The sequence below is a fragment of the Doryrhamphus excisus genome, chromosome 2 (assembly GCF_030265055.1).
Source record: "Doryrhamphus excisus isolate RoL2022-K1 chromosome 2, RoL_Dexc_1.0, whole genome shotgun sequence".
Taxonomy (NCBI): Eukaryota; Metazoa; Chordata; class Actinopteri; order Syngnathiformes; family Syngnathidae; genus Doryrhamphus; species Doryrhamphus excisus.
This window is the reverse complement of record NC_080467.1, coordinates 5511286-6088001: the sequence shown is the minus strand read 5'-3', so window position 1 is coordinate 6088001 and position 576716 is coordinate 5511286. Positions and strand designations below refer to the sequence as shown.

The window sequence follows — 576716 nt, the reverse complement described above, 5'->3', positions numbered from 1 at the left end:
TTACATTATACATACATACATAGATACATAGATACATTTACATACTAATAAATATTTGTTTAAACTTCGACCTGTAATATTTGTTATTATCACATACTACAGTATTAATTGGCCCTGTACCCTAGAAACCACCCATGAATGATACGGGAAAAGGCCGAAATGATACTGTGTCAAAGCCCAGGGCAGTGATACTGATAAAATATAGAGTTTAACCATGTCCAGTATCAGCCCCCGTAGCAGTCCACTCAGAGCGCGCTGCTCTGGTATCGTGCCTGTGAAACAACCAATCAGAGAACAGCGCACGAGCGTGAACACACACTATAAATATTCCTAGTGCTTCTCCAGTCACCAAAAAACCCAAACTTGATTAATGGAACTTTAATTGTCAGACATTGATAAGATAAGATTATTGTTGAAATATTTTGCAATTATTGCGTATAATACATGTAATAAACTGAAAAATTTCTGGAATTGATAATAAGCTCATGATTAAATAGTATGTGATAATAAGATCATCACATGGTTTGTCTGGTATCAGGCCAGGTATCATGCCCCCAAGTGTCAGTATCATACTGACACGCGGGGGCATGATACCTGGCCTGATACCAGACAAACCATGTGATAACCTATAATTGTCATTTTTTCATGTAAATTGAGGTAGCAAAAGCAGTATCGGCCACAAAGGCGCATCTCGTGCAAGTGCATCAATGTATCGATTAATATTGATAATTTTCCACACCCTTAGTGGTTTAAAGACCAGCAGAGCGATGTGATATTGGTCCGTGTGGCAACACGTAGCTGATGGCCTCGTTCCTCCGATAGACTTAGTGATGCACGTGAGGTGGTTAGCGGTGCCATTTTGCAACATTTTTGGTTAGCGGTGACGTTTTGCAGCATTTTTGGTTAGCGGTGACGTTTTGCAGCATTTTTGGTTAGCGGTGACGTTTTGCAGCATTTTTGGTTAGCGGTGACGTTTTGCAGCATTTTTGGTTAGCGGTGACGTTTTGCAACATTTTTGGTTAGCGGCTACGTTTTGCAACATTTTTGGTTAGGGGTGACGTTTTGCAACATTTTTGGTTAGGGGTGACGTTTTGCAACATTTTTTGGTGGCGGTGACGTTTTGCAACATTTTTTGGTGGCGGTGACATTTTGCAACATTTCTGGTTAGCGTTGACGTTTTGCAGCATTTTGGGTTAGCGGTGACGTTTTGCAACATTTTTTGGTGGCGGTGACATTTTGCAACATTTTTGGTTAGCGGCTACGTTTTGCAACATTTTGGGTTAGGGGTGACATTTTGCAACATTTTTGGTTAGCGGTGACGTTTTGCAACATTTTATGGTGGCGGTGACGTTTTGCAACATTTTTTGGTGGCGGTGACGTTTTGCAACATTTCTGGTTAGCGGTGACGTTTTGCAGCATTTTTGGTTAGCGGCGACGTTTTGCAACATTTTTTGTTAGGGGTGACATTTTGCAACATTTTTGGTTAGCGGTGACGTTTTGCAACATTTTTGGTTAGCGGTGACGTTTTGCAGCATTTTGGGTTAGCGGTGACATTTTGCAGCATTTTGGGTTAGCGGTGACGTTTTGCAAGATTTTTTGGTGGCGGTGACATTTTGCAAAATTTTTGGTTAGCGGTGACGTTTTGCAGCATTTTGGGTTAGCGGTGACGTTTTGCAGCATTTTGGGTTAGCGGTGACGTTTTGCAACATTTTTTTGTGGCGGTGACATTTTGCAACATTTTCTGGTGGCGGTGACATTTTGCAACATTTTCTGGTGGCGGTGACACTTTGCAACAACCTTGGCTCAAAAAAGGTTGAAAAACATTGGTCTAGAAGACCAGTGGAACCACTATATGTTCCGTGTAGTCCATTAGAGCCAGTATGCGTTGTGTAGAAGACCAGTGGAACCAGCATGTGAAGCAGTGTATGTTGCGTCCAAGCAGCAGACATGAGGTTGACCAGGTAGATGTTTGTGTCCACAGTGACATGAAGAAGGAGGCCGGCAGCCAGAGGTCTCAGATGGAGGAGATCCATGAGCAGGAGGAAAGTCTGCACCCAAAGGACCAGTCCCCTTCCCCCGCCCCCCACGTTTCCCCAACAGCACAAACTCCCCAGAGACCAACACAGCAGACGGTGGACAGTAGTAAAGGCCACGCCCCCCCTAAAAGGTTCCACCTTGTGTGCGTTTGTTTGGCTTCCTGTCGCTTGCTGCTCTAACACCGTGTGGCGCCGCAGTGCATTGTGGGTCCAAGGTCCCGTTCGAAACCCAAGGTGGCGACCTCCTTGGTGCTCATCTCCTCTCTTCCGTTGGCGTGTTTCTCCACTAACCTACTTCCTCTTTTTCCCACTCGTCCAGCAGATCCTTCTTCTCCGCTAACGCTTCCACCCAACGTCTTTCCTTCTCTAACACCTCCCTCTCGTCGTCTGGGATGAAGCACAAATAGGGCTGCCCTCCTTTTTTCTCATTGACACGTGTGTATGTGTGTGTCAGGGGTCCCAGCGTGAAGCGCTCTTCGGGCATGGAACGTTCCCACAGTAGCACCTGGGACGCGTCTGATGAGCACAGAAGCAAGCTGGTGAAAGCTGCGTCCACGTCCAAACTGCTGGCCAAGGTGGTGAAGAATGCGGACAGGTACCAACCCACACGGCGTTTGTTGTTTCTTTTAGGAATGGTGGAACGCAGGGTCAAGATTGTGTATGTGTTGCATTCAGGGACATTGTTCTAGCTTCGGAAACAGGAAGTTCAATTGAGTGTAGGGTTGGGTGATGTTTTTTCTGTAGCGGTATAGATTCTTCCCATGACAGGAAGACACAAATACTGAAATTCACACATCAGACCTTGATCTGGAACTAAAGACGTCCATAGATGCCAGTGAATGACTTAATTATCGACCGATATTTGATCATTTTGATTTAAATAAAGCAATTATCATGAAGATTATCATTCAAAGGTCATTGCGCCATGTTACGTTTACCTGTGTGAGACGTACCGTATTAGCTACCAATCACGCCGCATTATCACGTCACACACAATTCCTACTCCAGATGTCATAAGAACTACACACAACACAACAGGTGGCTAAGAAACAGACAATACACTACAAAGGTATAATGCAGAATATGAACCAACTCTAACCATGTGCTTTTTTTACCAACACTGCACAGCGACAGCTACATTAGAAAGATCGTCTCTGTTGAGAAACACGTCGCTAAAACGTTCACAGACAGTCTTGTAGTGTATTGTTAATATCGTATATTTACAATCTTCACTTGCTAAATGTACTGCAAAAAGTGTAGTAAGGATAATTCATAATGCCGCCTACAGAGAACATACTAACTCTTATTTCTAAAAATACTTCAACTTGCTGATATAGTTCATCTTCAAACAGCTAAAATAATGCATAAGGCTAAAAACAACCAATTACCTAAAAATGTCATCCAATACTTCTCTACAAGAGAGGAGAAATATGATCTCAGGGAAGAACTACATTTGAAACACTTATATGCTAGGACTACGTTAAAAAGCCATAGCATTTCAGTATGTGGAATCAAACTATGGGATGGATTGAGTAAGGACCTCAAACAATGCACAACGATGAGCCAATTCAAGAAACAATACAAGCAGTTGATGTTTGCTAAATACAAGGATGAAGAGTCTTGAACCAGTCATGATGTGCTATATATATCACTATAAAGGAAGTGAACAAATGTAACAGTTACTGATTGTAAAAGTACCAGTACTGGAGGGGTAGGATTTAATAAGCTTTGCTTCTTCCTACTCCTTTTGGACATGTGGAACTGTGAACTGATTATGTGATGCATTCAATTGTAATCTGATGCATGTTCAAATGAAATAATACCATTACCATTACTCCGCTGATCCAGAGCCTGAGTGAGTGTTGACTGCACAAAGAGGCTTAATTACTGACAAGATGCTCACTCTCCTCTGTGTTTATTTCATTGAGAGCTAATACACACATACACATGCGGAGTGAACACTCTTGTCATCCAGCCTGTGTAGCACAGTTAGACTAACAGATGTATTTATCCACTTATTCATTTACCGATTTATTTTTTTTTTGTGTGTGCTTGCAGGCACAAAGAGCTGGTGGTGAGTCAAGGTAAACACTTTCTCTTCTCTGGGCTCCCAAAACAAGTCAATAGAAGGCAGGAGCTATCATCATCATCATCATCGTCATCACGGCCACAGTCGACATGTTCATAGACAATTCATTTTCACTCGCTAGCTCTCAGAGGCAGGTTGTCGTTCTTTTTTTGTTGCTGTCATTTTATTTTTTGTTCAGTGATGATGTTGTTGTCTCATACCAGCCAAAATGTCAACCCGAGAGAAAAACAGCCAAGCCGGTAAGTGCCGACAACTCATTCGAGCGAGCTAGCGGGCTAACCAGCAGCTAACCTTCCAGCATGCTAACAGTTTCTGAGGTGGGCCAATGGCGTCTCTCTTGTCTCTCTCTCTCTCTCTCTGCTCCCACAATCAGCTTCTGTCGGCCGCCTGCTTCTCTGTGATGTCACACCTGTTTGTGGCTCCGCCTCCTGCCCTCATTTGCCGACATTTTTGCTCGACCAGGTGCCCGCAGTCTAATCGATCGATTGATTCCGCACGTGAACTGGTTCAGCAGGTGTATCTGTCACTCGCTTTTCCACCTGCCTCGCCATTTCCTGTCCTTTTCGTCTTTGTGTGTGCTGTTGTGTGGGATTGTGTGTCACGGCTCCAAACACTGACCGCTTTGTTCATTTTTCACAAAGTCTGTGGCTGTGGAGCTCCAACAATATGCTACTAATACATATTTCACCAGCCAGCCAATCAATTCTCTCACTTATCGTGTCTTTTTTTTTTTTTTTTTTTTTGGTGTTGGGACAGAGGGCAACCACATCAAGATGTTCATGCGTGGTCGTCCCATCACCATGTTCCTACCCTCAAACGTGGAAAACTACGAGGAAGTTCGCACCGAGCTTCCATCTGAGAAACTCAAGCTGGAATGGGTGTATCCTTGACCTGCCCCCAGGTTGCATCACTACATTAGGGCCAGATGTTAGCATACATCTACACCGTGCTGCACCATTCTTCAAACCGATACTGATGACTATCATGCTAATCATAAGCCATAACTTTAATTTTTAGAGCTACTTTTTACATTACCTGTTGATTTGGACATTATTACCACATCACTACTACCAGGAGGACCAGAGTGTAGAGGGGAGGAACCACCTAGTGTTGCCCAGCAAGGTGCACTGTATTCGGGCACACGCTCCGAGCAGCCGGTGTGACGCCACGGATGTCTCTGGCCAACCTTTGGGTGCATGATGAGGTTTTTCTTCCCTTTCAAATGCAAAATAATCATTGCACCTGGGGAATAGCATATGGGGTGAAGTTGAACATGAATAAAACGGCACTTGCATCGGATTTTACCGATCGCATCGCGATAAATCTCGATTTCTTCCTCGCTGCTTTTACTAATTTTGTGCCTCACGACTTCTGTCCGTATTCAATACAAAACGTGAAATAATGATGGTGCATTCATGGCACCTGGTGAACAGCATATGGGGTGAAGTTGAACATTAATAAAACGGCGCTTGAATCGGATTTTACCGATACCCACAAACGCATCGCGATGAATCTCGATTTCTTCCTTGCTGCTTTTACTAGTTTTACTAGTAGTTGTATGTGCCTCAGGACTTCTGTCCGTATTCAATACAAAACGTGAAATAATGATGGTGCATTCATGGCACCTGGGGAACAGCATATGGGGTGAAGTTGAACATTAATAAAACGGCGCTTGAATCGGATTTTACCGATATCGGATTTTACCGATGAATCTCGATTTCTTCCTCGCTGTTTTTACTAGTTTTACTAGTTTTACTGTTTTACTAGTAGTTGTATGTGCCTCACGAGTTCCGTCCGTATTCAATACGAAAGGCCAAATAATGAGGTTGAATTCATGGCACCTGGGGAACAGCATATGGGGAGAAGTTGAACATTAATAAAACGGCGCTTGCATTGGATTTTACCGATACCCACAAACACACCGCGATGAATCTCGATTTTTGATGATTCGTCATTTGCATCCATACCCAGCGAATTAGCCGATGTACTCGCATTGATCACATCGATGTATTGATTAATATCAATTATTTTCCACACTTCCACACCTTAATGTGTATGTGTATTATTTTATATAAATAACCCAATAAAATAAAGGATATGTTATTTTTAAAAGGATGAACCTGTGTGGCTTAATCATCATGGCTAAATAAATCAGAAATAAATGTAAACACAACCAAACCAACAAATCCTTCCGATTCAGCCGCCTTCATCCATCCAGGTTAGACCAGATGTTCCATCAGATGCGGGTTTTAGAATCCCGACGTGGTGCTTCCTTGACCGTGGTCCCCGCAGGTATGGCTACCGCGGCAGAGAATGTCGAGCAAACGTCTACCTGCTTCCCACCGGGGAGATCGTCTACTTCATCGCCTCGGTGGTGGTCCTGTTCAACTACGAGGAGCGGACTCAGCGACATTACATCGGACACACCGACTGCGTCAAGTGGTGAGCACCTCGGCCGGCTGGTCTCTCACAGTGCGTTTGATGTCCAATCAACACTTTCTCGTTCTCTCTCAAGCCTCGCCATCCACCCAGACAAGATCCGCATCGCCACGGGACAGATCGCGGGCGTGGACAAGGATGGACGGGTGAGCATAATCCTTGAACACGGAGTGAACACCGAGAGAAAAACCCGTCAGGAATGCTTTCATGTTCTCCTGGCGGGGTCCGGAGATTTATCTTTGGGGATTTTGGAGTTCTTGTTCTAACCTGCCACGGCTTTCATCTTCCATAACGTTCCATCGTTTTCACTGCTTCCTGACGACAGGGAGGTTCAAAAGGGAATAAAATGAGACACAAATATACACCGGGGTCTACAATATGCGGCCGGGGGCCTTTTGCGGGTTGCAGCTTGTTTATTGTTGGCACACTGTATATTCCCAAAACACATCAACAAGAACGTCAATGGAAAAAGAATCAAAAAGCGGAAACGTTAACGGGGTGGAATCGAACAAAACTGTAACACTCTGCAGTCATTTTACAAGGAGAAAGTCAATCATGCTCCATTTTGTCAGCACTATCAATATGATTATGTATTGATTAGGAATCGCGTTAAACAGGAAGTAGCCGTAGAATTGGATAAAGACTGAACAACAGCTTTTTATTTCAGGTTTGAATGATCTAACAGCAGGCACAATAATCTTTGACCAAGCTAAAACTCAACTCCTGAACCATCACTTCCTGTACCCCCCCCCCTCCCACCAGAGCACATTTAAAGCAAGAGTCATTCATGCCTTTCTCTTCTTATGGCTACTGTACTGGCTAATAAGAGTGTAAAGGTGACTATAGGGGTGCTATTTCATATCTAGAGGGCTCTAATTATGTTAAACTGAATTGTCTTGTCCTTTGACCCTCCTCTGCGTTCGGTCTTAGGCCCTGCAGCCGCACGTGCGAGTGTGGGACAGCGTGAGTCTGTCCACTCTGCAGATCATCGGCGTCGGAACATTCGAGCGAGGCGTCGGCTCGCTGGCCTTCTCCAAAGCGGTGAGTCACCTGGTGACCCAACATGGCCGCCGTCTTCGTGGTTTGTCAACGCAAACGCATCTTTTGCAGGACTCTGGTCAGCATCTGAGCGTGATTGACGACTGCAACGACCACATGTTGACGGTTTGGGATTGGCAGAAGAAGTCCAAGATCGCGGAGATAAAGGTGAATGCCGGTTCAACCCAACGGCCCCCACCATTCTTTATATTCCCCCAAGAAGGTGCTTAATTGAATTTCTTGATGCTTTTCAGACCACCACTGAGGTGGTCCTGGATGTGGAGTTTCACCCCACTGACCCAAACACCATCGTCACCTGTGGCAAGTCCCACATCTTCTTCTGGACCTGGACCGGGTCTTCCCTGGCTCGTAAACAGGGCATCTTTGGGGTGAGCAGCAGATGACGGTGTTTGTACCAACAAGGACGTGAATGATTGCATCATATTTCCAAAGTGGGTGGATGCCATCATGACTCTATTAGAGGGGGAAAGACGCACGTCACGGCTCCATTAGAGCCCCCCCCCCCCCCCCCCCCCCCATTCCAAAAACATGCTAGGTTAATTGGCACACTCCAAATTGTCCATAGGTATGAATGTGAGTGTGAATGGTTTGTCTATATGTGCCCTGTGATTGGCTGGCCACCAGTCCAAGGTTTACCCCGCCTCTCACCCACAGACAGCTGGGATAGGCTCCAGCATGCCTAGGATAAGCGGTATAGAAAATGAATGGATGGACAAACATGTCTCCTATCATGTGGTTGCTTCATGAATGATTTCAAAGGTGGGGGTGGGGGGGTGGAAATATAAAAGGTTGCCATTCGTGGGGATGAGACGTCCGACTCATCACACTGCTGATATTTTTCAGAAATATGAGAAGCCAAAGTTCATTCAGTGTCTGGCCTTCCTCAACAATGGAGACATTTTGACCGGAGATTCTGGTGGAGTCCTCCTCATCTGGACCAGGAACTCCGCAGAGACCCCCACTGGGAAAGGACCAAGAGGTGAGGAGGGGAAGGGGTGATGTGGTATGGAATATGTCTGGAAGCTGTGGCTTCCTGGTGCAGCAAAGACGTGATTGGAAGAGTGGGCGTGGTTGTACCCCCCCACCAACGTGACAACAACAACATGAAAAAAGTCTGCAAGCCAAACGGGTGCGGCCTCTGCTACCGCCTTGTGGCTACTGATGCTAACATGCTAATATAATATATTTACAAATTTCCCCACTGAGGGACGAATAAAGGCATATCTTAGCGTTATAAACAGGCCCGGCCCCTAAATGCCATACGCACCCCCAAACCTGCACTTTGATACAAATGAAGTCAATAATTGGATCAAAGTTTTATCTTCTCTTCATTGTTATGTATTGTTATTATTGTGTATTATGTTATTTTAATGATTTAAGTCATAAGTCAATACTGCATAAGCATGGAAATACAGTATGTACATTTTTACTTAGTATTGAAATATTATATATATTATATTATATATAATATCTATATAATATATAATAATAATGATATATTTGAATATATAAATATTATATATATATATATATAAATACAACACAAGTTACATTTTACATTGATTTACTTTCATTATTTTAAGTATCTGAATAACATTTAATACATATATTTAATGTGTAAACAGTTTTAGTAAATATATCATAGAAAAAAATATACGTTTATATTTTATAAATACATGTAAATATGTATTTAATTAAAATAACTTTAAATAAATATAAACGTGTATAAATATATTTGTAGCATTAATAGTATCAACTTATACTTCTGATATTACCACTTCATTCTTATAAAAATAACTTTTTTGTAATATCTGAACGTTAAATGGAAGAACCAAATAAAAATGTCCACCATTCATGAAAATGTGTGTGTAGCATTTCAGATTAGCCGCCAGGTCAAAGGTCACGAGGGCAGTGTGTTCTGCATGTGTGAAATGAGGAGCGGCACCCTGCTGACCGGAGGAGGAAAAGACAGGAAGATTATTCTGTGGGACCATGAAATCCGAGCCGAGCGTGATATTGAGGTTCCATACACACACACACACACTCAGTGCATGAAGGTCACATGACCCGTGTTGCCATGGAAACGTGTGACTGAATGAGGCTCGTGTTGTTGAAGGTTCCGGATCAGTACGGAAGCATCAGGGCCGTATCGGAAGGGAAGGGGGAGGAGTTTCTGGTGGGGACGTCACGTAATTTCATCCTTCGAGGAACTTTCAACGATGGCTTCACGGTGGAGGTCCAGGTAAGACCACCTCGTCTTTGCAGCGCCACCTTGTGTGTCACGATGCGTTCAGGGAGCTGCCGTGTTGCAATATGCGTTCCACGCTGCATTCAGGGTCACACAGACGAGCTGTGGGGGTTGGCGTCCCACCCGTCACGAGATGCGTTCCTAACGTGCGCCCAGGACCGCCTGGTGTGTCTGTGGAAGTCCAGCGATCACAGCCTGCAGTGGAGCAGAAGCGTGGAGGTTGGTTGGGAGTTGGGTCGGGCTGGTGGGGACTTGCAGTGCAGACTTGTGACTTGGTGTGACCCCTGCCCCCTTACGCCCGCAGGAACACGGACACTGCGCAGACTTCCATCCCAGCGGAGCGGTGGTCGCCATCGGGACGCATTCAGGAAAGTCAGTAGTCCCGCACTTTTGTCAGCTCCTCGTGCGTCACGCCATCTAACGCCGCTCCTTCTGACCAAGGTGGTACGTCCTGGACGCCGACACCACCGACTTGGTGGCCATTCACACAGACGGCAACGAGCAGCTGTCCGTCATGCGCTTCTCTGTGGGTGGGTGGAGTCCTGGAGGCGATCATGGAGTGGAGGGGCGGTCTTCGTGTGCATAAAACCCCTCCCCTCTTGTGTCTGCAGATGGCGCTCTCCTGGCTGTAGGATCTCACGACAACTTTATCTACGTGTACAGCGTGTCGGAGAGGGGACGCAAGTACAGCCGCTACGGGAAATGCTCTGTGAGTTGCATCGTGTTGCATCTCCGAAGAACGCCAGTCCTTTTATGAGCATGGAAATATTGCGGAAGTGGTTAAATGGAAATATTGCAGAAGTGGTTAAAAACTACTTTGAGAATGACATGAGTTGTTATGATAAAAATGTATTTAAAATTGAAGTTGAAGACATAGCTGCACCTCACAGCTAGGAGACCAAGGTTCAATTCCACCCTCGGCCAGTTTGCATGTTCTCCCCGTGCATGCGTGGGTTTTCTCCGGGTACTCCGGTTTCCTCCCACATTCCAAAAACATGCTAGGTTAATTGGCCACTCCAAATTGTCCATAGGTATGAATGTGAGTGTGAATGGTTGTTTGCCTATATGTGCCCTCCAGCACCCCCTGCGACTCTCGTGAGGAAAAGCGGTAGAAAATAAAAGAAGTTAAAGACATAAAGATGTCTGGATGAGGTATGAGGTGGCTTGGGCGTCTGGTCAGGATGCCTCCTGGACCCCCCCCCCCCTCCCCGCCCCCCGGCTTCTCCCCATTTACGACCTAAATAATTTTTTGGCCCCCCCTATAATCACCTTTCCACTCCTATTAGCAAACATACAAAGATATGTTTTTACCCTCCAGCTTCTCTCCAGTGTAGCATTACTGACACCTAGTGACCAGTGTAGAATACTACATACATCACAACGTTCCTTGAATGCGTCTTCTGAATGCCATCTCATGTTTATAAAGTCGTTTTAGCTCTAAACATGCTGAAATATAATATTTTTCTACTTTGAACTGATGTTTATGTTCTCATGGTTGATGTGTTCCAGGGCCACTCCAGTTACATCACACACTTGGACTGGTCACCTGACAACAACTTCATCATGTCCAACTCGGGAGACTACGAGATTCTTTACTGTGAGTCCACAAAGACCCATCTGCGTCATGGCGCCTGTTATTACGGTGTTCTTCCCTCCTTTCAGGGGACGTTCCAAACGGCTGCAAACTGATTAGAAATAAATCAGAGTGTAAAGACATCGACTGGGCAACTTACACCTGCGTGCTGGGATACCACGTGTTTGGTCAGTACCTTTTGGTGTCTGTTTTGGGGGAGCGCCATACTCCGTATTTTCCTCACGGGGACACTTCATATATCTGTGGGTGGCAGGTGTGTGGCCGGAGGGATCAGATGGGACCGACATCAATGCCCTCATCAGGTCCCACAACAGGAAAGTGATCGCGCTGGCTGATGACTTCTGTAAAGTTCACCTGTTTGCTTACCCGTGCTCTACTGCCAAGGTGGGTGAAAGGTCACGTTCCGCCACGCAGCTGATTGGAATAACCAGTCTGTGTGGAACCATAATCTCAACAGTAACTACAATTCTAATCCCAGCCTCAATCCCCATTAAGCATTCACCGCAACACCGGGCCCAATCCAAACCTTAAGCCTTCCCCAAATGCCAACTCCAGTTTGGGCCCCCAACCTGAGCCTTAACCTTTGCCCCAACCACAGTCCAAGCCTTCAGCACAACCCCAACCCTAACCTGAATCCGAGCCCCAACCCCCAACCTTAACCCCAACCCTAGCCTAAGCCTTAACCCTTACCCCTACCCTAACCTTAACCCTAGCCCCATTCCTTCACCGCAACACCAGGCCCAACCTCAACCTTAACCCAGCCCTAACTTAACCCTAGCCCCAACCCCCCAGCCCTAGCCTCATCCCTTACCCCTACCCTAACCTTAACCTCAGCCCCAACCTTAACCCTAGCCCCATTCCCAGCCCGAGCCTTCGCCGCAAAACCAGGTTCCAACCCTAACCTTAACCCCAGCCCTAACTTTAACCCGAGCCCTGACCCCAACCTGAGGCTTTAAACTTCCAACGTCCAATCCTAACCTTGTCCGTACCCCCAATCTCAACTGCATCTTGAGCCGTAACCCCAGCCCCAATCCCAAACCCAGCCTGAGTCTTAAACCTTAGTCCAAGCCTAACTTTAACCCTATCCCCAATCTCAACTCCATCTTGGGCCTTCACCCTCAACTGCAACCTGAACCCCCAACTGTAACTGTAACCCTAACTGTAACCGTAACCCCAACTGCAACCGCAACCATAACCCCAACCCCCAACTGTAACCGTAACCCCAACCGTAACCCCAACAACCAACTGCAACCCCAACCCTAACCTCAGCCCCAATACTGTCATAATCACATATGTGTGTATGTGCATGTCTTGTGTGTGTATGTGTCATTAGGCTCCCAGTCACAAGTACAGCGCGCACAGCAGTCACGTGACCAACGTCAGCTTCCTGTTCAACGACAGTCACCTGATCTCAACGGGCGGGAAGGACACCAGCATCATGCAGTGGCGACTGGTCGAGAAGTCCACCCTCACACTGCCCGACAGCCTTCCTAGCCCCGCCCCCCCTCGGGTGGATCCCGTCTCCAAACCCGCCAAGGATGCCACCCCTCCCCCGACGGCCAACGGGGCTGAAGAGTTTTTGCCAGAAACCCCCCCGCCCGCTGAGTTAGTACTGCCCACCGCAGAATTAACACTGCCTCCTTCTGAGGTGACTCCGCCCCCTTCTGACAGTACGATCAGTTTGAAGGACAGCTTGGACCCCAGCGATGACACGGCCACGCCCAGTGATGAGGGGCTGTCCCCCCTCGCACTCCCTACATAGAGAGGGTGTCGGACATATTTGGAGAAGTTTTTTAATATTCCTCTCCAATTTGGAAAGAATCGTTTTAACCAGGATTGAAAAAAATTCTCCACCATGACTCTTGATTTATTATTTTCTTCTGCAAAAGTGAGAATGCATTCCTGTGCATTTTTTTTATGGTAAACATCAGAAGAGTGCGGTTGGCCAACCTATCTGTAAGACATGTCTCGTTTGCTCCAAAGTAATCCCTCACTGCAGACTACAGGCTACATAAACCCCCAAAACTGTGACTAACAACGTTGAGGAGAAACTGAAGTGGGTTTCCGTTCGCAGTTAAGAGTCAGCCAATCAGGAGAGAGAATACCTGGTGGACTCACCTCTGGACCGTTTATCTTCAAAATGTCCTTTGTCTTTCTAAAAGTCGTTTTTTCTTTTTTTTTTTTTTTTTTGTACGCTGGTGTCCGAAGTGCCACACATCAAGCTGGATGTTGATGGAGGGGGCGGGGCTAGGACTGCTCTCCTGAGGGAACTTTCTGGATTCAAATGTATGTGACGTTAACGTTAATGTTCAAGTGAGCCATTCTTGTCTTCTGTCATGCATTCCTGTACAAGACGGTGGACCGTGGATGCAAATAAAAACGGATGACAAATTTGACTTAATTGCGTGACTCGTTGTCCTAAGATGAACAAATGGATACAGTGCAGAAGTATCGCCATCTCAGTATCAGTAAATTAGAAAACTGCATCCTAGATTTTAACTACACTTAAAATTCAGACTGAGGAAGTTGATTTGCTGATTAGAGCATAAACTAGTATTTATATATACACCAGAGTGACATTTTCCCCCACATTTTATGAGGTACCAAATTTAGTGTTAGCACCTGTACGTTTGCGTCGTTGCTATCCCATTTGCGTCCTGTAGGAGTCGGCAGCGAGGCGCGTCTCAAACGACTGCTGTCCGTCAAACTCATGAAGAAGAAAACGTCCAAAGACTGGTAGTGATGGGAAACTCGAATCATTTTAGTGACTCGAGATAGTATCTCACTCACTAAAGTGAATCATACTCGATTCACTCATGTCACCCGTCACCGAGCGCATGTACACACGTTGCGAATCGGGTACATAATTCCCATGTGTGCATGTACAAGAAATCTGCTTGAATCCGGTTACCTGACTTCCTTTTTAACTGAGCTAGCGTTAACAGGGATGAGTAAGTGAACGAGTTGGATGAAGTCAAATAATCGCAAAATTTGAACGACTCGTTTAATACTCATACTCACCCCTCTACTGTCTGGGTCCCTTGGATGCCGATGCTAGTAACAGCGCTAACAGCGTGTGACTCGATCCAGCAAAGCTATCCCTATATCGCCGTTTCCGGCGGCATGGAGTGGCCACTGAGCTAGGAGAGCCGAGCCATGGCTAAAATCGAGTGGGAAAAAGATTATCCTTTAATTCCGTCAGGAACTGGTAAGTGTTTTCTCATCTATCCTTCTTCCCCACTCCGCAAGAAACACTTAAGTGAATTGGTGAGGCTATCTAGTTAGCTCGCTAGCTTGCGATACTAACGGCGACCATCTCTTATGTCCCTGCAGAGCTCCCGTAGCCTGACCAATGTGATGTAAACAAAGAATAATGTCAGTGTAAAAGTGGCTATTTGGTTGTAATTTCATGTCTAAAACAGTGCTTTTCAACCTTTTTTGAGCCACGGTTTGTTTTTTACATTGGAAAAATCTTGTGGCACACCACTAACTTCCTCACGTGCAACACTAAATCTATCGGAGGAACGACCATCAGCTACATGTTGCTACACGGACCAATATTACGTTGCTCTGCCAGTCTTCACACCATTGACACTCGACAATGACATAATTGTAGAAAATGATTAATAAATGTTAATAAAAAACTGATAGTGGATAATTCATCACGGCACACTAGGCACAGTGGTTGAAAATCACTGGTCTAAAGGGCTCTAATAATGCTTAAATCCGTCTTTAAACCCATAAACAGGTGGGATTTGTAAGTTGAGACCAGGGTGGCAAAACTGGGGATGTAAAGCATTCATTCACTCATTCATTTTCTACCGCTTATCCTCACAAGAGTCACAGGGGGTGCTGGAGCCTATCCCAGCTGTCTTCGGGCGACACCTTTTGACCTGTACCTTTTCTGCAGGACCAGGCGGGGCGATGAGGGGTCACGGACGAGCTTCAAGACAGAGAAAGAAGAAGAAACACGGCAGCGTGGTCCAATCAGGTGTGAAACAAGACACGTGTCGCTGATTCCCTGCCATCTTGTTACCTGGCTTTGTTGTGCGTGTCCATCCAGTCTCTCTGAGCCACCAGCGTTGGTGTGTGAGGCTGCTGAGGTTTCTTCACCAGCGAGGATTCACGGCAACGCCGCTGCGCCCGGCCATCTTCTCTGGTACTCGCACATGTACTGTACGTTTGATTCAGTCGTTGACACGTGATGTCACCGGTGTCTCCAGACACGGGCCGAGGTCTGCAGGCTGTCGGGAACGTAAAGGTAACGATGAAGCTGCGTCACCTTGATTGGATGTCGCGGTAATGGAGGTGTCTTCTCTTCGTCCTGCCAGCCGGGTCAGCTGCTGATTTCTCTGCCACAGTCTTGTCTCCTCACAACCTCCACCGTGATGGACAGCTACCTGGGCCAGTACATCAAGAGGTAGACGGCACGTACTACGCTGTCAATCAGAGACCCAATGCTTTCTTTTTTTGGCCTGTCACTCCAGCATACCCCGCCCCTCGCCGATGTTGGCGCTCTGTGTCTTTCTGGTGTGTGAGCGCCACAGGGGAGAGGATTCCATTTGGTTCCCCTACATGGACGTCCTACCTGATGCTTACACATGTCCCGCCTATTTCTCCGATGGTGTTATGGCGCTTCTGCCGGCCGGCGTGCGGCGGCGTGCTCTCGAGCAGAGGGAGGTGGTGCGAGAAATTCACTCCTCCAATCAGGACTTTTTTCAGTGAGTGTGGCCGGGTGTTTTCGGGGGGGGGGGGGGCTGAAGGAGATTTCCACTGAAGTTTGTAATGTTCTTCAGGACCCTGCAGCCACTCCTCAGCCAGCCTGTGGAGGACGTGTTGACGTACGAAGCGCTCAGGTACACGCCTTCATCTTTTTGTTTGATTTGGCTGCAATAAAAATCTGAACGTGTGCATGTGTCCCCAGGTGGGCGTGGTGCAGCGTCAACACCCGCTCCGTCTTCATGCCTCAACCACCAAATGAGTTTTTGCACGGACAAGACGTTTACGCCTTAGCTCCCTTCTTGGATTTCCTCAACCACCGGCCCGACGTGCAGGTAAGCAACCAACCAAAGCGGCGCACAGCGTTCAAACGCCTCGTCAAAAGCCTCTCCTCACGTCGCAGGTCAAAGCAGGTTTCAACCCCGCCACCAAATGCTATGAAATCAGGAGCGTTGGTGGGACACAACGCTTCCAGCAAGCTTTCATCAACTACGGTTCCCACGACAACCAGCGCCTGTTACTCGAGTACGGCTTTGTCGCCCCGGGCAACCCGCACAGCGTGGTCTACGTGGACACAGGTTGCCACAGTCCAACATTCGTACAAACACACACTTCATATCCTACTGTGGATGTAGAACGTTTGGAAAACGTTAAATAAAAAACCTTCATTGTGCAGCAAACCTCTGTGAGGTTCTGAGAGGTGACAGAAGTCTGGAGCAGAAGATGAAGTTCCTCAGAGAGAATGACTTCATTAAGTGAGTCGTGCATTGAGGTTTTGTTGACGTACGGATTCAAATTGTGTTCTCCTCCCCCCAGTAATCTGACCGTGTCCAGTGAAGGTCCCAGCTGGAGGCTGATGATGACGCTCAGATTGATGTCACTGCCACAAACACAATAGTATGACAGCAGCAGCTCACATACATCTGCTTGGAGGGTCACTGACATGATTCGTCCACTTTGCTTAATTATATTCTACATTCTTAGTTTTTTGAAAGCGAACAGTACATTTGCAAAAATGACATTTGTAGGTCATGGCGCCATGAAACACTTGTCGCCGCTAAGTGTCTTTTCCGGAAGTGACTTCAGCGGATTAACGCCTCTCAGCTGAAACCGAGTAAACAATCTTGATTCGGTATATTTTTCATCAAAATATTAGCCATAGCAAAATGTTGTGTTGCTGCTGGATGTTTTTCTTTTGCAAAAGACGAACGTGTAGGACGACAATGAATGAGAGACAGATGGTCGCCCACCTCCAGTTCTGTTCTCTGCACTGAGCATTTCACCTTTACAAGAAACATTTGGCTTGAAAGTATGGTAAAAATACATTTTGTAAAAGGATGCTATTTTACTGATGAAAAACGATGTCAAAGTTGCCACTGACCAGAGCAAGTCATGGTCTTGTTTACATTGTGTCTTCTAAACACAATTCCACCATAGCGACAAGGCTGCAAAACATCAGACATGTAATGTAAACATCTTTTCACAGCGATATGTTGACAGTGGGTGTCGGAATACGGTAAATCAGGCTATAAAGACCTCATTAAGAAGCTGTTTTATAACAACAATGGAAGGGTAAACAACTCCATTTTCACTTGCCATGCTGTGTTTTGAAGGCAACTTAGCTACATCTACATGTCTCAAAGTGTATGTTCTGCGAGTTCTCTATTTCAGCTCCGAATGTTTCTCCCTTGTTTTCTCCTCAGAGATGATTGACACATGGCACAAAATCTGGCTATCATCACTGTAAACATCCTCAAACGTTCATCCATATGGGTCTCGTACACTGTTTGTGGAGCTGAGAGGTGTTACATCCGGAAATGAGACTGAACAGCAACAGCTAGCTCATCATGGCTAGCGCCAAGAACTATAAAAATCATTTTGCTAATTTACCGTTGGCTTTCCAAAATGTAACAATGTAGACCTTCATTCCAAACAACATAGTACTAGCAAAGATAACACATTGAAGCAACGTGGATAAGTCTTGTCGGGGACCCTGGAATGGAAAAGTGCACTTATTTGGAATTGTGTCCATCATCCACAATCCTTATATGAAATGTGAAATATGAACACACATGCCTTTTCCGCCGACTGTAAACGGTTCCCCTAGACGGAACCTCTAGGTGTCACTACGCCAAAAAAATACTTCTCCTACAATATCAATGTCGTAACAATGTTTCACAGAAGGATTATGGATAATGGCAAAGTTCCCCAAAAGTGTAATTTTCCTTTGCGCTCAAACAAATGAGCTCTGAATTTTGTGTTTTCTGGCAGTCACCAGTGGAGGGCAGTTTTGCGCGGCCAGGAGATTGGCGAGGAGGCCGAGCGGTGGAGCCTCCGTATGGCAGTGATGCTGTGTGAACGACTCCTGCTTGACACACTCAGAGCTCTGCATCAGGTGTGTGACCACACACACACACTGAAGACCAGAATGGATGGACGGACTGAAAAGACATCAGCAAAACATTCATAGAATGTATGAATGTTTTGCTACCGCTTTTCCTCACGAGGGTTGCGGGGGTGCTGGAGCCTATCCCAGCTGTCTTCAGGCGAGAGGCGAGGTACACCCTGGACTGGTCGCCAGCCAATCACAGGGCACATATAGACAAACAACCATCATTCATACATTATAGCCATATTATGTATCTTAGTTATTGTACCAGCCACCAGTACCAGCCTTGACTTTTGTTTTTCAGAGAGACTGTGCACTGAACAAATATTAGCACTCCATAAAATCATCGAATTTAACCCTTCGGCCCCCTGTCGACACGTGTGGCATAAGCACTGAAGGTTTTCTTTCCAAGCAGTTTCTCCAGCAGGTGATTTCATTGACGAGCTACTTCCCTCATATCAAAGGAAGGTTAATCATTAAAATCACCTGCTTTAGTGACCGGCTGAGTTTGACACCCCTGGTTTATGCATTTGGGACAAATATAAAGTAGAGTAGGCTATCTGTGCAGCGTGGGAGAAAGTGCCGTTGGAAACTGTATGTTGATTCATTCATTTTCTACCGCTTTTCCTCACGAAGGTCGCGGGGGTTGCTGGAGCCTATCCCAGCTGTCTTGGGGCACGAGGCGGGGTACACCCTGGACTGGTGGCCAGCCAATCACAGGGCACATATAGACAAACAACCATTCACACTCACATTCATACGTATGGACAATTTGGAGTGGCCAATTAACCTAGCATGTTTTTGGAATGTGGGAGGAAACCGGAGTACCCGGAGAAAAACATGCAAACTCCACACAGAGATGGCCGAGGGTGGAATTGAACCCTGGTCTCATAGCTGTGAGGTCTACGCGCTAACCACTCGACTGCCGTGCAGCCCTGTATGTTGACTCGTATTTCCAAAATTGATATCCATTGTCTACATCAACAAATGTAACCATAGAATTGTGTCAAATCGTTCATTTATTGTATTGTACCACTAAGACGTTTATACCCCTAACACACACACACACGCTGGTCATTGCTTATTCTTTCAGATCTCCAGGCTTCTCCAGCAAGGGGAGGAACCGAAAGAGCATCTGCAGGTTGTGGAGTCACTGCGGCTGGAGGAGAAATGCATCCTGGGAAGCTGCCTGGAGTCGCTACGACAATCGCTTGGAGAGGCAAGTGTGTCGCCAAGCCAAGCGATAGGAAGTATGCAAGCTGATGTTTGACTGCAAGCATTCGGAACGACCGCCAGAGAGACCGACCTTGACTCTGACATTGACAAAGATGACTTTAATCACAATGGCACCAAACACAGTTTTTATCCGTCTTTTAAACTGTCACTGTGTTGTTGTAACTCTCAACTTGGAAGTGTACCAACAAGATGCCTCTCCTAAACCTACCTGGAATATCTTCGCCTCAAATTGTGTTCTGATAAGAATGGAAAGGAAGTCCATCAACGCCACACACCTTACCAGTCGGCTGTTTATAGTTGCACAACAGTCTTTTTTATGTGCTGAAGCTGCACACTCTCCATGGCAACTGTGGCTTCCTGGAGAGACGCCGCCGCCTCGGGCTGGGGTCTGCAGAGACAGCGGATTTCCATACCGTCAATGAACAGCTTTTCTCCAAGATGCGGCTATGTCATACGCTCAAGAAAAAGGTAAAAGCAACCCTTTTTATCCCCACAAAAAGACCTATTTCTCTTAAATATTGTTGAGCAGTCCATCAAATTCTGTGTTAGTGAGATAATGCAGCCACCTCACAAGATGGAATTCCACAGGTGTGTCTTATGCTGGCCACAACAAAAGGCCACTCACATAAACAAAAGTGTTGTGTGCACTCTTGTACAGGATTTGATCTATTATTAAAATAATCAGAATCATGCTCATTTACCTGAGCACTCCAGATGACATCTTGTCCATGATGTCCTTCAATATATCTGCCAGCAGGTGGTTAAGGACTCCATCACTGTTGCTAAAAATACATACGCTCTAACAAAATGTGAAGATATGTTGAAAATTTGCAAGAATGTACATTTTGCACTGTTGGAACTTGAAAAACATTTTAAGTAAGCAATTTATTACCAAGAAGCATTAAAGTGAACTAGGCTGTTCATCAGCTGATTAAAGGTTTAACCTTGGCCCAAATGATTTAGTGTCAGGTATTCACACTGTCATGATCTCTGGATGGGAAAGACCAAAAAGTTCATCTCGATCCAACAGAGAACACTTGGGGATGGATTGACAAAAATGGCAGATCAGTTCCAGACAGGGGTGGCACGGCGGTCGTGTGGTTAGCGCGCAGACCTCATAGCTAGGAGACTAGGGTTCAATTCTACCCTCTGCCTTCTCTGTGTGGAGTTTGCATGTTCTCCCTGTGCATGCGTGGGTTTTCTCCGGGTACTCCGGTTTCCTCCCACATTCCAAAATGTTGCTACATGCGACTCCAAATTGTCCAAAGGTATGAATGTGAGTGTGAATGGTTGTTTGTCTATATGTGCCCTGTGATTGGCTGGCGACCAGTCCAGGGTGTATCCTGCCTCTCGCCCGAAGACAGCTGGGATAGGCTCTAGCACCCTCCGCGACCCTCGTGAGGAAAAGCGGTAGAAAATGAATGAATGAGTTCCAGACAGTGGATGCCCTCCGTGAAGCCATCTTCACCCCCTGGAGCAACATTCCCAACACTGGCATCAAGCATGCCCAAAGCAATTTTTGGGTGGGTGGATGGGGGGGCCTTAAACATTTGATCAGCTGATGAACAGCCTATTTTTAAAGCTTGTTTGCAATAAATTGCTGACTCGGTTTCTAAAACCTCACTCCATTTCTTGTGTTTGCATTTTGAAGCTCTACTTAGCTTAACTTCCTAAAGATCCAACAGTGTAAAATTGACGTTCTTGCAATTGTCCAACTGTTTACCCGTTGGACAATTGTGGTAGTAGTAGTAGTAGTTGTAGTAGTTGAGTGTAGTAATGAATGCAGGTGCGGCTGTTGTGTGGTTTCATGGTTGCAAGCCATAATTGCAACACTATTAGCCAAAGATACGTAGATATCGTCCCTGCTGGGCCGCCGCCACGGACCAGGCTTCAGGGTTGAGGAAAGACACGCAGGCGGACTTCAAGAAGATCAGTCTGCAGTCAGGGGGGTCCAACTGTGAAACATAAGGACACAAACATGAGCATGTGATTCCTTCCTTCACTTCTGCAGTTATTTTGAAGACTCACTTGCAGATCTTGGTGGGCTGTCACCCAGTGCCCCCCCACTGCTAAAACACTGATGATGTCATGCTTGTGTGGGAGGAGCATCAGTTCCTCTGGCTCCTCCTTTTCCTGCAAAAGTACTAAGACAAGACTAAATGTCAGCGCTTTATTTAAGGTGGTCTTTCATCCGTGTTTCTACCTCCAGAGTCCACGACTATGTCCACTCCCAGGCCCCCGGTTTCCTCCAGGACGACAGGAAGGAGGTCTGATGGGTTTTTGTAGACGGGAATCACCCTGGCTACCGTGGGAGAGCAGAAACACTATTCATGTGGAATTCCAGTGAGAATGGAATATAAGACGGGATGAGAAGGGAGGATGCAAGCAGGGAATAATCAGACGGAAAAGGTCTCACCGACAAGAGGCTCTTGAACACCTGAGGAAGAATGAGAAAGGCAGGAATGGAAGAAATTGATTTGTTTACTTCCAGGCCGACACGTGAAAGGCATAGTTGGGATGATCTGAACTGTGACTTAATAATTTTCCCAGAATGACAACTTCATTTCTTTTCATTATATGACTCTACAATAATGTATGTTTCCTTGAATATTTACACTTTATGTTACTAATATGAGGGTATTTTTGCTCATTACCAGCTTATTCTCATAAACCATTTTCTCATTAGAATACAACTTTTTTCAGTCATAGTTTGACTTGATTCTTGAAAATCACAGCTTTTTACCCCCATTTCTGGTCGTTTTTTTCAACTATTTCTTTGTGTAAAACTTCTCATAATTCCAATTTTATTCCCATTATATTTAGACTTTAACCCCATAGTAGTAATACTTTCTCATCAACCTAACCCCCCCTCCCCCAAAATCACCTTTTTCATAATGTTTTTGTATGATTTCTTGAATATTTACATTGTATGCTACTGAAATGACATTATATTCACTATAAACACTTCCACACAGGACGAGAATAGGTTTTTTTCCCACTCTATCATGAGGGACATGCCATGGCTGACTTCATGCAGTGTTAAAATAATTTTTCAATACTGACACCTAGTGGCCAGAATACTACATATCGCTTGTATTTCCATATGTTTTGACTAATAATAGACCTTAGCCTGCCTCCATTTTTTAATGTATTCATTTCTGAAAAACTGATTTAGCAAGGGAAGCACACAACACAACGCCTAGTCAAAACATCTTCCTGCTGGAAGATGCTGAATGATGAGAAAACGCCCTCTGCTGGATTCGTACAGTATGTGCAGCACTCATTCAAGTCAGCGTTTAAATAAATAAATCATTTACAATAGTGAATAGAATAGTGGATCGGTATAATCAAACTGACAATGCTATTTAGTATTAGTATCTACTCCAAACGTGCACGTTACATACCTACACTGGGCCTCAGCTGCTCCAAGAAGGTGTGCTGCTGCTCTGAGTGTGACGTGGTCAGAACCTTCACGCCGTGATAACACGCCAGCTGGATGCACATCAAGCCAAAAGACTAAGGGAATGGACAGAGGGTCTCTGTGAAAGTCTGTTTGTGACATGTGCGTTATTGTTGTGACACACAGGATGCACGTACGCTGGCGCCGTCCATCACCAGGAGCGTGTGCCCGGCCGCCATGCGAGCGTGAGTGTGAAGGGCGCTGTACGCACGGAGACCATCCTGCAGCGCTCCGGCAGCATTTACGTAGCTGAGCTTGTTTGGCTTCTCAACTGAGGATCACATTCACAGGTTTGTTCGTTTGTAACGTTCTCTTGTTCTGCATTCCTCGTGACATGAACCGTTTCACGACATCTACTGCTTAGTAGTAGTAGTAACTATTAGTAGTAACTATTGAAATTTCACTCCAAAGCCCAGCATCCCTCACGTTTTGTGAGTAGTGTATGAAGGAAAATTGTTTCTTACCTAGATACTGTTCATCCACGTCGATGACATCACACAGGCCAGAGCAGGTGGAGTCCAGAGGAAGAATACCTGGTGTGCAAGGGGAAGAGACCATCAGATAACCACAGTCGATGGTACAGGGCATGGTGCATCATGGGTAAGAGTCCCCTACCGACAACCTCATCGTCTGGCTGGAAGAAGGAAACTTTGGAACCCACTGCAGAGACAAACAGCCAGCAAGTTAGAGGAAAATTTTACTTTTTTTATTTCTAATTTTGCCCGTCATCCTTGTAGGCCTGTCACAAGAACACATTACGCTGGACAATACGTGTCATTCTAATTATTGCCCATAAACAATATTATTATCAACATTAATTTGAGACCCTTATCGCATAAATGTAATCATAATGTATGAAATAGTAAGGCAAATACACTGTACCACAAGCGTTAAACTTTAATTTTGAGTATTTAACATTGTGACTGGAATGTTAAGAGCTTTTAAATAAAATCAATTAAACAAACAACGTAATACATAAAAAAAAAGAAAAAAAAAAACAATTAAAATAAAATTGACTCTCAGTGTCTTTTGGCAATACTTGCACTTAAATAAAAATAAAACATAAAAATAACAAAAACAATACAAAAATAGACCCCTGTGTTAGGGAGAAAAGGAATTCCAATTGAAACAACCACAACTGGCCACCAGCCGGCTGGTAGCTAGCCAGTAGCTAGCCGGTAGAAACCCAGTAGCAAGCCAGTAGCTAGTCAGTAGCTCGCTAGCCAGTAGCTCGCTAGCCAGTAGCTAGCCAGTAGCTAGCCAGTAGCTTGCTAACCAGTAGCTAGCCGGTAGAAACCCAGAAGCAAGCCAGTAGCTCGCTAGCCAGTAGCTCGCTAGCCAGTAGCTCGCTAGCCAGTAGCTCGCTAGCCAGTAGCTCGCTAGTAGCTAGCCAGTAGCTAGCCAGTAGCTAGCCACACATTCGCTAACAATGCCTAAGGCCACTAGCCAAAGGTAATGCTACATATTGGAGCTGCCGCCACTGCTGCTGTATTTTTGTTTTGGATTTTGGAAAAGTTAACACAAAGTGTAGCGTTCCTTTCTATGTTGCTGTGTGACATCCATGCAGCCACGAAGGAAGTTCTGCTAATAATTAAACTGACAAAATATGGTAAGTATTACATGTTATCATGAATGTATGTAGTAACAGTACATACATTTAATAGCAGGCTTTCTTGGTGGAATAGGTGTGTCCCATTACGTGGCTGAATTAGCTGCCGCTTTTAGCTGTTTTTATAGCTTTAGAACACACAGAAAGACATGTGTTCATGTCTCACATAAGGATGGCGGATGATGGGCAAAATTCCATAAGTGCACTTTTCCTTTAAGAGAACAGCATCAATGTCAACAGTGATGTTGAGCTGTTGATGAGCTTCCAACCTTCTCGTACGACGCCGGCCACCTCCCTGCCCACGGGTATCAAATCCCTTTGCATGCCCACATCTTGGAGAAACTGCAGCAAGCAACACAAGCAAGGACTTCAACCTGATGCACCGCTTGCACGACAACTTCTAACACATAGTGACACAGCAGAAGCGACGTTGGGAATATTTACATGAAATGACATGATTCCTGTTACCTTGAGGTCCAGAGGGCTGAGTCCACACGCCTTCACTTGAACTCTGACCTCATGGCTGCCTAAGACCTCAGGAAGAGTCTGGGGGGTGGTACATCACATAAAGACATTGCGTTAATGCGTTAATTATTACACCGATAAATAACATAACATACCATCATTGGATTATGACCAAGATTTACTTCGTCAGTACCTTTTTTTGTAATATCGTCAGACAGACGTGTCGTCAGTTTTAGCTTTTAAATGAGATTTATTAATTAATGTCTTGTATTTACATCCATGAGCTAATTCAAAGACAAGCTTGACAAACATGACTCACCGTCTCCTGAATGACGAATTTCAGCTCGCCCCCATTGGTTCGGCAAAATAAGCCTTTCATGCTATTTCACTTTAAATGCCTGTTTACTGAAACTGTAAAATGTAATTATTTGTGTACAGTTTATAACAGAAATGTGGTTAGAAACTGATAGTTGAATATTTATCTCTCATTGCTCTGTTTGGTTTACTTCCTGTATCATGTGACTGCTTCTTCTTTTTCGCTCAACGCAATGGCTGCAGCGCCATCTGTCCACAAATATTGTCATTACAATAATTCGCTCATGCCATAAACATTAACTTTAAACATGTAAATACTATCCACATTAGTAATGCAGTTTTACTGGTATATTAATAAGATGTTAGCATATACATATGCCTTTCATTGCAATCATAGATGTTGCATATATGTTATTTTTTTTCTACCTTTTATGTATTGGGTGCAGATTTTTATTCACAACAAGGTGGCCTTAGGATGTTCTAACAGCCTTAAAGTAGGCATGCCAATATCATATCTCTACATCTGATTAATTGGTGTCTTTTATGACCGTCTTGTAATAGAATTATGCTCTGTTAAATAAAGTAAAAAGTGTCCCTTTTATGTTAATAAGTAGTAAGTGTGTGGGCCGTAATCCCCAAAGGTCTCATAAAGCCTTCATGTAAATCCATCGCGAGATCACGTCATTGCCCTTTTGATTAACGTCAGGTCTCGCGATACTTTGTGGACGTTACCCCATTTTCCAACTGTCCGTTCAATCAGTCGGGATTTTGGTGCCGCTGGAGCGTCTCAGGGAAGCTTCTTTGGAATTAAAACTATACGAACAGGGGCCGCGTACGCCATTAAGTATCGACGGAGACGCAGCGGAACCTACTTTATGCAGTCTTTGACAATGAGGACGTTACTATGAGGTGAGTTTGTGTGAGGATGCTAAAGAGGAATGTCCCTGAGCGGGGCTGACGTTAGCCTCCGCTTTAGCATCGATAGCTAGCTGTGTTTATGTGTTCATTAGATCCTCTGAGCTGTCATTCTGAGGTTTGTTGTGATCAAAGTGCTTCGTCTGCATTCCACCAGGCGTGTGAATCTGTTCAGTGCAATAAGATGACAAGGAATGATTCGCCACAGCTAGGCATTCCCAGCCAAGTGTTAGCCGCTATGCTAACGTTCAATCACTGCATCTGCACTGCGTGGCGTTCACGTTCCGTGAGCACTTGTCTTTTTTTATGTCGACATCCTTGGTTGATCGAACACGCGGGAATCAGTCAGGAAGATGAATACTTTGATTTTTATTAACTTAGTGCTCATTCCACACTAGCAGAATGCTAGCTGGTCAAAGCTGCCCAACCCTGTCAAGTGTTTCCTATAAAAGGCAAGACAGACATCTTGTTAGTGAAAATACAGCAGGAAATGAAGATTAAACATGCATGTGATGTCAACTTCACACGTCTGCATTAAGGGTTTTGCAAAGCTTTTGCCCGTGCTGAGTGGTTCCTATGGTAACGATCGTCCGCCCAAGGTTTGGAGGATTGCGCAACCATGAAACTCAATCTAGGCATTTCGATGCTTGTCTGGTGATGGCATATATAGGCCTTTCGATGGGGTTATGGCTGGATGAGATGGGGTCACCTCTGTGACCTCTTTACTTTACAGCAGTGTGATAAGACTGGTGTGTGTGTGTGGGGGGGGGGGGGTGTAGGGGGCATGTCAGCAGAGTGTGTCATGGTGAAGTGTGTGCCAAGCAGGGTGTGTAAAGAGATAATATGCTCATGTGGGGGTGGGGGTGGCTGCTGTACTTATTGGAACAAATATGTTTATCACATCCACCAAATACACCCCCCTTGTGCAAGTTTTAGCACTGTAATGCAGATTTCCAAGAATGACCTCCTGCTGTCGGGACAACACTTTCTGTTTCCTTTAGGTGTATCATGAGAAACCAACTTGACAAATTGACTTGCATGCCTGTTTGTTTTCCTCTTCTTTCTCTACCAAAGAAGCAAAATGACTTCTTTTTTATTTATTGTGTGAGTCATTAAAGAATTTATCATCGTCCCCAGCTGAGTGCCCACAAGACGAGAAATCGTGTCCCGTTTTAATCTCCCAAGATCTTGAGACACCCTTATAGATCCGTGTGAATTGATGTGTTTGATGTTTATGATGCAGTTTTTAGATGCATAAACATTGGACCATGAGAGGGGTCATGGGGCATAAGTGTGGGGGGGGGGGAGAAAGTTTAAACCTTAATCTGTATCAGGGTGAATCTATGAGTGTGTGTGTGTGTGCGTGGGCTTAAACAGGCATCTGCCACAAGCCCGATAGCAGTCCATCATTCCAGTTCCATTCCAGTGCTCTAATTATGACGACTAATCCCATCAAAACAAATCCACCCTGGGAGTCGACACACAATAGAAATAGGGCTCACACCAAGAACTAAGCCTTAGTTTTGTATGAATCATTAAATCTGACACAAGTTTCAGAGAAGTGACGCCGGAGATTGTGTACTCAACAGAATACAGTGGAACCCGTTGAAGTCAAGAAAAAAATGGGTCGGTTTATGTCAGCATGTCGTCCCTGTGACAGGTCAGCGTTTGAATTTTGCAGCCCCATTGACGAGTCGTGCTGTTTTGTCAGGAGGCAGATTAGTTTTACCCTACGGATGATGTGTTGTTGCAACAGTAATCGTGCTCACACATTTCTAGCAACGAGTCTTATTTGTGTCTTAAATGGCATATTTGGTAATGGTAATAGTTTTATTTCATTTGAACATGCATCAGATTACAATTGAATGCATCACATAATCAGTTCACAGTTCCACATGTCCAAAAGGAGTAGGAAGAAGCAAAGCTTATGAAATCCTACCCCTTTATGTTTTTATTATGTTTACTGTATTGGGTAATACAAATGTAAAGGTGACTATAGGGGTGTTATTTAATGTCTAGAAGTCGCTACCAATGTAAATAACGGCAGAAATATTCAACTTATGAAAAAGGAACCCTACTTCACTGAAATTCACTTATCACTTGATAAATGAGGGATGGTTGTATTGCAGCATCAAAAACCACAAAACAACTGGATAATTATATCGGACAGCTGCTACTCTTGACCAAAAGTTTCTACCAGTCTTTGTGTTTATTATTTTCATGGTAATTAGACTTGGCCATCCACCCGTTTTTGATGCCACTTATCCCCACTAGGGTCGCGGGTGTCTTTGGGCGAGAGGCGGGCCAGCCAATCACAGGGCACATATAGACAAACAACCATTGCCACCCACATTCATACCTATGGACGATTTGGAGTGGCCAATGAAGCTTAATTTTTTTCATGCTAACCACTCAACCACCGTGTGGCCCCTAGCCGTGTCACGATAATAGATGTATAAATTTAACCACCTCACGTGCATCACTGGTCTTTACACCACTGACACTCGACAATGACATAATTGTAGTAAATGATTAATACATTTTAATGTAAGAAAAACCTCTATTGGTTAATTCTTCAAGGCACACCTGAAATTAGGTGGTTGAAAATCACTGATCTAGAAAGCTTCGGAGTCCACAATTCTATAGAGAAAGTGAAAATTATCCAATACCTATCCAATAATTGATAATTAATAGCACAATTACGTCTACTTGATGCTGCTGTTTTGAATATTCATTGTAGAGCACAAGAGCAGAGAACCACTCTTTCGCAACTGTAAACGTGTGTGTGTGTCCTCCTGACCCACTTAGGCTGGTTACTTTGTCCTCCAGTGCTGACGATAAAGGGCCTGACGCGGTGTCACCAAGCTCCGTATGCCAGGGAGACTTTTCTCCTGAAGATAGACGTTGCCTGAGGTGGGAAGCTGTTTCTACAAAGTGTCTTATCACTGAGTTTTGCGTGGAGAGTGTTTTAAACGCTCATGCTGAGTTTTAGTCGGTTTAGTGGCTTGCTTGGGGGCTGGGTGGGCGCTGCCAGGTCTGAATGTGATGAACATACCGACTGGTGCTGAGTTATGCCACACTTCCATCACACTTCCATGCAAGCTGTATGGTAGCAGGAGGGCCGCTATGTGAGACACACCAGCAACTTTACATTGAAAGAAGTCAATGTGAGTGTACACAACTATTGCATAAGAAGTGTTTTTACTTGATATAATTATACACCTATTTAAATAAGTTTACATCATTTTAATAACTCATTAATTTGTCTGTTATTTTTTTTATGAATTAGATTTTTAAAAACTACACTCTTAACTGCCACTTGTTTATTCTATTGAAATAATGTGAAATAATTCATTCATTCATTTTCTACCGCTTTTCCTCAAGAGGGTCGCAGGGGTGCTGGAGCCTATCCCAGCTGTCTTCGGGCAAGAGGCAGGGTACACCCTGGACTGGTCGCCAGCCAATCACAGGGCACATACGTATAGACAAACAACCATTCACACTATAAATAATGAAGAATCTAAATGTTAAACTAAGCTAGTTGTTTCAATGAATGGAGTAATGGGTTAGGTCATAGATGGGCCAAATGAATATGAAGCAAACGCGGGGTCCGCCAAAAAGTCAAAGCTGATATGAGTCAATGATATCAAGATCATAGGTCTGCTTTTATGGATCACTCAGGAAATTCACAAATCAGAGGATATTTACATATTTGAAACTAAAAACCATGAAATTATGACCAAAATCGTTGTTGATTGTCAACATGACCCCTCCCCCCACCACCACCACTAACTTAAAGGTACCAAAGACCACCCAGAAGTGCATACAGTTCTACACAAGTTCCCAAGCCTTACTTAAGCCTTAACCGTTTAAAGCCAATGTGAACGTTACACTGTCACTATTAATGTTAGCGAGCTAATGCTAACAGAACCAACAGGAGAAGCCCAACCCCAGAAGTAAATAGCAACTAAATGCACCCCAATGGAATCATCTCCTGGTCAAACTCCGCTATTACTGAAACCCAGTTGATGTGAAAGGTTGTGTGTTTACAAAGCAAAATACGGATGCTAACTAACTAAGTTGACCCTCCTCTGTTGCTGGGAGGGGCAGGCAGACCCGCCCCCGACTGCTGAACACCAGTCATCATTCCATTGGCTGATCCGGGCATGCACTGCGGTCTCACCAAGAAACGCAGCTTTCTGATAGGATGTTTTCATCGTTCCCCAATACTAATATTTATAAAATATTTGTTCCAATTCATTATTCCTAAAAAAGTCATTATTCCTGCTGTTCCGAATATTGTATTAGGGTTTGGCCACACCCCTGATACTTACACTTCCTACTTAATAGAGTTGTTTTTTTGCACTTTTTTTACTCGAACTGCATGCCTATCCTGGCCAATAAAAGTGGTTGGTCTTGGTCTTGTCAGACCAAAACTGAGCTGTGTCAAAAACTCTTTTTTTCCCTTTAAATGTTTCCAGGTGTTGTTTGTGAAGAAGACTGAGTGAACCATGGCGCAGTTCCCCACCACATTCACGGGTCAGTAAACTCTGTCATCCTGCACCCTTTATGGTCACTCCAAAGGAATCCCCTCAACGGGAAGTGAAACTCATGACTAAACACACTCTCCTCATGCCTTCCCTTTTACTTCTCCTTCCTATTCTTTTGTCATCGTACCCGTTAGGTCCAGACATGTTCCTGATCTCGGTGGATGAGCGAGCCAAACATGACCAGCAGTTTCACAGCCTCTCCCCCACAGCGGGGGGTTACATCACGGGTAAAAGATGGCGTGTGTTTAGTTGTTTATTCAAAAGTGGTGTCACTGTCCTCCGGTCGTACTGTGAACTCACTTCCCTGTGTCTGTCCACCTTATCAGGTGATCAGGCCAAGAACTTCTTCCTCCAGTCTGGACTGCCGCCGCCCATCCTGGCCCAAATCTGGTGAGTCAGCTGTTTTATGACCGCCATGTTTGCAGTAGCAGCCATGCACATACACTCCTGATCAAAACAATTTTGTACATTTTGCACCATCGCAATCTGTTGTAAGGAGTTTCTAGGTAGAGCGTCAAAATGCAAAAAGAAGAAATGGGAGTGAGGGAAAAAAATTTTTAAGTAAGCAATTTATTACCAAGAAGCGTTAAAGTGAAATGGGCTGTTCATCAGCTGATCAAAGGTTTAACAGCACAGCATTTAAAAGACAAAACCTTGGCCCAAATGTGGATTGGATGATTTAGTGTATTCACACTGTCATGATTTCTGGATGGCAAAGGCCAAAAAGCTTTCTCTCTTTAAAGGCGGTGGGATGGTTGAGCTGCATAAGCAAGGCCTCTTGCAGCACGCCATTGCTGCTGAGGTTGGACGCAGTAAAACAGTCATTGGAACTTCTTCAAACATCCTGAGGCTCATGGAACAAAAACGTCAAGTGGTAGACCCAAAGACATCCAAAACGATCCCATTGGCTGTCCGTCAAGACACGGAACCATCCTCGGCCCAAATGAAGGTTGTTACTGGTGCCCAGTGCAGTCCAATAACCATCAGACACCACTCGTCTCCTTCAACGCCACACAATTGGACATTTGGAATTTGGAGGAGAGGACCAAACATGGGACAGGTCGTGTGGGGGCGTCAACTGGCAGCCGGCTATGTGGAGATGTTGCAGGGGGCGTCCCTCATGACTGAAGGCCCTGGTCTGTGTGGGAATGACTGGCTTTTTCACCAGGACAACCTGCACTTCCCAAAGGACTTCTTCCAGAGGAATAAGCCGACTCTTTTGGACCATCCTGGGTCTTCCCCTCATCTAGATCCAATGGAGAACATTTGTGGGTGGATTGACAAAAATGTCCATCAGTTCCAGACAGTGGATGCCCTCCGTGAAGCCATCTTCACCCCCTGGAGCAACATTCCCACTAGCTTCCTGGAAACACTGGCATCAAGCATGCCCAAAGCCATTTTTATCTGATGAACAAGAATGGCACAGCTACTCTTTACACACTCCTTTTTACAATATTTTATTTCTATTTTGGGGTGGGTGGGGGTTATTGGGGTATGGTCTTCAACCTTTGATCGGCTGATGAACAGCCTGTTTCACTTTAATACTTGTTTGCAATTCGATTTAGTTCCACTCCCATTTCCCCTTGGTGCATTATAAAGCTTTACTTTGAACCTCTTTGATGATTATTTAATGATTATTGGATCCCACCTGAAGAGAAATTTATTTTTTAAATTCCTGTTTTTATAAATGTGTTGCACATGGACATATTTTTGTCATGTTTTGATTTTAAACCGCTCCTTCCTGTCACATGATGATTGTCTCGGTGCGTTTCAGGGCTCTGGCTGATATGAACAGTGACGGTCGCATGGACATCCACGAATTCTCCATTGCCATGAAACTCATCAAGCTTAAACTCCAGGGTCACCCGCTGCCCCCCACGCTACCCCCTAGTATGAAACAGCCCCCACTACCTTTACCCCCACAGAGTGGATTTGGTAAGGTTGTGTGGGTATGGATCATAGTGCATAGATCTGCTTCTGTGTGTCCACTCTTGTCGCTTTGTTTCTCTCCAGGCATGCCACCCATGGCACCCATTGCCCCTCCTATTCCCGGTGTGCCCCCGCTCCCTCCTCTACCTGTCGGGGTTTCTCCACCTCTGGTCTCGGCAGCGCCACCGCCCCTCCCTCAGCCCATGGCCAACGGTGCCCCTCCCACAAGCATGATGCCACCTATGTCGGGTTTCTCCCACCCAGGTGAGACAGGCGTGATCACAGTAATACACATTGTAAACGCACCACTTCTTTATTTATGCTAGCACACCACTTATGAATGAAAGATGGCATGATGGCTACAATGTGTTGTTTTACACCCTCAGCTTCCTCTGTCAACAAGGCCCCCTTTAACCGTTCCAGCACCAAGTTGCAGAAGGGGCCGTCGTTTGATGCTGCTGGGTAGGTACCTGCAGACGTCACATTGTCCATAAAAGTCGCCATTGAAGGTGCATTTGATCAGATGTGTATTTTTTTCTGGGTTTCTTGTTGTAGCGGTCCGCCTCCTTCATCACAACCCGACTGGGCCGTTCCTCAGTCGTCAAGGCTCAAGTACAGGCAGCTCTTTAACTCCCATGACAAGATGATGAGCGGTCACCTTACAGGTATACTCGCCCACAGCTCCATGTTGTTGTATGGGACAAAAGAAAAATCCTGTGTTTCCACCTGGTGGGACGTGGGGGGCATCAACATAAACACACACATGCACATGCAGCATAGCCTACCCCAAAGCTCCTCTGCTATTATATTTGGGGTGCACCCATGCACGTGCGAGTTAAACCTACACACGGATGTGTAGCCGATGATAGCAGCATAGCTGATTTTATTGCAATAATTCTTCTACAGTTACAGTTGTATGCAAAAGATTGGGCCCCCCGATGATTTCCAGCATTTTCATGAATATATCAATGGATGTGTTAAATTTCTACTACATTAGGGACTGTATGGGCTCACTGCGTTCACGCCCTTGTTCTATGGAAGAAACACACCAAGGTACTGAAACCAATGCACAGAGTGAGCTCTCTTTTTGGAGGCGAGAAAAAATTGATAAAAATCATCCATTCATTTTTCCTTTATTGTGTTAATTAATTCAGTCATTTATTGTCATCGCAGGTCCAATACCACCAGACTTGTTTCCTTGTCTCATTTTGGGACACCCCTAACCGATTACCTTTTGTGTTTCAGGTCCTCAGGCGCGCACCATCCTCATGCAGTCCAGTCTTCCTCAAGGCCAGCTAGCCTCAATATGGTCGCTACTTTGAATGTCTGCTATTTCAGCTGCACGGCAAACTTAATAATGTATTCCTACTCCGTGTGTCCAACAGGAGTCTGTCAGACATCGACCAGGATGGGAAGTTGACTGCAGAGGAGTTTATCTTGGCTATGCACCTCATTGACATGGCCATGTCTGGCCTGCCCCTCCCCCCGGTGCTACCATCAGATTACCTACCACCTACATTCAGGTGTGTACTGTTTGGAAAGATCACATTCCGTCTCCTATCATCATCATCATCATGTGACCTCAGACCTTACACATGTAAACATAGACGTGTCATGTAACAACACTAAGCTTGATTTGGATTGCGTTGTCCAGGCGTGTGCGAAGCGACAGCGTTCAGCTGGACCAGAAGATCGTCCCGGAGGAGGCAGAGGAAGAGGCGGAGAGTAGCCAGGAAAAGAAGCTCCCAGGTGCGGGGCATCGTAGTCCTCCCATGTTTGTCCCGGTTCATTTGTTCCAGACCCGACTGTGATAAGGGAATTTTGACCAAAAGGAAGTGTACTTATTAATCCAATAATTTTCTGCAGCCAGGTTTTTTACAGTCACGTTTACAGTCCTATTACCCAATATAGTCGACATCCATCCCTTATCCCGATTAGGATCTTGGGCTAAACTGGAGCTTGTCCCAGCTGACTTTGTGTGGAAGAGATAAGAGATAGATAACCATTCACACTGATGTGCTTCCTGTAGGAACAGGAAGTACTGAATTGGAGTAGTAACGTCAACGCTAAAATCACGTTTTCAAGTTTTATGCATCGTTTGTATTTTGACCTAACAAATCTGAAGTAAGTTTGAACTCAAGTCTCTCTTCATAGCCAACAAGCGACACATTTGTACACATTTTTACTTTAAATTTGGTGGGTGTGCTCACAAGTGGGGAACTTAATTTGTTTGCTAAACTCAACTATTAATGCACTGTATCCTCTGCAATAATAATGTTTGTATATGCTTGCTTTTGCCTCCCAAAAGTGACATTTGAGGATAAGAAGCGGGAGAATTTTGAGCGAGGGAACCTGGAGTTGGAGAAGCGACGTCAGGCTCTCCAGGAGCAGCAGAGGAAAGAACAGGAGAGGCTGGCTGCCCTGGAGAGGGAAGAACAGGAGAGAAAGGTCAGTCACGCTTTATTTACTCACTCAATTCCAGCCATTTTTCAGAAGGCAACGATTTAGACTGATTTATTAAGACACATGAAATATAATGTTCAATGGCTGTATGAACATGGAACCTACCAAAAGAAATATTAGTCTTTTCTACCTTTTTTCATTCTTTAGTGACGAGCAGTAGAACATAGGTAAGTTTCAAGTCAAGTCAAGTCAAGTTTATTTATATAGCCCTTAATCACAAAAGAGCCTCAAAGGGCTTAACAAGCAGGCAACAGAAGAAGACAGACAATAGACGACAAACGACATCCCCTGATCTGAACCCCCATCAGGGCAAGGAAAAACTCAAAACCCATTAGGGAAAAAGAAACCTTGAGAAGGGACCGCAGATGGGGGAATCCCCCTTCTAGGATGACCAGGCTGCAATGGATGTGGAGAGGTTAACATGTGACAGTTAAATATAAACATAGAGTATAATAGTCCAGGTCCAAGATGTGATGCCATTAGGACAGTTGGGCAGCCACGGGTCTTGAGATGATCACTATCCCTCTGCTGCAGCGCCTCCAAGGTAGGCCACGACCGATGTCCAGTTTCGTCAAGGCAAACTTCCAAAACAGCCTCTCCTGGACCCCCCCCCCTCAGCCGGGGGGGGCGGTATGGGAGAGAGAAGGAGCGGCAGTCAAAACAGGCAGGGAATATTTTTAACTAAACGCTAAAGTATAGAAATGAGTCTTAAGTCGGGACTTGAACATTTCTACTGAGGTAGCAGCTCTAATATTAACAGGTAGATCATTCCACAACGTTGGGGCCCGAATGGAAAAGGCTCTAGAGCCCGCATACTTCTTTCTGGCTCTCGGGATAGTCAAAAGACCGGCGTGTTGTGAGCGTAGGTTTCTAGACGGAGCATAGGGTACAATTAGGTCCACCAGATAACAAGGTGCCAACCCGTGTAATATTTTGTAAACCAGAAGCAGTACCTTAAAGTCACATCTTAAATGAACTGGGAGCCAGTGCAGGTTGGCTAGTATTGGTGAAATATGGTCACACTTACGTGTCCTTGTAAGAAGTCGCGCTGCAGCATTTTGTACTAACTGCAAGCTTTTGAGACTCGCCATTGGAAGACCAGAAAGCAGTACATTACAGTAGTCAAGGCGAGACGTGACAAATGCATGGACTAGGGTCTCTGCATCAGAGGTGGATAGAATAGGTCGTATCTTCGCAATATTGCGAAGATGAAAAAATGCTATTTTAGTAACATTCTTAATGTGTTTATGAAAGGATAGAGTCGGGTCCAATATCACACCCAGATTTTTCACAGAGTCACTTTGGGAAATTATGCTATTATCAAAACTCAGAGTGGTGTCCTTAAACAGGCGGCTCTGTTTAGCAGGGCCGATGATCACCATCTCAGTTTTATCAGAGTTCAGGAGTAAAAAGTTACAGGACATCCAATGTTTAATATCAATGAGGCAAGCCTCCAAATTAGAGCAGTCCCGCGGGTCAGTTAACTTTAGTGGGACATACAGTGAAGAAAATAAGTATTTGAACACCCTGCTATTTTGCTATTTCTCCCACTTAGAAATCATGGAGGGGTCTGAAATTTTCATCGTAGGTGCATGTCCACTGTGAGAGAGATAAACTAAAAAGAAAAATCCAGAAATCACAATGCATGATTTTTTAACAATTTATTTGTGTGATACAGCTGCAAATAAGTATTTGAACACCTGTGTATCATCTAGAATTCTGACCCTGAAAGACCTGTTAGTCTGCCCATTAGAAGTCCACCTGCACTCCATGTATCATCCTGAATCAGATGCACCTGTTTGAGGTCGTTAGCTGCATAAAGACACCTGTCCACCCCATACAATCAGTAAGACTTTAACTTGTAACATGGCGAAGACCAAAGAGCTGTCCAAAGACACCAGAGACAAAATTGTACACCTCCACAAGGCTGGAAAGGGCTACGGAGCAATTACCAAGCAGCTTGGTGAAAAAAGGTCCACTGTTGGAGCTATCATTAGAAAATGGAAGAAGCTAAACATGACGGTCAATCTCAATCGGAGTGGAGCCCCATGCAAGATATCACCTCGTGGGGTCTCAATGATTCTAAGAAAGGTGAGGAATCAGCCCAGAACTACACGACAGGACTTGGTCAATGACCTGAAAAGAGCTGGGACCACCGTTTCCAAGGTTACTGTAGGTAATACACTAAGACGTCATGATGTGAAATCATGCATGGCACGAAAGGTTCCCCTGCTTAAACCAGCACATGTCAAGGCCCGTCTTAAGTTTGCATATGACCATTTGGATGATACAGAGGAGTCATGGGAGAAAGTTTTATGGTCAGATGAGACCAAAATAGAACTTTTTGGTCATAATTCCAATAAGCGTGTTTGGAGGAAGAAGAATGAAGAGTACAATCCGAAGAACACCATCCCTACTGTGAAGCATGGGGGTGGTAGCATCATGCTTTGGGGGTGTTTTTCTGCACATGGGACAGGACGAGTGCACTGCATTAAAGAGAGGATGACTGGGGCCGTGTATTGTGAGATTTTGGGGAACAACCTCCTTCCCTCTGTCAGAGCATTGAAGATGGGTCGTGGCTGGGTCTTCCAACACGACAACGACCCGAAGCACACAGCCAGGAAAACCAAGGAGTGGCTCCGTAAGAAGCATATCAAGGTTCTAGCATGGCCCAGCCAGTCTCCAGACCTGAACCCAATCGAAAATCTTTGGAGGGAGCTCAAACTCCGTGTTTCTCAGCGACAGCCCAGAAACCTGACTGATCTAGAGAAGATCTGTGTGGAGGAGTGGGCCAAGATCCCTCCTGCAGTGTGTGCAAACCTGGTGAAAAACTACAGGAAACGTTTGACCTCTGTAATAGCAAACAAAGGCTACTGTACCAAATATTAACATTCATTTTCTCAGGTGTTCAAATACTTATTTGCAGCTGTATCACACAAATAAATTGTTAAAAAATCATGCATTGTGATTTCTGGATTTTTCTTTTTAGTTTATCTCTCTCACAGTGGACATGCACCTACGATGAAAATTTCAGACCCCTCCATGATTTCTAAGTGGGAGAAATAGCAAAATAGCAGGGTGTTCAAATACTTATTTTCTTCACTGTATAGCTGAGTGTCATCAGCATAAGAGTGAAAGCTAATCTTATGTTTGCGAATGATGTCGCCAAGCGGCAACATGTAAATGTTAAACAAAAGAGGGCCGAGCACTGAACCTTGTGGAACTCCACAAGTGACACCACAGAACTCTGAAGTCATATCATCACAAACGACACGATGCGTCCGATCCTTAAGGTAGGATCTAAACCAAGAGAGTACCGGACCAGTAACACCAATATATGTTTGAAGGCGTTCCAGTAGGATAGAGTGATTGACAGTGTCGAAAGCAGCACTGAGATCAAGTAATAACAATATTGTAGATGTGTCACAGTCCATAGAAAGAAGAAGATCATTCGTCACTTTTGCAAGGGCTGATTCAGTGGAATGGTTTCTCCTGAAACCAGACTGAAAAGGTTCAAAAAGATCACCCAAAGCCATGTGGTCATTGAGCTGTTGTGCTACAATTCTTTCAAGGATCTTGGACAGAAATGGGAGGTTAGACACCGGCCTATAGTGGGAAATACTCCCGGGGTCGAGGGTTGGTTTCTTCAGCAGGGGTCGAATCACTGCAGTCTTGAAAGCTGCAGGCACAGTGCCAGATGAGAGTGATAGATTAAATATATTTAAGAGTGAGGGGGCTAGAATTGGGAACAGTTCTTTAACAAGTTTCCCAGGAAGCGGGTCAAGCAGACATGTTGTCTGCTTTGCTGTACTGACAAGTTTTGTAAGCTCGTCCAGAGATACTTCCTCAAAGTAGGAGAAACTAGTGGGACAGAGGCTGGAAGTAGTCCCAGCAGCGATCATGGCGGTTGACATGTTAAGCCCGTCTGGCGGTAGGGAGTACTTTATTTCCTTCCTGATGAGCTCAACTTTATTTGCGAAGAATCGCAAGAACTCATCGGCTGAGAAGGGGGAACTACTAGGAGAGGTCCTCTTCTGGGTTAGCAGTGCCACTGTGTCGAATAAGTATTTAGGGTTATTTTTATGGAGGTCAATTAGTCTAGAGAAATAGTTGTTTTTTGCCGCAACAAGAGCCTGTTTATATTTAGTCAGACTATCCCCCCATGCCTGTCGGAAGACCTCAAGTTTAGTTGCACGCCATCTGCGCTCCAATCTCCGACAAAATTGTTTCAGCCTTCGAGTTTCAGCTGTAAACCAAGGAGTAAGTCTTTTGACATGACACTTAAATCTCAAAGGTGCAACAGTATCAAGAGCTTTACATAACACCTTGTTGAAATCATTTGTAAGGTTGTCTATAGGACCCTTATAGGAAGGGAAAGAGGATACCACTGAGGGCAGTAACTCAGCAAGTGCAGTAGCAGTCGAAGAACTAATATTACGACTGCTAGAGCACTGGTTCCGGTCCAAGCGGTGGGATTGGGTCAAGATTTCAAATGTTATAAAATAATGGTCAGACACAGTGGTTACGTAAGGGAGGACTGTTACGTTGGAGGTCCTAATACCTCGAATTAAAACCAGATCCAGGGTATTACCACTGATATGGGTTGGCTCATTAATTAATTGAACAAAATCAAAGGTATCGATTATTGTCTGAAAAGCCACACTAAGGGACTCTTCAGGAGAATTGACATGGATATTGAAATCACCCATGAGTACAATATTGTCTGCGTGGGTTACCAGGTCTGCAATAAATTCAGAAAATTCATCCAAGAAGCCCGAGTACGGACCAGGAGGACGATAGAGAAGTGCTAGATAAAATGGTAATGATGCGGTCGATCGCAAAACGAGGACCTCAAAAGTTTTAATTTCAGATTTTGACCAAGTGCTGAGGTTAAGAGCAGATTCATGGATGAGAGCAACACCCCCACCTTTCCTATTAGGACGTGAGACCTGAGAACTCAAAAAATTAGGTGGAGACGCCTCATTAAGGGATATAAATTCGTTTGGTTTTAACCAGGTCTCGCAAAGACCCATTATGTTGAGATTATGATCTCTTATCAGATCATTAATGAGCACAGCCTTTGAGGAGAGCGATCTAATATTCATAAGACCAATTTTCGTAAAGGTTGGCTGACTGAGGCTGTTCACTCCCAAAGAATTAATAGTAGTAATATTAACAAGATTGCTCCGTCTAGAACCCATGCCATATTTTGACTTGTTGTACACACGATAAGAAGTCAAGACCATAGGGGTCTGATAGTTGTTTGTTGAATCATCACTAGTACAAGAGGGAGGTTCAAGTTTATCACGAGGCCCTACCTCAGTAGAAGGCAAGACAGACTGTGGTGCATTTATGGGTTGTGAATCTGTATGCATAGTATGTTGCTTTATTCTACAGAAAGGGCTATGTGTATTGTTCAAGTCCGGCATAGCGCCAGTTAGCCATAACCTTACAGACTCCACACCCGTTCTAACAGGCTCGCTAATCACCTGTCCCCCGGCTTGTTCTAGTGCAGGAAGTCATGTGGGACTTAAACAGTAATCTATATTTCTGGAAAGGGTAAGAGCACCTTCCCTATTAGGGTGAAGGCCATCTCTACCAAACAGTCGGGGGTTCCTCCAGAAGGAAGGCCAGTTATCTACAAACTGAAATCCCTGTTCATTACAGAAGCCAGCCAGCCACCGGTTTAGCGAGAATAATCTACTAAACCTCTCATCATTGCCTCTCGCAGGCAAGGGACCAGAGACAACTACTCGATGCCGACACATCTTTCTGGCGAGATTACAAGTCCTTGCTATGTTCCTTTTTGTAATCTCTGATTGCCTCATCATAGTGTCATTGGAGCCGACGTGTATCACTATATCAGAGAAACTAGTGTTATTTGCTTTATGTTGGTGTTTGGACCTGTTGCGAGTCAGCTCCCTAAGGCTAGCTTCAATATCGGGTGCTCTGGCCCCAGGAATACACATTACGGTGGCTGGGTTCTTGAGCTTAGTGTTACGGGTGATGGAGTCACCTATAACTAATGTGCGGGAGCCAGTAGACTGTGACATAGTGGGGCTTTCTAAGGGAGTGTAACTGTTATGCGTCTGAATTGGCTCACCGCGGTTAGCCGGCCGCTTAGGGCTAATGCTAACCAGACTAGTAGGTTGGCTACAACCTACGCTATCCGGTGTGCCCGCCACATCTATCGTTACGAAATTACTCTGCTCTAGTTGGCGGACACGTTCCTCCAGCAGGGAAAGCCTCTCAAGGAGGAGGGAGCAGGAATTGCAAGAAGCCATACTCACGTTTCTTGTTGATCGGCGAGTTAGTAGGAAGCTCGAAGAACAACTCCGGTGACACCGCTGGAAGTCCAAGTCGACGGGCAAGCTTGGTCCAGTCAGTCGTTTTAGTTTATAAAAGAAGAAAAATATATATATATATATTGTTTGAGAAAAAAAAAGTCTAGAAGAAAAGATCTGTTGAAGATCGGAATGAACGGAGCTAGCTTAAATCAACGAGCGAGCGCGCGAGCGGTCTGTCAACACAGGAAAATATTACTTTCCAACAAGAAAAGGGAGAAAAAGAGCTCATATATGTAAATGACTAAACCACAACATAAATAAATGTCGTGTGTTTTTACGTGCTAAAGATCCATGCCCAGCACTTCTGCTATCTGGTGGCCATTTTTATGGTTTAAAACGGATCTAGAAGTGACATCTTAGTGTGCAGATGCATCATCGCCTACACCAGGGGTGTCAAAACCCATGCCACAGAGGGCACGCCGGTCACTAAAGCAGGTGATTTTAATGATTAACCCTCCTTTGGTTTGAGGGAAGGAGCTGTCAATGAAATCACCCGCTTGGAAAGAAAACCTGTAATGTCTCGGCCCTCCATGGCATGAGTTTGACACCAATGTAAAAGATATAGAAATACATCTTTGGGATTGGATGTTCTGGTTTATGAAAGCGTATATCTCTTTTATGAGATCCTCCAAGCGCTGCTCTGTTTACTTGCTAGCAAGGCCTTGAAAGGGAAAGCCACATTTGTTTCCGATTCCTAAAACACCACCATCAGGCATAAGTGTTTGGAGTTCCTGATTCCCCACCAGCAAAAGAAAGCTTCTGGAAGAACTTGAACGCTTTGTGTACTGTTTAACGTGTGTAGATGCCTTGTAGGAGTCCACAACTCTATACAAAGGGCCGATAAATGAGCACCATAGGCCCCCTTTAAAAATAGCTCTGGTAACTGATAATAATAAAAAAAAAACACTCCAATGAGGCAAGATTACCTGTACTGTCATCATGGGCTGCTTTTCTCTACTGTCTGTGACGTTAACAACGTAACATCGTAACTCTTATTGTAAGAAGACACTCACTCTCCGATGACACTTCACGTGCTAGTTGTACCAAATGTTCCGCCATCAGGTGGCTCCTCCCCTCTATACTCAGGTCCTCCTGATAGTCGTGATGTGGTAGTAGTAATGTCATGACATTTGATGAGGACAAGTCAACAGGTACAGTCGGTCAAATCCTAATTGGTTCCAGTCCTTCTTACCTGCAGGTTTACACAAACTTACACAACACACAGTTACATCTAAATAAAAAAAATTATCGGGATCATGTTAGTTTTGAAAATAGTCTCCCGGCATCTCTCTGTGTGACAGGAGCGTGAGAGGCTGGAGCAGGAGAGGAGACGACAACAAGAGTTGGAGAAGCAGCTGGAGAAACAGAGGGAGCTGGAGAGGCAAAGAGAGGAGGAGAGACGCAAAGAAATCGAGAGGAGAGAGGTGGGGAGGGGCTTGATTACGACACGCCCACAGTGAACTAATAAGTGAGCTGTGAGCTGTGTGAACTCTGTGCTGCCCAGGCTGCTAAGCGGGAGTTGGAGCGCCAGAGGCAGTTGGAGTGGGAGCGCCAGCGTCGCCAAGAGCTTCTCACTCAGAGGAACAGAGAGCAGGAGAGCATTGTTCTTCTTAAAGCCCGCAAGAAGACGCTGGAGTTTGAACTGGAGGCCTTGGTAATCAAACACGCACACCCAGAAACTGACCCAAAAGGTCGAAGACTAGTTTATTCGTAGTTTGCACACTTGGCATGCAATTCCTGACTGGGAATGGTGCACATTGGCGCAAAATTCCCCCCACTTCCTGTGCATCTGTGAAGCAGCTGTGGCATTATTGGGTCCTGCTTGACACCACAAAACAGCAGGCATCACCTTTAGCTTCACAAACTCCTCTTTGCAAAAAACACCTACAGGATTCTGACCCCCAGAGGAGTAGCTCTTATTGCAAAAAAAAAAAAAAGGCATCAATTGCGATCCACCGGTTAATATTTGGGACTGTGAGAATGTTAGAAAACATCAACGTCCTCCCCACAGGCACGGGTTCCACCCTCTGAACATAGTACACACATAGCAAACGCCAGCCAAGAGCCCACTCCACCGCACACACACCGCCTCGCATCTCCAAGTAAACAACAAGCGTGGAGCGACAAGAGGGACGGGGAGAAGGAGTGACAGAGCGGCAGTGTACCAGCACACAGCGTTTATTACGTGTTAGTGTGGCTCAACATCTGCCTTGGCTAGCTCACTTGGCTAGCTTGGCTGCCTTGGTCACGCAACTCGTTAGGGTTGACTGACCACCCCATCCTCCACAACCACCAACAAGCCGAATAGAGTTGTGCTTTACTCATGGAGCCGACGCCCCAAGCACGTCTCATTCATTGATATGCACCGCCTGCATTGTTTGCTAATAGGAAATGATGCCACAATTTAGGCATACTTGACATTGTTTACGACCAATTGACTCATAGGCACCGGCATAGGTAAACAGAACAACCAGGAGATAGCAGCCTTGACAAATGCAAACGGCTCAACAGGAAGAACAGCCCGGCTAATTGCTGTTAATGAACGAATCTAATGACGTGCTTCCTCCCATTTCACAGAATGACAAGAAGACCCAGTTGGAGGGCAAACTGAAGGATGTCAGGTTCCGTCTGTCGGCTCAACGGAGAGAGGTGGAGCAGACCAACCAGACGAGAGAAACACGCATTGCCGAGATCACCCTGTTGCAACAGCAGCTGCAAGTACGGCACCAAGATGTCCTCACAGCTCTGTCTTGATTATGAAGTGTGATCTCACACTCGGGGCCTGTTATTGCAGGACTCCCAGCAGTGGCTGGGGAGGCTGATTCCTGACAAACAAAGCCTCAGTGACCAGCTGAAACAGGTTCAACAGAACAGTTTGCATCGTGAGTACCACTCACATCCATTCCGTCTTTCCTACGTTGGTTTGGAGCACTTTATTGGGCCTTGGTGGTCCAGGCACAGTGACCAACTCACATTGTTTTTCTGTGTGCTTGTGCAGGTGACAATCTGTCGTCCCTGCAGAAGGCTGTGGAGCAGAAAGAATCCAGCAGACAGCAACTCAAAGACCAGCTCGACACGATAGAGAGAGAAACCCGGGCCAAACTGCTGGAGATAGATGCTTTCAACACACAGCTGAAGGTAAGGAAATAATGACCACACAACACCATGTTCTGCTTCTTAGTCCAAAGTAGCAGTCATACATTAGTGTTTCCCTGAGATTTGCAGCTTTGGGTGGAGCGGGGGACACAAAAACGTATGCAGCATAGCGGACTCTAATGCGATTGCTTCTCTATAGTTCCACATTGGGTGTGCATGTGTGCAGCATGTGAGTGTGTGGGTTGGAGGGTTTGGATTGACAACTGATACACCGTGAAAAACATGGACACACATGCACGCACGCAATATCCCAATATAAGGGGAGGGGAAAAACTTTACAAACACAATGTACTGGAGTGTTTGAGCCATTCAAAAGCAACGCCTTGGCTTGCCATGCATTATCTGTCTAACCTTAATTACTGCACTGCTTTAACATTGTCCTAATGCAGGGGTCTCAAACTCCTTTTACCTGGGGGTAACGTTGTGGAAAATAATCAATATTAATCATAGCATCGGCTCATTCACTGGGTATGGATGCAATTAACGGGTGAAATCTAGATTCATCGCGATGCGTTTGTGGGTATCGGTAAAATTTTATTATAATTTATTTTAATGTAATTATATATATATTTATTTATTAAATGTATTATAATTATATCTTTATCTCTCTTTTTTAGCAGTTTTCTATCTTATTGCACCAAAAAGAAAGACGTGTTCATGTGGATTGTGGATGTCGGCAAAATTCCATATGTGCAGTTTTTAATTTCATAAGAAAAAAATGGTTAGTTCGTGAGCTTGGTAGTTAGCGGCCGCCTGGAGTCCCTGCAGCATCAGTCGTTGTGGGTGTCTAACAATGAATCATAGCAGTGGAAAGTTAGCGTTGCTGTGTTTTTATGTCTACGGGGCTCCGATGATGATTGAAAAGTCATAAACCGTTTTTTCTCTGCTGTATGAAAATAGTCAATTTATTAACATCAAATCCTATATTTCGGAAATTCATGTATCGACGTCTGGTGTGGAACCAATTAACTGCTATAAAGAAGGGACGACTGTACTGCACTACCAAATTATCTGTGCAACAATTTTGAGACGGCTTATGGGATTAAATTTTACATTTTCGAAGTGGCCTTTCATTGTGGCCAGCCAAGGACACACCTGAGCAATAATCAGCAGCAATCTTGATATGCCACACCTGTGACGTGGATGGATTATTTGTGCAAAGGGTAAGTGCTCACTAACACACTTTGACACAGATTTGCTACAATATTTGGGGGAGAGAAAGAGCGAGAGAGAGACCTTTTTTGCACATTTACAGTTTTGAGTGCAGTTCATGTTCACCTCCTAACAGTGCATATTTAACTGTGTTCTACTTCTCATACTTAACCTAGCAATAGCATAGCATAGCATAGCAGCTGGCACATACAGTGCACTGACTGATAACGTTGAAGTGTTTCTCATTCATGTCTCTCACTGTGGCGTATTCTAACCCTTGTTGCTGGAAAAACGTCAATGCCATGTAAATTTCACCTACATTGGTCTACTTTGGGAGGAAGATGGAGTCTTTGTGATACTTGTGTTCCCTCTGACCTGGGCTCTCATCTCTTAAAGCGTGTGTATGCACCAAACTGACGTTAGAATGTGTGCACCAGTATGCTACTTTTTGCAGCTGGTGTACACACTTGTTGGAGGCGTGGCAAAAAGGCGACACACATGAAATGTATAACATGCAATGGAAGCCAATAAAGGCTGATACAACATCGTATGAAAACACCACGCCATGATTGACCTTTCGTGGAAAGCGTTGCTATTTGACATGACCCTCACAGATTTTATTAATTCATTCATTTTCTACCGCTTTTTCCTCACGAGGGTCGCGGGGGTGCTGGAGCCTATCCCAGCTGTCTTCGGGCGAGAGGCGGGGTACACCCTGGACTGGTCGCCAGCCAATCACAGGGCACATATAGACAAACAACCATTCCCACTCACATTCATACCTATGGACAATTTGGAGTGGCCAATTAACCTAGCATGTTTTTGGAATGTGGGAGGAAACCGGAGTACCCGGAGAAAACCCACGCATGCACGGGGAGAACATGCAAACTCCGCACAGAGATGGCCGAGGGTGGAATTGAACCCTGGTCTCCGAGATGTGAGGTCTGCGCGCTAACCACTAGACCGCCATGCCGCCCCTCACAGATACCAGTTGTCAGTCAATGTCAAAACTAAGCCGGCGGTCATTTTGCTAGGCAATAGTTGTCCTAGAAGTTATTTTGAGACATTTTTTTCATGAATGTAAATAAATAAATATATCAATATATATCTCATTTTTAAAATAGCAATATTTCTGTTAAGCACGATAAGGATAAACCAACAGTAAAGGGTGCAAAGGTGGTTCCCCTGACCCCCATAGTGGCACACCGAATGCATGGAGCATGTGTCCGAATACGGTACACCTTGCTGGGCCCTAGCAGGTGGCTCCCTCCGCTCTATGTGGTGGTAGTAATGTCATGATAAACCATCAGGTACTCCTGGACTAATTCTAATGTGTTCCAGCCCTTCTTTCCCCCCTAAGTGTGTACAAACTACACTTCTGTCTGAATTTAAAAAGTAGTTCTAAAGAAGTTATTGGTGTCATGAAGCAGCCAGTTATCAGTATCGGTTTGGAATAAATATGGTGCATCCCCGCTATAAACAACAAATTGCGTGAATGTGTGCGTATACACATACAGTACTTTTGTCCGTACGTATATTTTAGGTTTGTGGTAGTCAGATTCCCGCGCACCGCAGACCTCACAGCTAGGAGACCAGGGTTGAATTCCACCCTCGGCCAGCTCTGTGTGGCGTGGGTTTTCTCCGGGTACTCCGGTTTCCTCCCACATTCCAAAAACATGCTAGGTTAATTGGCCACTCCAAATTGTCCATAGGTATGAATGTGAGTGTGAATGGTTGTTTGTCTATATGTGCCCTGTGATTGGCCGGCGACCAGTCCAGGGTGTACCCCGCCTCTCGCCCAAAGACAGCTGGGATAGGCTCCAGCACCCCCGCGACCCTCGTGAGGAAAAGCGGAAGAAAATGAATGAATGAATGAGATTCCCGCGCACATTTTTATCGATGAAGCCCAGAGCATTGCATCAATTAAGAAATGCTGAGCCAGGTCAGAGAGATACAGACTCGTGGAGACGTGCCGTGCATTGCTGACAGGAAGAATGTAGGAATTTTGAATGTGGTTGCCTGAATATTTCGCATCTCCGCGCGTGAATGTGGGTAACTGTGAGGCGCCAACAGCAGACCTACAGCGTAACATGCATGCCGCTGTAAGCAAAGAGGATGAAAACACTGTTTGATTCTGCTGCCCTCCGTCTTCTTTTTTGACTCCACTGCCCCCCCTCAAACTCGCCACTGCTGTGTGTTCTTTTCCTGCACCCTAACCCTTCACCGTGACCTCCATTCCCTACCATACTTTGTGAGATTTGCATAATGAACCCTTCCTTCTGCTTTCTACTCCTTTATTTATTCCCCGACACTGTCCCTTTTTGCTCCATTACCCATGCCAGTCTCTGTGTGAGTTCTATGCCAGCCACTGTGCCAGGATAGAAGCCCTGCGACGCCAGCTTGAGGAGGAGCAGAGAGGGAGACAGGTAGAGCACACTGCCACTGGTGGACTGGGGTGGTACTACAAGTGGGATGCAGCCTGATGGAAGAGAAAAACACAGACTTAAATGTTGCAGCAGTACAGTTGGGCAGGTAGTTTGAAGTAGGTACAGTGTTACATCACTACACTTTAAAAGTAGTTTGCCTTCAAACAGAGAAACAACAAAAGCAGACAGAGCAGATCAGTAACAAAAGACACAAAGAGGGGGATTACCGTAATTTCCGGTGTATAAGCCGCTGCTTTTTCCTCACGCTTCGACCCGTGCGGCATGTGCGTTGATGTGTCTAATTTGTGGTGGCTTCGTGGTCTGGCTACACCTGGTGTAAACCAGAGCAGTCGTTTTGTACTTTGTCATTGTTAGTTATGTGCGATACAACTGATGTCAGGCTGATATCAGCCATACTGATGCGATACCAATACACCCGGGGTGCATGATAATTATTCGGCCAGTATGAGGGGATTTATGACATAGTAAATCACAAGTTGTCATAAATCAGATACCACGTCTGGGGCTTATTGTACCGTGGCAAATTAAAAACTGCAAAAGATTTGCCGGAGACCTCACTGGCTGCTCAGAGCGTGTGCCCGAATACAGTGCACCTTACTGGGCCACTGCACATGCCTCCTCCCCCTCTACACTCCACTTGTACTGATATCAGTGATGTGGTAGTAGTAATGTCATGATATTCCAAGGGTTTTGTGTACAAAAGGTAGATATAAAAACATATTATGGTTATTGGCACCATATTGGTCGGGAGAAGCAGAAAGTTATTGGTATCGGCTTGAAAAAAAGATACCAAAGATACCATCTGATACACCTCACATGTTGGATAAATTTGTAAAAGAATTGTATTTGAAATCATAGCATAGCTATATATAAGGAGTGTTATATATAGCCTTATATATAAAGACTATGTACTGTAAGACTGTATATAAGGCTATGTATAAGACATATATAGCCTTATATATGACTATGTATAAGACTATATATAGTCTATATATAGACTATATATATAGACAATTAACTTTCCACTGTGTTCCTGCTAATGATACACATAACCTCAAACGACTAAAATATCAAAGTATCGATATTTTCATTTGAGAATCCATTTTAGAGGCTAGAGAGCTAGCATCGAAGCCACCCATATGTCAGTATCACGTGAAGGCGATTGATCTAGCGGCATTTGCCCGGGTCTGCCGGCGGACCTTATGTCGGGAGGTTCACTGTCGCTGGGGAGTTTTAGGTCGCTGGACTGCTGCCTACTGGGGAGGACAGCATGAGGTTGGGTGCTAATTTGCCTCGTGCAGGCGTGACGCTGGGGTAGAAGGAGAAAGACCGTCGGGAAGTGTGCTGAGGGAATTGTGGGGCTGTTCCGTTCCGACGCTTGAAGAGGATGGTTTTAGTTCCTAGGAGGAATACGAGGACAGCGACACCGGTGATCAAAATTTTAAAAGCAGTAAAAAAGGGCAAGAATTTACATTTGACACCTTTGTGTCTTTAGGAGGTTCTAAGTCAAGCTCCAAAATGCAAAAAGAAGAAATAGGAGTGAGCCAAAACACATTTTGAGTGAAGCAATTTATTGCAAACAATTTATGAAAGTGAAATAAGCTGTGAAATAGCATCAGGTTGTGCAGGGGCGTCAACGGCAACTGGCTGTGGAGATGTTGCAGTCGGCCTCCCTCATGACTGAAGGCCCTGGTCTGTGTGGTAATGACTGGCCAACGGTCTTCCAGAGGAATAAGCTCACTCTTGTCTTCCCCTCATGTAAATCCAATGCCATTTTTATCTGATAAACAAGAATGGCTACTCATTCATTCGTTCATTTTCTACCGCTTTTCCTCACGAGGTTCGCGGGGGTTGCTGGAGCCTATCCCAGCTGTCTGCGGGCGAGAGGCGGGGTACACCCTGGACTGGTCGCCAGCCAATCACAGGGCACATATAGACAAACAACCATTCACACTCACATTCATACCTATGGACAATTTGGAATGGCCAATTAACCTCGCATGTACCCGGAGAAAACCCACGCATACACGGGGAGAACATGCAAACTCCACACAGAGATGGCCGAGGGTGGAATTGAACCCTGGTCTCCGAGCTGTGAGGTCTGCGCGCTAACCACTCGACCACCGTGCAGCCCAAGAATGGCTCCTCTTCAAAATTGTATTTCTATTTGGGGGGGTGCCTATGGCTTTAAACTTTAGATCAGCCAATGAACAGCCTATTTCACTTAAATGCTTGTTTCCAATCATTTCATCCAAATTTCTTCTTTTTGCATTCTGAAGCTCCACCTCCTAAAACATCTATCTTCTTGCAATTTTCTCTTTAAATGTAGCGTCTGCGGGCCATTTACCGGTGCGCTTTATAATCCGGAAATTACGGTAGAGTGACAGCATGAACATGTTACGGTCCCGTTTGGTTTTTGTTGGTGTTTGCCGTTGCTGACTGCTTGACATGCATGCACTGATCCTGGTGTGCTGCTTGTTTGTCGTCTGTCCGTAAAACATGAGTTGATCCAGGACAAACCAGTGTTCATAAAGTGACCTTCTCTCTCCCCGGTACCTCCACCATCACCTTCTTACCCCTTACATCCTTTGTTTTTTGCTTCTTAGCCCCCGTCACCTCCCCCACCTCCGCTAACATTGCCTATCACCTCCCATGTTTAACGCTGATCAAGCAGTCATAAGGTGTTGGCTGCGTTATCAGATGAAGTGTGGCTTCAGCCGCATCTTCACCTCTTATGTCCTTCTTGTGCCATCACGTGTGCCACGGGACGATTAGTGAGCTGATGACACCGAGTCGTACCAGAGAAAGTTTTAATGTGCTTCAGTCAAGTGCATTCAGGAATGTATGCATGGCACATTGTGTCCATCGCTTCCTGTTTCGGGAGACTTGGAGCCTTGATATAATTACAACAGTTTAGTCTGCTCCTATTGGTTGTTTGGCCGCATCACAACCGATGACAGAGTTTTCTAACGGCACAGCTGGTTGTCATGACTGCACATTGATAACATTGATCCCCTCACTAACACATTTTGCTGTTGTTACTGATGCCGTCGTTGCTGATGCTGCTGTTGCTGCTGTTGTTGTTATTGTTGTCAATGGTAACCCGTAGCAACCAGCCATCCGATCCCAATCCCCCTCCTTACCGGTGTGCGTTCCTGTATCCCGTGTTGCTTTGCAGGAGCTGAGGGAAATCCACAGCCGGCAGCAGAGACAGAAACAGAAGGAGCTGGAAGGAGACGCACACGCACTGATGCACGCTCACATGCACGCCGCGAGTGACAGGAAGTCTGCTGAGCTTCAGGAAAGCAGGTACGATTGCAGGTACACTGCTCTCCCGCATCAGGAGTTGCGCGGCTGACGGCCAGCATGGTGCTCTTGTCAGGCTGTCCTCGGACGAAGGTTTGACTTGGAGGGAAGATGTGGCCATGAGTTCTGCCCTGAAGGCGCCGAGCCCCGCCTCTGCGTCCCACGCCTGGCTCAACAGGGTGACCCAAGAAGAAGAGGAGCGGAAAAGGAGAGGGCTGGAAGAGGATGAAGACGGTCGGAAGGCTGCGGCGTCAGTGGAGGAAAAGGACGACGAGGCCAGAAGCAAGAAGGACATGCAGGATAAACTCAGCAAGGTGTTCAGCCAGCCTGCCGACCCGTGGGCTTCCACAGGTAGTGGACATTTACACGCGATTTTGGTGTTTTGGTGGCTGATGCACCTTCTCTTCATTATCAGCAGAGAAGGGTCCAGTAGCAAGTCTGTTTGAGCAGCAGCAGCCAGTGAAGGTGGTCTACTACAGAGCACTGTACCCGTTTGACGCTCGCAGCCACGACGAGATCAGCATTGCGCCCGGTGATGTCATCATGGTATGGATGTGTAAATTACCCACAACCCACCGTCTCTGTGTGTTTTCTCTTTTGACCTGCATCTCTTCTTGGAATGTATGGCATGCATTAACCCTTTGCTCTCTTCTCTGCTGTGCTGGCTGAAGGTGAAGGGGGAATGGGTAAGTTCTTAGCCCAGCCCTGTGTTGTGCTTCCACCCCTCACAAGACCGCAGACCTCATCTTCACTTTCATTCATCAGCCATTTGGATGGATCTTAATCAGACCTGGTGTTGTGCTTGGCTAATTTGGGACGTCTATGCTACGCTGTACACTTGACTAACTGTGCTACACATATAATAATAATCATACATTTTATTTGTATAGCGCTTTTCAAAATACTCAGACACTTTACAGAAAAATGGAGTTGAATAAAAACAAGTAAACAGAGTAAAAGATATGTTAAAATACAACATTCATTCGTTTATACACAGTTAAAACAATTGTGCAACAATAGAGGCACTTTTGTTATAAATAATAAGAATAAATAAATGATAATGAAGGAAATGACAATCAGAAACCCCAGCAGCAGGGTTTGTTTCCACATTTGTGTAATATTGCAATGCAAACACCTCCTTTCTGGAGGTTCTGTTTCCTGCTGCGGAGTAGAGACGCTCGGATGGTGCTGAAGTACCAGGTTAGTGTTGCTAGCATCAGGCCAGTTAGCAGAGAAACTAACGTTACGCTTCCTCACAAAGCTAGGATGTTGTCGTGACTTATCCTGCTGTTGAGCTCCCTCCATCCCAACATGCTTCACTTTCAGGGTTTAAGTGTATTAAGTGGCACATAAAGCGTGTGACACAATGGATCGATAAAGAAATTAGCTGTGGACACTTTTAATTGTCTAATTTATTGATTTGATGCCGCCCGAGGTGTTATACATCAAAATAACACTTTATTTACAAATAAAACAACCATGAACTGTTTACAATTTCACATTTGGAACTGAACATGTATGTTTGTGCATGCCTTAAAATGTCCTGACATTACGTAACCTTCTGCATGCTGCACTCACTTCCTGGTTCCTTAACACGTACCCTGCCGAGATCTTATCAAAGGCACTTCTGCCCCCCTGTGGTTGCTGTTTTGGCTCTCTTGTTAATGGAGAGTTGCATCATCACCTCTTTTTGCCCTTGCACAAAAAACGTACAAAAAGATGGATGAATACTTGTTTGATGAATAAATGTTTTAGCAATATTAGCAAAGAAGCTCTGCTTCTTCCTACTCATTTTGGACATGTGGAATTGGTTTGGATGCATCATATTAGCAGAATCTAGCAAGAATGCTTGCTCACATGCTTAGGTAAGATTTGATGACATTATTGAGTGCTAATGTATTTGTTGAAAAAGCTAAGTCCAGGCTTGTAGTTGTGGATGATGGCTCTGTATTCAATTTGGGCTTTTAATTTGATGTTGTTGTCTTAGTTTTATACAATACATGAATGTCATCGCTCTAATGTGCATGTATTTTGCTGATGGGTTGAAAATCTTTCCCGGTGGCTAGCTAGTGCACTGCTAATGCTATTTACATCCATTCTGGTCTTCAGCCATGCTAGCTACATAGCATGCGCAACATGCAAACAATGCGCTCCCCAGGCACTAGCATTCTTTAAGAGATGGACTGTCAACCGGTTGCTAGTCTTGAAATACCCGCTACACGTCTCTACAATTTGTTTATGGCTGAGTTTTACCATGCAGGAGGCTGATATCAATGCAGTCGCATCTCTTGCTTGTCAAACTGGATATCAGGTTGCATGTGTTTATTGTTAACAATGGGTTTATTGGCCAGGATACTAAAAGTTTGAAGACCTTTTTTCTTCCTAAAATCCTTCTCTGCCAGATGGTTATTGGACTGCACTGGTCACCAGTAACAACCTTCATTTGGACCGAGGATGGTCCCGTGTCTTGACGGACAGCCAATGGGATCCTCCGGCTTGTTTTGGGTCTACCAGTTTTTGGGTTTATCAGTTCTGGTTGGAACTTCAGGAAGTACGTTGAAACGCTAGCGTCCCCATTGCAGTACCTAACCATGATGGACAACGCCTTTACAAACCTGACATGAATCCACCATGCAGGGCCGGTGATGCTAATGTGCCAGTCACGTGACCTGCTAACTTTCTCCTCTGCCCTGATAGGTGGATGAGTCTCAAACGGGTGAGCCTGGTTGGCTGGGAGGAGAGCTCAGAGGGCGGACGGGGTGGTTCCCAGCTAATTACGCCGAGCGAATACCAGACAGTGAAGCGCCAATCAGCCTGCGTGCAGCCGCTTCAGCAACTCCCACCTCAGCCCAGCAGCAGCAGCCCATCAGCACGCCACCTCCCGCACCTGGACCGACCTCCTCATCCACATCGTCCACAAACAGCAACTGGGCCGACTTCAGCACCACGTGAGTCTTTATTGATGTACAGACATGATCCAACATGACTTTGATGGATGTCATGTGTATCTAAAATATTCCCAGCTGGCCCTCAAATACGAGCAGCCAGATGGAAAGCGAGGGATGGGACGCGTGGCCCACCTCCTCAGCCGCTCAAAATCCATCCCTCAGCGTCCCGTCAGCGCAGCTGCGGCAGCGCTCCGCCTTCACCCCCGCCACCATGACAACCGGCTCCTCCCCCTCACCCGTGCTTGGACAGGGGGAGAAGGTGGAGGGTCTGCAGGCTCAGGCCTTGTACCCCTGGAGAGCCAAGAAGGACAACCATCTCAACTTCAACAAGAACGAGGTCTTGATCATGCAACTTATCCCGGGACAACTTAAATACTGCAAAAAAAAAAAAATACTGCATCATAATCTGGCATCTTGTGTATTGTCATCTCACAGATTATAACAGTGTTGGAGCAGCAGGACATGTGGTGGTTGGGAGAACTCCAGACTGGACAGAGAGGCTGGTTCCCCAAAAGCTATGTGAAGCTCATCTCTGTCGCCATAGCGCCACCAGTTGCAGCCTCAGCACGCAGCAAAAATACTAGGTACAGGTCAAACTAGAGTCATCAGTATCGGTTTGAAAAAACAAAGACACTGTGCACCTCTACTTAATTCTATTGAATTACTTAGTGAAAGTCGGTAATTCAGTAAAAGTGCAACAAATGAAAATTAGGTAATATTAAGGTGTTTTTTTTCATCAGTGAGACCACGGTGTCAGAAAGCCCCCCAAACGGAAAACGCCCCTCCCCCACTCCAATCAAGCCCACAGAGTCTGGGGAAGGTAACCTCGACATTGCATTCATTCCTCCTGTGTACATGCCACTCACCCTCTCCTCTTGGCGTTTTTGTGCAGAGTATGTGGCCATGTACACGTATGAGAGCAGCGAGCAGGGCGACCTGAGTTTCCAGCAAGGTGATGTCGTCATGGTGACCAGGAAGGAGGGAGACTGGTGGACGGGCATGGTCGGGGGCAAGACCGGAGTCTTCCCGTCCAACTACGTCAAACCACGAGACTCCAACTCAGAGGTGAGATGTCCCTCAGACACCCATGAGGACCAACAGGAGTTTGAGGTGTAGATTCCCAGTCATCCAGATCATAGTAATCCACACCAGGCAACAGAGATGTTTACCTTACGTAAAAAAAGGCTTCTTCACTTGTAAAATATTGGGTGCATAGTTCCTTGTTTGCGTCCCCTGGGGGTGGTCTCAATAAGGTTCCTGTTGTTACTGAAGTGATTGACACAATTCTGCAGAAAACCTACCCACATGACTTCCATCACCCACGAGAACACAAGCCAGGGGTTGTCAGATAACTCGATGACGAAGCAGAGAGAGCCCCTCGGAAGACAGACGGAACATCAGGAAGGGTCTTTCTAACTCCAGGGCATCCTCACTGTCAAATCCACCAGGAGAGGAACTGCCAGGGGAATAGACACAGCAGATAAAACGTGGTTGCTCCCTTGGTGGCTGCTGCAGTTTCTCCAAACATAACATACCCACGCCTTAAACCAGAGGTGGGAGGAAGTCACTGTTTTGCAAGAGACCAAACATTTCTTTCGTCCCCAGAGTCAGCAGTGCACTTCTATCTAAAAAAGAAAGGACATTTCAATGATGGCCAAATTTGGATAGAGGGTCACTGCCATCAAAGAAGATATATCAATTAGAAAGACCCTCTCTAAACTACCACCTTTCAATGTCCTGACATCTCTACCCCAAAGATTGTCTCATTCCACGAAAGAGTTGTCGTGCACACCATAATGTGAGCACCCCCGGGTGACACACCCACCAGAGACATAAGTAGGGAAACTCCACACTTAATATTTTTGAACTTTAGAAGCCTTTTGAACCAAAAGTGAAGCTAATAAATTACTAAAAGTCTGTGTTGGATTGATCTCCATCAAAAAATACCTGCAAATCCATCGGCTGCTGTGGCCAGTGTGCTTCAGACACTCTCATTTGACTGTTTCTGTCTCCAGTCTTTAGGATCAGCAGGGAAGACGGGCAGCCTAGGAAAGAAACCAGGTACAGGGTTTTTCCTAGCTTTACAGCTGTGCATGTGGTGTGTGTGTGTTGGGGTGGCATTGATGGGCTGATAATCGATCCACCCAGCCACCCCTGACGAGATACCTGAGCCACCTCATTTGGCTCCTATTAATGTGGGGGAACAACAAGTTTCTCCTAGATGACAGTACTTCTGTAGTTAATACCCCGATACAAACATGTGAAATGGTCATGGCTAATCAGTTGTGTAATAAGAAATCAATATTTAAGAGAGATGAATTCATTCATTCATTCATTTTCTACCGCTTTTCCTCACAAGGGTCGCGGGGGTGCTGGAGCCTATCCCAGCTGTCTTTGGGCGAGAGGCGGGGTACAGCCTTGACTGGTGGCCAGCCAATCACAGGGCACATATAGACAAACAACCATTCACACTCACATTCATACCTATGGACAATTTGGAGTCGCCAATTAACCTAGCATGTTTTTGGAATGTGGGAGGAAACCGGAGTACCCGGAGAAAACCCACACATGCACGGGGAGAACATGCAAACTCCACACAGAGATGGCCGAGGGTGGAATTGAACCCTGGTCTCCTAGCTGTGAGGTCTGCGCGCTAACCGCACACCACCGTGCTGGCCAAGAGAGATGAATGATATAAAAAAAAAAGATAGTGATAAGGGTAACATGGAAAACACTTTTGTCTTTGAAAGTCAATACTTTGATGCTGTTTTGTCAATAATGTGCTCATGTGCTCTTGTCCTTTCATCAGAAATTGCCCAGGTCATCGCCCCCTACTCTGCGACAGGAGCGGAGCAGCTGACATTAGCGCCGGGCCAGCTCATCCTCATCAGGAAGAAGAACCCTGGGGGCTGGTGGGAGGGCGAGCTTCAGGTACGCACCTCATATGATACGGCACATGATTGCTCCCTCGTTACATCACGGTTGTTCAGAACTGAATGGAATGATGGCAGTTTCGTAGTAGACTACAGTCTATTTAGTCAAACATATTGAAATTCAAGTGACGGGTAGTATTCTGGCATCGAGGCAGCATTGCAGTCCGACAGAGTGGAAAAAAAAGTTCTCCTCCCATTCCGTGTGTCGGTTTTTGGCTTCTTATAGGGGAACTGCACTTTGTTGGGAATGCCCATCATTCCCAATCCTTGTTAAAAATGAACACTTATTGTATTACTTTCCCTTTTCTGTGCATTCTACCGTGAGAAAATTAGTTAATATGAGCTAGCTAGCAACGGACATTATGGGAAATGCCTATTTTAAGCCCTCACAAAAAAACAGCCAACAGTGTTCCATTTACATAACTGACTTATATATGAACCAAGCCACAGCCAAATTATTATTGTAGCAGCTAACATGGAAAACTGTTGTTGCGGACTAACACAACGCTCTGCTAATTGCTAGTCTTAGCCTCATCCACAGACGAAAGAGTGTATTGCTAGCTCTCTATTTAGCTGCAAAGACTCAACAAGCTGCTGGTTTGCTGTCAGCATTTTTGACATGAGGACTGAAGCACACGTCTTGTGCTGGAAGACACAGCCATTCCAAGGAGAGTGGACATTGGAAGTGTTGTTGCTGTATCTATGCTGCTGTTGTGTACGTGTTAATACACGATCACAGCATGTATATCAAATGTTGTCAGTTTGTTTTTTTTGAGGGCTTCATAGTCTAAATAGGTGTGTCCCAATAACAGCGCTTTGTTAGCTAGCTTATATTAACTCGTTTTCTTGTGTTGTAATGCACAGAAAAATGAAAGAAATGTGTTCATGTTTCACCTAAGGATTAGGAATGATGGGCAAAATTCCACTCAAAGTGCCATACCCCTTTAACTTCAGAACAAATAAATTCAAAGCTAACTTGATAGCTTGCGAACTTGCTACCTAGTGGCCCCTGAAACATAAGAATTATGCAACGGGATGTAAACAAATAGGAGTGTCAAGGTGACTATAGGGTGTTATTTAATGTCTACAGTGCTCTAATAATGTTACAAACAGCTTTTCTATGCAAAGATTAGTATCAGGAATTAATTCATCACTCTGAAACCAGGTCTGGAACCAATGAACTGCGATAAACGAGGGATGATTATATTCCGAATGTTTTATTGTGCATTCTGTGCTCTGGTTGACCCAGGCCCGAGGGAAAAAGCGGCAAATCGGCTGGTTTCCAGCCAATTATGTAAAGCTGCTCAGCCCCAGTACGAGCAAGACCACGCCCACTGAGCCCACACCGCCTAAACTGGCCCCTGCCAACACAGGTACACACACACACACACACTTTTCACGCAAGCAATGCAAACATCTGGAATGTTCTTTGCACAGCTGTGTGCCAGGTGATCGGCATGTACGACTACGTGGCTCAGAATGATGATGAACTGGCCTTCCAGAAGGGTCAGGTGATCACCGTGCTCAGTAAGGACGACTGTGATTGGTGGAAAGGCGAGCTCAACGGTCGGGAGGGTCTGTTTCCTAGCAACTATGTCAAGCTGACGACAGACACTGACCCCAGCACGCAGTGTGAGTGCACATACACATACACACACATAACATGTAGACCTCCTCACAAACACACATGGACGTGTGATAAAAAGTTCTCTAAAGTACACAATACACAAGCTCACTGCCCTTTACACGCATTCACACACACACACACACACACACACACCAGAGTCAGGAGTGGAGACGCTATCCCTCTCACCATCTGATCCAAGGTTTCTGACCTAGACTTACTTGGGCCTCCTTGATAACATCTCCACGCACACACACACATACACACGCACACACACACACACACACACACCATGTTTGTGTGTATTCATGCATGTTTTTTATTTGTTAGCATTAGTGTTTCCGCTCTTGCCCGCATGATCCACCATAGACGTAGAGCTTCTAGAGCAATGCATTGAACAAAGCCTGTAGAAGCTGAGCATTGTGTAAATATTTCTACGCCACCTGCTCTAGATGCTCTACTTCTACCCACACGCCCGGCTATGTCTCCACTGCATGCTCCACCCACCTAGCACCCAATTTGTTGTTGTTGTTTTTGTTTAGTTGTTTTTTGTTGATGTTGTTGTTGTCGTCCTCTCTCTAGGATCATATCATTACCCAGAACCCCCCTCTCCTCAAAGCCCTCAAAGAGACCCACTAGGCCACGCCCACTAGGCCACTCAAGCAATGGGACAGCAGCAAGAGGTCACATGACCCGGAAATGGCGAACCTCCACCAATAGAAGCCAAGAGAGACAGACAGACTGTAAACGTTAAGAGCGCCCACTGGTGGCGAGACTGTCTGTCTTGTCTGCTCGCCTCGCCGCCATCTTTCCTCCTCCTGTTTTGAGCAAACAGTGAGAGGAGAGGCAAACGAGGAGGCGTGACTCCCTGATTGGACTCATTTTCATGTAGTTGTTTTAACTGTGACTGTATTGACACCCACACACCCACACACCCCCCTACCCCCGTTTACACGGCCCAAAGCTAGCGTGGTGAAGTGGATAGTGGGTCGTTTTGTGGCTTTAAGGGAGATTCTGTCACTGTTAGAACCAGTAGCCCAGCTCTCATCCCCTATTGCTTCAACTTTTATTTTAACCTTGCTCTGGTTCAGCAGCTTTGTTCACCTGTCAGCCAAAAGTGCTGGCTCCGCCCCCCCTTTCCCCACTAACCCCTCCCCTCCCTGCAGATTCACAGAAAGACCCACTATCTGCTGGAGGGACGACTTTCAATGCTACATTTTCAAGCAAAAGGCTCGTCCCCCGCTCCTTTCCTCTTTGCGTCTGGGAGGGGGGGGGGGGGGCAGACAGTATTGAGATACGTCCCGCAGCAGCGAATGTCACACGGTGCAAAGAGGGAGGGCGAGGGAGCGAGCGGCTCGCTGCACGAGTCGTTTAACGCTAAACAAACAACACGGTACAAAGTTTGGGACTTTTGACAGCACAACAACTCAGTAGATTGACCGTTTGAATACCGACCTATTTACTCTAGTTTTATTTTTAATTGCCTTGTCTGTTACTATGATGACCACACACACATTCGGTACTCGTGAATCATTCCACCATGTTTGAGGAAACCTGCACTTTGCGCTTTCTCCTTGCTGTGCCTTCTAAAGATATACAAAGAGCTAAAAATAAGCAGGTAATTCATGCATGTAATGGGACACACCTACTTGGCGTAGAAAGCCCGCTATGAAAACATCTCTAAAAAGCTTCCAACAAGTTTTCTGCTATTCTCGCTCCATTCCGTGAGCATGTAGTTACGAGTACCTTTGTGGTGACATGTAATACTTATATTTTGGATTGTATTGTCGCTGGATTTTGTGGCCATTTTAAGCATGAGCAGAACTTCCAAACTCCAAAACAAAAACATAGCACCAGTGGCGGCAGCTCCAACATGTAGCGTTACATTTGTGAGCGAGTGTGTGGTGAAGCTACTAGCTCGCCGGTCTGGTGTGGCAAGTTGTCAGTACGCCGCTAATGTCGATATTGGGAGTAACGTTGTTAATAACAATAGTATTAACAATGTTGCTGTAGCCTGGCTAGTATGCAGGTCACATTATGGAATGGAGAACTTTAGGCGGATTAGCTGCGTCCCATTACGTGCCTTCTTAGCTGCCTCTTTTAGCTGTTTGTATATCTTTAGAACGTACGGAAAAGAGAAAGACGTGTGTCTTCATGTCTCAAGTAAGGATTGTGGATGATGGGCAGAAGTGAAACAAAAAGTGCACTTTTCCTTTAACGCTTGCTGCAAACCTGGAGCGTTAGCTACTGTCGTTCATGTTCACTTGTTGTCACTTCTAAACCTCAGATCAGTCTTCTCTCTCACACTCACACACTCACACACACACACACACACACACACACACAGAAAGCCTTCATGCACTAAAACCTTTTAGAATTAGCTTCGGTTGAAACAGTTGAGTCATATTGCACGGGTTTTATCAGAAAGTATTAAAGTTTCAAAGTTTAAAGTCATATAATACTAACAGATGGGTAGAGAGCACAGTTACCATGACAACCCTGCCCATTTCCCAGAGGACAAGACTCGCCCCCCTATTTGTTCCCTTTGCAACAGACTTATTATTATATTTGTTTATCCAGATGACAGTATTGTGATTTTAATGTTTACGCTTGCAAAGGCAATGGAATGATGATAATGATGAACATTTCATTTTATTAACCCCCCACATCCTGTTGGTGGCGGCTGAAGATGACGCCCTCGTGTTGCAAGTGAACTCGAGCGTGCGTCTCAGCGGGTCAGGGAGCAAGGTGGATCGGGACCGACTTGTCTTTTATTGAGCCTGGAAACAAACAACCAGAGTACCGTTTTTAGAAACATGCACCACAGACTTGGCGGGCGTTTTAACCATTTGCAAACCTGATCTACCAATGAATGGATGAACAGCCAAATGAAACAAGATTGCACTTGTCAGTGCGTGTGAAAATGATCAAAGATTTTTATTTGCATACAGGATGAATGAAATGTACAGAATGGAAGCGTGGTGCTCATTGCCCCCAATGTGCTCACCTTTTTATGGGTGGAGATTGGCAACAAGCCGTGAATCTGACCCCGTCGTTATGATTAAACGCTCTGACACACACTGGAGTCCACTGTTCTTGTGACACACACACACACACATTCAAAATGTGGATGTGTACAGTCGTCCCTCGTTTATAGCAGTTATTGGTTCCACACCCAAGCGTGTTGCATACAATTTCACTATCAAGGCCTCAATGTTAATTTTTTTTTTGTGAATCTTGTTACGTTTTAATCTTGTGAGATCTTGTGACACCCGTACTAAATACTTTTTTTAACATTACGAGAGCCCTGTAGATGTGAAATAACAACCCCATAGTCACTTTTACACTCCTGTTACCCAATATAAGCGATATAAGAGAAAAGTCATATAAGACTCAGAAAACCTGTTTCTAAATGTTTTTTTTAACATTATTAGAGCCCTCAAGACATGGAATAACACCCCCATAGTCAAAGTTACACTCCTATTCCCTAATATAGTAGACATAGTAAGACAAAATAAGTCAAATGTTTTTTTTTACCATTATTAGAGCCCTCTAGAGATGACATAACACCCCTATACCGAACTTTACACTCCTATTACCCAATATGGTAGACATAATAAGACAAAATAAGTTATGTAAGATGCAGAAAACTGAATATATTTTTTTTACATTATTAGAACCCTGTAGACATGAAGTAACACCCCTATAGTCAACTCTTACACTCCTTCATTGTTTACACCACACTGCAACTCATGCTGCTTTTTTTTGCACAGCATTTGTTACAACATTTATGCCAATTATGTCATCTAGCGACCTAACAGCCAATAGCAACAGTGCTCAGGATCAACTAGCGAGTCAACCAGTTGCCTCAAATTTCTTATAAACTTAAGAAGCTTATAACGTACCACTTCCATACGGGATGGGAGGACAACCTTTTTTTACACTGTCATGTCAGAAATGTAGGGTTAAGGTCATGTCAACTAATGTCTCAATGTTTTGTGTCATTACTGCCGCCTAGTGACCAGAATACTACATATCACTTGTATTTCAATATGTTTTGACTAGTAATAGGCCATTAAAATAGAATTTCTGAAAAACCACCATACAGCGAGGGATGACTGTGCCACAAAAATATCTAAGGTCATCAGAAGGTCATAGCACTTACAGCCACAATGTGGTATATTAGCAGCATATTGTGATTGTAAGTAAATGCGTTGAATTGCTTATTGTAACTAGGAAATGACATCTGACCTCAGGTATGTATGTATGTATGTATGTCATCTCCTTTGCATTGTCTGTTGGTGTGTGTCATCCTGCTGCTCCTGTGTGTGTGTGTGGGTGTGCTTGCAGGGTGCGCTGACCTCCACCTGCTGGACATGCTGAGTCCTATGGAGAGGAAGCGGCAGGGATACATCCACGAACTCATTGTCACTGAGGAGAACTACGTCAACGACCTGCAGCTTGTCACTGAGGTGAGAACACACTCAAACCAGTAACACCAGTACAGGAGGGATCAGAATATGGAAGAGTGGTATAATTCATTCCTTTCTTCCGAGCACATTTTCCCCAAGAAATAATATTAAAACATCAAAAATGTTCACACAAAAAGTTTTATATGTTTACATTTATATATGTTTTATTGGAAATGCATAATAAATGATAAATGACAAGAATAAATGAACATTTGAAGTGCTCATGACACAAAAAACAATAACAAAATTAAAGTACTTTCATCCATTATTATCTTTGGACAAGAGGCGGGGTACACACTGGACTGGTGGCCAACCAATCACAGGGCACATATAGACAAACAACCATTCACACTCACATTCATACCTATGGACAATTTGGAGTGGCCAATTAACCTAGCATGTTTTTGGAATGTGGGAGGAAACCGGAGTACCCGGAGAAAACCAACGCACTGGGAGAACATTCAAACTCCACACAGAGATACCTGAGTTGGGGAATCAAACCCAGGTCTTCTCGCTGTGCTCGCCACTCAGCACCATGCAGATTATTTACTTATCATGCTTAAGTTGCACTTTTTTCATGGTTTGGCGGTCCTGCTACTTATACTCCAGAGCGACTTGCATACTATGTTTTGGGTTTTGTTTAAATTAATCTATATCCTGCACCTGCATTTGGACTTCCTGTGCAGATCTTCCACAAGCCTCTGCTGGAGTGTGAGCTGCTGAGCGAGAAGGAGGTGGCCATGATCTTCGTCAACTGGAAGGAGCTCATCATGTGCAACATCAAGCTGCTCAAGTAAACCACAATGACGCGTACCACAGCATTGAACGTGCTGTACTTTGACTTACGTGTCACCCGAGCAAACGTGATGTCCCCAGGGCTCTGAGGGTGAGGAAGAAGATGTCAGGCGACCGCATGCCGGTGAAGATGATTGGCGACATCCTGACCAATCAGTTGCCGCACATGCAGCCGTACATCAGGTGACCTCACGCATACAAACACTTGGCCACGTGTACATAAAGTGTACATTCATGGACACAATATTTCAAAAAGTTGTAAATGGTTCTAGATTAAGGCATACGGTAAACGAGTGATCAGTATGCGCCAAAGGAAATACACTCATCTAATTTACATATGGTGACGTCACCAGGCTTAAATGGTCAGTTTCCTGTCTCCACCTTGATCCACTTATCATCATTATCATCATCATCTATAGTGGGATATTGAACTCCACTGCTGCTTTCTACGCAGTTCCTGCAGCAAATTCTCCGTCATACACGCGCAGTACAGAGATTTAATTTTTGGAGTGTCTGTGAATGCATCTCGCGGTTGTCCTATAACAGTGAGAAAGTATAGGAAGTATCGTTATCGACTGGTATCGACCAGAGATGTTGGTGGAGACACACGGTGTTGGAATGACACCTCTGTTGGGGTCTGTTGGGGTCGGGATGAAGTTATATAAGAGCGCCACACTCTGGTGTGGACACCAGACTATGCTTGCGTCCGGAGGTTTTTTTGTTTTTTTTTTAAGTTTATTTCGAACATGAAAAAACATTCAAATAATCCAATAATTAAAAAAACAAAACAAACAAAAAAAAAACCTTAAACTGTATTATGGAAAGCAGGAAGTGAACAAATGTAACAGTTACTGATTGTAAAAGTACCAGATGGAGGGGTAGGATTTAACAAGCTTTGCTTCTTCCTACTCCTTTTGGACATGTGGAACTGTGAACTGATTATGGGATGCATTCAATTGTAATCTGATGCATGTTCAAATGAAACAAAACCATTACCATTACTGTTGTCAATGTGGCTGCAGGTTCTGCTCATGTCAGCTGAATGGGGCTACGCTGATTCAGCAGAAAACGGACGACAACCCGGAAATCAAAGACTTTCTCAAGGTATCCGTGCATCTCATCTGTTCAGTAAGTTAATGAAAGTTGTCCAGAAGGCACCGAGGAGCCATCTTGTCTGTTGTCTCCGGGCAGAGGTTAGCCATGGACCCTCGATGCAAGGGAATGCCTTTGTCCAGCTTCCTGCTTAAACCCATGCAAAGAGTCACACGCTACCCGCTCATCATCAAGAACGTACGTATGAGCCCCTTACACACACACACACACACACACACACACACACACACTAGCTGATCCTTCTGCTCTCTGTCACCAACAGATCTTGGAAAACACCCCAGAGTCTCATCCCGACCACAGTCACCTGAAAGCTGCTCTGGAGAAGGCTGAGGAGCTGTGCTCTCAGGTGAGGGCGACAACAATTGGGGAGCACGCCACCTTGGAGCTGCAGCAGAACATTCTCCTCGTACTTGGAACTGTGAACAAGTGATGCAGGTCTCGGTTGTGTTTAGGTCAACGAGGGCGTGAGGGAGAAGGAGAACTCTGATCGTCTGGAGTGGATCCAGGCTCATGTTCAGTGTGAAGGCCTTTCTGAGGTTCTCGATCTTGGCTGGGTTTCTGTTTGGCACCACATTCGTCCAATAGCAAAAAGATATTTATTGCCACGTGTTCTCTTTCAGCAACTTGTCTTCAACTCGGTCACCAACTGTTTGGGTCCCAGGAAGTTCCTTCACAGCGGCAAACTTTTCAAAGCAAAAAGCAGCAAGGAGCTCTACGGCTTCCTCTTCAACGACTTCCTGCTGCTCACACAGGTCAGGATCCTCGCCTACCATACAACTTCTACTTCTATCGCTCTGTCGTGATCATACATGGTGTTGATGCAACCTTGGCGTTTCCTGGAAAATGGAGAACCACAAGCTGCAGCGCTGTAACGTAACATAGTGTCCTGACTTTCATTGCATCCATCAGGTGACCAAACCTTTGGGTTCTTCTGGCTCGGACAAAGTCTTCTCGTCCAAAACACACCTGCAGTACCGCATGTACAAGACGGTGAGACAACATCACGTACACACTTTTATCATGGCGGCTGTGACTTCCTGTCTGCAGGTTGAATATATAAATCCTTTCTTCATACAATGTTCTTCTAAAGATGTTCCTCTTTCATTTGGTTTACCGTCTCATTCGTCTCATCTCAGTGAGGATTTGGATATGTTGGCCTTTAGCTATTGTTTATAGCGCTCAATTCCTTCCAGACACGACCGCGTTAAATGAAGTTCTGTGATATAGGATTCAACGTTATTAAGTGTTAATGTTGATAGATGTTAATGTTAACATGATGAGATCTAGTACTTTTCTTAGTTGCCAACAGTGCTTGAGACGGCTGCTAGCTAGCGAGCTAACCAGTTAGCCTTGAATGCATTTCCTTTAAACTTATGAAGCCAAAAACTTACCACTTCCACACAGGATCGGAGGAGGAAATTTTTTTTTCCTTTTATGCCACGGCTGACTTCATGCGGTGTTGTGGATCGATACTGACATATCGATACTTCCGATACCAGGTCCTCATGCGCCGAAATCCATTCTCAAATGAAAATATATAAAATATAGTACATAAAAATATAATTTTGACATATTTGATAGGATTTTGTCTTGTTGATATATGCTTGGCCATGTTGCAGATCCCCAGCTACCTCAATATGAAATAGGCCAAAGAGATGACTTACATCAATTATTCATTTATTTCAGCCCACTCATTCGCTACCAGACATTTCTCTAAAGACACCCTCCCAGTAGCGGCCTTTTTAGACCATTCCAACTAGTCTAAAAGGCAGGTAGAATATTGTCTTGTATGGCGTCATAACGACGGAACCTACCACAAGAAAGAAAGCGTCTACCTTTTTCGGTTCTTTAGTAATACTTTGTTCTCCACGTGCAATATTAAGGCTCTAAGTGCAATATATTAAGTTCTAAGTGAAGTATTTCTATAATGCCTCATATTAACTCACTAGCAAGATTTCATAGTGTATAGACTGGTCATATATTTCATCTCATTTCATATTATGTGCAAACTGTATTTGTATATAACTCTGGGTAAAATTGTTGATTTGTTAATACTTGGGTTGTTTATATTGTTTATTTTTATATTGTGTATTATACTTAACTGATTCTGTACTCTTGCTGCTGTGCAATGCAAATTTCCCCACTGAGGGACGAATAAAGGCTTATCTTATCTTATCTTAATCAGCAGTACAACAAATGATGGTAGTTTTACATGAAAATAACACTTTATTTACAAATATAACACCATGAACTATTCCATGTTTGACATTTGGAACTGTACTGTGTTCAAAACTGCAAAACACTCCTGCACGCTGCCCCCGCTGCTGTGGAGGGATACAGGGAAAGGAGCCACAGCCATCTCTTATCAAATGCAAACATCTTCTCATCTCAACCCAGCATCATTACTGCCGCCTAGTGGCCAGAATACTGCATACCACACATATTTCCATCAGTTTTGACCTAATAGACCTTAGTATGGCACCAAACAGCCACCATTACTGATGGTAGTATTGATGAATGAATATACTATAGAGGGTCTTGGGATGCACAATAAAGGATCTGTGGTCTGCCCCCCCCCCCCCCCCCCCCCCCCAGCCCATCTTCCTCAACGAAGTGTTGGTGAAGCTTCCGACGGACCCTTCGGGAGACGAACCTCTCTTCCACATCTCTCACATCGACAGGGTTTACACGCTGAGAGCCGAGAGCATCAACGAGCGGTGAGCATCGCCATAGATGCTGCAGACATTGACCTCATGTCATGTGACGCGTTCACTGTGTGTGCAGGACGGCGTGGGTCCAGAAGATTAAGGCGGCCTCGGAGCTCTTCATCGAGACGGAGAAGAAGAAGCGAGAGAAAGCTTATCTCGGTATCCCTTTTGTTGCGCTCCTTTGTGGCCTTTTTTGTGTCTAACCTTAACTCCGCCCTCTCACTCAGTGCGTTCCCAGAGGGCGACGGGCATCGGAAGGCTGATGGTGAACATCGTGGAGGGAATCGAGCTCAAACCGTGTCGTTCTCACGGTAACGAGGGCTTGTGTGGCCATTCTGTGGCAAACCAAGATGTTGATGAGGCTTTTTGGTGTTGCAGGAAAAAGTAACCCCTACTGTGAGGTGACCATGGGCTCCCAATGCCACATCACCAAAACCCTGCAGGTAGCAACCCTATACCTCTTCTTTCTCTTATGACTACTACCTTGGGCAATAAGAGTGTAAATGTAACTATAGGGGTGTTATTTCATGTCTAGAGGGCTCGAATAATGTTTAAAATCCATATGTAGAAGGTCTTAAACAAGTTTTCTTTGTCTTGTATGTCTTATTTTCTCTTATTATGTCTACTCTATTGGGTAATAGGCGTGTCAAGGTGACTATAGGGGTGTTATTTCATGTCTAGAGGGCTCTAGTAATGTTTAAAATCCATATGTTGAAGGTCTTAAACAAGTTTTCTGTGTCTTATATGTCATATTTTCTCTTATTATGTCTACTCTATTGGGTAATAGGCGTGTCAAGGTGACTATAGGGGTGTTATTTCATGTCTAGAGGGCTCTAGTAATGTTTAAAATCCATATGTAGAAGGTCTTAAACAAGTTTTCTGTGTCTTATATGTCATATTTTCTCTTATTATGTCTACTCTATTGGGTAATAGGAGTGTCGAGGTGACTAGGGGTGTTATTTCATGTCTAGAGGGCTCTGGTAATGTTTAAAATGCATTTGTAGAAGGTCTTAAACAAGTTTTCTGTGTCTTATATGTCATATTTTCTCTTATTATGTCTACTCTATTGGGTAATAGGCGTGTCAAGGTGACTATAGGGGTGTTATTTCATGTCTAGAGGGCTCTAGTAATGTTTAAAATCCATATGTAGAAGGTCTTAAATAAGTTTTCTGTGTCTTATATGTCATATTTTCTCTTATTATGTCTACTCTATTGGGTAATAGGAGTGTCGAGGTGACTATAGGGGTGTTATTTCATGTCTAGAGGGCTCTGGTAATGTTTAAAATGCATTTGTAGAAGGTCTTAAACAAGTTTTCTGTATCTTATATGTCATATTTACCCAAATGTCCTTCTCTGTTCCTACTCCTTGCCATCATAGTTTAATTGTACGGATGTGCTCACGTTGATGACCCGATGATGTTGTTGCAGGACACGTTGAATCCCAAGTGGAACTCCAACTGTCAGTTTTTCATTAAGGACCTGGAACAGGACGTCCTGTGTGTGACTGTCTTCGAGCGGGACCAGTTCTCACCTGACGGTCAGAGCTCAAAAAAAAGTTGTAATCTAACACATTTATTTTAGAATAACCGAGTCATATTAGGAGCATTAAGAATAATATCATTTTGTGAGATGGATGGATGGATGGATGGATGGTTGGCTAGCTGGGTGGATGGACAGATGGATGGGCGGATGGATGGTCCCGGCTGGAAGAAACCGTGTCCAAAATGAAGGTGGTCCATGTGTTTTCTCCCCTCAGACTTCTTGGGCAGGACGGAGATCCGACTGGCAGAAATCAAGAAGGACCAGGGCTCCAAAGGGCCCATCACCAAGCGCTTGCTGCTCCACGAGGTTCCCACCGGCGAGATCGTGGTCAGACTGGACCTCCAGCTCTTTGAGGAGCCGTGAGATTCGGACCACACGGGACTTAAACCGGATTGTCCGGCTGGGGGTTGTGCTACTTTTATTCCGTTATTGATGGACCGCAAAGGAAATGACCCGGAACAAAGACCGAGACGTATTTCATTTGCGGGCTGAGTTGGATCACGGCAGCTTGCAAACCTTCAGGGTCTGTTTTGGACCAGGACATGACTGCAATATTTCATTCCACTCACGTTCCTTCTTCAGAGAAAACCCCAACAAAGCTGATGTTTGAGGGGACAAGCTGGTCAGACGGTCTGGTCTTCCTCCAGTGACAGTCCCAGTCCTCGTGTCCCTGTGTCCCCTGTGTGTATGTGTGAGTATTAGGTCGTGGTCTAGACTGGAACAGACCTTTTTAAAAGAGTCCGGTCATGTCATGTTCTTAAAGTGCCACACGTGTACAGGTTCAATGACGCTATGCTAACAATGCTACTAGAAAACGAGCGTTTAAAAAAAGAAAACAAAATTTGTGGCTGAGCTTTGGCCCCCCAGGGAACATTTTGGTACCTTTTTTTTTTAATGTTGTGTTTTTAGTTTTTTTTTTTTTTTAGATATTTTTTTTTGACATCCCACATCTGACCTCTGACCTTATGTTGAGAGCTGCCACTGTGGACGTCGCTGCTCAGGCAACAACATGCCCCCCCCCCCCCCCCCAACCTAAAGTGGATATGACACAACAACCGTTACCTTAGTGACCAGCCACTGTCCAATCAGACGTCAGTATGTGTGTGTGTGTGTGTGTGTGTGTGTGAGATGGTGCAAACTGAAACAATCCTAGAACTGTCTTGAGCCCCCCCCCCCCCCCCCCCCCATATCCCTCATCTTGCTCCGTAGACTCTACTAAGAAGTCACCCAAATCACTTTGGACCCCTTCTTACTGTCCGCCTCCTGGCTTGTGTATAAATACTACTGAGAGTTAATATATCAGCTATCATGTACCTGTACTGTCTTTTCAGTGTCAATAAACTCCAGTTGGACCAACGCATAGGCCTACTTCCCTTTCAGTCAACATGAAAACCAGTAAAAGACCATCAAGGAGCACACTTGTCCTCATGAGGCGCTTGTCCTCACTAGTCCTTACTAGCCATTTGTCCTTGTGAGACGCTTGTCCTTACTTGTCCTCACTAGTCCTCACTAGTCCTCACTAGCCATTTGTCCTCACGAGCCGCTTGTCCTCACTAGTCCTCACTAGCCATTTGTCCTCATGAGGCGCTTGTCCTTACTTGTCCTCACTCGTCCTCACTTGTTCTTACTAGCCATTTGTCCTTGTGAGACGCTTGTCCTTACTTGTCCTCACTAGTCCTCACTAGCCATTTGTCCTCACGAGCCGCTTGTCCTTACTTGTCCTCACTCGTCCTCACTTGTCCTCACTAGCCATTTGTCCTTGTGAGATGCTTGTCCTTACTTGTCCTCACTAGTCCTCACTAGCCATTTGTCCTCACGAGCTGCTTGTCCTTGTGAGACGTTTGTTCTCACTTGTCCTCACTAGTCCTCACTAGCCACTTGTCCTCGTGAGACACTTGTCCTCATGAGATGCTTGTTCTCACGAGCCGCTTGTCCTCATGAGCCGTTTGTCCTCACTAGCCGCTTGTCCTCATGAGGCGCTTGTTCTTACTTGTCCTCACGGGCCGCTTGTCCTCACTTGGGGGATGGGGGGAACCTTTTTGTGTTTTGGCCATTTGTGGATAATAGCTCTCATTGTGGTTTGCTGGAGTCCAAAAGGTTTAGAAATGGCTTTATAACCTTTCCCAGACTGATAGATATGACTGTTAGCATGTCGGCCACACAGTCAGATCCAGAAGTCCTGGGTTCGAATCTCTGCTTGGGTATGAATGTGGGCAAGAATGGTTGTTTGTCTATATGCGCCCTGTGATTGGCTGGCAGGGTGTACCTCGCCTCTTGCCCGAAGACAGCTGGGATAGGCTCCAGCATACCCCCACAGTAGTGAGGATAAGCGGTAGAAAATGGATGGATGGATGTGTCGCATTGGAGTAAACAACAGCTTCATGGAAATGTGATACTCTGCTTTGACCACCAGGGGGAGACAGAGTAAAGCACTGCAAGGCCATCCAGTCAGACTTCATCTTTCACGTCACAGTTATTATAAGAAAAGTATTTTCCAATTAATGCTTTATTGCACAAACCCTGGCAGAGATAGAATTGTGTTTACCTGCAGTTTATAATAATTTATGTCAATGTTTTTACCATCTACACACTTTTTGATTCATGTCATTCATTGGCTAAAGTGCAGCCTCCAGCTTTTTGACGTCTATCTTATTACGGTGCCTTTTACACAGCATATTCCTACTAAAGCCTCCAAAGACATCTGCCAGTAGTCATTTGAGTTCCTGACTTCTTTTGCTTCACAAGTGGCGTGTCATGTCTTTTGGGATTTGCTTGGCTCCCTGACTGTGTTTTCCCTGTGCGGCCACTCTGCAGGTTTATGGAATGAAAAGGCTGCTATAGTACACGACTCTGCATGGGCAGATTAAAGGAGTGACCTAGTTTGTATTGGAGTGGACCAGGACTAAAAGCGAACCTCTGCCCTTGGCAAACCACACTGGAGATTATCAATAATAATCCAAAATGGCAAAAACTGAATTGGGTATCTTGACAACAGGTGCTCGGACAGTCAGTGTGAAGTCTGGAAAAATACAGAGACGACTTTTTTCAAGTGTTTCTGAATGTAAGCGCTCCAACCAGTCGACGTGACGGGACATGTGAACGATGTGTGGGTAGTTTGCCGCACTTTGGATTGCGGTAATCTGAAATGTTCCTGGCATGTGATGGTCTTTGATGTCAACATGACATTTTTATGGAGCATTCCAGAGACATGTCAGCAGGATGAGAGCCAAACTCGTTTTTCCAACTCTTTTCAACATCGCTCCTTGACCGGAAGCCAAAAAACACAACATGTTCCTCATGTAATCCCGGCCCCCCGTTTTTACGTGCAGTTCGCTGCCAACATGATGTTTGACCGCGCAAATATACTTACATAAATACTCGGGGTGCATGAGAATCATGAGGGAATTGTGATGTCATACAGAGAAATCTGATAACATCCAAAAAAAATCAAACAGGTGAACGAATCCTCAGAGCTCACTTGTAAACAAACATTCACTTTTGGAAGACTTTGGAAGATTTTGGAAGAGGTCGTCTTTGGAAAATTCATTCATTTTCTACCGCTTTTCCTCACGAGGGTCGCGGAGGGTGCTGGAGCCTATCCCAGCTGTCTTCGGGCGAGAGGTGGGGTACACCCTGGACTGGTGGCCAGCCAATCACAGGGCACATATAGACAAACAACCATTCACACTCACATTCATACCTATGGACAATTTGGAGTCGCCAATTAACCTAGCATGTTTTTGGAATGTGGGAGGAAACCGGAGTACCCGGAGAAAACCCACGCATGCACGGGGAGAACATGCAAACTCCACACAGAGATGGCTGAGGGTGGGAATTGAACCATGGTCTCCTAGCTGTGAGGTCTGCGCGCTAACCACTCGACCACCGTGCCGGTCTTTGGAAAATGTCTCGGAAAAAAAAACATAATATTTCAACTCCTATCCATCTATCTTCTTCCACTAATCCGAGGTCAGGAGGGCAGCGGCCTAAGCAGGCAAACCCAGACTTCCCCAGATCCCGAGGCGTTCCCAGGCCAGTTGGGAGACAGAGTCTCTCTGATGTGTCCTCCTACCGGAAGACAAAAACACTTTAAAACAATTCAAACTACCAATTTATTTACCAATATAACACCATGAACGGGCGGTACGGTGGTCTAGTGGTTAGCGCGCAGACCTCACAGCTAGGAGACCAGGGTTCAATTCCACCCTCGGCCATCTCTGTGTGGAGTTTGCATGTTCTCCCCGTACTCCGGTTTCCTCCCACATTCCAAAAACATGCTAGGTTAATTGGTCACGCCAAATTGTCCATAGGTATGAATGTGAGTGTGAATGGTTGTTTGTCTATATGTGCCCTGTGATTGGCTGGCCACCAGTCCAGGGTGTACCCCGCCTCTCGCCCAAAGACAGCTGGGATAGGCTCCAGCACCCCCCGCGGCCCTTGTGAGGATAAGCGGTAGAAAATGAATGAATGAATGAATTTTCCAAAGACGACCTCTTCCAAAATACTTCCAAAATAATTCCAAATACCAATTTATTTACCAATATAACACTATGAACTATTTACGTTAACTTTCCATTAACTTTATGCATGAGCTTTCCTCTTCCTGTCACATGTCTTTCTCCTTCCTGTCATGATCCCTGCCCAATGCTCTTCTGTCACCTAATGGCTGTTTTTGGCATTAAAATGGTCCTCCATACATGACAAGCATGGAATTGGATTGGAGTTCACCCGCTGCTGACTATTTGGAAATATACATGGACGGGAAGATCCTTCAGGTTCGGAGAAGCCGTTCCTCCGCAGCTTCTGACTCCTGTTCAGCAGTTGAACGGTTCATTGTCATTCCCAGCGATGTCTGAGGCGCACAGACAGGCTGTACATTACAAGATGAGGCGGGATTAGATGACAGCGGGTTAATCTTTAGGCTCACCATCTGGCAACGCCACGAGAATTAAACTTGAAGCCCCCTGAGGCCTTGGCCGCTCTGCACACGGACGCCACCTTTTCCAGTGGGATTTGGCAGACGCGTACGTCCCTTTAAGACCAGCATAGCTAAACTTTTGTTTACGTTCGCAAAGCCTGTGTTGTTGTTGTACGCTCATCCGGTGCCGCCAAGATTAGAAAGGAGACTGCGGCTGTAGAGTACAGCGAGGGCTTCATTCATGTTTGGAAATTCCGATTGCGTCATAGTACGTGTTTTCCATAGCAGGAAGCAAGACATGGAAGCGGACAAAATACTGCAAATGCTTTCTTTGTGTTGATGGCACCCACAGCGAGATGATGACCTTTGCTAAGCTGCTAGTAGCAAATAAGACACCTTCCTGACTCATAGGCTGCGTTTATGTTTATGTCATAGCCTGACTTTGGAGATTATTACCAAATATGTCTGTTAGTAGCGTGGAAACTCTGGAAGGAAAAAGACGAAATAAACAAAAGTACTGGTTTAGGCTGACAAGGACTTTCTGACTAAAGTCATTCATTACAAAGTAGTTAATTATCCATCAGTTTTCCATGTGGCTTATCCTCACTAAGGTCGAGGCTAAATAATCAATCAATCAAAATAAACATATGAAATAATAATAATGATAGAATGTCTTGACATTAATAATAATAAAAGTAATAATAAATAAATTAACAAAAAATAAATAAAAACTAAAATAAACAATCATACAATATTTAGTCCATCCATTTTGCCGCTCATCCTCTCTAAGGTCACAGGTCAATAGTAATTTAAAAATAATAAATAAAATTGAAATAAAATAAAAAAATCTAAATATATAAAAAATCTAAATATATATATTTATATAATATTTATATTATATATAATTATATTATATTATAATATAATAAGATAAAAATAACCAATAAATAACATGGCTTCTTTTGGAGGAAAACCTGCCCACACATACGTATGTGGGCTTCCCCAAAAATAACTAAAAACAATTACACTAAAAACAATTATTCTAATAATTAAATTGGCAAATAGAATAAATACAATGAAAATAGTAATTATCAAATATTGAATAATATAGATGGAGGGATGGAGGCTGATGGATGGATGGAGGCTGATGGATGGATGGAGACTGATGGAGGGATGGAGACTGATGGATGGATGGAGGCTGGTGGAGGGATGGAGGCTAATGGAGGCTGATGGATGGATGGAGGCTGATGGAGGGATGGAGGCTGATGGAGGGATGGAGGCTGATGGAGGGATGAGGCTGATGGAGGGATGGAGGCTGATGGAGGGATGGAGGCTGATGGAGGGATGGGGGCTGATGGATGGATGGAGGCTGATGGAGGCTAATGGAGGGATGGAGGCTGATGGAGGGATGGAGGCTGATGGAGGAATGGAGGCTGATGGAGGGATGGAGGCTGATGGAGGGATGGAGGCTGATGGAGGGATGGAGGCTGATGGAGGGATGGAGGCTGATGGATGGATGGAGGCTGATGGATGGATGGAGGCTGATGGAGGCTAATGGAGGGATGGAGGCTGATGGAGGCTGATGGAGGGATGGAGGCTGATGGAGGCTGATGGAGGCTGATGGAGGGATGGAGGCTGATGGAGGCTGATGGAGGGATGGAGGCTGATGGAGGAATGGAGGCTGATGGAGGCTGATGGAGGCTGATGGAGGGTGATGGAAGGATGGAGGCTGATGGATGGATGGAGGCTGATGGAGGGGTGGAGGCTGATGATGGCCTGAAGTTCATGAAAGAAACATCGTATTCATAAAGAGACCAAACTGCAACACAAGTGCATAGAGACGACGTGGTATTGGCAGTCCGACCACTAAATCCATCTGATATGATTATTCTTTCATACTTTCTCCTCCAAGCTCACATTTTCCAATGTCCATGTACGGAGGAGATCCCAGGTCCAACCGGAGGAATATAATCCCATCAGATCATTCCCTGCTCTCATCTGCATCATCCTCTGTTCTATGATTCTACTAATTGTAGCAAACAGTGACCTTTTCCCTCCCTAACCAACAGATGGGGGCCGAGTGCCCAGCAGATGGTACGCCACTCAACACAGCCAGTCGGCAGCAGAACAGGAAACCAAAGGAAACCACAGGAAACCGTCCTTCGTGCTCCATTCTCCATCCTCCATCTTCCGTCCTCCTTCCTCCGTCCTTCATCCTCCATGACTGCCGATTCCAGGAAAAATACACCTACTTCTTCTCACACACATCTACGCTCGGAAAACACCTTGTTATCATTGTTGAGATGCGATCCCACCGACCCCATACTGATTCATATCCAGGCTGGTATCACTGATACCTATCCCGTGCCAATCAAAACAAGAGTCAGCTCATCAAGGCATGTAATAGGACACCTATAAAGCCCAAAAAATCTTCCAAAAAGTGCTCACAACTCCTGCATACTAAGCAAGCTACAGCCACATTGTTATTATTATTATTGTTATTAACATTGTTACGCCCAAGAACTACATTACTGGTGTAGTGACACCTCCACACACCACACCGGCTAGCTACTAGCCGGCATGTGACTAGCTCAGTTGGCTAGAGAACGGTAACGCTACATATTGGAGCTAACGCCACTGCTGCTATGTTTTTGTTTTGGAGTTTGTAAAAGTTAACGCTAGGTGTAGCGTTGCTTTCTATGTTGCTACGTGACATCCATGCACCCAGGAAGGAAGTTCCGCTAATACGTAAAAGGAGCAAAATACAGCAAAAGAGCGAAGTCTCCAGGTGGAATAGGTGTGTCCCATTACGTGCATTCATTTTTTTTTATCTCACGTGTGTTCCTGTCTCACATAAGGATTGTGAGAGGATTGATTCCCTAAGAAATATTGCATGTTTTTCCCATTGTGAATGTGTGATGACAACAAAGATGGATGTCTACTCTAATGAACCTCGTAGCTCCATTCCTGTCCTGTGTTGGTTTTTCCACGAGCTTTACTAGGACTGAGCGGCATCGGGAGGGACTCTTAAGAAGCGTCATCGGATTAGCGAGCCGGCACCTGCCTTCAGTCGACCAGCCAACACCTTGACAGACGCATCATCTCATGCGTGGGCACGCCTTCATCGTTGCATTTTTGAAAGGATGAAGCATGTGAAGGTTGAACATCTGCCTTTGGTCTTTGCTTTGCTGCGCGTCTGCTTTGGTAAGTTGGACTCTTTCACATCAAATAGAGTATACTAGCGCAGGGAGTGTCCAAAGTACATGAAACCCTCTGAAAGAACCCCTCTGTAAGAATCCCTCTGAAAGAACCCATTGGAAAGAACCCCCCTGAAAGAACTCCCCTGAAAGAACCCCTCTGTAAGAACCCATTGGAAAGAACCCCTCTGAAAGAACCCCTCTGGAAGAACCCCTCTGAAAGAACCCATTCGAAAGAACCACCCCTGAAAGAACCACCCCTGAAAGAACCCTCTGAAAGAACCACCCCTGAAAGAACCCCTCTGAAAGAACCCCTCTGAAAGAACCCCTTTGAAAGAACCCCTCTGTAAGAACCCTCTGGAAGAACCCTCTGGAAGAACCCCTCTGAAAGAACCCATCCGAAAGAACCACCCCTGAAAGAACCCCTCTGAAAGAACCCCTTTGAAAGGACGCCTGTGAAAGAACCACCCCTGAAAGAACCCCTGTGAAATAGCCACCCCTGAAAGAACCCCTCTGTAAGAACGCCTATGAAAGAACCCCCCTGAAAGAACTCCTCTGTAAGAACACTCTGGAAGAACTCCTCTGTAAGAACACTCTGGAAGAACCCCTCTGAAAGAACCCATTCGAAAGAACCACCCCTGAAAGAACCCCTGTGAAATAGCCACCCCTGAAAGAACCCCTCTGAAAGACCCCCTCTGTAAGAACGCCTATGAAAGAACCCCCCTGAAAGAACTCCTCTGTAAGAACACTCTGGAAGAACCCCTCTGAAAGAACCCATTCGAAAGAACCACCCCTGAAAGAACCCTCTGAAAGAACCACGCCTGGAAGAACCCCTCTGAAAGAACGCCTGTGAAAGAACCACCCCTGAAAGAACCCCTCTGAAAGGACCACCCCTGAAAGAACCCCTCTGGAAGAATCCCTAAGTAAGAACCCTCTGAAAGAACCCCTCTGAAAGAACCCCTAAGTAAGAACCCTCTGAAAGAACCCCTCTGAAAAAAACCCTCTGCTGTTTTTTACAGTAATAACATTGAAATATTATGACAAAAGGTTGTAATCTAAAGTGAAAAGTACTTGCAATATTATGTGGCAAAATAACATCGGAAAAATAAAAGCTGAAATGTTAAAAAAAGATGATATTTTATTAAAAGTTTAAATATCATGAGAAAAGCACAAAATAAAGTTGTCCTTTTTTTAAATGAGTTAAATTATAACTTTATACCTAACTACATAGTCGCAATTTTATGGGAATGAACATATGAAAGAAAAATACATTTTGTTAAAAATATGTGAAAATAAATAATTGGAAAAAAACTGAAAAGAAAAGCTTTAACATATTTGTCAACATTTTCAAAAGGAATAGTTTGAAAATGTGAAAAAGAAAAGAAAGATTAAGTAGCATGACCATGTCCGGTTTCTATAAAAGGTTTTCCTGAGGAGGCTGACGTAATCCGCCGTAATCCCAAAGGTACCAAGAAAGGGCGTGTCAACACCTGTGATGTCATTTTGCTTTCCTCCCCCAGCGCAGGCAGACTTTGCCCCTTACTTCTTTGACAACGGGCCGTACAGCTACAATGGGAACATGGCCCTCTTCAGCCTCTCGGAGGACACGCCGGTTGGTGAGGTTGACCCACACCATCAAACGTCGGACATGTTGGCTGCCACTGTGTCTATCTTTATCACTTTATCATCCTCAGCTCCCATTTTCTTCACCACATTTTCACAGAAAATAACAATAATCACAATCAGAATCAGCTTGTTTAAAAACAAAATGTCACTGTGGGAAAACAGAAATCACATTTGGAGCCAAAGGAGACCACAAGCTAGCTTAGCTTGGCTGGCATTGTAAACAGATATAGGCAATAGGTTTGATAAAGTGATCAAACACGCTAGCATGGATTAGCGTAGCCTGTCAAGTTCAATACGAGTTGCTGTATACATGTATACATACTGTACATACATACTGTACACACATATATACATACTGTTCATACAGCACATACATACATACATACGTACATGTATACATACTGTTCATACAGTACATACATACATACATGTATATGTACTGTACATACATACATACATACATACATACATACTGTACATTCATACATGTATACGTACATACTGTACATACATACATGCATGTGTACATACATACATGTACGTATACATACTGTACATACATACATACATGTATACATACTGTACATTCATACATACATGTATACATACATACATACATACATGTGTACATACATACATACATACATACATACATACATACATACATACATACATACATACATACATGTATACATACTGTACATACTGTACATACATACATACATACATGTATACATACTGTACATACTGTACATACATACATACATGTATACATACTGTACATACTGTACATACATACATACATGTATACATACTGTACATACATACATACATACATACATACATACGTACTGTACATGCATGCATGCATGTGTACATACATACATGTATACATACTGTACATACATACATACATACATACATACATACATACATACATACATACATACATGTATACATACTGTACATACATACATACATACTGTACATACATACATACTGTTCAAATATACATGTATACATACTGTACATACATGTATACACACTGTACATACATACATACATACATACATACATACGTACATGTATGCATGCATACATACATGCATACGTACATGTATGCATGCATACATACATGCATACGTACATGTATGCATGCATACATACATATATGTATACATACTGTACATACATACATACAGACATGTATACATACTGTACATACATACCTACATACATACATGTATACATACTGTACATACATACATACTGTTCAAACATACATGTATACATACTGTACATACATACATACTGTTCAAACATACATGTATACATACTGTACATACATGTATACACACTGTACATACATACATACATACATACATACATACATACATACATACATACATACATACATACATACATACATACATACATACATACATGCATGCATGCATGCATGCATGCATGCATGCATGCATGCATGCATGCATGCATGCATGCATGCATACATGCATACATACATATATGTATACATACTGTACATACATACATACATATATGTATACATACCTACATACATACATACATATATGTATACATACCTACATACATACATGTATACATACTATACATACATAGATACATGCATACATGCATACATGCATACATGCATACATACATGCATACATGCATACATACATACATACATGCATGCATACATACATGCATGCATGCATATGCATACTGAAGTGTTTTTCCGCTATCAGGATGTGAATACATGGTTCCCTCGCAGGTACACACATCTATTGCCTCAACGGGACCGACCCAGAAGGCCAGGAGGTGAGCTATGGCCTTTCGTTTGATCCCGGCTCCAAACAGTACTTCAGGATCAACCCCCACACGGGAAACATCACCTTAGTGGAAAAGCTAGACCGCGAGGTATGATGTGCAACACTAAAATGATCAATAAATACATACGGTTATGTTTATCTTCTGGACATTCGCCATTCGTGGACCAATTCATTGGCAGGTTTTCGCTCGCTTTTGTGTGCTCACTTTTGCTGTTGTTTGTGCTTTTTCTTGTTAAATGATATTTTTGGCGTTCGCCACTACCAAACAACCTATTGGACACCTCTGCCATAGATGTACTGCTATTTTTGCGTGTTTATGCTCCACTGATAATGTTTATTCACCAACTGCTGCAATTTCACACTTGGTTTTGGCGGTCCTTGAATGCACCATGGCTGTGTTTTCCTGACTCCCACAAGCAAATCGTGGATCTACATGATATGTTATATGGCCGTTTGCTCCATCTTTGTTCTCAGAGAGAAGATTCTTTCGATGTTCTGGTCAGCATCACCGACGGGAAAAGCAAGGTAAGGAGCACACACTTGAACTAAATAGATGGGAGTGAAATTAGAAACAGGTGTGGGAGATGGGAAAAACAGGAAAAAGGACACGAGGCAAGAGAGGGGGGGACTACCAAAATAAGAGCATCCACTAGCATACACACAGAGTACTAAAGAGTGTCATGTAGTAGACGTTATATTAGTAGATTGAAATATGCTGTCATATATTTTTCATTGTAGTAAGATAGTATTGAAGTCTCGTCAATCTTATGTATCATCTCCTGGCACCCAAACTAAAAACACAGTATGCGTACACGTCTGAAGATGCTTTGATTGACGGCACTTCTCTGTTTCAGGTTGTGGAAAGAGTGACCATATTTGTGATGGACACAAACGATGAGAAGCCTCAATTCCAAAACATGCCTGCGATCATTGACGTCCTGGAGGTCTGTGAAGGTGTCTTCCAAAACGATATGTTACAAAAGAATCATGTGTAAACATTGACATCAAATGTGTACGCTCATTGTAGACGACAGAGTCCGGACACAGCATCTTCAAAGCGGAGGCCGTGGACAGAGACACGGGCTCGGGGGGCTCGGTTACCTACTACCTCCTGGTAATTGGCTGTAATGGCCCCTCCCTTTCTGACAGCTTCATTAGAGATCGACTGCATTATTGGTGCATATTAATGCTTCCAGTACACCTTGCAATCCAACCTACCCTGGTGTTGCCTGCATTAGAGTTAACCGGCGGCTTGCTAGTTGTTGACGACCAAGCAGAAGCTCCACAATGCAAACCAGCCCCTGACTAACTCAGCCAAGAAAGTCACCTTTCTGCACCCCACTTGCATGGGTGTTCAAAGTGTGGTGCAGGGGCCATCTGTTCAACATGGCTCATTGCAGAAATATAATAAACAAAAACCCAGCAAGAGTGGAAAACTACAGCAAAATGCATAATGTTACTACGTTAAAATGCCATAGCATTTCAGTATGTGGAATCAAACTATGGAATGGATTGAGTAAGGACCTCAAACAATGCACAACGATGAGCCAATTCAAGAAACAATACAAGCAGTTGATGTTTGCTAAATACAAGGATGAAGAGTCTTGAAAAATAAATTTTTTTTTAATTTAATTTAATTTAATTTAATTTAATTTAATTTAATTTTAAAAAGTAAAAAAAGTAAAACTTAAATTATATTAGGAAAACAGGAAGTGAACAAATGTAACAGTTACTGATTGTAAAAGTACCAGATGGAGGGGTAGGATTTAATAAGCTTTGCTTCTTCCTACTCCTTTTGGACATGTGGAACTGTGAACTGATTATGTGATGCATTTCAAATAAAATAAATTACCATTACCATTACTAATAAAAACCCAAAATGTATTTTTAAATGTATATGTTGTTTGTTATTGAAAATGATACTGTAAATATGAAATTGACAAAGACAGGTCGATAAGAGGAAAGACACTAAGCTGTATTATTATTATTATTGTTATTATTATTATTATTACTATTATTATTATTATAATCATTATCATTATCATTATCATTATCATTATCATTATCATTATCATTATCATTATTATTATTATTATTATTATTATTATTCGGGTTGATATGAGGGAATTATGGCATCATAACGATAACCGATCATTTATAAAAATGCCCTAATTTGGTGGCAATCAACATCGACATTTGCCCGAATCCACATTAAGTGGGTTAAATAAAAAAGCCTGGTCGTCCAGTTTTCTTTTTAATGTCAAAATCTGGTCTCGTCCGGTGAGCGTCCATGCATTAGGGCGGCGTAGTTGCACGGATTAACATGACAATTACATTTGTTGCACGTGTGGCTGATTTGGCGATGGAGTGGCCGTCAATGTTAGCGCACTTTGGGGCTTTTAAGAGCATCTGGCCGGCCGTGGTGGCGAGGACGATTGAGGCGGCTCACATCTGTAGCGGGCAGCTTTCACCTGCCTGAGCATATGGGCTCCTTCCATCCAGATGGACAAAGAGATATGCGCGCTGTGGCCTAATTCAAGTGAGTGTTTCCATGCAGCCATCTGACCACTCTGGGCGCCGTCTCACGTGAGAGCCGCTAATGGGGTTTCAATCGGGATGCTTTCACTCTTGTGACCTTGTTTGAGCCTCTTGTTTTTTTTTTTTCCTCTTTTTCTAAATCCTGCTTTTATTGTGCTTTGTGTCGCAGAACGCACAGTTGAGCTTGTTTGCCATCGACAGACACAGCGGGGTCATTCGCATCAAACCCGAGGAGACTCTGGACTACGAGAAAACAAAGACACATTTTGTCACCGTCATTGCAAAGGTGAAGAGAAATGACGTTGCCACTTTCAACATAAACCATGTGCGGGTTTACTCTATTATACTATTTCTGCAAAAACACCAAACGAGCTATGTGCGTATTAAAATCAATTAGGGCTGTCAAAGTTAATGCCTGAACAGAATGTTCCTTGAACACCACTTTTTTTTGACACACAATAGACATGCGCATGTCCCATACCATAATTTGGGGAACAAATATTGAGCAGAAATGTAGAAAGAAAAAAGTATTTTGTAAATTTAGCTTCAAGCATGTTAGCCGCACAATCAGGAGATCAGGAAGACTTGGATTCGAATCTCCGCTTAGGCATCATGTTAGCTTCATATCTACTCCAAATTGTCCACAGGTATGAATGTGAGTGTGAATGGTTGTTTGTCTATATGTGCCTGCATTACACATGAAAAAACTGTTTTTTTTAAAATTATAGATACAAATATTTCCATCTGCGATTAAGCGTGATTATTTATGAGTTAACTAAGGACAAAATGGGGTTAATCCCAATTAAATACATGCAAAATATTGATAAGAGATAATTAGGAGATTTAAAAATGATCTAAAACAATACTAGCATTTGTAACCCGCAATGCATGCTGGGTAACTTCAAGATTCAAGATTCCATACACGGGTTACGATACAATTTAAAAACGCTATATTTTAAAACGAAACGATTCGATACCGTGTACAAACGATATATTGTGTGTATATTTATATATATATGTTACATTATGTCATTATATATTTTATATATTCACGCGAAAACTGTTTTTTTTCTTTAAATTATGGATACAAATATTTCCATCTGCGATTAAGTGTGATTATTTATAAGTTAACTAAGGACAAAATGGGGTTAATCCCAATTAAATACATGCAAAATATTGATAAGAGATAATTAGGAGATTTAAAAATGATCTAAAACAATACTAGCATTTGTAACCCGCAATGCATGCTGGGTAACTTCAAGATTTAAGATTCCATACACGGGTTACGATACGATTTAAAAACGCTATATTTTAAAATGGAACGATTCGATACCGTGTACAAACGATATATTGTGTGTGTATATATATATGTTACATATATTGTGTGTGTGTGTGTGTATATATATATATATATATATATATATATGTTACAATATGTCATTATATATTTTATATATGTTACATTATGTCTTAAAGAACGTGTCAGGAATCAGTATTGGACATTTCAAATACTAAATAATGAATAATAATCATAAAAATCAAATATTTCTAACTCCAATCCCTTTTTCTTGCAGGATGGGGGCGGTACGTTCAACGGCAAGGAGCAATTTTTGTCCTCCTCTTCTACCCTCACAATTAATGTGATCGACGTGCAAGACACGCCGCCATCTTTTATCGGGACTCCGTACTTTGGCTACGTTTACGAGGTGTCAACGCCGGTGAGTGCCCGGTTGCTTCATCACTGTCTGCGGGGCCGCACAGTGGATGAGTGGTTAGCATGTTGGCCACACAGTCATGGACATCTCTGTGTGGAGTTTACATGTTCTCCCCGTGCATGAGTGGGTTTTTTCCGGGGATTCCGGTCTCCTCCCACATTCCAAAAACATGCTAGGTTAATTGGCCACTCCAAATTGTCCATAGGTATGAATGTGAGTGTGAATGGTTGTTTGTCTATATGTGCCCTGTGATTGGCTGGCCACCAGTCACATGGTGTTGTGATATACTCTAACTGATGGATTGGTATTTCAGAAGTGAAATAAGGTTTACTGGATTAACACAGGGCCTCACAGCTCGGAGACCCCAGTTCAATTCCACCCTTGGCATGTTCTCCCCGTGCATGTGTGGGTTTTCTCCGGGTACTCCGGTTTCCTCCCACATTCCAAAAACATGCTAGGTTAATTGACCACTCCAAATTGTCCATAGGTATGAATGTGAGTGTGAATGGTTGTTTGTCTATATGTGCCCTGTGATTGGCTGACCACCAGTCCAGGGTGTACCTTGCCTCTTGTTTCAAGTCAGCTGGGATAGGCTCCAGCATACCCCCACCGTAGTGAGGATAATCGGCATGTATGGACATGTATCTATGTTTTCCCAGGGGTCGGAGATATTCACAGTTGTGGCCAAAGATGGTGACGTTGGAAACCCAAATCCAATTAGATATTCTTTTGATGAAGGTAAGCGTGTAAATCACAGGTTGATGCCATATGAAGAGGTGGACTCCAGATATAACGTATACTGTTGCTTCTCTTTACAGGTGACGATGGAGTTTTTAGCATCAATGAGACCACCGGCCTCGTCACCCTGCTGACAAGTCCCATTCATCTAAAGAGAGAAATCTTTAACATTAAAGTCAAAGTCAGTAGCTGCACAGACTGGAAGGATAACATAGCGTGACTTTCACTGACCTTGGACGTAATTTCTGCAGGCATCTGAAGTGAGTCCAGGAGGCCGACCCATGGACTATGGAGTGACCATGCTGGTGATCCGGGTGGTGGACCTGAATAACAACCCACCAACATTCTACGGGGAGAACGGCACCCAAAGCATGTTTGAGCTGACCATGTACGAGCACCCCCCGGAAGGGGAGATACTGCGGGGGCTGAAAATCACAGTGAGAGACGCCGATCAGGTGAGGGGAGACACAAAAGCGAGACCGATGTTACGTAACGCTCCGCATGCCCGCCTTCCACCACTTTAACTAATGAGAAGTGGATTGGTTGCGTTAAACGTGGTGACCTTTTCAGGCCATGAGACTGCTTTGAGCCTGTCGTAATGGCCGCCGATCTTTATACGAGGAAAGCGCACAAATTAAATGATGATGCAATCTGATTTTAAATACATGACGCTTTTAGACTGATTTCAATGCGCTTACTGAATGCTTTCAGTCACATGTACTCTATGTATGTATCTAAATACTCTCTCTATACTATGTATCATCTGTATATGTATCTATCTAAATACAGTATATATTTCACACATAGAAGCAAAGCTTATTAAATCCTACCCCTCCATCTGGTACTTTTATAATCAGTAACGGTTACATTTGTTCACTTCCTGCTTTCCATAATACAGTTTAACCCTTGTATTATGTTACGGGTCAATTTGACCCGTTTCAGTTTTTGAGTTGACCAAAGTACTGGTTATCTTTTCTTTTTCTTCATGAAATTTTGTGACTTTTCCTCATCTAGGGTCATGAACTGGTGGGTAAAATTTGGACACTCTGAGGTGTAGTGGTATGTCTGTGCTGAGTTTGTATACAAAGATGATGTTGCGGGTCATTTTGACCCGGACACTTTTATGTGGGTATATAGCTGTTCAGATCCAGAAAAAAACATGTCTCTTTGATGTAGTTTATTTTGACTGCCCAATTATTTGTATTTTGATTGCCTTTGAAGAGCCATTGAGACCCAGGTGTGTGTAGAGGAGGAACTTTCTCTCCCTTGTCCTTGTCACTGTTCTCATGTCATCTCTTTGAGATGCACACCAAAAATGAGCTCCAGAAGGTTTACAGCAGAAGAAACTTTATCACAGATATTGAACTGTGATTAGTGATGCAGAGGAAGAGATTTCAGAGACAGAGGATCTTTCAGAGACTGAGGACAATCTTATTGATGATCTAGATTGTACAAAATCTAGCTATGCGTGGAATATGCAAGGAACACACCTGGAAGAGCATCTGAGAAGAATCAGAAGATGCATGTGGTGCTGGAGATGAGTGAAGGGCTGCAAGGTCATAACATCACATGTGACAACTTCTTTACATCTTACCACCTCGAAGATGAACTTCTAAAGAGAAAGCTGACTATGTTGGGAACAGTCAGAAGAAATAAGCCAGAACTTCCCAGTGAAATTCTGAAGATGCAGGGCAGACCTCTGCATTCCTCAATATTTGCTTTCACTGAGAAAGCAACAGTTGTTTCATACTGCCCAAAGAGAAACAAGAATGTTCTTGTCATGAGTACAATGCACACAGATGCATCTCTGAGCACAAGAGAAGACATGAAGCCACAAATGATCCTGGACTACAACTCCACCAAAGGAGGAGTTGACAATCTGGACAAAGTCACAGCAACATACAGTTGCCAGCGCAAGACTGCTTGTTGGCCCTTGGTGATTTTCTACAACATTGTGGACGTGTCTGCTTACAATGCCTATGTCCTGTGGACTGAAATCAACCAGCAGTGGAATGCCGGTAAATTTTACCCACGTCGACTTTTGCTGGAAGAACTCGGCAAAGCACTCGTCACTCCCAAGACCCAGAGGTGAGCCAGGCCACCTCAATCCCCAGCAGCTGTAGCTGTCGTTGAAAAGGTTAGGATCCAGTGGATACAGGTGTAAAGAAACGGAAAAGATGCCAGGTCTGTCCCTCCCGAGAGGACAGTAAAACAAGTACCTTTTGTGTGAAATGCAAGAATTACATCTGCAGTATAGTTACATTTTGTCCATCATGTGGAGAACACTGAAACTGTTGAACATTGAAAATCTGAGAAAATGGGGCAAGTTAAATGGAAAAAAGTGTTTGTGAAGAGGGAAAAACTTCTACTAAAAACTTCAACTAAATAGTTCTTAAACATAGTGTTGGTATTAAAAATGTATTGTATGTCTCTTTTCTAAATGCTTATATGATCTAAAATAAAGTTGTTATTGGTTCACCTGATTTTTTGACTGTTTTGAGTGGATTTACACAGTATGGGTCAAAATGACCCGCAACATAATCAATGTAATTTTTTTTTCAACATAATACAAGGGTTAAGGTTTTTTTTTTTGAATTTTTAAATTTTGTAATTTTTTACTCATACTGAAGTACGAGGTGATACAGTAAACCTCGGATATATCGGATTCAATTGTTCCCACTGGTTTTGTCCGATATAAGCAAAATCTGTTATACTATGCGTATACCGGAAAATGTCCGTTTTACGCATATATCGGATTATTATCCGTTATAAAAAGGCACTTCCTTGACTATGTTTCCAATGTACCTGGACGCGCAGGCAACGCTGCAAACGCTGCAAATGACGTCGTATAGCGGCCTGTCACGATTCGGCGAATCGGAGCGCCACGATGCAGCCATCCGATATATGCGAGGGAAATTTAATGGAAATGCATTGGAACGGGACTGGAGATTTTGTCCGAAATAGGCGAAATCTGTTATAAAAAATCAGATATATATCAATGATTTTTTATTGGAAATGCATTACAGAAAAATTGGTTCTTTTTTATCTGTCCTTTGTGAGCGAATTTCCGATATATCCGAGTCCGATATATCCGAGGTTTACTGTATGACCATACAATGACATAATGGGTACCATAGTAACTGTCCATATAGTGATATATATAGCACAAGAAAAAAAAAAACATTAAAAAAAACAACTTAAACTCTATTAGGAAAGCAGGAAGTGAACAAATGTGACAGTTACTGATTGTAAAAGTACCAGATGGAGGGGTAGGATTTAATAAGCTTTGCTTCTTCCTACTCCTTTTGGACATGTGGAACTGTGAACTGATTATGTGATGCATTCAATTGTAATCTGATGCATGTTCAAATGAAATAAAACCATTACCAGATATGGTACCGATAATTGATTACTTTTTTATATCCACCAAGAAGTGTGGTTTGTGTACACCAGGAAGGACTCTGACAAATTAGGATGTGACCAAGTGTACCTGTGACATGATGACATTACTACATCACTGCTGGTGTGGCCCAGCAAGGTGCACTGTATTCAGGCACACGTTCCGAGCAGCCAGTGTGACGCCATTATTTATCGCAGCAATTTTTTAAAATATATTTGGATTTATCCGTATCAAAGACTTCAGTTATGTTGAGTATTTTATTTTATTTTTTACAGTAATAATAATATAATAATACAGTACATGACAATGCAAGTATTTCCACTCATAAATGTGTTTCTTATTTGTAGGGCGCCAATGCAAAATTCAACCTGAGGCTGATCGGGCCTGGCAGGATGCTACGTGTGGTCCCGCAGACGGTACTGAACGAGGCCCAGGTCACCATCTTGGTGGAAGACTCCGCCGCCATGGACTACGAGAGGCACCACTTCCTCACGTACAAGGTGTGTGTGTGTGTGTGATTTGAATCCCGACACTTCCCATCACAAGCTAAAAAAAAGTCGTGCTTCTTTTAGCTACTCGCCGTTGAGATCGACACGCCGGAGAGGTTCAGTTCCACGGCGGATATCATCATACATCTTCTGGACACTAACGACAACGCGCCGAAATTCTCCTCAGATTACTACATAGCCAGAATTCCCGAAAATTCACCTGGCGGATGCAATGTTGTGTCAGTTCTGGTGAGTTACTCGTCATCCTGGCTAAAAATATAACAATCCCCTACACACACACACACACACACACACACAAATACACAAATGTACGTCACTGTGAGCTCAAGAGGAATGCTCGATTTGAACAAAATGCCAGAAAGAGGCTTTAATTCTCTAAATGTAGACTTTCGGTGCTGAGGTAGGGATAATATGTGAAAACATGTAGATAAAAGCTAGGCTAGGGAAGCTGCCAGATGGCTATCACTTTCATTTTGTTGTGTAACACCAAATTCCCCTCTGGTTTTTCTCCTCTTTTTTTTTTTTTTTTGAGGATGTGTAAAACATGTTCAGACACCGTGTTATACCAACAAATAACGTTATGTTAGTGGAAGCATCCTGGGAGCCATTTTGTGACTTTCTCCTCCCGTTTGTCCTTCATACAAACCCCCCTTGCACGGGCTCAAAGCAGCAGCGAGGCTCATAAATCCTCCCGTTGCGTGAACACCAGCAAGGCTCGCTGCCTTGATCCCAGGCAATTTCAATCAGATAAAAGAACAGCCGACAAGTGACCTTGCTCACATGGAGACGGTGAACAGGCGTCCCCGATGCAGCAGATTAGCCGATGACATGATGATGCGACGATGACATCGAGCGTATCTTCTTTTTTTATAGCTTCGACATCATGTTACTGACCTGTCCACGCCACTTCATTTCCCAATAAACAAAATAATCCCTGCCTTTTTTTTTTTTTTTTTGGTGTTTGGGATGCCGCAGTATTTTGGAGGACTCTCATTTTCCGGGTTCTTCATATCATAAGATCTCGCCAGATTGGAACGTGACAGGATTTCTGTCATGTGGACGATAATAAATACAAGAATTAACCAAACAATAAACCACAATGAGGGCTGCACGGCGGTCGAGTGGTTAGCATGCAGACCTCACAGCTAGGAGGACCAGGGTTCAATCCCACCCTCGGCCATCTCTGTGTGGAGTTTGCATGTTCTCCCCGTGCATGCGTGGGTTTTCTCCAGGTACTCCGGTTTCCTCCCACATTCCAAAAACATGCTAGGTTAATTAGCCACTCCAAATTGTCCATAGGTATGAATGAAAGTGTGAATGGTTGTTTGTCTATATGTGCCCTGTGATTGGCTGGCCAGTCCAGGGTGTACCCCGCCTCTCGCCAGCTGGGATAGGCTCCAGCATGCCCGCGAGGAGGAAAAAGTGAGGAAAAAGCGGTAGAAAATGAATGAATGAATAAACCAAAATGAACTGTATGAAGTCAATATATTGCCATGCGCAATCTATTCTATGCATTGGTTTCAGCTCCTCCATAGAACAAACGAAATAATTTGTGTAATATACAAATGTGCTTGAGTATTTTAAGAATTATTGAATTAAATTGATTTATACACGTGACCTTCTCTTTAGGCAATAGACCCAGACTCTGGACCATGGGGTGAAGTGAAGTACTCCATCTACGGATCCGGGGCTGAATTGTGAGTACATTCATTCCCTGATTTTCCCGTGTCTTTTTGTTGCAGGTGAAATGATATAAGTGTAATTACTGTAATTAAAGTCAACTAGGCTGTTCATCAGCTGATCAAAGGTTCAACAGCACAGCCTATAGCCAAAAACTTACCACTTCCACACGAATGGGGAGGATAACTATTAAGAGTTATTTAACCTTTAACATGAACATTAATCAAACGTAATAATTTTTTCTGGGTACATGATACCATACAGCATCCATATCAAACTTGCGCGGGCCGCACTAACATTAAACTTTCATATCAAGGCGGGGGGCTCAAACTAGTGTCCTGCGGGCCACATTTGGCCCGCGGGCCGCAAGTTTGAGACCCCTGATCTAGATCCAGCCTGTTTCACTTTAATGATTTTTTGCAATAAATTGGTAATTTAAATGTGTTTTGTCTTACTCCCATTTCCTTTTGCGTTGAGATCGCTACTTCGAACCTCCTAAAAATCCAACAACGCAAACTTTTGTGCAATTCCACAACTGATTTTTGACTGATTTTTATCAGGAGTGTCCAGAGAATAAGGGCTCAATGGTTGACTTTTAGTTTTTCGTGTCCGTGTGCAATCCCAGACTTGAGAAAGAAATGTGTTTTATTTATAACGCTAAATAATTTCGATTCAGGATCCTCAATGAAAAAAAATGGTGAAAATTATCCGTATTATCGGTGTGACTTCAAAACATCTTTTTTTGTACCACGCCACTGTGACTCTTATGAAAGTCTTAAGAACGGATGAGATCATGAAGTCTTTGGTCTTCTTTTGCTTGCCCTTGTTAATCCTCTAATGGGATTGGGGAGGGGGGGCGGGGGTGAAAATAGACCGTTTGCCTCTAACCAGCGTGAACTCTACCAAAAGCAACACGGAGTCACTAAACAAATCAGACTTGATTGAAATTGTCAAGGGAAATCTGATGTTGGCTCCCAAATACACAAGAGCCTACACAAGAGTGAAGACCACATCTTGGAGAATAAGAGGAAGTAAAACTGGGAAAAATGTCATTCATTGCTAAAATGTCACTTCATATAAGTCATCTCCTCTCCTGCCACGGACAGAGCCCATGATGGGCAGACTCACATGCCTCGACACCCACGGTGATAAGCATGTGGAGGACTTATTTTGGATATCGGAGGCACATGGCGAGTGGGTGTGGCATTGATGGACGGGTGTACAAACCTTTTCCAGTGAGGGCCACAGCAACACATAAAAAGCATCTTATTAATTTCTACCTGAATATTTCAACCTTTTTCTAAAAACTAGTATGACTTAGTTTTCATAATAATTTGACTTTATTCCCATATTATTATAACTTGATCCCCATCTGAATTTTCCAAAAATTACAACTTTATTTTCTTTTGTTTATGTCTCATATATTGACTTAAAAATAAAAAAAATAATTTATTTCATATTTCAAGTCTATGTTAATAAAATTTCAAGATTTCTCTTAAAATTGCGACTTTTTCTTGTTTGAACAGAATGTTTTTCTCATAATACTTCAGTTTTTGTCTGAAATAATCTTAATATATTTTACTTTACTTTATTATAATACTACCATGTATTATTACTATGATTATTTCCCATCATAATTTGAGTTATGACTTTATTTATTATTTGTAATATATTTATTTGTAAATTGTGTGTTAGTTTTTTTCTGTTAATATTTTAACTTTCTGCTATTTTACTTTCCCATACATTCCCATAATATTTGACTTTTTGCCTTCTCCCTATCCTAATTGTCCAAACAAATGCAACTTTATTATAATAAATATAATATAAATATTATAATAAATATTATATAATGATTATAATAATACTATTATGACTATTTAAAAAATTACGTTTATTTCTGTAATATTTCTAAAATTCTGTGCAACTAAAATGATATGTTATTTGTCATCATAATATTATCTCTTTTGAAATTCCCTTTTCCTTTTTATTAGAAAATAACTTTTCTTGTAATATTTGGACTTTATGCTCGGTAAATTTAATTTTTTTCCCATTTTTGCTGCTGTTTTTTCCCCCCAACGATTAACTTTCTTGTTTTTAAATTTTCTCCTCGTAATTATGACTTTATTCCTATCAATTTGGACTTTACCTTGTAACATTCTAACTTTTTCTGCAACCTAATTTTTCAAAAATTACTGTTAATAATATTACAAAAAAAGTACAAAAATGTTATGTCACTATAATGATGTTATTCTATTAAAATGATGAAATTCTGTTGCTTTTCCTAATTATTAGTTAACGACCTAGTTACTTTTTGCTAATAATAATTTACTCTTGTAAAATACTGCTGTTGTTTATTTTAGTTTTCTTGTTGAAGGGGACCTTTTTATGCTCCTTCTCAGCTTTTTGTATTGATTTGTGGGCTCCTATAGAACAGCTACACACAATAACCCACACAAAAAGCTTTCTAGAACTTCCAGAATCTGCACCTATCCCAGCTGTATTTGTTTGGATATTCCACCCACGGCCCGTCTCCAGACATGCCCATTCCACTGTGAGTGGTCACACTCCCAAGAATTCCAGAGGAGTTCCGGACTACCAATCCATAATTGGTCTTTAAATTCTATTCCATTGTACGATGAGCCAATCAAAAAACAGCCACAGACTGCAAATGGCCCCTGAGCCACACTTTGGACACCCCTGCATTAATATGTATCTTAGCATGCAAGTTAGTGCATAATTATAATTAATAATTATAACCAAGCTTATTGTTCTGACACCAACGCAACGTCCGCAGGTTCTTGATCCAGCCGTCAACTGGCATCATCTACACGCAGCCATGGGCCAGCCTGGACGCAGAGGTGAGGTCCAAATATAACTTCTACGTCAAGGCAGAGGACTCGGAGGGCAAGTACAGCCTAGCCGAGATCTTTGTCACCGTGCTGGACCTCAACGACCACCCGCCCGCCTTCAATGATAACTTCCTGGAGAAGACCATGGTGATTGGCGCTCCGGTTAAAATTGAGGTAATTGTTGATCGGACGATGGAAAGCATAAAAAGGTTGCACGAGGACGGATGTTTTACTTCACCGTAATCCCTGATCGGCAGGCTGTCGACGACGACGCAGAGGTGCCAAACAACGTGATCGAGTACGCCATCATGAAAGCCGAGCCCGACAACAACATCTTTGACATCGACAGCGACACGGGCGAGATCAACCTGAAGTCCTACATCAAGTCCATGGCTATCATTCAGAACATCACCAAGAAGAGGGACTGCACCTGGTCGCTTGTGGTGCAGGCCCGGGACCGAGGACAACCGTCCTTCAGCACCACCGCCGTGGTCAAGATCGACATCACCGAAGCTGTGAGTACATTTCTTTTTTTTGTCTGAATTTTACAGTAAATTTATGGAAAATGTGCAGAAAAGTTGGACACTTCTATGTGCCCTGTGATTGGCTGGCCACCAGTCCGGGGTGGTTTTCTATCCATACTGTGAGCATGTAGTAACACCTATATTCATGATAACATGTCATAATCTTTCTTTAGTATTAATTATTATTATTATTGAAACACTTATATGCTAGGACTACGTTAAAAAGCCATAGCATTTCAGTATGTGGAATCAAACTATGGAATGGATTGAGTAAGGACCTCAAACAATGCACAACGATGAGCCAATTCAAGAAACAATACAAGCAGTTGATGTTTGCTAAATACAAGGATGAAGAGTCTTGAACCAGTCATGATGTGCTATATATATCACTATATTGACACTTACTATGGTACACATTATGTCATTGGATGGTCATATCACCTCGTACTTCGGTACGTGACAAAAATTTAAAAAATTAAAAAAAATAAATAAAAGTTAATAAAATAAATTAATAAATGAAATAAATTTGCTAAATACAAGGATGAAGAGTCTTGAACCAGTCATGATGTGCTATATATATCACTATATTGACACTTACTATGGTACACATTATGTCATTGGATGCTCATATCACCTCGTACTTTGGTACGTGACAAAAAAAATAATAATTAAAAAAAATAATAAAAATGAATAAAATAAATGAATAAATAAAATAAATTTGCTAAATACAAGGATGAAGAGTCTTGAACCAGTCATGATGTGCTATATATATCACTATATTGACACGTATAAAAGTCTATTGTATGGTCATCACATCATACTTCAGTATGTGACAAAAAATAAAATAAAATAAAATAAAATAAAACAAAATATTTTTTTAATTAAATTAAATCAAATCAAATTAAATTAATAAAGTTAAAAAAAAATCTTAAATTATATTAAGAAAGCAGGAAGTGAACAAATGGAACAGTTACTGATTGTAATATTGTTTTTTTAATATTGTTAATAAGCTTTGCTTCTTCCTACTCCTTTTGGACATGTGGAACTGTGAACTGATTATGTGATGCATTCAATTGTAATCTGATGCATGTTCAAATGAAATAAAACCACTACCATTACCAATTATTCTTTAATACTGGAACTTCCTTCCAGGGTGCATGGAAGAACAGCAGCAGTGGTGGCACCTCCAATATGTAGCGTTAGCGAGGGTGTGGGGTCACTACGCCGGTAACGTAGTTCTTAGGTGTAACAATGTTAATAAGAATAACAATAACAATGTGGCTGCAGCTTGGTTGAGATGCAGGCATATGTTGGCGCTTTTTGGAGTTCTGTTCAGAAGGTTTATACGGCAGGAAGTGCATTTTTAGCGGCCTCTCATGTCACCAAATTGTGCATTTTGGATGATGGGCCTCAAAAAAGTTTAAATTCAGCTTGGAATCCTGCAAATTGACTCCCCCATGATTAGCATCCTCCACCACAGCAGTCTGTACGCGGCGGTGTCTGACAAGCTCTCTTGTCTCACCTTGTCCTGTTTTCAGGTCAAGTCCAGATTTGTCTCGTACTTCCTGGGCCTCAGGAAACGTCCGAGGGCCGTGTTTGGGATTTTTATGACGGCCGCCACCTTCACCATTTCACTGACAATCCTCATTTCTACGCTGATTTACTGGAACTCTGTGAAAAAGACTCGTGTCAAACCTCAGGGCAAGATCAGAAAGATTATCAGGAGGCCGTAAAAGCGAAGCTTCTTGCCTTGACATCATCAGCACCTCCTTACCCGATTGGAACGTTTCTTCTTTTCACGCAGCGGCGTCTGTAAGGGAGCACAACATGACTCAAAATGTCTCCTCTGGACAACCTCTCTGATCTTGTCTTGAAAGAATAAAGTGTTGAAATTGCAGCTACAATAACCGTGCAGTATTCAATTCCTCAGACCTCCATTTTTGTTGGCAGCCATTTTTGTTTGTGTGACAGACTGTGACTTCAGTCCCATGGATGTCAATTCTCCTTGTGCTCTTTTACAGACCCGACTCAAGGGGGGGCCGTTGGGATCTATTTTAGCGCACGATAGAAACAAGCCCTTGCAAATTGTAGGCATGCTGGCAGGCGGGATTAGTTTCATGGTCATAGTCACGGTCATCATCTCCACCGTCACCTTCGTACGCAACAAAAAGTCCAACCGGGTCCTGCCCAATCGCCGTGTGAGGAGGAGGCCCCGTAACCAGAACCCCTGGACCTTCAAGAACCCCTTCAGGACGCCAAGGGACCCAGAGGAGAACTTCCATGTGCAGGAGGAGGAAGAGCAGGAAGCCGGGGAAACGGCGGAGAACCTCAACCACAACAACAACGTCACCAACGTTGTCAGACACTGGCCTCCGCCTCCCTGTGCCCCCTCGCTGCCGCCCCCGCCGCCACCTTACATGCCGGGGGAAAGGAAGTGGGCGGTGCCCACGGTCTCGGCCGCTGTGGCGGCCCGGCCCAAGAAGAAGTCGGTGGTGTCGGGTCAGGACATGATCAACAAGGCGCTGGTGTCAGAACTCAAAATGAGACTGGAGCAGAAGAGGATGCTCAATCATTTATAATGTGTGTGTGTGTGTGTATGTGTGTGTGTGTGTGTGTTGGGGGCAGTGCTTTGCAAAAGTCTTGGGCCACCACAATATTTGTTGTTTTGAAATTTGACTAAATTTCATGGATCTACTATGGTGGATGTTATTTAAGCGATATTTTCCATGTTACCTTGCTTATGGATTCGCTTAATTAGTTCCACACCCAACGATAAGTGAATTCCTTATTTGTAAATGGAACATTTTTCTAGTTAAAGAAAAGTTTATGACCTTCTAAATATGGGTTTTTTAACATTGTTAGAGCCCTCTTGACATGACATAACACCCCTATAGTCACCTTTACGCTCCTATTACCCAATATAGTAGACATAAGATGAGATAATAGGACAGAAAACCTATTTACGACCTTCTAAATACAGGTTTCAACATGATTAGAGCCCTCTAGACATGAAATAAAACCCCTATAGTCACATTTACGCTCCTATTACCCAATACAGTAGACATAAGGTGGGAAAGTAGGACAGACAACTTATTTACAACCTTCTAAATACAGGTTTCAACATCATTAGAGCCTTCTAGACATGAAATAACACCCCTATAGTCACCTTTATGTTTGTTTAACCCAATATAGTAGACATAAGATGAGAACGTAGGACAGAAAACTTATTTACTACCTTCTAAATACAGGTTTCAACATGATTAGAGCCCTCTAGACATAAAATAACACCCCTATAGTCACATTTATGCTCCTATTACCCAATATAGTAGACACAAGATGAGAAAGTAGGACAGAAAACTTATTTGCAACCTTCTAAATACAGGTTTCAACATGACTAGAGCCCTCTGGACATGAAATAACACCCCTATAATCACCTTTACACTTCCATTCCCCAATATAGTAGACATAAGAAGACAAAGTAAGAAATCTGAAAAGGAAGGGGAAAAGAAAGCAGTTGTCTACAACCTTCTAAATACAGTACAGTACAGTAGTAGATATAATAAGAGAAAATAAGACATAATATAGACTTTAGAGTATATAGCTTATTTTTAACTTTTGGGTTCTGCTGCTCATCAGCGTAACTTCACTGACATCTTTGACAACTTTGTATGCGTCTTCCGAATGCCTTATATTTGTATTTTTGTTTGTGTAGCCTTTTTTGTACTTGAAAATGCTTTATTTGGGCAAACAAATGCATAGAATCTGTTTAAATATGCGGATTATAATAATGACTAGGCCATAATAGGCCGTATTCAACCACAAAATTGAATGTTGATTTATTAATTCAATATAACATAAGAGATGTGCTACAAAAAAATAGTAAACAAGACAGTCCAATAGCGGCAAAAGCTTACCTCTGCCTCAGACGTTATGAAGTTAATGTCATGTGATGTGTTCAGACACCCAATCAGTGTTTGGAATACATTCTTGTATATGTCCTTCGTTATTTCGCTGCCAATGTTCAGCCAAGTTATACACACTATTTCTGGGTTAGCTAAGAAGCTAGCCAGTTAGCTAGCCTCACTTCCAAGCCCTCGATGGAGCATCGCTGGGTATTCTTGCAGGTGGCTGCGTTTCACATGTTTGAGTGAAAAATGGCGGCTTCTCAAGCGGTTTTTGGTTGCTTCCCTTTTTCCCATTTTCGCTTTTTTCCCATTTTCCCATTTTCCCTGTCACGATGGACTGTGTAAGTGATAACTGAAACGCATGCGATCATTTATCCTGAGAAGAAATCAGTTGGACACACTTTTCTGTATTTTCAAAATGCCACAAAGCTGCAGTGTTCGGGTCCCACCCTCACAGGGGTGGAACCGCTCGCCTATGTGTATCAGTAGCCACGTTTACATGGACCCAAATATTGCAATTCCATTCGGGTTATTTGCTGAAACGGAAAGAATGTAACCTTTGTATACACCTCATTCCGAGAGAAACGTGCCAATCCGAATGAATATATAATCGGATTCATGAGGGTGGAATATTCTTTTCCCAAATCCGATTGAGGTATCTTGTACCCGCTCAATCGGAAAGTTGTCAGGGTGCGTTCTTGCTCAGCTGTGACGTAACACGCAGACGCAGAAAATGGCGGCGAGCAGTCATCACTGGACTACAGCGGAAAGTTTGTCGTTTTTGATACAAACTTTAAAAGAACTGAACGTAATTGCAAGACTGGACGGTTGAAAAACTCGCAACTCGGACAACCGTGGTAATCACACTCTTGACCGCCATCTTCGACGAATCACGTGATGTTGTTTACGTTTTACTGTGCATGCCCCATTGACTTTTCCGTTTGATTATAGCGGTGCATGTAGACAGGAGATTGGAATATTCCTTTCCATGTATACACTGTTTTCTGGTACGTTATTCGGAAAGAGGAAAATCTCCTCATGTAAACGTGGCTACTGGTGTGGGTATGTGTCTGCTTGTAACCGGTTCGAGTCCAAGCACTAGTGCCTCTTTGTTTCATTCTACAGTCCTTTGACTGTTTAATACTAGCCATCTCTAACATAACGTTATCCAAAATGTATATTTGAACAATTTCCACATGCCAGAACGCCGCATTTATGGTATATTTATGCTCTGATTTTACATGACATCTAGTTAGGAATACGCTTGTTTGCTCCCCCGTTAGCAATTACTGAGGTCTGCTTCCTTGTTTGCCTCAAGGGTCGCTTCCGATGTTCCACAGTGGACCGCAAACAAATGGAAAAAAATACAGGAAAAATATGAGAAACTATTTAAACGGGGTTAGGGGGATGAGTTTCTTGGGAAAACAAGAGGATATGCACTCGGACTGATACTTATCGGACCGATATGAGAGAGTTAGGATGTCATACCGATAAATAACTCAGATCAACAATAAATTAATTAATAATCACCTTAATGAGGTGAGATTATTCATACTTTATGGTTGCTTTTGTAACTTCCACTGAGCTCAGTTTCAAACAAATATGCAAACAAATATTTAATACACTTTAAGAGGAAGGACATTGTACCAAAAAAAAAAAAAAACATTACTGCAAAAGATTTGCCAGAGACCTCCATGGTGTCCCATGGCTGCTCGGATCGTGTGTCCGAATACAGTGCACCTTGCTGGGCCACGCCAGGTAGCTCCTCCCCCTCTATACTGTGGTTCTCCTGATAGTAGTCATATGGTTGCAGTAATTTCATGATATTGGATTAGGACAAATCAACTGGTACTTGGTTAACTCCTAATTTCTTCTTCTCTGGTGTGCACAAATGTAAAAAGTTCTCCCCGTGCATGCGTGGGTTTTCTCCGGGTACTCCGGTTTCCTCCCACATTCCAAAAACATGCTAGGTTAATTGGCCACTCCAAATTGTCCATAGGTATGAATGTGAGTGTGAATGGTTGTTTGTCTATATATGCCCTGTGATTGGCTGGCGACCAGACCAGGGTGTACCCCGCCTCTCGCCCAAGGACAGCTGGGATAGGCTCCAGCACCCCCTCGTGAGGAAAAGCAGTAGTAAATGAATGAATGAATGAATATTGACAAGCATAAAGTTATAAAGATATTGTGAATCTCTACTGTCGAGTTCTGTATGGTCAAACAACAAATCCACTGATGGTCTAAGGTTTTTGCAGAGAGCCCAGCGTGTGTGGCCATTTTAGTCCAACGTTTGTTGTCGAAGTTCAGTGAAATCTCCTTCCAGCAGCTTTTACGGCACTCGGACCGGCTAAAGAGATCAGCCTGAGCCGGTCCCAAAAGGAAGGAAAGCAGAATGATCCGGTTAAGACGGAGTTTAATCCCTGCTCACAGGTGGACACTTCTCCAAACAAGTCAACATGTTTCTTCATTGAAAAGAACAGTGAAAATAAAGTTATCTTGAGAAGTTAGGATTTATTATTGAGACTTCATTTTAAGGCTTTCCTTTATTGCTAATTTCAGAGCCTTTTGTTGAGGACTTGGACTGGATTTACAAGCTGCAGCCTGAAATAGAAGACTTGCTAATTGGCTTGTTAAGAAGCTTCGGCGCCCCCTACTGAAATTGTAGAAGAACCTACTTGATCACTGAAGGTAAAGTAGGGTAAATTCATATGCACAGACTGGAGAGGATGGTTTATGTTTATTTAAAAGTGCATAGGATGAAATATTGGAAAAACATTCCAAATATATACTTAAAAAAATAATTGATGTGTTTTAAGAATACAACTAATACATATAATATTAATATTTTTTTTTTTACATTGTTAGAGCCCTCTAGACATGACATAACACCCCTATAGTTACCTTTACGCTCCTATTACCCAATATAGTAGACATAAGATGGGAAAATACGACAGAAAACCTATTTACCACCTTCCAAATACAGGATTCAACATGATTAGAGCCCTCTAGACATGAAATAACACCCCTATAGTTACCTTTACGTTTGTTTTACCCAATATAGTAGACATAAGATGAGAAAGTAGGACAGAAAACCTATTTGCAACCTTCTAAATACAGGTTTCAACATGATTAGAGCCCTCTAGACATGAAATAACACCCCTATAGTCACATTTGCGCTCCTATTACCCAACATAGTAGACACAAGATGAGAAAGTAGGACAGAAAACTTATTTGCAACCTTCTACATACAGATTTCAACATGATTAGAGCCCTTTAGACACGAAATAACACCCCTATAGTCACATTTACGCTCCTATTACCCAATATAGTAGACATAAGATGAGAAAGTAGGACATAAAACTTATTTACAACCTTCTAAATACAGGTTTCAACATGATTAGAGCCCTCTAGACATGAAATAACACCCCTATAGTCACATTTACGCTCCTATTACCCAATATAGTAGACATAAGATGAGAAAGTAGGACAGAAAACGTATTTACTACCTTCTAAATACAGGTTTCAACATGATTAGAGCCCTCTAGACATGAAATAACACCCCTATAGTCATATTTACGCTCCTATTACCCAATATAGTAGACATAAGATGAGAAAGTAGGACAGAAAACTTATTTACAACCTTCTACATACAGGTTTCAACATGATTAGAGCCCTCTAGACATGAAATAACACCCCTATAGTCACCTTTATGTTTGTTTTACCCAATATAGTAGACATAAGATGAGAAAATAGGACAGAAAACCTATTTAAGGCCTTCTAAATACAGGTTTATATAAATATAATATAAATCCTAATAATAACAAAAATAATGCATACACAATAGTAACAATGGTAATAAAATAATTTAAAAATGATGCATAAATAATATGCCAATCAAATGAATGTACATGAATGAGATGCATCAATATAGAAGGTAGAATTAGATCTATAATGTCTCCCTCACACAGGAATATTTCATGTTTTTTTCTTCGTTTTTTGTTTACCAAAAGCCTGAGCAGATGTCGTGCAAAGATGTCATATTTTGGACTGTCCGTCAGCGTGAGCAGGACACCAATTATGAAGTTACACAGAAAGCCCTCTGAGCATTCGGAGCCAAGCATGTAGCATATTTCAAAATTACATAAAACACCAAATGTGCAGATTACCCTCGCTAATCCAAGGGCCAACTTGTTCATCTTTCTACAATATTGCGGTGTTGGCCACACCCCAATCCGCCCTGGTCTGCGTTTGGGCAGGACAAGATGTTGATCATCAAATGTTCATGCTGTTTCTTCACCAAGGGGGGGCCAACCACATCATTCATAAATTATACAGTTGGATAAGGGAATAGTGGCAGAATATTTTAGTGGCTGTTGGAAGACAAATGTAATAATAATAATAATCATAATAATAATAATAAAAATATAATAATAATAATAATAATAATTATTATTATTATTATTATTATTATAATAATATGTCATGTAAGTGCATTATGTCATGTAAGAGGCAGCCAGGATTACTGTTGCACTGGGGATTACACAGTGGGAAGTTGCAAAAAGCACTGATGCTGTACACACACACACACACACACACACACACACACATTATGCACGCATGGTCACTACATTAGGCACACCTTCATGAGATCCATCTACAAAGCTGACTTTTCCATCTCCTTCATCAAAACTAAGCCTCACGCAAGACTGACTAGGAGCACTACAAGCCGAAAATGTTATTAAAACTTTTTTATACTTACTTTTTTAATTCAACTGATGTTTGGATTTGGGCAAATGTACCTGTTGATTTATCCTAATCCAATATAATGACATGACTACCATCACATGACTACTACCAGGAGAACCAGAGTATAGAGGGGCAGGAGCCACCTGGCGTGGCCCAGCAAGGTGCACTGTATTCGGGCATACTCTCCGAGAAGCCGGTGTGACGGCATGGAGGTCTCTGGCAAACCTTTTGCTGCGCTGGCGTTTCAGGTGGATGATTTTTTGTGTGCTTGATGGTTTCTTTTGGTCCAACAAACACGCAAAATGACTTCCTTGGAAAGAGAATATTTACAGGTGAGCTCAGGGGAAGTTAAAGTCACAGCCAGGAGAAAAAAGGAGCGCTTGATTTGCACAGCCGCACGGCACTGGTCATCGTTTTTGAAAATGGCTGGTTATCGGAGCTATCCTTCACCAATCAGGCTGAAGTGTGGAGCACAAGTTTGTTTGTTACAAAAAACAAATGGGCAATCGAACTGGTGGTCAGAAAAAAGTAGCAATTATGCAAGAATAAACTTCTAATATTACAAGCGAAAATTATGTAGTGGTTTAGTAGAATAGGGTTGAATAATTAAAGAAAGATATTTGTTAAAGTTGCAGAATGACATACTTATAATATTATAAGGAAAATTTGTTTTAGTAGCATGGAATGGAAATACTTAAGAATAAAAATATTTTGTCAAAATATTATGAAAAACAGTGTTGTACATTTTGGCAAATTTGGTTGCGTAAAAAGCTATACTATTATGAGAATAAAGTCAAATTGAAATGAAATAAAATTTATAAGAGAAAAAAAATTTTAGAGAAAAAAAATTACCAAAAAAAGGTTGAAATAACTGTAAAAAAAAATAAACAAATGTAATTTTATAAGAATAAAGTCAAACTATTAACTGAAAAAAGTGTGATTAATTATGAGTAAGTTATTATGAGAGGAAATAATGTAATTTTATTGCATGGAGTCGAAATACTAAAAAAAAAATTTTTTAAGTAAAAATATTATGAAAATTGAACAAAACTTAATTAGGTTAGGTTACGGAAAAAGCTATAACATTTTGAGAATAAAGTAAAAATATTATAGGAATAAAATGTGAGAAGAAAATGTCCAAAAAAAGTTGAAATAACTCATTAATTCATTCATTTTCTACCGCTTATCCTCACGAGGGTCGCGGGGGATGCCGGAGCCTATCCCAGCTGTCATCCAGCTACATCCAGTAATGTTAATGCTGGTATGAGAAAAGCATATAAAGTAGTAAGTAATATTTATTAATTGTACCAAAATATAGTTGGTGACTTTGCAGATTTCACTTATTGCAGGCTATTTATTGGCAACCAATAAACGAGGGACCACTGTATTCATTTTATGAAGCTAGCAAGGGGGTGTGTATTAGCGTGTAACTTATTTATCCTTTCAAAATGCACTTTTCTTTTAAAGGTTGACCTATTATGCTCATTTTTCGGCCCTTGGTATTGAGTTGTGGAGTCCTAGAGAGCAGCTACACACAATAACATGCACAGAAAGCTTTCTAGAGCTTCCAGAATCTGAACCTATTCCAGCTGTATTTCCTTGGATTTCCAAAACGGTCTGTTTTATTTTATTCCACCCAGAGTCCGCCTCTGGGCACGTGACTGCTCACACTCCCAAGTACGACAGCTGAGGCCTACGACTTGCACCCAGTCCACAGCTGAATGGAGCCAGTGCCTTCTCACAAGGCTCACTGTGACATCACAGAGAGCTGAAAGAGAGCGTTCAGAGTCATTCCAAATGTGCAAACCGCAAAACTTTAGAATGGTTTAACACCAGAATACAACATTCTAACTACATTTATAGGTCAGACAAGTGGAAAAAAGCATCATAGGTCCCATCCCCCTCGAAGCAAGCAAGGCTTGACAGACATAAAAATGATGTGATGCTAGCAGGAGGATGCTAGCGGTGTTTTGGTCTTACGTCAAATGAACAATGGCCGTGGGAGGATGCATATCTGTGGTGCCATCTGTCTGCTTTTACTCGGCACAGATCATGTTTTAGCACATGCCCGCTTGCAGGGAGTCAAAAGCGTGACGTACGAGTGTAGTGACGCAGGCGGGATTACGGATCAACCGATGGAACTTTGTAGCCACGACGGCTCCAGTATGCAAGTTGACCCGCTGAGTAAGATAAATGTTATTATCTCATAAAGAGCATCAAGTGGACGTCACAGTGTCCTTCACATGCTCGGTTGTCGCGTTTGTACTTTAATGGACATTTGGAAGCTATTGGGGGCGGCACGGCGGTCGAGTGGTTAGCTCGCAGACCTCACAGCTAGGAGACCAGGGTTCAATTCCACCCTCGGCACATCTCTGTGTGGAGTTTGCATGTTCTCCCCGTGCATGCGTGGGTTTTCTCCGGGTACTCCGGTTTCCTCCCACATTCCAAAAACATGCTAGGTTAATTGGCCACTCCAAATTGTCCATAGGTATGAATGTGAGTGTGAATGGTTGTTTGTCTATATGTGCCCTGTGATTGGCTGGCCACCAGTCCAGGGTGTACCCCGGCTCTTGCCCGAAGACAGCTGGGATAGGCTCCAGCACCCCCCACGAGGATAAGCAGTAGAAAATGAATGAGTTCTCCTCCTATTTGTGTGGAAGTGGTAACTTTTTTGCTTCTTATTTTGTCTTTCCCCACCCTCGGCCATCTCTCTGTGGAGTTTGCATGTTCTCCCCGTGCATGCATGGGTTTTCTCCGGGTACTCCGGTTTCCTCCCACATTCCAAAAACATGCTAGGTTAATTGGCCATTCCAAATTGTCCATAGGTATGAATGTGAGTGTGAATGGTTGTTTGTCTATATGTGCCCTGTGATTGGCTGGCCACCAGTCCAGGGTGTACCCCCGCCTCTTGCCCAAAGACAGCTGGGATAGGCTCCAGCACCCCCCACGAGGATAAGCGGTAGAAAATGAATGAATGAACGAGTTCTCCTCCTATTTGTGTGGAAGTGGTAACTTTTTCTTTTTTTTCTTTTTTTTTTCATCCTGCCACTTTGACACCTTCATTATATGCGTTACATTAACGCCCAGTTTGGACTTTTAGGAAAAACAATCAGACTGCACTTCCGGAATAACAACAAAAAACAGACTGTGTACATATATTTATACTGTTATTCTGTATATTTTGTATTTTTCATTCTTTTTTAATAGATGTGTCTGCACCTACTATACCGAAACAAATTCCTAGTATGTGTTTGATCATACCTGGCAATAAACCTTTTCTGATTCTGATTCTGATTCAGATTCAGTACAAAAACAACGGCATACAGATCTTTATATCTTATATCTATATCTTTGTTTATTCATGAGGAAAATGAGTAACCAAGCATTAAATTCAATTAAATTCAATTAAATTCAAGCAGCAAGTAAAGAAAAATGCAAAATAACAAGAGAACTGAGAGAGAAAAAAAAGTGTTGCGCATGGTGCAATCCCTTGAACAACAATCTTGACAAAAAAGGTGCGAAATCACATCTTTGCAACAAACCTCCCGGCCTGGAAACAAAGGAGAGAGCAGAAAGTATCCACGTCAGCATTGCACACATGATTGGATGTTTTAATAAAGTTCTGCAGTGATTCTGCTGTGGTCTGCCTTGCTCTTATGCGGTCTGTCATCTGACCTCCGCCTCACCTTCCTGTCTTCACTGGACTCTCTACGAACCAGGCCCTCGTCGCTGGCCGCCTGCAGGCTGTCGAAGGTGCCTTGCCGCTCGCCCTCCAATCCGGCCGAGCCTCTCTCGCTTCGACGTTTTTTCCAGAACGCCATCACCCCCTCCAAGCAGGCGAAACGGGTGTCGGTGGTGCAGGCGTACATGCCGATAGGCACAGCCAGTACCATAGCCAGGACGATGACCACGATGTGAATCAGCTTCTCTCTCTGCTCCATCTCGGTGATGTCACTTCCGGTCACAAACACGACGCACTGATCCGGACGTGGCGCTTGGTTCTTGAGGGTGACGCAGATTTCGTATTTGGTGGCGGGCATCAGATCGGAGACAGAGTAGGAGCGGATACCAGGACCGATGTAAATGGTCTCCTTCTTGTCGGAATCGGCTCTTCCAAAATGGATGGTGAACCATGTCTGATCCGGGCGGTCCAAAGCGGCGAACCACTCGATGGCGATGCCACGCACTGTCTGCTTGGCGATGCGGATATCGATGTAGACGTTCTCGTCGGGGACTGCCGCTTCTGCTGGGAAACCGACATGGGACGACGACTGGGAGCCTCCTGGAGAGAGGATGTCCACTTGAATGTTGGCCGAGGAGTTTCCGATGAAGTTGACGGCGCTGCAAGTATAGACGCCGCGGTCGGCCCCGTGGAGGGACGGGATGACCAGGAGGGATCTGATGGTGTCTTCATCCACTCTCTCCTGGGACTCTGAGAGGAACATGAGAATCATGTGACAAGAACCAAAACTGGTGATACTTTATGGGTAACTTTGGCAGACATTTTGGACAATAGGGACAGTTTGGGAATGAAGTACAAATATTCTTCTGCGGACCCAATCTTCCCACCTTCCCACGTACTGCACTTCCAGTTTGGTTCCTCCCATTTTACCTAACAAACATTTTAACTCTCCATCCATTCCATTCAGATATACGCTAGAGGTGTCCTGGCTGGTCCACTCACTACTCCAGAGCAGTAAGGTATTTATGCTCCTCTCCTCACTGCAGGCTACTTTTCTCCCTAACATGATTTTAGATGTGATTGGTACATACTGTGTCTTTAAATTCGCTTTTCTGTTCCTGATAAACTGCAACCAGCCGGGATTGGGACTTTTGTGGAGTCATGCTGGTACTTCAAGGCAAAAAAAATATGGAAAAAAAATATTCAAATTGATGTTGGATTAAATTTTGGGCTGTCGAGTGGTTAGCGCGCAGACCTCACAGCTAAGATACCAGGGTTCAATTCCACCCTCTGACATCTCTGTGTGGAGTTTGCATGTTCTCCCCGTGCATGCATGGGTTTTCTCCGGGTACTCCGGTTTCCTCCCACATTCCAAAAACATGCTAGGTTAATTGGCCACTCCAAATTGTCCATAGGTATGAATGTGAGTGTGAATGGTTGTTTGTCTATATGTGCCCTGTGATTGGCTGGCCACCAGTCCAGGGTGTACCCCGCCTCTTGCCTGAAGACAGCTGGGATAGGCTCCAGCCCCCCCCCCCCCCCGCGACCCTTGTGAGGATAAGCGGTAGAAAATGAATGAATGTTATTGAATTTTGATTATTGCATATATTTGTATTCAATTATAAGTTACTATTTAATGAATGTTTAGTAGTATCTCTATGTATTCATTTTTTATTGAAGAATTTGTATTACCTAACATTGAAGTACTATTTACTATTTTATTATTTAATTTATTTATTTATTATTTTATTCTATTTTCTTTAGTTATTTACATTTAAGAATTCCTCATTATTGAATTATATTTTAATTTGGAATAATGTATTTTTATTGAATTATTTTATTTTTTTCCAATGTATACCTCATTTCATAATATTGCATTATTATAGAATTATCTAATTTTCTTTTTTCTTTTATAATTATCATGACAGCGTTTAGCTTCCACTGCAATGCTGCTGGCCAGTTAAAGCAGTCCACCTTCAAAGCAACAAGAAGGGAGGTTTTACTCATGCCGCCCCAACAGTCTCGGACACCGGCTGTCCGGGCCTCGCAGCATCAACCATAATCTGCAACACCGATGGTGTGCAGCTTGACAGCGTCAGCGGCCAACATCCAGATTGACTCCTCTTAAAGGAAGCTTTATAGAAGTCTGTGATTAAAATGTGAGCATAAGTATCTAATTTAGCTGAAGATATCAGGCCATGTGCCCGCGTGGATGTCACACTCTTACCATGAAATCCTCTGATTATCTTCAGACCATATGTCCACCACACCGCAGGGTCCGGCCGGGCCTTGGCCAGGCAGCGCAGCGTAACGTTGGCGCCCAGCGGCAAGCTGACGTTAGACGACAGTGTGGTCACCACGGGCTTCATGCAGGCTTGGAGCTCAACCTCGTGAAAGAACTTGCCCGCTTTATAGTCCGGCCCGGAGCAGGTCAAGTAGGAGTTCATCAGAATAATCGGGGGACTTAGAGACCTGATGAACTCCACAAAGCCCTTGAGGCGACAGTCGCACAGCCAAGCGTTGTCGTGGAGCGCCAAGACCACATTCGGTCGAGAAGCGCTCAACTCCCGCTCCTCCACGCTCTGCAGTTTTTGGTACAGGGGCCAGTTTTGGAAGACCTCCTTGGATATGACCGTAAGCTGATTGAAGGATAAGTCTAAGTAAGTCAGATCGGGCAAATATTTTAACGCGTGCTCCGGGAGCACGTCCAGCTGGTTGTGTTTCAGGTCCAGGATCTTCAGGCCCGGAGTGTCCTCGAACGCCGTCCATGGCACCGAGCGCAGCTTGTTCCCTTGCAGGCGGAGCTCAGTCAAATTCCTCACACCTTCTAGAGCTTTGGAGTTGATCAAGGTGATGTCGTTGAAGTTCAACCACAGGTTCTCTAAGGCGGGCGTCGCTGAGAAAGCGTGGCGACCGATTTCAGTGAATTTTGATTTTTCTATTCGGATTTTGGTCATATCATGTGGAATGTTCTCTGGTATGGCCCCAAAAGCGTTCTCCTCCATGCATATGAGAGACCTGCGAATTGATTCCAATGTGAATTGAAACTGGAATAAAACCACTAGTGTATTTGCTGCCACACACAGACACAAAAACACGATGAAGTCCTGCCGAGTGAAGATTCGTCTTACCTTCCATGACGGTCCTCTATACAGCTGCACCCTCGTAAACACTGAGAAAAGCTATCGTACCCTCGCACGTGAAGAAAAACACTAACCAGCAGGAAATAAATTCCATCCATAGTCTGGCAAAAAACGCCCAAATGGCGGGCGACATTCGTGCTCAGGACATGTCCAGCGAGGCAGACAAGGGAAGCTTATCAGGACTAATCCCATCCCGAGCACACGACACCTAATTCTTGACGGAGTCAGCAGGTCTGACCCACTATTTGTTCAAGCAGGTGCCGCCCACTTATCTTTTAATAAGGATTGGTGCTGCCGGCTAATACACTTCTGTCTGACGATTCACCTTCATGTAGACAACTATCACAAGTATTATTGACTAGTTTTGTTTTTTAAATCGCTTGTTTTCTTTCGACCTTGTTACATTCTTGTAGTATATTGGGTTACTGGGTATGCTAGGGTTAAAGATTTAGGGTAGAGTTTGGATTAGAATCAGAAATAGGGTTAGATGCTCCCTTGGGGCTGTAATTTTGTGGCGCAGCGCAAGGTGGCGCATCGTGACGGATCGTGGTGCACCCCACGCAGTGGTAATTTGGTCCAGCGCACCACTGTGTGTAGCCAAATATTAGAATCAGAAATAGGGTTAGATGCTCCCTTGGGGCTGTCATTTTGTGGCGCAGCGTAAGGTGGCGCACCACACGCAGTGGTAATTTGGTCCAGCGCACCACTGTGTGTCGCCAAATATTAGAATCAGAAATAGGGTTAGATGCTCCCTTGGGGCTGTAATTTTGTGACGCAGCGCAAGGTGGCGCATGGTGATGGATCGTGGCGCACCCCACGCAGTGGTAATTTGGTCCAGCACACCACTGTGTGTAGCCAAATATTAGAATCAGAAATAGGGTTAGATGCTCCCTTGGGGCTGTCATTTTGTGGCGCAGCGTAAGGTGGCACATGGTGATGGATCGTCGTGGCGCACCCCACGCAGTGATAATTTGGTCCAGCGCACCACTGCGTGTAGCCAAATATTAGAATCAGAAATAGGGTTAGATGCTCCCTTGGGGCTGTAATTTTGTGGCGCAGCGCAAGGTGCCGCATGGTAGTGGATGGTGGCGCACCCCACGCAGTGGTAATTTGGTCCAGCGCACCACTGTGTGTAGTCAATTTGGTAGGCTGGACTGTGGCGAGATGGGCGTGGCGGTACACCAGGGGAGGTCACCAAATTTTCACAGTGAAAAGCACACAGGCACACCAAAACCTCACAGGCAGGTTTTTCAGCGTGTCAGTCACATTTCAATGCAACCAGCATCCACCATTTAGTTGAAGCGTCTGAACCAGCATGTACATTTTTGTATTAATTATCCCATCACATCTGATATCAGATCAAAAACGTCATGCATAATGGGAACTCTAACTTGCTGAAAATATGTCAACCTGGCCGGTTCTACACTTGGGTGGGTGGGGTGTGAGGGGGCATTAAATCAATGGCTTGCCCCCCCCCCAATCAACATTTTAGGGGTGAAAATTCGGCTAGAAAAAACACAAAAAAGATCCACTCATCACTCATCTCCGTGGCTGTGGTGGATGCTTTTTCATATCCCAGATATAGCCCCCCCTCCTCGTTCCTCTCCTGTCCCCTCAGTAACCACCAATCACTGTTAGTATGCAAATGAACCAACACGCAATGCTGACATTGTGGAAACAGAGAAAGTGAGCCCTTAGACAACTAATAATGAACAACAAGGTAAAAACAAGCATGAATATAAAGTTGGTAGTGATAATCTGGCTGTAGGACATTTTTTATTTTACTGTTCATGTTTTGTCAAGGATGATGATGAGGAGATGGTGCCAATATACCATGAAAGGTTCTATTATTTGGCCATGTAGATCAGGAATGCTGGTGGAAAACAAGTAAGATGCCTGGATTAGCCTGCTGCTGTGTTTAATGTAATTGTCAGGAACACATGAGGTGTCCCACCAGGTGGCGTATGTGGTGAATTCAAGAGACATTCATTTGATTGGTTAAGATTACACTTGGCTGTGTTAAACCCTCTTACGCCTTCTCTTCTCCCTCTTTGACACTTTACAACCGCTGGGATTGGGGGAAGCGCGGGTGCGCAGGTGCGCAGGTGCAGCGCAGGGCAGGGCAGGTGTGTGGTGCTTGGACCTGGTCTACAAAAAATTGAGTTAAGGCAGTGCTTCTCAAATAGTGGGGTGTGCTTTCAAAGTTAGCACACACCTGCCAACATGTAGGAATTTATAGTACTCAATATGCAATTTGACTCTTGAATACGTTTGTATGCTCTCCATTTTTATTTTTTTTGCATTTTCCTGCCTTAAGTACATATTATCAGTTTCCGTTCTTTCTGTGCCTGGGGGGGAAGGTTGGCTGACAGTAGAAGTAATTAGTTAGATGACCTGTTACTGAAAAAAGTAACGCGTTAGTAACGTTAGTACGTTATGTGATGTACTAACGTTACTAACTAACTAACGTTAGTGGTTAGTAACGTTAGTACGTTACGTAATGTACCAACGTACTAACGTTACTAACATTACTAACGTAACTAACCCTACTACGTACTTACGTAACGTTAGCGTTACTAACGCCGTTATTCCCATCACTGGTTACAGCTGGAGACATGTTTAGATTTAGGGTTTGGTTTAGTTGTTGGAGTTAGACTCGAGACTAGGGTGGGATTTGGTTACGGGTTGGAGTCATGTTAGGGTAAAGGGTTAGGGTTAGAATTAGTGGTTAGAGTTAAGTTCGGGAATAGGGTTAGACAATTCCCTGAGGTTATAGTTTTGGAGTCATGCTTACATTTTGAGTTAGGATTAGGAGTTAAGGTTAGAGTTAGGCAGTTGGAGTCATGCTTAGACTCGATTAGGGTTTGGGCTGGGCTTAGGTGATGTAATGTTAGGGTTACGTTCACAGTTTGGGTTATAAGTTAAAAGTGGGATAATGATAAGAACACACATGTCTAGCAGATGCGTATATAGATATAGAAAATTTTATTGAACTGTATTCAAAGAAATACATATACTGGGGATAGCGATGCCTGTAGATGGCGCAAAAAAGAACAAATACACGGAGATAGCTGTGGGGATAGAAATTGATCCACATCTTTATATTTACACGGCGTCATAGTTCAGTCCGTTCTGTACTTCTCTCCAGCTCCAGCTTGTCTTGCGTTCACCAGAGTGTTGAGCCATGCCTGCGTGTATATACTGTTATCTCCTCTGAGAACATATGACAGATATATACAGAGGCACAGACTTGACTGTATATATGTAAGTGTACAATGTCCATAAAACTATTTACAAATCATACACGTACATATAAACAATGTGAGTATTTAGTTCCCTTTAAATCGGATCAGACTGCAGAGGTTTCTTCGCTGGGCCATGCAGATGATAACGACTAAAAATGGACATCCTTATATTCCCTAAACGGATATTTCCATGATGGTGCAGCGTGCAAAGGTCCTTTGATAGAAGTTGCCTCTGGGTGGAGGCGGAGTCGGAGGTGTGATCCAGCGAGGAGGAACAGGAGGCGGGGAATCCCAAGGCATGCGTAAGCGTTGGCCCTTTGAAGGCCCCGCATCACGATGCGGCTGCTGGTGAGGATACGGGTGATGCTGGGGATACAGATGTGGGTGGAAGCGGGGCTGTGGATGAGGGTGTGAGCGCCTTTGATGGCTGGGACTGGGACATTGAGGCGGAGGAGGAGGAGGAGGAGGGGGGTGAGAGCGAGGGAGGTGACGCGGCGGAGGAGCCGGAGCTGGAGCATGACGTCAGCAGAAGTACTCGTTGGGCTGTCCCTCTATTTTAGCCGTGGCCTCAGAGTCCAGACTGGATCGGGCCGACAGAAGCCTGTTGGACTCCTCGGGATTGAGTCTGTTCAGATATTCCCCCTCCAACCCTTTGGCTTTGGTGCCGGGCGACAATGTCTCAAAGGTCACGTAAGAATCCTGGATGTCCTTGGATTTTTTGCCCCAGTACTTCTGGATGCGTCTCTTCAAGGCCCCGCAACAGACGATGACGGTAAGGGGCACGGCGATGATGCACGCCACCGTGATGACAATCACGTTAATGAGCTTCTGGGTCCCGGTCGCGCTGGCGGCTTCATCTGTGGAAAAAATCACGCACTGTTCCTTCTTGGGGATGAGCCCCCTTACGCAAACGCAGGCGATGTACTTGGTCCTGGGCACAAGCCCTTCGATGGTCACTCGGTTCTGACCCGCCCCTACATTGATCTTCCTCATATCCCTTTCTCCGAAAACGGCGTACAACACGCTGAAGGCTGTCGTGTTCTTCGCTTTGGGGGCACGCCAGTTAAGCGAAATGGTATTGTCCGTGTCCCCCACTACCTTCACTGAGCGGACCACTCGGTCTGGATCCTGCTGCAACGATGAGGTGTTTGCCGCCAAGTTGCTGAGGTTGGTTTTCTCCAGATCCAAGAGGGTGTCTGTAGCCGGGTCGGGGGACGGTCGGTCAGAGAGGCTGTAACTGTCCAAACTGGGGTCAGGAAGTTCAGGTGCGAGGCCGGGATCCAAGATAGGTGCTGATGACGGGGGAGATGTTGGAGCAACGTATCTGGCCACAAGCTTCTCTTGGTAGGCGGCTTTCCCCACCGTGTTGGATTTTTTGGACTTGGCTTTTTTGTCGTTGCTGGTTTGGTTGCCTTCGGATTTCGGTGAATTTGACACGATTAACGAAATGACTGCCTCGGCGTTCCCGGCGTAGTTAGTAGCCTTGCAGATATATTTCCCAGAATCACGGTACGACACGGCCGGGACACTGAGAATGGACCAGGTGATGCCGTCTTTAGATGTTTCCTGCTGGACTGTGAGATAAATGCAAGGTTTAATTCCGCTTCTTCTGGGATCAAGTAGAAATAACATCTGCAGACTCACCAGTTCCGTTAAGGACCCGCTTATCCGCCCTGCGCCATGTCAAGTCAGGAATAGGGACCCCGATCGTTCCACAGCGGAGCAGCACGTTATTCCCTACGGCGCTTCGGACCCGCGCCACCGCCGTGTGGATCTGCGGAAGCTGGCAGCGCCTCAGTTCCGCGTCGCTAAACAGAACCCCCGACACGCTCTCCGGGGCGGAGCAACGCAGCCTGGTGTCAATGAACGCCACAGAGACAGTGGGAGACTTCTGGAACTGGACCAGATCATAGAGGCGGCAGTCGCACACCCAGGGGTTGTCATGGAGACCTGAGGGCAGAGGTTGCAGGTGATGAAGGGACGGGACGGCACGGCTTGCAGATGGCCAGTGTGGAGGACGTTAATCTTGTAAGAGGATTAAGGTTTAATTCACAACTACATCATGACAACGGCAATGATGATGATAATCAAGGGCAGGTTGTGCCGTCCGTTTGCCCTCACGTCCGCCATCATCAGCTTTTACGTTGGAAACCATCAGCTGTTGTCAGGATCCAGGATATTTGAAGGCACTTTTTTGTATGAATGGGTTTGAACTTGGATCAGAAGGGACTGTTTACATGCGGCACCCTTTTCAAACCTGCTGACTTCATCGCACACACAGAATGAATTGACTTTCAGTTGCTAAGGTCAGAGAGAAGACAAGAGTCGGGGTGAGCAGAAGTCCCCGAGGGCAAGGGCGGCCATTGTTTAAGGTACCATTTTTAAAATTTAATAACTGAAATGAATTATTACATGATTTATTTGTTCAAATTGAGAATTTCATTCATTCATTCATTTTCTACCGCTTTTTCCTCACGAGGGTCGCGGGGGTGCTGGAGCCTATTCCAGCTGTCTTCGGGCAAGAGGCGGGGTACACCCTGGACTGGTGGCCAGCCAATCACAGGGCACATATAGACAAACAACCATTCACACTCACATTCATACCTATGGACAATTTGGAGTAGCCAATTAACCTAGCATGTTTTTGGAATGTGGGAGGAAACCGGAGTACCCGGAGAAAACCCCACGCATGCACGGGGAGAACATGCAAACTCCACACAGAGATGGCTGAGGGTGGAATTGAACCCTGGGTTTCCTAGCTGTGAGGTCTGCGCGCTAACCACTCAACCGCCTTGCTGCCCCAAATTGAGAATTTATTTTAACTAATTAATTTGTATAAGGGGGCTGCACAGAGGTCGTGTGGTTAGCGTGCAGACCTCACAGCTAGGAGACTCGGGTTCAATTCCACCCTCTGCCATCTCTGTGTGGAGTTTGCACCTGTGGGTTTTCCTACATTCCAAAAACATGCTAGGTTAATTGGCCACTCCAAATTGTCCATAGGTATGAATGTGAGTGTGAATGGTTGTTTGTCTATATGTGCCCTGTGATTGGCTGGCCACCAGTCCAGGGTGTACCCCGCCTCTCGCCCGAAGACAGCTGGGATAGGCTCCAGCACCGCTACGACCCTCGTGAAGATAAGCGGTAGAAAATGAATGAATAATGTGTATAAGCCATATATTATTATTGTATAATATTGCATTATTTCTGTTGTAATATGAAATTCACTACTTTTAAAATAAATATATCGGCATCCAATCAGTATCAACGATACCAACCTGACTTTTACTTTTACAAATTCGTAGTATCCCACATTACTACTATGTGGGTCATTATTATTGTTACTTTAACTGCATTAATGATCCTTATATTTTCATGCTTTGTCTTATTTATATTGTTGTTTTTCCCCATTTTACTATGTACACGTCTTACATACATCAAACTAAAATGTGCTGTAAATGTATAAGACATAATAATAAGATAATAATGCTCAATTTATGTGGTGTTTATTGTTTTAGCTGGTGTACAACTGCACTATTCTGGCAGCTGTGTCTAATATTTTGGTCTTTTGCTCCAATAGTGCAGGTATGTCAATGTGGACATGGACATAATTACCCAGGATCATCTTGGAGCTCTCTGGGCCGAGCACTGGCTTCACCGCCAACCAGTTGGAAAGCACCGCGGCGGGCAAGGTGAGCAGGCTGTTGCTGGACAGGTCCAGGTATGTAAGGTTCCTGATGTGCGTGTTGGCCTCCGCGGGAAGCGAGGTGAGCTGGTTGTTGTGCAAATCCAGAAGTCTCAGACTGGGCATGTCCGTCAGCGACTCCCAAGGGAAGGCGGCGAGCGCGTTGCCATCTAGGCGGAGCTCCTCCAGGTTGAAGAGTCCCCGGAAGCTGTCGGCGCTGAGGGCGGACAGCGTGTTGAAGGACATCCACAGGAACTCCAGACTCGAGAGGTAGTTGAAGGCTTCACTCGGTATCCGCTGGATGGCCGTCTTCTCGATACGGAGCTTGGACGTGTCCACGGGGAACCCGACAGGCACTAAGGATATCTCTGGATCGTTGCAAATCACACTCCTGGAATAACAAATACCAAGGGAGATCCGGTCACAAGATCTTGTGGGATCAAAACCTGATTTAAGATTTCTCATTCAGAAAAAAAATCTTAATATTAGGCGGCCGAGTGGTTACCGGGCAAGCCGGAGTTCGATCCCACCCTCGGCCATCTCTGTGTGGAGTTTGCATGTTCTCCCCTTGCATGCGTGGGTTTTCTCCGGGTACTCCGGTTTCCTCCCACATTCCAACCAACCACATGGAAATAGGCCCATACTGGTCGGTGACCAATGGATCAGAGCATCACTAATTACGACATCATATTATCATTATTAGGAATTAATTGTTCGACCTTTCAGGTTTTCCCTGGGGACTCCGTTTTCCGCCCACATTCCAAAAACATGCTAGGTTAATTGGCCACTCCAAATTGTCCATAGGTATGAATGTGAGTGTGAATGGTTGTTTGTCTATATGTGCCCTGTGATTGGCTGGCCACCTTTACCCCAAGACAGCTGGGATAGGCTCCAGCACCCCCTGTGACCCTTGTGAGGATAAGCGGTAGAAAAACGAACAGAAGGAGGAGTCACTCTGTGGATTGGTTTCAGCTTTTGTTCCATAGAACAATGAAACAACTTTTTTTCGGTGGGTGGAGGCGGGGCCACAAGCATACACACAGAGAGCACACGAGTGTACGGAATATGAATTAAATTACTATATATATATATATATATATATATATATATATATATATATATATAATTTTTTTACAGTACTTTTTCTAAAGCCATTGTTAAAATTGCGTCTCATCTCGTAGACTTAATCGCATGTATCATAAGCTAAGTGTCTCCAGACACGGCTAAATCAGAAACAGTACAACATGAAGTCCACGTACTTAATGCGGTACAGGACTTGCATCAAGAAACCTGCCTTTGTGACAACCATCATGCTGGCTTTTGGGTTTTTTAGTATGTAATTATTTTGCCTGGAACCAAAATATATTCCATTTACTTTAACAACAACCAACACGTTGGGTTCGCAGAGTACACTGTAAATAATTGCTGTAAATTTAGAGCAGGATTTCAACAGTATTATGGTGTTTTTTTAAAAAAATACAGTACGTTACTGTTAATACTAAAGAAAATCTGTTAAATTACAACCCATTTACTGTTATTTCACAGAACTGTAATGTATTCCTAAAAACCAGGACTCTACCATTAAATCATCTTAACTAACTGTATCATGTAGTATTTTTTACGTTCTAGGAAGTGCATCAAGTACTCGCCTTTCCTGATCCATCTCCATCTTACTAACTATTTGGTGAGTAGCAATTTTATTTGATTTAGCAGCTAGCCACGTTTTCTAAGATGATTGCCAATTAACTAAGTTAATGTTTGTTAATGTCATTAATTTTTTGTATGTAATCATATGACTGTTTATGTCTTAATTGATTAAATTTTTTCAAAATAATGTATTAAAATGTATAAATAATACAAACTAAATAGTAATTTAATAGTAAAATACCGTGTAAGTAATTTTAAAACCAGTTCATACTGTATTTTTCATGAACAGTACGAAAACCAGTAAAAAGATGTTAATTTTACAGTAACATAATGGCAACCCTGCTGCCAGTTGTTTACTGTTTTTTGACAGGAACATTTCTAACAGTGTACTTTTCTGCCAGTATCTAACAAATAATCATTTTCAAGGCGAAGGATTGTATTAGATGACCAAAATATTGGTAATAAGATATCAGTACTATGCCATCTCCAAATGTGGCCCGCAGGACACTAGTTTGAGGCCCCCGCCTTGATATGAAAGTTTAATGTTAGTGCGGCCCGCGCAAGTTTGATATGGATGCTGTATGGTATCATGTACCCAGAAAAAATTATTACGTTTGATTAATGTTCATTAATGTTAAAGGTTAAATAACTCTTAATAGTTATCCTCCCTATCCGTGTGGAAGTGGTAAGTTTTTGGCTATTTAAGTTTAAAGGAAATAACTTGAAGGCTACCGTTTAGGTCGCTAGCGCTCTAGTTTGCGAGTTAGCATGTGTCTCAAGACCCTGCAGTTGCGCAATATGTAAATAAAAAAAATATAAATGTGACTATAGTTGTGTTTTGCCATGTCTACAGGGCTCTAATAATGCTTTGTTAATTTTGTTCTGAAAAAAATAATTTGTCTACCCACCAACTATATGTGGTTTCTTAAGTTTTTATTATTTGCCGTTTTATTATTATTATATTTATTTATTACTGATTGATTGATTTTCTTTATTCTTGATTTGTTTATTTATTTTTCATCTTATTTTGTGCAGAAAAATAAAAATTAAGATATTTGAGAACAGTGGAATGTTTTATCAGAGCTTTTATTGTGGAAAATCGGAACCAAAGCACTGAAAAAGTTTGTATATTTTTCTGTTTTTAATAAATGTGTTTTTTGTTTTTTTTTTGGAAAACCTGATGCGGCCCAGCCTTGCCCAGACCCTAGCTCCAGTGGCCCCCAGGTAAATTGAGTTTGAGACCCCTGAATTAAAGGAATACACCTCTGGTTGTCCTCGGATAGTGCCAGCGGTCTTAATGGTGGTGTATGTTTCATCCCTGCAATTTGGGTAACGAGCTGTCACTTTTTGCGCGCAGATAAACAACCAGCCAAATTCAGCTAACCCCCACTGCGAGCATGAAAGTGCCTTTGAGAGATAATCCTGCATTAAATAAAATTGGACCAACATGCACTTACTGCTAAATCATCACTGCACGTGTCAACATCTTCCCAAACTCATATCATGATTGCGCGTAAATACGCACAGAGCTTTGGCGCTCTGTGCGCCCTTCTTACCTGGCCTTGGAGCCATCACTCAGGTTGTGGTAAAAACAGCTGCACTGAGACGGGCAGCAGCTCACCGCGGAGAAAAGTCCACCCGTGGCCGCATAGAGCCCCACGACCAGGACGAGGAACATTTTGGCCCACTTTTCACGCCGCGCGCCTACATGCATGCATGGACACTCTGCAGCCGCTGGAGCCAGACCACTTTCCCCTCCACTTTACGGGACTGTCATCCGCATGGCTTGTCTCCACCACTCCGCTGTCCCATAGTGATCAGACTGCTATGAGTCCCCAGATAAAAAGGATAGACTAGGATTAGTGCGAGGACTGGCGTTCTTTTCATTTGGATGCGTATTGCATCCCGGAATCCGATAGGCTGCGCAGAGACGTCCCCTATTTATCATCACAGAAAAAAACACTTCCGAAATAGTCCTAATCCTCTGTGATGTTTGGATGCCCCCCCCACCCCCCCTCAAATGTAGTTTGTTCATTTGAGCCGTGCCGTGACTGTTAATCTGCAATCGGGCGCCACTGTGTTCCTCCACAAGGTGGCCCCTGCATATCATAGCCGGTGGCCGGTGGCCGCGAGCCTGTGCAGATGTTCACTTGACTTTTTCTAAATCTATGTGACCTTCATCTGTCATTGACCCATCAACTGTATTCAAATCAAACCAAATCTAAAATCAAAGACTGCATTTGTAACAAAATACTTTGACCTTACTATCGTAGTAATAATAATATGCAGTAATAATTACATAGGCAATAATAAGTGGCTTTTTTCTGACATTGTACAGTACATATTATATTGTGTTCAGATTTTATTTAATAACAAAGTATAAGAGCGGCACAGCGGTGAAGTGGTTAGACCAGGGTTCAATTCCACCCTCGGCCATCTCTGTGTGGAGTTTGCATCCGGGTACTCCGGTTTCCTCCCACATTCCAAAAACATGCTAGGTTAATTGGCCACTCCAAATTGTCCATAGGTATGAATGTGAGTGTGAATTGTTGTTTGTCTATATGTGCCCTGTGATTGGCTGGCCACCAGTCCAGGGTGTACCCCGCTTCTCGCCCGAAGACAGCTGGGATAGGCTCCAGCAACCCCTGCGACCCTTTTGAGGATAAGCGGTAGGAAATGAATGAGTTCTCCTCCTGTTTTGTGTGGAAGTGGTAACTTTTTGGCTTCTTATTTTGTCTTTCCCCACCCTCGACCGTCTCTGTGTGGACTTTGCATGTTCTACCCGTGCATGCGTGGGTTTTCTCCAGGTAATCCGGTTTCCACATTCCAAACAAAATATGCTAGGTTAATTGGCGACTCCAAATTGTCCATAGGTATGAATGTGAGTGTGAATGGTTGTTTGTCTATATGTGCCCTGTGATTGGCTGGCCACCAGTCCAGGGTGTAGAAAATGAATGAATAAATAAAGTATAAAATAATCAATAAGAAGCATACATGACATCGTTTTGTATTGTACTTCTGGCACTGTAGCTACTGTATTTTAATTATTGTATTGTTTTGTAAGAAACTGTGTTGTACTGTAATTTACTTTATTGTTTTGTAATATAATCTACTGTATTGTACAGTAGCGTATTGAATTGTTTTGTAATTACAGACCTGATCAAAATCTTAAGAGCAGTGACCTTTTGCACCTTTGGATCTTAATGAGGTTTTAAGTAGAGAATTTTAGATTGTAAGCAAGAAGGGGGAATGTGACAAAAAGCACAATTAAATTAAATTAAATTAAATTAAATTAAATTAAATTAAATTAAATTAAATTAAATTAAATTAAATTAAATTAAATTAAATTAAATTAAATTAAATTAAATTAAATTAAATTATTGAAAACAATAATTAAATTGATTGGTGGAGGGGATCGACGTTTGAAAGCAAGCATTGGCCAATGTCGATACCGCCCTTTTTCACTGATATCGGCCGATAACGACCTGTGGGCGATCGATTGGAGCACCCCTACTATGATATATTAAATATTTTATAGAATAAGGTAGTATGAGTTAAAAATAGGATACAGATACAGTAAAACAGAATTGGTTATGGATTTGCTAGAAGAGGATTATCGGAGTCTAAGTGATATCGTGATTTTTTTTTTGTACGTGCTATAGATAGAATGCTCCTTACAGACTGAAATCAGAGTCCAAGTACTGACATGGTTGAAGTCTTACACAAGTATATAGTATTTTTACTTCTTGACACCCACCTGTTCTATGGAACATATAATGTATAGAATATAGAATCTTTATCATACATTTCTTATCCAAACAGTCTGTAACAATGTGGAACACCGGCACTAAGGATTTGATCAGATAGGATAGGATGTGGGAATGCCGATAGGAAGGGAAGGGAAAGGCTACCAACAAGACAAGACAGGCTATGAATAGAATGGAATAGGATACAGGACAGGCCAGGATAGGATAGTCTTAGGGTCAGATAGCAAGATGCTAAGTTAAACTAGGTTAGCTCCAGATAGGACTTGAATTGACTTACTATGTTTTTGTACATAAACTCTCGTTTTAGCGCTGAATCATATAAACCCATAATCTACCTACCTTTCTACCTTTTGAATCTAAGTCCCTGTGACTGAGCAGCCTTAAAGTATGCACGGTTTTACGGCTGTGAATGAGGTTCTTAACCTGTTGGGCAATCAAGAACTCACACATTCCATATAATGGACAAATCCTTAATCTCATTTCCTGGATGTAAATAAAGCCGCCCACCATGACGTTATTCAGATGAAATGTCCTATTAAAAAATTAAATTAAATTAAATTAAAAAATATATATACAAAAAAACAGTTACTGATTGTAAAAGTACCAGATGGAGGGGTAGGATTTAATAAGCTTTGCTTCTTCCTACTCCTTTTGGACATGTGGAACTGTGAACTGATTATGGGATGCATTCAATTGTAATCTGATGCATGTTCAAATGAAATAAAACTATTACCATTGCCATTACATTACCATTACCATTACCAATTATTCTTTTAAAAATTTAAAAATTTAAAAATTTAAAAATTAAAAAATTAAAAAATTTAAAAATTTAAAAATTTAAAAATTTAAAAATTTAAAAATTTAAAAATTTAAAAATTTAAAAATTTAAAAATTTAAAAATTTTAAATTTTTAAATTTTTAAATTTTTAAATTTTTAAATTTTTAAATTTTTAAATTTTTAAATTTAATAAAATAAAGTTTACATTTTTTTAAATTATTTAAAAAAACTTAAATTATATTAGGAAAGCAGGAAGTGAACAAATGTGACAGTTACTGATTGTAAAAGTACCAGATGGAGGGGTAGGATTTAATAAGCTTTGCTTCTTCCTACTCCTTTTGGACATGTGATACTGTGAACTGATTATGTGATGCATTCAATTGTAATCTGATACATGTTCAAATGAAATAAAACCATTACCATTACCATTACAAAAAAAAAGGGATTGATTGAAGGGCTCTTTAGCCACGTTTACATGGACCCAAATATTCCAATTCCATTCGGGTTATTTGCTCAAACGGAAATAATCTAACCTTTGTATACACCTCATTCCGAAAGAAAAGTGCCCATCCGAATGAATATATAATGGGATTCACATGGGTGGAATATTCGTTTCCCCAATCCAATTGAGGTATCTTGTACCCGCTCAATCGGAAAGTTGTCAGGGTGCGTTCTTGCTCAGCTGTGACGTAACACGCAGACGTCTCTCAGGTTTTGAAAATGGCGGCAAGCAGTCATCACTGGACTACAGCGGAAAGTTCGTTTTTGATACAAACTTTAAAAGAACTGAACGTTCAAGTTCCCGCTTTAAAAAAAAAAGCATAGCAACTGTCCCAACAACCGTGGTAATCACACTCTCGTCCGCCATCTTTGATGAATCACGTGATGTTGTTTACGTTTTATGCGCATGCCCCATTGACTATTCTGTTTGATTATAGCGGTGCATGTAGACAGGAGATTGGAATATTCCTTTCCATGTATACACTTTTCTGGTACGTTATTCAGAAAGATTCCATTCGGAAAGAGGAAAATCTCATGTAAACGTGGCTTTTGAGTACTTTTCTAGTTTTAGTAGTAATTACAGTACCTGTTTTATGGGTCTCCGGCCAGTCAAGGCACCTTGGAATTGCATACTTTTTTCCCCTTTATACGGCAGCTGTCAGGTCTGCACGCTAACCACTCGAACACCGTGCAGCCAAATTTAGTATTATTATTATTATTCATTCATTTTCTACCGCTTAGCTTCACGAGGGTCGCGGGGGGTGCTGGAGCCTATCACAGCTGTCTTCGGGGCGAGAGGCGGGGTACACCCTGTACTGGTGGCCAGCCAATCACAGGGCACATATAGACAAACAACCATTCACACTCACATTCATACCTATGGACAATTTGGAGTGACCAATTAACCTAGCATGTTTTTGGAATGTGGGAGGAAACCGGAGTACCCGGAGAAAACACGGGGAGAACATGCAAACTCCACACAGAGATGGCTGAGGGTGGAATTGAACCCTGGTCCCCTGATTGGAGCATCCCTAATGCAAATATATAAAATCCCGTCCTGTCACTCATCTTGCTCTTGAGGAACTACAGCCCAAATGGGTATATTTTACAAATTGGTGATTAATTATGAAATTAATTTGCAAACTGTGATCCATTGGATTAATATATGTAATCATTTGACAGCTCTAGTATAAATGCCACATTCCCCAAGATTCCTGCCGTGATAATCCGGACCCCGGCCCAACAATGTCAAGCTTGTTTTGAGGCGTGAAAAGCTGCAAATGATTACGTTTTTGTTGCGACATGAAACATGGGATGATGACACGACTTTTTTTTTTTTGCTTTCCTTAAGCGTCTTAAAGTTCAAGAGGGCAGAGAGACTTGAACTTGGAGAGCATTTGCCCTTTGAAGGACCTCCTCAGACTCGATTTCAATATCTTGATTGTTTGACATTCCCAGTTCATCAGTGCAACATCTTTCAGGAATATGAAATAACTGTGTTCAGACATCGCTGGACGATGACAGAAAATAGGAGTGGTCTGACCACAACAATGACATGGATCATCAGATATCTTCTCAGCAGAACATTCATAAGCATAAGGCTCGGAACAGATACCAATGATGTGTAACACCACTTCTCCTGACTGTCTAAGTGTTTAGTGACCCACTTATTATAAGAACAATAACAGTACAATACACTTCCTGTACTATTATTATTATTATTATTATTATTATGATTTACTGCTCGTAGGGGCGTCACCGGACACCTAACTCACAGGACGGGACGAGGTGGGGTCCATGAGAACGAGAAGAGATTTGAAGATTATTTTAATAATTGGGGTCACTCTGCTTTGCTCACTATTAATATTCCCATAAGGGAGGAAGGGGGGGGGGCAACTTGGCTTTGCAATCAGCTTTTTCCTTCTGATTTATAGTACATTGCTCCTCACAAAGCCCCCTTTCTGTACTGTGTATTGTATGTGCATATATGCTAGCGGCCTAGCCCCCCCCCCCCCCCCCCCACACACACACACACGCACAGAGAGACAACGGGACTGTATGACTGACAGGAGGTCTCACTCCGCTGTTCTATGGAAAGTTGCTGAACCAATGTCACTGAGTGAACGCTCTTCCTGCCTGTTTGAAGGAAAACAGACACACATGCGCATTGAGATATATATATATATATAGAAGCCATAAAATAAATCCATAAAATTACCGAGTTGATTTTCATTGACTGTGTGATGAATTAATTTACAGTATTTCTCCAGTTTTTCTGAAAATGTTCTCACATTTTAATCTCGAGAGACCTTGTGACACCCCTAACTACTATTACTGAGTTGTATTACTTTGACCCTTGCGGGAGTCCCTTAACCCCCACAACAGTTGATGGATTGACGATGTACTTGTATGTTGATAATGAACATAAATAAAAATAACATGCTGGATTTCTGTTTAATATTTAAAATCAGATGATGATATTCCGATTCGCCTAGACCTAGACTTCTCAAATCTGGACTAAATTATCCTACAGAAGTTAAACCATTTCTAATTTGTGATATCTTCTATATGTTCTCTCGCCTGGCATCGGGGAGAAGGCTCTGCAGCATCCGCTGTAGGACGACCAGGTTCAGAGACAGCTACTTCCCCCTGGCCATCAGACTGCTGAATGCCAAATAAGCCCCTCTACCTTTAATCACATTATTATTATTTATTTAAATTACTTGGGCAATTTACTGTTCACGCTGCACTTTACATTATGTTGTTCATATTTGGTGTCTATTCTATCTATTTATTCTCCACATTATTATTATTATTATTTATTATTATATATTATATTATTATTATTATTATTATTATTATTATTATTATTATTATTATTATTAATTATATTATTATCTATCTATCTATCTATCTTAATACTAAGGAAAACTACACCTAGCGTTAACTTTTCCAAACTCCAAGACAAAAACAGCAGCATTGGCTAGAGGCCTGCACATAGCGAGCCAGCTACTAGCTAGCCAGTGTGGTGTGGTGAGGTATCACTACGCCAGGAATGTAGTTCTCAGGTCATATGATGGAAATGGCGGCGTTGATGCTTTATGGAGGTTTTTTCAGAAGGCTATATTGGTGCAGCCATTACGTGCATTCTTTGCTGCCTCTTTTTAGCTATTTTTATATCTTTAGAAAGTGCAGAAAAGAGAAAGAGCTGTTAATGTCTCACATAAGGATTGGAAATTGGAAACTGGCGGGCCGGATACAAACACCTGGTGGGCCGAATGTGGCCCCCGGGCTGTAGTTTGCCCACATCTGGTATAGAATATTCCAATTATTCCATTATTCCAAGCCACCGGTGGTCTCACCTGGAATGCATCTGTCCTGCACTGGAAAAGGAGGAGTTGCGTGTTTTGCTGTGGTTGGTACAGACACCTGTTGTTTCCCTGCGTGGGCTGGTCATTTGACATCCTCCTCCTCCTCCTCTTTCTCCTCCTCCTCTGCATCCTCTGCATCCTCACCGCCACGCAGACACACAAAAGGCTTGTTGTGTAACTAATTGAGGGCTTTGCAGTGGCGGAGGGCAAAGCCTAGCTTTAGCCTAAGAGTTGCGCGGTGTTAAGACATTCCTGCACGGATTGGGGCGACGGAATAGAGAAGAGGGTGTTGGCTTTACATAATAAAGTGCAGGCTTTTCACGTGAAATGGCCCTTTAAAAAGCCGGCGTCCTCCAATCACGCCGAGGCACCATCGTAAACAGGCGGACTGCGAGGGGAGAAGTGCGCGTAGTGTGTTGTGACAGTCGGCTCCAAGGATGGTCTCGTCGTACCCTTTACCGGAGGGCTTCTCCGACTTTGATGTCTTCTCGCTGGGATCGTGTCTACTTGTCGAGGGTGAGTGTTTTTGCTCGTGGAATTCACCGCAGGCTACGCCATCTCTCACTGTGTCACTACACAAATTCTAGTATATATATATATATGTCTTATATATGATGTAATCTGACACCATTCGTTCCCTTTTCTTTCGCATTGATGCGCAATGGCTGCTGTCAGGTCTGCTGGGCTTCTTCCTCAACGCGGTCACCATCGCGGCTTTCCTCAAAGTGAGGGAGCTGAGGACCCCCAGCAATTTCCTGGTCTTCAGTTTGGCCATGGCCGACATGGGCATCTCCATGAACGCCACAGTGGCCGCTTTCTCCAGCTTCCTCAGGTGAGTGATGCACAGCTCTGACCACGCCCACCCGGCGAAGCCACCTCATTATTCACATCTGGGGGATCAAACCATTGAACGCACCGGCAAATTACCTTCTGTTCCTTTTTCACTCGGATTTCTTTTTGGCTCGGTAAAGCTAACTTTACTTTACAACGGAGTTGTTAAGTACCCGGAAGTGGCAGAAAAAGGCTAGTTTTTGCACACATTAATATACACTGCAATTTGAATTGACCCAACAATTCCACTTGATGTTGTTTTGCAATTGTTAGAAGAACATCTCTCCAAGATTTCCTTTTCATCAAAAACTATAAAAAAAGTTGACAATGGCATGTATTTCCAACCTATCATGGAAAAAGAACAAAAGTAATTTTGGCTTGGGTTTGGTCTAAAAAGAAAAATTTGGTGATGCACATAGCTTTAAAGTTATATTTGGAATAATAAAATAATAATAAAAAATATTTAATTTTAATTTTAATTTTAATTTTAATTTTAATTTTAATTTTAATTTTAATTTTAATTTTAATTTTAATTTTAATTTTAATTTTAATTTTAATTTTAATTTTAATTTTAATTTTAATTTTAATTTTAATTTTAATTTTAATTTTAATTTTTTTTAATGCAAATGCATTGAGCTCCAAAACAAAAAGAAAACATTGGTGATGCACATAGCTTTTTTAAAATTTTTATTTTCATTTTCATTTTCATTTTCATTTTCATCTTCATCTTCATCTTCATCTTCATCTTCATCTTCATCTTCATCTTCATCTTCATCTTCATCTTCATCTTCATTTTCATTTTTATTTTTATTTTTATTTTTATTTTTATTTTTATTTTTATTTTTATTTTTATTTTTATTTTTATTTTTATTTTTATTTTTATTTTTATTTTTATTTTTATTTTTATTTTTATTAAATGCAAATGCATAGAGCTCCAAAACATGAAATGTTAAATAAGAACACAACATCATTTGATGGATGAAAAAGTGGTTGATTGAAGAGAACAAAGTCCAGACCTGCTACACAGGACTAAAGTTTGGCTGTGCTGTGGACTATTCCTCCAGAGGAAGCGCGTTCAATCAATAACAGTCAATGCTGCGCAGTGTGTGTGTGTGTGGGGGGGGGGGGGGGTGCCAATAACAGTCATGTCATGAAGTACAAAGCAGAGGATTTCGGATTACGAAGGAAAGGTCTGCTGGCGCTTCCAATGATTGAATTGTTAAAAACCAAAAACCAAAACATTCCCGTCCCCCATCCCAGATACTGGCCCTACGGCTCTGATGGATGTCAAACCCACGGCTTCCAGGGTTTTGTGACGGCTCTCGCCAGCATCCACTTCATCGCTGCCATTGCTTGGGACCGATACCACCAGTACTGCACCAGTGAGTCCAGATCTGGGAATAGTCCCTCAGTCCTAGATCAGTGTTGACCATAAAATATTTTCAGGGACAAAGCTGCAGTGGAGCAGCGCCATCACCCTGGTCATCTTCATCTGGATCTTCACCGCCTTCTGGTCTGCCATGCCTCTCATCGGCTGGGGGGAGTACGACTACGAGCCCCTCAGGACCTGCTGCACTCTGGACTACAGCAAGGGAGACAGGTACAGTCTAAACCCTAGTTTAGACCAACTTTCTTCTCATTCAAGCAAGTGCACCTTCCGCTCGACTACTCCGTTTAGAGCGTTCATCTCTCCCGTTGAGGTTGAGGGGAACCCAACCAGGAATGGAGAGCCTGGGTAGTGGCAACCCCGTTACAATATCCATTCGTCCTTCATCTTCTAAGGATTATGCAAGATCGGATCTGACGTAGGCAGACTTTCCTCTCCTCAGCTACTTTGTCCAGCTTCTCCAGGGGGATCCCGAGGAGTTCCCAGGCCAGTTAAATGACATTGTCTCTCCAGTGTGTCCGAGGTCTTGCCTGAGGCCCCTTACCGAGAGGCAATTGCATATGAACTGAAGATGACAGAATAAGACTAAAGATACTTCCTCACCGATGTCCGATATTGTCCAGCACTTCCTCACCAACACCGATACCAACCCATGTATCATTTTATGCCGATATTCCTAAATAAGACCCTTTGTAAGACCATTATGCATTCATCTTGGCATTCTGAAGTTTGCTTCTCTGTCAACATAGGAACTACGTCTCCTACTTGATCCCCATGAGCGTCTTCAACATGGCCATCCAGGTGTTTGTTGTCATGTCCTCCTACCAGTCCATCGCACAGAAGTTCAAGAAGACCGGAAACCCTAGGGTGAGTTCAAACCAAACAGCATAAGTTGCATGTCACAACATGGGAATTTGCATCGTTCAAAAAGCCTTTATAAGTCTATTATTAAGTGTATAAGTCTATTAGTCTGCCTTATTAGAATTAGAATTATAACACTCAAAGTCAGAAAAATAAAATAACGGTAATGGTAATTGGTAATTCCATAGTTTGATTCCGTTACCATTACATTACCATTATCGTTATCGTTATCGTTATCGTTATCGTTATCGTTATCGTTATCGTTATCGTTATCGTTATCGTTATCGTTATCGTTATCGTTATCGTTACCATTACCATTACCATTACCATTGCCATTAGTATTACCATTAGTATTACCATTACCATTACCATTACCATTACCATTACCATTACCATTAGTGTTTCACATTCACAGTATCAAAGATTGCAGGTCATCAAAATAGTTGATATCATCTAGTAATAGTAGTAATAGTAGTAATAGTAGTAATGCACAATATGGCAAAGATAATTGATAGGGCAGTAAGTAATTTATTAAATTAATTACGTTAAAAAAATTTGTCCGCCTTCCCGATAACCATAAAAGTCTGAAAAAACGTTAAGATTTGAATAACGTTAAAAACAACAAATGAACAAAAACCGCCAGTGGAACGTATGAGTTAAAGAGAACCACCAATCATGATCCAGATCTGGCAATACGGAAACCAGCTAAAATATATATATATCCAAAAGTTCAAAAGACTTGGTCTGGAATCAGTGCGGCAGGACGGGGCCTTAATTAGGCCTGGAGAAACACTGCAGAAAGAGGTGCAGAATCTGGAAGCTCACAAAAGCTTCCTGTGCGGGTTATTGTGCGTAGCTGCTCTACAGGAGTCTACAACTTCATATAAAGCGCCCAATTTGAGCATAATTGGTCGCCTTTCGATTTTCAGTTCTTTTGGAGCTGTTCGTATAGTTCATACGTATAAAATTGTGTACTGTCATTTATATTTTTGGGAAGAAAATACCTTATAAATGGCTCATTCACACATAATTGCAAATGGTGATTAATCATCGTCAATTGATTTGTGAACTATGATTAATTTGATTAAAATTTGACAAACATCTAAAAACTACACACAATTCCTCAATACATAAGCTGAGTACGGCTGCTATGTCAGATAATAGCTACATAGCTACACAGTGCATGTGCAGTTAGCATTTTTTCAATCAAACATTACAGGTGTACAAAAAATGAAAATAATTATGCAAAAGATAATGCAGCCGAATTCAAGGCAACATATTCAAAAGGTTACAGCAATGGGAAATTTTTCCAAGAAATCACCAAATAATAGCTTAACAGGCAGGTAAGTAGAAAACAGCCATTTTTATAGTGGAGTTCATGACGTGAAGCACAACCATCAAACAAGTGACTATTTTATTACATAATTAGCGTCTGCAAGCCAACATATGACGTTTGTTATGGATAGAAGCATCTTCCCGCTCACTTGGATTATGAAAGTTCCATATCTGTGTGCAGTTGGAATGTTTAATGTTTCAGCTGACAGTGACGTTCCCATCGGGCTACACTACTCGCCTATTTTCTAAAAAGTAGCAGCGCTGGAATTATGATCATCTAAATAATTACCGACTTACAACGCGTTTATAACCTCAGTCTTCGTCCCAGCAGGTCTGTAAGGTCCTAGCATGTGGTGCTGTTTTCAAATTCAATCTTTTCATTCCCGAGGCACAAATCCAATTGACGTGTAAGCTGTCATTTTCCCGCTTTGATGTGGCATGTTGGAAAGAATGGCAGGAATTCTCCCTCATTCCGGCCGCGAGTGTGGGATGCTGTGACCTATGTAGGTCATTCGCATACGATCCAGTGCTTCGGTCTGCAATGCGGACAGGAGCAGGTCGTCCGTGGAAAAGACCCCTCGGGATGTGGTGCACGAGGGGGGATGGGGGGTCGCTTCAGTCGGGTTGCGTAAGCACGTTAGTGGCCGGTGGTGTCGCGGGAGCACTTTCATTCTAAACACAAACATCGCCATTGTGTAACGAGTACAAAGCTTAATTAAGGCCTGTTTGTGTACCAAACTGGATCTTTTTGAAAAGATCCGTTCAGTAGTTGGACCAGCTTTGGACGGCCATTATTCTGGTGCTTCTTTGTCGTTTTCAGTGTTACGCCAGCACAATCGACTTTTATTTACTGTCAGGCAGGAGGACAGCTCATCCTCCTCCAGACATACGCTACATTTTTACAACACAATATTCCTAATATATGGCTAAAAATGACAGCCATGACGTCTTACTGTAGTACATACTGTACACCGTAGTCATGCTATCTCTCTCCGATAGGACACTACTTGTGTCCACACTGCACACTACAAGTACCTTACTGCAAAATAATAGTACTCTGAATAATACTAGAGTACTGCAAATAGTAGTATTTCAAGAAAATAGCACTACAAATGATATTATTTCAAGACAAAAGTACAGTGAGTAATAGAATTTCTAATAGTTTTAAAATTAATAGTAATAGTATTATTATTTAAGATAATAATACTTTGAATAATGGTATTCCAAGACAGTAGTAGTCCAAATAATAGTATTTCAAGACAAAAGTAGTGTGAGTAATAGTATTCCATGACATTAGTAGTCCAAATAATAGTATTTCAAGACAAAAGTAGTGTGAATAATAGTATTCCAAGACAATAGTAGTCGGAATAATGGCATTTCAAAACAAAAGTATTGTGAATAATAGTATTTAAAGATAATAATACTTTGAATAATAGTATTCAAAGACAGTAATAGTCCAAATAATGGCATTTCAAGACAAAAGTAGTGTGAATAATAGTATTTAAAGATAATAATACTTTGAATAATAGTATTCCAAGACAGAAGTAGTCCAAATAATGGTATTTCAAGGCAAAAGTAGTGTGAATAATAGTATTTCAAGATAATAATACTTTGAATGATAGTATTCCAAGACATTTGTAGTCCGAATAATGGTATTTCAAAACAAAAGTAGTGTGAATAATAGTATTCCAAGACAGTAGTAGTCCAAATAATGGTATTTCAAGACAAAAGTAGTGTGAATAATAGTATTTTAAAATAATAATATTTTGAATAATAGTATTCCAAAACAGTAGTAGTCCAAATAATGGTATTTGAAGACAAAAGTAGTGTGAATAATAGTGTTTCAAGATAATAATATTTTGAATGATAGTATTCCAAGACAATAGTATTTCAAGATAATAATACTTTGAATGATAGTATTCCAAGACATTTGTAGTCCAAATAATGGTATTTCAAGACAAAAGTAGTGTGAATAATAGTATTTCAAGATAATAATACTTTGAATGATAGTATTCCAAGACAATAGTAGTCCAAATAATAGTATTTCAAGACAAAAGTAGTGTGAATAATAGTATTCCAAGACAATAGTAGTCCGAATAATGGTATTTCAAAACAAAAGTTGTGTGAATAATAGTATTCCAAGACAGTTGTAGTCCAAATAATGGTATTTTAAAACAAAAGTAGTGTGAATAATAGTATTTCAAGATAGTAGTACTTTGAATAATAGTATTCCAAAACAGTAGTAGTCCAAATAATGGTATTTCAAGACAAAAGTAGTGTGAATAATAGTATTCCAAGACAATAGTAGTCCGAATAATGGTATTTCAAAACAAAAGTTGTGTGAATAATAGTATTCCAAGACAGTTGTAGTCCAAATAATGATATTTCAAGGCAAAAGTAGTGTGAATAATAGTATTTCAAGATAATTATACTTTGAATAATAGTATTCCAAGACAGTAGTAGTCTGAATAATGGTATTTCAAGACAAAAGTAGTGTGAATAATAGCATTCCATGACATTAGTAGTCCAAATAATAGTATTTCAAGACAAAAGTAGTGTGAATAATAGTATTCCACGACAATAGTAGTCCGAATAATGGTATTTCAAAACAAAAGTAGTGTGAATAATAGTATTCCAAGACAGTTGTAGTCCAAATAATGGTATTTCAAGACAAAAGTAGTGTGAATAATAGTATTCCAAGACAATAGTAGTCCGAATAATGGTATTTCAAAACAAAAGTTGTGTGAATAATAGTATTCCAAGACAGTAGTAGTCCAAATAATGGTATTTCAAAACAAAAGTTGTGTGAATAATAGTATTCCATGACATTAGTAGTCCAAACAATAGTACTTCAAGACAAAAGTAGTGTGAATAATAGTATTCCAAGACAATAGTAGTCCGAATAATGGTATTTCAAAACAAAAGTAGTGTGAATAATAGTATTCCAAGACAGTAGTAGTCCAAATAATGGTATTTGAAGACAAAAGTAGTGTGAATAATAGTATTTCAAGATAATAATACTTTGAATAACAGTATTCCAAGACAGTAGTTAGTTCCTCAGTAACTACTCTAAATGTATGTGCCTGTGTTCCACAGTAACTACTCTATTAATGACTTCCTTGTTAGTTCTTCATTAGTTTTTCAGTAACTACTCTAACTGTATGGACCTTACTTCCTTAGTAACTACTCAACTCATTAGTTCTTCATAAGTTCCTCACTAACTACTTTAAATGTATGTGCCATTGTTCCACAGTAACTACTCTATTCATGACATCCACATTAGTTCCTCAGTAACTCAACATAAACATAAACATAAACATAAACATAAACATAAACATAAACATAAACATAAACATAAACATAAACATAAACATAAACATAAACATAAACATAAACATGACATCTTGTGTCTTATAATGGTATGACTTGTATTTACAAAGTCAGGTTTTCTATGCTTGAACTTGGAAAATATTCAATTTATTAATATTGAACCCTGCATTGTGGAACTTCGCTTATCATGGTCGGGTCTGGATCCAATCCATCACCACAAGTGAGGGATGGCGGTACTACCACACTTCCCAAGGCTTCCTTTCGCTCTGCCGTCCACAGGATGGGGCCATTCACTGGCTATTCATGACTTATAACACATTTATAACCCTCTGTTGTGTCTTCCCCGTAGTTCAACCCCAACACTCCTCTCAAGACCATGCTGCTTTGCTGGGGTCCCTATGGCCTCCTGGCCTTCTACGCCGCCGTGGAGAACGCCAACCTGGTCTCACCCAAGCTCAGGATGGTGAGAGCACCCAGCATGGTCACACACACACACATACACACACATACACACTGATCCAATTTTCCTCCATACGTGTCCTGCAGATGGCCCCCATCCTGGCCAAGACCTCCCCCACCTTCAACGTTTTCCTGTACGCTTTGGGAAATGAGAACTACAGAGGAGGCATCTGGCAGTTCCTCACCGGGGAGAAGATCGAAGTGCCTCAAATTGACAACAAATCCAAATAAACTAATCATTGTAATGTCACACATCCTTTACGCTTCAGGTGGTACTTTCTCAAGCAGGTACATTCTTTGTGTGTGTGTGTGGTGATGTGTACTCCGTTGAATTACCTCAAATATTATTGACCCCCAAATAGTATTAGTGTACTTCTCTATAAAAATGTATGGAAACACCGGCGGGTGTTAAGGAGTATCAGAGTCACATTGAAGAGAAAACATTAGCTTGTCTTCACAAAGGTCGCGGGGGGTGCTGGAGCCTATCCCAGCTGTCTTCAGGCAAGAGGCGGGGTACACCCTGGACTGGTGGCCAGCCAATCACAGGGCACATATAGACAAACAACCATTCACACTCACATTCATACCTATGGACAATTTGGAGTGGCCAATTAACCTAGCATGTTTTTGGAATGTGGGAGAAAAACCCGGGGTCGAGTCCGAGTCCGGAGTCCCCTGGGGAAAACCTGAAAGCTCGAACAATTCCTAATTACGATAACATGATGTCGTAGTTACGGATGCTCTGATCCATCGGGCACTGACTAGCATGGGCCTATTTCTATAAAAAACATGGTACACAGGTATGCCCATAAATGCCAATCTCAAAAATCTCTGGCGATGCCAATCAAATGATCATAAAGACCATGGCCACACTGTTTGAGTGGAGACGTGCTTGGTAAATAAAGTTGCGTACAATTGAATTGAATTGTGTCATAAATACAAGACTAATAGTTGACAGCTCGAATAGCGATGGCTGTGGACAAATAATATATAAATATATAAATATTTATGTTAAACAAATAAATAAAGATATTTTTCTATTCTTTTGTTCTGTTCATTTTGTTATCTTGAAGTAAAAAAAAATCAATTATAGAAGAAATTATTTCCCATGTATTTGTATTCATCCAAAATATGCATCAAATTAAATTCAAATTAAATTAAAAGGTATATATAAAAAACATACATATCAAAATCTCAGACCATTAGATGATATTATTACAACATTATTCCCATTAAATATGTAATATATTATCCTGTAAGAAAATGTATTTCTTAATAAATATATTTTCTTGGTCGTAATATGATAACTTAACAATTATTTGAGAAAAAACACACATTTATACCTGTATTGAATTTTAATAACTTTATCTTCATGCTATTTCAACTTTATTCTTTTTGAAAATAATGATTGTAATATTACACAATTATTTTCATAAAATGACAATTTTTTTCCTAACATTACTGCTATGTTCATTAAAGTATGACCTTAAATATGGTCAGGAAATTCTGTTTTTTTCACTCACATAGGCTAACTAGTTAGCTCCATACTTTGCTATTTTTAAAGTTGTGGTATAAACAAAGAATACCAGGAGTGTAAAAGTGACTATAGGGGTGTTATTTCATATTTACAGGGCTTTAACCATGGTAACAGTTTGGTTTTCTATGCTCTAACTATATCATCTTATAAGAAATGCATTCCTTAAAACATTACAACTCATTATAATAAAATAAAATAAATAATAAAATAATAATAATAATGAAATATTTTTTACCTGTAATAATGTATTTGTATTTTTTTCCATCCAATAATCTTACCATGCTATTTGAACGTTACAGTCAGTAAATTGTTTTTTTTTGTAATATTTGACTCATTTATATTTTTTTAACGACTTTCGTTTAAAAAAATTTTAACGAATCATTTCTATAAAATTAAAAAGTAGAAATTATGATTTACTTATTATTTAATGATGACAATGATGTCTAAAAATTAGTGTAAAATTGTCATGACATTTTCATTTTTTCCTATTAAAATGATACCTTGTAGTAGTTGAACTTTTTTCTTAAATAATTATGACGAGTGGTTAGCGTGGTTAGACCTCACAGCTAGGAGACCAGGGTTCAATTCCACCCTCGGCCATCTCTGTATGGAGTTTGCATGTTCTCCATGTGGGTTTTCTCCGGGTACTCCGGTTTCCTCCCACATTCCAAAAACATGCTAGGTTAATTGGCCACTCCAAACTGTCCATAGGTATGAATGTGAGTGTGAATGGTTGTTTGTCTATATGTGCCCTGTGATTGGCTGGCCACCAGTCCAGGGTGTACCCCGCCTCTCGCCTGAAGACAGCTGGGATAGGCTCCAGCACCCCCTGTGAGGATAAGCGGTAGAAAATGAATAAATGAATGAATGAATTATGAGGACGAGGTCAGTTTGAAAACCATGGAAATGCTTCCGAAAATGACGGAAAATGAAGGAAACTCTGGTCTTTCCATCAGAATTCATGCTGACTTTTATTTCCCATGAAATGTACATTTGTAAAAAAATAAAAACACAACAACGTATCAAAATGAGAGGTCGTAATATTGTCTTTTTTTTGAGTAAAATTGCAACTTTCTAATATTTGCAGCCTTATCTTGTCAGTGTCTTGGCTAATATTCCATGTTTACCGATAGTTACGGTGAGCCCTTTGACCCCATTGTGCAACACGGTGCTGATGTGTTCGCTGCGGCTCCAAAAGGTCAGGATTGATCAGTGTTGGCATAGCCAGTGTAGAATGTGCACTAATCCTGGCAAACAAGAAGACTATTCACTTGAATGGGCAGCTCCCGTGACAAGTTGGAGATTAGTCAGCAGCTCCAGATTATGTCCGCATGCCTCCAGATATCTCCGGAACGCTGAAACAAAGTAGGTTTGTTTGGATCGCTATTTCAAGGAAAACTTGAAAAACTTGAAAAATTTTCTGGCGATACGATACGATAATCATTTACTTCAAATCAATGCAATCTAATATGATATGGTGCAATTTCTTGCCATATGATGTTCTTATCTTCTGTACAGCGACCTTGGGTGTCCTGAAAGGCGCTTTTAAATAAAATGTATTATTATTATTATTATTATAATTCAACATGATGCAAATAAGCAAAGGGAAAAAATGGAATTCAGTATGGTCCTAAAAAAGGATTTGGCTTTATTCCCTCTAGGCACTTGGCAGTAAATTCTACTAAAGTGCTGTTTGTCTTTTTTACTATGCAACACTTCATCATTCTTTTTGACATCTTAAAACAGCAACAACTTTCCCATTTTCACATCGGCTATGCAATTACAATAGAGTCAAACATTCATTCATTTTCTACCGCTTTTTCCTCACGAGGGTCGCAAGGGGTGCTGGAGCCTATCACAGCTGTCTTCAGGCGAGAGGCGGGGTACACCCTGGATTGGTCGCCAGCCAATCACAGGGCACATATAGACAAACAACCATTCACACTCACATTCATACCTATGGACAATTTGGAGTGGCCAATTAACCTAGCATGTTTTTGGAATGTGGGAGGAAACCGGAGTACCCGGAGAAAACCCACGCATGCACGGGGAGAACATGGAATTGAACCCTGGTCTCCTAGCTGTGAGGTCTACGCGCTAACCACTCAACCGCCATGCCGCCCGCTGGAGCAAAATAATTAAACAATAATTAATAAATTCATTAATTCATTCATTTTCTACCGCTTTTCCTCACGAGGGTCGCGGGGGTGCTGGAGCCTATCCCAGCTGTCTTTGGGCGAGAGGCGAGGTACACCCTGGACTGGTGGCCAGCCAATCACAGGGCACATATAGACAAACAACCATTCACACTCGGAGTACCCAGAGAAAACCCACGCATGCACGGGGAGAACATGCAAACTCCACACAGAGATGGCCGAGGGTGGAATTGAACCCTGGTCTCCGAGTTGTGAGGTCTGCTCGTAATTAATAAATTATCAAATTAAATTTGTAGCTTACAAGCCCTTGTAAGGGCATTTAGTACCAACAATACTATCTATCTAAAAAACATGCATGTTAGCATGCATGTTAGCTTTATTTTCCACAGGTATGAATGTGGGTGTGAATGGTTGTTTGTCTATATGTGCCCTGTGATTGGCTGGCCACCAGTCCAGGGTGTACCCCGCCCGTGGTCAAGTCAGCTGGGATAGAAATTGGATGGATATTGGAAAAGCCAGAGGCGTTTTGCAGGTAAAACGGGAGGATTGAAGGGTGAGTGTGCATGTGAAGCTGATGACGTAATCCAAATTTGTATAAAACTGACCTCTGCAGGACAGCGTTCACCCCAAACAGCTGCTTCTCACCCAATTATGTCTCACCACAACTAAACACGCATGTTACATGTTAGAGAAAAGGAGTACAAAAAAAGACATTATTTTCTAGAAGAAAGAGTATTTTTACAGGATTAGTGTTTCAGCGTAATCTGGATTAAAAGGGGCCTGGCTGTGCGTCACTGCTCTTTAGAAATCACTCTTTTAATTCATTAAACCGCTCACGTTGACAAGGGTGGGCCGGCGGGTGGGTAGCATTGAACCCACATCACACGATTCACACCACAGCTGGGAAATTAATGAAACACACACACACACGGCTACACAATCTCCTTTGTTCTACACTCAGTGGGAATCATTTGTTTATACCTAGTGGGAATCCTTTGTTCTACACCTAGCGGGAATCCTTTGTTCTACACTCAGTGTGAATCCTTTGTTCTACACTCAGTGGGAATCCTTTGTCCTACACTCAGTGGGAATCCTTTGTTCTACACTCAGCAGGAATCCTTTGTTCTACACTCAGTGGGATTCCTTAGTTCTACACCTAGTGGGAATCTTTTGTTCTACACTGAGCGGGAATCCTTTGTTCTACACTCGGTGGGAATCCTTTTTTCTACACCTATTGTGAATCCTTTGTTCTACACTCAGTGGGAATCCTTTGTTCTACACCTAGTGGGAATCCTTTGTTCTACACTCAGTGGGAATCCTTTGTTCTACACCTAGTGTGAATCCTTTGTTCTACACTCGGTGGGAATCCTTTTTTCTACACCTATTGTGAATCCTTTGTTCTACACTCAGTGGGAATCCTTTGTCTACACCTAGTGGGAATCCTTTGTTCTACACTCAGTGGGAATCCTTTGTTCTACACCTAGTGTGAATCCTTTGTTCTACACTCAGTGGGAATCCTTTGTTCTACACTCAGTGTGAATCCTTTGTTCTACACTCAGTGGGAATCCTTTGTTCTACACTCAGCAGGAATCCTTTGTTCTACACTCAGTGGGAATCCTTTGTTCTACACTCAGTGGGAATCCTTTGTTCTACACTCAGCAGGAATCCTTTGTTCTACACTCAGTGGGATTCCTTAGTTCTACACCTAGTGGGAATCTTTTGTTCTACACTGACCGGGAATCCTTTGTTCTACACTCGGTGGGAATCCTTTTTTCTACACCTATTGTGAATCCTTTGTTCTACACTCAGTGGGAATCCTTTGTTCTACACCTAGTGGGAATCCTTTGTTCTACACTCAGTGGGAATCCTTTGTTCTACACCTAGTGTGAATCCTTTGTTCTACACTCAGTGGGAATCCTTTGTCTACACCTAGTGGGAATCCTTTGTTCTACACTCAGTGGGAATCCTTTGTTCTACACCTAGTGGGAATCCTTTGTTCTACACTCAGTGGGAATCCTTTGTTCTACACCTAGTGTGAATCCTTTGTTCTACACTCAGCGGGAATCCTTTGTTCTACACTGAGCGGGAATCCTTTGTTTTACACTCAGTGTGAATCCTGTGTTCTACACTCAGTGGGAATCCTTTGTTCTACACCTAGTGGGAATCCTTTGTTCTACACTCGGTGGGAATCCTTTGTTCTACACCTAGTGGGAATCCTTTGTTCTACACCTAGTGGGAATCCTTTGTTCTACATTCAGTGGGAATCCTTTGTTCTACACCTAGTGGGAATCCTTTGTTCTACACCTAGTGGGAATCCTTTGTTCTACACTCGGTGGGAATCCTTTGTTCTACACCTAGTGGGAATCCTTTGTTCTACATTCAGTGGGAATCCTTTGTTCTACACCTAGTGGGAATCCTCAGTGGGAATCCTTTGTTCTACACTGATTGGGAAAATGACTACAGTCAAACTCTATGTGCCGTGTCATTACACAGTTTCTCACTCACTACCACATGCTTTTTTTTGATTGTGTGTGACTGATAAATAACCCACCATGGGGCCGAAGAAAACAATTCTGCTGACCAAGTGCAATATGAAGTTCTAAGTACAATATTCTTAATGGATGGATGGATAGGATCAGGAAGGAGTACATCAGAGGGACATTACATGTTAGAGAGAGGCCTGACTGAGATTGACGACAGGGTTGGGGTGGAGGAGATTGGTTTGCTGTGGCGACCCCTGAAGGGAAAAAAAACAAAGAGAAAGAAGATGAAGATATTCTTCAAACACCGTGATGGAGAGGCTGTACTCTAGTGTACTAAAAACAGCAGCAGATGTCTTTGAACATACCATAGAACCATAAAAAAAGGCAGCAGAACATTCTTGTAGCAGAGCACTACTCCTGTCATATATGTAGGATCTTTAACTAGCATTTTTTAAAGAAAATAAGCATATAAATATAACATAACATACTGTGGCGATCACAGGAAATGATTGGAGGCGAACGTCAACTAGAGATGCACGAACAGATCGATAGAACCTTTTCTCCAAAAGACAGGACAGCATCTGGAATGTGAAGCATGTACACACCCCAAGGAGGCGGAGTTTGCCTTCATGTTGTCGACATGCCTGACCTGACCTGTGCATGACTTGACTTGGGAACATCTTTCTCTCTACGTGACGGGAAGAAGATATTTACTCCCATTGTGGAAGCATTCATGTACGGCTAGGGTTATTTCTAATGTTGGTGCTTAGCAAAAGTGCACAAGATTACGTGGTGATCTTGGATCTCCTGAGCTTGCTCTCCATGTCAGATCAGACCAGCAAATAAAAGTTGATACAATACAATACAATACATAAATATATATAAAACATAAAAACATAAAATACTACATAATACATTCAATACATTAAAACTATGGGATTTGTAAATTGCATATTGTATATATTTTTTAATAAAATTTAAAAAATAATGGCCCATGTTACCAAGTATTTTAAATTTGAACTTATTTAAATTACATTAAATTAATTACATTAATTTTACAATTATAATTATTATTATTAGTAGTAGTATTAATATTAATATGTACTGTATTAATGAAATTCTTAGAATCTTTTCAACCTTTTTGTTATTATATGTTATTTTATGTTATTATATATATATATATATATATACATAAAACTATGGGATTTGTAATTGCATATTGCATATTATTTGTTTTAAATAAAATAAAAAATACAATACAATACTATATATATATATATATATATATATATATATATATATATATATGTATATATATAAATACATAAAAACTATGGGATTTGTAATTGCACATTGCATATTATTTGTTTTAAATAAAATAAAAAACAATACAATACAATACAATAACTTTACAATTATTATTAGTAGTAGTAGTATTATGTATTGTATTAATGAAATTATTAGAATATTTTCAAACTTTTTGTTATTCTATGCTATTTTATGTTATACATATATATAAAACTGAGATTTGTAAATTGCATTTTATTTTTTAAATAAAATAAAAAACAATACAATACAAGCAGTTGATGTTTGCTAAATACAAGGATGAAGAGTCTTGAACCAGTCATGATGTGCTATATATATCACTATATTGACACTTACTATGGTACCTATTATGTCATTGGATGGTCATATCACCTCATACTTTGGTACGTGACAAAAAAATAAATAAAAATACAAAAAAAAAAAGTAAAAAAAAAAAAAAGGTAAATTATATTATGAAAGCAGGAAGTGAACAAATGTAACAGTTACTGATTGTAAAAGTACCAGATGGAGGGGTAGGATTTAATAAGCTTTGCTTCTTCCTACTCCTTTTGGACATGTGGAACTGTGAACTGATTATGTGATGCATTCAATTGTAATCTGATGCATGTTCAAATGAAATTAAACCATTACCATTACCATTACCATTGATCCTGCAACCCAACCAATGGCGAGAGCAGAAGACCGTGACTCTGTTGACAGGATGTTCTCACCTGTCTCCCTCCCTGTGTGTGTGGGTGTGTGCGCGTGTGTGTGGGTGTGTGCGTGTGTGTGTTTGTGTGTGTGTGTGTGTGTTTGTGGTCGAGGCCCTCAACACGACCCTTAATCCTTCCTCTGTTCAGTACGCTCACCAACGAGGGAAATAAATGTGATTGTCGAATGTGTTCTCCTGCTAATGTGACGTAACAGGTCGTCTAAAAATAAACGGGGAAATTTGATCCCCTTATTTACTTGTTCTTTTTTTGTGGGTTGGATTGCCAACATTCATTGGCTGGATTTCATTTCTCTACGTCACACACACACACACACACACACACACACACACACACAGAGAAAAGGACTGAATGGATAAGGCGCCCTGAATGTTGGATGGAACAAACTATTTTAAACATGGTCATCGTTTATTCATTTTTATGATGATTTATTTTATTTTTAGATTAGTATTATTGGTAGTAGTAGCAATAGCAGCATTATGTATGCTAATATGTAAACTATTGAATGATTTTAAAGATCAGATTTGACATCTGTCAGATGACTTTGTATTACGTATGTACTAGCTGACAATTGGGATATTAGCATTCATTTCAAATAAAAAGATAATCAACGACTAAGATTAAAAGTTTTGGCATTATTATTATTATTATTTTTAGTAGTAGAAGTAGTAACAGTAGTAGTAGTTTTAGACCAATTATTTGATTTAGAATGTATTAGATAACCTTTTATTATGTCAATGATCATATAGATATAAATATTCATTAACAGTGACATCTAGTGGAAAAAGACGGAATTGCCCAAGAATGAAACTTGTGGCATAAAACGTTTGGCAGCGTATTAATGTATTTGTATTTGTATTTGTATTCATGTATGATTGCAACGTTTAATACTTCTATATCTATTTTATTACATTTGAATTATTATTCGTATTGGTAGTAGTCGGCCATGTAGTAGTAGTAGTAGTAATGTGTTCTAATGTTGAAAGCATTAATAATTCATTTTACATTTATTAGGTAGATTAATATTATCGTGAGTAAAAGGGATATTCCGTGGGGGGGGGGGGGGGGGGGGGGATTGCTTAAGAATAAAACTTGTGGTACAAAACTTCATTTTAACAAGTATTTTAAATTTGAATATACTTATTTATATTACATATTAATTTTACAATTATTATTATTAGTAGTAGTAATAGTAGTATGTATTGTATTAATGAAATTATTAGAATCCTTTCAACCTTTTTGTTATTATGTTATTTTATGCTATTATTTGTTATTTTATGTGTGTATATATATATATATATATATATATATATATATATATATATATATATATATATATATATATTTACAACTATTATTATTATTAGTAGTAGTAGTATTGTGTGTTGTATTAATGAAATTATTCGAATTTTTTCAACCTTTTTGTTATTATATATTATTTTATGTTATATATATATGTGTGTGTGTGTATATATATATATATATATATATATATATATATATATATATATATATTTATTTATTTATTTATTTATTTATTTTTTTTCATTTTTACATTTCAAAACAACACTTTAAAATTTACTTTAATGATTGTAAAATTAATATGTAATATAAATAAGTACATTCAAATTTAAAATACTTGGCCATTATTTTTTTTTATTTTAAAAAATAATAAACAATATGCAATTTACAAATCCCATGGTTTTTATGTATTTATGTAAATATATATATATACATATATATATATATAATTTCATATGTTATATTACAAATAAACCAACCTCTGATTTGTTTCTCTCAAATTACAATGAAATTCTTTCTTGTTGCCATGGTGGTGACCTTTAGCATCTCTACAAACAATGTTGTAATAGGCTTTGAATGGTGTTAGGACCCCGCCTCTCGTCCAAAGACAGCTGGGATAGGCTCCAGCACCCCTAGCGGTTGTGATAGCAGTTGTGATAGCAGTTGTGATAGCAGCTGTGATAGCAGTGTAGCGTGACTTGGCTTAACCAAGCCAAACAGGTGAAGGCATGCCCGTATATGATTATCTAAGAAACACAATGGTGGCTGGCATGTTCTGCTCGGCCGCGTCTGTGGCATGGAGTCACTTGTTTCCTACTTCCTCCTCACAGTTCTGACTGGTCTTCATACGTTCATGGGTTCCATCCACACGCACTCTCAGCAAAAGGGACAAAGGACAGCAGGACACTCACATTTATAAAGATAATACTAAAATGGCTTCATATTCAAATATATGATAACTTACATGTACAGTAACCTATCATAGAATATGGATGGAATATAATATATTATATGGAATATACAGTATGGGTGGAATATTCCCGGAATATGGGTGAAATATTAGTGGAATATGGGTGTAATATTCGTGGAATATGGATGGACTTGGTGGAATATGAATGGAATATGGATGGATTATAGCTGGAATATGGATGGAATATGGTTGGAATATTTGTGGAATATGGTTGGAATATTTGTGGAATATGGATGAATATGGATAGATTATGGGTGGAATATGGATTGATTATGGATTGAATATTTATGGATTATGGGTGGAATATTTGTGGAATATGGATGGATTATGGGTGGAATATTTGTGGAGTATGGATGGAATATGGATGGATTATGGTTGGAATATTTGTGGAATATGGATGGAATATGGATGGATTATGGGTGGAATATGGGTGGAATATGGGTGGATTATAGGTGGAATATGGATGGAATATTTGTGGAATATGGATGGAATATGGGTGGATTATGGGTGGATTATAGGTGGAATATGGATGGATTATGGGTGGAATATTCACGGAATATGGATGGAATATGGGTGGAATATGGATTGAATATGGATGGAATATGGGTGGAATATGGATGGAGTATGAATGGAATATGGGTGGAATATGGATTTAGCTCCTCTGTCTCCACCCCGCCTCTCGCCCGAAGACAGCTGGGATAGGCTCCAGCCCCCCCCCCCCCCCCCCCCCCATCTCCAAAAAGGTTTCCCCAATGGGGTTGTCATGTCAACAGGTTCTGATGAACCAGGGACATGTCCTTGCACCTGGTAAAGTCCTGGTAATGCTTGTAGAACTATGCTTCTGTCCTGTCCTTTGGGGGGGGGGCACTTGTGGCAGACGCTCGACTGTCTGCTTCAACTGTCTTCTCTTCTGCAGAATAAATAGCCATATAAGACAGATCAGTCGTTGAGCAGTTCATTTCTTCTCTCCATCGGTGCTAACAGAAATTTTCCACAACACACAGTTCACATTGCAAGAAGATAGCAGATGTGATAGCAGTTGTAGATAGCAGAGTAGCGTGACTTGGTTTAGCCAAGCAAAACAGATGAATTTGATTGCCCGTATATGATTAGCTAAGAAACACAATGGTGCATTGCATGTTCTGCTCGGCCGCGTCTGTGGCATGGAGTCACTTGTTTCCTGCTTCCTCCTCACAGTTTCAAATGTGTGGAATATGGATGGAATATGGAAGGAATATGTGTGGAATATGGATGGAATATGGATGGAATATGGAAGGTATCAGATATTCTGATTCTGATACTGACACTTGGGGGCATCATACCTGGCCTGATACCAGACAAACCATGTGATAACCTATAAGTCCATCATTCTGTAGCACTCCTCAGGTTGCTCTGATAGTCCCAGTGTGTGGGACTTCCTGTCTCTGACAGAGCGATAGAAGTTTGGCACCCTCCAAAACGTGCCTCCAAGATATCTCAAGGTGGAGCACCTTTCCATGTAAGTCTAATCAGGAGTTCGTAGGAAGACTGCAGATGACTCCTTAACGATACCTTCATCACCCACGCCTGTCATTCATTTCTTTCCTGAGAAAAAAAAAAAATACGCACCTCACTTCCTGATGAGGACCAAAGTACAAACATTTACTTCCTGATAAAATGAATGATCTATTGTCTAAAGCAGTGATTTTCAACCTTGAGAAACCGTGAGGAATTATCCAATATCACTTTTTATAATTAACATTTATTAATCATCATTTGGGCAGCACGGCGGTCTAGTGGTTAGCACGCAGACCTCACAGCTAGGAGACCAGGGTTCAATTCCACCCTCGGCCATCTCTGTGTGGAGTTTGCATGTTCTCCCCGTGCATGCGTGGGTTTTCTCCGGGTACTCCGGTTTCCTCCCACATTCCAAAAACATGCTAGGTTAATTAGCCACTCCAAATTGTCCATAGGTGTGAATGTGAGTGTGAATGGTTGTTTGTCTATATGTGTCCTGTGATTGGCTGGCGATTAGTCCGGGGTGTACCCCGCCTCTCGCCCGAAGACAGCTGGGATAGGCTCCAGCACCCCCCTCGTGAGGAAAAAGCGGTACAAAATGAATGAATGAATGTTCCAATTCATTATTATTCCTAAAAACGTTGTTATTCCTACCGTTCCGAATACCGTATTAGGGTTCGACCTCACTCCTAGTGAACATACAAAGACACATTGACCAGATGCTATTGACATTTTATCCCAAGCTGACAACACAACCACAGGAGTGAATTATATCGAGGGTTGCGGGGGTTGCTGGAGCCTATCCCAGCTGTCTTCAGGCGAGAGGCGGGGTCCACCCTGGACTGGTGGCCAGCCAATCACAGGGCACATATAGACAAACAACCATTCACACTCACATTCATACCTATGGACAATTTGGAGTGGCCAATTAACCTAGCATGTTTTTGGAATGTGGGAGGAAACCGGAGTAGTGGTGTGCCACAAGATTTTTCCAATTTTTCCAAAAAAAAAGGTTGAAAAACACTGGTCTACAGCATCAAATGTACTTCAAATACAATGAATTATTATCAAATAGATGTTTTATTTAGAAGACCCTGTGATGTCCTGGATAAGAAACACAGACTCATAAAGTAGATCATTGTTTTGTACTTTGGTTCTAACCAGGAAGTGATGTCTCAGAAAGGAAGGCGTGGGGGCGTGGGGGCGTGGGGGCGTGCAGGCGATGAAGGTATAAGAGTCGTCTGGCAGAACCCTGAAACACATTCACAGTCCACTTGCAGTCTTCATTGCTGTCAGCCATCCATCAGCCTTCATCACCATGTCCGCCGACATTATGGAAGTGACCTCGCTGGGCCGACCTTTCACCTTGGGAATGCTCTACGATGCCCGCAAAGACGCCATCCTGCCAGGTGAGGCTTTTTTGCATTACGGTGAAGGTCATACCATCTGGAGGCGTGTCCTTTAACTTTGGTTTGGTCCTCCTGTGCTCCTTCGTGCAGGTTATGTTCTGTGGGATGAGGAGACCATTCAGAAGAACACGGTTGTGAACGCTCAGCGCAGTAGCGACTTCACGGTGACGGCGTCCGACTCCATCGAGTCTCGCTCCTCCCTGCTGGATGTCAATGCGTCCATCAAGGCCAGCTTCCTGTGCGGTCTGATCGAAGTGGGCGGATCTGCCAAGTACCTGAATGACAAGAAGAACCTGAAAAGCCAGAGCAGAGTGACCTGTCAGTACAAGGCCACCACCGAGTTCAAGCAGCTGTCGCTCACTTCGCTGCGTCAACTGGCGCCCTATCAAGTGGACATCGTGGAGAAGGGCATCGCCACGCATGTCGTCACGGGTATCCTTTACGGCGCAAACTGCGTCTTTGTCTTTGACAGCGGGAAGATGGACGAGAGCAACATTCAAGATATCCAAGGCAGGATGGAAGCGGTCATGAAGAAGATTCCCACGTTTAACGTGAGCGGGGAGGTCGAAATCAAGATGACCGAGGAAGAAAAAGCACTCACGAAGAAGTTCACCTGCAAGTTCTTTGGTGACCTCATTCTGAAGAGCAACCCTGGAAACTTTGAAGAAGCGGTCAAAACTTACGTAGAGCTTCCAACACTCCTGGGCCAAAATGGCGAGAACGCCGCTCCATTGAAGATCTGGCTGCTGCCTTTGAAGAGTCTGAGCACCAAAGCTCCGAGCCCTGATCTGACCTGCATTAGCGCCAATCTGCTGACAAAAGTCCAGGATGCTCTAGAAGATGGACAACAGATAGAAATGAGATGTAACGATTCTCTTGAAGACATCGCGGCCGAGTATTTTCCCGAGGTCTACGACTCCTTGAGACGCTTCAAGAAGCTGTGCCAGTATTACACGTTGTTTCTCCGACAGGCCATGCTCAATAAACTTCCTGTCATCCGCGACGGCACAGAAGACGAGAGCGAGCTGGCCAAGATCTTTGCGGACAAAGAGACGAGCCCCTTCAGTCACGAAGCTCTGAGCAGCTGGTTGGACGGAACGGAGCGGGAGATCACCATCATACGCTACTGCATCGACAACATGGACGGGCTAAATGTCAAGTTTGTCCAAAGCAAATCTGAGCTGGATCGAGTTCTTTACGCTCGCGGAGTCGAACATGTCCTCTGCTTCGTTTTCACCTCCCTGGAAAGCAGCGACCCCCAGCTGGACGACATGACACAATACCTGAACCAGTGCACGTTACTAAAAGCCAGCGAGAACCCTTGGTACTTCCGTGATGATGTCATCGCCAGCATGAAAAAGAAGGCCGACGCTTTTGTTGACATCGCCAGATCGCTGAAGGATAACCACACTGTCCAATTTGTCGTCACCGCGATGACCAACACGGCGCAAGATGGAGCGAGCGTCTACCACTACAAGAATGGCGTCCTGATCACTGATGACTTCTCCAAACCTGATGTCCCCCCCGTCCAGGACATACGAGACAAAAGTGAATTGATGTGGTGTAAGTCTTCTTCACTCACTTGACTCACTACTTGCTTCACTGCTGACAGAAAAGGACCTTCCCTAATGACTGGTTCTTCTATGATTACCCAGCATGTCTTGCTACGATGAAGGTGAAGTAACTGATGACTTTGATTGTTTCTCCACCATCAGATGCCTGGAAAATGGGTGGAACATGGATAAAATATGGGTGGAATATGGCTGGAATATGGCTGGAATATGGATGGAATATGGATGGAATATGGATGGAATATGGATGGAATATGGACGGATTATGGGTGGAATATGTGTGGAATATGGATGGATTATGGGTGGAATATGAATGGAATATGGATGGAATATGGGTGGAATATGGATAAAATATGAGTGGAATATGGCTGAAATATGGATGGAATATTTGTGGAATATGGATGGATTATAGGTGGAATATGGATGGAATATGGACGGATTATGGGTGGAATATTTGTGGAATATGGATGGATTATGGGTGGAATATGGATGGAATATGGATAGATTATGGGTGGAATATGAATGGAATATGGATGGAATATGGATGTAATATAGATGGATTATGGGTGGAATATTTGTGGAATATGGATGGAATATGGATAGATTATGGGTGGAATATGAATGGAATATGGATGGAATATGGATGGATTATGGGTGGAATATTTGTGGAATATGGATGGAATATGGATAGATTATGGGTGGAATATGAATGAAATATGGATGGAATAAGGATGGAATACTGCTGGAAAATGGGTGGAATATGGATGGAATATGGATGTATTATGAATGGAATATGGGTGGAATATGGATGGATTATGGGTGGAATATGGATGGAATATGGGTGGAATATGGATAGAATATGGGTGGAAAATGGATAGAATATGGGTGGAATTTAGATGGAATATGGGTGGATTATGGATGGAATATGGATAGATTATGGGTGGAATATGGATTGATTATGGGTGGAATATGGATGGAATATTGATGGAATATGGGTGGAATATGGATGGATTATGGGTGGAATGTGGATGGAATATGGATGGAATATGGATGGAATATGGATGGATTATGGGTGGAATGTGGATGGAATATGGATGGAATATGGATATCTTGATAGCATGTCTTGCTAAACTGAAGATGAAGTAACTGATGACTTTGATTGTTTCTCCACCATCAGATGCCTGCGATCTGCGCCTGGACCCGATGACGGCAAACTCCAGTCTTACCCTCTCGCAGGACAACAGGATGATGTCTCGCGGGCAATCCAAGAGCTACCCGGACAATCCGGACCGCTTTGATGTGTGCCCACAGGTGTTGTGCATCAATGGTCTCGTGGGGTGTCATTACTGGGAAGTGGAGTGGGGCGGTAGTGTTGACCAAGATATCGCGATAGGCGTCACATACAGAGGAATCCCTAGGAAAGGGGGGAAAGTGGAGTGTTACATAGGTCGTAACGCCATGTCCTGGTCTTGTGGCATCATTGGAGCCCAAAACATCTTTGCGTATTATAACTCTCAGCGGAAACTCATGAGTTTTCCTAACAAGGCACTCAAGCGCATTGGCGTGTACCTTGACTGGCCCGGTGGATCTCTGTCCTTTTATGACGTCTCCTCCGATGGGCTCACTCACCTCTACAGCCACTACGATACATTCACTGAGCCCGTTTATCCGGGGTGCTACGTCTATTCCTCATCTGGTCATGTTTTCTTCTGCTCCGTCCAGTAGAAGTACAGCATGTTAACACTCACATGTTAACACATGTTAGCATGCTATTCCATGGCAGCTGGTTCAGGTTGTTTTGGTAATGGTAATGGTTTAATTTCATTTGAACATGCATCAGATTACAATTGAATGCATCACATAATCAGTTCACAGTTCCACATGTCCAAAAGGAGTAGGAAGAAGCAAAGCTTATTAAATCCTACCCCTCCATCTGGTACTTTTACAATCAGTAACTGTCACATTTGTTCACTTCCTGCTTTCCTAATATAATTTACATTTTTTTAAATAATTGTAAAAAAAAAATGTAAACTTTATTTTATTAAATTTAAAAAAAAATAAATTTTTAAATTTTTAATTTTTTAAAAGAATAATTGGTAATGGTTAAGTAATGGTAATGGTTTTATTTTATTTGAACATGCATCAGATTACACTTGAATGCATCACATAATCAGTTCACAGTTCCACATGTCCAAAAGGAGTAGGAAGAAGCAAAGCTTATTAAATCCTACCCCTCCATCTGGTACTTAAATTTTAACATTTTTAAATTTTTAAATGTTTAAATTTTAGTCCGCTCCTATTCAGTTTCGCATATGACATCCGAAATAATTCTACATCCACTCTTGGCCACTCCAAATTGTCCATAGGTATGAATGTGAGTGTGAATGGTTGTTTGTCTATATGTGCCCTGTGATTGGCTGGCCAACAGTCCAAGGTGTACCCCACCTCTCCCCCAAAGACAGCTGGGATAGGCTCCAGCATGCCCCCGCCCTAGTTGAGGATAAGCAGTAGAGAAAATGGATGTATGGATGATTTGATGAAACTTTATGTAATTATTTTACAATGATTTGATGTTTTATTGAATGAGTTTATGAAATGATTTTAGCCTTGTTTTCTGGAAAGCGCTTTGAATAACATTGTGTACTAATCGTGCTGGATCTGTAATGCAGTTATATTTAAAATGGCTGCAATTCCTGAATCACAAATGTTATTATATTTGATCTTATTAAACATGAGAGTCAACATTTCAATCACATCTGAATTTTGGTTCATTTTATTTGATGGTGATCATATGTTCATTCATGAAATAAAGTAAAGCATTACCATGCATCATGAAGTATGACAACACGCGCAGTAAATATACAAACAAAAGAAGAAAACCTAAGAAACAGCTTCTCGTCTGTTTCAGAGAAATGAATCAAAACCAAAATACATTAAAAATATATTATTTTTTCATGTTATTTATTGGGGACAGTACACAATAATGCGCATCTTTATATAGTCTAGCACAGTTGCTCATTTGAAATCATGAGCAGCTCTTGGCTGTTTTGTAAAAGTAACTCTCACAAGAAACAACATTGGTGACCTCTGACCCCGTAGGCAGTCGTACTTTTAAACATTTACACTTCATCCATGTGACCGGTACTGGCCCATTTCACTCATGAATGATCAGTATTAGCTGCATTAATTTTTTTTAAATAGTGCAATAATTATTTTACAATAAAAATAATTTTAAAATATAATATTTTCAAAAAGGAATCATATTTTAAATGACCTCTCATGGCCCACCTTTGGGAATCACTGCTATAACATTTACAGCTAGTGAGGTGACCATGCAACAGTCTGTATATTGTATATACTGTATATTGTAGGATGCAAGAAAACATAAATATTCCAGCTAAATTACAGTCTCACTGTAATTTTAATTGTATATTTTTTTAACTTTTTTAACATCTATGACAGACTTTCAAAAAACTAAAACCTTACATATACAGTGCACCTTCCGCCAACAAGCAGTTGAAATGATTTCAACAATTGAATATGAATTGTTATTATTAATTAATTCATTAATATTATTGTCGTGTGAAAAATAATTAGAGTTAGAATTTTAGTCATTTTTGGTAAAGGTCACTTTTGAGCAAGAGAGAGACTGCTGGTCTTCATTTATTCGTTGTAGTTTGGTAGTTTGGTTGCATGGCGTCTCCTGGGAATATGAGGACCCCTGCTGGTCAAACATGGACACAACTTTGCCTTGTTGAATCAAATGTAGCATTTAATAAACTATTTAAGGGACCTTTTCTTTCCGGTAAAGTTTTTTTCCTCCCCACTAGATGTCACTGTTGCTCACTTACTTGTTGACCAATCTTTCTGATATTTGATCCTCGTCTTGAGTCGCATTAGATGATGCAAGCCGAGACCGCTAGATGGCGCAACAATATAAACCTTTAACTCCATGCTCGCTGATCGGCCCAATAACCCTATATAATAAGTCACAGAATTATTTTTGCTATTTATCTTTATTACTCTAGTTAGTTCACTCACATAAAACTAAGCCTACGCCAAAGTTGTTCTTCCTCTTTCATTTGATAATCACCTTTTATGCATTATTATTATAAAGCTTGTTTGTTTTGTATCATTGCAGTGATAGAAGAGAAAACTGCTATTATTGATATTTTTAATATTGCTCAAATGAATAGAACATGCAGACTTAAAAATATAAAATAAATATGTGTAAAAACAATATTATTGTATTGTATATTAAAATTTAATAAAATACATGAAATTACATAATAAAATACATGAAATTTAAATAAAATACATGATTCTTCTTACTATTTTTATTAAGTAAAACAAGCAACATAAAGAAAACGTAACAAATATTGAAGAAAATGATTGAAAGAAACACATTAATAAAGAGTAGTAGTAGAAATATTGGTTTCAAAATACATGCAGGCTTCCTCTGAAGAATGTCCAGTTAAGGGTTCTGTATTTTTAGTTATGAAAATATTGTTATTATTAGTGGTAGTATAAAATGATATTAGTATAAAAGAATCCTACAACTTCCTTATCATTTCCTAGAGTTTATTTTGTTATTTATTCTATTTCATGTTATTGATGTTTCATCTGTACAGTGTCCTTATTACTACTATTATTATTATTACTATAAGCAGTTATTACTACTAGTAGTAATATAAAATAGTATTAGTGGGGAAAAAAAACACATTTTGTCAACATGAAGAAGTCAAAGAGTATGCCGCAGAGTGGTCGAGTGGTTAGCATGTATGGTGTTGATGCATGGGTTGGATTCTGTGTGGAGTTTTCATGTTCTCCCCATGCGTGGGCAGGAAGTAAACATGGTTAATTGGTAATCCATAGGTATGAATGTGAGTGTGAATGGTTGTTTGTCTATATGTGCCCAGTGATTGGCTGGCCACCAGTCCAGGGTGTACCCCGCCCTCTCACCCGAAGACAGTTGGGATAGGCTCCAGCATGCCCCCACACTAATGAGGATAAGCGGTATAGAAAATGGATGGATGGATAGTTAAAGAGTTGTAGTGAGTTGTCTGGTTGAAAATGAAACATTAATTACATTTTTACACATTTTTAAAATTTAAATTGATTTGTTAAGTGTTTTTCCACTCTAACAACCAATACACTCTTCAAATACCCAATCAGGAGGTCAATGAAATAATTGAAAAGACCTTCCTAATATCATTCCTTGTGATTTTACTTTTGTTAATACGGCAGAGCTGTCCATGCACATGTGGTGCTGACATCCCCTCCAATACTGTGCAGCCTTTTTTTTCTTATAGTATGTCACATAATTGTTGACTTTTACATGTTTTTATCTAACAACAAGTTGTCTAAAATGATGTAAAAATCTATTCTAATAAATAAATAAATAAAATTTGGTAACATGTTATTGCAAATGTGAATCTTACATGTTAATTGTTAAACAAACAAATAACATTCTCTAAAATGTGACTTGTAGTAAATTCCAATATTAAAATCAAATAAAATACATTTTAAAGAATACTGAGAAGCCTCTTCTTCTACTTTTATGTAACATAACTGTTGACTTATCGTCATTGTTGAACAAAAGTATTTTAATAAATAAATAAAATAAAATGTGTTATCACATTTTATTTTATTGTAAATGTGAATCTTACATGTTAATTGTTAAACAAACAAATAATATTCTATAAATTCTAATATCAAAATCAAATAAAATACATTTTAAATACTGGGAAGCCTCTTCTTCTACTTTTATGTAACATAACTGTTATTAACTGTAACTGTTTGTTGAACAAAAGTCTGTAAAATGTGAATACATTTTGTTGTAAATGAAAAAAGGATATTACTTTAGTTAATAGGGTGGAGCTGTCTATGCACGTGTGGTGCTGACACCCCCTCCAATACTGTGCAGTGTTTTTTTCTTATACTATGTCACATAATTGTTGACTTTTACATGTTTTTTATCCAACAACAGGTTGTCTAAAATGTGATAACATTTTATTGTAAATGTGAATCTTACATGTTAATTGTTAAACAAAAAATATTCTCTAAAATGTGACTTGTAAATTCTAATATTAAAATCAAATAAAATACATATTAGAGTACTAATAGTAATACTGAGCAGCCTCTTCTTATACTTTTATGTAACATAACTGTTGACTTATAGTCAACATATATAGTCATTATAGTCGTTAATTGTTGAACAAAAGTCTGTAAAATGTGAATACATTTTGTTATAAATGAAAAAAGGATGTTACTTTAGCGGAGCTGTCCATGCACGTGTGGTGCTGACATCCCCTCCAATACTGTGCAGTGTTTTTTTATTATACTATGTCACATAATTGTTGACTTTTACATGTTTTTATCGAACAAAAGGTTGTCTAAAATGTGATAAAATTTTATTGTAAATGTGAATCTTACATGTTAATTGTCAAACAAATAAATAACATTGTCTAAAATGTGATTAGTTGTAAATTGCAATATTAAAATTAAATAAAACACATATTAGAGAATACTGAGCAGCCTCTTCTTCTATTTTTATGTAACATAACTGTTGACTTATAGTCATTAATTGTTGTGTACTTTAGTTAATACGGCGGAGCTGTCCATGCACGTGTGGTGCTGACATCCCCTTCAATACTGTGCAGTGTTTTTTTCTTATATGTCACATAATTGTTGACTTTTACACATCACTTATTCTTGATTTTGTTTGTTTAAAGCCACAATGGACCTGCAGTGTGTTTGGGGGCGGGGTTAGTGTTTCATTTGCATAAAAGATGCTGTACATTTTGTGCGTCACAGCCTTGGCTCATGATGTGAAGGAGGGAGGGAGGGAAGGGCGGAGAGGAGGGGGCACCCACGGGAGTCAACAATCTGCAGGAGAGTGTGTCTGCGCAGCAAAAAGCAGCCGTCTGATGCCATATGATGACTTAGCCCGCAGGCGTTACAGGTGACCGGAGTGTCCCGCAGGCTGGGGGAGGGTCTCATGCTGGCTGGAGCTCCACGCGAGGTGACCCGGCACCGGCGCCGGCAGCTAGATGCGATGAGGACAGTCACAGGAGAGCTCAAAGTAAGTCTGGAGAGATTCTCTTTTTAATCCTCGCTTGAGCCATAAAAAATCAATTCAAAAATGGAGGGAACGCGCTCCACAATGGAGGACAGCACGCCGCCGCCACAAGCCCCCAACCCGGCGCAGACAGCCGCCTCCAAGCTGTCCCAAATGGGGGAGAGAACTAAACAACTTGGAGTGGCCATGCAGGACCCCGCTCGGCAGAACCGGCTCATCCTGGTCATCGTGTGCGTGGTGCTCCTGCTGGACAACATGCTGTACATGGTGATCGTGCCCATCATCCCAGACTACCTGGAGGGGCTGCAGAAGGCGGCGGACAAAGCTCAGGCGCCCCCGCTTGGCAACCTCTCCAACGCCACAACACACCGAGCGGCCAAGGGTAACTTCGACGTGCAGATCGGCATCCTGTTCGCCTCCAAAGCCATCGTGCAGCTGCTGGTCAACCCCCTGAGCGGCACCTTCATTGACAGGGTGGGCTACGACATCCCGCTCATCATCGGGCTCAGCATCATGTTCCTGTCCACGCTCATCTTCACCTTCGCCGAGAGCTACACCACCTTGTTTGTAGCTCGCAGTATGCAGGGCATCGGCTCGGCCTTCGCCGACACGTCCGGTATCGCCCTGATCGCAGACCGCTACACGGAGGAGGCGGAGCGAAGCAAGGCGCTGGGCATCGCCCTGGCCTTCATCTCCTTCGGGAGCCTCGCAGCGCCCCCCTTCGGCGGGATTCTCTATGAGTTTGCAGGAAGGCGAGTGCCCTTTCTGACCCTCGCCGCCGTGTGCCTCATCGACGGGATCCTGTGCCTCCTGGTGCTCAAGCCCTTCTCCAACCGGGAAAGGGCAAACATGCCGGTGGGCACCCCCATCTACAAGCTCATGATGGACCCCTACATAGCGGTGGTGGCCGGGGCGCTGACCATCTGCAACATCCCGCTGGCCTTCCTGGAGCCAACCATCGCCAAGTGGATGGAGGAGACCATGAGCTCCAGCCAGTGGGAGATCGGAATGACGTGGTTCCCCGCCTTCTTCCCGCATGTCCTCGGGGTGTTCCTCACCGTCAAGCTGGCCGCCAAGTACCCGCACCTGCAGTGGTTCTACGGCGCCATCGGCATGGTGTTCATCGGGGCCAGCTCCTGCACGGTGCCCGCTTGTAAGAACTTTGGTGAGCTCATGATCCCGCTGTGTGGGATCTGCTTCGGCATCGCCTTTGTGGACACGGCGCTGCTGCCCACGCTGGGCTTCCTGGTGGACGTGCGTCACGTCTCCGTGTATGGCAGCGTGTACGCCATCGCCGACATCTCCTACTGCGTGGCCTACGCCATGGGGCCGGTGGTGGCCGGGAAGATCGTGCACGACCTGGGCTTTGTGCAGCTCAACCTCGGGATGGGTTTGGCCAACGTGCTGTACGCGCCGGCCCTGCTCCTGCTGAAGAACGTGACCCAGATGAAGCCGTCCTACTCGGAGAGGAACATGCTGCTGGAGGACGGCACCTCGGGACTCTACGACTCCATCAAGATGGAGCAGAGGGAGAAGAAGCGGAAAGGTTTGTGCACCACCATCGACGAGAACGGCATCGAGACCTTTGTGCAGCGCTCCTTCTCCGAGGAGGAATCCTCAGGTGGAGAATATGCATAAATCTTTGTGAAATAAGTGCCAAAATGTAGATTGTTGTCCTTCCTCTTTAATCAAGCGCATTAACAACTTAAAGAACCGTGAAGCTTCAGCTGTTTGCAGTAGAAAGGAGCCATTGATTGTATTAGTGACTCATCCATTGGTTCCATTCAGGGATTCCGTCCAGAACAGACACTCGTCTTTACGTGTGTGCTCATTTTTGCCTTTTAAGTTGCACTGCTAATAATTATGCAAAAATAATGAATGTGTGCGTATGTGTGTGTGTGCGTGTGTCCCTGAAACGCTTTATTTGGTTGGTTTGACGATGATGTAATCAAGGAATGCAAAAGCCTCAATGTATGATAGATGTATATTGGTGTACAGAATTAAATGAATATCATGTCAACCATGCTCGTGGAAGTCTTTCATCATGATAACGATAATCATCATGATAATGTCTCTAACTATTTACTATATGATGTCTAGAACTATATACTATATGATGTCTAGAACTATATAATGTCTATAACTATAGGAAATAGGGTGGGAAACCTGCCGCCCGGGGGCTGCTGTGAGAGTGCAAGTCTAAAAATTTCAGTGCACATCATATTATTATTATTATTATTAATAATACATATATAAATATATATATACATGTGTGTGTGTATGCAAAATATACACCATAATAATAAAACCACAAAATAATGATCTAGTATACAGAATGTTTATAACTTACTTTATATATGTTTTATACATTTATTATGACCTAAAGTGTGCTTTTAACAGAGAACCGGCCTTTAATAGAGGCAGTATAAAAATTTAAGAGAAAATATTGAATATAAAATATTATATATATACCGAACGTTATGAGCAAAGTACAATTCTAAAAACCTCAGCACAAATTATAATAAAATAATATCAATTATAAGAAACACAAATTATAGAATATGTAATACAATATTGTGGATAATAATTTAAATAATAATAAAATGTATGTAATATACTTAATAATTATAAAACCACAAAAATAATTATCACAATATGTAGAAAAATTTGCCAACGATATTATATATACGTTTTATACATTTATTCTAACCTAAAATTTGCAGTAACAGTAACAGTATCAGTAAAAACATCCAACAATAAGACTTAAGTCCAATTCTAAAAACCTCAGCACATACAATAAATTATAATAATAATAATAAATATTATTATAATAATAAATAAATAAAATAAATATTTTTCAAATAATATCAATAATCAGCATTCAAAGCACGACTTATATAATAATAATAATAATATATAGTATATATATATAATAATAGTTATATATAGAGTAATAACAATAAAAATATGAGGTACACAGCGATCATAAAATTTGAACAGAAAATAGCCTTTAATTAAATCAGCGTCTCAAATATTAAATTGCAAAAATCCCTACCACGTGCACGACCTACTGCACGTTCACGCACACTACGGCGTCAGTATGGCGTGCTCGTTGTGGGGTGGCAAATAAAAGTTGCCGGCGAATAGCAAGACTTCAGGGAGGAGCCTTGGCAAGACCCCCCCCCCCCATCGCCCCCCCCACAGCGTCCCCTTCTGAGCCAGCCAGGGAGTTAGTCCAGCTCTCGGTCATGTTGCAGCTTTAAGGATGCTGGGGAAATGAATCGATTGGAGAGAAATTCCAGATGACAGGTGAGGTGACCACGTTCAAGCCTCCCGCTTGAAGCTTGAAGACCAATACGGAGTTATTCTTATCTCACAGGTAAGCCAAAAAGATCATAAATTAAGTGATAAATATTGAAGTATTTAAGATTGTAAGAATGATAAACAGGTGTCAAGTTTTATGACGTTTTGATTGATTTGATTCATTAAGGGATGGAAGTGACATTTGTGACATGCAGCCATGAAAAAAACGGAGTTGTTAATAGTTTGTACTTGAAGTTGTATGTGGTTGGTGAGCACTTAAGCGTGTATTTCACTGCCTGTCAAATGATGTTGGGGATTTTCATTGACCAGACATCTGAGAAATTGTACTGTTTAAAGGCAAAGTACACTTTTTAGGGGGACATTTTTCTCTTTTCTGTGCATTTTTGTTACGTCGCGGGGTGAGTCTTGGTTCCGGACACGGAGACAGGAGTCAGGTAAGTGCGTCTCAAGGCTTTTATTCGGCCCAAAAGGAAGAAACAAAAAGCGATGGTGTCGGGAAAGAGCACCATGGAAACAAACACAAGATAGGCTGGCTGAAGGCGAGCGCTGCTGAACGCAAAACAACAGGTGTAACTAGGAAGAGCAGCGGCATGGGTATCGTAGCGTAGGTAGCACAATAATCCGGCGTTGGCCAGCTGTCTGCAGTCCGCTTAAGTGCCAGTGGGGTGATTGGCTTCAGGTGCGTTCAGCAGCTCCGCCTCCAGCCAGGAAACGAGGATCTGAGGAGACACAAAAGACAGGGAGGAGACTGGGGAACAGAGCAAGGGCCCCAGGATATGACAGTACCCCCCCCTTAAGGACGGGCGCCACCTGGCGGCCTACCTGGCTTCTCGGGGAAACGACGGTAAAAGTTAGCAAGCAAGTCCGGGTCGAGAATGAGCGCCCGAGAGACCCATGAACGGTCCTCGGGGCGGTACCCCTCCCAGTCGACCAGGTACTGGAAACCCCTGCCCCTTCTTCTCACGTCCAAAATGGCCTTGACCGAGAATGCGGGGTGGCCGTCGATAAGCCTGGGAGGAGGAGGAGGCACATCTGGAGGGCTGAGGTCGCTGACTCTGACGGGTTTGAGGAGGGAGACGTGAAACGTGGGGTGGATCCCCAGGGAGTCCGGGAGGCTAAGCAACACCGAGGTGGGGCTGATGACCCGTTCCACGGGATAAGGGCCAATGAACCTAGGCTGGAGCTTCTTGGAACTGGTGTGGAGGGGCAGGTCACGAGTGGACAACCAAACCCTCTGTCCCGGCTTGTACTCCGGAGCTGCCACACGGTGGCGGTTGGCCAGGCGCTGGTTGCGTTCCGCTGTGCGTGCCAGGGCCATCCGGGTGTTGCGCCAAGCCAGGCGGGCGCGGCGCAGGTGGGCGGACACCGAGGGGACAGCTGACTCTGCCTCTAGAGAAGGGAAGGCTGGGGGCTGGTAACCATATGCCCCATGGAACGGCGAGAGACCTGTGGCGGAGCTGACCAGGGAGTTGCGGGCATACTCAATCCAGGGTAAGTTGATGGCCCAGGAGGCAGGCTGCTGGTGGCATACGCAGCGGATGGCCGCCTCCAGGTCCTGGTTCGCTCTCTCGGACTGGCCATTTGTCTGAGGATGGTAGCCCGAGGACAGGCTGGCGGTCGCCCCCAAAGCCTTGCAGAAAGCCTTCCATACAGCAGAGGAAAATTGTGGTCCCCTGTCGGAGACGACGTCGACAGGGATGCCGTGAAGCCGGAAAACGTGGGTGACCAGTAGCTGGGCGGTCTCCAGGGCTGAGGGGAGCTTGGGGAGGGCGACGAAGTGGGCCATCTTGGAGAAACGGTCCACAATGGTGAGGATGACCGTGTTCCCATTGGATGGGGGAAGGCCGGTGACAAAGTCTAAAGCCACGTGGGACCACGGCCGGGATGGGATGGGAAGGGGGCATAGGAGGCCTGCCGGGGCCTGATGGGAGGACTTATTGCGGGCACATGTTGAGCAAGCGGCCACAAACTCTGTGACGTCCGAGCGCAGGGAAGGCCACCAGAACCTCTGCGACAGGAGAAAGGTGGTGCGCGAAACTCCGGGATGGCACGCGAGCTTGGACTCATGCGCCCAGCGAAGAACCTCTGGGCGAAGGTCAGGGGCAACAAACAGGCGTCCAGCTGGGCAGCCCCCCGGAGGGGAAGAGTCCTTCAGGGCGTCCATCACCCGTTTCTCCACGTCCCACTGAAGGCCCCCAAGGATGCGGGACAGAGGGAGGATGGTCTCCTGAGGAGGTGTGTGCAAGGGCGGAGAGTACATCCGTGACAGGGCATCGGGCTTGCCATTCCGGGAACCGGGGCGGAAGGTCAGAGTGAAGTCAAATCTGGTGAGAAATAGGGCCCAGCGTGCCTGCCGTGGGTTAAGTCTGTGGGCAGAGCGGAGGTAAGCCAAGTTCTTGTGATCCGTGAGAACGACAAAGGGGACCGCCGAACCCTCCAGCCAGTGCCTCCACTCCTGTAGGGCCAAGACGACGGCCAGTAATTCCCTGTTGCCAATATCGTAGTTGCGTTCCGCCGGGGTCAGACGGCGAGAGAAGAAGGCACAGGGGTGCAGCTTCTGATCGGCGGTGGAGCGCTGGGAGAGGACCGCCCCCACGCCAGTGTCGGACGCGTCCACCTCGACAAAGAATTGAGAGAGAGGGTCAGGGTGGACCAGAACAGGAGCAGAGGTGAAGCACGACTTGAGACATTCAAAGGCAGAATTAGCGTCAGGGGACCACACAAAAGGAATCTTAGAGGATGTGAGCCTGTTCAAAGGTTCTGCGACCCGACTGAAATTCTGAATGAAGCGACGGTAGAAATTCGCAAAGCCCAGAAACCTTTGAAGGTCCTTTCTTGATGTAGGAGAGGGCCAATCGACCACAGCCTGGATCTTGGCTGGGTCGGCTCGGAGTTGCCCCTTCTCCACCACAAATCCCAGAAAAGACACAGACGAAGCATGAAAAGTGCATTTCTCGGCCTTAACGAAAAGCTTGTTGTCGAGGAGCCTACGTAAGACCAGCCTCACTTGCTGGATATGCTCCTCGAGCGTGGCAGAAAAAATCAAGATGTCATCCAGATAGACAAAGACAAACCGACCCAGCATATCTCGAAGAACATCGTTAATGAGGCCCTGAAAGACGGCCGGAGCATTGGTGAGTCCAAACGGCATTACTAGGTATTCGAAGTGGCCTATGGGGGTGTTAAACGCCGTTTTCCACTCGTCCCCCTCACGGATGCGGACAAGGTGGTAAGCGTTGCGGAGGTCGAGCTTGGTGAAAAACTTCGCTGAGTAAAGGGAGTTAAACGCAGAGTCCAGCAAGGGAAGTGGGTATTTGTTCTTGACCGTGATATTATTGAGGGCGCGGAAATCCACACATGGGCGGAGTGACTTATCCTTCTTCTCTACGAAGAAGAAGCCGGCAGCTAGAGGAGAGGAGGAGGGGCGAATGAGACCCGACGCGAGAGAGGAAGAAATATACTCTTCAAGTGCCTCTCTCTCCGGCTTAGACACATTATACAGGCGTGAGGTGGGGAGTGTGGCACCGGGGTGAAGATCTATACTGCAGTCGTACGGACGGTGAGGGGGGAGTGACATGGCCCTGCTCTTGCTGAACACGTCACGGAGATCGTGGTAGGCGGAGGGGACCGAGGAGAGATCGATGGGTTCGGGAGTAGCGGCGCGAGTGGTCGGCAGACGGGGACACGCCCCCCTAAGGCAATGTGTGTGGCAGAAAATGCTCCAGTTAGCTATGGCTGGCTTCGTCCAGTCAATGTGAGGGTTGTGTCTGTTTAGCCAATTAAGCCCTAAAACCACCGGAGCGGAGCGCGAGGGGATGACGAAAAAAGATAAATTTTCAACGTGGTTGCCAGATAGGCGGAGCACAAGAGAGCGGGTCTGGTGAGTGACCTTAGCAAGGTGGCGCCCGTCCAATGAGCGTACAATCTTGGGCGTAGATAGCGGCACCACAGGGATAGACGAGCTAACCACAAATGCTTCGTCGAGGAAGCAGTCGTCCGAGCCAGAGTCGATAAAAGTCTTGATATCTACGCTGATATCAGACCAGGAAAGTGTACCTGGCAGCTGCAATCGGCTGACAGCGGACGTGGTCGAGACAGGAGGCGCGGCCAGAGAGATCACCGACGAACCAGGAGAGGGCGCGCCCGTAGCTTGTGAGCGTTGGCTGTCTGGGCGGAGTGGACAGCGAGAGATGTTGTGGTCGGGTTGTCCGCAGTAGATGCAGAGACGAAGCCGAAGGCGACGCCTCCTCTCGGCCGGCGTGAGGCGATGTCCGCCGAGCTGCATCGGTTCCTCCGGAGCCAGCGTAGGTGTTGTCCCCATGGAGGCGGACGGCCTGTCGTTGAGGTGCCGCTCATCGGGGAATCTCCGAACGAAGGTCGGCGCGGCGCGACGGAGGAGCCGGTCCTGCTCGCGGAAGTTCAAGCGCTTTTCGATGCGGACGGCCAAGGCGATCAACTCGTCCAGGTCGCTCGGCGTCTCCAGAGGGATCATGTGGTCTCGGATTCGTTCCGCGAGCCCGTCGGAGAACACATCCAGGAGAGCTGAGGGGTTCCAGTCGCTCATGGCTGCGAGCGCGCGGAACTCGATCGCGTAGTCCGAGACGCTGAGCCTGTCTTGGCGAAGCCTCAGGAGGGTCCGCGCTGCCTCGCGGCCGGGGAGATTACGCTGGAACACCTGCTCCAAGGCCTTGGCAAACGAGGAGAATGAGGAGCAGATGGCCGAGCGCCGGCTCCATTCCGCTGTGGCCCAGGCGCCCGCCTTGCCCGTGAGGTGGGAGGTGGCAAAGGCAACTCGAGCGCGTTCCGTGGGGAAGGCGGCTGCTTGAAGCTCGAAGTGCAGCTCGCACTGTGTCAGGAAGGTGCGCACGTCACCTGAGTCCCCGGAGAATCGCTCCGGTTTCGAGAGCTGGGGGCAAACGGCGGCCGGGCTGGGCCCCATGGGCAGAGGGGAAGGGTCCGGAGGGACGTCCGCCACCGGAGGTGTGGCGAGAGCCGGGAGGACCTGCAGAGCCGAGAGCACCGTGTTGAGCTGAGCTTCGAGGGCGGCCATGCGTGCATCTTGCTGCTCGGCCAAGTTCTGCACGCTGGCACCGAGAGCGCCGAATAGTTCCTCTTGTTTGGAGAGGCGCATGGCTTGGAGACGGAGGGACTTCTTGACCGGGTCCGTGTCGCCGGGATCCATTCTTATGGCCGGATTATTCTGTTACGTCGCGGGGTGAGTCTTGGTTCCGGACACGGAGACAGGAGTCAGGTAAGTGCGTCTCAAGGCTTTTATTCGGCCCAAAAGGAAGAAACAAAAAGCGATGGTGTCGGGAAAGAGCACCATGGAAACAAACACAAGATAGGCTGGCTGAAGGCGAGCGCTGCTGAACGCAAAACAACAGGTGTAACTAGGAAGAGCAGCGGCATGGGTATCGTAGCGTAGGTAGCACAATAATCCGGCGTTGGCCAGCTGTCTGCAGTCCGCTTAAGTGCCAGTGGGGTGATTGGCTTCAGGTGCGTTCAGCAGCTCCGCCTCCAGCCAGGAAACGAGGATCTGAGGAGACACAAAAGACAGGGAGGAGACTGGGGAACAGAGCAAGGGCCCCAGGATATGACAATTTTAAAGATATAAAAACAGCTAAAAAAAAGAGGCAGCTAAGATTGCACGTAACGGGACGCGTCTATTAAGCCATGAAAGCTTATGTCTGCAGTGACATTGTTATTATTATTGTTATTAACATTGTTACAGCTGCACGGCGGACGAGTGGTTAGCAAGCAGGCCACACAGCTAGGAGACCCGAGTTTGATTCCCGAGTTTGCATTTTCTCCCCGTGCATGCGTGGGTTTTCTCCGGGTACTCCGGTTTCCTCCCACATTCCAAAAACATGCTAGCTTAATTGGCAACTCCAAATTGTCCATAGGTATGAATGTTTGTCTATATGTGCCCTGTGATTGGCTGGCCGCCAGTCCAGGGTGTAACCCGCCTCTCGCCCGAAGACAGCTGGGATAGGCTCCAGCACCCCCACGACCCTCGTGAGGATAAGCAGTAGATGATGAACATTGTTAGGCCCAAGAACTACATTACTCGTGTAGTGACGCCACACCGGCTAGCCACTAGCCGGCTAGCTTCAACACCCTCGCTTTTGGAGTTTGGTTAACGCGAGGACTAGCGTTCCTTCCTAAGTTGCCATGTGACATCAATGCACCCAGGAAGGAAGTTCCAATAACGCTTACAAATGACGAAAATACTGCAAAATACCGTACTGTGCAGCATAGATATAAAACCAGAAAACCTTGTTAAATAGCGGACTTTCTCGGTGAATTAGGTGTATCCCATCATCCATCCATTTATATTCTATGCTGCTTATTCTCACTAAGGTGGGGACATGCTGGAGCCTATCCCAGCTGTCTTTGGGCGAGAGGCAGGGTGGCCAGCCATTCAGAGGGCACATATTCAATTTGTTTTTTCCCATTCAAAGCATGCAGCGACATTTCCCGACTTTCAGGGTAGCATTTAGCAGTGTATACAGTATGTACATTTATATGGTATATGGTACTTTATATGGTGTAAGGTATGAGCCGTGAAAAGCAATCCAATCATTTTCAGGAAAACGGATGGAATTTGACCATTTAGTGAGCACCCGAAAAGATGAGTTGGGTGTGAGACTTTAATTGGCGGTCCCGGTTGGGCGACGTTGCTCACACAGCTGGTGGTGTTCTACAGTTTTTTGACCTCCAAATGTGGAAATGCTGCCTTTATGATTGACGCCAAGAAACATACATTGAACGGATGCAAGTAGAACGGCACTGCATCATTCTGACGTGGTCATAACAAAACCATAAATCAGTCAACCGGCATCATAATAAACAAATGGATTCCATAGTGCACGTGTTCTTACTAACAATAGTGTATTTATTAGAAAAGGGATTCACCATGCCAGTTCTCAATCAAGAACCCTCCAAAGACCCGGACGCCGGTGATGTAAACACCATTTATCTTATCTAATCTAAATTTCTAGAAACATCAAAAATCAGAAATCAAGTAAAAAATGCTACACCTGTGTCTAGAGTCTGCCAAAACTGCCCCTCCCAGCGCTGAAGACCACATTGGACACGTACCTGAGGGGCATGAAACACCTGCTGACAGAGGAGCAGTTCAAAAAAACACAAGAGGCGGTGAAGCACTTTGGCGCTCCTGGTGGCGTGGGGGAGCTACTGCATGGCAAGCTTGTGGAGCGAAGGGAGAAGAAGGCCAACTGGGTAAAAGAAACACACAAATACTGTATATCAGGTACACATTAGGATCAAATCATTATATTGTGACAGGGTTTATTAATGTTTATTCAATATTTTATTGTTTTTTACGTTTATTTTTTTATTTTATTTTTATTATTATAATATATATTATTTTATTATATTTATATATAAATATTATATTGTTTAAAAATATTTTAATATATTTAAATTTGAAAAATTATATTTATTTTTTTATTTATTTTGGTATTTACTAATACCAAAAATAATTTGATATACTAATAACCAATATAGTACAGACAACCCATTTAGACTTAACTGTTTGTGCACACCTGGAGGTAAGGACTCAAACTAATCGGGACCTGTTGATATGTCCTAATCATATATCATGACATGACTATCACCCCATGACTACTACCAGGAGAACCAGAGTATAGAGGGGAGAGAGCCACCTGGCGTGGCCCAGCAAGGTGCACTGTATTCGGGCACACTGCTGGTGTGATGCCATGGAGGTCTCTGGTAAACCTTTAACAGTAACAGGAGGTCTCTGGTAAACCCTACATGGGGGATGCGTCCCACCCCGGTGGAACTGGCCGGAGACTGGGAATTCTGGGCTGCAACCCAGTATCGGAAAATGCTTGTATGAATGGGATGAAAATTTGTTATTAAATGATCATCTTGGTGTTTTTTTTTCTCTTTGAGCGTAGGTGTATGACTACTGGTTAAATGACATGTACCTCAACAACAGACTCGCACTGCCGGTCAACTCCAGCCCAGCGATGGTCTTCCCGCCACAGAATTTCAGAGCTCCTATTGAGTCCCTAAAGTGAGTGTGTGTGTGTGTGTGATGGGAAAAGTGTATGAGTGATGCAGCAAATCAATCATCCTAACCAGACAAGTCTTTGACTGGGTGACTTTCACTAAAGATGCAGAGCCTCAGGACTTTGTGTCATTTTGGGGGGGAATTTTGCCCATCATTCACAACCGTGAAACATGAACACATATTTCTTCCCCTTTTGTGTGCATTATAACACGAGAAAACAAGTTAATATGAGCTATGTGCTGTCTTCACAACGTCTGTCTGTATGCCGCTAGACAGCCAACGAACCAATGAAGAAAACTCCGCACACAAAGCTAGCTTTTATTGCTTTATGAAGCTTTCTTGTAAAAAAAAAAAGTGGTTACTGCAACATACAGAAACAGAAAAAATAAAATAAAATTCCAATACTGCTCATGTTGCAGGCTAAACACACCTCAGCTAACAGTTAGCTAACCAACTGCAAATGCCAGCTAGCAGTAGCATGAAGTTAGCGAAAAAAAAGTACAACTTTTGAAATACAAAATACATCTAAGTAAGTGCTTTGTACACCAATATACTTACAGAGACGATAATTTCCCAAGAAACAAACGTTTAGAGCAACTTTCAGCGTGTTTATTAGGTTTTCCCGTTTTGTTTCTGCTGTGAAGCAAGCTTGCTTTTCACCGAGAGAAAACGACAAAGCTTATCTACATGCGAGAGCACTCACTCTGTAGTGGCCCAAAACGATACTTTCAAGAGAAGATGTCTCACTCTGTAAACTTTTTAACCTTGGCGTTTTTAACCATATTTATTAGAACTTTTAGCTATTTATTACTTTCATTTTAACTAACTTATGAAACGTATGAATTATTAATGACCCAAAGACATGACAAGCTTGCTTACACTATTTAAAAAAAAACAAAAAAACTCTACCAATGTTGCATGGTTACATGCATAGATGCTGTGATGATAACATGGAATAACTAACTTATGAAACGTATGAATTATTAATGACCCAAAGACATGACAAGCTTGCTTACACTATTTTAAAAAAAAAAACTCTACCAATGTTGCATGGTTACATGCATAGATGCTGTGATGATAACATGGAATAATTACAGTATCCTGCCCTATTTGGATGATTTAAAACACTATCCAAGCTTCTGTTCTCTGTGCATTGCAGATGGCGCTTCTTTTTCCCATTCAAAGCATGCAGCAACATTTCACACCTTGACTGTTTATTCTAGTGAAATGATAAATGTGTGTTGCTATAGATATATGTGCAGTGTGTGTGTGCACATTATTATTTGAGTGGTGTTTTAGTTGAAAATAAAAATATTTTTTGTTGCAATAACATCTCAGGGCATAAATATAAAATACTCCGGAAATGTATTTTATGGAAATAAGCTTATTTTTTATTTAAAAAAGCTGTGGCATTTGATGAATATACTGGTCTCTAACAAGTTTTTTTTTTTAAATGATTGAAATATTTCATTTAATTAGTGAAAATACCAATAATACTATTACATTTTAACTACCTTTACAATGAAAAAATACTAATTATCCAACAAGATCTTACCACGATTTGTTGTTCCTTCTTGCAGGTTTGCTGCAAACTTGATCTCTGGAATTTTAGAGTACAAAAGTCAACTTGATACGTAAGTGAAAGTCAATTTCTGACCAATAACCTTGAAGGAGGTAAATATATCTCTTTTATGTGTTGGCAGACGTGCTTTACCTGTGGAGTACGCCCGAGGTCAGCTGGCCGGAACATCTCTTTGTATGGAGCAGTATTACCGCATCTTTACCTCCTACCGGGTACCGGGCCATGAAAGGGACACGCTCGTGGCGCAGGACAGTACCGTGATGCCCGAACCGGAACACATCATTGTGGCTTGTAAAAACCAGGTTAGATGGGGAAACTTGAACACAACATCCAGAACCTGAAGACTTTACTACATGAAGAAGCATTCATTCATTCTTTTTTTGACCACTTATCCTCACACCCTGGAGTGGTGGCCAGCCAATCACAGAGCACATAAAGACAAACAACCATTCACACTCACATTCATACCTATGGACAATTTGGAGTGGCCAATTAACATAGCATGTTTTTGGAATGTGGGAGGAAACCGGAGTACCTGGAGAAAACCCACGCATGCACGGGGAGAACATGCAAACTCCACACAGAAATGCCAAGGGTGGAATTGAACCCTGGTCTTCTAGCTGTGAGGTCTGCATGCTAACCACTTGACCGTATGCTGTTTTTGCAGCTAACCCCTTCAGGAGACATTGTCTCTTTGGTGAAGTGATTGAACACAGACCTCCTTCAAGGCCAAATTAAAGCAAAAAAAAGTACCAATTTCTTCTCCTTAAACTAAAAGTACAACTAAAAACAAGAGGTCCTTGGTGGAGGTAATACGTGCTAAAGTGTAGACCTCCACAAAGACCTCCCAACCTGCTACAAAAAAGTTTGAATGAGTTTGCAACAAACACATACTACACACCAAAAAAGCACAAGTAATAAGTCATTGAGCACAAACCTTCGCCAAGGCCAAATTGACAAACTCTTGCAAAAAATGGTCATGAAATCCTGAACTGGCTCCAGCTCCAGACTTTCTATTAAAATACTGACAAACACACACCTGAGAAGATAAACTCCTTGGTGGAGGTAATAAGCGCTGTGGAACACAGACCTCCTCCAAGGCCAAACCCTGGATTTCTTCTTCTAACACTACTAAACCTGAAACTAGAAAGAGGTCCAGGCTGGAGGTAATAAGTGATAGGGCACAGACCCCCACCAAGTGAGTGCCTACTAGAACCCTAACTAACAAACAGCTATGAAAATAAGCTACTTGGTGGAGGTAATAAGCGCTGGACCACAGACCTCCTCCAAGGCCAAACCCTGGATTTCTTCTTCTAACACTACTAAAACTGAAACTAGAAAGAGGTCCAGGCTGGAGATAAATGAGTTCCTACTAGAACCCTAACTAACAAACAGCTAAGAAAATAAGCTCCTTGGTGGAGGTAATAAGCGCTGTGGAACACAGACCTCCTCCAAGGCCAAACCCTGGATTTCTTCTTCTAACACTACTAAAACTGAAACTAGAAAAAGGTCCAGGCTGGAGGTAAGTGAGTTCCTACTAGAACCCTAACTAACAAACAGCTAAGAAAATAAGCTCCTTGGTGGAGGTAATAAGCGCTGGACCACAGACCTCCTCCAAGGCCAAACCCTGGATTTCTTCTTCTAACACTACTAAAACTGAAACTAGAAAGAGGTCCAGGCTGGAGATAAGGGAGTTCCTACTAGAACCCTAACTAACAAACAGCTAAGAAAATAAGTTCCTTGGTGGAGGTATCAGTGCTAGAATGATAACTTTTTACATGGTGTAGCAACAGGAGTTCAGAACAGTCATTCAGCGTGTCCTGAAATCCCCATCCCTAAGTATCTGATGTTGTTCTTCTTCTGTTAAGTTATTTGTGCTGGATGTGGTGATCAACTTCCGGCGCCTAAGCACCCAAGACCTGCTGACTCAGCTGGAGAAGATCGTAAAAATGGCTGAAAATCCTGATGAGCGGCAGCCGCCCATCGGTCTTCTTACCTCCGACGGTCGAGCAGAGTGGGCAGAGGCTCGCGGCGTGCTTGTGAGAGGTACTAGTCCCACGGCGGTTCAGTTCTACTGTCCAACAGGTTGATAATTCCTTGCTCTCTTAGAGTCAACCAATAGGGATTCGTTGGACATGATTGAGCGCTGCCTTTGTTTGGTCTGTCTGGATGACGCCAGCGGGACCGACCTGACCGACTCCACGCGGGCTATGTTGATGCTGCACGGGGGTGGAATGGGCAGGAATGGGGGCAACCGCTGGTACGACAAGAGTGTGCAGGTTTGTACTGGTCTAAGGATGTAAAAGTATTGGTTACTCCAGACTGCGCACTTGTAAACAAACATTCACATTAAGAGAAAGATTAATTCTGAACTGGGTCATAAGCTACTTAGCTGACAGGAAGCAATACGTAAAGCTACACATCTGCAAGTTCATATATTATCCCCAGGGTCAATACTGGAACCAAAACTGTTCGACTTGTACATCAATGATATCTTCAAAGTCCCAAAAGACTTAAAGCTGGTATGATTTGCGGATGATACCACTATGAGTACAGACAAAATCATTAGAAAGGTCAGAGAAGTAATGGTCACACGAAAAAATGGTTTGATTATAATAGATTGTCCTTGAACCTAAATAAAACTAAAATCATGCTATTTAGTAACAGCAGAAAGGACACGTACCAGCAAATAAAAACAGACAGTGTAGGCACTGAAAAGGTGAAGGAAATTATATTTCTGGGGATCACAATGAATTAAAAAATGAGCTCGAAACCTCATATTAGAAATATACAACATAAGGTGGCCAGAAATATTTCAATATTGAACAAAAGCAAAATTTGTTCTCAATCAGAAATCACTCCACACTCTTTATTGCTCTCTGGTTCTACCATATCTTACTTATTGTGTGGAAATATGGGGTAATAACTATAAAAGCAATCTTCACTCGCTAAATGTACTGCAAAAAAGGTCAGTAAGGATAATTCATAATGCCGCCTGATGTGCTATATATAGCACTATATTGACACTTACTATGGTACCCATTATGTCATTGGATGGTCGTATCACCTCGTACTTTGGTGCATCACAAAAAAATAAAATTAAAAAATTAAAAAATTAAAAAATTAAAAAATTAAAAAATTAAAAAATTAAAAAATTAAAAAATTAAAAAATTAAAAAATAAGAAATATAATAAAATAAAGTTTAAAATGTTTTTTAATTCTTAAAAAAACTTCAATTATATTAGGAAAGCAGGAAGTGAACAAATGTAACAGTTACTGATTGTAAAAGTACCAGATGGAGGGGTAGGATTTAATAAGCTTTGCTTCTTCCTACTCCTTTTGGACATGTGGTCCAAAAAACTGATTATGTGATGCATTCAATTGCAATCTGATGCATGTTCAAATGAAATAAAACCATTACCATTACCAAATCAGGTCTTTTAAAACGACGTCATTGTGTCAGTTTGTCGTAGGCGCTGGTGGCTGCTGCGGAGTCGTGTGTGAGCATTCGCCATTCGAAGGGATTATTCTGGTGCAATGCATCGAGTACCTTCTGAAGTACATGTAAGACTTTCACGCCTGGATTAGAGAGGATTTTGAGAGGTCCAACTCTAAAATGATGCACACTTTGCTGCTCTAGGACCGGCAGCCCATCCAAGCTGGTGAGAGCCTCAAGTGTGAGTGAGCTACCAGCACCCAGACGACTCCGCTGGAAATGCACTCCGGGGATGTGCAAACTCCTTGCATCTTCTGAAGACAAACTCCAGAGGTTTGTTTTTTCCTGTTGCGAGTTTTCCACTTTATCTTCAACTGCAAAATGTGCTTTTTTTTTTAACAAAGGCTTGTGAAGAATCTGGACATGAACGTCCATAAATTCCACCATTATGGAAAAGAATTCATCAAGAAGCTGAAAATGAGTCCAGATGCCTTCATCCAGGTGGCTCTTCAGCTGGCCTACTACCGGTAAGGAGAAAGGCTTACTGGACATAGTGTCATTTCCATCTTATCCCTTTTCTCCGTGGATCTTAGATGTCACGGCAGGCAAGTTTCCACCTATGAGAGCGCTTCCATACGACGCTTTAAGGACGGCCGAGTGGACAACATTCGCTCTGCTACTCCAGAGGCCCTGGACTTTGTCAGAGCGATGAGCAATGGGCGTACAAGCGTAAGGAGTTTGACACTAGATGGATTCGATTGTGTTGTCGTATACGTTGTCCCCCTTTGTGCAGTTGGCTTGGTCAGGTATCAACATAGGAGGTAGACTCGGGGGAGATCCAAATCGCCAACCTCTCCATGGACAATCCATGGCTACTAGCAAACCCAACCTCAGGCCAATCCACCTGGCTAATGAATGAATCTGGTTTCACTGTTTACATGCTTAGAATTGCCATGTGACTGAAGAGAGGGGGAAACGGACAAACTGCGTATCATTCAGTTGCAGCATTAAGCATATGGTAATGGTTTTATTTCATTTGAACATGCATCAGATTACAATTGAATGCATCCCATAATCAGTTCACAGTTCCACATGTCCAAAAGGAGTAGGAAGAAGCAAAGCTTATTAAATCCTACCCCTCCATCTGGTACTTTTACAATCAGTAACTGTTACATTTGTTTGTGACAAAAAAAAAAATCTAACAAAAACAAACAAAAAAACTTTAAATTCTATTAGGAAAGCAGGAAGTGAACAAATGTAATTTTTTTGTTTTGTTTTGATTTGTTTTTGTCACGTACCAAAGTACGAGGTGATATGGCCATCCAATGACATAATGACATTATGTTTCTTGAATTGGCTCATTATTGTGCATTGTTTGAGGTCCTTACTCAATCCATTCCATAGTTTGATTCCACATACTGCTGACAGTTACTATGGTACCGATTATGTCACTGTATGGTCATATCACCTCGTACTTCAGTACATGACAAAAATAAAATACAAAAAAAAACCTTAAACTACATTATGAAAGCAGGAAGTGAACAAATGTAACAGTTACTGATTGTAAAAGTACCAGATGGAGGGGTAGGATTTAATAAGCTTTGCTTCTTCCTACTCCTTTTGGACATGTGGAACTGTGAACTGATTATGTGATGCATTCAATTGTAATCTGATGCATGTTCAAATGAAATAAAACCATTACCATTACATACTGAAATGCTATGGCTTTTTAACGTAGTCCTAGCATATAAGTGTAGCATTAGCAATAGCGCTGACTCCTACTTGTGTTTACCAGGATGCAGAGAAGATGGAGTTGCTACGAGGCGCCATAACAGCACAGACAAAATATTCCACAATGGTAACTATCAGTGACTGCGCTTCACAGTCCCTATCCCAATCTTGAATTGACCTGACAAAAAAAACATCACACCGACTTTGGTTTCCTTTTCCAGGCTATCATGGGGATGGCCATCGACAACCACCTGCTGGGATTACGTGAGATCGCACAGGAACTGAAGATGGACAAGCCAGAGATGTTCAAAGATGAAGCATACCACATCAGTAATCAGTTCCTGCTCTCCACAAGTCAGGTAGATCTTTGTTTAGATCCGTCTGAAAGCCTGTTAAGCCTTGTAGTCGTCAGTGAGCATCCTGATCTTTCAGGTTCCAACCACTGTTGAGATGTTCTGCTGCTACGGACCCGTGGTTCCAAATGGATACGGGGTGTGCTACAACCCTCAGGCGGACCACTTTGTGTTCAGCGTCTCCAGCTTGCGGGAGAGTCCTCAGACTTGTTCATCACAATTTGTAAAACATTTGGAACAGGGACTTTTAGACATGAGGGATCTATGCCGAAAAAGCAGCCCTGATCCCCATGAGCCTAAACAGGGGCAGCCCGTGGAGACCCCAACCCAGAAGAAACCCGCAGACCTTAGCAAGGGACGGGGAACTCAGCCAAAAGTTCTAGACAAAACACAAAGCCACGCTAATTCGAAAGCTGGAGGTAAACCTTAGAACCGGACTTGAACCATGTCTCTAATGTTCCACAGTAATGGTCTACAGTCGTCCCTCCTTTCTAGCGGTTAACCAACAAGGTTGGGCAGATGCGTATTTCAATCCTCTGACCACGCCTCTTCGTCGCCCTGGCGCTATTCCACTGTACCGTAGCGTTTTTGTATCCTTGTTAAACACATCCCTCCTGTCGTTATATTTTCCATATATATTGGAAGTTCCTCCTCCTTCATTCCGCAAATTCTTCTTCCCTCTTCGTTTTCTGGGGTGCAGCCGCAGGGACCTTTGACAGCGTAGAACATTTCGTCGACATTGTGGGTGCTCTTGGGGATGACATTTGGTAACAAGCATACCCTGCTAGCTATGGAACATTTAGGTTAATATCTCAAACCGAATGCATTCTGTACTTGCCAGGAAGACACGGAGGAGATTGATTGACAATTTTCCACAGTCCGTTAGCCAATCAGAACACAGAACACAATGCATGGGTTCTCTCTTAGCCAATCAGGCACTAAAAAACATTGTGTAAAACAGCAAGTCCGCAAAAGATGAACCGCGATGTAGCGAGGGAACGCTTTGTAGGATTCAGTGTAATTACAGCATAGAAAACCTGTTAATGACTTCTAATGTTAATGACTGAATACTAGCATTAATTAATTGTCTAAAAAAAAAAACAATACAGCAAGGGAGCAATGATCAAATCACAATATTGCAAGGGACGACTGTATATAGTATATATATATATATATATATATATATATATATATATATATATATATATATATATATATATATATATATATATATATATATATATAAACAAAAATATAACATGGTTAACCATAAAGAGATGCAATGTAATGTCAATGCTCAAATAGTGTGTCAGTTGGTTGCTAGGTAAAGTAAGACACCGCTTTTCATGTTTACTAAGGTAACGTTAAAAGCAGGCAATTTTGAGCATGCTGCTTCCTGGTTGGTTAGTGCTTCTTAGATGAATGTGTAGCATTGCTGAAAAAAAAACGACTTAGACCAGGTACCAGCAAGACCAGCATATGTTATGTTTTTTGTGCTGGACCTCCAGACCAGCATAGACCAGCTACCAGTGAAAAAAAACAATGTATGCTGGTCTGTGGTGGTAGATGGTCTATGCTGGTTTTTCCAGCTGAGTTATTCTGTAGACCCGAATGGTATTACCCAAATAATAATATTAGATTATCTTTAATTAAGATTAATTAACTGTAATTCATTATATGAAGCATTTTTGGTACAATATTATTTTATAAGATATACATTATTTATTTTATTGTGGTGTTTTTTGCATTGAAAGCAAAGCTACTAGCTAGATGTGTTTATTTTTGTATCATAAGGCCTGCTGTGGAGGTGCAATTGTAAAAAAACTACAAATATACTGTATGAAATATATGAAACATACATAGTAGAGGTGATATTTATGGACTGTACCGCATTTATTTTTGTCTATAAGAACAAGCAGACGCGTAGTTGAAGTCTATGTAACATATACACAGTGATGCATGTTAGCAGCTCACACACACACACACACACACAGGAAGACCAACATTAGTGTATACGTTATATATGTACATATATACACGTATGAGCTTTGTGACTCCACCAGCTTTCGCAGGTTCAATCTACTCTGTGTATTCAAGTGTACTTTAATGGAGCATTTGCACGCAAAGAGACAGTTAAATAGCTATGATGTTTATTTACACATGAGGGTTCAAAGGAGACCAGCGAGCGAGCGTCAATAACTGCCCGTCGAGCCTCACGGGCTTTGTTGGCGGCGTTTGTGTGTGTGTGTGTGTGTGTTCGAGCCTGATGTCGCAAAAAGTAAACAAGTCTCTGCGCCAGCTGGTTGATGTCTGCTAATGAGGATGGCTGTGACGATAAAGAGGCATTCCTTCACTAACGGCTCAGATGGCAAAAAGCAAAGGCAGACACGCGTCTACTGATGCCTGTCAGAAGCACTTTAATTACTTAATATCACATATATCAAAGTGTTCTTTATACACAGGTACTGTGTAAGGATGAAACTACATCGGGGGCTGCGTGTAAAAGGAGAAACGCTAAAGTCATAATGTCATGTCCACAAGTGGTAATGGTACATGAAAATCAGCATTCCGCAACAATAATCTTATTAATGTCGTTATGCAATCGACTTATCTTCATCAATGGAGAAAGTTGTGGTGTTGTTGTAACGTTGTTATGTTACAGGGGTGAGAATAAAGTTATATGGCTCTGAAAACATTGTGTGAAGTGATGAAAAAAATGTTGCCAGAAAAAAAGTCATAATGTTCCAAGAGATACGCATGGTGTTCCAAAAAAAAGGTTGCAAAGTTAAGAAAGAAGGATGTAGTGATTGTTATGAGAGTAAACCCACAAAGGAACCAGAAGAATATTATTATGATTAGTGTTAGGAAAAAAAACTTGGAAATTTTTGTCAAATTGGCTGTAATGTGGGCGGCACGGCAGTCGAGTGGTTAGCGCGCAGACCTCACAGCTAGGAGACCAGTGTTCAATTCCACCCTCGGCCATCTCTGTGTGGAGTTTGCATGTTCTCCCCGTGCATGCGTGGGTTTTCTCCGGGTACTCCGGTTTCCTCCCACATTCCAAAAACACGCTAGGTCCAAATTGTCCATAGGTATGAATGTGAGTGTGAATGGTTGTTTGTCTATATGTGCCCTGTGATTGGCTGGCCACCAGTCCAGGGTGTACCCCGCCTCTCGCCCGAAGACAGCTGGGATAGGCTCCAGCACCCCCACGACCCTCGTGAGGAAAAAGCGGTAGAAAATGAATGAATGAATGAATTAATGGCTGTAATGTTGCAAGAAGAAAACAATGACAAAAGTTCTGGTGTTGGGAAAAAAAACTTGTAATATGTTATGCTATTACAAGGAAAAGGTCAAAGGTCATAAAGGTAAGAAAAAAAAAGTTGTAATGTTGTGGGAAAAAATAAGAAAGTCAAAATGTTACGAGGGGGCTGCACGGCGATCGAGTGGTTAGCGCGCAGACCTCACAGCTAGGAGACCAGGGTTCAATTCCACCCTCGGCCATCTCTGTGTGGAGTTTGCATGTTCTCCGCGTGCATGCGTGGGTTTTCTCCGGGTACTCCGGTTTGCTCCCACATTCCAAAAACATGCTAGGTTAATTGGCCACTCCAAATTGTCCATAGGTATGAATGTGAGTATGAATGGTTGTTTGTCTATATGTGCCCTGTGATTGGCTGGCCACCAGTCCAGGGTGTACCCCGCCTCTCGCCCAAAGACAGCTGGCATAGGCTCCAGCACCCCCCGCGACCCTCGTGAGGAAAAAGCGGTAGAAAATGAATGAATGAATGAAAATGATGATGATTATTTAAGAACAAAGTTTAAATATTTTGGGGGAAAACAGCAAAACGGAGTGAAAAAGAGCAAAAATTGAAAAAAAGACATTTTTCACGCTGTATATCACTAAGACAAGATGCATTCTTCTTTGAAATAAACAGTCTATAACAGGGGTCGGCAACCTTTACTATGAAAAGAGCCATTTCACCCACTTGCCCACTAAAGAAAAATAGCCTGGAGCCGCAAAACGTTGTATGTTTAAAACAACATTGGAGGGGAAAAAAAAGACGAGTTGGAGTACTCTTGCTAGTACTGGAGATAAACTTTTGTTTTTAAATGAGCTCTAATTTATTTTTTAGAATCGTCAAATAACTCATTAATAATAATTAATAACTCAAATAACTCAAAGTATTACTCATTTCCCTTCATGTTAACCTGTCAGAGAGAACTGGATAGCATCCTGTCTGCTCATTCAGTCACCAGTCAGAACTCAGTCAGGATGCATTCATGGTCTCACACAAAGTTGGATTTTTGTAAACTCATAACAAAGACGTGCATTTTCACCACACGGGTGCTAAAAAATATTCAAGCATTGCAAAGGGAGCCGCAACAAAGAGGCTGGAGAGCCACATGCGGCTCTGGAGCCGCGGGTTGCTGACCCCTGGTCTATAACTTCTTTACACAATGGCAAAGTGGCAAATTTGCATCTTTTCATTTTTCACGATGAAGCCCTCCCTGGAAAAATGTTGGGACACATCTGCCTGAGATTAAAAATATAATTTTGCTATTTGCATAATTTGTATAGTATAGTATATTTGTACTAGTAAAACATGTTAAGTAACCTAAAAAAAGACCCAGAGATAAAACTGCACCTCCAGTCCAGTTCAAGCTTTCCTCCCCTGGAAGGCATCGAGGTTGAAGGCCGTTTCCATGAACTTCTTCAGCTCGTTCAGGTGTGTGGACTTGTTCCCTGTCGCAGGAGCGGCGGCAGGGTCCCGCCCGACGTACCTGAAAGAAAAACACAAGTGTGATTTAAATGATGCATGACGTACCAGCAGAGGCACATGTCGACCTAAGCCCCCACCAGACGGGCCTCTTGTTGGCCACCACGGTGAGAAGACGAGGCCTGATGTAATCGTAGTAGCCCATGTTCTTGTGCTCCTCCTGACACCAGATCAGCTCAGCCTCGCTGTTGTGTTTCTCCACCTCCGCTCGGACCAGGTCGAAAGGGAATGGGGAGATCTGGGACAGAAGGATGCATCACTGAACTGCATTTGGAATTTGACTGGAATATTCAGGAAAAAGTCGCACTAAAATCAAGCCTTCAGCCACCTGCAACGCCAGCGTCATGGCGATTGAAAAATGAAAAAGTTTTCCCAGAGACCTCAGTGGCGGCACACCAGCTGCTTGGCGCTTGTGCCTGAATACAGTGCACCTTGCTGGGCCACGCCAGGTGGCTCCTTCTCCTCTGTACTCCGGTTCTCCTGACTTCCATAGCGGCACACCGACTGCTCGGAACATGTGTCCGAATATAGTGTCCTCTGCTGGGCCACACCAGGTGACTCCCTTGCCTCTATACTCTGGTTCTCCTGATAGTAGTGATGTGGTAGTAGTCATGCCATGATAGTTGATTAGGACAAATCAACAGGTACACTTGGTCAAATCCTAATTTGTTCAAGTCCTTCTTACCTCCTGGTGTGCACAAACTCCAGATAAATCTTCATTTCTGTTATTGGTACCATATACGTCTTGAGAAGCACAAATTTATTGGTACTGGTTTGAAAAAAAACATGTTGTGGGTCTCTAATAATAATAACAATAACATTCATTCATTCATTTTCTACCGCTTTTCCTCACGAGAGTTGCAGGGGTGCTGGAGCCTATCCCAGCTGTCTTCGGGCGAGAGACACCCTTCGGTACACCCTGGACTGGTCGCCAGCCAATCACAGGGCACATATAGACAAACAACCATTCACACTCACATTCATACCTATGGACAATTTGGAGTCGCTAATTAAGCTAGCATGTTTTTGGAATGTGGGAGTAAACCAGATAACCCGGAGAAAACCCACGCATGTACGGGGAGAACATGCAAACTCCACACAGAGATGGCCGAGGGTGGAATTGAACCTGGGTCTCCACCAAAAATAAATTATTATTGACCCTTATGTGGGCGGCACGGCGGTCTAGTGGTTAGCGCGCAGACAGCTAGGAGCTAGGAGACCAGGGTTCAATTCCACCCTCGGCCATCTCTGTGTGGAGTTTGCATGTTCTCCCCGTGCATGCGTGGGTTTTCTCTGGGTACTCCGGTTTCCTCCCACATTCCAAAAACATGCTAGCTTAATTAGCGACTCCAAATTGTCCATAGGTATGAATGTGACTGTGAATGGTTGTTTGTCTATATGTGCCCTGTGATTGGCTGGCCAATGAATGAATGAATGACCCTTATGTATGCATGCTGGTAATGTACTAAACCAGTACCAGTACCAATACCAGTACCTGCGTCCGGGGACTGCAAATGTTGAAACAAACCTGCTCCAGTCTGATGATGGCGACCTCGTTCTCCAGGTTCTGTTGTTTCCTCTCTTTGCTCAGCTCATAGTAGACTTTCCCAGTGCAGAAGATCAACCTTCTCACTCGATCCGGACTTTGTCCAGAAGGTCCCTGGTCCGGGATCAGCCTCTTGAATCTCGTACCTGCACAAGTTCAACACAAGGCAATATCAACTTCCTTCTTCAACGTCTGGCAGATGTTAACAACAGAGTGAAAGTCCACCTTTGGCGAGGTCGTCAAAACTGGACCTGGCATCAGGGTGTCTGAGCAGAGACTTAGGCGTGAAGACAATCAGCTGGGAAAACAAGAAAGTTTTCATCACACAAGGCCGCCATGTCATGTGACATCAGCACAGGGACGACATCATAAACAAAAGCTTTGGAGTTCAGCCAAGCGAGACAAAGAATACTTATTTGCCTTTTTTAGTGCAAAAAGAGACAAATAACACCATATTCCCTATTGACATCCTGACTCATTTGCTCACAGTGCTTTATTTTCTCATGCTCAGTGGAGCGTCACATGTGCAGGCGACAGGGGATCACTTAAGACCGAAGCTAAAAAACACTCAAGCTGTGCGTGAAGAAAAGAAAAACATACAGTAGATCCTCAGCTTTTTGCAGGCGTTACGTTCCTGTACCAGCAGGAAATGACAAAAAGGTGTTTATTCTTGACATCATCCAATATGTTTGGGGCAACATTTGCAATAAAAGTGCGAAATCTCAAAGCTAGTTGAGAAAATCTGCTTTTTATTTGTTATTCTTTGTGTATTGTTTTTACATTGTTTATTGTCATTTGTTTCTACCTGCCAGGGGATAACAGATGGAAACTAGCAGTTGTGCTATAATCTGGCATATCTGTATTTTTGCAGATGTTCATCAACCTGCATTGTCACTAATAAATATATAAATAAATGAATCATACGTAAACTGTGGTGTAAAAAAAACAAAAAGAAACCAAAAAAAACAAGGCAAAATTTTAAAAAAACATTAATTTTTTTTTTTTTTTTTTTACAGAAACCTAATCATCCAAAACTAGCGCATCCAAAAAACAAGACTGCAATGGAAAGCCAAGACAAAATTTTGACCGAAATGTTCACTGAAAATACCTAAATACCTAAATTGGGGTGTATGAAAAACCAAAACAAAAAATAAGACACGACTTTTACATAAACAACCAAATTACAAAAAAGGAATGATATGAAAACTGTGGCGTATTGTACGATTGTACGAAAACCTAGAAAAAAAACGAAAACCGAATCATCCAAAAACTGGAATACATGAAAACCAAGACAGTGTTGAAATATGTTTTTTTGTTGTTTTTTATCGGAATATGAAAAGCAATAAAAAAAAATTATAAAGTTGTAATTTTTTGAACATTAAGTTGAGGATCATGTGAAAATAAAAGTCATAGTGATGATTGTGGAAAAAAAATGGAAAAATGGAGTGGAGGGCAAACCTCCACTCTTCTAGCATCTCCTCCACCTGTTCCTTCCTCTTACTACAAATCCCAATGTCATCTGCAAACATCATAGTAAACATCAAGGTAAAAACACTTTTTAAAAAGTCGTAATAATATGACAAACAAAACAATATATATATATATCGGATATATCGGACTCGGATATATCGGAAATTCGCTCACAACGGACAGATAAAAAAGAACCAATTTTTCTGTAATGCATTTCCAATAAAAATTCATTGCATATATCGGACTTTTTATAACAGATTTCGCCTATTTCGGACAAAATCTCCAGTCCCGTTCCAATGCATTTCCATTAAATTTCCCTGGCATATATCGGATGGCCGCATCGTGGCGCTCCGATTCGCCGAATCGTGACAGGCCGCTATACGACGTCATTTGCAGCGTTTGCAGCGTTGCCTGCACGTCCAGGTACATTGGAAACATAGTCAAGGAAGTGCCTTTTTATAACAGATAAAATCCGATTTACGCATATATCGGATATAAATCCGATATATGCGTAAAACAGACATTTTCCGGTATACGCATATAACGGATTTCGTTTATATCGGACAAAACCATTGGGAACAAATGAATCCGATATATCCGAGGTTTACTGTATTATCAGAAGAAAATCATAGTTTTAGAAAACAATTACAGAGATGATTTAAAAAGAAAGTTAAAATACTTGTCAATAAAAAAGAAAAAAAAAGCCAATAATACGCTTTTGGCCAACTGACTGCTGACGGGGAGAGAGGTATGGCCCCTAGTGTCCACCCCAATACGTTGCCTACAGCCACAGTTGTTAATGGCTAATGTCGGATGGTTATTTGCCTACATGGTGTTTGACTGAATGGAGTCATCATTTGGAGCTTTTACGTGTACAATTGGAAGACAATCTGGAAAAAAAACCCAACATAAAATAAAATACCGAAAAAAAAAAAAGACAGTGAAAGTCATGCTTTACCGGCTTCCTGAACGGCAGCAGAATCTGCCGTCTGAGCACATGACAGTAGTTAGCAGGCGTGGAGCAGTTGACCACAATCCAGTTACAGTCGTACAGCTGCTGCACTTCAAAATCTCCGCCAAAATCCTAAAATCAAAAAGAAAATGTGAGTTTTACTTCCTTGGATTGAAGCTGTGAGCGACATCATTTCGTACTAACACACTGAGGATGCTAATGTTGCCACTAATCTTTTGATCGTATCTTCTGCTGATGCCTCCCGGGGTGCTTCCTCACATATGCTGACCCCTGGGACCTGACTTAACCTTATACTTATATATATATATATATATATATATATATATATATATCATATATAGATAATTAGCACTTACGGTAGTAGATTGTGCAGGCATGCCCAGTAGGATACAATAACGTTACCGTCAGTGTAAAATTAAAAATAAGCAAAAAATTAAGCGCGATAAAGTCAGAGAGATGGTTGGGACGTGTCCAGAGGACAGATAGTGAATATATCGAAAGAAGGATGCTGCCAGGTAGGAGGCGAAAAGGAAGACCAAAGAGGAGATTTATGGATGTAGTGAAGGAGGACATGAGGGTAGTTGGTGTGAGAGAGACTGCTGAGGTTCTCATTGGGAGCGACCAGGATGGATAGGATCAGGAAGGAGTACATCAGAGGGACATTACGTGTTAGAGGACTTATGGATGTAGTGAAGGAGGACATGAGAGAGACAGATGCAGAAGACAGGGTTGGATGGAGGACATTGGTTAGCTGTGGCGACCCCTGAAGGGAAAAGCCCAAAGAGAAAGAAGAAGAAGATTCTATTCTATTATATCTACTAAAATAAAATAGTATAACAGAATTGAAATAAAAAGGTAGACCTACTGGGAAGTGATCTGGATCATCTTTGCTCATTTGCAGGAAGCGCTCAGGTCGGGCTGATGAATGTTCTGGACCCTGAGGACAGATGATAAGTACATGTCATGTATTTCCCAGAAATGCATATCCTCTCCTTACCATTCCCTCCATCCCGTGCGGGAGGAGCAGCACGATGCCGTTGTTGCGGACCCACTTAGCCTGACCGGAACTGATGAACTGGTCTATGATGCACTGGGCAGTGTTGTGAAAGTCTCCAAACTGGGCCTCCCAGAGAACGAGGACGTCGGGGCTGGCCATGGCGAAGCCCAGCTCGAACCCTGTGTGCACGGTCAGCGTGAATGCGGCACTTGGAATGTTTTAACGGCGGTGTGCTCCTTTTACCGAGGACGCCATATTCCGACAGGGAGCTGTTGCAGACTGTGTAGGGCGCCTGGTCGCTCCACAGGTGGTTCATGGGGACGCATGTGCGTTTGTCCACCTCTTGGTCGTGAAGGACATGATGACGGTGGCTGGAAAAAACATGCAGGAAGTGCTTAAAAGACTTCGGGAAGGACTAGAAACAAAAAGGCAAACCTTGCTGTTAAAATGTGGTAGCTATGCTAGCGTTGCTAGTATTTAATATAAGGCGTCTGTTACTTTGTGCAGAGTTGTGCACTTTTTAGCAGTTTTTCCAAAAAATATAAATTAATAAATCATGTGAATGGGGGCACGGTGGTCGAGTGGTTAGCGCGTAGACCTCACAGCTAGGAGACCAGGGTTCAATTCCACCCTCGGCCATCTCTGTGTGGAGTTTGCATGTTCTCCTCGTGCATACGTGGGTTTTTCTCCGGGTACTCCGGTTTCCTCCCACATTCCAAAAACATGCTAGGTTAATTAGCCACTCCAAATTGTCCATAGGTATGAATGTGAGTGTGAATGGTTGTTTGTCTATATGTGCCCTGTGATTGGCTGGCCAGGGTGTACCCCGCCCGAAGACAGCTGGGATAGGCTCGAGCATACCCCCACCCAAGTGGCATAGAAGATGTATGGATGCAGTATGTGCACACCTGGAGGTAAGAAGGACTTGAACCAATTTGGATCTGAACGGACCTGTTGATTTGTCCTAATCAAATCAGGAATGGAACTTATTTTATTTGGGATTAATGTTAATTAAAATTTTAGTTTTTTTCAAATGAATGTTTTCTCTGTCCTTCCCCGTTTTTGTTTTGTTCGTCCTTCATTTGCCTCCAATTTGTGTCCCATAAATGTCATTTATGGGACATTTCCAACATGGCGTGTCTATGGGGGCCCCATTAGCGGGGAAAAAAGGGGAGCACCGGTGGCGCCGCACACATCCTAGACAAACACGTCGAGTTGGGTGTGTCGCCGATACACTCGCTCAAGTGGAACACGGCAATATGCTCAGCTCCTGTGAGAAGAAGTGAGCGACGGGAGGAAGGAAGTAAACAAAGTGAAGGTGGAAGGAGCGGATGCGTTTTTTGACTGTTGATTTCCACGAGGGTGTCACTGCCAAACGGGAGGCTAAGGAAAAAGGGCAGGACAGTGTCTGGTTAGTTAATGTGATGTATGTCGCTGGGAGTGGGGGGGGAGGGTAAGGGGTCGCAGAAGATTGGCTGCTGGAGAAATGATGGGGGACAGATGAGACAGGCGCTGGCTGGATGCGTTCATGTGTCACGTCTTTCTTTATGCCGTGCTGACACCTCGTAGGCGACACGAAAGAGAATAAGATGACGTCTCACCGCTCAAGACGACCTCAGATTATTTAACAACAGTCCAGCTGATTGATTACAACAAGCGCATGCAATACACCCTTCCTAGACAAGTTATATATGTACTGTTAGCGCTGCCTCGCTAGTTAGCAATTCCTTCCAAAGGTCAAACTAAAACACAATATTATGAAAACTGGCGAGTGTGAAAGCCAAGACGGTGTTTGAAAACCTTCACAAGAATACGAAAACCCAATGATATGAAACTGGGCCACATGAAAACCTAGTTGTTTGTAAACCAAGGCAACATAATAAATCATACATAAACTGGGCTGTACATAAACCGAGGCAAAATTTGGGTGGAAGTTTTCAACAGAAACAGAATCTTAAAAAAACTGGGGCATACTTAGACATACAAGGGCATACAAAGACAGTGCTGGATAAACGAGACAAAATTTTTACAAAAATATTCAATGGAAACAAAATCATACTCACACTAGGGCATACAAAAACCAAGACAAAATCTTGGTCAAAGTTTTGAACAGAAACAGAATCGTAAAAAAACATATCTTACGTATCTTAGTAGTCTACATTAAAAAAAAAAAGATACTTTGTTGTTTATTATCGACTCCTATACTGTTCGTAGCTAGCGGCGAGTGTGACCAACCACAGTGGAGTGGGTGTGCCTGGAGGCGGGCTGTGGGTGGAATACATTAAAACAGACCATTTTTATGGAAATCCAGCTGAATAGGTGCAGATTCTGGAAGAACTATAAAGCCTTGTGTGCTGGTTATTGTGTGTAGCTGCTCTATAGGAGTCCAAACTCAATACAAAGGGGCAAAAAATGAGCATAATAGGTCCCTTTAAGATAGATGAAAACCAAGACAAAACTGTAACAAAAAAATTCAACAAATACAAAAACAAAGGCAGCGTACAAAAACTGAAAACAAACGTAAACATCATGCTAAACTGGGGTGTATGAAAACCAAAACAGAAAATGACAAGACAAAAATGTGAGAAAAATATTCAACAAAAAACAATAATACTAAAACTGGGGCGTTGAGTAAGCGATGAGTAACAGCTTGCAGAAACTTTTCATTTTGGATAGAGCTCTTATTAAATTCGATCTGCAGGTGTACCTTGCAGGAAGTGCCGTCTCACCTGAAAGTGCCCCTCTCCACATCCTGCCCACTGAGCCGCACGTGGGTGCCACCTTTGAGAAGAGATCCAAAGGCCATGTACTCTCCCAGGGCCCAGTCCAGCTGACGAGCCTTAACCAGGTCAGCTCGGCTGCGCAGGACACGAGACAAACCTTGGAGGCACACAGACACCAAATCATGAAAAAAGGGATGCTCTTGCAAACTGAAGCAAGCTGAAGCAGTAAAAGGAATGGTGGTGCTACAGAGACTGAACGCTAAAATCATCTGAATTAATGAGTACAAACGCTGATGGAAAAAGCTCTAGCTGGCCACCACATTAGGTACGCCTGCACCATCCAATGACCTGCTTCAAAATGCACGAAAACCAGAGCGTACAAAAACCGAGACAAAAGAAGTAAAATGTGAGGGAACAAAGACGGTGCTTGAAAAGTTGAAATATTAAGGAAAAAATACTTTTTTTTTTTTTAAACGTTGCAATTTTTGAAAATTGTGGAAATATGTCAAAATGAGTCCAAATATCAAAGCAAAATTTTGAAAAAAAAATGTTAAATGTAAACTGAATCATACCTATATCATACTGGGGCTTACAAAACATTTACAACAACAACTAGAGGCGAGGTACACCCTGGACTGGCGGTCAGCCAATCACAGGACACATATAGACAAACAACCATTCACACTCACATTCATACCTATGGACAATTTGGAGTGGCCAATTAACCTAGCATGTTTTTGGAATGTGGGAAAAAAAACGGAGTACCCGGAGAAAACCCACACATGCACGGGGAAAATATGCAAACTCCACACAGAGATGGCCGAGGGTGGAATTGAACCCTAGTCTCCTAGCTGTGAGGTCAGTGCGCTAACCACTCGACCGCCGTGCAGCTTCAATGGAAACCAAATCATATGTAAATTAGGGTGTACAAAAACCAAGACAACATTTTTACAAAGATTTTTAACAAAAACCAAAGCACACAAACACCCACTCTTTATTTACCTAAAATGCAAAAGGGATTGGGTGTTGACACAATATCCTTTTTATTCAAACTGATGACGATAACTTTCTGCTTTTCAAGGCTGACATTGGAAGCCATAACTCCTATTTTAAAATTTGGATGTAACTGTAGTCTGGAGGTAAGAAGGACTGGAACATACTAAGATGTGACCAAGTGTACCTGTTGATTTGTCCTAATCAAATATCATGACATTACAACCACCATATCACTACCACCAGGAGGACCAGGGTAAGAGGGGGACGAGCCACCTGGTGTGGCCCAGCAAGGTGCACTGTATTCGGGCACATTGTATGCAGCAGCCGGTGTGACGCCACGGAGGTCTCTGGCAAAGCTTTTGCACTTTTCAAAGGCTGCGATGCTGGTGTTTCAGGTGGCTGATAAGGGTTTGGTTTTTTGGGAGGTCACGGGAGGTTAACGTTACAAGCAGGAGAAAAAAGGAGTGCTTGATTTGCTCACCTGCATAGTACGGTGATCTCACCTCATTGCAGCTACTCTGAACTATTATGTTATTGGATCGGTTTGACAATAATAATTGTAGTGGCAACTTAGCTTTTTTTTTTTTACTTTAATAAAGAAAACTGACCAGGATGTATGGTAAAGTCTTCCAGAGGTACTGAGCTGGCAGTCTGGCCAATGTGGTGCATGATCTCCTCGTCCAGTCCCGTCGGGGGGCAACTCATGGTCTTAGGTTCTCCTTCTGCTGTGAAGAAATCTACAAGAAGATCGAAATGAATAAGAGAAAAATAATGACTAAGGAGAAAAAAAGAGTTTGGTACCGGGCCAGGGCGAGTCCAGCCAATGTCGGATGTGTGAGATCTTCTCGTCCTTGGAGCTGGTGTACGCTTCCTCACATATCCTGTCATATTTAGCCACTTCCTCCTGCGACCACACATTGACCAGTTCATCAACAATATAGTGCTATGTAATTTATTTGTATCACACATACCTGAAATGATGTAGGAAAAAAACAATAAACAAATCAAAACATCATAACATTTAAAAATACAACTTTATACAACAAAGCTTTAATAACTGAAATTGCGAGAATGTACAACAATTTTTCAACTGGCCTTAAACTTTTGATGAAGGTTGTATGTAAAAATGATGAAGGAACATAAAATATACGGATGGTGTAACCCTTCTATAATTAGTCATTGTTTATTCTGTAGCTATGTATATATTGTCGAAGGAATCAGCTAAATATTTATCAAGCATTGTGTCAATATTATTAGTATTACAAACACTATTTGTTTTTAGTATTGCTAGTTTTTGTGACATTTCCCTCTTATTTTAGAAATTATCAATGTTTTGATGTTACATGATTGATATTATCGATATTATTTTTATATCAGGTTTTAAAATTGTTGTTATAAACAAGAGTTAACACACAAAATGACATGGAAATTGATAAAGTAGTAACGTGGATACTTAATAATAATAATAAATAATAATAATACATTTTGCATGTTCTCCCCGTGGCATGCGTGGGTTTTCTCCGGGTACTCCGGTTTCCTCCCACATTCCAAAAACATGCTAGGTTAATTAGCCACTCCAAATTGTCCATAGGTATGAATGTGAGTGTGAATGGTTGTTTGTCTATATGTGCCCTGTGATTGGCTGGCGACCAGTCCAGGGTGTGCCCCGCCTCTCGCCCGAAGACAGCTGGGATAGGCTCCAGCACCCCCGCGACCCTCGTGAGGAAAAGCGGTAGAAAATGAATGAATGAATGAATGAATAATACATTTTATTTGTATAGTGCTTTTCAGAGTACTCAAAGACGCTTTACAGTAGAGAAAAAGAAATAAAAATAGAGTTGAATAAAAAAATATATTAAAATATATTATATTATTATATTATTATTATATATTATATTAAAATATATTAAAATACGTGTAACAATAATGCAACAATACACTGTACAACAAAGTTGAAAATGTATTTTTCTTTATTTTTATAAATAAAGAAAAATATATTTGAAAATAGGCTACACGGCGGTCGAGTGGTTAGCGCACTGACCTCACAGCTAAGAGACCCGAGTTCAATTACACCCTCGGCCATCTCTGTGTGGAGTTTGCATGTTCTCCCCGTGCATGCGTGGGTTTTCTCCGTGTACTCCGGTTTCCTCCCACATTCCAAAAACATGCTAGGTTAATTGGTCACTCCAAATTGTCCATAGGTATGAATGTGAGTGTGAATGGTTGTTTGTCTATATGTGCCCTGTGATTGGCTGGCCACCAGTCCAGGGTGTACCCCACCTCTCGCACGAAGAAATGGCGAATGAGAGGGGATAGCCAGCGGTGAGAAATGGTCTAACCCGCCAGTCATAGCTCAGCCTGGCTCTAATATGAAAAGGCTATTTGCGACTGTCCACATTGCAGGGTTCGTCCATGAAGGCAACGTCCATCAACAGCATGCACGGAGGCGATGCTGTATATGTATGAATGGTTATTGCCCTTGAATGGAGGTGCTGTTTTGGATGAAGTGATGGCAGTGAATGACACATTTACATCTACTGCAGCATCAAATGTCACTGCAGTTTCCACACTATAAATCCTGCGTATTTGGATGATCCTGCAACCTAAGGTATATATCCAAATATATATACTGTACATATAGAATTGATAATATGCTGCCCTTACAGCTGCACTTTTTGGGGAATTTTACCCATCATTCACAATCCTTATGTGATACATGAACACAGGTCTTTCTCTTTTCTGTGCGTTCTAAAGATATAAAAACAGATAAAAAGAGGCAGCTAATTTACGCTTGTAATGTAACAAACCTAAAAAGTCTGCTATTAAAACACCTCCACAAACTTCAACCAAGGTTTTATGGTTTTATATCCATAATGTAAGCATATAGTAACAGCTACATTGATGATATTGTGTCATACTTACAGTATTTTGCTCGATTTAAGCATTAGCGAAACTTCCTTTGTGGGAAGATGTCACATAGCAACATAGAAAAGAATGCTACACTTAGCTGCCTCTTTTCATATGTTTTTTTTTTTATTTTCATGTTGGATGATGGGCAAAAAAAAAAGTGCAATTAATTCATTAATTTTTCTTTAAAATTTTCAGTTCATTTGGTGGTGCTAATAGACAGAAATACAGCACATGTCCTGTCCTATCATTTATCTTTTAATAAAATAGATTTTAAAATGGCCATAATTCACACATTTGATTGATCGTGATTAATTTGCAAACGATGATTAATCAGTTGCGATTGGCTGCCCACCTCTGCCCACCAGTCCAGTGTGTACCCCGCCTTTCGCCCAAAGTCAGCTGGGATAGACTCCAGCACCCCCCTGCGACTGGATGGATGGGTGATTAATTTAATAAAATTTTCATGTCTCACGTGAGGATTGTGGATGATGGGCAAAAAAGTGCACTTTTCCTTTAAGTGGGGTGATGCAAAGAAATTGAACAATACGGAGCATACCGGATGCCATTTCCAAATACGTGTCTCCTTTGGAGATCAAGCCTTTTTTTTAGTTCTTCATCTTATCAAGACATCGTGGACAGTTGTATGCTTTTGTGTGAACAGTCATGGGAAGGTCCTATCTTGACACACTCCTAAATATTGTAACCTCATCTTTTCAGTACAAAGTAAAAGAAATTTCACATAATTTCTCTTCCTGTTGGTGAGATGGCTCTCCATCCCAATATTTTTGTCTATGGTATATGGCGGTTCATCACCTCAAATTCCTGCAGCGTGACCACTCCCTCGGCAATGAGTTTGTCGGAGTACTTTTTCAGCACGTGTTCCTGCCGGCGTATCTGCTTGTACATCAGAGGCTGAGTGAACATGGGCTCGTCCATTTCATTGTGGCCAGAGCGCCTGTAGCAAACCTGAAAAACAACATGGAGGATGTCCTTCAATAAAGCAAAGCATGGTCCTATACTGAAACTATATTGAAGTATGAATTCCAGGTAGTGACCAGGTCGATGACAACGTCCTTGTTGAAGGTGTTCCTCCATTCCGCAGCCACACGACACACGTACACGACGGCCTCGGGGTTATCAGCATTAACGTGGAAGATGGGAGCATTGACCACTCGGGCGACATCGGTCGGGTAAGGAGATGAGCGAGCGACCCGAGGGTCTGTTGTGAAGCCGATCTGCGAATGGTCAAACCACACAGTAGCGTCACATCTCCTCTTGGATGTCTGCTGAGAGCGTCTACCTCCGTCTGTCTATTATAAAAGCTCATATTGTGCTATGAAAAGCATTTATCTTCAATCTGTAATTTGAATTTTTTATGAACAAATTTTTTATGAACAAAAACAGCTTTTGGTTTTTCAGATCAAAACTACAAATGTGGAGGGAATTTTTAGTGGCTGTATTTGTTAAAAAAAAAACTATAAAATAGAGATACATGCATTTTACTGGACAGCAAGCATTTGGGCAATAAATGTAATGTATATTACATTTATGTTTTACTTTTTTTAAATGTCACAAATGTTGAAATATGCAAATTTTTACATTTTAATATGTTTGAATAAAAAATAATAATGAAACATCTGACTCACAGTGTCATTTTAATAAGAACACTTTACACTAAATTCATCACATAGCGACTTAACACTCAAAAAGTGTACCGATATACCCACTATGAGTATTAAAAAAAACTTATTAAGTTTTCCCATAAAGCCTTGCATCTGAGCAATGCATTAATTGGGGCACTGCAATGACTTCAGCTTCCTTCTGGGCTTTGGACTCCGGGTGCTATAGTTCCCTCTGGTGGACAGAGGCAGCACTGCAGTCCCATCTACCATTTTCTATGCTGCTTGTCCTCCATTTTAATATGTTTAAATAAAAAATAACAATGAAACATCTGACTCACAGTGTCATTTTAATAAGAACACTTTACACTAAATTCATCACATAGCGACTTAACAATCCAAAAGTGTACCGATATACCCACTATGAGTATTAAAAAAAAAATTATTAAGTTTTCCCATAAAGCCTTGCATCTGAGCAATGCATTCATTGGGGCACTGCAATGACTTCAGCTTCCTTCGAGGCTTTGGACTCTGGGTGCTATGGCTCCCTGTGGTGGACAGAGGCAGCACTGCAGTCCCATCTACCATTTTCTATGCTGCTTTTCCTCCATTTTAACGGTTCTTCTGACAGTAATGCATTATGGGTAGCTGCTAAACTCGTATTGGTACGGGTACATGTAACATTTCCAAGCTTCCTTTTGAGTGTTAAGTTGCTGTGTGACGAAGGAAACCCTAACTTGCTTTCTCTGGAATAGAAAAGAGCAGGACCCTGTCACCTGATTGTTGACCACCACATGGATGGTCCCATGGGTGGTGTATGAGGGGAGCTCACTTAGGTGGAAGGTTTCGTACACGACACCTTGCCCAGCGAAAGCAGCATCTCCGTGCATCAGGATCGACATGACCTAAAAAACAACGCATTATTGACCCAATAAGACAAAAAGGTCAAACATGGTTTGTGTTTTTCTTTATCATGATGACCTTTTTCCCGAGCGTGTCGCCCCTGTAGAACTGCTCGGCTTTGGCCTTTCCCTGGACCACCGGATCCACCGCTTCCAAGTGGGACGGGTTGGCCATGAGGGACAGCGTGATGTTCTTCTCTGTCCCACGGTTGATTCTCTCATGGTGCATCCCCAGGTGGTATTTGACGTCCCCTGAACCCTGCAGGCCATAACGGAGCTCACACAAACGTGTCTCCACATGGGGGGCGCTACCTCTACCGAGCTTCCTCACTTCATCAGCGGCCTCTAACTTGGGGTCAAACTGACAGAAGATCTGATCCAAGTCCTTCCGGATCACGTTGGCTAAGACGTTAAGCCGACCCCTGGGAGCAAGAACAGTCCATCATATGGATGAGCGGGAAGACAAGATGGAGTTTACGTTACCGATGCGGCATCCCCATGATCACGCTGTCGACGCCGGCGGCGCTGGAGACGTCGATGATGGTTTTAAGAGCTGGGATGAGGACTTCACAGCCTTCTAGACCAAAACGTTTCTCTGACGACCACTTCCTGGCCAGGAAGTCCTCAAACCTAAGACCAAGTACAGTCGTGTGAAATAATGACAACATTCTACTGTGTGACCTGCCATAAATACTGTACATTTTTCAACATTATTAGAGCCTTGTAGACATGAAATAACAGCCCTATAGTCACCTTTACGCTCCTATTAAGCCTAGGTCACAACCAGTCGTATTGGATGTATGAAATATGAAAAATCGAGGGATTGTGCTGCCACGGCAACAAGATAATAAGCAACGAGTCTTCATTCACTGCTGACCGTGTTGATCTGACGAGGCGAGCTAGCAGCGTCCTCTTCTCAGCGTCGCCCAACCGCATGATCCCAGGGGTTTCGAACTTCTGCCGAATCCACTGACACTGGGCCACGTTGTTGATGAACATGAATTCAACGCCCACGTGAGCGCAGTAGGACGCCTGGGAGGGAAAGGAAACGCTCGATGGCCTCCTTGCAGTTCCAGGAAAGGTAGAAGAAGAAGAAGTACCTCCAGTCTGTGTATGACCTCTCTCAGAGGGAGGGTGGTCTCTCCTCCTCCGATGAAGGTGGTGTGAGGAAGTCGGAAGCTTCTGTCCAGGTCAGACTCACCAAGACCATAGAACCCTGGTATGACATCATAGGGAGAAATACACTGATGCTTTACCAAATGGCTAATTATTATAAACATATATATAACAAACAGGTAATAAATATTTTCAGAGCTCTTATATATTAAAGTATATAATGATAATAATCATCCTTGATTAGATACATTTATATGATAAATACAACCAATTACACAATGTAATTATAGGAGTGCTAAAAATAATATACTATACATAAAAAGCATCTGTGCTTTTTATTGTTTATTGTACTTGAATTGTACTTGAATTTATTTTATTTTAATGTAATTTAATGTACAATCCTGTAATATGAAATAAATTTGTTTTTAATTTAATTTGAAATATATTTACTTACTACTTCATTTTATTTTACTTACTAAAATAAACATACTTAGAAATATATTTTTAATAAAAAATAATTGTAAAGTTCAATTAAATTCCATTTGACTTTGATGTATTTTAAATGTGTACATAAAATTAATTAAAAATATAATAAATGTAAAATAAATGTAATAGCCAAGTCCATTCCATTTTAATAATGAATTAAATTTAAAACTAAATTTCAGTTCATTTTAAAGTTAATTTTAAAGTTAATTTTAAGGTTAATTTTAAATTTGATTGAATTCAAAATAAAAAATAAAATAAAATAAAATAAAAATAGAAAAAAAAAGAACATAGATTTCAAAAACAAGCACCCTTAAAAGGCATAAATAAAACAGATAAAGCAGATAAGACAAAGACTTAAATGGCATTTTGAACAAAGGTAGGGCAGCATTAATTCACGAGAAAGCGATCTATTTGTGACATTCTTTTTCAGCTGATGTTACGTGAATATGCACTCCTGATAAACAGCTTGAAAAGTAGCAAAACAACATGTTTAATTTTGTCTTCTGAAAAGGAACGTCCAAGCGGCTCACCAAAGCCTCAGCCATTTTGTGCTTTTTATGAAGATTTTTCTGTAAATGAATTTGAATGGCTAGGATGAAATGTCTACTGTTGAGTAGCCGGTACAAGTAGCCTCCCCAGGGACAAAGCCCACCTGCTGAAACTCAAAGCTGAGCAACAAGATAAGAGGAGACAGGTGAAAATCAAATTAAAAGACAAAAGGGGCCAGGAATAGACTTCATGTATCAGCTGACCATGGAAAAGGCCTTGTTAGCTTTCATTAGGCTGCGATCCACCTTGTCACAATGCATCATGTGATGAAATGCTGGGACCATAAACAGACAGAAAATGTGAGCAGGAGGACCTGTGAGGACTTTGAGGAGCAGATGGCTGCAGGTTCAAGACCCGCTGCAGGTTCAAGACCCGCTGCAGGTGTTTGACCGATGTTTGCAGTACCTAATTTATCAATGGTGGTGATGAGATCAGAAGGAACGAAGGAGTCCAGGTCAGCATCCAGGATACCCAGAGGATCTAACTGGGCCACATGATGACCACGGATCTGCAAGAGGGGGGCAAACATGGCTGACGGAGCTATTTGTAGTCCGGATGTAGCGTGTGTGACTACCTGGTAGGCTCTGATGAGCGTGTGCACTGCCAGGTGGTCTTCAACCACTTTTTGCGTTGTGTCAGGTGAATGGGACAGGACTCGACCCTGAAGGAGGGTGGAGGGTCGTCTCGCAACCTCCTCTGCAGGCGGACTAGGTGCTCCCTTCCTGTTGCGAAAAAAGGCGTCCCACGACTGGAAAACCGTAGACGAGAAGTGAAAGAAGGGATGCCAGATGTCCAGATGTTACGTATTAGAAGATAGCGTTACCTCGTGAACATTTTTAGGATCCTCCAACCAAGCAAAGTACATCTCCTCCACATAGCCGGAGCTGCTGCTCACTGCCCCAGCCACTGTAGCCTCAGAGGAACAACCTCTCCTGGGATGGGGCCTGCACCGGGACAGAGTCCCTCCGCACCCTCCGCACCCTCGCCACCACAAACCTCTTCCGGCCCTCAGGACACATACCAGCCCCTGAAAATGACTCATGGCTGAGGGTGAAGACATATGAAATGATTAGCAAACACTTTGAATCTTTGTTTTTAAACTGGCAATCATTCTTGGAAGAACACCAGAAGGAAAGTTACCAGTCACTTTTACTACATAAACAATGGTTGAGTGGTTAGCGCGCAGACCTCACAGCTAGGAGACCAGGGTTCAATTCCACCCTCGGCCATCTCTGTGTGGAGTTTGCATGTTCTCCCCGTCCCCGGGTTTTCTCCGGGTATTCCGGTTTCCTCCCACATTCCAAAAACATGCTAGGTTAATTGGCCACTCCAAATTGTCCATAGGTATGAATGTGAGTGTGAATGGTTGTTTGTCTATATGTGCCCTGTGATTGGCTGGCCACCAGTCCAGGGTGTACCCCGCCTCTCGCCCGAAGACAGCTGGGATAGGCTCCAGCAACCCCAGCGACCCTCGTGAGGAAAAAGCGGTAGAAAATGAACAATGAATGAACAATCTCCGGTGTCCATATTTGCTCATTTCAATGTCTTCCCAAAATCCACAAGGAAAATATACTACAAATATTACAATGAAATATGATTAGATATTATATATATTGAATAGAATTAATACAACTATATAAAAAAAACCATACTACTTAAAAAAACTACTTATTTGCTTCATCGTATCAACAGTGTCAAATGTTGCAAATAAAAATAAAACTGAAAGTAACAGTATTTGGCTATTTGAATGTACCCTAAAAGGGGGCTGCACGGCCGTCGAGTGGTTAGCGCGCAGACCTCACAGCTAGGACACCAGGGTTCAATTCCACCCTCGGCCATCTCTGTGTGGAGTTTGCATGTTCTCCCCGTGCATATGTGGGTTTTCTCCGGGTACTCCGGTTTCCTCCCACATTCCAAAAACATGCTAGGTTAATTGGCCACTCCAAATTGTCCATAGGTATGAATGTGAGTGTGAATGGTTGTTTGTCTATATGTGCCCTGTGATTGGCTGGCGATCAGTCCAGTGTGTACCCTGCCTCTCGCCTGAAGACAGCTGGGATAGGCTCCAGCACCCCCCGCGACCCTTGTGAGGAAAAGCGGTAGAAAATGAATGAATATTTTAGTACTTTTGGTTTTTGGTTTTGGTTTCCCCCACACCACAACCCCTCGTTTATGTTGTAGGAACACCCCGATTGGCAGGTTTGCGGCAGAGCGGACTTTCAATGTGCCTGGGTAAAAAGGATGAGTGCTACTGGGGGTTCTGTTGTGTTACTAAGGACAACGACCCTCCTGCCTGGTCCGTTATTCACAATAATGGAACCAATGGGTTTTATCTTAGGTTTTTCTATGAGAACCTTCCAGGCCAGAGAGACCAGCTGGACGTTCCTTCACTCTGCAGCGGGTAACCGGTTGAATTTTTTTCCCATGGACCTTCCCTATGGATAAGTTGACCCATTTGACCTGTGGTCAAGAAACTCCCATTTCTTCTTTTTGCTCATACTAACTCTACTAACGTGTAAATGTACAACATTTCAAGGCAAGTTTTTATTTCCATTTGTATTTATAAAATATTAGGAAGTATAAAAACACCATTTCCGTCGCACAAATGCCATAAAAGAGTTAATATTTTCCAAATAAAAGGACTACGGGGAAACCCTCCTAGCATGCTAAAGGAAGCCGTGATTGTAAACAAAGACAAAGCCGTCCACGCCACAGAAAAACAAGTTGCTAATATGACGGGAATGATTCTCCTTACCTGCTCTTTACAGGAACTCTTATTTTGGCTCTTGGCTAGCTACCTGTGCTGTTAGTTTACCAGGGACCACTTAATCCCAACCAACCCACCCACCCACTCGCCCCCTTCCAACATAATCCCCGTAATCTGCAACACTGGCCTGTGACGTCACAAATGCGCGTGGCGGAAGTCGACAGGACAACGTGTTGAAAATGTCACTTTGTGCTCTCTTCTCAAAGACAGTCTTTTACTTTGGCTGCCGCCGCTGGGGAGGACGGAGAGACGACCAATGGCAGAGCTGGAGCACTCGGAAGATGGACACGCCCCCCTTTCGAAACCACACGCGCACACATTCGGACACAACATTAGGTACACCCCAAAGGAACTATGGCTCACAGGGAAGCACTAAAATCTTAGTCAATAAAGTCCATAAAGTCAATAAAAATACACTAATACATATGATTATTACTATTATATAATTAAAACACACGAATAATATGGCATAATAGCTCAAATATTTGAATAACAATGGGGAAGCACTAAAACCATAAATAAAGTCAATAAAAATACACTAATACATATGATTTATTATTATTGTATAATTAAAAAACACGAATAATATGGCATAATAACTCAAATATTTGAATAACAATGCGGAAGCACTAAAATCTTAAATAAAGTCAATAAAAATACACTAATACATATGATTTATTATTATTATATAATTAAAATACACGAATAATATGGCATAATAACTCAAGTATTTGAATAACAATGGGGAAGCATTAAAATCATAAATAAAGTCAATATAAATACACCAATACATATTATTTATTGTTATATAATGAAAATACACAAATAATATGACATAATAACATAACTTAAATATATAAACAAAGAACAATAAAAGTTCTCCCAATGCTAACATGTGTGACTCTGAATTATGTCTTATTATGTCTTTTTGTTTTTTTCAGTATGTTATATATTGGGCAATAGAAGTGGTGACTATAGGGGTGTTATTTCATGTCTAATAATAGGGCTCTAATAATGTTAATACTGTATTAAGAAGGTTGTAAACAGGGTTTTAATGCTTTATCAAAATATACCATTTAATAATAATGATAATAAAATAAAATAAAATAAAATAAAATAAAATAAAATAAAATAAAATAAAATAAAATAAAATAAAATAAAATAAAATAAAATAAAATAAAATAAAATAAAATTTCTTATAAATAAGAAATCTGACTTGGCAAAAATTCACTTATCACGAGTTACACTAATACTCTGATGTCACGTAGGGGATGAGTTCAGGACCCCTGGTCTAAAATAGGAGTTACTACCGACTCATTATGTGCATGGCGTTGCTCCAAACTCGAGCCTCAGAATGAAGGGTCAGGCAATTATGAAGTGAAATGCCATTTTGTTTGCAGGAACTCTGAAGCCTGACAAAGATGGAGCGAGGGCCATTTGTTTTCTGGCGTTTTATTAATAGTGTTGATGCTGCTGCAAGGACCTGTGCCACTGGGCTAATAATGTACTGCACGGGGCTCCTTGGTACAGCACATCCTCTTTCGGGACAATTACCATCACGACACACAAACCAACCAAACAAGAACTTGAGACTGTGTCTGGTCACCTGTCCACAGACACGGTCTCAAGTTCTAATTTAATGCACAAGATTAGACACATGCAATCCAGAAAAGAAGTAAATGTCACAAAAAAGTGGGCTAATAAATTGACGCACAAAGACTGCGGATTTCAGAAAATAACAGATGAAATGATACAGCACTCTACAAGAAGCAATGAAGGCTGTAAAATGAAATAATTAAAAATAAAAAAAGAAGAAAATTGTTAACTATAATGATGAAAATGGTAATATTAATGATGATTATAATGATGGTAATAATGATAAAGATTATAACAATAATAATAATAATTCATTCATTCATTTTCTATATTTTGAGTGTTAAAAACCTGTTTACAACCTTCTTAATACAGTTTTAACATTATTAGAGCCCTCTAGACATGAAATAACACCCCTATAGTCACCACTTCTATTGCCCAATATATAACATATCAAAAAACAAAAAGACATAAAAAGACATGATTCAGACTCACAGATGTTAGCATTGGGAGATCTGTTATTGTTCTTTGTTTATATATTTAAGTTATTATGTTATTATGTCATATTATTTGTGCATTTTAATTATATAATAATAAATAATATGTATGGGGGGGGGGGGTGGGATTAGTGGTCTTTGGTAAACTAAACCAAAACCAAAAACCAAAAAGTACTAAAATATTCATTCATTCATTCATCGCGGGGGGTGCTGGAGCCTATCCCAGCTGTCTTTTCGGGCGAGAGGTGGGGTACACCCTGGACTGGTCGCCAGCCAATCACAGGGCACATATAGACAATTAACCTAGCATGTTTTTGGAATGTGGGAGGAAACCGGAGTACCCGGAGAAAACCCACGCATGCACGGGGAGAACATGCAAACTCCACACAGAGATGGCCGAGGGTGGGATAATAATAATAAAAAAAATAATAATAATAATATTAAAATGATAATAATAAGATTGGAAAACAAGACAGTGGCATGAACATGATTATATCTTGCAAAAAGGGGTAGGCATTTATTATCTTTTGCTTCAGCCTACTCCTTTTGGGCTTGTTATCAGATAGTTGAATACAAATGTAAATAATGGAAAGTTATATTTTGATTGATGTAAGAAATGCACTGTAATATTTCATATACAGTAAACCTCGGATATATCGGATTCAATTGTTCCCACTGGTTTTGTCCGATATAAGCGAAATCCGTTATATGCGTATACTGGAAAATGTCCGTTTTACGCATATATCGGATTTATATCCGGTATATGCGTAAATCGGATTTTATCCGTTATAAAAAGGCACTTCCTTGACTATGTTTCCAATGTACCTGGACGCGCAGGCAACGCTGCAAACGACGTCGAATAGCGGCCTGTCACGATTCGGCGAATCGCAGCGCGACGATGCGGCCATCCGATATATGCGAGGGAAATTTAATGGAAATGCATTGGAACGGGACTGGAGATTTTGTCCGAAATAGGCGAAATACGTTATAAAAAATCCGATATATGCAATGAATTTTTATTGGAAATGCATTACAGAAAAATGGGTTCTTTTTTATCTGTTCGTTGTGAGCGAATTTCCGATATATCCGAGTCCGATATATCCGAGGTTTACTGTATTTGCCCAAATAAAGAAAATAAACAAAAAAAAAGGTGACTGTTTTAGCAGGATGTGTTGATTGGGAATCGTCATCATCGTCGTCATCGACTGCACCAAAGGTCCTAGTGATCAAAGCTCAAGAGAACAAGTTAATGTTTCATTCAGCTGAAAACAAGTCCATCCACATTTTCAAAAATAAACATTCAAGTCCGCCAACCCAAAAGTGACTTTGTACCCGAGCCGCATTTTGGGGGGCGACGCCACACGTAATTCACTTACACAAGCCGAGCCCCGTGTGCCGTTTATGGATTTCCAAGTCGTGACGTTACTTAAGACGGCTAATTCATCTAATAAAGCAAAATATGAAAGCCCAATTTCATTTGTCTTGAGAGCTGTGGGTGTATGCGGCGTCACGTAAATCAATCACCTTTGCCATCATTCAATAATGCATGATTTGATCAAACAAAGTGACTAATCCGCCATGCCGAGGCATGCCCTGAAAGGGCCTGCAATAAAACTGGTTATTTCTTGATGAGCGATGAATAATTAAGTTAATGACGGATGGACACATGGATGAATTTGAGGGTGGAAATGAATCTCGGTGTTACACGACCTCACTGAAGTGAAGGCACGAATCCCTCCTTTATTACGGTTAGCTGCTTCGATAAGTGACTGCCTGAAAACGCATTTGCCTTCTTGCTGATTTCTTTCTTTTCTGCATGTTTGCACACTTAAATTTATCCCAGCAAGTCTTCCAGGTCCTTAGGCAGCAAGACAGCCCCAGACCATCACACTACCACCACCATATTTTACTGTTGCAGTAAAATTTTGAAATGAGCCTAATATTCTTTTTGTTCAGCAGCGGTTTTGGTCTTGGAACTTTGCCATGTAGGCCGTTTTTGCCCAGCGTCTTTCTTACGGTGGAGTCATGAACACTGAACTTTAACTGAGGCAAGTGAGGCCTGCAGTTCTTTGGATGTTGTTGTGGGGTCTTTTGTGACCTCTTGGATAAATCGTCTCTGTGCGCTTGGGGCCCTTCCTGGGAGGCTTCACCAGTTTTGGCCATTTGTGGATAATGGCTCTCCTGTGGGTGGTTCGTTGGAGTCCCAAAGCTTTAGAAATGGCTTGATGACCTTTGACCTTTTCCAGACTGATAGACCTCAATGAACCAATGAATTTGAACCTTTTTTTTTTCATTCATTTTCTACTGCTAAGGGTCGCGGGGGTGCTGGAGCCTATCCCAGCTGTCTTCGGGCGTGAGGCGGGGTACACCCTGGACTGGTGGCTAGCCAATCACAGGGCACATATAGACAAACAACCATTCACACTCACATTCATACCTATGGACAATTTGAAGTGGCTAATTAACCTAGCATGTTTTTGGAATGTGGGAGGAAACCGGAGTACCCGGAGAAAACCCACGCATGCACGGGGAGAACATGCAAACTCCACACAGAGATGGCCGAGGGTGGAATTGAACCCTGGTCTCCTGGCTGTGAGGTCTGCGTGCTAACCACTAGACCATCGTGCCGTCCGACGTTTTTGTTTTTTTAAGCAAAAACATTTCATTTAAAAACTGCATTTGGTGTTCAGTTGTTGTTGACTAATATTGGATGGATTTTATTGGATGTTTCTCACACTTAAATGTTGGATACTTGAAAGCTTGTTTGTCTGGAATTATGAATCAAGTTTTCATTTTCATAGTAAATAATTACTCATTTATTTTTTTGTTTTATTTGACTTGTTTTTTTGTTTAAAATACAATTGTCACATTTTATGCTACTATATGAAATACACTATGAAAAACGTTTACCAGGCACGTGACCCGTAGTTGAGTATTGATATCGCCGATACCAGCCTGAATCGACTCCGTATTGTACCGCTTGCATCCAGTAGTAATAAATAAAACACTAATTCCAGAGAACAGCAGAGAAATCAAACTTGAGGGGGAATATGTTTTAATTAAGAAATGATAATAAAAACAGCGCAACCTAAAAACCTGCGATACAGTACTACGTGATACATGTACAGGTGTTACCTATGTAACCATAGCATCGTTAAATAGTGCCTATACACGTCAATTCCAGTCGTTTTTTTTTTTTTTCAAAAGCAGAGTAAAATATTAAAATAATACGTTGTTTTTACATATTTTTTTTCACTCTACTCTGCTTTTGACAGCATTGGGAGGAAAAAGACACATTTAGGGGTACAGAAGAGCGGCATCGGCATATATACTGTATGCGTTCAATAATTCTATAAGATATTGTATGTTACCCATGCATAGGCTAGCGTCTCAGTCACTTGCCGCTTCTTTCAGCAGATACATAGCAATATACAATATAATACAATAATACAATACTGGTAAAATAGGGGTCATCGTCATCAAGGCCTGGATTAGCAACAGTGAAAATAAGTCGGTTACCACGCATGGGAAGTATTTAGACACCCTGTTTCCACTGGACGGTACGTACTCGCTATTCCACTTGGCATCTGGAACCTGTGTTATGTGTTACACAGCATCCACACATTGATGAGAAGTGGTTGGGATACTACAGACAGATCCCAGCCATAGACTCTTTTAGTCATGTGTTATTTTCTGTTCGTAGTACACACACAGAACAATGAATAACTCTTTCTTCGTTCTAATAAACAATGTGCGCTAGTGACGCATTCAAGCGCACTACGTAACATGAGTGGAAAAGTGATGTTAAATTGTCATTTATAGAGATGCACTATTTTTTTCCCAAAACATTAATAACTTTCTGCTTTTTAAGACTGATATGGTTACTTTATATGTACTTTTTTTAATATTTGGAAATAAATGTAGTTAGTACACCTGGAGGTAATAAGGACTGGAAATGTACCTGTTGATTTCTCCCAATCTAATACCATGACATGACTACTACCGCGTCACTACTATCAGGAGAACCAGAGTATAGAGGGGGAGGAGACACCTGCCGTGGCCCAGGACAGTGCACTATATTCGGGCACATGCTTCAAGCAGCCGGTGTGACGCCATGGAGGTTGCTGGCAAAGCTTTTGCACTTTTAAACGCTTCGGCATCTTCAGGCCTTTTTTCTTGAAATTATCGGTTACCTGAGCTATTTCTAATGTTATGGGATGAATTGGTGTGATGTCATAATTCCATTATGTCAGCCCGTTATTATTGTGTAACATGAGTCTTTTGATCCATAAAATATGGCATTTGTAATTATTTCAATTATTTCTGTAGGTAAAATTATAATAATTTTTTTTTTCTGATAATTTTTTGGGAGTTTTTTGGGGTTTACATTTCCTCTTATGGGAACAAATCACCGTTATCATACTTTTTGGTTTAACTGGACATTTTTTAACAATGTAAGCCGATGTTCCACTGTACTGTACTGTACTAGTATATTCTTTGTATACATGGCTAGAAATGACATGGTACCCTGTTATACATTGTGTATATCAAAGAAAAGTGGGATTTTGTCTGCATCCACAATCCTTGTGTGAGACATGAAAACACACGTCTTTCTAGTCTCTTTTTGGTGCTTTTTTCAAAAGGCTTTACAGGTGGAATAGGCGTGTCCCATTGTATGTATTCTTAGCTGCCTGTTTTTAGCTGTTTTTATATCTTTAGAACGCACAAAAAAGAGAAAGACGTGTGTTCATGTCTCACATAAAGACTGTGGATGGGACAAATTCCAAAAAAAAGTGGCTCCTCAGTCTCCTCTTGGATAACGCAGTCTTATATTGGCAGTGTTATCCTCCTGTATTGTTTTTGTTTGTTGTTGTGTCTCGCCGGGGTGATGCGTTCAATGTGGTTTTGGGTTCCAGCCGAGTGGAGTTGGTACTATGCGTCATTTTGAGTTTTCTTCAACCTTTCATGAGCCAAAATGAAACATTGCGGAGCACATTTGGACAGCAAAAAGGATGTACTATTGCTATAAATGTACTGGTAATACTGGTAGAAGGCGATATCTGCGAGAAAAGGCAAGTCTGTGTTTTGGTTGTTTGTGTGCTGGGATCACAAACCTAGGCCATGTTCACAATTGCAGTTCAGTTCTCTGGTCCAGACTAAGCAGGGGTGTCCAAACTTTTCCCCTTGAGGGCAACAACACGAAATTAAAGTATGCAACTTTGCTACTTTGATATTTTCCATTTTTTAATATTTGTCCATTTTCTTTTGACCCATAATATTACTATTTTTTTTAATTACTATTAATATTATTAACTTTTGCCCCCAACATACTTTCCGAAAATTACAACTTTGTGTCGTTTGTCATAATATTCCAACTTTAACTTCTAGATCTTCCAGAATCTGCACCTATTCCTGCTGTATTTCCTTTGATTTGTGCTTCCTGCCCAAACGGTCTGCTGTGCTGTCATTTATTCCACCCATGGTGGCCCGCTTCTGTACACGCCCACTCCACTGTGATTGGTCCCACGCCCCAAAGTGCTTCCTAACTACAAACCATATAAGGAAGTCCGCCCCTCTGTGACATCACAAAGAAACAGTTTTACAACGCCTTCAGAAACAGAGCGTTTTGAGCCATCCCAAACTTCTTTCAGCGCTGACTTCCAAATGTGCAAACATCATGATCGGAAACTTTGGCATGGTTTAACACCAGAATACAACATTCCCAATCCAACATTCCAACTACTTTTATAGGTCAGAAAAGTGGAAAAAGCATCATTGGTCCCCTTCAAGACTTTTTCCCCAACCTAATTTCCCAAAATGACATTACTTCTCATAATATGACGTTATTCTTGTAAAATTATGAATTTTCTCATGAGATTCCAACTTTTTCTGACACATATTTGAATTTTAATCTTGGAAATTTACTGCAGATTTTTTTGTTTTCTTGTTGAATTATACTTTCAGAATGTACCGCGCCGTTTAAATGGCCCCCGAGCCGCACTTTGGACACCCCTGGCACAACATAAGGACATGATTGGACAGCCTTCGTGACCTAGTACATGACCTAACTGAAATTTCGATACTGCTGTACTTCCGAGATGTACTTTTAAAGGGTGACAAGCAGAAATACTACACTTCCAACACCTTTTCTCTAACAGATTTGTCATTTAGATGCCATTTTTGCTGCAAGCCAAGTGAGACCCACGCCTCAAACGGTGTCGGTCACCGAACGAATCCCAAAGCCCGCTACAGTTCCCTTCAACAGTTCCCTTCAACTGAACCAAGCGTACCATTTTTGAAGGCACCCTTATAGGGAGAGTGTAAGAGTGATTGTAATCAGAGTCTTATTAGTTAGGAGGACCAAGAGGAACCTCCTGTACACACCCCTTTTTTTTTTAATGAGAGTCCGATGTTACAGGGGACATCCCAGAATCCTTAGCGGAGTCCAAGGCATCGGCGGTGGCGGGGGAAGAGAAGCTCTGGTAGATGAAAGCGTAGAGGGTGACGTCAGGTCTTGTCTTGCGGCAGTTCTTGCAAACCAAATGGGAATACTGGTTCAAAAGACTGTACAGCCTCCCTGGGACGACACAGGAAGAGACATGGAGAGGTATGGGGGTGAAAAGACACCAAAGAGACCAAAGAGAACAAACAGCTTGAGCTCCAAAGGACAAAAAATATAGTCAAAATTCGCTTTTCGGGCAAATTTTCGGGCCTGTCAAGACAATGATAAGAGGCTTCACCGTATTCACCGCGAGCAGCAGCTAGCGAGCGAGTAGCAGCTAGCGAGCGAGTAGCAGCTAGCGAGCAACAGCTATTAAACATTACTGATATATTCCTTCATTCATTTTCTACTTGCTAGCTGCTACTCGCTAGCTACATGTGTCGTGCGCTACACCATGTTCATGATAGCGGAATGAACGGAGTCTCTTGCCCAAGTGGAGAAAGACCAGGCTGCTACTCGCTAGCTGCTACTCGCTAGCTGCTACTCGCTAGCTGCATGTGTCGTGCGCTACACTGTGTTCATGACAGCGGAATGAACGGAGTCTCTTTGCCCAAGTGGAGAAAGACCAGGCTGCTACTCGCGAGCTGCTACTCGCGAGCTGCTACTCGCGAGCTGCTACTCGCGAGCTGCTACTCGCGAGCTGCTACTCGCGAGCTGCTACTCGCGAGCTGCTACTCGCGAGCTGCTACTCGCGAGCTGCTACTCGCGAGCTGCTACTCGCGAGCTGCTACTCGCGAGCTGCTACTCGCTAGCTGCTACTCGCTAGCTGCTACTCGCTAGCTGCTACTCGCTAGCTGCTACTCGCTAGCTGCTACTCGCTAGCTGCTACTCGCTAGCTGCTACTCGCTAGCTGCTACTCGCTAGCTGCTACTCGCTAGCTGCTACTCGCTAGCTGCTACTCGCTAGCTACACCGTGTTCATGACAGCGGAATGAACAGAGTCTCTTTGTCCAAGTGGAGAAAGACCAAGCTGCTGCTTGCTAGCTGCATGTGTCGTGCGCTACACATGGAGTACTTACTCCGTGTCTGTCGTGTATAAAACATCTAAAGTCAATTTCAGCCCATTTACGAATCATGAAAACATTTGCGGCAAAGACCGTGAAATTTATGTTTCAGTTGCCGTGATTCCCAAAGTAAATTTAGATTAGATTCAACGTTGTTACTGCTCATGTCACTTGTACAGGGCAACAAAATGCAGTTAGCATCCAACCAGAAGTGCAAAGTACCTTAGTAGTAAGTAGATGTAGAAATAGAATAGAATGTTACACCTCCTTCAATGTAAACAGTAACAGTCAATCAAGGAAGTGTATATGCAAATGACTTGACATCCGAGAGCCTCAGGAAATGGAAATAATGTTGTACAAGCCAACCAATCGCAGTCTTTATCGAGACCTGCAAAGCGTATTTAAGGGTGAAAATGAGTACTGATTACAAAAAAAATGGGTCTGTATCGGCGGGTCTGCGGGTCTGCTCCAGTTGAGTAAATGGATGGCTGCGGGGGGAATTTCACTGAAAGGCCTCAATAAATGTCAACGGAGGGGAGAAGGAAAAATGAAAAGCGGGGGGAGGGTGAGAGGAAGGAGAGGCTGGGGTCACCAGTAATCCACTCAGAGGCTGAATGGATGGGACAAGTGGAATAATTTAGCATCAACATGGGCAGGGCTCTAGTTTTTTATGCATACTGGCCGACTACATGACTTTAGTCATGGCGGCAGAAAGACAACATCAATAAAGGCCGGTGGAATGTAAACAATAGGAAGTCATCTCTCTTCCAATTTAATATGGTAATTAAAGCTAATTACACACAATTCCTCAATCGTGTGTACATAACCCGAGTAGAATGTCGGTCCAAATACTTATGTAGCGTTCATTAGACACACAGTTCATGAAATGCGTCCAGTTATTAAACATTACCGATATAGTCATTCATTCATTTTCTACCGCTTATCCATATAATAGGGCATTAGTAATTATTTCACAATGATTTCTGTAGGTAAAATTGTGATCATTCATTTTTTTTCTGATCATTTTTTGGAAAGAAAACATTCATACCTATGGACAATTTGGAGTCGCTAATTAACCTAGCATGTTTTTGGAATGTGGGAGGAAACCGGAGTAATAGTTAATTTAAGTATTAAAAAAAAAACCTGAAATTCCACCCTCGGCCATCTCTGTGTGGAGTTTGCATGTTCTCCTTGTGCATGCGTGGGTTTTCTCCGGGTACTCCGGTTTCCTCCCACATTCCAAAAACATGCTAGGTTAATTGGCCACTCCAAATTGTCCATAGGTATGAATGTGAGTGTGAATGGTTGTTTGTCTATATGTGCCCTGTGATTGGCTGGCCACCAGTCCAGGGTGTACCCCGCCTCTAACCCGAAGACAGCTGGGATAGGCTCCAGCACCCCCGCGACCCTTGTGAGGAAAAGCAATAGAAAATGAATGAATGAATGTTTAGCTATTATATTGTACTTCAGGGATGTCCACATTATTTCCAGTGGGGGTCACATAGTGGCAAAGGGAAGGATGCAATTTGCCACCTTGATATTTTATTATGAGCTGAACCGCGCCTCAGCTTTGTCATCGAAGTGAAAAATGCTGAGTTGAGCTCAAAGAATCCAAAACATGGCTTAATTGGTTGCACAAAGCCCAAACCAGGATGAGCAGATGCAGATCAATCAAGTCAGATCAAACGCATCCTGGATCCATGGGGACATACGTGGAGACATGTGCCAAAATGAAAGTTATGCTTGAAATTCGTCTTTTTTTTCCTGCATTTTTTTTAGTTGGAAACTGATATTTTCCTGAAACTTGTCTATATGTGCCCTGTGATTGGCTGGCGACCAGTCCCCCGCCTCTCGCCCGAAGACAGCTGGGATAGGCTCCAGCACCCCCCGCAACCCACGTGAGGATAAGCGGAAGAAAATGAATGATTGAATGAAAAAAGCTTGCTGCATCACCACAACTTCAAAATATCCTTAGAGAAACCCTGAAAACATTAATGGTTCTCTGAAAAGTAGTTTCCTGCCTGTCTCAGGGAAACCCTTCCAAACAAAAGCGAACATGATCACCCTTACCCACAGTGACTTGTCTCTCAGTCAGGAAAGCGTGCATGTCGTGAACGTCTCGCATGAGCTGGGGATCTCCAAACGTGAAATAGGCCACGTCTCTGTCAGCTTCTGCCGCAGCCATCAGCTGAATCAGCGCTGACAAAGAGACAAGGAGAGAGTTAAACAAGAGGGAAACCCCAGGCGACTGCAGGAAATGTTTGCAGAATAAGCATCATTCCGGTGACTGAAGGAACGTCGACTGGAGCGCTGAAAGGGAAACAGACGTTTCTAATTGGTCAATAAGCAAAGCGTGCCACCAGTGACAGGCACATTTATACCCCAAGCAGTGAATGTTCCACCAGCATGAGGCAAATTAGCTTTTAAGACTTATTAATATTTAACAGAATGGTTGTTATTTATTCCGGATTTATGAACACATGACTGAAAACATTTTCTAAAGGGCTGCAATCTTCGTAGCGACCATGAGGCGATATACGTGTTGAGCGCCTGGACATGACATAACACGCTAAGCTAATTCCATAGCTAGGAGACCAGGGTTCGATTCCACCCTCGGCCATCTCCGTGTGGAGTTTGCATGTTCTCCTCGTGCATGCGTGGGTTTTCTCAGGGTACTCCGGTTTCCTCCCACATTCCAAAAACATGCTAGGTTAATTAGCGACTCCAAATTGTCCATAGGTATGAATGTGAGTGTGAATGGTTGTTTGTCTATATGTGCCCTGTGATTGGCTGGCCACCAGTCCAGGGTGTACCCCCGTCTCTCGCCCGAAGACAGCTGGGCAACCCCTGCGACCCTTGTGAGGATAAGCGGTAGAAAATGAATGAGTTCTCCTCCTATTTTGTGTGGAAGTGGTAACTTTTTGGCTTCTTATTTTGTCTTTCCCCACCCTCGGCCATCTCTGTGTGGCGGCACGGCGGGCAAGTGGTTAGCACGCAGCCCTCACAGCTAGGAGACCAGGGTTCAATTCCACCCTCGGCCATCTGTGTGTGGAGCTTGTTGGAGTTTGCTCCCCGTGCATGCATGCGTTTTCTCCGGGTACGCCGGTTTCCTCCCACATTCCAAAAACATGCTAGGTTAATTGGCCACTCCAAATTGTCCATAGGTATGAATGTGAGTGTGAATGGTTGTTTGTCTATATGTGCCCTGTGATTGGCTGGCGACCAGTCCAGTGTGTACCCCGCCTCTTGCCGAAGACAGCTGGGATAGGCTCCAGCACCCCCGCGACCCTTGTGAGGAAAAGCGGTAGAAAATGAATGAACCATAAAACAGCATAATCTCTTAATATATTCTGGAAAAACAGATTTTCTGCCACAAAATTCGAAGCGCAAAGTGACGAGGGATTAATCTAAAGCAACAATCTGCCCCAGAGTGGCACTTTGGACATTCCTGCTTTTATAGTATTGCTCTCTGTCAGGGTTGAGTACGTGATAAAGCCAAATTGACTATTTAGCTCGTTAGCTTCCCATGGTGTTGCTGGTTCCTTTTTAGTTCTTTATTTAGTCTGCAAGGATGAACTGAATCTATGACGCGGCATTTAGCGATTGGCTAAAATGTGCAGCGTTAAGTATTCTCCAGGACAGCTAAGTGAACCCCCCCTCCCCGTTATGAAGAGTGATGTTGTGTGGGTCCACAGAGGGCTGGAATTTATGCTCTCCCTGCCTTGTAATCAATCGGCCTTTTAATGGAAAGCATAAACGTTTGTCAGCGGATCAATAAAAGGGAGGGGAGAAGCGGGTGAGCGACACACGGGCACGGCTACTAATTGAGCGAGGTCGGGAGGGATCTGCAAATGCAGCAGCGAAATCGGGAATGGCAGGAAGTGAAGACAATTAGATACTCCATCAGGAGTCAAACTCAGGGTATGGGGGCCAGATTCGGCCCGGCATAATGATTTATGTGGGCCCGCGAAAGCCTGGAAATAAGAGAAATACACTTTTTTATATTAGTATTTGATTTTATTATCTTTAGTATTTAAAACAATTGGCTGGCGACCAGTCCAGGTTGTACCCCGCCTCTCGCCCAAAGACAGCTGGGATAGGCTCCAGCACCCCCGCAATCCTTGTGAGGATAAGCGGTAGAAAATGAATGAATGAATGAATTTAAAACAACATTTTAAAAACATATTCTATTTAAAAACATATATATAAAATATATAACATATCACTATTTGCACATTTTAATCAATACATTTTTTAATATCAAATAATGTTGATGGTTTGTATTTAAAAACATTTTTTTTAAGTTGTAAGTAAAATAAATAAATTCAACAGTTTTTCTTTCTATATTTTTAATTTAATATTTTTTTTTTAACTTGTAAGTAAAATAAATAAATTTGACAGTTTTTCTTGTTGAATGTTTCTTTTAATAATTTTATTTAATTTTCTTTATTATTGAAATGTTTTTATATATTCCAATTATTCTTTAAGAAAAAAATTATAAAACTAAAATAGACAATTTTTCTTGCTGGATATTTTCATCCCTCCATTTTTTACCGCTTATCCTCACGAGGGTTGCAGGGGGTGCTGGAGCCTATCCCAGCTGTCTTCGGACGAGAGGCGGTATACACCCTGGACTGGTGGCCAGCCAATCACAGGGCACATATAGACAAACAACCATTCACACTCACATTCATACCTATGGACAATTTGGAGTGGCTAATGAAGCTAAGATGTTTTTGGAATGGGGGGGGGGGGGGGGGGGGTCCCCGGAGTCTCGTACCTTTGAGTCTTGTGTCTCCACCGAAAGCTCCACAGCCCCAGTTGCCAGTGGCAATGGCCGAGAGGTGCTTTCTGTTGGCATTATTTCGGAAGAATCCACAGTATGCCTAAAGGAAACATAAACAACGGTAATAAGGCAGTGGTGTCCAACGTGCGGCCTGCGGGCTATTTGCAGGCTGCGGCTGTTGGCCAGCAGCACATTTTAAATATTTAATTCAACAAAATAAAAAAAAACAGCAGTACAGTGGTGTGAAGTGTTTGAGTCCTCCAAGTGAGGCCCGCAGTTCGTGACCTCTTGAATGAGTCGTCGCTGTGCTCTTGGGGTCATTTTGGTTGGCCAGCCTCTCCTGGGAAGGTTCACCATTTTTCCATGCTTAGGCCCTTTGTGGATATCCTTTCCCACTTTGCCACAACTCAGGTGTGATAAACCACAGTTATGGAGCAATCACTTTTTCCACACAGGGCCATGTAGGTTTGGATTTTTGTTCTCCTTAATAATAAAAAGTTTCTTAAAAACTGCATTTTGTGTTCAGTTAACCTGTCATTGACTGATATTAAAATTTGTTTGATGATCTGAAAGTGTGTGACAGAAACAAAAGGAATCAGGAAGGGAGCAAAAACTTTTTCACACCACTGTAAAACATGCTAGCAACCTGCGAGGTCCGAGGTAAGCAACAGGCAGGCCCATTAGAATGAATTCATGCAACGGGGCGCTCATCACCAATGAATGATAACAATCCATGAACAGACGGCACTGGAGAGATTACAGATAAGTAACATAAATGGTGTGTTCAAGGGCAGCCGAACACAGTGCGAAGTCTCAATACTTGAGGAAAAAAAAAAGAACAACTCATAAAGACAAACATGTACAAAAATAGGGAAAAAAATGCCAATTTTCAGAGAAAAAAAATAAATTTATGACTAAAAATCTGTACATTTACATTCTTTTCTTGAATGGGAGCAAAACAAAACCCGTGCCTCACCTTGTTGAGCTCTCGGGTCATCTTTTCCGGGAGAAATTGCTCCATGAAGTGTTTATATTTCAGAGCATCAATGGCCACGATCTCGGTGCATCGTCTTTGCCAGTCATCTCTTATAACAAGACAATAAGACAAGTCAGTTTGACTGTGGGGTTAAGAGGGGGCAATAGCTTAAAAACTACCTGGGAGTTTCATCTTTGTAGCTCTCGTCCCATTTGTAGGTCTCAGCATAGCCTGAATATTTACTGTACTGTTCAGCACCTGCATAGAAACACATAGGAAGGTTTTTGCATTGAGATCTTGAATGAAAATCCTTATAGAATGTGCCAAAATTCTGGGATAAAACCTCTGAGACATTGCTGTCACTACACAAAAGGCATCAAAAACATCCTGAGCATATAATCAGCAGTCAGAGCACACAGCGGGGCACAATTTCTCAAATCAAATTTAGTGCTCTGCCTGCGAGTACTCGGTATCAGCATGGATTGGATTGCCGTCAATAAAAAGCCTGTGCTTTCATAGGTAATCTGCTTTGGGGGTTGACATGAAAAGCTTGCGGGCGTAATCGGGAGAAACCAACCGAACCCGAGAAGCCATTAACAACGTCCTAAACAATGTCAAGACCCCAAGAATTTGGTCGTTTGTGACAAAGCGGAGTGCACTTTCTGGCTGCACCCAGCAGAGGCGCTGTTGATGCACATCTTAAAGACTTTGCCACATGACAGGATGTGCGTATTTAGTAGGTTCCTTTGGAACAGGGGTCTCAAACACGCAGCCCGCGGGCCAAATGTGGCCCGCAGGACACTAGTTTGAGGCCCCCGCCTTAATATGAAAGTTTAATGTTAGTGCGGCTGGTTGTCATTGTGTTGGCTAATTGTACACTTGCTTTATAGTCATATTATTATAACCGGGTCGAAACAGACCCTAACAATACAGTGGTCATCATTTCAACCAGACCATTTTAAAATGTAGTAAAAATTATTTTTTGGTTTTATTTTGTTGAAATAGAGTCAAAAAGCCTTGATGCAGTAAACAAATGTTATGTGATTCTTTTTATGCATTAAAATGTAAAATGGGTCGGTGCCGACCCTAACACAAGAGGAGGGTTAAAATGACCAAAATATGCTAAATAAATGCAACCATAAAACCTTGTTGGAGGTGTTTTGACAGCAGACTTAATAGTGTTGTGTGCATTAATTACATGTGTCTTTTTATATCTTTAGAATGCAAAGAAAAGAGAAATGTGAAGGATTGATGGGCAAAATTCGAAAAAAAAAGTCCACTTTTCCTTTAAATCACAGCCATTTCTCATTTCTTTTCATTGATTTTATTTCAAACACTTGGCATCGGTGTAAAAAAAACCCAAAAAACCCCCCCAAAAAGCAGGGTTCCAATGAGCTCCAGAATTGGCTAAATGAAAATGGTGTTCCTATGAAACATTCTTCATCGTGGAGGCACCCTAAAATGTCCACTCCTACGAAAGGACCATTCATTTCTACAACACGTCCCTGTTCCTCCATTTATCAGGAGACAAGAGCCGCTGTCCTCCTCCATCACCTTGATGTCATTTGTACTGGAAACCACCCCGCCTCCTTACGACAACCCCCGCCATAAAGGTTCCCATCAGCAGATTACATCGTTACTACCTTCCCATCTATCTGGCAACACGGAGAAGTAGCCCTGACGTCACACGGTTGAGATGAATGGAAGACCCGTGTTTACTCTTGCTAAGAAATACAAAACGGACAGGTGAGCAAACGTCTGGATTGCAGGAAAGACAATCGAGCAAAGACGGCATGCAAAGGTTTGAATGAATCTGCGGCATAACTACTCCATTCCATTAGTGGAGCAATGACCTTAGTTGGGTTATAAATTCCATTCTGTCCAAATGTAATAAAGTTAAGTGGGGAGTAGGACGGACGGCGGGAGGAGGGTGGACGGGGGGACGGTGACGAACAACTGAAGGTGACTCAGAAGAGATGAATGTACCTGCTAGAAGACGGTCCGGCGCCGCCATGTCGCTGGCCGCCGTGCTTAATAAGGCAAAAGTCGATTTTTACATTGATAAAACAGAATGAAGCCGTTTTTGTGCGCTTGGTGGAGGATTGCTGTCTGCCTGCTCCAAGACAGCACCGCTCGGTGGAAACCAACACAAATCTTATCCTGGGGGATTTCTACAAATAAACCTCTATTACCTCCTTTCCATTATGTGGGAATAAATGAGTGCTAATGTAAGTGAGGGGCAGACATTGAATGAGGTGGTGGCTAGAGGCCCCCGGGTTTGATTCCCTCAAATGGTGAGGGAGCTGGGGGTGTGGGACGGGAGAACCCCATGTATTTAAGACCTTAGTGTGGACTTGCTGTGATGGGAGAGGAAAACAAATACAGTAGATGCCCACAAATTTGTAGATTTTTGGTTTAAAAAAAATAAAAAAGACTCAGACTGAGGAAAAGACAGGAAACAGAACTGGAAGTGGCAGAGATGAGGTTCTCATTGGGAGTGACCAGGATGGATAGGATCAGGAATGACTTGTCATTGGGGCAGACTTGAATGGACATGTTGGTTCAGGAAATAGAGATGAAGAAGAGGTGATGGGCAGGTTTGGTATTCAGGAGAGGAATGCAGGAAGGCCAGATGGTGGTTGACTTTGCCAAAAGGATGGAAATGGCTGTAGTGAATACTTTCTTCCAGAAGAGAGAGGAGCATAGGGTGACCTATAAGTGAGCCTATCCCAGCTGTCTTCGGGCGAGAGGTACACCCTGGACTGGTCGCCAGCCAATCACAGGGCACATATAGACAAACAACCATTCACACTCACATTCATACCTATGGACAATTTGGAGTCGCCAATTAACCTAGCATGTTTTTGGAATGTGGGAGGAAACCGGAGTACCCGGAGAAAACACACGCATGCACGGGGAGAACATGCAAACTCCACACAAAGATGGCCGAGGGTGGATATTGTGAAATATAATATAATATAAAAACACGCCAAAACCTGAAAGATGTGGGAATGTGACTTCTTACCTGTGATGATGAGGCATTCATTGTGCTCAAGCGCTTCGGTGAAGAGACGGGACACGATGAGTTCGGGGTTGATGATGAACCGGATCTCTTCTTGGACCAGGCCGTTTCCCGTGACGCCACCGCCTACAAATCTGTTTGCAAAGTCCACCTTGTGAGGGGGGAAAAAAAGGACAGACATGTTTAGTGGCACTGATAACATACTGTTGTCCTTCCTATGTGATTGGGGTTAACTGTGAGATGTGCCGATTGTGACTTATGCAGATAAATGACTCTGTTCGAGTCTCCTATTAGCCTGCCACCCACTGTGGTCATTTAATACAGATAAAGAAGCTTGCTTCCTGCTTGGGAGTAATCAAATCAGGAAGCACAATCTGGCATGTGAAGTAAAAACTGGGGATGTGAAATCTTCATGTTTGCGTAAAGCCACTCCTCCTATGACCAATGCTGCCATTTCAACATGTCCGTCAGAGGAAAAGGGTCCTGCTCACTGGCCCACAGCCACATCAATCCACATGACAGCACAAGTCTGTCTCTCTACGCTTATTTATTTTTTTTTTTCAATCTCCTCACCTCGTTCACCCCCGCTCACCTTTTAGTCTCACCCCCCTTTGACAGACTGACAGCTCTGACTCTGCCCCATGGAGGCCGGGCGCACAGTCGGACCGCCGAGGACTCCGCCTGGCTCGGGCTGGGTCACCCCAGTAAGATGCCCCCCCCCCCCTCAATATGCACCCCAGGGTCCTCCATCTCCACATACATCTCTGAGCTACTCATGTGTGTACTTCAGCTGTCAGGCCAAAGTTTAAAAATACCCTCGCCAGGCTTGGACCAGTATGGGTGATGACAAACACACAGAGACGTGCACACACACTTTAAAAAGTGGGCTGGACCGATGATACAACGCAATTAGGCATGGGTCCATGAGATTCTGACGGTATCATAACCTTGGGCAAAAATATCACTGTTTGACGGTACTGTAATTGCAGCTCTAATATGTCTTATTTTACATCATGTGAGATATAATGATGAAAGTAGAACATCGCGGTTCTCCTTAATCAGATTTTTTGTATCGTTTTTTTTAAGCATATGAATGTCTATTGTGTTCTGCGTCCTTGTATTTGGTGTGTCCTTGGTGTATTTGAGCCATCTATCGGTGTTCTGCTGTATGTGTCATTATTGTATTTACTACTGCTGTCAGTAGAGGAAGGTGTAAAAGCCTGTGCTGTGGGACGAAATATCGTAAAAATGGTATGACACAACATTTTAGTGGTTTTGAAACGGACATGTTATACATTCATTCATTTTCTACTGCTTATCCTCACAAGGGTCACTTGGGGTGCTGGAGCCTATCCCAGTAGTCTTCGGGCAAGAGGCAGAGTACACAGGGCACATATAGACAAACAACCATTCACACTCACATTCATATCTATGGACAATTTGGAGTGGCCAATTAACCTAGCATAATTTTGGAATGTGGAAGGAAACCGGACTACCCGGAGAAAACCCACACATGCACGGGGAGAACATGCAAAGTCCACACAGAGATGGCCGAGGGTGGGGAAAGACAAAATAAGAAGGCAAAAAGTTACCACACAAAATAGGAGGAGAACTCACGGAACTCACGAGGGTCGCAGGGGTTGCCCAGCTGTCTTCGGGCGATAGGCGGGATACACCCTGGACTGGTGGCCAGCCAATCACAGGGCACATATAGACAAACAACCATTCACACTCATATTCATACCTATGGACAATTTGGAGTGACCAATTAACCTAGCATGTTTTTGGAATGTGGAAGGAAACCAGGAGTAACTCACGCATGCACGGGGAGAACATGCACACTCCACACAGAGATCCCGGAGGGTGGAATTGAACTCAGGTCTCCTAGCTGTGAGGTCTGTGCGCTAACCACACGACCACTGTGCAGCCCAACATGGTATACAGCCCATGCCCAAATGCCCAGAAATGCAAAACTACGATACCTGCAGCATCCCGTAACCGTCATCCTCAATGGTGCCTTCACAGGTGATATGTAAGCGTGTTAGCTGAGACTGGCAGCTTGAAAAAAAAAAATATCAGAGAAGCTGTCAGTGATATCATTACAGTAAACAAATAGTGGAAGCTTTTTAACTAATACAGGGGAACCTCGGTTTGTGTATATTTTCTGACTAGCATAAATATGGTGTTATTATAATATTATATGTTATTAATACACTACATGGGTCCAACTGTGTTGTTGAAGAAAAGGTGCATCAAGGAAGTGCCTTTTTATAACGGATAAAATCCGATTTACGCATATACCGGATATAAATCCGATATATGCGTAAAACGGACATTTTCCGGTATACGCATATAACGGATTTCGCTTATATCGGACAAAACCAGTGGGAACAATTGAATCCGATATATCCGAGGTTTACTGTATATTCAAATATTGTAGAAAAAAGGAGTCCTACTTCTCCCAAGTTGGCAGATTGTTCAAGGTTTGTCTTGTGAATGTCACAAGACCCTTTGGCCCTAAAAAAAAAAAAAAAAGAAAACAAAATTAGTTGAGGAAATTGGAAAAAAGGTGATGCTTCTGATGCTTACTGGTGTGTGTAACTCTCCTGAAGTAGCACATCAGTGTTTTCAATTTCTCGATTTTTCTTGATGAGGAGCCTTCAAATAACCTGCAAAAGGAAACGGAAGCAATTTAATAAATGGTGTGTCTTGAAGAAATATTTTTGCCAATAATCCACCATCCTGATACAGTCTATTTTCTGTGTGCTCCAAACATATAAAACAGCTAAAAAGAGGCAGCTAAAAAAACATCTATTCTGTCTAGAAAGCCCAAAAACCTCCAACAAGGTTTTTTTTTGGTTTTATATCCGTGCTGTGAACATGTCACAGGTACATTCACGATAACATGTCATACATAAAATATTTTGTGGCTCCCTGACATAAGCTCCACCTCTGTCCCACAATGAGGGCTATCCCTCGGAGAGGCGAGGTTGCCACACGGCCGGCTTCTCCTGAGCTCTCCCACACCAGCGATGCTACATTACCAGGTTCATAGTCAGGGGTCTCCAGCCAGTAGATCATGAGCTGCCAGTAGCTCCTAAACACTTTTCCATTAGCTCTCCAAAGACTTGATTCATTTATTATCAACTCCTATACCACTATATTAGAAAATTGGGTTCGTTTGTAGTTAGGAAGCACTTCGAGAGTGTAACAAATCACAGCAAAGTGGGTGGAATAAATTAAAACAGACCATTTTGGCGGGAAGCATAAATCCAAGGAAATACAGCTGCAATAGGTGCAGATTCTGGAAGACCTAGAAAGTTTTCTGCACGGGTTATTGTGTTTTGCTGCTCTATAGGAGTCCACAACTCAATACAAAGGGTCGAAAAAGCATACAAATTGTACAAAGTCAAAAACACAGCAGCAAGTGGTAGCTCCAATATATAGCATAAATTCGCTAGTGGCTGGAGATATAGAATTTTGTCATTGTCATTGCACAATAACACAGCAGTGAAATTGCCCAACGAAATGTCGTTGCCTGGCTCCCGTGTAATAATAAATAATAATGTGGAGAATAAATAGATGGCACTGTGAGCGAGTGTGTGGTGAAGCTAGTCGCTAGGCTGTTAGTCGCTAGGCTGTTAGTAGCTAGGCGGTGTGGCGAGGTGTCACTACGCCAGTAATGTCGTTCTTGGGCGTAACAATGTTAATAACAACAAGGTCCCTGTTAATATGCAGGTAGCATTATGTAACCTGAGCGTTGTCTGCACTTTTTTTTGGAGCTTTTGTAGGCGGAATAGGTGTGTCCCATTACTGGCATTCTTAGGTGCCTCTTTTTAGCTGTTATACGTATGTTTAGAACAGGGGTGCTCATTAAGTCGATCGCGATCTACCGGTCGATCGCGGAGGTGGTACTGGTCGATCGCTGGTCGATATTAAAAAAATATCATCCTAGCATCAATGCCGTCACTTGATTGATATACAGGGCAGCCATTCAGAGGACAACTGAATGTTGCCCTTCGGGCGACCAATCAAATCAAACAACGTCTCTAAGTGCAGCAGAACTTACGATGTCAGCCTATCAGCCATCCCCGTTACTTGATTGACATACAGGACAACCAGTCAGATGACACCTAAATTTTGACCTTTAGGTCACCGCTCATGCGAAAACAACGATGCAAAGTGCTAAGCTAGTCGGCGAATTGCGTTAGATTTTAAGCCCTCGCTAAAGTTTATGGCCACTAAAATGAGTGAAGGAGCTGGACCAAGTAAAAAGGCAAAAACATATCACTTCCATACGGAATGGGAGGTGGATTTTTTTTTCACAATGTCTTTTTCGAAGTGCGTTTGCCTCATATGCCATTCTACCATCGCAGTACCAAAGAAGGGAAATGTGGAGTATTGTGGAGGTAATTACAAAAAATGTTAATTGTTAATTATGTGTGTTTCGCAATATTGGCTCATTTGGTTATGTAAGGTACATCAACATACATTGTACGTACAAATAATCCTCAATACATTTGAAAATAAATAGATGTTTTGCATTTTTGTAGTGGGTAGATCATTTTGACTCGGTCATTTTAAAAGTAGCTCGCATGCTGAAAAAGTGTGAGCACCCCTGGTTTAGAAGGTAGAGAAGAGAGAAAGATTGTCGCTAATGATTGTCGACGTTGGGCAAAATTCTAAAAAAAAAGGGCACTTTTCCTTTAATTTGCTGATGTACAATACATATATTTAGTTCATCAACACTGACATTGTACAGTGTACCATAGACACGAGTTTTCTGACCAATTCTTAACAATGTAGTTATTTTTCGTCATTCAAAAGGAAAAAGTCATTTTTGTCATTGCGCCATTGTTTCCTGTCATTTCCTTCTCAAGCAGAGAAAGGCGCCAACTCAAGACATGTCTCCTCTCCAACGTATCCATCATTTAACGGAGGACAAACCTCGACAGTTATGCCAAAATAGCAATCAGCAGATTGCCTGCCGCTCTGCCTGTCCAAGACGGAGCATCACTGCAGCCAATAAGCAAAGTGACGGACACTCTCTCAATTATAGGAGGGGATGGGGCAGGGTGAGGGGGGTGGGGGTGAGGTAATAACGATCCACAGCGAGCGTCCCGTTTTAGACTGCACTGCTTGTCTTGTCTCATCTTTGCAGAACCTCTTTTCTGTATTACGCTGCAGGCAGAAATGCTGATAGGGAAGTTGGGCAACCAAGCGATGGCAAGGCTATGCGACTGGAATCGATGCTTATTTTATTTCGCAGGCCTCTACGCCAATGTCTGATGTGAAGGAAGATACCATTCTTGTACAAATGATAGGAGTGATAGCAGGACAGAGCTTCAAGCAAAAAGCTGAAGGTAACTTCACTCAAGTCAAAGCGAAACCCTCTTGTGGTGGCTTCTAAGACTGAAATTTACAGTAGAACACCAAAGTCGGACAAATTTACCTGGATTTTGAAACAATTTATCCCATAGGAATACTTACAGTCCAGAAAATACAATACTTGCGTATATCATGCACTTAAATGTAAATTTATTATTTAAAAATGATACGGTTTTAGATCCTGTCCCTCACAGTTGAAGAGCACATATGATACAAATTACAGACCTCTACATGCTGTGGGGAAACCAGCAAAATCAGCATTGTATCAAATACTTGTTAGTACTTGACCCCTAACCAATTTTGCAGGTCTGCCCACTTACAAAGAGTGCAAACTTTTGTCTGAGCACAGCATTTCATTGGAGGTCAGGCAGCATCAAAACTAGATGGATACATGATGCTGCAAAGCTGCCTCTGTCCACCAGAGGTGCCAAGAGGGAGGTTGACTTAATTGCTTTGCTCAGATACAGTGCATTTTCCTCATTTAAACTCATATTGGTTCATGTTTGTACATTTCTCAGGTATACCTTTAGAGTGTTAAAGTTGTAATAAGATGGGTATAGTGTTCTAAGAGTTCACTTATAGCTTGTGATTGGCTCCTGCCATGGAAAGAGTGACTGTTTCGTCACTTGACTGTCACACGTAAGGGCCAATAGTGATTAACCGTGACTAATTTAATTACAATGTTTAATTATTTGACATTTTTATAAATTCATATTCAAGTGATTTTGTGGAATTTCGTTTGGGATTCCGTCTCTCACTGTGACAATGTACATATGATTAAAATTATACATAGTTGAATTTTTTGTGGGCGGCACGGCGGTCGAGTGGCACGGCGGTCGAGTGGTTAGCGCGCAAACCTCACAGCTTGGAGACCAGGGTTCAATTCCACCCTCGGCCATCTCTGTGTGGCGTTTGCTTGTTGGAGTTTGCTCCCCGTGCATGCGTACGTTTTCCTCCCACATTCCAAAAACATGCTAGGTTAATTGGCCACTCCAAATTGTCCGTAGGTATGAATGTGAGTGTGAATGGTTGTTTGTCTATATGTGCCCTGTGATTGGCTGGCGACCAGTCCAGGGTGTACTCCGCCTCCCGCCCAAAGACAGCTGGGATAGGCTCCAGCACCGAGGTGACCCTTGTGAGGATAAGCGGTAGAAAATGAATGAGTTCTCCTCCTATTTTGTGTGGAAGTGGTAACTTTTTGACTTCTTATTTTGTCTTTCCCCACCCCAAAAGCGGTAGAAAATGAATGAATGAATACTTTGTAAGTGGGCAAACCTGCAAAATCAGCAAGGGATCAAATACTTATTTCCCCCAATGCATCTGTGAGGGTTGTTTTTTTTTGTTTTTTTTTAAAGGCAGTAGTGCCCCCTTATGGAACTCAGAGCCCTATGTTACTTGGTCTATCGACAGATTTGAATATGCAGATCTACTCTTCTGAAGACCATAAGCCTGGGTACTACGTACTTACTGTACCTACTACTGTACAAAGGGCACCTACAGATCAGTCCCTTCTCCTTTACCTGTAGAAGTTGATCTCAGGATAGTTGCAGTACTCTGACTTGCGGGAGTTGCGTCTGGGGAATGTGCAGAAGAAGGCGTTGGCCAGAAGACAGGCAATTTGCTCCTGAGACATGGTCAGGGAATGGTTCAACCGTGACTTCAGCAGCGGGATTGGCTGGGAAGAGACCACGATACAAGAACCGACATTGATGAGACACTGAAGATACATACACGAGTGTGACAGCGTGGGTCGGAGGGCTAACGAGGCCAGATGATTAGTTTAGCAGTCAACAGGAGACACAAGAAGGGTTCCATTAAGTAAATGGGCTGAAGTAATTATGCTTCTTGTTTCTTTGCGCTCTTCCATGTTGGCTCAGTCGGACACAAGGTCTCATCTATCATCTGTGATTAGAGCTAAAGAGGCTCCCAAGGCTGCCCAGTTAGCAGATCAATACCAGCTCTAATAACAACCCGGCTCAACATCTGGCTGCAGGCTGACTCCTGCAATACCAAGAGAAGCCAACCAAAATGATGACATTTGGACCTGGAATTCTTGCTTTTCCTGAGATGAGATTTTCCAGCCGTGCTTTGTCTCCAAATGATATTACATTTAAAAATATACGTGACATGCATGGGCTTAACTCAATGTGGAAGTGAAGCAGAAGCACTTCTATTTGACCAAATGAAGCAATGCTGGACCGAAGTAGAGTCTGTGTTATAATATATAATATATATAATAATAACATTGTTTAATCTGTGCCATTAGCAGTGTGTATTTTAACAAAATTGTCAAAAACAACAAAATAAATACAATATAAATAAAATATATACAGTATATATAAAATCCTATTTTAAAAAGATATACAGAGGGAATTACTTTTAATTGAACTTTTTACAGTTCTATAGTGTATACAAAATATTACCATAAAACACACAATACATAAAACTTATGTATGTATGCAATGTCTGCTCCTGCATATGCTCCTGTGCAATACTATATGTATATTTTGGATATCTTGTATATATCTTGTTAAATTGTCTTTTTTACTCTACTTTTATATACTTTTTTATTTTTTTTAATTTTTTTAAACTTGACTACTGCACTGAAAGGAGCGTTGTACCGCTTGTATAATGACAATAAAGGCTATTCCAATGACAAAACACTTAACATAGAAAACGCTTCAGGATAATTGACATAAACGAGACAGCATACAAACCAATAAGGGTATGGAAGACATTGCAAAAAAAATTTGAAATTACCAAGTCAAATTTACTGGAACTTTTCTCACAGGAATCAAGATTAACGATTACATTTTTAAATTTAAATAAGAAATTAAATTTCCATCTGCTCTAAATAAACCAAAGCAAAAGGTTGCCTACTCACTATCAATGGCGTTGCTTCTTCCTACTATCACCGGTGTAGTAAATCATCCTAATCTTCATAGTAGAAAGCTACAATACTTACCATGGTGCAGAGGCGAGGAGCACTGAGCGCCAGCTTGACCATGGAAGGCAGCACCACCTCGTACAGGTGTTGAACCTCACAATGCTCCAGACACTGCAGAACAAGAACGCTTCCATGTGAAGAATTCAGAGGGCCACTTTGATACTTCCTATCACTGTTGCTAATTTGATAATCAGACCAATGTAGGCCAAGGTATTCAAAGCCACTATATATGTATATACCGTACATACAAATATAAAAAATGTTTCTGTACCTCTCCTTTTATTTGTTGAATATGCCATGTGCCAAGAAAAACACATTCAACCCCAGACATTTTTCACGAGCGGACATTTTACATGATTTGGTGTGTTTCTGCCTTTTTCTGTTCCTTAGTAATCAGCAGTAGAATGTTGGTAAGTTTCAGGAAAATATCAGTTTACAACTAAAAAACAGCAGGAAAAAAACGTGTTTCTTCCTGTGTGTGCGTTTTCTACGGCTTTCTCCCTAAAACATGCTAGGTTAATTGGCATTAACTGTTAATTGTCCAGGGCGGCACGGCGGTCGAGTGGTTAGCGCACAGACCTCACAGCTAGGAGACCATGGTTCAATTATACCCTCGGGCATCTCTGTGTGGAGTTTGCATGTTCTCCCCGTGCATGCGTGGGTTTTCCTCCCACATTCCAAAAACATGCTAGGTTAATTGGCGACTCCAAATTGTCCATAGTGTGAATGGTTGTTTGTCTATATGTGATTGGCTGGCGACCAGTCCAGGTTGTACCCCGCCTCTCGCCTGAAGACAGCTGGGATAGGCTCCAGCACTCCCCCGCGACCCTCGTGAGGAATAGCAGTAGAAAATAAATGAATGAATGAATGTTAATTGTCCATAGGTATGAATGTGAGTGTGAATGGTTGTTTGTCTATATGTGCCCTGTGATTGGCTGGCGACCTAAAGACAGCTGGGATAGGCTCCAGCATACCCGCAACCATAGTAAGGATAAGCGGCATAGAAAAAGGATGCATGGAACAAAATCAATTCCACTGGCAAAAGTATGAACCACAGTCCAGGGTAAGAAGCTAATAACAGGTAGCCAATATGAAGGTGGAAAAAAATCAATAGCAGTCCTGACAACAGGTGTATTGTTGTTACTCATATCAAGAAATAAGAAAGCTGAGCGATAAGACGTCAAGTCTCACACACACAAGGAAGTATAAAGCTTGCTCGGGAGGATCTATGGATTGGAGCTGAACTTACGTTTAACACCTCATTTATGAAGCTGAGTCTGAATCGCTATTACCTTAAAGTGGAAACCACTTTAAAAAAAACACACACACACAAATCCACCACATTAAAAGCAGCCACATATAACTTCAGCTTCAAGCTTGCCTCAGCAATCCCCCCCCCTCCAAAATAAACACACTTCCTCCATCATACAGGACATCCCAAGATTTACAACACAATCATTTATGTGTATTGGCTTCAAATGTCGGCGTCATCAATCACGGGGTCTTATTCCATCAAGGTAAGCTGATTAAATGGACCTTCTGGAGCAAAATGCAAATGACCAACATGTGCAGAGAGTGGCAGGGGTCTTTGCGCTGCAATTTGGCCGGGGAGCTTTTATATACGGCAGCGGGCAGGGAGCCGGTCTGACTAAACGCTGTCACAAGTAATGAGCTGATAGGCATCATAAACCCCCCCGTGGGACGAATAAGGTAGAAATATGATATCTTTGCACAAGTGTAGGATACATTACTAATTAGATAGATATTACTAATTAGATAGATGGCAGTGCTGTGGGGAATGGCCACTTTCGGAATGTTCAAACTTGGGTTGCTGATGCGACAGAGTATCCTGTTTGACAAGCTAGCTCCAATGAGGCAACATTAGCCGTACTGTGTGGGTGAGCAAATCAAGCGCTGTCTTTTTCCCCTGCTTGTGACATTAACGGCGTGTCAAAAATATGTTTAAAATATGTTTAGCATATAAGGGCATTTAGATCAACAATATGGGACAAAAAAAAATGAAAAAAATTCTACAATCATGAAAAAGTGTCACATGACTTTTGTCACAATGTTATGACCATAAGGTGACTTTTGGCACTAATCTTTCTGTCTTGCAGTACCACACACAACAGCAGGTGGCGCTTTTGATTCGATTTGATATCGTTCGGATATGTAGTCATCCCCATCAGCAGTGTAGTCCATTAACTCGGACTTAATCCTCTTATTTATGTCTAGGAAGTCTTATTTTGTATTATTATGTCCACTATATTATATAATACAAGAGTAAGTGACTATAGGGGTGTTATTTCATGTCTAGAGCTCTCTAATAATTTTAAAATGTATTTAGAAGGTCGCATACAGGTTTTGATGCTCTAACTATGAAACTATTCTATTTATATAAAAGAAATCCTACTAAAAAAATAAATAAAAAGGAAGACATTTTGCATGCTAGCTATTCCAAATGTTCCGTAATGAGGGTAAAAAAAACAAACAAAAAAAACACACAGAGCACACAAAAATCTTATCACCTGAAACGTTACGGCCAAGGCATTTGAAAATTGCTAAACATTCACCGGCTGCTCGGAGCATGTGTCCAAGTACAGTGCACCTTGCAGGGCCACTACATGGCTCCTTCTGCTCTACGCCCTAATTGTTATGCATTCCTTATTGTTATGCAACCTATCCAGGCTGTTTTTGGGCGAGAGGCGGTGTAGACCCTGGACTGGTCGGCAGCCAATCACAGATGTAGATGTATTTGATGTAGTTATTTTACTAATTATGTTACTTTTTTGTTATCATTGACCCTGGTGCTTGTGGATATAAGCAAAGAGATAGATAGAGAGCGATAGAGAGCGATAGAGAGAGAGATAGAGAGCGAGAGATAGAGAGAGAGCGAGAGAGCGAGAGATAGATAGAGAGCGATGGAGATAAAGCCAGAGATAGAGCCAGAGCCAGAGCCAGAGCCAGAGCCAGAGATAGAGCCAGAGATAGAGCCAGAGATAGAGCCAGAGATAGAGCCAGAGCCAGAGCCAGAGCCAGAGCCAGAGCCAGAGATAGAGCCAGAGATAGAGCCAGAGATAGAGCCAGAGATAGAGAGAGCGAGTGAGAGCGAGTGAGATAGAGTGAGTGAGATAGAGCGAGTGAGATAGAGCGAGTGAGATAGAGCGAGTGAGATAGAGCGAGTGAGATAGAGCGAGTGAGATAGAGCGAGTGAGATAGAGCGAGTGAGATAGAGCGAGTGAGATAGAGCGAGACAGAGCGAGAGAGAGCGAGCGAGAGATAGAGATAGAGCGAGAGAGAGATAAAGCGAGAGATAGAGCGAGACAGAGCGAGAGAGAGCGAGCGAGAGATAGAGATAGAGCGAGAGAGAAATAAAGCGAGAGATAGAGCGAGAGATAGAGATAGAGATAGAGCAAGAGATAGAGATAGAGATAGAGATAGAGTGATAGAGCGAGTGAGATAGAGCGAGACAGAGCGAGAGAGCTAGATAGAGAGAGAGCTAGATAGAGAGAGAGAGATATAGAGAGATAGAGACCTATAGAGATATAGAGAGATATAGAGAGCTAGAGAGAGAGAGCTCGATAGAGAGAGATCGATAGAGAGAGATCGATAGAGATAGATAGAGATAGATAGATAGATAGAGAGAGAGAGATAGATAGAGAGAGATAGATAGAGAGAGCGATAGAGAGATAGATGATAGATAGATAGAGAGAGAGATATAGATAGAGATAGATATAAGCAATAGCAATAATGCAAGATGAATGTCTATATGAAAAAAATGGAAGTGTATCGTTTATACACTGCACTAAATCACGATGTAGCGTTCTTTAATCGTACATTATCTAAACGCGTATTGAGTCGTCTACCTAAAAAAAAAAAAGAGTTACATCCCTAGTTCTGACCGTGTCTGTGCAACTCTTGATTAAATACACAAATAAATGAACTACAGGTGTACAATCCGGAAAGGAAATGCTCGACAAAGCACAAAAGGTTTGCGTACTCCCTCGGGGGCCTGAGCAGTAGTCATCCCTGGATGGCTTCCACGCAGCGTTTATCAGAAAGTGATGCTGTGACAGTTTCATTTGGCAAAAGGGAAGGACTGACAATTTACAGACACGTCCCAATTTGTGTAATTCTTTTTTTTTTTATTTTCCTCCTGCCCTCCCACCCCCTCAGTGAGAGGAGCGTCAATCAGGGGACCCGAGGCAGGCATGTATAGTTTATGGAATTATCCAGAGCGGTGTTTGCATTGGATGATTTCATCCACTGGAATATGATAAGATGGAAAGTGGTATCAACGCTGGTGGATGCCGTAAAATGCTCCGGTCCTAAGACAAACTGCAAAGATGATCAATGAGTTGGTTTCACACCTATTTACCCTCCCATGCTTTTGGGAGATTTAACTCGTTTTCCAGTTTTCCCAAAGACGGATTTGAACATTGTGAGGGAGCTGCCAATCCTCCCTCACTGATCAGGTGTATGCCCCACCTACACATTGTCATGTTTCTATTTGTGTATATAGTTGGCTTTTGTTATTTACATATATTCTGGTTACTACTTTGATTATATTTGGTTGCCATTTAAGCTGTTTGATTGCCACTTTAGTTTTTCATTTAGAAGTCATTGGTTTTGTTCCCTGTGATTGGCTGGCAACCAGTCCGGGGTGTACCCCGCCTCTCGCCTGAAGACAGCTGGGATAGGCTCCAGCACCCCCGCGACCCTTGTGAGGAAAAAGCGGTAGAAAATGAATGAATGAATGAATGGTTTTGTTCCTAATTTCTCATCAGTTTCTCCTTTTCTTTGAGGTGATTGGTCGGGGCACAAACATGGAGGCGCGCCCACATGTGAGTGCAGGCCAGAGGCTGATCGCCTTAATTGGACTCTCCCAAGTGTCACCTGGAGGAGAGGGGGATTAACTGGGTGGTAGTTCGGTAAAAGTTGTTATGTGTAATTGAGTGCTTAAATGTATACAGGAAGTGAAACTTCAGTGTGGGACTATTGGAAGACTTTTGTAACCTAAAAGAAGGGTGATATAAATGTAAATAGGGTACCTTTTAGACGTATTGCCTCACCCTCTCATTGGGAACTATGGTTGGCCCTTCACGGGTAAAAGGGGGCTGGGTGAATTGTTTGGGAGAGGCCTGTTGTGTGTGCTGGCGGAAATGCGGTTGCACGGTCTGGCGAAATAAACTTGAAGAGCTCTCAAGCCCATGTCTGGTGTGCATTTCAGCTGCTATGGCTATCATATGCTATGGCTAGTAAGAGGCCATTTTTTTCCAACTTAAAATCTTACAAACATATTTTACGTTTGTTTGCGTAAGAGGCACAAAGAGGTGATGAGACAACCCCACCATAGAAGAGATCCTGTTTAGTGCAGTTTTAAGCCCCCCAAAAAACGTGTGTTTCTCTCATTGAAACACATGCTCCGCAGCAACCAGGAAGTTGAATCTGGCTCTGGAACGCCTTTTTTCTACTGCTGATTACTTTTACCAGTAAGATGTGTTTAAAATTTTTCAATTTACCCAAAAAACTATGAGAAATATGTTAAAAATACTAGTTACTAGTACTTACTAGTTTTTATTATTTTATTAATATTTTATGTTTTAAAAAAAAGATGTCATTTTGTTTTTTGCAGGTAAAACATCACCTGCATCCGTCATAAAAGGATTACCTTGGCAACAGTTTGACAGCAGAACTGATTATTTCCATTATTTCAATGCAGAACTGACAAAAGTCAACAAGAGCTCAGCAGAAATAAATTAATGCAAGCAAAAAAAAAAAATGCTGTTTATAGCACTAATAAGTTTAAACTCGACCTTTACGAACACTTTATAATACAACTTAGCAGCAGAAAGGATTAAAAAAAAAAAAAAAGGAAAGGACAGGATTGGAACGGGAAGGTCACAGGAAGGGCAACTTCCTTCTACTTGATGGCCTTACTTAGCATCTTTACAGACGAGGGATGGATACTTTTAATTAAATTGGATGAAGCTATAAAACGTCTCACGCGCCACATCGATCTCCCAAGCCCCGCCTTCCGCAGAGACATTAGTGAAAGGGGCGGAAATAAAAGACCGTTTAGGTTGGTTTATATTTAGGTCTGAGTTGAAAATATCCACATTCGGAAGCTAAAACACTTCAAGTGCTGTCAAATGATAACGGAGCAATTAGAATAAGTTGCAGTAACTCCATATAAAAAAGGCCATAAACTATAACGCTACAAATAATAGACACAAAAAAATTAAAGAAAAAAAAAATGCTAAAAATTCAGAATATATGAAGAATCAGTGATAACTGGCTTGCAAGTTGCAGCTTACCTCGGTGCAAAGAAGGTTGAGTGCAGTGAAGTCCCACTTCTTTGCGTGTGCCGTGTTGTACCTCAATATAGCATCCTGAGGAGAGAGAAGTCATACTAGTGTACTATAAACGCCATATGGAATGGAATATCTACCGGGTGATTGAAAAGTAACTCCCTATATTAAAGTACTTATTATTTTGTCCTATTATTGTTATATATTTTTTTATTTTTCTTGTGGGAATTACATTTCTGCTCTTGTTTTGTTTTCAGATAGTATTTGAAATTAATACGCAAAATTATGGTTTCCATCCTTCAGAAAGCGGGTGATCCCGGTCTCTGATCCCAGCTGACGGTGAAATGCTGTCGCCTATATTCAATTTGAAATACAATTCCATGCTATACACGTCTATTCATTTCCTGTAAGAACTGTAGCTTAGAAATAAAAGGCAAGTACTTCAAAACAGGGATTTACCTTTCAATCACCCAGTACAATTAAAGACCACTACAGGAGAGGAGCTGAGGCACAGAGTCACAGTGTGGCTGATGTTGTTGCAAACACTGCCACCTTGTGGACATTTTCATGTCAATAATTTAGTAGAAGTAAAAAAAGAAAGTGTGAAAACGTGAAAAACTTTAAAAATGTCATTTATATCACTGCTGGCTGATATCAGAGATCAGTCCATAAGCCAATATAACGTAGCGTACGTCATGACATCAGCGATTGAGAAGAGCTGCTGCCAATATTGGTACTGAATGACGTTGGTATCGGGTGGATGATATCTTATATTAAGAAAGCCAATATCAGGCATCAGTATCGGAGTCAGTTATGAAGAGATGGACATCGATACCAAAGCCAATACTGAGCCTCTCTCACAAGTATTAGTTTGAGAGAAAAGTTACTGCCGATATCGTTTATCAATTGATATCAGTAATTGTGCTGGATGATATCGAATAGCGGGAAGAAAGTCATAATATCTCTCAAGACATTGGTTTGAGAGAAGAGCTGCTGCCGATATTGATATCGGTTGATATTGCTAATGACGTGCTGGATGACGTTAAGCATCTTGCATACCATTAGCTTGAGCGATATCGGTATGGCTTGATATGTGAACGACAAACCGGTGTGAGGAGCTATTGATTTCGATTATTCGATTAAAAAAAATACTGTATCGATAATAATCTAAACTTCAGATTGTGGAGACGTGCAGCCGGTATCGGGAGTGATAGCATCGGTTGACAAAGCTTAGGCCCCCAGTGAATGTGATGCTGGACGATACCGGATATCGTATCGTAAGAGAAAACCAATGTTGAATACCGCTCCCGACATTCGTTTCAGACAAGAGCCGTTCACAATATCGATCGATATCAATATCATGCTAGACGAAATCAGTAAAGAAGCAAATACCAAATATATCCAAGGACATTAGTTTGACAGAGGAGCTGCTGCAGATATCGCCATCGGTTGATATTAGTATGCGTAATCAAGTGCTCAACGATATCAGATACCAAGTGTCTATTAGTTTGCGAGAAGAGCTGTCGGTTGCTATCGGCACTAAAGTTCTAGACGATACTGGACATCGTTAAGAAAGCCAAAATGGATGATTTGTATTTAAGGTCCATTAATGGGACGTATTTTCTGCCAAACCGGGGCCAGATGATCTCCACAAATCCACACAGACAAATCAAATGTCTTACCCTCACATCCAGGGAACTTTTGAACCCTCCTTGCAAGGCAGAGTGGATCAACTCCCAGCGACTCTGGACGCCACCTCCGTCCTACATGGAAGAAAGAACTCATGCAGCCTCTCTCTTTGTGTCTGGATGGGATTTTGTGGCGGAGCAAACCAGCAGACCTCGGCCTCCATTGGAAACAGATTCTTCTCCGAGCAAGGCATCTTCACAGAAACATCGTCCCACGCGTCTTTGAACTTGCCGGGGTAGGGGACGGGCACGTCTCCCTCCCTGAGTAGATCTGTCTGTAACATTGGAAAACAACACATGATGCATTCAAGGGTCACAGTTAGTTACACAGCAGGAACAAATTGCTAGCCTGATGTTGACATTGACCTCTGATTTTGAATCAACATTTGCAATAAAAGTGATTTGCATTATTAGATTCAGTTCCACACAATCCAGGTTTAAGACCGAAATATGTCGCCTACACTGCATGAGAAAAAATAATCAATGATATTGCTAGAAAAATTAAGAAATTTAAAGGAGACCTATTATGCTCATTTTTCAACCCTTTGTATTGAGTTGTGGACTCCAATAGAGCAGCTAAACACAATAACCAGCACAGAAAGCTTTCCAGATCTTTCAGAATCTGCATCTATTCCAGCAGGATTTCCTTGGAATTATGCTTCCCGGCAAAACTGTCTGTTGTAATTTATTTGTTTGAGCCTGTCTGAAAAGAAATATTCAGCTCACCCTGACTGTGACAGTGTGGTTCGGCAGTGCTTTCAGGTGAGACAGAGGTGGGGCACACTGGGGCATCCTGTTCAGCTCATCTATGGGCGTTCCAAGCCATGCTCTCCTCATCTCACGTGTCGGGGGTGAAACACTGCTATGGAAGACAAGCAGAAACAGGAGGTCATGAGGATGAATTCATTCATTCATTCATTCATTCATTTTCTACCGCTTATCCTCACGAGGGTTATGGGCGCACTGGAGCCTATCCCAGCTGTCTTCGGGCGAGAGGCGGGGTACACCCTGGACTGGTGGCCAGCCAATCACAGGGCACATATAGACAAACAACCATTCACACTCACATTCATACCTATGGACAATTTGGAGTCGCCAACTAAACCTAGCATGTTTTTGGAAAGTGGGAGGAAACCAAAGTACCCAAAAAAACAAAAAACAAAAACGCATGCACAAGGAGAACATGCAAACTCCACACAGAGATCTCTAAGGGTGGGATTGAACTCGGGTCTCCTAGCTGTGAGGTCTGCGCGCTAACCACTAGACCACCATGCAGCCAAATTTAGTATTCATTCATTCATTTTCTACCGCTTTTCCTCACTAGGGTCTCGGGGGTGCTGGAGCCTATCCCAGCTGTCTTCGGGCGAGAGGCGGGGTCCACCCTGGACTGGTGGCCAGCCAATCACAGGGCACATATAGACAACCATTCACACTCACATTCATACCTATGGACAATTTGGAGTGGCCAATTATGAACCTAGCATGTTTTTGGAATGTGGGCGGAAACCGGAGTACCCGGAGAAAACGCTCGCATTCACGGGGAGAACATGCAAACTCCACACAGAGATGGCCGAGGGTGGAATCGAACTATGGCCTGCACTTTCACCGTGCAGCCAGGATGAATTAATGAGTGAGAAAGAAAAAAAGTGCACATACCCTTCAGATGCGGACTGCATGAAGTCCTGACTCATTTCTGATGCTTCACTACAGTCTGCGGTGATGGCATCCCCAGTTCCCATGGAAACACGCGGCGCTCTCTTGTTGGCCAAACTTCCAGCATCAGATCTGTCTCCCTGAGCGTCTGCAAAGCCACACTCATCCACGCCGGCATTGGTGGCATCTCCGTGGCCGTCTGCAGAGTTGGTGACGAGTGGCATTTTAGCGCCAGGGCTGTCTGGACTTTGCATCTCCACGTCGTTGGAGGGACCCGGGGCCTTCTTCGGACTGAGGCAGCAGGTGGGATTGTGGGAGTGTACAGCAACGCAGGTTGTTTTCACAGGGTGAGGCCCAGGGGAAGTGGGTCTTTTAGATTTCTGTCCATTAGAACAATGCGTCGGAGCCGGACTACTTCTCATACCGGAAAACCCAGACTCAGAGTCGTCGGTGTCTCTGCCTAAAAAACTATCTCCATCTTGCTCAGGGGTTGGACAGAGAAGCTGACTTTCATCCTGGCTGTCACCAGTCACGCTGCAAAAAAAACCAAAATGTCAGCCTAAGTCATTTGAATGGCATTGCTGGACTGTGCTTTTTATTTACCTCCTCTGTGAATTCATTTCTTCATCCATGTTTAAGAGGTCAGACATTTCAAGTTGACGAAAGCTGAATAAAAAACAACATTTTTACAATGACTTCCAACTCTCAATGACATAATTGAAGCTTTTGTATTGCTGGAGTGAACAATGTGAATACTACATAACCTTTGAGGGACTTTTAGAATAGCCACTTAACTACAACCCAGACAACGAGTACGTCAAGGAAAAGAAAATTACACCCGAGAACGTAATATTTATGTTTTTGTTACAACAAGGAACGAACAATGGCTTTCAAAGAAATGCTAGCTATCGAATGTGTTGCCTCTGATGCTAATAGGTCGATAACAGGCCGTGTCAATTCAACGTCACAGCGAATACAACTCCACATGATAATGCTAATTTCACACCCAGAAGCTAAACATCAAAGTGTTTGCTGTCAACTACGAGTACAAAGCAGCCGCCGCAAGCTAGCGGTTCATATAAGGATACAACTTACATTCAAGTCCCTCGAAGGTTGATACGCGTCGCCTTGGTGCATTGTGTAGTCAGTTATTCACTCCGTAACGCCATATTGAATACGACTCCAAATGTTGCAGTAAAATTGTTTTCGTCCGCTTTCTACTTTATTGACATGTAGTTATGACAGCCGCTGCAGCTTGGCGGCAGGAAGAATGAGGACCAATCATAATCTTGTTATAGGGAGAAGAGGCGGGGTTCATACGCCAGTATCATAGCAACTGTGCCGCAAATTATTTTTTTTGTCGTAAAAGATCAGGAACGTGACGGTGGGAAAAATCACTGCAGACTATAAGCGATGACGCCAGCAATTAGTTATGAAAGTAAAGCTGAGGGAGAATCACGCAGCTCACTCCGTACATCTTGACAATAAAACTACAAAAAATATATACCGTATTCACTCCTTACATCTTGACAATAAAACTACAAAAAATATATACCGTATTCACTCTTTACATCTTGACAATAAAAGTACAAAAATATATATACCGTATTCATTTGGGAAGATCCTTTTCAACTGGCTCCAGCATACCCCCGCGATCGAATGAAATAAGCAGCATAGAAAATAAATGGGCGGATGGATGGAAAAAACATACATTATATTTATGTATATAATATATATAATTGTATGGTCATATCACCTCATACTTCGGTACGTGACAAAAAAACGTATATTAGGAAAGCAGGAAGTGAACAAATGTAACAGTTACTGATACTCCTTTTGTGGAACTGTGAACTGATTATGTGATGCATTCAATTGTAATCTGATAAAACCATTACTATTACCATGATCAAAAACTACTAAACAAATGAAAACTTTATTCCTAATTCACACGTGACTCCGTTTACAGTCGGTCATCCTTTCAAGAGACGTTTCAGACAAACATTAGCTCAAATGAAAAGTATGAAAAGGATCAATATTTTGATTTATTAAGAATATAAACTTTGGAAGCATAAAGAGCTGACATCTGAACTACTGATACTTCCATCATTACTATTTCACAAAGCGTAATGATGAATTGAATGTATTTCATGTGTACATTTTTAATAAGGCAAACTGCTTAATGAAAATACACAAAACAACCTGTACACATTGTAACAGAAATTACATGAAGGCATCATTTACACAGCGACTAAAACTTATAGAATTAGATTGATTGAGCGTTTGAAATGGACAACAAACATGTCATAATAGTGCAAATGATACAAACATACAGTATTTGTGAAAATAATTTCATATTGCTCTGAGGGACAATTCCAGCAAATGTTTGTTTGATGCATGTCTCCTAGGAGAAAGGCTTCACAATCTTCATGGAGATATAATTCTGTGGGTGGAAATGAAACATACATGAATGTTTTGGTGTGTTCAGGAACCTTTGACATAAACAAAGAAAGATGAAACTTACAGGCAGCGAGTAGAAGAGTATTCCAAAGAACAGCAACACAAGCAGGAGGAGTATCCCTGCAATGACGATCCATTTGAAGCGTCGCCACACGATGAACTTCATGGTCTTGCAAGGGCTTGTGAACCAGAAGAACGAGGTGTCGGGACGACTGGTGGAGAGAGAGAAAAGGCGGCAATGATCATGTGATCCACACGCAATCATGTCAAGATACGGCGTTCTCTACTTGGGTGAGTCCAGTTTGGGATTCATGTTGGGTTCCTCTCGGCCTTTCCCAGCGGGTCTCTCCTCCATCTCCTTCTCGTCCACGATTTCCAGCGTCATCTCCACTTTCCCCTGTGGAAGAGTTTTACAAAGACATGAACAAGGAGGGCATCACAAATGGACTGTGAGCGGGCCCAAACGTACGCCGAGAACGTGCTTCCCGTCCTGCTCGATGGTGCACGGCCACCAGCCCCGTACGGACTTCTGGGAGAAAAGCGAGTTGAGGAGGGATTTCTTGGTGGGGTCTGAGTTAGTCAATCCGGGCAACATTTTCAAGCCGCACTTTTCGGGGGTTTTAGCAGGAGGGATGAGATTGAGGAGGTCCAGCTCAACTGACCCTGTGATTGACATATGGACGGGAAATATGTTTGTTTCTCTGACATGAAGTACACACATTAGTGTTAGCTTTAGGAGTATGATTAGGTGGTAGGGTAAAGGGTTAGGGGTCTTAGGGGTTGGCGTTAGGTCATAGGGATAGAGTTAAGGTTAGGTCTTACGGGTTGGGGTTAGGTCATGGGGTAGAGTTAGGGTTAGGTTTAGAGGTTAGGTGTTAGGTTTAGTAGTTATGATTAGGTGGTAGGGTTAGGGGTTAGGTTTAGGTAATAGGGGTAGAGTTAGGGTTAGGTCTTAGGGGTTGGGTTTAGGTCATAGGCGTAGAGTTAGGGTTAGGTCTTAGGGGTTGGGTTTAGGTCATGGGTAGAGTTAGGGTTCGGTTTAGAGGTCTGATGTTAGGTTTAGGAGTTATGGTTAGGTGGTTGGGTAAAGGGTTAGGTCAGGGGTGGGCAAACTTTTTGACTCGCGGGCCGCATTGATTTAACAAAATTGCCGGGAAGGGGGGGGGTGGTATATAGTATTTTACACGTAACAGTCAATTTTTACACCTATATTTTTACACATATTTTACATGTAAAAGTGTCATGCAATCTGCTATATGTGAACTTTGAAATCATTTATTTGATGTGAAGTATATTAGAAATTAAATGTATTATTATTATTGTTATTATTATTATTTTTATTAGAATTACTATTGTTATTATTATTAGTTATAGTAATGTTATTATCATTATATTATATAATATAATATATTATAATTATTATTTATATTATTATATAATATATTATTATATATTAATAATAATAATAACAATAATATTGTTTATTATTATTTTTAATAATAATAATAATATTATTACTATTATTATATTAATATTATTAACAACAATATTAATATAATAATAGTAATATTATTATTAACAACAACATTATTATTGTTATTATTATTATTATTTTTACTATTGTGCTTGTGTTCCTTTTTCCAGGAGCATTTTGTAAACAACAGACCACATCAAATAACGAAATTGATAAAGCAGCTACCTCAACCATCAAAAAGTTGGCCCAAGCCACAATGCCAGGTTGTATGTTGAGTTTAAATAAAATACTTTGGAAAGAACAGGCGGGCCATATTGAAACATTTGGCGGGCCGGATGTGGCCCCCGGGCCGTAGTTTGCCCACCCCTGGGTTAGGTCTTAGGGGTTGGGTTTAGTCATAGGGGTAGAGTAGGGGTTAGGTTTAGAGGTTAGGTGTTAGGTTTAGGAGTTAGGTCTTATGGGTTGTGGTTAGGTTATGGGGTAGAGTTAGCGTTAGGTTTAGTGGTTAGGTGTTAGGTTTAGAAGTTATGATTAGGTGGTAGGGTAAAGGGTTAGGTCTTAGGGGTTGGGGTTAGGTCATAGGCGTAGAGTTAGGGTTAGGTCTTAGGGGTTGGGTTTAGGTCATAGGGGTAGAGTTAGGGTTAGGTCTTAGGGGTTGGGGTTAGGTCATGGGGTAGAGTTAGGGTTAGGTTTAGAGGTCTGATGTTAGGTTTAGGAGTTATGGTTAGGTGGTTGGGTAAAGGGTTAGGTCTTAGGGGTTGGGTTTAGTCATAGGGGTAGAGTAGGGGTTAGGTTCAGAGGTTAGGTGTTAGGTTTAGGAGTTAGGTGTTAGGTTTAGAAGTTATGATTAGGTGGTAGGGTAAAGGGTTAGGTCTTAGGGGTTGGGGTTAGGTCATAGGGGTAGAGTTAGGGTCAGGTGTTGGGGTTATGGTTTGAGTTAGGGTTATGGTTAGGTGGTAGGGTAAAGGGTTAGGTCTTAAGGGTTGTGGTTAGGTCATAGGGTTAGAGTTAGGGTTAAGGGTTATGGTTTGAGTCAGGGTTTGGTTTAGAGGTTCGGTGTTAGGAGTTATGGTTAGGTGGTAGGGTAAAGGGTCAGGTCTTAGGGGTTGTGGATGTTCGGGGTTATGGTTCGGTGTTAGGTTTAGGGGTATTGGGTTATTAAATAGGAACATTATTTCCTATTGGAAAAGCTATTTTGAACTTCAAAGCCAACTTTAAATGTCCTACTTTTCATGCCATACATACGTATAAAGTAGAAACTCTTATTTTTTACCCAAGTAGTCATCCAAGGAGAATTTGTCATTGTCCCAGATCTGGATGATCATCTTGGGAGGAATCCTGAACTCCGTTTTATCCAGATTCCAGAAGTGTTCCTTGGAAGAGACAACCCCAATGAGATACTTGGCGTTACATAATGTCTGTCTTTTGTTTGCCGTTGACTCACTTTCCTGGAGACCACGCACAGCTGTTCTGCGGGCAGGTAGTCAAAGGCAAAGATGAACCTCCAGTTGAAGTTTCCATCGCCATCCAGGGATCTGTAATGGACGTCGGTCTTCTGCTTGTCCTCCTCCATCCCTGGCATCCATCTACCACACATGGAACACTTAGCGTAAGTTAAACATGCAAACATGAAGGACGTAGTGTAAGAAGAAGTATGGTACCCTTTCACGTAGATATCACTCATGCTTTCCCCCGTGATGCTCGTTTCGTCCAAAGTGACGTCTGTTGTGTTCCAAATGATACTCCGCAGATAGAATCTATTTCACAGATATCATGATACCACCTTTGAAGTGCAGTTATTGTACTTTTACTCCAAAGTAATAACATACTTCTTGGCTTTCCGTGGAGTGACATCACACGGAGGACCCGGTAGTCCGAGATTCTTGGGGAAAACGTCCACCCACATTTGAATCCGTCCCTGTTTTTGTGTACATCAAACACGATTGTCAGGGATTGACTGAAAAGGATGAACATTAAGATGGGCTGCTTGAACCTGAGACAAGTTGGGCTGGTGGGAACTGCACAGGGTTCTGGTCTCCACGTGCTCTGGTACCAGACCCTGGTTTCTGAGGACATGCAGTGCCAGTCTCTCTCTAGCTGGACCGGTGTGGGAGTTGGGGGCGGTGTTTGCTTCTAGAAGACCACATGGACATGCTCCATGAAAGAAAACCATACGGCACTTTTACAAGGTACAAGTTTGCCAATCCGAAATACCGAACTCCTGCAGGTTGTATCGTTTTCCTGCGAAAGACAGAGAGCTTCCATCGGCGTCAAGACTTGGAGAAGGTACACCACGAATTTTGGCCACATTCTGGAGGATCTGAGAAGGTTTCTGTTGGTCTCTCCATTGATTAACCCCTGACCTGCAAGGAAACACAACACAGCTTTGTATTGCAGTGGATGGCATCTGTACATCTGGACTAGGATATGCTGGAGCCTACCCTGGACTGGTCACCGGCCAATCACAGAGCACATATGGACAAACAACCATTCACATTCATACCGCCAATTTTCCCAACATGGATGTTTTTGGAATGTGGGAGGAAACCGGCGTACCCGGAGAAAACTGGGAGAACATGCAAACTCCACACCGAGATTCCCAAACGGAGGTTCGAATCCAGATCTCCTGATCTCCTGACTTTGTGGCGAACATGCTGATGTAATACAACTGCGATCGTCTCAACTCACGTGCAGTACGTCTGCGGCAGGCCGCAGCAGGACCTGAAGCGGGACAGCAGCCGGTTCTCCAAGTCGATGACGGTCTCGCCGACTTTTTCGTCCCGGCTCAGTAAATCGTAGTCGTACACGGCGATTTTTAGATCCTTGTCTTGTGGCAGGAAGCAGGACAGCTCAAACATCCTAAACAAAGGTTAGAAGAGTCTTCTAGCGGACGGTCACAACTGAAGGTTGAAGTTGTTGGAGCTCAAGAGCTCACCTTCCGAACTCTGGATTGAGAGTGTTTGGTTTGTAGTTGTCCCTGTCATCCACGGTTTTCCTCCCGAGTGTGATCCTCACGTACGGATCACACTGGCAAAGGAAAGAAATATGTCTTTGACTTCACGCTCTTCCACTGCGTTGGTATCTTCATCCACAACAACATACCATGCCGTTTGTGTCCTTGGGCTGCAGGTCAATGCAACGCACCACATAGATTCTCACCAGACATTCCTGAGGTCCGCTTTCAGGAAGCTCTCGGAACTGACGAGGGGGAGCTGGCACCCCAGGGTCATCAGGAAGTGGGTAGATCTTGAACGAGCCCTGTAGCCACCAAAAAGGAAAACATTTCACACTATAGTGGATGGTCTGAATTGCTGACTTTTTGTTTAGCCGGTGCAACGTCAATACGCTCCTTTATTAGTAAAATGATCTTTCACTTCCTGTGTTCTCTCAGCACGTAGACTTCTGGGGGTTGGGTGCTTGGCGGAGCCCCGATCTGATATATGGCTGATAGTATAACACTTTTACAGATAAAATTATAAGCATAGAATAGTGTGTGTGTGTGTGTTAAATATATGTTTTGGCTCCCCGGACAATTTTATTAACTCAATGCGGCCCACGAGTCAAAATATTTGCCCACCCCTGCCCTAGTTGATTTGTCCTTCCCCGAAGCAAGCAATTGTGTCCACTAGGGGGCGGGCAAACGCTGGTTCAACATCATCCTCACCTTGAACTCCCCCACAACGGAGGGGTCGTCTTCATCTTCGTCTGTCTTTCCTCGTAGAAGTTTGAAAGTGCTGCAGAAATCAGTGAGGCCATGGAACTGTTCCACTTGTTCTAGTTCACAGTCATACACCTGGAGGCCACAATGCAAGGTCACACAAGGTCGCATTGGAGATGCAACAACAGTGGAGGATTTGGACAATGACAGATTCGTTGTGATGGCTCCACTCTGGACTGGTGGCCAGCCAATGGCAGGGCACATAGAGACACATAGAGACATCTAGAGACACATGGAGACATCTACAGACAATAGAGACATAGCGAGACACATAGAGACAAATAGAGACACATGGAGACACAGCGAGACACAGCGAGACATATACAGACATATAGAGACACATGGAGACATATAGAGACACATGGATACATATAGAGACACTTAGAGACACATAGAGACATAGCGAGACACATAGAGACAAATAGAGAATATAGAGACAAATAGAGACACATAGAGACATCTAGAGACACATGGAGACATCTACAGACACATAGAGACATAGCGAGACACATAGAGACAAATAGAGACACATAGAGACACAGCGAGACACAGCGAGACATATACAGACATATAGAGACACATGGAGACTTATAGAGACACATGGAGACATATAGAGACACATGGAGACATATACAGACACTTAGAGACACACAGAGACACATAGAGACATAGCGAGACACATAGAGACAAATAGAGAATATAGAGACAAATAGAGACACATAGAGACACATAGAGACAAATAGGGACACATAGGGACACATCGAGACACATCGAGACACAGCAAGACATAGCGAGACACATGGAGACATATAGAGACACTTAGAAACAAATAGAGAATATAGAGACAAATAGAGACACATAGAGACACATAGAGACACATAGAGACATATATAGAGACATATAGAGACAAATAGAGAATATAGAGACAAATAGGGACACATGGAGACATATAGAGACACATAGAGACAAATACAGACATATAGAGACACATAGAGACATATAGAGACAAATAGAGACACATAGAGACATATAGAGACAAATAGAGACACATAAAGACATATAGAGACACATACTCTAAACTCTAGACTCTCAAAAAATGACCATGAATTAGTTCCAAAAGGTCAGAAGAAAAATAAAATATACAAAAACAGAGGCAATTTTTCTCAAGGAAAAAATGTAAATATAATTAATTCCAGCCATACGTCCAAGAGTATGAACAAAAAAAAATATCCGTACTGTGCGGGTGAGCAAATCAAACGCTCCCTTTTTCTCCTGCTTGTGATGTCAATGGCCTGTTGTAACTTCGCCTTCACTTGGGCATATGAAGTGTTGGAAACGTGCTATTATAAACACATTTGACCTTGACCTCATGTTCTCACCTGTAATGTGTCATATCCCTTTTTCAGGTAAGGCCCACACTTCTCCTGCAATCCGATGGAGGCGTAGAACTTACTCCACCAGTCCACTGCTTCCTCTTCCTGCACAATTGAAAGAATAAGTCAAAAAGTTTTCCCACCCCTGGCCTAAAACCAAGTATGGTATGACTGTGGATTATTAAAGAAAAGAAGAGTGGCACTCACCTTCTCAGTTTGAACCTGCAGTTTTGGAAGTCAAACAAAATCGTTAGTACATGGAACCAGAAAGGAACATTTGGGTGTACGTGAGTATGTGAGTGCTTATGATCCACCTCAGCTTTGATGGATGGACTTTCCTCCATGTTGATGATAACATCTCCATGAGCAGCTGCTATCATTGCCACTACAAGCCAATGGGGGGGAGGAATGAGTCCATAAATGTGTAGAGGATGCATATTTGTGTGTGTGTGTGTGTGTGTGTGTGTACCTCTGGCAGACATGCAGACTTCATTGTTAACTCGATACGGGTCACATCGGAACACTTCCAAGCAGTCGATGGTGCACTGACCCACCACCGGCTTCCTTCCAAAGGGTCTGTGGTCGATGACCTTCAGGACGATGGGAGGAGTGTACGTCTCTTCTTTGGGGAGAAGCTGGAAAATCACATTTTTTAAATATTTAATGTATTACATAATACGCTCATGATCAAAATTTTTCATTCATTCATTCATTTTCTACCGCTTATCCTCACTAGGGGTGCTGGAGCCTATCCCAGCTGTCTTCGGGTGAGAGGCGGGGTACACCCTGGACTGGTGGCCAGCCAACACAGGGTACATATAGACAAACAACCATTCACACTCACATTCATACCTATGGACAATTTGGAGTCGCCAATTAACCTAGCATGTTTTTGGAATGGCCGAGGGCGGAATTGAACTCGGGTCTCCTAGCTGCGTGACCCGTGCACACTAACCACTCCATCACCGTACAACCCTGATAATTCTATTTAATTAATTTGGTCGGGGCCAGGTGGGTTGACTGGCGGGGTTGGTGGTGTGCTTCAGCAATGTCCTGGGGTTTTGCTGGGGTGTCCGATGTTCCCACTCTTCTTTTGTTGTTTGTCTTATGTAAGATTCTGTGATTATATGTGTGAAAAAAAAACAAAAAAACTTATTGAATTGGTAACTGCTATGGCGTGGAGAAGGGGTAGGATTTAATAAGCTTTGCTTCTTCCTGCTCCTTTTCAGACATGTGTAGTAATGAGGTGTTGTGTGTATGCATGTATGTGTATATATGTATATATATATATGTATGTAGATATGTGTGTATGTATATGTGTATGTATATATATATATATAGATAAGTGTATATGTGAGAAAGAATAATGTAACATAGTATGCATGTCTAAAATAAATTAAGAAAAGAAAAAAAGAAGAATATTATATTGATTAAATAATAACATTTAATATTGGCTGCACGGTGGACGTCGCGTGATTAGCGCACAGGACACACAGCTACAAGACCCGCGTTCGATTTCTCCAGGTACTGCTGGAGCCTATCTTAGCTGTCTTGGGGCGAGAGGCGGGGTACACCCTGGACTGGTGGCCAGCCAATCACAGGGCACATATAAACAAACAACCATTCACACTCACATTCATACCTATGGACAATTTGGAGTGGCCAATTAACCTAGCATGTTTTTGGAATGTGGGAGGAAACCGGAGTACCCGGAGAAAACCCATGCATGCACGGGGAGAACATGAAAACTCCACACAGAGATGGCCGAGGGTGGAATTGAACCCTGGTCTCCTAGCTGTGAGGTCTAACCACTAGTCCGCCGCGCAGCCCTGATCAAAATCTTAAGACCAGTTAAACAATTGCAAGAATTGATATTTAGTTGGACCTAAAAAAGGTTCTAGATTGAGCTTCAAATTGCCAAAAGATCTCAAGATAGCATGTGAAGTAGCACAAGGTATGGGTGCGCACCACTTTGAGCAGGAGTACAGATCCAGGAAAGTTGGGATTCTTCTTGAAGTTCTTGATGACGGCCGTTTGAACGATCTCGCCACCGCATTCCACGATCAAGTTAGGAGAAGCCACCGTAGCCAGCTGGTAGCTCTTCATGTTCCTCAAGCCCCAAGTCAAGACCTGAGAGAAGGAGCAAGGCATGTTTATCATCACCATAACCAATGATGGTAAAATGATATTTCATGTCTCATACCTCGATGGCGGTCAGCTGCACCACAGGCCTGATCCCTTGAGGAACCATGTAAAGCTTCTCCCCTCGCCGAGGTGGAGCCAGAGGAAGATCGGCCTCATTTGCCTGCAAGGAAAAGACATGTCGTATATTCTTTATTTATTTCCATTTTTTTTCATTATTTTATTTTTTTAATTACCAAAAAAAGTGTGTTCTATTATATATTTTTTGTATAATTGTTCTTTAAAAAATAGAAATCTATTTTTAAAGGCCTCTAAAGGTTTAAAAATACAATTAAAATGTGATTTCCATATTTCAGGCTGAAATATATTTCGCTTTTCAACAAAATTTAGCCAATGGTGACAAAGTGTGTCTGACAATGAGTGCTCCTCATAATATATGTGCCCTGCCATTGGCTGGATTTCTGCAAGTCGGAAATCTGATTCAGAAAAAAACAAAAACAAAACTGTAAAATGTGGTATCCATATTTCAGGCTGAAATATATTTCGCTTTTCGACAAACGTTAGCCAATGGTGACTCTGACAAAGTGTGCCCGACAATGAGTGCTCCTCATAATATATGTGCCCTGCCATTGGCTGGGTTTCTGGAATAGATTTAATTGGATTTAAAGTTTTATGAGGGATTATCCTTTTTTCCATAACGATAACTTTGTGCGTTCCAAGACAGATTTGTCTTTTTTTTATTTATTATTTATTATTTATTATTTATTATTTATTATTTATTATTTATTATTTATTATTTATTATTTATTATTTATTATTTATTATTTATTATTTATTATTTATTATTTATTATTTATTATTTATTTGTAGCAGTGTTCGATTTTCTGAAGTCTTCAATTTCCATCTAACGCAGGGGTCTCAAACATGCGGCCCGCGGTCCAAATGCGGCCCACAGGACACTAGTTTGAGGCCCCCGCCTTGATACGAAAGTCTAATGTTAGTGCAGCCCGCGCAAGTTTGATATGGATGCTGTATGGTATCATGTACCCAGAAAAAAATATTACGTTTGATTAATGTTCACGTTAAAGGTTAAATAACTGTTAATAGTTATCCTCCCTAACAGTGTGGAAGTGGTAAGTTTTTGGCTTTTTAAGTTTAAAGGAAATAACTTGGAGGCTACCGTTTAGGTCGCTAGCTCTCTAGTTTGCGAGTTAGCATGTGTCTCAAGACCCTGCAGTTGCGCAATATGTTGTAAATTTAAAAAAAAAGTATAAATGTGACTATAGTCGTGTTTTGTCATGTCTACAGGGCTCTAATAATGCTTTGTTCATTTTAATTTGAAAAAAATAATTTGTCTATCCACCGACTATATATGGTTTCTTAATTTTTAATTATTATTATTATATTTATTTATTACTGATTAATTGATTTTCTTTATTCTTGATCTTATTTTGTGTAGAAAAATAAAAATGAAGATATTTGAGGACAGTGGAATGTTTTATCAGAGCTTTTCTTGTAGAAAATCGGAACCAAAGCAAAGTTTATTAATTTTTCTGTTTTTAATAAATGCGTTTTTTTTGTTTTTTTTGTGGAAAACCTGATGCGGCCCAGCCTCGCCTAGACCCTAGCTCCAGTGGCCCCCAGGTAAATTAAGTTTGAGACCCCTGATCTAACTGAATCTTTTGGGGATGCTAACCTTGTGGTGATTATTGGACTGAAACTTACCTTGTCCTTCAGCAGCAGCTCTGCCGCCATCAGTACTTCTCCAGCACTGCGTTCCTTTTTGCTAACGGGGTACCACCTCAGTTTGGGGGTAACTGCTCCACTGAGCTTGACTTTGACAACCGGAGGGCACAGGCAGCGACCCATGGGCTCATCTTTACCCTACAGAAGATAAAGGTTTGGATATGTCTTATCACAGTCCGTGATCCACATTCCTGTATGTGTATCCCCAAAAAAACCAAAAACCCAACCACTTTATCGCTGTCGTAAAGCTCCAAAACCACATCCGGGGGGTTGTGAGCGATGGTCTGCGGGTCTCCGTAGATTTCCACATCCTCAAAGATGAGACTCTGATCCCACGTGGGGTTCAAGGACGCGTTGATGACTTCTGTGGTCTTACTCAGGTGAAGGAATGACACGTGGGCGTAAGGATCTGCACAGGAGGAAGTCAATCAGGAAGTGTCCTCCATTTTGGTGTTTTTTCTTCTTTCTTTACCTGAGAAACTGTCCTTATCCATGGCGCAGAGATTCCTGGCCTGGTACACGTACACTCTCAGCTGATAACGGTATGACCCTGAACATGACATCAGTGATATCAGAAATCAGACCTGCATTGCTGAGCTATTCTGAAGATGAAAAAGGTACAGCCAGGAAGCGGCGTGCGAAGGAGCACAAAGGCTTCAATCAGCATCAGCGGCCGCGGGCATGTGCTTATCTGACACGGGACGACTCACGGCTAAAGTGGCAGGAAACTGTGGGTGTGTTGGCTCCAAATAGTTTAGCGGCATCCGTTTTACTGGCCTTCTCGTCAACATCGACGCCCTGTCAACGAAACACACGTAAGGGAGCGCTTTAAAGGAAAAGGGCACTTTGAGGGAATTTTTCCCACCATCCATAATCGTTACATGAGACATCTTTCTCTTTTGACGGAGAATAAATTTCTGGAGATCACAATAAATGAAAATATGTCTCAATATTACAAATATACAACATAAGGTGGCTAGAAATATTTCAATATTGAATAAAGCAAAATTACTTCTAAATCAGAAATCACTCCACACTCTTTATTGCTCTCTGGTTCTTTGTGTGGAAATATGGGCTAATAACTATAAAAGCTAAATGTACTGCTTTGGAAAAAAAGTCAGTAAGGATAATTCATAATGCCGCCTACAGAGAACAAACTCCTTATTTCTAAAATCACAAATACTTCAACAAAATAATGCATGAGGCTAAAAATAATTTTGTTTTATTTGTAATTTTATGAGAATAAAGTCAAAATATTCAGAGAAAAAAATTGTATTCTAATGAGAAACATTACAAGAATAAACTCCTCATATTATGAGGAGTACTTAAATAAAAAATAATATTTAAAGAATCTTTCATTTATTTGATAAATATTTTGGGAATAAAGTTAGAATATGATGGCATTAAGTCATAACATGCATTTTTTTACAAAGATTCTTTAGGAAGTTTACAGTCAGTAAGGATAATTCATAATGCCGCCTACAGAGAACATACTAACTCCTTATTTCTAAAATCACAAATACTTCAACTTGCTGATATAGTTCATCTTCAAACAGCTAAAATAATGCATTAGGCTAAAAATAACCAATTAGCTAAAATGTCATCCAATACTTAGAAATATGATCTCAGGGAAGAACTAAATTTGAAACACTTATATGCTAGGACTACGTTAAAAAGCCATAGCATTTCAGTATGTGGAATCAAACTATGGAATGGATTGAGTAAGGACCTCAAACAATGCACAACGATGAGCCAATTCAAGAAACAATACAAGCAGTTGATGTTTGCTAAATACAAGGATGAAGAGTCTTGAACCAGTCATGATGTGCTATATATATCACTATATTGACACTTACTATGGTACACATTATGTCATTGGATGGTAATGGTATACTCACCAGCGCGCCTTCCAACCGGAAGATGGCGGAGGCCCCGATGCGGTCCGATGGCACCATTTTCCTCCTCCATCGTCGACGGCGGAACGTGTCAGAGGAGCGTTCTTTCCTGTGGAACTTCCAGCCAATCAGGGAAGAATATTCCCAGCCTTCCCCTGTCTCGCGCCTCTGCCGAGGAGAAGGATTCGTTCAGAATGAAGATTGTGACTATTATTATTATTATTATTTACACATCAACTAGAGATGAATGATATCTTTTTTTCAAAACCGATACCAATACATTTCTGCTTTTCAAGACCGATATGGTACCGATAATTTTTTTTATTATTTTTTTTATTAACTTTTTATTATATAATATTTTTTTATATTATTTATATTATATGTTATATTATTTATATATTTATTTATTATTTATTTATATATTATATATATATATAATATTTATATATATATTTATATATTATTTATTATTTTATATTATATATTTATTTAATATTTTTTTTACTGTACTTTATGCACACATGGAGGCAAGTAGGACTGGAACCAATTAGGATTTGATTGATTTGTCCTCATCAAATATGATGACATTACTGACATTACCAGCACATCACTACTACTTATTGGTGATGTCAAATCAGCCCGGTAATGATCAACTACTCCTCACCTCGACGACTGTTTTATCAGATATCTTCCTCCTGGGTCTGATGAGCCTCTTCCTGCGATGCACATGGTACATCTTTTCTGCCGCCACCCAGGATTTGGGTTTATCTTCGGGTGGAATGGTGACGCCATACTCCCAACCTACGGATGAAACAGTCATGAAGGATTCGCGTCACATTTCTGCTTCCTGGTTTTACCTTTCTCATCCACGGCTCTGTTGCTGTCAAAAGTCCACTCATCTTCCCAAGTCCATCCGAGGGGACACTCCAACTCCGAGGGGCTCTGGGCCTTTTCTCCATTCTACAACACACACACACACATATATAAACAAACAAACCCATATGGTTCATATCTCATATACGTATATCTCATAGAGCCATATACTATATCTCATATAAGAATAATTTTCCCCCAACCTAATGTTCCAACAACTTGTATTTTGTTGTTTGTTGTTTAATAATATTCAAAATCTCTGCCTCTGAAATGACATCATCTTTCCGACAAGCTTAATTGCAATTTTTAACTATTTTTACTTCATTAAATTAAGGATTTTTTCAACTATTTCAACTTTCTTCTTATGAATTGTCCACTTGTATTTATCGACTTTATTGGCACAACATTGTATTTTATTTAATATGTAAATTCACTAATATTTACATTTTATGCTACTAAAATGACATTATTTTTCCTCATATTATTATGAGTTTATTCTTGTAAAAATGCACATTAGAATCCATCGTTTTTCTTTTTAAATTGTGACTTATTCTTATGATATTATTGGCATAACATTGTATTTTATTTGATATGTAAATCCACTAATATTTACATTTTATGCTACTAAAATGACATTATTTTTCCTCATAATATTACAAGTTTATTTTCATGAAAATGCACATAAGAATCCATTGTTTTTCTTTTAAAATTGTGACTTATTCTCTTTATATTATCACTTTTTTACAACCTAATTTTCCAAATATTACAGCTCTTATTTATTTATTATTATCCATTATTATTATTATTTATTTTTATTACATTGTATGTTTTTCAACAATTTCAGCTTTCTTCTTATGAATTGTCCACTTGAATTTATCAACTTTATTGGCATAACATTGTATTTTATTTGATATGTAAATTCACTAATATTTACATTTTATGCTAATAAAATGACATTATTTTTCCTCATAATATTATGAGTTTATTCTCGTAAAAATGCACATTAGAATCCATAGTTTTTCTTTTAAAATTGTGACTTTTTCTCATAATATTATAACTTTTTTTACTACCTAATTTTCCAAATTATAGCTCTTATTTACAACTTACTATTTATGTTTTGTTGTTTCTCATAATATTTAAAAAAAAACAAGATATTTTGTCTTTCATATTTCAACTTTATGCTATTAAAATGATGTGTTTTTTCCTTAGAATATTAAAATGACTTTTGTGTTATATTCTAACTTCTTTCTTTAATATTTTAATATTTTAATATTAATTAATATTAATTAATATAATATTTTTAAAATATTTTTGAAATAATTTATTATTACTATTATTATTTATTATAATATATTATTATTATATTTTCACTGTTATTTTGTTTTCTTTTTTTTCCAATGATATTTTAAAAAAGTGCTGTGGGCCAATAAAACTGGACACGTCACCATTGATCGTCATCACTGGTATCTGAAGGTCAGCAAGAGGAAGTAAAACAAAACAACGTGTTTAATGGTTATAAAAAACTCACAACAATCTAAGGCGAGCTGCGGTCGTGTGAAAAATCTGTGTGGGTTTGGCACCGTGACCGACGACATAATAGCACGGAGCAAAGTGATAACAAGGGAAGCACGCGTGAACAGACAAGCTTTTGTGCAATAATCTTCACCTGCATTGCTGGCATTGTGTTGACACAGGTTGTTCGTGTGTGTATGTGTGTGTGTGTGTGTGTGTGTGTGTGTGTCGGGGATGGGTATATGCCGTACGTACCACATCCGTGTAGGGCTCTGCAGCAGCTTTCCATTCTCCACCGGGGAAACGTGTTTCGTTCTGAAACACTTGGTCGGTGAACTCTGTGTGGCCGGCGTCGGCTTCTGTCAACAAGCTGTAAAAGAGCCCAGAAGCCAACATGTGACTCTAAACTATTTACAGTACATGAGCCCTGGTGGGGAGGGGGGGGGGGGGGGACAAGGAGACCAAAACATTGCTGGAGGTTTTTCATTTCCTGTGATTGTGTTGCTCATTTCATTTTTCCTGTGCTATGAATTATGATTTCTGCCAATTAATAGAGGAAATGTGCAGATATGAAGGTGTTTTCCTCTTGCAGGACTAATAAAGGCATATCTTATCTTAGCTTAGCTTATCTTATCTTTCCTACAAAGTGTACAAAAGACGTTTCCAATTAATGTGAGCGTGTCCTTTACATGAACAATACAGTCCAGGACAAACTGGCTAATTTGTTCCGTGCTATATTGTCCAAAACAAGACATCCAACCCACGATGCACAAGGTTGGGTCCACGAGAACTAGATGAGATTAATTAATTCTAAAATAATTAATTATAAAATATTTATATTTAATTATGAAATAATTAATGACATTAATTTTCAGAAAAGTACCATGAAAAAACAGGACTTTTTGGATTTATCCGAGTCACAAAACAATGCAAGTCTGAAGTCTGATGACGACTTAAACCACTGGTATAATAATGTATAATAAATAAATAGTAATATATAGTAAATAAATGGATATTCCATCAAAGGTTCTCCTATTATTTGGCCAGGTAGATCAGGAATGCTGGTGGAAAACAAGTAAGATGTTTGGATTAGCCTGCTGCTGTGTTTAATGTAACTGTCAGGAACACATGAAGTGTCCCGCCAGGTGGCGTATGTGGTGAATGACGCATGGTGGCCTCTGATGGCATCCCAGTCCTACATTTAAAGGCGATGAGAGGCGTTCATTTGGTTGGTTAAGATGACAATCGGCTGTGTGACACTCGGGCTCTCACTATAACAATATAATTAAATATAATTATCAGAGCTGCACAGTGGAGGAGTGGTTAGTTTGCACAGGCCACGCAGCTAGGAGACCCGATTTAAATTCCGCCCTCGGCCATTCCAAAAACATGCTAGGTTAATTGGCAACTCCAAATTGTCCATAGGTATGAATGTGAGTGTGAATGGTTGTTTGTCTATATGTGCCCTGTGATTGGCTGGCCACCAGTCCAGGGTGTACCCTGTCAATGCATGTCACCTTAACCTCCAAATTGCTCCCTGCCAATCTAAGTTGCTCCCTGACCTTGTGTATTACCAACAGTGTTTACTTCCTGTTAGCATTTTCAAACGTCTCCTACCTACCCCAACTGTCTTGGCTAAAAAACATCATTCAATGTCGTGTTTGTTCATCATACCATCGCTCGGGGTCGACAAACCAGTCGCCTTCCCATTCCCAGCCGCGTGGTGGCAGGAATCGCTCCTGTTTGAGCTTCACTTTTCCTGTCACGTCGGAGAACTTATGGCGACCGACCAGGCCGGTGGTCCCCCACTTCCCAAACACCTGAGCCTGGTTTTCATACTACATTAGAGACAAAAACCGCCATGTTTTCAATGCGCTCAAAAAAAAAAAAAAAAAAAAGTCACACATGCCACGATCGGAATATTTGATACCATTTCCGCATAGACGCTGAAGTTTCCCTCGGAGAAGCTGTTGAACTTCTTCTCATGTGCAGTGAGGCCGAGCCACATGTTGACCCTCAGCTGGACGGGGATCTTGACGCCTTTGCTTTTGTCCATGGGGTACTGCGGCACGTTTAAAGAAGGAACTTGAAGAGATGGAAGTAAAGAAGGCTCGGTGATGGGAGACCGGGTAGCTGGTCCAGTACCTGCATGACGATGGTCTGAGTCCGTCCGCAGTGTTTGCCGCATGCCTGCTCGCTGAAGTTGGAGTAGAGGATGCGGTTGGCTGGCACACGGGCAAACGCCACTCGCTTCTCTCCTCGCAACATCCAGATGATCACGTCAGGCATGCTGTTCTGAGGCTGATGGAGATATTTAGTAGTTCAGTACTGTCCAAAAGTATTAGGACACAATCTGGCATCTTTTTACTGACCTCATCTGCCAGCTGCTTGATTCTGTCCAACCAGTCTTCAATGTCACTAACAGTGGCCTTGACATCTGTGACGTCCTCTCTCATGCTGCTGGCCGTCTGTCGGAGGCTATCCAGTGCAGCATCACGCATGCTTTTCATCTGAAGATCCAGCGTCGTCACATTGGGCTGGTCCTCCACCGTGGGCAGCTGGGAACTGTAAGAAATGTTGTTAATGTCGTATCATTTGGACGCACGCAAGATATGATCCCACAACACATCCACCATGCCTTACCTCTTCAAGTCCTCCAGCATGTGATCGATGAGTTTGAGCCGAATTTCAAGCAGTCGTGCCTCAGAGACTTTAGCTTGGATGGCCGTTTTTAAAGCGGACAGGTTGGATTCCTACGTTCACATCAAAAAAGACCAAAAGCAAGCAGTGTTTTATCGGCGTAGGTCTTTGCTCAAGCTTTTTGACTATTTTTACTTTATTCTCTGAAAATTACAGTGTATGTTTTTCAACAATTTCAGCTTTCTTCTTATGAATTGTAATGGTAATGGTAATGGTTTAATTTCATTTGAACATGCATCAGATTACAATTGAATGCATCACATAATCAGTTCACAGTTCCACATGTCCAAAAGGAGTAGGAAGAAGCAAAGCTTATTAAATCCTACCCCTCCATCTGGTACTTTTACAATCAGTAACTGTTACATTTGTTCACTTCCTGCTTTCCATAATAAAGTTTAAGGTTGTTGTTTTTTATATATATATATTTTTTTAAATAATGCACCTCGTACTTTGGTATGAGCTTAATTGTCCACTTGTATTGATCAACTTTATTGGCATAACATTGTATTTTATTTGATATGTAAATTCACTAATATTTACATTTTATGCTACTAAAATGACATTATTTTTCCTCATAATATTACGAGTTTATTCTAGTAAAAATGCACATTAGAATCCAACCTTTTTGTTTTAAAATCGTGACTTATTCTCATGATATTATTGGCACAACATTGTACTTTATTTGATATGTAAATTCACTAATATTTACATTTTATGCTACTAAAATGACATTATTTTTCCAACCTTCCAACCTTTTACAACCTAATTTTCCAAATATTACAGCTCTTATTTATGTATTATTATTAATTATTATTTATTTTTACTTTATTCTCTAAAAGTTACAGTGTATGTTTTTCAAAAATTTCAGCTTTCTTCTTATGAATTGTCCACTTGAATTTATCAACTTTATTGGCATAACATTGTATTTTATTTGATATGTAAATTCACTAATATTTACACTTTATGCTTTATGCTGACTTTTTCCTGTTATATTCTAACTTCTTTCTTTAATATTTCAACTTTAATTAATATTATTATTTATTATTATTATAGATTTACTGTTTTTTTGTTTTCTTTTCTTTTTCAATTATATTTTTAGAAAGTGCTGCCAATAAAAAAAAGTCTGCCCTGCATTTCATCTTACCAGGCGCTCGGCAATAGAGAGAAGAATGTTAACAGAGTCCAAGCGATGGCTGATGTCTTCCCAAGAGGACGTGAGGGTGACGACAGGCTTTGTGTCGGCCCACGGCAGGTAATAGTAGTGGTTACCTGTGAAAGAAGCACTGTAAATACAGTATTTTCTGGACTATAAGTCGCTCTGGAGTATAAGTCGCATTTTTTGCGGGTAATTTATTTTGCAAACTACTGTATTTCCCGGACTATAAGTCGCCCTTTTTTTCATAGGTTGGCTGTTCCTGCGACTTATACTCCAGAGCGACTTCTAAATAAAAAAACTGTTTAAGTTACATAAACACTGGACACTTTTTCTGTTTATTTTTCTACCTAATTATGAATTTTTGGCATTGTGCGACTTACTCCGGAGCGACTTATAGTCCAGAAAATACGGTATTCATCCATCCATTTTCTACTGCTTATCCTCACTAGGGTGGGGGTATGCTGGAGCCTATCCCAGCTGTCTTTGGGCGAGAGGCGGGGTGCGACTTATAGTTCCGAGGAAGACATTTTGCATGCTAATTTTACCCGTCGAACACACTAAAAAACTTTATCAGCCACCTGAAGCAGCAGCGCAATGAAGTGCAAAGTTTACCAGAGACCTCGTTGCCCTCACAGCAGCTGCTCGGAGCACATGCCCGAATACAGTGCACCTTGCTGGGCCACAGCAAGGTGGCTCCCTCCCCTCTATACTCTGGTTCTCCTGGTAGTAGTGATGTGGTAGTAGTAATGTCATTATATTTGATTAGGACAAATCAATAGGTACACAGCTAGGAGACCAGGGTTCAATTCCACCCTCGGCCATCTCTGTGTGGAGTTTGCATGTTCTCCCCGTGCATGCGTGGGTTTTCTCCGGGTACTCCGGTTTCCTCCCACATTCCAAAAACATGCTAGGTTAATTGGCCACTCCAAATTGTCCATAGGTATGAATGTGAGTGTGAATGGTTGTTTGTCTATATGTGCCCTGTGATTGGCTGGCCACCAGTCCAGGGTGTACCGCGCCTCTCGCCCGAAGACAGCTGGGATAGGCTCCAGCACCCCCGCGACCCTTGTGAGGAAAAAGCGGTAGAAAATGAATGAATGAATGAATGAGTATAATAAGACTTTCGTACCGTCAAACACGGCAAAGCTGTACTGGGTGGTGGACGCCAGAGGCTTGCAGGTGGAGTCCAGCTTGTTCCCATAGTTTCCGATGCTGACCTCAAACTGGATGGGCTCGCCCGGCTCTTGGAGCATGCAAGCGCTGTGGAAGACGGCGCACAGAGAGAACTTCCTCCTCCGCTGGTATTTCTGCACACATTCATCAGTTAGCATTAGCATGCCGTCTACATTCGAATAACGCTACACACCTGTGCCACCAGGATGTCATCGCTAGAGATATCGTCGATGCTCTTGTCAACCTTTCCATCGAGTTGAGTGGACAGCTCAACAAGGACCCGCCCCCTGTAGGCCACGCCTTCGCCCTGCAAGTGCACATTCGCGAATCATTAAAACGTTTCCATGCTGAGATTGTTTAGATTTTTCTGACCTTGCCGAGGTTGAGGTCGTCGTATGGGTCAGGGAGGCCGGTGAATTCCCTCGGACTGCCATACAAGTTGACATAACATGGCCCAAAAGTCGGCAGGAAGCCAGTCTCGCTTGCTTCAAGGGACGCTGTAACACACATACACACACACACACACATGCAACTGTGAGCTGCAAAGTCTTGAAAAATCCGCTAAGGCTGTTGAGCATGATTTCTTACGTACATTCAGACAGGGTGTTGGAAATTTCACCTTGTGTTTCTGTTTGGAAAGGAAACGAGATGATGCGTTTAAAGACGCCAGTCCTTGAGAAATATTCCAGGAAGACCTCCACCAAGATAGCCATCTTTGTTTCAACAGGATTACCTTGGAAACACTTACCCGCTTTTCATAAAACTTTGCAGGAGCGAGAGGTCAGACACGGGCTAAGGACGAAGGCATTTGGTGCAGATCCAGGTAAAGGTGCACATAATTTATATATTTTTTATTTTTAATGAAATGTTGGTCTGGTGGTGAAATGTGTTTAATGAAAACTTTTGTATTTGCTGAACATTTGTTGGCGAGTTTAAGAGCTAATATACTAATAATAAAGACAAATAGTAATACAAAATATAGTATTAAATATAATATTAAATATAGTATTAAATAGTATTAATTTAAATAATGGCCCAAAGTTCCAAAATTGATATCCTTTTACATAAAATTTGATGTAATTATCGTTGTAGTTGCACATTGAATATGTTACCACAGAGAGATTTCCACTACTTATTATCGATAAAAACATACGTATTTCTAGCTGCGATTAAGTGTGATTAATTGCAAGTTAACTATGGACAAAAAGTGCAATTAATCTCGATCAAATATTTTAATTGATCGATCTAAGTGCCCCGTCGCCACACACACACACACACCGGGACAAGACACCCATCTGTCCCCGCCTGTCAACGGCCCTGGCCCGACTTATATTACTTTAAAGTCATATAAACGATATTAGGATTAATAATCAATTATACTACAATTTTATATGTGTGTATATTTCTTATATTTCATTAAAATATTCTAAATATGAGTAATATTAAATTACATATGAAATAATAATACTTATACTAAGTATAATAATATATTAATAATACTATACTACTATAGTATTATTAATAATACTATATTATGGTATTAATATAATAATACTAATAATACTTTCCAATAAAATAAATAAAAACTAATAAAACTTTCAATTATCCATCCATCCATCCATTTTCCTCCGCTTATCCGGGTCCGGGTTGCGGGGGCAGCAGTCTTAGTAGGGAAGCCCAGACTTCCCGGTCCCCGGCCACCTCCTCCAGCTCCACCGTGAGACATAGTCCCTCCAGCGTGTCCTAGGTCTGCCCCGGGGCCTTTTCCCGGCTGGGCATGCCCGGAACACCTCCCCAGGGAGGCGTCCGGGAAAATAAAATAAAATAAAATAAAATAAAATAAAATAAAATAAAATAAAATAAAATAAAATAAAATAAAATAAAATAAAATAAAATAAAATAAAATAAAATAAAATAAAATAAAATAAAATAAAATAAAATAAAATAAAATAAAATAAAATAAAATAAAATAAAATAAAATAAAATAAAATAAAATAAAATAAAATAAAATAAAATAAAATAAAATAAAATAAAATAAAATAAAATAAAATAAAATAAAATAAAATAAAATAAAATAAAATAAAATAAAATAAAATAAAATAAAATAAAATAAAATAAAATAAAATAAAATAAAATAAAATAAAATAAAATAAAATAAAATAAAATAAAATAAAATAAAATAAAATAAAATAAAATAAAATAAAATAAAATAAAATAAAATAAAATAAAATAAAATAAAATAAAATAAAATAAAATAAAATAAAATAAAATAAAATAAAATAAAATAAAATAAAATAAAATAAAATAAAATAAAATAAAATAAAATAAAATAAAATAAAATAAAATAAAATAAAATAAAATAAAATAAAATAAAATAAAATAAAATAAAATAAAATAAAATAAAATAAAATAAAATAAAATAAAATAAAATAAAATAAAATAAAATAAAATAAAATAAAATAAAATAAAATAAAATAAAATAAAATAAAATAAAATAAAATAAAATAAAATAAAATAAAATAAAATAAAATAAAATAAAATAAAATAAAATAAAATAAAATAAAATAAAATAAAATAAAATAAAATAAAATAAAATAAAATAAAATAAAATAAAATAAAATAAAATAAAATAAAATAAAATAAAATAAAATAAAATAAAATAAAATAAAATAAAATAAAATAAAATAAAATAAAATAAAATAAAATAAAATAAAATAAAATAAAATAAAATAAAATAAAATAAAATAAAATAAAATAAAATAAAATAAAATAAAATAAAATAAAATAAAATAAAATAAAATAAAATAAAATAAAATAAAATAAAATAAAATAAAATAAAATAAAATAAAATAAAATAAAATAAAATTAAATTAAATTAAATTAAATTAAATTATTTTGGATGTGATTGAATTACTAGATGTTCATACATACTATTGTTATTATTATTAGTTTATTGAATGCAATATTTGTCATATCATTAATGATACACTTTCTGAACTGATTTTAGGCTTTTGGGCTTTTACCAAATATTGTTCCACGTCCATGAATGGGCTACAACTATACACAACAGTACTCACCGGGACGCCAAGAAACTTGAGAAAAATAAAGAAAAACCCCAAATTTCATCCATTTTACAGTACATGGCTCATGTTCTCTGCGGGGGGGCTTATTGAAGACAACCTAGAGCAACTACCCGCTTTACCTTCAAGCTCGCCGCCCGCGGAGGACATCTGACTCAGGTTTAAGAATGCCGTTCCAATGGCGTCGTCTTTACTGACGCGGTCCCTGCCAAGAGAGCAATGATTGACAGGTGAGATGTCAGCTATTGTGACGCTATTGTCTGTGTGAAAAAGTTTGTTCAGCTCTTACCAGTCAAACATGGTCAACTTGATGCGTTCACACATGGACGGGAACTGCACCCAGCACAGCACATCACGGTTAGTTCAAAGACCGCGTCTCATGTCCATCATCATCATCATCATACACTCTACCTTGACTTGGAGGCGAACCATTTGATTCCATTCGGGGTTTGCATTTCTCTCAATGACTTTGGTGCACAGCTAAAATGATAGAATGTCATGGTGAGGAAGTAAAAAGTACTTCTGGGCTGCACACATGTGTGACTTACCTTTTTCCCAGCAAAGCTGACCTCCAAATATGGATCCACTAAGTTCTTCCTGTCTCCATCCCCACCAAAAACTTGCTTTACCGTTTGCACAAATGCATCATCCACTGCAAAAGGCAAAAACAAAGAAAAGAACACATTCTAGCGTTCTGAAAGAAATTCAACACAGTGTAGTACTTTCTGATGCCATACTTTGCGGCATGTCCTCGGCACGGTACACCTTGAGGCTGAGAGTGGCGCATCGCATTGCAACTCCTGCCGGAACCAAAAGGTTGCTCTCGATGTCGTCCTGCTCCTCACTCATGCATCTCCTCTCCGTCTGCAGGGACGGCAAATCCACATTTTATTCAGTAATGCATCAACATTTTACTGTGCTTGGTCACACTAACGACTTGTTTCATTTCATCAATAAAATAAAATAACGATAAATAAATAGAATAAATAAATAAGAAATACAAAACATGCAAAACCATTATTAATTGAAATTAACCCATAACAAGGACAATGTAAAAGATATACATTTTCAAGCAAAATACATATAAAAAATCGTGAAACTTGAGAAAAAATTACAATAATAATTCAAAAATATATATAAATACCAAAAAAATACAAAAATAAGTACAGAAAATAATACATTCATTAATTTTAACTAACCCCCACCAAGGAACAAAAAAAGACAAAAAAAACAACAAAAGATTAAAAAAAATTACAAAAAAATATAAATACCAAACAAATACAAAATTAAATACAACAAATATAAATTAATTTGAATGAACCCCCTTCAAGGGAAATGTAAAAAAATACATATATATATTTTGGACCAAAATAAATTTTAAAAATCACAAAACAAAAAAAACACAAATTGAAAAGTAAATACAGAAATTATTTCATGATTTAAATGACACCCTCACCAAGTAAAACGGATTTAAATAAAGGCGAATCCGTCACTTTTAATTGAATCAACATAAAACTTAAAACTTAATAGACATAATAAATAATGAAGTTAAATGAACCCTCCCCCCAAATGTTCTTCATAATTATGTGCTACATATATAAGGAGCCAAACCACATAAGAAATAATAGCAAAGCTGACGGGTACACGCACCGGTGGCTCTTCCCCAGTTGCCACGATGATAATGCTGACTTTCAGGTAACCTTTGGCACCGCAGCCGGAGTCGTCCGGATCACTCAGGAGGAGCCACTTCCTCATAACGGCGTGACCTGAACACAGCGTACCATTAAAACCCACGCATGAACGGGGAGAACATGTCCACACAGAGATGGCCGAGGGTGGGGAAAGACAAAATAAGAAGCCAAAAAGTTACCACTTCCACACAAAATAGGAGGAGAACTCATACATTTTCTACCGCTTGTCCTCACAAGGGTTGCAGGGGTTGCTGGAGCCTATCCCAGCTGTCTTAGGGTGAGAGGTGGGGTACACCCTGGACTGGTGGCCAGCCAATCACAGGGCACACATAGACAAACAACCATTCACACTCACATTCATACCTATGGACAATTTGGAGTCGCCAATTAACCTAGCATGTTTTTGGAATGTGGGATTGTTATTATCATTATTGTTATTATTAACATCGTTACACCCAAGAAGTGTCATCATGAGGGGGGCATTTTGGTTTCTGCCCTCTGTGGAATTCTGCCCTAGGTGGAATTGGTGTGTCCCATTAATTTGCTGTTTTTTTTATATTATATGATATTGTATTTTGTATACTGTACATCCTGAGTAGCAAACATCTTGCACTGAATGCGTGCAGACTGACCAGCTTCATCGTAGATGTAGCCAACATCCAGCTGGGGAACAAAGGAACAGTACGTCAGTGCTACAAACGAAAGTGCAGGAGTCCTTAACTTAAGTCGCACGGCCTTACCTTGAACTCTCCCATTAGGCTGTCAGCTCTCAAGGAGAAGGAATCATAAACCTTTACAAAGTAAAGACACAGGATTTCATGAAGTTTGAACAAGCCTGAGACTTGCGACTATTCATTTGTAAAACCGTACACACCCGTAGACCGATGGTCTCATCCAACAGCTCTGAAGGGAGCATGTTCACGTTGTAGAAAAACATCTAAAAGAAAGAGGACCAATAAATAACAAGCAAACATCCATGACCTTTAAGAATCGGAGGAGAAAATGCGGCAGGAAAAAGCCAACATCATGTGACATGAGCTGTCTTCCACGAAGGATTTTCATAGTCAAATCTGATTTGTTAGATTTTGTTGGAATGTGGAAACAGAGTACCCGGAGAAAACCCACGCATGCACGGGGAGAACATGCAAAGTCCACACAGAGATGGCCGAGGGTGGGGAAAGACAAAATAACAAAAAGTCAAAAAGTCAAAAAGTTACCACTTCCACACAAAATAGGAGGAGAACTCATTCATTTTCTACCGCTTATCCTCACAAGGGTCGCAGGGGGTGCTGGAGCCTATCCCAGCTGTCTTTGGGCGAGGGGTGGGGTACACCCTGGACTGGTGGCCAGCCAATCACAGGGCACATATAGACAAACAACCATTCACACTCACATTCATACCTATGGACAATTTGGAGTGGCCAATTAACCTAGCATATTTTTGGAATGTGGGAGGAAACCCACGCATGCATGGGGAGAACATGCAAAGTCCACACAGAGATGGCCGAGGGTGGGGAAAGACAAAATAAGAAGCCAAAAAGTTACCACTTCCGCACAAAATAGGAGGAGCACTCATTTATTTTCTACCGCTTATCCTCACGAAGGTCGCGTGGGTGCTGGAGCCAATCCCAGCTGTCTTTGGGCGAGAGGCGGGGTACACCCTGGACTGGTGGCCAGCCAATCACAGGGCACATATAGACAAACAACCATTCACACTCACATTCTGGACAATTTGGAGTGGACAATAAAGCTAACATGTTTTTGGAATGTGGGAGGAAACCGGAGTACCCGTAGAAAATCCACGCATGCACGGGGAGAACATGCAAACTCCACACAGAGATGGCCGAGGCTGGAATTGAACCCAGGTCTCCTAGCTGTGAGGTCTGCACGCTAACCACTCGCCCGCCGTCTCATTTGCAAATTTTTCCACCTCAAAGAAACAGCTAAAACACTCAATGCTGCCTCTACCCACCAGAGGGGGCCAGAGGATCTCGGAGCCCAAAGCCCAGAGGGGGGCTGACGTCATTGCAGCCTTATGGCTTATGGAAAAACTTTAAAATGTGTTGTTTTTCACTTTAAAATCTTTATGTTTGGATATATGCAGCCCACAGCCCAATCAAACTCCTCCAAATCCAATCATCAAACGAATCTATCAACTAATCTATCAACAACTCTACGACGCCATTATCAAAGTCCTGAAATAGGTCAGAAAAAGCGAGGTTATTGAAGCTGACAAGGAGAAGAAGATAAAGATGATGTCCAAAGCAGACAGTAAAAGGCAACCAATGAACTCCATCCCGTACCTCATCAAAGAAAGGGTTATTTCCGCTTCTTATTCGTGTTCTGTGCGTCTGACCGCACACGTTGACCTTCACCACAGGCTTGATGTTGTTGCCAGGCAGCTGTCGACCCTCAATCACCCGCACACGGATCTAGAAGGCACTTTTTTCTTGGTGAAATAGTCATTCCCAATTGAAATGTAGAAGGACAATGTTATTGTCTAAGCCGTTAGTGTTTACAGCTGTCATTCAGGTGATTAAAGGTACAACCCCCCCCCCCTTAATTGACGCCTGTGATTCATATCCAGCACTCCAGCCAAGACACAATACCTGGAAATCCTGAGCCTTATTAGCCAGGGCTCGGTGCCTCTTGCGGCTGATGCGGATCGGCTTGTGGCCAGGCTGCCTTGGCGAGCCCAGACCTGCTGGGCTTCCCATCTGACCCCCCGCCTCCGCATCAGCATCCCCCTCATCACCTTCCTCAAAGGCTCCTGTGGTCCAAAGAGATGCTAAATGATCAACATTGCTTTTGGCAAAAGTACAAATAACTTGAAAAGCTCATTATAAAGTACCAGTCGAATGTTTTAATTATTATTTATTATTTATTATTATTTAATTTAAATTCATTGACAACAACAATGTATCCCACCAGGCATCTGGCATTATGATGCTGTGATAGATAAAGGTTTGTGCCAATCATAAAGAGTTATTTTCTTTCCATCCATCCATCTTCTTCTTGTTTTATTTTATTATTTATTATTTTGTTATTTATTATTTTATTTATTTAAGTTCATTGACAACAACAATGTATGCCACCGGGCATCTAGCATTATGATGCTGTGATCGATAAAGGTTTGTGCCAATCATAAAGAGTTATTTTCTTTCCATCCATCCATCTTCTTCTTTTTTTATTTTATTATTTATTATTTTATTTATTTAAGTTCATTGACGACAACAAAAATGTATCCCACCGGGCATCTAGCATGATGATGCTATGATAGATAAAGGTTTGTGCCAATCATAAAGAGTTATTTTCTTTCCATCCATCCATCTTCTTATTTCTTATTTCTTATTTATTAAAGTTCATTGACAACAACAATGTATCCCACCACGCATCTGGCATTATGATGCTGTGATAGATAAATGTTTGTGCCAATCATAAAGACTTATTTTCTTTCCATCCATCCATCTTCTATCCGAGGTCATCCTATCGGGGGGAGGGTGGCAGCCTAAGCAGGGACCCCCAGACTTGCCCCTTCCCACTTTGTCCAGCTCCCAGCGGGTCTGGGAGTCATCCTGACCCAGGCCGCTTCATCTGGCTCCTTGCAATGCGGAGGAGCAGTGTTTTTTACTCCTAGCTAGCTAGCTAGCTAAAGCTATCTGTCTGTAATTGAGGTTTTATAGATTAGCGTTGATTCCTGCGCCCAAGTGCGTCCCTTGTTGACTCGATACGGGTGTCGGCAACCCTACGTGCCGCACGGCAAACATTTTGTGTGGTCATCTTGGAATGTGCCGATGACATGTTTATTATGGAAAATCCTCCTATGAATGGAAGCATCCCTAATATAAAGTCTTCGATGTTCTTACCATTATCCAGATGGGACACCCCTCCATCAGCTTCGTCCCCAGGTGGTTCATACCCGATGAGCAAACTAATAGTTGCCTGAAAAAAAGACATCAAAAATAGAATAGAAATATTTGCGGTTGAAGAACTTTGATGATTTTTTTTTGTCATTTTGATGTTGTTGTTGTTTTACCCCAATAGGCTGCTGCTTCTCATTGCTCAAGGGCACATTCTTAGACGGCAGTGACCTCACCTCACCACCCGCCAGGTCTTTTAAAGAGATCTTTGCAGAACCAATGAACCTGAAAAGCAAGTAAGAAATAACAAACTGTGTGAAATCTTGTGTCGTTATTTGCGTGAGCTTGGGGGGGTATGTGTGTGTGTGTGTGTGTGTGTGTGTGGTGGGTGGGGGGTTGCTGTGTGTCAATGTAGTAGGAAACTGCTTGTTACCATGGCTAGTGGACCGTTTCACACTTCCCCATTCCACTTCTTCACCTCCGTGATTACAAAATAGGAATTATGAGTCAGTACAGTACAGATTCCTATTTTCTGTGTCACAAAAAAGCACTCGATGCAGAAAGAAGCCCCAAAGATAACAAAAACATGGCATAGGAAACAACATAAGATGGTAACAATTATCCCACACCACAGACATGTGGCGTTCTGTACCCATATGTCTATATTTAGAAAGAGGGGGGCGGCTTATATCAGTTTTACGACCTCACTTGGGTTCAAAAAGTTAGATTTTCCTTGAAAAGTAGTTACGGGGTGTCAGTGTGATAGCATAGTACAGTACTTTGCAATTATTTGCTGCCATGCCCCCCCCAATAAGGGACAGGATTTTTGTTCCACTTAGTGGAGTGCTTTACAGTACAGTACAGTACAGTCTATTTTGGATTCATGCACCCCCCCACCACCACACCCTTTCCAAACCCTCTTACAAGCTTGATATTGTTCTCCTTCTTCTCCTATTTGGGGTCAACTTTGCCATTCAATGGTAATGGTAATGGTTTTATTTCATTTGAACATGCATCAGATGACAATTGAATGCATCACATAATCAGTTCACAGTTCCACATGTCCAAAAGGAGTAGGAAGAAGCAAAGCTTATTAAATCCTACCCCTCCATCTGGTACTTTTACAATCAGTAACTGTTACATTTGTTCACTTCCTGCTTTCCTAATATAATTGAAGGGGTTTTTTTTGTTTGTTTTTTTTACTTTTTGGATTTTTTTTTTATTTTATTATTTAGTTTATAATTATATTGCCGACCAAAGCCTCCATACGATGTACATTATTTAAAAAAAAAACCCTTAAACTGTATTATCGACAGCAGGAAGTGAACAAATGTAACAGTTACTGATTGTAAAAGTACCAGATGGAGGGGTAGGATTTAATAAGCTTATTATTTACTACAGCTTATTATTAACAGCGCTGGCAAATGTTGAAACATTTAAATTCAAACAAATGAATCATGATTCATCATCGTTTTGAAATATGCCTATTTGAATCAGAATTTGACCCGGCATAATAAAAGCCAACTAAATTCACCTGAGGAAATGTGGATAAGAGTCATATGATGTTTTCCTAGAGCAGTGAGCACATTGTGGTTAAGTTGAGACTTGTAGAGTCCTTGAACAAGAAGCATTGTCCGCCTCATGGCTGCACTCTGAAGGAATGCTGCCTTAAAAGGAGAGAATCGCTGCACTTTTGTCAACTTCCCTCCACAGGATGGGGGAAATAAATCTGCTTCTTGATTACGAACTGGACAAATCAGTGTTGTCGGGAGGAGCGTTTGGGATGTTTTTCCATGACCCCTGCCTGCTTTAGACGCACCAGTGCGGGATCGAGCAAGAGTGCCTGCAATGGCTTGTCACTAGTAAGGCTGTGATAGAATTATCAATATCACGCCGCTTTAAGGAGACGATGAGATCTGTGATGTTGATTTTGGAAATGGAATGTGAGCTGTGTGATTAAGGCCTTGTCCACGCGTTGCAAGCTATTGTTTAAACCCCTCTTTGTTTATGACAAAAATGGTAATGGTAATGGTTTTATTTCATTTGAACATGCATCAGATTACAATTGAATGCATCACATAATCAGTTCACAGTTCCACATGTCCAAAAGGAGTAGGAAGAAGCAAAGCTTATTAAATCCTACCCCTCCATCTGGTACTTTTACAATCAGTAACTGTTACATTTGTTCACTTCCTGCTTTCCTAATATTCATTCATTCATTCATTTTCTACCGCTTATCCTCACGAGGGTCGCGAGGGTGCTGGAGCCTGCATGGGGAGAACATGCAAACTCCACACAGAGATGGCCGAGAGTGGAATCGAACCCTGGTCTCATAGCTGCGAGGTCTGCACGATAACTACTTTCCGCCATGCAGCCCGCTTTCCTAATATAATTTCATTCATTCATTCATTTTCTACCGCTTATCCTCACGAGGGTTGCGGGGGTGCTGGAGCCTATCCCAGCTGTCTTCGAGCGAGAGGCAGGGTACACCCTGGACTGGTGGCTAGCCAATCACAGGGCACATATAGACAAACAACCATTCACACTCACATTCATACCTATGGACAATTTGGAGTGGCCAATTAACCTAGCATGTTTTTGGAATGTGGGAGGAAACCGGAGTACCCGGAGAAAACCCACGCATGCACGGGGAGAACGTGCAAACTCCACACAGAGATGGGCGAGGGTGGAATCGAACCCTGGTCTCCCAGTTGTGAGATCTGTGTGCTAACCACTTGGTCGCCGTGCAGCCCGCTTTCCTAATATAATTTATTTTATTGTTTTTACTTTATTTTATTATTTTTAGTCACGTACCAAAGTACGAGGTGATATGACCATCCAATGATATAATGGGTACCATAGTAACTGTCAATATAGTGATATATATAGTAATGTAGTTTTGGAAACCATGATAAACCATGATAACAGAGATTACTGTAGCAGTGTTCCCTTTACTTTTACTTTCAACTTCTCTAAAAATACATAACACCCTCCACTGTAGCTGAGTAACAGTGTAACATTTGGTCACTAAACAAAAATGGTTGGCTTATTTGAATTTCACTGTGAAATACAGAAAAACAAATTGAAATTGAAAGCATTGTTTTTTTTGTCCGTGTCAAAAAGCATCGGAAACGGAACAATACCATCCATCGAAACATATCTTGCAAGCAAAATGCTGGAACCAAGAAAAAAGGGCTTATTATTTACAATTTTTACCATGGAAATGATAAAAACGGCACGGCGGTCGAGTGGTTAGCGCGGAGACGTGAGTTCAATCCCACCCTCGGCCATCTCTGTGTGGAGTTTGCATGTTCTCCCCGGGTACTCCGGTTTCCTCCCACATTCCAAAAACATGCTAGGTTAATTGGCCACTCCAAATTGTCCATAGGTATGAATGTGAGTGTGAATGGTTGTTTGTCTATATGTGCCCTGTGATTGGCTGGCCACCAGTCCAGGGTGTACCCCGCCTCTCGCCCGAAGACAGCTGGGATAGGCTCCAGTACCCCCCGTGACCCTTGTGAGGATAAGCGGTAGAAAATGAATGAGTTCTCCTCCTATTTTTTGTGGAAGTGGTAACTTTTGGGCTTCTTATTTTGTCTTTCTCCACCCTCGGTGAATGAATTAATTAATATATTCAAATGAGTGTTGAATAAACCAATCATTTGTGCTTTTTAATTCTCATTCATGGAAATCTTTGGAAAATCTAACATGTATCATCGGATTTTCCAGTCCCATACTTTTACATACTTGTCTTTGCCGATTGTCTCGTAGTCTTTCACAACCACGTCGATGAGTGAAGACGCATCCAAGGCAGAACCCTTCAGATCAAATTCCAGCACCTACAACATGAAAAAGACGCAGGATGAGCCGCAGGAGTCAACACAGGAGTGAACACAGGAGTCATCATTTCCGAGATCTGTATGTCACACAACTGCACTCACTTCATTCCATGTGGGATTTAGCTCATTGTCAACAGCTTTGGTTTTCTTCTTTTCACCTGAAATCACAAAAGGTATAGCCTCTTTTACTATAGAAGCACCATTATGTCATGGAAAAAGACAACTTGGGTGGCAAAATTTCCAACTGTGGTGTCATTAATGTGGACAAAAGTCATTATTACCACAACATTATAGTCACATTAAGTACTTTAAAATCAAGTACAAGCGGGATATAGTAACATTTAAGGCAAAATTACAAAAAATACAATAATAAAATAATGAGTAAATGAGTTTCAAGTCTCCTAAAAGCACTTTCCACAGACAAAATAATAAGTTACTTGAATGCATCTCACCTCTGAACACAACAGCAGCAATTGGATCAGGGTTTCCGAGTTTCTTTTTGGGGATGCCACACGCAGATTCCACAACCACCCGCAACATTTTGGTAATGAATAAGTCCAAAAGTATTCTCAGAGGAGGACCATATTATTCCGAAGAAAAGTCAGCGAGAACTGAAAGAATCAGCCGTGAGCGGGAGGAGGAAAGAAGGAGAAGAAGGAGGAGGAGGAGAGTTGCATTCGTGAGTCACAAAAGGCTGACTCAGGTGACTTCCCGAGCAACTAAGACATAAATATCAACTATTTACTTTATCGCCTCATTCTGTTTTATTTGTCCTCAGCGACCGGCGAGCATTAAGCATCGAAAGTAAACGAATGAAGTTTGACGCTTCAACAGAGCGTCTCCGGATGATAATGGTGCAGCAGCGCCTCCCAGTGGTGGCAAACAAAAGCGGACCCCTTTTGGTACCGTGGGAAATGATAGCTTTCCTGATAATCGCCACAAAGCACAGAGAAAACACGGGGCCATGTTTCAAAATTACAATAGCAGCATTAATTAGATGTAAAATTATAGTTTTAATTAAATTATAGTTTTAATATTCGTGGGTGAAATCCAGCGGATCACCTTTGTACACATAATTGTTTGATTGTCCCCAAAGGCGTCCCCAGTTTCAGTCAAATGTGGTTTCAAGTCCTTTGTCGTTAATTCAAATACAATTTATTTATTTGCTTTCAATACTTCAGCTCCGTTATCCCCACATCCAGTAGGTAACCGCTTTTTTTTTATTTTTTTAGGGCAAGTACCAACTTTAAGTTTGTGTTAAACGTTTAACACGTTGTCGATGCTTAAGCTAGCCACTACAACGTGAGCTGCTGTGGTTTTTCATCATATACTCAATATTTGTGATAATAATATCTTTTTTGTTTTCCTCTTCATTTTGACAAGTTAAAATGTGGTGTGAAGAAAGAGAGATGTCATCCAAAAAGGTAGATGAAGCACCTGGCAATGGAATTGTCTTGAAGAACAAGTACACTACAAAGGTAAAAACACACAACAATATGGTAACTAATATATAGCAATGTTGGTTTAAAAAAAACATACAAAATAATGTATATTGGTGCAATTTTGACTTTGCCTTAGTTCTGTTAGTTCTGTAGCTATGGGCCACATACACTGTTGCTAACTCCTCAGTAAGAAAAGTAGCTATTGGCTCCAGACGCTAGAGGTCGTCATAGGCTCATTTGCATATGTTATTGTAACATATGCTCTGGGGAAAAGCATAACCTCATAGGAGAGAAAAAAACGAGTTAAAATCACCTTATTTACATTTAGAGTGATGTATACACTCCATATATAATATGGATGCTATACTCGTTAGGAGAAAAGGTGTAAACTCCATCAAACTGTACCAGGTGGCAGCCATTTTGAGAACGAATCGCACAATCAGTCCATAGTCTGAAAACTTCATGTCGAACAAAAGCTTCTTATGGCCAAACGATTTGTGATATTGACATGACAATACCATCGTGAGTGGCCCGAGGGTTGGTGCTACGCATACATCTGCTCGTTTTGCAAATCGCTTGAGAAATGAGGACGAGTAGAAAACATATAAAATTTAAGATTTTGAAGAAAAAACAACGCCGTCTTTAACATGGGAGTCAATGGGAGAATTTTCAGACATTTGTTACGTCTAGGGGCCACAGAAGGCAATCCGCTCATCTCTCAACCATAAAAGTGACATTTTTGGAAAAAATTGACATTTCTACCAAAACACGTCAAGCTAAACTGTGTGGCTGGATGTTTTTCAGCCTCCCTCACTCTACCATAGAGTCGGAGTCAAGGTGGATTTTGGTTTTAGTCTCTAAATTCTCATTTTTTCCTGATAGAACGGGGTGTACCTAATCTAGTGGCCCATTTTTTCCCTATCGCTAATGGCGGTTGGACTAGCGTTCTTCTTTGGGGCCTTAATTTTGAAAAAGGAGGGTAAAGGCAAAGATACTTTCGGCACATAAACACAGACAAGCACAATGCACTAGCTAAACAGACAAATTAGTGGACGAGGCATCGTAAAGTCGAAAAGTCGTAGGTTCAGAACGGCACTCGAGGACTTCCTGTACAGTGTATTCAGTCTTCATGATCTGTGATCAGCCAGTCACACACAGCAACCACCCCTCCCTAGACATTCATTCATTTTCTACCGCTTATCCTCACGAGGGTTGCAGGGGGTGCTGGAGCCTATCCCAGCTGTCTTCAGGAGAGAGGCGGGGTACACCCTGGACTGGTGGCCAGCCAATCACAGGGCACATATAGACAAACAACCATTCACACTCACATTCATACCTATGGACAATTTGGTGTGGCCAATTAACCTAGCATGTTTTTGACACACACAGAGGTGACCAAGTAGAGATTCGAACCTAGGTCTTGCCAACATGCTAACACTCACTACCATGCGACCTCCTCTTCATCCCATTTTTGAAAATTCCTGACAATTCCATCCAAATCCCGGAGTTGTGCAGTACAGTCTACGTGTGCCGTATTTAACATGTTTTGCTTGTTGATGTTTATGTAATATTTGACATCTTTTGTGGCAAGGTATAAGCTAATATAGTTTTTAAAGAGGTTTCGGTTGGGGTGGGGGGGTCATCGGTCATCAGTCCACCCGGGGCGTCATTCCGACCAGGACCGCCACTGCCCACAATCAATGAATTGGAGCAGTAAAGACACATGATGTGATTACAGCACAGAGGAAAACAGGCAAAGAGGCTGTACTGCAGATAAATGCCCTGATTCAATCCTGTCTGTGAATTCATCATCAAGCCAATCAATAAGGCCTTCTGTTTATTGTAATGTGCAGGTGATGACGTCTCTTGTCCTCCAAATTAGGGTTGGCCAATATGGACCTCAGCATTTACGGTATCACAATATGTTTGGCACGCATCCGGATGTGACGATACTCTATATATTCATATTCAGAGTCTTGTCGAAAAAAGCTACAAACCTTGACGATGACAGCATTTCATCCACAGTATGCATTAATACAGTCCATCATCATCATCATCAGTGACATCACCTCGCCTTGTTTATCGTATATACTGCAATAAGACATTTTCTTAGCAGTGGAAGAATTTATAGTCTATAAAAATTATCACCCAACTCTCATACATAAAAATCAAGGGGTGCGACTAGCATGATGCTAGGATGATATTTACCATGACCCACACCACAGTGCACCCCCTGTAGAGCCGACATGACATCTGTAAAGGTGAACTTTTTTTTTGAATTTTTATTTATTCATTTCATTCATTTCATTCATTCTCTACCGCTTATCTTTGCGTGGGGTGCTGGAGCCTATCCCAGCTGTCTTTGGGCGAGAGGCGGGGTACACCCTGGACTGGTGGCCAGCCAATCACAGGGCACATATAGACAAACAACCATTCACACTCCCATTCATGAATTTTTATTTATTTTATTTTTATTATTATTTATGTTATTTTTTACACTCCGGAGCGACTTGTAGTCCAGAAAATACGGTATTCATCCATCCATTTTCTACTGCTTATCCTCACGAGGGTCGCGGGGGAATGCTGGAGCCTATCCCAGCTGTCTTCGGGCGAGAGGCGGGGTACACCCTGGACTGGTGGCCAGCCAATCATAGGGCACATATAGACAAACAACCGTTCACACTCACTGTTTTAGTCATTGATTGATTGATTCATTAATTTTCTACCGCTTTTAGGGTGCTGGAGCCTATCCCACCTGTCTTTGGGCAAGAGGCGGGGTACACCCTGGACTGATTGCCAGCCAATCACAGGGCACATATAGACAAACAACTATTCACACTCACTGTTTTAGTCATTTGTATGCTAAATATGAGCCTACTGTGTCCCCTACTATCTATCCCCACTAGATGGCACTGTTTTGCTTCCCCATATGACCAAACTGTAAGGCTGTGCTGGTTGTATTATTTGATAGGAGAGTGCTTCCAATGAGCAGGCATCCTTGGCCAGGAACCAGCAATGGCATTCTTACGACCAGGACAGAGAGGCCTGCATGAGGGCAGTGGTGGACATGATGTGGGTGGAGAAAGAGCTGGATGAGATGGCTCAGGGCGAGCTAAAGCCACACAATAAGGACCTTTCAGAGGGTAAGACACAGGCAGTGTGTCACCAAACCGTACGACAACAACAAGATTTGTGAGACCACGTTGTTTTGTTTCTTTGCCGGCCCACAGAGGACAGCATCAGCGACATGATAGATGACTTTGAAATCTCCCTGGAGATAGATCAACACAAGCTGGCGCAGCTGCAGCAGCAGCTTGACACAGCCCGCGAGGACCTTGCACGGGCCAATGAAAGGTGTGTTAAAGAGTAAGAACCATGGAGGCATCACCGTGTACAGAGTCCACATGCACTATAAACTACCATGCAGGTGCCAGGAAAAGGAGAGCGAGGTGAGCGAGCTCAAGCAGCAGCTCGAATGTCATCAGCTGTGCTACAAGGAGAACGAGCAGCTGACGGAGGAGCTGAGAGAACTCCAGAACAAATTGGAGGAGGAGAGGCAGCAGAAAGACAAACTGAAGATGAAGGTGCTGCAGAGCCACACGCCAATCTCACATTTCAGAAGCTCGCTGGTTCGCTTAATAGTCGGCATGTCGGATAATATACGGTAATATAGCGTCTCAAAGAAAGTGCTAAAACATCACAAGGCAATCTAATATGCAGATATGCACTTTTATCTTAAAGTACAGTTTATAGAACTACAAAACATCTCTACATAGAAAATATCAAATATCATATCAGACTAGTTGGATAATCAAGTAATCATTGATTATTTATTGCATCTGTCATTTAAATAATCAATTTAGTATTACGGGGCTGCACGGTGGACTAGTAGTTAGTGCGCAGACCTCACAGTTAGGAGACCCGGGTTCAATTCCACGCTCAGCCATCTCTGTGTGGAGTTTGCATGTTCTCCCCATGCATGCGTGGGTGGGGAAAGAATAATTAAGAAGCCAAAAAGTTACCACTTCCACACAAAATAGGAGGAGAACTCATTCATTTTCTACCGCTTATCCTCACGAAGGTCGCAGGGGTGCTGGAGCCTATCCCAGCTGTCTTCAGGCGTTAAAAACCTTTGGACAACTTGGAGTGGTCAATGAAGCTAGCATGTTTTTGGAATGTGGGAGGAAACCGGAGTACCCGGAGAAAAAACTCCACAGGGAGATGTCCAAGCAGAGAATCCAATACAGGTCTTCCCGATATCCTGACTGTGCGTCCTACATGCTAACCACTCATCCACCATTATTTCAAGTCAAATTTTGCCCTAATAAGTGTGAAAAGGTCGTAGCAGCTGTACAATAAAAGTAAAATCAAGTAAAACTAGTCACCATTTGTTGTACTGTAGGTGGCGTAGCTGTTGAAGACCCACGAGTCAACGTCATGCCTCACGCTTTGAAGCCTCTTTACCTGTCATGGAGGTGTAAAAAGAAGTTAGCGGCCATATTACGACATTTTAAAACATTTTAAAACTGCTCACCCTTTGATGGTGTCGCGTTGAAGGAGTGGAAAGCTTAAGATCGGCCAGTCCACGTCTTCTAATTAGGGGTGTACAATCATTGTCGGACTGGGAATTGTGATGTCATATGAATAAGTAGCTCCCTCCACTCCATGCTCATGTTCTCCTGGTAGTGGTGAGGTCATGATATTTGATTAGCACAAATCAACAGGTACAATTCCTAATTTGTTCAAGTCCTTCTACCTCCAAGTGTGCCCAAAAAGTGTGCCCGGTTGAATCAGAATTTTCGTACATCTAAAAAAGTTATCGATATCGTATTGGTCTTGAGAAGTGAATGATGTCATGTCGGTCTGGAAAAAGATGTTTGATTTGCTTCTTGTCGTCGTCCCAGTCTTCTATCCTATGGAGGGTCATGGTGGAGCGTTATCAAGCAGACCAGGAGAAGATCAAACACCTGGAGAAACAGGTATGACACTGGTCAAATTAGCACTGAATAACAAACAAGGGTGCCGCCAGAAGTTCTGGACCCCCGCCCAGGGCAGCTGTGGTCACCACATACTAACTGACGTAGCTGTATAAATAATAAAATATATAGGGGGCTGGGATGTGTTAAAAGGCAGCAGCTGTGCCATTACACCACCAGGGAAGGACTAGTGAGCAGATGAATTCCGCCATCTTTTTCCTCCTACCGTGTGCTGTCAATCATTGTGGCAAAAAACACAACGCCAGATTACTTGTCTCTTTTCTTGGAATTTGCAGAGAAGCCACCACCTCGCACACACGTATGTTTTTGTATTTGTCATAGTAATGGTAATATTTGATTTGAACATGCATCAGATTACAATTGAATGCATCACATAATCAGTTCACAGTTCCACATGTCCAAAAGGAGTAGGAAGAAGCAAAGCTTATTAAATCCTACCCCTCCATCTTGTACTTTTACAATCAGTAACTGTTACATTTGTTCACTTCCTGCTTTCCATAATACAGTTTAAGTTTTTTTTTTTATATATATATATTTTTTAATAATGCACCTCGTACCGAAGTACGAGGTGCTTAATTGCTTAATTGTCCACTTGTATTTATCAACTTTATTGGCATAACATTGTATTTTATTTGATGTGTATATTCACTAATATTTACATTTTATGCTACTAAAATGACATTATTTTTCCTCATAATATTACAAGTTTATTCTCATAAAAATGCACATTAGAATCCAACCTTTTTGTTTTAAAATTGTGACTTATTCTCATATTATTGGCATAACATTGTATTTTATTTGATATGTAAATTCACTAATATTTACATTATATGCTACTAAAATTACATTATTTTTAGTATAATATAGTATACTAGTATACCCTCACAAGGGGTGCTGGAGCCTATCCCAGCTGTCTTCGAGCGAGAGGCAGGGTACACCCTGGACTGGTGGCCAGCCAATCACAGGGCACATATAGACAAACAACCATTCACACTCACATTCATACCTATGGACAATTTGGAGTTGCCAATTAACCTAGCATGTTTTTGGAATGTGGGAGGAAACCGGAGTACCCGGAGAAAACCCACGCATGCACGGGGAGAACATGTAAACTCCACACAGAGATGGCAGAGGGTGGAATTGAACCCTGGTCTCCTAGCTGTGAGGTCTGCGCGCTAACCACTTGACCGCCGTGCTGCCCCATAATAAAAAATAAAAAAAACTTTTTTTTTTTAATGTTTTTTTTTTTTTTTTAGATCAACATTTCCTCACAGGACCTTGAGGATGAGGTGCAGGGTGCTTCATATTTGAGGAAACAGATGCACAGACTCTGCAAAATAATGCAGAGAACCGTGGACAAAAAGACTGTTAAGGTGTGTGCCAGTGAAGTCTCCAGCAGGGCTGTCACAAGATCTCACACTATTAAAGCAAATTGTTCAGAAAACATGTGGGTACTATAATAATAATAATAATAATAATAATAATAATAATAATAATAATAACATGTATTCACTAAATAAGAATGAATTAGGTTATTGACATAAGTTGTTTTGCTGGCGTTTATCTGTTTGTGTTGAAAATAGCTTGAAAAATTCATGGATGGATTTGGATGACATTTTCAGAAATTGTCCGATACGGAGGGGTACGAGGCGATCGAGGAAACCGACAACATGATGCCATGCTCGTCCTCCGCGCCCAAGGGTAGCATTGTGGATGAAAGCGTCCTCAGCTGTCCTCGCTGCTGCCTCCCTTATCCAGCCAGTCAGTACGGAGATCTCCTAAGCCACATGGAAGTCTGCCTGGACTGAGCAGACCATCAAAGCTTCCTGAGATCTGCAGCGATTCATCTTCATTTGATTCAGTTGTGTTCAACTCTTCTGCTTTAATTTCATAGCAATGTTTGTATTTACCCTCCAAAATAAAAGCTTGATCCGCTCCATGTCATAAGAAGCTGAAAACATCTTGTGGAAGTTAATCCCCTTTCTGTACTATTTAAGGAGCAGAGATTGGCAGCCACCAATATGGGAAATTAGACGCCTACACAGGAAGTGTATGCATTATGTTCCTAATGTAGAGCTAACATTAAATCACATCCTTGACTTTCTCTTTGCTGTTTAGCCAATAAAAAATGTATCCAAAATCCTGTTGGTTCCATTCTGGTGTCCTTTTTTAGATGAAAATAAAAACGTGGTTTCTGGAGGTAAAAACTATTAATTAATGTAATTTAAATTAATTCATTCATTTTCTACCACTTATCCTCGCGGGACGTGCTGGAGCCTATACCAGCTATCTTACACCCTGGACTGGTGACCAGCCAATCACAGGGCACATATAGACAAACAACCATTCACACTCACATTCATACCTATGGACAATTTGGAGTGGCCAATTAACCTAGCATGTTTTTGGAAAGTGGGAGGAAACCAGAGTACCCGGAGAAAACCCACACAAAGGTGACCAAGCAGAGATTCGAACCCAGGTCTGGCCAACATACTAGAAAACCCACGCATGCACGGGGAGAAGATGCAAACTCCACACAAGAGATGGCCAAGTGTGGGATTGAACTCGGGTTTCCTAGCTGTGAGGTCTGCGCGCTAACCACTCGTCCACCGTGCAGCCCGAGGTAAAAACAAGGTGTAAATCCGGCTTCATTCAAAGAAGAGATTGTGTTTAGTGCAGTTTTAAGTTAGAAAAATGGCCACAATGTAGCACATATAACTATGGACAATTTGGAGTCGCCAATTAGCCTAGCATGTTTTTGGAATGTGGGAGGAAACCAGAGTACCCGGAGAAAACCCACGCATGCACGGGTAGAACATGCAAACTCCACACAGAGATGGCCAAGGGTGGGATTGAACTGTGAGGTCTGCGCGCTAACCACTCGACCGCTGTGCAGTCCATAAACAACACAAACTATGATTGTTTTGCATGAATATATATATATATATATATATATATATATATATATATATATATATATATATATATATATATATATATATATATATTGTATGAATGACAAAAGGGTCTCACCCGTGCCATTGTTCTATGGAACAAAAGCACCAAGGTGGTAAAACCAAAGTGAACTCTTTTCCTGCTGCGTTGGAGGCAAGACACCAGGACAAATTTGGCCGGCAAAATAATCGGGTTCATTTTCATTTATATGTGATTAATTCACAAATTAATCATTGTCCCAGGCCCATGAGAGAAATGTTGTGACCCCCCGACTATGAACCTGACCAATAGGAAGCCACGCTGTTTGTGCCATAACTCAGCTATCATTACCAGTGATGGGATTGACTCCTGCAAAATGTCAAGTGGTGGGATTTGCAACTTAAGAAAGCTCATGGGCTTTATGACACTTGCGTCACACTCATTAGTGCCCCCTGGGATCCCCTTACCATCCAGTAAGCCACCGGCCGCCTTCTGTTCCCAGGACTGCACCGTTCCATCTTCTGGAAGGAAGGAATTCTAACGGCTTTGCTGTTTCAAGTTGAGACACAGAAGGATCCAAACTTGTGGAGGCAAAAATGGGAGACAAGGACACGGTGGAGAAGTTCCTGGACAACAACCCCCAGTTTGCAAAGGAGTACTACGAAAAAAAGGTCAAGTCCGACGTCATAACGGCCGCTTTCAACAACCAGGTGCAGGTGAAAGACCCGTCTTCGTACGCCGACGTCTCCACCATCCAGGAGGCCCAGTTCTTATTCGAGCTCATCAAGGAGATACAAGTCGACGCCCCCATGGAGAAAGCCATGCACAAGATCCTCCAGAGGATCGCGTTGCTAGTCCAAGCGGATCGCTGCAGCTACTTCGGCTACCGGTCTCGCAATGGAACGCCCGAGCTGTCCACGATCCTTTTCGACGTCACGCACAATTCGGCGTTTGAGAAGAATCTGGTGAACCCCAACGTGGAGATTGTTTTCCCCACAGACATGGGGATCGTCGGGTGGACGGCGCACTCCAAGAAGCCTCAGAATATCGCTGACGTGAAAAAGGTGAGCGGACGAAGCGAACGTTTTTATCAAAGCGTTTGTGTTGACAAGCTCTCCCGCTTGTTTACTTTCAGGACTCTCATTTCAGCGACTTTGTGGACAAGCAGACCAAATACGCCACCAGATGCATGATTACGGCTCCCATCATGAGCGGGAAGGATCCCGTTGGCGTCGTCATGGCCCTCAACAAGCAGGGCGCTGACGCTTTCTCGAAGAGTGATCAGGAGGTAAGAGCATGCCTCAAGTCTGCAGTGCAGCAGCGTCGTCGCAACATAGCGTCGGTCACACGGCGCCGACTTGACCGCAGGTTGCTCATCTGACCTGGTGGGACCACCGTAGTCTGACGAGATAGAAGAGCTATTGGTTGGTCCGAAGTGCAGGGGTGTGGCCACGGAACATTCGGAAAATATAATTGAACAAAAAAATGGAGAAATCAGGAGTCATTTCAGACCAAAGCCAAAACATTAAGAGTTGTCATTTTTATAATGTCATAATTTTTATGTCATTTTATGTCATTTTTTTGGTCATTTTATTGGCCCACATTTGCTTGGGTGGATACACACGAAAATCTCATTTTGGTAGCATAAAGTTGAAACATTAAAGAAGAAAACATTATTTTCTTAAATATAATTCTAATATTATATATTGGAGCATATAACATGTGAGAAACAAACAAAATAGCAAATAAAGTTTTAGGAAAATTTTTGAAAAAATGTTGATATTTTTTTGAAAAATTGGGTTATAATGCTACAAGAATATGGTCCAAATATTATGGGTCATAATGCCAAGAGAAAATGATCAGGAGATTTTAGAAAAATTAGGAAAAAATTTTGAAAATTTTGGAAAAATGTTGATAATTTTTTGGAAAATGTGGTTATAATGCTACAAGAATATGGTCCAAATATTATGGGTCATTATTCCAAGAAAAAAATTATAAGGAGATTTTTGAAAAATTGTGAACATTTTTGAAAAAAATTGAAAAAAATTTAAATTTTGGGGGGAAAATGTGGTTATAATGCTGCAAGAATGCAGTCCAAAAATTATGGGTCATAATTCCAAGAAAAAAATTATCAGGAGATAGTGAAACTAGCAGAAATTTGGAAATGGAAAAATCTGCAGTAATTTTACGAGAATGAAGTAGAAATATTCAGGGATAAAGGTTGTATCATAACCAAGCAGCGCTGCCGTAAAGGGGGGCCAAGTTAGGACAATTCCAAGGGCCCACACACAAACAAATCCGCAACTGTTACGAGGAAAAATCTAATTTTGGTAGCATAAAGTTGAAACATTAAAGAAGAAAACGTTATTTTTTTAATATAGTAATTGTAATATTATATATTGGAGTATATAACATGTGAGAAACAAACAAAACAGCAAATAAAGTTTTTGAAAAATTTTGAAAATTTTGGGAAAATGTGGTTATAATGCTACAAGAATACGGTCCAGATATTATGGGTCATGATTCAAAAAAAAAAAATTATCAGGAGATTAGGAGTTACACCGGGATCTTTGCCAGCCCTAATTAGCAAGAAGTACCTGAAAGTACCTCAACAAGAGACAGGACTGGCACGTTCTACATCCTAATGACAGTTTAGTAATGTACTCACAAGCCCTGTCGGTCTTCTTCTATGACAGCCGCAGGAACATTAATAGATGACCTTCAGAATAAAAGCACAGGCCATTGAAAAGGGCTCATTAACCCACCAGTGAAGAGACACTAAAGTACTCGTATCGTCTGACCAATATGGAGTGAAATATGATGAATGAAGTACTTCTTGTTTTTGACAGCTCTTCAATAAATATGTGAACTTTGCTGCTGTGGTTGCCCTCCAAGCTCACACTGCTTACATGTGGGACGTGGAGTCTCGGAAAAGCCAGGTAAAGAAAACATCAATGAAAACATAAAAAGTCCCAGATTGGCATTGAATGTATTACAGTAAACTAGGAATAATAATCGCTCATGTGCGTCCGCTCACCACAGGTTCTGCTGTGGTCGGCCAGTAAAGTCTTTGAGGAACTGACGGACATCGAGAGGCAGTTTCATAAAGCCCTGTACACCATCAGGACCTACGTCAAGTGTGAGAGGTACTCTGTGGGACTCCTGGACATGACCAAAGATAAAGTAAGGCACAGAGTAAAATACCTCCAAAAGAATGTACCGCTACTTCATAGGAATATGTTTGTTTTCACATCCAGGAGTTCTTTGATGAGTGGGCCATCAAACTTGGTGAACAGGAACCCTACAAGGGTCCCAAAACCCCTGATGGCAGAGTATGTTTATCACTCAGTGGTACTGAGGTCTTCATATATTTATATCATATGAATAATTCACTTTGTTCAATCCCATCAGGAAATCAACTTCTACAAGATTATTGATTACCTACTGGAGGACAAGGAGGAAATTAAAGTTATCCCGTAAGTCGCCAATCCACGTCTGAAAATAGCCACGTTTACATGAGGAGTTTTTCTCTTTCCGAATGACCTTTCCGAAAACAATGGTATACATGGAAAGGAATATTCCAATCACGTGTCTACATGCACCGCTATAATCAACCAGAATAGTCAATGGGGCATGCGCAGTAAAGTGTAAACACCAACATCACGTGATACCGACTTCCTCAAGTCTTTCTTGTTGGAATAACTCCGTATTGCCAGTTTTTCCTTCGTCCAGTCGTGAAATTTAGTTTGAATCGAAAACAAACTTTCCGCAGCAGTCCAGTGCCGATTGCTCGCCTCCATTTCTTTAAATCGAAGAACGTCTCGAGCTGCGTGTTAACGTCATATCTCAGCATTCGCTGAAAGAATGCACCCGGGAACAGGAAAAGATAAAGTTCAATCTTGCTAATATTTTATAATTAAACTCGTGACATGTTTTATATAGATATATATTTTATTTTTTAATAAAACTGGACTTGTGAATGGCGTATAGAAGGGTTTAGATTCTGTTCCACAGATGGCGCTAATGCACACGAAAGCTGCTTGCCAACCGCCAATAAACAACAGAAGAAGAAAAACACCACGACGAAGAACGCAGTATGACAACTTTCCGATTGAGCGGGTACAAGATACCTCAATCGGATTGGGGATAGGAATATTCCACCCCTGTGAATCCCATTATATATTCATTCGGATTGGCACTTTTCTTTCGGAATGAGGTGTATACAAAGGTTACATTCTTTCCGTTTCAGCAAATAACCCGAATGGAATTGGAATATTTGGGTCCATGTATACGTGGCTAATGAGTTCCTTATGCAAATCATGCAAATCATGGAAATAGAAAACATCAGATCAGGGTGAAAGCTTTGCCATTCCAAAATGTTTATTCACTTCAAACTCCACACAGAGATGGCCGAGGGTGGAATTGAACTTGGTCCCCCAGCTGTGAGGTCTGCGTACTAACCACTTTTTGCCGATATTATCTTCGGCAAAAAAAACCCCATCTCTCACGTGTCAAAGCGAATATCTGGTCTCATCGGTTTAACGTTCACAACCAATAACATTATCAGACATCCCTACTAAAAATAATATTAGTCCATAAGTAAGTTAAGCATAGTTCATATTAAGCTGTCAAATCAGTCAGTAGCCTCTTTCACGCAAAAATCCCGCAAAATTTCGCCTTCAATGATGGCTATTTCCCACATTGTGAAGTGTAAAAAGAAGTCAACCACTGTAAAATGTAAGATTTTATTGTGTATTGTGAGGACACCCAACACCCCTTCTTGAGGCTGCCCCTTCTTTTGGAGAAGCTAAAGAAAAAGCAAAAAAAGGCACTGAACTGGGCTCTTGTGAACTACATTGGAGTCTTGTGTGGAAAGTTTGATTACCCAGCAGTGGGCATCAAGACCGATGTTCCGCAACCTTGTTGTTGTTTAATAATAACCGACACATCCTCCTTTTCCAGGACGCCCCCCGCAGACCACTGGGCCCTGGTCAGCGGACTACCAACATATGTGGCTGAGAATGGATTTGTAAGCTGCCATTTGCTTCATTCATCACAACAAAAGAATCTCCACAATCTGGTGCTAAACACACTTTTTTTTTCCATTTTCTTAGATCTGCAACATGATGAACGCTGTAGGGGATGAGTATTTTACATTTCAGGTGAGACACAACCTGACATCACAAGTCTTCCAAAACCTTACAAGGAAAAGTGCACTTCATCCACCATCTTTTTGTGAGACGTCTGCGTTCTTAAGATGCTACAATGTGGCAGCTAAGAATTTATGGAATGGGATGCACCTTTTCCCTCCCCGATGAACTTTTGGGGAAAAAAACTCCAAAAAGCACCAACAACGCACCATTTACATAATGTGACTTGCATATCAACCAAGCTACAGTTATTATTACATGATATTATTATTAACATTGTCAGAACTACATTATGGGCATTGTGACACCTAGCCACCTAGCCAAGCTAGTGACGAGCTTCCTATTGGAGCTTCACAAGCTTCATTAAGCTCCATATTGGAGCTGCCACCACTAACGCTAGGTGTTTTTGTTTTGGAGTTTGGAAACGTGTACGGCAGGGGTGGGCAAACTACGGCCCGGCGGCCACATGCATCCCACCAAGCATTTGAATCCGGTCCGCCAGTTGCTTTTTAAGTATTTCAACTTTTAACATTCAAACTAGCAACATGACTTGCAAGTCGGATGTTTTATTTAGTAAAAAAAAAATTAAATTAAATTAATTAAATTAATCATTCATTCATTCATTCATTTTCTACCGCTTTTTTCCTCACGAGGGTCGCGGGGGGTGCTGGAGCCTATCCCAGCAGTCTTCGGGCGAGAGGCGGGGTACACCCTGTACTGGTCGCCAGCCAATCACAGGGCACATATAGACAAACAACCATTCACACTCACATTCATACCTATGGACAATTTGGAGTGGCCAATTAACCTAGCATGTTTTTGGAATGTGGGAGGAAACCGGAGTACCCGGAGAAAACCCACGCATGCACGGGAAGAACATGCAAACTCCACACAGAGATGGCCGAGGGTGGAATTGAACCCTGGTCTCCTAGCTGTGAGGTCTGTGTGCTAACCACTCGACCGCCATGCCGCCCCTTAATTTAATTAATTTAATTAATTTAATTAATTTAATTAATTTAATTAATTTAATTAATTTAATTAATTTAATTATGGAGTTTGTGTGGAATTTGCATGTTCTCCCCGTGCATGAGTGGGTTTTCGCCGGGGACTCCGGTTTCCTCCCACATTCCAAAAAACATGCTAGGTTAATTGACTATTCATAGGTATGAATGTGGGTGGGAATGCTTGTTTGTCTATATGTGCCCTGTGATTGGCTGGCCACCAGTCCAGGGTGTACCCCGCCTCTCGCCCAAAGACAGCTGGGATAGGCTCCAGCACCCCGCGACCCTCGTGAGGAAAAAGCGGTAGAAAATGAACGAATGAATTAATTAAATTAATTAAATTAATTAAATTATGTGGAGTTTGCATGTTCTCCCCGTGCATGAGTGGGTTTTCGCCGGGGACTGCGGTTTCCTCCCACATTCCAAAAACATGCTAATTTAATTGACTATTCATAGGTATGAATGTGGATGTGAATGGTTGTTTGTCTATATGTGCCCTGTGATTGGCTGGCGACCAGTCCAGGGTGTACCCCACCTCTCGCCCAAAGACAGCTGGGATAGGCTCCAGCACCCCCCATGAGAAGAGAAAGATGTGCGTTCATGATGATTTATGAAGTCTCCAAAAAGTACAGTTTTCCTCAAACGCCGGGTTGTTCTTGCAGAAAGAAGCGGTGGACGAGAGCGGATGGACGATCAAGAATGTCCTCTCCCTTCCGATCGTCAACAAAAAGGAAGAAATTGTCGGCGTGGCCACTTTCTTCAACAGGAGAGACGGCAAACCATTCGATGACAATGACGAGCAAATTACAGAAGTACGGCGCAAGCTTTTCTTATATGCACTCACTGCCTTTACAAATTGCACGTTTGATGTCTGTAGGCGCTGACTCAGTTCCTTGGCTGGTCCACTCTGAATAGCGATACGTACGACAAACTCAACAGGACCGAGTGGAGCAAGGAAGTCTCGCAGGAAATGCTAATGTACCAAACCAAAGCCACGCTAAATGATGTACAGACCATCTTGGTAAGCCTCCACTCATGCTGTTATTAGCCTCAACATTCAGAAGCTAAAGTCCCAATATTTCTGCCCGACAGAACACTCAAGAAAAGTTTGGCTCCACACCCGAGGACTGTGACCAGAAGGAGATGTACAAACTTCTGGTAGCCATGGTTACAGGCACATTTTTGAAGACAAACCACATTCTGTTTGTGACGCTTGCATGTGTCGCTCACAACCCAGAGAGCCAACATTCCTGAGTCCAAGACGGTGGAGCTGCACGAGTTCCGCTTCAGTGACTTCCCGCTGTCCGAGGTTGAGCTCATCAAGTGTGGCATCCGCTGCTTTTTCGAGTTGGGTGTGGTTGAGAAGTTTAAAGTACCAGCGGAGGTAACCACATGCTTGTTGTTACCTGAAGAACTATTGTGGTGGACAGTAGAGGGGATGCCTCTCACCGCATTTGGGTGTTGGGTTGGGGGGTGTGATTTTTGGACTGAGTTGGCGTGTTTCTTGTCTTCTCGGTCATTTGGTTGTTGGTGGTTGAAGGAGACCAAAACTGGGTTCAGACTGGGGATGACCGAGTACACCACGATCTGTTCACCCATATAAATGATCTCTATCCGTATCCGTACTCGGAGTGGGCGGGGCATAAACCGGAAGTGGGCTTGGTTTAACACAGGGGTCGGCAACCTTTCCTATCAAAAGAGCCATTTTACCCACTCGCTGACTAAAGGGAAATAGATTGGAGCCACAAAACATAATTGAAAAACAATATCTTATAAACCTTTTGTTTGAATCGCTCTTAGTTTGGCCCGTCACCTAGGACCCGTTTGCCTTGGGAGACCGTACCAGGACCATATATCCCCAGACAACAAAGCTCCTAGGACCGCTCAGACACTCCAACCCCTCCACCACGATAAGGTGGTGATTCACAGAGAAGAAGAAAAAAAACATTCCCGAGTGGCAAAGCTCAGGGGGCCCTGAGGTCCTCAAGGGTCTGGATGTTTAGGGACTCTTTTAGCTGCATGGAAGCCAGGAACAGTACCTCTGGATCGGGAGACCGGGGTGGTGCATTCCAGATTGCTAGAGAGAAGGTTTTCCTCACTGGACCATCTCGACACCCTTGCGAGGTTACTGGAGGGTACATGGGAGTTTGTCCAACCGGTCTACATGTGCTTTGTAGACTTGGAAAAGGCATTCGACTATGTCCCTTGTAGTGTCCTGTGGGGGGTGCTCCTGGGAGTACGGGATCGGTGGAACGCTACGACATACCATTGGGCCAAGATTCTGGTTTTTAGAGGCTGTGGTCTTAAACTTTTGATCATCTGTTGAGAGAGCCTGTTTCAATGTAATGCAAGACATTGCTTACCTTTTGAAGGTCTATGTAGAACTTAGTCTTTCAAAAGTCTTGCTCGTCTGAAGTTTTTGATCAGAAGTGTACGTCTTAAACTGAACTTTTCTTTAACATGCAGATCCTGACACGATGGATGTATACCGTTCGCAAGGGCTACCGTGACATCACCTATCACAACTGGAGGCACGGATTCAACGTCGGACAAACCATGTTCGCTCTGCTGCTCGTGAGTACAACCTTTTTTTGTGTCACGACACGCCTTGGTTGACTACTATGACATAACACCGGTCGCCTCAAAAACAGACAGGGAAGCTGAAGAAGTACTACTCAGATCTCGATGCCTTTGCCATGGTGGCTGCCGGATTCTGTCACGACATCGACCACAGAGGGACCAACAACCTCTACCAGACTAAGTAAGCAGATTGACAAGCTTTGTCTGCAATTTGCTGACACAAGATGGAATTCATCACAATCCTGTCCTTTTTGTAGGAGTGCATCTCCACTGGCCAAACTTCACAGTACCTCCATCATGGAGCGACACCACCTCGAGTACAGCAAAACCCTCATGGAAGATGAGGTGCGACCTCGAAATAGAACATTTTCAGAATCTACTGACCGCTATCTAACCATTTGCTATAACTTTCAGAATCTGAACATTTTTCAAAACCTGCAAAAGCGCCAATTTGAGACAGTGCAGCATCTGTTTGAAGTTTGCATCATCGCCACTGACCTTGCTCTCTATTTCAAGTAAGGAAAAATCACTAACTTTGTGTCCTTCATATGAACAAAGGTTTGACTTTAGTTGTCTTCTTTTGATCCAGAAAGAGAACAATGTTCCAAAAGATTGTTGACTCAGTGGAGGGCATTCCAGATGAGAAAGAAAAGATCAGCTACATCTCCAATAATCCCACCAGGAAGGAGATCATCATGTAAATACTTCATATTTCCTGTCAAGTACTCTCACATGGTCTTTGATTGAGATTGATCACGTTTTTATTACCACAGGGCAATGATGATGACAGCGTGCGACTTGTCTGCCATCACGAAGCCCTGGGAGGTTCAGAGCAAGGTGTGTTTCTTACTAGCGTGTATTGTGATGATGAACTAGCATCAAGATTCAACAACTCTTGGTCTCGGTCCCAGGTGGCTCTGATGGTGGCAGCGGAATTCTGGGAGCAAGGAGACTTGGAGAGGACAGTTCTGGAGCAGCAACCCATTGTAAGAACTTGATAAAGAATTATATATTCCTCCTGTTTCCGTTGCTTTAGCCAACACTGCATAAAATTCCCATTGATGAGTTCAGTTCTTTAGCCAACAATGAAGAAAAATCACACTCACAATCACAAGTATTAGAATTCTAATCTTGCGTTTGGTCTTCTTTTGCCAACAAGGGGCAAAAAATGGCATAATTACCCAGAATCACACTCTGGTCGGCACTGTGGCGAGTGTCCGCTCCAACTGCGGAACCGCGCTCAGGAGAGCAGATATTTACGCCATAACTAGCTTTCTATACAGGAATTTCTTGTAAACAATAGCCATATTTACCTGCACAACCGTTGTGTCGTACATTTTTGTGCCTTTTGACTTCATACAATAAGTACAAAACTATTTTTAATAGCGTTTAAATACTTCATTTTGTTGACTGTACAATGTTGACAAAATTGTCACTATAACTACAGTAAACCTCGGATATATCGGACTCGGATATATCGGAAATTCGCTCACAACGGACAGATAAAAAAGAACCGATTTTTCTGTAATGCATTTCCAATAAAAATTCATTGCATATATCGGATTTTTTATAACGGATTTCACCTATTTCGGACGAAATCTCCAGTCCCGTTCCAATGCATTTCCATTAAATTTCCCTCGCATATATTGGATGGCCGCATCGTTATGCTAATTCTGTTGATGTCACTGGCTATTGTCTTTCTCCTGGCTCCAGATTTAGGACAAATATAAAAGTGAGTGACGTCAATAATACTAGCACAGCAGTGAATGAGATCTTAACCTCACTATTGGAAATAACGTAGGCCTGACGGGCGTAACAGGGCCTAGCTTAATTAACAATTTGTTATGCTCAGAGTCCAATAAAGTTAAATTCTCATTACCTTACGTCTCTTTTCATTGCCCAGTCCAGGTACATTGGAAACATAGTCAAGGAAGTGCCTTTTTATAACGGATAAAATCCGATTTACGCATATACCGGATATAAATCCGATATATGCGTAAAACGGACATTTTCCGGTATACGCATATAACGGATTTCGCTTATATCGGACAAAACCAGTGGGAAGAATTGAATCCGATATATCCGAGGTTTACTGTATTATTAATTCTTTGTATTGATATGATATGAAAGTGCTCCGGTGTCTGCGGCGTCCAAAAAAAGTTAGATCCCAAACATTCTGCACCGCACGGAGCCTACAACAGGGATTTCAATCTTGTGGGATGCTTCTGGCGGGTGCACCAGAGCCGCAACGGATTCAGTGTGATCCTGGCTTTATACATTTCTCCTGTTTCCACTTCTTTAGACAACACTGAACAGAAGTCACACTAATGTGTTTTACTGTGTTCACCTCATCTGACTTCATTATGACTCTTTTGTTTAACCTTCCTTGGCCAACAAAACAGACTTGTCTTCGCTTAAGTGACCAAATTATACATTTTCCTGTTTCCACTTCTTTAGCCAACAATGGAGATAAATCCTGCTTTCATCCGCTCAGTGTCAGAATTGTAATACAGTAAACCTCGGATATATCGGATTCAATTGTTCCCACTGGTTTTGTCCAATATAAGCGAAATCCGTTATATGCGTATAACGGAAAATGTCAGTTTTACGCATATATCGGATGTATATCCGGTATATGCGTAAATCGGATTTTATCTGTTATCCGTAAAAAGGCAATTCCTTGACTATGTTTCCAATGTACCTGGACGCGCAGGCAACGCTGCAAACGACGTCGTATAGCGGCCTGACACGATTTGGCGAATCGGAGCGCCACGATGCGGCCATCCGATATATGCGAGGGAAATTTAATGGAAATGCATTGGAACGGGACTGGAGATTTTGTCCGAAATAGGCGAAATCCGTTACAAAAAAGCCGATATATGCAATGAATTTTTATTGGAAATGCATTACAGAAAAATTGGTTCTTTTTTATCTGTCCTTTGTGAGCGAATTTCCGATATATCCGAGTCCGATATATCCGAGGTTTACTGTATTCTTCAGCTAACTATGAATGCAAATCATGTTGATGCGCTGCATTCTTCAAGCTACAATGGATAGAAATGCTGCCAACCGCTAGCTGTCTTCACTTTGGGTCAGAATGCTTCCTTAGTCAACAATGAATTGACCTTGCTTTGACTGAACATTGAATACAACTAACGCTCACAATAGACAGGAATCCTGCTCATGCTAATCTTTTGCTTATTCTTCTTTAGCCAACAATTGATATTTTCTGTTGTGTTGATTAGTGACCAGCTTTTAAAGCTCTCTCATTTCTTCTTTTTCTTTAGCCAATTCTAATCATCACCATGCCAATTTGATTTGTTGTCCCGACAAAGTGTTCTTTCTTCTTCAGACTTACATCATACAAACATATCGAATTGTAATCCTCTCGCCTGAATCGTCTTTTGCCAATCACACAATTAAATGACCCAGAGATTTTCTGTAGTCTTCACTGAATTTCTGTGACTGATCACTAAGTGACTCTTGTTTCCCCTTCCTTAGCCAACAATGAATGGAACGATGTTTTCATTGAGCGTCTGAATGATAATCCCCTTCCCGTCTCCTTCTTTAGCCAATGATGGATAGAAATCACGCGGATGAGTTGCCAAAGATGCAGTGTGGCTTCATCGATTTTGTCTGCTCTTTCGTGTACAAGGTAAAGAAACCATTGGCTATTTTTTCCCCAAAATACACTAAAAGTAGTGAGACACCTGGCAATCAAATAAAAATCTGGAATTGGTCTCCCGCAGGAGTTTTCACGCTTCCACACGGAGATCGCCCCCATGTTTGATGGTCTGAACAACAACAGGGGAGAGTGGAAAGCCCTCGCAGATGTCCACGCAGCCAAGATGCAGGCAATTGAAGACGAAAAGAAAAGACTGGAAGGAGGCCAGGGTGAGTACAGCTCCTGATGATTGTCTGAAGATCTTTGGAAAGGTCCTTTGCTGCCAGCTGACCTTCTATGTCTTCCGCAGGTGAAGACGGCGGATCCAAGTCAAAGACGTGTGTCATCTGCTAGGACTGCTCGGCTGTTTAGGATTGGTCAACAACAAATCAAGTTGTTTTTATATCCAAATTGGACTATTACCATCACAGGAAGCCTAGCTCACAGATCACCAGATGTATAAAGTTTTTGGCCATGCTATTTGTGGTGTTCTCCAAATCGCTGCATTTTTTTTAGTTCACGGAGAATGTAGTTGTGATGACCGTGAAGGAGTAAGATCACTGCACACCCAACGTACAACCTGTAAGTTGAACGTGTACGTAACGTGAACGTACGTACACATGTCTGAGTCTGCTTGGAAGTGTGGCTGTCGCGTCATTCGTACTGCCAATGCATGGAATTGACCGACCAACGTCTGTCAAGCAATAAAAGTACTGACCTTGCGTTCTGTGCAGGCTTTGTATGAAGGTTACAAGAACTAAACGAGAGCTGTACATTGTTTGTACCAACGACGTACTTTAAGTTCTGTACCTGAAACATGATTGAAACATGAATCCTCCACTTGCAATTTTTATGACAAAGATACATTGATATCTACAAATCCATATCCAAGAAACCATATAAAACAAAGCAGTAGGTACCCCTGCAGCTTTACTGTATATACCCAAGTTTCATGAGTACAGTACAGTTTCATGAGTACAGGCAACGCACATTCGACTTATAGTGTATATCTGAATGCCAAAAGATATATATCTATATGGCTGCGCTAATTTCCTATGTGGGGTGCACGTGTGAAAATTAGTTACTATGAGCTAGCTAACAATAGACGTTGTGGGAAATACCTATTTTGACGCTAAAGCCCTCACAAAGAATTTCAAGAAACGCCAAATCCATTTCAATAACTGACTTGTATATTAACCAAGCTACAGTGATATTATTATTGTAGCAGCTAACATGACACCTTACTAATCGTTAGTCTCAGCATCATCCACAGACGGAAGAGTGGATGGCTAGCTCTCCATTTGGCTACAAAGACTCAACAACATGCTCGTTTGCCGTCAGAATTACACTGAAGACTAGAGCACACTTGATGTTTGCTAAATACAAGGATGAAGAGTCTTGAACCAGTCATGATGTGCTATATATATCACTATATTGACAGTTACTATGGTACCCATTATGTCATTGTACTTCGGTACGAGGTACATAATTTAAAACAAAAAATAAACAAACAAAAAAAAAACCTTAAACTGCATTATGGAAAGCAGGAAGTGAACAAATGTAACAGTTACTGATTGTAAAAGTACCAGATGGAAGGGTAGGATTTAATAAGCTTTGCTTCTTCCTACTCCTTTTGGACATGTGGAACTGTGAACTGATTATGTTATGCATTCAATTGTAATCTGATGCATGTTCAAATGAAATAAAACCATTACCATTACACGTCTTGTGCTGGAAGACACAGCCATCTAGCATAAGCATCTAGCCAGCTAGCATAAGTTAATGCATGATCACAGCATGGATATCAAAACATGCAACCTGGTAAAGGTTTTTTTTAGAGGGCTTCATAGTGCATTGTTAGCTAGCTCATAGCTAGTTCATATTAACTTGTTTTCTCGTGATATCATGCACAGAAGAGGGAAGGCAATATGTGTTCATGTTTCACATAAGGATTGGGAATGATAATGCATAATTCCAAAAAATTGCAGTTCCCCTTTAAGTACACAAAATATTGCAATAATTCTTCTTAATTACACTAAAATATTGCTCAATTAAATTGTCAGCCATTTAATTGTGTGCCAGCCTTGCCATGCCAAATATAAACACATCAATAAAATGAGATTTTTTTGTTGTTGTTCTGGAGTTCCGCGCCAAAAGGTATATATAATACTATAGTTATTATGTAGTCGCGCTTGTTGGGCTGATGTCATCAGCTGCAAGCAGGGTAGAGAAGTAAGAAGATTTGACTATTATTGGATTTGCTTATAAGCCAGTTGGCTTTCCTTTTTAAGTCCCCTGCTTACATAAAGTAAAAATACTAGCTTATAAGTCTGCAGAACATATGTGGCGGGACAGGACAAGGGCAGGACCACGGGAGTACACACAAACACACTTATTGTTTCTAACGCCAATGTGATGACATTGCAAATATAGCTTGAATACAGCTTGATTTATGTATAATAGTGTCATGTATAGAGCCTCAAACATGTAAATAAATAAAGTTTATTTTTAAAAATCATGCAAGTGTTTGTTTTTTTTTTAGTCTGAAATTGCATGTTTGTTTTTTTAAACTGCAAAAATATTTTGGCCGATGAGCGTGCATTTAAAACAGCCCAATAAGATGACTAAAAATGAACGGAATATTATTGTAGTTAGAGCATAGAAAAGCTCCTGAATATGGGTTGTCACATTATAAGAGCCTTGTGGAAATGAAATAACACCCCTAGAGTCACAGTGCTTTGTGGACTTAGAAAAGGCATTCCACCTTTGGGGGGGGTGGGATTAATGGGGTGCTACGACAGTATCAACTCCTATACTCACAAAATTGGAAAGTGGAAGCGCTTGGTGTGACCAATCAAAGTGGAGGAGGCGTGACTGGAGGCGGGCTGTGGGCGGAATAAATTAAAAGACGTTTTTGAAATCCAAGGAAATACAGCTGAAATAGGTGCAGATTCTTGAAGATCTGGAAAGCTTTGTTTGCGGGTTATCGTGTGTGTAGCTGATCTTGTATTTAAAATGTATTACTGTTATTATTCACCTTTTATTTGGTGGTATTTTTTTTATTTTTATGTTTTTGTCACTGGACGTACCACCTGGTTCACACCAGTTTTCACACCACTGTATTTAATCCGGCTTTGCAGAAATTCACTTATCATAGAACCAACTAACCGCAATAAACGAGCAATTATTGTTCAAGCTACAAATGAGAAGGCCCACTAGTGGGCATATTTGCACAGTATTTGCAGATTGATATTACTTGCTGTGATGTAACAACCAGCATGATAGTCTTCCATTTTTTGGGACATTTTAAAATCAGATGCATCCTCTCATACTGTATACTGTATTATACCCTCTGCTGCTAAATGAGGAAATATTTCAATTCCTTGTAGTTCTCACTTGAGTCATTCTTTGTCAGAGTCATATCGAGTAGCCAACAAAAGCAGGCAGACTTGCCTGGATGTGGCAATATGGTCCCTGCAGGACAGTGTCTTCTATTCTGCTGTTCAATGCTGCCATTTATGTTGCAATGTCGCACGACCCATCTTCTTGCACTGTAACAATCACATCAGTGTTCTCCATATGTCATCCAAAATGCGACTTATGAAAATGACATTTGTCTATTACAGCTACTGTCCTGGGAATTGTCTGTCATAGATTTATTCTTGCCTGTGTCGTAAATAAAACCTTAATGTCCTGAGCTGGATGCCATTATCATGATAAACAGACACAGGATATGAAATGGTGTAATCTCATTATAGGACATGGAGGCGTCTTGGGGGTCCGGAGTAGCTTGGATTGCTTTTAGTCCAAGATCTGGACTGTCTCCCAACATGGGGGCTTCTTCCCAAGATGTCTGAGATGTTATTATTATTAACATTTTAAAGGCCTATGTTCTGTGGAACACTGGAACAAAAGCAGCCCTAACCTGTTCTTTGTTTGGGTGCAATGTGGAGGGGGTGGGGGGTTGACCAGCTGTCGCTGTGACGGGGGGCTTCAACACACAACCCCCTCCATCCAGGGATGGACTTACCATGAGACAAATATAATTGCCTCTGGCTTCAATATTTTCAGAGGCCTCGAAAGCTCTCCTAAAAACTGTAAATGATGAACTGAATTTTACACATTTGTGTATTTAAAGGGTCCCTGACATGATGAATCAACTTAAATACGTTATATAGTGTTGATTATGTCCTACATTCTTTGATTTTTGATGCAAAAGGGTGAATTCGCCAAAATGACATTTATAGTCATGCTGTTCAGTCTAATTTCAGGAAGTGACACCATGAGAGTATTATCGGTCAAGGACACAAACAGGCGCTGGTGATTATAGAATATTTGAGTGATGTGTCAACAGTTTTTGAGGAGAAAAGAAGGGAGAAACATTTGGAGATGAAATAGAAAACATGGACTTAAGTCTTAAAAAGGACCGATGATGCTTTTTCCACTTTTCTGACCTATAAATGTAGTTAAAATGTTGTATTCTGGTGTTAAACCATGCCAAAGTTTCAGATCATGAGGTTTGTACATTTGGAAGTGAGCCCTGAAAAAAGTTTTGGATGGCTCAAAATGCTCGCTTTCACAAGGCGTGGTAAAAGAGTTCCTTTGTGATGTCACAGAGGGGCAGACTTCCTTACATGGGCATGGCTGTAAGCCAGATAAGCCTCTCTGCCCTCCACCAAGCCCTGCTACTCTCTTTACTTGCTAGCAATACATCGTACATTGTACTACCCAAAAAAAAAATTGACTACCCAAACAAATTTGACCCAACCTGTAGTGATACAGTCGAAGGCCTGAGGTATCAGGTCGTTGATCCTCTTGTCTTGCAGCGCCGACGGGCCCTTGCAGTAAATCTGATCCACGGTAGCGTTGGTGCTGTAGATCCACTCCACCAACCACTTGAGCTTACAGTCACAAGTGAACTGGTTCCCTCGCAGGTCTCTGGAAGTAAAAAGTAGTTCACACTCAATTTGGAGTCCCAAATTAAGCTAGCATGTTTTTGGAATGTGGGAGGAAACCGGAGTACCCGGAGAAAACCCACTCATACACGGGGAGAACATGCAAACTCCACACAGAGATGGCCAATGGTGGAATTGAACTCAGCTCTCCTAGCTGTGAGGTCTGAGCGCTAACCACACGACCGCTGTGCAGCGCCTAAGTTATACATTGCCACAATAACAGCTCACAAACATATTTCAAAATATATTCAAAATAAGGTACAAAATAACAAACACAACAAATAGAAGGTAAAAATATGTTTTTGCATTGCATAAATCCTTTAAGAACAACTCCCCATTTGTGAAAGGTGCTTATTTCAAAGCTCAAGCTCCCCATTTCCACCATTATAACTCTAATTCAACTGCAGTTAGCCTATAGCACCAAGTAACGTTAGCTTATTTGGTCATATACATCCCATAATGTGGTGTACATAAAGCCATTTAATAGCACCATACCTTTACCGTTGGCCCATTTCTCCTCTTCTTTCTAAATGGGGCACCTGTTGGCTTTGACTTTGTTTTTTCCATGTTTTGTTGACCCAAACAGTACCATTATCATCATCTCCTACCGTCACCAAGCTAGCAGCCAAGGCTAAACCCAAGGCTAAACCGACTCATATCCACTGACAAATTCCCTTCTTTTTACTTCACATTTTCGAAGTTAATTAGAATGTTTGACGCTCTTGCTCTGCAATATAATGAATATGATATAATATTAACAATTAAATGTGTTTGGTTTTTTAGCGATTACTGTTGTAAGTTCCGTTTTTTTTACCTTGAAATTAACCTGGGGGCTAAAGTCCAGAAGGGACCCGCCCCCTTGCTATACTCATTGGTTTCATCCACATCACGTGGTGGACGTTTGATGACTGTTGGGGGGCGGGAGTATCACGTCTGTAGAGGGCGCTAGTCTGCCATTTGATGACTCCATGAGGATTCGGTGAGGGCTGAGTATTAGGAAATACACCCCCCCCCCCCCTCCACGGCGCCCCCATATGAACCATAGCAAGAACCGCTACTGTTAACAGGCCATGTTTTTTTTCTTAGAGTTTCCCGCTCTCTTAGTCACATTTTGGAGTGCGCCATTTGCAGCGTGCTTTGGAAAATGACAAGCATTTTCTCCAGCTGATTCACCACAGATCACACCTCCTCTTCCTCCTCCTACTCCTCCTTCTTCAGAGAGAGAGAGAGAAGAAAGAGAGAGAGAGAGAGAGAGAGAGAGAGAGAGAGAGAGAGAGAGAGAGAGAGAGAGAGAGAGAGAGAGAGAGAGAGAGAGAGAGCACAAACCATAAGGCGTGGTTTTTATTGGATGGAGATGCTCCGTCTGCTCCCGCTGGGATTCCCACCTGCCCCCATGCCCACGCCGCTTGAGTGATCCGTTGGTCGATCTCCACCACAGAGGCTTGTTTGTGCGTGTTTGCACCGCTCGGTGGAGCCCCGGTTCCGGATAAACAGCAACCTGGTGCTGGTGCTGCTGGTGGTGGAGAGCCAGTCCTGAGGTCGGGTCCTGTCCCGAGGCGGTTCAGCGAGGATGGATCCCACATCGCGCCGAGCATCCCCGTGGCTCGCCTTGCTTGTGCTGGCGTGCGTGGGGCTGCAAGTGGACTCCAAGCGGGCCAGGCAGCCTCGGTGTCCCGCGTCGTGCACTTGCACCAAAGACAACGCGCTCTGCGAGAGCGCCGGCCTGATCCCCCGCACCTTCCCTCCGGATGTCATCTCGCTGTAAGGCAGCCTCATATTCTACTCGTACTCGTACTCGTCGTCTTGACGCCTGTTTGTATGTTTCCTGTTTCCGGGGGGGTGCATTGCAGTCCTTTTACATTCCCTTCTTCTGCTCAGGTCCTTCGTCAAGTCTGAATTCACAGAGATCCCCAAGGAGAGCTTCATCCACACGCCAGCTCTGCACCTCCTGTGAGAAACACCCCCCCCCCCCATGTTTTTTGCTGCATGATTCCAATATTTACCTCATGAAGCTGCAGGAGGGGGGCAAATATTAGAAACAGTTGTCAGTGTGATGCAGTGCAGTGCTTACACTACAGCCGTGGGAATGAAGGCCGTATATTTTTGGAATTCAAACCTTTCCAACGAGCGTTCTTATCTTTACAAAAGCGTATAAATTATGCAGGTGTCTTTTAATCTTAATCCCCAGTTCAGTGGTGTCCAAAGTGTGGGCCGGCGGCCATTTGCGGCACACAAGACATTCTCATAATCTAATATAACAAGAAAGAACAGCAAATATCGAAAAATCAGCAGTCATTTTAGGAAGAATAAAGTCAAAATATTCAAGTTTTTGGCACGTCGGTTAGCGTGCAGACATCACAGCTAGGAGACCAGGGTTCAATTCCACCCTCGGCCATCTCTGTGTGGAGTTTGCATGTTCTCCCTGTGCATGCGTGGGTTTTCTTCGGGTACTCCAGTTTCCTCCCACATTCCAAAAACATGCTAGGTTAATTTGCGATTCCAAATAGGTATGAATGTGAGTGTGAATGGTTGTTGTGCCCTGTGATTGGCTGGCCACCAGTCCAGGGTGTACCCCGCCTCTCGCCCAAAGACAGCTGGGATAGGCTCCAGCACCCCCGCAACCCTCATGAGGAACAGCAGTAGAAAATGAATGAATGACATAAAGTTGTATGACGTCCATTAAGGGCCACGGACCCCCCACTTGGTCTACTGAGGCCAGTTCTGGTAGCATTTCCATGATGAAGAACGTAGTTCCGCTTAGTTTTTGTGTTTATTGAGAAGGCATTATTATGATGCTAAGTATTGAGTCATCTTTTGAACTTGTTCTGAGAAGCCAAAACTCTTTACTCACATGAGTACAACTACGGTACCTTCATCACCGAAATCCAAGCAGAACTGTCCTTAGTGGTCCAAGTTGTCGCCTATGGACTCCAGTGCTGATGGTGAGGTTACACAAGAAAAATAAAAACTATTGCTTTCAGAGCAAAAAGTTGTAATCAAATGGGAAAAAGTAACACAAACACAAACATTGTAATATTATGAGAAACAAACAAGAAAAATATGTTGTCATTTTTGGAATATGAGGTGGGGACAAAGTAGTAACATGATGGGAATAAGGTCACAAAACAACCAGTGGCTCTACACAACGGCACATGACACGTTACCGATGCTAAAGGTTAAAATGCTAAAGCTACTTACCATTCAGAGACGCCTCGAAGGATCGGATTCAGGATCCAACACAAACCAAACACTGGTGGTGTGACCTACCACAGCAGGGTGGGCGTGCCTTGAGGCGGGCCGTGGGTGGAATACATTAAAACAGACTGTTTTCGCTGGAACCACAAAATCCAAAGAAATCCAGCTGAATAGGTGCAGATTCTGGAAGAACTAGAATGTTTTCTGTGCGCCCTGAGGCGGGCCGTGGGTGGAATACATTAAAACAGACCGTTTTCACTGGAACCACAAAATCCAAAGAAATCCAGCTGAATGGGTGCAGATTCTGGAAGAACTAGAACGTTTTCTGTGCGAGTTATTGTGCGTAGCTGCTCTATAGGAGTCCACAACTCAGGTTACAATTGAATGCATCACATAATCAGTTCACAGTTTCACATGTCCAAAAGGAGTAGGCAGAAGCAAAGCTTATTAAATCCTACCCCTCCATCTGGTACTTTTACAATCAGTAACTGTTACATTTGTTCACTTCCTGCTTTCCTAATATAATTTAAGTTTTTGTTTTGTTTGAATGAATGAGATCATACCTTTTTTGTAAACTAGTTTACAAAAAGGTAAATAATGGCATGACTGATGACTTCAAATAGTAGAATTCCGAGTGGTGATCTCTCTGTGTGCAGCCTTTTCACCGCCAATAACCTGGAGTCAATAAACGAGGATGCTTTCCTGGGTCTTCCTCATCTGGAGTATCTGTAAGTACGGACCACACCTTCTTCTTCTTCTAGAGTGGCTTCTTCATCAATTGGCTGAACGTTTGTCTTTTTTCCTCCTCTAAAGGTTCATCGAAAACAACCAAATCACTTCCATATCGCCGTACGCTTTCCGTGGACTGAAAACATTAGTGCATCTGTGAGTATGACAGCCTCCAGAAAATATGCTGCTGTAAAAGTCATGCTTTGCATCGGGAGTCTTTCCAGTTTGCAAGATGTTCATCTGTCGGATAAAAAACGAATCAAAGTCTATTGTTCTAATATTTACACTCCTGATCACAATCTTAAGACTGGTTGAAAAATAGTAAGAATGTACATTTTATACTGTTGGTTCTTAAGGAGGTTCCAAATTGGGGTGCAAAATTCAAAAAGAAGAAAAGGGAGTGAGGCAAAAACAACCTTGAGTGAGCAAAAACAAAAAGTAATCCAGTAGCAGACATTTTTTAAAAGACCCCCCTTCCAGTGTCGGCCATTTTGGAGCATTTTGACTGATCTTTCGCTTTTCCATCATTTAAAAAAAACTTTGGAGCAGCTAATGAACAGCCTGTTTCACCATAATGCTTGTTTGCAATAAACTGCTTCCTCAATTTTTCTTTTAAATCCCACTCCCATTTCTTCTTTTCTATTTGACGCTTAACTTAACTTCCTTAAGATCCAGCATTCCAAAATGTACATTCTTGCAATTTTGATAGGAGCATATAAACTGAAGTCAATCATATTTCCACACAAGCAAAACCAACACATTTTGGGATGCAACCATCCATTTTCGATTTTAGTCTTTACTGTGCAAGGTGACGATTATGTTTACTAACTGGCCTGAGGCACTATAGCTTTAATTGCATGGCATGTCCTTCAATATTGGGGGGGCGGGGGGGGGGGGGGGCGTGGACGTGGTACTGCCTCACATGAGGGCTTTCTATCCTTTTCATCTTGGTTCTTATCAATAATGCAGTACTGCTGCTGCTGGTGCTGGAATTAACGGTTCCCCATATAAGTCATATATTATAGACAAGCCTCCTCGGAGCAGCGCAAGCCGTCTGGCAACGTAGGTGCAGGTTCGCACTTGCTGCACGGCTGTAAGTCCATGCTCACACGTGTGCGTTGCTTCCTGACCAAACAGTGATAAGCAAAGTAGGGTTCCTGGTGTAGAAAACGACATATTTTTGTACCCTGAGTGTCGACCTTTTTACCCAATCACGACAATCGTGGACTGACGACAGCAGCAGTGACAGCCGAGGAGAATGTTTATCATCACCAAGATGGGAGTGCTAACGCCAGGTTGTTTTCGAGTTCTTATCCATTACAGCAAGGGTGTGCAAACTTTTTGACTCGCAGGCAGCATTTATTTAACAAAATTGACGGGGGGCCAAACTATATATTTTACACAAATAATTCTTAACAGTCCACCAGGAATTATATCTGTAAAAGTGTCATGCAACCTGCTATATGTGTTTGTGTCCCTTTTTTCAGGAGCACTTTGTAAACAGCAGACCACATCAAATAACCAAATTGAAAAAAAAAAAAAGCTTGCCCAAAGACAGCTGGGATAGGCTCTAGCACCCCCCGCGACCCTCGTGAGGATAAGCGGTAGAAAATGAATGAATAAATAAAAAAAAGCGAAACCATCAAAAGGTTGGCTCAGGTTATATGTTAAGTTTTAATGAAATGTGCGGGCCGTATTTAAACACTTGGCGGGCCAGATGTGGCCCCCGGGCCGTAGTTTGCCCACCGCTGCATTACAGGAAAGGCGTTAAAATAGGAGAAGTTTCTCATATTGACAATTCTTAGTAGAAGATAAACATTACTATTTAAAAACACAATAAAACAGTAGAAATAGTTGTAGAGGGGATGAAGAGGGGCCCGCTCAGGGGCTCTGCCCCGGGCCCCCAAATGACTGAATACGCCCCCCCCCTTACAGTATTTCAATAAACACTGTATGTTGATTAAAATTAGGATTTAAGTCTAGGAAAATCCCCACAAAATTGTTGTGCTGGAGTATCCTCGGGCAAGAAAAACACGCTACAAACATCTGCTTGAGGTGTTGTTATTGCACAACCTAGCATGTTTATCATTAGCGTTTAATGAGGAGGCAAAAAAGGGAGGTGTCTAACAGTCTTTTTTTGTTTTTTTTCAGGAGTTTGGCTTACAATAATCTGGAGACGCTCCCCAAAGATTTATTCAAAGGTCTGGAGGCGCTGACAAAAGTGTAAGTCCGCCTTCTGTTCCCCTCGCATAAACCTCACAATGCGTGGGTGCAAAAATATGCAAACATGAACCACGAGTTAAGTTAGCATGTTGGCCACACAGTCAGGATATTCTCCGGGTATTCTGGTTTGCTCCCACATTCCAAAAACATGCTAGGTTAATTGGAAAAATATGCTATTTTATTAGCATGAATTTGAAATATTAATGGCTGCACGGCGGTCGAGTGGTTTGCGCGCAGATCTCACAGGTAGGAGACCAGGGCTCAATTCCACCCTCGGCTATCTCTGTGTGGAGTTTGCATGTTCTCCCCGTGCATGCGTGGGTTTTCTCCGGGTACTCCGGTTTCCTCCCACATTCCAAAAACATGCTAAGTTAATTTGGGACTCCAAATTGTCCATAATGAATCGTTCATTTTGCTACCATAAGCGGTCTCCGGAAGCTTTTCAGAGAATTCGGTGGTGGTCACACCAGATTGTGAACTACTTTTTACTTCCAGAGACTTGCGAGGGAACCAGTTCACTTGTGACTGTAAGCTCAAGTGGCTGGTGGAGTGGATCTACAGCACCAACGCTACCGTGGATCAGATTTACTGCAAGGGCCCGTCGGCGCTGCAGGACAAGAGGATCAACGACCTGATACCTCAGGCCTTTGACTGTATCACCACAGGTTGGGTCAAATTTGGTTGGGTAGTAATTTATTTTGGTATTTTTTTTAATATTGGAGGTTTAAAAATATCCAATCCGATAATAATCAAAGTACTTTGACCAAGCTAACAAAAAATAGCACTTGGTCCAACTTTTTACATGTAAAGAAAGGCTATTAATCTACTGTCTAATCTACTATAATTAATTAATCTACTGTCTTGTTATTGAACCAATGCAAATCGTTGTACATTTTTGACAGTTTCACCTTGGAGTTGAACTTGTGCGTTCATGTCTTTGGCAGAGTTCGACTCTGAAGTAAAAATATCGAATCCGATAATAATCAAAGTTCTTTGACCAAGCTAACAAAAAATAGCACTTGGACGAACTTTTTATGTGTAAAAAAGGCTATTAATCTTCTGTCCAATCTACTATAATTAATTAATCTACTGTCTCGTTATTGAACCAATGCAAATCCTTGAACATTTTTGACAGTTTCACCTTGTAGTTGAACTTGTGCTTTCATGTCTTTGGCAGAGTTCGCCTCAGTAAAAATATCGAATCAGATAATAATCAAAGTACTTTGACCAAGCTAACAAAAAATAGCACTTGGACGAACTTTTTATGTGTAAAAAAAAGGCTATTAATCTTCTGTCCAATCTACTATAATTAATTAATCTACTGTCTCGTTATTGAACCAATGCAAATCCTTGAACATTTTTGACAGCTTCACCTTGTAGTTGAACTTGTGCTTTCATGTCTTTGGCAGAGTTCGCCTCAGTAAAAATATCGAATCAGATAATAATCAAAGTACTTTGACCAAGCTAACAAAAAATAGCACTTGGTCGAACTTTTTGTGTGTAAAAAAAAGGCTATTAATCTACTGTCTAATCTACTACGTATAGTTAATTAATCTACTGTTTCGTTATGAACCAATGCAAATCCTTCAACATTTTTGACAGTTTTACCTTGTAGTTGAAATTGTGCTTTCATGTCTTTGGCAGAGTTCGACTCTGAAGTAAAAAATATCGAATCCGATAATAATCAAAGTACTTTGACCAAACTAACAAAAAATAGCACTTGGACGAACCTTTTACGTGTTGTCCTGTCCTCACAACAGGTGTCTGTGTGCCGCTAGACAGCCAGCGAACCAATGAAGAAAACTCCGCACACAAGGCTTGCTTTTCTTGCTTTATGAAGCGTTTTTGTAAAAAAAAAAAAAAAGTGGTAACTGAAACATACAGAAAAAATGAAATAAAATTCCAATACTGCTCAGGCTAAACACACATCAACTAACAGTTAGCTAGCACACGTACACTAACCGCAAATGCAAGCTAGCAGTAGCATGAAGCTAGCGAACTTGACAAACAAGTACAACTTTTGAAATACAAAATACATCTATATAAGTGCTTTATACACCAATATACTTACAAAGACGATAATTTCCCAAGAAACAAGCGTTTAGAGCAACTTTCAGCGTGTTTATTAGGTTTTCCCGTTTTGTTTCTGCCGTGAGTCAAGCTTGCTTTTCACCGAGAGAAAACGACAAAGCTTGTCTATATGCGAGAGCACTCTCTAGTGGTCCAAAACGATACTTTCTATAGAAGATGTCTCACTCTGTAAACTTTTTAACCTTTGCGTTTTGAACAACATTCATCAGGACTTTTAGCTATTTATTACTTTCATTTTAACTAACTTGTGAAAAATATGAATTATTAATGTCTTTGACCCAAAGACATAACACATGTAAAGAAAGGCCTATTAATCTACTGTCTAATCTACAATAATCAATTAATCTACTGTCTCGTTATTGAACCAATGCAAATCCTTGTACATTTTTGACAGTTTCACCTTGGAATTGAACTTGTGCTTTCATGTCTTTGGCAGAGTTCGCCTCCTACCAGTCCCTCAAGTTCGAATCCATATCAGTGGAGGCCTTTTCCTTCGGGGAGGACCAGTTTGTGGTGTTTGCTCAGCCCTTCATTGGCAAATGTAGCTTCATGGAGTGGGATCACGTGGAGATGGTCTTCAGGAACTTTGACGATATTGACAGTAAGTTCAAATAACAAATACGGTGCGGCCCTGCATGGCATCACACCGGGAACTGTTTCTAATATTTTCCCCTCTTGTGAGACACAAGAAGCTAGCAACATCATCTATGAGATCACCATCACATGACTACAAGATGATGTCAGTCCTGTTTATCCTGTCCACATGTGAACATGTGACAGTTACACAAACTATGAATCCCTGGGAGACAAATTAGATCCTAATGTGCTGCAAGGAACATCTCGTCCTTGGAACAGTAGAGTTGTTACGAGAGAGGAATAAACTTTTTGTGGTAGTACTCGTAAAAGAAGGTGACCCAAATTTCAAATAATTCTCTTGCCGCTTAAAGATTAGCGTAACATAAGTAAAATAAGTCATTCTGGAGTATAAGTCGCACAATGCCAAAAATGCATAATTAGGTATAAAAAAACATACATAAGTCATTCCGGAGTATAAGTCGCACAATGCCAAAATTGCATAATTAGGTTGGAGAAAACATACATAAGTCGCACTGGAGTATAAGTCGCACAAGGGCAAAAATGCATAATTAGGGAGAAAAAAAACATACATAAGTCGCACTGGAGTATAATTCGCACAATGCCAAAAAATGCATAATTAGGGAGAAAAAAACATTCATAAGTCGCACTGGAGTATAATTCGCACAAATGCCAAAAATGCATAGTTAGGTAGAAAAAAACATACATAAGTCGCACTGGAGTATAATTCGCACAAGGCCAAAAATGCATAATTAGGTAGAAAAAAACATATAAGTCATTCCGGAGTACAAGTTGCACAATGCCAAAAATGCATAATTAGGTAGAAAAAAACATACATTAGTCGCTCCGGAGTAAAAGTTGCACAATGCCAAAAATGCATAATTAGTTAGATAAAAAACATACATAAGTCATACCGGAGTATAAGTCGCACATTGCCAAAAATGCATAATTTGGTAGAAAAAAACATACATAAGTCATTCCAGAGTATAAGCCGCACAATGCCAAAAATGCATAATTAGGTAGAAAAAAAACTTACATAAGTCATTCCAGAGTATAAGTCGCACAATGCCAAAAATGCATAATTAGGTAGAAAAACATACATAAGTCGCACTGGAGTATAAGTTGCATTTTTTGCGGATAAATTATTTTTTAGGTAGGTAGAAAATGGGAAAAAAAAAACAAAACCATATTTTATATAAGTCGCTTTGGAGTATAAGTCTCCCAAGGCCAAAAATGCATAATTAGGTAGAAAAAAAACTTACATAAGTCGCTCTGGAGTATAGGCCAAAAATGCATAATTAGGTAGAAAAAAACATACATAAGTCGCACTGGAGTATAAGTCGCATTTTTTGCGGATAAATAATTTTTTAGGTAGGTAGAAAATGGGGGGAAAAAAAACATATTTTATATAAGTCGCTTTGGAGTATCAGTCGCACAAGGCCAAAAATGCATAATTAGGTAGAAAAAAAACATACATAAGTCACTCCGGAGTATAAGTCGCACAAGGCCAAAAATGCATAAATGCAAAATTAGGTAGCTACTAGTAGAAGATTGACAGAAATGGCCATCAGTTCCAGACAGTGGATGCCTTCCATGAAGTCATCTTCACTTCCTGGAGCCTTTATCGTTACTTTACTTTATTTTATTCTTATTTTATAATAGTTTCGGGGTTTTTTTTAGCTATGGTCCTAAACCTTTGATCAGAACTTTTGTCCCATTTGTGCTTTCTGCATGTTGAGCCTCTACTGAAACGTCCTTCAGATCCAACATTGGGAAGAAATCCCGTTGACTGACTTACGTTGACGCGTCTTCTTCCACAGGCACGTCCACGGTGATCTGCAAGCCTCTGGTGATTGACAACCAGCTCTTCATCATTGTAGCCCAGCTCTTCGGCGGCTCCCACATCTACAAGCGTGACACGTCGGCCAACAAGTTCATCAAACTCCAAGGCATCGACATCCTGAAAATCCGCAAGCCCAACGACGTGGAGACGTTCCGCATCGACGGGGAGTCCTTCTTCGTCATCGCCGACAGCTCCAAGGCGGGTTCCACCACCATCTACAAGTGGAACGGCAACGGCTTCTACTCGCACCAGTCGCTCCACCCGTGGTACCGCGACACGGACGTGGAGTACATGGAGATCTCGTCCAAGCCTCACCTCATCCTGTCCAGCAGCTCCCAGAGGCCCGTCATCTACCAGTGGAACAAAGGAACCAAGCTCTTCGACCGACGCACCGACATCCCGGAAATGGAGGACGTCTACGCCGTCAAGCACTTCCAGGTCAAGTCGGAGCTTTACATCTGCCTGACGCGCTTCATCGGCGACTCCAAGGTGATGCGTTGGGACGGTGCTCTCTTTCGGGAACTGCAGACCATGCCGTCTCGCGGATCCATGGTCTTCCAGCCTTTCTCCGTGGGCAGCTGGCAGTACGCCATCTTGGGAAGCGACTACTCTTTCACGCAGGTGTACCGCTGGGATGCCAAGAAGGGCGAATTCGTGCACTTCCAGGAGCTCAACATCCAGGCGCCGCGGGCCTTTTCGCCCGTTTCCATCGACAACCGCCAGTTCCTGCTGGCGTCCAGCTTTAAAGGGAAGACGCAGATTTACGAGCACCTGGTCATCGATCTTAGCGTCTGATCTTAGCGACCGCACCGCAGACGGGAGGCATGCCTTCTTCTTCTTTTCTCTTTACGTGTACTCTTTTCGAAAGTGCATTTCAACCGCATTTCACGGGCAAAAATATCGGGACGGGGTGAGGTCAGGGTTCTCAAGTGCTCCTTGATGGACCTGGAACATGACCGATTAACATGACATGATGCCTTCACTGACCCCTTGTATGAGCTATAATTTGGAGAATGTTGTGGAAAAACATACCTCTCATAGGCGTAGGTGTCCCGATACTTTTGCCCGTAGTAGACAGTGGAACCTCCAAAATCCGACGTCCCCTGAGGAGAATGTTCTGGAAAAATATATGTAAATACTTTTATCTCTGATATCGAGTGTGGAGTGGAACCATCAAACAGAAAAAAAAGATGCCTCATCGAGCATGGGAAAGATCAGTTCCACAACTGTTTTGCTTTTTATTTGGCTTTTTGTGCGTTGCGACACCACCACAGGAGCCTAACAAAGACATTTAAAAAAATAACCGTAGAAGTGGAACTGAGACGTAGGACAGGGTCTGGCTGCTCGGTACAAAATGAAGTAAAAATATCCAATCTGATAATAATCAAAGTACTTTGACCAAGCTAACAAAAAATAGCACTTGGACCAACTTTTTACGTGTTAAGAAAGGCTATTAATCTACTGTCTAATCTACTATAATTAATTAATCTACTGTCTGTTATTGAACCAATGCAAATCCTTGTACATTTTTGACAGTTTCACCTTGGAGTTGAACTTGCGCTTTCATGTCTTTGGCAGAGTTCGACTCTGAAGTAAAAATATCCAATCTGATAATAATCAAAGTACTTTGACCAAGCTAACAAAACATAGCACTTGGACCAACTTTTTACATGTAAAGAAAGGCTATTAATCTACTGTCTAATCTACTATAATTAATTAACCAATGCAAATCCTTGAACATTTTTGACAGTTTCACCTTGGAGTTGAACTTGTGTTTTCATGTCTTTGGCAGAGTTCGACTCTGAAGTAAAAATATCCAATCCGATAATAATCAAAGTACTTTGACCAAGCTAACAAAAAATAGCACTTGGACCAACTTTTTACGTGTAAAGAAAGGCTATTAATCTACTGTCTAATCTACTATAATTAATTAACCAATGCAAATCCTTGAACATTTTTGACAGTTTCACCTTGTAGTTGAACTTGTGCTTTCATGTCTTTGGCAGAGTTTGACTCTGAAGTAAAAATATCCAATCCGATAATAATCAAAGTACTTTCACAAAGCTAACAAAAAATAGCACTTGGACCAACTTTTTACGTGTAAAGAAAGGCTATTAATCTACTGTCTGATCTACTATTATTAATTAACCAATGCAAATCCTTGAACATTTTTGACAGTTTCACCTTGGAGTTGAACTTGCGCTTTCATGTCTTTGGCAGAGTTCGACTCTGAAGTAAAAATATCCAATCTGATAATAATCAAAGTACTTTGACCAAGCTAACAAAACATAGCACTTGGACCAACTTTTTACATGTAAAGAAAGGCTATTAATCTACTGTCTAATCTACTATAATTAATTAACCAATGCAAATCCTTCAACATTTTTGACAGTTTCACCTTGGAGTTGAACTTGTGTTTTCATGTCTTTGGCAGAGTTCGCCTCTGAAGTAAAAATATCCAATCCGATAATAATCAAAGTACTTTCACAAAGCTAACAAAAAATAGCACTTGGACCAACTTTTTACGTGTCAAGAAAGGCTATCAATCTACTATAATTAATTAATCTACTGTCTCGTTAATGAATCAATGCAAATCCTTGTACATTTTTGACAGTTTCACCTTGGAGTTGAACTTGTTCTTTCATGTCTTTGGCAGAGTTCGCCTCTGAAGTAAAAATATCCAATCCAAGTACTTTGACCAAGCTAACAAAAAATAGCACTTGGCTAATGACGAGCTTGAACAAACTTTTTACGTGTATTTTACCAAGTAACATGTTACTTAAACAGCACTTACAATGTACAAATCAGTACTATTCAAGTACTGTGGCGGACACAGCTTGACCCCGGAACAGACTAATTGATGTAACTTGATGAACTTTTGGAGGCTCCAGCGTGATGCATGCATCTCATCCCTTCGTCATGTCACGTATATTATCTAAAGGTCGCCAAACTTTGAGAAACTCAGTCTGCCAAAAAAAAGAGAAATGTTTACATTTTTTTCTGCCAAAATAATTTGTAAAAAAAAACAAAACAACAACACTGAAGCTTTTGTACGTAACAGCAGTCGGGTATCGAACTCCTGGTGAATGTTTGTATCAGGTGTTTTCCAGCAGCATGTTGATTCTATTTTAGAACGAGTCATTTTTGTCAAGAGAACGTTCATTTTTTTTCGTCAACGAATTGACGCTTGCCTCGTTACAGTCGATAATCAATTAGTTGAATTGTAAAAGCCATAAATGACTTTGTCAAAACCTCAACCTTTAGTCTCACACAACAAGGGTGTCCAAAGTCCGGCCCGGGGGCCCCATAGCGGTTGTTGTTTACGGATTGTGGAATATTTGAAAAATTTAAATAAATATAAGATATCGCTTTTATACTAAGAATATTCAAATGATGCCCGCCTCGGGGTGTCTCGGCATGTGAGTCTGCCCTGATACAAAGCCTTTTTTCTTTAAACATATCCATGCATCATATTGTTGATATCATTAAACATATCCATATGCATGTTATGCATAGCCACACTAAAATGAGAAAACAAATATATACTATTATACAAAGGTTTTAATTTTATGAGAATAAATAAATGACAAGCTATTATAAGTTTTATTACAATATATTAAAAATTATATTTATAAAATATGAACATAAAAAATAATTATAATTATTTATATTAAATATAAATATATTAAATAATATTAAATATAATAATTATAATATATTAAATATAAAATTATTCAAATTAGTTTTTCCCTCCAAAGTTTTTTTTTAAATACGACAAATACAAATTTACATTTCTGTTTTAAATAAAATAAAAAAAATTTTTTAATAAAAATAGGAATTTATTCTCGTTTTCAGGGTTCACCACAGCAAGTCATATATTTGAAGTATTTCAAATACATAAGTGTTTACAAGATATAAAGTCATGCAGAAAAATATATATTTTCAGGTAGAAAGCTGTATTTTTGGGGTGGGGTGGGGTGAAAAGATCCTATTTTTTTTCCACAAGAGGCATATTTTAAAAAACTGATATTTTAATCACACTTTGCAGGAAAAAGAAAAAAACAAAATGTTATGTTGGGATTTTTTTTTACATCATTTTCTGGTTAAATTCATAACTTAATTCAATAAAAAATTGTGGCCCTGAGACTCTTTTCTACAAAGCCACCCCGACCTTGAGTTTTTTCGGCATGCAGGCCGTACTTTGGACACCCTTGAGGAAGAATAAATGTATTTTCAAATGTAATGAGTAGTTGTGAGAGTGTCACGATTAGGATGAAGTTGACTGACATTTTGCTCTTCCAATAAAAGCTTTTCACATGTGAGCTTGAACCATCAAACACGCTGGTCCTTGTCGCCTCAAGTCTAACCCTGACTGGGGTACAATTGAGTGTAATGCTGGTCTGAAACCAGCAGGGGCGCTGTTGAATCAGTCTCAACTCGTTTACTGTCTCAGTTGAGACACTGGCATGGAAACAGGAGTTCAGAACACACCTAAACAGGAGTAATATTTTTTTTTATTCAAAAAATATATATTTATTTTTTTTAAAATTAAAAATAAATACAATTTTTTATATACATTTTTAAATGTCTTTAATTTAAAAAAACATTTTTTAAATAAAAAAATATTTTTTTAAATTACATTTTAAAAATAAAAATATTACTCAATATTACTACTAAAAATGTATTTAATTTTTTAAAATAAAAAATAAATTAAATATTTTTTAATTAAAAAATTACATTTATTTAATAAAAAAAACATTTTTTAATAAAAAAACATTTTTTTAATAAAAAAAATATTTTTTTTAATTACATGTTTTTAATAAAAAATATTACTCAATATTACTACTAAAAATGTTAATTTTATTTTTTTTATTAAAAATAAATTACATTTCTATAATAAAAACATTTTAAATAAAATGTTTTTTTAAATTACATTTTTAAAATAAAATATATTACTCAATATTACTACTAATTATTATTTTTTTTAATAAAAAATACATTTTTCAATAAAAAAAAGTATTTTTTTATTTAAATGGTTTTAAATTAAAAAATAATGTAAAAAATATTAACCATTTTTTAAATGAAAACATTTTTTAAAATATATTTTTTACTCAGTGACAAGCAACAAATAATACAAACAAATAAAATCCTTTTTATTTTCTTCCGACAAAGTGCACACCTCATTTCTACAAAGCAGCACATGACAAGGTAATGGAATAAATACAATAGAATCTGCTGAACTGAAAAAAGGAACGAAAGAGGAAAAGAAAAAGGATGGACACACAAGCACCTGCACCATCAATCAAGCCTCTTCTTCTCAGCCCGCCCTCCATGCATGGAGGGGGGGGGGGGGGGGGGACAGCAGGTGCATAGGGTCTAAAGAGTTGTGCAAGTGCAGCGGGAGTCTCCACGAGGCCCCCTGCTGCTGAAAGGGGAAAACTAAAGTGAATGTGACTCGAGACTTCTTCTTCCGAATGAAATGAAATGAAAATCCACTATTCGGTGGCTCTTGAACGCACCTCACACATCAACCAAGGATAAAAAAAGAGGTGAATAATATTAGCAGAGAAATGACAATCCTGTACACAACAAAGGAATGGAATATACAGTACCTGCAGATGTTATGCATACAGTACAATTCTTTTCACAGGCTTTTTAGTAGGAGCTCCAGCCTGACGTATTACGTAACGCGGGTGGAAAAGCGGCGAGTCGAGCTTGCAGTTCAGCGAGGATCTTGTTTGGAGAAAAAAAAAAAAAAACAACAAAAGAAATAAAATTATTGCAGGATGTTCAGCTGCGTACTGCATGTCGATGAGGGCGTGGACGGAGGACGGGAAATAAAATAAAAGAGGGAAAGTTGAAGGACGTCCTCCTTCGCAGCGAGTACATTCGTGGCCAGTATTGCACGCCGCCAGCCCGGGCCACCCTGGCGATGCGCAGCGAGGACGTTCAGTGCTGAGGGAATCCAGTGACGAGACCACGGCGTCTCAACAGTCCGCTCCGCCGAACGTGCCGTCACAGTTTGAGCTCGTTGGCAATTTTGCAGGCGATGTTCTTAAAGGCGATGGACGTACCCGATATCCTCTTGAAGCGCACGCCGTTGAGCGAGAGGCGGGGGAGTTTGCACACCTCCATCTCCCACTGCACCAGGTTGTCCTGGCGGGCGTCGCCGTGCACGCAGAAGAGCAGGAAGCGTTCACGCTGCTCGTAATCGCAGCTGTTGGCGTCCAGGACCTTGCGGATCTCCCGCATCATCTCCGAGGGCTCCATGGAGGAGGTGGTCTTCATGCTCCAGGTGAAGCGCAGGGAGCGCGGCTTGGAGTCGCGGCTGCCGTCCTCCTTGGTGTCGCCCGACGTGCTCCTGGGTCGGCAAGAGAAGAGGTCATCTCAACGGATACGCTAACTTGGCCAGCCTCGGGAACCTCGCCGTCACTCTCCGCCGCATGCAGCAGATCATCATTTTTATTTGATTTATTTCTATTTTCATTATTTATATTATTATTATTTATTTTATTATTATTATTATTTATTATTATTTAAAATTATTATTATTATTTATTTATATTATTTATATTTATTTCTATATATTTTTAAATAAACAAATTAAATACATTTTGCAAATGACTTTGGAGTTTTCTGTAAAGAAATAAAAATATATATTTCATTATTCAAATGTCTTCAATAAAAAGCGACGACAAAGAAATAGAAATAAAAAGATGAATGTCTCCCTCTGCTGGTGGCGATCACGTACTGCCATTCATTCCAAATATTTATTATTTATTTCTTTTATTATCATTATTAATTATTATTAGTATTATTTATATTGTTTATATTTACTTCTATATTTTTTAATAACTACAAATTAAATACATTTTGCAAAATATTTTGGAGTTTTCTTTAAAGAAATAAAAATATATATTTCATTTAACATCAAAATGTCTTCAATAAAAAGATGAATGTCTCCCCCTGCTGGTGGCGACCACGTACTGCCATTCATTCCAAAGATTTATTATTATTTATTTCTTTTATTATTATTATTTATTATTATTATTTTTCATTATTTTTATTATTTATTTATGTATATTTTTTAATAACTACAAATTAATTAAATGTTGCAAATGACTTTGGAGTTTTCTTGAAAGAAATAAAAATATATATTTCATTTAACATTAAAATGTCTTCAATAAAAAGCGACGACAAAGATAGAAATAAAAAGATGAATGTCTCCCCCTGCTGGTGGCGACCACGTACTGCCATTCATTCCAAAGATTGCAGATTCCACATGAAACGGAAGAGCCGGGAATCTCACCTGGTTGCTTCCGTCCTGGCGCTGGCCTCCCCCTCGCTGGGCACCCTGGGATACAAAAAAGCAGGAAGAAATGGTGAGTTGGGGGGTGAAGGACGGCACCCCCACTTTCAGTGCCACAAGAGGGGAAAGAGATGGGGGGGCGGTCAGGCTTCATGCCAGGAAGGAATCCACCCACACTCCAGGGTGGCGGGGGCGAGCACACAATGGAGGCTGGTGCGCCTCCGCCGGTGCGCCATGTGAGAAAGCGGATGTGGTGGCTTAGTAGGACAGTTAAGATGGTGAGAGGTTGCGTCTCCGGGCAAGTGGACACGAGGGAGACGGGGGAGGGGGGCAGGGGGGGCAGCGTAACGGGGGTGTCAGTGAGCAAAGGAGGTGGTAGAAAGGGCGGGTACACCAGGAGTTATGTCTGAAGTCACTTGTTTGGACAAACAAGAGGTGAACAAAGTGTTCTCCTACCTCCGAGTGGACCTGAAAGACAGAGCCCTACGCCAGGGAGGGAAAACAAAAGAAAAGAAAACAAAAGAAAGGAAAGCTGTGAGCGCTAACCGCCATTTTGACTGAGGGCACGACCGCTGGATGCTAGCTTTTTTTATTATGATCCTATGCCAAAATGTACGGATTTATTTCCAAGAGGATGATCAAGTGATAACCACTGCTTAAATGGATCCTTTTTCACCCTCAAAGCATGCTGAGGAAGTTAGCATTCCTTTATGCTTCCCTTGGATTTTGCCGGTGCAATGCTGCCCCCTGCTGGCTAGTCTCTAGCATGTGGAAATGACAGCATGTGTGTCAAGTAAGTAGTGTATTCACTTCATGTATTGATGAATTACATTGAAGTCATTTGTGAAATCAATGAATGTAAATGAATCATTGAATAATAAAGTTATATTCAGGTAGCCAAGCTAATATACAAGAACAGAAAAAAACAGCAAATCATAAAAGCATTCAATCAACAATTCCTACACTCTGTGTACCATCCATCATGCTTCATCACACGCCAAACATGACGTGAAATGAATCCAATGTATGGATCATATACTTTGATTGGAGTATGGATTTTAGATCATGAAGTATGTCTTAGTATGTCCTGGTATGTCTTAGTATTTCTTAGTATTTCTTGGTATGTCCTGGTATGTCTCAGTATGTCCTGTTATATCCTGGTATGTCTTAGTATATCCTGGTGTGTCTTGGTATGTCCTGGTGTGTCTTGGTATGTCCTGGTGTGTCTTGGTATGTCTTAGTATGTCCTGGTGTGTCTTAGTATGTCCCTGTATGTCTTGGTATGTCTTAGTATGTCCTGGAATGTCTTGGTATGTCTTAGTATGTCTTGGTATGTCTTAGTATGTCCTGGTGTGTCTTAGTATGTCCTGGTGTGTCTTAGTATGTCCTGGAATGTCTTGGTATGTCTTAGTATGTCCTGGAATGTCTTGGTATGTCTTAGTATGTCTTGGTATGTCTTAGTATGTCCTGGTGTGTCTTAGTATTTCCTGGTGTGTCTCTGTATGTCTTAGTATTTCCTGGTGTGTCTCTGTATGTCTTAGTATTTCCTGGTGTGTCTCTGTATGTCTTAGTATGTCCTGGTATGTCCTTGTATGTCTTAGTATGTCCTGGTATGTCCGAGTATGTCTTAGTATGTCCTGGTGTGTCCCTGTATGTCCTGGTATGTCTTAGTATGTCCTGGTATGTCCGAGTATGTCCTAGTATTTCCTGGTGTGTCTCTGTATGTCTTAATATGTCCTGGTATGTCCTTGTATGTCTTTGTATGTCCTGGTGTGTCCCTGTATGTCCTGGTATGTCTTAGTATGTCCTGGTAAGTCTTTGTATGTCTTAGTATGTCCTGGTATGTCATAGTATGTCTTTGTATGTCCTGGTGTGTCCTGGTATGTCTTAGTATGTCCTGGTATGTGTCTCTAATTTCAGTATTAATAATAATTATGATGATTATATTTAGCATTTCAGATAGCGTTTGTACTCCAATACAATAAGCAGACTTTTTGACACAGATGTGCAGGTGTACCTAATCATGTGGCCCCCCCTCACTCACCTGCGTACGAACTTGGAGGTGATCTTGCTGATGATGCCGGTGGAGGTCCCTCGCCGCTGCTGAGCGAGGGCTCCCGTGTCGTGGGACAGCGTGGGCGAGGCCGGGGGCCCGTTGTAGGTGGCGCTGCGGCGGTCTCGCAGCTGAGCCCCGTGGAAGGTGCTGCGGCTGGTGGTGCCGCGCGGGAAGCGGTTCTTCTCCGGCGTGCTAATACTGTGTGCGGAGGGCGAGGTGGAGGGCCCACGCGGGGAGGGGCTACGCAAGCATGAATGTAGCGTGAGTAAAGACGCCTTTCAATGGCGGTCAAAACGAGCGCTCACCTGGATTTCAGCTCGGTGTTGTCATCGATGGGGGGCAGTGTGCTCTTTGACGGGTGTCCTGAAGATGACATGGACTTGATGTGGCGAGGCCGCGTGGAGGTGACTGCGGTGGACGGGGTGCTGCCCGATACTTCGGTTAAGCTGGAATGGCCAAGGGGGAAGGTTGGATGCCACGGCGGTGAATCGACGAGGTGGCGTTTGAGCGTGCACGTTTTACCTGCTGTCTTTGCCGTTGGGAATCGCCGAGTAGCGGTCGGTGGAGGAGCGCTCACACACGTACGTGTTCCTCCGAGTCATTGAGCCGTTGGTCTGCGGCCAAACACACGGTAAGAACACTGCGCAACTTTATACATCATAAGGCACTGAACAATTCTCATTTACAGCCATCCATTTTCCATATCACTAATCCTCACTAGGGTGGGGGCATGCTGGAGCCTATCCCAGCTGTCTTTGGCAGTATTATGGACTTGATTTTTGTTAATCTCGTGATTGATTCATGAATATGGTAATGGTAATGGTTTTATTTCATTTGAACATGCATCAGATTACAATTGAATGCATCACATAATCAGTTCACAGTTCCACATGTCCAAAAGGAGTAGGAAGAAGCAAAGCTTATTAAATCCTAGTAAGTTCCTAGTAACCTATTAAATCCATAGTAAGTGTCAATATATATGTGATAGTGATATAGCACATCATGACTGGTTCAAGACTCTTCAACAAATCCTTGTTTTTTTTAATAAAATTTAAAAAAACAAGGATTTGTTCACTTCCTGCTTTCCTAATATAGTTAAACTTTTAAATTAGTTTAGTTTTTTTTTGTCACGTACCGTAGTAGGAGGTGATATGACCATCCAATGATATAATGGGTACCATAGTAACTGTCAATATAGTGATATATAGACTATTCATCCTTGTTTTTTTTTTTTTTTATTAAAAAAAAACAAAAAAACAAGGATGAAGAATCCTTGTTTGTCATCCTTGTTTTTAAAAAAATTATTTATTAAAAAAAAAAACACAAGGATGAAGAGTCCTTGATTGTCATCCTTGTTTTTAAAAAAAATTATTTATAAAAAAAAAAAACACAAGGATGAAGAGTCCTTGATTGTCATCCTTGTTTTTTTTTTAAACAAAAGGATGAAGAGTCTTCAGACTAATCAGTTCACAGTTCCACATGTCCAAAAGGAGTAGGAAGAAGCAAAGCTTATTAAATCCTACCCCTCCATCTGGTACTTTTACAATCAGTAACTGTTACATTTGTTCACTTCCTGCTTTCCAAATATAATTTAAGTTATTTTTTTTATTTTATTTTTGTCCGGTACCAAAGTACGAGGTGATATGAGCATCCAATGACATAATGGGTACCATAGTAAGTGTCAATATAGTGATATATATAGCACATCATGACTGGTTCAAGACTCTTCATCCTTGTTTTTTTTTTTACTTTTATTTAAAAAACACCTTTTTTACTTTTATTTAAAAAAAAAAAACAAGGATGAAGAGTCTTCAGACTAATCAGTTCCCAGTTTCACATGTTCAAAAGGAGTAGGAAGAAGCAAAGCTTATTAAATCCTACCCCTCCATCTGGTACTTTTACAATCAGTAACTGTTACATTTGTTCACTTCCTGCTTTCCTAATATGATTTAACTTAACATAATGGGTAACATAGTACATAATGGGTACCATAGTAAGTGTCAATATAGTGATATATATAGCACATCATGACTGGTTCAAGACTGTTCATCCTTGTTTTTTTTAAATTTTATTAAAAAAAAAACTATATAAAAAATATATATAGTTTTTATCTGAATGACAGGTTGTGATGCCCCTAATATATACTGTATATGAGCTCTCATAGAGATCTTGTTTTGTTTTGGAGCGCTTACCCCCACACTACTTGTTGTTTTCTTCCGCTCCTGCACTCCCAGCGGTGAGGCGGGAACATCCCCTTTGGAAGTACTGAGCTCCAGCCGACGGGCTCCGTCCCACTCCTCCCGGTGGTCGCTCTCCACGCTCAGAGCCTGACCACGCCGCGCACAGGACATGGCCGGCGGCACCGACGGGCCCACTAGGAGAATCGCAGGAAGACGACACGTTGACACAGTGTAAAGGTTACAGAACATAAATGTTTTTGGACACCGCGCCTCATTCCCTGGGTACTTCTGTAGGACGGTACCAGCTGAGCTGCTCGGGCGCTCGAATAATTAATCTTCCCATTCACTTGGCGCTGGGAACACACATATGACTTCATCCTACTCCATCATTATATAGCTAGCACTTCCTACTACTTTTAGTTGATTATTCTTCATTTTGAAAAGTGGTGCAAATCTCCACAGTACTACTAGTATTAGTACTAGTTAACTAGATAATATAGTTAACTCCACTAACCCAGTAAAGTGCAGATTGATACAGAATTATCCATACTTCCGATACATGTTCTTTATGCTGTAAAATCCATTCTCAATAAAAAAAGATTGACACCAGTTTCAGAAATGTGCCATGGGCCACACTTTGGACACCCTGCCTTTAAATAATGATAATAATAAAGCTTTGTGTTAATATTGCTTACTTATATCAACATTTTATTTTTTGCTCCATTGTTTTGGTTTAGGGGCGGCACGGCGGGCGAGTGGTTAGCGTGTAGACCTCACAGCTAGGAGGACCAGGGTTCGATTCCACCCTCGGCCATCTCTGTGTGGAGTACTGCGGTTTCCTCCCACATTCCAAAAACATGCTAGGTTAATTGGCAACTCCAAATTGTCCATAGGTATGAATGTGAGTGTGAATGGTTGTTTGTCTATATGTGCCCTGTGATTGGCTAACGACCAGTCCAGGGTGTACCCCGCTTCTCGCCCGAAGACAGCTGGGATAGGCTCCAGCACCCTCGTGAGGAAAAAGCGGTAGAAAATGAATGAATTAATGAATGTTTTGGTTTAAATGTATTTCTACAACATGCCATGGGCCAATGAAAAGCGAGCTTACTCATGGAATTACTGTAAACAAAACAAGACTTTTCCTCACCTGCACTGCCTGTAATGATGAATGAGGCAAATTATCTCTATGAAAAACATCAAGCCAACCACCAAAAGCCACAAATTCACACATCAACTGACATTTCACGCTGAATGTCAATAAAGCAAAGCTGTTGATTCCTCATGCGATGAGGTGCTGCTCCTGTGATAAAGGAGCTAGCCACAAGATGGCGCCAGACGAACCGCCCCCACCACAAGGAAGCTGCAGCTGAGTCACCACTTCAGTTGGTAACACAGATTACACTCATGTGTAATTTAATCCCAATGGTGTAAAAACCGATGGCTAAATAAGAACAACCCCCCCCCCCCCAGCATCACTGTCAGAACCAGGGTAGAATGCTGTTACTTAGCTTCTCTACGACACCCCCACCACCACCACCATCATTGTTATCATCAACAACAACATCCCCACCATGATCACTGTAGCGGCGCTGCTTCTGATTGGCCGAGATGCTCCGTGTGACTTTTGGATGGGCTGGAGAAATACTGGAGCCGTTGTTGATGTCGCTGGTCGGCCGCTGCCGCTGAGCCAGGACGCTGTTGGTCAGGGGCTCGCTCCCCTCAAACTGTCCGTGGAAAAAAAAAGAGAAGGGAAAAGGGATTATATGCTAGCTGCATGTAATGGTAACGCTAATGGTTTTATTTCATTTGAACATGCATCAGATTACAATTGAATGCATCACATAATCAGTTCACAGTTCCACATGTCCAAAAGGAGTAGGAAGAAGCAAAACTTATTAAATCTGCTACTTTTACAATCAGTAACTGTTACATTTGTTCACTTCCTGCTTTCCTAATATAATTTAAACTTGAATTGGCTCATCGTTGTGCATTGTTCGAGGTCCTTACTCAATCCATTCCATAGTTTGATGCCACATACTGAAATGCTATGGCTTTTTAATGTAGTCCTAGCATATAAGTGTTTCAAATGTCCTGGCTGATCAGCACAATATGGCCGGGCACCATGAAGGATATAGAGAATATACATCTGCATCACGTGTCAAAAGAAGATATATGATATCTTCTATGATGCTCAACTCATTTTTACACATTTGTAACAGTGAAAGCCTCCCAGACCACGTGCTTCAATAATACCGGCCTAGTATTTGTCTCACACAGGGTTAGCTTCTTTTTACACTTGAAAGACAGCTCATACTAAAAAAAGGTGAGGTGCCTAATAAGCCACCTGAAACACCAGGTTTAAAAAGTGCATCAGGTTTGCCAGAGACCTCCGTGGGATCACAGCGGTTACTCGGAACATGTGCCCGAATACAGTGCACCTTGCTGGGCCGCAGCAGGTGGTCCTTCCACTCTATACTCTGGTTCTCCTGGTAGTAGTGATGTCATGATATTTTATTAGGACAAATCAACATCTACATAAGTTTAATTGAGTCTTATTTCCCTCCAGGTGTACACAGACTACAATTAAATTAAAAAAAAATAAAAGTAACTATTAAAAAGTTATGGGTTATCGGTACCATATTGGTCTTGAGAGGCATCTCTCTCATTAACTTCTTTTTACACTTGAATGACTACAAGGCTCCATCTCCACTCAAATGCTATGCCACCGTTAAACATGGTCAAAGGATCAGTAGCTATAGGTTATTTTAGTTTTAAAAACAAAACTATACTTGTATGACAATTACATGTGTTAATAATAATATAGGCGGTATTTCATGGATTTGCTGGAAAATGTAAACAAATCCTCTCCATTAAGATGTGAGAAAGATGCTGACCTCCGGAGCTTTTCTTCCAAGCAGCAGGTAAGTGGCCATGACATCATCATATTTCTGGTTTTGTAAGGACTCGGTGATCTCATCTTTTGGGAAGCCCATCGTCACCATGAGCTCTGTTGGGTAAAAAAAAAAAAAAAAATGTCAGTTCCCGTTGCCAAGTGACCCATGTCAATGACACACATGTAGGAAAACACACCTATTCTGGTTGAGTCGCTGAAGTCGGCCTCTGGCTCAGTGTACGGCTTTAGTTCCTCCTCCTCGTGACCGACATTCATCCAGTGGTCTTTCATGATTTGCTAACGAAAGAACGAAGAACTTGTAAAGACGACTCCAAACACCATTTTCAAAGAGCCGAATAACAAAGTTCAGTATTATGGTTGTGGAGTGTGCTGTACCGACTGGTAAGTGACAATAACACAATATGTGCGATGATTCATGAAGCTAACACGAACAAGGATGTTCCGAGTGACCATGCCGTCAACACCAACGGATCACATCTGGCTGACCGGAAAAATTAACCAAGCAAAAAAAAAAAATTGTAGGCAAGAATACCTCCAGACTGCCACGTTTGACCGGGTTGAGCACCAGTAGTTTCTTCAGCAGGTTTTCACAGTCGGTGGACATGTAGAAGGGGATGCGGTACTTTCCCCGCAGGACCCTTTCTCTCAGCTCCTGCACGGCAAAGCAAAAAGGAGGCAAGTTAGCACCAACAATGTCAGACCAGACGAGCTGATCCGAGGAGATTTTGCAGTCCTCTGATCCATACTCAGGAATGATAGCCCGGCACGCTTGGGCACCGGATACGGGAGTATCCTGGACCTGCTACCTCTGTTCATACACAAGCACATGCTGCGGACAACGTGGACGCGTCTGGGGCTGCAACTAACCTTTATTTTAATAACCGATTATCTGTAGATTATTTTTCAGATGAATCCATGATCAGAATCAGATTAAAAAAACACACTTCCAATTCCTGCCTCTTTCTGCCTTAGAAATAAAATATTTGAACTGACAGAGCAAATAAGAGCACAGGCACAAATCTAAGTGTCTAATAGCTAATAAATGTCTAATCATGTCTAATAAAACAATAAATGTACACAAAATGTACACATTAGTCCCATCATATTTGAACTTGATTGTCAAAACAATCTTTACAATTAATCATTACAACTTTTTGGCCACCTAATTGTCCCCAAATAACATTAATATTTCATTCATTCATTCATTCATTCATTTTCTACCGCTTTTCCTCATGAGGGTCGCGGAGGGTGCTGGAGCCTATCCCAGCTGTCTTCGGGCGAGAGGCGGGGGTACACCCTGGACTGGTGGCCAGCCAATCACAGGGCACATATAGACAAACAGCCATTCACACTCACAATTTGGAGTCACCAATTAACCTAGCATGTTTTTGGAATAAAACCGGAGTTTTTGGAATAAAACCGGATTTCACAGGCACATGCCGACACGCAACGTAGCATACATGTCATATCATGAAGGCATTTGCTTCCAACACCGAATTATTAATAACAACCCCCACCCTGTCTAATGCTGATAAATACAAACACCTGAAATAATCCAAAATGTCTGCGCTGAGATCACTTTCTCACGCAAGGGCATATACTGTACATGCCGGCATTGTGCTGTACATACTGTATGAGTAATGAGGAGAATAATAAGCTAAATCATCCAGAAGGTCATCATGAAGTGATGGTACGATGTAGAGCTCCAGTGTAAGTTACAGGGAAAGTCAAATCCCCGGAAAAAGCACAAACGTCAACTAAAAGCAAACAACAGAAAACATACAAACAGAAATAATGAATATCTGATATCCGCTTTGCTGCTACTGCTGCTGCTGCTTCATGAATCATTTCTACCGTTGCTGCATTATTGAAGCAGGGCGGATCAACCTCCCAGCCAAGTCTCACTCCTAATGATAGAAAACAGGAAATTCCACTCTTAATCTGATCACTCAGGAAACACAGAATCATGTCCACGCACGTAAACCTAAGGAGAAAAAGTCATAATCCTCCAGTTGGGCAATACCTGTTGAGGGCAAGCGGGAGGGGGCATCACATGAAACCTGACCGCCTCTTGTAGGCCTCTTTGAGGCGCATGATAATCCCTACCCAAGCCACGAAAACGGCATCTTTAATTTGTATTTAAAATCTACTCTATTCAGAAATGCATGGTTGTAGACTAAGGGTGTCCAAAGTGCAGCCACAGGGCCATTTGGGGCTCGCGGCTGTTTTTTAATTGGCCCACCGCACATTCTACAAATATAATTGATCACCTCGTACTTCGGTACGAGGTACATTATATATCTAAAAAAAAAAAAAACAACAACCTTAAACTGTATTATGGAAAGCAGGAAGTGAACAAATGTAACAGTTACTGATTGTAAAAGTACCAGATGGAGGGGTAGGATTTAATAAGCTTTGCTTTTTCCTAGGCGGCACGGCGGTCGAGTGGTTAGCGCACAGACCTCACAGCTAGGAGACCAGGGTTCAATTCCACCCTCGGCCACCTCTGTGTGGAGTTTGCATGTTCTCCCCGTGCATGTGTGGGTTTTCTCCGGGTACTCCGGTTTCCTCCCACATTCCAAAAACATGCTAGGTTAATTAGCCACTCCAAATTGTCCATAGATATGAATGTGAGTATTATAAAATATTTGATCTTGATTAATCACCTTTTGTGTCCATCATTAACTCCAAATTAATCACATTTAATAGCAGATAGAAATACGTTTTTATCTATAACAAGTAGGCGAAATGCTGCACGGCGATCGAGTGGTTAGCGCGCAGACCTCACAGCTACGAGACCTGAGTTCGATTCCACACTCGGCCATCGTTGTGGCGTTTGCATGATCTCCCCGTGCAATCGTGGGTTTTCTCCGGGTACTCCGGTTTCCTCCCACATTCCAAAAACATGCTAGGTTAATTAGCCACTCCAAATTGTCCATAGGTATGAATGTGAGTGTGAATGGTTGTTTGTCTATATGTGCCCTGTGATTGGCTGGCCACCAGTCCAGGTTGTACCCCACCTCTCGCCCGAAGACAGCTGGGATAGGATTGGATTATTTCCAGGCTTCTGCGGGCCCCATAAAAATGATACGACCCCCCGGGTGTTGACTTTGATACCCGTGTATCAACGACAACTTGCCAAATCAGCAAAGACTCATCGCATAGCGTTGCCGCACCTTTAGGTTCTGTCCGTCGAAGGGCAGGGATCCGCTGACCAGCGTGTAGAGGATGACCCCGAGGCTCCACACGTCCACCTCGGGTCCGTCGTACTTCTTCCCCTGGAAGAGCTCAGGGGCGGCGTAGGGCGGGGAACCGCAGAAGGTGTCCAGCTTGCTGCCGACGGTGAACTCGTTACTGAAGCCAAAGTCGGCAATCTTGATGTTCATGTCGGCATCCAAGAGCAGGTTCTCGGCCTGAGAAGGTGGGGGGAAATGATGTTTGTTGCTAACAGATGCTAACTGTAGTGACTGCAGTCGAAGCATCACATCACCTTCAGATCCCTGTGAACTATCCTCCTCTGGTGGCAATACTGCACAGCGGACACAATCTAAAATGTAAAAAGTTTATCATTTATGAAGAAAAGCACATTAATTAGCTGCTGAGTGAGTCAACAGCAATGCTGCTGAAGCACCACTAGGTGTCAGCACAGCAGCTGCGGCGTATGGAAGCCCAGGCTCCAGCTTCCCTCCGCAGTCAGTGACACAGCTTGATCTTGCCGCATGACGCCGCTCACGCCGATGATGACTCACCTGCCTGAACTTGGCCCTGGCCTCCTTCTCCTTCATCCTGCCGTGGGCCACCAGGTAGTCAAAGACCTCCCCTGGAGCAATCAGAACAGGTACACATGTCAGATGTCACTTTTTAGCATTTCCTTTCAATAACACGCTATGCTGTTGCAAATTAAGATGGATTAGCCTTGGCAGAGGCATTGCACGGGGATGTAAATGTCACTCACCGCCACTGGCGTACTCCATCACCAAGTAGAGCGTCTTCTCCGTTTCAATCACCTCAAATAATTTGACTGCAGAGGACAAACCCCACCCCGCCCAATGGTTTATCCGTCACATTTCTGAGATCATCTTAATAATAATAACATAATCATAATAACAACAATTCGTTAACTTTGAACCCTGTGGCGGGCGGCACGGTTAGCGCGCAGACATCACAGCTAGGAGACCAGGGTTCAATTCCACCCTCGGCCAATCTCTGTGTGGAGTTTGCATGTTCTCCCCGTGCATGCGTGGGTTTTCTCCGGGTACTCCGGTTTCCTCCCACATTCCAAAAACATGCTAGGTTAATTGGCCACTCCAAATTGTCCATAGGTATGAGTGTGAGTGTGACAGTTACTATGGTACCCATTATGTCATTGTATGGTAATATCACTTCGGTACGAGGTGCATTATTTAAAACAAATATTAATAATTAAAAAAAAAAACCTTAAACTGTATTATGGAAAGCAGGACGTGAACAAATGTAACAAAAAACAAAAAACAAGGATGACAAACAAGGACTCTTCATTCTTGTTTTTTTGTTGTTTTTTTAAATAAAAAAAAAAACAAGGATGAAGAGTCTTGAACCAGTCATGATGTGCTATATATAGCACTATATTAACAGTTACTATGGTAACCATATGTCATTGTATGGTCATATCACCTCGTACTTTAGTATGTGACAAAAAAAATTATATTAAAAAAAAAACTTACACTATATTAGGAAAGCAGGAAGTGAACAAATGTAACAGTTACTGATTGTAAAAGTACCAGATGGAGGGGTAGGATTTAATAAGCTTTGCTTCTTCCTACTCCTTTTGGACATGTGGAACTGTGAACTGATTATGTGATGCATTCAATTGTAATCTGATGCATGTTCAAATGAAATGAAACCATTACCATTACCATTACCATTCCATTACCAATGGTTGTTTGTCTATATGTGCCCTGTGATTGGCTGGGCACCAGTCCAGGGTGCAGCCCAAAGACAGCTGGGATAGGCTCTAGCACCCCCCGTGATCCTCGTGAGGAAAAGCGGTAGAAAATGAATGAATGAATGAATGAATGAACCCTGTGGCCAATTTAGGGCTCCTATGTCTTATACAGAGACTTATACAGTGTTTAAGGTATATGTAATCATAGTTAATAACAATAACGACAAAGATATCCTAGCTGGTGTCTGGTCAGGTGTCTAAACTTACCAATGTTGGGATGATTCAGTATCTTCATTATTCGCACTTCCCTGAAGAGCTGTTGACACACAAAGAAACATTTGTTTTCGTCAAAAAATTGCCCGAGCTGACACAGCAGATTGAGGAAATGTTATTATGAGCACAAAGTGTCGTCTTTGGGAACTTGACGGGACATGGGACATGAGTGCTATGTAAGGCGCCATGACGGGTGCACTACAATACATCCCAGTGAAGAGGAGCGTCATGAAAATAAATACAAAAATAAAAAGGCATGGCATGACTGCTGTACCGGTACTCAGCCTTCCAGCCGGTCTGGTCCGATAAAATCATGCTCGCTCATCTTTGTTCTCAAAGCACCGTGCTTATGGAAGCGAGTGCGGGGCTTTAAGAGCAGCTTGGCGTCATGTCAGATGATCTCCGTCAACCACTTAGAGGTGCTGTTGAATCATTTACATTCTGCTGACTCCATGCCTGTGTTCGATGCCCTCCGAGGGACTACAGTGATTTTGAGTGCTGTCGGCCATCTTTCTTACATTCCACTTGCTGTCTATACTTAGAAAATCTAAGCAGGAGCGTTAATATTTACACACGTGTGCTATGGAATGTCTCTGGCAAGTCGCGGGTTCGATTCTCCATTCTCCCGTGATCATGTCAAAGTGTCCTTGGGCAAGATACTGAACCCCCAGCTGCATAATCACTAGGTAAACTTGCCAACGGTGGAAAAAGGAGGTGGAGAAGTGCTACACTAGTTGAAGACCATTTAGATGGTCTTCTTCAGGTTATGCAAGTCAGCAAACAGTCTGAGTTTTTAGGTCATCAAAAGTAGGCAGCGAGACAGCCCGGCCCAGCTGGGATGTCTGTGGGACGTTCTGCTAAATCTGTCTTCCAGTCTGTGTCTCCTTGTGGCAGCTATTCTATTGCTAAAGGAAAAGTGGCCCATCATCCACAATTATTGTGTGAAACATATGACAACATATATGATATGGGCATGCCCTTATATTTATTTACAACAACATATATAATATGGGCATGCCCTTATATTTATTTACAAAGAGAATATACAATTTTATTTAAGAGGCTATATATTTTTGTATAAAATAATTCAAATTTTAATCAAACATGGCACGCATATTCTCTTAGATCTAATTTCACTTTGTGGAGTCGACCCTTCTGGAACAGACTAAAGATGCTAACCAAAGTTCCACTATATAAATCTATTTTTTTTAAACTTTCTTGGTGATGAAGTATTTATAAATAAATATTAAAAATAAATATTTATAATAATAATTAATTGTATAATAAATAATAATATAATATAATATACACATATATAATATGTGTATATACATAATATATATACACATATACACACATTATACATTGTAAATTTATAAATATAAATAAATTTATAAATATTATAAATTGTATATTATATAGTATATATATATATATATATATATATATATATATATATAATATACAATTTAATTACAATTTTGTAAATTTATAAATATAAAGAAATTTATAAATATTATAAATTGTATATTACATATATATATAATATATACAATTTATGTCATCTTCTGGTTATGTATATATATATATATATATATATATATACATATATATATATATATACATATATATACATATATATACAATATACAATTTATAATTTAATTTATAATAATAAATATTTATAAATGTGTTCCATTTAGACAAAAATATTTATTATAAATTAAATTATACATTGTATATTATATATATATATATATATACAATTATACAATATATATAATTATATATATATATAATTGTATATATATAATATACAATTTATAATTTAATTTATAATCATAAATACTTATAAATATGTTCCATTTAGACAAAAATATTTATTATAAATTAAATTATAAATTGTATATATATATATATATATATATATATATATATATATATATATATATATATATATATATATATATAATGTACAATTTATAATTTAAGTTATAAATATTTATGAATGTATTCCATTGAGACAACCAGAAGATGACATAAAGTCAAAGACAATAAACAAACGGCCTGAGTTCATGTGACGTAACATGTGACTTCTCCACCAAGACGGACATTCTTCATCCTTATGAATGAGGGATGGAGTACACCGTCACTACTTCATCTTGATAACCGCCTCTTCCTGGCCCCCTCCCCTATCTCTTTTTGTCGTGCGCGTCACTGCCCCGGAGCCCCTCACATGGGAAGAACGCGTGCAGCCACTCGGAAATAAAAATGAGAACGAATTGGAGCAGAGCTGTGGAAAAGGACAAACACGGCGCTGGTCGAAACGGGCGCAGTCGGGATGTTGTCACCGTGGAGGCTGACGGGACATAATGAGATCTTTGTTTGTTTGTTTGTTTGTTTTTTGGGGTGGGGTGTGCTATCAATGTCAATAAAATAATAATAATGTCAATAAATTAATAATATTACTTATTTGTTTATCCTACCTGATTACATATATTTATGTTCTGTATGTTGCCATGATTAATTGTTGTTTTTAATGTAAAGCACTTTGTAACGATGTTTTGAAAAGTGATAGACAAGTTATAATAATAATAATAATTATTATTATTATTATTATTATTATTTATGTTATGTTAATTATTATTAACAATAAATGAATAATAAATTATTATTTATATAATGTTCTGCATGTTGCCATTATTAATTCTTGTTTTTAATGTAAAGCACTTTGTAACGCTGTTTTGAAAAATGCTATACAAATAAAGTTAGAATAATAATAATAATAATAATAACTGTTATTATTATAATAGTTATTATAATATATTATATTAATAATAATAATACCAATTATTATTATAACTTTATTTGTATAGCACTTTATTTGTGATATGAATAACAACTATTATTATGATAATAGTTATTATAATATATTATTAAATATAATAATAATAATACCTATTATTATTATAACTTTATTTGAATAGCGTTACAAAGTGCTTTACATTAAAAACAACAATTAATAATGGCAACATACAGAACATAAATATAATATACGTATAATATATATATATATCATATATAAAATTATATATATATATAATAATTATAATAATAATAATTACATTGAATTACATTAAAAACAACAATAATGGCAATAACATACAGAACATAAATATATGCAAACAGATAAACAAATAAGTAAAAAGAAAAGGAAAAACAACAGAGCATCAGCTAAGAAAAGCCAAGCGATAAAAATATGTTTTAAGAAGAGTTTTAAAAGAGGATACTGAGTTTGCTCGTCTAAGGTCCTCAGTTCCATAACTAAGGGGCCCGGCCAGCAAAGGCCCTGCCTTTGGTAACAAGTCTTGATTTTGGAACCATTAGTAGGCCTCTGTCTAAGTATCTCAAGCATCGGTCTGGCATATAGAAATGGAGTCAACAGATCCCAAATATAGACAGGAGCCAGACCATTCAAGGCTTTGAAAACAAGCAGTAGAATCTTCAAATCAATTGTAAAACTCACAGGCAACCAATGAAGGGCAGAAAGGATAGGTGTAATGCACATTGCAATAGTCAAGTCTGGAGGAGATAAAAGCGTGTACGACCTTTTCTAAGTCTGCTGGGGAGGGAAACGACCTGGTCTTAGCTAGTAGTCTCAGCTGAGCAGAGCAGGACTGCACCACTTTAGTCACATGACTATCAAAGGACAGGTCAGCGTGAAAGATAACACCCAGGTTGCGGGCCTCTCTACGAACATTATTAGATAAGGCACCCAGACTAGACGAGAGGTTAAGACTGTTAGAACAGGGTCCATGGTGGGGGGGGGGGGGGGGGGGGGGGGGGGGGGGGTTATCGAGATGATGTCTGATTTTAAGTCATTTAATTGAAGGTGGTTTTAGGATATCCAAGTTCTGATTTGGGCAAGGCAGGACAAAATACAAGAAGTGTCTGTGGAGCCAGGCTTTATGGGAAAATATAACTGTGCAAGCATGTAAATGGTGAACAAAAGAGGGCCTAAAATAGATCTCTGAGGTACCCCACAAAAAAAAAAGAGTACAACAAGAGGATCTGTCTGACAAATAAGAGATAAACCATTTAAGAGCCACATCAGTGATACCAAGACGATTCTTCAGACGGTTGATGACGATATTATAATCCACCGTATCAAAGACTGATCTGAGGTCAGATTGGAGTCATTGGGGGACCTTAACCAGAGCAGTCTTAGCGCTATGTAGGCCGCGGAATCCAGACTGAAATTCCTCAAAAATTTGGTTGCAGTTCATAAATGAAAGAAGCTGCGAAGAGACCGTTTTTTCTAAAAATCTTTGGTAGAAATTTAACATGAAATATTAGCTTTTCTGTCAAGCTAGTGCTTCTGTAGCCAAACAAACCTCAAAGAACAGATGTGTTCCAGAGAACAGATGCCAGACAGGCGTCGTCACGACAATACAAAGTGAAGTCACCAATCCCCCCCCACCCCATAGCGCCTTTCCATGCCATTTTAAAAGGTGTTTAGGAATGTACCACTTTATTGAATGAATTCAAGCAGCCATTGCAAAGACAAAACACGGCTAGCACATAAATATGACAAGACGCACATTGTAAAAGGCGCCCGAGTTTCAGTAGTCTGTGCCAGTGACCTACTTCCAGTCACCCAGGGGCACCCAGACTCCAAACTAGCCTTAATTACAGCAGAGTCCCCACACGCAGACCAACACGGATCAGACTGGGAACATTTATACAAACTGGATGAACTATTTCAGTCCCGGATGCGCCTCTAACAAGGATATCTTTGTGTCAGGATAGTCCACGTTCACTCTAATGCAGGGGTCTCAAACACGCTACTAGTACTACTACGACACTAGTTTGAGGCCCTCGCCTTGATATGAAAGTTTAATGTTAGTGTGGCCCGCGCAAGTTTGATATGGATGCTGTATGGTATCATGTACCCATAAAAAATTATTACGTTTGATTAATGTTCATGTTAAATGTTAAATAACTCTTAATAGTTATCCTCCCTATCCGTGTGGAAGTGGTACGTTTTTGGCTATTTAAGTTTAAAGGAAATAACTTGAAGGCTACCATTTAGGTCACTAGCTCTCTAGTTTGCGAGTTAGCATGTGTCTCAAGACCCTGCACTTGCGCAATATGTTGTAAATAAAAAAAAAGTATAAATGTGACTATAGTCGTGTTTTGTCATGCCTACAGGGCTCTAATAATGCTTTGTTCATTTTAATCTGATAAAAATAATTTGTCTACCTACCAACTATATGTGGTTTCTTAAGTTTTTATTATTTGAAAAAAAAACAAAAAGTGTAACATGCGAGCTCTTGCATCATTATTCCACAAATATTTCGACTTTATTCCCAAGTCTAGTAAGTTTTTCCTCTAATTTTCTAAAGATGACAACTTTATTTGGTTTTGATTGTGTCTCATGATATTGTGTATTTTTTGATTGCAACTCGATGCTTCAAAAATCATATTCCTTTTTCTCATGATATTAATTTTTATTCTTTTCGTAGTCTTTTTTCTGTCTAGACTATGACTTTTTGCTCCTGTTATTTTGTCTTCCATTTCTGCATTTTTTTAAATTTTCAATTTCTTTTACTCTCTACTTAAATAATCTAAAAATATTTTCTTTCCATAATATCATGACTTTATTATTCCCTGAATATTTAGATTTTACTCTGATAATTTTATAACTTTTTCTCCAACTACAGTTTCAATTTATTCAAGGTATTTTTCTTTCATATTTCAACGCCATGCTTCTAAAATGCCTTTACTTTTTCTCCAACTATTACAAGGTTCTTTATATTTTTGTATTATTCTTAATACTTTTACTTTATTCTCACAAAATTACAGCTTCTGTTGTCATTTTTGCTGCAATTTTTCAACTATTTCAACTTTCTTCTAATACATTTTCTTCTCAAATATTCAGCCAATTTCTTCCGATAATCTTATGACGTTATTCTTGTTAACATTAGAACTTTATTCATTGTTTTGGTTTTCATTTTTTCTTTAATACTTCAATTTTATGTTACTAAAATGACGTTATTTTTCCTCATAATATTACATCATTCACGTAAAAAGTTTTTTTCATTCGATTACACCTTTTTTGGCTTAATATTAATGTTAGTTTTTCCATTCATCCATTTTCTATACCGCTTATCCTCACTGGGGTCATGGGGGTATGCTGGAAACTTGAGGCGGGGTACATCCCGGGCTGGTGGCCAGCCAATGGCAGGGCCGGTATAGACAAACAACCATTCACACTCACATTACTGTTCATTTTTCTTGATAAATTATGCTTGTAGAATGTGTCACATGGCAGCAAAACATCCAAAAACAACTGCAGGCCGCAAACGGCCCTAGGCCTACACTCTGGTTTATACGGAAAAGAAACACAGAATAAAAGTAAAAGTTATCACAACTGAGCATTTTGGGTCTCATTTTGGAAAAAATAACGACTACTGAAGCCAGCAGGTTTGACAAAAATGACACATCCATGAATATATAAAATCATAAATAAATGTACGACAATGCAGCCTCGACATTCAAAGTGTCCGTCCGATCACATTCCACTTGTCTGAACCAGACTAAAGCCGCCTCCACCCCCGAGGCTGCCCGGCGTCTCATTGGCTAATGCGAAACGACAGGCACGAGACGTACATAAACAGCCATTACGAGGGCTTGACCCGATGGCGGCGGGCTTTTTGCAACTGGTAGCAAATACGCACAAGTGGGTCATGTAGCAAGTCTCTGAATGAGCGTCATCGGCTTCCCGATACAAACCATTGAGGCTCACGGCTTTACCTTTTCTAAACATGATTCACGCTCAATTGTCTGCGTTTCAGGGTGAAAGTAAACAGTTTTTATTTACAGATTAGAGCGAGCCTGGCAGGACGGCGGTGAAAAGAGGGGATTAAACAGAGAGACACCAAACAAAAAACGCCACCAAACATCCCTGACCGCAGATGTCATATGATGCGTTTCCGCCGGCGGACCTCAGGAGGTACTTTGGAAGCTCGGCGCGACCTCATTTCCTGTTTGCAGTCAAAGCGCCACAGAGTCACATCAGGCTAGAGGGCGCCACAACGGTTCTTTATTTGGGGCTTATGACTCACTGTAGCTTGCTACTGTCCTCTTTTGGCTTAAACAAGGAAAAGAAACCGGTATTCCGGAAACCGGAAAAAAGTCACATGAAAAACTGTCTTGTGTAAGCTTCTACAACTGAACCTCTGTACGAAAAACGGTGAAATTAGGGTGCGCAAAGAAAATTTAGAAATGTTGATTGAAATCGATTAATCAATCGATTAAAATATTTGATCTTGATTAATCACCTGGTGTCCATCATTAACTCCAAATTAATCACAGATAGAAATACATTTTTATCTATAACAAGTAGGCAAAATGCTGCACAGCCGTCGAGTGGTTAGCGCGCAGACCTCACAGCTACGAGACCTGAGTTCGATTCCACACTCGGCCATCTCCGTGTGGAGTTTGCATGTTTTCTCTGGGTACTCCGGTTTCCTCCCACATTCCAAAAACATGCTAGGTTAATTAGCCACTCCAAATTGTCCATAGGTATGAATGTGAGTGTGAATGGTTGTTTGTCTATATGTGCCCTGTGATTGGCTGGCCACCAGTCCAGGGTGTACCCTGCCTCTCCCCCGAAGACAGCTGGGATAGGCTCCAGCACGCCCCGCGACCCTCGTGAGGAAAAGCGGTAGAAAATGAATGAATGAATGATTGAAATAGATTAATCAATCGATTAAAATATTTTATTTTGATTAATCACCTTTCGTGCCCATCATTAACTCCAAATTAATCACATTTGATCACAGATAGAAATACGTTATCTATAACAAGTAGGCAAAATGTTGCACGGCGGTCGAGTGGTTAGCGCGCAGACCTCACAGCTACGAGACGTGAGTGCGATTCCACGCTCGGCCATCTCTGTGTGGAGTTTGCATGTTCTCCCTTTGCAATCGTGGGTTTTCTCCGGGTACTCCGGTTTCCTCCCACATTCCAAAAACATGCTAGGTTATTTAGCCACTCCAAATAGTCCATAGGTATGAATGTGAGTGTGAATGGTTGTTTGTCTATATGTGCCCTGTGATTGGCTGGCCACCAGTCCAGGGTGGCCAGCCTGAAGACAGCTGGAATAGGTGTCACAGCGGAATAGGCGTGTCTGGAGAATGGAATAAATTCAAACAAACCGCTATGGGAATCCACGGAAATACAGCTGGAATAAGTGCAGATTCTAAAAGATCTAGAAAGCTAGTTATCATATGTAGAAAATTAGCATAATAGGTCATATTTCAAATGTTTGTTATTGTGAGAGGCCTAATCATTGTCATAGCATTTTGGAAACCTTCCCTTTTGTGATGACGACAACAGTAACAAAAGGTGGAGTCACACAAAATGTGCCGTCCCATGATTGGCCAGGAGAACATGATAAATTTAGTGCGACAATAACAATACTTGTGTTTTTTTTTTTTAAACAATGCTTGTCCTTGTCTTTTTTTTTTTCTACACAGAGCCGCCATACGCCAAGACAAAAACAAAAAAGGCTGGTTGTCCTCCATGCCTGTCCTTTTGTTTATTGTGTCTCGTCTCTCCTTGTCTGTTGCGCTGCTATGATGTCAAACCGCCAGCCAGATCAGGTTTTACCATTCCAAACTGCCAAAGCACTTGGTAGAAATATGGCTTCAAATAAGAAGAGTCGAGTGTCTGTGTGCATGTGGTGCTATAGGATGCCACGACCGTGCCAGATAGCCGGGCCCATCATGGCTGGCAAGAGGCCGGAACCCGGGGTCAGTTTGACAAACTAATCATGGTAACCTGCCCTGGGTGTCACAAGACAATCGGTGCACGAGACGATATATGAGATTGGGTCTAGACGAGACAGGATTTTAACATTACTTTTCAGAAAAGTACAATGAAAATACTGTACAATAAAATCTACCAAGGCTGCACGGTGTTCGAGTGGTTAGCTCGCAGATAGGAGACCCGAGTTCAATCCCACCCTTTGCCATCTCTGTGTGGAGTTTGCATGTTCTCCCCGTGCATGCGTGGGTTTTCTCCGGGTACTCCGGTTTCCTCCCACATTCCAAAAACATGCTAGGTTAATTGGCCACTCCAAATTGTCACAAAATATTTGATCTTGATTAATCACCTTTTGTGTCCACCATTAACTCCAAATTAATCACATTTAATCGCAGATAGAAATAAGTTTTTATCTATAACAAGTAGGAGAAATGCTGCACGGCGGACGAGTGGTTAGCGCGCAGACCTCACAGCTACTAGACCTGAGTTCGATTCCATGCTCGGCCATCTCTGTGTGGAGTTTGCATGTTATCCCCGCGCATGCGTGGGTTTTCTCCAGGTACTCCGGTTTCCTCCCACATTCCAAAAACATGCTAGGTTAATTGGTGACTCCAAATTGTCCATAGGTATGAATGTGAGTGTGAATGGTTGTTTGTCTATATGTGCCCTGTGATTGGCTGGCCACCAGTCCAGGGTGTAACCCCGCCTCTCGATTTTATACCTGCTCAATCGGAAAGTTGTCAGGGTGCGTTCTTTCAGCGCATGCTCAGCTGTGACGTAACACGCAGACGTCTCTCAGGTTTTAAAAATGGCGGTGAACAGTCATCACTGGACTACAGAGGAAAGTTCGTTTTTGATACAAACTTTAAAAGAACTGAACGTTCAAGTTGCCGCTTTAAAAAAAAGCGTAGCAACTGTCCCGACAACCGTGGTAATCACACTTGTTTACGTTTTACTGCGCATGCCCCAATGACTATTCTGTTTTATTCTGTAGCGGTGCATGTAGACAGGAGATTGGAATATTCCTTTCCATGTATACACATTGGGAAAGATTCCATTCGGAAAGAGGAAAATCTCCTCATGTAAACGTGGCTACAGTAAAGGTGACCAGGTCACCGCAATTACAGGTTTTTTTCTTGTTTGATTTTATTTTTTTAAATGTGCCGAAAGCTGAAAATTGCCCCACTTTCTTGAGTTTGTTCAGCAAATATTTTGTCATTATTCTGCTTGAATTTCAAAAACTCTTTTTTCAATTTTTGCTGTTTTTTTTCAATTTTTTTTCTATTTTAAAATGTGCTGAAAGCTGAAAATTGCCCCACTTTCTTAATTTCCTCCATTACTTAATGATCTTTTCTTTTTTGGGGGGGCATTTTATTTTCACGAGGTGTCAGTAACGTTTCTGTAATATTGGGTGAGACATAAACTATAAACTTGATCGCCAGAACAATAGGCTTTTATTGCAGGATTGAACGATCTTACAACTCGCACAACAATCCCTAGCACAGGCTACCGTTTCATATTGTCATATTATTTTACATTTTACAAGTGGGTGCAGGGAGGGGGTTCCAGAGGGAGGGGGCAGTGAAACTAAAGGCTCGGTCATCTTTATTTCCCCAGGCCTTGTGCCCACAAGGCTTTTTTTTTCTAGTCACATTTTAATCTTGTGACACCCGAACTAAATGGGTGCTTTCTTTGTTAATTTAATGGACCCTTCAAACACACGCAATTTGGGGGGACGGTGGGGGGTCATAAAACATTGCATGATTCATCTCCAAATGCTGCAGTCTTCATGCATGATGCACGGAAAGGACACCCGAGACACTGATCAATACGGACCTTTGGAAACACAGGAAGCCATATTTAACATGACACACAGGATCAATTGATCGGTCTTCGCGTCACTGCTGCACAAGCAGATATGCACAAATAGAAATGTTGGTCAAAAGTAGTCGAGAAAAATCTCATACACCCTTAAGGAACATCATGAAAGTCAGTCTAGACATCTGAACCCCAAATGCCCCCAAATGCTGTCTGGACTGTAATGGTGTCACCCCGATAGGACTCATAACATAACAGTGCTTGATTGGACACAAAACAACGCTGATGTTTTTGTGTCCATCTCACGTGTCGCTTGGCCAAGAAAACCTTGAAGGTGAATGCATGCAGCCCTCGGAGTCCCGAGGATGGCATAGGACACTCAATGAGGTCATGGCTTCAGCCCAGGGGACGACTGCTGCATTATACGACAGACGCCTGCATTGCAGATAGGCGATGCTGTACAGTGTACTGTTACAGTCATCCAGAGGAGGTCACGTGGTTGACATTTTGATACCAGCACGCAGGGGCATGATATGTCAAATGTACAGAACATCGATGCATATCATTAGTATGAATCCATTTTTTGTTCTTGTGTTTTTTTTTTTTGCTCATTTTCCCATTTCTTCAGTTTTTTTTTTACAAATATTTCATATTATTTTACATTTCTTATTGTAACATTATAATGTTTCACCCAACCTAAATCTCCTAAAATTGCTGCAACTTTATTCTTTGTTTTGTTTGTTTCTCAAAAAAAGTTTTTAGTCAATTTTAATATTTCCACGATGACATTTTTTTCTTAATATTGTGAGTTTTTTCAGCAAATATTTTGTTTTTCAATTTTTGTTGTTTTTTTTCTTGTTTGATTTTATTTTTTAAATGTGCCGAAAGCTGAAAATTGCCCCACTTTCTTGAGTTTTTGTCATTATTCTGCTTGAATTTCAAACTCTTTTTTCAATTTTTGCTGTTTTTTTTCAAAAAAAATTTCTATTTTTAAAATGTGCTGAAAGCTGAAAATTGCCCCACTTACTTAATTTCCTCCATTACTTAATAATCTTTTCTTTATTTTGGGGCATTTAATTTTTTGCCATTTTTTTTCTTAATATTATGAGTTTTTTCAGCAAATATTTTGTCATTATTGTGCTTGAATTTCAAACTCTGTTTTTTAATTTTTGCTGTTTCTTTTCTCGTTTTATTTTATTTTTTAAATGTGCCGAAAGCTGAAAATTGCCCCATTTTCTTAATTTCCTCCATTACTTAATGATCTTTTCTTTATTTTGGGGCATTTTATTTTTACGAGGTGTCAGTAACACAAACAATAAACCTGATCGCCAGAACAACAGGCTTTTATTGCAGGATTGAACGATCTTACAATCGGCACAACAATCCCTAGCACAGGCTACCGTTGCGGTCGTAACTCACACCAAGCCAGAATTCAACTCTGAACCTCCTACATAACTTCCTGTCCACACGCCCACTCAGCTCCCCTAGCATGAGAACACATTTACAACAATATTTATTTAGGTCTCATTTTGTTTTATTATGTTTACTATATTGGGTAGTACGAGTGTGAAGGTGACTATAGGGGTGTTATTTCATATCTAGAGGGCTCTAATAATGTTAAAAACAGTATTAAGAAGGTCGTAAAACAGGTTTTCTCTGCTCAAACTGCACAAATATCGCATTTATAAATAAGGAATTTTACTTAGCCAAAATTCACTTATCACAGTCGGGTGTGGAACTAGTTAACCGAGGGATTACTTTATGAATGGGGCAAGATCATCAAGTTTGAAGTGGGATCATTGAGCTTGGGGGGCAGGTCGGAGGCGGTATCATGTCCAAAGGAGGATTTTTTCTTTATGACATCATCTGTCGACACGCCTTTTCTCTCCAAAAAAAAAAGCGAGGGAGGGAGATGATAAAGAGCATCTACAGGGGGAGGAGCAAGCCGGTGTAGCGTACACTGATGCCTCGACACAGACGCACAAAACTGCAAAGGGTAAAATGGCAAAAGTCGCAAAGTATATTCAAGAGTCAAAGTGTGTACCAAGTACAAAATATACTTTGTACATGTTGGCAGGTCTGAAATATACAAAGTTTGGAGACACTTTCTCCTTTAATGGCATAGAAAAGTGTCTCCAAACTTAACAAGTGGTGTACTAGTAGTGTACTACTATAGTATCTATTTTTAAAACACAACAAAAAGTAGTATTAAAAAGGTATGCACGATTGATAACAAATCAATCCATCCTCCATAAAAACACTAAAAGGACGTCTACTTGTGTTGACCCTCTCCGAGCTGGCGAGGCAGACATCTGAAAGGCTCGCTGAATAATTCATGGCGGAGACGTGATTGGATGGCGCCCTCACATGATATGACGCCGCTGTTGCGCATCAGCACCTGGCAGGCGGACAACATGAGCCGTGGTGTGTGCAAGCGCTGCACAACTCTCCATCTGTGGCCGTGCAGTTCATTGGTCTACATCGGTCACGCAAAAAACACGAAGACATAAATGTTGATGACGCTGATATGTGTGCACAGATTAAAAAGAAACGTAAGAGGCTGTTCAACGAGAAGCTAACCCCGCACTATGAAATTAATCTCGGTCAGAGGAGATAAACATCTCGTTTGCGCTGATGAGCCCAACAATTGCAGTTGGAGCGCGTTAAGAGCCAAGCCAATTACAGATGTGCCTGTGGGTGGTGATTGGGGGTGGGGGGCACAACTTAGCTAGGGATTCCTCAAGAGGGGAACAAAAAGGATGAATCCATTTCATAGAAATTAAGAGCTAGCCGTCAATCGCATTAACGTTACTTTGTCAGTCAGTGCTAAACATCAACACGTATTTATTTCCCTTTTCTGTGCATTATAACATGAGTTCATTCATTCGCGGAGGGTGCTGGAGCCTATCCCAGCTGTCTTTGGGCGAGAGGTGGGATACACCCTGGACTGGTGGCCAGCCAATCACAGGGCACATATAGACAAACAACCATTCACACTCACATTCATACCTATGGACAATTTGGAGTGGCCAATTAACCTAGCATGTTTTTGGAATGTGTGAGGAAACCGGAGTACCCGGAGAAAACCCACGATTACACGGGGAGAACATGCAAACTCCACACAGAGATGGCCGAGCGTGGAATCGAACTCAGGTCTCATAGCTGTGAGGTCTGCGCGCTAACCACTCGACTGCTGTGCAGCATTTTGCCTACTTGTTATAAATAAAAACGCATTTCTATCTGTGATTAAATGTGATTAATTTGGAGTTAATGATGGACACAAAAGGTGATTAATCAAGATCAAATATTTTAATTGATCGATTTCACCCTAATTTCACCCTTTTTCGTACAGAAGTTCAGTTGTAGAAGCTTACACAAGCCAGTTTTTCACGTGACTTTTTTTCCTGAATACCGGTTTATCACAGGGCACATATAGACAAACAACCATTCACACTCACATTCATACCTATGGACAATTTGGAGTCGCCAATTAACCTAGCATGTTTTTGGAATGTGGGAGAAAACCCATGCATGCACGGGGAGAACATGCAAACTCCACACAGAGATGGCCGAGGGTGGAATTGAACCCTGGTGAGTTCTGCGCACTAACCACTCGACCGCCGTGCCGCCCATAACGTGAGTTCATACAAGCTAAAATGCACTTGATACTACATTGTCAATAAAAAGCCAAGTGTTCGATTTCCATAACTGACCTGTAAATTAACCGGGTTTCACCGATATTGTTATTGTAGCGGCTAACGTGGAGTACTATATTTCTGGCGGAATATCACAACGTCTCGCTCTCGGCATTACTCGCTAGTAACGCTACCTCACGATGCTGGTATTGTACTGTTAGTTTTGAAAAGTGCTAACTGCTAACTGAAAAACTTAAATACTCAGATTTATTAATATCATAAATTTATAAATATCTTTTCTATGTTTCTAGTAGGAAGCTGCTCATTTTAAAAGGATCCTGCAGGCTGAAAAAGAGTGAGCACCCCCTGGCATTCAGTGACAATCCTGTTTATCGCTTTCCAGGCAACAGCAGGTTGCTGATAGCTCCTAACGATCTCAGGAGAATCTTAAGAGAATTGATTCTTCTTGCATTATTGGATTGTTGCAAGCTAATGCAAAATGTGGTGACATTGCATGACTCTGCTTTACTTCTCTGTACTCTATACTGGAAGTGATGACTACCAAACACCACAATTATTATTCCTTCTTCCTTTGCCTCAATTTCCTTGATAAAACCCACAAATTCACAATCACTTGTTTGTTATATTCATTTTAGAAGGCGGCCATTTTAGAATACGTCATGTTTTCCTTAATTGTATACTGTAAGATGTTATTATATTATATTATTATATAATAATATTAATATTAATTATTAATCTTATATAATAATATTAATATCATTGATATTAAACAATTATATATTGCTATATAATATATAATAATATAATATTATTATATTATTATAATTATTTTCATTCATTCATTTTCTACCGCTTTCCACACTTTATATTATATTTACATCAGACCAGGGTTTCCTTAATTGTATACTGTAATATTTTATTATATTATTATATAATAATATTAATATTAATTATTATATATTATAATATAATAATATATTATATTATATATTATTATATAATATATAATTATATTATAATATTATTATTAGATTATTATAATTATTTTCATTCATTCATTAATTTTCTACCGCTTTTCCTCACATTATATTATATTATATTTATATCAGACCAGGGTTCAATTCCACTGTCAGCCATCTCTGTGTGTCCATAGGTATGAATGTGAGTGTGAATGGTTGTTTGTCTATATTTGCCCTGTGATTGGCTGGCCACCAGTCCAGGGTGTACCCTGCCTCTTGCCCAAAAACAGCTGGGATAGGCTCCAGCACCCCCGCCCTAGAGAGGATAAGTGGTAGAAAATGAATGAATGAATATATTTATATCTTGTGTTATGATACATTAGGCTGTACTGAAACACAAAACAGCATGATTTATATTTGTGTTGCTTTGTTTTAATTTAGACCAAGAAGAAATTACATTTCAGTGACTGTGGAGGAGGGGGGGGGCAATGAACCAACCTACAGTAGATGTTCTTGAAGGCTCCTTTAACATCTATAAGGTGTTGTGGTCACATGCTCTGCTTGCCGATGAGCCAAGAGATGCATCAAGGCAATACCGCTGGTGGTTTTACAGGGTGTGATTGCTGTAATGGACCTTTAATACACGCTTACGGCAGCCGCTTAGCAATTTATTCATCATTTACGACACACTAGAATTAAACGACAGCGGCCGCGGCGAGCTGTGCTCACAGATGTGGTGACGATTAAAATGTTGCGTTATTTTTAGATGCAAAACTCAAAAAGCAGGTGGCTCACAAACACACACACGGCGGACACGTCCCTTTCTTATCACGTGTGGTATTAGTACACATGAGTGTGTGTGTGTGTGTGTGTGTGTGTGAAATCAGCAAAAAGGGTCAGATTTAGACGCAGTAATCAGGAAACGGTGGTATTTTTTTTTTTTTTGTGAAAAAAAATGACTGTGAGACAAGGAGGCAAGCTGGTGTATTTTTAGCCCTGCAAACCACAAACTCACAATGACTGGTGGGTGGGGTTTTAAAGCACAGGGAGGAGGCAGAGGCGCGGGAATTAAACAGGCCTTGACGTCACGCGTGATTACATGCACGTCAACAAATTAAAGCTAAAATCACAGGTCATTTGAAAAAGAACTCTGTGTCAGCAACTAAACTAGGGAACGGATCAGGCATTTCTTCATCTTTGCAGCAAAGGTTACATCAGGGGTCTCAAACACGTGGCCCGCAGGACACTAATTTGAGGCACCCGCCTTGATATGAAAGTTTCATGTTAGTTTGATATGGATGCTGTATGGTATCATGTACCCAGAAAAAATTATTACGTTTGATTAATGTTCATGTTAAAGGTTAAATAACTCTTAATAGTTATCCTCCCTATCCGTGGTACGTTTTTGGCTATTTAAGTTTAAAGGAAATAACTTGAAGGCTACCGTTTAGGTCGCTAGCTTTCTAGTTTGCGAGTTAGCATGTGTCTCAAGACCCTGCAGTTGCGCAATATGTTGTAAATAAAAAAAGAGTATAAATGTGACTATAGTCGTGTTTTGTCATGTCTACAGGGCTCTAATAATGCTTTGTTCATTTTAATCTGAAAAAAATTTGTCTACCCACCAACTATATGTGGTTTACTAAGTTTTTATTATTTCATTATTATTATTATATTTATTTATTACTGATTGATTGATTTTCTTTATTCTTGATTTGTTTATTCATTTTTCATCAGACCTCCAGTTTTACCACGCCTTTTGAAACCGAGCGTTTTGAGCCACCCCAAACTTGTTTCAGGTCTCACTTCCAAATACGCAAACCTCATGATCTGAAATTTTGGTTTAACACCAGAATCCAACATTCTAACTACACTTAGTCAGAAAAGTCAGGTAAGTGGAAAAAAGCATCATAGGTCCCCTTTAAAGAAAATGTAAATGTAAATGTAAAATATAGAATAGGAAAAAAATAAAATAAAGTTGTAATTTGTGGAAAAGTAGGTTGGGGGAAAAGCTACAATTGTGGGAATAAAGTCATCATAACACAAAAATAAATTTTCCGAAGATTATTCAAGAAGAAAGTTTAAATATTTGTAAAAATAAAAAAATACAGTAAACCTCGGATATATCGGATTCAATTGTTCCCACTGGTTTTGTCCGATATAAGCGAAATCCGTTATATGCGTATACCGGAAAATGTCCGTTTTACGCATATATCGGATTTATATCCGGTATATGCGTAAATCGGATTTTATCCGTTATAAAAAGGCACTTCCTTGACTATGTTTCCAATGTACCTGGACGCGCAGGCAACGCTGCAAACGCTGCAAATGATGTCGTATAGCGGCCTGTCACGATTCGGCGAATCGGAGCGCCACAATGCGGCCATCTGATATATGCAAGGGAAATTTAATGGAAATGCATTGGAACGGGACTGGAGATTTTGTCCGAAATAGGCGAAATCCGTTATAAAAAATCCGATATATGCAATGAATTTTTATTGGAAATGCATTACAGAAAAATCGGTTCTTTTTTATCTGTCCGTTGTGAGTGAATTTCCGATATATCCGAGGTTTAGTACTGTAGTAATAATCAAGCAAACATGGGGGGATAAAATGAAAAGAGCAAGTTCATACGAACAACACTATCATCTATATAACAAAAGCTGGAATGTTTTTGCGATATAATATATATTAGGGTGCATGATAATTATTGTCATACCGATACCAATTAATTAAAAATAGCTCCAATAATCAAAAGATATGACATCATTATTTTCTAAAAACGGGTAAACTTTCAGAAATCTTGACAAAATGTCAAAGCAAAGTAGCATGCTTTCATTTTTCATGATGCACCCCTGCTCTCAATGTATTGTGACATCAGTATCAGTTTAGTGTGACGTATTAAATACTTCCAACATAAGGCAGGAGTACTACTACTTGGAGTGCTACTACCATAGCTAGGGACAAACACTAATGTATATGTGGGAACTCTATATGGTTGTGGAAATTGATTAAATGTAAAAAAAATAAAAATAAAAAAATTTTTTAAAAAAAAACAGGCCTTACCTTCTGTAGGCTGGTGGGATTCAGCTGGGTTTTATCTATAATCTTCACTGCCACCTTGGGAGACACAGAAGAGGGAAGGGGGGAGAAAAAGTGAGATCAAAGATAGCAGAAATGTCAAAAATAATCCCAGGTATTGTGGAGTTGTTTGTTTTGGTTGGCGTGAACGCTGCTCATTATTCCCCCCGATGTGTGGCAGTTTGCAGTTTGAATGACTGCAACACACCTTGAAAGGATTACGCTCGGCACCAAACAAAAATATTTCTTCCTGGAAATGATTTACCCGGCATCGCACCCGTATGTAAATGAATGCAGTGATGAAACAAACAGATTAGTATCAACACAGTATGAACAATATAGCAGCACAACTCTTGATGATGCAGTGATTGTGTGAATTGCTTTCCTTTTCCATGGCACACTGCTACTTGGGAGACACAATGAAGCATTAAAAGTTCACTAAAGAGTGATATTATTCCTCAGTGTGGCCCAACACACTGAGAATAAACAAGAATAAAGTCTGCATTTTAACAGAAAAAGTCTTAATTGGACAAGATATATATATATATATATATATATATATATATATATATATCACTACAGTATATTGACACTTACTATGGTACCCATTATGTCATTGGATGGAAATTTTATTTTATTTTCCTCACAAGGGTCGCGGGGTTGCTGGAGCCTATCCCAGCTGTCTTCAGGCGAGAGGCGGGGTACACCCTGGACTGGTGGCCAGCCAATCACAGGGCACATATAGACAAACAACCATTCACACTCACATTCATACCTATGGACAATTTGGAGTGGCCAATTAACCTAGCATGTTTTTGGAATGTGGGAGGAAACCGGAGTACCCGGAGAAAACCAACGCATGCACGGGGAGAACATGTAAACTCCACACAGAGATGGCCGAGGGTGGAATTGAACCCTGGTCTCCTAGCTGTGAGGTCTGCGCGCTAACCACTTGTACCGCGCAGTGCCACCCAACTAAAACCTTGATATATTCAATTCCACTAGTAATTAGGTACTGAGCAGCCAGACAGGACTTTCATACAGTATACAACAAGATGTCCAACTTCCTGTTCTATGGTCATCGTCACACTTTCTTTTGTCACCAGGGTCCGTCTCTGCATCCAAAAAAAAGCAAAAATCTGTAAATAATAAATAATCCATAGTTATTTGTTTCAGATCCGACTATAATAAGTGAATTTTCACTATGTAGGACATTGAATATTTTGGTAGTTAAAGCATAGAAAATCTTTATTATAACATGAAAAGTCCATTAAAGACCTGAAGTCACCTTTACACTCCAATTACCCAAAACTTAAAATGTGCTCAAATATTCAGATTTGATGACTAATAATAGGCCGTTTTCAACCACAAAACATCATTTGATTAATAAACATATTGTGAAAAACTGTGATAATATAGATTTAAATTAAACTGAAGACCTTTTGGTGTGGTTGGAAGTCCCCTGTAATGCAAATACAGAAGAAATAGAACTCATTCAGGATTTCGGCCAATAAAAGAAGACTATATTAGAGTGTGCCTGCCTTTTTCCCCTAATTATTAATTGTTATCACAGTCTCTGCACAGGAGCTATGTGATGATGTTTGCTTTTCTCTTTCAAGTGTGTGTTTCTATTTTTAGGCCTTCCCAGCACTTGTTCTCTTTGGAGCGTGCGAATAAGCGGAGAACCTCTTGAGTCAAATTCCTGTTTGCTGTCGACATGCGGACTTGACAAAAACAAGGAATAACCTTTCTAATGCTGCAAAGCAGGGCTCAACATGACTTATTTTGAACAAAATAGAAGTAGTCATGTTGGATTGTTTCCAAAATTATTATAGTTTGTTTCAATATAGTGGCCAAAAATGACAAGGTGTTGACAGGTGATCTGTCACGTTGTTGTTTTGTCGCAGGGCTTTTATTGCCTTGTGTTCTTTTCTTGCCCAAATGTTCTTTTCCCGCACTCTGCTACGCGTCTTTGCATTCTGATGAGCCAGCAACTCAAAGCAACTCAGGCACACAAAGCAGCCACTGACCTTCTCCCGCGTGACCCGGGCCCGCCGGATCCAATACGCCTGTTTAACATTGGTCTACAAGGACGCCGTCCGGGGCGAGGGGGAGGGAGGGAGGGATATCTTTGTGGCGTCGGTACTACTAATGCGACTACGCTGGCAGATGAAACCCTTGAGGGGATACAAAGTAGCTAAGGACGTGTGGTTGTTCATGAGAATTGCTACTTTTAGAAAGCAAACAACACAAATGGTAGGGTTGGGCATCAGGTCTTGAGTATCAATGGGAAGCGGGACTAGCATTCCGATTCTCCCAGAATGGTTCTAATCTTTTTATTTCAATTCCTAGTTTTGATGCCCACTTTGGTGCAAACACTAACAAAGAAATGGCTTAACATTTAGTCCAACATTTGCAACACACTGATATCAAAGAAACATGATTAACTCTTACATCCATCCATTTTCTATGCTGGCATGCTGGAGCCTATCCCGGCTGTCTTTGGGCGAGAGACAGGGTACACCTTGAACTGCATTTTAATCTGTCAAGGGCATTTCACACTAGACCAGGGGTGGGCAAACTTTTTGACTTGCGGGCCGCATTGATATAACAAAATAAAATTAAAATACTAATTATTATATTATTATTATGTAAAATATGCCAATATAACAATATTATTATATATAATTAATATAATAATTAGCATTAATATAATAAATATAATAATCATAATCGTTATAATAATATAATAATTATTATTTTAATTTTTATTATTATTATTATTATTATGTGCTTGTGTCTCTTTTTTCAGGAGCACTTTGTAAACAACAGACCATGTCAAACAACGAAATTGATACAACCATCAAAAGGTTGGCTCAGGCCATGATGCCAGGTTGTATGTTGAGTTTAAATTAAATACTTTTGAAAGATTGGGCGGGCCGTATTCAAACACTTGGCGGGCCGGATGTGGCCCCCGGGCCGTAGTTTGCCCACCCCTGCACTAGACTGTTTTGTGAACATGGGCCACTATGCAGCTGGAATAGCCGACTAACTTTCCAACGTTACTTGGTGGGAGATGGGGGGTTGCTAACACACATTAGACGTCCCAAAGCTAAAATGCTAAAACTACTTAACACTGAGAGACGTCTCTTGTCTTGGGAAACTTCGGACTGTCTACTCTCTACTTCCGGATCACATTCAAAATTCAACACATATGGCTGTATCTTGGAAGTGGACATTTTAAAAAGATACATCGTTGTTTAAGATAAACTCCTATACCAGGGCTCTCAACCTCGCGGCCCGCGGGCCAAACACGGCCCGGAAGACGCTAGTTTGAGGCCCCCACCGTGATACCAAAGTTGAATGTTGAAATGACAGCTTAAAGCTGTGTGCACACCGGACACAATTAACATGATTTTGCCCCCGCCCATACTGTTACCCTACCCTGTTACCCCGCCCTGTTTTGCTTTAGATTAGCAATGAAGCTAAAGGCTTATGACAAATAATGTACAAATAATGTACAAATAAATGCAGGAAATGATTTGGAATAAAACGGAAAATAAAGCATCTCATCAAACATGTTGAAGTTAAAGTTAAAGTTACATGTTAAAGTTACGACGCTGCTCCCAGATGGAACTGAGTACGATGCTAACTTGCTAATTTGGTAAAATTATTAAGTTTCATTAATGTTCATGTTAAAGGTTAAATAACTGTTAATACTGTACATTTGAATCTGAAAAAAATAATTTCTCTACAAACTGTATGTGGTTTCTTACGTTTTTCTTATTTGCTGCTTTATTATTATTTTACTTATTTATTACTGATTGATTGATTTATTGTCTTTATTCTTAATTTGTTTATTTATTTATTTTATCTTATTTTGTGTATAGAAAAATAAAAATTAAGATATCTGAGAACAGTGGAATGTTTTATCAGATATTTTGGTGTGGAAAACCGGAACCAAAGTACTGAAAAAGTGTAGGGTATAGCAGAAGCAAAAGCATTAAAGATAGTTTTTTATTGATTTTTTTTTCCAGTTTTTAATAAATACATTTTGGGTTTTTTTTGAAAACCTGATGCAGCCCGGCTTCACCCAGAACCTAGCTCCGGTGGCCCCCAGGTAAATTGAGTTTGAGACCCCTGTCCTATACTGTTCGTAGGTAGCAGCGAGTGTGACCCAACCACAGCGGAGAGGATGTGCCTGGGTGGAATACATTAAAATTGTTTTTGTGGGAACCACGAAATCCAAAGAAATACAGCTGAATAGGTGCAGATTCTGGAAGAACTATAAAGCTTTATGTGCTGGTTATCGCGTGTAGCTGCTCCATGCAATTCAATACAAAGGGACGAAAAATGAGCATAATATATGATACTCATGATACAATCACTATACACTTAATAAATCATTGGGAAATGAGCTTGGACGTACTGCAAAATCACCCCAGTGTACTTCAGGGAACCGTGGAAGCGTGGAGATTTGCCACTAAGGATCCAGCGACTGTGATCCACAATGAAAACATGAGCGTAGCCGTAGAGCTAACAGGCTACTAGGCATGTACGGTGTTTTTCCCATGTATTAAACCTCGAACAGACCCATTTAGTAAACACCAAGAAGGCTTCTTTCACAGAAGCCACTTAATACGTTTCTCTTACCTCACGTCCCGTCAGGACATGTCGTGCCAGCTTCACCTTGGCAAAATTCCCCTTCCCGATGGTCTTGAGGAGGCGATAATTCCCGATGTGGGGGTGCTCCTCCGTGGAAGTGAAGGAGTTGCGACATCGCGGGAGGCTGTGGCGACTCGCAGACTTTGTCGGGGGCACCGGGGGCTCTGTGAAGCCATCCACTGACGAGTGCTGCAAAGGGGAAAAACAAAATGGAATGATGCAGAATGAGCTCTATCATCAACAAGCCTAGATTTCTATTGTCTAATATACGCTGTATATCAATAAATATAATATAATAAATCTGCAGTAATTTTATAAGTTAATCATAAGTCATTTTCATTCATTCATTCATTCATTTTCTACCGCTTATCCTCACGAGGGTCGCTGGAGCCTATCCCAGCTGCCTTCGGGCGACAGGCAGGGTACACCCTGTGTGGAGTTTGCATGTTCTCCCCGTGCATGCGTGGATTTTCTGCGGGGACTCCGGTTTCCTCCCACATTCCAAAAACATGCTAGGTTAATTAGCCACTCCAAATTGTCCATAGGTATGAATGTGAGTGTGAATGGTTGTTTGTCTATATGTGCCCTGTGATTGGCTGGCCACCAGTCCAGGGTGTACCCCGCCTCTCGCCCGAAGACAGCTGGGATAGGCTCCAGCAACCCCTGCAACCCTCGTGAGGATAAGTGGTAGAAAATGAATGAGCTCTCCTCCTATTTTGTGTGGAAGTGGTAACTTTTTGGCTTCTTATTTTGTCTTTCCCAACCCTCGGCCATCTCTCGTGTGGAGTTTGCATGTTCTCCCTGTGCATGCGTGGGTTTTCTCCGGGTACTCCGGTTTCCTCCCACATTCCAAAAACATGCTAGGTTAATTGGCCACTCCAAATTGTCCATAGGTATGAATGTGAGTGTGAATGGTTGTTTGTCTATATGTGTCCTGTGATTGGCTGGCCACCAGTCCAGGGTGTACACCGCCTCTCGCCTGAAGACAGCTGGGATAGGCTCCAGCACCCCCCCCCCCGTGTGACCCTTGTGAGGAAAAGCGGTAGAAAATGAATGACTGAAATTAGCTTGCTAAATTTGAAAACAATATCTTTCTTTATTGTTGTGAAGCTGCTGCACCTCCAAATGTTTATGCTGATTAAAGGAGTGCTCTGATGTTTTGAAGGCCCTACAGCGAGAAAACTCGTCGAAGAATCTCTATATGACAGGAGAGTTCCGCTGTTGTTATTTTAAGGACAGCTGGGATAGGCTCCAGCACCCCCCCTGTGACCCTCGTGAGGAAAAAGCGTTAGAAAATGAATGAATGAATGCCCTGCACTTGCACTACGAGCAAGGCATGCAAAGGTCAGTGGTGAACACTCCTTCAGGGCGTATTTGTTCTGCCCTTCACATGGAAGAGCATTCAAGCCTAATGAGCGAGCCATGGAGTCATGTGACCTCCTCTCCCTCCGCAAAACACGCTGACCTCCTGAACTTATCGGCTCTCATCTTATCAGCACCGGATGAAGACAGTCATTTAGAAGCTCCTGAAGACACCCAAAAAACTCCAGCACCTCATTGGGTGTGGGGGGGTTGGGGTATTAGAACAATACAAGACACAAGAGTGCAATGTTGTGAAGCTGAATTAGCGACAACTTGCCGTAAATCAGGCTTTTAACTAATATTTTTTAACTTTTCTTATGTTTTTATCTTTTTAGTCCTATTTTATGCTCTTAGTCTTCAGCTTTTAACTCCAGTGTTTTGTTTTTATCTTTTTAGTCCTATTTTTATTTTTTATTTTTTTTTTTGCTCTTGGTCTTCAGCTTTTAACTCCAGTGTTTCCTCAGGGGGGGGGTCCTCCACACTGGGGGCTGTGTTGGGTCTACTGAGGGGGTGCCATCCTTGGGTCCCTTCGACCCGGCCGGCTGGGGGTTCCTCCCTTTAATGTGGGGGTCTGTCGGAGACGGGGGGGCCCGGGTGCTGGTCCTCCGATGGCACGGCCTGCAGCTCCTCCCAGTGTGGACGGCCCCAAAGGTGGCGTTTCCTTGTTCCTCAGCGCCATGCCATGTCTCCCTACTGTATGTGATTGTGTGTGTGTATGCGTGTGTGTGTGTGTGTGTGTGTGTGGGTCTAGTATGGAGGGTGGGAAGGAGGGGCTTTCTTTTGTTTCTTTGTTTTTTCCTTTTAATTGTGGAAATTGTTTTAATTCGGTAAAGCACTTTGTGTTGCATGTCTTTGCAGGAAAAGTGCTATACAAATAAAGTTTGATTTGATTAAATACAACACTGACACCCTCCCTGATGCTGCACACAACAGCTGCCCGTGTCAGTCCAGGTCAGAGATCCCCGTGATCCGCCACACCCAAGCACCCGGTGCGGTAACCCACGCTGCCCGGCTCCCGTTTCCCCCACAGTGAAACACGACACCCTGTAGGTCGCACACCACCTCCATAAGCCCAACATGCTAACAATGCTAACAAACCCCATGAGTAGCCAAAACATCAACTGTGTATCACCCACATCATCACACTGTTATGCTTTAACAAGATGAGCGTGATTGAACACTTGGCCTCCTCCCAAGAAGCTATGAATGAACCAAAACCAGGAACCGGGACAGGTTCTTCTTGACAGGCTGGTGCGTCACTCTGAATACGCAAGCTTTGCGCTTCCCATGAACTCCCAGACACACAAAAAGATAGAAAGGACATCCATGTAACGTTTTCACGGAAGTCTGACACACACACACACACACACACACACACACAAACAAGATATTCAACAGCACTAAAAGCCTCCCTGGTTTCTCTTGAGTAATACGATGTTATGCAATGAAGTTCAGTTAGCGAGTGGGCCTGCGGCTGCAAGCTGGCGTCCAACTCAGAACCGGCCCCGGTAAGCTACAGAGCTGATGGATGGATGGATGGATAAGCGTTGATACCGCCAATTTAATGTGCCGGCCGTCGTTAAACGGAGAAAAGGGCTGCCGTGACCTTTAAAAAGAGTGCTTGTATCACACTGGGTTCACGCACCTCTGCAAAGGTCACATTTAAGCACTTTTCACATGCTCTTAAATCACATTTGGGTGCAGTTATTATTATTATTACACAAAAATGCGCATACTGTCATTTCAGGGTGACATACTTGCATAAACAAACCCGGACCTGCCAACCTTGAGGAAATTTGATGCTATTCCTCGTGTTAGAAGAACAACAGCGTTTTTAAAGCACAAGCTCTCACTAAAGCTTAAAGGCAACTCTGGGGGGACACAACGTCTTTTCTTTTTTTTTACCCAGCAACATAGTCAAAAACTTAGGGGTGTCACAAGATGACACGATATAGGGGATTGGACCAAGTAGACCAGATTTCAACATTACTTTCAAAGGGGACCTATTAGGCTAATTTTTCAGCCCTTTGTATTGAGTTGTGGACTCCTATAGAGTAGCTACACACAATAACATGTCCAGAAAACCTTGTAGATCTTCCAGAATCTGCACCTATTCCAGCTGTATTTCCTTGGATTTGTGCTCCCTGCCAAAACATTCATTCATTTTCTACCGCTTTTCCTCACGAGGGTCGCGGGGGGTGCTGGAGCCTATCCCAGCTGTCTTTGGGCGAGAGGCGGGGTACACCCTGGACTGGTCGCCAGCCAATCACAGGGCACATATAAACAAACAACCATTCACACTCACATTCATACCTAGCAACAGTTTGGCGGATATTTAAAATATAATATTTAAAATATCTTTCTCTTGCTCCAATAACTTCTGCCTGAGCTTGCCTCGTAAACAGAGAAGCAGAGCTTGGGGGAGGGCCATGCCCGCTCCTCTGTGACATCACAAAAGGAACAAAGGAACAGACTGAGCAAGCAGTAAGTAACAATTTATCAGTGTCCTAACTGTGTTCATTTAGTCATGGAGTAAAAGCACTCGCATACTGGGAGCGGGGTTGCTAATAGCCGTTTCCCACCACAATTAGTGGCCACATTCAGTTGCAGATGCTGTGGAAAAAGCTAACTCTAAAATGCTAAAGCTACTCATCATTGATTGAAGTCTTGAAGTAATCTGTTTTCTTGAGAAACGTCGGACTGTCCAGTCTCGACTTCGGGATTCAACACAAAGACAAAAAAAGACTTAAAAAGATTGCCGTTCATTATCAACTCTTATACCCCAGCTAGCACAAACTCAAACTCCTTTTAAGTACTCGCTAGTGTGACCAAACACAGCAGAGTAGGCGTGCCTGGAGGCGGGCTGTGGGTGGAATACATTAAAACAGACTGTTTTCGCAGGAACCACGAAATCCAAAGAAATACAGTTGAATAGGTGCAGATTCTGGAAGAACTAGAACGCTTTTTGTGCTGGTTAGCTGCTCTATATGAGTCCACAACTCAATACAAAGGGCCGGAAAATTAGCATAATAGGCCCCCTTTAACCAATTCAAAGAAATCCAACATCAAAATGTTCTGCTCACTAAAGACAAGTTAGCTATCCATTCAAGCATTTAGTGTCATTTTGTGTAATTTCATATTTTCTGTGAAAATCTTCCCATTAAAAATGATGGGGCAATTTAAAAATGGCACCCACTGCTGGTGAAAAGTCACTTAAAATTCTCCATTACTGAATCACTTTGTGGCTTCGACAGTGATGGCATGGCTTGGTTAATAAAGCATGTGCTTCCCAACCCAAAGGTACCTGATTCAATTCCGCTTATGCATTCCATTCATCATATTGAATACAGTTAGATGACAGAAGTACTATTTTCTTATCACTGTGTGTGTGGTTTATTTGTTCATCGAAAGGATTAACAACTCAGTTTCTGTCTCGTTTCTTCCTCCTAAAAAGCACCATCCACTCTGCGTTGATGAAGCGTTCAATCGCACTGCATATTTCGGAGTTTTTTGTGTGCTTTGATTGATTACAGCTGCAAAATAAACCACCATTTGTTTAGAAATGTATATTGCTTCAATTGCATGTTTGTAAATAGATCTTTAAAAACAGCAGAGCGCCCCTGTCACTTATAAAAGATCTTTCAGTGGACCCTTAAAAAAGTGTTCTGGTCATATATAGGATCTTAAGACTTGCGTTTATGCAATAGGTTCTTGAAAACAGCTAAGCAGTCCTGTGGAATAGAGGATCTTTGACAGATGTTTTTTGTGAAACGGTCCTTAAAATAACAACAGCGGAACTCTCCTGTCATATAGAGATTCTTCGACGAGTTTTCTCGCCGTAGGGCCTTCAAAACATCAGAGCACTCCTGTGATATAGCGACACTTTAATGAGCGTAAATATTTGGAGGTGTAGCAGCTTTACAACAATAAAGAAAGATATTGTTTTCAAATTTAGCAAGCTAATTTCATTCATTCATTCATTCATTTTCTACCGCTTTTCCTCATGAGGGTCGCGGGATTGCTGGAGCCTATCCCAGCTGTCTTCAGGCGAGAGGCGGGGTACACCATGGACTGGTCGCCAGCCAATCACAAACAACCATTCCCACTCACATTCATACCTATGGACAATTTGGAGTGGCCAATTAACCTAGCATGTTTTTGGAATGTGGGAGGACACCGGAGTACCCGGAGAAAACCCACGCATACATGGGGAGAACATGCAAACTCCACACAGAGATGGCCGAGGGTGGAATTGAACCCTGGTCTCCTAGCTGTCAGGTCTGTGCGCTAACCACTCAAACACCGTGCAGCCCCAAGCTAATTACAGTTAAGGGTAAATGTAAAAATCAACCTCCACAAAAAGTGCTCCTGAAAATACACTTTCAGGGACTAGGGGAACCAAATTAGGTGATATTCTCTGAGGGGAGGCTCTTTCAAACCCCTGCACTAGGCTGTTATTGCTTTTTCACACAAACAATGAATTAAAGGTTAAAATCCAAACATTTAAAAGCACCTACATTCACACTGAAACGCTACAATTTCAAGCAATCAATAATGACCAGAGAATATGGTCATTGTGCAGGCATGTGCAATATTGTACATTTTAATCAAAGCTTATTTTCCTATTGATTACCTTGCTGATAAATATTGCTATATATTGTTGGTTTTCTTTTTTAAATGAAAAACAGCAGCACCGTCTGATCTGTGTTGTGTCAGGGGGATGGTGAATAACAACAACCTCCATCCCCCCTCCTGCAGCACCTCCCTCCGGCACTGAGCGTGCAGCTCCGGGACCACGAGGTGATGGATGTCACATTGCGATGCTTCCGAGTGAAAAAGTAGGGCAACATCCTCCCCCCTTCCCTAAAATAACCCTTCAATATTGACCACAACCCCGAGTTTGTCACATTCTCGTTGCCGTTTTAAAGGCTGACGCAGTGCGTTGTTTTTGTCAGCGGCAAATCCACGTCAAGGTGGGTTATTCTGGTCCGGGGTGGGTTTATTCCCGGCAGAGGAAGGGGGGAGGCAGAGTGCCCATTGGCCGGGTGCGGCGCTTTAGCACCCTCCCTTCAACCTAGCTAGCTGCTGCCATTCCCTGTACTGTAGACACGAAACACCCCAATCATGGCGTCTCATTCCCGGACTACATTTGTCTACTTACATTCTCCGTGTCCCGCTCGTTGACCGTGGGCAATGGCGTCCTTGTCGACATCTTGTACGTGAGAGAGAGAAAGCCTGGGCTAAGGCCGCTCGGCGACGGGCAGAGCAGAGCAGAGCAGCGGCGCTGGTCCGCCTCTCTTCTCTACATCCCACCCCCACTCCTCAGCACAAAGCGACCCCGGCAGGAAGTGCGCAGACGGCGGCTAGCTAGCGCAGCATTGCCCCGTTGACAGGAGACCGGAGGCCGCCAGATGTTCCGTTGGGCTCCGAAGCAGGTTGCCAAGCTAAAAGGTGGCTCAAGCGAGAAAGAGGGGAGGAGAGACCGAACGAATTAGGGAGGAGGAGGCAAGATGCGCATCTCAAAAAACCTCCCACTAGTAAGGATGGAGGACTCTCTCTCTCACTCCCTCTCTCACTTAAGCGATGCTCTCTCTCCCTCGCTCCCTTTGTCTCCTCGATTTAAATCCCATGGAAGGGAGTGTTCGGCCCTGACAAACCGGTCCAAATCAAGCAAAGCACTTTACTACGTTTTAACGAATGAATGAAAGATACAGCACAACACAGCATAATACACGCCTGTGTTTTTTAAAATGACTTTTTACCGATACTTGACGACGCTTATAAGGTTCATTTACATGCTAATTGTGTGCTAGCCGCAGGGTGAGGCCTATGCTAGTCGCTAAACAATAGTCCCAGCCAACACTGCCATCTGTCGTCGAATTTGAGTACTGCAATTACAGTCAACTGCGGTTGTAGCGACGCCCACCTGCACCTCCTTTTTTCCCACCCTTCAATCATTATTAATAGTCTAAGTGGGCGTGGCCACCATGATGACGATATGGTGTAATGACTGCTATAGCCACTACGGGTCAGGCTCTACCAAGTATGTGTTCAATGTACAGCACCGTAATCCAAGCGTGTCATTTCAAAAAATACATTTGTAACAGTTGGGAAAATTACATGTTTTTTGGTGGGTTAAATAAATATATTTATACAAATATATTGTATCAGTGAAATAATTAATTGTGTGTTTTATCTAAAACGGAAAGGTGTCAGACAAATATCTAGGGCCTGAAAAAGTTCTTTGCACTCAAGAGGGGATAATATCTGCCATGTTTTGGAAGGTAATCCTTTCTGGGATCAGATGTGCAGAATTCCAAAAATGCCCCTTTCCATGCCAAGTTCAGTGTTTGACCTCAACCTCCCCTCCACCACCCCGAGTGCTATTCCGCGCTATCTCCATCATGAAGGGTAAATATTTGGCATATTGTGACATTCATTTGGGTATCCAGCTCGGCCGCCTGCATCAACACTCCATGTGGGTGTTTAGGGAGGGCCACACCCACCCAAACTATTGATCATATTTTTTTCATTATGACATTTGATTATATGTATAGTCCATTCATTTATTTGTAATTAATTCACAAGTTAAAATAAATAATGTGAATTCAATTATATTAATTACAAATGTTATTATATCCACATTCATTTATATAAATGTATTATGTACATTTCTAAATGATATATTGCATTGTAAACATAGTAAAACATAGAAAGCATTTTTAAATTATTATAATATTGATATAATTATAACTTTTCTAATTAATAATATACATATATATAGTAAAAAATAAATACAATTTAAAAATATATATTATATACATATTTTTTATTAATCAATTAATTTATTTGGCTGCCCGCCGTGCAGACAAGTGGTTAACATGCAGACCTCATAGCTAGGAGACCCAAGTTCAATTCCACACTCGGAATTCCACATTCCAAAAACATGCTAGGTTAATTGGTCATTCCAAATTGTACATAGGTAAGAATGTGAGTGTGAATGGTTGTTTGTCTATATGTGCCCTGTGATTGGCTGGCCACCAGTCCAGGGTGTACCTCGCCTCTCGCCCGAAGACAGCTGGGATAGGCTTCAGCCCCTCCCCTCCCGTGTGACCCTTGTGTGGAAAAGCGGTAGAAAATGAATGAATGAATGAATTTATTATATATATATTATTATTATATATTATATATATGTATTCTAATCAATATAATTTCATTGTTATTTATTTTTATTAATTAGAAAAGTTATAATTTTATTTTTTAGTTATAACATTATAATAGTTATAAAGTTATATTATTTATGTTTATTATATTATTATTTTTTAATATTTTGTATCGCTATATCAGAGGAGTGCTCTGATGTTTTGAAGGCCCTACAGCGAGAATATTATTATTTATTATTAAAGTTATATTATTTTATCATAAATATTATATATAATTTACAGACATACATACATTTCTGAATTATGTTATAGTATCGGCGTAATAAAACGTGTCAAGCAACCTTTTTATGTAATTATATACATTTTATATACATTTCTAACTTATATTTTAGGCATAATAAAAACACTGAGAAGCTAATGTGAATTGGTTTCTTTTAATAGTATTTGATTGTATCAGTATTGAATCCTTACATGAAATTAATTTCTAATTCCAAAATACATCCAATTACATGAATGAATTTCTGGTTAGAATGTAATGGAATGTATTTTCTATCCATGGAGTGGAGGCGTAGGTTAAATGTATTGATATGAACAGGCATCTTTTATTGGCATCAATGCCATCATTGAGGGTCCTGGTTTTGGACCATGAAAATATGATCACCCTTGCATATTTGACGTTATCTGCTGGTCCAAAAACAAGATTTTGTGTCAGGCTACAAAAATCCCAGGGGGGCTGGCCCCGTGGGCTCCGATGAGAAGAAGAAAATCAAGTTGAGCTTTGCCAACAGTCCAGAGTGGCTTTCAGGTCGAATAATCATCACTTATTGTGATAACGTTACGTCACGCTGAGTCCATTGTTACTGTTGGCGCCTCTGCTGCCGACACACAAAGCAACCAGGAAGCTTGGCTACAACAATTCATACAACTTCTAATATTGCCAAATGCTTTATGGCGGTGGTGACTGACTGTACTACTTACATAATGACTTCTTTTAATGTTCCAGCTGCTCAACGTGATGTCTAACGGGCCAAAAGTCATAAATGATTTACAGTTCAAGCTAAATTTCTAAAGGATTTGCTATACAAGTATGCTTTTTCTTGGGCTTTTTGGGTGTTTTTTCCTACCAGACACTTTTTTTAAAATTATTTTATTTGGGCAAATATATGAAACATTACAGTGCATTTCTTACATCAATCAAAATATAACTTTCCATTATTTACATTTGTATTCAGCTATCTGATCACAAGCCCAAAAGGAGTAGGCTGAAGCAAAAGCTTATAAATGCCTGCCCCTTTTTGCAAGATATAATCATGTTCATGCCACAGTCATGTTTTCCCCTCTTATTATTATCATTGTAATATTCATTCATTTTCTACCGCTTTTGGAAAAGACAAAATAAGAAGCCAAAAAGTTACCACTTCCACACAAAATCGAGGGAGAACTCATTCATTTTCTACCGCTTATGCTCACGAGGGTCGCAGGGGTTGCTGGAGCCCATCCCAGGTGTCTTCAGGCGAGAGGCGGGGTACACCCTGGACTGGTGGCCAGCCAATCACAGGGCACATATAGACAAACAACCATTCACACTCACATTCATACCTATGGACAATTTGGAGTGGCCAATTAACCTAGCATGTTTTTGGAATGTGGGAGGAAACCGGAGTACCCGGAGAAAACCCACGCATGCACGGGGAGAACATGTAAACTCCACACAGAGATGGCAGAGGGTGGGGAAAGACAAAATAAGAAGCCAAAAAGTTACCACTTCCACACAAAATCGAGGGAGAACTCATTAATTTTCTACCGCTTATCCCCAAGAGGGTCGCGGGGGTGCTGGAGCCTATCCCAGCTGTCTTCAGAACATGCAAACTCCACACAGAGATGGACGAGGGTGGAATTATTATACTATTATTATAATAATTGAATTATTATTGATATTATCATTATCATTATTCGTTATTAGTCATTATTCATATTCATTATTCATTCATTCATTATTCACACATCATTAGGGACACCTGACCAGTCTAATGAGATTCACCGCCAACACCCCAAAAGTACTTGAAAGTGAAACTAAGCAGTAGAAATTGAAAATTCATTCATTCATTCATTTATGGCACATATTTCCAAAATTGATATCCCTTTAGATGGTACTAAAGTGTTACTAAAGACAGCTGGGATAGGCTCCACCACCCCTGTGACCATTGTGAGGATAAGCGGTAGATAATGAATGAATGAATGTATTCTTTCTGATCCCTCTTCATTGCACATCTTGTCAAACGAGGAGTCATTTTCATTTATTTTAGTTTTATTCAACAGTGGTGAACTTATTGTTTCTGCTAGGATGGGATTAGAAAAGTTGGAATGTGTCTTTAAGAGTGAGATGATGATGCGGCCAATTTGGCTCCATGTCAAAATATTGTCAACGTATCTGGTTTATGTGTTTGCATGTTCCATAAATGTTGTCTTCTAAAAAATGATTCTTCTCCAGCTATGTGGACATCATCAAAGGGAGACGAAACATCAACTCATCCTGCTTCACAAAGCTGTTAGCGCCTGACAGGGGAGTCAGCCTGCACCCTGCTCGGACAAGTCAATAAAAGCTCCTGGTATGCTGAATATTTAGGCATAGATACGAGGCCGGGGAAGGAATTTGATCCGGCGACGAGCCAGCTAGCCAGCCAGCTAGTCAGCCTCCAGCTCATTCATTACCCACAAGCCCCTGCAGCATCAAACCCCAATGGGATAAATGGGAATAAACTGCAAGTTAGTCTCTAATAGCATAATTGCAATGTAGCATGCTCTGTTGTGGTGTCCGGCACTGACCACCTTGCGGCTGCAGCTCGGATCAGCTGCCTCCGCAATGTAGCCCAATCGGACTCGATATCCCAGACAAGCTCTGCATCATAATCTACATCATAATATTAAGAAATAAAGAATTATATCATTTTATTCATATAGAGGTGAAATATTTTTAAAGCTCATTTCTTTCAATCATAATATTCGAAATAAAGTTGTAATATTTTTGGGGAAATTAAGATAGGGAAAAAGTTATAATATTATGAGAATAAAATGAAAATATAAGGCCATTTCATTCCTGGAAAAATAAAAAAAATAAATTCAACCCAACGTTAATTTTAGTTGTTGTCTTACAAAAAAAGTTGTACTTTATAAGAATAAATTCATAATATTACAAAGAATAATATTAATATAATTTTATTCACATAGAGGTGAAATATTTTTTTAATTAAATTTTTAAAAATCTCAATATTTGAAATAAAGTTGTATTTTTTGGACATAACGTATTATATTATGAGAATGAAAATATTATGGAAATTAAGCCATAATTACAGGAAGAAACTTGACTGGAAAAAAAATGTAATTTTAGTTGTATTTTAACAAGAAAAAAGTCACAATTTTAAAAGAATAAAATCATAATATTATAATTAAAAAGTGATATCAGTGTACTAGTATAGAGTTGAAATATTACAGAAAGAATTGTAATTTTAATAATGCTATTTTAACATCTATTTTAACATCATTGGACGACACGCAGCACAGAAAATGCTGCATGCCTCTGCAATGCTGTGTCTGTGGGCGGCAGAGGGTAGGGAGCCAGAGGAGCCCAGAGAGAGGCTGATGTCATTTCAGCATTGCACTGAATGAGGTGCTCAGATGCAATGGATTATGATTATTAAAACTAGGTTAAAACTAGGTTCCGATCAGGATCGGAGGGGATCTGCTATTTTACTGATATCGGCCGATACCGGTGGGTGGCTGATCGGAGCACCCCCTACGACAACCAAGGCGAGCTGATGATGAGCTGGTGTAAATGACTGTGAATCATGAAAAATAGTTACATAATGTTGCTTTAATTATGCAATAAGATATCAAATAAAATATCTAATTGTCTAAAAACGATTTAATGTCGATACAGGAAATGGAATGTATCATTATCCTTCCTAAAATGACAGTAGAATTGAATAAATGCCAACACTAACATCTCTTCTTCTCCAATAAAATGTGAGCCTTTGACCAACGTCACGGCTGTGGAGAGTGTTGGCAAACAACCAGCGTCCCTGAGAAGGATAGTCATGATGATGAAAAAAAGAGGGCTACCCCCCGCCTAATCTCCCCCCCCCCCCCCCCCCCCGGTGTGTTGAATCACGCACTGACAGCAAAAAGACGGAGGGTAACGATGGGAAACAATGACACATCATCTTACGAGTCCCAGCACTCAATGATTGAGTAACAACTTACCATCAAACCACTCCCACAACTTACTCCTAATAGTCCAGGTGTGTGTGTGTGTGTGTGTGTGTGTGTGTGTGTTGACTCAACATGCTCTATGAGTCCAAGGCCACCATGGAACATTCTTCACTGTCACAAACTTTGATTCTACTTGTTATTATATGAACGGCTCATTTCTTTCTGCATCATTTATTATGCCCCCATCCCATCCCCCCCCCCGGGCTGATGGCTTTGACTTTCTGGTTTCCAGTTTTGGTGACAGCCCGTAACTCATTTCATCTGCTGTTTTTGATGATTTCAATTGATTTCGATTGAAGGTGTTCTTTGGTTCTAGAGATATGATCATCTTTTTATTTTAATGACCCTATTTCTGGACTACATGTCTACAATGTAAACATCCACATAAATGACCCTAAATGTCTACTGTCGTCTATCGTTGTCTGTCGTCTATCATCTACTGTTGTCTACTGTCACCTATAGTCTACTGTTGTCTCCTGCTGTCTACTGTTTTCTACTGTCGTCTATCGTCATCTACTGTCATCAATCATCTACTGTCATCTATCGTCTACTGTCATCGATCATCTACTGTTTTCTACTGCCGTCTATCGTCGTCTACTGTCATCAATCATCTACTGTCATCTATCGTCTACTGTCATCGATCATCTACTGTTGTCTACTGTCATCAATCATCTACTGTCATCTATCGTCTACTGTCATCGATCATCTACTGTTGTCTACTGTCACCTATAGTCTACTGTTGTCTCCTGCTGTCTACTGTTTTCTACTGTCGTCTATCGTCGTCTACTGTCATCAATCATCTACTGTCATCTATCGTCTACTGTCATCGATCATCTACTGTTGTCTACTGTCGTCTCCTGCTGTCTACTGTTTTCTACTGCCGTCTATCGTCGTCTACTGTCATCAATCATCTACTGTCATCTATCGTCTACTGTCATCGATCATCTACTGTTGTCTACTGTCGTCTCCTGCTGTCTACTGTTTTCTACTGCCGTCTATCGTCGTCTACTGTCATCAATCATCTACTGTCATCGATCGTCTACTGTCATCGATCATCTACTGTTGTCTACTGTCACCTATAGTCTACTGTTGTCTCCTGCTGTCTACTGTTTTCTACTGCCGTCTATTGTCGTCTACTGTCATCTATCATCTACTGTTTTCTACTGTTGTCTATCGTCTACTGTCGTCTATCGTCGTCTACTGTTATCTATCATCTACTGTCGTCAATCCTCTACTGTTGTCTACTGTCACCTATAGTCTACTGTTGTCTCCTGCTGTCTACTGTTTTCTACTGTCATCTATCGTCGTCTACTGTCGTCTACTGTCATCAATCATCTACTGTTGTCTACTGTCATCTATTGTCTACTGCCGTCGATCATCTACTGTTGTCTACTGTCACTTATAGTCTACTGTTGCCTCCTGTCGTCTACTGTTTTCTACTGTCGTCTATCGTCATCTACTGTCATCTATCGTCTACTATTGTCTACTGTCGTCTACTGTTGTCAACTGTCATCTATTGTCTACTGTCATCTATTGTCTACTGTAGTCTACTGTTGTCAACTGTCATCTATTGTCTACTGTCGTCTATCGTCTACTGTTGTCTACCGTTTGAGGCTCTTTTATGATTTAGGTCTATATACATAAACTTGACTTGACTCCATGATGGTCTCCATTTTTGTTTGTGTTGTTTTTGTTCTTGTCTCTGTCCATATTGTAGTACCTCTCTTGTGCCTCCTCTCCCGCCCTCTGATCTAGTTTCTCTTCTTTTCTCTCCCCTCCTGCTCCGGTCCAGCTGCTCCAAATTTGCACAACAAAACATTAAATCAAGTCAGTTAAATTCCACGTACACTTTTCCCTGGTAGAACAAATTTGTTGTGCATCTGAGGACACTAACCCCGTAAACAGAGAAGCAGAGCTTGGGGGAGGGCAGACAGCGTATCTGGCCTACAGACACGCCCATATAAGGATGCCCGGCACAAACCACCAGTTTTTCTCATTCATTCATTCATTTTCTACCGCTTTTTCGTGGGGGGTGCTGGAGCGTATCCCAGAGAGGTGAGAGGCGGGGTACACCCTGGACTGGTGGCCAGCCTATCACAGGGCACATATAGACAAACAACCATTCACACTCACATTCATACCTATGGACAATTTGGAGTGGCCAATTAACCTAGCATGTTTTTGGAATGTGGGAGGAAACCGGAGTACCCGGAGAAAACCCACGCATGCATGGGGAGAACATGCAAACTCCACACAGAGATGGCCGAGGGTGGAATTGAACCCTGGTCTCCTAGCTGTGAGGTCTGCACGCTAACCACTCGACCGCCGTGCCGCCCTATTCTCTTTTCTAAATAACTAAATAATGCTCTTTGATTCCGACTCTGTGGTTGGTGTTGGAAATCATATTTTATTCCACAATATAACTTTTCCCTCCTCTCTTGGGAGTATAAACATTCGATACAAGATACACATTCAAAATACATTTTAAATATAAAAAGACCAGACTGATATGTATGAACAATACATGGAAAGCGTGAATGATTGGATGAGTGCTGTTATTTGTTGGGGTGTTCTTCCTTCTCCCTCCTTAAGGCCTCATTGGCCGCTGACCACGTTCAAATAGAGTTGGAACCAAGCTAGCGGTCGTTGCTACGCTAACAAACACACATGCTAGGCTCATGTGTGAACGGAGAAAAAAGCGCTAATCTTTGCATTGGTGATGCGCCATGTCACACGTGAGGCCGCAGCCCTGCAGCTAGCGCCATCACGCGAGGAAAGCTGGCTGGCGATTGGTGCCGGTGTGACTCCTTTCCTGTGTTAGCCTGCTGTGTACATGAATTAACGGGCATGAAGCCAGTGGAGCTCGCTCAACTCATGGGCTTTTTTTCTGAAGCTTTCTGGGAAATTGTTGCTCATGGGCATGATGATGATGATGACAATGATGATGACGATGATGGCAACGTAATAAGTAAAAGCTTTGTCAGGTCCCCTGATGCCTTCACTTGCAACTTTTCAATTGGAATGACATGCAGGCTCGAAAGCTGTGTGAACGCACGCAAGTTTAATCAGGATCCGATTTGAAATTTGACCGCAAATATAAATTGAAGCCGTCCAAAAATTCTACTTCATATGTTGACACTGTCTAATTTAAACTGAATTATAGATGATTTTACGAAGTTAAGACAGAAGTTGATCATTGTCAAACCAGGTTCAATTTGGATTTCATCAAACCTGAATGTAACCCCCTAAAAAAAACTCATATTCAATTAAGATCTGACTTTCATCGTCAATTTCAAAGCTATTTTAATACACATCACTTAATATAGTATACATCACATCACTTAATATATTATACAGCATTGTTTACATTGAGCCAGAACATAATTGTTTTATGAAACCAGGTTCAATCTGGACCTAATCCAGGAAGTCAAATTGAAACCGATTTCAATCTAAAACCCGACTTTGTATATTCACACTGTATAATTTAAAACCAAATTATTGGTGATTATCCAGAGCCAGAACATAAACTGTCTTATGAAACCAGGTTCAATCTGGACCTAATCCAAAAAGGAAATTTGAAACCAATTTAAATCTAAAACCAGACTTTGTATATTCACACTGTATAATTTAAAACCAAATTATTGGATATTTTCCAAAGCCAGAACATAAATTGTTTTATGAAACCAGTTTCAATCTGGACCTAATCCGGGAAGTAAATTTGAAACCGATTTTGATCTAAAACCCGACTTTGTATATTCATACTGTATAATTTAAAACAAAATTATTGGTGATTTTCCAGAGCATAAATTGTCTTATGAAACCAGGTTCAATCTGGACCTAATCCGGGAAGTAAATTTGAAACTGATTTCAATCTAAGTCCTGACTTTGTATATTCATACTGTGTAATTTAAAACCAAATTATTGGTGATTTTCCAGAGCCAGAACATAAATTGTCTTATGAAACCAGGTTCAATCTGGACCTAATCCAGTAAGTAAATTTGAAACTGATTTCAATCGAAATCCTGACTTTGTATATTCACACTGTATAATTTAAAACCAAATTATTGGTGATTTTCCAAAGCCAGAACATAAACTGTGGTATCAAACCAGGTTCACACCGGATCTGATCCAGTTGTCACACCCAGCCCGGAGAACCTGACATAGCACTTTGAGACACTTCTCTTCCTGTGTGGTGTGACTGCAGGGGTCAGAAGATGTGGGTTTGAATCTCTCAAACGGCATCCACCGTGGTCGTTGTTGGGTTGGCCCGCGTATCGCTTATGGCGTTACGTGGTCTCAACACAATCCATCATCATCATCATCATCATCATCGTTGATGAGCGTATTGCCAGCGTGGTGCTGCCGTCCTATGATAATCGCTGTCATGTAATGTCACGGAAATGTACAGTATGCTACGCGGAAACAGACATTGGCTGCGTTACTCATGTTGTCGCGGCTCAGAAGGCGTACGCCCCGACGATGACGGTGAGCCTCAGCACGGAGCTGGAGCGGTAATTCATGGTCAGGTGGTGCGTGATCATCTCCAAGTCCACCACGTATTCTCTGGGGCCGGACAGAGGCTTGGTGAGCACCAGCATGGCGCTCACGTTGCTGGAACGCTGTGAGAAGATAAGAGTGCTCAATGTGCGAGCCAGAGAACAGGAACAAAAGGATGTTCGATTTCCGTCATGGTCTTTTTGGTCGTCACCTGCATTTTTTAAAATGTGCCACAAGCAGGTAAAAAATTAGCCGAGGCTACACTTTTGGGGACCGGGTTCAATCTTGACCTAATCCAGGAAGTAAATTTGAAACCGATTTAAATCTAAAACCCGACTTTGTATATTCACGCTGTATAATTTAAAACCAAATTATTGATGATTTTCCAGAGCCAAGACATAAACTGTTTTATGAAACCAGTTTCAATCTGGACCTAATCCAGGAAGTAAATTTGAAACTGATTTAAATCTAAAACCCTACTTTGTATATTCACACTGTATATTTTAAAACCAAATTATTGATGATTTTCCAGAGCCAAAACATAAACTGTTTTATGAAACCAGTTTCAATCTGGACCTAATCAGGGAAGTAAATTTAAAACCGATTTAAATCTAAAGCCCGACTTTGTATATTCACACTGTATAATTTAAAACCAAATTATTGGTGATTTTCCAGAGCCAGAACATAAATTGTTTTATGAAACCAGGTTCAATCTGGACCTAATCCAGGAAGTAAATTTGAAACCGATTTAAATCTAAAACCCGACTTTGTATATTCACGCTGTATAATTTAAAACCAAATTATTGATGATTTTCCAGAGCCAAGACATAAACTGTTTTATGAAACCAGTTTCAATCTGGACCTAATCCAGGAAGTAAATTTGAAACTGATTTAAATCTAAAACCCTACTTTGTATATTCACACTGTATATTTTAAAACCAAATTATTGATGATTTTCCAGAGCCAAAACATAAACTGTTTTATGAAACCAGTTTCAATCTGGACCTAATCAGGGAAGTAAATTTAAAACCGATTTAAATCTAAAGCCCGACTTTGTATATTCACACTGTATAATTTAAAACCAAATTATTGGTGATTTTCCAGAGCCAGAACATAAATTGTTTTATGAAACCAGGTTCAATCTGGACCTAATCCAGGAAGTAAATTTGAAACCGATTTAAATCTAAAACCCTACTTTGTATATTCACACTGTATAATTTCAAATCTAATTATTGGTGATTTTCCAGAGCCAAAACATAAACAGTTTTATGAAACCAGGTTCAATCTGGACCTAATCCAGGAAGTAAATTTGAAACTGATTTAAATCTAAAACCCTACTTTGTATATTCACACTGTACAATTTAAAACCAAATTATTGATGATTTTCCAGAGCCAGAACATAAATTGTTTTATGAAACCAGGTTCAATCTGGACGTAATCCAGGAAGTAAATTTGAAACCGATTTAAATCTAAAACCCTACTTTGTATATTCACACTGTATAATTTAAAACCAAATTATTGGTGATTTTCCAGAGCCAGAACATAAATTGTTTTATGAAACCAGTTTCAATCTGGACCTAATCCAGGAAGTAAATTTGAAACCGATTTCAATCTAAACCCCTACTTTGTATATTCACACTGTATAATTTAAAACCAAATTATTGATGATTTTCCAGAGCCAAAAAATAAACAGTTTTATGAAACCAGTTTCAATCTGGACCTAATACAGGAAGTAAATTTGAAACCAATTTCAATCTAAAACCCAACTTTGTATATTCACACTTTAAAACCAAATTATTTGTGATTTTCTAGAGCCAGAACATAAATTGTGGTATCAAACCAGGTTCACTCCGGATCTGATCCTGATGGCAAATTTAACAGCAATTATACACTCTAACTTTGTCTCATTGTAACCACATTGAAACCTTATTACAGATGATTTTTCTTGAGTCCAAACCATGTTCAATCTGGATTTGATGCAGGGAGTAAATCTGAAACCTAATTAACATGTTCAATATGAGGTGAAAGTAAAAGGGGAAAAATACAGTATAGTCGAGAAAGTTAGATGGTGCGTTCAAGGACTGGCGAACAAAGTGGTACGGGTTGCCGGTCGCAACTCGAAAATGCAAAAACCGATGGGATACGTAACGGTATGTTATTTTAAAAATATGAATGGCCCATATTTCAAATTCAATGTAATCGACTATGTAGTCATCTGAAAATGATTTTTACAAAGTGTCAGTGAAGCACACCCTACACAAACTGCTCTTTCAAATGCTGGAATTTGCTCCAAGTGTGCACACACACGGCCATATTCGTTACTTGCGTACATTTTGCGCAGCCTCGTGGACTCACCCGGAGAAAGAACGCTCCCGCCTCGTTCCCAGCTTTGATCCGGAAGGTGTTGTGTGTGTTGGCGTAGATGTTGGTGGCCTGAATCTGGAAGATGTCAGCGGGCACGGGACGCTCGGCTTGGATGCTCATGTACTTGTACACGATGGACGGAGGCAGACCCTGGCACTCCGTCTGAGAGCGACAGATGCAGCGGCTACGAACGCAAAACAAATCTCGTCACTCCGCGAAAAGAGGCAGGGGGTTGCTTTCACGTACTTTTCCGACGTTTGGGTGTAAGGGGTCTCGCAGGGGTTTCTGGGGTAGCAGCGGAAGCCTCCGTAGTAGTTCCAGCACATCTCATCGTCCTGGCAGTTGTGGGTCCCCGTCTCACATTCGTTGACGTCTAAAAACAGAATCCATGACCGTTTTTACTCTTATTTCATTCACAAATCATGTTGTAAACAAGTGTGTGGGGGGTGGGGTGGGGGGGGGGGGTGTCGGTAGGGAATCCTGGAAGAGAAGCGTGTGATGCAAAGGGCATTTGAAGAGCAGGGCCATGAAAATAGCGCCCATCAAAAAAGCAGCCCAAACCGCAGGTCTATTCCGGGAACAGCGACGTGGATTCATGACCTCCGCCGCACAAGCGGTCGGATTCATGGCTTGGCCTGCCCCCCGACCGAGGAAACGTAACAGCTCCCTCTTTGAGTGCGCTGCCGCCGCCCACGGACAAGTCCACTTCAGACAGCCGACACGGTGTGTAAACCCGCTGAGGCGGCTTTGAGGGTGAAACCTCAGAAAGCCTCCTTTGACTGGTGTACCGCTCCCGGGGGAGGAGAAGTGTGCAGTACCTTGGCACAACCTGTTGCCCTGCAGCTGGTATCCTTCCGGGCACTCGCAGGAGTAACTTCCTGGGGTGTTGATGCACTGGTACTGGCACATGTAGCTGGAGAAGCTGCACTCGTCGATGTCTGCACAGGAAACACGTGATGAGTATAAACTTGAGGCACGTTGTCCCGGCAGTGGTACGGTAACTTTACCCACCTTTTGGCTAAATCCGTGCTTGTATGTGTAAACCATGCAGGGCTGCGTGCCAGTGCGCAATTTTTTTTAGAAATGTTGACTGAAATCGATTAATCAATCGATTAAAATATTTGATCTTGATTAATCACCTTTTTAAACATCCATAGTTAACTCCAAATTAATCACATTTAACCGCAAATGGAAATACATTTTTATCTATAACAAGTAGGAGAAATGCTGCACGGCGATCGAGTGGTTAGCGCGCAGACCTCACAGCTAGGAGACCTGAGTTCGATTCCACCCTCGGTCATCTCTGTGTGGAGTTTGCATGTTCTCCCCGTGCATGCGTGGGTTTTCTCCGGGTACTCCGGTTTCCTCCCACATTCCAAAAACATGCTAGGTTAATTGGCCACTCCAAATTGTCCATAGGTATGAATGTGAGTGTGAATGGTTGTTTGTCTATATGTGCCCTGTGATTGGCTGGCCACCAGTCCAGGGTGTACCCCGCCTCTCGCCCGAAGACAGCTGGGATAGACTCCAGCACGCTCCGCGACCTTCATGAGGATAAGCCGTAGAAAATGAATGAATGAATGAATGAAAATAAATATAAGAGATACATTACTTGATTGTTTTTATTGTATATTATCTCATAATTATATTTTATATTTATATGTCTAATAAAAATACATTTATATTAAAAATGTATTTAAAAAAATAAAAAATGAATAAATTAAAATAAATGAAAATAAACATTACTTGTTTTTATTGTATAAATTATCTCATAATTATATTTTATAATTTATATATGTAATAAAAATACATTTATATTTAAAATGTATGATTAATAAATTATAATAAAAAAAGATAAGTACATTTAATAATTCCGTTGAAAAATATTTTTTTATTTGTGGTTCCCTCCCACATTCCAAAAACATGCTAGCTTAATTGGTGACTCCAAATTGTCCATAGGTATGAATGTGAGTGTGAATGGTTGTTTGTCTATATGTGCCCTGTGATTGGCTGGCCACCAGTCCAGGGTGTACCCCGCCTCTCGCCCGAAGACAGCTAGAATAGGCTCCAGCACCGTCCGCGACCCTCGTGAAGATAAGCGGTAGAAAATGAATGAATCTTTTCCGTCTCTTTTTTTTTTCCAGTTTATTGCCTATTTCCTGCTCTTTGCACATTGCACAAAAATCAAGACTTGTTTTTCTTTATTGCATGAGCCTCTTCTTTTTTAGGTCCCTTGCAAATATAAGAATTAGCTGGGGGTGTTGGTGATGGCGTCACGTGGAACATAGCGGAACCAGATAATGCCATGACTACTTCACGGATGCAGGAAGTGGTGGTGACAATGCGTATCCATGCAGTGTATGTGTGTACTATTGTTGTACGCCAGACGGAAACAGCATTTGATGAGGTGTAAATAAGGCATGCGGGAGCGTGGTCATTTCATGCGTATACAGAAGGCAAACAGCGTGAAGTAGTCTTTTTAGGCGTGCTCATGGATAAATAAATAAATAAATGACACGTATTGCCCGTAAACACCACTTAAAAAATGATGTGATGGCGTATGATGCATGTGTGTGTGTGTGTGTGTGTGTGTGTTGACCTTGGCAGGAGACCAAGTCTGGAGCCCGCTCGTGGCCCGGCTCACACTGGCACATGAAGGAGCCAATCAGGTTGAAGCAGTGGTGCTGACATGGATTCTGTGTCTCGCATTCGTTGACATCTGCAAAGCATCGAAGGCAACTTGTATGTTTCAAAGTTGACTTTTCAATGACGAATGCGTGTCCCTACGACCTAGGCACCGCCATTCGCAATGTCCAATATTTTTTCCGCACCCCAAGTGCTGAGAAAAATGAGCATCTAAAAAAATATCCGGGCGGCACGGCGGTCTAGTGGTTAGCACGCAGACCTCACAGCTAGGAGACCAGGGTTCAATTCCACCCTCGGCCATCTATGTGTGGAGTTTGCATGTTCTCCCTGTGCATGCGAGGGTTTTCGCCGGGTACTCCGGTTTCCTCCCACATTCCAAAAACATGCTAGGTTAATTCGCGACTCCAAATTGTCCATAGGTATGAATGTGAGTGTGAATGGTTGTTTGTCTATATGTGCCCTGTGATTGGCTGGCCACCAGTCCAGGGTGTACCCCGCCTCACGCCCGAAGACAGCTGGGATAGCACCCCCGCGACCCTCGTGAGGAAACGCGGTAGAAAATGAATGAATGAATAAAAAAATAACCAACTTTCTTAAAGACAGTGAATGCATCATGGCTGAGTTTGTGAGAAACATGAAAAAAAAGCAGCCATGATTGATGAATATATTTTGGAAATTTTGTGATAAGAGTGAACACAAAATTCAGTAACTGTACTGTCAAAACAAAAAAAAAATAAAATAAAAAAATATAAATATATAAATTTTATTTTATATAAAAAAATAAAATAAAATAAAAAAAAACTAAAAAAATATATATTAGGAAAGCAGGAAGTGAACAAATGTAACAGTTACTGATTGTAAAAGTACCAGATGGAGGGGTAGGATTTAATAAGCTTTGCTTCTTCCTACTCCTTTTGGACATGTGGAACTGTGAACTGATTATGTGATGCATTCAATTGTCATCTGATACATATTCAAATGAAATAAAACCATAACTACTACCAAAACAAACATCATGATTGACAGCAATAGTCAAAACATTCTTGATGGGATTTTGAACTTGAACAAGCTGTTAGCATGTGTAAATAACAACACACTGAACACATCACAAAAATGTAAATACAGTGAATATCTGCACATTCTCAGCTTTATCCCCCCCCCCCCAAAAAAATAGTGCAATCATTAAAAAAAACATCCTTCCTCATGAGCATGATACCGCCTCTGACCGCCCCTATGCAGGTGGGAGGTGCCACCAATGACCTTTTTGATACAAGGCAGGCTTCACTACATATTTGAATTAGAGTCCAAGTCCAATAGTTCTTTGTGTCTTTAAAACTTTCATTGAGTCAACAATAAATGTGTGGTCTTATGTCCTGCAAGCGTTGTTAATAAAACATAAACAACATACGTAAACAATGATGTCGACAATAAATGACTCCAGTGGTTTGCCCATTGGTTTCCTTTGTGTTCTGGGACCTGGCGTAGCATGACCGCTATGCTACTTTTACTACTTCCAGCTACAAAGCACATGCACCGACACACAGGCCCGTGTCCTTTGCGTGACTCACCAACACAGCTGTGGTTGTTGCTGGCCAACTGGTGACCTGTGTTGCACTCGCAGTAGTACGAGCCCTGAGTGTTCACACACGTGTGTGTGCAGTAGTTGGACAGCGTGCACTCGTCTATGTCTGCAGAGACATATGAACGTTAGTGGGTAGGCAGCGTAGAAATGGATCCCGTGAGGATTCGGACGCTTTATCGTAAACAATTTGAAGAGTTGATAGCATGTTGTACGGCTACAGTTATTACAGTCGTCCCTTGTTTATTGCGCTTCTTTGGCTTTTTTCAATGTTGACAGATGGAACATTTTCATTGTTAGAACATAGAAAACCTTCTAAATAATTTTTTTAACATTAGAGCTCTGTAGACAGGAAATAAAACACGTCTTGAGTCACCTCTACACACAAAACTCCTATGCTGCAGGGACTTGAGACGACCGCAGGCTAGCAATATTACCACTTCCACACGGAATGGGAGGAGAGATGTTTTTTTCACTCTATCATGTGGGACATGCCATGGCTGACTTCCTGCCTAATGCACGGCAGTGTCAGTGTCTCCCTGACTGCCGCGTGGTGACCTGAAGACTACATACAATTCTGAAAAACTGCAATACAGCGAGTAAGCGACAACCGAACCGCGATACTGCGAGGGACGACTGCAATACAGTTGTAAAGTCTTGTTATAAATGCACCATTTAACGCCTCTATTCAATCACCTGGTGTGTGTGGCAGGGTCTCTAATAAGTGCTGGGTCATAACATTAACAGCTGTGGCTGTAGGCAACCTCCACAAGGCCATTTTTTTTTTTTAAAGACCACTTTTTTAGAGCTGTCAATCAATTAAAATATTTGATCGCGATTTCTCGTCGTTCATGTCCATAGTTAACTGCAAATTAATCACATTTAATCGCAGATAGAAATACATTTTTATCTATAACAAGTAGGAGAAATGCTGCATGGCGATCGAGTGGTTAGCGTGCAGGCCACAAAGGAGAGACTTGAGTTCAATTCCACTTGGAGTGTTTTTTTTAATTTTCGGTTATCTTTTTTATTTTTAATGTTATCGGATTTATCGGTATGACGTCATATACGTAGCTATATCGGGCAGCGTTAATTGACACTAATCACGTATGCATGCAAATGAGACATAGTGTACATACACGTGTACTTGATTAGAGTATAGATACGTTACTGCGAATGAAAGACTGACCTACACATTGGTTTCTGTTCCTCTGATAGCCTGCAGGACACTGGCAGCTGTACGAGCCCCGGGTGTTGAAGCACGTCTGCCCGGCGCCACAAGTGTATCTGCCTGTTGCACACTCGTCTATGTCTGTGGTCAAAGCACACACACACACACACACACACACATATTGTGATAGCTAGTGATGATAAAATGAATACTGAATAACATTTACTTATTTTGATGGATAATTAAATCCTGGAATTTTGTTACATTTTTGTATTTTTTGTATGAATTTTGTACCATTACCATTGGTTGAGCCCTAATAAAGCCAGTAGTACATTTAAACATTTACACTTCATCTAGGGGATCCCAATTGGTATCGGTATTGGATGATTTCGCTCATTGATTATCGGTATCGGCAACATAAACGACAAAATCCTGATCGGAACATCCCGAACTGATACCTACAAATTCTGTGGTGTTACTTTATACTTATTTATATAATTTATACTTTATACTTATTATACGTTATACTTATTTATTACTTATTTATATAACACAGCAGTGAAATTGCCAACAAAATGTTGTTGCCTGGCTCCCGTATAATAATAAATAATAAATAATAAATAATAAATAATAAATAATAAATAATAAATAATAAATAATAAATAATAAATAATAAATAATAAATAATAAATAATAAATAATAAATAATAAATAATAAATAATAAATAATAAATAATAAATAATAAATAATAAATAATAAATAATAAATAATAAATAATAAATAATAAATAATAAATAATAAATAATGTGGAGAATAAATTGATGAAATATGAACAATGTACAGCATAAACAGTAATTTGTACAAATATTTGAAATAATTTAGAATAAATAATAATAATTTAAGGTTTTGCGTGTGCGTGTGGGCAGGTAGAAGGGTATATACTTATTTATATATATATATATATATATTTATATATATATATATATTTTTATATACATATATATATATATATATATATGTATACTCCACTATTATTATTTATTATTATAGGAGAGCCAGGCAACGACATTTTGTTGGCAATTTCACTGCTGTGTTATTGTGCAATGACAATAAAGGAAGTCTATCTATCTATCTATCTATCTATCTATCTATCTATCTATCTATCTATCTATCTATCTATCTATCTATCTATCTATCTATCTATCTATCTATCTATCTATCTATCTATCTATCTATCTATCTATCTATCTATCTATCTATCTATCTATCTATCTATCTATCTATCTATCTATCTATCTATCTATCTATCTATCTATCTATCTATCTATCTATCTATCTATCTATCTATCTATGATGTAGCAGTGACTGAATATTGCAAAAAATCAAGTTTTGAGCACACCTCAACTTTAACGCTCCTGTCATCCTCAGGTCAAAATGACCCACCATTGTTTTCAACTTTTTTTTTTTTAACTTTTCAACATAAGAAAAGGTGAATTGCTGCCTTGACACAATGATGTGTTGATGTGCTGAAGCATGAAACCGTATGACTGACATCATGACAGTGAAATGTATGGAATGCCACATGCAAGGTCAATGATCATTATTTCATGATATCAACTGTTTTTCTTCGTCAAACTCGTGTAACACACAATTGACCACCATCTGCTACACCCCCCCCCCCCCCCATTGCATTTTTTTCTTAATGTGTGTGTCTCTTTCTTCCTCTAACACACACACACACACACACACACAGAGCGTCCAACAAACACGCCCAAGCACTCTCATCCCTGCAGGCCCACCAGCAGCCGGCCTCCTGGGTGGTCCTGCATAGACAGCCATTGGGCATCAGTTTCACAGTATGTCAAGAGAGTTATCCTCAATACCACACACACACACACACACACACACACACACACACACACACACACACACACTTTTAGGGAAAGAGGGAGTCGTTATTTTTGTGATTTGGCATGTGCATGGCCCAAAAATAGTGCAAAAAAAACCCTGCAAAAGCTAAAAATGTTCTACCGCTCACAGATGTTGAGAAGAATGCAGCAGAAGAGCAGGAGCCAATCGTCTGTCTCCACCTTCACAGAAACGTTCAGGTTGCACAAAATGATGTTGACCATGAGTTATGTTGAACATTAGTGGAGATGTGGATCATGGATATCTGCACCCAGAACAAACTTGGCAAAAAGAGATTTTTTTTTAGGGGGTTCTATACGACCTCAATGCAAGGCTCGTCCTTCACGTTGTTATCTCATCACATGTCTGATGTCGTCACTTAGGCTTACACTAAAACACAAGCAACTTGTGACCCAAAGATCCCCATATGACAGCAAAGCCTTGCTGTTTTTGAGGACCTACTGCAATAATGTTAGTCAGAGATCTTCTATATGACAAGAGTGCTATGCTGTTTTTTCAGGATCTGCTACACGAACACAATTCAAAGACTTTCTATATGACAAGAGCGCTCTGCTGTTTTTGAGGACCTACAGCAAAAGCGCTAGTCAAAGATCTTCAACAAGAGCGCTCTGCTGTTTTCAAGGACCTACTGTATATGACAAGAACACTCTGCTGTTTTTGAGGACCTACTGCAAAAATGTTTGTCAAAGATCTTCTATATTACAAGAGTGCTATGCTATCTTTAAGGACCGAGTACAACAACACTACTCAAAGACTTTCTATATGACAAAGGCGCTCTGCTGTTTTTGAGGACCTACAGCAAAAGTGCTACTCAAAGATCTTCAACAAGAGGATTCGGCTGTTTTGAAGGACCTAGTATAACAACACTACTCAAAGATTTTCTACTGTATATGACAAGAACACTGTGCTGTTTTTGAGGACCTACAGCAAAAAATCTACTCAAAGATCTTGAACAAGAGCACTGTTTTGAAGGACCTACTGCAAAAATGTTTGTCAAAGATCTTCTATATTACAAGAGTGCTATGCTGTTCTTGAGGACCTACTACAACAACACTACTTAAAGATTTTCTACTGTATATGACAAGAACACTCTGCTGTTTTTGATGACCTACTGCAAAAATGTTAATAAAAAATATTCTATATTACAAGAGTGCTATGCTGTTCTTGAGGACCTAGTACCACAACACTACTCAAAGATTTGCTATATGACAAAGGCGCTCTGCTGTTTTTGAGGACCTACAGCAAAAGTGCTACTCAAAGATCTTCAACAAGAGGATTCGGCTGTTTTGAAGGACCTAGTATAACAACACTACTCAAAGATTTTCTACTGTATATGACAAGAACACTGTGCTGTTTTTGAGGACCTACAGCAAAAAATCTACTCAAAGATCTTGAACAAGAGCACTGTTTTGAAGGACCTACTGCAAAAATGTTTGTCAAAGATCTTCTATATTACAAGAGTGCTATGCTGTTCTTGAGGACCTACTACAACAACACTACTTAAAGATTTTCTACTGTATATGACAAGAACACTCTGCTGTTTTTGATGACCTACTGCAAAAATGTTAATAAAAAATATTCTATATTACAAGAGTGCTATGCTGTTCTTGAGGACCTAGTACCACAACACTACTCAAAGATTTGCTATATGACAAAGGCGCTCTGCTGTTTTTGAGGACCTACAGCAAAAGTGCTACTCAAAGATCTTCAACAAGAGGATTCGGCTGTTTTGAAGGACCTAGTATAACAACACTACTCAAAGATTTTCTACTGTATATGACAAGAACACTGTGCTGTTTTGAGGACCTAGTACAACAACACTACTCAAAGATTTTCTATATGACAAAAACGCTCTGCTGTTTTTGAGGACCTACAGCAAAAAATCTACTCGATCTTGAACAAGAGCACTGTTTTGAAGGACCTACTACAAAAATGTTCGTCAAAGATCTTCTATATTACAAGAGTGCTATGCTGTTCTTGAGGACCTACTACAACAACACTACTTAAAGATTTTCTACTGTATATGACAAGAACACTCTGCTGTTTTTGATGACCTACTGCAAAAATGTTAATCAAAAATATTCTATATTACAAGAGTGCTATGCTGTTCTTGAGGACCTAGTACCACAACACTACTCAAAGATTTGCTATATGACAAAAGCGCTCTGCTGTTTTTGAGGACCTACATCAAAAGTGCTACTCAAAGATCTTGAACAAGATCACTCTGCTGTTTTGAAGGACCTACTACAACAACACTACTCAAAGATTTTCTACAGTATATATATGACAAGAACACTCTGCTGTTTTTGAGGACCTACTGCAAAAATGCAGTTCTTCTGAAACAACGCTTTTTGCCATTTAAATGCACCCCCGCCATTGGGGGTGGGGTTGTACAGCGAGTCAGTGGGAGCTGAAATGGGCTCAGGGGCTGACAAGATGAAGCAAGCGTATGTTTTCGAGACAAAAGTGGGGCAAATCTGCAGGGGAACCTGAGAGACATCAGGTGTAAACATCATACGGGCATTTGACAAAGCGCTACAAAGGATGAAAGCATGAAAGCAATGTGGTGCCAGGAAATCCACACTGTGATGTGGCTTGGAGCATCTGTGAAGGAGTCCAATGTCTCAGCAGCAAGAACACCAATAGCATCATATCATGTATAATATATTCAATACAGTCCTGGCCCACATTCCAAAAACATGCTAGGTTAATTGGCCACTTCAACAGACAGCTTTTTTAGAGCTGTCAATTAAAATATTTGATTGTGATTAATCATCGTTATGTCCATTGTTAACTCAAATTAATCACATTTAATCACAGAGCGAAATACCTTTTTATCCATAACAAGTAGGAGAAATGCTGCACAGCTGGGTCAAGTGGTTATCGCGCAGGCCACACAGCTAGGATACCCGAGTTCAATTCCACCCTCAGCCATCTCTGTGTGGAGTTTGCATGTTCTCCCCGTGCATGCGTGGGTTTTCTCCGGGTACTCCGGTTTCCTCCCACATTCCTAAAACATGCTAGGTTAATTGGCAACTCCAACAGACAGCTTTTTCAGAGCTGTCAATCGATTAAAATATTTGATTGCGATTAATCACCATTATGTCCATTGTTAACTAAAATTAATCACATTTAAATTTAAATTTGCTAACTACAAGGATGAAGAGTCTTGAACCAGTCATGATGTGCTATATATATATCACTATATTGACACTTACTATGGTACACATTATGTCATTGGATGGTCATATCACCTCGTACTTCGGTACGAGGTACATCATTACAAAAAAAACCCCAAAAAACCTTAAACTGTATTATGGAAAGCAGGAAGTGAACAAATGTAACAGTTACTGATTGTAAAAGTACCAGATGGAGGGGTAGGATTTAATAAGCTTTGCTTCTTCCTACTCCTTTTGGACATGTGGAACTGTGAACTGATTATGTGATGCATTCAATTGTAATCTGATCCGTTTAAAAAAAAAAAAAAAAACTAAACACAAATTATTAAAAATTAATAAAATAAATTAATAAATAAAATTTGCTAAATACAAGGATGAAGAGTCTTGAACCAGTCATGATGTGCTATATATATCACTATATTGACACTTACTATGGTACCCATTATGTCATTGGATGCTCATATCACATTGTACTTCGGTACGAGGTACATTATTTATATAAAAAAAAATAAAATAAAAAACTAACTGTATTATGGAAAGCAGGAAGTGAACAAATGTAACAGTTACTGATTGTAAAAGTACCAGATGGAGGGGTAGGATTTAATAAGCTTTGCTTCTTCCTACTCCTTTTGGACATGTGGAACTGTGAACTGATTATGTGATGCATTCAATTGTAATCTGATGCATGTTCAAATGAAATTAAACCATTACCATTACCATATATACAATTGTAATAGAATGAAGCTTTCCATTTGAAGTTTGGAGGGATTCCTGTACTGCAGTAAATGATTCTATATACATGTGCATGTCAGTCCCGACTGCAAGAAGGCGAAGCAAGATCTAAATAAAAGCACATGTGCCGAGTGCAGCCCAGCAACAACATCCCAGTAACTGCTACTTTGTCGCTAAGCCTTTGATGCGCTGCCAGCGCTAAAGTGTGTGTTTGCGGGTGTATCCCATAGTATCCCATAGTATCCCATATTCCCGGGGCCCCATAAGGAAAATATGGAGTAAGTCCATGTAGTTTACACATAAAAGCAGGTTTTACAGCAACAAGCTATGAAAATGATGATGTGTTCAGCACTCTTTGAGGTCATTTTGCGTTACTTCGCTACAACTTTCTTGTTCGTTTCTTCACTCCGACGAGGCTTTCCAGGGGACAAGTGGAAGTGGAAAGAAGAACGGGGTGGGGGGTGAGTACTTTTTGGGGATTTGAAGTTAGATTTACAGCTCGGCGGTGCATGTGTGATGTCAGGGTTTAAGACTCCCTTAGCTTTTTTTTTTTTTTTTTGGGGTGGATGGGGGGGGGTTCATTTGAAAACGCCTGGTGGGAGTTGGAGCCTGAAAGAATGTGTGTGGATGGATGACTTTGTGTGAGGTGTTTGACTTGAAAAACGGGAATACACGGTGTCTGAATTGTGTGAATATGTTTCTGCTCCCGTTCGATTCCAACGTGTCGTGTTGTAATTTCGTCTTTTCACTAAATGACACAAAGCAGGCGTCCATCCAAAGAACTGCTGAACTAGCAAGCACAGTTAGGTTGCAAAGTGTGCAATGGTACCGTCAAAGACTTTTATTGTACTGACTGGCTTAGGCTTTGTTTATTTTGCGCATATTTTGACTAAATGGGAGTGTTTTGCTCTTCAAAACAAGCCCAAACGTAAAAAAAAAGCTGATAAGAATCAAAGAATTGAACACATTTTTTCTGCTGTCTTTCTCGGCCCCTTTTAGTCACGCTAAAACCTTTCCTGACTGATTTGTGGTCCACGCTCCTTGAAAAGGTCAGTTGCCAGTTACATTCCCTTTTCGCTCCGTCCGATAATGACTCGTACCAATTCTTTGAACGCAACTTCCAAATAAGGATCAATCACCTTATTGCCAACATGCCAACCACGACCAACCATGACTCTGAAGGAATGAAAAGCCAGCATAGAACAGCAAGAACAGCAGAAGAACAGTGGAATGCTTGTCTTTGATAGGGAATGTTTTCCAGGTAACGTTTTAACATTCCGAATTCTTAACATTCCAAATTTTGCCCATCATTCACAATCCTTATGCGAGACATGAACACACATCTTTCTCTTTCTGTGTATTCCAAAGATATAAAAACAGATAAAACAAGGCAAAAAAGCACCCAAAACTCCCATTTACATAATGTGATATGCATATTAGCCAAGCTACAACAAATTGTTATTGTTGTTGTTATTAAGGGGGGCTATTATGCTAATTTTTCCACCCTTAGTACTGAGTTGTGGACTCCTATAGAGCAAATACACACAATAACCACCACAAAAAAAACTTCCTAGATCTTCCAGAATCTGCACCTATTCCAGCAGTATTTCCTTCGATTTGTGCTTCCTGATAAAAAGCCAAATTTATGCCACCCACGGCTCACCTCCGGGCTTGCACACCTCACTGTGATTGGTCACACGCCCAAATGTACTTCCTGATTACACATTTTGTCAAAGGCAGCGCTGGTGCTGTGAAGCTAAGAAATTGAACCTGAGGATGCTTTGTTTACAAACTGCAGAAAATCTTCAACATCGGTAGTGGAAATGTGATCGTTTTGAGCGGGACTACCAGATATTGGTGAGCACTGTGGATCTGTACACCTCCGTGGATGCGCAGCATGTCTGACATTAATGCACCTTTCCCAAGGGGAAGCAGAACTGGAACCGTTTAAAGGGGAACTATTATGCTCATTTTTCGACCCTTTGTATTGAGTTGTGGACTCCTATAGAGCAGCTACACACAATAACCAGCAGTAACCAGAATGAATGAATTAAGAGTTTTGTGCAATCTCAGCAACTATTGCTACCACAAAGTAATGGTAATCATAATGGTTTTATTTCATTTGAACTGATGAACATGACATCAGATTACAATTGAATGCATCACATAATCAGTTCACAGTTCCACATGTCCAAAAGGAGTAGGAAGAAGCAAAGCTTATTAAATCCTACCCCTCCATCTGGTACTTTTACAATCAGTAACTGTTACATTTGTTCACTTCCTGCTTTCCTAATATAATTTAAGTTTTTTTTAAGTTTAATTTTATTTTTTGTTATTTATTTTTTATTTCTTAATATCTCTTTCTTAATATAGTTTGTTTGTTTGTTTGTTTGTTTGTTTTTTTGGCACATACTGAAGTATGAGGTGAATTCAATCTTGCCAATATTTTATAATTGAACTCCGGACATGTTTTATATCGATATATATTTTCTTTTTTTTTTTATAAAACTGGACTTATGAATAATAGTAATGGTTTTATTTTATTTGAACATGCATCAGAATTACAATTGAATGCATCACATAATCAGTTCACAGTTCCACATGTCCAAAAGGAGTAGGAAGAAGCAAAGCTTATTAAATCCTACCCCTCCATCTGGTACTTTTACAATCAGTAACTGTTACATTTGTTCACTTCCTGCTTTCCTAATGTAATTTAAGTTGTTGTTTTAATTAATTTAAAAAATGTAATACATTTATTTATTTACTTATTTTTTATTATTTCTTTTATTATTTTTTTATTATTTTTTAATTAATTTTTATTTATTTATTTGATTTAACTTTATCTATTTATTTATTTTTTGTCACGTACCGAAGTACGAAGTACGAAGTAGTCCTAGCATATAAGTGTTTCAAATGTAGTTCTTCCCTGAGATCATATTTCTCCTCTCTTGTAGAGAAGTATTGGATGACATTTTTAGCTAATTGGTTATTTTTAGCCTTATGCATTATTTTAGCTGTTTGAAGATGAACTATATCAGCAAGTTGAAGTATTTGTGATTTTAGAAATAAGGAGTTAGTATGTGATGAGAGGTTATTTCCCAAGGAAGAAATAGTATATAGTCGGTGGTTTGGAGCTGGTATGAAAAAAGAAAATCACAAAAAAATACAAAATGTCATTTTAGCCATTTTTGGTGGATTTTATTTTTAGGTCACATTACCCAGCCTTATAAAAAAAAGGTTAGGAACCGATGCTGTTGAAAGACACAGTGTATTTTCTGTGAGAAAAGGAAAAGAGAAAACTCTGCGATTGCAACAAGTGAAGCGCATGCTGATTTACAGCAGCGTTCCTTTTCCATCATGAGGTCAGCGGAAAGATCAGCAGACGGTGAGCAGATCAGCAGGAGGAAGCAGCTGGCCTCTGGAAAAGCCACCCAAAGACAACAAAGCAATGCTAAGCGACATTGTTGATACGTCTCTTTCAACCCGAACGCCGCATCCCGAAGACGTCTTTTACGCTTTTTTTTGGCATTTTTAAGCCATAAAAATAGCCACAAGGTGGCAGATGTGCATTTGTTGACTTTTAATGTTTATAAACATTTGGTATTTTGCACTGCATTTTACTGTACTTTACTGCATTTTACTGTACTTCTCAGTGCACTAGAAGCGGAAGTAGGCCAATGGAGACACAGCCCAAGAATCAAGTCCACCTGTGGCGGCCTGGCGGCAAAGGCGTTGTGTTCTCTCGGCATTCCTGTTTCCCGCAGATCGATGTGACGCTTATCTGTCAGAGTGCTGAGTAATTGTTACCATCACAAAAGACGAAAGCAAACGGAAAAAAAACAACCTGTGCTGACATTCCTGAGATATTCTTCCCTGAGTGCATATTGCATAGTTGTGAAGAAAATGTTTCGTTTGGAGTGTCGGAGTGGCTTAGCGACGCTAATGGGACATATTTAGGAATTATTTCCAAGCATCACAGACCAGGAACGTACAAAATGTCGCTGAAATTCGCTATGCATGCGGGGTGATAACGTGGCCTTCGTCACCTCAGAAAAAAATCAGACATGTTCTTTCATGCCCCGTACTGCATGAGTGTCTAATTTCTGGGATGAAAAGTAAATAGGTATGCACACTCGGGAGGGAAATAGTAATGACAGAAGGCATTTTTAATAAAGCAGGGTGAACGAAGCGTGGCCCGCGGCACTTTCTAAAAATATAATTTCACAAGAAAACCAAGAACGACAGCAAAAGTGGAAAAATCAAATCTAAAGTCAAATATTAAGAAAAAAATTTGGATTAAAAATTATCATTTTAGTAGCAAAAAAATTAAACATTGTGACACCTAATATATATTAGGTGTCACATTATATTAATATCTGCAAATGTAGGAAATATCAGAAACTGCAGAAATTTTACGAGAATAAAGTCAAGACATTAAAATTATTAACATTATTATGAGAACAAATAATGTCATTTTAGTAGCACAGTATAGAAATATTCAAGACAAAATATGTTATATGTTAAAATGTTATATACATTTGGTTAAATTACAGTATATGAGTTGCAAGATAGAGTTAAAATATTAAAGGAAAATATGATTTTTTTAAAAAATATAACAGCATAAAAAATAAAACAAAGACCTAAGTTGTATATTTTGGATAATTTGTTCGGGAAAAAAGTTATAATAATACGGAGAATAAAGTCAAAATGTTCCAGCAGTAAAGTCATAATTACAAAAAAAAAATTACATGACAAAATGAAAAGATTTGGAAATGTATTGACTCCCTCATTGAAAAATGAGGGCTGTCAAAATTAACATGTTCATGACGCCTCTCATTCGCTCACATTTTGGATTTGCTGAACGTTTGTGGGCGAGTTTAAGAACTAATATGCTAATAATAAAGAAAAATAGTAACACAAAATATGATTGCAGACTGTATTGTTTGAAATAATGGCCCATAGTTCCCAAATTGATATCCTTTTACATAACATTTGATGTCATTATCGTTGTAGTTGTACATTGAATCGTTTACCACAAAGAGATTTATCTCTATCTGTGATTAAATGCTATTAATTCTGAGTTAACTATGGGCAAAAAAAATGTGATTAATCGCGATCAAATATTTTAATTCTCATTGACAGCCCTATTAAAAACGCAACAGCAGAAACGGGAAAAGTCGAATAAATATTAAGAGAAAAAAATATTAAAAACAAAATTTTTACAAGAATAAAGAACAAAAATGAAAGAGAAAAACTGAGTAAAAATAGAAGATCCTTTTGGTGGCATTCAGTTTCTTGTTGAAATACAGTACCGTATTTTCTGGACTATAAGTTGCTCCGGAGTATAAGTCGCACAATGCCAAAAATGCATAATTAGGTAGAAAAAAACATACATAAGTCGCTCCGGACTATAAGTCGCACAAGGCCAAAAATGCACAATTAGGTAGAAAAAAACATACATAAGTCGCTCTGGACTATAAGTTGCACAAGGCCAAAAATGCATAATTAGGTAGAAAAAAACATACATAAGTCGCTCCGGACTATAAGTCGAACAAGGCCAAAAATGCATAATTAGGGAGAAAAAAACATACATAAGTCGATCCGGACTATAAGTCGCACAAGGCCAAAAATGCACAATTAGGTAGAAAAAAACATACATAAGTCGCTCGGGACTATAAGTCGCACAAGGCCAAAAATGCATAATTAGGTAGAAAAAAAACATACATAAGTCGCTCCGGACTATAAGTCGCACAAGGCCAAAAATGCACAATTAGGTAGAAAAAAACATACATAAGTCGCTCCGGACTATAAGTCGCACAAGGCCAAAAATGCACAATTAGGTAGAAAAAAACATACATAAGTCGCTCTGGACTATAAGTCGCACAAGGCCAAAAATGCATAATTAGGTAGAAAAAAAACATACATAAGTCGCTCCGGACTATAAGTCGCACAAGGCCAAAAGTGCATAATTAGGTAGGAAAAAAAAGATACATATAAGTCGCAAAACTACTTGACCAAAAAATGGCATGTATTGCGTACCAAAACATCCCAAGTGGCATCCTTTCATGTCGCACCATGTGGTACCTTGCTGGAAAAAGTGCGGACAGCCGTGTGATCGAACATCATGCAAGCCCCACTGCCTGGAGCCAACAACTACTCCATCACTCCAATGATGTTTCAATGTTAGCATAAATAAAGCTAACAACTTCTCAACAGAGACTAATTAGTCCGTTTTTGATGGACGGGTTTAATTGGCGGGAAAGAATGACCTCACCGCGGCTGGGAATAAGAGTTCATGTTCATAAATAAGACATACAGCTCGCCCCAACGGTGGCCAACACAGCACGTTTTTGTTTTGTTTTGTGGGTGGGCTGGGTCATGGAAATGCACAGCATCATCTTTTGCATTTCAAGGTTTTACTCTTAGTCAGACTTTTATAGTCGCCAACGTGGCTACGACAACACGCTTGGTTGAACATTGCTAGGATTCAGCGTAGAGTGCCAAATAGTGGCCCTTCCTTTTCTATTGGCCTTTGGCAAATCCTGAAAAATGGAAGAATTCCTCATCAAATTCATTCATTTTCTACCGCTTATGCTCACGAGGGTCGCAGCCATGCTGGAGCCTATCCCAGCTGTCTTTGGGTGAGAGGCGGGGTACACCCTGGACTGGTGGCCAGCCAATCACAGGGCACATATAGACAAACAACCATTCACACTCACATTCATACCTATGGACAATTTGGAGTGGCCAATTAAGCTAGCATGTTTTTGGAATGTGGGAGGAAACCGGAGTACCCGGAGAAAACCCACGCATGCACGGGGAGAACATGCAAACTCCACACAGAGATGGCCGAGGGTTGGGAAAGACAAAATAAGAAGCCAAAAAGTTACCACTTCCACACAAAATAGGAGGAGAACTCATTCATTTTCTACCACTTATCCTCACAAGGGTCATAGGGGTTGCTCCGGTTTCCTCCCACATTCCAAAAACATGCTAGGTTAATTAGCCACTCCAAATTGTCCATAGGTATGAATGTGAGTGTGAATGGTTGTTTGTCTATATGTGCCCTGTGATTGGCTGGCCACCAGTCACATGGTGTTGTGATATACTGTAACTGATGGATTGGTATTTCAGAAGTGAAATAATGTTTATTGGATTAACACAGGGCTGCGCAGTGGTCAAATGGTTAGCGCAGGCCTCACAGCTAGGAGACCCCAGTTCAATTCCACCCTCGGCATGTTCTCCCCGTGCATGCGTGGGTTTTCTCCAGGTACTCCGGTTTGCTCCCACATTCCAAAAACATGCTAGGTTAATTGGCCACTCCAAATTGTCCATAGGTATGAATGTGAGTGTGAATGGTTGATTGTCTATATGTGCCCTGTGATTGGCTGGCCACCAGTCGCACGAAGACAGCTGGGATAGGCTCCAGTGGTAGAAAATGAATGAATGAATGGTATGAACTTACAGATGGTCAAACACTGTAGTTAGTCTGTGATGCTGCTAGCTCCTTTTACAATATTATGATCTTGTTCATTGGACTACAAAAAAAAAACTCTTGTCATGTCAGCATTTTTCGACTGAAAACATTCTTTTGGCACCTCAGGTTCTGGAAAATTGGCCAGATTGTTCCCTTCCGCAGAGCGTTTCGCTGATGTCTCCGTTCTCTTCGCCACACGCGACACTGAGTCACCAAAACAAGCGAGCAGGCTGTCAAAGCCGTGACGTTCTTACGAGCTGGCCGGGTTCGCGCTGCGGCTTCTCTGCGGTTGTGCACTCGCTGTCACACTTTCATGTTTCCCCCACTTTTGCCCTGCCTGACTTGACTGTGCACTCCTGCTTTGCCACACACGCGGCGCTGAGTGTGCAGGGAAGGAGCCTAAGTAAATCCGATTCCTTGACTCGCTGTGCAAAACAGCAACATGTGGAATAACAACACAAAAAAAAAGATGAGTCAAGTCAGGGCTTTGTGACGGTCGGAGTCGAACAGCAACGGTCATTTCAAAGCACACTCACGCCACACAACTACGTCAGCTTATTTGAGCCGCTGTCTTTTACAGCCTAATAAAAAAACATAAACATTCTTTTTTTTTTTTTTTTTTCAAAACCATCACGTCCAACAGTTGCCCCAGGTGTAAAATCAACATGGGTTCCATTTCGCCGCACGCCTCGACCACCGCAGCCGCTCTCCACACGCTTTTCATTTTGTCCCCCATGTTTGCTTGATTATTACTATTTTTTTTTTTAGTATTACAAATATTTAAACCTTCTTCTTGAATAATCTTCGGAAAGTTTATTTTTGTGATATGATGACTTTATTCCCACAATTGTAACTTTTTCCCCAACCTACTTTTCCACAAATTACAACTTTATTTATTTTTATTTTTATTTTTATTTTTATTTTTATTTTTATTTTTATTTTTATTTTTATTTTTATTTTTATTTTTATTTTTATTTTTATTTTTATTTTTATTTTTATTTTTATTTTTATTTTTAATTTTAATTTTAAATATTTATTTATTCTTCTATTCTTTTATATTCTTTCATGCCGTGAAAGACGTCAACGGTAAATTGAATTATTTGATTTAAGCTTGTATAATAAGCTTATATTATAAGCTTCAATCATTATTTATACTCCAGAGCATCTTATAAATGACAAAACTGTTTATGTTACTGGACACCTTTTCTGTTCATTGTTGACTCAGAATTAATCGCATTTAATCACAGATAGAGATAAATCTCTTTGTGGTAAACGATTCCATGTGCAACTACAACGATAATGACATCAAATGTTATGTAAAAGGATAGCAATTTGGGAAAAATTGGGTATTTCAAACAATACAGTCTGCAATCATATTTTGTGTTACTATTTTTCTTTATTATTAGCATATTAGCTCTTAAACTCGCCCACAAACAGCAAATACAAATGTGAACAAGTGAGATTAACTTTGAAAAATCTTCTATTTGTACTTAATTTTTGCTTGTTTGCCTTTATTCTTGTAAAAAAAAGATCTCTGTTGCGTTTTTAGTCAATTAAAATTAAAATATTTGATCACGATTGATCACATTTCACATGCTTTTTTCTACCTAATTATGCATTTTTGGCCTTGTGCGACTTATAGTCCAGAAAATACGATATTATATATTAAACAATAAAAAAAACAGGTGGGTAATGATCCCTGGTAAATAAGAATACAGTATAAGTGTATGTGTGTATGCGTCTCTTTGTGCTACTGTATATGGCTGAATGACAAGAGGGGTCACTCTGCATGTGTATAGAACAGGGGTGGGCAAACTACGGCCCGGGGGCCACATCCGGCCCGCCAAGTGTTTGAATACGGCCCACCCAATCTTTCCAAAGTATTTCATTTAATAATAATTATTATTATTATTAGATTATTATAATTATTATTAGAACTATTATGATTATTATAATTACTATATTAATGCTAATTATTATATTAATTATATATAATATTATTGTTATATTTGCATATTTTACATAATAATAATATAATAATTATAATTATTATTTTAATTTTATTGTAATTATTATAATATTTTATTATTTTTAAAATATTTAAATATAAATATAAAATAATAAATAATAATAGCAGATTGCATGACAATTTTACAGACACAATAATACCAGGTGGACTGTTACGTGTAAAATATATAGTCTGCCCCCCCCGTAAATTTTGTCATATCAATGCGGCCCGCGAGTCAAAAAGTTTGCCCACCCCTGGTATAGAATCTCCTTCAGATCCTAAGTTGCTATGTTAGCATAGTTGCTAACGATGAAAAAACGTGTGACTAAGTGAAGAAATAGAGTATAAATAGTGTTTTCCCTGACAGCAGAGTCATGTTAATGTTACTAATCTTAGTACTTTGTACTTTCTTCCATTCTACACAACACCCAAAACACCGCTCCTCCCGGTCGAGGCAGATGGCCTCCATCTTTTCCCACTCGAAGGAGCTGTTGAATCTCTCGAGTGGAGTTTTATACGATACTACAGCACCTCTACAATCCATTGGCGCGGAGGAGCCAAAATCATCACCGTGCAAAACGGGACAAGCTTGCAACACATCTGGCGCCCACGCATGCTTTTGGCCGATGATGACTGTCATCCAGATGGATGAACACGTCACCTTCTGGAGCTCTGAAGTCATTAACACGTAATTATCGAATACCAACACGGCTCAGCTCAGGGATGCACGCGTCTGCACGGGGCCAAGTGCAACAACGGCATACTGATGATATTTGGGAGATAAGGAGCCCTTCAGGCCAAATACTTTCAACCATGTCGACATTTCTGCTGCTGTCAGTGATGGAGGATTCCAATCAGCAGCTGCTTTTTTTTTAATCTGCTTTGGCTGGAAGTCAGTTTTCTGTTGCAATGTTTAGAGATCTGATATTCCCCAAAAATGGCAAGTAAAATGAATAGTTTTTTCACATGACGTCTTCAAAAATAATGAAAATAAATAATAATTGACATAAGTATAAGTATGTTTACTTTAAAAAATTAAGAAAATCTAAATTATTTTTTTATTTTCCTCAAAATGGTTGAAATGAATAAAAAATTATGACATGAAATGTGATTTACTAAATATAGGTAAATAAATCCACTTGCGTCTGTGAAAATACATCAATAATTTACTTCATAAATGTAAATAATTCTAAAAAGTAGTTTGAGATTTATAAAAATACATTATTATCTAAATAGTTGATATAAAATAGTCCTAAATATATTTACTTTTTATTTTCAAGTGAAATGTATTTAAATATTGCATTTTTTTAGGGCCTCAAAAATAGTCAAAATAAATCAAATTTAAAATGGAATTATTCACAAACTGAGATTAAGTAAAAATAAATTAAGTTGTTTTTTGGAAAAATACATAAATAGTTGCCTTAAAAATTGTAATAATTCTAAAAAATATATTTGGCTATATTTGGCTAGTAAATAAATAAAAACGATCAATCTTGCCAAAATATTCCCCAAAAATGTCAAGTAAAATGAATAGTTTTTTCACATGAGGTCTTCAAAAATAATGAAAATAAATAATAATTGACATGTGTAAGTATAACTATGTTTACTTTAAAAAATTAAGTAAAATGTATCTAAATTATTATTTTATTTTCCTGAAAATGGTTGAAATGAATAAAAAATGAAGACATGAAATGTGATTTACTAAATATAGGTAAATAAATCCACTTGCGTCTGTGAAAATACAGCAATAATTTACTTCATAAATGTAAATAATTCTAAAAATTTGTTTGAGATTTTTAAAAATATATTATTATCTAAATAGTTGATATAAAATGGTCCTAAATATATTTACTTTTTATTTTCAAGTGAAATGTATTCAAATATTGTATTTTTTCAGGGCCTCAAAAATAGTCAAAATAAATCAAATTAAAAATTTAATTATTCACAAACTGAGGTTAAGTAAAAATAAATTAAGTTGTTTTTTGGAAAAATACATAAATAGTTGCCTTAAAAATTGTAATAATTCTAAAAAATATATTTGGCTATATTTGGCTAGTAAATAAATAAAAAAGATCAATCTTGCCAAAAATATTCCCCAAAAATATCAAGTAAAACGAATAGTTTTTTCACCTGAAGTCTTCAAAAATAATGAAAATAAATCATAATTGACATGTGTAAGTGTAGTAAGTATATTTACTTTAAAAAATTAAGTAAAATGTTTCTAAATTATTTGTTTCCTCAAAATGGTTGAAATGAATAAAAAAAATTAAGACATGAAATGTATTCATGTGATTTACTAAATATAGGTAAATAAATCCACTTGCGTCTGTGAAAATACATCAACAATTTACTTCATAAATGTAAATAATTCTAAAAATTAGTTTGAGATTTTTAAAAATACATTATTATCTAAATAGTTGATATAAAATAGCCCTAAATATATTTACTTTTTATTATCAAGTGAAATTTATTTTTTAGGGCCTCAAAAATAGTCAAAATAAATCAAATTTAAAATGTAATTATTCACAAACTGAGGTTAAGTAAAAATAAATAAAGTTGTTTTTGGAAAAATACATAAATAGCTGCCTTAAGAAATGTAATAATTCAAAAAATATATATTTGGCTATATTTGGCTGGAAGTCAGTTTTCTGTTGCAATGTTTAGAGATCTGATATTCCCCAAAAATGTCAAGTAAAATGAATAGTTTTTTCACATGACATCTTCAAAAATAATGAAAATAAATAATAATTGACATGTGTAAGTATAACTATTTTTACTTTAAAAAAATTAAGTGTTTAGAGATCTGCTTTTGTGATTCCGCAACATGTGTTTAGTTAACGTACGCTCCTGCCGCAACCCAAATAGACCCGACACTTCAATCACTGACGTGTTTATCACCTCACCTCTACAGACGTTCTGTTCATCCGCAGTGAACCCGGGGGCACAGTGGATCGTTCGGACGGACGGAGAATGCCTGCCCGGGCTGTCCGGAAACACCCGCGGGGGCTGAGGTTGGTTCGGGGGGACGGCCGGCACTGGGGGGGCCGGGTCTTGCGCGGGCATCTCTTCGCCTTCCTGACTCGTGAAGATGACGGCGCTCTTGGGGAGGCACAGGTAGCCCCCGAAGTGGTTGATGCACTGCATACCTCCTTTGCAGGCGTCGTCCAGAAGGGCACATTCGTCTATGTCTGAAATTTTAAAAAATGGTGCCAATTTGTGCATCAGACTGTGGAGTACATTACAGTAGTATACAGAAGAATAATAAATATAAATAACTAATAAAAATAAAATAATAAGGAGAAATAATAAATAACTAGGGGTAAAAGCATAAAAGACTACAGAATGACAACAAGTCCCAGAATACATTGCTTTGCGTCTCCCATGGTAGAGTCCCTTGTTTGCTCCTTTAAACCGATTTTAAAACATAATTTCATAACACAAATCGGCAGTGGGAACAAGTCTTATGATGTGTATTTAGCAAATAAAACTATGTCGTAAGCTAGTTGAAGGGAGGCGGTGATTAGCGTAGCTTATGTTAGCTTAGCTGTTTAAATGTAAAACTGAAGTTGGAGTCCATGAGGTCCAACACTGCTTGGCCCGGCCTGATTAGTAAATTGGTGTCTTTGAACGCAACTCTTCAAGCTGTTTTCAGTACTGTTTGTTCATTTGGAGCTGTCAAAATGATGGCATCCTGTCATTTACCTTCATAAAACATAATTTCATAACACAAATCGGCAGTGGGAACAAGTCTTATGATATGTATTTAGCAAATAAAACTATGTCGGACAAAAACGTAAGCTAGTTGAAGGGTGGCGGTTATTAGCGTAGCTTATGTTAGCTTAGCTGTTTAAATGTAAAACTGAAGTTGGAGTCCATGAGGTCCAACACTGCTTGGCCCGGCCTGATTAGTAAATTGGTGTCTTTGAACGCAACTCTTCAAGCTGTTTTCAGTACTGTTTGTTCATTTGGAGCTGTCAAAATGATGGCATCCTGTCATTTACCTTCATAAAACATAATTTCATAACACAAATCGGCAGTGGGAACAAGTCTTATGATGTGTATTTAGCAAATAAAACTATGTCGGACAAAAACGTAAGCTAGTTGAAGGGAGGCGGTTATGTTAGCTTAGCTGTTTTAGCTACATAAGTGGCCTTATGTACCGCAACCAGGAAGTACGGTGGCTTTTGAGGGACAAAACACTTCCGGACAAGCTACACTTTGTCATGTGCTAGTGACTTTTTTACAAAACAATCATGTTATATCTTACCTTTACACTGCTCCCTCACAGTATCGTACTCGTAACCTTCAGTGCACTGTGGAACAAAATACAACCATACAATTTAATTATATCCAGTCCATTCAAATAGAATATATTTTAAATGGTTTGGCTACTTACGGAGTAAGAAATAGGCTCATGGGTCTCCTGGGGGAGGACGTGGGAGAAAAGAGCAAAGAGGAACCCCACGCAGATCCACAGCATGTTGGCTTGCAGGAAAAAAGAAGAAGAAGAAGAGGAGTTGAACTCCAATGTGGCAACAGGTTTTAATAGCACTTTTATTCCATCGTTGATAGCATTTCCTAACGAGTCCTGACATCTCCTGTAATGTCATGTTGATGCTGGCGCTGCTCCAAGCCAATGGGCCACTTCCAGGCACAACACCAAAAAGGGATTAGCGCGTCAAATACACGCGGAAACACGCCCGAGGGGATACAAGTTGTCAACAATGCAAAACGTACGTATAATATTCACCAAAGTCGATGTTGCTCTGAGGGATTCTGCGTGGATTCAGTTATCATGACTTGTTTACATGAAGACGTGTTGTGATGGCGGTGTCGTACCTGGAAATTACCTGTGGAGGGTCAAACAAGTCCCACGGAGGATGTGCTTCGAAGAAGAAGGCGGTGGTGGATGGCGTGACAAGGCTGAGCGAGTGGAGCAGCATTGGACATGAACGTGGATGACATGCTGGGGGCGGACGTGTACCAAGCAGGTTGTCTCTCACTCACTCACCGGGCTGCAGCCAAGCTAAGTCCCCCCACCCGTGCAGGCTACCGTTGGCGACCTCTATTGGCCATTGGTAATATTGCACACTAGATTGCTGTTGTATTTCTTTGCTTTCAAAATTGCTGATAAATCTATATAAAATATAAACACAAAGAAAGACGTCAACGGTAAATTTAATTATTTGATTTAAGCTTATATAATAAGCTTATATAATAAGCTTAAATCGTTTTTTTTCAATTAAAAATTATCCAAATTTCAATGCAAAAAGCACTAGTAAATAAATAAAAAAAGATCAATCTTGCCAAAATATTCCCCAAAAATGTCAAGTAAAATGAATAGTTTTTTCACATGAAGTCTTCAAAAATAATGAAAACAAATAAATAATAATTGACATGTGTAAGTATAAGTATGTTTACTTAAACAAATTAAGTAAAATGTATATAAATTATTTTTTTATTTTCCTCAAAATGGTTGAAATGAATGAAGTGTATTCATGTGATTTAGTAAATATATAGGTAAATAAACCCAGTTGCATCTGTGAAAATAAATCAATAATTTACTTCATAAATGTAAATAATTTTGAGATTTTGAAAAAAATTGAGATTTTGAAAAATACATTATTATCTAAATTGTTGATATAAAACAGCCATAAATATATTTACTTTATATTTTCAAGTGAAATGTATTTACATTTTTTTAGGGCCTCAAAAATAGTCAAAATAAATCAAATTTAAAATGTAATTATTCACAAACTGAGGTTAAGTAAAAATAAATAAAATAAGTTGTTTTTTGGAAAAATACATAGTTGCCTTAAAAAATGTAATAATTCTAAAAAAAAGAATATTTGTCTATATTTGGCTGGAAATCAGTTTTCTGTAAAAACAGAAAAATATACAAACTTTTTCAGTGCTTTGGTTCCGATTTTCTACAAGAAAAGCTCTGATAAAACATTCCACTGTTCTCAAATATCTTCATTTTTATTTTTCTGCACAAAATAAGATGAAAAATAAATAAACAAATCAAGAATAAAGAAAATCAATCAATCAGTAATAAATAAATATAATAATAATAAAACGTCAAATAATAAAAACTTAAGAAACCACATATAGTCGGTGGGTAGACACATTATTCTTTTCAGATAAAAATGAACAAAGCATTATTAGAGCCCTGTAGACATGACAAAACACGACTATAGTCACATTTATACTTTTTTTTATTTACAACATATTGCGCAACTGCAGGGTCTTGAGACACATGCTAACTCGCAAACTAGAGAGCTAGCGACCTAAACGGTAGCCTTCAAGTTATTTCCTTTCAACTTAAATAGCCAAAAACTTACCACTTCCACACGGATGGGGAGGATAACTATTAACAGTTATTTAACCTTTAACATGAACATTAATCAAACGTAATCATTTTTTCTGGGTACATGATACCATACAGCATCCATATCAAACTTGCACGGGCCGCACTGACATTAAACTTTCATATCAAGGCGGGGGCCTCAAACTAGTGTCCCGCGGGCCGCGTGTTTGAGACCCCTGCGGTAGAGCATCAGGGTGCGCTTGGAGGCTTGTATGACGTTTCTTTCAATGCTGAAGGCAATGCATCAGGTACCGTTGGCTTTAGGACTTGGGGGCCAATCAGTTCCTGATGCAGTACCGTCCGCATGGTACGGTCCTTCCCTCGCCCGATCCTGTAATAACACGGTAACGACCGTGGGCTGCATCCATTCGGCGCGGACACAATAGCCGGTCGTGTACAGTACACATCACTATAAGTCAAGATGGCAGCGCAAGCATCTGGAACGTGAGTTCATGCAAATCCCCCCCCCAAAAAAAAAGAGGCCTGCATCATGAGAGAGTCGGGTGTGCTTCAAAAGACCCGGAGAAGGAGAGAGAGAGAGAGAGAGAGCAGAAAGGGCGGCTGTCCGTGAAAGGCCCTTGTGTAATCGCACTGACATCTTCATTGAGAGCGCTCCGTCTCTCTCCCCGCACGCCTCCCCCGATTGCCCGAAAAAAAAAGGGCGTCGCTGATGCCGGTCGATGAGGCGACCGCGTTTAGCATAATCCCAGAGGCCATTGTGAGAGGAGCACGTGAACGACTCACAGTTGCCAGCTGAGATTTCACCAAAACACGGCAGAATAGATGTGGAAAGGGATGAGACGAGGGCGAGGGGGGTGGGGGGCGAGAAAAACTAGTCCAGAAGAAGGATAATATAAACGGAAAAACGTGATACGTTTTGTCCACTAAAGATGCTAAAAACGATCCAGTGAAAGTCAATACATGCTAGCACATATTAGACTATCTTAGCTCTGTTTTATAGATAACAAAGCACATTAGAGGAACAGCCAATATATCTAATTCATAGATGGGGGGGGGGGGCATGAGACGAGACGTTGCACAAGATTGTGTCTGTGATAACGACATTACATTTTAGAAAAGTGCAATAGAAAAATATGATACATGGCAACTACGTTACACTGGGTGTGTATGCCAGCAGCCCCGCCTCCACCCACCTAAAGAGTCTGTATGACTGAGAAAAGGGCTCACCCGGTTCATGCCCTTGTTCTATGGAACAACTATAGAGGCGACGGACAAAAAAAAACAGACGCACATTCACGTGACAAAATATGGACGCCAGCATCAAGATCAAGTTCACTTTCATTTGTCGTGTGATTTTTTCGTGAATTTATCGTCGTTTCGGGCCCGATGACCGTGAGACCGTCTTTCTGAACAGAGAAATCTTGTCATGTTTTAAACGCGCAATATTTTGTGATACTACGACTAATTCATACATTTTATTGTTACATGTCGAAGACCAGTAAAACACAAACTTAGGGCTGAAAATGGATCTTGGCCCGCAGATTGGAGACCACCGATCCATTATCCATTATATACAGTACAGTGATAACAGATGATATATATATATATATATATATATATATATATATATATATATATATATATATATATATACACACACACACACACACACACAGGATATATACTGTAAATATAATTTGTCCTTATTGTTCTTTATAGGGCACTAGCAAAGATGACAATAAGGTTGATTTGTAATATTCATAAAATAAAGAAAAAAATATCTAAAATAATATTTTAATATATATTGCAATATTTTAAAAATATTTTCTATTTCTTTTGTCATATTCAAAGTATAACGTATTTTTTAAGTCAATATATTTTGTAATATTTAGAGAATTCAATAATTTTTTTAATGTGTTTTTGGTATTTATTACAATTTAAGATGAATACATTCAATGTTATATGTTATCAGAAAATATAAATATTAATATAATATAAATTTAAGAGAAAATATATATTAATATAAATATTAATATATAAATAATATATCATATTTAGAGATGGCAGTCCATTTTGTTTTAAATCTTTTTAGTATTATTTGATGAAAAGTAGCCTTTTTCTAATTAATTTAAAATATTATTTGGCAAAACATTTTTTTTGTAACAGTCATAATTTTTCTCTCAAATGTTTTTTTTATATTAATAGATTAGATTTTTGTTGTGGAAAAATGTATTTTTCGGAACACCGCCAACAGCCGTAATCTGCACATTTATTCACACATCATAACACAGTACTATAAATATTACTACAAATTAGTCACATTTTTGCAATATTTATTTATATATATACATTGTTGTAGTAATATATTTCATTATTAGTAGTTTGAAGTGATTAAAATATAGAAGTACTTGGAAATATTTTTAAGGTTGGAGATTTTCTCTCCATTCCTTAACAATATTGTAGTTGTGCTAATAAAAATATCATCTGGCGTTTTCATATTTATGATTATTATGATTATTGCTGGGTGTCACAAGGTTTGATGTCAGTGTAAATACGTTTAGATTAGCATATTGGCTTTGCAGGGCAACGCGTCATACCGGTACTTACTGAAGTACTTTCATATAATACCGTGTATTGCCATGGAACACGCACGTCTGCTGGGCTGAAGCTAAGCAAGGTGTGCTCCTGCCAGGTGAGTGATGACGCCACCATGAGGCCAACTGCAGAATCTCTCCAGGTGATTGTGAGAATTGAGAAGCACCTTCACAGTTGCCTGCAGAGATTACCCGGTCGGCCCCCCCTTCAGCCGCCCCCGCATCCCGCTCTATTGGCAGCAGATGGTTAACGCTGATCGGAATAACGACCAGGCGATGACCCTGCCCCCCCCCCCCCCCCCCCGGCCCCGCCCCTCTTCACTTCTGGTTCCTAAAGGTCCTTTGTTACCATGGTGACCAGGCCGAGGCACGTGCCTCGCCATTGTTGAGCTGTATCCTCCGGGGCTGAGCCGCCGCACACGCGCGGTGAGAGGTCAGAGGTCAGATGTCAGCGTGGCCTCGCTCTCTCTTTCAGGTCGGCCGGTCAACCTTTGACCCCCCCCCCCAACACTGAAAGAAATGGAGAGAAGAGGGAATCAGTAGAACCTTCAGTCAAGGTTAGTGGGGGAATACAGGTGAGGTCAGCAGGTGAGTCATGTGCAGTGGACTTGCTGCTGTGTGTCGCCCTCTTGTGGTCAACTACGGGATGACCCCAAAACTGATAATTGATACCTTTTTATATTGACTTTTTAAATATATACATGACATTGTAGGGCCGCACGGTGGACCAGTGGTTAGCATTTTGTTGGCAAATATTTGTTATCTTGATGTGAAATATTGATATTGTCACTGATTTACCATATTTTTACCGCAAAACAAAAAACATGAGTAATTTATTTTGTGTATTTTTCTATGCTTCATGTGCCAAAGTTTCAATACGGCTCCAAACCTTTGACTTGATCTGTGCATCACAATGCAGATTTATGCCTGACATATAACCAATTATTATCAAAAGATTTGCATATTTACGCATATTTTAGCCTAAATAAAGCACAAAAATCCAAATATTACGCATTTAAAAGACATATTCAAAGATGTAATGACATGTAGTATTCTACACTAGTCACTAGGTGTCGGTAATGCATGAAACAATAACCACCACAGAAAGTACTGTACAGAACAGGAAGTACAAAAAAGAACAAGACTATCCCAATAGGGATAGGTAATAGGAGTGTAAATGTGACTATAGGGGTGCTATATCATGGCTAGGGGGCTCTAATAATGTTAAAACACGTATTTAGAAGGCCATACAGAGGTTCTCTGTGTCTTGTATGACTTTTTTTTCTTTCATCATGTCTACTATATTAGGCAATAAGGGGTAATACAAATGTAAATGTGACTATAGGGGTGCTATTTCATGGCTAGGGGGCTCTAAAATGTTAAATCCCTTATTTAGAAGGCCATACAGAGGCTCTCAGTGTCTTGTATGACTTTTTTTCTTTTATCATGTCTACTATAATAGGCAACAAGGGGTAATGGGAATGTAAATGTGACTATAGGGGTGCTATTTCATGGCTAGAGGGCTCTAATAATGTTAAAACCCCATTTTCGAAGGCCATACAGATGTTCTCTGTGTCTTGTATAACTTTTTTTCTTTTATCTTGTCTACTATATTGGGTAATAGGAATGTAAATGTGACTATGGGGTGCTATTTCATGGCTGGGGGCTCTAATAATGCTAAATCCCTTATTTAGAAGGCCATACAGAGGTTCTCTGTGTCTTGTATAACTTTTTTTCTTTTATCTTGTCTACTATATTGGGTAATAGGCATGTAAATGTGACTATAGGGGTGCTATTTCATGGCTAGAAGGCTCTAATAATGTTAAATCCCTTATTTTGAAGGCCATACAGAGGTTCTCTGTGTCTTGTGTAACTTTTTTCTTTTATCATGTCTACTATATTAGGCAATAAGAGTGTAAATGTGACTATAGGGGTGTTATTTCATGGCTAAGGGGCTCTAATAATGTTAAATCCCTTATTTAGAAGGCCATACGGAGGTTCTGTGTGTCTTGTATGACTTTTTTCTTTTATCATGTCTACTACATTGGGTAATAGGAATGTAAATGTGACTATAGGGGTGTTATTTAATGGTTAGAGGGCTCTAATAATGTTAAATTCCTTATTTAGAAGGCTATACAGAGGTTCTCTGTGTCTTGTATGACTTTTTTTCTTTTATCATGTCTACTATATTGGGTAATAGGAATGTAAATGTGACTATAGGGGTGTTATTTCATGGCTAGAGGGCTCTAATTATGTTGAAACCCGTATTTAGAAGGCCATAATTAGGTTTTCTGTGTCTTGTATGTCAAAAGAACAAGGAGCTCTCTCCAATGCTAACACGTGTGAGTCTATATTATGACTTAATATCTTTTTTATGTCTACTATTTCGGGCAATAAGAGTGTAAAGGTGACTATAGGGGTGTTATTCTCTAATAATGTGTTTTCTATGTTCAAGCTATGAAAATATGTATTCCTTTTACAATTAAAGAATCCTACTGAGAAGAAACTCACTCATTACGGTCAGGTCTGGAACCAATTATCCACGATAAACGAGGGATTACGGATTTTGACACTATCCATAATTGTTGGGGAGAAAAGTTGGGGTAACATCCCATCAATTCCCAGCCGCTATCTGCGGGGGCCACAGAGCATTTCAGGATATTTGGGGGGTCATCGGGTTGCAAAAATGTTGCTCCGACATCGACAAAAGGAAAAATCTTAAGTTTATTAAACGGAACAGGCTGACAGTCCGGACTTTGTTAGGCGCTAAATGAACAGAGTGGTTTTGACAGGCCTAACCTCTTAAGCTTCGAGTCCCACTGCGTTCCGCACAGCCAGAGCTAAATGCCATCTGTCCCAAAATCATGAACTCCCCCTTAGTTCCCCCCGCTCTTCCCAAACCACCCCCTGTCTCTTCACACAGTTTAGCATTGAAATCATGCAAAACTGGAATCAAAAAAAGTGGTTTACAACACAAGAATGGTCGTCTGAGTTGTGCAAACAAAGTGTTCTAAGGACAGATGGTAGCAGCAATAAAAAAAAAAGTAGTGAGTGAGACTCTCTCTAAAAAGTTGGTAAATGTAAAGTTTACTCCGCACTTTTGCTTCTGCAGATTTGATGACGATTTGCTGCCCACTTGACGCCCGGGTGCCATCCAAGCTTCACTACACTTCAGTCCCAGGAAATATCGATTCACTGGCCGCAAGCAAACGTGGTGCCATGATGTTCCTTCTTTGGAAAGATATGCTTCCAAAGTCAGGTCAAACTCGCAGTTCAAGCGTCAAACTTCAGCTCGACAAAGGAGTCACCACTCTTGACGTCCCCACAACGGGGTACCAGTGAGGGCAAAGAGGGGAAAGCATGATGATAACCATAGAACAGACCTTTTTACAGAATGTATATATGTATGTAAATGCACTTCGCTACACTAGCCTATATACACCTTCCTGTTTGCTCCTTGGTGTCCCTATGTCAAATGTCAGCAGTTTCTGACTTATTTATTACTATATGATTAGGATTTATTTAGGATGATTATTTAATTAATTTTTAATTCATATTTTAATCATCAAATTATTCTTTGATGAAAAGTAGCCTTTTTCTAATTAATTAAAAATAGTATTATTTGGGGGGAAAAAAAAATAATTTTGTAACAGTCATAATTTTTCTCCACATATGTTTTTGTTATATTCATAGATTAGATTAACATTTTTGTTGTGGAAAAATGTATTTTCGGAACACCTCCCACAGCCGTAACCTGTACATTTATTATCATGACACAGTATTACAAATGTAACTACAAATTAGTCACATTTTTGCAAAATTACATATTTATTTTTGTAAAACTACAATGTTGTTTTCGCTACATATTGTATACATTGTTGTCGTAATATAGTTCATTCTTATTAGTTTGAAGTGATTAAAATATAGAAGTCAAAAATCAAAATTATTCTTTAGTAGTATTAAAATATATTAAAATCCTATATTTGAATTTGCATTTTATTTTATAGTTTAATTACCCAAATGTATTGTTATTTACTATTTATTAATGATTATTCAGATTTTTTATTTTTTTTATTATATTATATATTGTTGAAGTGCATTTATTGATTGTGTTGACTGTTATTATTATTATGTTTCTTCGCACAACCGCGATTGTTTGAAATGTGTCATAAAAATAAAGTTTGACTCGGCTTATTTTTGTTTTATCAACTTCTGTTTGGACTACTAGGAATGTTAAAATGCGACTTGGGCGACTTGCGACTTGTGGCCTGAAGAGAACCGGTTTTCATACCATTCGATTTGTCGAGGAATCTTTTGCAAAAACAAAGTAATATAATATAGTAACTATTGGCCTGCCATAATTATCGGGAATTATGACATCAAAATGATAATTCCAACAACTCACAAACTCACAACTAACAAAAAATAACTCTGATGACCAATAAATAAAAAAAAAAAATGAGGCAAGATTACCTGTACCGTGCAGGTAAGCAAATCAAGTGCTCCTTTGTTCTCACTTTCCCTGACCTCACTTGTAAACAAACACTTCGCCTGCTAGTTGAAATGCGGAGGGTAAAAAATACTTTTGAGCACACAAAAAAACCTGACCAGCCACCTAAAACGTCAGCGCTGCGAAATGCAAAAGGTTTGCCGGAGACCTCCATGGCGGCACACCGGCTGCTCAGAGCGTGTGCCCGAATACAGTGCACCTTGCTGGGCCACAGCAGGTGAATCCTCCCCCTCTATACTCCGGTTCTACTGCTAGTAGTCATGTGGTTTTAGTCATGTTATCATATTTAATGAGGACAAACCCACAGGTACACTTGGTCAAATCCTAACAAACAATTCCATTTAAAAGGTTTATTATTGGTTATTGGTTATCGATACCATATTGGTCTTGAGAGGCAGAACATTATCGATATTGGTTTGTAAAAAAAGACGTTGAACATCACTGTAACCTGTACGCTATCATTTTGCTGACTCAAGATTCAACACATTGTTGACTCACCGTATGAGTCCGTCTTTTTATTGAGTGGGACTGCAAATAACGCGCCATGGGGCCAAAGAGAGTTGTGAGTGGCAGCAATCTGATTATAAAAAGTTGAGTAACACGATTGAATTCCTACAATTATTCTCCCAAAAATTTATTTTTTATTCATATGTTGGGATGTCTGGAATGGATTAATTGGTTTTCCAGGATTTCAATGGGAAAAAATGACGTCGGTTTTCGTACTGTAATATATTGAAACATACAACTATAAGAATGTGAACAAATATTCGATAAGACGACCATATGAAGTTCATATTTGCCTGTTTAAAAAAACACTTTACTAATAATAACTGTCAAATGATGAACATTTTAATCCAATTAATTGCAATTTATATATGAATTAATCATCATTTGCTACTACAGAGAAAATTTTCACTCCCGATAATTGGCATGACAGGATTATTCATTCATTCACATAATTCATAATTCATCACACAATAAATGAACACGGCCTGGGTATATCGCCATGTGTTTGCATGTTTGTCTATCTGGTGAACAGAACCCTTAGCATTTAGCATCATGTGACTTCGGTAAAGTGAAAGTGAAAGTCACGCTAAACATGTTAAGACACCGTCCTGTGACGCCATCTTGTGTGGAGAAGAAGCCATTCCTTGAAGGAACTTTGGTGAGGACGAACGGAGAGACGTGTTAGCGAATTATACATATTGTTGTTGTATGTTATGTATTATGTATTGTGTCAAATTATGACAGGGACAATATACTAAATGGAGAGAGAACCACCATCCACCAGTACTGGCCTGTACTTCATTTTTGTTATTTTGTAACAGGCTAGCATGATTAGCATTCTATGAGGTCATCAGACCTTAATGCATTCCCTTTCCAGAAGTATCAGTATTTGGGAAGAAAAAGGGGGAAAATACATGAAAAGCTAGCACACGTACAATGGTGCGTTCAAGGGCCGTTAGACAAAAACACGCAAAGTCTTTGGGATTTCTAACTATATTTTTCTAATTAAATAATGGCCTGCATTTTCATAAAATGTGATGTAGTAGCGGGCCGGTACCGGGCGTGGACCCCCGTCGGGGACCCCCCATCGCCCGCCCCATTCACACCATTGTCTGCTTCAGTATTTTGGAAGTTGATTTACGCTTTACTGACCTGGGTGTACAGCGCTGGAACAATGCAATCATGATATCATCGTATGAACTCCAGTCTTGGGGTCCATTCAAGACTCGAGTCCGATCCGTTAGCTGTCATGTGACGTTAAGAGCAAAAAGTGACCCCGGGTGCCCTGTAGGCAACGTGTGTGCTTTTAGCACTTCATTAAGGCCTCCGCCGCGCAACTTATTGTCTCGCCCGGACAAAAAGCCTGACGCATTGTATCAGCTGGAGGTGGATTTATCAAAGCGGGTCCATACAATGGACAGGCCAGCCCAAATTATGAAACAGGTCTGTAAGGGCCCTCCTGGGGAGCCATATTGTACTGTTTGTTGACGGTCCAGTTGTTGGGACTTTGCGGGGTGACATTCAGATGGAAAGCGCGCGGCGGAATTCATGTGAGAACGTTCCCGACAGTCGATATCGCCATCTTCACGCACGAAACGCCACGGGCCGAGCGTGCAGGCCCCCCCGGCCCTGAGTGGCGTGGGGTCGCGTTTTTGCAGCGGGCCCTGCTGTGAGTCTGCGAGGTGCACGCTGGCTAAAAACAATTGGGATCTCCGTGAACTGATGTGACATTTGGATCGGCCTGGGATTTTACCGTTAGGAGTGAGGGGGGGGGGCAAACTCAGTCTGACAGAGGTAGCTCATGTTAGTTCAGGGTTCTATCCAGGATAAACGACTGCAGGAAGAACGTACAGTTATAAGAATGTAAGCACAGGTGGGTTGGAAAAATCACTCGGAGCCCTGATGGTAGCGCTACGTTGATGACGTTTACGATACACTTCTACCTGTGTATTCCGACATTTCCAGTAGTGGGTGGATGCTACCTGGGCTTTGGTTGGCGCTGGACACTAACTTATTTGTACCTCTCATGGAACGAACACCTTTAGGCTTCGGAGTCACAAACCGATGTGTCGCGTTTTTAGTTTGCTACAGTTATTCTCAATTCGAGGGTCCTAGACCCCTTCTGGGCGTATCGCACACAGCTTGTGAAAAAACACAATGAAAGATTTTGAGAGGAAGATATTTATGTAGGCTTATACGTACACAAATATCGGGTCTAGTTTCTTTTATTCCTGTGGTAGACTCTGTTTTATGATATTATATTTGGCAATTTCTTTTACACTTACGTCTTAACTATGTTTTAACGTACAGCTCTCTCTTTGTTTCCAACTTTAAGAATAAAGTCGGTACGGTGTGTGAATTTATACAGTACCCCCCCCTCTCCAAAAAATACGGTTAAATGGAGGGATACGTATCTATCAACAAAAACATGGGCATTGTTTGTGCGCTTAACAAAATGGTATTTCCCCTCGCTTTAATGACACCAGAAGCAAAGTAAATGGCCTTCAATTCTCGTACAGGGGCGTCAAACTGGTGTTGACCGCTTGGCGACATGGCAGTTACGTTAACCGCAATAGCACGTCATATCGTATCATCATCTCATGGTATTATCACTTTATTAGCATGAGTATTTTGTGTCGTTTAGAAAGTCATAGTAGTGCCGAGCAAAAATGTGAGCATACGACCATTATGCTAATTCTTTTTCAAGAGGAAAAAAGCTAAAAAAAAAAAAAAAAACTCCAACTGTACTCCAACAGTACAAATATTCCATGAGCATTGACAGAATAAATATATTTATATTTAGCAGGAAGGACTGTCTTTTGGATTTTTGAAATTTATTATTTAAAAATATACTAAACTATATTATACATTAAAATAAGTATAATTTTAAAAAATAAAAATACACTTCAAATAATATTAATGAATATTAATAAATATGAATAAATATATAAAAAAAATTTAAACAAAAAATTGCATAAATTTTTTTTTTTGAAGTTTGTATACCATATGTCCAGGTTTTCGTGGGCCACATAAAAAGATATGGTGTACCAAATCAGGCCCCCAGGCCTTGAGTTTGATACCTGCTGCCTGGTAGATACAAGTACAAGTGGAACCTCGTGGGCCCGCGGTAACAACTCGTCAGTCCTGGTTACTAACTAATCTGACCCACGTGGACTTAGGGCGTGGATCCGCTGCTGGCATCTCTCATCTCGCCGTCCTCTAACGGCTGCTGAGGAGGAATGCCTGATTCTGATTCGCTACAACCGAGCCTCATCAGCCAACGCCGTTTAAAATGTCATCTTATGTCTGACATTACGTCTATGCAAATGCTGGCCTATTGTGTCGTGCGGGTCGGCGGTCATCTCAAGGTCGGACATGTGAAAGTATCTTCGACAAATTGTATCGGGAAGAAGAATCAAGCGTTTCTGTCAGGTTTTCCTCGAAGGGCGTTGACAAACAAGCTTAGCCTAGCGCTGCAACACAAAGACACATCTAACGCCTCTACGTCTACGCGGGCCGAGCACGTGGCTGCACTCACTGCAGGCTACGAGGAATCCCCCGCGTCATCGGGTGGGGGTGCGCTTGGTTTGTTATCGCTCTGACTTTTATTCAGGCGGGGCGCAAACATGAAATTAGTGCCGTTTGACGGGACCGGTCGATGTCCGTTTTATTGGGTACTGCTAGCAACGGCGTGACCTTTCCGAAGAGCATTTCTAGACCATCACGACGCGGGTTAAATGGCTTGGGCCAACCGCCATTAAAGGCGGGGACAGCGTACTCGCTATTGTCTTCCTTATTCATCAGAGCGCATGTTATCACTTTGTGGGTTCATGCGGGGCTTTTTTTTTTTTTTTCCACAAGTAGATCAAGCCAAACTCTCAGCTGATTAAACTAACTCGGAAAGACCTTGACCGCACCCTGCATGGCGCACCGCTCTTATCGCCGTATCGGGCGTCACCTGCCGTTGATCGCACGCCCTCGTCACGCCTTGCGACACTGCCTGACGCCAGGACTCGTTTCGCTAGCTCTGGCCTTATCCAAGGTCTTGACACGCACCTCGGAACCAGATGGCCCGTACCCAGACCATGCAGCACGAGCCCAAGGCCCTTGGAAGCACGGGCCCGGGGCCCTTTGCAGCACGTTTGATGGACATATGAGATCACGGCATTGGAATTTGTCGGAAGGAAATTTGGGCCGTACTAATCGGAACAAATAGGATATCTGTGATAAAGGTTATAGAATAGAAATCTATTGACAAGCAGCGTACGATAGAGCTGAGTTTCAACTGGTGGCTCGGGACCCAAAAGTGGGTCACGCAAACATTTTGGGCGGGAATGAAAAATGACATTAAAGTAATACAAATACTTGAATGATTAAAAAAATACAAAAATAAAAACAACAAATAAATCACACTAATGAATAAAAACAAATAAATGAAATTCAACTAGGTCTTATTTTATGTAAATTTTGAAATAAAATTTGCAGAATTTTCGCCGTATTCCTCCTTGGCATATATTCATTGTACAAACACCAGTTTTGGGCCTTATTTGGTGCAACTTTGATATTTAATTTGAATTGTTTGCAGCGCCGTCTGACCCATTAGGCGACATGACGCTAAGGGCAGCACGGCCTGGGGACGATCTGGCAAAAACACACCTTTAATAGAATTATGCCTATTAAGGTTTCAAAGGTCGACATACGATTTTTTTTTAAAAAAGCTTGTTTTGACTTAACTAAAAGTGGGTGTGCAACTTAAAGACAGTTGGAAAAGGTTCCCCCCCAGGTTGAGAACGCCCTGTTTTAGACCTATTTGATTATGTTGACTTGTGGTAGTCCAATACACGTATTATATGAACTACATTTATATATGATAATACATATTCTGTTATATATATACAGTATATTTGTATATTTTTTTCTTTTGTAAAAAAACTTTTTAAAAATTATTTTTTTTATTGGACACCAATGTCTTGGATAACCATTCATACAATTATTAGAATCAACATTTCATATTTTGTGTGTGTTTTTTGTTCTATTTTTCCATTTTTGCTGTTTTTTAAGTGAATCAAGCTAATCGTCGTAAGAGCGAGTCAAATATATTTAACAGTATAGTTTAGATTTGAGCACATATTAAGATACGAAAATGACTTCAACATTTCGATTCTTAGGTTGTAGATTTAGTTGCCATGCGGTATCCGTTCTTTGAAATATGAGGAACCGCTTGGCGTGTCCTGACCCCCTAGCGGATTGGGTTTTTGGGTGCTTCATAAACGACAGGGTGAAAAGCATCATCGTTTGGATGAAGTTGACATTATCAGTTGTAAAAGCGCTTCCTCGTCCAATTAGCAGGTGCTTATTTAACAAAGCTGATTAGTGTTTTCTTCTTGGACCGCAGTTGACTCCCATACCTCCTTTAGTTTTGGTCTCAGGACAAAGACACATGACTGGGAGTGTAAATAAAACGAAAACGCAGGCTTTGCAGGTTAACTGCGGTTTCAATCCCGACTCGAGAAAGGACTTGAGGGAACGGCGATGTGTGTTTTTTTTTTTTGGTCTGATTGATGGTCTCTTGTCTGTGCAAAAGCTGACTGGGCAACACAAAGATGTTTTTTTTTAAGTGCATCTAGTAAGCTCAGCCTCCTTGGTACTGTACGGCGCATACGGCCGGCCATTTCAGTGAGCACGTGGTGCTCACTCTGTGGCGAGCAAACATACCGTTTAGCGGCGAGATCCCGGGCTGGCGACTGACCTCCCGTCTTGGCTGCTCTCCGTTTACACAGCACGCTGTTGGATGACAAACAAAGATGTCTCAGAAAGGTCGTTACGCTTTGATAACGCCCGATCAGCAACACTTTATGGTGCCATCCCTCCATCTTGTCTCTCGCCATCCCGACGGCTAGACGACAACCGTGGCTCCATGTCTGGCGTTCGGTCAAGCGGGCCGGCGGCCACCTCTGACTTTTACTGCTGACACATCGCTAACATCCACCACGACGGGGGGGGGACCTCTGGAGATGCTGAAACATCAGCGTAACACCACTTTGGAAGGGAAAGAGATACGCTTCTGCAGTCGCATTTCAAATGAAGCTTCACCAGAGGAAAAAGTCTACCAAAAAGTGTTCCACCCAATCAAAACGATGGGCGGTTTTGACAGGAAATAAGAGCAATGCCCACAATGCGGCGTAGGGGGCTTCCCTTTGGATGCGCCGTGCCACTGAAAAAGGTGTGGCTTGCCAGATCTGCAAAAACAATCTCCATGCAGGCTGGGTTTGGCGCTTGGGATCATCGCCATGCTCTAAGGGCCTTCCAAACACGCCAAGTCTAGTTTTTGCCCACATCGCTGCGACGAGCCAAGCAAGCGAAAACCGAAGAAGCGTGCTTCATCGATATGCGGCCGATACGGAGGCATCAGGAGCCGCTGATTGATGATGCAAACCTTGTTTGTGACCTCTGACTCCCTGGTCCCTGCGGGGGGTTAAACTTATTACCCTTTGACTGGCCTGGTCCTCGTGCTGCAAAAAGATTGAAGGATGACCGCGGCTTCGGCCACAACGTGTCCAGAGGGGGGGGCGGGGAGGGGGTTGACCATCCAAAAACCCAAGAGGGACGCGACCCCGGCGTTGCCGCACGCTCTGTGGATAATACTATTAGCAGGTCAATACAAGCATACGTGCACGAGTGGGGGGGGGGGGTATGGGGGGGTTTTATTTGAACCTGGAAGACAGGGATGTTGTTGGTGGAAGTGATTTGAAGGTCAGATGCAGCCCATCAATGAAGTTCAGCACTTAAACTACGAGGAATAGAAGAACTCGGAGGCAAAAAGCACCATCGGCATGTGGAATCGTAGTAGTGGACATGCGTAGTAGCGTAGTTCCTAATCTGGACTGGGAGAGGGTGTATTGGGTGCTCGCCAATACGGCACGTTGGAGGCAGGACATGTGTGTCCTAAAAAACACACACACACACACAGGAGCCGTTGTAGGCTGTGTTTTTTCCTCCAGCCATCTTTGCGACTTATTCCTGCTACACCAAAGAACGAGTGAGGACAACTCGTGCAACTACCGAGTAGTAACGAGTAGTAGCTCTCTCCGATGTACACACACGAGCAACACAAATACATATAGGAGTAGTTGGAGCAGATATTTGGCATAACCAGCGCACCCACCCTCTCCATACCAGTGGAATACAGGTTACCAGGAAGTAAACAAGCAAGGAGGAAAAGCCACACCAGCAAACATGCGGTCGCACGTTGGCAACACCGGCGCACGGGGGGTTAGTTTCTGGACAGAAGTCCCACCCCCCCGCTACCCCAACAATGCTACACAAACTTTAAGGATAAAGTGCTTGAAAAAAAAAGAGCATGGTACCTTCTGGGAGCATCCGTGAGGGTGGGACACCTGCAGAAGCTGCCGCTGTCTCGTCAGCGAGCGAGCAGAGAGCCAGAAAGAGTGGATGTATGCGTGTCGGCTGGGCTGAGGGACTGAGGGAGGGGGATCCGACCCCTCCTCCTCCTCTCCTCCTCCTCCTTGTGAGGACTGCCTCCTTAACGGGATGGAGGGGTAGGTGGGGCCACTGCAATAAAGCAAACACAGAATTTTTCAATGCTTTTTCACAATCATTCCCGCCTCTTTCAGGACTTCCCAGTTAAACCCCAGCCCCCCCCCCCTCGTACTGTAATATTAACACGCTCTCATTAATCTGGAGTGGGACATATGCCGTTGATGGACCCGGCGGAATCGGTCGGCGTGGTGATTCGGCTGGACAGTAAGAGGAGAAGCGTGAGGGAGGGGTGAATCAGGAAAAAGATGGAGAAGAGCGGTGCCAGGAAGAACAGCAGCAAAAGCTTTTAGCTGTTCCTCAAGGGTCACGGAGTGCCAACATCCCCCCCCCGGCCCCCTCCATTTTTTTTTCTTCTTCTCCACCAAGCCTCCATCCTGACATAAATCATTCCCCATATTCCGCGGCTACTCGTTACATTCAAAGTATTGATTTTTCCCTCCCCTACCGCAGCGCTGATTGCAAAGGAACCCTTTCACAACGGTCACAAACAGGAAGTGGGGAAAAAAAAAAACACGGGAGTGGGGGGCAGTCGACAGACTGCAACAATGGCGGACTTGGTGCAGGTTTTGGTGACAACATGGGGCTTCAATGCATTGCTGCGCAACATGCAGTACATGCAGTACTTGGAAGCAGGGGCGTATTTAGTCATTCGGGGGCCCAAGGCAAACCCAGTCACCGGGGCCCTCCACAATTGACCAGTTACATACACATGCGTATAGGCTTATAGACCACTCCCCCGAAGCAATCTGAAATACTGTGGTGCCTTGTTAATTCATTGTTTGCTCCGGGTCATTTCAGAACTCAAACCAAAACAGACTCTAACCAAAGCTAAATTTTCCCATTAAAAATCATGTCAATCCAATTAGTCTGTTCCAGACATCTAAAAATGTTTTGTAAACATTATTATCACAGAAAATTATGCAAAAATAATTACTAAACAGTCCTAAACAGGAGGGCAGAGAGTTTCTATATAAGGAAGTCTGCCCCTCTGTGACATCACAAAGGAACAGTTTTACCACGCCTTCTGAAACCGAGCCTTTTGAGCCATCCAATACTTCTTTCAGGGCTCACTTCCAAATACGCAAACCTCATGATCTGAAACTTTGGCATGGTTCAACATCAGAATACAACATTCTAACTACATTTATAGATAGAATCATAGGTTCCCTTTAAAGGCAGGTTGTGCTGCAAACTACAGAAGCACTGTAGAACAATAACATAGATCGTATGTTTAGTTTCTTATACAGTCAAACCTCGGTTGCTGATACTCTATCAGCATGATACGGTCTTCCGTTAATGGTCCTCCACCCTCTTTGGACTTGAACAACAAACCTCCACACTTCGGAACGAGCAGCTAGCTGGGCACGTTCCTGTAGGGTAAGACGTGACGTCCAGCCATTTAGAAAAGGCTTAAAAATTTCAAAAACAATCCATCTGAAAAGAAAACAACATATATTCAATTCCCATACATCATGGAACATTCACAAAAAATATGAATGAATGAGAAGTATTTAAAAATAGGGAGTTACTGTTCAATCACATGCCCTGTGATTGGCTGGCGACCAGTCCAGGGTGAAGACAGCTGGGATAGGTTCCAGCACACCCCGCGACCCTCGTGAGGATAAGCGGTCGAAAATGAATGAATGGCGTGTCTGCAACGAATTGGTTGGATTTATGGGATTTCCTATGAGAAAAATTGCCTTGGTTTTTGTACGTTTTGGTTTTCATCAAGTCTCTGTGAATAAATGAATTAAAAAAAAACATGGTATCACTGTATTACTATTATTATTGAACTGTTTTCCAGTAAAAACCTAATTAAAACACCCCCATAAATCATGTCTGAATATAATAAACTGAACATATACTCAAGAAGACAGATCTATTAGTACACCGTATTCAACTGTAAAAACAATTGGCTACAAAAACTACTTCCCAATATGCAAATAATTCTAAATATTACAAAGTAAAAATATATATATATTTAATGAAAAAAATTAATGTAAAACTACAATTATTAAAATTGTTTTAATTATTAATTAAATCATTTAAACAATGTGCTCATATTGTGGGTTGACGTCATTTCCTTTCGGAAAAATTACCTTGGTTTTCATCCGTCTTTCCCACCTTTGTCGTTTTTAAGTGATTTTAGCCGACAGTTTAGCAAACATACAACTGTGTTTCAAAAAACTGTCCTGAGATTGAAAGTGACCATCGGAGAAAGAAGCAGCCACTGCCGTTGCCATGACAGCACAGCTGAGGATACTTTGAACTCTGACCTTGGTCCGGGGCCTGTGCTCTCAAGCGGTGACCAAATCAGGGTCAATTAAAACCAAGGTCGGCGAGGGTCAAAAGTGAATGACCCCTCTTTCTGGTTACGCAACCAAATGGTATCAAAGCCCCCCAAGAAGCATCATTCATCCTAATCAGAGCAGTGCACCTTGCAGGAGGAAGGCCGCGTGATGGATGCATGACGTCATAAGACGTAGGAAAGATGGATGGTAGCAAATAGGAAAATGGTTTGACAAACTCACTAAAGGCTGATCCGATGTGGAACAAGCGCTTTCTAAACAAGCAATGCATCCAAAAGTCAATTTCAAGCTGGCATTGGCAAACGGCACAACCAGCAGAGAAGTAGGGATGTCCAACAATATCACTCGATATTGGAAGAAAATATGACTTCACAATGATATTGGTGCATAAACGGCAGACATGTTGACTCAACGTTGTTTAGAATTCTACTGATTAGTTCAGTGTGTCATACTTTGCACTTTGTTCTTGGGTGTTTGTGCAGCATTCCGAATTGTATCGGTGCTATTTTGCTTACAAAATGTTTGAAATAAATATTTCAACTTTTCTATAACGTGTATTGCATTTGCAGTATTTACGTCAAATACAATGACAGTAAAAGTAGCACCATGTGTTATACCATTAGTCTTGCTACGAGTGTGAATGGTTGTTTGTCTATATGTGTCCTGTGATTGGCTGGTGACCAATACACCAGGGTGTACCCTGCGCCTCTCGCCCGAAGACAGCTGGGATAGGCTCCAGCACCCTCCGCGAGCCTCGTGAGAAAATGAATGAATGAATAGTCTTGCTATGTTGCCGTTTGAAGATCACCCACTCACTTGATCCTGGTTTAAAAATAAATAATAATAAATAATCACTGTTTGGTGTTGGCCTAGGGCTTATTATTCAGAAAATATTGAAATATAAGTTATATGCAATATTCTGGCATTAATATGACATTAAATTGCATTACCTTTCAAACTACATGGAGACTAACTACTGACAGCCAAGCCCACGGGCCATGGCTGAGACGGACGTGCCATGGCTGAGACGGACGTGCCATGGCTGAGACGGACGAGCCATGGCTGAGACGGACGAGCCATGGCTGAGACGGACATGCCATGGCTCCAAGAAGGCCTAGTGGTAAGCATTTTGGCCACACAGTCAGGCGATCTGGAAAATCTGGGTTCAAATCTCCATTGGACATCTCTGTGTGGACTTTAGTACATGTACTCCGGCTTCCTCCCACATTCCCAAAATATGCTTGTTAGGTTAATTGGAAACTCTAAATTGGGAAAGGTGGTTTGTTTATATGTGCCCTACGATTGGGTGGCAACCTGTCCAGGGTTACGTCATCTCTGGCACAGTCCTCTGGGATAGGCTCCAGTTTACCACAACCCTAGTGAGGATAAGCGACATAGAAAACAGATGGATGGGCTCCAATGAGGCGAGATTACAGTTACTGCGCAGGTGAGCAAATCAAGCGCTCCTTTTGTCTCGAGCTGGATGGTAAACAAACATTCACTTTCCAAGTGAGACATTTGGTGTGGTAGTTGTGGTAGTTGTACTCAATGATACAAGATGGGAGGGGGGAAAAAACACAAAAAAAACCTTATCAGGCACCTGAAACGCCGGTGCTGCAGCGTTTGAAAAGTGCAACATGTTTGCCAGAAACCTCCATGGCGTCTGAATACAGTGCACCTTGCTGTATTAGGCCATAACCGCTGTGTGTGAAGTCATTTTTGGTAATAACATCTACAGTATATACAAGTTGTACACTGATTACTCCACAGCAGAGGTCCACATGGAATTTTATGTAAATACATATCTTGCTGAATTCATCGCCTTTTACCACACACCCTGAAAAACTAACTCCAGGCTCTTACTGGTGGATTGTGGCTCTGTATTCATATTGTTTTTAATTTGATGTTTTTTTTTTTACACAATCACAATAATGTTGGACCCCCCCCCCTCCCAGTTTCTGACTGAGATTTGTGGGAAAACAAGGCGGTACGTGGGGGGGGGGGGGGGGGGGTGCTGCTCAAAAGCACACGTGGTCCCTTGAGAAGAAAATAATTCATTTGTAATACAAATGTACTGCAAAGTCTGGTGGTGTTACAAGTTGAGAACACCAAATGTGTCTTATTTTATTGTACTTATGTAAGTACCCCCGGCTGGGTTGATACGTAAGGGATTCGACATCATGGACAGAAAAGCCCAACGTCTGTTCCACAAAATAAGAAAAAAAAAAAAAAGAGAGAGGATTTGAGTGACGCATGAAAGTGGACTGATCCCAAGATGGGGCTGCTGTTTAAGAAAGGATGGCTTCGTCTTGGGAGTGGAGAAACTGGGTTGGGATGGATGGAAGGGGTAAAGACAGATGAAGGGGTGGGTGGGGGGGTGGGGGGGAGTGATCAGAGGGGTGCCAGACACAAAGAGGCCAGGCCGTGGCCGGTGGCACGCGATGGGCAGATTAACCAGCGTTTCCTCCCCTAACTGAAGCATTAGGACACCTGACTGAGTCCCGCCAATGGCAGCCAGCCAAGGATTTATATGTGTGTGTGTGTGTGTGTGTGTGTTTGAGAGTAGTAGAGGGGGGGGGCAAGCTGGGGTTCGCCTTCCAGCAGCACTCAACAACACAAAGAGGGGTGGGGTGCTTGTAGTCTTGGAGAGTGGGGAAAAGGAAAAAAAAATACGGGGTAGCTTGGAGTAGAGTGGAGCAGAAAGGTGGGGGCTCCAAGCCTTACACCCCCCCCCGCCCCCCACCCCCTGCACCCACCATTACCATCTGCTGCCCAGGCTAAGTGAGGACAGGGGCAGGGCCCGGCGGACGGCGTTGAGTGGCGAAAAACACACACGCGTACTGTAAGCGCACCTGTTAGTGTGCCAGTGGGTGGGGGGGGGGGGGGGGGGGCGACATGGCAGATGGAGTGGGCATGGACGACCGAGGACCCCCTTTGTAAATGGGGAGGATGCCCACCCCACATTCCTAACCCGCGCCAACGAACGCCAGCCAATTCTTTATGTTTTGCCCGTTTGATTAAGACATCCGTGATTAGAGACATTAGGGGCTTCGTGGGGGGGTGTATGTGTATGTGTGTGGGGTGTGTGTGTGGGGGGGGTCACTTATCCATAAGGCTTTTACTGTAAACAAACACCAACCCCTTTTGACTAATGCCACTTAGTAAGCCAACACGTTATCTCATTCAGTGTTGCTTAAGACTCACATGGGCGGCTCCATACCAAAATGATTACCATATCCATATTTATCATACCATAGCAATCATTTCCGCTATTCTGTTTCAAAACTGATTCTTCATGATATTGTATTGGCAGGAACTACTTTTCCTTCCACCTTATTACTATAATGAACACAATTTAGTGGTAAACTGGCCCACTTTGCAGTTGTCAGTAGAGTAGCTACCTGTGTATGTCTGGTCAATAACACGGTAGGAATTACACACATTTGGCATAAAATATAAAATTATTATAATTATAACAAAATTATCATAAACCTCATCAGCCACCTTATCGCCAGCGCTGCAGAGTTTGGAAAGTGCAAAAGGTTTGCCAGAGATGTCTGCTCGGAGCGTGTGTCTGAATACAGTGCACCTTGCTGGGTCATGCCAGGTACCTCTCTCTGCTCTGCACTCTGGTTCTCCTGGTCGTCATGTTGTGATATTTAATGAGGACAAATCAACAGGTAGGTACAGTTGGTCAAATCCTAATTGGTCCGAGTCCTTCAACAGAGGAAAAACTGTAAAAAAAAAAAAAAAGGGCAAAATGAGAAAAGACGAACGTTCATACTAATATGCTGTATCTGTTCATTTTTTTGTTAATTTTTTTTTCAAACCTTTGTGTACATTATTTACTGTATATGGTGTGTTTATCGTTAGTATATGTACAGTTTGTTAATATTAGGGCCCCAGATGATATATTTGCAGTCGGCGACCCACTAGATATCGACTCATGACCCACTTTGGGGCCTGACACTCAGTTTGGGGAACCCTGGTGCACCTTCTCTTTAGTCATCATTCATTTATTATCGCTTATACTCACGAGAGTTGCTGGGGTGCTCGAGCCTATCCCAGCTGTCCTTGGGCGAGAGGCAGTGGCCAGCCAACCACAGGGCACATATAGACAAACAACCATTCACACTCACATTCATACCTATGGACAATTTGGAGTGGCCAATTAACCTAGCATGTTTTTGGAATGTAGGAGGAAACCGGAGTACTCGGAGAAAACCCATGAAAACTCCACACAGAGATGGCCGAGGGTGGAATTGAACTCCGGTCTCCTAGCTGTGAGGCCTGCGCGCTAACCACTTGACGACCGTGCAGCCTTTATTCATCCTATGTACCCATTATTAGTTTACGGAAGGTGTATGTCAATATTATGGTCATACGTGATGTATTTTATGTTTCAGTTTTAATCTGGCATACATCATTATAATAGGGCACCCCCATAAAAACTGACCCATTTTGGGAACCCTAAGCTACTTTTATGCCGTGTTTGCTCCCGTTATTTTAAACACAGTATATGCCAATATTGGGCTCATACAGTACGTGGTACATTGGGGTTCTCAGGGAAGTTCAGGTCCCCACCCCAAATATGGGAAACCCTGCAGTGTGAAAGTGACATCGGTTGAGGCATATTCGGTATCCCTAAAGCTAAAGTTGCTTTTTATTGGGCCGCTATTATGTCTGTCTTTTACTGTTAAAAAAAAGGGGGTCAGAGCAGCAGACAGTTCAGTCTTGCTGAGCAGTAATCTGAAAATACCAGTAATCCCCCCCCCCACACACACACAGCCCTTCTGGAGGGCGAGGTGGTATAGCGTGGAGAGGTGCGGCCTGGTCCCCGCTGCAGCAGAGCCATGTGTCTGTGCAGGCTTGACACGCAAGCGGAGCTTTACAGCTGCCAGGACTCACACTGAGAGATGAAGCACGGTAAAAGCTGCCCCCGCTCACCCATTGGAATAATTGACACTTTTTGGGAAAGGCGCATACGATACAGGTCACCACACTATTGATGCTAATAAGCCACGGTGGAAAGCGGCCATTTGCACTTCTTGGTCTTACTGTATCTACCGTATTTTGCGGACTATAAGTCACACTTTTTTTCATAGGTTGGCTGTTCCTGCGACTTATACATGACAAAAGTGTTTATGTTTCATAAACACTGGCCACTTTTTCTGTTTGTTTATTTTTCATGTAGCTGAATAAGCATTGTGTTAGCATATCTTACACCTATTCAGCCTGTTCTCTATTCTTTTATTGTTAGAACTTGCCTTCCAAAAGGGCGTAATGTCCGTTTTGGTCAAGTAGTTTGGAAAATTACCCGCAAAACATGTGACATACTCCAGTGCGACTTATGTATGTTTTTTTTTTCTACCTAATTATGCATTTTTGGCCTTGTGCAACTTATATTCCGGAGCGACTTATGTATGTTTTTTTCTACCTAATTATGCATTTTTGGCCTTGGGGGACTTATACTCCGGAGTGACTTATGTATGTTTTTTTCTACCTAATTATGCATTTTTGGCCTTGGGGGACTTATACTCCGGATCGACTTATGTATGTTTTTTTCTACCTAATTATGCATTTTCGCCTTGGGAGACTTATACTCCGGAGCGACTTATGTATGGTTTTTTTTTCTAACTAATTATGCATTTTTGGCCTTGGGAGACTTATACTCCGGAGCGACTTATGTATGTTTTTTTTTTCTACCCAATTATGCATTTTCGGTCTTGGGAGAACTTATACTCCGGATCGACTTATGTTTTTTTCTACCTAATTATGCATTTTTGGCCTTGGGAGACATAATCCAGTGCGACTTACGTATGTATGTTTTTTTTCTACCCAATTATGCATTTTTGGCTTTGTGCAACTTATATTCCGGAGCGACTTATGTATGTTTTTTTTCTACCTAATTATGCATTTTTGGCCTTGGGAGAACTTACGCATACTCCGGATCGACTTATGTTTTTTTTTCTACCCAATTATGCATTTTGGGCCTTGGGCGACTTGTACTCCGGAGCGACTTATGTATGCATTTTTGACCTTGGAAGACATACTCCAGAGCGACTTATGCATTTAATAACAATACAAAATTATGGGAATAAAAAAAAAGGTTAAAGGTCAAACGTGGAAAAAAATTATATATATAAAAATCTGAACTCACTTTTACTTGGTGCACTTTCAACAAAGCAGGAGAGCGACAGACGGCTTTCAGCAGCAGCTTGAGAAAAATCACATCCAAGACCTGCTGTGCTTGCTTTGCCTCCATTTCAAAAAAGGCACCACTGATATCAGTTCCTACAGTCAGTGTAAAGAGCCACAATGTGTGCTCCACAAAACACCAAGAAGGCTCCAATAACATTTTTTGTACATCGACTCAAGTACTTTTCCATCTAATCCCTACTTTTTTCCACCCCCCATGACAGCTTATATGAACACACACAAACACAGCACAGTGATAAGTTTACTTAAAAAGGCAGCAATCAAGACGTGAGAGGTTGACACTTGGTTTGAGAAAGCACATAAGAATCTTCCCAGGGAATTTCCGTAACAATGAAGCTGCACTGAAGCTCCTGGAATTGAACCACATTCATAAAAGACAATAAAACTTGTCTTGACTCGGTTGGAGTGTGTTGGGTGAAACTTGCCTTGATTAAAAAGTGGTAAGGACAGGCTTGAGTAGTGTTGGTCCTGCAGACCACCATGCGATCCAGTTGCACCACCAAGTAGTACTTCAAACCAGCCACCACCTGCCGGCAAAGGGAAAACATTATTCAAATAATATCTCCTTCGGGATTCACTGAAGCATAAATAAGGACTCAATGATCTACCCGGTACTTCCTGAAGTCAAAGCACATCTCAAGATACAGTGGAAACAAAATGTATGAAAATTGAGGCAATTTCTCCCATCAATGCATTCCAGATATTGAATATTAAATATTTGAGTATAGTTTTACATGTTAAAAAGGTGAAATGATGAGGAATGGCTGGAACTTGACACGGACTTAAAGGAAAACTGCACTGTGAGCATGTACATTTACATTGATAATTACATGAAATATGTAATTATGCCATTATTTGCCAATTTTTAGCATTAGCGGAATTCCTTCTTGGGTGCATTGATGGCACATAGCAACCTAAAAAGGAACGCTACACATAGTGTTACTTTTCCAAACTCCAAAAAAAACACAGCAACTCCAATATGTAGCGTTACTTTTGGCTAGCAGCCTGAGGCGTGGTGTCACTACACCAGAAACGTAGTTCTTGGGTGGAATAATAATTATGTGGCTGTAGTAAATAAAGGCGGAATAGGTGCTTCCCATTGCATGAATTCTCTTTTTATCCACTTTTCAATCTTTAGAATGCACACAAAAGCAAAAGGCGTGTGTTCATGTCTCATAAGGATTGCGTTTGCGCGGCGTTTTGGGGTTTCTCACCTTCATCAAAGTGCTGGCACTTAACTTTCTTTGGCCCCATGGCGGGTTATTTAGGAGCCACACAAATGCATGTGGCACCGAGTCAGCAATGCCATTTTGCGGGACAACTAGCTTGCACAATATTGTACCAAAAATGAAAGTGTAGGAAAACAGAGGTAAATTTGGCAAAAAATGTCAGTCGAAATCTAGCGCCCCTCTTGTGACTTCTGGAGTGACATGAAAGCACGTTATCGATCTTACGCCGTCACTTTGCCATCCCATCTGATACCACTTTGGTCAGAGATGAGCACTTGATGTGCAGTTCTCTGCCAAAACACTAGGGGCAGTTTTTATTAATGGCGCACCAATTCGACTATTTAGATTCCTTCATTGTGGGCAGACAGTGGCCATTAGAGACATAGGAGGTTGACGAACCTGGAATTAAACCATGCATTAGTTACTTCCATTGCAAATGTTCATTCAAAAAGACATGAGTAAATAAGCCAATAAAGACGTAAATAAAATTAATGCTTGTGTTCCCAAAGGGACCCGAATTCCGGATGGACAGGAAGTGACAGCTCATCTGCGTTATGGCCCAACAGTAGTCCATATTAAAAATTACTATTATGATTATGTTATTGTGTGAAATCATTTAAACTTACAATAACTTCCGGTTCTGGCGACATCAAGTGGCCAAGTAGAATATTTCCTCTGCTTTGTAGTTTACTTCAGATGACCATTTTTATGCTTGAACATAATTTAGGCTAAAAATATGCTTAAATATGCATTTTCCCTTTACCAAACGGCCGCATTCCACCACAAAACAGCGGAATTATTATTTTCTAAAAAAACACAATAGTGAGGGAGCAGTATTCGATTTGCAAAGTAGGTTTGAATAGACTATATTTATATGAAGTGGTTATTTATTAAAACCGGATGTCATTGAGCGACTTGGAGGGACTTTTACACCAGCCAATCCCTGCTTTTCTTACTAAAGAGTGGTCAACACTGCACTGCTTGCCATTCCATGTAATTAACATTCACACAAATTAACAATTCAGAGGCTCCAATGACCCAAACGTGCATGTTTTCAGAACGTGGGAGGCAGCCAGGCTGTCATATTTAAAAGGGATATAAATAGTTTTGTTTCTCGTCACTTATCGTGTTAATTTTGTGATCATGTGATTAGTAGACAATCAGCTGCACGAGAGCCCCGTTTAGCTTACATGTTGGCAAGCTAGCATGAATATGCCACGCCCATTACTTTACGTCATACAAACCGTCGGGAAACACCTGAACACTTTTTTTACCTGAACTTCTGCTGACGTTATATTCAACATTCGGTAGAAAAAGTGCTGCTCCGGGTTGACTCTGTTGAATTCCGCCACGGCAAAATGAGCCGCCGCTAACACCTGGTGGTCGGTCACGGGCACCTGGCGGGGCTGGCCGGTCATCCTGGCTCGACCGTCGGTCTGTACGCCGAGAAAAGCCACAAAACACAAAACAGACGCCCAGACCATCATGGTGTGAACCCGCCGGGCGAGCTTCCAAAGTGGCTCCATGTCGGTCAGGAGGGGGGGAGGAGTTGAAAAAGGCTCACCTGTTTGGCATCAGCTCATTTGTGACATCAATTGAAAGTGTGCACGCGCGACCAGAAATGCCAGTGTTGCGTAGCAACCGTGGTTGCTGTGCTGCCGTCAAGGTAGCACAAAGTGGCGTAAACGAGGCAAGGCTTGATTTACACGAACTTTCATCCAATTCATCAAGTCACGTCCATGTCTCACAAAATTTGGGGATATTCGGGTGACATTTTAGGTTGAAAATGCACTCTAACCTTTACACGTGATTCCCCTCTTTCAGTATCTAATGACATTTAAATGTATTTGTAGATTCATGCCCCTTTATAAATGTTGCTGTTGGTGAAAATTAGAGGACAATTCTTGAAAAGATGTAACCAAAAACTACATTTTAGACTCGCCACAGAGTAGTAGTGTGGGTTGGATGTACATGGCATAATGAAGGTGGGTGTTGGAGGGCATTTACAAGAGATCTTTTTATAGACGTGTGAAAAAAATCACCACGGCTAAATAATTGATTCATCCTTTGAATTAGCCATAAACTATACTGAATTAGAGCATTTAAAAGTGATACACGGTACACTATACTCAAAATAGTTACATACCATACAACAAATAACTACCTTATTGTCACGATTGGGCTTCACCCCCTCGTGACAGCTCTTAGTTTTCCACTTTTCCTTAGTTCCTGGTTCATGCCCTTATTTTGTATTCACTTCCTGTGTTGCTCTGTTGTGTTTTCCGTTGCTTTCCATTATATCCCGTAACTGTTTCCCATTTTGTATTATACCTATTTAGTTCAGGTGCGTGCTCCTTTCGTTGTTGGGTCATTGTCGTTTTTATGTTGGTCGCAATAAATAAATTTTTACCTGCAATTGGGTCCTCATCTCTGCATCCTGGGGTACCGTACAATTTGTTAAAAACTAAAACTAAAATGTATTTCCACAGGAAATAACAGTAGTGTGTTATTGTGGTAAGGTAGCTAGCATAGTAAATAGCTCAGTAGCGCCCCCAAAGACCGGAAGTAGTAATGGAGTTTGATGGTGTGACTAGCTTCATGCTAATTATACCATCAAAGTCCATCAAAAGTATCAAAGTAAAGTATCACCATCATAATGTGATAATTATGTACTTGTATAATGTACATACAAACAAAAGAGCAAATAGGTAACAAAAAGACTAGCTTGTGATTGTGTTTTACAGTAGCTAGCAAAAGCAGATAGCTCACTAACGCGCTCAAAGATTTGGAGTAGTAACTGACTTCATCAAATTGGAAAAACACATTTAAACCATGTATGAAGTCGCTTTGTAATAAAATTTTACATATACCGTGCAACCCCCCCCCCAAAAAAAAACAGCTAAGAACACTCTGAAGTTACTAAGTTCATTCATTTTCTACCGCTTATCCTCATGAGGGTCGTGGGGTTGCTGGAGCCTATCCCAGCTGTCTTCGGTCGAGAGGCGGGGTACACCCTGGACTGGTGGCCAGCCAATCACAGGGCACATATAGACAAACAACCATTCACACTCACATTCATACCTATGGACAATTTGGAGTGCCGCCTCAATGCAAAATGTAAATGTTTTTTTTTTTATTATTATTTTTCAAGTGTTACTGGGAAAAACAAACAAAAAAAGCAAACAAAAAAAGATTGTGTGCATATTTTGTGTGTATTTTTTTTTTTTTAATATATGTCTGCACCAACTTCACCACAACAAATTCCTAGTATGTGTATGATCATACCTGGCAATAAAACAATTTTTGATCAGGAGTGGAGTTATGCATCTCTTGACTTTTCTACAAAAGAAGTAAAAATCACAAGACATTTTAACAAATTATTCCTTTTAATATAAAAACAAAATACCAACCACACTACACTAAAAAAATGTTAGTGTTGAACAACGTTCATTTTTTTATTGAAAGAAAAAAATGGACAATCCTTACAGAGACAGTGGAAGGTATTTCATTGAAAACTAATTTGAGTTCTAGGAATCTGAGGGACCTTGTTTTTTTTTGGTACGGTATTGGAGCTGCCTGCTGCATGCAACGAAGTGAAAGTGGGGGGCTACGTCTACATTACGGAGAGAAAAAACGTTAAAGTTAGATAATAGTAAAAACAATAGCTTGGAACGTGTAGGAATGTCGCCATTGCACCTTTTAGGGCACATGTTGCTGACCATGACGCATTGGCACATGGGAACATAAAACGATAAAAAAAAAAAAAGTAGTTGGGCTTTCCGCAGGGAACGTAAGCTCACCTGGCCCTGACTGAGTACTTTGCATTACTCGCATTAATTATAAAAACTTTTGAGCTTATCTCCACTTTAGCAACGTGGTGAAGCCACGTTCTGTTAAATATCCTTTATGGGAAAAATTCCACCTGAGGTATCCAATACGAGGAATCGGATTGAGTGGAGTCCACTCAGTCAAATTCAATTCATATTAAAAATGTGAGTGTTCTTCATCTATTTCTGAAATAATTGCTCCATTTTAGCTCGAGGGAATATTTCCTCACCAAAGATTTTGATGCAAAACATAATCAGGAGCTGAATGAGTGATTAGTGTGAAAATAAGACATTTGCGCTCTTGACTTGACCTTGTGAGACCTTGGGAGTCTCCAGTGTGATCGTATGAAGAACAAGGAAAGGATCAGCAGTCATGTCAGGTTGGTTGGTTGGTAGTGACACGCCTCTTTAAGTCCCATTCAATGATGAAGAGGTGCTGCCCTCCGCTTACAAAGAGTTTTTCTCCGGGTCAAAGAGCGCCGTGAGCCCCGCCGACTCCTCGCTGCTCAGCACATCCTTGTCTGCTTTCACTTTCTTGAAAAGCGATGGAAGATTCCGGATATGGACTTCTTTCTTGAACTGCTGGCACAGAGCTTTCTGTTGGCAAAGAGGAGATTTTTTTTTTTTTTTTGTGCTGATTATCACACAAAATTGTCCAACACGCCCTTGAAACAATCTGCAGAGTAATGACTTGGCCAGGTGTCTCAAACTTGCGGCCCGCGGGCCAAATGCGGCCCGCAAGACATTAGTTTGAGGCCCCCACCTTGATACCAAAGTTTAATGTTGAAATGACAGCTTAAAGCTGTGTGCACATCGGACACAATTAACATGATTTTGCCCCGCCCATACTGTTAGCCCCGCCCTGTTTTGCTTTGGATTAGCAATGAAGCTAAAGGCTTATGACGCTGGGTACAAATAAATGCAGGAAATGATTTGGAATAAAAGGGAAAATACACGTCAAGATAAAGCATCTCATCAAACATGTTGTTAAAGTTACGACGCTGCTCCCAGATGGAACTGAGTACGATGCTAACTTGCTAATTGGGTAAAATTATTAAGTTTCATTAATGTTCATGTTAAAGGTTAAATAACTGTTAATACTGTACATTTGAATCTGAAAAAAATAATTTCTCTACCAACTGTATGTGGTTTCTTACGTTTTTCTTATTTGCTGTTTTACTATTATTTTACTTATTACTGATTGATTGATTTATTGTCTTTATTCTTAATTTCTTCATTTATTTTTATCTTATTTTGTGTATAGAAAAATAAAAATTAAGATATTTGAGAACAGTGGAATTTTTTATTAGATATTTTGGTGTGGAAAACCGGAACCAAAGTACTGAAAAAGTGTAGTAGTGAGTATGTAGTGAGTGTAGTGAGTATAGCAGAAGCAAAAGCATTGAAGATAGTTTTTTTAATTGATTTTTTTTCCGGTTTTTAATAAATGCTTTTTTTTTTTTTTTTTTTTGAAAACCTGATGCGGCCCGGCTTCACCTATTTAATGAATATTTTGATGTTTTTTTATCATTCCTGTGACAAATTGTTCAATTACAATATATATATATATATTTTTTTTTTACATTATCAATTTATAACATTTTATGTCATTTTTTCAAATGTATATTTTTTAATGAACATTTTGATTGACCTTTCTTGCTAATAATGTTGAGGTATGTTTTTTTTATCATTCCTGTGACAAATTGTTCAAATAAAATATATGATAAAATACATTTTAATGTAATATTTTTATGATTTTTTTACATTATCAATGTAATTGATTTATTACAATTTCAAGGTATTTATGAGAATTTTTTTTATTGATTTTTTCCCGGTTTTTAATAAATGCTTTTTGGGGTTTTTTTTTGAAAACCTGATGCGGCCCGGCTTCACCCAGAACCTAGCTCCAGTGGCCCCCAGGTAAATTGAGTTTGAGACCCCTGGACTTGGCATTAAAATGTAACAAGGCAACACTGCCACCCGGCGGCCAGATGTGGCATTACCCCAACAGTTCCTCGGATGAGCTTCCTGAACTGGTCTTTCCTCTTCTTTTCGCCAACTTTCTGGGCGTTGGGGTCCAGCAGCCTGCGGTCGTAAAGCTCCAGGGCCTCCGTGTTGATGTCGGGGACCTGGTTCATCACCAATCTCAGCTCCGTGTAACGAGGACGCTGGGAGAGGAGGACGTACATGTTACTGATACCCGAGTCACACATGGGCCGTCAGAATGAAAATTAATGGATATTCTAATCTATGCGTTCTAAATATTCACACTGCATTCAAAATGTTTTAGCAAGTTAAAAACTTTCAAGGTGGACGTGAAGTCCAAAGTTCCAAACAGCATTCTAATCAGCCATATTAAATTATCCATCCATCCAACTTCTAAGTCGCTTATCCTCACATGATGGTGGGTGTATGCTGGAGCCTATCCTAGCTGACTTTGGGCGAGACGGAGTACACCCTGGACTGGTGGCCAGCCAATCACAGGGCACATATAGACAAACAACCATTCACACTCACATTCATACATACCTATGGACAATTTGGAGTGGCCAATTAACCTAGCATGTTTTTGGAATGTGGGAGGAAACCGGAGTACCCGGAGAAAACCCACGCATGCACAGGGAGAACATGCAAACTCCGAACAGAGATGGCAGAGTGTGGGATTGAACACAGGTCTCCTAGCTGTGAGGTCTGCGCGCTAACCACTCGCCCACTGTGCCAATTTAACATTAGTTTTAAGAAAAGTACTGAGGAAGAACAAGAAATCCCTAATTAATACTGGAATATTTTTACAATGGCGGCATGGCGGTCCAGTGGTTAGCGCGCAGACCTCACAGCTAGGAGACCAGGGTTCAATTCCACCCTCGGCCATCTCTGTGTGGAGTTTGCATGTTCTCCCCGTGCATGCGTGGGTTTTCTCCGGGTACTCCGGTTTCCTCCCACATTCCAAAAACATGCTAGGTTAATTGGCCACTCCAAATCCTCTTGCCCGAAGACAGCTGGGATAGGCTCCAGCACCCCCCGCGACCCTCGTGAGGAAAAAGCGGTAGAAAATGAATGAATGAATATTTTTACAATCTGCTGTGGGACAATAAAAGCAGCTGCCTGTCACAAATGGCCCTCGAGCTGCAATTTGGACACCCGTGAAGTAAGTAAAGAAAAGAGAGACACGTCCGACGGAGACTCGAACCCAGATCTTGCAGCAAATTATGAGACAATGGAGGTAAAATGCATGCACCGCGTCACAGTACAAAGGTGCTGCATTCAAACCCTCTCCCGAATGTGGCGCCAATGCTCAAAACTTTGTCCTTCTGGCCGGTCCTGCTTGAGACTTACCAGGTTGTCGTAGATGTGCATGGCCAGCTGGGAGAGGCTGGAGTTGCAGACCTCGTGCTGCCCGTGAGTCTGGAGGCCCTTGAGAACACTGACGTAGAACCAAGTGACCGCCTCTGGAAGAAGATGACTTCCGATCACCTGAGCAGACAGCAAACACATGGAATGAAGACCCTTTGTCGTGATACTAATAGCGGCCAGGCAGCCTTTAGTAGCGGCCAGGCAGCCTTTAGTAGCGGCCAGGCAGCCTTTAGTAGCGGCCAGGCAGCCTTTAGTAGCGGCCAGGCAGCCTTTAGTAGCGGCCAGGCAGCCTTTAGTAGCGGCCAGGCAGCCTTTAGTAGCGGCCAGGCAGCCTTTAGTAGCGGCCAGGCAGCCTTTAGTAGCGGCCAGGCAGCCTTTAGTAGCGGCCAGGCAGCCTTTAGTAGCGGCCAGGCAGCCTTTAGTAGCGGCCAGGCAGCCTTTAGTAGCGGCCAGGCAGCCTTTAGTAGCGGCCAGGCAGCCTTTAGTAGCGGCCAGGCAGCCTTTAGTAGCGGCCAGGCAGCCTTTAGTAGCGGCCAGGCAGCCTTTAGTAGCGGCCAGGCAGCCTTTAGTAGCGGCCAGGCAGCCTTTATTTACTCATCTGGATATAGCGATAGGTGTTTATTAGAGAGAAGACAGTGCTTTTGGGTTACCTGCAACATAAAGAACCGTACTTGTTTCTCACAGAGCCCATATTTCAACATATACTTACACATAAATCTTTTTCATATTATGGATTCATATTATTGCAGTATGTTGCTATATACAGTATGTTATACCATGAAATCAATCGGATTATAGGGATATTTGTTGAAACAATGTATAAATTACAATATAATCTGCATTGTTTAAATATATACAATTACATATTAAATGTACTCTGAACCTTTACCATGAAATACATTTGATTTAATTATAATACAATAATATGATATTCATTAAATAATTATTTATATTCGTTCAAATGCATTTGATATTGACACTGGCTGTTTTTATGTCAAATATAAATTAATAATAATAATAATAATAATTTCAGTATATTATTATATATGTCTTTAATTTATTGTAACATTTATTCCATTACAAAAACTGCATTACAATAAAATTTTTATGTAATTTTTAAATGTATATTTTTAATGATTCATTTCATGAATATTTTGGGGTTTTTTTTTATCATTCCTGTGACAAATTGTTCAATTACAATATATGATAAAACACATTTTAATGCAATATTTTTATTATTTTTTTTACATTATCAATGTATAACATTTTTATGTCATTTTTAAATGGATATTTTTTAATGATTTATGTCATGAATATTTTCATGTTTTTTATCATTCCTGTGACAAATTGTTCAATTACAATATATGATAAAATACATTTTAATGCAATATTTGTATTATTTTTTTACATTATCAATTTATAAAATTTTTATGTCATTTTTTAAATGTATATTTTCTAATGATTAATTTCATGAATATTTGATTGACATTTCTTGCTAATAATCTTGAGGTATGGTTTTTTTATCATTCCTGTGACAAATAAAATATATGATAAAATACATTTTAATGCATTAATATTTTTATGATTTTTTTACATTATCAATTTAATTGATTTATTACAATTTCAAGGTATTTATGAGAAAGTTGAGGGAATATATTTCTTTTTCCAAGTGAATAACGCAGCTAACAATGAAATGAGGCTATGAGGAGCTTCCTTTAAGAGTTCAAGGTCACCTTTGGAAGCAAACAATGGAGTAGAAGACACACATCTTTTGGCCTGTGCTGTCTGGGTGCTGCGTTACCTGACGCAGGAGTGTCCAGCAGATGATGGACGCCGTGCGGTGACAGTATGTGGCGTCTTTCCATGATAGCGACGTGAAGGAAAAGGACAACATGGTCATGTAGATGTTCTGCCAGAAGACAAAAAAAATAAAATCTTAAGAAGTTGGAAGTTGATTCCATAAAGAGACAACATGAAACGAGCGTGACAGACCTCATCCTTCATAAGGCTTTTCCCCAGCTGGGTGAGCTCCTCTGTGGGCGGGGCAGTGGAGGACGCTTGCGGTGCATCCATCATGGCGTCCTCCTCTGCACAAAACATTTCCAATGTAGGATGATTTCAAACACGACAAGCACATATTCACCCATTCATAAATTGCTAATATCACACATAATATTGATAATATAATATAAGACACCATCTTACCGTCTATTTCTTCCTTGTTTGCAGCAGGTTCGGGTAGTTTTCGTGAAATACAGCTTACAGCTGGAAAGACAAATTGCCCACATAACGATGGATCAATTAGTCCTGGTGGGGTGAACTTGCAGTGTCATGACGCAAGCCGTACCCGAAACGCCATTGGTTCTGCATATGTGCAAGACCACGGCAGTGCTTCCACGACAAACGCTTATTTAAGAATTGAACCTGTGTTTAAATGTTAAGTAGCGGTTTAAATAACCGTGCCCAGATATTTCCAAAACAAGACCTTGTGCTATGTTCAGGGTCCTCCAATTGAAAAAGCAAGGAAAAGGAAGAGAAGAAACGTACTGATAAAGTCCAGCACCTCCCTGGTGAGCAGGCGTACCAGTTGCTCCTCCAGCATCTCCTGAGTCACCTGACTCTCCTGAGACACCACCTCTTCCTCCTCCTCCTCGTTTTCCTCCCCGCTAGGGCAAATCAATCATGTCCATCAATGTTACGATACTCTATTCGTTCACATAGCTGCTTGGATAATTTCATGTCACACTTACTTGACGGCAGCCCTTTGGTTTACCATCTGCCACTTTGTGTTTAAACGCTGAAGAAATGATCATGTGATGAGAAGGATCGAGCTTCATAACGCCATAACGATTCATGCAAAAAGGACAACACCTGAAGGATGTAGTTGAACAGAGGGCCGAGCAGCGGGCAAAGGAGACTTTCGTGATATTCCACCGGACACGACAGGACCATCTGCCTTAGAAATAAGCGTAGTACGCGTTAAGGAAGTATCTTTACATCCTTAATTATTATCAATTATGATATCCAATACTAGGCACACCCACACAAATCATTTCAAATGACTAGAATTTAGAACCTGGGATGATTTAAATATGCACCATGGATGTTACATTGCAATGCTGCAAAAAACATATACAAAAATAGATATATATTTAAAAATAAATATATGCTGATATATGCAGCAAATAAACCCACAAATTATAATTTAAAAAAATAACATTTTTGTGGCTTTTGACCAAAAGTCCATGTGACAGAACACCATAATAAATATATATAATACATACATTTTTTTAAAATAATTACATTTATTTATTTATTTAGTCAAAGCAAAATCCACTTTTTTATCGCCATTGGAAGTTGAACTTGTCAAGTTGAACTTAACACTTTGTTGGCTTAAAGTATATTGTTGTTATTTTGCGGTTTATATTTTTTGTTTGGATTTCTTTTTTTTAATTATTATTTTATTTATTTATGCACTTTAATATTTTGTATTCATTATATATATTTTTCTTTTGATAGTTTAGTATTTTTTAGTTCATTATTTTTTGGTATTTGTAAGTAAATTTTTTTTTAAATGTATGTATTATATATATTTATTATGGTGTTCTGTCACATGGACTTTTGGTCAAAAGCCACAAAAATGTTTGTTTGGGTTATTTTTTAAATCGCTTTGGGGGGATAATTATATATACTATAATCTATGTTTGTATATGTTTTTTGCAGCATTGCAATGTAACATCCATCGTGAATATTTAAATAATAATAATCACAATAATAATTTTAAAAAGAAATCCAAACAAAAATAACAAAATAACAACAATATACTTTAAGCCAAAAAAGTTCAACTTGACAAGTTCAACTTATCCAGTGGCGATATAAAAGTGGATTTTGCTTTGACTAAATAAATAAATAAAATACAATAAAAATATCTAATAATACATACATTTAAGAATATATTCATAAAGTCATAAACATTACTTCTAATAAAAATGCTTTGTGTGCACGCCCTCGTCAGTAGTCATGTGTGATACTGCCAATTTATTTTCCAATTGGATACTGAATAAAACTCATGGTGGTATCGGTGAAACCGATCCAGTGCCGATGATACTCATGTGTTTGGCAAATTGTTAAATATCGTCTATTTAGAATCAAACCATATCCCTTTAAATAAATAAAAAAAACATTGAATATCATGGTAACTTATTTTGACCAAATCTCAGTGATTTGTTTACTTTGGTTTCCACTGTGTTGCCATTAATCCTATACATGACCTCACATGACTCAAGTATCCAAGTATTGATATTTTGCTTTGAGAATCGTTTTTACAGCCTAAAGATTTGTACAAATCTTTTACATTTTGTGGGCGCCACTTCAATACCGGTACGCGCTATAATACAGAAATGAGGGTACATGACAACAATCCTATTGACAGTGTCCTACCAATCCAAATCATCTATTATGTTGTCAGTGAGGCTCTTACATTAGATCTTATTGGATTGTGATTAGGTGTTTATATTATGTGAACCAAATGAATCAGAAGGCTAATAAATAAAGAACTCAAAAAGAGGATATGAATAATGGGGCGAAGTCTGTGATCCGGCACGTGGTCGAGGGAGAAGAAAGCAGAGGCGGATATTTCTTCAGCCAGCTTGTCGATGTTGAAGAATTCCTGCTGTAAGGAAAGCCCTGCATTCCCCAGGAGGTGGAAGCTGCAAAGGTGAGGTATGATTACGTCTCAAACCATCATGGAATCAATACGGGAGGAAGAATATGGGAGCGTTTTCTTTACCAGGCGTCATACTGCTGGCTGAAAAATCCTTGCATGCGCTCCAGGTTTGTTTTAAAAGTAGGAGTATCGTAAGCGTCCACAAGAGGATGAGCCAGACCTGAAGAACATAAAAACAAGCACAAGGTTTGTCTTTAATGTTTCACCAAAAACTGGGAAGGAACTCACAAAACAGTATATCTTTTTTAGGGACGATGCAATAGAATACTATAGAACAGGGGGTCCCAAACTTGACCAACTCAGGGCCCACTTGAAAACCTAAAAAATGTCCCACCTTTGTCCTATAAACAGTATATAGACGAAATGCTGCGTTGTCAGAGTGCTTAACTTAATAATAATAATAATATTAAATATAATAATAATGTTATTATTATTATTTATATATAATATTGTATCATTAATATATTATTATATTATACTAATATTAATTAATATAATATATATTATAATTGAATATAAATAATTAATATATATAATATAAATTATTATTAGTGTCATAATATTATTAAATATACAATAATATATTATAATAATAACATCATTATATATATATATATTGTATTATTGTATATTAATAATAATAATATTATATATATATTATTGTATATTAATAATATATATAATGTTATTATATTATTATTAATATACAATAATATAATATGTATATAATAATAATAACATTATATATATTATTATTAAGTTAAGCATCATATTATATATATATAATAATATAATATAAAATATATAATAACATTATTATATACACAACATATATATATAACAACATATTACAATAATATTATATTCATTCATTCATTCATTCATTTTCTACCGCTTTTTCCTTACGAGGGTCGCGGGGGCGCTGGAGCCTATCCCAGCTGTCCTCTGGCAAGAGGCGGGGTACACCCTGGACTGGTCGCCAGCCAATCAGTTTTTTTTTTTTAATTAGCAAAAATCTGCTAAATTTGCACTGAATTACTGTAGTAGTAGTAGTATTAGGAAAAAATGGCTGACCAAGAACCAGATTTCTGTCTCCGTCCATCACGTCGTGCGCTCTGGTGTAGGTCTCGCTGAGACGAGCTCTGTTCTCCGGTGTAAACAAACTGTTTTGAGTTCTGTGGCGAGAAGGAAGCGTAAAGTAACCAATGAGCTTGAGGAACATTTTGGTGAACAGGTAAGTAAAGAACGCCATCCACGTACCTGATAAGAGCTAGTAGATTAGGCAGAAAAGCCAAAAACTGTGCGGCGCAGGGGTTTCTATAAATGGGGGCTCCTGATGGCGTGTAACCTACCATGAAGCCTCCGGCTTTGGCGGCATCAAGATCGGCAGGCCAGCGCGCCCGCTTGGCCGCACCCAGCATGGCGTTCAAGCAGAAGCCAAGCTGAGAGAGTGACAGATATGGCGTTGAGACCCAAAATATTGATGTTTTGAAATGTTTTGCTTTGAGATGCGTACCCGCCCCCTGTTGAGGCCAGCTGTGTCTGAGTCTTTGCGCTGCTCGCCGACCACCTGATCGGCTCCCACAAAGGACAGGAAAGCCGCAGGGTTGCTAAGCACCCTGGGAGGAGATATAAACGTCATGCGGCGGCGTCAAAATAACCAAACAGAATCCATCAACTCACTGCTTCATCACGTCTGAGGTCCAGTCGGCCATCACGGAGGCCAACAGTTCATCTATGAAAGCCTTCTGCTTGTCAAAGTCCTTCAGCTCGTTACTTATGAGCACAAGAGACTCCATCAGTGCGCTTTTCTCCATGTGAGTCAGAGCCGTGTCGCTGGAGAACATCTCCTTGACGTGGTTGTAAAACATGTCAAAACAAGGCTGCAACAAGGGCAAGAAAATAAAAAAAATAAATAAACATTTATCCGTTTGGCTTAGCATAAAGCGAGATGCTTTCAATGGCGTTAGCTACCAAAATGAACTGCGAGTAATCCCTGCATATTTTGATGATGGAAGAACAGGCGTGCCTCCTCACGTTATTCACGGCGCGGGTGCGTGGCCCCTGTGTCGGAGCAAAAAAAAAAAAAAAATGTTTGCATGCGGGAAGCTCAGAAAAACTAAATATTTTGGACACCAACCTTATTTTCCTGAGGCTCAAATGTAACAGTTTCAAACAGCTGCAGACACACAAGGAAGAGGAAACAGTTTAACACGCTTGTTAGACTTTTATACGCAAGAGTACATCAGCATTGAAACACAATGCCCAAAACACAACCCTGAGGAACACCTCTCTTTTTACAGAAGAAATAAATATTGAAGGTATTTGCTCATATTTTGGCTAGCTAACATTGATTCACTCATTCTTTTTCTACCGCTTTTCCTCACGAGGGTCGCGGGGGGTGCTGGAGATGGGGTAGTTGTTTTTTGTTTTTATTTTTTTTTATAGTTTTTTTTATTTTTTTTGTTTTATTTTTTATATTTATATAAAATAAAATGTATATATTTATATTTTTTATTTTTTTTGACAGTACAGTTATTGAATTTTGTGTTCACTCTTATCACAGAATTTCCAAAATATATTCATCAATCATTGCTGCTTTTTTCCATGTTTCTCACAAACTCAGTCATGATGCATTCACTGTCTTTAAGAAAGTTGGTTATTTTTTTATTCATTCATTCATTTTCTACCGCTTTTCCTCACGAGGGTCACGGGAGTGCTGGAGCCTATCCCAGCTGTCTTTGGGCGAGAGGCGGGGTCCACCCTGGACTGGTGGCCAGCCAATCACAGGGCACATATAGACAAACAACCATTCACACTCACATTCATACCGATGGACAATTTGGAGTTGCCGATTAACCTAGCATGTTTTTGGAATGTGGGAGGAAACCGGAGTACCCGGAGAAAACCCACGCATGCACGGGGAGAACATGCAAACTCCACACAGAGATGGCCGAGGGTGGAATTGAACCCTGGTCTCTCAGCTGTGAGGTCTGCGTGCTAACCACCGGGTCGCCAATGGACAATTTGGAGTGGCCAATTAACCTAATTGAAAGGAGAAGCTCTCCAATCTCGTTGTACATCTTGTATAATGACAATAAAGGCCATTCCATTCCAAACTAAGTGTGTTAAGGGTTCAACACGGCTTGAATAAACTTTGTATTTCCTGACATATTTTGCATCAACTTTTTTTTTCTAGCTTGGCCTGCAAAATATTATACTTATCTATCAGCATGTACTGATTTTCTACTATCATAAATATTCATTTCATGCAAAGCTAATTCAATATCCTGGACTGACCTTGCAAAGGACTTGAGGCAGCACTTGCAGTCTGTGTTTGACGAACGGGAAGAGCGCCGACACGTTGGTGAGCACGCAGGACATGATGAGAGGATCTTTGGTGTTGTACTTGAGCACAGCCTGCAGCAGCTCCATGCTCTGATCCACGGGGAACTTCTACACAGGACGAAAGGACGCCGAGGATTTATCTAACTTGTCGTCCTGATGTTATTTCATACTTTCTGGTACTGGTTACCTCCTCCTCGAGGCTCTTCAGGAGCTGGGAAACCACACACTCCATGAAGACGCTCTCAGCATCCCACTCCAGCACAGGAGGTGAGTGGAGGGAGCATGGGCCCTCATTGGTCTTAGCTGGAGGAGCAGCATGAGAGAAATGAGCATCAGGACATTTCTTAAGTTGGGAATTTACAAGAACAAAAAGAGCGTTTTACAAAATAAAAGCTCTGATTTGGACTGCACGGCGGTCTAGTGGTTAGCATGCAGACCTCACAGCTAGGAGACCTCAGTTCAATCCCACTCTCAGCCGTCCCTGTGTGGAGTTTGCATGTTGCATGCGTGGGTTTTTTCCGTGGACTCCAACACAAAGCTGCCCAGCGGATGCCTGTCTGTAAATCATTCATTCATTTTCTACCGCTTTTCCTCACGAGGGTCGCGGGGGCTATCCCAGCTGTCTTCAGGGCGAGAGGCAGGGTACACCCTGGACTGGTGGCCAGCCAATCACAGGGCACATATAGACAACCATTCACACTTACATTCATACCTATGGACAATTTGGAGTGGCCAATTAACCTAGCATGTTTTCGGAATGTGGGAGGAAACCGGAGTACCCAGTGAAAACCCACATATGCACGAGGAGAACATGCAAACTCCACACAGAGATGGCTGAGGGTGGGATTGAACTCAGGTCTCCCAAATGTCAGGTCTGCACGCTAACCACTCGACCGCGGTGCAGCCAAATTTAGTATTATTATTATTATTATTCATTCATTTTCTACTGCTTAGCCTCACAAGGGTCGCTGGAGCCTATCACAGCTGTCTTCGGGGCGAGAGGTGGGGTACACCCTGGACTGGTGGCCAGCCAATCACAGGGCACATATAGACAAACAACCATTCACACTCACATTCATACCTATGGACTATTTGGAGTCACCAATTAACCTAGCATGTTTTTGGAATGTGGGAGGAAACCGGAGTACCCGGAGAAAACCCACGCATGCACGGGGAGAACATGCAAACTCCACACAGAGATGGCCGAGGGTGGAATTGAACCCTGGTCTCCTAGCTGTGAGGTCTGCGTGCTAAGCACTCGACCACCGTGCCGCCCTGTGTGTAAATCATGCGGCGGAAAAATACATCGGCGAATCCACGCGCGGATTGGCCGATACCGATTCAAGTAAAGAACGCAAATATCAGCCGGTCGATTTATCGGTCGATCATTATTATCTAGCTCAGGAAATAGAATTTTCTCATATTGACACTTGTTAGTAGATGATAAAAAATAAGTTTATAATATAACTCCAAAATAATAGACAAAATACAATTAAAATGGAAAACAATCTTTTGTCAGTGCAGTACAAGAACGTGGAGGGCCCCGATGACTGGGTTTGCCCTGACCCCCCCAAAAGACACCCCCGTAATAAACCCACAGAGCGACAAGGAGGATATACGTACATGCAGTACTGTCGCTGTCCAGCTGGAATTGCAACCACAGGGCAGCCATCTGGAAAGCCTGCGAGGGGACGAGTCGACACGCGCACCTCACGCCCTCCCCCAGCTGCGCCCGGAAGGCTACGGGGGGTGGGGGGTGGGGGGGGGTAGAGCGACAATACATTCAATGAAACTTAGAAAGATACAAAGAAAGAACACTTGAAGAGCAAAACGGCTTACAGTTAAAGACCGAGTTGAAATCCTCATCGCTGTCAAAGTCCACCCGGGAATACTGACAGCTCGGGTGATCGTTCCTGGATGGGAAGCCCTTCTGCAGAGGAAGATGGGGAAAAACATGAACGGACCGCCGGTTGGGCTTCTGAGTGCTGAGGGTGGCGCTCGCACCTTGACGAGGTTGGTGGTCGCCGTTCTGAGGTATTTGACAGCCACGTCTAAGACGACGGGCTCCTGGGGGAGGCTCTCATGTCTGAAGACGGACGCCCAAGTGGGCAGCGTGGACAACTTCAGAAACTGGGAAGGAGAATGAGGCGGATTGGGATTGATGGCTCACACTGCTTTGGCATACAGAAGCGCTAAATATGCCTATTAGTATATTTGAACATTTAAGTGAATTTTTGTGTGTGGGATTTTTTTTTGCTTAAACTGAGCACTTTCAAGCATAACAATGGCAAAATTAAAATAAAAAAAAATTGGGCGCGCAGACCATCGGGCAAAAAAACCTGGTGCGATCGGATATGGCATAAAGGAGATACGACACTTATAATTTTCAACCAGGAGGGGGGGTGACACCGGTGCCAAGGGGGGTACATGGTCATGTCCTGTTTGACACCCCAACTTGCCAGAAAAAAAATTGTGACGATTGGATTGTGCGGAAGGTACTTATTGCAGATATACATTTCCACTAGTGGGTGGCGCTATAGAGTCTATGCCAGGGGTCTCAAACACAAATGTGCCAAATGTGGCCCGCAGGACACTAGTTTGTGTGTTCATATGGGATTATATCACAGGCCAGACTCATAACTCAACTCATTATATATATATATATATATATATATATATATATATATATATATATATATATGTCTTCTAATAACATAAATCATTCTGTACTACCTTTTTAATATGTTAAGTATGAGACTCCACTATTTTATTGTTCAACATGAAGATTAGGAATCATGCTATGCTAGTTGGAATTAGTAAGCGTACCTTCTGTGCCTGTCACATAAGACCGAGACAGGATTGTTTCCCATTAGATTCAAAAAGCACCACAAATCGATTTCGAGTCCCAGGAGCTCTAGGACAGGGGTCTCAAACACGCGGCCCGCGGGCCAAATGTGGCCCGCAGGACACTAGTTTGAGGCCCCCGCCTTGCGCAAGTTTGATATGGATGCTGTATGGTATCATGTACCCAGAAAAAATTATTACGTTTGATTAATGTTCATGTTAAAGGTTAAATAACTGTTAATAGTTATCCTCCCTATCCGTGTGGAAGTGGTAAGTTTGTGTCTATTTAAGGTTAAAGGAAATAACTTGAATGCTACCGTTTAGGTTGCTAGCTCTCTAGTAGCTCTCTACCAACAGCGATAAAGGAGGGATTGCTGAACCAGATGGTGGAAAACTAAACATTACTGAAGGTGTTATTTTTAACCCAACACTGGACAGTACAGCATAGCGAACAACACTGTACAACGCTACCAATAGATGGGCTGTTTTGGACAGACATTGCCGGTGATTTTCTCTTACCAGGCTGGAATGTGTGGTGAAAGCCAGCAAAGCTTCAAAGTACTTGCTGAGATTTGCAGGAACCTCCACTTTGACATCAGAACCCTGTAAAGATCATTTATTATTTGTGTGCTAAGAACAAACTGATTAAAAAAAAACACACGTCATTCCCGTTTTAGTTTGTGAGGGCTGTTTTCCATCCCAAAATAAACCCTCCTACAATGGGATGGTACCAAGATGGTAGGGCTAGATGACTTTTTGTGGACCTGTGTGGCTACTGGAGCCTTTTGGAATCAGCCTTGCCAAAAAATGCTACACAAAAATTATTCGATATTTTTTCTACATTTATTTACATTCATTCATTTTCTCACGAGGGTCACGGGGGTGCTGGAGCCTATCCCAGCTGTCTTCGAGTGAGAGGCGGGGTACATCCTGGAATGGTGGCCAGCCAATCACAGGGCACATATAGACAAACAACCATTCACACTCACATTCATACCTATGGACAATTTGGAGTCGCTAATTAACCTAGCATGTTTTTGGAAATGTTTTTGGAGAACATGTAAACTCCACACAGAGATGGCCGAGGGTGGAATTAAACTCGGGTCTCCTAGCTGTGAGGCCTGCATGCTAACCACCGTGCAAGCCCCACTTTGGGGATTAATAAAGGTTTGTCTCAATTGTACTTAGATATGCAGTATAGCCAATCAAAAGTGTTTTTTGGTTTGGAACACCACCATGACATTTGAGTGTCAGCACTCACATTCCCATTCCCAAATTGTCCCACTATGGACAATTTGGAGTGGCCAATTAACCTAGCATGTTTTTGGAATGTGGGAGGAAATCGGAGTACCCGGAGAAAACCAACGCATGCACGGGGAGAACATGCAAACTCCACACAGAGATGGCCGGGGGTGGAATTGAACCCTGGTCTCCTAGCTGTGAGGTCTGTGCACTAACCACTCGACCGCCGTGCAGCCCCCATTAAATGATTTTAATGATTTTAATCATTTTTGAACTACGTTTGAAATATGCTAATTTTTACAGGATTATATGAAGAGAGAGATAAATGACAGGATACAATTATATATTGGTATGTAGTAAAAGCTCCAAATCAAGTGAATATCATCTCAAGCGTATTTACAGTAGGGCAAAGTTATTGCCTTAATAACGAGTTCACAGAAATTCCCTTTTTTTTTTACATGTAGTTTGGGAAAACGCCGCAAAGAAGCCATTGCCGCCAATGTTGAACCACAAGCAAGAACATTGAACAGAAAAGGATGAAGAAAAGGCTATTTTGGGAGGTTTTGAATAATCAACCGGATATCCGGTCTGACAAGCGATAGATGCGGTTGCATCGGCGGCAACCTCATGGATCTACAACAGGGGTGCTCACACTTTTTTAGCATGCGAGCTACTTTTAAAATGACCGAGTCAAAATGATCTACCCACTACAAAAATGCAAAACATCTATTTATTGTCAAATGTATTGAGGATTATTTGTACGTACAATGTATGTTGATGTACCTTACATAACCAAATGAGCCAATATTGCAAAACACACATAATTAACTATTAAAATTTTTTGTAATTACCTCCACATTACTCCACATTTCCCTTCTTTGGTACTGCGATGGTAGAATGGCATATGAGGCAAACGCACTTCGAAAAAGACATTGTGAAAAAAAAGTCCACCTCCCATTCCGTATGGAAGTGATATGTTTTTGCCTTTTTACTTGGTCCAGCTACTTCACTCATTTTAGTGGCCATAAACTTTAGCGAGGGCTTGAAATCTGACGCAATTCACCGACTAGCTTAGCACTTTGCATCGCTGTTTACGCATGAGCGGTGACCTAAAGGTCAAAATTCAGTTGTCATCTGACTGGTTGTCCTGTATGTCAATCAAGTAACGGGGATGGATGATAGGCTGACATCGTAAGTTCTGCTGCACTTAGAGACGTTGTTTGATTTGATTGGTCGCCCGAAGGGCAACATTCAGTTGTCATCTGAATGGCTGCCCTGTATATCAATCAAGTGACGGCATTGATGCTAGGATGATATTTTTTTAATGTCACGCCGCGATCGACCAGCGATCGACCAGTACCACCTCCGCGATCGACCGGTAGATCGCGATCGACTTAATGAGCACCCCTGATCTACAAGAATCAGCCACACAGAGCATGTCAAGACCCGCATTGGCAAACTTACCACCAGAGAGATCAGCTGACTTCCAAGAGCACACAGCACTTGACACAACCTCTTCAGGAAGACGTAGCGCCGCTCCACCACCTCGACCGTTCTACAAATACAACCGCACCACCTGATGTAGCGGGAAACATCACCGACCTCAACCTATGTCCTCGTGTCGTCTACTTACTGTCCTTCTGAGGACGTGGGCCCGTCTGCCGACCTGTAAGGAGACACATCCTGGATGAGGCCCTGGCAGGCATAAAGAGGCACGACTCGGACATAAGAGGTACTGACTGGGCTGCAGAGAGAATGTAATTGATGGCCACGTCATCAAACAGCAGCATGAAAGGCTTCCTTTCTTCGAGCCTGCCCTGTGAGACAATGACACAGTGATCAGACATGACGACGCTAAATAACCACCATATCTTCAGAGTCCTCACAGAGACAAACCTTGCGGCTGATGGCGATGAGGAGGCACTCCGCCGCCTCCAACTGCAGCTCTGGTTCACTCAGCAGCAGACATAAGCTCTCCAGGAGACGGCAGTTTCCCGAGGTGATGTACACCAGAGATACCCAGTCGATGTAGCCGGCCAGCGTGTTCAGGGTCGCCACGGCAACTCTGCAGTAAGCTCTGGCCTGGCGAAAGACCAGAGAGGACCATTTAGTGACATTTGGACACGTTGTTTTGATAGCTTTTTGGGTTGGTGGATAAAATGTCCACATGGATGTACGTAGCCTGGCTAACTTTTCCAATGGGAAGTTAGCCTCTGCACACATTGCTAATGGTTCGAGACTAGGTGCGTCCCTCTCGGATTTTTTCACTCAGACTCTGCACATTGTCATCGGGAATTGTAACGTTCCTTACATTAGTGAAGGTGGTGAAAATACCCATACAGCCCGAGTAGCACGCACACAACCACACAAGCCTGCTTAAAAGCTAACTAACCCCCGCTAGCTTCCATTCACGCTCCGTGTTTGGGTCGGGAGGGGCCTGTTTAGTGTTTGTATCCTGCCACCATTGAGTCATCTGCTGGGGAAATACTCCCACCCCCCATGAACGCACCACCCCCTCACCATGACAACATACATTCATGTCCAGTATATTGCCTTTTTATTCTTCAATTCCGTTATTCCGCCTGGAATTGTGAGCGGAAAACATAGGGCCCTAAATCGGTATATTATTATATATATATTATTTATTGTACATTTATGTAGTGTTATTTACATCACATGATAAACTGTACCAGTAACATAAAAGGTATTCAAGTATAGGCTACCCTGATTTAATGGACTGTATCACAACATAGTTACAAACGTATTGACAAAGAAATATTAAATGATACGTTATTAACATATATCAACAATTAATACACTTCAATTAATACATTAACACCTACATATGTATACATATACACAATTCATCAATAGTCATAATTATATTCATAAAAAATACCTGGACATGGATCATTTTAAGATTATATTTTTATTGAAAACATGTTAACATTCATTATTATAGCATGCTTATATTACTACTACTAATAATAATAGCATTATTATAAGTGACTTCTTCAATAACAATAATAATATTATAATATTTAAATAAAATATATTAAATAAATATTATTATTATGTTATATTATGTCATATTATTATATTAAGTGACTTCTTCAATAACAATAATATTATAATATTTTAATAATATTATATATGAAATAAATAAACATTATATATTATTATATATTATAAAATATTATATATTAATATAATTAATATATATATATGTCTATAATATTATTTAATAAAATTGTAATTGTGATAATTAAAACATTTATATTTTCTAAAATGTTTATTGTTTAACAACAATTATGACATAATATTTATTCATCATTGCATTTGAACTTAAATATTCATTATTTATGATGTTATCATTAATAACTAATAATATGATATAAGCATAAAAAACAGTTGGGAATTTAGTAAATAAGAAATCAACAAAAATAAATAATAAAACCAAATTTCAAGAAGACATAAAAATGAACTGCTCACCTTTAGTTCATGTTCTGGTGACCCTTTCTGGAAAAACAAAAACAGAACTTAGGACACGTGATGACCAAAGTGCTGAGTTGATATGCCTAGAAATGGATTTTCTTTTAAATACCAGTTTTCGGTAGTCTTCAATATTAAGATGGAGAATGGCCATCAGGAAGCTGAAGATGCTCTCCATGTTCTGCGAGAGCGTCTGCTGGATGTCTCGTCGCCGCTGCTGCGGAAGGGTCTGGAAGGTGATCACGTCCTCCGCCAGCCTCAGCAGGATCAGCATCACCAACTCCGTCTGCGCCTCCTGTCACGATGACCCATTACCGATAAATGCTCCTACAGCGCAAACTCCAAACTTGCACAGTTGGGATTTGGAGGAACAACATGCCTGGACAGCTGCACAAAACTTGGTGTTCAAGCCTGACATTTGAACCTCTAATCTTTTTCTTTGGCTTTTCGTTGGATTGCTATCATGGATTAGATTACGTGACGTCAAAGGAATGACTTTTGCTTTTTTATTTAGCTTTTTTCAACACACAATAATGTGCTAGAAGTTAAAGGGGATTCCTGTATTGAGTTGAGGACTCCTATAGAGCAGCGACACACAATAACTCGCACAAAGAAAACTTTCTACATCTTCCAGAATCTGCACCTATTCCAGCTGTATCTCCTTGGATTTCCAGAACGGTCTGTTTCAATTTATTGCACCCACGGCCCACCTCCGGGGACGTGCACTCTGCTGTGATTGGTACCACTCAGCCAACCAGGGCACGCCCATATAAGGAAGTCGGTGTTAGAAAAAAATACAACAAGAAAATACAACCAGAATACTACATTCAGGAAAGTGGAAAAGCATTATAGGTTCTATTCTTTTTACACTTACACAAAAGGTAAGCATGTCAATGCTTGGATGTTTTGTTATTACACTTGTTTTTCACTGTTGAACTACAGCAGTTAGCTTCTTTTTACACTTATGTACAGTTAATAAAAAGGGTTATGACATGACCGTTTGACCCAGGAACGGATTGATCCTATTTCCATTATTTTCTGTTCTATTTTCATTTAGAGTGGACTCACCCCTTGGCCAGACAAGCTTTCCATCTCTTCGAGCATGTTGGGCCAATTCTGTGGCCATTCTCTCTTGATCATTTCCACGACCACGCGGGACAGGACATCTTTAATGTAGCTTTCCTCCTCCAAGATGGAATGCGTACCCTGGTTGCAAACAGGAGTCAGTTTAATCCTGACGTCCAAACAGTACTGCACAAATCCCCTTACATTTAATAGCAGCTGCATGGTGCAGTCTTTTACTTGGACTTTTTCTTGTTGTTGCATATCGTTCCATCGGAACCTGCAAGGAATAATAATCCAATTCAGAGTGCTCATTGTCATCAAGTGAATATTTGATACACTTACTTGATGACATGCTCCAAAATCTGCAGCCCAAAGTGCCTGATGACAGCTGGATGGGCTTTGTCTGCTAATCGTAAGCCACAGGGGACACACAAGGCACTTTTCTCTTTAAACTCCTCAAAAAACTGCAAAAGGAGACAACAACATTACCGTGAATGCACGTTGTGATGCAGCCCTACATGTACACACACACAAGCTAGTTTCCTATGTTTGTTGTCTGCTAATTCACTTAAAATATTGAGCATTATCAATTGGTTAATTTATTTGATCGTAATTCTGGAGGCAAAAATGTCTGACATCCACCATCTTTTATTCCAGTCTGATGCATGAATGGGTTGAATTTGAGCTCCCCCCCCTTTTTTTGTCCACTCAGGACTCAGTCTGCATTTTAATTTAACCCATGAGGTAACAGTTTTTTTCAAGAAACTATTTACACCTATATATATATATATATATATATATATATATATATATATATATCACTATATTGACAGTTACTATGGTACCCATTATGTCATTGTATTGTCATATCACCTCATACTTTGGTACAGGACAAAAAATAAAATAAAATAAACCCATAAATTACATTATGGAAAGCAGGAAGTGAACATATAAAGTTAAATAAAATAAAGAAATAAAGAAAAATTAATAAATAAATAAATAATAAAAAATATAAAATAAAGAAATAGAGAAATAAAGAAAAAAAATTTTTTTTAATTAATTAAAACAACAACAACAACTTAAATTACATTAGGAAAGCAGGAAGTGAACAAATGTAACAGTTACTGATTGTAAAAGTACCAGATGGAGGGGTAGGATTTAATAAGCTTTGCTTCTTCCTACTCCTTTTGGACATGTGGAACTGTGAACTGATTATGTGATGCATTCAATTGTAATCTGATGCATGTTCAAATGAAATAAAACCATTACCATTAATCTCTATGATGTGTTAAATTCAGCAATGTTGTTTGTCGAAATTTTGCATGGTTAATACCAAAGCGGAAGATTAACCGTCATGATAAAGTAAATAAAACCTTCAAGATGAAACAGCCTCAATGCACAAAATAGTCATCAAACTTCCATGTTGGTCATCTATAATGCAAACAAAGCAATGAGCAACTTTATGCTGAGGCTCCTTTCTCCTCGCGCCGTGAGGCGTTCAGGCACACTCGTAATTGTGTTACACGCCAATTGTTTATCGTTTTTATTCACGTACAGCCAAGCTAGGCCCTATGACAACCACATCATGACTCATAATTGTCGGTTGCTTGTCTTGACACTGCCCTTGTTTACAGACATGTAAAAGGACAGCGATGGGTGACAGCCATACACGCCAGTTATCTTATTCGGGCCGAACGCACATTTGAGACATTTTTCCATAGTTTTATTCCCTAATTACTAATTAAATCAGGTCAAATCTGTATTTTAAACCATCAGTGGTTACATATACTAGCCGGGGTGGTGTTATGATATGTTTGGGTTTCATTTTGAAGCGAGCTGAAAACAGTCCCTTTAATGCTAGCGTTTGAATGAATGTAAATCAGCATTGGGCTAACTCAAATCAGCATGCCAGGCTAACTCACCAACATCTGCTAATCAAGGCGTCTAAATCAGCCGTCGTAAAAAAAGCCAATAATGTAAATATATTAAGCTCCCAAGCATGTTGATACTGTATTGCTATTTACCTACGAGGTCATTTTCTTTTATAAGCAATAAGTCTAAAACACAAGACTAGTTGAGCATGCTAGCAAGACAGCTAGCAAAGGAGTAGAGCTGCTACCTTGAGGGCCTCCAGGCGGTAAATTTGGCTGGATTCTACGTCCATGGTCACATTCACAGCTTTGATGAGCTGCTCGCATATTGCAGCCACATGATCCGCCATGTTTCACGGAGCGTTGGGCACCGGAGGGTAACGATATTAGCCACGACCAACCACCTGCTGTCGGATGCTACTTGCACGCTCAAAGACACAGTCAACGTGCAAAAAATGTGAGCGTGTCCCTTTCGCTTGCCGTAGAGTGGCGTTTCTGGGGGTTGTAGTTCTATGTACAGATCGTCTATGACGAAGAGGACTGCGAGTTGATGCAATGATTTTCTACACTTCAACAGTACAAAACTACTTCAGAATTACTACCCTTTAATGCAGGGGGGTTCAAACTTATTCCAGCCAGGGCCACATAGTGAAAAATGAAAATGTGCAAGGGTCACTGTGATATTTTGTAAAGCAAAATATTGAGATATGCTGACAAGTTATGCAGTATACAGTGCAAGAATGGTGAAACGGCCCATTAATTAATAATGGGTTGCGTAGGTGCTGGAGCCTATCCCAGCTGTCTTCATGCAAGAGGCGGGGTTTAATAGCATCAACTTAGCATATGTTTTCAATTTTTGCTATTTTTTTACATTTTTTTTAATGTTTAAACTTTCATCTTCAATAATCTTTCATTAATTGTCTTCCAGTAATATTATGACTTTATTCCCATAATAGTCTAACCTTTCCCAACATATTTTTTGTTGTTTGTTTCTCACAATAACGAGTTTATTGTTATAAAATTACATCTGTTTTAGGTGTTGTGTTTTCCCAAAGATTCTTGTTATTATGACTCTATTTCCATAATATGATATGAGGAGAAATATACAAATATATAGGTAAATACAAATTAATAAAAATTAATAAAATAATTAATACATAAAATAAATTTGCTAAATACAAGGATGAAGAGTCTTGAACCAGTCATGATGTGCTATATATATATATCACTATATTGACACTTACTATGGTACACATTATGTCATTGTATGGTCATATCACCTCGTACTTTGGTACGTGACAAAAAAAATTAAACATTTTACAAATTAAATACAAATTAATAATAAATTAATAAAATAAATTAATAAATAAAATAAGGCAGCACGGCGGTCTGGTGGTTAGTGCGCAGACCTCACAGCTAGGAGACCAGGGTTCGGTCCCCGCCCTCGGCCATCTCTGTGTGGAGTTTGCATGTTCTCCCCGTGCATGCGTGGGTTTTCTCCGGGTACTCCGGTTTCCTCCCACATTCCAAAAACATGCTAGGTTAATTGGCCACTCCAAATTGTCCATAGGTATGAATGCGAGTGTGAATGGTTGTTTGTCTATATGTGCCCTGTGATTGGCTGGCGACCAGTCCAGGGTGTACCCCGCCTCTCGCCCGAAGACAGCTGGGATAGGCTCCAGCACCCCCCGCGACCCTCGTGAGGAAAAAAGCGGTAGAAAATGAATGAATGAATAAATAAAATAAATTTGCTAAATACAAGGATGAAGAGTCTTGAACCAGTCATGATGTGCTATATATATCACTATATTGACACTTACTATGGTGCCCATTATGTCATTGGATGGTCATATCACCGCCTACTTCGGTATGAGGTACATTATTAAAAAAAAAAATAAACCTTAAACTGTATTATGGAAAGCAGGAAGTGAACAAATGTAACAGTTACTGATTGTAAAAGTAAACTGTATTATGGAAAGCAGGAAGTGAACAAATGTAACAGTTACTGATTGTAAAAGTACCAGATGGAGGGGTAGGATTTAATAAGCTTTGCTTCTTCCTACTCCTTTCGGACATGTGAAACTGTGAACTGATTATGTGATGCATTCAATTGTAATCTGATGCATGTTCAAATGAAATAAAACCATTACCATTACCATATTTTGACTTCATTCTCGCAACATTGTAGCTTTTTTCACAAGCTATTATTTATTTTTAGTGGAATATTTTTGCGTGCCAATACTTGTTTCAGTATCAACGCTTTGACTTGATTATCAATAAATAATATAGGGCCCTCAATGTTTGGTGAAGTTGGTGATGTATAAGGTTGAAAACGTATTAAAACACTTGCTCTGTATTTCTGTTGTCAATATAGTAGTATATCCATACACACAAACAGTAGAGGGAGTTGTTATGGAGCGGAGAGGGGGCGGGGCTAGGATTCCACAGCGGCCTCCTATGCTCCTTTCCTCCTCCTCCCAACACGTCACTCTGGGATCGGCTGTGAGCTAACGAGCACCGCCGTCCACCAGCGGAGTTTGCTACCTCTTTTACCATCGCCTTCTTGAGGGTAAGTAACACTTAAACACACCTAACGTAATCGGGTGTATTTTAATTCATTTTAAATATGTCTCTAATCCGAAAAATGTTATTTTGAAAGCCAAGGTGACGAATGTGTCCGAAGTTGTTAACGCGATGCTACTCAACTCCAGCGGAAACTTTGATAGGCCTTGTTTGGTGTGTTGCAACAGGTCCGGTAGTGATTATGTATGTGATTATATGATACATATCATTTGTTTTGTGTGTTTTTATCATGACAGAACAAGAGAATCCAGTCAGGATCCACCCAGCCAGGAGAAAGTCGCCTTGCCCAAAGCGGCTTCACAGAAGGCTGTGGGGATTAAAGTCGCTCCGCTTTCGTCGAAACTGCCAGTGGTGCGGATTCATGCATGATTGTTAGCTCAATGCGGTACGAAGCCAAAAAAATGATGCCGGTGAGTTTAAGACTTTTGTTGTCTACTAGCTTCACATTTAATTCCTTTTTGGGAATATTTAACAACCTTAGGACGACATTTGTGTACACTTGACGTGGCGAATCTGCTCACTGCAAACACAGACAGTTGTGAGCTACCATTGACGTAACATCGCGTGGATGCCCAGCCACTGTACGTGACGTCATATATTTGTTTGGTGACATCATGTTGACACTGTCAATCTTGCTAGTAGGACAGTATTACGTAAAAATGTATTTTATTGTGGTAAAATGAGCAACCTTGATTGAACCACAGCAATAGACACATACAGTAGTTAGATTAGGGTGTCTCTGCTAGTGTCAATCAAAATTGAGTGTATTAGCATAAAGCATAGTATTTTTTCTGGTAAATGTGTCACTTGTTTGACTCCTCAGCAATGTTAAGTATGTTTGCATTTGCGCTAATCTGCTACAATCAGGCTCATCTCCTTGGCAGCATTTTTGTCATAATTATCATCAAGGGTCCATTGGAGTTGCTGCAGTGTTGTCGTTGTGTGCTTAAGAATATTTCCATGAGGGATTTGTTGTTTTGGGATTATTTATTTTTATTATTTTTGGGTTCACGAGACGTGCCAATACACGAGATTGGGTCTCTGAGGATGAGACAAGCTTTTACCATTACTTTGAAGAAAAGTACAATAAAAAAAGTACAATAAAAAATATATATGACAATTTGGGATTTTCCAATATTGGCTTTTTTGATGAAAACTGATATGTCGATATTGTCCAACTCTCAATTTCTGATACAGATATCAGCCGATACTGATACCGATATATGTAACACAACATATCTCCTATGGTGGAATGAGCACGTGCTGTATACAGCATTTTTGAAAATATTGTGTTTTTTGACAAATCTGATACCGATATTAACCGTTCTCGCATTTTTCAGGCTAATAATTATAGATACCGATAATTATTGGACATCCCTAATGACAATATATTGCAATCAACTAATTTAATTTATACTAAATTACACATATACATGGACCCAAATATTCCAATTGCATTCGGTTTATTTGCTCAAACGGAAAGAATGTAACCTTTGTATACACCTCATTCCGAAAGAAAAGTGCCAATCCGAATGAATATATAATGGGATTCACAGGGGTGGAATATTCCTTTCCCCAATCCGATTGAGGTATCTTGTACCCGCTCAAACGGAAAGTTCTTCTTTGTGGTGTTTTTCTTCTGTTGTTTATTGGCGGTTGGCAAGCAGCTTTCGTGTGCATTAGCGCCACCTGTGGAACAGAATCTAAACCCTTCTATACACCTTCACAAGTCCAGTTTTATTAAAAAAGAAAATATATATCTATATAAAACATGTCACGAGTTTAATTATAAAATTTTAGCAAGATTGAATTATATATTTTCCTGTTTAAATTTATCTTGGTGCGTTCTTTCAGCACATGCTCAGATATGACGTAACACTCAAGTCGAGACGTTTTTCAGTTTTAAAAATGGAGGCGAGCAATTGGCACTGGACTGCTGCGGAAAGTTTGTTTTTGATCCAAACTAATTTCAAGACTGGATGAACGAAAAACTGGCAATACGGAGTTATTCCAACAAGTGAAAGAAAAATTCGGGAAAGTCGGTATCATGTGATGTTGGTGTTTACGCTTTACTGCGCATGCCCCATTGACTATTCTGGTTGATTATAGCGGCACATGTAGACATGCGATTGGAATATTCCTTTCCATGTGTACCATTGTTTTGGGAAAGGTCATTCGGAAAGAGAAAAACTCCTCATGTAAACGTGGCTAGTGAGACTTTATGACCAACAAAAGGGCTCACTCCATTCATGCCGTTGTCCTATGGAACAAACATGCCAAGGTACCAATGCACAAACAGACAAGAGACGAGGAAAACAGACACACATGCAATATATTAAGGCTGGCAGAATTATCCAGTTCATTTTCATTTTTTTGTGTGATTAATTAATGAATTATTATTTCAGGCCCATGAGGAATTTTTTTAATGTTTGTCTTACGAGCTTATGTGACACACTTAGTCGCTATCTGTTAGCTATGTAAGTGAGCTCCCCTGCCGTGCATTTTGTAGGATTCTCTTTTGCTCTCCGACTGGTGTTTCCAGTAAAACAGCTCAACCAGAGCGCAGCGACAAGCTTGTGTTTGCAGGACGACTTCCTGCTGTCAAATGACCTCTGCAAAGCTACTTCTACACGTCGTTTGTTATCGCCAAGCGAGCGAGCGAGTGTGCGGGCGGTAATAAAGATTGTCATCCTTTCAGGATTACTTTAATTGCCGGGCACATTTACCTTGAGGCCGTCAGTGTTGAATTTATTTAGGTGTGTTTAAATGAGATACAGTCTCTGGTTGTTGCCTGATTAAAAAACAAAACAAAATGGCATCTATATGGCCATGCTTGTATTGTCTGGAGATGACATAGTCCTGCTTGTACAGGCCAAGGGGCTCGGAGCTGAGCAGAATGCAGTGTCGTAATTGCTGTCCCCGGGATGGTGGTAAATAGGAGGCGGGGGTTAGTCAACACAATGAGCTGCAAAGACTCTTCAGCTGTATATTGTAGAGGGCAGATTGCATGCGGTCCCTGATAAGCGACGTGCACCCCCCTCGCTGCACAATACCAAGTCATGTGCTTCTGCTGTAATGTCCTGTTCAATAATTATATCCATTTAATAATGTAAATAGGGTCAAATGATCACCACCATAAAACTGTATGGCTCATAACACATAAAACACATGGCTCAAATCTTGGCTATAATGTTGTGTATAATGTTTACTTGAGGAATAGTACTCCGTTTGTGTCTCCTAGCAAGAGGTTGCTCGCCATGGGTGGCTCCAGGAACTATATGTCTTTTTTGCAGATTCACACTGCGCTTTCAAAAATTTAACAATGTAGAACTTGATTACAAACAAGATATAACATATTTAGGGAATGTCATCTTGAGAAAATAAAATTTTTTGTACAATGTCTTATCACTTCCGCATTCTTCCCCCATGAAGGGCCTACTATGTTGATTGTGAAGTCGATAGACCTCCCTCTCCGAGTACATTATCTGTCCTTTCTGGTTTACCATGACACCGCAACAAATCTCATCAACTTAGTGACGGTGCGCCATGTTGGTGAGAAAATGAGGCGACTCTGTGTGAAGCCAGAGTTTGCTATGTGTGTGTCAACAGAAACCCGAGCTGCCTTTTTTTTCTCTGCAGGCTGTGTGGTGTTTTAGTACGTACTTCAGCAGACAGTCATCATGTTTAATCCACAATCATGTTGTGACTTTTACCTGAAGAGGAAGAGTTGTCAGCACGGATTGTATTGATTATTTTCACGGAATTGCGAGCACTTATCAATATAATGTATTCTTTGCGCTGACTACTGTAGTATTTTTCTAACAACACAACAACACATTAGCTTGGTATTCAATTGAAAACTGGTCCTGCCTCTTGAATGCTGACTGGCTTGTACACATGTTGCTTGTAGTGGAAATCAGAGTGTAGTATGCATGTTGTACAAGTCTAGAGGAGGGCGAGAGGACTCTCCGCCACCGCTATGATCAATTCTTTAAAAGAGTGTCAGACCATCCTTCCATTTATTTATTTTTATTTAGCCGTATTTACCACTGCTTCAGTCATAGTGATGTGGGAAAAGATCCCTCACCAGCTGGACCAAAGTCAGCTACGCGGATCACTACACTACCAGGGGATCACGTCAGTGTACAATGGGCCTAATTGGCTATGAAACTGTGTGTGTGTGTGTGTGTGTGTGGATGGGTAAAATGAAGCTTTTTGGTTTGTGTCAAAGGAACTGTAAGCCATTCTGATGCTTCAAAATCTTATTTAATAACAACACGGGTGTTGGTTTTGTGCTGTCACAGTGTTATTGTACATGTGTGCTTTTATTTTGAAGGTGTAACTTTACAAGCTACAGGAAGCGGTGCTCCTGTAGCTGAGGTTGCTGAGGTTGTGAATATAAAGCGCGCACTGAGGAATACGCCTTGTCGTCTGATCGAAGTCACACACAAACAAAATACATCAGGTTTCATTTTGCTGTATGATACACATAGGCTAATTAAAAAAAAACATTTGTGTTGTTTCACGGTCTCCCGACTATGTGGGCACAGATTTTAAACATAACATGTAGAGTTAAATCTCACCGTATTGTAGCAGTAGCCATGTGACCCAGACCATTTAAAGGCTCAGGATACCTTTGCAGGTGTTTATGAGGGTGTGACACCATGACTTTACAAGATTGAAATTTTCTGAGACACTGCATTTTGGGTTTTTATTATCTATAAGCCACAATCATAATCATTTCAAGAAATAAATGTCTCACTCTGTGTAATGAATCTGTATAATATATGGGTTTCACATTTGAGGTTCTCATCGGGAGTGACCAGGATGGATAGGATCATGAACAAGTACACCAGATGGAATCAGAGAGGCCAGACTGAGATGGTTGGGACATGTCCAGAGGGGAGAGAGTGAATATATTGGTAGAAGGATGTTGCCAGGTAGGAGGCGTAGAGGAAGACCAGGAAGAGGAGGTTTATGGATGTAGTGAAGGAGGACATGAGAGAGACAGATGCAGGGTTGAATGGAGGAGATTGATTTGCTGTGGCGACCCCTGAAGGGAAAAAAAGCCCAAAGAGAAAGAAGACATTCTGAAATGAGTGACCAAAAATATCGAACTTTTTCATATTATTCTATTTTTTTATATAAACCAGAAATGACTGCAGGAAGTGTGCAAAAGCTTAATGTTTTCTTACATTTTCTTCCTTGACTTTCCCTCTGTTATACCCTCGTTGGTGAAGACAAAAGTCCAATTTCTGCCGTCGTGCCTTTTTTTTTTTTTTTTTTTGAAGGACTCTTAATGATATGTTGGAAGACTGTCAACTCCCGAAGCTGTGACAGGGACAGCTGCGATGGCCGCCCAGGGAAATGATGCTGCACTAGCACTGACATGCAGTAATCACTTTCAGAGGTGACTCTCCCTGGCAAAGGACCTACTTGATTAATTTGCCGACCTCAGCTAGATCTAGAATGGGAAAACGGCACCTTGAAGATCGGCCTCCTGAGAAAGCGACAAGGATATGGCTTTTCTCATTGCCACCACTTTCTTCCCCCAGGCTATATAGCGGATTTAATGTGTTTGTGTGTGTGGAAGTTAGCCTTACTGAGGTTTTTATTAGGGTGGTCCTCTGTTGGTTCTTGATACTAAAGTAAACTTTCCCTGTATGTTGGCAAAAATCAACTACCATTACGTCTTATCTCACTGGGCCCCGTTTTCAAATGCCATTTGAAGATAATGAACACCTTCTGACATTGTGTTCTGAATGCCAGAGGACGGCCTTTCGTTTGCTAGTTATCCTGTTGTTGCACAGTAAGTCAATTACCAAACAATCCCCTTCCATGGATCTATTCCTGCAAATGGGAAGCTGCAGCGTCAGGGAGGTTTAATGACTCTTAACTCAATATGCCACCAATTTTGGGATTGAGAGTCCTGAATGGTTGCAGAGTTGACCCTGACAAGGAGAATGTGGGCTTCCAGGCTCGACAAATGGATTCATGCGATATTAGGATTGATACGGGTTTTGTTAGATCCGTGCTCTTTAATTTGTCTTTCAAACTCCGCTGATTCGCTCACTTTGCGACATAAATCATCTCTGCACCGTATATGTTCACCGCGCCTACGCTCTGCTGCACGATCAGAATAACCGGAGAGATACTGCTACCGCTACTACAGAGCATTCCCTCCTAATTAGCAGCGGTTACACTGTTTATATTTGAAACTCTGATCGCCTCACAGTCAAAACAACCCGGAGAGCCTTGAAGAGCCTGTTCCCCGTTTGCCCCGCAATCAATGGCATCTGCTTCAGGCCCTTCCAAGTGGGAGTCAAATACCAAATATCAATCTGAAGCCCTTTTTGAAGGCCGAAGTGGCCACCATATTTTGCAAATGCCGGTCCCTACTCTGCATAATTGGCTTTTTAGGATGTTGCAAGATTGCCTCGAGCCTATTTATGACCACCAAATGGGATAAAAATCTATCACCATCACTTCTTAGCCCACCACTTCATGGAGGGCAGGCTTTGCTACACTTCTTAAATAAAGCCTGGAGCCCTGCCAACTTTCAGTCAGTCAGCTACAGTGGTGGGAGCTGCACGTTTGATTATGTTCTTCAGTGAATAAGCAAAGCTCACATCATATCACAAGCTCTTAGCATATTGGCATACATATAGACCTGTTACAATAACACATTTTACAGCTCCAAATTATTCTCAATAAGCAATAAGTTATCTGCAATATTTTTTGAGACCATTTTTCCATTATTGTCATGAGAGTTGGTTGGCACGGTGGTGGAGTGGTTAACGCGCAGACCTCACAGCTAGGAGTCCAGGGTTCAATCTCCAGGGTCGAACCTCGGCCATCTCTGTGTGGAGTTTGCATGTTCTCCCCATGCATGCCTCCGGGTACTCCGGTTTCCTCCCACATTCCAAAAACATGCTAGGTTAATTAGCCACTCCAAATTGTCCATAGGTATGAATGTGAGTGTGAATGGTTGTTTGTCTATATGTGCCCTGTGATTGGCCGGCGACCAGTTCAGGGTGTACCCCGCCTCTCGCCCGAAGACAGCTGGGATAGGCTCCGGCACCCTCGCAACCCTCGTGAGGAAAAGCGGTAGAAAATGAATGAATGAATGAATGTCATGAGAGTTTGAAGCACTAAATAGTACTCATGTAAGTGTACTTGCGTCAACTCTACTTTGGAAGCAGAGTAACAGGGCTCACAATTACCAACCCCATTGAAATCGTGCAAGGCCACCACTACATCACACAGCAACGCAACAGGTTGATAACAACAAACAAGACACGACCACCGAATAATGCAGAACAATAACCAACAACTACTCTATGTGAGCTCTAAACGTATGACTTCACAGTCAGCAAAGCATGCTAGTAGAGCTTGCTAACGGCACTTTTCACTACCCAAATCCCAGCATCATGGCTTCTATCTAACACACTTCCTTGTTGGGACTTCATGAGACTTAAGATTGTTCCAAATCGTCACAATCAAATGGGAGCTTTTAGTGTGTATCCGGTGGAAGCCCACCCCTTGTTTCAACACATCAAATCTAGAGTGTGCTTGCTTTTTCCCTTTTTAGATGTGTTCTCACCAACGGCATCTTATGGCCTCACAGTTTGATGTCGCAGCCTTTTATCTGGGAGAGAGACACTCTTTCGTCAACGTTATTGTTGTGTCGAACGGAGTCCTGCACATGCATGTAAACACAGTTTGGTGTCATTTCCTACAATCTGTTGAATCCAATACAAGCTTGAGTGATTAATGAATTACTATATGATGTTGTTTCTACTGGTAAACATTGAGTGGAAAAAGTCCAAATGTCAATACTTGAGAGACTCCATTGCAGTATCTTTGTTGGTGCTGTTCTCGTAATGTTTACTACATGATATCTAGTTGAAGCTTACTGTAGAAATACTGAGTCAGTGGCCCAGTGAACGGCTGTATTTTTATATTGCAGATTAATTTAATCCCTGAGATACGGTCCCAGTGCCTCAGCCTTATAGCGGCTCTACTTTTGAGAATATCTCGAGTGAGTTTATGACCACATCGCTGCATTATGATTGCCAGTTTGTTATTTTTAATCTGTCAAGCGCCGTCACAGAATGTCACAGAAGCTCTGGACGAAGTAGAAATCTACCTAAGGCGCTTCATTATCCTCGGCGTTTTAGATAATACGTTCTGTTCCAGTAATTGTTGCATAAATACTCTGCTTGTAGACAACCGCTTGTGCCAAGTCAAAGTGCAGAATGACGCCATTGTTTGCAAAGCTTTTCCTCCTAATTAAATAGACCGTGGGAGGCAAAATATGATACAAACCATCCATTGCCAGAACTTCAGAAGTTTTTTCCATGTTTATGTTTTAGGGTTCAACATTTAGACTTATTGGCAAAATTAGCTACTGAGGGACTGTCAAACTGAGGCAAACCGCTGCGGTGGGCCCCCTTTTTAAGAAGGATGACCGGAGGGTGTGTTCCAACTACAGGGTGATTGCACTCCGTACGAGGTACGACCATTAGTAGTACAGTAAACCTCGGATATATCGGATTCAATTGTTCCCACTGGTTTTGTCCGATATAAGCGAAATCCGTTATATGCGTATACCGGAAAATGTCCGTTTTACGCATATATCGGATTTATATCCGGTATATGCGTAAATCGGATTTTATCCGTTATAAAAAGGCACTTCCTTGACTATGTTTCCAATGTACCTGGACGCGCAGGCAACGCTGCAAACGCTGCAAATGACGTCGTATAGCGGCCTGTCACGATTCGGCGAATCGGAGCGCCACGATGCGGCCATCCGATATATGCGAGGGAAATTTAATGGAAATGCATTGGAACGGGACTGGAGATTTTGTCCGAAATAGGCGAAATCCGTTATAAAAAAATTCGATATATGCAATTAATTTTTATTGGAAATGCATTACAGAAAAATTGGTTCTTTTTTTATCTGTCCGTTGTGAGCGAATTTTCGATATATCAGAGTCCGATATATCCGAGGTTTACTGTATAAAGTCTTCCAAACAAGCCAAGTTGGGCACCGTGGCAGACTTTGATACATAAGATGAATGAAATGCTGTTGTCTTGAAAAGAAGGAATATTTAGTATGTGGGGAAGTATTTACTCGGCGGACCAATCTCATAATAAACACTAAACTAGTTGAAATAGCGATAAACACCGGCGGAGGTTGGCGGAACCTCGGAGCATGAATGGAAGCTATCAGGGTTGGCTTGGTTTAGCATGCTAGTGTGGTTGCGTGTGTGACTCGGAATGGGATGAATATATCTTCACCGCTTTAATGTAAGGAGCGTCTTACAATGCCCGATAAAAGGGTTGCTGGTTCTGTTTGAGGACGGGAAGTATGTTTATTCTAGTACCCAGCTATTCTCAACACAAAGAGGACATATTATCAGTCTTCAAAATAAAAGTATTGTTTGCTATCTAACTGAGTAAACAAAATTTTCAATGGAATTGCATGGGTGACTACATCTTCCTTAATCACAAGCACAGGCATTACAGTTTGTAGCAATGTGTGCTGAAAAGTTTTTCAATTTCTCAATTTTATGGGCTAATAACTATAAAAGCAATCTTCACTCGCTAAATATACTGCAAAAAAGGTCAGTAAGGATAATTCATAATGCTGCCTACAGAGAACATACTAACTCATGAAGTATTGGCCATGGCAAATCTAGTAAGTAGATACTGTGCTGTGGAAAAAGTCATTAAGATTATTGATATTGATAATTAAGTCTGCATAACCACATTTTTTGCATCTTGATTTTCCCAGAAGCCAAATATTGAAATATGTGTCAACATCATATTTGACTATGTGCATATACAGTTCTGCAGTGTCCTCAAGTAAAAAGCTTAACTGGGTCAGACCTTACTCCTAGACACAAGCTCATGTTTGTCCTTGAGGGTTAAGAATTGTCTTTCCACGCTGTTTTTTCCCACCCTCAACTGCCCCTCCCCCTCGCTATGTTGTCTGCCCTCCACTCTCCAAATATTAACAAGGGTCATTTGGATGCCCTACATTGCTGGGTAGTTTGGATGATGTCAGCTGCCCTGCTGGTTTGGAGCTGAGTAAAACCAAATGAAATGAAATGAAATAACGTAAATGATTCCAGGGTTCTCAGGCTGCAATCTGTCAATAAAAGAACCGAGTCGTCAAGGAACGTATGCTCTGTTCGGGCAACCAGTTCCACATACTGTTTAGCTGTCTGATAACCGAGACAGTGTACATAAAGCGAGGCATGTTTTGGTGAAAATCTTTTGATGAAAACTGAATCACTTTGGAAAAACCGAGGTTCCACTGTATTGTGGTTTGCATGGTTTTGTCATCGTTCTCTTGGGTGGCCGTCAACCAGTTAGCTATTTACGTCTTTCTCTGTCATTATATTACTCAGTGATGACTCACTGCTGATTCACGCTATCAATGGGGGGCCTTTATGCACGTCTTAACGAAGCAGACTGTTTTCAGTCAGGTACTATGTCTCATAGCCTTATGTCTTCTAGCGCTCTATAAGATTTGTTGCTGAGGAGAGAAAAAACATGACACTTTCCCTGCTCCATCGTCCAACCATCGTAGGGGGAAAAGCCACTCATCTTAAGCACAATTGCTCTTTTCACCGCAGCGTTTAAAAGCTATCCAATTTACTTTTGTCTCCGGCTAATTCCTTCAGCTGCTCTGCATACCCACTCCCACAAAGCCTTTGTATCCGTGACCCCGTCGACCTGATGTTCCCACCATGGCCCCAGCAGGCACGGCCCCCTCACCGCACCGCGGCGTACCGAGAATAGAAACATGTAACACCTTCGACCTGGTGGTTGTGGGGGTTGTAGAGCCTGAGCAGATACTGAGCTTTTACTCTGAGAATGATGTGACTTCTCCTGCCGCAGTGTGGTGGGCTCCAGCACCGCTTTTTACTTTAGCCTCATCAAAGCTGTCTCCCCTGCCGTGTGATCAGATTACATCCGAGAGCATATTCCATCCAGCGTTGGCCCAAAAGCCTCTTAAGCATTTAGATGAGACTGGATTAGATTTGCTTTATTGTCATTGCACGATACCATGAAACACAGTCTAACCTGGTGCACAGGGCCTTTTCAGCACGCAGACGTGAATTATTAATGAATAACAGCAATATATGGTCAAATGAGTATGTATAAGTACGTATACCGTAAACATCTGCCAAAGCTATGTCGATGAAACAGTTGGCCCTCGCAATATTGAAGTTTGATTATCGCTCAAAGATCAGGTCGATCAGGTCAGAAGATGACACTTGTAAAAAGTTGCATCAAACTATGTACACCTGTGGTTTTCACAAATGACTTATCAATAAATTGGTAACTTGGTAATGGTTTTATTTCATTTGAACATGCATCAGATTACAATTGAATGCATCACATAATCAGTTCACAGTTCCACATGTCCAAAAGGAGTAGGAAGAAGCAAAGCTTATTAAATCCTACCCCTCCATCTGGTACTTTTACAATCAGTAACTGTTACATTTGTTCACTTCCTGCTTTCCATAATACAATTTAAGGTTGTTTTTTTTTAAAGTAATGGTAAATTAATTAATCATTATTACTTAATTGACCCCTGTTTTGTGGTAAAAACAGTTATTCTCCCATTATGTGTGGAAGTGGTACTTTTTTGGCATCCTGAAGATGATAAAAAATAAATCAAGGCTAACTGGTTCGCTTTCTAGCTTGTTGGCTCGCTAACCCGCTCGGCAGCTCAGTCCCATTCATTCATTCATCCATTCATTCATTTTCTACCGCTTTTTCCTCACAAGGGTCGCAGGGGTTGCTGGAGCCTATCCCAGCTGTCTTTGGGCGAGAGGCAAGGTACACCCTGGACTGGTGGCCAGGCAATCACAGGGCACATATAGACAAACAACCATTCACACTCACATTCATACCTATGGACAATTTGGAGTGGCCAATTAACCTAGCATGTTTTTGGAATGTGGGAGGAAACCGGAGTAACCGGCGAAAACCCACACATGCACGGGGAGAACATGCAAACATGCAATTCCGAGGGTGGAATTGAACCCTGGTCTCCTAGCTGTGAGGTCTGCCCTGAGTCCGATTTCATGTGCAAAAGTACTTTTTTTTCCATTTGTATCGTAAAGCTGCTCTTAATTCCCGTGCAAGAAAGTTTTTCTTTCGTCATGCATTTACTCATCAACAAGCGGTCATAAGAGTGGAAGTCTGCTGTGGGAGCGTTGGGAGAGTTGGCACAGTGGTGACAACACTAGTTAGCAGATGCATGGCACCGGGTGAAGTAGAATTCCGGGAGCTGGTCTCTTGATTCCTGTGTTGACACACAGGAATGCAGGCCCCACCTACTGATACTACTATCAGTGAAAGACACACACACACACACAACAGCTTGTAAATAAGATGGCAATGAAATAATGATGTTGTTCTGTCTGCTTTGTGTTACTATAATTACTGAATTTGTTTCCCTGCAGATGTTCCTGACTGTTTACCTCAGTAACAACGACCAACATTTTACTGAGGTTCCCATCACCCCGGACACGGTATGTCGCGACGTTGTGGACCTGTGCAAGGAGCCAGGAGAGGCCGACTGCCACCTGTCGGAAATGTGGCGTGGATCTGGTGAGTGACATCAGAACCAATGCCGGAGGCATGCAGCTTTCCTGAAATGGCGCATAAATGGAGATCAGCTGTTTATCCTGCAAAGCAATTTATTTTGAAAGGGCTCTTGACGGTCTCAAATGCAAATTGAGCCCGTAATCCCTCTGACAAACTCAAGCACCCAGACCCGTCTCATGTGTTTTTTTTTTTCTGATATTGAGGACGCGCCGACATCGGGAACTCAAGGAAGGAGCTGCGTCTCTGTTTCCACGGAGACGCTGGCTACTACAGTGAAGAAAAGTGCCAATTATTGTGTTTGAGTACTCGCATAAGTGGCGTGAAGAGAGGCTGCTCGGAAGCCTTTTTCGCAATGCAGAGTGAGCTTGTTAAGATGTATGGCCTGTAGCCTCCTTTGTCTGATAATATTTCATGGACGTCTGCCTGACTGCGACGTGCAAGTCCATTTATATCAGGGGTCTCAAACTCAATTTACTTGGGGGGCCACTGGAGCTAAGGTCTTGGTGAGACTGGGCCGCATCAGGTTTTCCAAAAAAAAAAAAAAAGCATTTATTAAAAACAGAAAAATGAATAAACTTTGCTTTGGTTCCGATTTTCTACAAGAAAAGCTCTGATAAAACATTCCACTGTTCTCAAATATCTTAATTTTTATTTTTCTGCACAAAATAAGATGAAAAATAAATAAACAAATCAAGAATATAGAAAATCAATCAGTAATAAATAAATATAATAATAATAATAATAATAAAACGGCAAATAATAAAAACTTAAACCACATATAGTTGGTGGGTAGACAAATTATTTTTTTAATTAAAATGAACAAAGCATTATTAGAGCCCTGTAGACATGACAAAACACGACTATAGTCACATTTATACTCTTTTTATTTACAACATATTGCACAACTGCAGGGTCTTGAGACACATGCTAACTCGCAAACTAGAGAGCTAGCGACCTAAACGGTAGCCTTCAAGTTATTTCCTTTAAACTTAAATAACCAAAAACTTACCACTTCCACACGGACAGGGAGGATAACTATTAACAGTTATTTAACCTTTAACATGAACATTAATCAAAAGTAATAATTTTTTCTGGGTGCATGATACCATACAGCATCCATATCAAACTTGCGCGGGCCGCACTAACATTAAACTTTCATATCAAGGTGGGGGCCTCAAACTAGTGTCCTGCGGGCCGTGTGTTTGAGACCCCTGATTTATATGACGGAGCAGCCTGAATGAATTGCTTCCTGAATGGATAATGATTATTTGGCTGGAAATCAGCATGAATAATTGACAGTTCATCAAATCTCTAGAGGTCATGCAGATTGATAGCTATGCTAATGATAATCTATACGAAGCCCCCGCGAACTCCTAACACTCTCATGTTGTGTCCGCAGAGCGAGCTGTAGGCGACGGCGAGAGGATGCTGGATGTGCTTCAACGATGGGGGCAACACAGACCAGAGGTGCGCTTTTTCCTGCGTCACAACCGAGCCCCAAGCAGGGATTCGGGTAAGTCTAATGCAGCTGAGAATGTCCCACGCCCCCCCACCCCTCTACACAGCACAAGAGGCCTTATTGAGTGCCAGGTGTCCCAGTTGAGTCGTCATAAGCTCGTTACATTTCTCTTTTCTTAAGATCACAGAAAATGCAAGTATTTTTGGTTGTGTGCGATCCTCTCAGTGCCTCGGTTGCGTAACTAAGCCCCTTTTTGCCCCTCACAGCTTGAGTCTGGCCGAGAGATTAGAGGCTTGTTTTCCCTTCCTGTTATCTTAGCCCCTCTTATTTTCCCACAGCAGGTTCGCCACTCCTCTCTGCCTTTGTGGCACAATGGCATAATGCTTGTGTTATTTTTAAAAGTAACCGTTTTAGCGTTTCATGTAGCTCTGTATTATAGTCACCGAAACTAGAAATGGGTGCGGCCCACGAGGGTTGCTCACAAAATGCTTACTGGCCTACCTAAAGTGGAGCCCCGGTGATTTACATACCCTTCACAATAAGGCAAATGTAGAATGAATGTATGAAGTATCCTAGAAATGTGTTCATCTATTAAATAACTAAGGATTCAACCGACAACCTCAGGTTAGGAGACCATTCGGCGACCTGACCCCGGCCATCTTGGACAGAATAAGTAGAATACCGCATGTAATGTTAGCTCCGTTTTTGCTGACAAGGGTTTCAGGTATGCTGGAGCCTATACCAGCTGACTTGGTGCGAGAGGCGCGGTACACCCTGGACTGGTGGCCAGCCAATCACAGGGCACATATAGACAAACAACCATTCACACTCACATTCATACCTATGGACAATTTGGAGTGGCCAATTAACCTAGCATGTTTTTGGAATGCAAACAACCATTCATATCTGTGGACAATTTAGAGTCGTCAGTTAACCTAGCATGCGTGTTTTTGGCATGTAGGCGGAAGCTAGGGTACCCGGAGAAAACCCACGCACATACGGGGAATGTCATGTTAGATGTAAAAGTGATTTTTTCAGCTTCTTTGTGGAGGTGGGGCTACTACTGAGCGGATACAGAGTACTTGCGGTTTACCCCCCTTAAGTCAGCATATGCTAACATGATGAAGGCTCAGAAGGGATGGCTTCTGAGGTGAATGTGAATTTTGTTTTTAAACAGAATGAACAAGTTGAGTGCATGAACGCACGAGCTGGTTGCACAACAATCGCGTTTGTTGGAAAGTAGTGACGAGGGAGAAAAGGGGAACACAACCAACTTGTATGTGCACCTTAAACGCAACCATCCTTTTTGCTTTTCCCAACCACGGAAAGAAAAGTACCACTGGAGGTGCAGAAGAGCCTTCGTTCTGACATCCGGGCGCTTACTGAGGCGTTTGGTCGGCAATGTAAAGATAAAAAAATAACGTCACATGGTGCGCTCACAGACTTGTGTCAATCATTATGTTGCAAAAGAAATGCAACCTTTTAATACGGTACAGTAGCCTACATTTTAGGCCATATCATTCTTGAAACAATGTTGATGATATTGATTATCAGCCATAATTAGTAGCAAGGGGCCTGCATGGCGGTTGAGTGGTTAGCGCACAGACCTCACAGCGAGGAGACTAGGGTTCAATTCCACCCTTGGCCATCTCTGTGTGGAGTTTGCATGTTCGCCCCGTGCATGAGTGGGTTTTCTCCGGGTACTCCGGTTTCCTCCCACATTCCAAAAACATGCTAGGTTAATTGGTGACTCCAAATTGTCCATAGGTATGAATGTGAGTGTGAATGGTTGTTTGTCTATATGTGCCATTGTGATTGGCTGGCCACCAGTCCAAGATGTACCCCGCCTCTTGCCCGAAGACAGCTGGGATAGGCTCCAGCACCCCCGTGACCCTTGTGAGGATAAGCGTAGAAAATGAATGAATTAGTATCACAATTATCAAGCAGCAAGTAACAGAAAATGTCATCTTTAATTATGATTAATGTGTTTGTATGACAAACCCAGCCAATTAGTGCAATTACTTGCCAACACATTTTGCTTAACGGCAGCCATTTTTTTCAACCAATCCTGCTCAAATTTGACACACGTGCATGTCAGTCCCCCGAAGAGGGGTACTAAACTACACAGTGATTCGACTCAACGCCCCAAAGTTCTAGTGGGTGTTTTGTTGAGTGCAGATTGCAGCGTTTTTTTTGGCACATTTTCCCCCCATTTGTGTGCACAAATACATTTGTTTTTTTACAATCAGTTTGTGTTCTACAGCTTCCCCGTCTCTAAGAATGCTTTGCAATGAAGTGCAGATTTCAAAATGTCTTATTTCCCTTGTGAAATGTCTTGTGTGTAGCAGGCCGCCTATTTAACATCCATACATAATTGCAGGCTAAGGGTCATGTAAATCCATTATGCAAGCACAAGGGGTTTGGTCATGGGGCGGGGCTTTATGGGATCTAGACAGGCACAAATGTATTCATGTAGGCGTACGTACGCTTGCGGGACCCTCCCCACATGGCGCTTGGTTATGTATGAAGTCAAATCTTGAGATTATGTTACAAGGCACAAAGAATGCTGTTGTTTCCCTGAAGAGCAGCAGCAGCATCAGCAGGTCGCCTTTACCTCGCTTTACACAGGAAGAGGCGTGCATGTCAAGGGGAGAAGTTACGGCAGTCTGCTACTCGGCCGCATGTCTGACCGGGTGTTGCATGGTGTCTCTTCCTTAGGTGGGTCCAGAGGCTCGGAGGCAAAAAGGAATGGGGTGAAGGGCCCACCAGACAGAAGAATGGAGAATGGGGTGAGTACCTTAAATCTCTCTCGGCACTGTTTAATTATTATTATTAGCTGGGATAGGCTCCAGCATACCCGCGACCCTAGTGAGAATAAGCGTCATAGTTCATGTCCTGAACTCCTGCTTCCATGCCAGAGCAGAATTGTGCGGACCGGACTATACTCTGCTGGCTACAGATACGTAGTGCGCCCCCATTTCTATAATTAACCGTCAATCAATTCCACAGAATTCTTTCCAGTCAATGAAGTGATATTAAAGTACTTTGTCCCTCATTAAAACTACGGTATGTTCACTGCTTAATGAGACCTAATGATGACTTACAAAGTATGTGACCCACTATTTTGTTTCCCTACTCAGCACAATAAGGGAAGCATTTCATTCAGCTTCCTCTCCACAGTATATACATGCAAATGAGTTACTAGCAAACAGGGCATACATACAAAGACTTTATTGTTTGTTTAGGTAGTTGAGCTGAAGTGAATAGCTTTGTTTTCAATGTACACGTATATGACTCATTTTGTCCATCCAATCCCATGCAGGTGGCACCACCCAGGATGGACATGACTTTGGCCGAGCTACAGGAGATGGCTGCCAGGCAGCAGCAGCAGATCGAAGCTCAGCAGCAACTCCTGGCTTCCAAGGTACAGAAAGAGAGAGAGAGAGAGAGAAAGAGAGAGAGGGGCGGGAGAGGAAGATGAAAGTCCAGACAGCAGCTGCTAGAGATGATTGGATACGCAGGATGAAGAGTTGAAATGGTGGTGATAAAAGTAACAATAATGAAAGGAGATTAAAGGAGGGCCGGCGTTTAAAGGAAAACACATCGGAAATTGTCTACTTGCCGCGGTACGGAGCTTGCGAAAGAGCGGTGAGATGATGGCTGCAGGTGAATTGTTTGGAATTTGAGAAGCCTGAGACATTCTCACGGTGCATTTTAAACCTCTACAGGAAGGAATACAATATAAGACAAAATATTACATGTACTGTGCTCTATCCACATACAGTGGAACCTTGGTTAGCATCATTCATCTTTTCAGGAAGATGGTAATGGTAATGGTTTTATTTCATTTGAACATGCATCAGATTACAATTGAATGCATCACTTAATCAGTTCACAGTTCCACATGTCCAAAAGGAGTAGGAAGAAGCAAAGCTTATTAAATCCTACCCCTCCATCTGGTACTTTTACAATTAGTAACTGTGACATTTGTTCACTTCCTGCTTTTCTAATATAGTTTAAGGTTTTTTTTATTTTAAATTTAAAATGTGTATTTTTTATCACTATAATAATTAATATAATTATACAATATATAATATACAATAATGCATGAAATCCAACATCAAGAGGTTGCCTACAGCCAGGAGACATCAGTGGGAACATTTAGGATTCATTCATTCATTTATTTTATACCGCTTATCCTCACGAGGGTTGTGGGGGTGGGGGTGCTGGAGCCTATCCCAGCTGTCTTTTGGGAGAGAGGCGGGGTACACCCTGGACTGGTGGCCAGCCAATCACAGGGCACATATAGACAAACAACCATTCACACTCACATTCATACCTATGGACAATTTGGAGTGGCCAATTAACCTAGCATGTTTTTGGAATGCAAACAACCATTCATATCTGTGGACAATTTAGAGTCGTCAGTTAACCTAGCATGCGTGTTTTTGGCATGTAGGCGGAAGCTAGGGTACCCGGAGAAAACCCACGCACATACGGGGAATGTCATGTTAGATGTAAAAGTGATTTTTTCAGCTTCTTTGTGGAGGCGGGGCTACTACTGAGCGGATACAGAGTACTTGCGGTTTACCCCCCTTAAGTCAGCATATGCTAACATGATGAAGGCTCAGAAGGGATGGCTTCTGAGGTGAATGTGAATTTTGTTTTTAAACAGAATGAACAAGTTGAGTGCATGAACGCACGAGCTGGTTGCACAACAATCGCGTTTGTTGGAAAGTAGTGACGAGGGAGAAAAGGGGAACACAACCAACTTGTATGTGCACCTTAAACGCAACCATCCTTTTTGCTTTTCCCAACCACGGAAAGAAAAGTACCACTGGAGGTGTCTATACTGGAGGTATAGACAAACAACCATTCACACTCACATTCATACCTATGGACAATTTGGAGTGGCCAATTAACCTAGCATGTTTTTGGAATGTGGGAGGAAACCGGAGTACCCGGAGAAAACCCACGCATGCACAGGGAGAACATGTCAACGCCTCACCGAGGGTGGGATTGAACTCTGGTCTCCTAGGTGTGACGTCTGCGCGCTAACCACTCGACCGCCTTGCAGCCAACGTTTAAGATAGATTTGTAAAAATAAATATATATATATAATATTTACACTGGGCAGACTTGCGTTATCTGTGCATGAGGCATGGAACGTACTGTACCTTGAAGCCCTCGTGAGCGCTGACACGTGTTAAGTAAACCAACAATGACACTCCAGCACACATGTCCCTCAAACAGCGTCTCAGGACCTTGCGTTCCCTTTCTTGTCCCTTCAGGAGCAGCGCCTGCGCTACCTGAAGCAGCAGGAGCAGCGGCAGCAGCAGCAGGCCTCTGAGCAGGAGAGGTTGCAGCGTCTCCGCGACAACATCGACAACCAGGAGAGTCGCCTTAAGAAGGTCCGAGCCCTCAAGGGTCAAGTGGAGCAGAAACGTCTCAGCAATGGCAAACTTGGTAAGCACGCCGTCCTGGGAATATTAACTGCTGAAGTTTGTTACGTATACATGTACGGAATACAGTGGAAGCTCCCAAGTGCCTCTGGTGGAATTTTCTCATTGGAAATAATTTGTAATTGGAATTGATCTGTTCCAGGGTCAAGCTGTTGCCAGTATAAAAACTTCAGTACAATATATAGAGACTGAACAACGTACTTCATATCTCACAACGGTCAACCTTCTTTACACTTTACCTGCAGTGGAAGAGATCGAGCAGATGAACAACCTTTTCCAGCAGAAGCAGCGAGAGCTAGTGATGGCTGCCACCAAAGTGGAGGAGCTCAACCGACAGCTGGACTTACTGAAAAACGGCAAAATGGAAAGCCTCCACGACAACCAGGGCTCTGTGGCTGAGCTCGACCGCCTCTACAAGGAGTTACAGGTGCGTCACGTGCACTGTATGGGGGGCAGCGCCCTATTTCCAGTCGGTGAGCTTTCGGTTTCTGTTCTTCTGTGTGGTAGATGAGGAATAAGCTCAACCAGGACCAAAACTCCAAACTGCAGCAGCAGAGAGAGAACCTGAACAAGCGCAACATGGAGGTGGCCGCCATGGATAAGAGGATCGGTGAGCTGCGCGATAGGCTGTGGAAGAAGAAGGCGGCGCTGCAGCAGAAGGAGAACTTGCCTGTAAGAATCTCTCACACACACACGTTCTATTCACATAAAACCACCTGAGTGGGGTTTACACTTGCACGCATTTGGAGCCCGCATTGTTCCGGAATTAGCATCGGCAGTACGTCTCATTTATTTATTTATTTTATAAGCGTAAAGACTAGTTCGCACACTGTTTCGTGACCGCAAATGGCGTGTGTTGGCACACAGTACGCACAACACACATTAGCCACGTTTACATGAGGAGTTTTTCTCTTTCCGAATGGAATCTTTTTCCGAAAGCAATGGTATACATGGAAAGGAATATTCCAATCACGTGTCTACATGCGGCGTTATAATCAACCACAATAGTCAATGGGGCATGCCCAGTAAAACGTAAATATCAATGTCACGTGATACCGACTTCCTCGAGTTTTTCTTTCACTTGTTGGAATAACTCCGTATTGCCAGTTTTTCCTTCGTCCAGTCTTGAAATTTAATTTCGATCAAAAACAAACTTTCCGCAGCAGTCCAGTGCCGATTGCTCGCCTCCATTTTTTTAAATCGAAGAACATCTCGAGCTGCGTGTTAAATCATATCTCAGCACCCGGGAACAGGAAAAGATAAAGTTCAATCTTGCTAATATTTTATAATTAAACTCGGGACATGTTTTATATAGATATATATTTTCTTTTTTAATAAAACTGGACTTGTGAATGGCGTATAGAAGGGTTTAGATTCTGTTCCACAGATGGCGCTAATGCACATGAAAGCTGCTTGCCAACCACCAATAAACAACAGAAGAAGAAAAACACCACGAAGAAGAACGCAGTATGACAACTTTCCGTTTGAGCGGGTACAAGATACCTCAATCGGATTGGGGAAAGGAATATTCCACCCATATATTCATTCGGATTGGCACTTTTTTTTTCGGAATGAGGTGTATACAAAGGTTACATTCTTTCCGTTTGAGCAAATAACCCGAATGGAATTGGAATATTTGGGTCCATGTAAACGTGGCTATTGATCTCGCATGGGTATGCATTGTCATCACCACTTCCCGCATCCCAGTCCTGGCATCATTTGGTCCGCTGTGTCCCCATGTGACTCCATGCAGTAGCAGGTATCACCCCTTGAGAACGCGCAAAGAGCAGGAAGGCGGCAATAAACGAGAAAAAAAGAGGCAGCTGATAATGTCAGAGAGGTAATTGCTAGTCGACTAGCAGAATTGGCTTTGGAAAAATTCTGATTAGAAGGAAGATCCACGATCAGTTCTGAAGTCAACCCATTCATGCCAATGAGACGCTGATGCAGGTTTAGATGTGACCGCATTGTCTGCACATACTCTAGGTCCCGGTCCGTTCACTTTACATTCAGTACTAGTTAACGGAAATGATGCATGCCACAAAGTCATGCACCGTTTACACATACGTTGCACCTTTTTACCACCAATTTCGTCATTGGCGCTCCAAATTGAACACCACTGCAGGCGTAAAAGTGCATGAAAGTGTCAACACCCCTTTACTGTTCATGCTCATGGAGGTTATTGCCGACCATAGCTTTGATTATAGCTCCGCCTAGTGGATGAAAAGCTGACATAAACCCGCCCCATGCCTCAGACCCCCCCCCCCCCCCCCTCAGAGGTGCCCAGTGCCAATTTAAGGCTTCATACACTTTCTGCGTTTCCTCCCTTACCTCACAGTCTATGCTGCATTATAGTGTTGCAATCTCAGGTTTGCTGAGCCGCACGCTTTCGAGTCCCATTTGGCAGAACCAACTGCTGTAACATGTGAGCGGACTTCCAAGTGCAGGGCTGACATTGCAGACAGGCCATAATGTCAGGGGAGATGCTATCTTCTCTACTTGAAAGAAAACAGGAAAGGGGCAGAGAGCGGCTGTTTTCTTAAAGGCACACCGTCATCGGGTTAAAAATGTAAACAATATGCCTAGCTTGATTTTTGAGAGAGAGCATGGACGCGCGTGTACGCAACATGATGTTTTATATCTATTTCCTGTGAAAAATGATAATGGATTTTCATGTTATGACGCTTATTCCTGCAATTCAAAGCTTTTAGAATGCAGAATGGATAACATCTCAAAGCAGTGCTTCTCAACTGGTTTGGGAATGTTTCATCTCAAATGTTTCACATATTTTATATTTCACTAAAAAGAGTTGTTGGGATTTGAAGTAGCATAAAATAAATAAAATACAACAAATTGAATTAACATTTCAGGAGCAATATGTTTTTAACTCCAAATTATTGTATCAAATAGTATCAGTAAAGGTCTTCTGTTTTGCTCCCATTAATGTTTTTTAGGAGACAGATAATATCTTCTATTACAGACCCTTTCACAACTTTAACTTGGTTTTTTTTTTTACCTTGAACATAAACGAAATGTGTGAGGTCGATGCTAATTTACATTGAAAAGCCCATACAGCAAATGTGTCAAAGTCATTTTCATCCAGTACCGCATGGCATATTCATGAATAGAAGATGAATGATTACACAGTAGCCCATGCATTTAATTATTGCATTTTTTTTCTAACAAAATGATGGATAACTTGATTTGAAGGAGAAGTCAAGTGAAAATGTCAATTATCTATCTTTCATAAGAAAAATGCTTAATATTCCAGTTTAGAAGAACTGCGGGCTGTACCATTTGTTTGTCCAAATGAAGGTAAAATGCCTTATGATGTGGTATGTCCTAGAGATGGACCAATATGTTTTTTTTGGGTCCGATACCGATTTTTTTCCATCAGCCTTAGCCGATGGCCGATTTTGCTTGTGCCGATATTTGTGGCCGATACTGCTTTTGCTGCCTCAATTTACATGAAAAAATGACAATGATAACAAATGTTCCAGGTCTCAAGTTTAAAGAAATATTTATTGAAATTTAAACATTGAACACAGTAGGATTATTTCAAGTTTAACTGTTAGAGGCTAATTCAAAGTTGAAAACGTACCCTTGTTGTGATTCACCATTGTTGCAGTGTGGGAGGGGCACCGCGACTGCGTGTGTTGCAGGGTCCTCCGGCAACACAAAGCTGCCCGGCGGATGCCTGTCTGAAAATAATGCGGCGGAAAAATACACAGGCGATACCGATTCAAGTAAAGAACGCAAATATCGGGCCGATATATCGGCCGGTCGATGTATCGGTCGATCTTTAGTATGTCCACAGGTATAAATGCCAGTGGTGAGGTTGTGAGGTATAGAATCGTTATCATGTTGACATCGTAAAGGCTTTATTGCAGGGGTCTCAAACTCAATTTACCTGAGGGCCACTGGAGCTAGGGTCTGGGCAAGGCTGGGCCGCATCAGGTTTTAAAAAAAAAACCCCAAAAAAACGCATTTATCAAAAACTGAAAAATATACAAACTTTTTCAGTGCTTTGGTTCCGATTTTCTACAAGAAAAGCTCTGATAAAACATTCCACTGTTCTCAAATATCTTAATTTGTATTTTTCTGCACAAAATATGATGAAAAATAAATAAACAAATCAAGAATAAAGAAAATCAATTAGTAATAAATAAATATAATAATAATAATAATAAAATGGCAAATAATAAAAACTTAAGAAACCACATATAGTCGGTGGGTAGACAAATTATTTTTTTCAGATTAAAATGAACAAAGCATTATTAGAGCCCTGTAGACATGACAATACACGACTATAGTCACATTTATCCTCTTTTTATTTACAACATATTGCGCAACTGTTAGGGTCTTGAGACACATGTTAACTCGCAAACTAGAGAGCTAGCGACCTAAACGGTAGCCTTCAAGTTATTTCCTTTAAACTTAAATAGCCAAAAACTTACCACTTCCACACGGATAGGGAGGATAACTATTAACAGTTATTTAACCTTTAACATGAACATTAATCAAACGTAATAATTTTTTTCTGGGTACAAGATACCATACAGCATCCGTATCAAACTTGCGCGGGCCACACTAACATTAAACTTTCATATCAAGGCGGGGGCCTCAAACGGGCCGCATGTTTGAGACCCCTGCTTTATTGGAAACATCGGTGCCGTTTGAGCTGCTATTTCTTTGGGAAAAATCCTGATACTACTCTTGGAAGCTTATCATTATTTGAGTCATTTTGTAAAATACACCATAAAGTAGGACTCGGAATGTGACGCACTAGGATGGGAGGCCCTGGAAAGGCAAAAGGTGATTCACCCCGCCTGCCTGGAATGACAATGAGCACAGCTTTTTACCCAACACAAAGACGCTCTCCATCCAACAAGTGTTTGCTAACATACAGCACACACTGCTGACTGAAGGAAAGCTTTTTCTCTAAGTTGGATAAAAGACTGTACTTGACAGGAAGTATATATATCTATACATTTTTTTTTTAAAGGGGGAGTTATTTGCTCTTTTGAACTGTTGCATGTTTGTGCTTTTGTTTTCTCAAGAATGGCTACCCTGGTAAAGAGAGGGCTTCAAAAGACACACATCCTCAGGTAATCCAAACTAGCGTCGGCACGGAACATCTGTTCCATGTTTCCTCTTGGGCCTTCAGTGGTCACCTTGCACGGGGTTTTTATTGACCATGGCAGGCATAGTGAGTCACGGTTGCAAGAAAAGGTGTTCTGGGAGACATTTTCAAGTTGAAAGTCCATGATTATGAATGATCCCTTACAGCGGACTGACGTTTATGGATACAAGATGTCTCTCGGGGGGCCGGCTTTTAACCACACCATAGTAAATACGGGTTACGTATGAGTTGTATTCCTAGTCATGTACAGTAATTCCTCTTTTATCGCAGTAAATTGCTTCTAGACCAGACCAAACCAGACCAGGACAAGTCCACTTCTGCAAAGTAGGGTTCTTACATATAGATGAAATATGTTTGTAGTAACATAGAAAGGCTGTTTACGACCTTGTAAAAACACTTTTAAATGTTATTCAAGCCCTCCTAGAGCAACACCTTAGACCAGGGGTGGGCAAACTTTTTCATTCATTGAGTTAACAAAATTGTCCGGGGGGGGTCAAGAAAATATATTTAACACAAAAACACTATTTTACACTTACAATTCTAACATTCTGCATTGAATTAGTTGTCTAATTTTATCTGTAAAACGCACTTTAAACATCCAACCACATCAAATTCATTCATTCATTCATTTATTTTTCTACTGCTTATCCTCACGAGGGTCGCGGGGTGTGCTGGAGCCTATCCCAGCTGTCTTTGGGCGAGAGGTGCGGTACACCATGGACTTGTCGCCATCCAATCACAGGGCACATATAGACAAACAACCATTCACACTCACATTCATACCTATGGACAATTTGGAGTGGCTAATTAACCTAGCATGTTTTTGGAATGTGGGAGGAAACCGGAGTACCCGGAAAAAACCCACACATGCACGGGGAGAGAGATGTTTGAGGGTGGAATTGAACCGGGGTCTCCTAGCTGTGAGGCCTGCGCGAACCACTCGTCCAACAAACCTCATTTCACTTACCAATACAAATATACAATACAAATACCAATCCATCATTTACAGTATATCACACCACCATGTGACTGGTGGCCAGCCAATCACAGGGCACATATAGACAAACAACCATTCACACTCACATTCATACCTGTGGCCAATTAACCTAGCATGTTTTTGGAATGTGGAAGGAAACCGGAGTACCCGGGGAGAAAACCCACGCATGCACGGGGAGAACATGCAAACTCCACACAGAGATGGCCGAGGGTGGAATTGAACCCTGGTCTCATAGCTGTGAGGTCATTTCATCATTTATTTATTTTACTGATTAAGACATCCAACATGCAAGTCATGTTGCCAGCTTGGATGTTAAAAGTTGAAATACTTAGAAAGCATCTGGCGGGCCGGATTCAAACACTTTGTGACCCGTATGTGGCCCCCGGGTCCTAGTTTGCCAACCCCTGCCTTACACATATTAAGAGAAAATAAGACATTATGAAGACTCTCACGTACACATGGGAGGGTCAGGTTATTACCGAGTACTTCCTACGGGGGCAATTGTCTCATCAATGGGACTTTGCAAATATTAGAGGGAGGGGGCGACGAACCTCGCTGTAGTGTCAAAGGAGTTTTGTGATGTCGGCTGATGTTTTTTGGGGCGGTTTGGTAGACAGCGGCGTGTTTTGCTTTAGCCATAAAGAGATGGTTGATGGACAACCTCCCTGCCATCCTCACTACGGGCCAGTTTTAGCCTTCATGCTATCCTTGTATTCTTCCGCTGTCATTGGCCAGTCTCGTGTTTACGGACCACAATTAAGGCTGACATTTCATAACTGAGGTTGAGCATCTGCACTCTTTTATCGTCCTCTTATGAACCGCTTTACAGATGCCACATCTGATACTACATGTATGTTCCGATAAAGACGTTAGCCATGTCACATGGCGGTGGCAGCCATCATGTCTGGAAGCTTAATTGTGGTCCGAAGGAGCATGAGAGCTTGAGGGTTGAAGTGGGTTCAAAGGTTGCCTAATAAAACCGTTTCTCTCCTTCTCACTCTGCCCTTTAAAACTACAACCCTAACGTTCACATTTCAGCACTCACCAATACATGGTTGGGATCAAGGCCAACATTTGCAATGTTTAGTTTTTTTTATTTTATTAATTATTGTCTAATTTTCTGTTTTCTGGTATTTAATGACATCAGCATGTTTTTTTTTTGCTCGTCTTATGCTCAAAATTTTGGTTCATTTCTCATGTTATTACTTTTTTTCTTTATATTTTACCTTTCTTTTTGGAAAATGTTTTTGTTGTAATTATGACTTTACTCCCAGCTCAATTTTTCAATAATTATGATTTTTATAATATTACCGCATTTTTTAAAAAAAGCACCTTTTACCTTAATGCAGCAAAAATGACAAAATTTTCCTCATAATAATGAGTTTATTTTTGTAAAATTTTTATTTTTATTTTCTTAATATTTTGACTTTCCCTTCATAAAATTGCAGCTTGTCTTTTTTTGTTTTTTTTTTCATTTTCAAACAATGTCCACTTTCTCTATGTTGACTTTTTTGTTGTAATTATGACTTTACTCCAGCTCAATTTTTCAAAAATTATGATTGTTATAATATTACCACGTTTAAAAAAAAAATCACCTCTTTTGCCTTTTTGCGGCAAAAATGACAAAATTTTCCTCGTAATAATGAGTTTATTTTTGTAAAATTTTGATTTTTATTTTCTTAATATTTTGACTTTCCCTTCATAAAATTCCAGCTTGTCTTTTTTTGTTTTTTTCATTTTCAAACAATGTCCACTTTCTCTATGTTGACTTTTTTGTTGTACAGTAAACCTCGGATATATCGGATTCAATTGTTCCCACTGGTTTTGTCCGATATAAGCGAAATCCGTTATATGCGTATACCGGAAAATGTCCGTTTCACGCATATATCGGATTTATATCCGGTATATGCGTAAATCGGATTTTATCCGTTATAAAAAGGCACTTCCTTGACTATGTTTCCAATGTACCTGGACTGGGCAATGAAAAGAGACGTAAGGTAATGAGAATTTAACTTTATTGGACTCTGAGCATAACAAATTGTTAATTCAGCTAGGCCCTGTTACGCCCGTCAGGCCTACGTTATTTCCAATAGTGAGGTTAAGATCTCATTCACTGCTGTGCTAGTATTATTGACGTCACTCACTTTTATATTTGTCCTAAATCTGGAGCCAGGAGAAACACAATAGCCAGTGACATCAACAAGATTAGCATAACGATGCGGCCATCCGATATATGCGAGGGAAATTTAATGGAAATGCATTGGAACGGGACTGGAGATTTTGTCCGAAATAGGTGAAATCCGTTATAAAAAATCCGATATATGCAATGAATTTTTATTGGAAATGCATTACAGAAAAATTGGTTCTTTTTTATCTGTCCGTTGTGAGCGAATTTCCGATATATCCGAGTCCGATATATCCGAGGTTTACTGTAATTATGACTTTACCCCCAGCTCAATTTTTCAAAAATTACGATTGTTATAATATTATCACGTTTAAAAAAAATCACCTCTTTTGCCTTTATGCGGCAAAAATGACAAAATTTTCCTCATAATAATATGAGTTTATTTTTGTACAATTTTGATTTTTATTTTCTTAATATTTTGACTTTCCCTTCATAAGATTGCAGCTTGTCTTTTTTTTGTTTTTTTTTTTCATTTTCAAACAATGTCCACTTTCTCTTTGTAGATATTCTTGTTGTAATTATGACTTTATTCACACAAAACCTACTTTCCTGAAATGACAGCTTTCGTCTTTTTTCCCCTCATATTACAACTTTAAAAAATGTCATTCTTTATTTAAATTTTATGCTGCTAAAATGACATTGCCCCATTCTTTTTGTCATGAAATTACAACTTTTATTTTTTTTTACAACTTTTTTTTTTTTTACAACTTTCATTTTTGCCTTTGTATTTTTTGTTAAATTATATATTTGGAATGTGGCACAGGCCGCACTTTGGACACCCCAATTTGTTTATCTTTTTTTACAAAGTTAATATAAATATTAGGTGTCCTGCAGCCTTTACCTTTCAGTATGCGTCTTTTGGTGGAAAAGGTTTGAACCCCCCTGCGCTAGAGGCTAGCAGGCTAGGACGGCATTTCCCCAAGCTGCGTCTACATAATCGTGCACTCATGTCACATGACTGAGAGATGTTTTTTTTCTTAAAAAAAAAAAAATATATATATATATACATATATTTTAGTTCTTGACCAAAGATCTGCAAATGCTAAATTGTGAATATGCGGGAATCCGCTCTACTCCACCTAATACAGGATAAGAAGTTGACCGTAAACATCATTTTTGTGTTGCTGTCCCCCCCCCAGGTGCCGTCTGACAGCCCAGCCGGGCAGCAACAGTCAGGTCCATCTCGCGTGGCGGCGGTCGGCCCGTACATCCAGTCGTCCACGATGCCTCGCGGTGGCTCTGGCAGACACGAGCTGCTTGTAAAGCCGGCCTACCCTGACGGCACCGCCACCTTGCCCACGCACGACCTGCAAAGCAAGGCCGCAACAGGTGAGAAACAAGGACCCGGGGCTCAGGTTTTGGTGTCCCATCTCTTTTTTAGGACATTTCTGTGAGGGGAAAAAAGGTATGTTTGTTTGTTTTTAATATGACAAGCAGGAGCAGCGAGATCTGATGCTGCACCGGGTTGTGACGTTACTCTGAGCTCAGAAGGTAGCAAAGAAGATATCTCATGGGTGCTGTGTGTTATGCCTGAACATCATCACCTCTCCTCTTTTTCACTTCTCCTGAAGAGTGTCTTTTTATCTTGTTTTGCAGTGGCTCTTTTTTTGCTCAACTGTTAGCATGTTTACTTTATCAAGGGGGTGGCAAAAAATCCAAAAGCAAACCAGGGCACTCAAAATATTAAGACCTCAAATCTTCTCCAACAGCCATAAAATAAGAAGAGGTAGTACGAGTTGGCTGGAGTTAACATTACTCTGATTGGACATACTGTATGTTCCACTACAAGTTGAATGCGAGTTGTATTTATTGTAATACATAAACACCAAAAACAACACAGGAGTAAATGCCTTACCCCTAATAATAGAAACCTGCTTCCTTCTGCACTAAATAAACATCACTGGCCACCACAGCAGAAAAGAGCCTTTTACCACACTTCATTGGTTCCACACCCGACTGCGATAAGTGAATTTCTGCAATATTAAATTTAATATTTTGGTATTAGGAGTATAAATAAACCTGTTTAAAACCTTCTAAATACGCCTTTCAACATTATTAGAGCCCTCTAGACATGAAATAGCACCCCTATAGTCACCTATTATCCAATATAGTAGACATAATAAAATAAATTGACATAATCCTTGTACTTTTTGTGTACTTCCGGTTTATGTCCAGTATTACTGACACCTCGTGACCAGTGTAGAACACTCAATATCACAATGCGTTTTCTGAATGCCTTATATTTCTGTTTTAGTTCTTTTACCATTTTTATCCTTGAAAATGCCTACTTTAGGCGAGAAATGCATCACATGCAACCACAAAACATCCGTGATTTGTTTATATATTTTGAATATTTGCGGTGGAGTGAAGCTGGGATGTGGCGAGATTTGTTAGTAATTTGTTCCAGAAGTGTAGATGAAAACCAAGATGTATGTAAACCAAGGACATTTTCCCATAGGAAATAATAACACATGAAAATGTAAACAAAAAACATTTTTGCATGCAGAAAAATAATGTGAAATAATTTAAAATGAAGCGTGGATGTAACGTATTGTTGATGTTTCGCCCCCTGCAGCTGTCTTTGGCCCCATGGTGGGTGATTCAGCAGTCACAGTCACTCAGTGGGTCAGCAGCTCATTGGGTGCTTTGTTTGGACACTCCATTTTGGGAACAATACAGCAACAGGGCATTGTAGCAGTTCGTTACGTGCAATATTCCGCGATGGCTGTATTGTTTTTTTGTCTTAGTTTTTTTTTTCTCAGACAGTTTGTTGTGTGCATTTTCTCCTTTTCTTTTGGATTTGTAGAATAGTGGAATGGAGCCCATGCTTCAACCAGCTCTAAGGCTGTATTGTTTTTTAAGGCTGTATTGTTTTTTCCTCCCTTTATTCTGAATGCATCCTATCCAGAGACCATGTTCTTGCTGGAGCCTCTGAAAGCGCTCCGGGCCAAGAGAAAAGGTAGAAAAAAATACCTTTTTGGATGTGCATTTGTGCTTTCTTTTGCCGCCAGCGTTGAGGTTGCCAGAGTTTATGTGTATCTTTGTGTACACAATAACTTAAAAAGTTCTGAATGGATTTGGATTTGGAAGTGACAGAAATAGGATATGGAAGAAGTGATGACATTTTGAGGGTGATCCGGATTACCGTATGGATCGAGGATTTTTTTTTAAAGGATTCTTTAACATGCATGGGTTTTCTCCGGATACTCGGGTTTCCTCCCACATTCCAAAAACATGCTAGGTTAATTGGCCACTCCAAATTGTCCATAGGTATGAATGTGAGTGTGAATGGTTGTTTGTCTATATGTGCCCTGTGATTGGCTGGCCACCAGTCCAGGGTGTACCCTGCCTCTCGCCCGAAGACAGCTGGGTTAGGCTCCAGCACCCCCTGCGACCCTCGTGAGGATAAAGCGGTAGAAAATGAATGAATGAATGATTCTTTAACATTGTGAGAGAGGACCATTTTCACTATTTGTGCATATTCATTACTGCTTATCATTATGAGGGTCACGGGGGGTGCTGGAGCCTATCCCAGCTGTCTTCGTGCGAGAGGCGGGGTACACCCTGGACTGGTGGCCAGCCAATCACAGGGCACATATAGACAAGCAACCATTCACACTCACATTCATACCTATGGACAACTTGGAGTCGCCAATTAACCTAGCATGTTTTGTTTGGAATGTGGAAACGGAGTACCCAGAGAAAACCCACGCATGCACAGGGAGAACATGCAAAGTCCACACAGAGATGGCCGAGGATGGGGAAAGACAAAATAACAAGCCAAAAAGTTACCACTTCCACACAAAAATAGGAGGAGAACTCATTCATTTTCTACCGCTTATCCTCACGAAGGTTCCGGGGGTGCTGGAGCCTATCCCAGCTGTCTTTGGGCGTGAGGCGGGGTACACCCTGGACTGGTGGCCAGCCAATCACAGGGCACATATAGACAAACCATTATTCACATTCACATTCATACCTATGGACAATTTGGAGTGGCGAAAATGCAAACATGTTTTTGGAATGGGGAAGGGAAGCGGAGTACCTGAGGAAAAGCCAGACACGCTCGGGGAGAACAATTTTCATTTATAAGATTAATGAATTGATTTATTATCATCCCAGGCCTCGATCTCACAAGATTTTTTTGACTTTTCCGAATGAGAAATCTTGTCACGTTGTAGTCTGGTGAGATCCGGTGAAACCCCCCCCAGAGATGATTTTGTGTCTATGAAATTTGACAGTCTCGGTCAAACCAAAAGAACCAAAAGGAACGGCTCCATATTTTATGAAACCTCTGCTCTGGTTTTTTATTCCTCAGGGAACCAGTCATCCAAAGTGGAGTCCAACACCAACGGCCATGGTCCAGCGTCAACACTCCCACGGATGAGCTCTCACTCCCACAAAGTCCAAGGTCAGAAATCTACACACGGCTTTGACGAGAAGACCAGATAGGATCACGCTGAAAGCTAACCATAATGGAATGTGGTCCCTGATTAGATGACGCTGAGCCCAAGCGGGACAGGAAAGTGCGTCCATTTTCCATGTTTGAGCCTACAGAGATTCCCGCCACTTCACTCCGCAAAAACCAGAGCAGTGACGACTTGGTCAGGGATGCTCAGGTAAAAAAAAAAAAAAAGCTAATTCATCATGCTTATCTATGGGGTCTCACTCGCCTATGTTCTCAGTCTGCTCCCAAGGCTCCAGTCAAGATCCCGCCCCCTGTCCCGACCAAACCAAAGGGCCCGAATGTCGCCCCTTACGGCAAAGCGGGCCTCAACACGGGCACCTTTCCTAAAGCCAAGCCTCACAGCAATCACCCTCAGCCCGCCCACAGCCCTCTGCCGCCCTCCCAGAGCCAGACACTCCCCTTACCCTCCAAGCAGGACGCTCCACCCGCGGCCACCGTGCGACCCTTCACCCCGGAGCTACCCTCCTCCAAAGATAACAACTTGAGCAAGCCGCAGACTGTCGCAGCCAGCTCCATTTACTCCATGTACACGCAGCAATCTGGCATCCAGGGGGCCCTCGGCAGGTCTCAGAGTCGCACCAACGGCTTCATCAGCAGTAAGAGGCTCCCTACTTGTCCACTCGCTGCTTCAAATTGGTGTTGGATCTTTTCTGTGCCGTCTAAAGATATAACAGTTACACGAGGCAGCTAACTAATGCACATGATGGGACACACCTATTAAAACGGCTCCAAAACCTCCAACAAGGTTTTATGGCTTTATAAGCATGTAGTAACCGCTACATTCATGATATCATGTCATACTACAGTATTTTACTCCTTTTTAGCATTAGCGGAACTTCCTTCCTGGGTGCGTTGATGTCACGTAGCAACACAGAAAGGAACGCTACAGTTAGCATTAACTGCTAACACAGCTGCAGTGGTGGCAGCTCCAATATGTGGCGTTACCTTTGGATAGCGGCCTGAGGCATTGGGAGCAAGGTTGGCGAAGCTAGTAGCTAGCTGGTGCGGTGTGGCACCACACCAGTGACGTAGTTGTAGGGCGTAACAATGTTAATAACAATAATAATAATAACAATGTGGCTGGAGCTTGGTTAATATGCAGGTCACATGATGGAAATGGAGTGTTGTTGGTGCTTTTTGGAGTTTTTTTTTTTTTCAGAAGGCTTTCTATGCGGAAAAAGTGCGTCCCATTACATGCATTTTTTAGCTGCCTCATAATTGCTGTTTTTATATCTTTAGAACTGAAAAGAGATCATATGTGTGTGTGTGTGTGTGTGTATATATATGTGTGTATATATGTGTGTGTGTGTGTGTGTATATGTGTGTATATATATATATAGGTATACGTATGTATATGTATACATGTATGTGTGTACATGTATGTATGTGTGTGTACATGTATGTATGTGTGTGTACATGTATGTATGTGTGTTTGTACATACATGTATGTATGTGTGTTTGTACATACATGTATGTATGTGTGTTTGTACATACATGTATGTATGTGTGTTTGTACATACATGTATGTATGTGTGTTTGTACATACATGTATGTATGTGTGTTTGTACATACATGTATGTATGTGTGTTTGTACATACATGTATGTATGTGTGTTTGTACATACATGTATGTATGTGTGTTTGTACATACATGTATGTATGTGTGTTTGTACATACATGTATGTATGTGTGTATGCGTACGTACGTATGTATGTGTGCGTATGTATGTGTGCGTACGTATGTGTGCGTACGTGCGTGCGTGCGTACGTACGTACCTACGTACGTACGTGTGTGCGTACCTACACGTGTGTGTGTGTGCGTACCTACGTAGGTACGTATGTGTGTGCGTACGTACGTAGGTACGTATGTGTGTGCGTACGTACGTACGTACGTATGTGTGTGCGTACGTACGTACGTACGTATGTGTGTGCGTACGTACGTACGTACGTATGTATGTGTGTGCGTATGTACGTATGTATGTGTGTGCGTATGTACGTGCGTGCGTACATGTATGTGTGCGCGTATGTACGTATATACGTACATGTATGTGTGCGTACGTACGTACGTATGTATGTGTGTGCGTATATACGTACATGTATGTGTGCGTACGTACGTACATATATGTGTGTGCGTATGTACGTATATACGTACATGTATGTATGTATATAAAATGTATTTATTCCCATCATATTCTAACTTTTTTTTCCCCACCTGATTTTTCAAAAATGGGGCAATGGATGCTTTCACAGCCAGCCATGTTGGAAATCACACCACAGGCTGGCACCCTAATCTAATTCTAATCTAATTATCTGCTCATGGGACGTCCTGTCGCTGTCTATGAAAGCACACAATAAAATCCAAAGGCGGATAAAAGTCAGTTATTCCAGCAATTGTCCAGGATCTCTGTGTGAAAATGTGTTTTTAGAGTGTAAATGATGCATTCAGGGAGTTTTTATGTGATATTGACAAATGGCTTCTGGTGTTTGTGTAGTGTACGGAAAGCCAGTGATTCCCAGCGGAGGCTCTCAGCACCCGGAGAACCCCTACATGGAATGCCGCTCCCCTGCGCCGGAATCTGAGGTGGACCACAGCGGCGCCAACCCCGCAGGTCCCAGTCCATCTGAGGGCTCCCAACCGGAGACGGAGCGCATCCCCAGGCCCCTCAGCCCCACCAAGCTGCTCCCCTTCATTTCCAACCCCTACCGGCACCAGAGCGATGGGGATCTTGAAGCCCTGAGGAAGAAGCTCTACAACGCCCCCAGACCCCTGAAGAAGCGCAGCTCCATCACAGAGCCTGAGGGACCTACAGGGCCCAACATCCAGAAGCTTCTCTACCAGAAAACCACCCTGGCAGCTATGGAGACCACTGTGGCCACACCCACCACTCCCAGCTTCCCTGCTGATGCAGAGAAAGGCGTGGAGATATCTGTGGGGCCACATGTTCCAGGACCCCCGAGTGGTGCCGAGAACCACCAGTCAGACAATCCGGCGGAGGTCCCAAGTGTAACAGTCCACATTCCAACCCCAGCTGAACAACCCAGACTAACGGTATCCATCCTCGACAGCGAAGACATCATCCCCCCTCCTCCTCCGTCACACCCTGCTCCCAGACCGGAAGACGCTCTCTTCCCACCTCCGCCCCCTGCTGGTTTGGAAGACACAATCCCCAACCTGCCTCCTCCACCTCCCGAGGGCTTTCTGGAAGAGTTCCCCCCTTACCCACCACCACCATACCCCAGCGGAGGAGAGCAGGACAGCTTAGGAGAGGACACCTTTAATATGAAAGCGCCAGAGGTCACCGGTCAAGTGGCTTTGCCCCCCGTAAGAATCACTTTGTCCTTTCTGGTACAGTAAAAGTTTGGATGCACTTTCTAATTCAATAGCATGAGTACGTATGTATGTATGTCAAAAGCGTTGACTGGTACCGTCTACGTTTATGGAATTTTAGAAAAAGCCCCATATGGTGTGTGACGTGGCAGTCAACCCTCTGTTTTCGTATGGTTGGGTTTGTACAATATTGCACATAACAAACTGGTCCCTTTGCCCTGTTCTGTATTGTTCTGCAAAAAACCCCAAGTACCCAATGCGTAGCAGACTCACTGTGCAATTTTTTAAATCGAGTGTGACTGCTAAATAACCTGCCATGGGGCCAAAAAAAAAAATTTTTGTAAAAAGTGGCTGAAAATTGAATGAAGAAGGTGAAAAACAATAATAGCTTTCATCCATAGGTTTGTATTTATTTACACCGTTTTCTGCATGCAAGACTCGAATTATTCTGCATGAAATGGCTACACGGCGGCCGAGTGGTTAGCGCACAGACCTCACAGCTAGGAGACCAGGGTTCAATTCCACCCTCGGCCATCTCTGTGTGGAGTTTGCATGTTCTCCCCGTGCATGCGTGGGTTTGTACACCGGTTTCCTCCCACATTCCAAAAACATGCTAGGTTAATTAGCGACTCCAAATTGTCCATAGGTATGAATGTGAGTGTGAATGGTTGTTTGTCTATATGTGCCCTGTGATTGGCTGGCCACCAGTCTCTCGCCCGAAGACAGCTGGGATAGGCTCCAGCAACCCCTATGATCCTTGTGAGGATAAGCGGTAGAAAATGAATGAGTTCTCCTCCTATTTTGTGTGGAAGTGGTAACTTTTTGGCTTCTTATTTTGTCTTTGCCAACCCTCGGCCATCTCTGTGTGGAGTTTGTATGTTCTCCCCGTACATGCGTGGGTTTTCTCCGGGTACTCCGGTTTCCACATTCCAAAAAAAACAAACATCCTAGCTTAATTGGCGACTTCAAATTGTCCATAGGTATGAATGTGAGTGTGAATGGTTGTTTGTCTATATGTGCCCTGTGATTGGATGGCCACCAGTCCAGGGTGTACCCCGCCGCTTGCCTGAAGACAGCTGGGATAGGCTCCAGCACCCCCTGCTACCCTTGTGAGGAAAAGCGGTAGAAAATGAATGAATGAATAAATGATCATCGGACAAGACAGGCCTATGGGGAACGCTGTTGTTCCGTAAAGCATCCAAGTGCTGTACCTGCTGCCTGTTCAGAGGCAAGAAACAAGCAAAAATTATCCTTTTTTGTATGTTTCGGTTTTTGTCTGACCTTTTTGGAACACAACCCGAGGTTCCAGTATACGTGCGTTTTGAACTCCTGTCACATGTTTGTCAGGCCGTGATTTGTCAAATCAACAGTCGTGACCTGGGTGGATGTTATATAATTAGATAATCCCCATCAAGCACGGCTATTGTTTTGTTTTACAGAAAATGGGCCTTATTCTACTTACACTAAGTACATTTTCACCCCAGGTTTCCACACTGTGGACTTTGTGTTTAAAAATAAACACCAGTTTACACGTTTACATAATCCCACTGTCGGAGGAGGATTTGTGTTAAGGCTTGAGTTTTACCCCCCAAAAAAGGCGACCAATTAGAAACCAATGTTATGGCCTACTTATCTGGAGTACTGTACCTACTAAGCAGGTTGCATAATCACCAATTAGGAGAAGTGAAATTGTTTCTTAAAGCTTTGGATTAGCCATGCAAAAAAAAAAAAAAAAAAATAGCCCGTCCTTCCTCGTGTCCCAGTTGAGAGAGAACTCCCCACAGAGTGGACGCTTTCTCCCGAGCGGCAGTGGGCTCACTTTCTTATGGTTGTGTCTCCAGGGGAAGAGGACAAACCTGCGCAAGCTAGGCTCGGAACGAATCAGCCACAACATGAGAGTCAAGTTCAACCCGCTGGCTCTGCTGCTGGACTCTTCTCTGGAGGGGGAGTTTGACCTGGTCCAGAGAATCATCTACGAGGTGAAGGTTTCTCCACACTTTCTCTTTTTCTTCGAAACGGTCTTTGGATTCACGTGTATTTGACCCCCTCCCTCTGACCCCTCCAAAGGTGGAGGACCCCAGCCAGCCCAACGATGAAGGCATCACTGCGCTACACAACGCCGTCTGCGCCGGACACACGGATATTGTCAAGTTTCTCGTTCAGTTCGGCGTCAACGTCAACGCGGCCGACAGCGACGGCTGGTGAGTTGAGGTTTCTTGAGTTGAGGATCCGGCAGCTGTAATGGAGAGCTTTAAGCGTTTTACCGTTGGCAGCCATGTTGTTATATTAGCCATATTACGGTATAAAAACTCATGAAATGACCATCTTTACAGTCAGTTTTTTGTCATATTTAGATTTCATTATTGTAACTCTCTGTTGTCTTGGCGGCACGGCGGTCGAGTGGTTAGCATTAAACATGCTAGATTAATTGGCCACTCCAAATAGTCCATAGGTATGAATGTGAGTGTGAATGGTTGTTTGTCTATATGTGCCCTGTGATTGGCTGGCCACCAGTCCAGGGTGTACCCCGTCTCTCGCCCGAAGACAGCTGGGATAGGCTCCAGCACCCCCCGCGACCCTCGTGAGGATAAGTGGTAGAAAATTAATGAGCTCTCCTCCTATTTTGTGTGGAAGTGGTAACTTTTTGGCTTCTTATTTTGTCTTTCCCAACCCTCGGCCATCTCTGTGTGGAGTTCGCATGTTCTCCCTGTGCATGCATGGGTATTCTCCGGGTACTCCGGTTTCCTCCCACATTCCAAAAACATGCTAGGTTAATTGGCGACTCCAAATTGTCCATAGGTATGAATGTGAGTGTGAATGGTTGTTTGTCTATATGTGCCCTGTTGATTGGCTGGCCACCAGTCCAGAGTGTACCCCGCCTCTTGCCCGAAGACAGCTGGGATAGGCTCCAGCACCCCCGCGACCCTCGTGAGGAAAAGCGGTAGAAAATGAATGAATGAATATTAAATATAATTATCAAGGCTGTACGGTGACGAGTGTTTAGTGCGCACAGGCCACGCAGCTAGGAAACCTGAGTTTGATTCCGCCCTTGACCATACCAAAAACATGCTAGGTTAACTGGCCACTCCAAATTGTCCATAGGTATGAATGTGAGTGTGAATGTGAGTGTGAATGGTTGTTTGTCTATATGTGCCCTGTGATTGGCTGGCCACCAGTCCGGGGTGTACCCCGCCTCTCGCCCAAAGACAGCTGGGATAGGCTCCAGCAACCCCCGCTTTTCCTTTGTGAGGAAAAGCGGCAGAAAATGAATGAATGAATGAACGTCTGTTGTCTTCTACTTCCTGTTCTATGGTCCTCATCACACTTCTGGTCATCATCTTTGTAACCGCCCACGTTTTCCTGTTTTGTTGTCTCATAAGGACGCCTCTCCACTGCGCCGCCTCCTGCAACAACGTGCAAGTGTGCAAGTTCTTGGTGGAGTCGGCCGCCGCCGTCTTCAACACGACGTACAGCGACATGCAGACGGCGGCCGATAAATGCGAGGAGATGGAGGAAGGTTACACCCAGTGTTCCCAGTTCCTCTACGGTCAGTTGGACATCGTCTCATTTACATTTTCATATAGTTTAGTTTGCCTTAGCTTATTTTGTAAAGCAAACGTTTTCTGCCGGCACGGCCAGGCGTTCAAGAGAAGATGGGCATCATGAACAGAGGCGTGGTCTACGGCCTGTGGGACTTCACGGGTGAAAACCCAGACGAGCTGTCCTTCCGCGAAGGCGACTGTATGACCGTCATCCGCAGAGAGGACGAGGATGAGATCGAGTGGTGGTGGGCACGCCTGGGGGACGACGAGGGCTACATTCCACGCAACCTCCTTGGGGTGAGACATGCACGAGAAACGATACCAGCTCAGATATCGTGATATCGCCAGTATCCAGCATCTCGTACGACTTTACTTTGAGGGAAGAGCTGCTACCAATATCAGTAGTGGTTGATATCGACACTATCCAGCATCTTGTATGATGTTACTTTGAGGAAAGAGCTGCTACCGATATCAACAGTGGTTGATATCGCCACTATCCAGCATCTTGTATGACGTTACTTTGAGGAAAGAGCTGCTACCGATATCGGTAGCGCTTGATATCGCCAGTATCAGCATCTCATACGACTTTACTTTGAGGGAAGAGCTGCTACCGATATCAGTAGTGGTTGATATCGCCAGTATCCAGCATCTCGTACGACTTTAGTTTTAAGGAAGAGCTTGTACCGATATCATTAGCGGTAGATATCACCAGTATCCACCATCTTGTACGACTTTACTTTTAAGGAAGAGCTGCTACTGATATCATTAGCGGTTGATATCGCCAGTATCCACCATCTTGTACGACTTTACTTTTAAGGAAGAGCTGCTACCGATATCATTAGCAGTTGATATTGCCAGTATCCAGCATCTTGTACGACTTTACTTTGAGGGAAGAGCTTCTACCGATATCAGTAGCGCTTGATATCAAGTATACAGCATCTCGTACGACTTTACTTTTAAGGAAGAACTGCTACCGATATCAGTAGCGGTTGATATCGTCAGTATCCAGCATCCCGTATGACTTTACTTAGAGGGAAGACCTGCTACAGATATCATTAGCGGTTGATATCGCCAGTATCCAGCATCTCGTACAACTTTACTTTTAAGGAAGAGCTCTACCGATATCAGTAGTGGTTGATATCGCCAGTATCCACCATCTTTTACGACTTTACTTTTAGGAAGAGATTCTACCGATATCAGTAGCGGTTGATATCGCCATTATCCAGCATCTCGTACAACTTTACTTTTAAGGAAGAGCTTCTACCGATATCAGTAGCGGTTGATATCGCCAGTATCCACCATCTTTTACGACTTTACTTTTAGGAAGAGATTCTACCGATATCAGTAGCGGTTGATATCGCCAGTATCCAGCATCTCGTACCACTTAACTTTGAGGAAAGAGCTGCTACCGCTATCGGAAGCGGTTGATATCGCCAGTATCCACCATCTTGTACGACTTTTAAGGAAGAGCTGCTACTGATATCAGTAGCGGTTGATATCGCCTGTATCCACCATCTTTTACGACTTTACTTTTAAGGAAAAGCTGCTACCGATAACGGTAGCGGTTGATATCGCCAGTATCCAGCATTCTACCGATATCAGTAGTGGTTGATCTCACCAGTATTTAGCATCTTGTACGACTTTACTTTGAGAGAAGCGCTGCTACCGATATCGGTAGCGGTTGATATCAGTCGAGGTCACGTCTGCATAAGTTTGAGTGAAGAGCTGCTATTGATATCAGTAGAGATTGATATCTGTATTGGTAATGAAGTGGTGGACAATCGGGTTAACAGTATCAGATATTGGTAAGAAGTCTCATATAAGACAAATAGGACACAGCAGCATTATTGATATCGTTAATGAAGCCCTGTAATATACGTATCAAATATCAGTAAGAGAGCCAGTATGGACCATCTCTTTGACATTACTGTGAGAGAAGATCTGCGCCGATACGGCCATACAAGCTGTACCCAGACTACTCTAAAGCACATACTAATGTGGAACTTGTGATATTGTAAGCCTTCTTGACCAGTGCCGGTCTTGTCTTTCGTCTCGCAGCTCTACCCGAGGATAAAGCCCCGACAGAGAAGCCTCGCTTAAAGGATTCCTGCACATTTCAACATGCACGCTAACACACACACACACACACACACACACAGGCTTTACCAATCCGGAAAGAGAAGGAAAGTGTTCCAATGAAGAAACACTATGAAGGATCAACTATGAAGTCTTTGTGGCCCAACTGGCACTTTTGTCTTCTCACAAACGACATTTATCCTTTTTTTTTTTCTTTCTCATTGTCTGAATTGTTTGCTAACGTGGCTAATGTGGATACAAACGGAACAAGCAGTATTGTAATAAGAACATGTCATGGTGACAATCTCTATAGGGGGGGTAGTCAGGATTCGTGCCTAAATGGAGAGGAAGCGTTGCTTTGATTCTTTGCCTGTTCCAGTCTGTGGCCCATGACACCCAACCATCAGCGGCTGGGCCGAAACGCCGCAGATTGTTGATGTACTCAAATGATACAGGCACCGCTCGTATACCCAAGCCGACGACCACAGAGAGATGTCTCACTCTTTCCAGAATTCAGTGACTGTTAGTCAGTAACATTGTTTTCCCCTCCGAGTTCCCACTTCAAACAAATCTCACAGTGCAGATATTTATTTTTGTTACCTTTTTTGTTGCCCTAATGTGTCTGTACCAACTATAACCTCAAATGTACTGTAGTCTTTTAAAACTTTATAATAAAAATACTTTGTACCAAGCATTTTACTGCTATGAACACTGTCCTCCTTTGTGGGATTACGGTTCCCCTTTGCTCCGGGATGGCGGCCATGTTGTTCTTCAATCTTTGACACGTGCTGACCGCTCGCCCCAGTGGTGGTTCTGGTTTGAAGGACTCCCATCCCAGTCACCGATTCTCACTACTAGTTTTTCTTTACAATGACAATTAAAAAAAAAAACTATGTACTAGGTTAAACATTACCCATACAAGTCTAAACAGATACACTATGGAATGGATTGAGTAAGGAACTCAAACATTTTTTTTAAACTTTGTAATTAAACTGAGGGCTTGATTAACCCCCCTCCCTTGTCCTTTGGTTTGATCCATTATCATGTGGTGGGTATTTGTACACGTCTGATCAGTATTGGGGTGCAAGTGTCACTCCTTGATAAGGATATGATGAATGCTCAAGCATTAGTAAGGTAAATGGGATTAAAGTAAAAATATTACAGAAATAAACTTGTTATATTATGCATGAAAAACGTCATTTTAGTAGCATAGAGTTGAAAAAAAAGAAAAACCTCACGATTCATATCCCTACCACAGTGACGTGGAGGGCTCATGAAATAACACAGGTGTACCTCATATCCCTTTATAATAAATGTGCATAAACACAACGACGTGTTTGGCGGCCTCTGCTGGACAGAGGATGAAGCGCTCTGAACTTTGAAACCGTATTTAATTGTCCACTTCAAATTGTCCATAGGTATGAATGTGAGTGTGATTGGTTCTTTTTCTATATGTGCCTTGTGATTGGCTGGCCACCAGTCCAGGGTGTACCCCGCCTCTCACCCACAGACACAGCTGGGATAGGCTCCAGCATGTGAGGATAAAATAGAAAATAAATGGATGGGAACTACTGGGAACGCCCCCCTCCCCTTAACGCCAAGGCCAAGCAATGAAAACAAGCCAAAATGGGCAGATTTTATGAGAATAAACTAGTAATATTATGAATGAAAATACCAGTTATAGTAGAGTAGAGTTGAAATATTAAACAAAAAGGGTTATTTTTTAAGGGCATGATATTAAGAGAAACAATACAACAAAATCAGGTTGTCATTTTTTAAACGCTGGCTTGTGGAAAATTTTATATTATTATTGGAATAAAGTCAGAATATTAAAGAAAGAAATATTGCCCATGTATAATGTTTTTTCCACTTTCTATTTCATATACTGTGAGCATATATATTTGTATTTTTGTACACACTTTTAGTTACATTTTCATGTATGTGTATTTTTTTTGTTTTTGTTTTTTTGCAGAAAATTTCATTTTATTATCCTTTACAATTTAAAGTAATTTTTAATTTTTATATATGTATTATTGTTTATTTTATTATCTTAAATATTTATTTTATTTTTTTCTATTTTTTAACATTATTTTGGCAAGATGTATCATGCAGCTGAAGGTTGAGTTCAATGACCACTTGCTTTGATTCAACTTTTGTGCAATGCTACTTTCAGGAACTGAAATGACAATTCGAACCAAAAAAATTAAAGAATCGTTAAATAAAAATTATAATATCCCCACAACCAAAATGCATTAAATTGTAAAAGAGAAAACGTAGGTATTTTTTGTTGCAGGTAATATCTTGGCCAGCAGAGGACAGTGTTACCCCATTTACTGTATCTTTTTTCCCACATAAAGCTTTTCGTCACTTTTTATGAGTATGAATAAGAATAAAACCTCATAAATAATGTCTACTGCCACCAGCATGTACCGTGTATAGTACATACAAGATTGCGGTTCCATCTGCGTCCTACAGGCGTCGCTGTTGCGCCACCCAACGTCTTTTATATGAGGCACCTTTTTCCACTTTCCACTTTGCTAGCCAGCACACTCTGCTGGCAACCACTCACCCGCTTGCCGCACCTTTCCCTCGGATAAAAAAAGGCACATTTTACCGGCCTGAATAAAGTGAAGAGAAGGGTAGAAACGAGGTTAGGAGGTGGAATTGACCGTCGTGGGAGGCTTGGGTGTTTGTTCCTCTCTCGGCGACTAAAGTCCACTTGGATTATTTCTCTCTCCGGGAAACACACATTTCCTGCTTTCCGACGACTCAGGTAAGACTAAACATGACACCGAATATTATTACATTATTATTATTATTATTATAGCTAGCCACATTTTAGAAATAACCAAATCACCATTTTGAAATCCTAATTGTGTTACATTATTGTGCTATAGCTAGGTCTACAGGTGTGTATCGACCCAATGCTGTCATACATTAACCCGTTAAAAACACCAGAAAGTTTGCTTAAACTGGCACCGAAAAGAGTAGGCATATAAATGCATCTTTTTCATAATAGACAGTAAAATTATGGACGTAAAGGTGTTTGTGAAGCCGTTCATCATGTAGACATGAATATAATACACTTTGAATGGAAGACGACCCCTCATTATCAGGACCAATTCCAACACTTGGCAATATTGTGGCCACTTTTGTCCAATTGGGTTAACAGTATCAAAAAAAATAGCAAAAAAAATGACACTCGGACTATTAGTGGCCATTTTTGGTCAAGAATACACTGAATTGATTGTGACAGAGTTAACTGAGTCACTGTCATGTGCGGTTAGTGGCAGAAATGCACCGTAAAATCACATTTTCAACCTAAAAATACATACCACTAATACATACTACTATATTGACAGTTACTATGGTACCCATTATGTCATTGTATGGTCATATTACCTCGTACTTTGGTACAGGACAAAAACAAAACAAAAAACAAACAAACAAGAAAACCTTAAACAATATTAGGAAAGCAGGAAGTGAACAAATGTAACAATTACTGATTGTAAAAGTACCAGATGGAGGGGTAGGATTTAATAAGCTTTGCTTCTTCCTACTCCTTTTGGACATGTGGAACTGTGAACTGATTATGTGATGCATTAAATTGTAATCTGATGCATGTTCAAATGAAATAAAACCATTACCATTACCAAAATTTTTTAATATCCTTTGATTTCAGCCTCTCGCATGTGATGATTTTGCCATTTCCTTAAGCGTCCATGAAATTAGACCGATTCTCTTTTTAGGCAAAAAACTAGATTTGACAATAGAAAATGATAATGGACATTTTTGCCCCTTGTCTGATATATATTGCGGACCAAACCACTAAGTGTTTGTGTTTGGTTCCGGTTGATTAGGTCCATCTCGGGCCTACGCATGACTCCATTAATGGAAGCAACAAGGTCCATATGAATCGACTATGAAGTCATTATTGGAACCCAAGAACAAGCTAACCAATACAATACAGTTGTATCACTGATAACTACCCATGGGTACCAGGATGTTTGGTACACAGATAATGGTGGTGTATTAACCCAATGATTTAATACCCCTTTTGTAAACCACCTTGGCTGCTGCCCCCTCAGTTAGACTTGTTGTCGTGAATAACTTTGCTGTTTGTTGCCAGTTAAAGAGCTCACTGTTCCAAAGTGGGTGGCTACAATAGAACCAAAACAAAAATGCAATCAGTTTTGACTCCCCCCCCCCCCCCCCCCCCCCCAAAAAAAAAGGCTGATTAAAAGCTCTCAGTGTCGCACTATTCAATGCCGTGCACTGTCATCTATTGTGCTGTTTGACTCCCACACAATCACAGTATAATGTATCCAAGTTGCTTTGGTACGGTTGTTTCGTGTGCCGATGGCGCTGTCTCCACTGTCTCTTCTGTTGATTTATTAGCATTCATTCTGTTTGAATCTGACCCGGGAGCCATTTTCCCCCTTTGGGCAGGCATGAACACTGGAACCACAGCTGGTTTCCTGACCGAAGTGCACCACAATGTTTATTTTCTTTTGCTTGGAATCAACTGATGGCATTTTTAACTTCCAGTTGGGCATCTTTTGACAACCAAATTCCAAAGTGTTTTATTGGTTGCGAGAATGTAAAAAGTAAGAAAATTTGATGTACGGAATGATGTTATTAATGCGTTCCAAAAGGTCCAAAACTGAAACTCTGGAAAACCAATGCAATTTTTGCCATAGGAAATAATGCCTATCCAATTCATCTGTTCTAGACATCGAAAAACATTCACGAAACATTTGAGATGGACCATATCTTTTAAGTCTAAGAAAGACTGGAAAGATTTAAGATTTTAGGATTTAACCAACTGAACCTGTTGATTTGTCCTAATGAAATATAATGAAATCACTACTACCACATTACTGCTATCAGGAGGACCAGCGTATAGAGCGGTGGGAGCCATCTGCTGTGGCCCAAGAAGGTGCACTGTATTTGGGCACATGCTCTGAGCAGCTGGTGTGACGCCATGGTAGTCTTTTCAAACGCCATGGTGGCTGATAAGGTTTATTATGCGGACCATTTGGTACAATGTTCTTTCTCTTAAAGTGAATGTTTATTTACAAGTGAGCTTCAAGTAAGTTAGGACATGCCGTTAACACCACAGGTAGGAAAAATACACGTGTTGCACTGTATTGAAATGGCATTTACAGTTGTATGTTACCACACAATTTTAGCTGAAAACATAACTTTGGTAATGGTAATGGTTTTATTTCATTTGAACATGCATCAGATGACAATTGAATGCATCACATAATCAGTTCACAGTTCCACATGTCCAAAAGGAGTAGGAAGAAGCAAAGCTTATTAAATCCTACCTCTCCATCTGGTACCTTTACAATCAGTAACTGTTACATTTGTTCACTTCCTGCTTTCCTAATGTAATTTAAGTTGTTGTTGTTTTAATTAATTAAAAAATGTAATTATTTTTATTTATTTATTTATTCATTTATTCATTTTTATTTTATTTATTATTACTTATTTTATTTATTATTATTTATTTTATTTAACTTTATCTATTTATTTATTTTTTGTTACGTACCGAAGTACGAGGTGATATGACCATCCAATGACATTAACTGCTTGTATTGTTTCTTGAATTGGCTCATCGTTGTGCATTGTTTGAGGTCCTTACTCAATCCATTCCATAGTTTGATTCCACATACTGAAATGCTATGGCTTTTTAACGTAGTCCTAGCATACAAGTGTTTCAAATTTAGTTATTCCCTGAGATCATATTTCTCCTCTCTTGTTGTTGTTTAATGTAAACAAGTGTTTGAACGCTTATAAAAACAGTGCTGAACACTTTTAATGTCCTCTTAAAGATTCCGGAGCGTATGACCATGCAAATATTTGACATGTCACACCTTAACAGCTGGTCCCCAGGTGTTTGTACAATGGCGGCTACAGGTCTCCAAACCATGCTGCCCATGCAGAGTGAATATTATCCAACTCGAGAACGTGCACCTGAACATTCAACAGAAGCGGCACGGTGACCCCGGTGACACGCGCCGTGCGCCGCTCTGTTGTCCTGTGCTCACTGACATGTCAAACGAGCATGTTCAATATTTACACACGCCGTACTCTGTTGTCATGGTGTCAGGTGTCTGCACGTGTCCTAAAGCGTCCATTCTTTTTGTCCTTAATGTTCCCAGTGTTCTCGTGGCGTATTTGTGGCGGCGTGCCACACACCTGGTAGCACGTTATAACACATCTGTACAGAAACACACACACCATTTTACAGAAAAAAATGTTGATTCGTCATAATTACATGCAGCATTAAACTGTGCAGAGATTGAAAAGACGTGGTAAAACCGTTCCTTTTGTTCCGTTCCTGGAGGGTCTCTGTCCCGGACATGGAAGCAGGAGACGGGTGAGTGGAGTTCAGGATTTATTAGATCCAAAAGGAAGTTAAAAAAAGGCGATGGTGTCAAAAGGGAACACCATGGAAAACACGCAAAAGGGAGCTGGCTTAAGGTGAGCACACTAAGAGTTCTGGGAAGCGGGTCAGCAACATGTGTAGCGCAGCGTATGCTAGGCAATAATCCGGCGTTCCCCGGCTGTCAGCTGTCATCTTAAGTGCCAGAGGAGTAATCAACCTCAGGTGCGAGACGGGGGCACAGAGCAGGGGCACCAGGATTTGACACCACCTTTGTGTCATCACAGAGTAGTTTCCTTATGTACGTAAACTCTCTGCAAGCTAGCCTACTTGCTAGTTATTAAAGCAGACCGTTTTTGCAGGAAACCCCGAAATCCAAAAAAATACAGCTGAATAGGTGCAGATTCTGGAAGATCTATAATGCTTTCTGTGCTGGTCCTGCTTTTCTAATATAGTTTAAGGATTTTTTTTTTGTCTCGTACCAAAGTATGAAGTTTTTAATATATATATTTTTTACTTTATTTTATTAAATATTTTTTTTTTTATTTTTAATTTTTTTTCACGTATCAAAGTACAAGGTGATATGAGCATCCAATGACATAATGGGTACCATAGTAAGTGTCAATATAGTGATATATATAGCACATCATGACCGGTTCAAGACTCTTCATCCTTGTATTTAGCAAACATCAACTGCTACTGTTACATTTGTTCACTTCCTGCTTTCCATAATACAGTTTAAGTTTTTTTTTTTTTTTTTTTTTTTAAATAATGCACCTCTTACCGAAATGTCGGCTTTGAACATACAGCCATATGTGTCGGATCCGGATTTTGGAAGTAGAGACTGGACTGTCCCAAGTTTCTCAAGAAATGAGGTTACTTCAAGATATCTCAATGGAAAGTAGCTTCAGTATTTTAGCATCGGTAAACATAACATGTTTAGCGGGACTACCGGTGTGTAAAAAAAAAAAAAAGACTTGGGACCTCCTTAAGCTCACATGACCTTAAGCTTTTGATCAGGAGTGTGTTTATGTATTATTGACATGGAGTTGCTTCAGGTCCGGGTTTTTAACCCTTTAACATCAGTGCCATAATTGGCCATAATTGTCCTGATTGTGTCTTTTGTCAAAGAAGAAAGATAGTTGGGGAATTTTGGTGTATTTTTCTTTTTTTTGCAGCTCCCTGCGGTCCTTACACTGAAACCGCCTGTTCCTCTGCGATGTTTTCGTGAGCCATCCCCTGGTGCTTGGAGGAGAGCATGCCGGTGGAGATGAAGGCGGGCCTCTCGTCATCACTGCGGCTCCTGCTGCTTGGCTGCTGCGCCTGCGTGGCCACCCTGGGGTACCCCTTCAGACCGCCGCTGGACCTGGACGTGACGCCGCGCGTCACAGTGTTGAGCAGCAGTAAGCAGATTTTTTGTTGTCACTCTCGCTCACTCTCACGGCACACCAGTAGTGAACCAGCGGACTCAACATTAGGTACACCGGCAGTCTCCAGGTCAACACTTCCAATGCAATTGGTCTGATATTGTTATTGGAGTTTATGTTGTTATTTAGAGCTGTTTGTTGTATTTTGGGGCTGAAATGCGGTCGAGTGGTTAGTGCGTAGACCTCACAGCTAGGAAACCAGGGTTCAATCCCACTCTCAGCCATCTCTGTGTGGAGTTTGCATGTTTTCCTTGTGCATGCGTGGGTTTTCTCCGGGTTTCCTCCCACATTCCAAAAACATGCTAGGTTAATTGGCCACTCCAAATTGTCCATAGGTATGAATTTGAGTGTGAATGGTTGTTTGTCTATATGTGCCCTGTGATTGGCTGGCCACCAGTCCAGGGTGTATCCCGCCTCTCGTCCGAAGACAGCTGGGATAGGCTCCAGCACCCCTGCGACCCTTGTGAGGAATAAGTGGTAGAAAATGAATGAGCTCTCCTCCTATTTTGTGTGGAAGTGGTAACTTGTCTTTCCCAACCCTCGGCCATCTCTGTGTGGAGTTTGCATGTTCTCCCCGTGCATGCGTGGGTTTTCTCCGGGTATTCCGGTTTCCTCCCACATTCCAAAAACATGCTAGGTTAATTAGCCACTCCAAATTGTCCATAGGTATGAATGTGAGTGTGAATGGTTGTTTGTCTATATATGCCCTGTGATTGGCTGGCCACCAGTCCAGGGTGTACCCCGCCTCTCGCCCGAAGACAGCTGGGATAGGCTCCAGCACCCTCCGCGACCCTCGTGAGGAAAAGCAGTAGAAAATGAATCAATGTTGTATTTTGATGACCTTATATAGTGAGTGAGACAGCCATTAGAGCGCTAGAAAGCGCTCGGTGTGGTTTCTGCACCACTGAAGCCTGCACTTAAGGTTGAATATGATGCATAACATAATTAGATGTGTTTATTAAGACCTCACAGAAGCATTTTTCCATGAAGATGAGAATCACTCTGGTTTTAGCCATTCCCGCATCCACGGTAATCCAATCCAATCCACTTTATTTATATAGCACATTTTATAAACAGAGTTTCCAAAGTGCTGCACAGACTAGTGAAATAAAAAGTAAAAATAAAATACAATAAATAAAGGTACAAATTGAATTTAATCCAAAACTAAAAGATCAAATAAGAAATAAAATAGTAAAAATAGATATTAAAATATTAAAAACAAGAAACAAAGCAATAGAAGTATAAAAAAAAAACCTAATTAAAATGAAAAAAAAAAAAGAAAAAATTAAATGAAAATTAAAAGCCAGAGAATAAAAGTGGGTTTTAAGATGAGACTTAAAGCTTTCGATGTTGGGGGGCCTTTTTTTTACTTGGGAGGGGAGAGAGTTCCATAACTTGGGGCCAACCACAGAAAAGGCTTGGTCCCCCCTGGTCTTAAGTCTCGTCTTGGGCACCACAAGTTGTAGCTGGACCTCGGACCTCAGTGACCATGCTGGAGAGTATATTTGGATGAGGTCCGAGATTTATTTGGGGGCCATCCCATTCAACGCCTTAAAAACAAACAATAAAATCTTAAAATCAATCCTAAAGCGAACAGGCAACCAACCGAACGGCTTTTAACCCTGTTAGAGTTCTGGACTAACTGTAAGCGGGAGAGAGACTTGTGGCTAATTCCAGAATAAAGTGCATTACAGTAGTCCAGACGTGATGAAATAAAAGTGTGCATGACTTGCTCAAAGTGTCGCAAAGATAAAAAAAGATTTAATTTTAGATAAAAGCCGAAGATGATATAAACAGGATTTTATAACTGCATTAATTTGTTTATTAAGTTTAAAATTATTTATTTATTATTTATCGTACAGCATCTTCTTCATGTTGTCATTTTTCTTTATTTCCTTGAACTCTCTGCCCTCGTTCTCCGCTTTTTTTAACGCTCCTCTCTTTGTGAATCCACTCCACCGTCTGTGACGTTTGTCCCACTGGCTTGCAAAGATACACCGTCTCCTGTCTCGCCTGCGGTGCCTTTTTTTTTTTTTCTCTTCAAGTCCTCCTGCTAAGATCCCTGCAGAGCATCTGTGAAGACCGATGCTGCCTCAGCTACTTGAGGGAGGCACCGTAACCATGACAACTGTCCTGGTACGGCGCTCGGTGGCCACAATATTAAGCACACCTTCTTGCAACACTTGCAAGTTCAGCGGGTTGGGATAGCGGGGCTTTATAGCCGCTGCCTGGCAGATGATCACATCGCTAGCCTCAAACTCACCACCCGCCCTGTCGAGTGCTCGCCCCCCCCAAATCTAAAGCCACACCAGCTAGACATTTTTTAGGCACATTTTTTTTTTTTTAGATTGAACTTTATTGTTATTGCTCATGTTACTGGTACAGGGCAACATTCACACTCACATTCATACCTATGGACAATTTGTACCCGGAGAAAACCCACGCATGCACGGGGAGAACATGCAAACTCCACACAGAGATGGCCGAGGGTGGGGAAAGACCAAATAAGAAGCCAAAAAGTTACCACTTCCACACAAAATAGGAGGAGAACTCATTCATTTTCTACCGCTTATCCTCACGAGGGTCGCGGGGGGTTGCTGGAGCCTATCCCAGCTGTCTTCGGGCAAGAGGCGGGGTACACCCTGGACTGGTCGCCAGCCAATCACAGGGCACATATAGACAAACAACCATTCACACTCACATTCATACCTATGGACAATTTGGAGTGGCCAATTAACCTAGCATGTTTTTATTTGGAATGTGGGAGGAAACCGGAGTACCCGGAGAAAAACCCACGCATGCACGAGGAGAACATGCAAACTCCAGATGGCCGAGGGTGGAATCGAACCCTGGTCTCCTAGCTGTGAGGTCTGCGTGCTAACAACTTGATGCACAATTTTGCATTTTGTGCAGAACTTCTACCACTCTCACAAAGACAGGAAGTCCCACACATGGTAGACGTGTGTTCTGGATGCTGCAGCGGCCGATACCGATCTGTGGTCGACCAATCGGAGCAGTCGCATCTTTGGATGTCAATTTGTGGGCACCTGCATTGTTTTGTGACTTGGTCCAATAAAAAAGGGTTAGTCCAGTCATATTTTGCTGATTGTACTTTTCTTAAAATCTTGTCTTGTATCATGAGTTGGGTGTCTAACGACACGCCTGCATATTAGACTGTGCAGGTGTACCTAATGAAGTGGCCGGTGAGTTTCATTTCTTTGTGCAGCTCATCCGAGCAGCTTCACTTTTGTTGATCCTTAGCGGTGCGAGAGAAAGCCTCCATATCGTACCGTCTTCCTTTCCTCGTCAAACACGTTCAGAATCTTCATCTTCGGCATCTCCAAGCCGATGTTGGTCGGTGCGCGAGCCTTGCCCACGGACCGTCCTCCATGACTCTCGGCTCTGCTCCAAGAACACGGCAACAAAGCATCAATACATACTTTTTTTTTTTTTATCAAGCGTCCTCCTCCTCCTCCCTCGCTTTATCGACCTTGCTCCTGTGAGAGGGTTTTCAGATGCAAATGTACTGCAGCTCTGTCATGGCTTCTATTTCTTAGCAACCTGATAAAAGTGGAAAAACTCCCCTCTTCTAAATGACTTTCATTTTACTTGTTGATTGCAATATCTTTCATCTGAGAAAAGGATATTCTGTATGCGTGCACATGGGATGAATTCCACCATACCTAACATTCACCGTTATGATTCAATGAGCCATAATGTGATGTGGGGATGTAACTTTCATCTTCATCTGAGGATCATCACACCTCGTTTCGTCCCCCCCTCCCCCTGCTGAGTTCATGAAAACCTGCTCTTTCTACTCTGATGTGCTGTGGCTCATTAAGGCTGAATTATGCTACAACGGTACCTTTTGGCAACGTCTTGATCCTGTTCAATTCTCTTCCAAAATGCTAGGGGGCAGTGTTTTCCTGGTTCCACACCTGACCGTGACAAGTGAATTTCTGTGAAGTAGGAGTCCGCATTTACAAAATGGAATATTTTTGCAGTTAGAGCATAGAAAACCTGTTTAGACAGGAAACCTTTAGACTACTATTACTTATATGGTAAACATATGAATAACACACAGACAGAGCTTTTGGCTTGTTGCCGACAGATGACATAATCATGTGTCGTTATTTCCACTCCAGATACTTTAATGTGTGCAACGGCAAACATTGACCGAAGGTGCCACTGTAGACTTCCAGGCCACTGAAAAGTAATGCTACATTGCTAGCAGTCATAGACTGCAGTCATAGGCCTTCAGCAAATCTATGGAAATGATGATGTCATGGACTGACACCTCGTGACCTGCGTAGAATGACTACATATCATCATAACGTCTTTGAATGCGGCTTCTGAATGCCATGTATTTGTATTTACTTCATTTGGCCATTTATTTATGTAAATGCAATGACAAAAAACTAATACACAACATTAAACACATAATATTAACAACCGTTTAAAGAGCAGTGCCGCAAAGCATGATGGGAGGTGGCACTAGAGTTATTTGGCATAACCTACTGCTACCCCAAATGTGGCCAATTACTAAGGGTTGTTTAGCACAGCTCTAATAGTGCTTGGATCCAGACCCAGACATGGTTGGTTCAATTCTCGATTTCAGCTCAAACTGCCAATTGACTCTTTTTTTAGCATATTTCCACAGCATTTCAGTCCAGCTTCAGCTTCCAAGCTGCTCCTGTGTTTCATTCAAAATTTTGATTGTTGTGTTTAGGTTTTGCGTCAGTTTTTCAGAATTAACATGCAGCCCGGCGGACGAGTGGTTAGACCCGGGTTTGATTCCCCCCCCTTGGGCATCTCTGTGTGGAATTTGCATGTTCTCCCTGTGTGTGGGTTTTCTCCAGGTACTCTGGTTTCCTCCCACATTCCAAGAACACGTTAGCTTCATTGGCCACTCCAAATTGTCCATAGGTATGAATGTGAGTGTGAATGGTTGTTTGTCTATATGTGCCCTGTGATTGGCTGGCCACCAGTCCAGGGTGTACCCCGCCTCTCGCCCGAAGACAGCTGGGATAGGCTCCCGCGACCCTCATGAGGATAAGCGGTAGAAAATGAATGAATGTCTGCTGACATTGCATCATCTAGTTGTGGAATATTTTTGGAGGTTTATGCTCTGCCGTGGACTTTGGAAGGGGATGAGCCAGCCGACGTTTCTCAACATATAACCTCCATCGAATCAAATGCGCCTGTGTCGCTCTCTCAGCTTTTCACCTTCACTTTCACGCGTACTAATGAGAAGTACCTTAATACTAGGATTGCACAGAGCCAACTTACAGGGATCCCATTGTCTCCTTCCCACAATGAGCCACTCGTAGTGTGTGCACTCACGTAGGCAAAGATATTGTCCTGGAAATCCCACGCAGCGTTCCACTAATACTCCTCTCCCTCCTGCTGAGAAGCAGGCAGGACACAGCGGGGGTGAAGACGGTGCTTTTTTGTGTTGCACATTTTGGAAAGATGAACCAGGGGCGGTGTTGTTGTGATCATCTTTCTAACTGAGACGTTTGCACAGACCCAAACCTGTCGCTCACGTGAACGTCGTGAACGTGCAGGGTTTGATTTATTTGGTGCTGTTCAGTCACCATAAAAAAACTCTTGAAAGTGTGAATTGCTTCTTCATGATTAGACTGCTCGATGACTGGTCGATACCCCTCTTGTGCATCGTGTTATAATTAAGATTCATGAGAAAACAGATCTTTTCTGTCCCATTGTTAAAAAGTGATCTTAAAAAAAAAATAAAAATCATTTTAATTCAAAAAAAATTTTAATAAATTTTTTTAAAAAAATATTTAATTTAATCTTTTTTTTTTATAAAAAATAAAAATAAATAAAAATATGTCCGTTTGTGGCAGGGGTGTCCAAACTTTCTCCATGGAGAGCTGCATACTGAAAAACCAGCGCTTTGTGTTATCAGTGATAAAGCCTATTTTTTGCATATACTTTTTCTCTATACATTTTTTTTTCTTGTAATATTTTAACTTTATTAACATTTGAACTTTTTTCCAACCCAATTTTCAAAATATTGCAACTTTATTCTTTGTTTTGTTTGCAGGGCTGTCAAAAATAGTGGATTAACGGCTAATTTATTTCATTAATCACCTCAAAACGTTTAGCGTCATTAACGTCGCTTCAAATTTGCATAACAAAACATAATAAAGACAAATAATACTCCATATAACAGGAAGGGGTAGCTTGCACTTGTCCCTGTACATACTGTATGCAGTATCTATATGACATACACAGTATATTCATTCATACAATATACCTCACGAGGATGCTGGAGCCTATCCCAGCTTTCGGGCGAGAGGCGGGGTACACCCTGGACTGGTGGCCAGCCAATCACAGGGCACATATAGACAAACAACCATTCCCAGAACGGTTGTTAAACAAAAAATACACCTTTGTCCATATCCTCACCAAAACTATGAAGCCTAATTTGGCTGTGTGGTTTTGACGTGATGCTAACTGCTGCCGTCATGTTTACCCAAAGCTCAAGGGCTCCCCCTGATAGATGCTCGCTTTAGCTCATGTAAGCCTCGGGCGTCACCTGACGACAGCGTACACCTTTTTTCACGATACGACAAGCCGCACTGTGCCTTTTTTGCTCCGAGCCTCATCAGTGCAGTGCCTTGGCAGCAAACCCCCAACCGCCGTTAATGTCTCACTCTTTTCATTGTCTTCCGTCCTCGGTGGAACTGCGGTGTGACGCACACAACCCCTTCTCTTCCGTTCTGTATATGAATATCCATTACGTGAGGAAAGATGATTTTCATTGCAGCATTCATACTGAGTCCAGTGAATGGAATAGACAGAGGGACATAATGGCAAGCCACACGGGGGAGAGAGAGGGGGGGGGGGGGCGGGCACATGTACACACACACACGGAGAGTCCAAAGGCATTCAAGGAGACGTATAAACCAGTGGGGGCATTTTAGAACATGATCAATACTGTATTTTCTCAAATAGTGACCACAGGCTACCAGGCTATTGGGATGTTCATTCATTCATTTTCTACCACAGGGGTCTCAAACATGCTGCCTGCGGGCCAAATGTGGCACACTAGTTTGAGGCCCCCGCCTTGATATGAAAGTTTAAAGCAGCATCGGCCACAAATATCGGCCCAAGCAAAATCGGCAGTCCATAATCGGCCATCGAAGGGTGATGTAAAAAAAAAAAAAAAAATCGGTATCGGCATCGGCCCGAAAAAATCCATATCGGTCTATCCCAAGAGCCACTACCTGTTTTTTGAGACAGGACATGAGATGACCATCCCATTGTAAGCAATCAGCAATGGCATGTCCCGACATGATAGAGCTCTCCTCCCATTCCGTGTGGAAGTGGTCTCCTAGCTGTGAGGTCTGCGCGCTAACCACTCGTCCGCCACTCAGCCCCAGTTATAAACATATAGCAGTAAATAGAAAATATAGAATGTAAACTCTAGAGCAGGGGTCTCAAACATGCGGCCCGCGGGGCAAATGTGGCCCGCAGGACACTAGTTTGAGGCCCTGCCTTGATATGAAAGTTTAATGTTAGTGCGGCCCGCACAAGTTTGATATGGATGCTGTATGGTATCATGTACCCAGAAAAAATATTAAGTTTGATTAATGTTCATGTTAAAGGTTAAATAACTGTTAATAGTTATCCTCCCTATCCGTGTGGAAGTGGTAAGTTTTTGGCTATTTAAGTTGAAAGGAAATAACTTGAAGGCTACCGTTTAGGTCGCTAGCTCTCTAGTTTGCGAGTTAGCATGTGTCTCAAGACCCTGCAGTTGCGCAATATGTTGTAAATAAAAGGAGTATAAATGTGACTATAGTCGTGTTTTGTCATGTCTACAGGGCTCTAATAATGCTTTGTTCATTTTAAGTTTCTTAAGTTTTTATTATTTGCCGTTTTATTATTATTATATTTATTTATTACTGATTAATTTTCTTTATTCTTGATTTTTTTATTTATTTTTCATCTTATTTTGTCCAGAAAAATAAAAATTAAGATATTTGAGAACAGTGGAATGTTTTATCAGAACTTTTCTTGTAGAAAATCGGAACCAAAGCAAAGTTTATTCATTTTTCTGTTTTTAATAAATGCATATTTTGGAAAACCTGATGCGGCCCAGTCTCACCCAGACCCTAGCTCCAGTGGCCCCCAAGTAAATTGAGTTTGAGACCCGTGTTCTACCGCTTATCCTCACGAGGGTCGCGGCGGGGGGTGCTGGAGCCTATCCCAAATCAGCTGAGGTTACATTCAAAGCTTTGCGCCCTCCCTTGTTGGATGATGTGAGGAAATCTGCTATGTTGTGTTCAAAACATCACGGCTTCACAACATTATTTTCAGTGTGTGTGTTTACGACATTGCGGCGCGCCTGCTCGTATGAATAAATAAGTGATGATTCTGCCCTCTCAGGTCTTCATGGCTGCAGGCGTTTCCGCTCCTCCGCCATCAACTACGGCACCATGCTGCTGGAGGCTGACAGTGAGCAGCGCCTCTACGTCGGGGCCCGCGGGGCCGCATTCGCTCTCGACGCTTCTGACATCTCCGCCGCCTCTGCTCTGACTGTGAGTGTTGCTTGTTTGCCCGTGTTGCCCCACGTTCCGTGGAAAACGTCTTTTTAAGTCTACCTGGGGCATCATTTGCATTCCACGTCTTTTTTTAGGAGATGCTGTTTCAATTTGAACAGGCTCGTGTGTGCAAATGATGAAGTCCATCATATCACAATATCACATTGATAAGGCTTGAGACTTATAAATTAGCATTAGCATGACCGTGCCTGAAGCAGGATTCGAGCATCTTCCCGACTTTGTGAGGTTGCCCACGTGTCACAGTCATTCTTGACTCTAAACAGATGTAGACCAACCCTGATTAGATATACAGAAATGTCTCGTTTATTACGGTATATAACTGGTTCCTGACCTAGCTGAGATATGTGAGTTTTCACAAAGTAGGATTCCTTATTTATAATGGAATATTTTTGTGAAGACCTTTTTATTTGTATTTGTATTTGTATTTTTATTTTTATTTTTATTTTTATTTTTATTTTTATTTTTATTTTTATTTTTATTTTTATTTTTATTTTTATTTTTATTTTTATTTTTATTTTTATTTTTATTTTTATTTTTATTTTTATTTTTATTTTTATTTTTATTTTTATTTTTATTTTTATTTTTATTTTTATTTTTATTTTTATTTTTATTAATTTTATTTAGTTTTTTTAACCTTTCGGGGTGATTTTTATGAGGATTTATTATTCAAACCTGCAATAAAAGCCTGTTGGTCTGGCAAGGCTGGTGCTTGTGTATCTAACACTACATACATTGACCAGTGTAGAAAACTACATATCGTTACATCCTTGGATGTGTCTTCTGAATGCCTTATTTTCATACTTCAGTTTCAGCCATTTTTATGCTTGAAAATGCTCAAATGTGAGTATGTGAGTTTTCGCAAAGTAGGATTCTTTATTTATGAATGGAATATTTTTGTGAAGACCTGTTTATGACCTTCTAATTACAATTTTTAATTTTTTTTAATTTTAATTTCATTTTTTTAACCTTTAGGGTTGATTTTTTTTGTGTGTGTGATTTTTTATGAGGAATGATTATTGAAACCTGCAATAAAATCCTGTTGGTCTGGCAAGGCTGGTGCTTGTGTATCTAACACTGCATACAGTGACCAGTGTAGAAAACTACATATCGTTACATCCTTGGATGTGTCTTCTGAATGCCTTATTTTCATACTTCAATTTTAGCCATTTTTATGCTTGAAAATGCTCAAATAATGCATATTTTTATCAATAATAAGCTGCATTCAACCAGAAAAACATGATTCATATTTTTTTTTGAAAAACCGTGACAGTGAGGCAGCCAAATTTGGGTAATGTGAAATGGCAAGAGAGGGCTGTACAGTGGAACCTTGGTGGACATTCTCAGGGAAAATTATTGTATAATTGCATAATTTATTAAACAAAATATACAGTATGTCTGGGTTATGGTATGGCCAAACAGTGCGCCTAACAATCTAATCCGCAGAATCGAGTACCCAATCAAAGCATCCATGCATTGGTGACTGTGAAATATGTATAGTGGTTCTTTTAGAGTTAAGACACCATAGACGGATTCCGAACAAGGAATCCATTGATCATTGTTATTGTGTGTGTGGTTTATTTATTTATAGCAGGCACACAGCACGATGAACAACTCGTATTTGTCTGCTTTCTTCTGTCGAACAAGAAGGGGTGCCTCTCACTGATGAGGCGTTCAAGCACACCGTGTCAGATGAATCTGCGTGTCTCTTTTTTTTAAAATTAAAAGAAACCTTGCAGATGCCAGACGTTTGATAAAGAAGGTGAGAAACATGATGGAATTCAAGATAAAAGTGGTAGCAAAGTACAAGGTAACGTTTGCTGCAGTAGGTAATATCAAGATTCCTAGTTAACGCAGGATTAATAACAAAAATGACAAAAACTGAGGTCCATCCATTTTCTGTATCACTTATCTTGACTAGGGTGGTGGTATGCTGGAGCGTATCCCAGCTGGACTGGTGGCCAGCCAATCACAGGGCACGTATAGACAGACAACCATTCACACTCGCATTCATACCTATGGACAATTTGGAGTGGCCAATTAACCTAGCATGTTTTTGGAATGTGGGAGAAAACCGGAGTACCCGGAAAAAACAGATGCAAACTTCACACATAGATGCCCGAGCGGGAAATCTAACCCAAGTCTCCTACCAAACCGCCGTGCAGCCCGCACTGAAAGATGGACGTTATTGTTGATGCAGAAATCCTGTAAAACTTGGTGACCTTATTAAATTGTTTCCCCTTGCTACTTTCTTTGGCCCCATGGTGGGTTATTTAGCACGGACAGTGAGTCATTATCAATACAAAGCTATTATCTGCAGGGCTCGACAATAACGATGTACCGATGGCCCGGGGCAAGTTAAAACAAAATTCGGGCAAGTAAATCCAATCATTAATATTCCCGTCGGGCAAGTGCACTTTAGCATGCCGTACTGCCAAGAGTTTTTTCTAAAGCGGTTCTTGTTGGGTGTTGGTAAAACACGGACTACGTAATTCCGGTGGTAATTTGCAAACCAATCCTTGCAAATCTTGAAATGGACCAATCAGAATCGTTTATTTAGACCGCGGTCCGTAATCCACATCCGCGTTTTACCCACACCCGTTCTTGTTCGCGATCAACCAATCAGCGATGTTTTACTAGGAAAACATCTATCATGGCGTCCCTGCCAACATCGCCTAATTCTTCAACAACTTCTGAAGGAAAACACCAAAAAGTGATGAAACAGTGCCTCCTAAACAAGTATTTTATTAGCGGCAGCAAATCAAATGATGGCACAGGTGAGTGAATCACGTTGCTGTGACAATTTGAAGTGGTCACAATGAAACACCACCCATTAGATCCAACACCAAGTGCTGATTTTGCACAAGCTACAAAATCTAGCGGTTCAATTTCTCTGTGTATTTTTCTCACCTTTGCTTCACAAATTATTGTTTGACCATTGAGCATTTTTCTGGATTAAAAACACTTTACTAGTACACAAATGTGTCAAATGTTTCATTGTGGTGCACAACTTATAAATATCACTGCTTACTACGACTGCGATGTGTAAGGTAGCATGGCTTGCCATGTTAACATACATCTCCACAAATGTTCAGACATTCCTCCAAATACAATGCATCAGTACTATTATCTGATGAATTATCAGCATATATTGATATATATGATATCATATATCAATGGCAGTCTTTTCATTTTACATGGGGCAAGTTCGGGCAAGTAGTTCTCACCTTAAGGATTCCCTATGGGCAAGTCATTTTGGTTTTTAACGTAGAGCCCTGATCTGTATCAGATCAATACTAGTGGGGCTGCACGGTGGACGAGTGGTTAGCGTAGCAGACCTTACAGCTAGGAGACCAGGGTTCAATTCCACCCTCGGCCATCTCTGTGTTCTCCCCGTGCATGCGTGGGTTTTCTCCGGGTACTCCGGTTTCCTCCCACATTCCAAAAACATGCTAGGTTAATTAGCCACTCCAAATTGTCCATAGGTATGAATGTGAGTGTGAATGGTTGTTTGTCTATATGTGCCCTGTGATTGGTTGGCTGGCCACCAGTCCAGGGTGTACCCCGCCTCTTGCCAGAAGACAGCTGGGATAGGCTCCAGCACCCCTAGCGAACCTCGTGAGGAGAAGTGGTAGAAAATGAATGAATGAATGAAGATCAATACTAGCATGATGAAATCCATATTTTTCACCTCTATTCTTCACTTTCACAAATGCTGCCATTTTTTGACATGTTGCTGAAATACACGGTAGTACTTCCCTTTTTGTTCATTTGTTCCAATTTTCCCCCCACGCCTAAATCCAACTAATGTGTTTCAGATGTGTTTCACCCAATAATATTAAAAAAAAAACATTTGATAGAGAATAATTATAGTTTGACATGCAGAAATGAATGATAAATGAGGAATGAAATGGATATAGGAACATTTAACCTTTGACCTTTATTGAAGACTTGTTGGAGAGGAGCACTGAGGGACGAGGACGCCATCTTTGGACTCTGTGATGTGTTTTTTGTTGAATTCAAATTGTCGCCATTCACAACTTTTTGGCCCCATGGTGCGTTATTTAGCAGTCGCATGGATAGTGAGTGAGCAACACCAGGGTGTTTTGTGTGGGCACCTGATTTGGCAGTACAGTACAGTACAGTACAGTACAGTACAGTGGAAACGGTCTAGTTTGTGACGTGCAACATTGTACGAAAACCCAGGAAACATTTGGGTAAAAATGTTTAACCAAACAGAATCCTACAGAAACCGGAGTTTACTGAATGTTCACGATTGTATATCAGCTATGAGTTGCGTTCAAGCTCAGACGGTCGTTGATATTTGAGTAAAATAACTGCTTGACATATAACCACCTGTTCTCTTCTGCCTTCCTGTATAATGCATTGCATCAGATTGAGTGGGAGGCCTCCCCCGAGCTAAAACGTCAGTGTCTTCTCAAGGGAAAAGACAACAAGGTGGGCATTCAACATTCCCATCTTTTTACTGCAGTGCTTTGATGTCCTCACTAAACATGTCTTTTTTTTATTTCTCCCTCTCGCTCTCTCTCTCCTTTCCTCCTGCTGCTCCGGCAGACGGAGTGTTTTAACCACATCCGCTTCCTGCAGAGGTTCAACGCTACACATCTCTACATGTGTGGGACTCACGCCTTCAGTCCGATGTGTGCATTCATAGTAGGTTTGACCTTTTGCTCAGTCAAGCATTTTTACTAAGTGCAAACTCGCCTCCGGTCCATGCACAAATTCACCGCAATATCACATTGATAAGGCTTGAGACTTCAAAATAAATTAGCATTAGCATGACCGTGCCTGAAGCAGGATTTGAGCATCTTCTCGACTTTGTGAGGTTGCCCACGTGTCATAATCATTCTTGACTCTAAACAGATGTAGACCAGCCCTGATTAGATATACAGAAATTCCTCGTTTATTACGGTTAACTGGTTCCTGACCTGGATATGTGAGTTTTCGCAAAGTAGGATTCCTTATTTATAAATGGAATATTTTTGTCAAGACCTGTTTATTAATTTTAATTTTAATTTTAATTTTAATTTTAATTTTAATTTTAATTTTAATTTTAATTTTAATTTTAATTTTAATTTTAATTTTAATTTTAATTTTAATTTTAATTTTAATTTTAATTTTAATTTTAATTTATTGCACTTGTAATTTTAATTTATTGCACTTGTAATTTTAATTTTAATTTTAATTTTAATTTTAATTTTAATTTTAATTTTAATTTTAATTTTAATTTTAATTTTAATTTTAATTTTAATTTTAATTTTAATTTTAATTTTAATTTTAATTTTAATTTTAATTTTAATTTTAATTTTAATTTTAATTTTAATTTTAATTTTAATTTTAATTTTTGCCTTTAGGGTTGATTTTTTTTCTGTGTGTGATTTTTATGAGAATTTATTATTCAAAACTGCATTAAAAGCCTGTTGGTCTGGCAAGGCTGGTGCTTGTGTATCCAACACTGCATAGAGTGACCAGTGTAGAAAACTACATATCGTTACATCCTTGGATGTGTCTTCTGAATGCCTTATTTTCATACTTCAGTTTTAGCCATTTTTATGCTTGAAAATGCTCAAATAATGCATATTTCTTATCAATAATAAGCTGCATTTAACCAGAAAAACATGATTAATATTTTTTTCGAAAAACCGTGACAGTGAGGCAGCCAAACTTACTCGAAAGCCCAGTTTTTTGCAGTACAACGCCGTAGGAGCTAACTCCTCTTGCTTCCTGTCACAGGATGCTGAGAAGTTTGTAATGTCTGCGCCTGAAGAGGGCCGAGACAAATGTCCTTACGGGCCAAGGACGGGCTACACCGGCCTCATCGTAGGTAGGAACCATCCCTTGTCCCCTGCAAACGTTCAGAGAACTCCAGATGACTTTGTTTCTCCTCTCCAGACCAGGAGATGTACACCGCCTCCCAGTATGAGTTTAGAAGCTTCCCGGACATCCGCCGTAACTCTCCGTCTCCCACGCTGAAGACGGAGGATGCTCCCACGCGATGGCTGAACGGTGAGTAGAACCTTCAGTGGAGATCTTTGAAATCAACAAATCCTCCTGGAGCAGTGGATCCCAAACCTTTTACAGTCAAGTACCCCTTCAGAAGTTTGACCTGAAGCCATGTGCACCCTACTCCTGCACACTTCAAAAACATAGGAATATTGGAAATAGTTCAATGCTTCATTCTTTTATAGTAATTCCAGGGTAAATGTGTCTTTAGCATGGTGACATTAGAATAATGCGAGGGTCCAGCTGTCTTCGCTGACTGGTCGCCAGCCAATCACAGGGCACATATAGACAAACAACCATTCACACTCACATTCATACCCATGGACAATTTGGAGTGGCTAATTAACCTAGCATGTTTTTGGAATGTAGGAGGAAACCAGAGTACCCGGAGAAAACCCACGCATGCACGGGGAGAACATGCAAACTCCACACAGAGATGGCCGAGGGTGGAATTGAACCCTGGTTTCCTAGCTGTGAGGTCTGCGCGCTAACCACTGGACCACCGTGGACAATTTGGAGTGGCTAATTAACCTAGCATGTTTTTTGGAATGTGGGAGGTGGGTGGGTGGTTAGCACACAGGCCACACAGCTAGGAAATCAGTGTTCGATTCCACCTGTGCGTGCGTGGGTTTTCTCCAGGTACTCCGGTTTCCTCCCACATTCCAAAAACATGCTAGGTTAATTGGCCACTCCAAATTGTCCATAGGTATGAATGTGAGTGTGAATGGTTGTTTGTCTATATGTGCCCTGTGATTGGCTGGCCACCAGTCCAGGGTGTACCCCGCCTCTCGCCTGAAGACAGCTGGGATAGGCTCCAGCACCCCCGTGACCCTCGTGAGGATAAGCGGTAGAAAATTAATGAATGTATGAATAATTGATAAGTGACGTACCCTTGCGGGGTGTGCGTACCCCAGTTTGGGAACCACTGGTCTCAAGCATTTAGTACACTCTTTTTCTTCAACACAAACCTGATTTTGTGCACGCATAAACATCTCTTCATTGCAGAGGCCAACTTTGTGGGCTCTGCCCTGGTGAGGGAGAGCATGAGCGGCAGCAGTGGGACGGGCGACGACGACATGATCTACTACTTTTTCACTGAGGGGAGCCCGGAGCAGGCTGGCACCTCCACCCACGGCAGGGTGGCGCGAGTGGCACGGATTTGCAAGGTGAGCGCGAAGGCTTGACTGAAAGGCCGTAACCCCTAAGAGTTGATGGAAGGCAGCTGTTTCAAAGCTCTGGAAGGGGGGGGGGTTGGAGGATTAGAGGATCTGTCTGGCTGTGTGGCGGATAAATGTCTTGTAGCAAAAAGGGACGGAGAGCCGAAAGGTGCTGACAGACTGTTTAGCATTTTTGTCACCTTCACTTATTTACAATTACTTTGTTTACGGAGCTTGAATGATAGCAGCTTATTTTTGTGGACAAAAGTATCGGGACACCTCACCGTTACAAAGGAAGCAAATATATATTCATTCATTTTCTACCGCTTTTCCTCACGAGGGTCGCGGGGGGTGCTGGAGCCTATCCCAGCTGTCTTCGGGCGAGAGGCGGGGTACACCCTGGACTGGTGGCCAGCCAATCACAGGGCACATATAGACAAACAACGATTCACACTCACATTCATACCTATGGACAATTTGGAGTGGCCAATTAACCTAGCATGTTTTTGGAATGTGGGAGGAAACTGGAGTACCCGGAGAAAACCCACGCATGCACGGGGAGAACATGCAAACTCCACACAGAGATGGCCGAGGGTGGAATTGAACCCTGGTCTCCTAGCAGTGAGGTCTGTGCGCTAACCACTCGACCGCCATGCCGCCCTTTTTATATATATTTATACTTTTATATATATACTTTTAATATATATTTATATATATATATATATTTGCTTCCTTTGTAAAGGTGAGGTGTCCCGATACTTACTACTACTTACTACTATACTTAATACTACATACATACCGTATTTTCTGGACTATAAGTCACTCCGGGGTGTAAGTCGCACATGGCCAAAAATGCATAATTATGTAGAAAAAAACATACATAAATTGCACTGGAGTATAAGTCGCATTTTTTGCAGGTAATTTATTTTACAAACTACTTGACCAAAACAGACATTACATCACCTTGGAAGGCAAGTTCTAACAATAATAACATTCCAAAAACATGCTAGGTTAATTAGCCACTCCAAATTGTCCATAGGTATGAATGTGAGTGTGAATGGTTGTTTGCCTATATGTGCCCTGTGATTGGCTGGCGACCAGTCCAGGGTGTACCCCGCCTCTTGCCCAAAGACAGCTGGGATAGGCTCCAGCACCCCCGCGACTCTCATGAGGAAAAAGCGTTAGAAAATGAATGAATGAATGAATAATATTTCTTCTATGGTTGATTCCCAGTGTTTTGCCTTCATAAAAATGCTCAGATGTTCAAATATAGAGTGTCCTTGCACCCTTTGTGGTTCCACGGTAGGAAGGTGCAGACGATATGATCAGGGCTTGTCCACAGGTGGCCAAAACCAACGCTGTTGCTTTCCCTTGCCATCTGCTGCTCTCTTTGGGGGGGGGTTCTTCACAAGTGCCACCTTGAAGCCGAGCATCTGCTCTTATTTTGATTCTCTCTCTCTCTCTCCATCTCAGGGGGACCGAGGAGGCCGCCTAACTCTACAGAAGCGCTGGACGTCCTTCCTGAAGGCCAGGCTGACATGTTCCCTGCCCGAGTACGACTTCCACTTCAACGAGCTGCGCAGCGTGTTCGTCATGCCCGGAGACACGGCGAAGGATACGCTCTTCTACGGCATCTTTGGCCTTGGCTGGTGAGCGTGGTCTCCGGAAGGAGACAGGACGAGATATTGGGGAAGGAAACTCTTGTGGCGGAGAATAGATTTAAAAACATGCAGGTTTTCAGGTTAGCAAACATTTGCTAACGTGTTCCTCGTGCTTCGTAACATTGTGGGGAACGCTTGACGCATCGGCGACGGGTTGGTGACGTCATTGTTTTCATAAAACAGCCAATTCCTTGTCTATACAGAAACAACTACTAAAATTTTCAGTCAGGGTGAGGAAGAAGGACAAGTGAGACCAAAACTTACCACTTCCACACGGAATAAGAGGAGAAGCTATTTTCCACTAGATTGGCTCAATTACTAACATGTTAGTAATTGAGTATTCTACTGAAAATATAGTCGATTAATCGAGTAATCAGAAAAAATATCTTTTTTTTTCATCATAAAGCATAATTATAAATTCATGAGAAAAACAATGAATGTCCAAAAAGACGTAATACTAAAATTTGATTCATGTGTTCATTTCAGGTGTTTGCAAACATTAAATATAGGATAAGATTCATTTATATATATAGGATAGGATTCATTCATTCATTTTCAACCGTTTTTCCTCACAAGGGTTGCAGGGGGTGCTGGAGCCTATCCCAGCTGTCTTTGGGCGAGAGGCGGGGTACACCCTGGACTGGTGGCCAGCCAATCACAGGGCACATACGTATAGACAAACAACCATTCACACTCACATTCATACCTATGGACAATTTGGAGTGGCCAATTAACCTAGCATGTTTTTGGAATGTGGGAGGAAACCGGAGTACCCGGAGAAAACCCACGCATGCATGGGGAGAACATGCAAACTCCAGAGATGGCCGAGGGTGGAACTGAATCCTAGCTGTGAGGTCTGCGCGCTAACCACTCGACCGCCGTGCAGCCCGGAATAAAGTAATTCATTTTCTACCGCTTTTCCTCACGAGGGTCGCAGGGGGTGCTGGAGCCTATCCCAGCTGTCTTCGGGTGAGAGGCGGGGTACACCCTGGACTGGTGGCCAGCCAATCACAGGGCACATATAGACAAACAACCATTCACACTCACATTCATACCTATGGACAATTTGGAGTCTCCAATTAAGCTAGCATGTTTTTGGAATGGGGGAGGAAACCGGAATACCCGGAGAAAACCCACGCATGCACGGGGAGAACATGCAAACTCCACACAGAGATGGCCGAGGGTGGAATTGAACCCTGGTCTCCTAGCTGTGAGGTCTGCGCGCTAACCACTCGACCGCCGTGCTGCCGTATTGAATTCATGAATTCATGCTATTGAATTCAGTAAGAGCCCCCTTCCGTACCGCTTCTCTACATTTGGAATGTGGGAGGAAACCGGAGTACCCGGAGAAAACCCACGCATGCACGGGGAGAACATGCAAACTCCACACAGAGATGGCCGAGAGTGGAATTGAACACAAGCTCCACAAGTTCTTAAAATTCGACTTGTCCGACGTCTTAAACGTGTCGTTTGTCTCCATTTGTAGAAATCCAGCATGTGAAGTACGAACAAGGTGTATGAATCCTGTTTTGTTGAGAAGCTTTCGAACGCCTACTGTCCACCTCTGACTCTTATTTCATACTTCTTTCCCTCCTACTCTGTAATCTGCTCCTTCCATCTCTGCCAGAACTCATCCTCTGCCCTCCCCTTTCTTCTTCTTTCTTCCCATTTGTCTTTCTTTTTTTCATTTTCAAAACTAGGTGAGCCTACTGTACATGTGCTGCCGTCGCCATAGTAACGCTGGCTTTATGTGCCGTGTGTGTGTCTTTTAGGAAGAACATAAAGGCGTCTGCATTGTGTCGCTTCTCGCTGTCTGACGTCCAAGAGGCCTTCCAAGGACCTTACATGGAGAACCAGGACTCCAACTGGAGGGAGTACACTGGAAAGATCCCTGACCCGCGACCTGGAACTGTAAGCGTGCACTCACTCACTCACGCACATGTTTACACTTATTTGCAGCCTTTTAAGAGACTGTTGCTACTTCTTGCTCCTTCACTAATATTTTTTTTTCCATATGTGGTAGCTTTTTATTTTTGTCACTTATACAGAAGTACAAGCGAAATACTGCAATCATCCGTCCATATATATACAATATACTATGCAGTGAGACAAGGGGTGACAGGAAGGGATGATTGGGCGATGAAGGGGGGGAAGAAGGGGCACAACAGGAGAGGGGGGGGGAAACCTCACCCTACAATTTGGCATACAAGTAAAAAACATTATTCACACACATAAGACACAAGACCAGCACCACAAAGGGAAAAATAGCTGCAAGCCGTGGTCCCCGTCATGCCCGCACCTGGGCAAAGGGGGGGGGGGATATAGCGGCAAAGGCATTGGATGGGGGTGGGGTGCAATACATATGTGTGTCTATGGATGCATGAGTGCGTGGCGCTACCCCCTTCAGGTGCCCCAAACCTGGAGCTCAGTTCGCTGGGTGTCATTGCAATACACAGCAGTTATATTAGGAATGTGCATTCTAAAGATATACAAACAGCTAAAAAAAGAGGTAGCTAAGAATCATCATACGACACAACTATTCCTCCTATAAAGCCTTCAGAAAAAAAAATAATAATGTGACCTGTTTTTCACCAATAATAACCATTGTTGTTGTTCATTCATTCATTCATTTTCTATCGCTTATCCTCATAATCATAATAATAATTGTTAAAAAAAAAAAATTAACACAACCATAAAGGAAAGTCAATGGAGCAATATCAAGAAATTGGTAAAATGATCCTAATTTATCCCAAAATAAAAATAAAAATAGTCAGTCAGTCATTTTCTATACAGCTTTTCCTCACGAGGGTCGCGGGGGTTGCTGGAGCCTATCCCAGCTGTCTTCCAGCAAGAGGCGGGGTACACCCTAGGCTGGTCACCAGCCAATCACAGGGCACATATAGACAAACAACCATTCACACTCACATTCATACCTATGGACAATTTGGAGTGGCCAATTAATTTTGGAATGGAACATTTTGGAGTGTGGGAGGAAACCGGAGTACCCGGAGAAAACCCACGCATGCACGGTTAGAACATGCAAACTCCACACAGAGATGGCCGAGGGTGGGATTGAACCCTGGTCTCCTAGCTGTGAGGTCTGTGCGCTAACCACTCGACCGCCGTGCAGCCATTGTTGTTGTTATTATGATTATTTTTAACATTGTTACGCCCAAGAGCTACGTACATTACTGGCGCAGTGACACCTCTCCACACCAACCAGTGAGCGACTTCTTTGACCACCCACTAGCGAAAGGCGATGCTACATATTGTAGCTGCTGCTGTGTTTTTGGGCCACATGAAACAATATGGATGGTCGAATCTGGCCCCCAGGCCTTAAATTTGAACACCTGTGTGTTGGATGCTATCTGACAGGATTTAATGCCTGAGCGTTTTTATTATGAAAGCCGGAATGGGCTGTTTTGTCAGCCATGTGGTGATGGAGAAGACAAGCTGTGTGCTAATAAAAAAGGCTGTCGTCCACTTAAGACACTAACCTACACAGATTTACAACCTCGGAATGAAGTCCACACCGCAGGCATATAGAACTTAGGACATTATCAGTCATTATCACAGACAAAACCAGCCTATGTCTCCTTTTTATGCCATATGATCCTAGAAGACGTTTCAAACAGAAGATTATAATATGAAGGGTGGCTGATAACGAGGATGACTGTCTCAAAGGATAAAAACCACCCCAGCCGAAGCCCATTTTTTTCCTCTGCAATTAACAGCGGCCCCCAGCTTTGGCTTAGCGTGACGGCCGACCCACGCTGCGGTTAGCAGACTTTATCCACTGTCCTGTCACTTTTGCAGGACTTAAATTAAACCTTGGCTGTTAAACGGAAATTGGGGGGGAAAACGGTTACGAGCGCGGGAAAGCCGCTTAGATGAGTCAGCCGCACTGGTTGGAGGAGGACAAAGACGGAAGTGGAGTCAGGTGCTAAGATGTGATGACATTTTTCTCTCCCGTGGGCGGCTTTGCGTACTTTGCTGGACCCTAACTCACCCTTCCGCTTTTTAAGCTCTCAAATTGCACACTTTGCTCCTCATCTAGCTTTTTCAGTATGTGGAATCAAACTATGGAATGGATTGAGTAAGGACCTCAAACAATGCACAACGATGAGCCAATTCAAGAAACAATACAAGCAGTTGATGTTTGCTAAATACAAGGATGAAGAGTCTTGAACCAGTCATGATGTGCTATATATAACACTATATTGACACTTACTATGGTACACATTATGTCATTGGATGGTCATAACACCTCGTACTTTGGTACGTGACAAAAAATAACAAAAATTTAAAAAATGTAAAAAATAATAAAAATTAATAAAAATAAATTAATAAATGAAATAAATTTGCTAAATACAAGGATGGTCATATCACCTCGTACTTTGGTACATCACAAAAAATAAAATTTTTAAATTTTTAAATTTTTAAATTTTTAAATTTTTAAATTTTTAAATTTTTAAATTTTTAAATTTTTAAATTTTTAAATTTTTAAATTTTTAAATTTTTAAATTTTTAAATTTTTAAATTTTTGTTTTTTTACATTTTTTCATTTTTACATTTTTACATTTTTACATTTTTACATTTTTACATTTTTACATTTTTAAAATATAGAAATGTAATAAAATAAAGTTTAAATTTATTTTTATTATTGTAACAGTTACTGATTGTAAAAGTACCAGATGGAGGGGTAGGATTTAATAAGTTTTGCTTCTTCCTACTCCTTTTGGACATTTGGACTGTGAACTGATTATGTGATGCATTCAATTGTAATCTGATGCATGTTCAAATGAAATAAAACCATTACCATTACCATCTTCATCCTCCCTTCTTCTTCCTGCAGTGTATCACCAACGCCATGAGAGCCAAGGGCATCAACGCGTCCACCTCCCTGCCCGACGACGTGCTCAACTTTGTCCGAAGACATCCGCTGATGTCCCGCCAGGTCGGGGCTTTAGACGGACGCCCTCTGTTGTTCAGGAGGACTACGGACTACACCCGCATGGCAGTGAGCGCCGTGCAAGGCTTGGATGGAGAAGCCTACCATGTGTTGTACATGGGGACGGGTGTGTGTAAGCACTGTGATCTTGTTGACTGCACGGAATCCACAGTTGACTCCTGACCTCGCTCTCTCTGCAGATGAAGGCTGGTTGCACAAGGCCGTACACGTGGAGGGTCACCTGCATATTATCGAGGAGCTGCAGCTGTTTGAGGAACCGCAGCCGGTGGAGAACGTGCTGATCTCTGAAAAACAGGTTGTGTGTCCTGATCACATACATACACACACACACATGTGTTACACGACTTCCACGTGTCCTCTTCTCTTGACAGACGAGTGTTTACGTCGGCTCGCCGTACGGCGTGGTGCAGCTCCCCCACTCCAACTGCCGCAGGTACGCTTCCTGCTATGACTGCATCTTTGCCAGGGACCCCCACTGTGCCTGGAGCGGAGCCCACTGCGTGGATATTGCCGGGTACCCAGACAGGTATGGTGTGTGTGTGTGTGTGTGTCTCTTCAACACAAACAACACTATGCCCTATTTCCCAGAAGTGTTACGTAATTCCCGTGGTAACAAATAGTACACGGCCCTAGCTGCTGACCGGAGCGTCACCCTTATCGTATCTCATGTTCAATACCTCAGCGCTGCTCAGGTCTGCTGTACCTTATCACTATTTGCTCTAGAGCAGGGGTCTCAAACTCAATTCACCTGGGGGCCACTGGAACTAGGGTCTGGGCAAGGCTGGGCCGCATCAGGTTTTCCAAAAAAAAAAAAAAAAAACGCATTTATTAAAAACAGAAAAATATACAAACTTTTTCAGTGCTTTGGTTCCGATGTTCTACAATAAAAGCTCTGATAAAACATTCCACTGTTCTCAAATATCTTCATTTTTATTTTTCTGCTCAAAATAAAAATAAAATAAAAAAAATAAAGCCAAAAAGTTACCACTTCCACACAAAATAGGAGGAGAACTCATTCATTTTCTGCTCCAGCAACCCCCTGCGACCCTCGTGAGGATAAGCGGTAGAAAATGAATGAGTTCTCCTCCTATTTTGTGTGGAAGTGGTAACTTTTTGGCTTCTTATTTTGTCTTTCCCCACCCTCGGCCATCTCTGTGTGGAGTTTGCATGTTGTCTCCGTGCATGCGTGGGTTTTCTCCGGGTACTCCGGTTTCCTCCCACATTCCAAAAACATGCTAGGTTAATTGGTGACTCCAAATTGTCCATAGGTATGAATGGAATGTGAGTGTGAATGGTTGTTTGTCTATATGTGCCCTGTGATTGGCTGGCGACCAGTTCAGGGTGTACCCCGCCTCTAGCCCGAAGACAGCTGGGATAGGCTCCAGCACCCCCCGCGACCCTCGTGAGGAAAAGCGGTAGAAAATTAATGAATGAATGAAATTCAAAAATGCTGCCCGGGCCACACTTTGGACACCCCGGGGATGCCCGATGGCACCATTATTCTACTCAACATGGACCACACTGGCTTTGGAACCAGGAGTTCAGAACATTCAAAGACAGATATCCTTCCAATTTGGTGAAAAGCTAGATTTAAAAAGTACGGTGACACTATTCCTAGTCGAGGAATCATGTTGTTTTTCTCTTGCTTGTCGCAGATCCACTCTAATCCAGGACGTCCAGCGAGGCAACAGGGGGTGCGACACCACTCAAAGAGGTACGTCCCAATTCTCACCTGCTTCCTACCAACTTTGCTTTTCATGAAGTGAATAATAACACAGAGATGAAAAAGAGAAAAAATGCATGGTTGTCATCATCTGGCACGAGGACCCCTTTGAAAGTTGATTATGTGCCCAGCCCCCCTCTGACACCCCCCCTCCCTCCTGTTCTTTAATCCCATTCTGGGGAGAAATCTGTTTGATATTCACCGCAGGCAAAGTCCTACCTTCCACTTCACAATTTCATCCTGATCAAAAGTGGCATCTGCTTTTGTTTTAGCCGTGCAAGGTGATATGATGGCTGACTTTGGACAGCCTTTGATATAAAGTCATGTCAAAAATTAGGACACCCCAAGGTGGAGCTCTACTGCTCCTGAACTGCTGCACACCTTTGTCACTACTACACCCACTGCTACACTACTACAGCGTTGCATGTGCTTTTATGTATATGAGAAATAATCCACAAGTTGGACCCCATAAATTGGACTGGCCTCTATAAAACATTCAATGTCACTTCAATCGCCGCGGAGTTCGGTTAGCAACTTCAGGGGACTGGCGAGTACACGTGAGGAACAGTTGAGCAAGATTGATCCAAAAAAACGTGGCCATTTCCATCCAACATGATGAAAGTTGCCGTGGAGGAGTCGTAGCAAATCAGTAATCAGCTGACTGATTTACGCCGGAAACTGGCGTTCAACACGATGGGTACCCCCGCTCTAATTACGGTAAAGCTTTGAGGATGTATGTATATTACATGTCAGCGTGTCTGACAATTATTAGGAATTATTTTGCAGTGCATCCCTGCACATTTGCCATTCACGGCCCTTCAACTTGGTAATGTTTTGGCCAAAGAAAGTATTTATATTAAGGCTGGATTGAAATGGATTTTTGGGGGACACAGATTCTGATATTAGGCCATTGAACCTTTTCATAATTGATATGTGGACTGTTATCACAATCACATTTTCACACAGGGCCGTGTTGCGTTGGACTGATCTGAAACATTGAATCGTCACAAACACCCGGGTTTGAATCTCCACTAGTGAGGAAGGGCATCCGGAGTATGGAAAGGGCTCAAGCGAAAAGTCTGCTGTGGCGACTCCGTAATCAGGAAAAAGCTGAAAGACAAAAACAAAAACGTGCAAATAAATGAGAAAAATAGGATGGGGGGGGGGGGGGTGGAGGGGGGTAGGGGGGGAAGACGTTTTCACACCACTGTATGTTTTAAATGGCTTATTGTCTTTTGATGTCTACGATATTGGGTCACTATAGGGGTGTTATTTCATGTGTAGAGGGCTCTACTGGTGTCTGTTGAGGGTAGTGAAGAGGTTCTAACTCTGATCATTCATTCAGGGAAAGTCAAAATAAGAAGCCAAAAAGTTACCACTTCCACACAAAAGAGGAGGAGAACTCATTCATTTTCTACCGCTTATCCTCACGAGGGTCACAGGGGTTGCTGGAGCCTATCCCAGCTGTCTTCGGGCGAGAGGCGGGATACACCCTGGACTGGTGGCCAGCCAATCACAGGGCACATATAGACAAACAACCATTCACACTCACATTCATACCTATGGACAATTTGGAGTGGCCAATTAACCTAGCATGATTTTGGAATGTGGGAGCAAACCGGAGTACATATTCTATGAGGGATTACTCATAAAGTACAACTTTTTAGTAAACATCTAGCGTAGTTTCTCATGGGCAGAATTGGTGGCTTTTTGTGGATTATTCCGTTTTTTCTGCCATTGGACTTTGGACTTTTTCTTTCATTCCAGACGTCACCATTCGTAGTCGCTTTGTTCGAGTCGGCGACGACGTGCTGCTGCAGTGCGAGCTCAGCTCCAACCTGGCCACGCCCCTTTGGACGCTGGACGCCGACGAGCTCCATGGGTACGGCCTCAGTTCCGGGTTCAGGACCGGCATCGACGGCCTGCTCATCATCGAGGCTCGGCAGGACCAGAGCGGCTTGTACACCTGCTACGCTCTTGAGAATAATGTCAAGGTTGCCGTGGTTACCTACAATGTCACCGTTAGTCCAGACCTGGCCCCTCCTTCCCTGGTTGAAGAACAAGCTACCGCCTCACCGGTGCCCACGGCTCCGCCCTTGGCGCCTCTTCCCCCCCACTCGGAGCTGATCTCCTCCAGGAGCATGGAGGCCTTGTACCTGTCCCTCATCACCATCCTGGGCAGCCTTTGTGTGGTTCTCGCCGTGGTGCTGTTCTACGTCGGCTTCTGTCTTCGAGTGGGCCACGGAGGGAAGTACTCTCTACGGGCCGCTGCCGCCGCCTACCCAAGCTGCAAGAGAACCAACCGAAACAGGAAGCAGCAACGAAACTCCGCCCTCATGGAGCTGAAGACCATTTCCGGCCATTGCAACGGGGTCTCGAAGCCTCCTCACGACGGAGGCTTCCTCCAAATTGTTCCCGGTGAAGCTCACGCGGAGACACCTCCCCGGGCACCTCCTCCGCCCCCCACGCCGCCCGAGTGCAACTTCCCCAACGGCTTGTCTGCCACGTTGCCCAGCGTCCTGCGCAGGATGAACGGCAACAGCTATGTGCTGCTGAGGCAAAGCGACGCCGAGAACGCGTCAACGCTTTGCTCGCCCTTCGCGGACGAGCTCAACAGGATCTTGGAGAAGCGTAAACAGCTGCAGCCGAGGCCGGACGAGAGCTCCGTGTAGCGCCCCCCCGGTGGTGGGAGGACGACATTCGGGACATGATCTTGCACTCAATTTTCCTAAAGATGTGAACAACAAAGACATGCTAGCATGGGCATGGAATGGAATAGCTTTCTACCTCACCTCGTGTCTCTGCCCTGAGGGACACCTGCAGCCTGGAGCGAGGAGAAGAATATTGAAACACACGTGAAGACTTCCATATTTGGATGGACTCAGCGGAGGGCAGCGAGCCGACGTCTGCGTGCGCTAACGCCTATGCATTTTTCCAACTGAACGCATCCTTTTTCACTAACCTTTAACACTCAAGGTACAGTACAAGGTACAGTACAAGGCACAGTACAAGGCACAGTACAAGGTACAGTACAAGGCACAGTACAAGGTACAGTACAACCTCGCTTTTCCTCGTTCAGTTCTATCAGAATTCTGTGTGAAAGGTATATTTGTTCCTGTCACAAATACACAGTGCGCTTGAACGTGCCATCAGTGCATAACGCACAGAAAGGAGTCGTTCATGATTCTTAAAGAAACAGAACCAGAGGCCCACCTCTAAAACAAGCTCTGCTTCAGTCAACAACGTGTGGACGCTTTATTGTCCCACTCCACTCATTTCGAGAGGGGGGGGGGGGGGATGAAAACCAAGGTACTGCTGTAGTTGGTATTCACCAGTACGGGGGGGTTACATGAGCTTGTCGCAAGATCTCACGAGATTCAAACATAACAAGATTTATTGTTCAGAAAAAAACTGCCTACTGGTGTGTACTGGTGTGTACTGGTGTGTACACGGCCTGCGAGGATAATAAATCCATTCCGTAATCCCACCATGTTTTTCCTCTTGTGAGATCAAATGACTTATTTTATCTCGATGAAGCCATGGCCCAAATTCAAATGAACAAACCGTGAATCCATTGTCTCACCTACGAGGTTTGTGTTGCGATATGCAAATCAATCCATGACGCCATCTATACTCTTAAAAATGGTGAGTTAAAAACAAACCAATTTGGGTAGTTTCCCGGCGCTGGTTAAATATTGGACCCAACAAATTGGGTTGGCTCCCTTAATACAACAATTGGGTTGTTCATACAAACCACTTTAAACCCAAGTCAGGTTGCTAATATCCAATTCATTCATTCATTTTCTACTGCTTTTTCCTCACGAGGGTCGCGGGGGTGCTGGAGCCTATCCCAGCTGTCTTCGGGTGAGAGGTGGGGTACACCCTGGACTGGTCGGCAGCCAATCACAGGGCACATATAGACAAACAACCATTCACACTCCCATTCATGTAAAAGGCACCAAATGATCTGATAACATCCTGATTTGGATTCTGTGTAAAAGGCACCAAATGATCTGATAACATCCTGATTTGGATTCTGTGTAAAAGGCACCAAATGATCTGATAACATCCTGATTTGGATTCTGTGTAAAAGGCACCAAATGATCTGATAACATCCTGATTTGGATTCTGTTTAAAATGCACTAAATGATCTGATAACATCCTGATTTGGATTCTGTTTAAAATGCACTAAATGATCTGATAACATCCTGATTTGGATTCTGTGTAAAAGGCACCAAATGATCTGATAACATCCTGATTTGGATTCTGTTTAAAATGCACTAAATGATCTGATAACATCCTGATTTGGATTCTGTGTAAAAGGCACCAAATGATCTGATAACATCCTGATTTGGATTCTGTGTAAAATGCACTAAATGATCTGATTTTTAGTATATTGAGGTCGCTAAGTAAAAAATAGGACAAAATAATAAAAAAATTGAAAATGGTATTTAAAATGATAAAAAAAAACAACAAAATAATTAAAATTGCATCACCTGAAACGCCGGCCGTATATCCACATTTGGATTTCAGTTCACCAAAGCTGGTATCGGAAGTATCGTCTTTCAGTATCGATCCACGCATCACTACCACGTCATAATAATAATCAGATCCAGCCAATATCCCCCCCCCCCCCCAGAATGTAAATGATTTGATCAATAAATAAAAGTCCCGCCTTTGCTTCTCCCTGACTACTTAATGGCGTCTCTCGCTGCCTGGCTGGTTCAGTGGTTGAGTGGTTCAGTGTGACCTGACGCCCACAATGATTAGCTGGTGCAGCTCCTGCTTTGACGTGCCTTTTTTTTGATTGAGACTAACGAGGCAGCGGCGTCAGGTTGGAAAAGGTGCGCTCCCGAGCTTTCCCGTCAGTGGTATTGATGAAAACCACGGAGGAGGGAGCTCTTCACGCGTTTAAACGCCGTCATTAAAGCTCTTTCACCTCATTTGGAAGACGCCCCGGCGCATCTCCAGGGCTTCTTTGGAGGTGTCAGGCTTTTGCGGCGAAGACGGCGCCGAGCTCTTCGTATTCCCTCTAATTGTCTCTCTTAATCCTGCAAATGCAATCTCCTGCAGGCGGATTGTAAAAATCAGCGATACTAAAACCCGGACCTTCTCCTAATGAGCAGGGAGCCACAAACAAGTCAGACGTTCTTATTCAGCAACTTTGTTCTCGCCCTGAAAAACCTTGTCCGTGTCAATGTTTTGTATAAAAGGCACCAACACGTACGATGTTTGTCCAGCCTTGTTCTGCCTTCTGAGGCCGTACCACAAGACCCTTTCACACTGCCACTAAAAGTCTGCATTTTCCTGCCTTTTTTCCCGTCATTGTTCTTTATAAACCGCACCGACACGGGATGGTAGAGAATGATGTTCTGCCTTCTGAGGTGCTGTCAGCATTCTTATGTATGAACTACACACGGGTAGAATCAGAGAATCGAATGGATTATCCTGATTTGGATTCTGTGTAAAATGCACTAAAAGATCTGATAACATCCTGTTCTGGATTCTGTGTAAAAGGCACTAAAAGATATGATAACATCCTGATTTGGATTCTGTGTAAAATGCACTAAATGATGTAATAATATCCTGATTTGGATTCTGTGTAAAAGGCACTAAATGATCCTGGTAGAATCAGAGAATCAAATGGCTTGTTAACAAAAAACATCCTGATAACATCCTGATTTGGATTCTGTGTAAAATGCACTAAATGATGTAATAATATCCTGATGTGGATTCTGTGTAAAAGGCACTAACTGATCTGATAACATCCTGATTTGGATTCTGTGTAAAAGGCGCCAAATGATCTGATAACATCCTGATTTGGATTCTGTGTAAGAGGCACTAAATGATTTGATAACATCCTGATTTGGATTCTGTGTAAAAGGCACTAAATTATCTGATAATATCCTGATTCGGATTCTGTCTAAAAGGCACTAAATGATCTGATAACATCCTGATTTGGATTCTGTGTAAAAGGCACTAAATGATCTGATAACATCCTGATTTGGATTCTGTGTAAAAGACACTAAATGATCTTATAATATCCTGATTCGGATTCTGTGTAAAAGGCGCTAAATGATCTGCTAACATCCTGATTTGGATTCTGTGGAAAAGGCACTAAATTATCTTATAATATCCTGATTCGGATTCTGTGTGAAAGGCACTAAATGATCTTATAATATCCTGATTCGGATTCTGTGTAAAAGGCGCTAAATGATCTGCTAACATCCTGATTTGGATTCTGTGTAAAAGGCACCAAATGATCTGATGATATCCTAATTTGGATTCTGTGTAAAAGGCACCAAATGATCTGACAACATCCTGATATGGATTCTGTGTAAAATGCACTAAATGTTCTGATAACATCTTGATATGGACTCTGTGTAAAAGGCACCAAATTATCTGATAACACCCTGATTTGGATTCTGTGTAAAAGGCACCAAATGATCTGATAATATCCTGATTTGGATTTGGATGTAAAAGGCACAAAGCTCCATTGTTGGGAATTGTGCAGCATCTCTCTGTAAGAAGCTACTGATATGGCTTGGACGTCTCAATTTTCTGGGAATTCTGTGTGAAAGTTATTCGACTGTGGGATGCCGACAATGCATCCGTATTCCATTTTCCCCCGAGTTCTGTGATAAAAGACACATACGGATGAACTCCGGTGCAGCTCTGATATGACAACTGTGTGTCACGTCTGTGTGAAAGAGGCTTAATGATCTCATTCTGGGACTTTGTGTTGCTGTGTGAAAGTCCTCGCAGTTGCAGCGAGATCCCATTTGCCTGCGTCTACTGTTGGCGTAATCTCACAGGAACAAAATAGCGTGCTGCTGTGTGAAAGTGTACACTGTTGTGCCAATACTCACTTACATGTGTGTGTGTGTGTGTGTGGTTCCCCATTGTGCACATTTTGTGTAAAATGGGTTTTTATTTTGTACTTGATGTGAGACAGTCTGTCACTGAGGGCTGCTCATTTGCTTGAGTTGCACAATTAATGCATGAAACGTTTACCCACAGAAAGTCACTAATGTATTGCATCTGTAGGAATATACACAATATACACAATATACACAATATACACAATATACACAATATCCAGGCTGCGTTATGACTTTTTTTCCTGTCACTATTGTTGTGCATGTTACACCACTCTTCCCTTTTCCACTGGAATTGGCTTCAAATAAACTTTGTACTTCAACCTTCCATCTTTTTCCTTCTTATTTCTCTTCCGTGCTTTTCCTTGCTTCCCGACTTCACGGACTTGGTAATGGTAATGGTTTTATTTCATTTGAACATGCATCAGATTACAATTGAATGCATCCCATAATCAGTTCACAGTTCCACATGTCCAAAAGGAGTAGGAAGAAGCAAAGCTTATTAAATCCTACCCCTCCATCTGGTACTTTTACAATCAGTAACTGTTACATTTGTTCACTTCCTGCTTTCCTAATATATTTTACTTTTACAATCAGTAACTTTTACATTTGTTCACTTCCTGCTTTCCTAATATAGTTTACTTTTACAATCAGTAACTGTTACATTTGTTCACTTCCTGCTTTCCTAATATAGTTTACTTTTACAATCAGTAATTGTTACATTTGTTCACTTCCAGCTTTCCAAAATACAGTTTAAGTTTTTAAAAAAAAAAATTTTAATAATGTACCTCGTACCGAAGTACGAGGTGATATGACCATACAATGACATTATGTGTACCATAGTAACTAGTAATTAACATAGTAAGTGCTAGTTAGTTAACTTTTCATTTTATATTGGGGGGGGCACAATCCTTGTATCATTATGTCATTTGTTGTTTCCTTTGAAACCCATCCATCTATTTTCTATGCCACTTATACTCAGTTATACATGTGGCGGCTATGCTGGAGTCTATCCTAGCTGGTTTTGGGCGAGAGGCGGGGTACACTCTGGACTGGAGGCCAGCCAATGGCCGTCATTTGGTGGACCACATTTTGCACACGAGGACGCATTGTTTGACGCCGTTGGGCATACAGCACCAAATTAGCCTGAGGCTAACCTCTCACCCGTGCACCAGGTGGTGTAATGCTACAGCTGCTGCCTTTTATATACAACTCTCTATCTTATTTTGCGCTCCAAATAATCTATTAAACATGTACTTTGTATTGGGCTGCACGGCGGACGAGTGGTTAGCGCGCAGACCTCTAGAATTGAACCAGGGTTCAATTCCATCTCTGTGTGGAGTTTGCATGTTTTCTCCGGGTACTCCGGTTTCCTCCCACATTAAAAAAAAAACATGCTAGGTTCATTAGCCACTCCAAATTGTCCATAGGTATGAATGTGAGTGTGAATGGTTGTTTGTCTATATGTGCCTTGTGATTGGCTGGCCACCAGTCCAGGGTGTACCCCGCCTCTCGCCTGAAGACAGCTGGGATAGGCTCCAGCACCCCTCTGAATGTATTGGTATTACTCCAGAACATGCGCTGCCGCTCGATCTACGTTCCTACCTTCACCTATGGTCATGAGCTTTGGGTGGTGACCAAAAGGACAAGATCACGGTCTTCTGGGAGAACTGCTGCTCCCCCTGATATCCACCAGGAGGATCCGGACGGAGTAGCCACGGAGTGGGAAGTGGCTGCTGCCTCCATGGACGGATGAAGTACTAGCATCATGGTGATCCCAAAACAGAATTGCAAGAATGTGCACGTGTCATTGTATTGTTAGTGACGTCTCCGACTCGACAGGATCAGCAGGAAGTGCCGGTTAGGACGCGTGTTTCGTTTTGTCGGTCCTGACACGTCTGGATTAGATTTGTTGGACAAAAACAGTTGAAGCCTTCTTATTCCATTTGATTGTTTATTGTGAAACAGTGACGGAACAATGCCGGAAAATGAGCATAATAGATCCCCTTTAATACATATATATTGCTCCCTTAAACCAAAGATTCATTTATTTTGTAATTGCGCCCTAAATCCACGTAACTTGACCAGAAGTCCAACTTTTTGTGTGATGGTTAGATTCCTCTGCCTTTTGGGTGCAGAACATTTTGTTGACATTGTGGTGTTTGTCAAGGAGAATTAGCAAACATACAAAGACCGCAAGCTAGCATGCTAGCGATGACACAGGACCAGTAGCGGTTCTAGCTATGGGTCATATGGGTAATTGCCTAAAGCGGCATTCTCCGGGGGCGGGGCATGGCAGAAAATAACTAATCTGTGCTATACTTATTAATGTGTTTATTTATATCGCCAAAACCTTAGCAAATTTACAACTGTCCAAAAAATAAAGTTGGAGAACAGGTCTTCCAGGGTTTAGTCAGGGTTTCCGTTCATTGTGGACCAGCGTGTTTACCGAGTCAACAAAGCGGGGAGCGTTTCACATCGGGACTATAAAACAAACACGTATTGTCGCAGCATGCATGCTAACTAGGAGCTCTTCTGCGTCCTCCCCGACCGGTTTGATGGCCTTCAAAGCCACGCGCCTGTGCTCTCGCTCTCTCTCTCTCTCTCTCACACACACACACACACACACACACACACAATGTGCTTCATCCTCTGGCTGACAGAAGAAACATAAACAAGACGGCTGACTGGAATTACACCAGGGTGCAACTTCAATCCTGCGTTGCCAAATAACAAATCAGGATTCGAACAGTAAGCAACAGTCATTTGTTCTACCACAAATATCCCAGATCAAGAAAAAAAATAAAAAATAGCCAATATGTGTTGAGATGGTTATTAAAGAGGAACCAATAGGTTACAGTTGGGACACACCCAATTCACACAAAAGCAACACACACACACACACACGCACTCATTGCAAAACACCAAATGTTGGTAACGTCCAATTCCTGGCTTTCTGATTGGTCGTGCTCACATCAATTATTCATTAAAATTAGCAAACGGACAAATATCCTGCATTTTTAATTTTTGACCTCTCCCAATATTGACCCAGTGTTATTTACACTGGTGCATGTCATGTGGCGTTGTTTAAGTGGAAAATTGGACTGACAACAGAGACGTTTCATTCTAAAATCTCATCATAAAGTGGTCTTTGGGGGTTTTAAGCTTGTTTGTGTGTTTCTGTGTGTGTGTGTTGCCCAACGTACCAACTTCCATGTACACAAAGACAACGAGAGCACACTCTGACATGTTTCATGCGCTTTTGGCGTCACCTAGCGGTCGCTGCCTTGCATTTCTAGAAGCTGTACTTCTCCAATTGGCCGCTAGAGGTCAGAAAAGCCTTGTTTATTGGAAATGATACACAGTATCAATGAATCGGGTTTGTTTTGTTGGAATTCGTCCCACTATTCACAATCCTTATGCGAGACACGAAAATACAGGTCTTTCTCTTTCTAAAGATACAAAAACAGCTAAATAAATGCAAATGTCAGCAATTATTTGAATTTGAAATTAAAATCCTCAGAAAAATCAACCCTCATTGATATCTTCTTAACTAATTTTCCTCATAAATACATGATCATAGGCAATATGAGGTCCTAAGACAAGGTCTTGCTGTATATAAGCATTTCTCAGAGCAAGGTTTTCAATATGGTATGTTGTATTATTACTGGAGCAGGACCAGACTTATTCCTGATTCCTTATTTCTTGAACTTTGGACCTTAGAGATAATTTCTTAGGCAGCAGTGGTTTTCAAGACCCCACTATAAATGACAATGGTGATGGCTGGGTTTGCTTGAGTGATGAGTATCACAAGTGGATCAGACATTTTGATAAGCGGGTGTTGTCCCTAATGGGACCCTTATGGGTCCATATAAATTCTGGCTAATTTCTGCCTTATGGGGACCCTTACGGGACCCTTATGGGACCCTTATGGGACCTTATGGAAACTTATGTATATATACTTTATATCTATCTATATAATAATGGCGGTGCAGGCAGCAGTGGTTTTCAAGATCCCACTATATATGACAATGGTGATGGCTGGGTTTGCTTGAGTGATGAGAATCACAAGTGGATCAGACATTTTGATAAACGAGTATTGTCATTTATGGGTCCACATAAATTCTGGCTAATTTCTGCCTTATGGGGCCCTTATGGGACCCTTATGGGACCTTATGGAACCTTATGGGACCTTATGGAATCTTATGTACATATACTTTATATCGATCTATGTAATAATGGCGGTGCAGGCAGCAGTGGATTTTAAGATCCCACTATAAATGACAATGGTGATGGCTGGGTTTGCTTGGTATCACAAGGGTATTGTCTTTTATGGTACCCTTATGGGTCCAGATGGTTTGGACCCTTATCTTCAGGAGAAAAAAGGAACGTTTGATTTGCTGGGCCGCATAGTACATGTGATCTCGCCTCATTTGATTTTTTTTTTTTTAAATGATCGCTGTGAGAGATATTTTTCTAACTCGGATTTATCGGTGTGATGTCATAACTCCCTTGTATCAGCTGGATGAATTAATTATCATAGTTAAATTTGATATCACTATTTATCTGTGCTGGTTGTCACTTCTTTGTCATCAGGAGGTGAAAAACGGAGTAAAATACGTTTCCGTGGTTTGCTGAAGCCTTAATCCAGTTTCCCAGTGTTGGTGAAACACAGCGAGGCAAACAGCTGGGGTGATAATCCATGTGGAGGCGGAGATGGAAGTCATCTCGTCTTCATCCAGCCTCTGTAGTGTCAGTGGTCAAGTAAAGCCTTCAGGGGTTTACATGGTGGACATCTGGCCCGGGAGCAAGATGGATTACATTTATTCCGGAGTAAGACCGTCCTTAAAGAGGCCACAAGATGGGAAAAGGCTGTGGAACCATTCAGACTTCACTTCCCATCACTGTGTGCACTCTTTTCATGTTTTTTTGGCCCTAATTGGGCCCAATTAGCTTATTTTTACACTTGCACCCCAGTTAGGGGTACTCATCCTGGATGAGTACATGTTTTATTCTTCTTTTTTTACATTAACAACAGCGGTTGGTGGGCTGCACGGTGATGAAGTGGTTAGCGCGCAGGCCTCACAGCTAGGAGACCTGAGTTCAATTCCACCCTCGGCCATCTCTGTGTGGAGTTTGCATGTTCTCCCCGTGCATGCATGGGTTTTCTCCGGGTACTCCGGTTTCCTCCCACATTCCAAAAACATGCTAGGTTAATTAGCGACTCCAAATTGTCCATAGATATGAATGTGAGTGTGAATGGTTGTTTTTCTATATGTGCCCTGTGATTGGCTGGCCACCAGTCCAGGGTGTGCCCCGCCTCTCGCCCGAAGACAGCTAGGATAAGCTCCAGCAACCCCTGCGATTCTCATGAGGATAAGCGGTAGAAAATGAATGAGTTCTCCCTCTATTTTGTGTGGAAGTGGTAACTTTTTGGCTTCTTATTTTGTCTTCCCCAACCCTCGGCCATCTCTGTGTGGAGTTTGCATGTTCTCCCCGTGCATGTGTGGGTTTTCTCCGGGTACTCCGGTTTCCTCCCACATTCCAAAAACATGCTAGGTTAATTAGCCACTCCAAATTGTCCATAGGTATGAATGTGAGTGTGAATGGTTGTTTGTCTATATGTGCCCTGTGATTGGCTGGCCACCAGTCCAGGGTGTACCCCGCCTCTCGCCCGAAGACAGCTGGGATAGGCTCCAGCACCCCCGCGACCCTTGTGAGGATAAGCGGTAGAAAAATGAATGAATGAATGAATGAACGGCGGTTGGCTTCTTTTTACACTTGTATGAAAGCGCTAACAACACAAGTCAAGCTTAACTGACTGGAAAGAATCTCTCTTCCGCGTGTAAATCCAATCTGGCCACTGTGAGAATATCAAATCACTTTCAAATCACACACACAGACGTGGGAACTCATCACAAGACAGAGAGAGAGAGAGAACGAGAGAGAGACAGAGAGAGAGAGAGAGAGAGAGAGAGAGAGAGAGAGAGAGAGAGAGAGAGAGAAAGAAAGGCAATTTCAGGCTTCACTGACAAGAACACTCTCCCTCTCCCTCTGCGTACGTTTGTGTGATTTCTGCTGACTGTACACATGCCATGGCATCCCATCTATTGGAAACATTCAATGACCAGAGATGTGCAGCATCATCAATGAGTTGTCCTCATAATCATAATAATAATCATAACAATACAGTGTACAGTCATCCCTCATTTCGGGTGGTTAATTGGTTTCAATTGTATTCTACTTTATTCATTAAACAGATCTCTGCTCAAACAGTGCGGCCAACAGAGCCAACAACCATGTCAAATTCATTTCTGTTATATAGGATTCAATGTTAATGCATTGAATGTGGAAAACCTGCTTATGACTTATGACTGATTAGAGCCCTGTAGACAGAAAATAACACACTTAAAATTCATTGTTTACACCAGTGCTACCCATACTTGTTTTGCAGCACCCGCCTTTTGGAGATGAAATTATCTTTGGGTTATACTGATGACTTTTCTCATTTACAGTATACATTTATCTGTAACCATTTTCAAGCTACAACCATTTGAAATAGTCATATCAAAACTGAATATTTTCTCGAAAAAATTCCTTCTTCTATCAGTCGGTCGGTTGGTCATCCCTTACTTTAGATTTTGGGGATTTTAGGACTTTGATGGTAATGGTTTTATTTCATTTGAACATGCATCAGATTACAATTGAATGCATCACATAATCAGTTCACAGTTCCACATGTCCAAAAGGAGTAGGAAGAAGCAAAGCTTATTAAATCCTACCCCTCCATCTGGTACTTTTACAATCAGTAACTGTTACATTTGTTCACTTCCTGCTTTCCTAATGTAATTTAAGTTTTTTTAATAATAAATAATAAAATTTCTTAATTTTTTTAAAATGTAATATTAAAATTTTTAAATTTTTAAATTTTTAAATTTTTAATTTTTTACATTTTTACATTTTTACATTTTTACATTTTTACATTTTTACATTTTTACATTTTTACATTTTTACATTTTTACATTTTTACATTTTTACATTTTTTAATTTACATTTGTAAATAACCTTCATCAAATCTGTTACATTTGTTCACTTCCTGCTTTCCTAATATATAAATTTTTCTTTAAACTTTATTTTATTAATTTATTTTTTGTCACATACCAAAGTACGAGGTGATATGACCATCCAATGACATAATGGGTACCATATTAAGTGTCAATATAGTGATATACACAAATTTGTCCAACAAACCAAAAGTGAAAGTAGGGTTTGCATGGCACTAGCATCAATGCCGTCCCGATACCACCCTGGATATTTGGATCCAGCTGCCCACCTTTAGCTTGCAGTGCATCACCCCCCCCCCAACCCCCCCAACCCCAAGAGCTTTTCAACCAACGTCATCCGACATGACAGACAGTTGCCCGAGGTTTTTGCCCGACTAAAATAAGCATCAGTGCAAACGTTGGGTACAAGTGGGTCACAACAGCAGCGACTAACGTTTTTGCAGATGTAGGGGGGAATCAAACCCCTCCCTCGGCTGGCTTGTTTGGTGCTTTTTGTGAGCAACTGCGACACTGCTGACATTTCTGAGCACCCCACACGGGGAAAGGGCAGCTCATTTATTTGCTGTTTTGGAGTCGGTGAGGAAGCAAACATTTCCTCAACGCTGCGGCAGAAGCGGCGCTCGCTGTGTTTATACATTTCTAATGAGGATATTATATATCAGGATATATATATATATATATATATATATATATATATATATATATATATATATATATATATATGGATATTTCTACATATGAAAGTGCGACAGTGGGACGGAACAAATGTTGTGCATTGTAATTTGTATTACTCTGGTTAAAAACAACTGCAATGTGAGGCGTTCAAGACACATTATGTCATATTTGTCATATTGATGTCATATTTTTGAACATTCTATACACCTAAATGGGTGTATTTTCAATTAAAACCAACTATTTTCAAATCTAGAACGTCTCTGAACGTATTCTTTTTATCACATTGTTATACTGAATCTATCCGACAATAAATAAAATACTTATTACTATTAATACGACTTCTGGTACTGCATGGTTTTCCACCATACTTTGTATCTTTTTTTCTTTCCGAGTAGCTAGCTGACATGAAGTAATCAAAAACTCCATACTTGGCTCCTGACTCCAAAAACATGCTAGGTTAATTGGCGACTCCAAATTGTCCATAGGTATGAATGTGAGTGTGAATGGTTGTTTGTCTATATGTGCCCTGTGATTGGCTGGCCACCAGTCCAGGGTGTATTGAAAAATAAAAACTTAAATTATATATTAGGAAAGCAGGAAGTTTAGCACCAGAATACAACATTCTAACTACATTTATAGGACAGAAACGTGGAAAAAGCATCATAGGTTCACTTTAACAAGGATACAAAAACGCTACAGTAAAGCAGAACGACGTCATCGTTTCTTTTGTGCAACTCGTAAGTTGATCATTAAAATCCAAACAAAGGTTGTACTTCGGTATGTGACAAAAAATTTAAAATAAAATAAATAAAAATTAATAAAATCAACTTTTTCATTCATTTTCTACCGCTTTTTCCTCACGAGGGTCGCGGGGGTGCTGGAGCCTATCCCAGCTGTCTTCAGGCGAGAGGCGGGGTACACCCTGGACTGGTGGCCAGCCAATCACAGGGCACATATAGACAAACAACCATTCACACTCACATTCATACCTATGGACAATTTGAAGTCGCCAATTAGCCTAGCATGTTTTTGGAATGTGTGAGGAAACCGGAGTACCCGGAGAAAACCCACGCATGCACGGGGAGAACATGCAAACTCCACACAGAGATGGCCGAGGGTGGAATTGAACCCTGGTCTCCTAGCTGTGAGGTCTGCTCACTAACCACTAGACCGCCGTGCCACTCAAAATAAAGTTTTTTAAAAAGTTAAATTATATTATGAAAGCAGGAAGTGAACAAATGTAACAGTTCCTGATTGTAAAAGTACCAGATGGAGGGGTAGGATTTAATAAGCTTTGCTTCTTCCTACTCCTTTTGGACATGTGGAACTGGGAACTGATTATGTGATGCATTCAATTGTAATCTGATGCATGTTCAAATGAAATAAAACCATTACCATTACTTTAAAACGGGTCAATTAGAGCCGTAACATAACACAAGGATTGTTCAAGGAATAAATAGCTGCTGAATTGATTGGAATACTTTTTAAGAACTAATTCCCTTTTTGAGCAAAGTAACTGGAATGTGTGGTTTATCCCAAAGAAACGACATTTAAACCTGAAAATTCCTAAAAAGTGTTAGCGTTCCTTCCTGTGGCTGCAGACAAGGTGAGCAAGTTTGCTATCACGTCATCGTAATCTCCTGCAGGCTTTGCTTCATATGAAGTAATAAGAGCTATTATTTCTATATTGATCAGATGTTATGGAGGTCAGAGTTCACTTGCGGTGCAAGGGACGTGTCGGCCGCTGATTAAAATGCATGAAGAGCATGTGGATGGAGAATAAAAGGGAGGATCAAAGCAGAGGCTGGTGGCTAGCTGCTAATGAGCAGAACAGCCTTATGAAATAATCATTTCCTCTCCGAGAGGGTCTGTTGTAGGCGATGAGAGAGAGAAAGCGAGCCGTCATGTAGATCAACCCCGACAGTGACGAGATGAAGCTCGGGAAAAAACACATCTTTTTCTTTTTTTTTTCGTGTCTCACTCCCTCTTCATGCCCCACTTCTCATCTTCCCACAGCTTGTAGACAAAGAATTCAATATTGGATGAGTTGCCATCTGAAAGGGAATCAAGTGTTTTATGCTACACTGCACCCTCCTCATCTGACCATTATGGAACTATGCAAATAAAGCTCCCTCCAGGGAACGTGCAGCTCTAATTGACAGGCCAATTGATGCATTTTTAAAAAAGGCCCCAAAACAATGTCGTTTTGTTTAGCGGACTGGAAGCGCTCATCGCTGTAAAGTCTTTTCTTGGCTGTTTGTGTATCACGCCGCGGCTGAGGTCGGGCTTCGGTCAGGTGTCTGGGATGGAGACCCTCGGGGGACACAGCAGGAGTGAGTCATACGATCCGCTTCTTTGGCTAACACCAAAGCGGATTGCCAACAAAAGCTGGCGGTGTGTCATTCCTACGGAGGCAGGAGGAATTCTCTCCATGTTGGTTTTCTAATGCTAAAAAAGCATAGCATAGCATAGCATAGCATAGCGGATGCGCTATTATCATTATTATTATTATTATTATTATTATTTATTATTATACGGGAGCCAGGTAACGACATTTCGTTGGCAATTTCACTGTGTTATTGTGCAATGACAATAAAGTCTATCCATCCATCCATCCCTCCGACCAACCAACCAACCAACCATCCATCCATCCCTCCGACCGACCGACCGACCGACCGACCGACCGACCATCCATCCATCCATCCCTCCGACCATCCATCCATCCCTCCGACCGACCGACCGACCATCCATCCCTCCGACCGACCGACCATCCATCCCTCCGACCATCCATCCATCCCTCCGACCGACCGACCGACCATCCATCCCTCCGACCAACCAACCATCCATCCATCCATCCCTCCAACCGACCATCCCTCCGACCGACCAACCATCCATCCAACCAACCAACCAACCATCCATCCATACCTCCGACCATCCATCCACCCATCCATCCATCCCTCCAACCAACCAACCATCCAACCAACCAACCAACCATCCATCCATCCATACAACCAACCATCCATATAACCAACCATCCATCCACCCAACCATCCAACCATCCATCCATCCAACCAACCAACCATCCATCCATCCATCCATCCATCCATCCAACCAACCAACCAACCAACCATCCAACCATCCATCCAACCAACCAACCATCCATCCATCCATCCATCCATCCATCCATCCATCCAACCAACCATCCATCCATCCAAACAACCAACCATCCATCCATCCATCCAACCAACCAAGCAACCATCCATCCAACCAACCAACCAACCATCCATCCAACCAACCATCCAACCAACCAACCAACCAACCAACCATCCATCCATCCATCCATCCATCCATCCATCCAACCATCCATCCAAACAACCAACCATCCATCCATCCATCCAACCAACCAAGCAACCATCCATCCATCCATCCAACCAACCAACCAACCATCCAACCAACCAACCAACCAACCAACCAACCAACCAACCATCCATCCATCTATCCATCCAACCAACCATCCAACCAACCAACCATCCATCCAAACAACCAACCAACCAACCAACCAACCAACCAACCAACCATCCAACCAACCAACCAACCAACCAACCATCCATCCATCCAACCAACCAACCAACCAACCATCCAACCAACCATCCAACCAACCAACCATCCATCCATCCAACCAACCAACCAACCAACCAACCAACCAACCATCCATCCAAACAACCAATCATCCATCCAACCAACCATCCATCCATCCAGGATACTACCTTCTGTTGGACAGAATGGCAGCCCTCCTATTGTGGCTATTTTGAGCGTTCTCTGTGTGAAAGTGGCGCCAGATACTCCCTCCAAATTTGGAAAAGTTGCCATTTCCAGTACAAAACCCACTAATCTGGAATGGTGAAATAACACAAATACTGGACCGGCCCAATGCAAGACCTATTTTTGATACTACTCTATAATATGCATCTCACTGTTATCACGTCCTGTCAAAGTGTCTTCCTGCTGCAAAATGTTGAGGGAACTGACTTGTGAGACAGTGCCCTCTGCTGGATTTATAGCTTCAGCACTCCCCTGCAGACAGCGACATCCAAGTATTGTAAAAAAGTTTTGTCTGTATATATAATGACATGCTAAAATGGTGGAAAAATGCCGGCTACTACAGTGTGAAAGGGGCTCTTGAACGCTGGTCGGAGATGCAGGTGCGAGATGATTCTCATGTCTACTCTACAAACATGACGGCCTATAAATGTTCTTAATCTCCTGCAGCTCAGGGTGGAGAAAAAAAGATAACTTCAGGAGGCGCGGGTGCGCCACATTTGCACGTTTCATTTCTGCCGGAAATCGTATTAGCCTTGCCGAGCTGGAAAATGAAGCGTGGAGAACATTTGAAGAAAAAAAAGGGCTCAAGTGGAGAAAGTGGACTTTGGAGCACGGCAGACGGATGGACGCCGCTGAGGGATCAAACGGCGGCGGGGGAAAGGAGACAAAGTGATGAAAGAGGCGGAGAGGTGTCAGTCACGCACTCGGCCGTCAAATGTTCGCCGAGGAGGGGGCGGGTTGAGCCAGAGTTCAGCATCCTGATGGAATATGTGACTATAGATCCCACTGTCGAGGGGATAGCTTATTGGGGCGTTTCTGGGACCTCGATAATCTTTTAACAAATGACATCACACGTCTCATCTTTCGCTAATAAATCGGGCAGGTGGCGTCCATTGTGGTGCAAAGAGAAAAGTCCATATTCAGTTTCCAGGGTGTGTGAGGTGACAGAGTGTAGTGGGTGGGAATGTCCCCCCTCCCCTGAATGGAAGTTCAAAGCCGGCCAAACAACGACAAGCAGCATTAAGGCGAAACATTGGGACACCAAAAGTAGCTATTGATCCATTTAATGAGTTACACACAATGGAAAGCTTCATATGAGCCTGATGGATCGTACCCATTGGGGACACTTGCCATGTTTTTCCCACCATTTCACAGATGCAAACTCTCAGCCCTACTGGAGTCCATCATATGCATCATATTATCTAAAACGGGGTCACCAACGCATAGTGCACGGGATGTACTACACTGATGATGGGGATGTCATACTACTTCATGTCATGTGCTTTAATATGGTTATTGAAAATAACAGAAATTTAAATTGAAAATAAAATAAATACCCTAAATATCATGGAAGTGGAGGAAGTGAGTGAGATCCCGCACATGTCCAGAACCAATCATGTTTCCGGTAAGGATCTTAAGTTGTTGGCACGTACAACGTTCTTGACCTTGCTATAACTCAAGGTCATGACTTTGTAATGGTAATGGTTTTATTTCATTTAAACATGCATCAGATTACAATTGAATGCATCCGATAATCAGTTCACAGTTCCACATGTCCAAAAGGAGTAGGAAGAAGCAAAGCTTATTGAATCCTACCCCTCCATCTGGTACTTTTACAATCAGTAACATTTGTTCACTTCCTGCTTTCCTAATATAATTTAAGTTTTTTTTAATAATTTAAAAAACATTAACTTTAACAAAATTTTAAAATGTAAAATTTAAAAAATGTAAAAATGTAGAAATTTAGAAATTTAAAAATTCAAAAATTTAAAAATTTAAAAATTTAAAAATTTAAAAATTTAAAAATTTAAAAATTTAAAAATTTAAAAATTTAAAAATTTAAAAATTTAAAAATTTAATTTTTAAAAAAAAAATTTAATTTTAAATTGCTGTTTTTGACTGCCCTACTTTAAATATCCAAATTTGTCCTTCTGAGACCCATAACAAATGTCAACTATACTTTTTTTTGTAATTCAATTGCATCAATTCACATGATTTTTTTTCCACCTGGACATTTTCTTTGCTTATTTTTATGCAGCATCCTTTACAGTAGACAACTTATTTTCATTATTAAGCAAACAGCAGTTTATAGAGTAGCTTTACTTGCCTGTATATGACATTTTTATTGGCATTGGATATGAAAAAAAGCCTTGAAAACTGTCACTTAAACTGTTGAATATTATTAATCTATTATATAATTATTTATAGTAATAGATATATTTTTTTCATTAATTTTATTGTATTTATTTATATGTTGTATTGCATTCTCTTTATTTTTATTTTATTATATTAGATTTTGTTAATTTTGTTCTTATTATAATTAATATTATTTTATAGTAAATACTAATATAATGATAAATTAGTATTTGCAGTAAGTGAACATGTCCACTACATTAGAAAAAAAATTGTTTTCATAATCTTACACATGACTGTATGTCACCAAACCCAACTGACTATTAATTTGACACTTGTATCATACGATTAGATTAAAAAATCGGCTCATTATTTGTGACATCGCCCCCTGGCGGAGCTAATGTCTCCCACGGCCAACCAGCAGCAACTGAGTCTGACCCCGCCCCCCTCTCTTTATGAGCGGGCTCTCCCTGCGCGCACACCAAACAACCTGAGAACAGCAGCCCGTCTTTGGCGGACCTTCTTGGCCGAGCTCGTAAGAAGGACAACCGGAGACAATTCGGCTGGAAAACTCCGGAAAAGAAGATTGATGAAAGTTGAAGACGGATACACAACAATGTTTACTGAAGGAAATGTTGTTGCTCTGAAGCTTTGAGACTTTTTGATTGAGGTAAGTCGCTGCCTGCTTACTGACGGACTTGTGTTTGATTACACGCTAACTGCTTTTTATTTTTCGCTTTGTCGCCTTTGACTAACTTACTTTGGGCGACTAATGAACTTAAACCGAAGTCGGGTATTACAAGGGAGTAAATGCTAATTGGAGTTCAGCCACTGCTTCAATAACACTTCAATATTGTGAGTCTTTTGGGTGCTTAATTGGTTGCTACATTACGGTAACACAGTGATGTCCAAAGTGCGGCACGAGGGCCAACATGTGACACGCAGCTCATTTTGTTATTCGCCTGAATAATGAGTTCATTCTTATTGAGATATATTATTAGGTAATTTCTTCATGGCTTTGTGTGTAATAGCTTACAAGATTATGTAGCTAATGTTAACATGGTGGCCAAGTGGTTCGCACTTGGTCACAGAGTCAGGAGATCTGGAAGATTTGGGTTTGAATCTTCATTGGGCATCTCTGTGGGGGAATTGTGTGGCTGTTTTCCGGGTACTCCGCTTTCATCCCTAACATTCCATGTTAGGTTAATCGATACAGTATGTGCCCTGTGATTGGATGGCCACCAGTCCGGGGTGTTCCCAACCTCTCGGCCAAAGTCAGCTGGGGTAGGCTCCAGCATACACCCGCAATTCTAGTGATGATAAGCAGCACGGAAGGATGGATGTTAGCATAGCGTATGTTAGATTTGTTTTGGCTCTTGCAGTATTGTCCCATTGTGTTTGTTTGCTGGTGTGGTTTTGGGTTTGGACATTTCTGTGCTTGGAGTCAAGTTGTACCAAAATGCCCCCCCACCCCGCTTCTTGCAGACCTCATTGGAAAAAAGTTGGATGCTCCTGCTTTGGAATAATTTGATGTCTATGTGGCTTCATGTTAGTGGTCAGCCCACTACTTTGTTGTTGTTGTTGTTTTTACAACATGAAGTTTTGTGTGTGTGTGTGTGTGTGTGTGTGTGTGTGTAACCAGAGCGCACCTCAACTTGCAATGTGCAGCTGTTAGTGTGCACACAATCCATCCATCCATCCATCCATCCCATCAACATTGTGTCATCCTCTCTGCCTTGACTCCTTGATCCCTCCATCTGTGTTTTGTTCTTAGCAAAGCGCGGCAGCCCTAATGAAGAGGTGAAAGGTCACGGAAGATGCCAGAGAGCATTGTTTGTTTTGTTTTACAAGCCCGTAGCTTTACTTTTAATATATGGATTTAGTTTGGCGTCACGATAAAACCGCCTCAATGTCGGATTGCATCATAAATAATCCACATGGGCGCATCTCTTCTCCTCTGTGTTGGATGGTCTGATTTGGAATCATTCTCAATGTAAACACAGCGATGTATTTAAGTTCCTCAGCTCCCTGCTCAAACCCAGTCAAGTTACGCCACCTCTAGACTGGAATGTTCAGGTATCATCCCACCTCTGTACTCATCCTGTAACCACCAGGATTTGCAGGTGCTGGTAGGAGGTGATAACCAAGCTGTCAGGAGATCAGGGTTGCAGCAGCTTAAGTGGTGGAAGGAGGAGGAGGACGAGGAGGAGGGGTGATGCTGAAAGAGCGTCTTCATGACATAGGTTTGATATGCGATGCGAGCTGAGTCACAGCGCCATCGCGGTCACGGTCAACGCGGTGTTGGCATCGTAATTCAAAATGAGTCCTAAAGCTGTCTTGTTGCTCCTTTTCCTCTGCATAACACGACATCGTTCAAGTTGCTCTTGACACTCTTTCACAGGTGCTGTATCTCATTCATTCATTCATTTTCTACCGCTTCTTCCTCACGAGGGTCGCGGGGGGTGCTGGAGCCTATCACAGCTGTCTTTGGGCGAGAGGCGGGGTACACCCTGGACTGGTGGCAAGCCAATCACAGGGCACATATAGACAAACAACCATTCACACTCCGACAATTTGGAGTGGCCAATTAACCTAGCATGTTTTTGGAATGTGGGCGGAAACCGGAGAAAACCCATGCATGCACGGGGAGAACATGCTAACTCCACACAGAGAACCCTGGTCTCCTAGCTGTGAGGTCTGCGTGCTAACCACTCGACTGCCGTGCCACCCGGTGCTGTATCTCGTAACGCTGATTTAACGTCACTGGGGATTTCGCTGCCTTCATTTTGCCCACTGCTGAGTACATATAAAGACTTCCGGTTTGTTCCGTTAACTTTATAGGAGTTCATAAACAGCAATTTATCTTTTTTAATATGTCCGCTTTTAACATACAGCCATATGTGTTGGATCCCGAATCCGATCCTGAAGTGGAGACTGTACAGTCCGAATGTGTCCATCTGTATAGAAGGCCATGTTCACTAAACAGTCTTTTGCCAGAATGGAATCAGGAAGTCCAACCACTTGTGCCTGATGGTGGCGTCTCTAGGAATTGTAAACAAATATGGCGTTCCCTTTGGAGGCGTTGCACTCGTCCTCAGTAAACAGTGAAGCAGCGTTTTGGGGGAGGGCAGAGAGTGATTTTGACTATTTTTGACTATAAAAGTGATTTTCACTTGCACAGAAAATATAAAAAATATTACATAAATGTGGTCCTGAGAGAAATTAACATTTCACGTTGGATTGGTTTCAATCGGTTGAGAAATGTGGGAGGAATGAGTGGCCAAAACATTAATTCATTCATTTTCTACTGCTTATCCTCACGAGGGTCGCGGGGCGTGCTGGAGCCTATCCCAGCTGTCTTTGGGCGAGAGGCGGGGTACACCCTGGACTGGTGGTCAGCCAATCACAGGGCACATATAGACAAACAACCATTCACACTCACATTCATACCTATGGACAATTTGGAGTGGCTAATTAACCTAGCATGTTTTTGGAATGTGGGAGGAAACCCGAGTACCCGGAGAAAACCCACGCAGAAAACATGCAAACTCCACACGAAAATGGCTGAGGGTTGGGAAAGACAAAATAAGAAGCCAAAAAGTTACCACTTCCACACAAAATAGAGGGAGAACTCATTCATTTTCTACCACTTATCCTCACAATGGTTGCAGTGTTTGCTGGAGCCTATCACAGCTGTCATAGGGCGAGAGGCGGTGTACACCCTGGACTGGTGGCACCCTGGACAAACATTCACACTCACATTCATACCTATGGACAATTTGGAGTGGCTAATTAATCTAGCATGGTTTTGGAATGTGGGAGGAAACCGGAGTACCCGTAGAAAACCCACGGGGCGAACATGCAAACTCCACACAGAGATGGCCGAGGGTGGAATTGAACTCGGGTCTCCTAGCTGTGAGGTCTGCATGCTAACCACTCGACCGCCGTGCAGCCGAGTGTCCAAAACAACAAGGTGGAATAAGTATAGAATAAGAATAAGTAGAGCAATACGTAGATAAAAATGGTGTCGAATGTTACATGTGACTAAATGAGGCGCTCCGGGAACGCACCGCTTCCTCTCAAGTCAGACTGTGGCGGCGGCGTCTGTTCAGGAGGACCCAGCGGCCGCTCTTGCAGCTTAATGCGCTCATTAGCTAAAACGACATGAATTTCGCTGCACGTGCAGGCAGGGATTCAGGGGCACTGTTACATAACTAGGTCATAAAAAACCATGACGTCCATTGCACGTATCTGGCCCCCTTCACCTTTTGATGCTCAATTAGCAAAATGTCCCCTCAGCGGCCATCTGGGCCTAACTTTCATTTTACTGCAATGCAGCGATGATGGCGGTGTTGATGGGTGGGAGGGGGGTTACGAGCAGTGTGTTTTTACATTTATTTTCATAAAGTAATACTAGCAGATGAATGCCAGGAAACCCCACCTCACACTAGACTTCATTTGGCGTCACAATGAGGTTCAATGTCTTGTGTGTGTGTTGTTTTTTGCAAATGCTTATGCATGTAATGTTGCTTGCCAGTTCCATCTATTTCCCCTCAGCTGTCATGTGTCAACATGGCGTCATCAACAGCCGCGCTCAGAACCTTTTCACAGCACAAGGCTCTCTTGTCTCACACACACACACACACACACACACACACACGAACATGAATAGAACAACTGCAAACTGTAATTTGCAGATGCACGCTGCCTTTTATGGGATTGTTCTGCTCATACAGTGTCGCCTTATTCACTAATATGGTGTACTTTTATTCATGCTGCTAACACAATAATAAACATATTATTTATGGCATTATGCAATTGAAGCAGAACATTTACTAATGAGGTGCATGAAGAAAGTCTTTAATTCTTCCAAAACAGTAACAGTTTGTATTGTGTGAGTCTGAGAACAGTTTTACATCTTATTTTTCATTCATTCATTCATTCATTTTCTACCGCTTTTTCCTCATGAGGTTCGCGGGGGGTGCTGGAGCCTATCCCAGCTGTCTTTGGGTGGTCGCCAGCCAATCACATATAGACAAACAACCATTCACACTCACATTCATACCTATGGACAATTTGGAGTGGCCAATTGACCTAGCATGTTTTTTTTGGAATGAGGGAGGAAACCGGAGTACCCGGAGAACTCCACACAGAGATGGCCGAGCTGCCATCTCCTAACTGTGAGGTCTGCACGCTAACCACTCGACCGCCGTGCCGCCATCTTATTTTTAACTATGTAAAATGCTATTAAAGAGGGAAACACGCTTTTGTTTTGAATGTTGCCCATAATTCCCAATCCTTGGACACATTTCTTTCCCTTTTTTATGTATTATCACACAACAAAAGTTAGTAAATATGAGCTAACTAATAATGCATGTCATTGGGACACACCCAGAAATGGGAAAGAAATATGTGTTCAAGTTTCAAATAGGATTTTCAGTGATGGCCAAAATTCACCCCTTTTAAGTGTCAATCAATCAATTGAGTCTGACATTTCATTAGGAATTTTGCTGTATTTTGACTTATACGGTGCTAACTAAAACTTTTAAACACTTAGTGATTAACACAAAATCAATGTTTTCTATTCATTAGTATTCTCCAGCAACCTGAGTGTGTGTGTGTGTGTGTGTGTGTGTGTTTTAAGGCATTTTATTTCAGAGGGGTCCTGAAATTGCTTCATTGCATCCTCATGAAATATTTAAGCATGTCTGAAGATTGTGTTTGGTTCTCAAGTCTTGACTTAGGGACAGGAGGCAACTGCAGTTCCATTTATGATGGCTGCCTTGTGAAATCATCATGCCGAGCAATAAAAACAACTAAAAAAAGCCGCTGGATGAAAAGTCATGTGACAGTCATTCCTGGTAAACACATTTTATTAACCGAATTCACTTTTATTTGGCTGACCCAAAGCCTAATGGATTTACAAGGCTTTGGACTAATATGCGTTATGCCAACATTCAGCTTGCTGTTAGTGAGCACAATTTTTTATTCCTGTGGCTCTGTATATGTCCATGTTGTTAAAGGAAAACTGCATTAAAATTTTTTTTGGCTGTCATCAACAGTCCTTTCTTTCTGCAGAGATGCGATGATCCATTTTATTTGTTTTTATTGTTGTGTGTTTTTGGTTGTGATTGTGTTTTTTAATTGCAATTTTTGCTAAAAGGCACTGAAAATCCATTTCATTTTCATTGAGATGTCTGTATGTTGTTTTAATTTTATTTAAAAGCTTTGAAGATCCAGTTGCAATGCTCAGAAATGAAAGTTAATTGCTTTTGATTTAGCGAAAAAACGTCTCAAAATAATGTTGACAATGATATCATATATCGGCAATCATTTGTTATTGTGACACGCCGAGTTCTACAATGTCTGTCGTCATCAGGCTTGGCCTTTTTTGATTAGCAGCCCTCAAAGCACCCAATTAAAGGCCGCCCTTCCTGTCTATAATCCTACTTGTATGCAAGATTTTTAACGTGAGGTGTGAATTGCAGCTCAATTGACTCGCTGCACGGAATCGGTGGCAGTGAGCTCCGAAAGCCTCCACAGTGTGCAAGAAAAGATGGAATCGATGCAGAGTGTCCTGAAGTCCTCCACCTGCTCCAAACATCCATTAGTGGGCCAGTCAAACTGTGCTTGCTCAACACAAGACGCTACAGATCCGCCTCTTTGCTGAAACCGCAGCTCATCCCTGCATGTATCCGTCTTTGCCTTCTTGCGCTGCTCTTGGTTCTAGCAGGGAGGTAAAGCGGCCTCTCATGTCGTCATGTGTCACAAGGCTGATGTACGAGGGTCGGGAATGCCCCGTTGCTGACACAGCAGGACCACACACATACAATGCCGACAAGGTTGATGGATGAATTGGGCCCAGCATGGGGGCACAGCACAGGAACATCCAGATGTTTTTATTTATTCTGCGAGCTCATCTCTTTTGCATGGACTTGATCTGGTTAATTGTGGCCTGCGGAATGCGGGTCCAATCCTCTTTTTAATAGCTGTGCAAAGTTGCTGGATGTTGGCAGGAAGTGGAAAATGCCGTCTTATACCGATCTTGAGCACCCCAAACATGCTGAATGTTTGACGTGTGGTGAGTTCTGGGGTGCTTTACTTAAAAACGACAAAGTACACTAATCATTGCTGTACAGTAATCTCTCGCCACTTCGCAATTTTATGGTAATGGTTTTATTTCATTTGAACATGCATAGAACATGCATAGATTAGATTACAATTGAATGCATCACATAATCAGTTCACAGTTCCACATGTCCAAAAGGAGTAGGAAGAAGCAAAGCTTATTAAATCCTACCCCTCCATCATATATTATATTTGTTATATTTGTTCACTTCCTGCTGTCATAATACAGTTTTTTTTTTTTTTTTTACAATTTATAATTTTTTTTAAATAATGTACCTCATACCGAAGTACGAGGTGATATGACCATCCAATGACATAATGTGTACCATAGTAAGTGTCAATATAGTGATATATATAGCACATCATGACTGGTTCAAGACTCTTCATCCTTGTATTTAGCATCAACTGCTTGTATTGTTTCTTGAATTGGCTCATCGTTGTGCATTGTTTGAGGTCCTTACTCAATCCATTCCATAGTTTGATTCCACATACTGAAATGCTATGGCTTTTTAACGTAGTCCTAGCAGAGAAGTATTGGATGACATTTTTAGCTAATTGGTTGTTTTTAGCCTTATGCATTATTTTAGCTGTTTGAAGTTGAACTATATCAGCAAGTTGAAGTATTTGTGATTTTAGAAATAAGGCGTTAGTATGTTCTCTGTAGGCGGCATTATGAATTGACGAATCACGATTTTTCAAAATATGCAAATTTATGGAAGAAATGATTTGGCCATGCAAAACCGATTGTTGAAGCTGGTCTTCCATGAGCTTGGATTTGGAGGTCCTGGGCTGGTGTTTGTGGTTGTGATGTTGGGATGTGACGGCTTTCCCTTTCCCCTTCAGTTGTTTGGATGTTTTCTAAATCCTCATGGGTTTTTTTTTTTCGTGCAAAGTGAAGCCAGCTTGGAGGATGCATCTGCCAGATGACCCCTTGGCAAGATCCACACAGGACCCTCCCTTCCCCTTCTTCCTGTGTCAGTTGACTCACTTGAGCAGACTGTGGTTGAGGTTGTCTTGTACAATCAGGGAGGTGAGGAAGAACGGGATATGTCAAGGTTTACATCATGATTTCCTGCATGCAGAAGCTCAAGGTGACTTGTTGGAGCGCTTCGTGTTTCCTTTAATGGCTGACAGATGTGTTTTCCCGGATTTGTTTTCCCAGGAAACTCTTGGGATTCCGTCCCAGCTGTGGTATGCGCCACTTAACTCCCACTACCCCTCTGGTGCAGGAGTCTGCCGAGGTCCCCACTGAGGTCCAATGACATGAAGACTCTCAGGACCCAGTGGGGCTTGGATGGTGTCCCGGAACATTTTGAAGTGATACAGTTCCACCAAGTTCTATGATTCAGCTTAGTTTTTGGTACGCTCAAACTTTTTTTGTCCAATGGAAACAAACTGAACTGCAAAGTCTCTTTGAACGAGACTTGAGCTCGGAATGACGCAGCTCAATGACAGAGGTGCCGTCGGCCTTTGTGTTGGCTCTGCATTAGAGAATTGGTTCTGGAGGATTGTGTCCATCTGCTGACTGGGATTTCTTGGAAACGGGAGGCACAGCACGGATAAAAATTGGAGGAGGACAGTGTCGGGGGAGGGGTTGTCTTGTGTCTGATCAGCAGAAAAATGAAGTCCTCAGCAGGAGATCCACAGTGTGTGTGTGTGTGTCTGTTAGCTGAATTCTCAATGAACTGTTCCAAACTATGCGATTCTTTTATGTATTTATTTTTATACATTCGTCCTCAAGCTTTCCTCTGTCATTCAACACTGAAAAGATGCATTGTCCACTCAGGGGTTTGATATCCATATCATATCTGTCTCTGACAGGGTTGTTTTGGGGTATCTGTGTCCCCCTCCTACCCACCATCCACCATCACGGAGGGCAGACAAAAGTAGGTCAAAGTTTACTGGAGCGTCCTGTCTGAGTTGGGGGATTTGAGAAGTTGCTTGGGGCTTAAAAGGGGCGTCCTTGGTACCAGGGACCACCCTCCTCCAATGGGAGCTGTGAAGTCTTGTATGAACACACTGGAGTTTAATATTTATGCAATGGAACCTTGGTTTTTGATGATAAATTTTTTGGTGAAAACATTTCCCCGCTTTCACCCAACTCACTCGAGGCCCAAAAAGGTCACGGCATAAATAAAAGAACCCTGTACTGTGGCAGGTCACATTTTTTTTAACAAACTTGTGTTTACCGGTCCTGTGATTGTTGTTAGCAACTGAGATTAAGTGGTTGTTGCTTGTTAAGTGGAGAATAAACACTTTTTCCCCACTTATCCTCCACTCCTGTCTCGTTCAGAATCACATCTCCACATTAGGTGACCCTTGACGTGAGTAATATGTTGACTGGCAACGCATCAACAGCGCGGCAGTACTGGCACCACTCAATGCTAACGACTTTTGGCAAGCCCAGTTGAGACTGCAAGGAATAACACTGAACCATGCAGCTTGGGCATCTCTGCGTGGAGTTTGCATTTTCTCCCCGTGCGTGCATGGGTTTTCTCCCCGGGTTCCTCCCACGTGTCAAAAATATGAATTTTTAGTTAATTGGCCACTCCAAATTGTCCATAGGTATGACTGTGAGTGTGAATAATGGTCTATAGTTCCCCTCCCATTGGCTGGTGACCAGTCCAGGGTGTACCTCGCCTCTGAATTCAGTAGTCGTAGTGGTTGTGCTGGACCTCCACTTTCTTTCATACCATAGAAATTGTATGACACACAATTTTAGTGTTTTTGAACCTGTGACTTTTTTTTTTATACTGTGGTATACCTTGAAATCGGTAACCTCATGCCTGATCTGGTCCCTAATCTGGACTGTCTCTCAACTGGCCTGGGAACCCCTCAGGATCCACCGGAAGGAGCTGGACGAAGTCGCTCAGGAGAGGAAAGTCTGGGGTTCCCTGCTTAGGCTGCCCCCGCAATCCAAACTCGACTAAGCGGAAAAAGATGGATGGATTTTGCCCAAATTTTGCCTCGGTATATGGTGACCATGCCTTGGTTATCATATATTCATATATTGTGCGTAACAAACTTGTATTTTCTTAGCTTGTTGAATCTTGTGGTATTAATAAAGATATGGACTGAGTACACCTAGTAGTGCCAGTTTATTCTTGGAAAACCGAGGTTGGACTGTACCGTAAATACTGTTAGTAGCTTGTTAGTAAAATGGTTACAAGTAAATTTTTAAGAATGGTCATACATTATACATTCAGTTATGTTGATTTGTTGATTGTAAACCTAATGTGTACTGGACTGTCTAAGGATTTGCATAGTTGAATCTGATTCGGGAGACCAGGGTTCAATTCCACCCTCGGCCATCTCTGTGTGGAGTTTGCATGTTCTCCCCGTGCATGCGTGGGTTTTCTCCGGGTACTCCGGTTTTCTCCCACATTCCAAAAACATGCTAGGCCATAGGTATGAATGTGAATGTGAGTGTGAATGGTTGTTTGTCTATATGTGCCCTGTGATTGGCTGGCGACCAGTCCAGGGTGTACCCCGCCTCTCGCCCGAAGACAACTGGGATAGGCACCAGCACCCCCCGCGACCCTCGTGAGGAAAAAGCAGTAGAAAATGAATGAATGAATGAATCTGATTCGTTAGATTTTGTCCATTATCGACTAAATTTGTTTTTCCACGTTAATGAATGATAAATCACTCAAATAAATAAACATGGTAGGTATGCAACAACATTCATTCATTTTCTACCGCTTATCCTCATGATGATTGCCGGGGTGCTGGAGCCTATCCCAGCTGTCTTCGGACAAGAGGCGGGGTACACCCTGGACTGGTCGCCAGCCAATCACAGCACAGATATAGACAAACAACCATTCACACTCACACCTATGGACAGTTTGGAGTTGCCAATTAACCTAGCATGTTTTTGGAATGTGGGAGGAAACCGGTGTACCCGGAGAAAACTCCACACAGAGATGGCCGAGGGTGGGGTTGAACTCGGGTCTCCTAGCTGTGTGCAACAACAGTACATTTTTATTTATTTGGTGACACAGACAGCAAAATGAACAAAACCAAAACCCGGTCGCCAAGTGGGGATATCACTGTCTGCCGCAGATAAAGGAATGCATGGGAAAAACTGGATAAAATGGATTTCCTTGACCACAACCATCACTCACAGGACACAAGCACAAGGTTGCTTTAACATCAGAACTACATACAGGGGGGGGGGCCCTGTTGACCCTTCATGGGGCAAAAATACCTCTGTAGATTAAGTTGACTGCCTGTCATGTGGAAGGGGGGTGGCGTAGTGTCGAGGTCAGAGTGTGTGTTCGTTTGTGGGAAGGGGTGGGGGGCGGGTTTGTTGAGTTGAAAGGTGAAGGTCATCTGACTTTACTGGCTAGATGGTGTAATAGAGTCCATCAATAGCACTTTTCATTAGCCTCCAACTGAGTCTGACCTATAAATGTAGTTAGAATGTTGTATTCTGGTTTTAAACCATACCAACGTTTCAGATCATGAGGTTTGAACACTTGGAAGTTTGGGGTGACTCTGAACGATTGGTTTCAGAGAGGCTCAGGCTCACTGTGACATCACTGGGGCTACCTAACCGACAAAAATAATATAATATTAAATTATTCCGGCATTGTTGGGTGTTCTCCCGTTGGCTCTGTTAGCATTAGCTTGCTAACGTGTAACGTAACAGTTTAACGTTCACATTGGCTTTAAACGGTTTTGAATTGTATGCATTTCTGGGTGGTATTTGGTACCTTTTAAGTTAGTGTGTGTTGGGGATGGGGGGTGGGGGGGGGTTCATGTTCACAATGATATTTTATTAGTTTTTGGTTCAGCCATCAATGAGGTTATGACTGTTATTATTTTTTCCTTACAGGTTCATTGGTGCATTTATGAAAAAAAACATTGGTCAATTTATTCATTCATTCATTTTCTACCGCTTTTTCCTCACAAGGGTCGCGGGGGGTGCTGGTGCCTATCCCAGTTGTCTTCGGGCGAGAGGCGGGGTACACCCTGGACTGGTCGCCAGCCAATCACAGGGCACATATAGACAAACAACCATTCACACTCACATTCACATTCATACCTATGGCCTAGCATGTTTTTGGAATGTGGGAGAAAACCGGAGTACCCGGAGAAAACCCACGTATGCACGGGGAGAACATGCAAACTCCACACAGAGATGGCCGAGGGTGGAATTGAACCCTGGTCTCCTAGCTGTGAGGTCTACACTCTAACCACTCGACCGCCATGTCGCCCTTGGTCAATTTATTCATAGTTAATAATTAATATATTATTGTATTTTATTCATTCATTTTCTACCGCTTATCCTCATGAGCTGTCAGCTGTCTTCGGGCAAGAGGCGGGGTACACCCTGGACTGGTGGCCAGCCAATCACAGGGCACATATAGACAAACAACCATTCACACTCCCATTCATACCTATGGATAATTTAATTACCAATTAACCTAGCATGTTTTTGGAATGTGGGAGGAAACTGGAGTACCCGGTGAAGGTGGAATCGAACTCAGGTCTCCTAGCCGTGTGGCCTGCGTTCTAACCACTCGTTCGCCGTGCGTGGTTCTCCGCCACTCAAGCTTGTTCATGGGTGGCGCCATGAACTATAAATGTTTTTTTGTGCTTTTTTTCACTGACTTGATAGCTCTTAATTCGTATGTAAATGGTAAAATGGTTGCTAGCACTGCGGTACCCGGTGCATGTCTCTCCAATCCATTCGTCCAAGGATTGATACCTGATTGTAATCGATGCAGGAGGCCGATGCTGATGCAGCAGCATCTCTTGCTTGTCAACCTGGATATCCGGTTTTATCCGGTTATTGCTTTATCATTTATCAACCGGAGTCATTGTTCATTTCTCCTGTCGTAGATGAACATTTTGTTAAATGACCATCCATACGTACTTTGTGCTTGCGTAGCTACAAAGAAAATGAAAGACAATTCAGGATATTTATCTTTTATTCCGAGTGTGGTTTGTTGCACGGGTTATTTTGTTACATAAAATCTCCACATGTCATCTCCAGTGTGAGCATGGGGCTGTGTGTGGGGGGGGGGGGTGTTAGAGGTACTAGAAGCATCTTCATGATGATACCCAATCTCGGACATCCCCTGGCTGTCGGCGAAGTAGGAATTGCTGGCTTCCAAATGTTGGAGATCAAGCTGATGAAGGTGCAGGAGAAGAAGAAGAAGAAGGAGGAGAGGGGCAGCGGCTCGGATGAAATGAGGCCAGTGTCATCCTGTCTCATTTTCTGTGTAGGGGTTGGGAAGGGATTAGCATCACTTACATAAGTGCCCCCCCCAACCCCACGCACACATAGACTCACTCACCCCATCCAATCTCACCTCTTAAACAAGCCCTTCTCCCTCCTGGCTTCTCTCAAGACCACAAGGTTGGTGTTGGCCTAATTGTTGTTATTCCGAAATGTTTTCTTTTCTATCTTCTGGAAGAGGAAGATGATTAAAGGGTGGGAGAAGACAGCCGAGTGTGTGCGTGAAGCTGGCGGAGCACATGTTGAAAAAAGAAGCAAGGGGAGGTTTGTAGCTAAAGCAAAAGGAGGGGAAAATGGAGAGGATGTTGGGGCTGGATGAGATTGTCTATTTATAGTTTATCCCTGCTGTTGGGTCGTGGACCGCCTGGCCCAGGACAGCAGAGCTCAGCATCCATGTCAGTCCTCGTGTCAGTCTCCATTAGATCCGCACACACATATTTACTCCAAGGGCGTAAAAAGGCCTGTCACGCAAACGTGGGAGCACTGACCTTTGCCACTCAGCTGTGAGTTAAAGGAGCCCACACTGTGTGTGTGTGTGTGTGTATGCGCAATGAAGATGGTATGCGGCATTAGTGACTTTAACCCATTTATCATTGCACTAAAATTAATATATCTGCAATATGTCTGCTCCTGCATATGCTCCTGTGCAATACTATGTGTATATTTCTATATATTACTATGTGTATATGATATCTTGTATATATCTTGTTAAATTGTCTTTTTTACTATACTTTTTTTTTTAACTTAAGCTCTCCAATCTCGTTGTACATCTTGTATACTGACAATAAAGGCCATTCCATTAGTGGGGAGCATTGGGGTTTAAAGGGGAACCACACTTTTTTTGGAATTTAGCTCATCATTCCCACTCCTTATGTGAAACATGAATACATACTTATTTCTTCCCTTTTTCTGTGCATTATAACGCGAGCTAGCTAACAATGCTATCATTGGGATACACCTATCTCGACTATGTAAAAAAAAACAAAAACCTATTAACGTTGCATGGTTTGATATCCATGCAGTGACCATGCATTAACACGTACACTCATGATAACATAGTAATAGTTGCAGTATCTTGGCCTATTTGGAGGATTTAAACTACTATCCAAACTTCTGGATAAAAAATAAAATAATACAAATAATAAATAATAATATGCTAAGTTGTTTATCACATCCAGATGTAAGCACCTGGAAATAAAAGTTGAAATGTTGCTCTCTGGCATCAAACCCAAACGTTTCCAGTCTATAGCAAAAATAACGAAATTGGCCTCACTGTTCTAGTAGTACTTTTGGAGAGGATTGTATGTAGTACTGGTGACTAGGTGGCAGTAATAGTGCTGTAATATTTGGTGAGATGGGCAACATGTCAGATTGTGGGTCCATCCATACCTCTGTTGGAAGTTGGCGTGTTCTCTACTTCAGTGGGTTTTCACCAGGTACTCAGGTTTCCTTCCACAGGACTAAAAAAAATATGCATGTTATATGCAGGTTAATTGCAGCCTAAAGATCGACCGATACATTGGCCGGCCGATATATAATCGGGCCGATATTTGCGTTCTTTATTTGAATCGGTATCGGCCGATTCCGCACGTGGGTTCGCCGATGTATTTTTCCGCCGCATTATTTTCAGACAGGCATCCATTGATGTAGTTGGATGCTAATATAAACAACTGTTACCAACACAGGTTTAATGTCAACGTACTAAATTGTGTCAGTGTGATGTGTGTGTGGGGGGGGGGGCAGGGCAGTCATCACATCGATGCTAGATAAACTTAAACTACGACAGAAATGTTGAATATTTATTTCTTTTAATGTTGATAATGCCGTTTAAATGTGTGTTTAAGAAAGCTGTGTTCAGTGTTTACATTTCAATAAATATTTCTTGAAAAAATAACAATGATAACAAATATTACAGGTCTCAAGTTTAGACCTGTAATATTTGTTATCATTGTTATTTTTTCATGTAAATTGAGGGAGCAAAAGCAGTATCGGCCAAAGCAAAATCGGCCATCGGCTAAGGCTGATGGAAAAAAATCGGTATCGGCATCGGCCCCCCAAAAAACATATCATTCGATCCCTATTGCAGATAATAAAGTGTTCATAGGTGTGAATGTCTATATGTGCCCTGTGATTGGCTGGGATAGGCTCCAGCATTGCCCCTTAGTGAGGACAAGCAGTAGAGAAAATGGATGTTTGGTGAGACACACAAACACCAGACTTGATCTGGTTGATCTTGAGCTTTTATTGCAGGTTTGAATGACCTCGCGGGCGGCACGGCGGTCTAGTGGTTAGCGCGCAGACCTCACAGCTAGGAGACCAGGGTTCGATTCCACCCTCGGCCATCTCTGTGTGGAGTTTGCATGTTCTCCCCGTGCATGCGTGGGTTTTCTCCGGGTACTCCGGTTTCCTCCCACATTCCAAAAACATGCTAGGTTAAATTGGCGACTCCAAATTGTCCATAGGTATGAATGTGAGTGTGAATGGTTGTTTGTCTATATGTGCCCTGTGATTGGCTGGCGACCAGTCCAGGGTGTACCCCGCCTCACGCCTGAAGACAGCTGGGATAGGCTCCAGCACCCCCGCGACCCTTGTGAGGAACAGGCACAATAATCCCTAACATGGGCTACTGTTGCGGCCGTAAAACCAAAAACCCAACATCGCATGTGGTCTGCCTTCCAATCGGCTACCCTCGCCCTTCCGTTGATGCCATTGATGAGGACCTCACTTGTTCTCCTGCAGTAAAACACCTACTGTAAGTGAAACAGAACGTCGCTCATTAGCGTAAATGCGAGCATTGGCAACATGTGTTCTGCTTTTGTATGCACACAGAGAAGAAGGACCGTCTGGTTTTCATCATCACAGGCCCTGCCACGTCACGCTCAAGAAATGGAATTATTTTCCACATCTTCTTGTGTTGCTGCCATCACATGGCTGATTGGCATTTGTCGGGAATTGTGAATAGCTTCAGGTCCTCTCTTGTCAGCCGTCGCGTTTTGCTCACCATCCGCGCACGTTAAAAGCTGCTTCCGGCGACTGGAGCCAGATGTTGCCAGATGCTGCACTTCAGTGTTTGGAGCAGCCCGATGGCAACTTTGTCTGTGTACTCAGTTTTCCTTTTGGAGTTGTGGAATAAAAAAGCTCCAGATGGAGAAAATAGACAAGATAAGAGGATGTGTGAATGAATGAGGAGCTAATTTGGAGCAAAGAGGAAGCTTTTCACACTGGAATGTATGAATGAAAACATTCTTGTTTTGGATTTGTCATTTATTTACACGACACTGCTTGCTGATGTCATCTCATCAGTGATCATTCTCTTTCCAGGAGGGATTTTTTTTTACCATCTTTGTGTTTTAAGATATCCTCGTTATCGCATCTAATTTGCCCACCAAGGTGGAAAATGACCTGGAGGTTGGAGATTGAACTGATGAGGTCCCATCTCAATCGAATCAAATCAACTGAAACCAAATCATACCGTAAAATAGACCCGAATGTGGTATCAGCTGGTACCTAGGTTCCTGAAGTCGTCCCTCACCACACATGTCTCCCCTCACTACCACGTTTTTTAGAAAGACTATTGGGGGCTGCGCGAGTGGTTAGCGCGCAGACCTCACAGCGAGGAGACCCAAGTTCAATCCCGCCCTCGGCCATGTCTGTGTGGAGTTTGCATGTTCTACCCGTGCATGCGTGGGTTTTCTCCGGGTACTCCGGTTTCCTCCCACATTCCAAAAACATGCTAGGTTAATTGGCCACTCCAAATTGTCCATAGGTATGAATGTGAGTGTGAATGGTTGTTTGTCTATATGTGCCCTGTGATTGGCTGGTCACCAGTCCAGGGTGTACCCCGCCTCTTGCCCCAAGACAGCTGGGATAGGCTCCAGCACCCTGGCGTGAGGATAAGCAGTAGAAAATGAATGAATGAATGTTTATTATTGGGCTCCAGCATGCCCGCGACCCTTGTGAGGATGGTCACATTTTGTGAGTAGTTTTTCATGTACTCACACATGTGGGACTAGATAAGTACATGTACATAGTTAAAAATTATGAAAAAAACACGAGGGCTAGCAGTTAGCTAGCAGATGCAAATATGAGTGAAGGCACAAAGCTGTGTAGCTTACTGAGGCTATTGATCGACGGAGTAAATATTAAACGAAATGTTGCTCGTTCATTGTCGCTCGCTGTGGCCCAGCTTGTAATGCACAAGAAGTGATGATGCACAGGGTTGTATTCAAACACAGGGTGGATGGCTACCATCTCATGCAAGTCGCGCATGTTTTTTTCCTAACAGAGATTGTCGCTGACAGTACTTCCTATTTCCCAGTTTTTGTAAAAAAAAAAAAAACAAGGAAAGCACATGGTTAGAGCTCACATAGTAGTTGGATAATATTCTGCATTATACATTGGTAGTGTATTGTCTGTTTATAATCCACCTATTGTGTTGCTGTGTGTGTGTGTGTGTGGAGTGTAATTGTGAACCAATTAAACTGTTCGCAGAAATGACTGCACCTGCGTGAAACACTCAGATTTACACAGTGCGCTTGAACAGCGCATTGCACAGTGCAGAAGTTTTGCATTATTCCTTGTGTGTCATGTTTAAGTAAGTTTTTGATGATGATTAGGAGTGTTTAATCTTGAAGATTTCATCAAAGCTAGTCTTCGTTGTGACCAATTAGTGCGGTTTCTGAGCTGTAAAACTAATTCTCGGGGGGGGCATTTTAAAACTGTTACAACAGCGCCACGATCCAGTGAATTTTACGCACATGTACTTGACTTTGGGCTAAATGTCTGAAGGGGATCTATGAAAAGCTTGGGAACCCCTTAGCTAGTATGTCTTTTTGCCCTCTAGTGGCTGAAGGTGAAAGTGTGCCAGTTTCATTTATATTGACCGACGTGAAATATAACCTACAGATAGATTTATCAAAGTAGCACTTGCAACCGCAGTTCCCAGCCATTTTTTTTTCTTCCTTTACCTCCACGATGAATGGCTTTCATTAATCAACGCCATTTGTCTTCTGTTGTAAGTTTAGAGGTCAGTGATTAAACATTGTTCTCTGCACACTTGCCAACTCTCTCTCTCACCCGTCTCTCTGTCTTCTCTCTTCCGCTTTGCTTCTTCTGACGACCGGGGTGTCATCTGCCACGTTAATCCTTGACGAATGAAAGTCAGCAAATCATGTTTTATGTATGTGCGCTTATGCGATGTGAGCACTGGCTGAAAGTGGGCCACGAATCACGCGGGGCAAATTATGACAACAAAGAAGCTTGACAAGAAGCCTCCACAGAATGCATTATGAGCGCGTTACTAATGTCGGTGAGAATAGGAAAATAAAAAAAAAATGTGTGACGTGACCTGACAGCCACACTACTGGGAAATGTGCTACTATTTCCACTCATTTTGTTCTGCTTGTTTGGATGACGTGTCTGTGTAGTAGACAACGACAACAAACAAACCGAGGACGGATACAGTGTGTGATGGAAAAATGTTGTTTTAGTTATTATAGATGATTATCTAGGTTCACACAGTCCTCTCCGAATTAAACAAATAGTTGCAATTGTTTGTGCTGTTAAAATGATTGTTTGTGCTGACAAATATTTGGATTTATGGAAGCTAATGTCCTGATTACTTTATCAGCCACCTGACATGCACTAAATTAAACCAAAATAGTTGCAATCATTTGTGCTAGGTTTGTGATGGTTCGTGCCATTCGGATTTCTTGTGCTATGTTATTTTTAGTTATTAATATTCTTACAAAGTTCACCCGCTTCTTAATTTTCTTCAAATGAAACAAGAATGGTCGCAATCGTTTGTGCTCTTTTTTTTCTGGCATTCTTTTTGGTTTATTGAACATTAAAATGCCCGCCATTAGCCCCCTGACATGCTCTGAAACCATATTAGTCACAATCATTTGTGCAGTTAAGTGATCTTTTGCTTTTTGTCATGCTTTTTCATTTATTAAAGATTAAAGTGTCAACTCCAGTCACAATTGTTTGTGCTGGAAAATATTTATTGTGCTGTTAGATTTTAATAATTAATCTTATTACAAAGGTCAACTTTGTTCAATTAAAATGAATGTACACCCTAGACTGGTGGCCAGCCAATCACAGGGCACATATAGACAAACAACCATTCACACTCACACCTATGGACAATTTGGAGTTGCCAATTAACCTAGCATGTTTTTGGAATGTGGGAGGAAACCGGAGTACCCGGAGAAAACCCACGCATGCACGGGGAGAACATGCAAACTCCACACAGAGATGGCCGAGGGTGGAATTGCACCCGGGTCTCCTAGCTGTGAGGTCTGCACGCTAACCACACGACCACCTTTGCACAAGGCAGGGTTGTCTTGTTCAAATTAAGTGTTCCAAGTTGAACATCTATTTAGGAATTATGAAGGAGAAAAGTCCATGAAAAACATTTGTTACGGGTACTGGTCTGCTACCGAGATGTCCCCAAGGAGCACAGATGGTCTGGTTCTTCCCTAAAGGACACAGCAGGGGTCCATTTAGGGAAGAAATTAGCTTGAAAAGGTCGGGTTACATTTAATCAGATACAAGCAAGTTTAAAAATGACACAGAGTCTAATCTAATGACCCTGCTTGAGTGTCTGACAGCAACACCCACGGGTGCAGATTAGACAGAATATTACTCCGAGTGGTAGCTTCAGTAGATTACGCGGCATATGCCCTCACAGCGGGGACCAGACTTGATGTGGGGATATGATGTCACAGACTCCACGTGTCATCAAGTTTGCGCAGCGCTTTAGACCAGTGGGCGGGGTTAATCGCAGCATATGCATCAGGTTACTTGAGGACTTGACTGTGTTGCATCATTATGGACAGTTATGCTGACATGTCCTGGTGATAGAGGAGGAGAAGAGGAGGCCTGAAGGAGAAAGCGGGAGCTGTCGTATCAAAAAGCCAGGTTGAAAATATGCAAAGTGATGAAAGCTTTAGTAGGGAGGTCTGATCATTTGGCTGATATGGGCATAAAATTTATATATTTTTTTCTGTTAATTATGATGTTGATGGGGCTGCACAGTTAGCGTGCAGACCTCTCAGCTAGGAGACCAAGGTTCAATTCCACCCTCGGCCATCTCTGTGTGGAGTTTACATGTTCTCCCTGTGCATGCGTGGGTTTTCTCCGGTTTCCTCCCACATTCCAAAAACATGCCAGGTTAATTGGCCCCTCCAAATTGTCCATAGGTATGAATGTGAGTGTGAATGGTTGTTTGTCTATATGTGCCCTGTGATTGGCTGGCCACCAGTCCAGAGTGTACCCCGCCTCTCGCTCGAAGACAGCTGGGATAGACTCCAGCACCCCCCGCGACCCTCGTGAGGATAAGCGGTAGAAAATGAATGAGTTCCCCTCCTATTTTGTGTGGAAGTGGTAACTTTTTGGCTTCTTATTTTGTCTTTCCCCACCCTCGGCCATCTCTGTGTGGAGTTTGCATGTTCTCCCCGTGCATGCGTGGGTTTTCTCCGGGTACTCCGGTTTCCTCCCACATTCCAAAAACATGCTAGGTTAATTAGCCACTCCAAATTGTCCATAGGTATGAATGTGAGTGTGAATGGTTGTTTGTCTATATGTGCCCTGTGATTGGCTGGCCACCAGTCCAGAGTGTACCCCGCCTCTCGCTCGAAGACAGCTGGGATAGGCTCCAGCACCCCCCGCGATCCTTGTGAGGATAAGCGGTAGAAAATGAATGAACCCTGCCTTAACTTGTGACAAAAGACGACCTGGCGACCTCACATCTGGTTCCCGAAAGCGGGACACAAGACCGACAGACAGCCTGGCAGCTTGAACCCCTCCGCCACACCAGAATCAATACTGGTGTCGCATTCACTTACCTCATCGGCCGGATGAAAGTGGAGAGTGGGGTCATGAAGGGATGCAAAGAAAAATAACCCCAGAAGATCAATATTTGCATTTTTGGGAGAGAAATGAATTAGACATGCATAATATAATCTTTTTCACACAGATGCCACTTTTTTTTATTTTTTTTTTTACAATAAACTATGGGACCTGGTGTTGCCATCAGAGAATTGATGAAAAGCGGTCCACTAAGCTAAAGTTAATTTCCATTTAAGGACCAAAATAATACTAATTATTTTAAGTCAAAATAGCAACTAAATGCTGATTAATATTTTTCTTGAATATATCCATATTTGGTAAGGTGGGAAAGGTGTGAGCTGGCAGCGAGTTCCATAGACGGCATGCCCTTGGTACGTAAGATGTGTGCGAGACCTGGGGATAGTTACACAGTACACATGCACAGTATTCTCAAGAATGATATGGTATTGATAACCGATAACTTTTTTACTGATAACTATTTATAATTGTTACATTTGGATTTCATTGGAGGTAAGAAGGGCTTGAACAAATTTGGATTTGAGCAACTGTACCTGTTGATTTGTCCGAATCAAATATCATGACATGAACACTCCCTTATTATTATTATTATTATTATTATTATTATTATTATTATTATTATTATTATTACTATCAGTAGTATAGAGCAGGGGAAGCCACCTGCTGTGGTCCAGTGAAGTTCACGCCATTGGAGGTGGCCCAGCAAGGTGCACTGTATTCCGGTATATATGTATGTCTATGTATGTATGTATATATATATATATATATATATATATATATATATATATATATATATATATATATATATATATATATAACAAATATTGTGCTTTTTATAAAAGGCAAAAAAAATGCACCAAAATGGCCACATGACTATGAAAATCTGGTTAGACTTAAAAATAAAATGCAGATTTGTCCTACACATAGTAGTTGCAAATGTATATTTCATAGGCAATGTGTGCCGTGTGTCACCAGGTGGGGGCAGTATTACCCCCCACAGTTGTCCCCTCGGCCAAGGTGCATGAGTATGGTGTGCCAATGGCAACAGGTGCAAACACAGGTTAATTGTGCCATCTAGTGGAAGAGCATTACATTGTTCTGTCAAATAGATGAAGTATTCATGCATTTTCTACCTCTTATCCTCATGAGGGTAAATATATATCCCATTCCCACTCACATTCATACCTATGGACAATTTGGAGTCGCCAATTAACATAGCATGTTTTTTGGAATGTGGGAGGAAACCGGAATACCCGGAGAAAACTGTGTGATTTTTTTTTTTCACTGTGTTTTTGTTTTCTCTTCAGGCTGGAGGGCCAGCAGAGCCCCAGAGATGATCGCTGACCTAGGATGAGATCCGTCTTCCACCGCCCTGTCTCCCCTCGACCTGCAGGAGGAGCACGTTGGGCCGCAGCGTGAGGTAAAGAGCATTGCTGACGAACAGCCCCCCCCAGCCCTAAGAGTCAATGATAAGTGACATATTTATGGAAATGGTGGTCTTGGCTTCTGTCTTTGAAGACACAGTTTAAGGGATCGGGTTTTAGGTATATATGGCAGTCAGAGGGAGGGGGTTGGAGGAGTTCAAGGGGGTCAGGAATTCACAGCTGAGCCCATATTGTTTCACATGACACCTGGCTGATTGCGTTACCTCTGACAAGGTGTGTCGGCGTTTTTTTTTTTTTTTTTCCTCTCTTTTCCGCTCGGCTGCACTTGGATTTGAACACGTTTCCTCATCACAATCCTCAGTTTGTTTTTCTTCTTGCCTCCTGCGGCCATTTCATGGTGGAGTCTGACCTTATCGTGTCTGAGGGGAGTGCGGTGTTTGCAAGATGTGTGCTGTGATAAGAGTGTGTGGAGAAACAACACAGCAGCAGCTGTCTTCCTCTCCTCTTTCCACCCATTTCCACCATGACAGGCTTCCTTATTTCCACTCTTGCCCCGGCTCACGCCGTCCGGGCCCCAGCTGTCCCTGTCCCTCACTAACTACCATTAACCACACAAAAGGAGCCTTATTTTTTGCTTGCAGTGTTATTTTAAACTGACCAATGAAAAGTTTATTCCAAAAATGGCTCATTAACAATATTTGACGGGTTGGTGTCATCGACATCCAGAAGGTTTGGGTTTTAATATGGATTTGAATCCTGAACCTTGAGTCTAGTATAATGCGGGTACTGAAATACATTTGACTCCTTTTAGCCCAAGCGCTAACCCTCCTGTTAGCCAACTGTGGCCCATCATTCATTGCTGTTTGGAGGCTGCATGGCTGCCACTTGGCTGAATTCCACTTTCTTACTAAACATTGAAAATCTAATTTTCAATAGTTTTTGTCGGTTGCTGACTGGACTACAGTGGATCCCCGCTTTGTTCTTATTAGTTTTTATTCACGGCCTGTCCTTAACTGATTTAGTCGTTATCATGGCAGGCCTAATTTAATGTGATAATTACAACAGTGGCTTCACGGCGGTTGAGTGGTTAGCGCGCAGAACTCACAGCTAGGAGACCAGGGTTCAATTCCACCCACGGCCATCTCTGTGTGGAGTTTGCATGTTCTCCGGGTACTCCGGTTTCCTCCCACATTCCAAAAACATGCTAGCTTAGTTGGCCACTCCAAATTGTCCATAGGTATGAATGGGAGTGTGAATGGTTGTTTGTCTATATGTGCCCTGTGATTGGCTGGCCACCAGTCCAGGGTGTACAACGCCTCTCGCCCGAAGGCAGCTGGGATAGGCTCCAGCACCCCCGCAACCCTTGTGAGGAAAAGTAGTAGAAAATGAATGAATGAATTACAACAGTCACTTTTATTGCAATTGCTGATTCAAAATGGCAGGACAATGCTGAGCTAGCAGGAGGATTTGGAGGGGAAGGGGTGAACCTTTGTTGGTTTGTGTGGAACATATCTGTACTCTATTGTAAATAGCGTTTGGGTAAAAAGGGGCAAAGTCAAGGATGGATTTATTATACTACTACTGTGTCCTGTTACTTGCATGCAAAAGGGTGGGAAGTTAATTGGAGAGAGACTCACACATTAAAAACAGTATAAAACAAATTCATTCTGGCCTTGTCAGCATGTCTAGCTCCCATTTAGCTTATGAGATTGTTTGTCTTGACAAGTCTGACTCACTCAAAAAAAAAAACTTATGCTGACTCACTCAAAAAAAAAAAAAACGCACACAAATACACACATACATGCGTGCAAGGCTCAAAAGCTTTTTTGTGTAGCTGCCAGTATGGTGAGGTGGTCGGGCCGGCTGTTAATGGCAGCAAAGTGCAGAGTCGGGAGAGCTGAAGTGAACTTTCTTCTCACTTGTTGACCACCGAGGGACTCTAGGGGGAGCACATCTAAGCTCTAAGAAAGTTTAAGGGTAAAGAGCACTCGCCCGCTCTTCTACAGCTCTTCTTATCCAGCCTTAAATGGTCACTGACATGATTTTTCATTCATTCGTTCATTTTCTATTGCTTATCCTCATGAGGGTCGCAGGGGTGCTGGAGCCTATCCCAGCTGTCTTCGGGCGAGAGGCGGGTTGGCCAGCCAACCACAGGGCACATATAGACAAACAACCATTCACACTCACATTCATACCTATGGATACCTAGCTATGTTCACTGATACTCACTCGACTATGTTTGCTGATGTTCTTCTGGCTATGTTCACTGATACTCATTGGACTGAATTTGCTGATGTTCTTCTGGCTTTGTTCACTGTTACTTGACTATGTTTGCTGATGTTGTTCTAGCTATGTTCACTGATACTCACTCGACTATCTTTGCTGATGTTCTTCTAGCTATGTTCACTGATACTCACTCAACTGCGTTTGCTGATGTTCTTCTAGCTATGTTCCCTAATGTTCTTCTAGCTATGTTCACTGATACTCAACTACATTTGCTGATGTTCTTCTAGCTACTTTCACTGATACTCAACTGCGTTTACTGATGTTCTTCTGGCTATGTTCACTGATACTCACTCAACTACGTTTACTGATGTTCTTCTGGCTACGTTCACTGATACTCACTCAACTACGTTTGCTGATGTTCTTCTAGCTACGTTCACTGATACTCACCCGCCTGCGTTTACTGATGTTCTGTAAGCCATGTTCACTGATACTCACTCACTTGACTGTTTGCTGATGTTCTTCTAGCTATGTTCACTGATACTCACACGACTATGTTTGCTGATGTTCTTCTAGCTATGTTCACTGATACTCACTTGACTGCGTTTGCTGATGTTCTTCAGGCTATGTTCACTGATACTCGACTATGTTTGCTGATGTTCTTCTAGCTATGTTCACTGATAGTCACTCGACTATGTTTGCTGATGTTCTTCTAGCTATGTTCACTGATACTCGACTATGTTTGCTGATGTTCTTCTAGCTATGTTCACTGATACTCGACTATGTTTGCTGATGTTCTTCTAGCTATGTTCACTGATAGTCACTCGACTATGTTTGCTGATGTTCTTCTAGCTATGTTCACTGATACTCACTCGACTACGTTTGCTGATGTTCTTCTAGCTACGTTCACTGATACTCACTCGACTACGTTTGCTGATGTTCTTCTAGCTATGTATGCTGGTATTGTTGCTATGTTTGTTATTTTTCAAGCTATGTTTGCCGATATTCTCCTAGCGAAGTTTGCTGATGTGCTCTCACACATCGGACGTCTATGCATCTGGTATTGGCAATTATGCTGGTATCGGACCCCAATATCGCTACCAGATCTACCCGTTGTTTGTTTTTTTGGGGGGGAGGCGCTTTCACGTGGGAAAAAAGGACGTAGCTAGCTGGCATCACTTCCGTCATGACACTGTAGCATAATGAAGCTTTTACTCAGCTCTCCTACTTGTTGTCCACCATCACACGCAACAAGAGATGGCTGTGTGTGTGTGTGTGATCTGTAAATAGCCTGATGCTGAAACAGTTGGCGCATTAATCACGTGCGTTAGCATGAGTTCACCTCATTTAAACCATCCCAACTGGGGATCACGTTGCAAAGGGGGCTCCATGTTCGCTTCTTTCCCCCATCAAGCGTTGCAGTATGTTGCGACGTATGCATTACCTGCTGACAAACACCCTCGCTCACCTCCGCCATCGTGAAAATGGAACATAAACAAGTTACGTAATTCAACCCATGTGGGTTAATTGTCCCGCCTGCTCTCGTCTCTCGCCTTCAGTTCCTGATGCAGCTGATGCTTGGTTAATAATTTCACGCGAATGTGTCGGATGGTGACGATTGGAGGGGAAAGGGGGTGTTGCCTTCATGCCAAATGGGGCCAATCTGCACAATCAGCCACAAAAAAGAAACTCAATCCTGTGCAAGAGTTTGCATGGAAAGAGAGGGCGGCCTAAGGAGCTAGAAAGAGAAGGGGAGTTTAGGTTGGGGGGGTGGATGTTAAAAGATGGAAATAAGGGTAGGGGCGGTAGACAAAAGTGAGGAAGGGGGGAGGGAGGAGCGGGGGAGGCGGTGCTAATGCAGACAAGCAGGGAGGGAAAGCAGAAAGGAGTGAGGAGAGGAAGGCAGGAGAGGAACGGAAAGGCGGGGGTGTCCGTTCTGAAAGTCCTAGTGTCGGGATATGAAGAAGTCTCGTAGAGGGCGGCGGCGCGGGACCGACGTTAGACAGCAGCCGGCGGGCGGCTGACAAACACCGGACTGATTGCTGGAGTCCCCCCCCCCCCCACCCTAAAAAAAAAACGTGGAGAGTAGGCAGAGATGCAAGGCTCCCACCAGGGTAAGTCTGCATCATGTAGAGGCTTGTCTTTTTAGAATGAAGTCACTATGCTGCTGTTTTGCCATCATTTGCATGAAGTTGCTTTAGTTGATGAGTTGTGGAAAGAGCCCACAAACGCACCACAGATTGCACACAAAAGTTGCTTGGCAGGAGGAGCACTCACACATTCCTAATGGACTTATACCGGGAGCTAGGAGCTTAAATAAGATCTGATGTCTGGGATTAAATTATGAATGTTGGGAAGTGCAAGCGGCAATTGGATGGTTCAGTGATGGGGCAATGCTTTTTAAAAATGTATTTTTTGCAGGCAATGGATTCAACTTTTTAAGGTCGTTGAAAAGGACAGTTTGCACCTCACTGCAAAAATTAAATTGTATTCAAATTGTACAAATAAGTTAAGCTTTTTCACAGTCACAGAGAAGCAACCACAAATTTTCCGTCAAGCTGTACATTAAATAATAGCTCACATTAGTAGCTAAACTTTGCAAAATTGCTATCATTAGCTGACGTATGTGTGTGTGTTACATAGGCAAGGGCTGGTTACTGGTTTTGTATGAAAAAGGCGCTTTCAAAACCTCTAATATTGTTCACCATGACATTTCTACGATATGACATCCCGTCTATTTTTTGAGACCATTTTTTCAATAATTCTATCACATAATGAGAGTCGGGCTGCACGGCGATCGAGTGGTTAGCTCGCAGACCTCACCGCTAGGAGACCGGGGTTCAATTCCACCCTCAGCCATCTCTGTGTGGAGTTTGCATGTTCTCCCCGTGCATGGGTGGATTCTCTCCGGGTACTCCGGTTTTCTCCCACATTCCAAAAACATGCTAGGTTAATTGCCGACTCCAAATTTGTCCATAGGTATGAATGTGAGTGTGAATGGTTGTTTGTCTATATGTGCCCTGTGATTGGCTGGCGACCAGTCCAGGGTGTACCCTGCCTCTCGCCCGAAAAACAGCTGGGATAGGCTCCAGCACCCCCCGCGAGGAAAGTGGCCTGCTACAGTGAAATAATAACGTAACATTATAAAGAGTACTTGCGTATGTTGTGACCTCACGATCATATCGAGGCTAATGTTACGTATAGCATAGCTCATTCACTACAGGGTGCCAACTTTCAACTGTGCTCCAAGCACAATTGGCACCTTCTCGGCACCCGCTAACCAATGCAAACAGTAACAGGGACTAATGAATTGAAAACTGATAAGAAGAGTATTGTTTTGAGTGTTTTGTTTACATGGCAATGGTGTTGTAGCCCGAATACGCAAGCAATTCTGGCTGTCAAAGTAGAATCGTTGTTGTTGCTGTTGTCCAGCAAAGTGGTCTATGCCGCTTTGCAGTCCTGTAGAGTTTTCAACTAGCAAATATGGTAATGGTTTAATTTCATTTAAACATGCATCAGATTACAATTGAATGCATCACATAATCAGTTCACAGTTCCACGTGTCCAAAAGGAGTAGGAAGAAGCAAAGCTTATTAAATCCTACCCCTCCATCTGGTACTTTAACAATCAGTAACTGTTACATTTGTTCACTTCCTGCTTTCATAATATAATTTAATTTTTTTTTATTAATCAATTTATTTTGTCACGGATCAAACTACGAGGTGATATGACCATCCAATGACATAATGGGTACCTTAGTGATATATGTCAATATAGTGATATATATAGCACATCATGACTGGTTCAAGACTCTTCATCCTTGTATTTAGCAAACATCAACTGCTTGTATTGTTTCTTGAATTGGCTCATCGTTGTGCATTGTTTGAGGTCCTTACTCAATCCATTCCATAGTTTGATTCCACATACTGAAATGCTATGTTTTTTTAACGTAGTCCTAGTATATAAGTGTTTCAAATGTAGTTCTTCCATGAGATCATATTTCTCCTCTCTTGTAGAGAAGTATTGGATGACATTTTTAGGAAATTGGTTATTTTTAGCCTTATGCATTATTTTAGCTGTTTTGAAATATGCTCACAGAGCAAGTGTAATTAAAAGACACTGTAGTGTGCGTGAATGTGCATACATTTCCTTACAATGTGGCATAGCCATCTACCGGCCATTTTAACAGGTCCATGTCAAAAGCCATTGTTTTGAGAGTGTTGTGTGTGTAAAACTCGTCAGAAACCAACAAAAAAGTTGTGAAGTCATAAAAATAATTTAATGGAAAGCTCTGACCAGGGTTGAAGAGTAGCCCAAAATTTTTCATGACATTTGCTGTCCCAAATATTCTTTGCAGACACTTTCTATTGTGGGTTGGTGGTTTGTTGTGTGCTTCACAGTCCATCGTGTTCACAATGAGTCCTCTACCATTGTTGTTGGATTTATGGCCATCCCTGACCTTGCCCGTAGAATTCACAGCCTGTCAGTTTATTTTAATGTATACATACTTTTTTTTCCATCCATGTGGAGAGATTGTTTAATTCATGTTTTCAAAAACAGAGTTGAGATGCAGATGCCAATCACAGTTATGGGACACAAGTCAACTTCAAAAGTCTGATTTGGGGGGGGGGGGCGGGGGGTTTACATAAATCTTTTATGCTGACGTCTTAAGTTGCCTCAAGTTGTCACAATGACAACTTTTGACGATAACTGTCCTACAAATTATCGTCCATGATCAATATTATTAACATTTTTTCCATGAATTATATATGGTATAACAATGAGAGTACACTATCACAAGCAATAAACTTTAATTTCTCAAGTGTATTTTACGTTGTAATTGGAATGTCAAGAGCTTTTAAATGGAATAAATTAAAAACAAACCATTGAAAATGAAATGGACTGTAGGTCTCTGAGAAAAATCCCACTTGCCAAAATCACCATCATAATCAAAACCAAAAAAATAGTCCCAAACTCCAATAAAAAGCACACACACCAATAAAAACAATAAATACAATGAAGTATGTAAAGGAAATGAACATTATCTAAACAAAGAACACCAGGTGAAGAAAAAAAGTGCAGACTATCCACAGGCGGTAGGAAAACGTGTAGCCACTTCATTTGGCGAGATTGCGAGCAAGGAACAGCGACATGTTGAGGTTGTGCGCTTCAAGGCAGGATCTTTCTGGAGTAGCAATGTTACCCGCCGTGCTAATCCTTCTCCCTGAGCTGCTGCTGGTTGCACTAGGAATTGCTGTTTGTGACATGAACACGTACCTTCTCCCAGGCAATTCCTACTGTCTGTCAAACTCTTCTAATACTTCCAAAATGTTGGCTTTTCAACCATAGGAAAGGTCGATTTCTTTTACAATGCACTGACTAGGCCTGTCACGATAAAGGATTATCCAACAATTAAAAAAAAAACAAGTTGGTAATTATGAGCCCCGGATAAATTGACATATGTGTATGTGTATTTTGATCCAGGACACATATAGACAAACAACCATTCACACTCACATTCATACCTATGGACAATTTGGAGTGGCCAATTAACCTAGCATGTTTTTGGAATGTGGGAAGAAACAGGAGTACCCGGAGATTACCCATGCATGCACGGGGTGGAATTGACCCTGACTCTGGTCTCCTAGTTGTGAGGTCTGCGCGCTAACCACTTGTCCACCGTGCAGCCCTATATTATAGTCATTCATTCATTCATTCATTATCTACCGCTTTTCCTCACGAGGGTCGTGGAGGTGCTGGATCCTATCCCAGCTGTCGGGGTACAGGCGGGGTACACCCTAGACTGGTTGGCCAGCCAATCACAGGGCACATATAGACAAACAACCATTCACACTCACATTTATAGCATGTTTTTGGAATGTGGGAAGAAACCGGAGTACCCGGAGATTACCCATGCATGCACGGGGTGGAATTGAACTCTGGTCTCCTAGTTGTGAGGTCTGCGCGCTAACCACTTGTCCACCGTGCAGCCCTATATTATATTTTGATTAAAATAATGGTTCATATTTCCAAACTCCACATTTGAAAGTGTAAGAGTGACACCTTTGTAGAATTAGCTTATTTATTTATGAGATGAATGTCAACATCGGCAAATGTAACTGTAGAGTGGTATCATGGAATCGTATTGTTTGTGCACTGTATCGACTTGTATTGAAAATATCTGGCTTTCTGATCATATGATAAGCTGTGTGTCTTGCATATTACATAATATGTGCAGGTTTATCAGTTGAAATGGGGAAGATGAGGCTTCTCAGTCCGGAACCCCTGCCTTTCGTACTTCTGGAGGGTATGTGGAGAGCAG

The 576716-nt window shown here is 41.6% G+C and overlaps 24 protein-coding genes and 2 long non-coding RNA genes across 63 annotated transcripts in view; 15 read left to right on the top strand and 11 right to left on the bottom strand.

The window, feature by feature from the left end:
* The window catches only part of LOC131118269 (echinoderm microtubule-associated protein-like 4), a 16421-nt gene extending 2560 nt beyond the window's left edge, over positions 1-13861 (top strand). For 2 of the 6 annotated variants that reach the window (XM_058064626.1, XM_058064627.1), the window contains 21 exons: positions 1982-2167; positions 2491-2631; positions 4095-4120; positions 4329-4364; positions 4882-5005; positions 6418-6567; positions 6641-6710; positions 7495-7605; positions 7675-7770; positions 7857-7991; positions 8467-8602; positions 9496-9644; positions 9740-9865; positions 9959-10090; positions 10176-10243; positions 10313-10401; positions 10483-10580; positions 11381-11468; positions 11534-11632; positions 11719-11849; positions 12799-13861. In XM_058064626.1, the coding sequence (XP_057920609.1) occupies positions 1982-2167; positions 2491-2631; positions 4095-4120; positions 4329-4364; positions 4882-5005; positions 6418-6567; positions 6641-6710; positions 7495-7605; positions 7675-7770; positions 7857-7991; positions 8467-8602; positions 9496-9644; positions 9740-9865; positions 9959-10090; positions 10176-10243; positions 10313-10401; positions 10483-10580; positions 11381-11468; positions 11534-11632; positions 11719-11849; positions 12799-13227 (2620 nt within the window). In that variant the 3' untranslated portion in view covers positions 13228-13861. Of the gene's footprint in view, positions 1-1981; positions 2168-2490; positions 2632-4094; positions 4121-4301; positions 4365-4498; positions 4640-4881; positions 5006-6417; positions 6568-6640; positions 6711-7494; positions 7606-7674; positions 7771-7856; positions 7992-8466; positions 8603-9495; positions 9645-9739; positions 9866-9958; positions 10091-10175; positions 10244-10312; positions 10402-10482; positions 10581-11380; positions 11469-11533; positions 11633-11718; positions 11850-12798 lie in introns of those variants that run through there. The other 4 variants (XM_058064628.1, XM_058064629.1, XM_058064630.1 and 1 more) reach the window with 4 other exon arrangements.
* A 325-nt stretch (positions 13862-14186) lies between these two features.
* On the top strand, positions 14187-26273 carry setd4 (SET domain containing 4). The gene is made up of 15 exons (XM_058064632.1): positions 14187-14673; positions 15376-15456; positions 15529-15624; positions 15689-15726; positions 15797-15885; positions 15953-16186; positions 16262-16321; positions 16390-16519; positions 16588-16762; positions 16861-16939; positions 17001-17081; positions 18456-18579; positions 19667-20277; positions 23396-23559; positions 23738-26273. Exons 1-13 carry the CDS (start codon positions 14622-14624, stop codon positions 19841-19843), a joined length of 1416 nt encoding a protein of 471 aa, XP_057920615.1. The 5' UTR covers positions 14187-14621; the 3' UTR covers positions 19844-20277; positions 23396-23559; positions 23738-26273.
* Positions 18809-25883, bottom strand: cryzl1 (crystallin, zeta (quinone reductase)-like 1). 2 transcript variants are annotated; one of them, XM_058064633.1, is made up of 13 exons: positions 25663-25883; positions 25347-25424; positions 25148-25220; positions 23885-23929; positions 23734-23802; positions 23407-23540; positions 23214-23325; positions 22226-22246; positions 22013-22111; positions 21838-21953; positions 21659-21764; positions 20511-20556; positions 18809-20197 (listed from the first exon to the last, which is right to left on the bottom strand). In XM_058064633.1, the coding sequence occupies exons 1-13, from the start codon at positions 25720-25722 to the stop codon at positions 20101-20103; spliced, it is 1056 nt and encodes a 351-aa protein (XP_057920616.1). In that variant the 5' UTR covers positions 25723-25883; the 3' UTR covers positions 18809-20100. The 2 variants fall into 2 exon arrangements, with proteins under 2 accessions (XP_057920616.1, XP_057920618.1); XM_058064635.1 differs by lacking the exon at positions 22226-22246.
* A 110-nt stretch (positions 26274-26383) lies between the features above and the next one.
* itsn1 (intersectin 1 (SH3 domain protein)) lies at positions 26384-71538 on the top strand. 9 transcript variants are annotated; one of them, XM_058064618.1, is made up of 45 exons: positions 26385-26567; positions 29403-29486; positions 31055-31112; positions 31258-31350; positions 31450-31513; positions 32898-33058; positions 33137-33316; positions 33439-33514; positions 33608-33717; positions 34298-34361; positions 34438-34575; positions 34707-34801; positions 35361-35500; positions 43164-43286; positions 43367-43516; positions 44440-44580; positions 44657-44744; positions 44861-45000; positions 51796-51926; positions 52000-52274; positions 52339-52469; positions 52595-52609; positions 54621-54871; positions 54947-55208; positions 55307-55455; positions 55612-55691; positions 55764-55936; positions 56887-56932; positions 57681-57802; positions 59054-59177; positions 59242-59436; positions 63779-63900; positions 64587-64693; positions 64777-64878; positions 65718-65799; positions 65887-65985; positions 66071-66154; positions 66261-66560; positions 66718-66798; positions 68404-68525; positions 68593-68675; positions 68744-68827; positions 68895-68959; positions 69945-70053; positions 70273-71538. In XM_058064618.1, the coding sequence occupies exons 3-45, from the start codon at positions 31085-31087 to the stop codon at positions 70419-70421; spliced, it is 5334 nt and encodes a 1777-aa protein (XP_057920601.1). In that variant the 5' UTR covers positions 26385-26567; positions 29403-29486; positions 31055-31084; the 3' UTR covers positions 70422-71538. The 9 variants fall into 9 exon arrangements, with proteins under 9 accessions (XP_057920602.1, XP_057920601.1, XP_057920600.1 ...); XM_058064617.1 differs by having other exon boundaries at positions 29382-29486; XM_058064622.1 differs by lacking the exon at positions 29403-29486 and having other exon boundaries at positions 66261-66344; positions 66429-66560; positions 70273-71537.
* A 3226-nt stretch (positions 71539-74764) lies between these two features.
* cdhr1a (cadherin-related family member 1a) lies at positions 74765-98406 on the top strand. 3 transcript variants are annotated; one of them, XM_058064383.1, is made up of 18 exons: positions 74765-75082; positions 77046-78180; positions 79694-79789; positions 81595-81740; positions 82127-82177; positions 82507-82596; positions 82680-82766; positions 84360-84476; positions 85765-85908; positions 86565-86643; positions 86724-86824; positions 86895-87098; positions 90391-90543; positions 90616-90780; positions 92182-92249; positions 95027-95255; positions 95339-95596; positions 97627-98406. In XM_058064383.1, the coding sequence occupies exons 2-18, from the start codon at positions 78120-78122 to the stop codon at positions 98182-98184; spliced, it is 2607 nt and encodes an 868-aa protein (XP_057920366.1). In that variant the 5' UTR covers positions 74765-75082; positions 77046-78119; the 3' UTR covers positions 98185-98406. The 3 variants fall into 3 exon arrangements, with proteins under 3 accessions (XP_057920366.1, XP_057920367.1, XP_057920368.1); XM_058064384.1 differs by having other exon boundaries at positions 74768-75082; positions 97144-97776; XM_058064385.1 differs by lacking the exon at positions 74765-75082 and having other exon boundaries at positions 78142-78180; positions 79694-79785.
* An 8738-nt stretch (positions 98407-107144) lies between these two features.
* lrit2 (leucine-rich repeat, immunoglobulin-like and transmembrane domains 2) lies at positions 107145-113528 on the bottom strand. 2 transcript variants are annotated; one of them, XM_058064592.1, is made up of 4 exons: positions 111070-113528; positions 110166-110956; positions 107943-108688; positions 107145-107806 (listed from the first exon to the last, which is right to left on the bottom strand). In XM_058064592.1, exons 1-4 carry the CDS (start codon positions 111177-111179, stop codon positions 107780-107782), a joined length of 1674 nt encoding a protein of 557 aa, XP_057920575.1. In that variant the 5' UTR covers positions 111180-113528; the 3' UTR covers positions 107145-107779. The 2 variants fall into 2 exon arrangements, with proteins under 2 accessions (XP_057920575.1, XP_057920576.1); XM_058064593.1 differs by having other exon boundaries at positions 107145-108688; positions 111070-111237.
* Positions 113529-113673: 145 nt separating this feature from the next.
* On the bottom strand, positions 113674-121567 carry lrit1a (leucine-rich repeat, immunoglobulin-like and transmembrane domains 1a). The gene is made up of 4 exons (XM_058064591.1): positions 121212-121567; positions 117939-118399; positions 115971-116276; positions 113674-115900 (listed from the first exon to the last, which is right to left on the bottom strand). The coding sequence occupies exons 1-4, from the start codon at positions 121367-121369 to the stop codon at positions 114849-114851; spliced, it is 1977 nt and encodes a 658-aa protein (XP_057920574.1). The 5' UTR covers positions 121370-121567; the 3' UTR covers positions 113674-114848.
* A 6669-nt stretch (positions 121568-128236) lies between these two features.
* On the top strand, positions 128237-136529 carry rgra (retinal G protein coupled receptor a). Its single transcript, XM_058064915.1, has 7 exons — positions 128237-128588; positions 128748-128904; positions 130164-130285; positions 130350-130503; positions 131040-131157; positions 136166-136279; positions 136363-136529. The coding sequence occupies exons 1-7, from the start codon at positions 128510-128512 to the stop codon at positions 136504-136506; spliced, it is 888 nt and encodes a 295-aa protein (XP_057920898.1). The 5' UTR covers positions 128237-128509; the 3' UTR covers positions 136507-136529.
* A 12971-nt stretch (positions 136530-149500) lies between these two features.
* On the top strand, positions 149501-154004 carry LOC131119985 (neoverrucotoxin subunit alpha-like). The gene is made up of 3 exons (XM_058064921.1): positions 149501-149665; positions 149756-151228; positions 152414-154004. The coding sequence occupies exons 1-3, from the start codon at positions 149575-149577 to the stop codon at positions 152959-152961; spliced, it is 2112 nt and encodes a 703-aa protein (XP_057920904.1). The 5' UTR covers positions 149501-149574; the 3' UTR covers positions 152962-154004.
* A 4306-nt stretch (positions 154005-158310) lies between these two features.
* Positions 158311-159955, top strand: slc18a3a (solute carrier family 18 member 3a). Its single transcript, XM_058064221.1, has one exon. The coding sequence runs from the start codon at positions 158381-158383 to the stop codon at positions 159953-159955; it is 1575 nt and encodes a 524-aa protein (XP_057920204.1). The 5' UTR covers positions 158311-158380.
* Positions 159956-168557: 8602 nt separating this feature from the next.
* Positions 168558-177943, top strand: chata (choline O-acetyltransferase a). Its single transcript, XM_058051349.1, has 14 exons — positions 168558-168605; positions 168692-168883; positions 169585-169703; positions 171281-171334; positions 171404-171584; positions 173151-173328; positions 173392-173561; positions 174746-174846; positions 174923-175051; positions 175123-175245; positions 175312-175447; positions 176514-176576; positions 176671-176808; positions 176882-177943. Exons 1-14 carry the CDS (start codon positions 168558-168560, stop codon positions 177230-177232), a joined length of 1983 nt encoding a protein of 660 aa, XP_057907332.1. The 3' UTR covers positions 177233-177943.
* Positions 177944-178072: 129 nt separating this feature from the next.
* Positions 178073-200717, bottom strand: ogdhl (oxoglutarate dehydrogenase L). 3 transcript variants are annotated; one of them, XM_058060803.1, is made up of 23 exons: positions 200620-200717; positions 198688-198908; positions 198439-198612; positions 198270-198372; positions 196814-196929; positions 196591-196745; positions 196197-196343; positions 196045-196135; positions 195793-195972; positions 195588-195716; positions 194248-194427; positions 194006-194158; positions 191084-191186; positions 190891-191019; positions 189293-189443; positions 186807-186934; positions 186564-186742; positions 186432-186503; positions 185552-185677; positions 183349-183421; positions 183106-183269; positions 181658-181815; positions 178073-181581 (listed from the first exon to the last, which is right to left on the bottom strand). In XM_058060803.1, the coding sequence occupies exons 2-23, from the start codon at positions 198904-198906 to the stop codon at positions 181458-181460; spliced, it is 3054 nt and encodes a 1017-aa protein (XP_057916786.1). In that variant the 5' UTR covers positions 198907-198908; positions 200620-200717; the 3' UTR covers positions 178073-181457. The 3 variants fall into 3 exon arrangements, with proteins under 3 accessions (XP_057916786.1, XP_057916780.1, XP_057916794.1); XM_058060797.1 differs by having other exon boundaries at positions 195793-196135; XM_058060811.1 differs by lacking the exons at positions 198688-198908; positions 200620-200717 and having other exon boundaries at positions 195793-196135; positions 198270-198395; positions 198439-198574.
* A 5042-nt stretch (positions 200718-205759) lies between these two features.
* Positions 205760-238243, bottom strand: parga (poly (ADP-ribose) glycohydrolase a). Of its 2 annotated transcripts, none has more exons than XM_058064873.1 (18): positions 238093-238243; positions 237601-237663; positions 237001-237531; positions 236071-236206; positions 235497-235619; positions 235339-235419; positions 233663-233737; positions 227364-227456; positions 225919-226073; positions 221600-221679; positions 221467-221527; positions 220993-221068; positions 219014-219161; positions 216168-216246; positions 215989-216097; positions 215007-215112; positions 212297-212425; positions 205760-209298 (listed from the first exon to the last, which is right to left on the bottom strand). In XM_058064873.1, the coding sequence occupies exons 2-18, from the start codon at positions 237645-237647 to the stop codon at positions 209117-209119; spliced, it is 2211 nt and encodes a 736-aa protein (XP_057920856.1). In that variant the 5' UTR covers positions 237648-237663; positions 238093-238243; the 3' UTR covers positions 205760-209116. The 2 variants fall into 2 exon arrangements, with proteins under 2 accessions (XP_057920856.1, XP_057920857.1); XM_058064874.1 differs by having other exon boundaries at positions 236071-236203.
* Positions 238244-239019: 776 nt separating this feature from the next.
* myofl (myoferlin like) lies at positions 239020-300361 on the bottom strand. 6 transcript variants are annotated; one of them, XM_058064867.1, is made up of 59 exons: positions 299736-300361; positions 298223-298392; positions 277885-278095; positions 277663-277807; positions 277514-277592; positions 272139-272297; positions 271789-271844; positions 271595-271686; positions 268024-268132; positions 267854-267929; positions 266597-266757; positions 266291-266419; positions 264862-264924; positions 264728-264778; positions 264620-264650; positions 263947-264062; positions 263034-263160; positions 262845-262948; positions 262708-262776; positions 262586-262629; positions 262419-262501; positions 259809-259844; positions 259589-259713; positions 259410-259523; positions 259173-259350; positions 258032-258156; positions 256831-256940; positions 256560-256752; positions 256333-256488; positions 256118-256249; positions 255862-256025; positions 254443-254557; positions 252660-252762; positions 252467-252603; positions 251806-251970; positions 250618-250705; positions 250380-250457; positions 250135-250316; positions 249887-250045; positions 248223-248324; positions 247988-248149; positions 246489-246654; positions 246334-246404; positions 246227-246241; positions 246026-246124; positions 244593-244721; positions 244031-244186; positions 243864-243955; positions 243617-243787; positions 243143-243291; positions 242922-243061; positions 242758-242846; positions 242590-242685; positions 242373-242514; positions 242202-242301; positions 239924-240117; positions 239742-239851; positions 239519-239666; positions 239020-239437 (listed from the first exon to the last, which is right to left on the bottom strand). In XM_058064867.1, exons 6-59 carry the CDS (start codon positions 272224-272226, stop codon positions 239399-239401), a joined length of 6129 nt encoding a protein of 2042 aa, XP_057920850.1. In that variant the 5' UTR covers positions 272227-272297; positions 277514-277592; positions 277663-277807; positions 277885-278095; positions 298223-298392; positions 299736-300361; the 3' UTR covers positions 239020-239398. The 6 variants fall into 6 exon arrangements, with proteins under 6 accessions (XP_057920850.1, XP_057920849.1, XP_057920853.1 ...); XM_058064866.1 differs by lacking the exon at positions 299736-300361 and adding an exon at positions 298905-299254; XM_058064870.1 differs by lacking the exons at positions 239924-240117; positions 299736-300361 and adding an exon at positions 298905-299255.
* On the top strand, positions 272346-280252 carry LOC131119962 (centrosomal protein of 55 kDa-like). The gene is made up of 8 exons (XM_058064876.1): positions 272346-272389; positions 273070-273164; positions 276100-276271; positions 276359-276482; positions 276556-276712; positions 278033-278107; positions 279382-279498; positions 279748-280252. Exons 2-8 carry the CDS (start codon positions 273075-273077, stop codon positions 279931-279933), a joined length of 921 nt encoding a protein of 306 aa, XP_057920859.1. The 5' UTR covers positions 272346-272389; positions 273070-273074; the 3' UTR covers positions 279934-280252.
* On the top strand, positions 281656-293808 carry LOC131104285 (cone cGMP-specific 3',5'-cyclic phosphodiesterase subunit alpha'-like). Its single transcript, XM_058051307.1, has 22 exons — positions 281656-282123; positions 282195-282347; positions 283909-283998; positions 284102-284242; positions 284317-284391; positions 284471-284535; positions 286022-286088; positions 286174-286221; positions 287873-288022; positions 288088-288231; positions 288303-288368; positions 288448-288594; positions 289677-289784; positions 289862-289971; positions 290048-290135; positions 290205-290305; positions 290380-290487; positions 290564-290627; positions 290702-290776; positions 293362-293445; positions 293540-293684; positions 293765-293808. Exons 1-22 carry the CDS (start codon positions 281656-281658, stop codon positions 293806-293808), a joined length of 2541 nt encoding a protein of 846 aa, XP_057907290.1.
* Positions 299734-313406, top strand: LOC131119961 (leucine-rich glioma-inactivated protein 1-like). The gene is made up of 8 exons (XM_058064875.1): positions 299734-300170; positions 300288-300359; positions 302261-302332; positions 302418-302489; positions 304485-304556; positions 305052-305221; positions 307084-307248; positions 309062-313406. The coding sequence occupies exons 1-8, from the start codon at positions 299980-299982 to the stop codon at positions 309877-309879; spliced, it is 1632 nt and encodes a 543-aa protein (XP_057920858.1). The 5' UTR covers positions 299734-299979; the 3' UTR covers positions 309880-313406.
* LOC131119963 (uncharacterized) lies at positions 300955-306733 on the bottom strand. Its single transcript, XR_009126619.1, has 3 exons — positions 306628-306733; positions 306287-306427; positions 300955-302573 (listed from the first exon to the last, which is right to left on the bottom strand). It is a non-coding gene; the product is annotated as an uncharacterized LOC131119963 (long non-coding RNA).
* Positions 313407-314240: 834 nt separating the features above from the next.
* Positions 314241-358924, bottom strand: mark1 (MAP/microtubule affinity-regulating kinase 1). Of its 2 annotated transcripts, XM_058056328.1 has the most exons (19): positions 358272-358924; positions 351737-351937; positions 347069-347122; positions 328735-328783; positions 327499-327564; positions 327293-327363; positions 327034-327090; positions 326720-326956; positions 324076-324195; positions 323720-323819; positions 323524-323636; positions 322200-322353; positions 320642-320823; positions 318972-319063; positions 318755-318895; positions 318438-318689; positions 316850-316876; positions 316394-316438; positions 314241-315445 (listed from the first exon to the last, which is right to left on the bottom strand). In XM_058056328.1, exons 1-19 carry the CDS (start codon positions 358320-358322, stop codon positions 315100-315102), a joined length of 2358 nt encoding a protein of 785 aa, XP_057912311.1. In that variant the 5' UTR covers positions 358323-358924; the 3' UTR covers positions 314241-315099. The 2 variants fall into 2 exon arrangements, with proteins under 2 accessions (XP_057912311.1, XP_057912321.1); XM_058056338.1 differs by lacking the exon at positions 316850-316876 and having other exon boundaries at positions 358272-358921.
* Positions 358925-366924: 8000 nt separating this feature from the next.
* efemp1 (EGF containing fibulin extracellular matrix protein 1) lies at positions 366925-397272 on the bottom strand. Of its 7 annotated transcripts, none has more exons than XM_058064298.1 (11): positions 396965-397269; positions 396522-396610; positions 396393-396438; positions 395029-395313; positions 376818-376940; positions 375618-375737; positions 374003-374122; positions 372222-372341; positions 371650-371776; positions 371395-371587; positions 366925-369161 (listed from the first exon to the last, which is right to left on the bottom strand). In XM_058064298.1, the coding sequence occupies exons 2-11, from the start codon at positions 396603-396605 to the stop codon at positions 369000-369002; spliced, it is 1380 nt and encodes a 459-aa protein (XP_057920281.1). In that variant the 5' UTR covers positions 396606-396610; positions 396965-397269; the 3' UTR covers positions 366925-368999. The 7 variants fall into 7 exon arrangements, with proteins under 7 accessions (XP_057920281.1, XP_057920282.1, XP_057920283.1 ...); XM_058064299.1 differs by having other exon boundaries at positions 396976-397269; XM_058064300.1 differs by having other exon boundaries at positions 396876-396975.
* LOC131114219 (uncharacterized) lies at positions 396342-397284 on the top strand. The gene is made up of 3 exons (XR_009121581.1): positions 396342-396664; positions 396759-396858; positions 396940-397284. It is a non-coding gene; the product is annotated as an uncharacterized LOC131114219 (long non-coding RNA).
* A 22254-nt stretch (positions 397285-419538) lies between these two features.
* Positions 419539-424966, bottom strand: LOC131119940 (cystatin-like). Of its 2 annotated transcripts, none has more exons than XM_058064832.1 (3): positions 424659-424966; positions 422581-422682; positions 419539-419670 (listed from the first exon to the last, which is right to left on the bottom strand). In XM_058064832.1, exons 1-3 carry the CDS (start codon positions 424908-424910, stop codon positions 419656-419658), a joined length of 369 nt encoding a protein of 122 aa, XP_057920815.1. In that variant the 5' UTR covers positions 424911-424966; the 3' UTR covers positions 419539-419655. The 2 variants fall into 2 exon arrangements, with proteins under 2 accessions (XP_057920815.1, XP_057920813.1); XM_058064830.1 differs by lacking the exon at positions 419539-419670 and adding an exon at positions 422051-422505 and having other exon boundaries at positions 424659-424963.
* Positions 424967-426751: 1785 nt separating this feature from the next.
* On the bottom strand, positions 426752-449619 carry LOC131118540 (exportin-5). The gene is made up of 33 exons (XM_058064640.1): positions 449402-449619; positions 447625-447746; positions 447487-447559; positions 447286-447423; positions 446330-446512; positions 446218-446244; positions 444622-444807; positions 444466-444542; positions 444359-444391; positions 444190-444280; positions 442003-442086; positions 440644-440769; positions 440479-440569; positions 440263-440379; positions 438827-438942; positions 438592-438747; positions 437432-437470; positions 437266-437355; positions 436975-437174; positions 436808-436910; positions 436552-436733; positions 436366-436466; positions 435355-435451; positions 435139-435274; positions 433437-433535; positions 433316-433362; positions 433113-433231; positions 432771-432830; positions 432558-432652; positions 432367-432474; positions 430548-430685; positions 429215-429379; positions 426752-427808 (listed from the first exon to the last, which is right to left on the bottom strand). Exons 1-33 carry the CDS (start codon positions 449501-449503, stop codon positions 427659-427661), a joined length of 3651 nt encoding a protein of 1216 aa, XP_057920623.1. The 5' UTR covers positions 449504-449619; the 3' UTR covers positions 426752-427658.
* A 2017-nt stretch (positions 449620-451636) lies between these two features.
* tp53bp2a (tumor protein p53 binding protein, 2a) lies at positions 451637-493718 on the top strand. Of its 2 annotated transcripts, XM_058058468.1 has the most exons (20): positions 451637-451722; positions 451973-452146; positions 464225-464372; positions 465769-465882; positions 468547-468617; positions 469151-469252; positions 471120-471294; positions 471536-471717; positions 471798-471962; positions 476351-476398; positions 480755-480944; positions 483931-484023; positions 484110-484231; positions 484298-484676; positions 486571-487400; positions 489248-489385; positions 489474-489607; positions 490787-490953; positions 491046-491245; positions 493007-493718. In XM_058058468.1, exons 2-20 carry the CDS (start codon positions 452102-452104, stop codon positions 493046-493048), a joined length of 3345 nt encoding a protein of 1114 aa, XP_057914451.1. In that variant the 5' UTR covers positions 451637-451722; positions 451973-452101; the 3' UTR covers positions 493049-493718. The 2 variants fall into 2 exon arrangements, with proteins under 2 accessions (XP_057914451.1, XP_057914458.1); XM_058058475.1 differs by lacking the exon at positions 476351-476398.
* Positions 493719-495548: 1830 nt separating this feature from the next.
* LOC131108123 (semaphorin-4G-like) lies at positions 495549-532176 on the top strand. Of its 2 annotated transcripts, none has more exons than XM_058058924.1 (15): positions 495549-495797; positions 500597-500821; positions 509261-509412; positions 513829-513891; positions 514009-514107; positions 515188-515278; positions 515347-515460; positions 516463-516623; positions 518088-518263; positions 520048-520186; positions 523131-523353; positions 523427-523542; positions 523619-523773; positions 524903-524961; positions 526738-532176. In XM_058058924.1, exons 2-15 carry the CDS (start codon positions 500677-500679, stop codon positions 527640-527642), a joined length of 2598 nt encoding a protein of 865 aa, XP_057914907.1. In that variant the 5' UTR covers positions 495549-495797; positions 500597-500676; the 3' UTR covers positions 527643-532176. The 2 variants fall into 2 exon arrangements, with proteins under 2 accessions (XP_057914907.1, XP_057914917.1); XM_058058934.1 differs by lacking the exon at positions 495549-495797 and adding an exon at positions 498455-499516.
* A 13832-nt stretch (positions 532177-546008) lies between these two features.
* The window catches only part of lzts2a (leucine zipper, putative tumor suppressor 2a), a 56216-nt gene continuing 25508 nt past the window's right edge, over positions 546009-576716 (top strand). The window contains exons 1-2 of one of the 3 annotated variants that reach the window (XM_058056582.1): positions 546009-546212; positions 568094-568206. The gene's annotated coding sequence lies outside the window, so the exon portion shown is untranslated. Of the gene's footprint in view, positions 546213-568093; positions 568207-572252; positions 572509-576716 lie in introns of those variants that run through there. The other 2 variants (XM_058056599.1, XM_058056591.1) reach the window with 2 other exon arrangements.

Bases quoted from the DNA above. Each gene is read 5' to 3' on its own strand.
- setd4 (XM_058064632.1), top strand. From the start codon at position 14,622: ATGGCTAAAATCGAGTGGGAAAAAGATTATCCTTTAATTCCGTCAGGA. The intron at 15,727-15,796 runs GTAACGATGAAG...TCGTCCTGCCAG, and splicing joins AGGCTGTCGGGAACGTAAAG to CCGGGTCAGCTGCTGATTTC. The intron at 16,187-16,261 runs GTGAGTGTGGCC...AATGTTCTTCAG, and splicing joins TCCAATCAGGACTTTTTTCA to GACCCTGCAGCCACTCCTCA.
- cryzl1 (XM_058064633.1), bottom strand. From the start codon at position 25,722: ATGAAAGGCTTATTTTGCCGAACCAATGGGGGCGAGCTGAAATTCGTC. The intron at 25,221-25,346 runs GTAACAGGAATC...TGCTTGCTGCAG, and splicing joins TCAGCCCTCTGGACCTCAAG to TTTCTCCAAGATGTGGGCAT. The intron at 21,954-22,012 runs GTAGAAACACGG...GTCTTGTCTTAG, and splicing joins CATAGTCGTGGACTCTGGAG to TACTTTTGCAGGAAAAGGAG.
- itsn1 (XM_058064618.1), top strand. From the start codon at position 31,085: ATGGCGCAGTTCCCCACCACATTCACGG. The intron at 33,317-33,438 runs GTGAGACAGGCG...TTACACCCTCAG, and splicing joins GTCGGGTTTCTCCCACCCAG to CTTCCTCTGTCAACAAGGCC. The intron at 51,927-51,999 runs GTACGATTGCAG...TGCTCTTGTCAG, and splicing joins GCTGAGCTTCAGGAAAGCAG to GCTGTCCTCGGACGAAGGTT.
- cdhr1a (XM_058064383.1), top strand. From the start codon at position 78,120: ATGAAGCATGTGAAGGTTGAACATCTGCCTTTGGTCTTTGCTTTGCTG. The intron at 95,256-95,338 runs GTAATTGTTGAT...CCTGATCGGCAG, and splicing joins GCGCTCCGGTTAAAATTGAG to GCTGTCGACGACGACGCAGA. The intron at 95,597-97,626 runs GTGAGTACATTT...GCTCTTTTACAG, and splicing joins AGATCGACATCACCGAAGCT to ACCCGACTCAAGGGGGGGCC.
- lrit2 (XM_058064593.1), bottom strand. From the start codon at position 111,179: ATGGATGGAATTTATTTCCTGCTGGTTAGTGTTTTTCTTCACGTGCGA. The intron at 110,957-111,069 runs GTAAGACGAATC...ATCAATTCGCAG, and splicing joins ATAGAGGACCGTCATGGAAG to GTCTCTCATATGCATGGAGG. The intron at 108,689-110,165 runs GTAAGAGTGTGA...TGTTCCTCTCAG, and splicing joins GATAATCAGAGGATTTCATG to AGTCCCAGGAGAGAGTGGAT.
- lrit1a (XM_058064591.1), bottom strand. From the start codon at position 121,369: ATGCATGTAGGCGCGCGGCGTGAAAAGTGGGCCAAAATGTTCCTCGTC. The intron at 118,400-121,211 runs GTAAGAAGGGCG...TTGTTATTCCAG, and splicing joins AGTGATGGCTCCAAGGCCAG to GAGTGTGATTTGCAACGATC. The intron at 116,277-117,938 runs GTAATTATGTCC...CTCTGCCCTCAG, and splicing joins GAGCTCCAAGATGATCCTGG to GTCTCCATGACAACCCCTGG.
- rgra (XM_058064915.1), top strand. From the start codon at position 128,510: ATGGTCTCGTCGTACCCTTTACCGGAGGGCTTCTCCGACTTTGATGTC. The intron at 128,589-128,747 runs GTGAGTGTTTTT...GGCTGCTGTCAG, and splicing joins ATCGTGTCTACTTGTCGAGG to GTCTGCTGGGCTTCTTCCTC. The intron at 130,504-131,039 runs GTACAGTCTAAA...CTGTCAACATAG, and splicing joins GACTACAGCAAGGGAGACAG to GAACTACGTCTCCTACTTGA.
- LOC131119985 (XM_058064921.1), top strand. From the start codon at position 149,575: ATGTCCGCCGACATTATGGAAGTGACCTCGCTGGGCCGACCTTTCACC. The intron at 149,666-149,755 runs GTGAGGCTTTTT...TCCTTCGTGCAG, and splicing joins CAAAGACGCCATCCTGCCAG to GTTATGTTCTGTGGGATGAG. The intron at 151,229-152,413 runs GTAAGTCTTCTT...CTCCACCATCAG, and splicing joins CAAAAGTGAATTGATGTGGT to ATGCCTGCGATCTGCGCCTG.
- slc18a3a (XM_058064221.1), top strand. From the start codon at position 158,381: ATGGAGGGAACGCGCTCCACAATGGAGGACAGCACGCCGCCGCCACAA.
- chata (XM_058051349.1), top strand. From the start codon at position 168,558: ATGCCAGTTCTCAATCAAGAACCCTCCAAAGACCCGGACGCCGGTGAT. The intron at 175,448-176,513 runs GTAAGGAGTTTG...TGTGTTTACCAG, and splicing joins TGAGCAATGGGCGTACAAGC to GATGCAGAGAAGATGGAGTT. The intron at 176,809-176,881 runs GTAGATCTTTGT...CTGATCTTTCAG, and splicing joins TCCTGCTCTCCACAAGTCAG to GTTCCAACCACTGTTGAGAT.
- ogdhl (XM_058060797.1), bottom strand. From the start codon at position 198,906: ATGAGTCATTTTCAGGGGCTGGTATGTGTCCTGAGGGCCGGAAGAGGT. The intron at 191,187-194,005 runs GTGATGAACCGC...GTGTGGTCGCAG, and splicing joins TCACGCTGCAGGAATTTGAG to GAGGAAGTGGCTAAATATGA. The intron at 183,270-183,348 runs GTGGACTTTCAC...GAACTTGTGCAG, and splicing joins TTTTGACGACCTCGCCAAAG to GTACGAGATTCAAGAGGCTG.
- parga (XM_058064873.1), bottom strand. From the start codon at position 237,647: ATGTCTGACCTCTTAAACATGGATGAAGAAATGAATTCACAGAGGAG. The intron at 236,207-237,000 runs GTATGTGCACTT...TGTCTTCCATAG, and splicing joins ATGCAGTCCGCATCTGAAGG to CAGTGTTTCACCCCCGACAC. The intron at 219,162-220,992 runs GTATCGTAGTTT...CCCCCTCACAAG, and splicing joins ACGGTTACGGGATGCTGCAG to GTGGACTTTGCAAACAGATT.
- myofl (XM_058064867.1), bottom strand. From the start codon at position 272,226: ATGTTGCGGGTGGTTGTGGAATCTGCGTGTGGCATCCCCAAAAAGAAA. The intron at 242,302-242,372 runs GTGAGTCAACGG...GTCTCTTCCAAG, and splicing joins TGTGCGTGGTCTCCAGGAAA to GAACACTTCTGGAATCTGGA. The intron at 239,852-239,923 runs GTACGTTTGGGC...ACTCTTCCACAG, and splicing joins ACGGGAAGCACGTTCTCGGC to GGGAAAGTGGAGATGACGCT.
- LOC131119962 (XM_058064876.1), top strand. From the start codon at position 273,075: ATGTGGTGTGAAGAAAGAGAGATGTCATCCAAAAAGGTAGATGAAGCA. The intron at 278,108-279,381 runs GTATGACACTGG...TTTTTTTTTTAG, and splicing joins TCAAACACCTGGAGAAACAG to ATCAACATTTCCTCACAGGA. The intron at 279,499-279,747 runs GTGTGTGCCAGT...TGACATTTTCAG, and splicing joins TGGACAAAAAGACTGTTAAG to AAATTGTCCGATACGGAGGG.
- LOC131104285 (XM_058051307.1), top strand. From the start codon at position 281,656: ATGGGAGACAAGGACACGGTGGAGAAGTTCCTGGACAACAACCCCCAG. The intron at 290,777-293,361 runs GTAAGAACTTGA...CTCCTTCTTTAG, and splicing joins TTCTGGAGCAGCAACCCATT to CCAATGATGGATAGAAATCA. The intron at 293,446-293,539 runs GTAAAGAAACCA...GGTCTCCCGCAG, and splicing joins TCTGCTCTTTCGTGTACAAG to GAGTTTTCACGCTTCCACAC.
- LOC131119961 (XM_058064875.1), top strand. From the start codon at position 299,980: ATGGATCCCACATCGCGCCGAGCATCCCCGTGGCTCGCCTTGCTTGTG. The intron at 300,171-300,287 runs GTAAGGCAGCCT...TCTTCTGCTCAG, and splicing joins CCTCCGGATGTCATCTCGCT to GTCCTTCGTCAAGTCTGAAT. The intron at 302,490-304,484 runs GTGAGTATGACA...GTTTTTTTTCAG, and splicing joins CTGAAAACATTAGTGCATCT to GAGTTTGGCTTACAATAATC.
- mark1 (XM_058056328.1), bottom strand. From the start codon at position 358,322: ATGTCGACAAGGACGCCATTGCCCACGGTCAACGAGCGGGACACGGAG. The intron at 323,637-323,719 runs GTGTGTTTTCCT...TTTACCCAACAG, and splicing joins CAGCGACTCAACCAGAATAG to AGCTCATGGTGACGATGGGC. The intron at 318,690-318,754 runs GTGAGCGCTCGT...ATGCTTGCGTAG, and splicing joins AACACCGAGCTGAAATCCAG to CCCCTCCCCGCGTGGGCCCT.
- efemp1 (XM_058064298.1), bottom strand. From the start codon at position 396,605: ATGCTGTGGATCTGCGTGGGGTTCCTCTTTGCTCTTTTCTCCCACGTC. The intron at 376,941-395,028 runs GTGAGGTGATAA...CTTTGACCACAG, and splicing joins TGAACAGAACGTCTGTAGAG to ACATAGACGAGTGTGCAACA. The intron at 371,777-372,221 runs GTACTGCACACT...TTCTGTTTTTAG, and splicing joins GGGCAACAGGTTGTGCCAAG to ACGTCAACGAATGTGAGACG.
- LOC131119940 (XM_058064830.1), bottom strand. From the start codon at position 424,910: ATGGAGCCACTTTGGAAGCTCGCCCGGCGGGTTCACACCATGATGGTC. The intron at 422,683-424,658 runs GTAAAAAAAGTG...CTTTGCCGGCAG, and splicing joins TAACGTCAGCAGAAGTTCAG to GTGGTGGCTGGTTTGAAGTA. The intron at 422,506-422,580 runs GCAAGTTTCACC...GTTCAATTCCAG, and splicing joins CTTACCACTTTTTAATCAAG to GAGCTTCAGTGCAGCTTCAT.
- LOC131118540 (XM_058064640.1), bottom strand. From the start codon at position 449,503: ATGGCGGATCATGTGGCTGCAATATGCGAGCAGCTCATCAAAGCTGTG. The intron at 440,570-440,643 runs GTGCGAGCGCCA...CTTCCTCTGCAG, and splicing joins CGACCACCAACCTCGTCAAG to AAGGGCTTCCCATCCAGGAA. The intron at 433,232-433,315 runs GTAAGTGTGACA...GATTTGCCCTAG, and splicing joins AACCAAAGGGCTGCCGTCAA to CGGGGAGGAAAACGAGGAGG.
- tp53bp2a (XM_058058468.1), top strand. From the start codon at position 452,102: ATGATTGTTAGCTCAATGCGGTACGAAGCCAAAAAAATGATGCCG. The intron at 452,147-464,224 runs GTGAGTTTAAGA...GTTTCCCTGCAG, and splicing joins AAGCCAAAAAAATGATGCCG to ATGTTCCTGACTGTTTACCT. The intron at 484,232-484,297 runs GTAAAAAAAAAA...CTATGTTCTCAG, and splicing joins ACTTGGTCAGGGATGCTCAG to TCTGCTCCCAAGGCTCCAGT.
- LOC131108123 (XM_058058924.1), top strand. From the start codon at position 500,677: ATGCCGGTGGAGATGAAGGCGGGCCTCTCGTCATCACTGCGGCTCCTG. The intron at 523,354-523,426 runs GTGTGTGTAAGC...CTCTCTCTGCAG, and splicing joins TGTGTTGTACATGGGGACGG to ATGAAGGCTGGTTGCACAAG. The intron at 523,543-523,618 runs GTTGTGTGTCCT...TTCTCTTGACAG, and splicing joins TGCTGATCTCTGAAAAACAG to ACGAGTGTTTACGTCGGCTC.